Source organism: Bactrocera neohumeralis, chromosome 2 (assembly GCF_024586455.1).
Source record: "Bactrocera neohumeralis isolate Rockhampton chromosome 2, APGP_CSIRO_Bneo_wtdbg2-racon-allhic-juicebox.fasta_v2, whole genome shotgun sequence".
In the NCBI taxonomy this organism is placed as follows: Eukaryota; Metazoa; Arthropoda; class Insecta; order Diptera; family Tephritidae; genus Bactrocera; species Bactrocera neohumeralis.
The window spans coordinates 50,841,460-51,418,175 of NC_065919.1; the positions used below are offsets into that span (position 1 = coordinate 50,841,460).

Consider the following 576,716-nt stretch of genomic DNA (forward strand, 5'->3'; position numbering starts at 1 on the left):
AAGCGGTTATGCTATTTTATAAGGTATCCACATACTATCTTGTATTGAATACAACTGTATAACTTTGTTGTTGCTTTCCGATGTACATATGTATGTAAATCTTTGACAAGAGAGCAAAGTACGAAAGTAGCGAGCAAAAAAGTGGTGAATCAAAGACGGCTATTGTGGTCCAAGTAAATTTGCGAAAACGTAAAACTTTGTATGTACTAAACAAATAATCACTTATCGTATTCCTTGCGATCCTACGCATTTGCGTATATTTTTACATTTTAATCGACCTCGCAACATTGCAGACTGCGGCCAAGTCGGTGAAATATTCCGCTGTGCAAACTTTTTGGTTGAAAAGGAAATACCAAATTACATTTAATTAGGTTAAAATAAGCGCGAGGTCGCACACATACTTATGCATACACACTTTTGAAGACAACAACAAAGCACGGCTTGCTGCACACTTCGTCCAACAACCACAACACGAGCAAAACAAAACCAATAGCAATAATAGCGAAAAGCCAAAAAATAGAGGGTAAATCGAATTAAAGGCCTTATTAGGGACAACAGATTTAGCGGCGAACCGAACTGATGGACGAGCGCTCAACGGCATTGCACCATGTTGCACGTACCAATGGGGGCAAACGCCGCTATGCGCTGCAACGAGCACTGTAATGCGCGCCTTTAACCTTTGCTTTGGCAAAAAAGTAACAGAAAACAATAAAAACAAGAACAACAAGAACAACAACAATAAGAACAGGGCAAATTAAGTTGGGCACACAAACGAATTGTTGCAAAGAAATTCACAGCTTAGCCGGAGGGCAATTTTCATATCACTTTGATTGCGGCGAAATGCCGGACAGACTGCCCGACGGACACACGCATACATACATATGTATATGTAATGTAGTATATATGTTTGTACGTATGTTTGTATTCGCAACGGCGCAAAGTCGGTGAAAAGTTGGTGAATGAATGGATTTGCATCGCCTGGACGGACAGCGAAGAACTGCCAAACTCAGCCAGCTGTATGCTGGATGGATGACACGCTTCGTGTGCTCGGCTGTGTTGTTTGGTGAATTACCAAATTGTGGAATTGAAAAACGAAAAACAACAAAGCAGCGGAGTGATGCGCGTGCACATCGCACGAATTTGCCATAAGGATCAACAATCGGCAACCGGCGGACGAGTCGTGTTTAACAGCCGCAATATGCCCAAAAGCGCCATGAAAACAACAACAGCAGCAACATTGTAGTATCATTGCAGCAAATTCAAAATTCACAGCGCGACGGCAGCGGAGAACTGCCAAACAGATTGCTTACAGAAAGGAGAAGAGCGAAAAGGGCTAGGGACAAAGCAAGCTAGCGCGGTGTCGGGCAAAGGTGGGCAATCAGCGTGGACCGATGGTGACAGGTACAATCAGAAGTTTAGCAAAACACAAAAATCAAAACAAAAACAAGAAAAAATTTTACTTCGGTTGCACCGAAACTATAATACCCTCCACAAATAAAAAAGTATCCATACAAGAACTTAATTTTGATCGTTCAGATCAAACTCCTGTGCGCAAGCCTTTAATTTCCATTCCCGTTAGCTCGGTGGGATGTATGAAGGTATACGCTTTGAAGTGTTTAACTCTTGACCTCCCAATTGCGGTACAGTCAAGAAAAAAGTGTTGAGTTGTTTCCACCTCATCTTCTTCCATACAGCTTCTGTAGTTGGCGTCTGGTGAATTCCCAGCCTTACTGCAAAGGCTCTAAAGTTCAGCTGCTTAGTAGTTGTACACAAGAGGATACGGGAGCAATCTTATCACAAAGGCACTCTATTGTTACCGTGGTTCGGTACTCTTTGACCATCCCTTAGCGCACTGTTAATGACCGCACTGCTATCTGAGTGGTATCTGAGTGGATGGTCACTTCTTTGAAGGAGGCTGCACTCCCTCGCCGATACAGGGGTAGAGAAGGAGCAGCCGGAAATCAGTTTGGCAAGTCCATGATTCAAGTGAGCCGATATGAAGTCAAAGTTAGTGGGGATTTCCGAGTGTTCAGACACATGTTCTTTTAGGAATCTAGGCTCTCTGAATCTGATGGCCACTTTCGCAGCTATACACTTTCCAGCGATGTCCACGGGCAGTATTTGCAAGATGGCGTTAAGTGCCATAGTTGGAGTGGACCTTAGTGCACCTCACATGCTGGTGAGCGCCGCCCGTTGATCGCTCTCGAGTTTCTTTGCAAGTGTGGTCTTTTTTAGATAAAGACTCCATAGAATGTAATGGGATTGACTATGGTGTCGTAAAGCCAGAGAACCACTTTCGCTGAGAGAACCCAGCTTTGGTAATGGCTCCTCTACAGCAGTGCAAGGCAATCGATGTTTTTTTTGCTCTTTCTTCCATATTCGGCTTCCATGAAAGCTTCCTATCCAAAATGAGCCTTAGATATTTCACTGTATCCGCTGGTTGCAGACCAATGTCTCCCATTTTCGGCAGCAGTGCCACCGGGATCTTGTATTTTCTAGTGAATAAAAGTATCTCGGTTTCGATCAGTTTGTATGACAGTTATATACTATAGTTATCCAATCTGAATAATATATTCGGATATTGTAGCACTATTTTGGACAATAATCCATGCCGAATTTCGTGAAGATGATTTTCGACATAAAAAAAGAGACTTGAGGGATCAGTGTGTAGGGGCTATAGTAGCCCGATATCAGCGATTCCGACAAATTAGCAGCCTTTTTGGAAAGAAGAAGGTCGTGCATTTCATATCGAAATCTCAAATAATGATGCTTCCTTCTGGGTGTTACAAACTTCCTGACAAACTTAATATATTTTGTTAACGGTATAACAACAAATAACATTATTAAAATGTCTGTCGTGAAGGCAAAATTGCTCGGTAATAATTTAGATATGGCGGAATTAAATGCCGGGAATTGGACGTATGTACATACCTACACCGACACACAAGCCTGAGATCATTGATATCTACTTGGTGCATAAAATTTTCATAAATCTCGGAATGTGTCAACAGGTCCTGGCCAAGCAACGCAACAGGGTGGCGAAATGTACCTAAGGGACAAAGTATCTATTTGAGTGTGTGGGACTTCGACGCTGAAACAGTGAAATTAAATACAAACCAATAACAAGTGGAGGCCAAGCTACTTAATCAAACATTGAAGTATCAAGAGACAGACGCCAGGACACTACTGCATATCCTTTTCGTCCCAGCACACATATCAAACTATATGAGCAGCACTTCACAATGATCTGAATTTTCCGAGAAGGTGCAGTTTTCTCACCTTGCCTCACTTTCACTGGGACACACACACACATACATATACTGGTATATCACACAAGTGTCATAGGCGAGGAAAATCAATCCTTAGGTAGCGCTTCAGTAGTCAAGAGCTAAAAATCGAATCAAGAAATAACAACAACATAAGAGGGACACAAGGGAATGTTAATGCGAATTTCAATATTCAATATAGCCCTCTGCTTAGTGCGTGATTGCATGTGTGTGTGTGTGTGATATGTGCCGCCTCGTAATTGATATGTTTATTTTGGATTTTTTTACCAAACATGCATCTACATATTGACGCAGGAGTCCTACGAAAACAGAAATCCTTGGAAATTCAGCATTTCGTTTGCCTTTCGTTAAATTTTATCGCATTGTTGATTTGGTTTTACTTTTTTGTTAATTTTTTTTTGTTTTTTTTTTTTTGAATAATTTGTCATCAATGCATTTGGTTGACAAATGGTGCTGTCCCTGGGCAGCAAGTGCTTATTGGCTTGTTTGTTGTTGCCAGCAGCAGCCAACGAAAACATGCGTAATCCGATAAGGAAATTAAATCTTGTCGATGACGCTGTCATTTAGAAAATTAAATTAAATTTATAAAGACCTCACAGTCGACATTTCTCAAGTCAACACTTGTGTCTCAATGCTTTTCGTTAAAATAAAGGATTTTTTTTCTAAAAAGATAAGTGACAATATTATTGTGCTAGCTACCTTTTTCATTTTTTACATAATGTTGAGGTTGGGGAAAAGAACTCGGTTATGCACACTAGAACTTGCTAGAAAATAATTGATTTTGTGTAGTATGAAATTCATTTTAAAAAGATCTCTTTCGATTTAGATGCAAGTTGTTTCAGTTTCAGGTCAATGAAATTTGTTATTATACTAGCTGCAATAGCAGCAATCCTCTGAGTAAGAAAAGAACACTCGGTTGGATAAAATGGTACAATAAGCACAATTTCCTTCCGAGGAGCGTTTTCCATCCAACATATTTTTAATTGTAACCACATGAATCAGTCAACCATATACAAGGTGTGTTCCAAAGTAAATAGAACTTTTGGAATCCAGCGCCCCTTGGTGGCGCCATCTATATGTCGACTGGTGCGTTAGAATCTGCTATCTTTATCTATTGTCTAGTGAGGATTTCAAAAAAAAAATTCATGACATTTCATTGATTGGAATGAAGTTATTGCGTTTTAAGTGTCAGTATGTTTGTGTTATCGGAGCGAAAATGAGCTTCGAACAAAGAGCCAACATTAAATTTTGTTTTAAAATTGGTAAAACTTTTACCGAAACTTTTCAATTGATGAAACAAGTTTATGGCGATGACTGCCTATCCCGTAGCAGAGTGCACGAGTGGTTTCAACGTTTTCAAAGTGGGCTTACGAAAGGTGTGTGCACGGTTTGTTCCGCTTAAATTGACTGACGACCAAAAATTGTTCAGAATCCAACATTCGAAGGACATAATTAAAGAGGGCAAAAAGGACAAAAACTTCCTTTACAATATTGTGACCGGTGACGAAATGTGATGTTTCCAATATGGTCTCGAAACGAAACGCCAGAGTGCTGAATGGAAGGCACCGGACGAGACGAAACCCAAAAAATCGCGCATAGAGAAGTCAAAAGTGAAGACAATGCTGATTTGTTTTTATGATTCCAAGGGTATTGTCTACAAAGAATTTGTTCCACCCGCCCAAAACGTTTATGCGGTAATCTACCTTGGAGTTTTGAAGCATTTCGTGCGCCGTATTCGACGTGTTCGGCCCGAATATCGCGAAGATGAAAGTTGGCGTTTGTTGCACGATAATGCGCCGTGACCGATTATTTGACCAAAAATCACACTTTAACCATTAACCACTCCCCGTATTCACCTGATCTGGCACCGTGCGACTTCTTCGTTTTCGGAAAAATGCATTTGCCCATGAAAGGAAAGTGTTATGCAGACTTTCAGTAGAGGCCAATCAAAAGACTTGCACCGGCATACTGGCGACCATACCGGCCAACGAGCTAGAACACTCGTTCGACATTCTTTTGGACCGTGCAAAAAGCTGTATTGAAGCAGAAGGAGACTATTTTGAATAAAATAAATTGATTTTGCCGAAAAAATCATTTGTTCTGTTTTTTTTTTTTAAAGTCCTCTTCACTTTGGAACGCACCTCTTATTCTTATTGGTAAAATTAAAAATATTTTCTCTTTCATTTTCATTTCGAAATTAATTAATGAATTTATGAACAAAAATATGTAAAAGATATGCTCTATCCAAAATTTTGCTTTAAATATATTTTAAATCGTTAGAGATAGGGTCCCAAAATAGTTTTTGAATTTTTAAAAGGTCGATTTATTTGCTAAACATTCATAATAGGAGACAAGGTGAGTATATCCTTCAGATATTTACTACAGCGGCCTTGTAAAGGAGCGCAAATTCATCGTCGATATTGATATCATTAGCCTCAATGACCGCACCATCAGTTCTGCTTTCTCCAGACTGAAGACGAAAGCGAAGCGTATGGGTCTGGTTGTGAACGAAAACACGACGAAATATCTATTATTATATATCTAGGTCATGATGTCCGATTGGAAGAAAATACATCCAGAAGAGGAAGACCTCCACTCCCTTGGAGAGATCAGGTGGAGAAGGACCTCACTGCACTTGGTATCTCGAATTGGCCATCAAAATCGGAAAAAACCTCTCCGAGACTTTCGATACTAGATGAGGTTTTATATAGGGTGATTCTCTCTGTTGTGCCGTCTCCAACATAATGTTGGACACCACATACAAAGAATTATCATTTTTTTTCATCTCAGAATCAGCATATATTCCAATCTACCCCTGGAAATCAAGCAGAAAATAACTCTTGCTAACAGATACTACTTTAGGAGAATCTGAGCATCAGATCTTTCTCGGCGAACAAAAATTAAATCTCTTATAATTCCCGTCTTATTATTCGGCGCCGAAACAAGGACTATAACGAAGAAAGATGAGAAAGCACTTGGAGATTTCGAGAGAACTGTTTTTCGGTCTTTGGAGGTGGACGCGTGAGGGATGAGTACCGAAGAAGATGGAAGCACAAACTGTGTGAAGCCTACGGCGACATTAATACAGTCAAGCGCATAAAAATATACCGATTTCGCTGACTATGCCAAGTCGTTCGCATCGAAGACGAAAAGCTCCTTCGATTCGAGTCTCATGGATAAGGAGCAAGGACGCTCACGTATCTAAAGGTAGGACTATAGGGCATAAGCAGGCATAGGGATCCGTCTGCATTTGAAATCTACCACTGGCAGCACCTCGCAAAGTGTAGAGACTAAATTTTGAGTTCTTAGTCTTGACCGACCCACGGTGTAATGCCAAAGAAGAAGAATTAGATATCCCTAATCATATTTGAAATTTTCTTAGGTATCAACTGACTCAACTATCGTTGTAGGTTATGACTCCTCCCCTCAATTTTTTATATGATAAACGTGACGAACTGAGTCGATTAGCCAGGTCCATATGTTTGTCCCTCGGTAGATATGAGAACTGGTCCATGAGTTTTTGAGTTATCGATGTGAAACTTATAGGAACCGTCGATATCTATCCATCATAAGATATATTACTGTGATCAAATTGAAAGGTGAATTTGGTCCATTTCATCCGCTTCAAAGTAATCCCCTCCTGCTGCAATACTATGCGAACGAATTTTCCAGTCAGAGCCTTCTTCGATTCAGCTTTTATATCCTCAATTGAGTCAAAACGGTGTCCTCGGAGTGGTCATGTGAATTTGCTGAATAACCAGAAGTTACACGAAGGTAAATCAGGCGGATGCGGTGGTTGCGGCCCGATATTAGTTGAAAATGTGGCGAAAAGATCACGAATAACCAATGCAGCATTATCGCACTTCTTTGTTCAATAAATTCAGAGAAAGTAAAAATTGAAGAATTCACTTTTAGAGCCTCACAAAACGACGTATCTCAAATACTAATGAATATTTTGACGTGAAATTTAGCATAGATGTCACTAACAGTACGATTCATCTAGGTTAATATACTCGTAAAGAATTGTATTCTTTATGAATGCCTATACATTGTGGCGGTTAAGTTTTGATCACTGGCTTTATTGATTAGTAACTGTAGTTGGTCAAATAGCGGTAAAAATTCATAATGAAATAATTTTCAGGCGCTGTAAAATATATGAGACACTGAGTTCCTAAATAATATCATTTTAAAATTTCTAGTTTTGTAATATTAGTCAGAGTAAAAGAAAAAGAATTGTAAACAAATTTTAAATCACATTACTAACATATGTTCCCAAATATTTACATACATATGTATGTATGTATAAACAACTTTAAGCAACTAAAAAATAGGAGCGAAAAACTATGGACCACCTTGGCAAGAAAGTGTCCAGATTTTTCGAACAGCAGCTGTCAGCAATTAACAGTATTCTATCAAGCTCCTACTTATAATTAAAAATTTGTTAAAAAATTGAGATTTTTTCAAACCAATTGCATAAAAAGCTCGCAACTGCACGAAATTGCCACACATTACGCCACGCCGCTTTTATAGGGTTTCGTGTGCCAAACTCGGTAAAGCTGACGGCTGGCGGCTGGTGTTCGTAATAGCAGCTGCCAGTGTTTTGTTTGTGACCAAAGGCAACTAAAAAAATAAAAATTATCGACGCAACGAAGTTTTGCACAAAAACAGAAGAAACAGTAGAAGGTGTCAAAAGAGAAAGTGAAAAAATCGGAAGTAAAGACTCTAGCCAAATTTCTTTATTCGAGATAGATACTTGCTGTTTTTGTAATGTTGTTGTATGATTCTTTAGTTCCTTAATAACCGTAAACGAGGGTGTGTAGCAACATACAAATACTTATTTACATAACCCTAAATGTACTATATTATATAAGTAATATATGCGTTGGCTTGCCGCTGCGGATTGAATGACAAGAGAGACCCCATAGGAAAAGAACGAGGAGAAGAATTTTCTCAATACTCATTTTTGACAGTCAACGAGCTTTGAAGTTTAAAATGTTCGTACACTGAAAATAGCATAAAATTTTCATAAAAATATGCTCGTAAAATAAAGGAGTTTTCTTGAAAAAAACTGCTTTGCATACAGATATACAGTATTCTAAGAGAGTATAATTCGAGTTCATATTGAGTTCAGACCTTGGGGAATTATTCAAAAGGGAATCGATCAAATTACTTTGAAGTTCTGCCCTAGTAGACAAATTAAAAATCACTGCAAACAAATCAAAGTCAAATAATTTCATCTTATCAGATTGAATTTGTCGATAAAAGTTTTCTCCCCAGATCAGAACAACATTTTTTTATGTACGTGGGCAGTGTGATCTCCACAATACAACGTGAAAAATTTGTCAGGCGATTTTTCCCATAAAAAAAATTAACAAGGAGTTTGCTTTAAAAATTTGTGTTTTTAATATAATTTTTGCCGCGGAATCGTTGAATATATTCCAGAAGTCTTCCAGGAAGTCTATTTTATCACGAACACAAGTATTTGAGTGACACCAAGCATTCAGTGAAGGTCGTGAAGTCATCCAAAGCTTGCCTCAAGCGACTCGTCCATCCATCTCTCTACATGACAACAACATAACATCGAAAAAGTTAAAGAAACTGTGCCTGAAAATCGTCATTTCCGCAGAACAAAGTTAACGGAGGATTTCGACAATTCTTATGAATTCCTAGACTCAGTAGATTTTGGTTAATGTTTAATGAAGCATGTTAATGTTAGATTCGTACCAAAATACCTGAATCTTTGCAAAACCGACGACGAGTAGAGGTCGCAAAAGAGCTGCGGGACAACGTACCTGAGCATTAGTGGTGACGAGAAGTACCTTTATGGATATAATGTCGAAACTATTCAACAAGCTAGCAAATGACGTCCCGAAAATAAGCCGAAATCGAAAAACCCACGTCAAAGTCAGTAAAAATCAAAATGGTGCTCATTGTTGTCTTGGATTACCATGGTGTGGTTCACTCTGAAGAAGTGCGGGGTCAATAAGAATCTTATAACAAGTGAAGGGAAAATTGGTTTGAGTGCAGGATACTTTTGACTCAAAAGGAGCTAATGCTAAAGGCGATAATAAGGATTTATTTTAAAATGCAAGAATGCTACTGTTTTTTCGAACTAAATTTTATTTTGTGTTCGAATTTATCATATGACATCTCGTGCTGATATTAGACCTTTGTTAGTATGAAAGAATCCGGATGTAGAAGGGACGATATATGTAGCTTAGAGCATACGATTCTCGCACGCTTTTGCAACTAAAACAATAAAATTTACATACTTAAGTCATTTATAAAATTCGTAATTTAATCTCGTTAACTCATAAACATTTTTGCTATAATTTTCCTATCGACCCCTTTATTGGACGTCACAGTTAGGTAGCTAATACGAAAGTGTCAATTTTTTCAAATGCAACAAAAAAAGTTAGCGGTAGTTCAGGTGCGCACGCGTGTGGCCACAGACTTAATGAAGCGTGAAGTAATTTAATTGTTAGGAGAAAATCGACAAAAAATATAAACTTAAAGGCGATAATAAAAATTTTTGCAAGAATGCTACACACTAAATTTATTTTTGTGTTGAATTTATCATATGACATCTCGTGCTGATGTATCCAGATGTTTATGCTTGCAATGCTCTTTTTAAAACATTTTGTCATTTATTATTTAATCTCGTTAACTCATAAACAATTTTCTTATCGACCCTTTATTGGAATACAGTTAGGTAGCTATACGAAATTCAATTTTTCAAATACATACATATGCGCACGCGTGTGGTACAGACTTAATATGTGAAGTAATTTAATTGTTAGGAGAAAATCGACAAAAAATATTCACAAATTTGCATACACAATAATATATATGTACATTTTGTTTTTCAATTCTTTGTTGAATACATGTCGTATATTCGCATACATACATATGTATGTATGTACATTAGGGTGATTCAAAAAAAATTTTTTTTTCAATTGGTACTCGCAAAAATAGGTTCCTAGACACCTCTAAGAAAGCCTCTCCAAATATGAGTTTTTAATTGTAACGGGAAGGTCCTCCGCCTAACGGTTTTCTATTTTTTCTTATTATCAGATAGAAAAATTTATATCTCGCTTCCAACTACTTGAAAAAATATTTTGTTAATTAGGTTTTGTAGGAAATTGAATGCTCTAAAATATGCTCTCTTATGATTTTTTCGTAAACCCAACCGTTTAAAAGATATTAACGGTTGAAATTTGACTATTTTTGGAAAAATTTTTTATTTCTTATGAATTTTATAACTCAATGAAAAAAAATTATTATGAATAGATTTTTGGAGAGGCTTTCTAAGAGGTGTCTAGGAACCTATTTTTCAGAGTACCAAACGAAAAAAAAAATTTTTTTTTTTTGATCCACCCTAATATGCATTGATGTTTGACGATGAATATCTCGTAAACGCTTAACTTAATCGAAATATCGTAGTAGACCATTTTTATAGAGCAGTAAATTTCCTACAAAACTATGTGTATCATCATTCATAATAATTTTTTTTCATTGAGTTATAAAATTAATAAGAAAAAAAGAATTTTTCCAAAAATAGTCAAATTTCAACCGTTAATATCTTTTAAACGGTTGGGTTTACGAAAAAATCATAAGAGACCATATTTTAGAGCATTCAATTTCCTACAAAACCTAATTAACAAAATATTTTTTCAAGTAATTGGAAGCGAGATATAAATTTTTCTATCTGATAATAAGAAAAAATAGAAAACCGTTAGGCGGAGGACCTTCCCGTTACAATTAAAAACTCATATTTGGAGAGGCTTTCTTAGAGGTGTCTAGGAACCTATTTTTGCGAGTACCAATTGAAAAAAAAAAAAAAAATTTTTTTGAATCACCCTAATGTACATATCACCAGAAGTGAAAGTTTTCATTTCGAAGCAGCCAAAATTCAAAAGAGTTGTAAATGCATACACTTCGATTTTGAAAATACCATTCAAATTGATCGCAAGTTTTTTTCTAGGCAATCAACACAAATTATTTTTAACATTTTCTGATGCATAGCTGCATAATTATTATTTCAAACGTTATTCGGTAGGCAGATTGAAATCCCAAAGGAATAATCGATCGATAACGCCTACACATATTCATATGTATGTATGTATGTATGTGCAGTGAAGCGCCACTAACTGTCAGAGCCAGCATACGTGCTCATAATGCTTGATATGCCATATATAAAAATGTATAATGAGTGCACTAGATATCCTTGCATGTCCTTAAAAAATACTTATCCTGCACCATAACTCACGGGCAACCCGTTTCGTACGCCTTAAAGATTGATTATGGGCACCATGCTTCGAATCATTGCTGATGGGTGTGGTCAAGCAATATGTGAAGCTCGTAACGGCGCAGCAGCCGTGAGCGGCTAGCAATTAAATGGGGATACTCGACAACTCCATAAACACTGCATATTTCATCTTATTTTTCTTTTGTTGTTGCTATCAATTCGTAGACAATTTTATTATTTATTTCTTGTTTGTATTGCTGCTTTTCACAGAGCTCATCGCTCATAGCGGCATGCATGTGCATCCTTTGAGGATTCACGCGGTTATATGTGTGTGCACGTGTATGTGCTGTGGCTTTGCGTTCGATGGAAAGGGGTAAAACGGGAACGCGACTTAGGGCGTGAAGTCAGACACGAGTTCTAAACGCATAAATAATTACAATGCTCACGTGTTTCCAGGAATTCTAACACAAATTGAGTCCTTAAATGTGCAAGAACGTACGCAGACACACATACAAACAGACGTATTTAGAGCGCTCGTGTTATATGTAGTATATGCTATATTCGTTTTAATTGATGGCCACCTGACTGCGCGGTACACTCCTTTTGGTTTCCAGAATGAAACGAGGTGGAGATTTATTTCGGTCACTTCTTAAAGTTATTTATAAAAAAAGTGGTTTAGTTTGACTATTAATTGTATTCAAAACATTAACAAATATGTAAATTACATTTTTCAAAACCTTTTTTTAATTGTCAAGCGAGTAAATAAATTACTTAATATAGTAAGTTACATATTGTATGTATGTCTGAACTCATTAGTGTGCTTTGCGGCAATATGGCGGGCGGAATTAATAATTGTTTTGTATACAGAAGGATACATTGTCATGCTTGACGCCAAGCTCCGATCAAAATGTCTCGATATTCAATTGTATTGGGAAACTGTACAAAAACTAATAACCAAACAATACAAACATACATACATATATGTACATATGTATGTATATACTTATGTAAGTCGTTACGACCAGTAGAGAAGCCGAACATGAAGAAAAAAATAATACATAAATTTCTAACGCCTTCAAAATAGGCTCCTGAACCAATATAGGCATATCTCCTTTTTGGAGCGTTATTCTATAGATTACTCATCACCAGTAATTATGCGTTTGACGAATGTAGTTACCTCAGCTTTTGTTGTTGCTGTTGTAACGGCAGAATTCTACCGAGGTGACAATCCTTGACCGGATAAAATTTCCGGGTCAGTTCCGGTAAAGTGGACCCGACTGTTGTGAGAATGGCGTGTGACCTCAACAACTTTTGCATTGGTACCTGTATAGCATTGACATGCTTCATTCCCAACTTTGAGAACCTCAAATGGTTTTTTGTTGCCAAAACAACGACTCTATCGAAATTTTCAAATCACTTGCTATCGTCAATAAAAGAGGTGGATTGACGACACGCATGACAAGTTTTCGATGACTTCACGATCTTCGTTGAAACTTTATGTCACTCAAATACGTGTCTTCGTTATTTCGTGATGCGTGACTCCTCAAAACACTGCTGCAACATTTTCAAGGATTGCGGAACCCGTAATTCCATTAGAACCCGACAAACACACACTCATTGACATATAGAAATCAAACTTCACACGAACAAAAAAACGATTGTACCAATCTAGAAAAAAAGATGCTTTTAGTATATCCGAAATTCGACTCAATGTAACTAAAATATACAAAAAATCTCTCTCAATTTGAAATTAAAAGAAACTTCAAATATATACATATATACGTTTCATCAACAACGATAAATCCTTTTGCATAGATAGTATTTAACTTCTCATATTATTTTAATTACTATCATTTTACAAAAAGAAAAATTCACACGCTCTGATTCGTATCCAAACAGTACTCGCCTTTTTTCGGATGTATGTATTATGTATGTATCTATGAACGCAATTATCCGCACAGATGCAACGCCTTCGACGGAAGTGATCGCATGAGTTCTAACAAATCGCAAGTGCAAAAATTCACACTTTTCCCTTTTCACTAAGTGATCATTGCATGTAATTAATCAAGTAGTTTAATGAGTTGCTATGAAAAGTCTATTTTTTTTCTGAACCGACGCGTAAAGGCGTATGATTAGTGTAAATTTCAAAATTTTTACTTGTTCCGGCTTCAGATTTGATCTGCTGCGCTTATTTTCTTCTGCCACTTACCTCTTATTATAATTAGAGTTGAGATCTATAAATGGGTTCCGCTTTCTTGAAGACATTGCATTGTAATGCCGGAATCTTCTTAGTCCGCAGTTATAATGCCATTAATCGACAAAATTACTTTTTTAGCACTTTTGAAGAAGTATAAATAGAAATAACCCTAATTATTTTCTTATGAAATCTGAAGATTCCTTGAAATCTTAAACATATTCTTCAATTTTCTACATGCCAATTATTATAACACAAACACTACAAACTACATACATATGTATAAAAATTGTAAGACCACACTCATTCAAATTAATTGCAGACAATATAAAAGATATTCTTAGTTTTAACTACTTTTGTTCAACTAAATTAATCAGAAATAAGTTTATTCGCCAAAACGGATGCTGGATTTTTCTAACGTTAGCGAATTTTCTATTGACAATTAAAAAGTGACAGCTAATTGAATTAGAGCTAACCCAACAAGCAACAAGTTTGGGTGCCCTCGTGGTCAGAGATTTTATCTAATAAATTTCTAAATATGTATTTAAGGTTGAAATATAAATAAACGTAATTTAATTTAAAGTCTTTCAAAGAATTATTCATGTTATAAATATATATATATATAAACGATTTATCTACGATTAGTTTTTACTTGAAGCATTGCATCGCTGAAGATACACAGTATGTTCAATCAAATCCATCGTTTGCGCTGCAAAAACTGTCAAAACTAATTTGTTTTTAGCCGCCGCATGCGTGGACATTTGTGTTCCAAATTGGTTCAGATTTGTGAAGTGCTGGGAAAATGCCGACCATAGGTGTGAAACGAGATCTGCTCTTCGAGCAACTTGGCCAGAAATATAGTAAGTAATTAGCTTAATAGGTACAAGTATGTTTTGGCTAATGTAATTGTTCAACACGCTCACAGCTGACGATGAGTTCCAGCAGTTGTGCTTTGCTTTCGGTCTCGAGCTGGATGAAGTGGTTAGTAAATAAATTGCATTTCTATTCATTCAGTGAAATAAACGTTGTACTTTTATTGATAGACAACGGAAAAACAAATGCTAACCAAGGAACAAGGTGATGTAGCTGCAGTTGCCGATGCCTCTGAAGAGATTATTTACAGAATAGACATTCCAGCAAATCGTTATGACTTGCTGTGTATTGAAGGCTTAGTCACCTCTTTGCTCGTGTTCCAGGGCAAGTAAGTTTAAATTATTCAGCACGAAACCAATAAATACTAATTATATTTATTCTTTAAAGAATAAAGCCGCCCAAATTTATTAAGGTGGAACCAGCAAAACGGCAAGTTCTTAAAATTCTACCCGAAACTGCGCAAATTCGTCCATTTGCTGTGGCGGCCGTTTTAAGGAACATAACCTTCAACAAAAATGCGTATGACAGTTTCATTGAACTTCAAGATAAATTGCACCAGAATCTTTGTCGCAAACGTTCTCTAGTCGCAATCGGTACTCATGACTTAGATACCGTACAAGGCCCATTTACTTATGAAGCTCGTACGCCGGAGAATATAGAATTTATACCATTGAACCAAACCAAGAAAATGAATGGACATGAACTGATGGATTTTTACACCAATCATGCACAATTGAAACAATACCTACCAATTATACGCGATTCTCCGGTGTATCCTATTATTTATGATGCTAACGGTGTAGTATTATCATTGCCACCAATCATCAATAGCAATCATTCAAAGATCACGTTACAAACGCGCAACGTTTTCATCGAATGCACCGCAACTGATCTGACCAAAGCAAAAATTGTGCTGGACACCTTAGTATGCATGTTTTCAGTGCATTGTGATGAGAAGTTCACCGTCGAACCATGTGACGTTCAACAACCCGATGGTACTGTAGTTACTTATCCTCAATTGGAAGTGCGTAAAACCGTGATATCGGCGGAAAAGGCAAACGCTTACATTGGTATACAAGAGGAGCCAGCGAAAATTGCTGACATGCTTACACGCATGTACCTCGAGTCAACAGTTGAGCAAGGAGGCTGCAACATCACCGTGCAAGTGCCACCCACAAGACACGATGTCATGCACGCTTGTGATATTTACGAGGATGTGGCCATTGCTTATGGCTATAATAACATTAAAAAATCATTGCCGGCCTTCATGCATATCGCCAAACAATTTCCACTTAACAAATTGACCGAGCAATTGCGTGAGCAAGTGGCACAGGCAGGTTTCACTGAAGCCATTACTTTTACGCTCTGCTCACGTGATGACATCGCACGTAAATTAAACAAATCCATTGATAGCATAGCGGCCGTGCATATTGCCAACCCGAAAACTTTGGAATTCCAAGTTGTGCGCACCACCTTACTGCCAGGCTTACTGAAAACGCTCGTGGCTAATCGTAAAATGCCGCTGCCATTAAAACTCTTCGAGATCACCGATGTGGTGGTGGCTGATGATGATACTGAAGTTGGTGCGCGCAATGAGCGTCGCCTCTGTGCCGTCAACTGTAACAAAACAGCCGGATTTGAGGTGGTGCATGGATTGCTGGATCGCGTTATGCAACTGTTGGATGTGCCATGGAAGTCGGGCAATCAAAAACATGGCTACTATCTGCAAGCAACTGATGGTATGTCAAAAGTAACAAAATTATTATATTTTATTAATTTTTATTTTATTTTTTCTTAGATCCCGCCTATTTCCCCGGACGTTGCGCCAGCATTTTGCTAAACGGTGTAACCATTGGTCGCATTGGCGTGCTGCATCCCACGGTGCTGCAGGCTTTTGAATTGACCACACCCTGCTCGGCAGTGGAGTTCAATATTGAACCGTTCGTATGACAGCGTTACCCAGAAATGTTGAAACCTTCGGTAAAATAAATATGCTGCAAGCGCTTTTGACACGGTATTATGTAATGGACTTTAATGAATGAATAAACCAACGCATTGCCAAGCGTATTTATGAGAGCAAACATACTCAAAACGGCTTTTCTTAATTATTGGAGCGTCAGCCGCCAAATGTTAAAATTTGTATGCGTTTTGTTGTTGTTGTAGCGACAGAAAACATCCCTGAAGTAGATTAAAGGAATGTTGCCGAGTTGACAGTCCTTGGCCGCATGAAAATCCGGGTCCATTCCGGTAATTACATAGACCCGACTGTCGTGGGAACCCCCTTCATTTGAAACAAGCTTTATTGGTTTACTTTAATTTTATTTATTTCTTGTTTTTTTTGTATGTTCATCAGTATAATCAACTTTATTATCGTCTTATACTGAACATAATTCATATTATCTGCTTTTTTTCTGTGTGTATGTATGTATGTGTTATATAATTCTTGTTGCTGCCAGCTTCAGTTTTTCGCTGCTGCGTTTGCTGTTCCGGTTGTGGTAACTGTTCAATTGTTGCATATTTTAAACTGTTTAGTTTAATTATATTTTTATTTTGCTTTTGTTTTCCTTTGCCATTATACCATTTATATATATAGGGATTCATTACTTAATATTTTGTTTTGTTTTGTTTTATTTTTATTATTTATTTTATTTTTTGCTTTCTTTAATGTACCATTTAGTACCGTCTGTAGCATTGCTAATATAATCAATAATTGTAATTATAATATATTTATGTAATATTTAGTAATTATAATAATAATTCATAGTATTCATTACAAGTATAGCGATAATAATAATAATAATCGTATTCAACGGTAATCATCATTATATTTTAATTGTTTTTTCCGTTTTTGTTTTTATCCTTGTGTATATAGTAATAATTTGAATATGCTTAGCGCGTAAACAGCAGTTGCAATAATCATTATGTCCGTGAAATTGTCGGGTAACAACAACAGTACGTCATTGCATTGATACTCTGCAACAAATTGTATGCATTATTGTTTTGTTTTTCAAATTTACTTTTTTGCCTTCGCTACGTATGCATATAGTTATGTATACGTGTGTGTTACACATGCGCAGTTTTTTTTTAATTTAATATGAACTGTTGTTGCTTTTTCTTATTTATTTCTGCTATGATTTTTAAGTATGAGAATTGGTTATTATTCGTTAGTTGTTCTCCGTTTATTTTGTTGTTGTTGTAATTTTAAACATTAATAAATGTATTTCTTACGTTGCTTTGAAGCCGTTTTATTTTTTGCTTTTTTTTACACATTCCTAGCGGTTTTGAATAATAATTATCATATAATGAACCATTTACATATACAATACATATTATGCAAAGTTATATGCATGCATGTGTGTTATATAAGTAATTTATGCACGTTGCTTTGCCATTAAATGTAAAAAGCAAGGCGAAATCTGTTGTTTTATAATGCATTTGCTTTTTTGTGTAATTAGATAACTACATAAATTTTACTTGTTACAAGTGTGTTGGTGTGTGTGTGTGTGACAGAAGCGCGAAAATAGCACAAATTCTTTTTTTTTTGGTAATTTTTTTCTTTTCTTCAAAGCGTTGAAAAACTAGAACCAAAATTTGCAGCTTTGCATTGCATAATTTGCTCTCTTGTGTGTGCAAGTGACACAAATGTTTTTCTTTTAAATTTTTTTTTTGAAATTTTGGACCTAAATTTTTATTTCTTTTTTAATTCTAATTAAATATTCTGCCAAATATTAATGTTTGCAACTACTCGTTCATATTTTCTATATTTTTTGTTCAATTTTTCATTTGCAACTACATTTTTAGCTTCTAATATTACGCTTACGCACACGTAATTAAGCAGCAATTCGTGTATTGCCTGCGTAACGGCATATGTTGTATGTATGCATGCAAGTATGTATGAATTTATGCGTCTAATCCTCTATAGATTTTCAATCGTAGTATGCAAGTTCTTGCAATATAAGTAGATAGGTTAATATGTATGTATGAATGTATGTAAGTAATGGGTTTGGTTATGTGTATGTATAGTGATACATTTCATATGATTTAGTTGGTAGTTAGGAAAAGTAATACCCTAGCTACACAATTTCGTTAAAAGTGTGTGTGTTTTTCGCTTAACAGCTTATGTTGGTATGTAATGTACGTGTGACTTATACAATTGGACACCTGAAATCAACTCAAATTGGCAATAATCTGCACTTGCAGGCATAAAAATCACTGAAAACAAAAATACGAACACAAAAACAATAAAATAAAAACCTTTTTTGCTACAAAACTACTTGCAACAGGGTAGAACTAGCACAAAAACCGTTAAAAAAAAACAAGAATTTGGTTTCGTGGAGTACAGACCACAACGAAAAGGTACAAATCACAAAACTTCAAAAATTCTACTTAACTCTGCTTCGGTTTCCTCAATTACAAGCAATTTTTATCAAAGGGACAACTCGGATCGCCTCTATAACAAATAAACAGCAAACTATAGCTACAGATGAACATAAAACTATCGAAATATCCGCACAATATTATAGCAAAACAGCAAACGACAAAACACACTGATACACAGCTCAGGCGACATAGACCCTGAACCAATTACGAATCCACTTTGAACGCAACACCTCATTTTAAGCAAAGGTAGGATAAAAACTGAAAACGTAACCCAAATAACCGCGCAAGCACACCAAACATGCCTTGCCGCGTAATTGCCAAAACCCCAAGATGAGACATTTTTGTTGTTGTTTTTTTTTGTAATTTTCACTTTTTCTGCTTACTTGTTTGTTATTTTCTATAAGAATTTCATCATTTCATGCATACAAATATATAGTTCATATAATAGATAATATAGTTTATAATGTATGTAGGTATAGGCAAAAGTAACTAAAAACTAATAAAAAAAAATGAAAATTTTACAAGTGCAAACCGATTGTAAATCTACGGCAACATCAGTGCGCATACGCGGCGCTGGCCGATTTACGTGCAACATAAAGATAATAAATGTATGTATTATGCGTGTATATTATAATAGGGGTATGGAGGTGTGTAGTGGCGCAAAAGTACAAACATCCATCCCCGTTATATACCGGTATACAGTAGTTATTAATAAATGTTGTTGAAGTTTTCGTTCTAATTGAGCGCGTTGCAAACTTTTTCTGCCGCTGTTTGGACTTTTATCGCTTTGCTCGCCTTGTTTTTATTTGTTTCTTGTTGTTGTTGTTGTGTTTTAAGTTTCGTTTGTTTTCGTATGCTTCACTTGCATTGCTCGTGCATAGAGCACAAATGAGCGATAAAAGAAAATAATTCAATCAATCGTGTGTTGTTTTATCGGTTTTTTCTTGTTTAGGTAATTAAATTCTCTCCGCAATTGTTGGTTTCTGTTTTTTTTTTCATTTTCTTTTTTGTATATAATAATCATTATGTATGTAATTGTTTTTTTGTTATTTTCTCATTTAATATTTATATTCATTCACTTCTTTTCAGCTTAATCCAAAGATATATACGTATATACGCGTAGGGTAGCTAAGTATGCATGTATGTATATATAAGGGTATTTTTGAGTGCGTGTATATATGTGTATGTGTGTATATGTTGTTGTAATAGTAGATTTTTTTGTAGTTTATGAACTGCCGCTTATTTTACGCCTTCTCCTTGTGGCCGCGCCGCTTCACCTGCTGGCAATCAATTTCCAATAACATTTTTTGTCAATATTCATTTAAAAATTTTTGTCGATAATTTCGCACCATCCTGCTGCTGCTGCTTTTGTTGTTGCTGTTGTTGTTGGTGGTGGTGGTGTGCGGATTGTTGTTGCTGTTGTTGAGCACTGAAGCATCAATTGGACCAATTTTGCCACATCTGTAAGTGAAAAAAGAAAAGCGTATAAATACAATTAAATTACTAAAATGAACAGCTGATTCTGTGACCAGGGTTGCAAATAACGAAATGAATGAACTTTAAATTAAAATTTCTGATTATTTTATTGTGGCGAAAATCTTAATTAAAAATAATTTTTAAATATGTATTCGAAAATATTGGAGTGAAAAATTAAAAATTAATTTTTAATACCGAAGTCAAAAATAAAAGCTTTTAATCACAAGTAAATTTGAAAAATGCGTGTTCTACATTTTTGAACTAAGGCTCGCACAGAGCCACCATATAAAATGGTTTTGTTGTTGTTGTTATAGCGGCAGATAACATTTCTGAAGTAATTTTGTGGAATGGTGCCGGGTTAACATTGCTTGACCGGTTTAAAAACCGGGTCTGTTGTGGTTACTTAGACATGACGATGCTCTTGAGCAGTGAACGGCAAACTTACACATTCAAACGATTATATTGTATCGATTTTTAATACTGACTTTACAATTTTAAATAAAATTTTAACTAATTTTAATGTTTGCAACCTAAGTATATTTTCAAATTAGAATTAAAAAATCGCTAGCTACTCTGAACTAATGAAATGAAATATTTTCATTGTATATATAGTTTTATTTTTCATTGCCTTTTTTATTTAAATTTAATAGCTCACCTGCTTGTCGTGGTCCCACATTTCCAATTTGTCAACGTGCCCCATTTCTGCGCCTTGACCCATATACGGGTAGCCATAGGGTGGCATTAGGTTCATCGCTGTATTCTGTTGCAAATTATGTGGTGCCATCGAGTTGTGATAATCGAGAGGCATCTGTGGATGAAAGAAATATGAAAATATGTCACTTACGTTGACCATGGTCCACAAAAGTGAAATGCTTACGTGAAATTGATCCTGCTGATGATGATAGTCGCCAGGTCCACCCATGCCACCCAGAGCACCGCCAGCTGCTGCGCCACCATAGAAGCGATATTGCTGCTTCATCCAATTCGAATGCTGTTGCACCTGCTGTGGTGGTGCCGCTTGCTGCGGTTTGTCCATCATCCAAGGGCCGTGCATTAGGCCAGCAACAGCTCCGGGCATACCGGAACCGCCCCCCATGCCATCGTCCATACCGGGGCCCGGCATGCCACCACCGCCGCCCATATTCATTGGATAGTTGTTGCATTTCCATGAGGCGCGTTCGGTGCCGATAGGTCGTGGCATTTTGCGCATATCCTCTTGCTGCTGCTGGGCGACATGTTGTTGTAGCAGATTGCCGCTGACTGCGGCGGCTTGATTAGGTGACATTGCTGCCGGGGAATTATTTCCTGCTCCACCCAGACCACCATTCTCCAAATTCAACACATCCATATAGCCCCCATACCAACGTTGAGCGGCGGCATTTGGCCCTGGTGGGCCATTTTGTGGTTGAGACTGTGCACGTGCACCAGGCGCTAGATTTGCACCCGGTGCCATTGATTTGCCTGTTGGGAAATTAGGATTTGCCGGTGGAGGCGGTGGCGGTTGATGTTGTTGGTATATGCCACCACCCAATAATGGCTGTTGCTGTGGTGGTTGACCGATTGGCGCTGGTGGCATCGAACCCATATTGCCTACACCGCCACCGGGTGCACCGAATGTCGAATTACGTAGATTAAGTCGTGATAGTGGGTGATTGCCATTGCCACCAACGCCACCCATATTACCATGCATTTGCATACCGTAAGGAGGTGGCATTTTCACGTGATGCGGCATACCTGCATTGCCAGCGACGTTCATTGGTTCAAAGAAACGATTCAATGGCGGTTCACCAATGGCGCCGGGTGGTCCGTTGTTGTTGTTACGCGCCGAGTGATTGGGACCGATCGGACCGAAGTTCATGGTAGGTGGTTGTGTGCTAACCGCACTGCCCTCTAGTGTGCCAACATTCGATGAAGGTGGCGTATGAGAGGCGTTCCCTACACCTGACCGTTGTTGTTGGTTGTTGTTGCTGTTTGGTGGCGGACGTTGTATAGCCAGACCACTGGCGGGCATACTCGATGAGGCATTGTTATTTGAGCTCATAGATGTGTTCACTACTGGTGGCTGGCCGATCGGTGCTGGTGGCTTAATAACACCGGGTGACATGTGTGTCTCGCTGCCATTAGCTCCACTGTTTGCGCTAGATAGCTGCATTTCTTTGGCTGAGGCGGCGGCAGCAGTGCCATTACCACCGGCCAAACTGACACCCATATCAACGCGTTCGCCAATATTTGTTGTTGTAATCGTGGTACTGTCACCACTTGTCGCTACCGAAGACGCTGTATTAATTCCGGGTGAAGAGCCCGCAGTCGACGTGTCACCACCTGCCTTGCTGGTCGCAATTTTGCGGTTATGCGTTTGTGGTATAGGGTTGCCAACACTGTCTATCAGTACTATACCAATCGGTGCAGACATCATATTGCTGCTGGGCGGAGAAGCCGAGTGATTCGATGAGGCCTTAGAACTTCCACCTACTGGTGAATTAAGAATATTGCGATTATAACCTGGTGCCTTTGAGGCATCCGCTTTGGGTAGCGAATCACTAACGAGTGCCGATGGTGAATTGTACATTTGCACATTATCCCCCACTGCGTTGTATAGTTAAAGAAAAGCGTGTATTCGTTGCTTATTTTTGAAGCGAGCTGTGAGCCGAAGCTGCCAGCTGTTGTTGCATTGTTAAGTCCGTCAGGGTGGCCAGTGGCTGTCGGTTCAGCACAGTTAATGACAAGTTGTTGTTGCTGTTGCTGAATATCCGTAGCAGTTCCCACTGTAGGATGTACTGCAGCGGCGGACGCCGGAGATCCGCTGTTCTGTTGCTGGTTCTGAATCTGCTGCATTTGTGAGACTTGCTGTTGCTGCTGTGCTGATGAAGCCGAAGCGGCAGTTACTGGTGAGCCTTGGTTACGCTTATTTGGTGGTCCGATTGGTGTGACGGCACGTGTGCCGGGTGCAGCGGCAAATGTTGCTGCTGTTGTCGATGTAGTTGTTGCAGTTGTTGAGCCTGACGTGAATGTTGCTGTTGATGTTGTTGTAGCAGAATGCGCGCTCGATACTGCGGAAGCTGCAGAAGCGGCGGCGGCAGCGGCAGCAGCTGCGGCAGCCGCAGCATTCACAGCAGCCACTTCAGCTGGATTAAAAACGCCAATAGGGCCAGCCAGCGCATTATTGGCGCTGTTGTTATTTTGATTGTTGCTACCTACACTACCGCCTAGCTGTGGCACTGAGGCGGCGCTGCTAGGAACAGGTTTACCGCGTCCGTAAGGTGCAGTTGCGCCTATACGTCCAGTGCTCAGGCCATCACCGACTTTTTTCGATGGTGAATTATGAGACATGTGCGCAGAAGCAGTACTTCCGCCCAATTTAGCAGCGAATGTCTGTGTATTGATAATGGTGTTATTGCCTCTCTCGCCATTACCCGAATGTTGTTGTTTGCCTGAGTTGCTAGCTTTCTGCGCATGCATAGCACTACTACCGTTATTGTTATGAGAGGAACTCGTAGACTTGTTATTGGCTGCGTCTTGAGATTTCAACTTCTGTGACGTGATTGTGGACTGCGACTGGCTGCCGCGATTACCCGGTTGTTGTTGTAGGAAAGCCGTTTTAGCTGTTTGCGAGCGCACAGCGTTCGACTTGCCACTGCCACCAGTGGATTGCGTTTTACCGCCCTTTGAGCTACCAGCAGCGGAGCCTTTAGAACTAGCACCGGTATTACCACCAACTCCTGAGCCGTTGTTATTGGCTGAGTGGGGACAGCCATTGCCGGCGTTGTTAGTTGTATAAGTAGCCGATACCGATGCCGATGATGATGTGGAGGAAGCTGTGGAAGCCGAGGAGGACTGCCCCGCTGATGCCGCTGTTTTGTTGTCCCAAGTGCCTACACTTAAGGGCAGAGACGACGCCTTTATGCTGGTATTTATGCGTGGCAACATCTGCAATATGTCTACGTCGGGATCCTTGATGAGTGCCAAGATAAGCATGTGTGCCTGCTTAGTGGCATCGGTTTGTCCTTTAATGGTAATGCTGCGTTCTGATTGGTTCTTGCCTTGTTTCTCAACCTCGATATGAGCGCCCGTGGTTGCGCGTATTGCGTTAATGTTGCTGCCGGCACGGCCAATAACACGCGAAATCGCGTTCACAGGCACTTGCACTTTCTTACATGTCATTTCAGTGGCAGTTGTAGGAGCAGTTGCGGTGGCACCTCCTGTAGCGCCACTTGCGTTGCCACTTGCAGCGGCGCTAGGGACACCTGCCGATGCGGACGAAGCACTGGTCGAAGCGCTGGTCGTGGATGAAGTAGTGCTACTTTGTTGGGTAGAACTCTTACGCACCACCTCTTTCCAGCCATCCTCGCCACGTTTGGGTGGTGTCGATTTGTGCTGTGTAGTACCGCCAACGGCCAAGTGATCCTCATGCTTTCCAGATTTGGCCTCTTCATTCAGAAGAGCAACGCTACTTTTCATGAGGCAACGTGAAGCTGAGAAAATTAGTGACTTCCGCGTAGTTGGGATGCCAGTACTAGCGGGGATAGGGATACCAGCCTTTGCTGCATGCGCGGCATAATGTGGATCTATAGACTTATCCGCAAGGTACATTGCATGTAGTTCCTGTTCACGTTGCGATTGGCGACCACTGCTAGTTAGTTGGCTTTCTTTCGGCGCAAGGTTCTCTTTCTCGCGTTGTTTGTTCGTGTCACGTTTTTTGCTCGCCTCTTCCTTCCGAGCGCTGAGCTGCTGACTTTCGATCTTTTTGATGGCTCCAGTTGATGTGCTGGTCGACTTTGCTGTGCTATGTGTATTCGTTGGCTCGCCTGCTTGTGTGCCGGACTTTTTTGCACTGGCACCATTACTTTTTGCCGGTGTTTGTTCATGTTCTCTATCTGGTTGTTTTTTGGCTGAGGCGGCTTGTTTGCCCACATTTCTGCTTGACTGCGCTGGTGTGTCTTCAGCTGGAGCAGCATTGGATGGCTGCTGTGCGCTGTTGTTTTCCTTGCTGTTATTACTTGGTGATGCGTTCTTCTTTTTCTTGTTATTTTTACCGTTTTTGCCATTTTTATCGGCCTCACGCTGCTGAACGTTGTTATTGCTGTTACCAACATTAACTGTTTTAATTTCGGCGCTCGAGCATGAGCCTTGATCGATGCCGGAATCGCCCTCTTCGCGGTAGTTCGGTACATTTTGATTATCGTCATCATCTTCAAGCCCATTCTCCTCACGATCACTGTCATCGTCTTGATCCGAGTCTTTTTCGTCAGCATCATTTGAGCCAGATATTTCACTGCCGCCGGTGGCGCCCTCCATTTGGCGTCGCTTCTCCTCTTTCTTTTCCAACTTCTTCTTCTTTTTACGCTCGCGACGACGCGCTGCAGCGGCTTTACGGCTCTCTTCACGTGTACGCTCATTATCCAATTCCTTGAGTAGTATGGAAGCATTTTCATTTGCTTTTACAGCCTGTGCCTCTTTGGCAGAACGTATGAATTTCATGCAATCGTGGCATTTCTCAGACAGTTCCTTATCACTGATGGTACTAATGAAGCGACTCATCTCCTGATCGGAGGGAAACTGTGTCACGAATTGTACCATCCATTTCACGGTCTTGGTGTGACCCTTACGGAAGGCAGCCATCAGACATGATACACGACGATTGTCTTGCGAATCAATGTCGGCATTATGGTTATATAATATCTCGACGACGCTCAAGTGGCCACCATGTGCTGCCAGCCAAAGCGGTGAATTGCCTTTTTTATTTTTCACCTCGACGGCGGCGTTACGTGCCAACAGTAACTCGACAAACTTCAAGTGACCCTTGTCAGCTGCAATAGTGAGTGCGGTGTCACGTGATGTCGGTACAGGTGCTGCGTTCACATCGGCACCCTTGTCCAACAGTACACGTCCTACATCAATATAACCTCCCGACGCCGCTTCCATTAGTGGTGTAAGTCCGGTTTTAGCGCGGTGCTCAACGTTCGCCTTACGATCCAATAGCAAACTGACCACTTCGTGGCGACCTTGGAAGCATGCGAGCGTTAAAGCAGTGTTGCGGTTAGTCTCAATTTGCGCATTTATATCAGAGCCCTGATCCAAGAGCAATTTAACGGCGGCAGTATGGCCATTCATAGCGGCCAACATTAACGGTGAAATACCCAATTTGCTGCCGGTGCGTGAATTTATCTCTGCGCCATGATTCAATAACAATTTTATAATATTCACATAGCCACCGCTGGCTGCCAAACTAAGTGGCGTATAGTCGGATACGTTACGATGTTCCTTGTTGGCATTGTGTTTCAGCAAGAGTTCAACCACTTCATAACGACCGCCCGAACAGGCCAAAGAAAGTGGAGTGTCCTTAGTGCGCTCCGATTGTGCCTCTAATTCGGCGCCGTGCTTTAACAGTATCTCGACAACCTTCTCATGACCCGCTGTGGCGGCCAGTATCAACGGTGTAAAGCCTTTCTTGTCGCGATGCTCGATGTTGGCATTACGGTTTAGTAATAGTTGAACGAGCTCTTCATGGCCGCCGGCACAAGCCAAAGTTAGTGCGGTGTCATGATTGGAGTCAGTTTCCGAATCGACATCGATAGTCTTGTCGGGTGTAGTAGTGGCAACGGTTTGTTGGTATTGTTGTTGATTCGTGGTATTCGCTGGAGAAAATAAAAATAAAAATTGGACATGGAATGTGTTTTTCAAATTATAGAATATGAAGACGAAGCCTCAAGAAATTGGATCACGATAAAAATAAATAAAAAAATTAAATTCGTACTGTATAAAATCGATAAGGTTTTTTAAGTCTCGAGTGTTGGATCACTCCGAGTTTTGTAAGCTATAATCTATATATATTGACGACACGAAATCTGTGTATACTTAAAGTAAAATAGCTTAACATCCTTTCCTAGACACTCACCTTGACTGCCTGCTGGTGTTTGACGCAGCGCAGCATAACGATTGCGCTCCTTACGGGACTGTTTGTCGATCGCTTTCTTTGCGATGCCGCCCGAGATTTTTGTCGATGTTATTATAGGTGGTTCGGGCAGTTGTTGTGCTGCCGCTGCGGCAGCTGCAGCCATTTGCTGTTGTTGCGTTGAGAGTGTGCAAACGCCGAGTCCAACATCATTCGTTAGTGGTGAGATAGTGGCATGGAATTGTGTACATCCTCGTGCTGCAGAAGGTGAGGCATTGCTGAAAGGGGCAACGACTGGTGGTTGCGTTTGTGTGGCAACTTGTACCTGTGGAAAATAAATAATTAAATTAAATGAATAAATATTCGCATCAAAGAGACTTATATACTGATTTGGCGACACTCTTTGGTAGGATATACATATATATCATTTCGTTACATACATCTCGCTATGATGTAAAACAACGCCTGTATATCTACTATATAAATTAACGGAATGAAAATATGGCGGTACGCTCTCGATCCTTTCTAACCATAGAACGACGGTTGCTAGTTTAGCGGCTGAAAACATTCATGAAGTAATTTGGAGGAGTGCTGCCGGTTTGACAATCCTTGATCAGATAAAAAACCGGGTCTGTTCCAGTTTCGGAGACCCGACATTCTCGGAAATGGATGGAACGACGGTCTGTCAGTGTATATGCGAACTAGTTCTATTTTTGAGATATCAATCTGAAATTTGGCATATATCCATTCCTCAACAAGATGCTGCACATTTATCGGAACCGCCTATATCGAACCTTTAACAAACTACACGTCCTTATATGGAGAACTTTTTATATTTTACAAGATATCTGCACGAAATGCGGAATGGATTATTGTTCAAGGTCGCAGTACAAACTACGAGTTCAGAACGGACTACTAAAGGATATAGCTGCCGTACAAACTGATGAATCGAAATCAATCAAACCTTCTATGGATTGGATTGATTGAAATACACAAAATTTGCCATGGATTATTACGCAACTCTTACTCCGAAAATATTATTCAGACCGGTCTGCTATAGCAAATAGCTGTCATACAAAATGACCAATTGAAATGAAGTCCTTGTAAGATTTTTTTTTAATCTTCGGACCATTCACACTTTAAGAAAAGCAAGTGGTAAGGCAATTCTAGCGTCGGTGCAGCTGAAGTTAACTTTTTTCGTTTTTTTTCATTCCTTTTCAATTTCAAACTTTTTACCTGTTGTTGCTGCTGTTGTTGTTGTTGCTGTTGTCGTTGCTGTAACTGTTGTTGTTGTTGCTGCAATAATAACTGCTGTTGTTGAAGATGTTGTTGCTTCTGTTTGAGGACTTGCTGATGCAAAGCATGTTGCTGCAGGAGCAGATTACTCTGCGCCACCTGATCGAGTGTTGTAGGTTGCTGTTGCTGTTGCTGCTGTTGTTGTTGCTGCTGCTGCATTAAACTTTCCGCTTGCTGCGAGAATTCATGCATCAGTTGTTGTTTTTGATTATCTGGCAACTCTTGCAACTGCAAATGCTGCAACTGTTGTGCTGCATCGTGCACATCCTGCTGCTGTTGCTGGTGTTGATGCTGCTGCTGCACCGACGGTGGCAGCTGGAACAGCAACTGCAACGATTGGGCCGACTTGTCACCACTCTCCACATTGAAGACGTAATTGGCTGCGGCGGCTGCTGCTGCCTGCTGCTGCTGTTGTTGTTGTTGCTGTTTCTGTTGCGGTTGTTGCTGCTGCTGCTGTTGTTGTTGTAGCTGATTGGCCGCACAGGCCGCCAATGCTTTGCGCAATCGATCGCTGGAACGATCCTGCTGCAATTGCTGGATCATATGCAACTGACGCTGCTTTAATTCTTCCTCATCTTCTTGCAGTATAAGTTGCTGGTGTTGTTGTAGTTGTTGATGCGGCTGTTGTAGCAGAAAATCACCTTGATGTGGCAGTGTCTGTTGCATTTGCTGATGCTGCGCAGCTGCGGCGGCTACGGCGGCATCATCTGACGGAAGCGGCAAAAACGAGAAAGTCTGGTGGTGTTGATGCTGCTGCGTTGTACACGAAAAAAGTATGCAATTATTATTATTGTTTTAACTAAATGAACTGAGACGTTTCAAGATCAGTAGAGGAATTGTTATGTGAGGTTATGCCAATTAGAAAGTTTACACAATTTTTTTTTTTGTTTTTGATTTTAATTTCGCTTTTTGAAGGGTTTGTGAGTTAAACATGCCAATATGTTGGCGATTTAGCCTGTGCAGGGGAGTGTGTTTGTGTATAGGTGTATGGGTGGGAGTTCGAAAATGATTAAAAAGGGGCATACCTGCATTTGCTCCCCCATTTGCAGCTCATGCTGATATTCGAGAAGCATTTGATTAGTTGCCTGACGTTGTTGCTGCTGCTGTTGGTCTTCGGCCGAAAGCAGCGCCTGCTGATGCGTCGCCATCAAGTGATCCTGGCCGGTCCACTTCGGCGTCGGCATCCAGTTGCTGCTAAAGCGGTTCTTGCATATTGAATTCAGGTCGCCCAGCTCGGCACAATTATGCAGCTCCTAAATAACAACAATGACAAAGAATAATCTACGTAACAAAAACATCAACAGCAACAGCAACGTGATTGTGAACCAAAAAGAAACTTTGCTCCAATAGAAAAATCATAAAATATTTTATTTTTCAATACAATCTTGCTATTCTCAAGCGAAAGGGGGGGGTTAAGAGAATTAAATTTGGATAAGTAGAAAGGATAAATTATAAATATAAAATAAATAACAAACCAACCAAAAAAAATCATAAAATTTTGGAGGACTCAGAAAAAAATAAAAATAAATTGATGATGTTTTAAAATATTGACGAATCTCGAATAAAAAACAATGGTAATAATAAAAGGGAACAGTAAAGTTGATAAACTATGTATATTCTATAAAGCTTTAGCAATTCGTTATCATTATCACATTAATTTATATACATATATATAGTATATATAAAAATAAATAAATAATAATACTAATAATACAGAATAGTAAGCTTGTTAAATTATCTCTATGAAGCTTCAGTAATGCACCGTATCATTGGTGTATAAAAAAATCAATACTCGGTTGAAAGTTTCTTCAGAGTTGTAAGAGGTCAAAAAAAATTGTAAACGCCTTATTAAAAATATTGCCACACATCTAACGGCAATATTTATTATCGTCAAGCACGCAACAAGTCATTAATTAGCAATTTATACCAAATTATTGAAGGCTAACTTAACTCAATAATAACGAAATCAATGCTTTTTGCATTATTATAAAATTATACAAAAATTATTTTGACTAACCTGCAACGAAGGATCATTTTGGAATATTTGCAATATATCATCCATATCGCCGGGAATATCGCCAGGGAATTGGTCAAAGCTCTCCAATGCTGGATACATGCCGGTAGCGGTTATGACGCCAGCAGCTGTGGCACCATCGACATCTACACAAACAGAAAAATAAAACTCAGCTCAAATTTGTACCTATAGTTGACACTCAATTTCAACACTTACCATGTCCGACCACCTTGACAGCATTGGCAATGTCAGCGGCTGCAGCGGCAGCATTTGCAACATCGGCTGCTGCGGCGGCGGCTGCTGCTGCAGTGCATTGCTGCAAGGTGCTGAACGCTGCGCTGCCTGAAGCTGTTTTGAAATTAGCAATCGGCGGAAAGACGTGCACCAAATCGGTTGGAAAGTCTTGACGGAAATCACAGAGTGCCTGAGACAATTCGTCGCTTTTATAGGCGACATTCGAAAGTATTAAATTCTCAAGCGCTTGCGGTTGACGATGTGCGCTCTTAGCACGTTTCGCGTTGCTTAATGCCATATCATCGTCATCCTCATCATCCTCATCGTCTTCTTCATCCTCTTCCTCATCTTCTTCGTCTTCTTCGCCACCAATCACATGCTTCCTTATATCTATACTCTCGTCATCGTGCAATGTCATTGTCATATCAATATCCTCCTCACAATTGCCATCCACTTCTCCTTCTAATTCTTCATCGTCTCCATCTTCTTCATCATCTTCGAGTACTTCTTCAATATCATCACCTTCCCCATCACCATCACCCTCTTCTTCACCATCCGCCTCACCGCCTTCATCGTAAGCATGTTGCTCCAACATATCATGCGCTGCAGCGGACTGATCGGCTTCAACAGTGGCATCTTCATCGTCTTCAGCTTCGCCATATTCGTCCATGTGCAATGCATTTTCATCAGCATTGTTTGCATCACCGGACATGGCAACATGCTCGAGCAGCATATTGGGTGCGGCAGCTGCTGCAGCGGTGACCAACGTTGCAAGATTCTTCATTTCAGCAACGCTCTCGCCATCCGGCTCAACATCCAATTCCACTTCCTCCTCCAACACAGCAATGCCATCTTCGCTGTAGATTTCCTGTTGTTGCTGTTTATTATCTGGCAGTGGTGGTGGTGGAGTCTCGGTTGGTGACTTCGGTTGGTCATCGAAGAAGCGTGGCATATCGTACAACTGGTAACGTTCCTTCAAATACTCTTGCTGTTCGGCGGCGCTCATACCGCAGACGGTTGCCAACGCGGCTGACGCAGCATCATCGCCCACATTGCGTGATTGCATTGCTTGGAAAGCTTGCAATATGGTAGAGGTAACCTCATGCTGCTGCTGCTGCTGCTGCTGCTGCTGCTGTTGTTGTTGATGTTGGTGGTGATCCTCGGTGCCGATAGCTGGCATGTGCAGTTGTTCTTGCATAAACGTTGCTGCTGCGACTGCCGCATTGGAAGGAGACGCCAAGGGAGAAGCTGGAGAGTTGTTCAATGCAATCGCGTTATCGCCACCACTACTCAAATCTAAACCGCTTGACAGTTGTTGTTGCTGCTGTTGTTGTTGTTGTGCGGCAAACGCCATTTGTGTCATGATAACCTGCTTTGTCTGCAGGCTCGGTTTGATTTCGTTGGTTAGAAGTAACGGCTGTGAATTGGTACAAGTGTTGAGGTTAAGGTAAATGAACGCACCGAGTATTCGGAAATTTTAAATAAACATAATCAAAGTTATAATTGGTTTGCACTTCAGTGGAGCTTTTGGAATTAAATATAGGTGAGATCGGATATACATACATACATACATACATACAAAACATAACCTCAATTCTAACAATTAGTCTAATTTAAAGTACATGGAATGTTCATAATAATATTTTCTCTATAGCATATATCCGCAATTCAAACTGAACGAACAAAATCGAGATAAAGATTTTGTATAACCTCTTTTATGCTAAGGAAATCACCCGTGCAAAGTATTTTAGTATCAGTGCAGGGCGAAGTTTTTTTTTGTTAATTATTTCACGCTATTTATCATATACAGTAAAGCATGCTTACCAATTTATTGTAAATGGATACCATCTGGTTTTGTTGTAGTACAGGCGATTGCGGAAATACAGTTTTACGGAATTTGTTATCCTTTTTCGATACTGGCTTAGCTTTTGGTCGATCACTTATAGCTGTGCTCTGCGACACTTCCGATGGAGTTGTGATTTGGGTGCTCTTTTGATTCAAATTGTTATTGGTATTTTTATTGGTGAAATTGCGATTATTTTGTATACTGTTTACTGCTGACATAGCCTCCAAAGCGGCAACAGCTAGACCACTATTTTTGTATTGCTGTGTGTTCAGCATAGTTTTAGTTGGATCCTGTTGCAATTGCTGCTGTTGTTGTTGGTGTTGGTGTTGACGTAGCTCTGTTGCTGCATCGGCAACAGCGCTGGCATCCAGTAATTCAATCATCATATTATCCGATGGCATGTTAAGCATTTGTTGAGATTGGGCGCCGTTGCCGGCATTGCCAGTTAGGAAAATCGAAGTCATTTCGTTATCGCCCAACGCACTCACACCTGCACATTTCCATTAGTGAAATATAAATAAAATACATAAATACAATAAAGTTCATAGAAGGCAGCGGCCATAAGACAACTTACCCGAAGCAGCATTGCTAGCCATGGCCTCAACGCCCTCGACACCAGTCAAGTCCATATAATTAACAGGTGGCAATGCATTTGCCGTTACAACCGACTTGTTCTCAATACCAATCTATAAGATTTGGGAATAATATTTTCGAAAAGATTTTCATTTATATTAAATTGTATTTAATTTCAAGTACTACCTTGTGGAATTCGGGTTTAAAGAAGCAACGACGCATGAAGCAACGGTTTTGTTGTCCATCTGCTTCACTACCAACTGCTACAATGGAGCCACCACTTCCGTCATCGCCCAGTGGTTGCGAGCGCACCTCGTCCGGCTGCTGTTCCTGCTGCTGCTGCATTTGCTCCAGCTGCTGTTGGTGTTGCTGCTGTTCAAGTGCGATATTAGCCAAATTGGGCGTTGGTAGGTTAAGCTCGAAAGGCGCTGGTGGCTGGCGATTCTTACGCGATGCATTGCTACTCTTCGACTTCATTGTAGGCTGCACTGAATGCTGTTGCAATTGTGGTTGCAATTGGAATTGTGGTTGTTGCAGCGATTGTTGTTGTGTAACAACACCGCCCACTGGTGGAGCTGGCGGTGCCTTTTGTGGTGGTGTCAAAGCATTTATGTGCGTCATGTCCAGTTCGAAATGTTTACGCTGTGCATTGTTACTGTGACCGGGTAGAGGTGGTTGCTGTTGCTGCTGCTGCTGTTGTGGTTGTGAGAGTTGCTCACGGCCCAATGTAAGGCCCTGTTCGAAACCGGTTTGCAAATGAAAGAGGCGCGACTTGGCAATTAAAGCCTCCTGCTGCTGTGCGCTTAACGAGTTGATGTCGATGGCAGCGAACTCCTCGCTATTTGCATCACCGGTCGAATTTAATGGCAAATGTTCTTCGGTGTAGGCGACAGCTGTGACAACATTGTTGTTGTTCGTGCCATTGGTGGTGGTCATTGTATTGGCGCTGAATTGTTGTTGATGAAATTGCTGTTGTTGATTCGAAACACGCATCGCTTCGGATACCTGTAAACCGGGCGGAGCACTCAACTGCTGCAACTGTTGTTGCAATTGTTTGTGTTGTTGCGGATTTACGAAGCGTAAGGTGTTATTTATATTCACTGGACCGGCGGCAGTGGCAGCATTGGCCGCGGCTGCTGCAGCTGCTGCTGCCGATTGCAGTTCGTTCTGGTGATTTTGCACGAATAACGGATATTTGAAGAGTAATTCCACACAGCGCGTGTGTCCACCTTTAGCGGCCTCAATCAACATGGTACTGTTGTCTTTTAACTTATGAAAGGGATCAGCGCCACTCTTCAGCAATAACTCGACTACGGCCTGATGGCCTCCCGCACAGGCTAAGGAAAGTGGTGTATGGTCGTTGCTGCTGCTTGGCTTATTGACATCAGCGCCTTTTTGGATAAGGTATTTTACAGTACATAAGTGACCGGCACGACTTGCCTTCATTAGCGGTGTACGACCGCCTTCGGATTCGTGCTCTAGTTCGGCGCCATAGCTTAATAACACCTCGGCTGCGTCCGTGTGTCCATTTTCGCAGGCATGTGTTAGTGCCGTGTCACCTGTCTGTGTGACTGCATGGACATTAGCCTTATTTTCCAATAGGTAGCGTACCAAATCGGTGTGACCCTCTTGCGCTGCCTCCATTAGCGGAGTGGAAGCACCCAGTTCAATGTTTGCTCCTTCTTTAATAAGAAATTCGACAACCTCACTGAAGCCTCCACAACAAGCGAGTGTAAGTGCGGTCTCTTGAGTCTCCTCTGTGGTGGCATTGATCTCTGCGCCTTTGCTCAAGAGCAGTGCAACCATATCTTCATGACCCTCTCGTGCAGCCTCCATAAGTGGTGTATAGCCTTCGTCGTTTACCTCCTCAATGTTAGCGCCACGCTCGATTAGTAAAGTGGCCAATTCGACGTGACCGCCACAAGCAGCTAAAGTCAATGGAGACTCAAACGAATCGGTTGGCATATTCACTTGGGCTCCCGAATCCAAAAGCAGACGCGCTACTTCGACATGACCATCCATTGATGCTTCCATAAGAGCGGTGTGCATTTCGTCGGTCTTGTGTTCCTGATCAGCGCCAGCTTGTAATAGAAAACGCACCATATTCAGGTGACCCTTGTAACAAGCCAGCGTTAGTGCGCTTTCTTTGAATTCGTTCGAGTGTGTATTAATACCAGCACCATGATCCAAAAGTACCTATAAATAAAATAATTGTTTTTTTTTTTTTGTTTTTTAAGTTTTGACACATGAAATTAATAAAATTATTATTATTTCTTCTAACATCAAATAAGATCAAAATTGTTCATTGACTCCCTTTGCACTGAGCACAATTCGCAATTTTTGATTTGTAACTCAATCTCAAAAGAGAAAGGGTCAGTGATAAGGCATAGTTAACTTGTCTCAAATCTCGGATTATCATCATTTGCTCTTAACATAAATTATGTGTTGTTGCCTAGACCTGGACGCTTACCTTAGCCACTTCAACATGACCGGCTGATGCTGCTTCCATTAATGGTGTATGCCCATTTTCGTTTTGTTCCTCCACATTCGCACCATGCTTTAGTAGCTCCTTAACTACTTCCACATGACCGCCGGCACAAGCGAACATTAACGGTGTATTTCCAGTGGCGCAATGGGCATTCACATCAGCATTGTGACTTATCAGTAGTTTGACGATTTCTACATGACCAGCGGAGGCTGCCTCCATTAAAGGTGTGCAATCCTTTTGGCCCTTGTCTTCTACTTGAGCTGCCTGCATGGCGAGTAGCACCTGCGCCAGCTCGTAATAACCAGCTGAGCAGGCCATCGAGAGTAAGGATTCGCCGTCATCAGTGGATTCGCTAATATTCATAGTATTTTTACTTAGCAATCGGCGAACGGTCGGAACGTCGTTGTCGGTGCAGGCGGCAATAAGAGTTTGGGAGAAAATTCTGCAAAAGATATGTTTATATTAATTTTCAACAGATTTTATGGTTATGAAAATTAAACATACGTTTTTTCGCGTGGTGTGTTGCCGCTTCGCATTTTGGTCAAAGCCTGTTTAGTCTCATCGATGGCATGGGTGGCATGACGTAACACAGGTGGCTTCTCACCTAAAATATTTCAAAACAATAATATATATATGTATAATGTCGGTCAATTTCTCTTCGTTTACCTTCGTAGTGTGCGCAGTTATTACCTTCCAGCAAAAAATCGCCAGTCGTTTCATTCGGATCCTGAATTTCTTCGTCATCATCCTCCTCTTCCTCTGTGGAGCCAACCGAGAAATTGCCACTCACTTCATTTGGCGGATCCTCGTCTTCTTCTTCATCCTCTTCGCCCTCTTCCTCATCATCATCTTCATCCTCGTTGTCTTCCTCAGATTCGTTATCCTCTTCATGCCCACAACTATCAGCATCAGATTCTGGGATATCATCCTTAAAATAATATTAATAATAATATATTACTGATTTTTAATTTCTAATGAATACGTTTTAGAAAGAACTTTTTTTTTTAATTTTAAAGAATACTTTTTAGAAAAAACGAAACACAAGCACTAAGGAATTATTACGGTAAGTATTTTCTACTTTAGAAAAGTACAAAAAAAAAAAATAATTAGAGCAAAGTCATAATTTTGATTAATGTAAAAGTTATTGAATGATGAACTAAAGCAATGGACGCGCGCATCCTTGTGTCTTTGGCCACCAACATGAAAATCTTCTAGGCGTTATTCCTGCCGATGTCCACTGTTAATAAGCCAATAAGTACCACAATGGCGTTTTGGCGTTCTTAATATCTTTACCTAGATATGGAGATGTTAATAAAATCTTTTGTTTAGTCAATATTTACTAAGAAAAACCGATTAATGTGCCAAGGCGTTTGATTAGGATATTAAGCTTTGTTATGCAACCATTGTCGTAACAGAAAGTTGTACAATTTTTGATTGCAGAGGTAGTTCTAGGTTAAAAATGCAAAAAACGCGAAACTTACCAGAAGATCTGGCCTTAGACACAAGCATGCCAAAAGGATCTATAAAAAGAAGAATGAAAGTAAAATATCAACAAAAATTAAATGAAACAAATGGGGATAAGTTATGCAGATCGATCGAAGAAAAAGATGTAGCGGTCAATTACTACCGCATACCACTGCTCACAAGCAGGTTAGAATTCGAAATGTTGATGGTATGTTTGCAGTCAAAGTCATCAAAATGATTATAGAAGTGAATGGAATTGAAAGAAAACTAAAATTTCCTCCAAGATGAAAATGTGGAAGTAATGAAATTGTTGTAGGGCGTCTTTTTATTATAATTTACAGCGATGTGTTTGGAAATGTCTGTCCTACTGTCGCGAATAACATCATACAAAGAACACTTTAATATATTCAAATTTCCAATTAGTTTACGTGTAATGCCTTTTATTGCATTTGATTTACTTAAAACATTTGAATCTGCGCTAAAACATTTGGATCATAGCTAATGAGAAATAGATTTAAATTTATTGTTGAGAATGTGCAATCAACTCTTTTTTTTATTAAAATCTTGTAATTGTTAGGAAACCTAACCTAGCAAAAGTATCCTGCATTATGTTTTATAATTTTTTTCTTTAGTATTATTATTTGTAGGGGAAACATAAACGTGCACTTCGTCAGCTCTGCATCCGTTCCCGTTTTGTACGGTCCACCATTTTAAAGACTTCGTACATTGCCTTTGTTTGATCAAAGAGTCACACAGAATTTTTACGAATGCAATTAGCAGTTACAGACACACAGCGAAAATTACACTGAAAAAAATATGTGCACGAAAATTCATAAAACAACGTGACCAGCCCAAACAATGCAGCGCCAATGATAATAATGATGACGCTGACTTTTGCAGTCACCATCGGCGCCGACGATGACAGCGACATCAACTAAAGATGCAAAGCCGACATATGTATTTACTTTACTATGGACCGGAATGGATTGAAAATGGAATGGAATGAGTTGTGCGCGATTATTGGTTTATGCTTTGCGCACTCGTTTCTTTGCCAATTTCTCTTTTAATTTCATACATATTTATATATATATATTTTCCTACTTATGTTTCTCTTGCCTGATTTTGATATTAATTATTGTCGCTATTCATTTATCACACGATTCGCATATTTGACATTATACTTTCATTTTACATTTCTCGAATTCTATTTTATACACTTTGCTGCCTTGTACCAAGCCCAAAAAAGAAGTAAATAAAACAAACAAAAAAGATTAAATGAAAAAAACTCGAATGGCCATCCATTCGTTTTCTTTCGGAAATTGGTTTATTTTGGGGGTTCGTTGGTCTGTCTGTCTGCCGCAGCTTGTTTGTTAGCCATTGTCAATGGTTGGAGAATTTAAAGAATTGTATGAATCATCAGCAACAAATTAAGGCGAAGCTCAATAATTCTCAGCTGCTTTGAAAATCATTGCCGGAACTTCATACTTTGCGCATACATCGTGAGCAAAGTTCAAACATTTTGTTAAATACTACTCATGAATGTAGTATATACATACATATGTAAATAGCAATTATGTTATATTTTTATTGCTACTCATGACCCCATATGTACATACATGTATGTATGTATATGCACCGATAAATATTGTTGAGCATTCATACTAGGTATAGCAGTTGTCTGCGGTTTGCACGTTTTTCTGGTATTTAACCTTCAAACAAGAGAAAAAATCAATTTCCAAAGAAATTTCACTATAACGACAATGTTGTTCGTAGGAAAGTGCATTTACCCAACTTTCTGTTTACTAATTTACATCTTTGCTCGTTTGATATTTCAACAAGTTTTAGTATTTGTAAATCAGTAAGATGTTTAAATGTTTTGATTATACGTATGCATATCAATAAATGTATGTATGTACGTAGATGCATTATGTGTGTGTAAAAGAAGATATATAGTGATATTTATGAAAAAGGGAGGCAATCCAAAGTAGTTGGTCACTTATCATTTAATGCCTTTGAATAAGACAAAAATAATACAAAATGGGGTCAATATCGAGGGTACGAACTCCCGCGAGTTATTATGCTTTATTGATTTTCGCGGCAATTGTGATTGTGTCCAAATTATGAAGCAGAGTTTTGACAAAAATGCTGACTATTCATTTACCACTAATCATTGGATGAGTAACGATCTTAGGAACAAAAATTCCTAACCTCAAATTCCCTAATTCCCAATTAGCTGGAGAAATTTTAAAAGAATAATGTATAGTATATATCTATCTATCTAATGTATAGTACACATGGATATGTATGTATGTTCGCCTGGTTATGTTCATTTTATGATTAATTTAGAAATGAATATTCCCATGAAAAACCAAAAATCGGATCCGAATCGATCTTAGAAACGAATTATTCCCAACTATCTACTAGCTGAAAAAAATTTAAATGAATTACGAAATAAATTTTGTTTAATAACACGATAAGACTAAATTGGATATAGTTACAGATAATGCCATGAAATGATAAGTTAAAAAAAATTATCTTCAAAATTTTAAATATTTCATGCCTAAAAATATGATAACTGAACTGTCTGATATGTGTATGATCTGTTTTTGTATGCACATACACTTAAATTTAAACTCTCTCAAGCTGATCCAACAATTTACCAACACAAAGTCAAACAAATAATAAATCTTTCAACACGCCGACCGCACGAACAACCGACCGACTGAACGACCATTTGACTCAAAAAAAGTCGAAACTAACCAAAAATCAGTACTAATCAACAATATACAATAAAATATTTTTTTCCTTCGCACGCGCAATCGGTATTTACTCGCTGCCAGCAGGGGCAAAAATGTGGAAAACTGAAATTAAGCAACGTGTTTTGAGTTTGTAACAATGATGAAAAAGCAAAGGAAACGATGGCATTGCTACAAAAGCAGCAAAAACCACACTACAGCTAAATAAATAAAACGCAAATATATACTATGTGTGTACACTTAATGCAGTATATACAATTGAAGGTAGGTAAAAATCATTTAATTTATGAATTTATATGTATTGTAATCTATAGCAGAGGAGACGACGACTTCAAAACAATGACAACAGGAACAGCGACGACGGAATTACATACATACATTTTTGCATGCGACATTATGCGGGTACATAGCATAGTCGGTATGTATTTTCAATTCCGATCTAACGACAATAATGATGACGATAGCTAAAATAATAAAATACGCCACGGGAATGTCGCTACAAAGGGGAAGGAAAAACCAACCTACACAAATATCATAATTATTAAAGATAATAATGGCAATGTGACGATAATAGCAGCAGCGATGGTTGAAAAGAACTATGATCAATAACCACAATAAGGGCGACTAGACACAACACTGTGTTTGTTGTACAGAAACCTACATATATGTGTGTACAAACATATGTACATTTATGCGTGTATGTGTGTGCTTACACAAAAAATATACTTATTTGTACAAATATTAAACTTAGTGATCACAGAGTCAGTCATTTTGGTTGTACGAGGTTGTAATTACATACAAATATACATCAAGAAATTATTATGACAACAGCGGTGAGCGTTGTGGCGTTTTTGTACGAATCATTGACCTCAATCGCAGTGGATTTTAGAAAGAACTGTTTCTTAATCAAATGCAAATAAATGAATATTCTTAGAACTATTCATACTAAAATGTATTACTAAATCTTAAAAAATTATTTCAATTGTTTTACTTGGTGCGCCGTAAAAGATTATCCTCAACCTGGTATATGAGACTAGCCGCCGGAGAAATAAAGTATGTAGTAAAATATATATTTTGAAGAAGTCCAAGGGTTATGGATACACACATGGTGAGTCAATAAAATAATATATTTTATAGCGATAATAATATTTCATCATTAATGCTAAACAAAGAAACTGGACAAATGGAGTGTTCAATTGTAATTACAAAACGATTCGAATTTCAATAGTCACATTTCAAATATGCCATGATGTTTTCGTTAGCTCTGAATAACACTGACCTTACTTGTTTTTGTGGGAACACTTATGCACATGTCCCTGTACATCTGTATTTAATTTTTCAGGTAGTGCAATATGCACCCAGTAGCAGGCACATACGCTCTGCCAAAGATGAGTAATATGATGATAATGACGATGACGATAATGATGTTGAAAGTAAACGAACTGAAAATCGATTTATAGAAGCTATGTTAAGGGACAAAATGGAGCTCTATGTAAAATAAACTGTAAACACTACATATAAAATATACACATGATTGTATACATAAATATATGTATGTATCTACGTTTTAGGGCAACTGAGCTAAACTATATTGTTTATTCCATCACCATAGCTTAACTACTTAAAAAACGAACATACAAATTAAATTGTCAACTTTTTCAACGATCAACGTTTTTAAACATATGTAATTGGATTTTATAGTTCAAATATTCAGATTTGTTTAGAAATATAATGAACATGAATTTAATGAAAATTATTGAGCGAATTCTTCTTAATAACTTACCGATTCTGAAACTGACTCTTCATCAGATTCAGATAGATCTGGTGGTTGGCGGGATAGTTCCGTATCAGTATCCGAATTTTCGCTGGGTCGCTTATGACGTGTGTCAGACGAGGCCAACGATAAATTGGACGATGTTGACGATGAGGCGGAACGAGAATTTCCAGCTATGACGGTGGGTATACCAACAGCTGCAGCAGCATCAGCAGCTGAAGCTTTCAGTTTTTGCTTAATAGCTGCTACTGCTCCAACACGTGAAGATGTTCCAGAATTGTTATTGCCGGTACTACCGTTTCCGCCATTGCTACCATTGTTTTTTGTAGGAGCTGTGGCATTCTGCGATGTGTTCACTAGTAATGACAGGGGATTTGTTTTTATTTGGTAAATTTTTGCCTTTGCCGATGCAGTTGTGGAAACAGCCACGGTTGAAGCATTGTTAGCGGATTTTTTATTTGTGGATCCCAATGCTTTACCGTTGCTACTGCCGCCGGCTGGACTAAAGGACGTTGTTGTATTGGCAGGTGCGTTCGAAACTATTGCAGGAATAGATGACGGATTAGAGGTGTCGGTGTTGTTACTACATCCAGTACCGCTATCAGTACCAACTCCCGTACTTGTGATTGTTGACGCTGGATCAGGTGTTGTACCACTAACGCAATCGGCCGCAATGGCGTTTGCGTTAACATTGGCACTGGATGCGGCAACTTTGGCGGCTGCAATTTTAGACATTTTACTGTTATTCTTTATATTGATGCTAGTACTGCTATTGCCATTAACGGCGGCGGCTGCGGGAACTGCGGAAGCAGAATAATTATTATTGTTGCTTATAAGTGATTTAGTTGTATTAATTTTACTGTTATTATTGTTGGTAGCCGTTTTTTTGCTGCCTGCTTCTGGGACAACTGCAGTTATACTTTCGCTACAACTATCAGTATTGATGGGATTAGCGGTCAAGATTTTTTTGTTTCCTCCACCTTGTTGTGTTGCATTCCTTGATAACTTTTTTAAGGAGATGTTGGTTGTGGTAGTTCCAGATGTAACAGCGGCGGCTGCTACAGCTGCTAATTTAAGACTATTGTTATTGCTTTTATTGTTGTTGCTGTTAACGTTAACTGCTTTCTTTATTGATTGCAGGTTCGCTGACTGCTTCAATTTGCTGGCAGTAGACTTTTGAGCTTTAATTGTTGAAGCCACGGTAACTGCTGATGTTGATGCCGATGCGGGTGTTGTTGTTGTATTATTTATATTAGACACTGACGTTGGTGTCGACGTTGTAGTTGTTATAGCAGTAGAACACACACTTAAGTCGTTACTTTTATCATCATTATTCATTTTCCACCGTTTTTTTTTTTTAATTTTTCACTACACTATGCGTATAAGCGTGAATATTAATATTTCACTTTGTTCTGTTATAAATTTAATCACTTTTTGATTCGTTTTAGATGTTATTGTTCCACTTAGATCTATATATTGAAGATTTTCTAATGATATAGAAACGATACACTTAAATTATGTATATACATATGTGTAATTTTTCTTAATGTAAATTTTAAAACTACACTGATGAGAAATACGTACTTTGTGTGCTATTGCAGAGCTGTGCAATGAAAAGAAAGAAAAGCAGAGTAGAGCGACTTTAGGTCGGCTTATTCTATTCGTTGTTTGTTCCTTTTATTCTAGCCCTAAACGTGTTTACAGTGTTGCCATCAGAGTTGCAACAAAGCGAAAAAGAATCTTTGCAAATACAACTCTGAGTGAAAGATAATTATTAAACATACAAATTTTGGACTACACTTAACAGATGAAAAATATTTTTCTGCTACTAATAGAAAAAAGAAACAATAATATTTTGGACTACAGTATTTGCATTTGAAGCACAATACTTGTCATATGCAATACTTCTACTAACTTATATTTTTGCTAAGTGGCAACGTTAGTTATCATCGCCATTTCGTCACTTTCTCATTTTCTTTTATAGACTATTCTACCTTGCGTCTTGCACTTTTAAAATTTTCCGTTTTTCCGACTATCCTCTAAATGGCGAATATTCGTTTTCGCTAAAAGAAATTCCTCGAAGCAGAATTCAAACCAAGAGGAAAAAATTACGTTTTTCAAACAACAAAGCAGGGGCGTTTACACCGTACATTGACAAACTCTTATACATTTAAATTATAATTCTCATAATTGCAGGGTTCTAAAAAAAAACTTTGAACTTTACTTCTTATAGTGTTGTAGTTGGAAGAATGCTTAATCTTGTCAAATACAAATGCATTTTTTAAACTGCGAAATAACTACAAAAAAATTTGAACATTCGCCATGGCCTTTTTCCAACTTGTCACTCCATTTTCCTAGGCAATTAAATATATTCTAGATGACAACTATATATGTATAAACAATATTATACTACCCTATCCAATGGTTTAATCCTCCATGAAAATTATCTAACAAAAGTAAAACATTTGAAATATTAAATACTTCAATTTACATTTTACACGACAACCGAACTATGATCAACCAGCCGAACGGACGAGCCATAGGCACCTACCGAGCGAACGATTAACATTTTTCGAGACTTCTCGGAAGCAAAACACAAAGCACAAGTTAAAGAAAAAATGGTCACAAAGTAGAAAACGAATAGCCAGCGGAGCCGCACTCACATCGCCTCACTCATTGCTCCCTATACACACTCATGCACACGTATTTCACATAAGCTAAGTGTGTAATGAAAATTTTTTCTCGTGAAAGGCAAACTTTTCAAACGCAATTTTATGATTATATCTTTTATTTACCGCACTGAAATTATGATCAAATAACACTCTGCCACTTTAATTATAGTTTTTCAATAGTTTTAAGATTTACCGTTGCGATTTTCTAGCAATTTTTAGCAATTTCCTGCTGCAGCGATATCGTTTTCGGTATCGTTCCGTCACGAACGAACGACAGGCACGAGGAACCATTCGTCAGTTTTAGACAAGAAGAACAAGCAGGAAATAACGAGAGATTATTATTGCCACCTGTAACAATTGTTTTTAGGAGTTTTGCTCAAAACAAAATCATGTAAATTTATTTTTAAAATAATGTTTAATTGTCTAATTAAATATATTTTTACAAATAAAATTTCTAATTGCACAACTAAATAACAAAAAATTATATAATTTATTAATTAACATCATCAAACATAAATGACGGTTATGGTATGATATCTGCGAGTTATCTCGTATTAACCGTTAGTACTTCCTCCCCTTCATGGATAAGTTATCATTTTATAGAAATGGATAAAATATATATGTAAGATTTTTACTTATTTTATTATGTGCAATCAATTAAAACATCAACTAAAACAAACCTACTAATTATGTACGTAATGAAGACTTTAGAAAACCACTCAATTTTAGGACCAGTGAAAGAAGTGAAATCGTTAGCAATAAATTGTTTTCGATAGCAGGCGTGAGCAATGTTGAGTTTGTATTTTAACAATATTGATTGACACTTTTATATATTAGAAATTCATTGTTCCCAATAAGTTAAATGTAATTAAGCTCATATGTATAAAAGTCATTCCAATTATAGTGATCTGTGAAGTGTGGAGATTATGTAATTGTCCAGATTGTCAACTCCTTTAATTTTATTTTGCCATCTCTGTAGACAAAACGAATATTTATAGAAAAAGGAAATGTCAAATTTGATTGCGTTATTCGAATTGATACAACAAAAGTTAACCGCTACTTAAATGGGTAAATTTAGTGAATTTTTGTTTATTTAATTTTATATCTTAGTTGTTAAAAATTTTTTAATTTTTTTTAGACGAACGGCTGCAACAAGTATTTCATCTGCGACCTTTACAGGAAGAAACCATCGCTTACCGCAATAATATGAAACTTTACCGCACACTCATGAAACAAACATGCAAAGCTGAACTTCAGAATCTTGTAAATAATTACATAGCTAATAAAAGACCAAATATTGATCTAAACTAATTGCAGGTGAATGTAGAAATGAATATTGCGGATAAAGAAATGAAAATGCCTGACCCAAAAACAGTACCACCAGATTTCAGTGAAAATGAGGATTTAACACCAAAGGTAAGAGAATATATTTTCAATAAATATTCTTGATTTATTGCTGTTCCTTTTCAGATAGATGCACTATTGGAAGACGTGAGAACAACGGCGATTGGAATGGATCTGCTATAACTTATATCTATGTAATCCCGTTTGATTTGCGAAAAATTCCATTGAGACATCTGTATGTCATCTGCAAGCATTCGAAGGACGGCTGCAAAGACTGCATAAAAAAATAAAATATTAATACAATTAAAACTTCACATATAAACTTACATTAAAAAGTGTAATAATTGGCTTCTTTTGGAAAAGACTGCCCTTTGTTCGAATTATCAGTATATAATGCACATCAAGCTAAAAAATAAAAGTAAATTAGTTCTACTGGAAAACCTTAATTTGTTTACATACATCTTCGATAACTTCATTTATTACTATATCATAAATATTGTTCGTTGGAATGAATAAATTTGAGGTTCGCCTTAGAAATCGTACCGTATGGCATTGAAGTGCAAGATCCAAGCAAATAATAATTTTTTCTGAAAGATACGTCATTAAAGAAAACATTTCACATATAAAATAAAAAAGTACCAGTTTGAATTAATGACATTAAGTTGAATATCCGATATAGTAACCACAAGAGGCAACTGAGGTCACATAATATGTGTCCTTTTAAGATTGTCACGTTTGTGGATACCATTATGATATAAACAATATAAATAATAATAGTCATACATATATGTTTAATTCGTTGACATCTCTGTAAGACATATTGTAAATTGGTCAGTTCTAACTCAATAGAATCTTTGCCACATTCATGCACAGTGAGCTGAAGATCTGGTGATTTATTGCCACTATACCGTTGACTTAGGCTTTGGTATGTATAAATTTGAGTTGTGCACTCTGGAGATGGAGAAGGCATTGGATATTCGCTTTGTTGATTCTCAAAGAATAATTGTAAAAGCAAATCCTACAATTTTTACTTATTTATATTATACTACTTGTAAATTCGCCTTGATTATTGTTTTAATTACTTCACCCACTTATTATTCCGGCTGTCAAAACTTTTATTGACGTTTGTTTTACTGTTCTCATTCGCAGGTGTCAGTGTTTCGTACATGCAGGTTCTATAAATTGTTTAAAGTTGCATAATCAAAATAAATATTTAGCATAATCTTATTTATGTATGTGCTGTAGTTTAATATTTGTTACAATTTTTATAATCAATGGAATTGTATGGCTTTCTTGAACAAAATATGTAAGTATAACATACAAAATATTTTTTTTTGCCTAAATTGACGAAGCGCGTTGTTTCTGTTCGTTTATTGTGTGTTTTATGTATTGTCAATCTTTTCTTCTCTACACACGAATATTCGTAAATATTGACGAACAAGAAATAAACAGTGCATTGGGAAGGACGCCAGTCGCCTGATGGACTTTTATAAAATTAGCTGATTATTGTGGCCGATTCGAGAAATTTTTATAATTGATTTTGTACAATGGATGGATAATATAGAAAAGAATGATAATTAGTCATTAAATTGGTTCTAAAAATATGAAAGTGTATTTTGCAAAACATTTTGATGTTCTTGAATATCTTACTGGCTAGTGCGACATCTCACGACTTATGACTTTCTGAAAAGTACAAATAAAAAATTGTATGTGTGAAATTACATCAAAGTTACGTATATATGTATATATTCTATTAAAATTTGTAAATACAAATTACTCTAGAAACTAAATTATAAATATAATAGTGAGTACAGATGTGCATTGTAAAAGCGATTTGTTTTTATTTTATTTAATATTATCTTTATGACTTGGTTGTAACTTTGCAACACTGTGCTTGGCGCCGCCATTTTCGAATGACGAATATCGGAACACACACACACAAGCGATGTATTCGTTCGATCGGAACAGTTGGAATCGGGCAAGTCAAATTTTTAGCGACCGATGAGACGACGACAGCTCGATTGTAAAAGCTGCGAATTTTTATGTGATTTTGTAAATTGTGAGGGCTAAGAAAATAAAGAAAAAGTCGCTAGTGATTTTATCAAATTGTATACGAGTGTGAAACAATAAGAAATATGCGTAAACGCAAGTTGAAGTGCTAAAAAGACGAATGCAAATATAATTGAAATCAGGCGAGCATTAATTACGATTAAAATATATATATAAACTGAATTGAATCAGAAAGGAATGGAAAAGTGAAATAGTGTGGCCAGCGCGAAAAACGTGAACATATAGCAATTGAATATATAGCAAAGAACATAAAGACATCGCGGTGGAGATCTTTGGGATTTTGCGGATTTCATTTCATCATTTTCGGTAGCTGCGAGTACGAAAAAACAATTAAGTTAATTTTTCCTAAGTCGTGGATATAGAATCTCACTGATAGTAAATGAATATATACATATATATTTTCCAATTTGGAATTTTTGTTAGTTAAAAGGTGAGGTGAAGGTAATCGTGTTAATATGGAGTCACGGCATGAAGTGCGAAGTGTTTGATATGTGAAATTGTATGCAGAATAGAACCGCCCGCTACTTCAGCATTATTTGCCGCAAAACGCCCCACCACAATGCGCCCACCTCAATCCATATTTTTTTTGTTTTGAGGTGTTTCTTTCGTATACTCTCGTGTGTGTACAACACGTTAGCGCGTCACAACTGCAGCCGTAACAGCTCGTCGGACGATGTCATCTATCAACCAACATTGTCGTCTTTCGCCCCCCTTGTCGACAAAAGGCGCACATGTACTTGTTTGTTGCGCTTAATTCATTAATGTTTTCAATACTCGAAGGGCATTTGTAAATATTATACAATTTGTTTTGGTTCTTTTTAAATTTGTTTTTATAATCAAGTTTGTTTCATCATTTCGTTTTTCTTGTTTAATTTATGAAAGTCTATGAATGGTTTAGGTGAATGTGTATTTTGACCAGATTATTGGTCGTTTCTCGTGTTTTCGTTTATTTTCCTCCTCGTTTTTAACTTTTTCACCCAAAAGTCTCTATTGTGTTGATGCAGCTATTCGTGTTCAATGGTGAATTTTCTTGTGCCGCTTGCTTACTTTTGTGGTGAGTTGATGCATATAGCGTGTGTGTATCCATTATTTTGTTAATTGCTCTCGCTGGATTTTCGTTTTATATATTTTATAAATGTCGATGCATTTATTTCCTAATACCAAATATTCAATATAAAATATGAGTGTAAATGTGATAAGTAGATTATTTTATTAGACCTATATAAGTAAGTAAGACCTCAAAGAGAACAAAAACACTTCACCTGACTACCTTGGCGAGTGCATTTAGAGCATGATTCAAATTATGAGCATTTCGGGGTTATAGTATGGACAATATCTGAAACTGAAGAAAAAATATTTCTTTATATTGTTTCCCAGTAGATTAAGTGCAATTAACGACAATCTGCGTAACCGGTATCGATAGTCCAGAAACTATTTATGAAATGTTTAACGCGAATACAACAAAAGTTTCACCATTAAGAGACGAGTTAAGGCGTATATTTACCTTTAGTATAAATGTAAACATATATGTACTACCAACACTACCGTTTCCACAACAGTCGGGTCTATAAAACCGGAACGGATCTGGATTGCTAACAAATTATGTCAAATTACTCGTAAAAACATATGTACATACATTGTATGTGTGTATATCTTAAGCAAGTTTTTTTTTTTATAAATACTAACTTCGTAAACTGTCAGGTATCCAAAAGTCTGATTCTTTTATCACGGGAGTATTGTTCCCAATAATATATTGGAATAATTTCTCCTGCCCACAACAATAACAATTACTGTGTATTTATGTCTGATTATCAGTAAGGTCGCATTTGATTACCAGTGATATTTAGGGAAACGAAAATATGTAATTGCATTTAAATAGTTATCTACAAATTTAGCCTGTTAAATTGTAATATATTACATAACTTGATGTTTTATTCTCAATGACAAATAGGTAATATATAATGAAGTCAGTAAAATTCAGAAATTCACACGTTAGAATTAATGCGTAAATTACAATGATTAATATTTGAACAAATTCATCATTATCACAAAGTGATTTTAAAAAGTTTAAGTATCTAATCGCTGCCTCAATTGATGAAGAACACAAAAAATTATGAATTAGTGATGCCAACCATTTACGTTCATATGGATGCGGCATATATTGACTTTACAATTCCACGGCTGTGAATACACTGTTTTTATACTCCGTGCGAATTGCCGGCATTGTTTCTAAACAGGTTTACTTTAAAGTTTTAACTTATTGTGTTTTTGCAAGGTACATACTTGTATCCGTATTAATGCTTCATACCAATAGACTTCATATAAATTTCGAATTCCAATTTTTGTGGAGAGATTTGTAAGGTTGAAATTAAACAGACATCTATGTATGTACATACATACACGTATATAAATAAATATTGTTCTGGGCTTGCACAATCAATCGCTTCCAATGAATATTCAGCTGATAAGTCAAGACGCCATCATCAATGGTGACCGTCGCAAGGTCTGTTATGAAAGTTGTGTGTCTGATGTTCATTTACTACATAAATAGTATATTTGTATAAATGTACTAAATATATACGTACATATCTTTGTAGATGTCTACATACCATAATATTTTGTTTAGTAAATATTTGTTTGTTTTTGTTTTATTAGTTATTTTGTTCGTTTGTTCGTTGCCGAACTGACTTCGGTCCCGCATACATTTTACGTCTTTTCGAGTATGTTTAGACATGCGAAATGCGCGGTATCACGTTCATTATGCGTATATTTTTTGCATATATTAAACAAATGTTTGCAATTTTGATGTATACTTTTCTTTAGGGTTTGTAAATTCTTGATGAATATGATTCCTTGGATTATTATATATCTAACAATGATATATTAAGTTTGCCATGAAGTTTGTAACACCCAGATGGAAACGAGGGATACTTTACAAATCATATACATATGTACTTATATAATGATCAGCGTGCTGAGGAGATTTAGTGATGTCCGTCGTTTCGTCTTTATATTCGTGAAATTTTGCACATGACCGTTTCTACTCAGGAGCCTGCTCATTTGTTGGAAAGGCCCATATCCTACCACTATAAGATATAGCTGCCACATAAACTTCGACCAACTCAAGCATAGCTTATTATTCTAGGAAGCTTAATCTAAAACTCACCGATCCAAACAGGGTTAGATCCCCTGAAAACAGTCCTTGGCCGGATAAAACCAGGGTCAATTCCAGTAACGTAGAACCGGCTGTCGTGGGAATTATATAAATTGTTACATAATTGTATAAAGTAAAGCGCTATATCTCCGACCTTTCTCACTTCTTCGCTGCAGAGATTAACAATCTCCAAGAAGAACAGACTTGAGCTTAATATTGCAGTCGGTGACTGTCAATAACCCTAAGATTTTAGACGTGAAACTAGACATACTGCGCCCCTTCACTTTTCATACGACCGCTATTATTGCCAAAGTACAGAGCCACAAAAAAATCCTCAAGTACATGGGCAAAATACGCAGAAATGTTGTTGGCAACATACAAGGCAATCGGGCGACCGGGTCTTAACTACGCTGCACTAATATAGTCGCCCGAATGCAGTGAAACGCAGACGAGAAATTTTATAATATGCCAGAACACTGTGCTCCGCACCATAAAGGGATGGCTGTTGATGTTTTCGATCGAACATATGTATACACAGTGAGGCCCGTACTCTCCCAGTTAAGGAGCATAATGAACTCGTCTCCAAGCAGTGTCTGCTGGGGTGTTTACGTAGAAATCATATTTGCAGACGACTGCTTGAAGCGGAACCGCCTCCTAGGAACATCAAGAGGTCCTTCCCTAACTACAATACACCCAGCAGACTTCGGACGCAACTAACTTCAGACATGCACTGATTGTTGTTGTTTTAACAGTTTCTCAGCCCCCGTTAGGATATTAAGTGTTATCTGTGTTGTCGACCAACAATTCCTTACAATTCCCACTATAGCCGGTTCTTTGTACCGGATTTGACTCGGATTTCATCCGACCAAGGGCTGTTTTTTTCGGCGATCTAATCGCGTTTGGATCGGTAAGTGTTAAGTGTTTGACATGCACTGATCGCCATCCACAGTGGAACCACAAACACCTTCATCCACTCCCTCTCAGTGAATGGCGTACTCGGAGTCAAACCACCACCCATTGCAGACGACGAGCTTGAGTTGCCGCGAGATTCTAAAGTGACCCCTGCTCAGCTTCGTTCTGGATACTGTAGCAGGTTAAACTCCTGATCTGTAACTTTTAGAAGTTTGGTACAAAGTTGTTGTTTCTACAAAATACCAACTTAAAGTCAAATTAATATCCTGACCGCTTCCATTCCAGAAGATTGGTTAAACTTTATTAACGAAAAGCTTACTTTAACCATAGGTGAAAAACTAAGAAAATACGGATGAAACTCTAAAAATAAATTTCATATGCCTTCCCTTGTATCATAGACCATGTGCTCTACGTCACGTAGTCACTCACTTTAAATGATATATAGTTAGTTTCATACGGCCCATAGTTTTGGCCATAGTTACGTGCAACATGTGGCTATGTTTATACTGAGGTTCTCGCTCACAACATCTTTCTTTACGTTTTTTTTATTTGGTTCATCTATCATTGGCACTCCCTACCTCAGTACAACACGAAACTTACAGGCATTCATAAAACCATTAAAGTTAGCTACATTTATTAGGGTGGGTACTTGTATAAATTTACCGACTTGTTATTTGTATGGACATGCACTTTGTGTGCGGAAAAGCGCTGGAATTTCAAAGTCTCAAGCATTACAAGTTCGTGTAAGTTTCAACGTCCGCTGGTTGCGTTCGGCGGCAGTGTAAACACTTACTAATAGGGGGTTTGCGAAAACTTTTTGCGTTCGCTAGATGGCGGCTGCTTGTGGGCCATTGTTTGGGGCCATTGCATACCTACATATGTATTTTCAAATACAAACACGTTTTTGTTTGTTGTAAGTTAACATGTAGATGAGCATTACTCACGCCATTTTTGCAGTTTCATTGCGATTTTTTGTTTGTAAACAGAAAGTTTCGTTTTCGGGTGTGTATACCTACTTACCTACCTTTTCCCGATCTCGCTACAAGTTTGTGTATTTCGCATTTAACTATTCTTGGGCTACACACTATTCCGCTACGTTCGGTTTGATAATTTGCCAAGATGTTTGCCTTTACACATTTCGTATCCAACTACAATTATATACACACATCCATAGTTTACCTATGGGAATAAAACGAAAGAAAGAAAACAAAAATAAAAATAAAATAAAAAACAAAAACTTGACTGTATTGAAATTGAAATGCAGATCAACAAAAACATATTGACAACAAAAATGCAAGTATTTACAATTTAAACTTTTTTTGCCGCATGCATAGCACAGCAGCGAAGAAACTAAGCGTGTGATGACGCTGTTTATTTGCTTTCACAATTTCATTCATTCATCCATTATATGGTTTTATGTATATGTTTGTGATACTCTGCGTAATACAACAACAATGTGTATTATGCGGTTTAGTATATTATTCAGCGTTTAGCGCCGCCACATTATGAGTGTTTTGACCTTTTTACGTCGGAAGCGTCACCAATGGTAAAGTTGATTTCGAATTTGTAACAAAAATTTTGACAAAAACAAAATACCGCTGTTAATGAGCGTAGTTGAAAAAAGTATGAAAAGACAATTTTTTATTAAAAAAATACGTCAGAAAACTGGTATTTCGGCGTAGTAAACAACAGGCGAGACGAAATTTTTTAATATGTATGATTTTTGCAACTTGTGATTACGTAAGCCCTATATGAATGGCTAAGATAAAATTGTGCATTTGAAAAAAGGATTGCCATCCTATAAAGAAAAAAAGATAGTACTTGCAATTATAATGTATTCAATTCTATTTTAAAAGTGTTTAAAGAATCATAAAGACTTTTTAACCAATACTATGTATTTCGGTTTATGTAACCGGAAGGGCCCAAATTTAAATACGTCTAAGGACTATCAATACGGCTGATTTCGTCAAAATTATTTCCAGAATATTTTCTATTGCTACAACAATAACAAAAAACACTAATTTGTCTACCACAATTAGCAAATAATCTGCTGCTCGCATCGATCATTCTAATCACTGGTTAACTGTTTTCTGAATCCCTCTGGGAACCCACCTAGAAGGAAACGTCGGAGACCCTATAAAATATAGATATAAATGATCAGCTTGAAGAGCTGAATCGATTTAGCCGTATCTGTCTTTCTGTATATACGCGAAGGATTTTTTTGATATTTATCTGAAATTTTTCATTCGTGCTTTTCTCCTCAAGAAACTGTAAACTTTTTTTTTGTTTGTGGAGGGTATGATAGCTTGGGTGTGAACAAAGTTAACTTTTGCATATACTCAATTTCGCTATTCGTAGTCATTCTACACGCTTGACTCATCGTTCTACTATGAATTAAATCTTATAGCACGTGACAAAAATAATATATGTAGGTCACAATATTAAATAATTAATCATACTGCGCTTCCAAATAATTTAAAGTATCATTGATAAAATGCAAAAAATCTTCTAAATGACATTGATGTTGGAAGATCGCCGAAACAGATAAGAATGTAGAGCTTTTCGTTCCGAATACAGCATCGTCTATGTACTGGAACGACATAGGCCACGATGCAATGGCCATAAATATTTCGCAATCTTATTTCTTTCTATATATGTATGTGTATGTGTTTTCTTTGTTTATGCACAAATACATATGTATATGTATGTGTTTATAAATATTCATATATATTTTTAATATATTTTAAAAAGTTCTTTTTTATGAAAATATTGTCTAATGTGGTTTTAAAAGTCTCTTTATATTAATTTTTGGTTAATGCTGGTTATCAATGTATGAAAAATGTTGTGTGGAAAATGTTTCCAAAAATAATTGCTATTTATATTAATAATTTTAATTAAAACGTTTAAACATTTATTTCAAAAAAGTGCGAACGATCAATATTCCAATATACTGATGTTAAAATTTCAAATATTTTGTAATCTCCTAAACTTTAGAGTAGTAGAGATTACTGTAACTATAACTGATTAAAAATTTTTCCTCAATCTTTATTTGCAGATTATTTTCGCAGCGCGAACATTACTTCCATATGTATATCCAAACTCCAGAAAATTGTTGAAAAACAATGACATCAAAAAGATTTGTGAAATTTGAATTCTAAATTCAAAGCCCCATACAGTAATCTTCCGTAAGTTTGAGGACTCTAATTATTGTTATTATTATTTTTTTCAAATACTCTATTTTTTAGTAAACTCACTTGTGTAATTCCTCCAGTTTATTTCAGCACCATAAGCTGCAGGAATAAGCTGTGTATTAATTAATTGTCTATTGTCTGCAATACATACATACACACGCACACACAACATCAGGTAGTTGATTAACGTGAGAGAGCAACAACTATCGCCAGCTTTCAAAGTGTACGTATTGTACTAAGCGTAATACTAACAATTAGCCTAATGGTATTGTTAACTCTAGATTTTTATGTTGCAGACAGAAAAGTACGAGTTAGCTGCTGATCGTACTCTGGAACTTGTGGGTAATAATATATTCAAAAGAAAGCTTAGAGTTAAAATTAAAAGATTGAGAGCATACAATTTTGAGGAAAATATGACCACAGATACCCGCCGACGTGTTAAATTGTACGCTTTGAATGCGGAGCGGCAATGGGATGATCGCGGCACAGGACATGTATCTTCGAATTATGTCGACAGGCTTAAAGGTACTTTTCGCGCTTACATAATCACTAAAATATATTGTTTATACTAAAAATATGATTGTCTCTTTCGCAATAAAAGGTATTTCATTGCTGGTGCGTGCCGAATCGGATGGTTCTTTACTTTTGGAAAGTAAAATTCAACCCGACACCGCCTACCAAAAACAACAGGACACACTGATCGTTTGGTCAGAGGGCGACAATTTCGATTTGGCGTTAAGCTTTCAAGAGAAGGCTGGTTGTGATGAAATATGGGAGAAAATTTGTCAGGTAACTGAAATACTTGTCAATCAGTCTACAAATAACACGTTCATATTTCTTTTATTATTCAAAATTAAGCTTCTATGTACATGATTTTATTTAAAATAAATATTAAAATAAATTTTCACAGTACAATTTTTTTTTTGTGTGATACCTTGAGCTATTTAACATGTATTGATATTTTCCGATTTACAGGTTCAAGGTAAAGATCCATCGGTTGAGATCACGCAAGACATCGTTGAGGAATCCGAAGATGAACGTTTCGAAGATATGTCCGACACGGCACCGCCCATCGAATTGCCGCCCTGTGAACTGGCACGTCTGGAGGAGATCTCCGAAACCATACAGAATTGTTTGACCACACCGTTGCGAAAAGAGAAACTTTCCATGGCTTTGGAATCTGAAAATTATATCAAAAAATTATTGAATCTATTCCATGTATGCGAAGATCTCGACAATACCGAAGGTTTACATCATCTCTTCGAGATCTTCAAGAACATATTCCTATTGAACAAGAATGCATTGTTCGAGATTATGTTCGCTGAAGATACTATTTTCGATGTGGTTGGCTGCCTAGAGTATGATCCCAGTTCCACTCAACCAAAGAAGCATCGTCAGTATTTAAAACAATGGGCCAAGTTCCGCGAAGCAGTGCCGATTAAAAATCAAGATCTGCTCGCTAAAATCCACCAAACGTTCCGTGTACAATACATACAAGACATCATATTGCCAACACCATCGGTATTTGTCGAAGATAACATGTTAAACACGCTATCCAGTTTTATATTCTTCAATAAAGTGGAAATTGTCACACTTATACAAGAAGATGAGCGCTTCCTGGTGGATATGTTTACCATTTTAACAGATCCAAGTACCAGCGATGCCAAGCGTCGCGATATTGTGCTATTCTTAAAGGAATTTTGCAATTATGCACAGAACTTGCAACCACAGGGCAAAGACTCTTTCTACAAGACACTCACCTGTTTGGGTATACTGCAAGCTTTGGAGATAACACTGGTGATGAACGATCAAAAGACAAAGTCGGCTTCAATCGATATACTCACAGCGATTGTGGAGTTTTCACCGTTGGTGGTGCGCAACTACACACTACAGCAGCTCAATCGCACAGAAGGTGTAAGTACCCCTCCCCTATTACTAAATATGCGCTAACAGACTCATGAATGATTTGTTTATTTGTAGGATCGTATGCTATTGAATATTGCCATTGAACAAATGTTGAGCGATTCCGAGCCCGAACTCGGTGTCGCAGTGCAATTAATGGGCATCATAAAAATTTTATTGGAACCCGAAAGTATGCTAACGGAGAAGGCAGATTTTTTGAATTTCTTCTACAAGCACAGCATACAAACGCTGATTGGTAAGTGGCTCAAGCACGCTTCACGCTTAAAAGTGTTTGCATTTGTGGAACAACTTTTTTTTATGTAATTTACATTTCTTATTTGTACAGCTCCACTACTTATTAACACAATCGGCGATCGTCCAGATAGTGAAGACTACCAAACCGCACAATTGCTTGGCATTGTCCTGGATATATTGTCATTTTGTGTGGAACATCATACTTATCATATTAAAAATTTTATCATACAAAAAGATCTCCTAAAGAGAATACTTGTGCTTATGAAAAGCACACATACGTTCCTCGTACTTGGCGCACTTAGACTTTTAAGGAAAATTATTGCACTTAAAGACGAGTTTTATAATAGGTAAGTGAAAAGTAAATTATTTATCTAGAATTTTCTATAAATTGCAATATAAAAAGGAGTATCTTTTGGTTGTGAGACTTGCCAGCTCGATTAGAAGCTCATGAATCAGGTTAATTCTACATTCAATCAAATAGAATTTTAAATGGAACGTGTAGAACCATTTCTATTTTGATAATATTCGTTGTAGGTTCCCAAGGCATTTAGCTTGTTTAGGTCGCAAAGTACCCAAAGTTAAAACGGACCATGGGTTGTATTTCGACAGCATTCTTAAAACTATTGAGCAAATGTTTTAAGCCGTTTAAGGGGTTCTATGGGTTTTCTAGAACAAAAAACACTATTTTCAAAATTCCTTTTTCATATAAAAAATTAAATATTTTAATCAAACTTTTTATTATTGCAAAGGTTATTTTAATTTACCAAGGTTTTGTGAAATTTTCAAATGAAAATATTCAAAACTTTGCCTTTACCATGTAATTTTCGGCAGTTCCTCGGGGAAAAAAGTTATCTTCGCATTTACGGTAGAACTTCTTAAAAAGATCATATTAGGTGAAAAAACAACACGGGTTTTAATTAAGATCTAAACATATGTAGGTATTGTATGAAGAATAAAAAAAAAAAAAACAAAGTAAAAGTTGTATTTTTGGCTGACCTTTAAAAAATATGAAAATTTTTGTGAAGAAATTTTCTCGATGTTTTTTTATATAGCTGTAATTGAAAAAAATCTTCGTTTAAGACTCGTTATATCTCGAAGGCCTGTGTAAAATTTCATTAAGTTCGGTTCAGTAGTACGCCCAAAATCGTGGCGTTTAAAGCTCAGCTGCAAATTTTAAAGGCTGCATCGCCAAAATTATTACGCAGATGAACTTAAGCATTTGGGACAATATTCTAAAGGTGTTATGAGATTAAATAAGACAATAAAAAAATAAATTTTTTGAGCCGTGAAAGTAATGTAATCTTTTAAATAGTTACTGGCTATCCAGAACTTCGGTGCACCTAACCTCACTTCAGCTTCAAGAAAGTATTAATACGGGGACATACCTTCCCCAAATCTGTACTTTTGAACAATGTTACATGAATTGTAAATTTGCAGACGTTCTTTTTCACCCAAAAAGTTGCTCATATCTCATTACTGCCGATATCGGACCACTATAGTATTTAGCTGTCATACCAGCTGATCGATCAATATTTAGTCCTTGTATGGAAAACTTATTTGTGACAAAAGATTATCCATAGCAACGCTGTAATCTCTGCACATATGTACATAGCTGCCGTACAAACTTTCGGATCAAAATCAAATCCTTGTATGGAAAACTTTTGTATTTGATATAAGAAGATATCTTATAAATTCGGTACAGATTATTGTCCATGGCAACGGTAAATGGTAAATTGTTATCAACCAATTTTGCATATAGTTGCTATATAGTTTGATCGATTAAAATCAAGATAAATACATTTTCATACACTTTTATGCTATAAGAACTGCACCTATGACGGTTATTATAGGTTAGGAGCAGTCGAAGTTAACGATTTTTTATTGCTGTAGTTTTTTTAATAGAACCGGTTATCCTGTCTTTCTCTTGCAGGCAATTTAGTATTTATTTTGTTGCTAATTTTTTCCAATTTTTTATTAAAATGTATTGAACTAACATACAATATTTAAATTCTTCTTTTTTTAACAGGCATATAGTTAAAGGTAACTTATTTGCACCAGTTGTTGACGCATTCATTAGAAATAATGGCAGATATAATTTACTCGAATCGGCTATACTGGAATTGTTTGAGTTTGTAAAACTTGAGGATATCAAAACACTTTGCGTCTACTTCGTGGAGAATTTCAGTAAAATATTTGATGAAATCGAATATGTACAAACATTTAAATATCTCAAAAACCGCTACGATCAGTATCAAGACCGAATAAAGGATCGCGACAAGATGTCGCTGGATACGTAAGTGGTCATATTTAACACATAAACTTACAACAAAGCAATCATAAATACTGACAATAATATTTTATATTTTCTTACACACATACAGTAGCTTACCGATTATACGTAGTCGCTTCCGCCGCGATCCGCGACAGATGGACGACGAAGAAGAGATGTGGTTCAATGAGGAAGAAGATTTCGCCGATGAATATGATACTTACAATAGCGTGATGAAATGTATGCTTGTTGTTAGCGGTTTTAATTTAAATTTCGCATATTAATGTTTAACCATTTTCCACTTGGCAGCCGTCACCGAAAAGAATGGCCCTTCACAATCTCCGTCACAACAATCATCGATACAACAAAAATCGCCACCACAAGGCGCATTGCTAGGCAGCAGTAGCAGCGTGAATAGTTTGAGCTCCACAACGACCACGGCAACGACACTAACACCGGCTGTAGGCGTGAGCGGTGTTGGCGGTGTATCATCCATCAGCGGTGTGAGTCTCAGCGATGTGGTTTCAAACGCGTCCAACAGTAGTAGCCTTGACCATTCACAGTCTGCCGCTGCTGCCACACAGGCGCATTTAGGTGCAGCTGCTGTGGCCGCCAACATTGCGCTCCACCATCAACAGCAAACGGCATTGCATAATTTCCAACAACAACAGCAGCTAAATTTAAATAGCACCCTAGTGGCAGCAGCTGCAGCCGCCGCGGCTGGTGTGGCCAGTACATCGGCAGCTAGTGCCGCACATTTAGAGGCGCAAAATCAGCATCAACATCAACATCCCGAACATACACACGAGGATCCCGATATTGTTGAATTGCGTCAGCATTTGGTTTCCATTGTACCACAGCATCAAGAATTGGCATTAGCCGCTGCCGCAACGTCATCGTCAACTGCCGTCACAGGGTCCGCATCATCAGCGGTCGCCGCGCTGCAATCGCAGTCATTATCATCCACATCGATAGCGACACCATCCACTTCGAGCGCGTTGTCTGAGTCGGCGGTCGCCGCCGCAGCAGCAGCCTCACAACTGCTAACATCAATTGCATCGAGCGATGCCGTCGCCGCGGTGGCAGCGGCTGCAGCCGCAGCTGTCGCAGCCACAGTGACTGGCGTGACGCCCAATATGGGTAGCGGCGGTGGTGTAGTGACTGCGGCGAACTTGGCAGCGGCTGCAAATGCTGCGGACACGCTGGCGCTCAATGTTGGCAAGCACAACGATAGTGTCGATAATATGGGTAACGGTAATGGCAAAGATGGCGCTATTTCGTCCGTCGTGACTGGGAAGAAGGTAAGTTTGTGACTTGAATAAGCAAACTATTAATTTTAATAATTTTGTAATTTTCAATTGTTGTATTTGTAGGGTCTCGTCGACTATGAGAGCGATTCAGGCGATGAGGATGACTACGAGGAGGAGGAAGAGGAGGAGTCGCCGCATCAGAAGAAGCCACGCATGGCATAGCAAAATTACGCTACAAATGCAGCGGCTGCAGCGGCGGCGGCAGCAGCAGCAGCGGCAGCGGCAGCTGCAGAATCAATTATTAAAACATTCGCAACAATGTCTTCAACACATTACAACAGCAACTGCAACAATTTGTAAAGCAATAGCCATATAAATGCAACGCTTGCAGTAGTAACCAGTGCCGTACGCAAGAGTACATGCCAACAGCTGCAACAACAACAACAACAACAACAACAATTACAACAATAGGTGTAACAGAAATACAATAAACATAGAGCAAACAATTAGCGATAATAAAACAAAAACAACAACACAACAACCAGTTTTGGTCAATGTGACAGAACAAGAACAACAATAACAACAAGTGCATCTAGCATAGCCAGCAAACTAAATAAGAAGAAGAATGCGAACACAAGAGCCTCTGAAGGTCTTGATTGTCTTGTTTATACTGACACTGCAGATGGATGGGACGGCAGACAAAATTGATATAAAATTAAAAAAATTAAAGAAACGTACATACATAATTATACATAGATACATAAATACATACTACATACAAGTATATAACGCGTAATCTACTAGAGAATAAATAAAATAAAATAAAATGAAATTAAATTCGCAAAATACTAATTAAATAAATTTTGTCGAAGTATAAATACATGCATACATAATATAATTAATATATATATGAATGGAAGAGCTGAGTTGAGAGTATGTTGAAAGTCAAACAAAACGTAAAAGCAAAAAAAAAAAATTAAATATTTTGAGAAAAATTAAAAAAAATACAACAACAAACACATCAAAAATTACAAATTGCTAGCAAGCAAGTGAAGGATGATGCCAGCTGAACACATACTTCATACATTTACTTTACGAATTAACAAAATGTAATAGTTGTCATCGTCGTTGTTGTCGTCGCAATGTTAAATTTAATTTAATGGGGACCGCTAAATTAATTTAAAGGATAATAATAAATACACTTAAAATAATGGTAACAATTTCTACTATATTAAAAAACAAACATCTGCAATGCGTTATCAAAAATGCTGTTGTTACGATGCAACGCCTGCAATGCCACTACTACTGAGGCCAGGTGGTTCTGCTGGTGTCTTGTTGGCAGTGCAAAACTATTTTCTTGCAGCTGCTCACCTAACAACAGTCATTTGTGATAGCTCATTGCAAAAAATGCAAATAAAATGTTGAAATTGAAGGCGAAAAAGGAAATGAGTTGTAAATTACAGAGGAATTTGCTAAATTATGCCAGCCAGCGAAGTGTCAAACTACTTTTACTTTAAAGTAGAAACCTTGCTAGTAGTCCGACTGCGTTTAGACTTAAAGTTGTCGGTAATATTTCCTGTATTAAATTGTTTTTTATATAATTGACCTTCTCTTTTTATTTTCAATTTAAATTATTTGTTATTTTTTCATGCTCAAAGCTTTTACGCAACGAATAAGTGTTTTTCGGCTATTTATAGTTTACAGCGCTCGTTCCTGCTAATTATAGGAAGTTTACTGGCTTACTAAGAAGCAGCAATTTTATTAAATTATTCATGTCAAGCAATCGATAGTAGTTTAACAACACCTTCGTACAACAACAAACCTACCGAACATTCACACCCACACCAATACACGCAACCAGCTGCACAAGTCCAATCACCTATTCACATTGAACCAAGTTTTAGAGAAATTATATATGATAATTAAATATTGAAAAATACGCTTAGCATTATTAAAACTAATAAAAAAAAAACAGGAGTAATATACTATTTTTAACAGAAAAAAAAATTGGAAAGCAACGATTTTGTAATATATTATATAAAAATGTTTGCATATGTAAAGAAAAAAATTAAAATATATATTTACGCGCTTGCATATCAAATTTTATACCACATCTTGCATACACAATACATATATGCGCCCAAAATTATTTTATTATTATTTTTTTTAATTTCCAAAAATTGTTTGAATACACAAAAACCATGGAATATGCACTCATGGCTTTAATGCCAGTGATTGTGTATATTTTCATTTGTTTTTGTCAATTTCTGTATAAATTTTAATTTTTTTAACTTAAATAAGTTTGGAAATTGCATAACTTTCAGTTTTATGTTTGGTAAAAAATTATTCAAAAAATTGTTTTAAACCACTTCTTGGTGAATGAATGCGTGAAAATAACGGTTTTTATAACAACTATTCGCTGTTCCATTAATTTTAATTGTTTCCGAATTAAAGAAAAAACTTGCTGCATTGTGAATATGTGCCCACTACACGCTGGTTGTGCAACATTAAATGAATTTTTATAATTCATGCTTGGTAATGATTATTTAAGAGGGGAAGTAGAGGTGTTTTTACTTAAATATGTACTAATATAACAAATATAAATTATTTATTTGCTTAATGCGGTGAATTGTTAATTCATTTTTTTAATTATTTTATTAATTAATTAAATTTTATTTTGTAAACTCTATTTTGTTTTAAATTTATTTATTTTTTTTTATTTAAATTAAAAAAATTATTTAATTTTTAATTAATGTTTTTTTAACTAATTTTTTTTTTGTGAACTTTATTATTTATTTAAATTTTATTTTATCAAACACAAATCTTTTTCTACAAGAAAATTTCAACTCATTTCTTTTACGCCTTTCTACTACAATTTTTAAGAAGAGTCTCTTCTTCTAATAAAGCCTTGTTTCAGACATTTCCAAACGAATTCATATACTAACTTTATGAATAAAAAATAAGTAAAATATACTTTGCACTTTCAAAAACACTCAAAAACTTAATTCAAAGATTTGAAAAACTAAAAAGAAAAATATCGAATTGTATGTATGTTTTCATTAGTTTTTATTGTAATATAAACAAATGCATATACTTTAGTATACATATTTTATTACGTTTAGATCCATACATATGCATAAATATATATTATGTATTATATTAGTTAAGTAAAAGAAAAGAACAAAATAATAAATGATATGTAAAATATATCATTAATAAACGTATATATTCATATACAGACACAAAACATATATGTACACATACACACAGAAAACAATGATAATAACGTAAACCCGGCTCCATAGGCATTAACACAAACCGATCTATACATACATATGCATATATAGTTTACATACATTATACGAGTAAGGCTATTATGTAGATTGTAGCATAACGAAAAATTATTTCACAAGCGAGTACACTTAGAATTGCTTACTTCATATAATATATATGAGTACATACCTATTATTTCCTTCAATTATATTGTTTGTCTGTCTTTTTTGTTCGCTAATTTTCGAATCTGGTGTTTGCTGGGATGTTGTTCTAATTTCCGGCTTTTTGTGATCCCCGCTCTGCAGTGAAATTGGCTGCCTTAGGGGTGGTGTTAACCGCAAATTCAAAATTTTTTCTTAGAAGTGGACCTTACAAGGCCGTGTTCTACTAAGTGTCAGTTGTTAGATTTTGGTAAATTTTGGTTTTGAGTTTCGTACTAGTTTATAGTAAAAACATTTATCTGATTCGATCTTCGTATTCTTTTAATTTTGCAGGAATGTGACCAATTTATTTTCATCTAGGAAATTCTTGTGCAAAATTATTATTTTTCGGCAATTTAGAAGTTTCACTGCAAAGCCTGACATTCATGTTATTTTTATAAAATGCTTTTTCTTTTGTTTGTAATTTTGTTATTATTTATTTTATTAATTATTTTTTTTAACTAATTTTTGTTATTTTTTATTTATTTAATTATTATTTTTTATTAATTTATTATTATTTTTTATTTAATTTATTATTTTTTATTTCATTTATTATTATTTTTATTTATTTTTTCTTCAATTAATTAATTTAATTTATTTACTTAATTATTTATTTAATTTTTTTTTGTATTTATTTTTCTTATTGATATTTCTGTATATTTCCTAATCATATTTTATTTCCATTTAATACTAATTTTCTTTGTCTTCGCTTAATTTTATAATTGTGATTTCAATTCTTTAAAACATTTTATATCTATTTAAAATTATTATTTATTTGTTTCAAAAATGAATAATATAAAATATATTTTTTGTAAATTTTTTTGTTTCATTAAATTTATTAAATATTTTGTTTTAAGTTATTTTGTATTATTTTTTTACTTATTTATTTTTTATAATTAAACTTTTTTTTAATATTAAAATAATATAATTTTTTAAAATTTTTTATATAAATTTGCTTTAATTTTATATTTTTTCTTATTTTTTATTTAAAATCGTTTAAATGACATATGTACATATTAATTATATATATGTACATACATATATACAATATTATTTGTAAACTTTGTTTCATTAGTTTTTATAAATATTTATTTTTTGATTTTGCATTTTTTTTGCTTTGAACTAATTGTTTTTTCTTTTAATTTTTTTAATTTTAATTGTAATTTTTTTAATTGTAATTTTCATTAATTTTCAATTAACTTTGTTTCTTTTATTTATCTATTTGTTTTTATTTATTACATTATTTGTTGTGATTTGTTATTTTTTGTATTAATTAATTTATTTTTTATATTATTTGTTTATTTCTTTTATATTATTTTTGTTATCATTCTCTATATTTTTTATTACATTTATTTTTTATTTATTTTTGTATATTTTTTATTTCCTTTTTATTATATTTTTTATATTTTTATTTACTTGTAAATAGATAAATATTTGTCATATTCACATATATTTTGTTGTTAACCTTCGTTCCGTGACTTCGTTAAGTCCACACACCTCGCTTTGACTGTTCGCTTATTAGTTTCCTGCCACTTGTTTCCTTCCACACGAGCGCTCAACGCTTAACAAACAGTCGCATATAAGTAAAATACGCGTAATAACGCTTTACGCACTCTCAAAATCACTTACACCTGCACATAAATACAGCTACACTTACACACCCACACACTTATATATATATTTGTACATTTTCAATAAGGGCATACATTTTTGCTTTGCTATTAAAAGAGAAAACGCAAAAAAACCTAAAATTATATTGGCGAAATTCTGTGCAAAGTTGTTGTTGCAGTGCATCAAAGAAACAAAATATAAAAACAAAAATCACATAGACGAAATGAGGTATGTTAGTTATTCTTAAACATAAATATGGATGAATGGATGAATATAAAGTTTTTATAGTTTATACTTACTATAATTATATGACTACTATAATATAATAACTATCATTAACGCTATTATGATTAATTATGCAGTTACATTTATTTAATTATGTGTATATTACAAACATACATACATTTGCATATGCGTTTGTGTGTATGTATATATGTATCTGCGTCGTTGCAGCAAAATCCAGTTCACAACCCGCTATACATAACCACACTTCTTGTTAAAAGCACCAGCAATGTGACTTTCGAATTTTCCTTCACACCTTTCGGCTCATCACCGAGATTTTTTGATTTTTACACTTCCACGCCTAGGATTAGGCAACATTTTTGCAAGAAATTTTTGTAAAAATTATGAAATATTGTTCCTTGTTCTTTGTTTAAATGATTTTTTTCCCGAACACACACTTGTTTCACATGTTTTGCAGCTAACAAACAGCAGCGTTTCATATAACGAAAGTAATTAAACGAAATTTGCAAAAGCAGAAATAATAATGAAAAACCAACACATCAAATGCAAGAGGAAAAACTTTGTATTTTAAAGTTTTATTTACGTCTCCATATATAAACAAATATATATATATAAAAGTAAATTTATAAAGTGGAAAGAAGAAAAAGTAATAGATTAAATAATAGTTTTTAATAGTTTTTAAACAAAAAATAGTGTGCATTTTCTATTTCAAAAAACTCAGGGTTGAAAGTAAGAGGAAGCAAGCAGTAGTGTTTCCAGAAATAAAAGTCTTAGCCTGATCTGACCTAATGTATTCTCCACAATAACACCAAATATTGCGCTAGAGACAGCATGGTTCTTCGCTTGGTTTCTATCGAACACAGCTCGACGATATCTCAGAGGAATAGAATAGCTTACACCTCCGCAACTTAGTGTAGTGACATTTGCTTTATGGGACTCCAATGATTGTATTTCTGGCCAGCCGTTATTCACGGTAAATCACTCATCTATGTCGAACGAAGAGTTCGTATTGCTCTTTTGTTACCTTCCTTTCCTTAGAAAAGTTGCTATGTAAGTATAATTTTTTAAACAAACACTCTTAAGGTAAAGAATGAGAAGTACGAAGATCGGCTTCGACAAACATGTTATAAATATAACTGAGTTTTAGTGGAATCAATCGCAAACTTGGTCAACAAGCAGGTAAACGGGTTTGAATAGAATATGGAATGGCATAAGAACTGTAATAGAAGTGCTGATAGAAGCTCTCTCGAGTTAGAAGAAGAGGAAACTATAAAACATCAATTCGAATGCAAGGCTTTGTAGAGGAAAAGAATCACAACTATCGGTCGAGCGTTTCTTGACGAAGTCTAGGAGCTGGCACCGTTAACAATTTTCATATTGATGAACTTCAACAGTTGCACGGAGTTGTTCAGAGAGGGACGATAAAATGAGGGAATTTTAGTTCCGGTGGTATCACAATGGATCTTCTAGTGCCGATACCTACGAAGAAGAAGATGCAAAAATTTCGACTCACGCAAAAATGTTGTGGTATTTAACAAAGTCTACTCTTATTCGACGTTCTTCGTACCTACACAATGAGACTGAATTTGGCAGGCAATATTCCGTTATAGCAACGATGGCCTCAGTCAACAATAGATATTTTTTTATTTTAATTTTTTTTTATTTTTTTTTAATAATTTTTTTTAATTTTTTTTTTTAATTATTTTTTTAATTATTTTTTTTTTAATTATTTTTTTTTTAATTATTTTTTTTTAATTATTTTTATTTTTTTAATTATTTTTTTTTTTTTTTTTTTTTTTTTTTTTTTAATTTTTTTTAATTTTTTTTATTTTTTTTTTTTTTTATTTTTTTAATTTTTTTTTTATTTTTTTTTTTTTTAATTATTTTTTTTTTTTATTTTTTTATTATTTTTTTTTTTAATTTTTTTTTTAATTATTTTTTTTTTTTTTTTAAATTTTTAATTATTTTTTTTTTAATTATTTTTTTTTTTTGAAGGTGAGCGGGTGGAAAATGCCTTCCTTCCCTTCTCACATTTGTCTTTTATTAATCTGGCCGTCCATCTGCCGCTACTCTCGTTCGTCCATCTTCGAACGGCATGCCCTGTTGTTTTTGTATTCTTCTTTATTTGTTCTATTGCGCTCTTGTTATTTTCGGACGTTTTCTTTAGCTCCCACAACTTTTTCTTTTTGTATGCCAGAAGGTTAATTGGGCCGTTACCGCTTATAACAAATATTGTATCGCCTGAAACTGTTCGTTAGGCTACGGCGCGGTGAACTCTGGCCACAAATTTAAGCTGGTTTTCCTTTTTAATCACGTCTGCCCAGATCTCAGCTCTGTATAATAGGAGGCTGATAGTCGTCGGCATTAGGAGCTTTCTCTATTCATGCCTGGGACCTCTTATGTTGGGAATTAGTCTGTTAAGTTGGGAAGTGATTTTTGGTTTCCTGTGCCGTGCTGCCGTCTTACGCCTAGTAGAGATAGTTAGAACAACATCTGAACTAATCAACGACGCGAGAGCTAATTTGGAGTGCAGTTGTTGAAGTATAGCAAACCACATGACACCAGTTTTTGGAACTCTGGAAGAAACAGTCAAATGAGTGATAAAAGCCAATTGTAAGAAAGAAATGGTTCTCTATTACAACAACAACAACATATGTATTAGCAAAATAAGATTTCTGGTTCTTACGTTTTAGATGAAGCAGCGTGAGTTAATCTTTGGGAAGTCTATAGAAAAATGTGCGTCATTGCAAAGAGGCTTACTGCATGAGAAATAAGTCGAAGTAGGTTCCTTTTTTGCATTTTTCGCAAAATAGTTCAAAGTCATTTCCTTTTAAACCACTATAATTAAGGTAACAGTAGTATGCGAAAAATTTGCTCAGTACATATTTTCGCAATACGCCTACCACTTCCTTCACCCTCCCCTCTGTATGTATGTAAAGTCAACGTTAACAGGAAAGTGTTAATTTCATGTCTGAGAACTTAAAATATGGAATGCTCCTTAAAAAGAATTATGGCAAGCTGCCCATTTCACTTCGCACACATTTCAACAAACAAAAATGTATACTACACTTCGGAATTGGTTGTCAAGGCAACCACTTATGGTCAAAACAAATGTTAGCAGCGCCTTTGCGGTTCCCAGAGGTGCTACAATGAGAAATCACAGTCACTCGATTGCAATTGTCTATCCAAAAGCAAGTCAATTTTTCACGCTCTTAAAATGGCTACAGAGGATTCTTGGGTCTTGGATTCGTTGGTGTGCTTCTTGCACGGACCAGTCTGGAATGCGCCTTTACAGACATTCATAGAGGAAAAATCGTTAGGTAAATGAGTTAAGAGTTAATTGAAGCTTTTTTTCGAAACCTTTTCCTTCAACAAACTTTCTTTGGCTGCAGTCTTCGATCCCAATATGCATATCAATGAGGATAGTCCCGATATCGTGGCGATTCATAATGAGTATAAAAATCTGGTGGACTACATGCTGGGCAGTTTCATGGAGGAAATGCAAATCACGCCGGAACAATTTGAGACGGCATGCATGGAAGGTAGAAACCCGGACAATCATTTGCATTTTCATCAGGGACTCTTTCAGCAGGTGGGTATACAAGTATTAAAAAAAAACCGAGACCAATATATAGAAATTTTTTGCGCTCCTTAAACATTTAGATTTGGGCGGCGAATGATATCAAAATGTTCATACGCATGATGACCCAACGGAATGTAGAGTTGCAACTGCAAGCCTTGGATTTGATAGAGAAAAATCAATTGGCGCTGCTGCAGGAAAGCGAAGCGGTTGACAATGCTAGCCCCACTGAGAGCAGCAGTTCAAATTTGTATGTGTTGTTATACCAAAGCAAAATAACCTCAATTATGTTTAATATGCACCAATATTCAAAATTACAGCGAGAAATATGACGAAGTCGAGGATTTTATAGCCAAATCGGTGGAGAAAGAACTTGGTAGTCCTGACGCGGCTGTAACACCTGAGCCAGAGAATGCTGAGGCAAGCGTGAGCGATAAGTTTGAGCGTCTCAATTTGTTCTTCGATAATCAAAAGGTTCTGACCGCAAATGAAGTTTTTAAATATTTGATTCATAATCATATTTTATGTTTCGCATAGGTCAACCCCGAGGATGTTGTGTCGCGTCAAGAATACTTGCGTCAGCAGCGTGATAAAATTGTTGAGATCAAAAAGAAGACACGGGCCAAACAACTGCTGGAAACGGTGGCACGTAAAAGTGCTTCAGAGCCCTCGTCCACTGGACGGCCGTCATCGGCGCAAGTGGCGCAAAGATTGCTGGAAAACGGTGGCAAAACCACTGAGCTACTAGATAAAGCGTCTGCAGAAGAAAATGCCGATGAGTCGCAAAACTCGGCTCTACAATTGCGTAAGACTCTGGCCAAACGCTTGCGAGCCGAAGTTGTAGAACAACAGTAGATACAGAATTGAGAAATCTGCGATGTAGAAGCGCCTTTGTACTTTTCAGATTTTAGTGCAATATACATACATATATTATTATAAAAATGGCATAAATCAAAATAAGTAATATAAATATATACGAATTTCGGTACATTTCTGAAACAGTATTTTGAAATATATTGTTTTGGAAGTAAGGTTAAAAAAAATAAGTCTATCATTCGAAAAACTGAGAAAGGTTTAAATTCGGACGAAGCCGAGAAAGACACTAAGAGTATTTACACAGATGGGTTCAAGGGAAAAAACGAGGGGAGGTGGTACCTTTTTAGGAAAATGAGATCGATTTCTGATCATAGCAATTATAGAAAACCCTTGTTCTAAGGAAGAGTGCTTTCTACAAGAAATATATTTATATACACAGATAACTGAAGCAGAAGGTTTCAAGGCCGGAGCATGCTCTTGTAAAACCCCCAGAAGTGATCTAGTGGCTCATGCCCAGAGCATACTAAAATTTTGGAGCGAACACTTATCCAACCTGCTGAATGGCAACCGATTACGATGGAGCGGACGATCCATTGCCCGACCATGACGAAGTTTGAATAGCAATAACCCGTCTGAAGAGCAACAAAGCGGCGGGGGCCGATGGATTGTGGGCCGATCTATTTAAATACAGCGGCGAAGAACTGATAAGGAGCATGCATCAGCTTAAGTTTGCTCTGTCCAATTAACAAAAAGAGAGACCCCACAATCTGCGCCAACTACCGTGCATATCGCATATAAGGTTCGAGCGAGGTTGAGTGAAAGGTTAAAGCTCACCGTCAACAAACTGATTGGATCTTATCAGTGTGGCTTTAGACTTGGAAAATCTACAACTGACCAGATAATTACCATGCGCCAAATCTTGGAAAATATCCGTGAAAAGAGAATCGACACACACCAACTCTTCATCGATTTCAAAGCAGTTTTTGACAGCAAGAATGTCTGATGCCTGAATTTGGTATTTCCGCAAAACTAATACGGCTGTGTAAACTGTTAAAGGCTCCGTCAGTAACGGGAAATAAATCGAGCTGCAGAACTGAATCGAGAAGGTACAATCGCTTATAAGAGTCTGCAGCTGCTGGCGTACGCCGATCCAGACCGGATAAGGGAGCGAAGTGTATGGGTTTGGTAGTGAACGAGGGCAAGACGAAATATATCCTGTTGTCAAACTTTGAAGTCGTAGATAATTTTGTCTATCTTGGAACCACTATTAACACCAACAACAATGTCAGACTCGAAATTCAACGCAGAGTAACTCTTGTCAACAGGTAGGCAATTGAGATGTAAAGTCCTCTCTCGACGAACAAAGACCAAACTCTACGAGTCACCCATCATCACCGTCCTGCTATATGATATCTGATCAGTCGCTGTTACGAATTTTTAAAAGAAATGTTCTGGGGAAGATTTATGGTCCTTCCAAGAGGTAGAACAAGAGACTGCAGGGCATCTTCTATGCGGATCCTAGACTTTGTATAGGAAAATAATCGCACCTAACGGTGGCGCTTTTTCTAACGATATCTCGGAAGTTGTACCTATAATATTTTTAGAACAGATAAATTGCAGCAGGACCACAGAGTGGTTCAGAGAAAATATGGTAGTGTGAGGAGATTATAGTCCCTATAGTTTCACAATGGGCATCTTAAGGGCCTAGGAGCGTAGTCAGTGTGAGTTTGAAAAATCTTACGAAAATGGTATAGTGGTTCAAACAAAACTTTGACGACTTATATAATTGATGATTAATCCTTTTTATAGTGTGATTCTATATCTTGTTATGACTCCATATTTTACTGCGTTGGTTTTGCTTTTCTTGAGTTATCGGACGGGCTGACTTGATCATGTTCACTCTTCTATAAGTCTGCATTATTACTTGCGGTTACAATCAACCGTTAGGTGAAAAAATACATATACATACTATAAACAAAAAGTACTTGAGCGTACGATTTTTATTTTTGCTTAAATCAAAAAAAATTTTAGCAGCTTTTTTATTAAGATTTCTTTTATTAATAACAGTGTACGGTACTACAGAGTTTACAACAGGTTTTTTAAGAGCGCTTTTTAAGTTAAATACCTTCTCTCTCTCTTTTTTACTCGCTCCTAATTTTTTTGTTTTATTTTTAGCGAGTTTAAAATTCGTTTATTGCATCTTTTTGGTGTCTCTAATTTTAGAAAAGCTATTTTAAACAAATTTGATATAAATTTATATATGAATTTGAGTTTGTATGTTGTACATAATGACTAGTGTAAGGTAGTTAGTAAATATTAAAGATAAAAAATTAAATTTGCTCCCATAACTCCGGCGAAAGAGACGGATTCAAATTTGCAATATCGTTAAAAATATATTTTTCCTTTTTTGATTAGGCGTACATTATATATATAGCGTATTATGTATATGCAAGAAAATATTGCGTATCTTGTTCTCACAAATAAAATTTCAAAACTAAATCAACCCAACCGCTATTAAATCTACGTTCTACCATGACGCTCGCATGACTTAACAGTAGCTCAGGCGATTTTCATATAAAATAAGCAGCAATTTGAAAATTTTTCGCGACCAACAGCAAACACATGCCATTTCGTTACCAAAAAAATAATGTTACGCTGTACACTAAAAGAAAAAAGTCCGCTCGCTGGCTTAGCCTTAAGCTGGTATACGATCACGCAAGTACGACATGATGGCATCGGTGCCCTTGGCAAGTATTTGATGGCGTGGCTGTCGGAAGGGATTCCCGATCAGTTCCAGTGTACTGTGAATTAGAAACATTAAAAATAGGTGTTATAGATTATGCGGCAGTCTGTAAGTGAGCCGGACTTACGCAATATGTGTCAGATTACCAAGTACGGGTGGCACTTGCTCAATGTTGTTGTTGCGCAGATCTAAAATAGTTAGACGCTTCAAGGCGCCCAATCCTTCTGGTGTCGCATCGATATGCTTGATACGATTGTCGCTGGCCAGTAGAATTTCCAGGTTTTGCGTGTGATAAAGGCAGGTCGGTAAGTGGTCAAAGCTGAAAAGAATTAAAATGGAATGATTAATATTTAAAAATCGTGGATAGTGGGACAGTTGTAGAGGAAATCATATAAGCAACTAAAGGATAACCGGGTAGTTATGTACAAAAAACTTACCGATTATTGCAAATATTCAATTCTCGTAAGGTGTTCAGTACACCCATCTCCTTTGGCAGGTCGGTCAGTTGGTTGCATGACAAATTGAGTAAAGTAAGACGTGTGAATTGCGACAAAAATGTCGGCACTTTGGTTATTTGATTGTTGGAGAACACCAACTCACTAGCGCTGCCCTTAAGAAGATGAAGTCTAGTGGGGAAATAAGGGTGAAGAGAGCAATAGAGCTATTAATTAAAAATATTCAGCATAATATTTTTGACGTAGTAAATCGATAGTAATTAAGACTAAAATGGGAATAATGAAAACTTGTTTTTTGGATTTTAACATTGGACGACGCTTTAGTGGTGGGTTTTTTTGAAAAGAGGTCGACCCTCACGAAGTTTATAAGAGATATTCGGTACAAACAAATCATTTTTAATTATGGTAGAGTAGCTAAATGTTTAACATTGAATTTGTTCAACAAGATTTTTGAGAAAAAACTGGCATTAAAAGTGGTATAATTTGCCGTAAATGGTGCAAGAATTTAAGTAAAAAGTATATAATTGATATAGATTAAATAGCGGTAAATATATGTATATACATATATATATTAACAATAATTTATCAAAAAAGCCATAATAATAAAAATGATCAATTTGACTTACAATATCAGAATTTAAATAAAAAAAAAAAACAATATAAAAAAACTGGTATAAAGGTAGAAAGCTCTTAATCTAATTCAAAAATAATTAAAATAATCTAATTCAAAAACTATTAAAAGACAATAAAAAAAATAAGTGGGAGTAAAATATATTGATATTTTTGTAAACTGGTATAATAATAATATTTACAATTTATTTAAATTATTTAACTAATTATGAAAAAATTATGTTAAAAAGTGAACAAAAACATCGAGTACAACTTAAAGGGTACTTTTAAGCACATATAAAAAACTGGTATAAAGAATATTATAATTTATTTTAACTTCAAATATGCAAAGAGAGGAAATATTAGTACAAGTGGTGCATATTGAATGTTTTATAGAAAAAAACTGGTATAAATGTGGTACAACTAAAAAACTATGCAAATATACATATGTATGTATGTACATAGATGTATGTAAATGCAAATATATATTAATTAACTTTTGTTTGTTTGGAAAAAACTGTTCTATAATTTGGTATAAACTGGTATAAATAATATTATAGGTTAATTTAACTATAGTTCAAATAGGCAAAAAGAAATATTAGTAGAAGCGGGGCATATTGAATATTTTATAGAACAAAAAAAAACTGGTATAAATGTGGTACTACTAAAAACTAACAAAAATAGCTGTACAGACAAATTGTATGTTTATTAACTTTTATATTTTGAAAAAAAAAATGGCATACAATTTGGTATAAACGGTTAATTATTTAACTAATTATGAAAAAGTAATGTTAAAAAGTGAGCGAAAACATCGAGTATAACTAAAAAACTAACTTTTAAGTACATATGTACATATATAAATATGTATGTATGTATGTAAACTGGTATAAAGAATATTATAGACTTTTAACTATAGTTCACATAGGCAATAAATAAATAAATAAATACATATATATGAGCGCATATTGAGTGTCTCATATAACATAAAAACTGGAATAAAAATTATAAAATTAATTATTGTTGCCTCTTTACTGTAGAAGTATTTCAATAAAAGTGTACAAATATAGTAAATATACTTATATAGTATTTATCTTTTATGTTGTTGTCAAAAATGTTAATCTATTGATATCTCGCTTTAAATTTTATTTCACTATTTTTACTAATCGTCATAGCATTTATTTGTAAATATTTTCCACAACTATTGGTCATACTTACGCATCTGGCAATTTTTCCAAACGATTCTTGGAGAAATCTACGCAGCTGACATGCTCTTCAGCGGCCGTTTGGAACACCTCGTCAGGCACTGTGGACAAGTACTGCATGGTAACATTTAATGTATGCGTGTTTCTCATTTTGTATCTGAAATTTCAAGCACGTTTCGATTACTAACCACTCGTGTGGTAATTAGAAAATATTCTGCGAATAAATACTGCAGCCGCCGTGGCCATGATTATTTTGATATGGTATTGGTTGTTGATAGATCGGATAATGCGGATCATAGGATGATGTTAATGTACCGTAGCAGTTATTATAGGGGAAATATGGATTCACAAATTTGGATATATCCATTTTCATATACTCATAGCAATTGTAATTGTATGCAAATTGTTGCATTGAATGCATCGTTTGGGCTTGTTCTGCTGTTCCGCTTGGCTGATCCATATTCACATTCATATTCATATATGTATTGGAGTTATGTCTATATTGGAGAAGGAGGGGTTGTCCACACTCAATCACACACGCACACAAATAATTACACATACATATTTATGTACACACTATATAATATAAAAAAACCAAAGCAACAACGACCCAACACTAATGATGAAAACACTCACTTATCGGGAAATGTTGTGTCTTCATCACAACCACCAGCCGGACGACGTGGACTATTCAAACCATCCGCACCCATTTTATCGGTATTATTTTGTACGAAAGTTGTCGACGACAATGACGCAGAGTTTAGGGAAACGCTATCGCCTGGATTATGGTGCTGATGATTTTCGCCAGAAGCACGCGCACGTTCGCGCAATGTACGCAATATACGATTTGTTCCGCACTGGAGTATGTCACGACGAATGGACTTGATGGGATTACCGTCGATTTGCAGACTAACCAAATGCGCTAATGAGCCCAACGACAGGGGTAGATTGCTTATGGAATTATTGGTAAGATCGAGCCGAATGAGATTTTTCAGTAGCGAAATTTCGTCCGGAATTTTCGTAATTTTGTTATCGCGCAAATCGAGAATTTTCAAATGTGGCAAGTTTGAGCAAAAACTCTCCGGTAATTTCTGAAAAGAAAAATAGCACAGTTTGTAAAAGATAAAAATATTAATAATTTTACAAGTAGAAAAATGGAAATTATTTCTTTAAATCAAAAAGTTAAACCAAAAAAAGAAGGCGTTGAGCATTTTAAAATCAAATATTTACAACTTTAATAAATGATAGTCTACATTTAGGCTGATTGCAGTTTTAACTGTCTGTACACTTACCCCAACTAAGTTATTGGCAACGTATAATTCCTGCAAATTCTGACAACCCTCGAAGGTGGGTAATTGCGTTATGTCATTGTGCTGCAGATATAAACATAACAATTTGCGCAGACTGCCCATATCCTCGGGCAAAGCAATCAAGTCGTTATGATTCAGATCCAATTTTTGTAGCGCTTCAATTATAACACAAAATTTATTTTAGTATTTTTCCAATGTTTATGTTTCATATATATGTAAATAGTCACATGTGCATGTGTACATTTGTTTATTTATTGTAAAAGGCATATTTGATTTGATTTGGTATTTGATCAACTTACAACGCATATTCACCAGATCGGAGGGCAGTTCTTTTATATGGTTATGTGAGAGTAAAAGCTCAGATACGCGCACCAGAAAGCCAATACCATTCGGTAGCCCCGTAAGTGAGTTATGTGAAGCATCCTTTTAGTAAGATAATAATTTTATACCATAAACCAAAAGCCACAATGCATTAATAGTTACTAATAGTGTTAAAATATAATGTTTATGCGAGTACTATATATTTATGTATGTATAGCATGTGTAATGTAATTTAAATAAAAGCTTTTAGTTAAATTTTTTAGGTTAGGTCGAGAAAACAAAAATTCAAAAAAAAAAAAAAAAATGCTGGTGTAAAATAATATTGATAGCATATTTAAGTTATTAGATTAGTATTATTTAGATAATATTTTCCATTAATTTTATGTAGTTTCTTGTTTTTGTGATTATAATATACATTTATTAAAAATCCTTGCGATATATTTTTAAACTATATATTATAATCAATTACCTTATTTTCTTCCAATACATTATAAAATCAAACATATTGATAGATTTCAGTTTTTATTAAACTTAACTGTTTTAAGGATACTATATCGGTTAATATATTTTTATTAATTTAAAAAACTATGTTCTCTATATATTTTAATGTCGTTAGTGAATCTGTTAGTTCGTACACTATGTAAATGTGCATATATGCTTTTCTGCCTTTGTTATTAAGTTATTACTTATTATTAAGTTGCTTTTTTTGGGTAAGTTATATAATTATATGGAATATTATTTAAGAAAATAAATTAACAAATACCACTTGTTTAATGGAATATATTCTTAAAATTAATTCAGGTTTTATATAGCATATTTTTTTCATAAAAAATATATAAAAATTAATTTCAAGTTACATCTACCATATACATACAATATATAAGCATATTGGCAAGAATTGTTTCAATTAGTGTACAACTTTGAAAACAGTGAGGAAATTTCTTTGAAACTGCTGAACCCATGGCCTTGAACATTTTACACGACATTCTGGGATATAGTGAAGGAAGAAATAAGATAATAATTTGATAATGATTTAAATTTTTTATCCGATTTTTTTTTTTGGAAGCTGCCATTTTGTAAAAATATAAATTTTGACCAATTTGATTATGTATTTATATATTATTTTATACATATTTTTTTTTTGTGGAGCAGAGAAATCTCCTCAACGCAAATATGGGGTGCCAAAATTTTTCAAAATGATTATTTAAAATTTAAATTATGTTTGTACACTGGGACATTTATTCAATAAAATTTAAAAATTCTATTAAAAAAATAATAAATAAAAATAATAAAAAAAACGTTTTTAACCTGTTCATATTTATACAGGAATATATATTATTCTAATACTAAATATACAAATTTTTTGAAATGGTAACATCACTTTTTGTGGAGCAGAGAAATTGAAACAAAATTTTTCCTCAACGCCAAATATGGGGTCAAGAGAATCCAAAATTTTTCAAAATGAAGCACCGATTATTTAAGTATGTATATTAAATTATGTTAATGTACATTTTTCTGGGACATTTATTCAATAAAATTTAAAAATATCTATTAAAAAAATAATAAATAAAAATAATAAAAAAAACGTTTTTAACGACTTGCAAGTTCATATAACCCTTAAGCAAACCAGGAATATATTCCGGTCTTTTGATCAAAATTACTTCTACACTATGCTAAATATTACAAATCTACATATGTTAGTTGATAAAAAAAAGTGCGGTGGATTCGAAGGATAAGTCAAAAATATATGCATATGTCCGAAGTTTTTTGACTTTCATAAACTTAATACAATTAAAATTTAAAAATTACTATTTTTTTAAATAAGAAAAGTTCAGATAAAAAGATACATATATGTATGTACATATGTATATCAATAATAATTTCGACATTTTCGATTTTTATATATAATTATAAAAGCAAAGTAAATCCTGCTGATATTGGATATACTTAAATACTATATATGGTGGTAGAAAATATCGTACAAGTATATAGAACTAACATAAGTCTGCTAAAACATGAACATAAAATCCACTCTACATACCAAATATTCCAGCATGTGCAAATCGCTGACAGCGGGGTGTAATTCTTCAAATTCATTGTACGATATATTCAAGTAACGGAGCTCAGGTAACGAGTAGAAATCAACAGGCAACTCTCTCAACTTATTGCGACTCAAATTCACACGCACTAGTTTCTCTAACCTGCATATGGATCTAGGAAGGCTGGTTAGTAAATTGTCGTGCAGCTGCAGGAAGAAAATAACGCAATAAAACAATCACCATCAATATATAAATCACACTAAATTAAAACTGTATAACTAAACTGTTGGTCTTAGATTTGCACAATCTCACATAAAATGCTTAATAAGCATGAGGATAAGCTAAACTCACCGTCAATGTGGTCAATGTTTCGAGATTCTCAATTTTTGGCGATAGATGTGTCAAAGCGTTTGAACTCAAATCCAAATTGGTTAAAGGCATTTGATTCCACCAAGCATCTTCTTCCTGGACAGTGAGCTGTTCCAATGAAGTTGGCAAATCCTTGTCAGTCTGATTTATTTGGTAAATTTTGTCGGGCACTAGAAAGTTGCATTGTTCATTAGATAAAATAGAAAATATTTTTTTTCGAATCTTGATGCATTTTATCAAAAAATTGTAAGTAGATACTTGTTCATTGTCGTCTAATGCGACACAAATATTTTGCAACTTCGTCTTGTTAGTTTTAAAGGATAATTTACATTCGATAGCTAATGGTTTACGTTGACTTTTCGGCTCGATTTCATCTTCAGTCTCCTGCTCGCTGGTGGAGGAGGCCATTTGGTATTCCCGTATGTGATAGAATAAACGCCTATGCGCCGGACCACACATGCAGAAGGATGTGAGCTTTTTGCGCGTTTGCTTTAAGGACGCAATTTTGAATGTTTTTTCTTTAACAAAAAGTTAGCGCGGGAAATAGGTTTTATTTTTTTAATACTATAAATCTAGGATGCTTATATAAAAAAGCAACCATTAACGCTGAGCGACAGTATGCAACTACGTTGATGCATTTTTACTTTTGCATTAATGTTAATTTTATGGCATAAAACTCAATTTCAGTTGCACTGTGTTGAACGAAGCGCTCGTGATGGTTAACCGAGCATGAAATTTGGTTTAGCCATAATTGGGTTAGCTAAATTGCGTTGCAGATTTAGGTGATGTAATACGATACTTGACAACATTTAAATGCTCGTAATAATGAGAAGAAAATAAATCAAATGTTGCATAATATTATAGGGGCAACGTAGAAGCAGTAAAATTGTTAAATGCATCCAAATACTATAAAAAATGTATGTATGTATATATGTATGTATGTACATTTGCAGTTATTTGTAACAATTACAAAATTAGTTTCACTGTCAAGTTCAATCAGGGGAAATGCGTGCATGAATAATTTTATAAACACACATACAAAAATATGCGCTTCACTGCCCGTTTTGGTTAGTTACTAACATTAGCGAGCCAGACAGAACGTTTAACAGCTGGCATAGAAAGCTACAAACACAATTCCGTAACGGTTAGTTAAGCGATTGTGAACAGGTATATGCACATGACGACATAATCAAAGGTCATTCGTGCGGTTGAGGCAGGAAATATGCATTTGACGGTTTTGGATATGTTGGGTGTGGTTTCGGTGTGTCTCCGAATAATCTAGGTGATAAATGTGGGACGGTAAATAAAGACGGCGTAAACAATTAAGGGTAATATTTAACATTTTAAAACTTTACATATCTTAATTTTCATTGAGGTAGTATAAGTGTTATATTAATATTTTTAAAACATATATTAAGAGATTTCTATAACACGAAAATACGAATTTAGAAATATTTCAAAAATATTTTGTAAGTTAAACCAATAATTTTCAATATTGTAGAATGTTTATTTTCGATCTATTTGCACTTTATGATTTTATTTTAAGTGAATTTTGGCTTGGATTATTATCCGAGACACCGATATCTCTTTATGCTTTGCAAAATACACATGTGAAAGGTGTTATAGTTATATATTATATATTATAGTGCAGCCGAAGTTAACGTTTTGTTTTTAAAACTATAGTACTTCTAACATGTTCTTCTTTTTCATATGAATAGCTTTTAACACTTACTTTTCACGGAAACTTGTGAACTAACGTGGTGTTGTAAATTAGGTTTGTTTAAATATGTCTTAAAAATCAGTTGTTCACTATTTTTGCACTAAAATATTTGTTACTTTTTTTTATATCTTATAAAGTATATTTTAATTTAACACTAATAATATTACGACACTTCCTTTAACTACAAATATGAGGAAACACGCGCAACAAACAGCTGGAAAAAATTATGCCAACACTTAAGTGATTCCTGCATGAATATAGAAATAACTCGCCACTAACGAGGTAAATTCATTCAATTATGCATTTGAAACGTCGTGACGCATACAGAAATTTATTTAAGGATGAGTTATTGATTTTCAAGCTTGGTCAAAGTCACACAAGGCACTACGAAGAAATAGCGTTGTTTATGTCCAACGTTATGCTACTAACCTGATGTTAAGCCTCTGCCGCTCAGCTGTAAAGCGCCTGTTTTGCGTGCCTGTTTAATTAGATGTGGTGGAAATGCTTTGTCATCTTCAGTTTTATTTCTTTTATGGAATAATGGATTCAATTCACCCAGCCTTGAACGTACGCGACAAGTGCGCGATGCAGAATTATTAATAGAGTGCACAGAGTTGGTAGTGGATGTGGTAGCATCGATGCCGCCCTCGCCACCACTAGCTCTGTTGTTGTTCATTGTTTCAAAATATGGCGAAGTACTATAACAGCTACTCGTTGCTGCAGCATCAATATTTGTGTCCAACGAGCGCCAGGACGTCGTGGGGAATTGTAAGAAATTATTATAATTCAAATTATTACTGCCAGATAGATCGTTGGAGCCGTTATCTATATTTTTGTAAGCATTAAATAGTGTATTATTAAAACTATTTTGATTGCAGCACAAATTACTTTGATGATGTGGACTGCTTCCAGTGTCCAGGTTTCCGAAATTAAAATAATTTTCCTGGCTGAGACAGCGATAATATGATGGATAATTGCGGCAACTGTAGAACGAATATGTGTAAAAAACTATTTGAATTGTAATAACACAAATTATTGCAACAATAAACACTATAACATAACATAAATTTAAAACGGACTTTAATTCAATGTATCGGAATTGCGTTGTGCGAGCACATGCAATGTCTCCCACAACGTTGTTATAATTTACACAGCTCCACTGCGACTACTTCGATTTGTTATTATTGGTTTTGTATTGATTTTGTTTGTTGTGCTCTTTTGCTTTTGTTTTTTGTTTATTGTTTTATAGCCGATTTATCACAACTTTATACTTCCAAATTGGACTTTTTCGTTTTGTTTTTATTTTTTAATTTGAATGTCAAAAGTTCACAGCTGACATTGCAGCTGACAGCAGAGAACGTTTATAATTCTAGATCGTAAATTTTACGGTCTTCGGTATTTGTTTACGAAAAGCTGAGAACGTTTGCAATTGGAAAAGCGTGCAAATTGTCAACGATAACAAAGAGGAATTTCACCTTATTTAGGGGAAAATGGAGAAAAGTAAGAGTGGTAAGTTGGCCCGATTTCAAACTAAAAGTAAACAACCTGTATTTATAAGCGTGTAAGCTTGGGTTTATAAATTCTTTAGGGATATACATATGTATGTATGTATATGTTTTGTTGTAATTGGAACTATTAATGGGCATGAATTTTTAAGATTTTTTTTGTGATTTGAATATACTTGCACATTTTTGTACATAATTTAAAATCAAAAATTTATCTTTTGAAACCATCAGGCATTGCAGAATCTCTAACCTAATTTTCAAGTCTCATTATCATTCTACCTTTTCAAAACTATAAAATCCTCAATAGGATATGTTTGTTTTTAAATCTCAAATTTAATTGTTTTGACCTATGAAAACGATTTAATATAATAATTACCATAATTCATACATGAATACTTATAAAATAATATTTTTCTGTCCTCGTCTTTATTTTTAGTAAATTATTCAACGACGTAAGTTGCACGTGCATCTAATATTCAAAACCTTGCATACATATTGTACATATGTACATACATATTTATTTATGTACGCCTGACATTCACGTGACACATGCTGCACGTGTGACATTGCATTCGGCCACCCTTTGATTTGTTAGACAATATGTTAACTCATACTTTTCCATTCATAATAATAATAGCAAACTATTTTTATAGCCACTAACAGAAACTTATTAGACTGGTCCTAATTGCGTGTGGACAAAATCATCAACTGTTAGATTGCGGACTAAAAGGAAAATAATAATTTTTTCTCAAATTGTTTCATTTGCCTATGTTATGTTAATATTATTACTAAAAAAAATTATGCTAAAAATTTTTAATTTTCATAAAAAAACATTTTTATAGAAAATATTACGAAAAAATGTACAATTTTTTTTAAATACTAACACAAAAACGAGTTTGTTTTATAATTTTTTGATTATTATTGAAATATACCCAAAAAGTAAAAATTTTGATAATAAACGAACTTACAAAATTTTTTTTTTAAATGTATATGTACATACATATTTTTATAAAAATTATGCATTTGGAAAAAGTGCACAATTTTTTATTTACAAATACAAAATTCAGTCATTTTATAAGTTTTATTTTTATTTTTATATTGTATTTAGATGAAAATAATTTCATATTTTATATAATTTTTTAACATCCCTAATATTTGTATTATTTTCAATTTATTGTGGGATTTAACGCTGATCTGTCACAAATTGTGATCAATTCAAATCAATTGAAGCGCTTTTGCTCCGCATAAATCATATGTGCAATGTACATATGTACATATATACTATGAACGAAGCATATGTATGTATACATATGTACATATATGTATGTAAGTAGGGTATATACATATGTATGTATGTGTGTACACGCAATATGTAGTCACACGAGTTATTGACCTAGTCTGCTGGGTTCGGCATGCTCACGTGTGCGTGTTGTTGTTGTTGTTTGAGTAGTTCAATTCGTTTATTCGATAATGAACTTAAAAGCAATGAATTAAGCATGAGTAAATTGTAACAACAACAACGCAGTTGTACTCAAACACATGTGGTTTTATTTCACTAGCACATTGCGGTGCGCTAAGGCGTATGAGTAACTATTTATACTACCATGAAGTGGAGTTATCAATGAAAGCGAACACATCGCAGCAATTTAATTATTTAAAAAAAATTATTGTTAAATTTTTCTACTTACGTCATTTTTTTGTTAGTTGACGAAAGTTGATTGCACTTCTTAGCGGTGGAAAGTTGACGCACAGTTTGTTGAGAGAGCCACAGATGTTGAGGCACGTGTAAAAGGTAAGTTGGTAGGAAAAGATTACTCAAAATGACAAGCAGTTAGCAATTTTTACATTTTTAACACTTAGAGGTTTAAATTACGAGTATATGAAATATGTATGTGTTGTATGTATGTAAAATATAGAATTACAATCACAGAAAAGTCTGCGCTCGCTTACAACATATTACGACTTAAGAACTATAGAATAGTGTCAAGGTCATATAGGTAAGACACTACCTACTATGTTGTTACACTGGTCGCCAGCTAATTGCAGGTGTAGAGTTTCTTTGCTTTGCAATATTTACGCTTTGTAAATGCGACACAAATGTACACAAGTTGAAAATTGTTAGTAGGCCTTATTTTCTTCGAAAGCATTTCGCGATTTTCGGTTAGTTAGCTAATAGTAGTAATTTTTTTAATTGAGAAAAATTTATTATTATTTATTATTAAATTTTTCTGAGTCTATATGAATACATACTAAATTAGTTGCTTTTGATATATTTTCAATAAGCTCGATTAAAGTAGTAAACAATTAGACGGATTGTCTTGGGAACACCTAATGTGACAGCCTAAAAAAGGTAATTTTTGGGAATAAAAAAACTACTGTATCAATTGTTTTGTAACGTTAAAGGTATATTAATAGATATCTTAAGGATACACATAAATTTTTGAAGAAAAACAATTTAATATTTTTCGAGTTACACGGCGTTCTTCAACTGCTGTAGTGATCCCGTTTAACTCCGTCGAAGAAGAAAAAAAATTATCTACTAGAAGACATTGTCCGCACTGTGAACATTTTTTAGGTAAGAAGTGTGTCAATATTGTCCGTTTGACCTGTTTTGAGTAAGAAGTGTTTTAATTGAGGTTTACATTATCCAAAGTCTATTGTGCCCTCTCCTCCAAACATATATATCCACAAAGATGTTGAATTTCAGGAACTGCTGGGCGCTATTGAGGTGATATGTTCCCTATTCGCATACATGGATTCATATATGGGCCTTTAGCTTGCTTCTATAGATTGCTGTGAAATCTAGAATCAGGTGCTCAGGAGCTTTTGGTTTCATGTCGCAACACTGGCACTAAAAAACTGATTACCCTGCAAAACGAGTGACCACGTGACTTTTTTCTATTTTTGACATTGAAAACCACTGTGGAGTACATGCAATTAAAGTTCATCATTTTGATAGCACTGCAGATCATTCCACCCGAGGCATATAATGAGTGTATGGAAAATTGGATTAATTGTTGGCATGCTTGTATTGGCTCAAAAGGAGCCTATTTTGCAGACGATAATAAAGATTTGTTTTAAAGTAGGTGAAAATGTTGTTTTTTTTGGCAATCCGGCAGATTTTTGTTCAGATGGCATTAAATCATTCAAAAATTATGATTTATTTCTAAACAAAAATCATTACCATTTCTAATATTTTTAGACTGTCGTATATTTAATCGCTTTAAGCCTCATAAATTTACACAAACATACATACAACTGTAAGTGCTTGCAAAGAAACCCTTTAAGCTGCTTTCAAAATCTTTTCTCTCATACTAAAAACTGCGAATTCAGATACATTTATCAAACATGTACATATATATAATAATAGTATTTGTATACTTATGTATGTATATATGAATAATATATAAAATACAAATAAATTTTAGTTCTTGTATTCAAACTACTGTCGAAATTCCACTAAAAACCATAATGCCAAACAATTTATAAAAGCTTTTGCGCATTATTAAAAAATGAGCGGTAATTTTTACTTGAACTTGTCGTGCAACGCAAAGAAATTACAGCAACACAAACAACCTTGGCGGCTGGCAAAAACCACACAATCAAGCAAAGTGCGCCTTTTGTCGCAATTTACTTCCATAATTTTAGCAAGTAATCACGGTCAATGTTCTTCCTGCTTTGATTGACACAAATTGCCGCCACTATTACGGCTGATTAAGAGCTTAGGCGCGATATTTCGGAAATAACGCGGGCACCAAACCGTTTGCAAGATTCATAAATTACAAAATAAATAGCGAACGTTGGAATAATATTACTATTTGTGTGTGTGTGGCGCTTGAGGGCTGTCAGGGGTGCTTTGCGGTTGCGTTTGCGGTCGCAGCTGTGCCGTTTTGTTTATGCCGCACAGCAAATGCTGCCGCCTTACAAACACTACCGCTTCACATGCACACACCTTTATAACAAATTTGTATTATTTGTATTTATGTATGTATATATGTAGTGCATGTATGCATATTACCGTTGCGCACTACTTAAGGTATTATTTGCGCACATATGCGTCTACAAATCTACGCCTGCCGCTGGCCGGCTTCTCTGCAGCTAAGTACTGCCGATACTTTGTGTCTGTTATTTATGACCATTCGAGTCGGAAAGCAGTTACAATTCTATTAGTTGTCGCTTTTATTTCGAGCGTAACGCTTCGTCTAGAAATTGACTTGCAGCAAAAGCAACGCTTTCCGTCATTTATAATTCATAATTACCTTGAGCCGTACTTGTTTTACTTTGCGGGTCGCGTTAACTGTGCTATTTTCGTCCTTGCCGTGCTGTTGTTGTTGCTGCTGCTGCTGTTCCTGTATACTTTACGTCAATCAATAGAAGGAGCACTCGTATTATGGCCGAAGGCGTTATAAAGTCCTTTATACGCGACTTCTTTGCGGTTTGTTACAGTTTTGGTTTAATTTTGAACTTTTATTGCCAAATTGCGCAATATTTTAAGAATTTTGTAAATTTTGATAGAAAAATTTTGCATTCAATTTAGAAGCCGCGTGACCGAAAATTTTCTTATGAAATGAGTTGCGTCGAAAATTTTGTTTTCTAAACAAAAAAAAAATGTCGTTTGTTCTGAAGTTCTTGTGGATGGTGTGGAAAATAAATTTATTTCGTTGAAATAAAAAGTGAATCATTTGTTCATTTGTAGAATGGATGGACTTAAAAGTAATAGAATTGGTTGTAACAGAAAAAGTAAAAATTTATTTATTTGTGCGGTTTGAAAAACTCAAGCGATTTTTACAAAAGTTTTAGAAATATGTTTTTTGATCAAGCTCTAGTCCTTAGTGTGAACCATACCTTTTAAGAGGACTGTTTACAATAATATTTTAGCACACTCTAAATAGACACTAGAAGCCTCATATGCATACATATATACGAGTATAGCACATATGGAAACATATGTCGGGTATAATAACTGTGGACATTTTTATGGTTTCACTTCAATATTTACAGAAGAAAGTATGCTAAGTTGGAATTATAAAAATAATATATAAGATCGATGGAATTACCAAGTAATTCCGAAACATGTTTGTTCTGCAAAAGTACGTTGTGACAAAAAAGTGAAATTGTAAATATAACGCAAAATATTTAATTAATCATCGACATGTATTTTGTCGGCTTCAAATTAATCTCCATCAGATGTAATACACTCATGCCAACGATTTTTCCAGTCCTCAAAACACTTTTCATAAACACTTTTCGGAATGACCTTCAGCTCCTTCAACGAATTTTGTTTTATCTCTTCAATCGACTGAAAACGGGTTCCACGTAGTGGTAATTTCAGTTGAGGAACAAGTAAAAATCACACAGAGCCAAATCTGGTGAATACGGTGGTTGATCGATGGTATTCATTGCGTTTTTGGCTTTAAATTCGGTCACAAGCGTTGCTCGATGTGATGTTGCATTATCATCTTGTAAAATCTATGCATTGCTCTTCCACAATTCCGGCCGTTTTCGACGGATGTTCTCACGCAAAGGCCTCAATACGGCCAAATAGAACTCCTTATTGAACGTCTGTCCCTCCGGAATAAATTCATGATGCACCAAACCGCGAGTATCGAAAAAACAATGGCCATCACCTCCTAGATTTTTGAAGGGCTTTGGCGTGGTTTTTTTGGTTTCGGCTCATTTTTTCCCTCCACTCCGATGATTGCTGGCTTGTTTGCATGTTCAGTTTAATTGGGACGACTCGAGCAAGAACGCGTTTGCTACCCAAAGTATTCACCAAAATCATGCGACGAACTCGCGAGAGATGTCGAGCTCTCTTGCCATCCCTTTACCACTTGACAGACGATTCTCAAGCACCATATCCTTCACTTTTTTAATATTTTCATCGGTTGAAGAGGTCGAATGTCGTCCAGAACATGTTTTTGACGGCCTCTGGACCGTCTTTGAAGGCTTTGTACCCCTCGTAGCCTTGTGTTTTTGATAAACTGCATCACGCAAGCCTTTTCCAACATTCGCAACGATTCCTGAGGTGTACCGACTTAAGTAGCTGCTGTAAACAAACTGGTTGACAGGTTGCGCTCTTATTTTGGCATAATAATTAAGGACTGCCCTACCAAAAATATTTTTTTTTTAAATATAATTTATCCGAGGAATTTAAATTACGATTTTTTGGTGCTTTTTTGTCACAATATAAACTACTTGCTTTCATTTTAATCAAATATTTCATACAAATGGATTCATTTTTAAATGTTCCTTCCTAAGAAAGGTTTGCGAATAGATATACTTGTGTTTAGAATATTCAGAAAATTAAAAGCCCTAAATTTCGATAAAGATGCTTTGGGCATTTCGACTTCATAGTTGAGTTTATATGTCTCTATATCTTATAAACACACTTATAAACACATTAGAAACACGAAAAAACTATGTAAGTGCTTTCAGATTCCCGAAATGGAAAATTTTGATAATTGAAAAAGATCTGTCTATTAAAATAGCCGATGAGCACCAAAATATTCGGATTAATCTTATGGTTCTTGCAACGACATGAAATTTTAAAAAATCCGAGGAATGAGAATGCTGCTTAGAGGTTACGTGGGTTTTGAAATTTCAAGCAATTGTTATACTCTCGCAACAATGTTGCTAAGGAGAGTATTATAGTTTTGTTCACATAACGGTTGTTTGTAAGTCCTAAAACTAAAAGAGTCAGATATAGGGTTATATATACCAAAGTGATCAGGGTGACGAGTAGAGTCGAAATCCGGATGTCTGACTGTCCGTCCGTCTGTCCGTCCGTCCGTGCAAGCTGTAACTTGAGTAAAAATTGAGATATCATGATGAAACTTGGTACACATATTCCTTGGCTCCATAAGAGATGGGCAAAATCGGCCCACTGCCACGCCCACAAAATGGCGGAAACCGAAAACCTATAAAGTGTCTTAACTAAGCCATAAATAAAGATAATAAAGTGAAATTTGGCACAAGGGATCGCATTAGGGAGGGGCATATTTGGGCGCAATTTTTTTGGAAAAGTGGGCGTGGCCCCGCCCCCTACTAAGTTTTTTGTACGTATCTCGGAAACTACTATAGCTATGTCAACCAAACTCTACAGAGTCGTTTTCTTCAGGCATTTCCATATACAGTTCAAAAATGGAAGAAATCGGATAATAACCACGCCCACCTCCCATACAAAGGTTATGTTGAAAATCACTAAAAGTGCGTTAACGGACTAACAAAAAACGTCAGAAACACTAAATTTTACGGAAGAAATTGCAGAAGGAAGCTGCACCCAGGCTTTTTTAAAAATTGAAAATGGGCGTGGCCTCGCCCACTTATGGACCAAAACCATATCTCAGGAACTACTAGACCGATTTCAATGAAATTCGGTATATAATATTTTCTTAACACTCTGATGACATGTACGAAATATAGGTGAAATCGGTTCACAACCACGCCTTCTTCCAATATAACGCTATTTTGAATTCCATCTGATGCCTTCTCTGTATAATATATAGTACATTAGGAACCAATGATGATAGCGGAATAAAACTTTACAAAAATACGGTATTTGAAAAATATGTAAATGACGTATAATGAAATCTCGATTATCACTTTATAATGCGAGAGTATAAAATGTTCGGTGACACCCGAACTTAGCCCTTCCTTACTTGTTTTTTTTATTTTATTTTTGTAAATACTTGTCTACTTTTTTATTTTTGCAAAGTTTCAAGGCAATCGCACTAAAGTGTAGGATATACTTGTAGAACCTTTGAGAGTGCGTTCTGTCACTCTAGACTGGTCGGCTACTTCAAATTTTGATCGTGATTTTCTCGAAACATCGTTTTAAAAATCGGTGTTCAGTATTTCTCAGAAACTAGTGAAGCGATATTACTGAAAATTTTTACAGTTCTTCTAAATAGGATGACCTCGTCATTGATCAATGATTTTTTTTCGATTAAAACTAATTTTTTCAAGGCCATTGCCAAAAAATAGTTTTTTTCCATCGACAACCATAATTTTTTTTACTCATCTACTAACCGATGAAAATTGTTTTTCGATTTAAGATGAATCCTTCGTCTGTTATGCAGACCAACGCGATGAGACGTTTGTGGAAACCAGCTGTTTGCTAATGGCTGAATTTACAAATATTTTTATAAAAAATACACAAAATATTATTCAAATGTTGCTCTTTGATGTGATCAAAAGTTTTAATAAATTTATTCTTTTATTATATGAAAAAAAATGGTGAAAGTATGCAGTTTTCGTCCGCAAAAACCCATGAATCTGCTTAAATCGTTTTGGTTACTTAAGTTATATTGCCTTTTGATACAATATCGCTCTTTGCAGTTACAAATAAAAAATAATAAAGAAAGATATAGCAAAACCTTAGCTTAATATTATTGCGATGAAGAGTCATATTGCGTACTCCAAACTTTCTTTCTTTTCCTTCTATGATTTGTTTGTGTACCACTAAATAATATTAAATTATATTTTGCGGCTAGCTTGCTTTTATTTGTACTGTTTTTTCTACTTGGGGATGAACATCTTTATATTCCCTAAGTTTTTTTGCTCTCTCCTGGCTATTTCTGTTTAATAAAACGGAGCGGCGTCTGACCTAAAAGAATCTGGATAAATTAACAAGTAAGGAAGGGCTAAGTTCGGGTATAATCGAACATTTCATACTCTGGCAACTTGCAAGGATTAAAGCCAGGATAATACCTTCAGGTACATCATTAAATTAAATTGTGTTTTGTGGGAAGTAGACGTGGTTGTAGTTCGATTTCATTTTCACAATGTAAGATAGGAATGTCAAAGGCCAAATTTCGAAAAAATCAATTAAATCATTTTAATGAGTTATAAGCAGTAAATGGTGCTGAAGCATACAAAAATGTTACTCATACGCCCTGTTCTTTGCAGTAGGTCAAAAGATGTAGGCTTGATGCACAATATAAATTTAATTTTCGAACCTTAAATTGATTTCACTACATACTTTGGTGACTGTAAGTATTAAAAAAAATATATTTTTTCACTTTTTTACAATTCAGGCCATACTGTTTGAACGAAATCTTTAGTCTAGCGATGATTTCATTCGACTCAGTGTTTCATATTGAAAGGTTTCATTCACTTGTGGATTTCAAATATCAAAATAAAATTTTCAAATGTGCATAAAGTTGTGAATATTCTCCCAAAATTTGTAGTTGATCCGAGAAATAGTGTCGGTAGTTTTCTAACTTGTTGCAATCGGCTCTCACATTTTTAAACGCGTTTTAATCGAAGCCCCTTGTTCTATGTCGATAAAATTTCTCCAAAATGGTTGAACAGACCTTGTAATTTTAACAGCACCTTTTTAGATATACATATTTGTCGGTTAAGGGGTTAGGGGTAGTCAGAGGCACGAAAAAATGAGAATTTTCAGTATTTTTTTTTTGCTATTAAATCGTGTTATTTTACAAAAGTAGTAATATGGCATTATTATAGAATGTGTTGACTTGAAGTCACGAAAATTTCAAAAAAAAAAATTAATTTCCAAAGTTATAGTTGTTTGTGTTGACCCAGTTCCAAAAAAAGTTCCAAAAAAAGGTTCATCTAAAATCAATCGGACAAAAAAAATAGTTTTATAAATAGATAATCCTGAGCCTGGTAGGATTTTTTTTTCAAAATTAACAAAATGGCAGCCTTAGGAAATTTTTGTCTAAATTTTTGATAAAAATTCAACCAAGACCAATTAACTGTTCTTAAAAAATCGAAATTTTTGAAAAACAAAAAATTCTTCGATCAAGCCCGAGTTTATTATGTATTCTAAAAGCTTTATAAATTTCATTAAAATCTACTGAGCGGTTTTCGAGTTACAGTTGTCACCAGTTCAAAAAACATAGTTTTGAGAAAAACGCGTTTAAAGTTTCACACTAGCGCTTTGAAGAGCCCGAGCTCTCTTTATTATTTGTCGAATAACTCAAATAATATTTTTAAGATATTACACTTAAAGAAAATGTAAAAAAAATAGTTTTTCGAAAATTCTGACTATCCCTAACCCTTTAATGATTGAAAGAACAAATTTTTCATTATACTTTCGATTTTTTAAGCCAGGCTGAAACGTAAATTTTTTTCACAAAAAACTACTTTATTTTTTTGTTCTCCGATCATAATCTAAACCTTTTATACCCTGAACATTGATTTGAAATTTTGCACGTGCTTTTTCTCTCCAAGTTGGTACACATGTTGGAACCACCGATTTTGGAACACTATATCATATAGCTGACATACAAACTGGCCTATCCTCATGTCCTTGTACGAAAATTTGTTTTATTGAAAAGATATTTTCGCCAAATTTGCCTTGGATTATTATCCCAGACAATGTTACAATCTCCGACCAACGCTTATCGATAAAAGTAAAAAAGATAAAGATCTTTCTATACAATTTTATGTTAAAGGTGGTACACCTGTGAATGTTTTTTCTTGTTTTACATATCGTCACCTAAAACGCAAAATAACGTATCATCAAAAAATTCGAAATTAAGTATCTTATTGATTACGATTCACTACTTCAAATTACATACATATGTCCAACATTTTCAGGTTCTGCGCTCATATACAAATTTTTAAATTTTTTACTCTTGTTATTTTTTTCGCGTTTCATTCACGCAAATGTAAATTTTCGAAAATTTGTTACGTTATTTTGCATTTTTTTAATAGTTTATTGCAAGTTGTGAATTTTGTAATTTAAATTTTTGATTTAAATTAAATTTTTAATTATTTTTTTCCAATACGAAATGATAGAGAAGGAAATATTTAGACATATTTTTTTTAATAATTGCATAGGCTAAAAATTTTCATTTTTAGTTTTTAAGCCGATTTTTGGAATTGAAAATTTATTTTTAATTTAAATTTTTGCGTTACAAAATATTTTTTTTTTTATTTAAATGTTGATTAATTGTTTTTTTTTTATACAATATTTGCAACCCTGAATGTATGTAATGATAATTATTATAATCATTAAAGTAATTTGCTTCGCTGAACAACAACTAATTCTCTCAGCATATTCCGGTGGAATACACTGTTGTTGTTTGTGTATGTGTAAATACACACACTAACACTTATACATGCACATACAAAAAAACCTTACAGCTTTCTTGCGAATGCCAAGTTCGCGCACTGTCAAGAGCAAGGACGATCAATACCCCTGTGCAATTGATGTTTTACAACAAACACTCGTGAAAGTCACACGTATGTATATATAATACAAGAACACAACTTTACAAACATAAATACTTACAAGAAACCTTCATACATTATATATGTATATTTACGGTATATAGAACATCCTTGCCGGGCCCGCAGTGTTGATGTTGTGTTGTCCTTGAAAGCGAAACTTGCGAAAGCTTTTGCTACCAACGAACCACGTGCACTTGAAAGCACATTTTATTGAACATACATATATACACACATACATACACATCTACCGTAATGTGCATACGAACTAATACTAATACTAACTTTAGGCCGCTTAGTGCATACTTTTGGTTTTAACCATAAAAGCTTAAAGAATTAACGGTTTATCAGCGAGTGAATGCACCGAACGCAATGTTTACATATGTTTATATATACAATTTGTCTTAGCCGTGGCTTAAATCGCTCGAGTGCTCAAGTATCCAAGTGCAAATTATCCGGCTTTGACATGATTTTACGCACTCACGAGATATTGATTATATGCCGTCGTTGTCGAACACCGCCCACATACCTATGTGCTCTACAGTGCGGTGGTCCTAAGCTGCAGTGCCTAGTGGCAGTGCTTTATTTGCCATTTGCGGAGACAGTTGGGTGCTTTGTTTTGAATAGTATGTTTCGTGTTTTGTGTAAAAGTTTGTGTTAAAAATTCTTCGAATTGTTCGAGTATCAAATGTATTTGCTTGCTATCCTTTGTATTTTGAAATATATTTGTCTGCGCATACAAGAATGGTTTCTGCCAAAGGTGAAGTAGTGATGATATTTAATAAATAATTTCGAACTTCATGCGTTGTGACAAAAAAGTGCCCGGAAATTGTAAATAAAGCGCAAAATATTTAATTATTCATCATAATTATTTTGTTGCCTTCAAAGTAATCTCTATCAGATGTAATACACTTATTCCAACGATTTTTTCAGTCTTCGAAACACTTTTCATAAGCACATTTCGGATTGACCTTCAGCTTCTTCAACAAATTTTGTTTTATCTCTTCGATCGACTGAAAACAAGTTCCACGGAACGGCAATTTCAGTTTGAGGAACAAGAAAAAATCACACAGAGCCTAATCTGGCGAATACGGTGGTTGAGCGATGGTATTCATTGCGTTTTTGGATTTAAATTCGGTCACAATCGTGGCTCGATGTGATGTTGCATTATCATCGTGTAAAATCCATAAATTGTTCTTCCACAATTTCGGCCGTTTTCGACGGATGTTCTCTCACGAACGCCTAAATACGGCCAAATCGAACTCCTTATTGACCGTCTGCCCATCCGGAACAAATTCATGATGCACCAAACCACGGATATCGAAAGAAAAGCAATGAGCATCACCTTGATTTTTGAGCGGATTTGCGTGTATTTATTCCGATGATTGTTGACTTGTTTGCATGTCAAACTCATAAGACCATGTCTCATCGGCAGTTATAATGTTCTCCATGAATGTGGGATCGGAACTCGCACGATCAAGCATGTCGAAAGAGACCAGTTTACTTTAATCTTTTTGAAAAAAAAACTCAGTTTAATCGGGACGAGTCGAGCAAAAACGCGTTTCATACTCAAAGTGTCCACCAAAATTATTCAAACGGTCTCGCAAAGTATGTCGAGCTCTCTAGCAATCTTTCTAACACTTACCTGACGATTTTCAAGCATCATATTCTTCACTTTTTTATTATTTTCAACAGTTGAAGAGGTCGAAGGTCGTCCAGAACGAGTCATGTTGGCAACGACCTCTGGACCGTCTTTGAAGGCATTGTGTCATTTGGTTAGTAATAGAAAATTTGATACAAATTCTTTGTTCGATATTTTATCCACTGTAATAATCGCAACGCTCTACTGAGGTGTACCGACTAAAGCAGCTGCTGTTAATTCCTTTCCATTTGGCCTAATCTACATAGCAGACGCTATCAGCTTTCTCTGTCTCCGCCTGCCAACACTTTGTTTGAAACCTGTATGGATACAGTGTTTGTTTCCTATACAAGACAGGACTTAACCAACGGACCTTAATTCACTTTATGCTGGAAAATGTTTTGATTATAACCTCAATGAAAGTGAAACACGACTTCATATCCAGACAATTTTGGCTATTTAAAAAGTAATATTTCTTTGATTTCCTCTTGTCCGATTGCAGTCGGAGCTTTGTTGTCATCTTGTGCTCTGGCAATGAAGTTATGGACCTCACGTGAGCTTAGCAGGCGCTTGTTGCCACCAGCTTCTGTGCAACTGTGATATCTTTCCAGAGTAGAATTTATGAGTTCAATTAAATTGATTGTTCTTAGCAAAGCTCATTTTGTCGCAATTGGACATTGTCTAATAGACATTCATGTTTTAAGGCTAAAACTGCAGTCGGACTCAAATTGTCAAGCTTGTATGACTAAGAAGAAGGCTCTGCTGACATTGGCATTGGTCGGGATCAACAAATTTGTGATCGGCTCAAAGCGCTTTGTCGATTTATGGGGGTCTTTATAATCAATTTTATAGGAGTTTTAGATACCATAGCAGACCGGCGTTCTATGCTGTTCAAGTTGTCATAGAGTACTTCGACAATACAAAGTTTAATTTTCCAATTGGAAACCACCTATGTTTGATGAAAAGTTTTTTGAGTTTCTGCATTAAGAAAGATCTCGGTGCTCCCAAAGAATCAGCTCATCTTAAAATTAGTCGACGAATTAAATTGGTCGGATCGGACTTTACATGGAACTAAAGCAGACAATACTATGAAGAATTGGAAACTATTTTCCATTTCCTTGTATGCTATTAATCTTATCTAAATTCTCGAGAGTTCTGTAGTCTTTAACCATCTCCGGAGATGTTTCAGAGGAAAACTGAGAAAAATTTCGGCAATTTAATTTTACTCGTTCCTCAACCTATTACATAAGATTATCAAAACTTTATAAAAAAAAATACAAGTACTTTCTTTCACGCCAACAGATCAGATATAATCCAAAGCAACACGATCCCGAATCGGTACGCATCGATGGCGGTGGACGCTGTTATCCAAATTGTGCTTCAGATGTATGGTTGCGCTCGTGCGAACAGGAAATCATTGAGCCCATTGAAGGTCATACCAGCGGGCATATACCCACATGGTTGAATGGCAGCTTATTGCGCAATGGTCCCGGTAATTGGAAGGTGGGTGAAATGATGTTTCAACATTTGTTCGATTGTTCGGCTTTGGTGCATCGGTTCGCAATCAAAAATGGTCGCGTTACATATCAAAATCGTTTTGTGGAGACTGAAACATTGAAGAAAAATCGTGCAGCACAACGTATAGTAGTAACGGAATTTGGTACGGCATCGGTACCGGATCCTTGCCATTCGATATTCGATAGGTGAGTCATTTCTTTGAGTATTGAGTTCGCGGCCTGAAGCCGATAAACGGCAGTGAAAGAATTATTTCTGATTCGATATTTTTCTATACTTCTTAGAGTCTCCGCAATATTTCGACCTGACAGCGGTTCTGATAACTCAATGATATCTATTTATCCGTTTGGCGATGAGTACTACACCTTTGCGGAGACGCCGATGATGCACAGGTAAACCAAATACAACTAATTGAAGGCGAAGATATAATATAATAATTAATACCAATATAATTTACAGAATTAATCCACGCACCTTAGCCACAGAAGGACGCATCTGTGTAACCGATTTTGTGGGTATCGTAAATCACACGTCACACCCGCACGTACTGCCCAATGGAACCGTATACAATCTCGGTACGGCCGCTACCAAATCAGGACCAGTCTATAATATTATATGTTTTCCACACGGCGAGCAAATGTTCGAAGATGCCTACGTTGTGGGTTCAGTTTCTTGTCGTTGGAAACTACATCCTGGCTATATGCACACTTTCGGTAAGCACATAATGTGCGTATACGAATTTGCGGTATAAATATGAACTAAGCACATTCTCATTGCAGGCATCACCGAGCATTTCTTCGTAATTGTTGAACAGCCACTCTCCGTTTCGCTGACGGAATTTGTTAAAGCCAGCTTATCTAATCAACAACTTGCCGCCTGTCTCAAATGGTTCGAGGACAAGCCTACACTTTTCCATCTGCTGGATCGCGAGACCGGTAAATTGCGTTACACTTTCCAATCAGAGGCGTTCTTCTATCTACACATAATCAATCAGTATGAGGAGGACAATCATGTGGTGATTGACATTTGCTGCTATAAGGATCCCGAAATGATCAACTGCATGTATTTGGAGTCCATTATGAATATGCAATCGAATCCGAATTACGCCTCACATTTTCGTGGACGTCCATTGCGTTTTGTGCTGCCACTAGGTGTGGAGAATGCGGACGTAGTGACGTTCAAAGATCGTCCAACCAATCAACGACGTGTGGTGAAATCCTTCACGATGTCTGGCATTAGTACGCATCTGCAACCGACGAAAATGAAGCATTCCGAGTCGAATTATGAGAATATAACGAATATGGCTCTTAATAAATTGCAAGAAGAAGAGATGCTCGAGTACAATACATTTGCGGGTGAAGCGGATGATGCGAAAACGAATGTGGACAGTGAAACAATGGTGAATTTGGTCACATTGGAATACAGCACGGCGCAAGCATACCAGCTGAGCAATCGCAGCATAATGGTGCGGCCCGAACTGTTATGCGATTGGGGCTGTGAGACACCGCGCATAAATTATGAGAAGTTTTTGGGTAAATTTGTGATATATTTACAATTATCAGTTAGTGATTGTCTGTTTTTTATTTACTTTCAGCCAAAAAGTATCGTTACTTCTATGCGATTAGTTCGGATGTAGATGCTGAGAACCCCGGCACAGTGAGTAATATTTTCGATGCGGTCAAATTTTAGTGTTATTAATTCACAATCGTTTTATTTACAGCTCGTCAAAGTTGATGTGCTCACAAAAGCAGTACAGAAATGGTGCGAACCGAACTGTTATCCCAGCGAACCAGTCTTTGTGCCCGCGCCAGATGCCAGCGCCGAAGATGATGGTGTGGTATTGGCCTCCATGGTTTGGGGCGGCTTAAATGATAATCGCGTTGGACTGCTGGTGTTATGTGCGAAAACCTGGACTGAGCTGGGCCGTTGCGATTTTCATACGAATGGACCGGTGCCGAAGTGCCTGCACGGCTGGTTTGCGCCCGGCGTTGTGTAACCAAAGATGCCACAATGAAAGCAATATTCACGGCTTAGTATTTTAGTAAAATTGCTAAAAATTTATTACACCGTTAGGCGCTAATCTTAGTAGTACCATAATACTGATTTGATAAATATGACTTAATTAATAAACTCGTTACTTTTAGAATCTCAAATTAATCACATTATAAATGAATTCTTCCCATTTCTTCTGGAAAACTCGATTTATTTTACGACGTTCCTCTGATGTTAAAATGGAGTATCTATAAAACATATAACAGTTATTTCTACATAAATAAGTTAGTTAGCAATTTGTCATACTTTATCGAATTCAAAGCGAGTTGTTTGAGAAACCGCAAATCTGCCTCAGCTGGCGCCAGCGCCATGAAGGCATAATAGAAATCGTAACTCAATCCCTTCGAATTCCAAATGCCTGGATAATCGGCAGTTATGACAATCGGAAAGTTTTCGGCTATAAGAAATGTAGCGGGATGATTGCGCAAATCCCACACCAGACCCATTACTTGATTAGAAATCGGACTAACTTCGATGGCAATGTTACGTTTCTTGACGGTGGACCAAATATTTGGATGTTTCGGCAGTGCATAACCGTGACCGATACGTTTAGTGTTGAGCAGCAAAGCGTCCATTAGATTCCAATCGGTTTTTCCAAACCAATCTGATGAAAAGAAGAAAAAAATATTAAAAAAAAATTCTCTCTTTAAATATAACATATGCAGATTATTTGTGATAATGTCCATCGAGAGTATGATTCAGTCAAATCCTTGAGATGCTTCACCAAAGTAAAAAGCGTAAATGAATATCAATGTGGCTCTAACCAATTCTCCTTGGTGGAGGTGAAAATCCTTCGGCGCATACTCTGCTCATATCTGCCCACGACGAAATTAGAATCTAGAGTGGTTCATTGACATTCGTGTGAAGCTTTATAGTAAAAAGTTAGGTTTAATAACTATGTATTAGAAAGAAGGCAAAGGTTCATCCATGTAAAATTGAAATGATTTTATTTACTAAGGAGAACCTCTTTTGGAGACTCACGTCTTTAACGTGTTGATAAGGCGAAATACCTTGGGATTTTCTTTGATAAAAAGCTTTCATGGAGTCCAAATATTAGGAAGTTACTCTCTCCGATGTTGCTGTAGAGATGCTATAGGGAAAATGTGGGGGCTCCAAGAAAGCGGTGTCAAGCTAATAATGTTCTGTGATGTAATTGCCTGGTTGAGAGCGCGTGTAAAGGCTATACTTGCTAAGAAGCTTGAATGTGTTCAAAGAGCGGCATCAATCTTTGTTTTTGGATGCCGGATATCTGTAGTGTTCTTCATGTAGAAGTGGCTGCTATTAATATGGCCGTAGACGTACGTAGCTATAAAGCGCAGCCTCTTTCATAAGCGGTGACCATTTACTTCGAAAGCAGACCGACAATACTAACGCTGAGCTCGCTAACTGTACGCTGAAAGCTAGTCAAGAGGTGTTTGTCTTTACTAAAAATAGCATCAAGCTACTTCATCTTCAGACTCGTCTGGGTGCCGGGTCAAAGCGGTGTATCTCACATCGGAATGAGACCGAGTTAGATCTCGATTGATATTTTCGACTCTAGCACTGAACCGATGTCACTTGCATTCGCTTAGCAGGCATTGCATAACGATCGGCTCCTGTATGACTGCGAGATCCTTTTGATCTAAAGTAAGACGCAAGATATCTACTGAACCACTTCCCCTTAGCAAAGGAGATGCGGTGGAAACATCTAGGCAATTTCTTCTCCATTCTTCAGCCTTTGAAAGACAGAGGCTGAAAATTATCTCAGTAGTCTTACCTTTGGTAAACCAGAAACAGCCAAAACTGACATTCGCAGTCTCAAAGCGCAAATAGCTTTGTAGAATTGTAAGGAACTTATGATATTTTATTGAGGGGTTTTAGGCACCGCAGCGGAACGGCGTTCTAAGCTATCTAAGTTAGATACCTGTTAGGATGGACATCTTAACTTTAGCTAATCTATGTTTCTTAATGTTATTTTGGTCATCTCTTCCAGTTCTAACTAGGAGTGTTCCAGAGGTGTAAGGAGTCTTCAACAACAAAAAAAGATAAGTGCGATTAAGTATACGGATTCGAGAGTTTTAATAATCTTTCAAATCTACGAAAACAATTTTACTTTGTTTGGTTTAAACGCGCTGTTTATATGGACCAGTCCGGGTCATATTTGATCATGGGTGTATTATGCATTTATATACTCACTAGTTTCTCCAGCGTGAAAGAAAAAGTTGGCAGTTGGTGGCATGTCGGTCAACTCATTGACGAATTTATGCAGCGGATCACCGGTATCTTCTTGTCCAACCAAATCAAAGCCAATAATGAAATTCGGCTTGGCATCACTAAGTGAGCAGAAAAAGATGAATCAAATTAATTTAAGTTTTCTATATAACCTTTGTGTGATAAATATTTACTAACTGCAATTGCTTAAAGGTTATCAAATGCTGTGCCATTTCATCCACTGTGCCTTGATTTGGTTTCGTATAGATCACCTTGAGTCCCACAAAGTCTGGGTGACGTGCTTTGAAACCCTCAACGATAGCTTCCAATTCGTTGGCTACTTCCAGGGCATTCATTGTGCGATTGTTATCGCCATATAGCTATTAATTTAAAAGTAAAGAGAAAAATATAGAACAAGTTTTGAATTCAAATAAAAATCAAGGTAATTCGAATCTCTTTGAACTTGCCGGCGTAAGTGGTGACCTCAGTTCTGCATAAAATATATTATCCTCGCATAGTTCTTCCAGCAAACGTTTGTGATAATTACAGAAGGCCGGTTGATAACTGTAAAAATTTTCCACACTCTTGAAAATATTATAGAAGCGTTGCCATATCTTGCGTTTATCGGTAATCATGGCTGTAAAATTTATTTGTAAACATTTAGAAGATAGACTAAAATTGTTATAGTCAATTTATGACATATAGAGTCGGTTTAAAATTTTTATGTGACATTAGGATAGACCTAAGCTCCATTCGCCATGCTCTTTTTTATTTTTGAAAAGAGAGATACATAGCGGACTAGCGAGCAGAGATGTGGAGAATAGAAGATGCTCTTTGAGAGAAACAAACAATAATTTTTGGCAGGAAGAAACTGCTAAATTCTCAAATTTTGTAAACGTCAAAATAACAGCTGATAGTGAGAAAATTATCACTTGTGTCACTATAAAAGTATATATATACTAATATTAACCTACATTCCGGATGTACAGTATACATATTGATATGTTTCTCCAGTTGCCGTTCGTAGAGTCGCCGATCCTCAGCATTAATGCGCTCTAAGCACACGTTTTGTACTTCACTGTGACATTTGCTCTGCTCATAGGTGAACATCAGTAGACCATTTACATCTCGGCAGGTATACAAATTATACAGCGTGGTCAAATTGGTGATGATCCAGCGTGAACTGACCATACCCGTATTGTGACCATGCAGTAGCGCCCCCTTGGGCAGTTTTTGTATAATACGAAAGACCTCACTCTGTCGCAGATACTGTTTGCCTTGGAAGAAATGCATGGCGGGTGGAAATTTCTCTGGTGTTTTGACGCCTTCCGCCATCTGTTGGATGCTATTTATTATTTATCTCATTATTTAATATTATTTGCGCACTCACCTCGGCTCGTTTGGCATTCATTAATATGCTGTTTGCTTTATCCTCAGCCGAAGTCAACCAAATATTACCGCCCACTGCGACCGAGCGTTCGGCGTCGATAATTTTGTTACGTAGCGTGTCATAAGCTTTGAAGTAAATTGGAATAAAGGGTATTGAAATAGCTGGGAACTCACATTATAAATTTTATATACAAATCGGTAATATTTATATATAGAAAAACATTTCTTTATTACTCTCTCTATCTTCGTTTCCTCGCCGAAGATCCTAACCAAGAAAAGAATGTCACTGATGAGTTGAAAGGATCTGAATGGGGTGTCCGAAATTGGTGTAGTAGGTGATACAAACTTAAATGGCAGCTACGCAGCTCAGCTGCAAAATTGACGGTCTTAGGTGAATTCTCCTCAAGGACTTTCGGGCATAGCTCAATAAGGAGAGGGTTGATAGATAAAATAGACGCTTCATTGGGAAAAAGGTTTCTGGTCCACTAAAAGAGAGTGGATGGCGCAGGAACATGCGAGCCGCCAGCGGAATGTGTAACATTTGTACGGACGGTTCACAAATGGCTAATGAAGTGGGAATACTGAAGGAATCTTTGCGCTGAGAAAAGCGGCTGAGATAGAAAACAACGCAAAACCACATTAAGTTGATGAATATTTAAATATGCCAGGCAATTAAGGCAATATTCTGACGTTGCATTAGGTCAGAAAATGTCCTTAGACGTTGACGTCCTGTAAGAAGAATACTTCAGTCCAAATTAAACTGAGCCTCCATCTGGTATTACTAAAGACCAGTAGGTCTATGCACAGCATGACAGCCGGCCAGTATAACCTAAGCTACCTAACAACAACATGAAGTAACAGTTTAACGAAAAATATAAAATTTAGATTATCTGTTTGAACTAAAACCAAGAAAAAAGTTCAACTTCGGCGACAACGAAGCCATAATATCCCTCACAGTTGTATTTTTATAACAGAAAATAGTATAATAAGATTTTCGTATTGATTAAGGTCGACCAGTTTGAACGGCAGCTATAAGATTTAGAGATCAGATCTGAAAAATCGTGTCTTCGATTGTAGCGCTGCCTTGAGCAATACTCTATGCCAAAATTCATGAAAATAATTTAGCAAAATAAAAAAATTTCATACAAGGACTTGGCACCGATATCCTAAATTAGTGAAATATCGGCGGTTCCGACAATTTAATAGCTTTATATATGTTTTTTGTTAAAAAATGGAATCCAACATTTAACAGTGATTCTCTTAATGACAGTTTAATTAGAGATATTCGATTTTTCATTTCAAACCACAGAAATATTATATATAGTTTTTTAGCCGTTCCTACAGCGGTCTGGTCTATGTAAGCGGATCAGACCCGAATTTTTATCCCGCCAAGCACACTCAACGCGGCAGCGTTCTTCATAATTATTTCAGGAAGAACAATTACACCGTTGTTTTGAGAAATCCTGAAGTTACTCTGCAAGATGACGTATTGATCAATAGTTTGCTGATTTTAAAACGAAGGTGTTTCAGAGGTTGCAATCGAAATTCATGTACATTCGTCATATGAATAAATATCTATATCGAAAATTAGAAGTATGAAGAAAGATTTTCAATTTCCTTCAAAAGTTTTGTTCACATAGGATTTTGTGACCATTTTATATGCGATATATCTCAATGGCCTTTAGAAATAATATATATACATATTCACGGTACTTGACCTATATAAACAGACATATGTGCACGAAAGATATACTAACAGCACTTTATCACCAATTTATTCTGTAGTAAAAGCGGAGCTCAATTGGCAATGCTTTCTGCAATCAACAACACTTTTTTGCTTATAGGTACAAGTCATTATTGTGTCTGCATATTTTGTTTGGGTATATAAAGGGTGAGCCATTTCGAGGTTTCCTACTTTTTAAAGAAAAAGCACAGAAACTTCAAATTTCATGAGGAATATTTATTATCATTCGAAAGAACATTCTTGGCATTTATTTTTTGAAGATTATCCCTTTCAAATGTTGACCGCGGCTACGTCTCTGATGGTCTATCCGTTGAGTTTGACTTTCGATGACTCGTTCGAGCATTTCGACTGGTAACTGACGAATGACACGCGTGATGTTTTGCTCCAAGCAGAATTGTCCGCATAGATTTACGACACATCACAGACATTCGAGATTGACGGTTACATTCTCACCGGCATCATTTTTGAAGAAATATATACATATGTTTCTAAACCACAAACCACACCAAACCGTTTTTTTTTATGGATGAAATGGTAGCACTTCAATCTCTTCATCCAAAATGCGACAATTAATTCTACATATCAATTGAGGTTTCATCACTGCACAAAATTTGTCTCGAAGTCGTGTCGGATCTTCTTGCTTTTCAAGAGCCCACAGAGCGAAGCGATGTCGCTTGGGTAGGTCGAGTGGCTTCAGTTCTTGCGCAAGCTGTATTTTGGACGCTTTAAACGACGACGACGTAAAATGCGCCAGGTCGTTCCATACGTCCGCCGAATCGACACTCCACGGTCTTCGAGAACACTCTCAACTACGGCAGCTATATTTTCTTCACTGCGTGTTGGATCCAATTATAAATGCTGGATCTCAAGATGGGTGATGATGTTGCGAAAAGTATGCTCAGTTGAGCGAAGCGCGCCAAACACATTCTTTAAAGAACGTGAATTTTCGTAATAAAGTTAAACGATTTGTACATGTTGTTCAGATGTAAGTCTTTCTCTGATGAAATACCAAAAAATACTGAACAAAAATAACATGACAGCTTGACACGACTCACGTGTAATCTGTCAAAAGAAGGCTACTGAAAAAGGTACCTCTACTTGGATCACCCGTTAGGTACAAGTCATTATTGTGTCTGCATTTTTTGTTTAGGTATGCATATGCATATACGATCTGAATGGGAAAATTTCACTTTCACTTCTTTTTAATCCAGATAATGACCAGAACTTTATATGAGATATTTTTTTGATTTCTTCAGATTATTACTCGGACTGGTTCATTGAAAATGCGCGCGCAAACTGAATCGATAGAGAAAAACTTTTCTTACATTGGTATAGCCTTTTCATGTCCGTGTGAAGGGGGATCTCCTTATGCCAATTGGTGCGTGCGGTTTTACCATGAAAAAAAAATGAACCACAAGTTGTCTTGAAATTTTGTGTTTCCGATGGACTCAGGGCAGCGGAATTATTGAAAATAATGCAGAAGAAATTTTGGTAGTATACTTTAACACGAATACAAGTAATTGAGCGGCACAAAATAAGCAGTAAAGATGATGAAGTTAACCAAAACTGGTCTCATGCGAGTCGTTCATTCAATTCTGTTAAAAAACTCTTCCTCCTCTGTTTGAAAATCATCTTGTTGGTATCAGAGAGATAGCAGAGGATCTCTACTTCTCTTATGAATCGACTCAACATATTTTGGTTAATGTTTTGGGTATAAAGTGTGCCACTGCCAGACTGCATCTGTTGCAAAACCGACGTCAAGTAGAGGATATGCTTGTTAAAGCAGCGTCATAAAACGCGTTGTTATTGGCGGCGAGATATAGGTTTATGAATATTACATCATAACAACAATCGAGGCGCTCCAAAAACCAAAATTCGTTGAATTCGCTGAGGTCCTTTCCAGTCGCTTACAACAAGTGTATGGCGACTGCGATTAGGACTTGGAATGCTTGTATTGGCTTAGGAGCCTATTTTGAGGGCGATATTAAAATTTGTACTAAAATAGCTAAACATGCATTTTTTCTTAGAGTCCGGGTCAAATTTGATTGTGTATTGCACATTTTTATTTATCTCGTAAATACGCACATTTACTACTGAACTCTCTAAATTCACTACAATTTTATCGAAACTTGGTTAATTTACTTTTTTTCTTACATATTTCTGCACATTCGATAACGAAGAGTGTGGACAAACCGATTATGAGCCATAACCACGAAATTTTTCGCATTTCAAATTGATTTCTCCTCTTTGAAGCGGCAGTTATCTTTTGTTGCACAGTTTTTGAATTATTTTTGTCTTAAATGTTTCCGAAAATAAATTCAGAAATCTTATTTATTCCAACATAAAACTTGCCATATGAACACAACTAAAGCGAGCGTTTTTGTTTCAGCTTTCGAACCGTTCCGAACCGTTTCACAAATGCAACTGAAGCGGATAATTGCAAACGTCTACGAAATTTCCCCAACAATACGAATATTTATGCACGCTAATCCGGCTTTAAATTCACCCTCTCCAGCAGCGACAGCGCTAATCCGAGATTGGCAATTCAAGAGTAAAAGTATCATCCACCTCGACACACACATATTTTGCCACACAGCTGGATTGCTGTTGCTATTGTTGTAGTGCAAATTGTTGCCTATAAAAGTATGCAAAAGCATAGCATAGCGATTAAGTGTCAGTTCAGTGTCAACAACAACAACACATGCTAATCAGTAAGCGCAACAGCTGAGCTATCTTGAAAGCTATGCGGATCGGTCGGCTCTTATGCTTCATTCGCATATTCACACACATTCACCTTTCCACAGCCCATTGACCGTCACCCAGTAAAGGAGGCAATGAATGAATGAATGAAATTTCACTGAATGATAGTACTAACAAATGGCGCACACCTAATGGGGTTTAGTGTGCTCATAAATACTAAAGAACAATATTTAGTACCCACTTGTCGTACGTTTTTGGTGTCTGCTGACGAGGTGCTTCAGTACCCAAAACGGTCATCTTTCAAAAAGCTGAATCAATACACCAAGATTATTTTGGAGATAAAAAAACATCACTTATATGTAAGTATGAACGGTAGCATTTTGCTAGCACCGAGCTATAAGACTGTTAGAAGACTTTGCACCCATTTTCAGTGCATTCTTCTTCTTCCTTATTGGCGTAGACACCGCGTAGGGGGTTATAGCCGAGCTTACAACAGCGCGCCAATCGTTCTTTCTTTTTGGCGCCAATTGGAGATTCCAAGTGTAGCCAGATCCTTCTCCATCTGGTCTTTCCAACGAAGTGGAGGTCTTCCTCTGCTTCCCCCGGCGGGTGCTGCGTCGAATACTCTCAGAGCTGGAGTGTTTTCATCCATTCGAACGACATGACCTAGCCAGCGTAGCCGCTGTCTCTTAATTTGCTGAACTATGTCAATGTCGTCATATATCTCATACAGCTCATCGTTCCACCGAATGCGATATTCGCCGTGGCCAACGCGCAAAGGACCATAAATCCTTCGCAGAAATTTTCTTTCGAAAACTCACATCGTCGACTCATCAGTTGTTGTCATCGTCCAGGCCTCTGCACCATATAGCAGGACGGTAATTATGAGTGACTTATAGAGTTTGGTCTTTATTCGATGAGAGGAGACTTTACTTCTCAATTGCCTACTCAGACCAAAGTAGTACCTGTTTGCAAGAGTTATTCTGCGTTGGATTTCGAGGCTGACGTTGTCGTTGGAGTTAATGCTGGTTACAAGATAGGTGAAGATATGAGTGTAACAGTGACGTGGGAACCAGTTCGCGACTTCGACGCCTGTTTGTTCGATGGCTGGAGATATTTCGTTTTGCTCTCATTTACTACCAGACCCATTTGCTTTGTTTCCTTATTCAGTCTGGAGAAAGCAGAACTAACGGCGCGGTTGTTGAGGCCAATGATATCAATATTCAGCTCTGCCGCTCGAATTATTTTTTCCAGGAGTAGATTGAAGAAGTCGCAATAGAGGGAGCCGCTGAAACCTCGTTTGGTATCGATTTTCATGCATTAATATGCGAAAAGTTATTTTTTTATTTTTCAAAGACTGTAGAATTGAAATATGTATAGGAGTTAACATTCATCTGAACCTTACTGTATGTCTACTCTGTGCTGTCGATGGTATCGTGTGGGAGGAAAACTGTCCGACACATAATCTGTGGGAAGGCACGTTCTTCCACATATTCGGCAATCATTCGTTATCAATTTTGTAATGGCGAAGTCAAGTTCAGCTGAGCAATTTGTAATTTGTATTAACTATTTTATTGCTTGTGCGTTGATTTTTTTATTTTTGTTATTTGTATGTCCAGTACTTTTGTTTTTATAGATACATATACATGTGTACATATGTATGTATGCACATAAAAACAAATTTCCAAAGGGGTTTTTATTTTTAGTTTTCCTAGGGCTATTGTTTGTAAACAAAATATGTTTGTGACGTCAGAAACCTATTTTAATGGTAATTTATTGCACTGAAAAAAACATTTCTGAATTTGTGTTTTAATCTTTATTGAGATAAATTGGGCTGAGAAGTGTTGAAAAATGAACTAACATGAGCCTAACAAAGATAAAATATTCGTACTTTAAAAACAATTTTAAACAAAAAATTATAAAATTATAATTTCATCACTATACTGAGTATTTCTTGGTTTTGACTAATTCCTAAATATGAACTCTAAAAATATGAATCCGAATCACTGATGGTCGTATTTCATTGGTACCTATATGCTTAACACAAAGACGGTTATTATTGAATATGAATATGAAGAATAAAGGTTGAAGTATTGTTAATTACAATAATCTTATCCTAAGACCAAGTTATTGCTCATAGAAAAAAAACTATACTTCAGACTTTATTTAAAATTCAGATCTCGACCAAGATTAAAAAGCAACTTTCCAGAAAAGAAATGCCAGTTTTCAATTGTTAAAAGAGATACTAGCTGCCAAATGTTTTTCAATCTCCCACGAATTGAAAATCTCCAAAAAAATATAACGTTAATGCGAAGGAAGTCTTTTATATTTCGGGATTGCAGAACAAAAACAAATATTGATTGTCGAAAGTCCTTCTACTGTTTTTCAAAATATTTTCTATTAAGATCACTTTTGCATGTGTTGGAACCAATTGTCGAAGCACGTTTGCCACTCTTGACGTAACTCCAAAATATGCGTTCTGAATGCATCACGTGAGTCTTCACGTTTCGAAAAACGTAGACCTATTGCTTTATCTTTTATGTATGGGAATAAACAAATTTTATATCAAATCGGAACTATGTATATGGTGGATGTTCTAACAAATCGAGGCTTATGAGCGCTCGCATAGTCGTGGTGAAGAGTGATTCGTCTGGCAAACAAATGGTTGTGTATCACTCAAAATTTACTGTGATTGCGACATGCTCCGTTTAAAAAAAAAAAAAACAAAAAAAACGGGCAATTTCGCGAGTGCAACGACTGTTTGTTTGATGACAGAAGATGTTTTGTCTTGCCCTCATTCAGTACTAGACCCATTTGTTTTGCTTCCTTATCCAGTCTGGAGAAAGATGATCTCACGTCGCGGATGTTCAGGCCAATGATACTAATACTGTACACTCTTATAAAAGATTGTATCTTCTCTATTCAGCTCTACAGATCGAACTATTTCCTTCTGAAGTAGATTGAAGAAGTCACACGATAGGGAGTCGCCTTGTCTGAAACCTCGTTTGGTATCGAACGGCTCGGAGAGGTCCTTTCCGATACTGACGGAGCTTTTGGTATTGCTCAACGTCAGTTTACACAGCCGCATTAGGTTTGCGGGGACTTGGTACATTAGATTAAGTTATATAGCTGATGCCAAGAGAGAACCGCACTTGGACTGCTGGTTTTGATCAGTCCTTTGTGAAGCCAGAAAAATAACTGCAGTAATTAGATTTTAAGTGTCAACAAAGCGCCTTGTACCCGTTACAAATCTGCTTAGGCATTTGATTTCTATTCCCAACACTTGGTTGGATGTCTAAAGGTGTTAATCCTAAGTATTTTAGCTTTGATCTCGTTAATTCGTTAAAGCCTAGAAGAAAATGTTGTATGTTTCTACCATCTCTTATTCCAGTCAGCTTCCAGAAGCATTCGGTGGACACGTATAAGGCAATGAATTCCTTCAATTCAATCTAAAATTCCTTCAATTAAGAAAAGCCTAACTTTGCATTGGGTGAAAAGCTTGTTGGTTTTCTAGCGACTTGCTTTGTTCCGGAAGGATCTAAGGAGCTAATCAAGTTTCCGCCTAGTTGTTCAATAGTAAGCCGTTCTCCTGATCCGTTCCCGCTGCAATGGATTCCTTGCAATTTGTGTTAACTGGCAATATATTAAAAATTTCATCTTCAATTTGTGATTAAGTTATTTTACCTATTCTTCAAAAAAAAAAAAAGAAAAAAAAAGATTAAAAAAATTGTATAATGTTATTAAAATTTACAATTATTTAAAATTTACTCGCAACCAATTTAAATCAATTTTCCTCAAGTACAAAGCAGTTAAATGTCATCTAGTGCTCATTAAAAAAAGCGAACTATAAGTAAAATAAACGAAATCACAAACTCACACTTACGCAAATTAACGGCGAAAGAAAAACTCAATTAAAAGATTCGCACATTAGCTGGGCAAATGAATTTGTTACTAATTTCAAGTGCAAAATGCTCATCAGAGGAGTCAACAAACCGTGGACAAGTGTTGAATAAGAATGATGTTATCAAGCGGGCATGTACATATGTATGAACATGTGTGTGTGTGTGTGTACGTGTGGGTGAATAATAATTTTGATATACAATTACAATACATTTGTTCGCTATTTTTAATAGCATGCAAAAAAGGCAACGGTACAACAAAAAAGTAATAATGAAAGCAAAGCAATAACAAAAACACTTAGCATTCTTTTAAAACAAGAAAAAACGTCAACTGCGGTTGCACACTATAATACCCTTCACAAATAAACAAAAATTTTATGAAAAAACTTGATCTTAATCGATCAATTTGTATGGCAGCTATACGCTATAGTGATGCCATATCGGTGGTTCCGACAAATGTTCACCTTCTTGGAGAGAAAAGAACATGTGCGAAATTTCAGATTGATAGCTCAAAGTTTGAGGGACTAATTGACAGACTGACAAATAGACGGACTATACATATATCGAATAAATAGACTCGTCACGCTGATCATTTATATATTGTGAGCAAAAAGTACCTAGAAATTGTAATTTAAATTCCCCGGGTAAATGATAATTCAAATAAATGTGTTTTGCTAAGTAAAGGTACGACTGTCCTTAATTACTATGCCAAGTATGAGCGCGATCTGTCAAACAAGTTTGTTTACAGCAGCTGCTGAAGTGGGTACACCTCAGTAGTGCGTTGCGATTTTTACAATGGATAAAAAGGCCGAACAAAGAATTTGTATAAAATTTTTATTTCTAACCAAATTTCGAGTGAGGAATCGGTCTGAATGTTGGAAAAGGCTTACCCTGATTCAGTTTTATCAAAAACATATGCCTACGAGTGGTACAGAACCTTCAAAGGCGGCCGAGAGATCGTTGAAGACATGCCTCGTTCTGGACGCCTTACGACCTTTTCAATTGATGAAAATATTAAAAAAGTGAATAATATGTATGGTTCTTGAAAAGTTTTAGAAAGATGGCAAGGAGCTCGACATCTCTCGCGAGTCCATTTGAATCATTTTAGTGGATATTTTGGGTATGAAACGCATTCTTGCTCGACTCGTCCCAGTAAAGATGGACTTTAAAAAAAAGAATTGCGTAAATAGATCTCTTTGGACATGCTTGATACGAGTATTACAAATTCCGATATCACATTCATGGGGAGCATTAAAACTGCCGACGAGAGATGGGTTTATGAGTTTGACATGCAAACAAGTCAACAATCATTGGAATGGAGGGGAAAAACGAGCCGAAAGCAAAAAACACCGCCCCAAAGCCGAAGGAAAGGCAGGAAGTTTTCAGTGAAAAAAAACATTGAAAGCGGCCGGAATTGTGGAAGAAGAATTAATGGATTTAACATTATAATAATGCACCGTCGCTCGAGTCATGATTATGACCGAATTTAAAGCCAAAAACGCAATGATACCATCAGCCATCGTATTCACCAGATTTGGCTTCGTGTGATTTTTTCTTGTTCCCCAAACTGAAATTGCCGCTCCGTGGAACCTGTTTTCAGTCGATCAAAGAGATAAAACAGAATTCGCTGAAGGAGCCGAAGGCCATTCCAAAAAGTGCTTACGAAAAGTGTTTCGAGAACTGGAAAAATCATTGGCATAAGTGTATTACATCTGGTGGGGATTACTTTGAAGGCGACAAAATAAATATTGATGAATAATTAAATAATTCGGCTTTGTTTACAATTTCTGGTCACAATATATAGAAATTTTTTAGGGTCGCCGACGTTTCCTTCTGTGCTTTTAAAATTCGTGGCGAAATGAGTACATCCCGTTCAGGGTATAATGACAAATATGAGAAAGCATGCGAAAGAGAGGTGAGTGTGCGCGTGGGTGATGATTTAAATGGAATCCGAGTAGTGTTAACACACACATACATTGTAAAGCAGCAAAAAATGTTCTGTTATTGCAGTGATTATGAATATTTGACAAATGACAGCGTGAGAGTCAGGAATTTCGCGTTGATCAGTTTACCTTAACACCGACTTTGCGAAAACAAAAAAATAAAAATAACAAAAACAAATTTTGTTACCTGCTCAAAACGGCTGCCTTTTCGTGAAAACGTGAGCAGCATCATTTAATGTTAATTTATTTTTTTTTCTTTATCTGAGCCACCCGCACACCCTCCGCGCTGTTGACCATTTCCAGCAGCTACTTTTTGGTAATCACCTGCGGTGCGTAAGCGCGTGTGTCACTGTTGTTATTGCTGTTAGCGCTAAGTAACTACATGCACACGTACTTAGCAATAACAATAACAGAGGCGTCAACAGCATTGTGAGTTGCTGTTAAGCACAGCAATTGACGAGCTGTCAACTGTGAATTTGTGTTTGCCGCAAAAAAGTAGTTGTTTTTTGTATATGTGTTTGTGTTGTATTTGCTTTGGAATGGTGTGTGTGAGCAGGCCCATACAACTCAGTCAAAATTGGCTCGCACGGAGTTTTAGATATAACAGACACCAAAAATCAACGGTTGTTGCCGGTTGTGCGCGTGGAGAGGCGGAGATTTGATTCGAAAAGTAGTTTTCGGTGAATTTCAATTTATTTTATTAGAAAAAAATTGAAAAAGTACAAATATCTAATTTGCAGAGCTGACTTAAAAGGTGTGTGTTTGATTTTGCAAAGGACTAAAGCTCGCGTTTACCACAAATTTTCAATAAATTTGGTTAAAATTGCGATAAATTTTTTATAAAATTACGTTAAATTAAGAAAAATTTCGATTTCAACTAATTTAGCATAAGTACGTCATTGCGGTCTCTTGGCCGAAACGTGCTTCAAAAGAATTATGTCAATTTGTGCTGTTGCATTTTTGCTGCTAATGAGTGTTTTGGCAACTTGTGTGTGCTTTCACGCCATATTTATTCAACGGTGCGTGTTTACTGTTCGCACACAAACACTTGCAAGATTGGCTGGCAATACATAGAGGTGTGATCACCATGAAGGACTCATAAGGACTTACGTGGTGTTAATGTATTGGTAATGACGCGTACACCCACCATGAAGTGATTATTTGAACAAAAAAAAACTAAAATAGCAAATCATTAAGAATGTAGTAATAAGATTGATTATTGTGTACCTAAACAACATTTACCTTCCCTTAAGTAAACGAAAATGCATGTGTCAGGGACTAGCACAACTAACAATTATGACACAGTGAATAATTGGTTATTAATTGTGTGTTATATGTTCATATATAGTAATAAACAAGTACAAATGTTCAAATCTGTGATTATGACCAAATTCTCCGAAAAAATGAATCAAATGTGACATTGAAATGAAAAAACGTAAACAAATTTTTTTCGCAAACATTATTATTTAAGATAATACTTATAAAGTAAAAATATAATTAAAAATTCGGTTGCATCGGAGCTGGAATAACCCACACAAATAACGAAATTTTCATACAAGAACTTAATTTTGATTGTTCAGTTTGTATGACACCAATATGATATAGTGATTCGATTCGAAAAATTTCTTCAGGTATTGTAGTGTTGTTTTAGAAACCAATATATGCCAAATTATGTAAGGATATCTTGACAAATGAAAAAGTTTTCCATACAAGTACTTGATTCCGATCGTTCAGTTTGTGTGGCAGCTATATGCTATAGTGATCCTATATCGGCGAGTCCGACAAATGAGCAGCTTCTAAGAGAGGAAAGGAAGTGTGCACAATTTCAGATCGATATCTGCACATTAGGGACTACATAGTTCGTGTATATACAGACAGTGAGATGAACAGACAAACTGACATGGCTAAATCAACCCAGCTCATCATTTATAAAGGGAACCATTCGAGATTCCTTACTTAAGAAAAAAAGACAGAAACTTCACATTTAACCTTCAAGTGGGCGCGCGTAGTCGAATCGATCGCGCTTAGTACATTTACGTTGATATTACTATTATTACCCATTACATTTTTAATAATTTTAATTACTTTTTTTGACAAAATAGACTTTAAGGACAATGACAATATATCTAAGTACAAATAAATAAATAATTCCTGAATAATTTGTGCTTTATTTCTTTTATTCATCCCAAACGTCTTTTCGGTTACGCGCACCCGCTACCGTTATAAATGACCGCGCGCCCGCTTGAAGGTTAATGGGGAATATTTATTATTATTCTAAAGAGTATTCTTTGGCATTTATTTTATGTTGGTCGCGGTTACGCTTTGATTGTCCATCGGTTGTGTCTAATTTTCGATGACTCGTTCTAGCGTTTCAACTGGTAACTTTACATTTCCCCACAGGAAAAAGGCGACCGGCCCAAAACGTCAAATAATTTGCTCACCGAAGAATTCTTTCAATAAATCCTTTGAATGATGCTTTGTGTGGGAAGTGGAGCCGTCTTGGTGAAAGCAAATCTCGGCAAGATCACGAGCTTCAATTTCAGGCATCAAATAGTCGGTTATTATGGCGCGATAACGGTCGATATTGACGGTTACGTTCTCACCGACATCATTTTTGAAGAAATATGGACCGATGATTCTATTGGCCCATAAACCACACCAAACCGTTGTTTTTCTAAATGAAATGCCACAATTTTGATTGTATAGATACTCAATGAGCCAGAATTTCGCCGCATTGCTGAACAAAATTTGGCTCGAAAACGTCGGTTTTTCTTGAAACTTTTCGAAAGCCCATAGAGCGAAGCGATGTCACTTGGGATGGTCTAGCGGAGTAAGTTCTTGCAAAAGCTGTATTTTGTACGCTCTCAATTTAAGATCTCGCCGTAAAATGCACCAATTCGTTCCATGCGTCAGTCCGAGTTGCTGCGATTGGCTCCGAATCGACTCTCCACAGTCTTCGTGTACACTTTCAGCTACGGCTGCTATACTACCAACGTAGTATGTTCTTCACTACGTGCTGGACGTGGTCTATTCGGTCGAATATTATCTAATAATGAATGCTGGGTCCCAAAATGAGTGATTGTGTTGCGAATAATACACTCAGTAGGCCGATTCTGTTGACCATAAATTGAGCGAAGCGCGCGAAAAACGATTTGTAAACGTTGTTAAGGCGTAAGTCTTTTCATGATGAAATGCCAAACAATACTGAACAAAAATAACATGACAGCTTGACACGCTTCACGCAGCTATTGAAAAAAATACCTCTACTTGGATCACCCGTTACATACATACACTTTGTATGTTCTCCAACGTTTCTTTTTTTGCACTCTTCCTTATTGATTATGAAGTAGTTTTTGTTATTTTATTTAGTGATTGCTTACTAAGGACTAATAATTGATTTTTTTTTTGGCTAGAGAGAATACATGAATGAAAGACTTAGCCTGATTTTGAGCCAAAATCATTGAAATTATGTAGCGCTGGAGCAACGTGTAATTAATTTTGTTTTAATTTCGACAAAACATTTTTAATATACTTTATTTTGTAAGGATCTAATTAAATATAGAACTACGTGAAAAATATGGTTAGAGGATGCGAGATCTACATAAACATATTACGTTGAAAGTCTTGAGAGGGACGGTTCCACTACATTTAGTGAATAGCAGGTAAACAGAAGAATTCAGCTTTCCTCGAACCTCAAACATTTTGTTGCTGATTTTAGTTTGGATGACGAAGAAGGTGCTGGCCGGCCAAACAAAGTTTGAAGAAGGGTAACAGAAGGCATTACTCGATGAAGATCGTTGCCTAATACTGGAGGAGCTCGCAGAATCTTTGGGAGTCACTCCAGCAGCCATTTCAAAACATTTAAAAGCAACCGGTTACAATCAAAAGCAAGGAAATTCGGTGTCATTATTGTTAGACATTTGAATATTGCACGAATATTTTAGCTTTAACTTCCACATGTACTTTAAATTTTTCATCCATCTATCATTTCACGGTTTTTACTCTTGGCGGGACGACTCCTCCTAATTACCATTTTCTAAATTCTTGTGCACATAATTCAAAATATCAAATTAGTGATGTGAAAAATAAAAAATGTGCGAAATATTTTTGTTCTGAAAACGTCAAATTCTTGATTTTGGAAAAAACAATTCACAGGATCCTCCATTTTTCCCTTAAAACTAAGAAAACCACATCGTGTTGGGGTTGTAAGGTATATCTTCACTAACCGATTGATACATTTAGGTACGTTCGGTTAACTGAGGTAACCAGGAAGTCAAGAATAGTCCTGCTTGGACAACTAGAAATATCGATCCGTTATAATACCCAGAACTTTTAAGTTCGAATCAAAAAGACCCTCGCAAAGCGCCTATAGCCTGCCACAAATTCCCAGCCAATTTCAACTAGCTGAACAGTATAGCAGAAAGTGTCTAAATGAGACCGACTGAGTTGGTTAGAGACAAAAATTTAATATTAGTCACGAGAAATAGTTAAAGGACGTCTGTTGACTGGTAACACAGATCTCCAGTTTTGACTGCTCTGTTTTTTTCTTTAAGCGATTAGGCAAGAGCTAGGAGTATAGGACACCAGTAATCCTCGGATCATTAAGAAAGTCAAAATATTCATGTGGAAAGTATCGCTTTAACCGATATCAGAGTTGAATTGACATTTGTTACTTTCGTGTTCGGTAGTGATACTACGTTGCGTTATTACAACTGGCAAAGCGCGATTTCAATGAAATTTGTGTTTCCCTTTTATGTAATGTCAAGCATTTATTGTGTATCGTTTGTTTTTTCAGATTCTTCGCACTCCACACAGCAAAGATGATAGAAATTTATCTGTTGGTTCTAGCAAGCATATTGCAGTTACTGAGCTACTCCGATGCTGGTTTCATAGGTAAGCCAAACACATGTCCAACATCACGCATACTTGAACCTCTTGCAACTTGATTTACTTGTTAGCCTACGAGGACGCACGCAAAGCTGTTATACAAGCCGAGGACTTGCTCATCACCGGCGGCCGCATACACCTAAATGACAAGGAGGAACGAGTGAATGATATATTCATGCGATACAAGTTGGACGAGCTTGGCGCGGGCTTTTACGATTCGGATGTTAACGCAGCGGGTTTGCATTTCTTCAAGGCTAAGCGGCTTGTGGAGAAGAGCAAAGTGCTGAAGTTCCTCAAGCGTATGCCGAAGGGTGCCACCTTACATTTGCACCACTCGGCAAGTGTTTCCTCTGAATGGATGGTACGTAATATTTCCTACATGCCGGGAATGCTGCGTTGCACCAATATTATGGGCGTCAGCGTGTTAAGTTTTCGTAGGACGCCACGTGATCACGGCTGTGTGACACAGTATGTGCGTGTGAGTGACGAACGCTTTCGTTCGGTTAGTCCGGTCGCTTATGATCGCAGCTTTGAGAAGTTGATCAACTTGTATACACCGACGCCGGAAAGTGAGTGGCAGATTGTTTATTTTTAGTTTTAATGGAGTAGAGACATAGTTTTGCAAATAAAGATGAACTTTTAATATTTCACAGCTGATTATCCAACGATTAAGCATGTGTGGCGTAAATTTCAGAATATGTTTAGCACGATAAACGATGTATTGCGTTATTTGCCGGCTTTTCGTGCCTACACTTGGCGTATGCTGGAGGAGTTATACGAGGATAACGTGATGTATGCGGAGGTGCGAATGGATTTCAAAGAGGTGGGTACTTAGAAGTCCTTTGCGATGTTTCACTCTCTATCTTTCCCTTTTGCCTCAGCTCTATGACTATAGTGGACGCATTTTCCCACCGGAGCGTTCCGTTCGTGAGGTATTGACTATCGTGGAAGACTTTCGTCGTGTACATCCGAACTTTTTGGGCATCAAGGTGATTTTTTCAACACATCGTAATGTTGAACGGACGCGTGTTTTCGAGAATTTTGAAATGTTTAAAACCTTGCAGTGAGTTATATCCAAAAACTTTTCCTTTCGTCTACTAATCGAATTCATATCAGCACAGCGAATCCCGATTTCATTATTGGTTTCGATTTAGTCGGACAGGAGGATCTTGGTAAACCTTTACACAATTTCATCGGCGAGTTGGCGGATCTGCCGAAGAGCGCGAAATACTTCTTCCATGCCGGCGAAACGAGTAAGTCTTATCCTTTCCAGCTTAATTATATAAACATTAATAATAATCTTCGATTGTGGCAAATGTTTAGATTGGTATGGTGCCTCTACCGATTTCAACCTTTTGGATGCGCTCTTGTTGAACACCACACGCATCGGTCACGGTTTTGCGTTGATGAAGCATCCGGTTTTGTGGAATGCCGTGAAGAAGCGCAATGTGGCCATCGAAGTAAGTCCACTCTCGAATCAGATACTGCACTTGGTGGCGGATTTGCGCAATCATCCAGGTAGCTTTTACATGTCTCAGAATCTACCAATGGTTATTTGCAATGATGATCCCGGCTTTTGGGACACCAAGGGGCTGAGCTATGATTTCTACTATGCAATTATGAGTTTGGCACCAAATCATGTGGGCTTGAAGACGCTAAAGAGTCTTGTTTGGAACTCGATTCGGTACTCAGTGCTGACAAGACGAGAAGAGAGTGTTGCCTTTGAGAACTTGGAACGTTTGTGGGATCAGTTCATTAATGATGTATTACAGGGCAGTGTTGTTTGATGTAACAGTTTATTAGGGGTAGTAGAACAAGAAGGAATAGGAAGGATAAGAAATTCTGATTAATAAAATTTTTAATATTAAGAAAATTCGTCTTAAATTATTTCCTCCTCATAGAATTGAATTAATTTGTTTGCACCGCGATCTAGAGTCTATTTTGCCCTATCACATGTGCTAATAAAGGTCAAGCACTCTGCGGTGCTCAAGAGTTTTGTACGCCTCAAAATCGGCAGTTCGCACAAGAGATTATTCCCATGTTGGACATGTGCTTCCTGAGCAATGCATGTGTATAATCCGTAGTTGATGAAATTGGTTTCTGGTGAGTTTTAAACCCTCTTAGCAGCTTTGCATGGCGCATAGCCGTTGCTTGTTACCAAAACCTTTTACTGTCCGCTCTCTCCTCCTTGAGTAGCAGCTCCGTTATGGTGAAGGAACCCACCGCAATACCGGGTTTTGGTTCTACTATCCTAGATGCAGCAGCACAGAGGACTGATTCGTCATCCACTTCATTGCTGGACTTTCTTTTTAATCTCATAGACTGACCTTTGTCTTTACTGGCGTACTTACGCGATTATAGTCGAGTTAACCACAGCGCGCCAGTTGTTTCTTCTTTTCTTGTTTTCGCTACGTGGCACCAATTGGACATTCCAGCGAAGCCAGATCTTTCTCCACTTGGTCCTTCCAAGCTTTGGAGGCTTCCTCAGCTGTTGCTTGACGGGTACTGCGTTGAATACTTTCAGAGCTGCCCACTCTCTCCTCCTTGCGTAGCAGCTCCGTTATGGTGAAGGAATCCACCGCAATACAGGGTTTTGATCCGTCACTGACATCTGTGCCAAATCAAAATAATCATTAGTGTTTAGTATATGCTTGTCTTTCCGAAGTACATACATACTATAGTGCATTCGGCGATTTTTACAATGAGTGAAGTTCTTTTTGAATAAGTTCTATTAAATTTTGTGTTTGGAATCAAATTTCTAGTGCCGAAACATTTAGAATGTTGGAAAAGGTCTTCGGTGATAATTGTTTATCACGACCAAATGTTTTTGATTGGTGTAAATTGTTCAAGGAGGGTCGAGAATGCGTTGGCGATGAACCACGTCCAATGCGACCATCAACATCAACTCACGTAAATAAAATAAAGGAATTAGTGCTTGAGGATCGACGATTAACAGTCAGAGATCTTACTGGCATCGTTGGAATATTGGAAGGATCAGTGAAAAACATTTTGAAAGATCATTTGGGCCTAAGAAAAGTGAAAGCACGATTGGTTCCAAAATCACACAATTAAAAAAAAACAGCGTCGCGTTAACGTCTGAAACATTGCTTTCCAACTACCAGGATGCCATGAAACGACACGGAAACACACGATCAGTGAGCCGAATATAGTGGCAAATATGATCCGAAGCCGAAAACATCACGTTAAAGCAAGTAAAACTTCAAGATGTTGGCAGTTTTTCCTCGACTTCCGACGTGCCAAACTATCATCATGGAATACTATTTGAGTTTTATGCGTCGTTTGCGAGAAACCATTTTGAGTCAAGTTTATTGGGGCGAATTTGGATTAGTCTGAGGAGGACGTCGACATAAATTTTAAAGAATAATTAAGTTTTTTAAACTAAAGAACAAAGTCTTACTATTTTTTGCTCATAATAGTAAGTTGAGACATTCTTAACGTTCAGTTTACTGTTTAATTGAACATCATTGTGATTACTACCATATACTGAAAATTATAATTTTATAGTATATTATACATTGTAACATATTCTTTAATACTGTCAATATTGACGGTCAAATAAATAATACCATAAAAAGATCCGTGTCTGGAGTGTGAAAAAAAATTTCATCAAAATAAAAGAAATATCTTCAATAGAAAAGAAATGTCTTCAAAAAAAAAAATGTCAAAACGAAACAATACACATTTCATAGGATTTTCAAGAGGCTGGGAAAAACCAAGCTTAAAGAAAGCAAAACAATATTATTTACTGCACAAAGGAGTTTTTAATTTCTGATACATTTTCAGTGGTTGTGGTCAGCAATGGCACAGTAAAAGACATGACAGCGAGCATTGTAGAAAGCTATTCTGGCGTGGACTCCGGGGAATGACGAGGACTCCATGAATTGGCGTTAAATGTGGCGAATATATTGAACGACTCTGAACAATTTAAATTGAAACGAAAATCGAGAACGAAATCTTCATGTCTTCCTTTTAGCTTAAAAAGCGGAATCGCCGACTGTTGCGAAGAAAACATAGCCAACGCACACTGGTCGATTTCATAGGCCAAAAATAAAAAAAATAAAAGTTTGAAATTTACCACTGTTTGTATCAAAGCTATTTCTTAAAACACCAATAAAACTAACGGTAAATACATTTTTGCTCTATTCCATTCGTAGGGGCTACGAAAAGCGAGATAAGTGAGACAATAGAAACACGCGGAATGTGCAGTGAAAATAGCTTAAAAATTATCTCTTATAATAAATTAAATTGCAATATAAAATCGTGTTTAATCCCCATAAAGCGAAATGAGTATTGATAACAAATGTATCTGTTATATAAAAAAGTGTTTTTTATGTAATAATATGTTGTTTTACTATTTTAAAACAATTGTTTTATAAGTGCCCTTTTGAGTGGTATGTTTTTCTTTCTACATCAATTTAAGGAATACAAAAAGTTGTGAATCAAGTTTGTTTATAAGTTAATGTTTTTAATGTTTTTTGCTGTTGAAGCTGCAACTTTTTGCAAGTCTTTGTTATTCTGTTTTCTACCAGGCATGCGATATAATTTTTTGTATTTATGTGCACGTATTTTCGTGCATATTTTATTGTTTTTTATGTTTTTTTTCATCATATATATATGTACATATTTGAGCTTTGGTTTTCATTTTCTCTCTTTTATCAAATGTTTGTTTTATACGTACTTTTATTTAGGCACATCATAACTTCCACGCCTATATATAAAATTTTTTTTTTGAATTTTGGTGTTTAGAAAATTTGTGAAGTAATATCACTTATCACCGAAGCAAATTTAATAAAGCATCAAAATAGAAGCTTCGAACTTGATATTAACTTTTTACCCTGCTGTAATGACATTTTAAAGAAAAACAGTTATCCTGAGCAAATAAAGGTCTCAAAATCTGATGCTGAAGTTGAGATAAAAAAATTATTGGACCACATTGCGTCACAAATGTAATTAATGAACGAAATGAGTCTTCTAATTACCTATTATCAATAGGAATATGTAGCTTTGTTGGCAATTCTTAGAGCGAGTATAAGCAGAAATTTGAAAATAATAATTTGTAAGACAATAATTTGTTTGTCACGACATATAATATGTATGTCCCTCTTCAACTAATAATAAAATCGCAAAATGATGAAGAGCAAAACAAATTTGGAAAAACTGCAGATCTTCGTCCACCCGCTATTGCCGTCCTGTTCGAATTCAATTTCAAAAGGAATTAGTTTATTAAACCCTAAAAGCACTGGATTTGCGCTAGATGCTGAAAAGGAATTAACTTCAAAATATTCCTGGTATTATCTTCCCTCGTCAGTCCGCAAAATTGTAATTCACGCTCTCATTGTTATTCAATATGCAGCAGTTTCAATTGGAGAGCTCTCATAAGAGCTGAGAGTTGAGTCAAGCAATAAGGACGTTAAGATGTATCGACTCCATCATATACGAAAGAACTAACGGATCGCTACAAATCAGGACTTGCTAAGCCGAAAGCTTTTGAGCTTAGATCCTTTCATCACCGTCAAAGAAACTATCATGCTAAAGTAAATAAATTTTATTAAAATCAGTTTTTGATTTAGTTGACTAATATTCAAAAAATTCCTTTTTTCGTTTATCAACTTTCTTAATTTAATATAGTTAATTAAAATTTGTTACCTTCGGGGGGTGGCGAAGTGGGAAACGGAATCCGGAGATTTTAAAGAGCTTTGGCAAAAGTTTTATTTTTTTTAGGCAGTGGAAGTATTTTTGGCCACTGATTCCATACAAGACCGACCACTGTGCAACGGTTAGTAATTAATTAATTTATGTAAGTAGTGCAGCAGGTGAGAAAATTTTAACTTTTCTTTGTAAATGCAACAAAAGACTAAAAATAAATAAATATTAAAATGCAACAAATAACGCGAAGTTCAAAAAGTCGATCAACAGTAACAACAACAACAATTACAACAACTGCTGTTTAGTAGGTGTTAAACATTTGAATTTAATTGCATTTACATTTTATTTGATAGTTTTGTAATTTCTATTACAAAATTAAAAAAAAAACAGTTAACAATTGGATCATTGCGTGTCTGGAATTGCTCATTTAAGTTGTAAACACTTGTGTAAGTGTTGTATTATTGGAATTAAAGGTACACTAATTAAGCGAAGCCGAATTAAATAATATTACAGCAGCGTGTATTTGTTTCAGCAGTGTAGAAAGTTATTGAGAAAATTGGCTGAGGACATATGTATGTAGATATTATATAAATATTTGAAAAAAATATTTAAAAAACTAATTTTAAGGTTGTTGGAGCGAAAAAATATCAAAATGTTTAAATAATAAAAATCTGGACATGTTTCCAACTTTTTTTACAGGGAATTTTTGAAAATATTATATTTTATATAAAAATATTATGGAATACTAATACTTAATATTATATTTTATTAAATAAATAGCTTCATATTTTTTAAACTTATGGAATTTGTAAAAATAACTTATTTTATAGTTAAATAATAATATTTACTAAATATTTTTGTTTAAATAAATATAAACTTTCATATATAAATGTAATTTGTAAAACTAATAAATAAGGAAATGTATTTTTAGGGAAAATGGAGCTATGAGGAAAGTTCTCTGAGCGCCATTCACTTGGCAGTGACCAGCAACGATTCCTTTAAATATGGCTCAAGCAGCTTACGACTTCCGGTCTTTGACCAAGTATCCTCTGGGTAGCCAAAATGTATCCAATTGGACGTGAGCTAAAGTGAGAAGGCGAACTATCCCTCCCCAGAGTTGTGTGCCGGGTTGGGGACCCGCCACATGAAAAGAATACCCCTAATGAAAAGGAAACAATATTCTTTGCGCTGTTGTAAACTCGGCTTTAACCGCGTAAGCGGTGTCTACGCCAATAAAGAAGAAGAAATGTATTTTTTTAAGAATTACCGCTTATCTATTATCATTTAATATTATATATCGTGATATATTTTTTGTGTTATTCTAAACAAATTATTTGAATTGGTAATATTTTTGACCTTAAACACTACCGTGAAACTCGAAATTTTGAAATTGAATGAGGAAGCAATATTTTTTTTTTATTTTGTCAAACAAATTTTTTTTGCTAATTATTTCGACTAATTACTAGATTTAATATTACTCTAACGAAATCTGGTTGGTATTTTAATTTTACAGGATCCAGTTCGGAGATATGTACAGTGGTCACCGCAAAACGTCTTTTTTGAGAGGAGCTGCCGGCGATCAGCTGTAGTTCCTTTCCATATAAATATTTTTACTAAAACTAAGTCTTAAAAGATATCGTAATATGTGTACAAATTTTTGGTTCAATCAATTTAAAAATTTTCTCAGAAAAAATTCTGGAAAATTCGTTTTTTCGGCCTTCTAACTGTATATAACCCCATAAGGCACGACGTGGTAGGTTGATATTTTACGATGTTATGTGACATGACATGATGTGATGACATATAAATGATGACAGATACACAGTACTAGTCTAGTGCTCTATATGAGAGGAGAGTTCATATAACAATTGTGATACGATATAATGTGGTTTGACGTCTTACAGATTGGATGCGATGTAATCCGTTGTAAAGTTAATTCTAAACTGATACATGTGTTTTCGTTTGATAAATTGTTGCAAGTGTATGATTTTAATAAGCATAATGCGTTGAGATGTCATGTGATATCTCCAAATATAATTTGATATGTTATTTTGTATGAAGTTATGCATTGAAAAACCCAGCGATATTTAATGTTCCAAATCAGCCTCATATACATAAGTGACGTGATCAAAAGCCAAATGACTTGCAATGAGTGAAAATGTTACAAAAGAGAATATCATAATGGATTTTATATGTTATTTTAAACTAAAAAATATAAATATGTTTCACATAAATTAGAGATGTATTCATACAAGCATTAGGAAATATATTAACTAGCGGATTGCCTTTGATCTAGCCTAAACGCGCTTCAAGAAGTGTAATTATACGATACAAATTGATATTAGACCAATTTATTAATTCACATGTTTTTGTTTTTTTTTTGTTTTCTTTTTTTGATTTTTGAAATTTATTCTTTGAATTTTTTATTTTATTCGCAGCAAAACAGCATTCATTGACACACTTATCTACTTGAACCATTTGTTTATTTTGCCGACCTGTTCCTAAATATGTTTACGCTTACGCTAAATTAATTCATTACTTCCAAAACTCGTACTATATTTAAAAAAAGAGAAATAAAAGATAAAATAATAATAAATGCATCTATTTATTGAAGTTGATTGACCGCTGAGTCTCGTTCTGATCTTTATTCTTGTTTTTTGGTTAGACATTATGCGCATCTAATGAGTGCTTAGGTGATGCGCGAGGCTCATGCAAATGCGAACAATTCCGATGTCATAAAAACATTATATTTGCAAATAACTACGCGCCTGTAATATGAGCAATTAATATTTCGGATAACCTATTTTTTATTCTTTTAGTATTGTGCATTAACCAGTTTCTAAACCGAGTGCGAATATTTGGAACGCAAGGCTTAATTAACCTTTTACATGGGTTCGCTATTGGTCAAGGTTAGATGTTACACAGGAACACGTATTTATAAACTCGCATGCACATTCTTACATGTACGCAATTTTTAATTAGAATTCTATAAATATTCAACAATAATATGAGTGTTAAGATTTTGTAACCTTGAGATTAATTCTCTCCTGTTATATCCAGAAAGGTCAGAGATGGGCTCCTAAGCATATGCGTCTGTAGCTTCTTCTTATTGATATTTTCAGCTTTTGATTACATTTAATTTTTGCTGATGACGGGCACTTACACTCTTCGTAGATCCAGTTTAGTAATATTCGTAGAGATATTTTTTGTTTGTTTTGCTTATATAAAGTTATTGGCGATTCTATTCTTTATTGGCTTATGGATTATTGAATCACATTTTTGCTTTCTTCAAAGTGAAATTTGCTTTCACCATGAATAATCTATATATAGTATATACTCGTAAAAGAATATATTTGTAAAAATACAATTTTTTTTTTATAAATTTGTATTAAATTTTGTTTTTTAATTTTCTTGCCTGGACACATATGCCAGCTGTTAGATCTTGTGTACCACTGCTGTTATATATTTCTCAACTTTTCGGTAATTTAATTACATAAGTTTATTTAATTGTTAAATCCTTTGCACCGAAGAAGTTTGAAATTTAGAAGCCCGTGTTGCAACTCCGCCGAAAGAGATAATGGCGCCGCAGCCTGAGCTGAGTGCAATTTTATATGAGATGCCTCTGCCAGCCGATCGCTTATATGTATGTACGAAGAGCCGAATATACTAAGTAAGTACCAAATTATTGTATAATATATATACGTACATATACCTGTACAAGCATTGCATACACATAAATACAAGTAACGGGGTTTTCAATAAGAGCGCTACAAAAGTTTTTAAATAAAACAAAAATCAATGAAATTCTTTATTCCTGTGGAAGTACATTCGATGCCATTATGTATAGAATTCGATTACTTTTACATGGCCACGATGGGCACGCTTGCAGAAGTCCAGACGTTGAACCCAATTTTCGACGGTTTTCAAGCATAAAGCGGCCAATACATACATCTCCAATTTCACGTTCGATATTCGTACGAAGTTCGTCAATCGTCGCAGGCTTATTGGCATAGACCATAGACTTGACTTAGCCACACAGGAAATAGTCTATGGTAACTGCGTCAATTTGCATGAGAAAACACGTTCACCAAACTTGGTTTTCAATAAATCGATTGTGACATTCGCTATGCCGCTTGTGGTGCCGTCCTGTTGGAACCATTTATTGTCCAAGTCCATATCATCCAATTCGGGCTAAAAATATTCGGTTATCATTGAGCGGTAGCGATTCCTATCCACAGCAACGTGCCAGTCTTGATCATCACGCCGCCTGGTCCATAAACCGCACCAAACCTTAATTTTCACCAGATGATCGACGCTTGAGAACGACGTGTGAGAGACTGATTTGGGTCTTCCTCAATTGATGCGCTGGCGGCAGCATTATTTTCGACACTACGGGCACTTCTTTGTCTTACTGGCACGGAAACATTTTGTACTGTGCCTGTGGATAAAATTTTTCCACTAGACACCCAATTGTTGATCTGTTGATCTGACAGGACGATTATGACGACCATAAATAAGACGTAGCGCTTTTAAAGTTGAGGCCACTGACTTCGAATTTCGGTAGTAAATTTTAATAATTTCGACCCGTTGTTGGTTCATATGGCTTTCCATGATAAAAAATACCGAAGAGAAATGTCAAAAGAGCGGGAAAAATATGGCGTCGTTTGCTGTCGGTCTACTTTTGTAGAGTCGTTTTGGAAACCCCTTTACATACTTGGCAAATCACACAACCATACTTTGTATTTTTATACTCTGAACAGGGTTTAAGGGTATATTAAGTTCGCCACGAAGTTTATAACACTCAAAAGGAAATGTCTAAGACCCTATAAAATATATATCTAAATGAACAGCGTGACAAGCTGAGACGATTTAACCATATTCTTCTATCAGTCTGTATAGATCTGATATTTTTCACACGTCCTTTTCTCCTCAAGAAGACGCTCATTTGTCAGAACTGTCGTTATCAGTAGACTATAGCATATAGCTGCCATATATACTGATCATCTAAAAACCAGTCCTTGTATGGATATAATCATTTTATTTGCTAAATAAAATTTAAAGCAATGATACAATCTACGAGTAAATTGTTCAGATCGGCCCAGTATAGCATATAGTGATCACATGGTTCGGTTATGTGACCTGTGAAGGTTAGGATTTCTCCGTTTTTTGGCGCCCTATTAGTCGACCCACTCTAATGTACATATAATGTGAATCAGCCATTATTGGGTAGACCAATTTTCATAAAAACAAAAAATATTATTTTCAAGGCTTTGACAATATTTACAGTTATTCAAGTTCATAGTATGAATTTCATACACACACACACACACACACCAGCTTACAAATGTAAACATGAAATTGACAATGTTGATATGTAAATGTAAACAGGCTCTGTCTAACTGTTTGTCTGTATGTCTGTGGACGGTTCTACGAATAAAACGAAAAAGCGAAACACACCGCATTCAAGAACAAAACGCACAAAATGCTTTACATTTTCGAAATGGCCCGAAATATTGCGAATGTATTGAACGACTGTGAGCAATTTAAATTGAAACGAAACATTGAGGTCTGCGGTTCTTCCTTTCAGTTTAAAAACGGCAATCGCCGACACCAGACCGTTATTTAGCACAGCTTAGTTGAAAGCAACAACAGCAAAATCAATTGTATTGACATTTTATTTGAAAATTGTGTAATTTGTATAAAATAAATTGAAAAAAATTTGGAAGTTGCATTATTGCGTGTCTGGAATTTCACTTTAAAGTGGTAAACAGGTGTGTAAGCTTTATAATAACGGCATTAAAAGTGCGCTGTATTTAATTACGTAATATTCGAAGTTATTGGGGGTATTCACAAATATTTTAGTTTCAATTATGAAAAAATATAAAATAATATGAGACAAAATTGGTATTAAACTATATATAACAAGAATTTTTCCAGTTTTTAATAGCGTGTGTTAAATAATTCTGAAAGAAAGTAATTTCTGAATGGAATAATTTAAACTTTTTACGGTAATTAAATCGAAAAAATATGCTTTCATATAAACAAAAATGTTATGAAAAGCTTTAAATATTATTATAAGAATAATTTCGTTTATAAAAAAAACAACTTTTTTAATAAATTTTTTTTTAATTTTTTATACAACAAATTGTTACTTTTTTAAATAAAATTTATGGTTAAAAAAATTTTTTTTTAAATTTTGACATAACAAAATTGTTATTTTTTCTATAAAATTGATGATTTAAAAAGATATTTTTTTTTAGAATTGCCGGTTAAAATATGTTATCCATATTTTTATATTTTTGTCAGTATTTATTTGTTATTCTAAGGAAATTTTTCAACACCGTAGAACCAGAAGCTGTACTTTTAAAGCTTTAAATATTAGAAATTTGTAAGAATAATTTCGCTTATAAAGAACTTTTTTAATAAATATTTTGATTTAATTTAATTTTTTTTTTATAAAATTAATGGTTAAAATTTTTTTTTGAGAATTTTTTTTTTAATTTTTTTACAACAAAATTATTATTTTTGTATAAAATTAATGGTTTAAAAAATATTTTTTCAGAATTTCTGTTTAAAATATGTTTATCTATAGTTTTATATTTTAGTTAGTTTTTTTGTGTTATTCTAAGGAAATCTTTAAATTTTTCAAATGAACGCCGTAGAACCAGAAGCTGTACTTTATAATCAAATAGAGAAAATGATGATATTAATATAAAAAATTATATTCATACAGATACATTTATTAGCTATTTTATATATAATATATTTTTGAGTAATTATACAAATTTGCATTTTAAGTTTTTTTTTTATTTTTAACAATATACAAGTGTGTGCCTAAGTAATTGTGAGTTCACTAAATTAAAAAAAAAACATATTTTTAAATTTTTTAACATTATTATAGATTTTCAAGGCATCATTGACAATCAAAATTGATAATTTACCTTTCATTCGACAATTTTTGCTTTACACCTTGTGAATCCCCATTTAGTTATCATTGAAAATAATTTCAACACTGTAAAATAATTAAAACGAATTAAACACACCACAACCGTTATTGCCACTATGTGGTAATAAATTAAAAAAATTTATTGCATCATTATAATTTTGTAATTTCACTAAGAATTGTTTTAAATTTTTTTTCAAATTCAAGAACATACATACATATATGTACATATTTAAAAAAATTTCAATAGATTTTTGCCACAAAAAAATTTGCTTTTGCGTTCCGTAAATAATTAAATAAGAAGCTCAATTTGTCTTTAATATATGCACATATGTATATAAATTATTCTATTCGCCAGAAACATTTGTACTTGAACTTTTGCTTAAAAATGAGCACAATGCCCTCAAATTATATGCAAATGTCCCGAAAAAAACAGACTAAAACTTCTCTTTTCTATACTTAAAAAATGCAAGTTAAAAAAATTTGTTCGAAAAAAAGAACAGGAGAAAACATTAACAAAAAAATACGCTGTGGTGTAAATAACGAATTTGGTGGCTTGTAGTGATATCATGTGACGTGATTAACGAAGTGTGAAGTATTCGAAAAACAAGATATTTGGTTTATTTTGCTGTGATGTGATCAGATGTGATGAGTAGAATAGATGTCGTGGGTTGGGAAGTGATTTGATTTTATAGTATTAGTTATACGGCAATATTGACATGACTTAAGAGAATGTGATGTGAAAATGTGCATTAAAATACAATTTAGGTTGAACTCATGCAAATATCTTGTGATGTGTTGTTCCACAATGCACCTTGCTAATATGATACTGTCTTATATGATGTTAAAAGTCATAAGTTATGATTTGACTAAATATAGTTGTGATGTGAAATGATATGATGTGATGTGACTAAATATAGTTGTGATGTGAAATGTTATGATGTGATGTGACTAAATATAGTTGTGATGTGAAATGTTATGATGTGATGTGATTTATTATAGTTGTGATGTGATGATGTGATGTGACTTAATATAGTTGTGATGTAAAATGTTATGATGTGATGTGACTTAATATAGTTGTGATGTAAAATGTTATGATGTGATGTGATTAATTATAGTTGTGATGTAAAATGATTATGATGTGATGTGATTTAATATAGTTGTGATGTAAAATGGTATGACATGATTGCTTATAGATGATGTCACTTTTATAGATGTGATGAAAAAAGGTAAGATATAATGGTTTGTGATTTTTCATAGATATGATGTGATGTGACTTATAAATATAATGACATTATGCGATTCGTTTTCATATAATTCAATGTGAAATAGGATAATGTCATGTGACTTCTCATAGATGTGAATGGTATGACTTATTTGTAAATGTGATGTGAGACGGTAGACGTGATGTAATGCGAACTGTATATAAATCAGGCACTTGTAGATCCGAATGATGAGAGATGTGATCTTGGACCCAAAGTATGAGGATTTCATGCATGCACGCAGCAATATCTTTATTTTAAACTGCCATTGAGCGTCTTATATGTAATGTGATTTATTATCATATGATATGTGGGTAATAAAACTAATACAAAAGTGAATATTATCCAAATGAATTGTATATGTTATTATAAACAAAATATTAAATAATGTCTTACATAAGGTACAGAGGTATTCATACAAGCATCAACAAATATATTATCTAGCGTATTTCCTTTGATCTAGCCTAAACGGTGTGCAAGAAGTATAATTATACGATACAAATTGATTATACAAATTTATTATTGCACATTCATTTTTTTTGTTTTTCAAAATTATTTTTTTTTCCGTAGAAAAACAGCATTTATTGACACACTTATCTACTTTGACTATTTTGTTTATTTTACCAACCTGTTTCTAAATATTTTAGATATTTTTACGCTTACGCTAAATTAATTCATTACTTCCAAAACAATTTCGGATACTCGTACTATATTTAAAAAAGAAATAACAGAAAAATAATGTTAAAGGTGCCTATTTATTGAAGTTGAGTGAACGCTGAGTCTTGTTCTGATCTTTATTCTTGTTTTTTGGTTAAACTTTATGAGCATCTAATGAGTGCTTAGGTGATGCGCGAGCCTCATTCAGATGCGAACAATTCCGATGTCATGAAAACATCTTATATGCATATGATTACGCGCCTGTAATATGAGCAATTAACATTTCGGATAACCTATTTTTTATTGGTTTAATATTGTGCATTAACCAGTTTCTAAACCGAGTGCGAATATTTAGGACACAAGGCTTAATTAACCTTTTACATGGGTTCGCTATTGGTCAAGGTTAGATGTTACACAGGAACATGTGTATGTACAATCACATGGACATTCTTACATGTACGCAATTTCTTTTTTTAATTTTAATTTAAATTCTAGAATTATGCAACAAAATTGTAACTGTTAAAATTTTTTAACCTTGAGATTAATTCCCTCTTGCTTTAATCAGAAAGGTCAGCTTCGGGACATACGTTTCTGTGCTTCTTCTTACTGATACTTTTATCTTTCAATACTTCTACCTGTGTGTATATACATATGTACATATACGAACTAGTCTTTCAGTTTTTCAGATACCGATCTGGAGACGTCGACCATACAATTTGATCGATCAAACTCACCGTTCCCACGACAGTCGAGTCTACGTAGCCGTTTCGGAACCGGATTTTTATCCGACCAAGGACTGTCAACTCGGCAGAATTATGCCGCTACAATAACAACATCGTTCAATCTCAATTCCTTGTATAGAAAACTTTTATATTTGACAAGGTTTTTTCAGAAAACTCAACGTAGATTATTATCTAAAGCATCGCTACAATCTCCGAACATATTATCCAGATCGAATCACCACTATAGCATTTAGATGCAGTTCAAATTGACCGAACAAAATGAAGATAAGGAACTTTTTATGCCTTTTTATGCTATAAAAACGCACCTATGAAGGGTATCAGTCGAAATTAATGTTTTTTTCTAGTTTAATCTAGGCTATAACTGCGTCTATGTCAATAAAGAAGAAGTATTACGATTTAGTCTATATGGCTTATAGATGATTGAATAACATTTTATATTTCTTCAAAATGTAATTTGTTATAATTATGAATTTATTTATATATTATACTATATTTAAATAAATATATATTTATTTTAAAAAATTGTTTTAAATTTTATTTTTCCAATTATCGTTTTTAGTCTGATCTCAAAATGCCTACCTGGACATATACGTTAGCTGTTCTATTTTATGTACCGCTGCTGTTACATAGTTCTCCACTTTGCGGTAATTTGATAACATAACATTTAACTGTCAAATACTTTTACCGAAAAAATTAAAATTTAGATGCCCGTGTTGCAACTCCGCCACAAGAGATAATGGCGCCACAGCCTGAGGTGAGTGGCATTTTGTATGAAAAGCCACTGCCGGCCGATCGGCTATACGACGAGCCGAACATATTAAGTGAGTACCGAACCATATTAAATTTTAAATTGCGAATCATTAAATTTTATAATATGTGGGTACGTACGTATTTGTGCATAGAATTATTCGCATTTCTTCTAAATAGCTCACTGATCAGATTCCGTGGCAATTATATGTATAGTATAACGGCTCCTCTCAAACTTTCCATAAAATGAAAACGGAAATTCATTCAAACAATAATAACCGCTAACAGTTTGAGAGCCACTGATATTAAAGCAATTTTTAATACTTTCAAACATACATACATATGTATGTATATATAATTTGTACTTAATATATACATACTAATTTTTTTGACCGCGCAGAATATGCACAGCAGCGTGAAAAAATGATCGAGGCGGAGCAATTACTACTTACCGGTGGGCATTTGCAACTCGATGAAAATGAGTTACAAGTGCATCAGATTTTCATGCGTCACAAATTGATGGAGCTCACCTATGGCATGGAACATCCGCATGAGCATGCGCCGGCGCTGCATTTCTTCAAAGCGAAACCACTCATCGAACAGAGTAACGTGTTCAAGTTCATACAGGCCATGCCGAAAGGCGCTATTTTGCATGTACATCGCACACCGGCGGTATCTGCCGATTGGATGATTAGGAACCTGACTTACACGCCCGGACTCTTGAAATGTCACACGGCGCGCGGCACTGTGGTGCTCAGTTTTCGTGAGAATGCACAGAAGCATGGTTGTCGTACGAAATATTACGTGGTGGAGGAGGAGCGTAAGCGTACATTGTCGAAAAATCGCTACGATCGATTTTTGCAGTCCAAGTTGAGCTTATATTCACGACTGCCGGAACGTAAGTCGTTCAAAATGCGGTATTTTCATTTTATGCTTATGTTTTTGTTCCACTTGCAGTTGAGTTCAACGAACAGAACAAGGTGTGGCGACGTTTCGAAGACATATTCGACACGGTGAGTGATACGGTTGGGTACGAACCCGTTTTCCGCACCTTCCACTGGCAGCTGATGGAGGAAATGTACGAGGATAACATAATGTACGCAGAGTTGCGTATGAAATTTAAGCCAGTAAGTTTAATCTCTAAGTCAGCTGTAATTAAAACCAATATTATTATAGGTCTTGTCTAACAGTTCTTCATAAACTTTTAAATATTTCAATTTACTACTATTTTAGCTGTATGGCGCCAACGGCACAATAGTAGCAAACGAGTATGAAGCAGCCGAGTTGCTTATGGCTCTAGTGGAAGAATTTAAACAATCACATCTTGGTTTCTACGGTTTGAAAGTTATTTATGTGGCGCATCGCGGTTCAGACCAAATTCAAATATTCAAAGCCTTCCAAACATTCAAAGACTTTCAGTGCGTCGCTGTAAAACTCTCTTTCTTGCCTCTAACATTATACTAATCAAAAGTAAACTTTTCTTACAGTGAACGCTATCCTGATTTCATTATTGGTTTCGATCTGATTGGCCAGGAGGACCAGGGCAAGTCATTGCAGGCATTTGTGTCTATTTTACAGGATCTACCGAAAAGCGCAAAGTATTTCTTTCATGCGGGCGAAACAAGTAAGCATTCATAGAACAAACAACAAGTAAATCACATAAGCATGCTTTAATTTTCACAGATTGGTTAGGCACATCGGTGGATTTGAATTTGGTTGATGCCATACTACTCAACACCACACGCATCGGCCATGGTTACTCACTTATGAAACACCCTTTACTCAGTAAGGCTGTTAAAGAGCGTGATATTGCGCTGGAAGTAAGTCCGCTGTCCAATCAGGTTTTGAACTTAGTTTGGGACTTACGCAATCATCCCGGTGGCTACTTTATGTCCGATAATATACCAATAGTGATTACGAATGATGATCCTGGCTTTTGGGATGCCAAAGGTTTGAGCTATGACTTCTACTATGCGATTATGAGTTTCGCGCCGAGCAATGCTGGCTTGAAGACACTGAAGAGTTTGGTATGGAACTCGATAAAATATTCAGCGATGGGTGATGCAGAGAAAGAGGCTGCGTATGCGCAGTTGCAATATGATTGGAATGTATTTTTGGATCGTGTTATACGTGGTGAAGTTGTTTGAAATAGTTATAGTTATATAAATAGTACACTTATATTTAATTTTTGTTTACTGATATAAAATAAATTATAGCACGTTCGATATACAATTTTTTACATACAATTTATTAGTATAATTTTTCACACAACTTAAAGTAAGTTCTCATTTTTTTTTTGTTTTTTTGTTTTCTTAATAGTTCTAATCGGTATACATGTGTGCGGCTATGAAATTTTGACAGCTTTCAGTTATTTGTAAAAACGCGCAACGGAATCCACCCATTGAGTTGCACTGTAAATTTCGTTAGTATTTTGATTATTTCACTGAACATTTAAAATTCATTAAAAGTTTGCACTCACAAAATATGGATCACGTATGATTTGGTCTTCCGGTCGATCAATATACTTTCCGAGAAGTTCGATTTTTGCACATCTTTCTTGACTTGGGTCTTTGGCAAGTGTTTGTAGCTCGTGCAAATTATGTTCATCCATGGCAAGTATGTAGTCATAATTGTAAAAGTCCATTGTTGAAATCTGTGCAACGAATGCCAATTATTACAACAAAATTACAAAAACTCGATATGGAGCGCGTTCGTACTTGTCTACCGATATGATCTGTTGTTAAACCATTCTCCTCTAGTACTTTAATACAGCGTTCATTCGGCTTACGTCCAACATTCCACGTTCTCAAGCCAGCACTGTCCACCGTCCAGTTGAGATCATATTCCTCCAACCAGTGCTTCATTACGCTTTCTGCCATTGGTGAGCGACAAGTATTACCTGCATATTTATAATGGCTTATCAATTCTTTAAAATTGTTCACTATCTACTTACCAATACAAACAAATAGGATTTTTAGAGGTTTCATATTTGTTGGACTTTTAAATAAACTTCAAATTTAAACTATTTGGTACGTGATTATTTAGTATTTAGTATAAAAATTTACTAGCATATTTACTTTATTTAATTTGCATCAAAATGCAAGAGCTTACATAAGAAATTTTGCAATTTTTGATTCTCTTTGTTTTTTTTTTTACTCAAATTTGACGTGTAAAAATAGAAAAATTTGGTTGTTACAGTGGGGTATTCAGCATCAAAATATAATTAAATTTGTTGATAAAGGGTCTCTTTTCTTGTTTATAAGGCTAATAAGACATGTTAACAGTGTAAAAGAGAATTAATATTTTAATATGCAAATGCAGTGAAAGATTGCGATAAATACATTTCTTTGCTACACACACTGACTTACCTCATACAATTTGACTTCACTCTGCATCCTTTATACATAGTATTTTGGCATAAAATCAAAATTTTTTGATTTTTTTCTTATTAAAACTTATGTTTTTATTTCACGTTTGTTCATGTATTTGTGCCTCTTTTAATTTATCACCTATGTACATCAGCTGATTTTGTGTTTCACAACATGTTTCTTATACATTTTACTTTTACTAATTTAACAAGTAATTCTGGAATGCGAGCTTTGCCACCCTCTCCTCAAACCTTTCCCGCAGTAGCTTCTTTCAAAAACGCAGCACAAGCAACAACACACTGCTGATAAGCCTTCTCAAAGCCAGCATCACCTCTTTGCTAGAAATTGAACACACGTAAATTATATATAAGTATGTATTCATTTGTATATGTGGCTGAGTTAAGCACGTTTTCTACTCACATAGTAAGGATCCTCGATAATACGATCGCTTTTCTGCAAACCAAAATCTCCCAACAATAATAATTTTGCCTTCGCATTCGTTGGTGCCAGCCTGCGCAGGTCGCACATATTCTCTTCATCCATTCCGAAAATGTAGTCAAATTGTAGAAAATCATCCTTTTTAATTTGGCGTGCTTTATTCTTATAGTTTATATTATGATTTTGCATTATCTTTAATGCACGATGGTCAGGAGAATTGCCAACATGCCAACCACCTATGGCTGCTGAATCAACTTTCCAATCTGCAGAGACACCGGCATTCTCGATTGTTTCAATCATAACACCCTCGGCAATAGGCGATCGGCAAATATTACCTAAAATAAATTAAAGTTATTGCTTTATAATTCCATAATTGTTGTAAAATTGTACACTTGCCTAAGCAGATCATAAGAATTTTCTTAACCATTTTGCCGCTAATTTATAAATAATTAGTTGCTGCCCTTGAAAATGTAAACTACACAAATATGCTCGAATTCATTTATTGAAGTCGTTTTTGACATTCGTTGGCAAAACATATGATTCTGACGTTACTTACGAGTTCTTTTACGTCACGCAGCAATAACAGCGCGTTAGCATTAACAAAATGAGAATAAAATTGAAACGAGAAAGAAATTGAAAAACGGAAATGGCGGAAACTGTTGATGTTGGTTCACAACAATTTAAGTTCAAATTGTTTTATAACTATTTTAAATGCATATTGTGAAAGAACACGTAAGTCAAATGTACGTATTATTGCAAATTAGTATTGTGATTTTAGGTTAGGTTCGATGCATCGCATACTGCATGCTGCCATAGACGCTTGAAATGCATTAGCCGGTTTCCGGTGCACATTTCTTCAGGAAGTTGCAGTTAGAATAAAATTTAAGGTTACGTGATATTCCAAATACTTATCGTTGTGAATTATATAAATAATTCAGCGAAAAATCTTAAGAAAACTAGTAAATTTATTTTTTAAAATGGCTAAAGTACCCATTTCTAAGTATACACATTTACATATGTATACATACATACATACAAATTTGTATGTAGCCTAGTTGCTTAACAGTGCTTTTCTATCCACGAATTCGCTAGAGCGTATACTATATATGCATGTATAGGTGTGTGTGTGAACGAACACATAAATAAACAGTAGACTGAAATGTCACAAGTGTCTATTGAAAGAGGATGCTTGAAAAATAGTTACATTTTATGTGACTGATAAAATTGGCCATTTTAAGATAAATCGATATGTCACATAGCTGTCAATTGTCGAGAGCGTGCATGCTACCAATAAAGCGTCTGGATAGTACACTACTTGAAATACAAATGAACATTTCAATGTACATACATACATACATGTACATACATATCTATGTATGTATGTATATATCCAAGAAGTGGAGTAGCTTTGTATGTATGTATATAAATAACTCTTGAATGAAAATAAAATTATTATGAATTATATGGAAAGGGAAGAAAATTGCTTGGAATATACATATTACTTTCGTACCATCATTAAGATTTTCTAATTTTTATCGCGGAACTTGATAACTTCTTGATGTTATTTACATAATTATACCTTTACAGAGAGAACATCTTTTGTTGTCTAGTCTTTTAATAAATTGTGAAAAAAGCAGCCTTTTGCATAAGTATCACCTTAATGTTTGTATGTAAACATGTTTGGACATGAATTTGTCTATCTGTTACAAACAAGGAAAAAAGCATCCTTTTGCATAAGCACCACCTTAATGTTTGTATGTAAACATGTTTTGACATGAATTTGTCTATCTGTTACAAACAAGGAAGTGTTTGTGGCAAGTTCCATCCTTTTAGCCTTTTATGTATGCGCCTCGGCTTTTGTATATCTCACATATACACCCATAAACATACACAACGAGCTTTTTGTCTGTCCATCTATTTGGCTGTTATCCTGCAGCACTTTATTCGTTTATCGCGAGACGTTTGTTTGTCATGGATCCACGCGCCCACCCGCATCCGCTTGCTGTTTACAAGTTCTTTTTATTTTTTGCTTGTGTATGTACTTGTGAGCAATATGTCAACTAGTTTGTTGTCGAAGTGTCAATAACATTCGTGAATTTCTCTGTTCTCATTGTTGACAAAAACAACAATGTGTATGAAGAGATGACTAATTGGATTGAATTTCCGCATTCACTTCCTAACTGCTACAGTTATAACTTATTTTTTTTATTGTTTTCACACAAATTTGCTTTTATTTTTGTTTTATTTAAAGTTAAAATTGTATAATTGCAAGCACTTGTTGTGTGAATGTGCTGTGTGAGCTAAGTTGCAAGCAAAAGTTCATTTTGAATATAAGAAAGGCAAACCTTTAATTGATTGTGTCTGGACTTTAGTCGCACAATTTGTATATTTGCATACTTACATAAATATTTGTGTACATATATACATATATGTACATATACAAATGTATGTATAATTGCCTCACTTAGTTTGAGGTTATGATTTGATGTCTTTTTTATGTTGATTAATATTTTTATTTGTTTTAGCCAAAAATGCAAATCAAGGTTTAAGTATTATTATTTCGAAATATTACAATATTACATATATTACAAATTTTCTTTTTTAAATAAAGTTTTTAAAAATTGTTTAGTTGGTAACACTCAACAAACAAATGACAAAAGGAAGTGAAAAAGCGTCAAATTATGACAGTTTATTTTAATTTCTTTCTATTATTTAAATAGTTTCAATAAAAAGTGGGAAAATTTGAAAAATGGATCTTGAAACTTTTTTGGCACTGCGGGATGAGCTAGAAGCTTGCCGAAACATAAGAACAGGTGGAAGGCATAAATTGTATTCATTATTTTATTATATCCAAGCACTTTATTATTTTCGTTTCATTATTTCGAAGTCGCTAGGACGACTCTAACCACACTTGTTTGAATGAGGGTTTACATAGCCTCATGAAATCAACAAACAAAACTGGACTCGTATATCTCGAAGCCATTATTGCTGTTATTGTCATTTAAAGTCCATGGATACAGATGTGTGTAACTGAAATAAATATCTCCTGCTAAAATGATGGAGAACTGCGGTTTGTGTTGAGGAGTATTTCTGATGCGGCCGAAACGTTGGCGCCGACTATATAGCCTCTTCTATTATGGAAAAATAGGTATGTACGTGTGTTGTTTACATGATATGATTACGAGACTAGTGCTGCTCAGTTCATTAGTGAATACATTTATACGTATATAAGTTTTATTTTTTGTATTTTCAACTCTCGCCTTGCTAGTTTAACGTCAGAACGTTGGAGTCCTTGAAAATTTTCGCATTAGACTTGCAAATTGTTGTCTTTAAGCCATAGCTAGGAAACAATTTTGTAGTTTCTGCATGCAAATCACATTTGCGCTATACAACAATTTCACACACTTCATTATCAACATCCTGCGAATGTTTTTCAAAACTTTTGCATGCTTTGTTTACTTGAGTTTTTTCCATAGACCTGTTTGAACACATATGTACATATGAATTGAAAATAAGTTTAAGATTTTCTTCCACCTCAAGCGCAATAGCTCTGTATACCAACATACCAATCCCCTGGATCGGTTAAGAAACTGCCGTCAATTGTTGAGTAAACATTGCAGGCATTTGTCGTAGCCGTCAGCGGCTGTTCGTAGTTGCTGCCATTGTTGTCGGTATGGTTGGTGGTGTTGGTGTGTTGTTGCTGTTGTTGTCAACAGTTGGACGCTTTGCAATTTTAATGAAGACTGACAATGAATGTTAAATGTCTATGGAAACTAAATAAAGTAAAATAAATTTAAATAAATAAGCACGTTGGTATGTAAATGAAAGAGTTAAAATATAAGCTACCATTGTTTTAGTACAATAACTCCGCTGACACCTTTTGCATGCATATAAAGGGTGTTTGAACAAAAGTGTTCCCACAGAGGGGATTCTAAAAGAATTTAATTAATTTGCAGAAGAAAGTATGATATATTGCTCATATAAATATGTATATGCAAATATTGTTATAAAAAATTAATTATATTAAGAGTTTTTTGTGCTATAACTAAAACCAAATAAAATATTTTAACTATAAATTTTAAGATATTTTTAATGGGAGAAAATTTAAATCTTAAAAATTTATAAATATGTATTTTCGAAGATTAAACTTTGAAAATTATTGAATTTCCAAAGCAAGCTACCCTACTAGTTACAACGAGACACCCTTTATATGCAAATAAATTTTTACACCAACGTGGTAAACTGAGAATTAAAAAAGCAAATATGTAGTTCAAATAGAATAAAAGGGCAAATTCTTTTGAAAGGACGAAATGATGTACATATGTACATATTTATGTATGTATTTATAAGTGTCTTTGCCTTTATGACATTTGCATCACATAGTTAATTCAAATAGTTGCTAGGCATTTAGCATCTAAACAAATTACAATATTATTAGAGTTTTATATATGTACATATTTTCACAATCATACATGCATTTTATGTAATACATTCATATATATTATAAATACATATATACATAATTAACATACACAACAAGATCAAACATATATACATATGTACAAATAATTTTTTTTTTTTTTTTCAAGGGATTCAATTCTTCTCAAATCAATCTGGGAAAGATTTTGAAATTTTTTCTGTATTTTGTAATTTTTTTTTTAATTTTTTAATTACAAAAACAATTTCTCATATTAATTAATGCATATTTTTTAATATTATAATTTAAAATATTATTTTGTCCAAAAATATATTTGAAGTTATAGAGCTCACCCGTTTTAAATATAGATATACTTATTTACAATTAATTTTATATTTCTAACTTAATCTCATTCAGTTACGTACATTATACATATTTGCTATAACCTCTAAATTTTGAATACATACATACATACATACATATGTATACATATATATGTACGTAGATATATGACGGAAATGCATTTCAAATGCTTAGAAACACTGCTGACATTCAAATTTAAGTTCTTCAAACACGCAAAAATAAAAACATAAAAGCAAAACAAAAGAAACTGCAGCAACAACTGCATTGTAACTGTAGTTCTACAGCGACGCCATAAAACACGCGCTTTTATTTGACATTTAATGTGTCGGTGAAAAGTGTTGGCTCCATACATAATTTATAATATGCTAAATACCAGTGCAAAGTGATAATGAAATTCTAAAGATTTTATAAAATTCAATGTTAAAGTGCGCGTTTATACACAACTAAATATTGAATAACAAAATTGATTGCGACCCAACCTCCCTTAGTGGGGTGCGCCGCAATGGAAGTGCAATTCATTTTAGCTGTCTGTCTGCTCCTCCTTCAACCTATTCATAATCAATATTTATGACTTGAATTTATGTATGTATGCATTTACATTTCGACAAAAAAATAATCGAAAGAAAAGCTGGCAGCAGCATTTCCAATGCCCACACTGAATTGGCCGCCCAGACACAAAAGCGCAACCAACAAATCAGCCGGCATACAATTAAGCAGAAACACTTCCGCCGGCATTCGGCTGTGGTAAGGGCGAAAGGATAACAACGGAAGCGGCAAAAATCGACCAAAAAGCACAAAAGTAAATAAAGCAAAAATGCCGGCAAAACAAACGAGTCTGCCAGCAAGTGTGGTGGCATTAGTGCATACTTGTCCTAAAGTGTGTGTGCGTTTGTGTGCTGCGAAGCGGTCTCCATGGCAGTGCTGTCAAAAGTGTATTTTCGTGTTCCTTTGTTGCAATGGGATTTGTGTGTTGTTATTTGATTATATATTTGGCACATGCGCAAACCATAGCCGGCAATAATAAGGTGTGATATAATGTCAAAGCGATTTTATTAGAGTGGGTGTATGTGTGTTTCTACTTGTGTTTTGCTTGCTTGTGCGCCGCTGTTGTGCTGTTATTTTTGTGCTGTGGAAGTTAACAGCTGATAGCTTACGCTGTTAATCTGGCGTTACGTAGTGCATTCACGTTTAGTGCATAAAGACAGGTATGTTATACAAAGTATAATACATAATTGTGAAGTTTGTTTTTTTTTAAATAAAAGTAAAAATTCTGCAAAGATATATGAAATAAATAAATACATAAAGACATTTAATTTCGAAAGCTAAAAACATAAAATATATAAAGCTTAAATAAAATATTTTAAATTATAAAAAAATCATTAATACTTAAACAAAAATTTATTTTGTGTTTGTGTACACAATTCCTTATGTAGAATGAATGTGTAATAATATTTGTGTTAAATTTATTTGTTTATTTAAGTTTTGAAGCAAGTTGTAAATAAACTATTTAGAAGAAATTTTGCTTGTAAAACAATCTAAGTTTAACCAAATAATTGTTAATAATTATATATGTTTTGTAACGATGCTTAATGAAATATTGAAGTGTAATATAAAATTATGCTAATTAAAAAATTGTGAAAAAACATATATCTGAATTATAAACGAATTTAAATTAAATAAAAAAATCCTTTATAATTATAAATATTTTGTATCACCGACTATTGTAGTGAGTATTAAACAATGCAAATTAATAAAAGCAAAATAATTTTTTAAAAATATAAACATGAATAATAAAAAATATAAATTAAATAAAATAATTCCTCATAATTACAAATATTTTCAATACGTGATCAATGCATTATTGAAATGCAACATGAGTCAAATAATAAAATCAAATAAATATAATAATTTTTAAATATATAAAACTGTTTAATAAAAATAAAAGTGTAATTACAAATAAATAATATTAAACAAAATTAATAAAATAAATAATTATTCCAATTAATCACTTTTAAGGATTAATTTGACTGATTGGATATAATGTCATAATTCAAAATGATTAAAGAAATGAAATCTTCAAGATTGCTCTAGATTTACCAGAACAAATGATATTCAGAAAGGGCAAATAATTATTTTCAATTACAACGAAATGGCTCGCAGTGAGCTCTCTTTTGACATATTTTTAAATAGTTATTCGTTGAATATTAAATATAAAAAAAAACGTATTACAATAAGATGCTAAAAAATTATAGAAATCTTTAATTATTTTATAACTTATTTGAAACGTGTTTTCAATTTTATAAATATAAATATTTTTAAGTAGATAAATTAAACAGTAATTAACAGTAACCAACTGCTCCCACATTACTCCAAAAATGCTGATGTTTTTCTAATAGGAAAGTGAAGTAAAATAAAATAAAAAAATCATGAATCGTCTATATAAACATAAAACATACCAACTGTTCAGTTTTAATTTATATATACCACCTTTCCAATCGAAAATTAACCGTTTCATTTCAAAATGTGCTTTCCATCTCATATAAAATGTGGCTTTAAAAATTCAATAGAAGATCGAATCAAAACAAAACTGGCTGTGGCACTTGCGGCGCATGCAACTGCCACAACCACTTGCTGACTGCCAGAGAGTCGATTATTTATGTATGAGTGTATACGTGTACGCTTGTAACTTGTTAATGTATGTGTCAATGCACAGCTGGGTGCATGTGTTTGTGCAGCCGCGCGCATTACACTTGCCTTTGTGTGCGTTGGCTGGTGTACGGCGGTGAATTGAAGTGTGCATGTGTATGTATGCGCTAAATGTTTGTTAGCATATGGTATATATGTATGTATGTGTGTGTTTGTGAGAATGTGTAAGTAAGCGTGTTTAAATTTTATCTGACGGATTGAATTATTCGTGAGTAGTGAGTATGGTTGGCAGCGAGTTTTGACTACCGCTTGCCAAGCGACTGAAAACAAGTTTTTAAAGTAGTTTTCTTTGGGACGGCGTCGTTGCTGGATGTGTTTTTGAACGTATAGCGGTCGACTAGCGCATGTACATAGTAGTACGTTAGTGTAGTGTAGCCAATTAAATGGTGAATAGCGTAGCCAAACAAAAATTACACAGTTTTTTCGTGCAGTGAATGTGAAAATATTCTAATAAAAGCAGTGAGCGCTTACCTAAAAGCTAACAAATTTGATAAGCTAAAGTTAAAATAACAGCAATAGTTGGTGCTTGATAAAAAAATAAAAAATATGTATATATACTAACAACAAGTGAAGCAAGAAAATAAAGTTTTATATTGAAAAGTTTTTTTTCTCATAAAACAACGACTCAAACGCATTTGCCGTAAACCAAACTGGACATTAAATATAGTAAAATCCAATCGCCACGCATCTTACCACCAAAGTGTTGACAGTCTCTCTGAGCCAAGTTTTGTTATAGGAAAGTCGTTATTCGAATCTGCATCTGTGCGCTTATCACGCGTGTGTGTTTGTGTGTGGCTACTAGAGTAACGTCTTATAAAGCTATAGCGCGCTTGTAAGTTTGTAAAGTTGTGTTGGTATGCGTGTCGCTGTAACAAAGTTTGAATTTTATTCTTACAAGCCGCACGACGAAGTCAAAACGTGTCGAGTGCCAGCAGTGAGTGTTTGCATTGCCATAGCATTGGAAAAAATCGAATGGTAGAAAATATTAACGGCATACATACAACAAAAAATAAAAAATGTGCGATACAACTTTTTGAAAAATATAACAAAAAATACTAAAAAAAGTGCATTAAAATTTTTTGAAAAATATTGCCAACAAAAATTTAAATTACAATTAAAGAAAACAAAAAAAAAATCTAAAAATATAGCCATATAAATAAATAAAAAGATGTCTTAAATTTTCTACTTTAAAGTGAAAGATAGTGTGTGCAAAAAGTCAAGCAATAAAAGCGTGAGCAGTGTTTAAGCCAAGTTAAAACAAAAGTTTGTGTATTAAAAATATTTAATATTAGTAAGTGCAGCTATATGCATACAATATAGCAATTTGTGTTGTATTTGCAAACAAAAATACTTGCCGTAGCAGCATTACTCACCGCGCGTTTCAAGCGTAGCAACGTCAATTGACTGTGCAGCAGAAAAGCCAGACGCTATTCGATCAACGCCAGATTTTTCTCTACGCCATAGGATTACGAAATAAAAAAATATGTATATAAAATACAAGTATAATAAAAAATGAAACGAAAAATCACCATCAACTAAAAATCATTTAATAAAAGCGCAAGTCACAGCGGAAGTCAGTGTTTCCATACATTTTATTTTTTTTTAATTTCAAATCACAATTAACGCAATTGCTTGAAATATCGAAGTTTTTACCCACATTTTTGGTGTAAAACACATTTTGATACCCAACCGGCTTGGCGCGTCGTGAATGCTGAATATCAATCATCCACAACATTTGCGTCTCCTCCATCAGCCAGCGAAACAGGTAAAAGAGCAAATACAAAAATTTATCTCTATGGTTTTGGAATTTTTTTTTTGAAGACAAAATGTAAATAGTTATGTGTGTATATGAGAAAAAAAACAACAACAGCATACCCGGCATGCTAGCCAACCTGTCATGTCTGCCAGGGATAACCGCGCGCAGCCGAAAAATACATGTGCGTATGTATGTTTTAGTTGAAGGAAGTGAAATTTGAAGATTACCAAATTTTTCAGCACAATATTAGGCGCTACGAGCTGCACTTGTATTTATTTGAAATTGTTAGACTCTTTTCTATCTTAATGGTCTGCTAATTTCCTAGTTTCCACTATAAAACCGTCCTTTTTTGTTGCTTTCAAGCAGTTTTCTGCGCTGGTCAGCTTGCTACCTGCCTAGTGGTGTTTTCTATGTGCATGTGTATATATGTATGTACATATATAATATAGTTAAATAGGGGCCGTGCTGTTTGCTCGACCATGTGTAACCTTAACCTTTTTGTGCCTATGAATTGTGTGGGAACTATTGGTCATCGTTTTGTTTTTGTTGTAAATTATACTTTTTATTCGATATCCCTGCATGAAAGGATATGTACACTGAACATTAAAAGTATTACGTGGGAATGAAGTGCTGTGAATTTGGCGACAAAGTCTTAGAACAAACGAAAGATAGCAGGAAAGGATGAAAATCATAGTTTATCTAGCCTTATTGGATTATCTGCAGTGCCTTCTGAAATGACAATGTAGATGACAGGCACAACTGTGTATTTTCAAATAGCTCACAACTCAAAAATATATGAGTATTTAGCTTGAAAAGGGAAAAGACAAAAATATGCTGTTATAATTATAAAGCTCTTGAACAGAATTGTTAGACTATCCAACAGTTTTCCCTTAATAAAGTGTGAAAAACCTCTATTTTCGTTCCAAAATATTTTAAATCATTTGAAAACTAAAAAATAAAACTAAATTTGTCATTGATGTCGCCTTTAAGCGTTGCTTATTTTTGTGGAAAATTTTCGGACATTTACTGTTACTTTAGAGTATATAACTTTTGCCACGCAGAAAGAAACGTCGGAGACTCTATAAGGCATATATAAAATAGATCAGGACAATGAGCTAAGTGAGAAATTGAAATTTTGCACCAGTCTTTTTCGGATCACTATGGAGTATAGTTACCATGCAAACTGAACAATCAGTACCACGTGCTTGTATCGAAAACTTTTCCATTTGACGAGATCTCTTCACAAAATTTAAAATGGAACCATTAGGACCGTAAGACTATAATGTAATCTCCGAAGAAAATGTTCAGAGCGAGTCTCAATAGCATAAGATCGTCATACAAACTGACCAATCAAAGTTCTTGTAAGGAAACTTGTGTAATTGTGAAGGAAATTATAATAGTTTCGATGAAACCGTAGTTAATATTTTTTTAAAAAAGAAAAAAAAAAAAAATTGTTTAGTCATTTAATTTTAATGCTTGTCTTCTTTTATGAAAGTATATTGCAATAATTACTTTTTTGTATAGAAAGTTTCTGTCGTATTTCTTTCGCGGATAACACTTTTAAGGATTAATTTGACTGACTGGATGTAATGTCATAATTCAAAGTTCTTAAAAAAATAAAATCTTCAAGATCGCTCTAGATTTACTAGAACAAATGGTATTCAGAAAGGGCAAAGTCTGGGCCCTGCTCCTCTCCCAAATAATGAGTAGACTTTTAATGAATTTTGCTTAGTAATTCGACCAATCAAATCAAATCAAAATCAAAGGCTTCTACACTAAATGTTAAAACCAGTTTTTTCTCTTTGCACTCTTATGTGATCCTTAGTGTACTCTTATTGGTTCGAGAATTCTCTACGGGCCAGTGTGACCAAACTTTGCAGCCTATAGTTTCCAAGTACTTTATAACCGGTGTGTTAAAATGAGGCTGAAGTTATTACGACGAATAATTATTGTCTGGTGGCTAGTCTCGAATTCCGGGCGTTCCTCGGCAATCGCTCGTTTCACTTTGATGAGCTGTTGTGGTGGTGATTTCACCCGGTTTTAGAAGCTGATATTATTGCAGGCCCGCTGATCTCACCAAATACAGAGCATTACCTTAAGGTCATAAATATTCAGATTTGCCGTTGATTTGACTGAGTTGCTGGTTTCACATAACAAATTCCTTTTGCGGTATTAAGCAGCATTTTTGACATGCAAAGTCGTCTTTCAATGGCTCTTGGCTTTAATTCATACGGCACCACATTTCCTTGCATTTGAATGTATCCGTCTGCTTTTAAATGTTTTGAAATGGCTTTGTAGAGTGACTTCCAAAGACTCTGCGAGCTCTTTTTGTGTTTGGCAACAATCTTTATTGAGTAATGTTTCCAATTCTTTATCTTCCAATTTTTTTTATGCCGTACATCGCCATTTTTAAATCGTTCAAATCATTTTTGGCCCGTTCACTCAGCTGGAGCATGTTCACCATAAACCATCGATAGTTTGTGTTTTTGCTTAGAACGTTTTTTTTTTTTAGAAAATTGTGGTATGAATGTCTACTGCATGCATGAATAACTTCTCTGTCGAAGGCTTATAGAACAAGTTTTCAGGTCGTTAACATAATATCTGATTCTATTAATATTGTAGCGACACGTTTTGTATATTACATTAACAAGACTAAATATTATAAACGGGACTTAACTCTAAATAAACATCTATTTGAGTAAACAATTCTTGAGATAAGGGGTTAAAGGTTTCAAATTCAAAATTTATGATCATTACTGTCAAAGAAAAAAAAAAGAAAAATAAAAGAACAAAAAGATTTGAAACGTACAAAAATCTCGCTACTTCAAAGCTTATAATTCTGATGTCCACAGGGATCTCTTATTTTTATACTCTGGCAACCAGTTGCTATAGAGTATTATAGTTTTGTTCATCTAACGGTTGTACGTATCACCTAAAACTAAGTGAGATAGATAAAGGGTCGTATATATAAATGATCTGGATGAGGAGAAAAGTTGAAATCCGTTTGATTGTTGTCTGTCCGTCTTGATTTCTGTAACTTGAGTAAAAATTGAGATATTTCGATGAAACTTGGTATGTGAGTTCCTTAATGCAAAAAAATTTTGAGTTCGTAGATGGGCTTAATTGGACCACTCCTACGAACACAAATCGCCATTAACCAGAAACATATAAAGTGTCATAACTAAGCGCTAAATTAAGATATAAAGCTGTAATTTGGTACAGAGCATCGCAGTAGCAAGGTGGGCGTGGCCCGCCCTTTAACAAGTTTATTGTACATATTTCCTAAACAACTAAAGCTACAACAACCTAATTTGCTAAGTACAAATCTTATAAGGACTTCTACCGACAATGTGAAAATGGATGAAATCGGAGGATAACCCCATTCACACTCCATATAACGGTACGGTTAAAAACTACTAAAACCGTAATAAATCAATAACTAAATAAGCCAGAGACGTTAAATTTTACTTTCGACATGATATGAGAGAGCTTTATGGGAGCCGGTGTCAAATTTGGACGATGGGAGTGGCGCCGCCCACTTTTCGGTGAACTCTCATATCCCGACTAACCGATTTCGACAAAATTTCTCTTATATTACACTGCGAAAATGGACGAAATCGGACAACAACCACGCCTATTTCCTATATAGCACAATTTTAAATTCCGCTTGATTTGTTCAGTTTCCAGTACACAAATAAAGAAGTAATTAATATAACGGGATACAACGAATAATGTCTTTAGTGTGTGCCATCTTATGACCATAAATATTATCTTATGAACATAAATTGTTTAGATCCAATAAAATCTGTTCAAGCCTCTAGGTACCGAATATTTTGGACCCGGTACCTATAGTTGACTTTTGATCGATAATGTCGGTCAATGTGTGATATATATAACTGAAATTAAGGCATACTCCTTCTCTTATAATGATATGTCTGTATGTCAAAAATGGGTTGAATCGGACTAATACTTCACTTAGCCCCCATATACCTTATATAAAGATTTTCGAACTGCCGGGTGACTTTGTACCGCATATATAGGCCAATATGTGAGTTATCCCAATGAAAATACGACAACGTGTTTTACTCGTAATAGCGTATCTTTGCGCCTAAAATAGATAAATTTGAGCGAAAACTTGGCATAGTCCCTATATAACTAATACCAGGATTTGCCAACATCCGGCTGACTTTACTCTATATAATTGGTATTACACCTTAAAGTATTTCCCAGGCTTTGATTCTTGCAAGTTGTAAGAGTATAAAAGTTTCGGTTGCACCCGAACTTAGCGCTTCCTTACTTGTTGTTATTATTATCATATCAACGACATGATATGATGTTGAAACGCATTTGGCTGCAATGGCATTAGCCGCAGGGCAAAACAAGAAAATACAATGTTAATTCGCTTTTAGAGAAAGGTCAGTTAAAGCCAAGTAAATACGAGATTAAATGATGCCAGCAACAATGGCAGAATGCATTGAAGGTGATGCCACAAGCAGGCAACAATATACGCGTGCATATTTTACCAGAACCTGTGCTTACTTCCGAACAAGAGAACAAAGCGCAAACTAAAAAATGAAAGAACACAGCACCCTGCTGTTCGCATTCATTGTTGTTGTTGCTGCACTTGTATTCAGTTGATTTCCAATACTCTTCTATTGCATTTGATTGGTTCACTTTTATACCCGAATATTCTACGCTTAAAGGTAAACTTGACAAATTTAACAGATCGATCTCTTGTTGGGAAAAGTACCAAGTCTATTTTAGCTCGTATTTTTGTCTAATATCGAGAAGATTTTAAAGGATTGCGTAATCGCCCTGTGATCTATGGTCTTTTGTGCTTTTTAAGTAGGTCTTTAGCTAAGATACTCTAAATATAAGTTTCAAACTTATCTAGGTTCTTGGTACAGCCGTCATTATAGGGGTTATCACATTAAGGTACCATCTTCAGAAAATGGAAAAGAGGAGTCGGCGGATACTCTGCATTCCGACTGCATCGCGGAGGATGATGAGATGCTGGAACATTGTTTATGCGAATACCCAGCCCTCAGCTGGATGAGGTGATACATATTTCACGGCTCCCAATGCTCCAACTTAAGAGACATTAGGCAAATGAGGTGGAAAAGAATCAGGTCTTTCACCAAACTGGTTAATATGGTTACCACCCGAGACCACAATGGGCCTAATGACGGCTTAAGTGCAGCCGCGTGCGGTGTGGCACCTACGTGTTTCCCTTTTTGACCAACCAACTTATCAGGTTTTTTGCATATCATTACTATTACTCGACGGTGTCATGTGATTTTATTCTGATGTTAATACCTAAAAAACCCTTCATTCCCGGTCGGAAAACATTTTTAATTGTATATATGTAGGTCTTTGGAGACCGTCGGAAACGGTAAACTTTCCCATTTGCGACATGAAAAAACTATTTAGGAAAAAGGTTCGATTTCGTCTTAAAACTTGCTAGACTATAAAGCCTTAGCAGTGTCTTGTTTAACCAGATGGTTTCTACCTTACTGGCTTCTGAAGGAGACTTCAGGAAGTTGTGCTAATTTACTATTACTTAACGTAGCCATCTATTTGTTGCTTAAATTCGTAAGTAATTCTAGGAGACTTGTTGGTTCACAGCCCTCCCTTTCAATAGTGTTTGCAACTTCGTTCCATAGACAGCGTCGACGTCAGCAGACATTTTTAAATATTTTAGCGCGCCCTTCACCCCTGGCTCGGTTCAACCCTCCTTAGCCAACCTGCATGCCAAGGACTCAACATGACACAGAACTCTTGTCCTCAGGCCATTTCACAATCCGACCTCACAGAAGCGTAATTACAGCAGATGCCAACCTTCCAGTCGCCGCATTCGCGACTCGGCTCCCACTTCACTGTTCACAGTCATAACTTCGAAGTTGTAAATAACTTCGTATATCTTGGAATCAGCATTAACACCAACAACGTCAGATGTCAAATCCAACGCAGAATAACTCTTGCCAAGGTGCTTCTTCGGACTTAGTAGGCAATTGAGAAGTAAAGTCCTCTCTTGACGAACAAAAACCAAATTCTACAAGTCACTCATCATCCCCGTCCTGCTATATGGTGCAGAGCCATGGAAGATGACAACATCTGATGAGTCGACATTACGAGTTTTCGAGAGAAATGTTCTATAGAAGATTTATTGTCTCTTGGCTATTGGTAACTGTGAATACCACAGTCTGGAAGTTGTACAAGATATACGACGACATTGACATAGATCAGCGAATTAAGAGACAGCGGCTATGCTAGCTAGGTCATGTCATCCGAATGGATGAAAACTCTCCAGCTCTGAAAGTATTCGATGCAGTACTCGTCGGGCGAAACACAGAAAGACGAAGACCTCCACTCAGTTGGAAAGACCAGGTGGAGAAGGACCTGGCTACACTTGGAGTCTCCAATTGGCGCGAAACGGTGATAAGTAAGGATGACTGGCGATGTTGTAAACTCAGCAATAATCACGTAAGTGTTGTCTACAATAAAGAAGAAGAATCCTAGGAGACTTGTAAGTTCACATGCCTCCCTTGCAACAATATTTGTAAATTCGTCGCATAGGCGGCGACGCCGCTCAGCACGCATTTTTGAAATACTAGTGCGCCCTTCGGCTGAAAACTTGTAAGGCCTTACATTTATCATTCAAAGTAAAAGTAATTGCATCTTCGAAAACTCCAGATCGGTTCGTATGTCTGAAGGCTCCAGGGCAGCAGAAATATTCTGGTTTTATTATCTATTTGGGGACATATTCAGAAAACTAAAGGAAGGCATTATACACGACGAAAGGTTTTGGCTTTTTCAATCTGTTCTTTGAACTTGCTATAACTGTGCTGGGTGTTATAGCCCGTATTTTGCCCCTCCTTACTTATTTCTTTTGAACTCATTGCCAATGCTTTGTTTGGTTTACTCTGCTTGAAGTTCAAGTTTTGTGGCTTTTGTTTTGGTATGCAGCACTTTGTGCGGAGCATACGCAACGGAGCTAGTGCTGCGGTGCCCTGCACTCGAAGTGCGTCTGTGGCGTGTTGCGGCTTCCCACTAAAACTACACTGTTTACTCTTTGAAGCATACATTTACCGTGTGTGCTTACGAATATTTGTTTTTGTTTACGTTGCACTCACGTTACGCCACATTGTGGCAGTGCTTGGTGTCTTCTCGAGACCAAGAAGCTTTGCGTTTAAAAACTTGGCTGCTGTACACACGACAAACTTGCCGATTCAAATTTCCAACTTTAACTTCAACTTGAACTTCGACTTTACACACTTACCGCTGTTACATTCCCGTGCGCAAACCAAACAAGCTTCACCAGCTTCAACCAGCTTCAGCCAGCACCGTCAGTTTCGTTTTACTTGGACTTGCCAATTGCTTGCCAAAGTGGTTTTACTTTTATTTAATATAATTTTAGAAAATAAACTTTTTTCTGCTGCTTCAGCTCCTGCTTACCAACTGCAAGTTTGCTTGTCGCAATAACACCAACAAACAACTAGTTGCTAAGCAACAACAGCATGTGCATGCGGTATTCGGAATTTAACGCATTTTCTGGATCTTCTGGCTCGTTTGTCGGCCTGTTTGTAAGGCTTCGAGCGTGGCAGAGCGCGCAGTCAACCGCAGTTGCATGTCTACAGACGCACATACAGTACATACAAACATAAATCCTTGCTCACCTGACCACCCGCTCAGCAGCCAACTTGCCTGTTCTGCTTACTGCGACGGTTTGCGTCTTGGACGATTCGCGTTGACTTGAGTTCTATTTTTAAATCTTCCATTCCGCAGAAGATGCGCTCGGCAAACGTCGCAGCGTTCCTGTGCACTTGAATTTCCTTTATAGCTGAATCATGCAACTCGAAGTAGGCACTGAAGAAACAGAAGACTGATGTACGCGTCTACTATTGCCGTCCACACCGCCGACGCAGCGCCATAGCCGGTTTTCGGTTGTGCGCTGAACGTTCAGAAGAGCTCAGTTGCCGCAGCGCTCAACTTTAGTTTCTCTGCTTGCGTAGAAGTCAGCGTTTACGCCGTAAACTCGGCTTCACGTTGCGGACCGGATTGCTTGGCTTCGTCTTCCTATTTTTTCGATTTTTTTTGCACTTCGTAATTTCTAAAGTAGGTGTCTACTTGACCAGCGCCGGCCACTGCACGTCTTGTCATAAATCTTTCCTTTTTACTGTTGTTGTGATTATTATTGTTGTGCTTTGTTGCTGTCAGCTGCCAGCGTTTCAGTTTCTTTCTCTGCATTCGATTTTCTTTCGTTTTCAACGGATCGGTCTTCAGCTATCGATGAGTAAGTGTTCCACTGCCGCAATTGAGGTTGCTGTCCGTTCATAGAGCATTGGCCATGCGGCGCTGCCCTGCCCATTTTATTTATTGGCCAGCTAGCCTGTTTAAAGCGTTGACTTCGCTGCGTGTGGACGTCGTCGCCGTCGCTGGGGTGCTTGGCCAAGTCAACTGGTTGGACGGCCTGCTGCTGCTTGCCCATCGCATACTAGTCCATTGTTTGTGTTTCTTCTTTCTGTGTTTCAAATAAATGTGCCCGTGTGTGTGAGTGTGTGTTGACTTACCTATGCGGCTGACTGGCTTACTTAGCCACTTTTCTTGTTTGAGTCACGCTTGTTCTCGTTACTAGTTTCTTGCCGTTGCCTATTATTGGCGTTTGAACGTGTTACCCCGTTGTTGCTGTGTTTATTATTGTTGTTGTTGTAGCCGTTGGCGCACTTTTTTCGTTTGCTCTCGAGGTGCATGGCCTTATTTACCCAGATTTGAAATTGGAATTTTGATTTCTTTCTTTTTTCGCAATCGTCTCGGCGCGGACGCGCGTCTTCTTGCTGTAACACATTTCTCAATTGGCTAATTTGCTGTATTAATTAAAGGCAAAAAACAAGATTTTTATTGGAAAAAGAATAAGCGACGCATGCTACAACGACTAGCTTTGAACTTTAGTGCCAGCGTTTTGAGGTTATGTAAGGATGGTTTTAGAAAATAATGTTCTCGAAAGTGTAATAATCAAATAAATGGTTTATAAATATTATATAATTATATATAAATGGTATATGGTGATATATAAATAGTATATGGTGTTATAGAAATGGCATATAATGCTATATAAATATTATGGGAAAAAAAGAGTAAGACTTCTTTATTAAAATTTCGCGCAAATATTTGTTTTTAGGTTGGTATGACTGTCAGTGACAGCTGTGCCAAATGTCACATCAAAATAATCATTAGTGTTTATTATACGCTTGTCTGTCCGAAGTACATAAAGTGCATTCGACGATTTTTACGATGAGTGAAATTATTCAACAAAGAAGTTTCATTAAATTTTGTTTTCGGAATCAAATTTCTGATACCGAAACGTTCAAAATCTTGGAAAAAGCCTTCGGTGGTAATTATTTGTCGTGAGCAAGTGTTTTCGATTGGTACAAATTGATCAAAGAGGGTCGAGAATGCGTTGACGGCGAACCACATCCAGCAGGGCCAGCAACCTCAACTGATGATAAACTCGTCAATAAAACAAAGAAATCGGTGTTTGAGAATCGACGTTTAACAGCCAGAGATCTTAGTGGCATCGTTCAAATATCCGAAGGATCAACGGAAACCATTTCGAAAGATCATTTGCGATTGGTTCCAAAATCACTCTTTTTTCGAAAAATAGCGTCGTGTTAATGTCTATGAAACAGTGATTTCCGACTACCAGGCTATCATGAAACGTATTATTACGGGCGATGAGTCTTGGATCTATGTTTAAGACCCGGAAAGAGCCGAATATTGTGGTAAAGGTGAGCCGAAGCTAAAAAAACACATCAAAGCAGGTCAAAAATCAAGGTTATGACAGTTTTCTTCGATTATCGAGATGTGGTGCACTCCGAAATCCATCCGACTGGCCTAACCTCAAAAGGAATAACATTTGAGTGTTAATCGTCGTTTTCGAGAAGCTATTCGTGAAAAGCGGCCGGAATTATGGACCGACAACTTTAGGTTTTTGCACCACGATAATGCACTGTCGCATAGTGCATTGATTCTTTGTGAGTTTTTTGACAAATTTTCAACCAATATTGTGCCGCAACCTCCGTATTCACCTGATTTGGCTCCGTGTGACCTCTGGCTATTCAGCAAACTCAAACGACCGCTCCGGGGAAACCGTTTTGAGTTAATTGAGGATATTATACGTGAATCGCTACGTCCATAGTAGGCTATTCCAGATATCGACTTTAACTACTGTTTCGGGAATTGGAAAAAGCCTTGATACAAGTATATTGGGGCCAAGAGGGACTACTTTGAGGGGAACGATCAAAGTCTTACAATTTTTTCCTCATAGTTGTATTTCACCTGTCACAACTGTTTCTGTTACTTGCCGTTACCCCGTCACAAAAGTCTCCAATTACAACTTTAACACTTGCGTTGTTGCATTCTTCGTGTATTTACCTAACACTCAGCTTGTTATGCAACTCATCACAAAATCAACATTTACCGCTTGACTTACGGCAACACCACAAAAATAGTAATTTCAGACACTTGCCAGCAGAAATGCCAATCCAATCGCACAATATAATTATTAGCCGATTTTTTTTCATCCACTCTCCGCTCTTTGCCCCCTCTCCATCACTGGCATGATTATTGCTTTTCCATTTATTTGTCGAGTGTATTTCAATAATTTGTTATTTTGTTGTTTTTGGCGTCTGACTTTTCGCATTTTGCCACTGTTTACTAGCCGCTTTGTGCTTCTGACATTGAAAATGCGTTCTGTTTCGCCATAATTGTTTTCCATTGTAGTCATTAACTCGTTAAAATTCACGTTTGCCGGTTTTGCCATTCATTTGCAATCGTGTGCTTTCTTCTTTTTCTATTTTTAATACCTCACTTGTCTATCGTTCGCGTAATAAATGGCGGTTTAGAGATTTGGTGGCATGAAAATTCAACGAAATTTGCGGGTTCCACGCTGTAATTGACGTTCGGTCACGCTGTGACGGCTATTTAAACATTTTTGTGTGACTATCCGGTAATTTTGAGCTCGCAAACAATTCTGCTTGTGGATTATTTTTATTTGATCTTTTAAATTTTTTTACATCAAGTCTGGAATATGATATCATGTAAATGGCCGCCGCCACAGTTGATTGTCATTTGAGCCCTTTTTATGGCAGGTTCCATCACTTTGGCCAGAACTTCCGGCGATAGGTCCTCACATTCTTGACGGATATTGTCTTTAAGAGCTGCAAGAGTCTGAGGCTTGTTGACATAAGCCCGCGACTTTAAAAAGCCCCACAATAAGAAGTCTGGAGCGGTTAAATCAGGCGATCTTGCTGGCCAGTGCAAATCGCCAAAACGGGAGATTAGGCGCCCGGGAAATGCATCCTTCAGCATATCGGTTGTGGCACGCAGTGTGGCGTACCATTGTTTATTTACGTGTATTTCGCATGTGTTTACTACACAAATGTCAAAACAGAACTGACATTTAGTGTTTTTTCCACTAAATCAAGTCATATGTAGGATGAATAGCTCGTTCAATATTCACTTCTAAAGCTTGAATAGAGTCTGGTTTATTGCTAAAGACCAGTGACTTCAAATAAACCCCAAAAAGTAGTCTAATGTTGTTAAATCACCACTTCTTGGAGGCCATTCAATGTCACAATTTCTTGAAATAATCGAAAATCGAAACTTTTCTCTCAATAATTCTCTCAATAATTGTGCGGCACATATCCCCTTCTTGTTTGAACCAGAAGTAGTCAAGTATCATCGGTTGGTTATCATTGATGTATACCGCTCTCCATTGACAGCAACGGTGTCACTAGACTCATTTCGAACAAAGAACAGACCGATGATTCCATCAGACCAAAAACCACACCACTCAGATGAGAGTGAGCCTTATCGGAGAAGATGATTTTCTTAAAAAACAAAAACGTGTTTGAGACAGTCCCACGTCTTGGGATCGACAAACTGTGGTCTTCAGCAACACTTGTCTGAACGCAGCAATATTTTAAGTTAGAAGTTACTAGTTATGTTTCTATAAATTAGGTTGGTTTAAGAGGTCGATCCTAATAAGAACCTCACTTAAAGAGCAACGCCGGTCCGTTGTCTTATCTGAAACTCCTATATAATAGACCATAAGACCCTTACAAATCGACAAAACGCTTTGAGCCTATCACAAATTGTTGAGACGGCCAATGCCAGTTTCGGCTTTGTACGTCTACTAGTACGGGGAAGGTAAGACTGTCGCGATGTTTCATTCTGAGTCTTACAAATGGTGGACAATGAAGAAGAGAGTGCCTGAATGTTTCCACTTCATGCTTCATACAACTTCCGTCCGTCAATATTTTTAACACAACCGTATGAATGCCTATTGGAGAACGTTCACCTACCATAATGGCAATATAAACTTTGCTAAGAACAAGTAATAAACAAGATCTCTTGTGTTCTACTCTAAGCCAAAGAGATCTTTCAGTCACACAAGAGCAGGTCCACAACCAGAACGCCTGCTAAGCGCACGCAAGGTCCATTGATCCAATGGTAAAAAGAGGCTGCACTTCGTACGTCCGCTGTCACCTTAATAGCAGCTAATTTTGCCTGAACGACACTACAGCGATTCGGTAATTTAAGGCTAAGATTGACTGAGAGCTTCCTTTCAGAAAACTTCCTTTTTAATTCTCTAGAAAAAGCTGCCAAAGAAAAGACCACGGTTTGGTTTAGGCAAGGTTCGCAAATTTTCTTCTGAAACCTGTATATTTTTCATTAATATTCAGAGTTTTCTATAACCATATTTCCCTATCTGGTTTGTATTCAGTCAGTTGAAGACCCAAAAAAATTACAACTCTGATTTGATTATGTAAAGTCATCAGCATCACCAAGAGCCAGTTAATTTCGATGACGTTGTAACATTCTTTCGCGGATCAGCGCATAATTGAAGCTTCATAAACTGGTCGAAAGCTGAGTCATGGTTAAAATATGTAAAATATGCTAAGTCGACAACAACAACAACAAAAGCAAATCAAATAATGAATGGAAATAGAAAAAAGAAGGTGATATGGCGAATCGTGGAACGCGCCCAAAAATGAGTTATGCGCAAAGGCAAAAAAATATAAATAGAATAAAATGGTATGCCATGGAGTACTATAAAGCTCTGCAAGCGACCAGCGAGCGATTTCAGGCAAGCCGATGCAAAAGCGGCGAACGAAGCTGAACTGAATTCAAATGAAATGCGGCTGAACCTGAAAACGAGTTCTCGTTGGCATGCCGCTTGAGTCACAGGTATAAAATTCGAACAACACCAACAACAACAACGGTGTTCTATGAAAATACTAGTCATAAAATAAGCGAGAAAAAACAGATTGTTAATGATAAAAGTGAGTCCAATGTGACGATCACGATATTCGCAAGCATTTATTGGTTAATCACGAAGGCGAAGTAGTAAAAATATACAAACACACATAAAATATGCATAAATCGCGTTGTATAATGCGCGATTAGCTAATAAGAAGCTAAATAAACAATTTAAACAGACTTAATGCTGTAGAATCAGCAGAAAGATATCGTAAGAAGGGAGCTGGCTGGGTAGAAAAGGTTAAGGCTTGGCAAAACAACCGCAATGAAAAACAGTTAAGCGCAAAACAATAACAAAAAATGATAAAAACACCAACAACAGCAAATCAAAGCTTCAAAATTTTTGTGTGTATGTGTGTTTGTATGCTTACGTGCGGGACCGCAGCGTATTCGCAGCTCGGCGACAAGCCACTTTGTAATTCCCGCGAAATGGTGAAATGAAAAACCTCAAAGCTAATCAAGTTTATGAAAAAATGAAAAAAGATGCCGATAAAAAGGTGCAAAAACTCAGCGAAACCGCAAAAATAATGTAAAACAACAACAATAGCAATAAACACGCCGCCACAACAATGGCAACGCCGCGCACTCTGACTGCTGGCGAGGTCCAAAGGAATTTCAGTCAACACCGCGGCCACACCGCAACACGCTCATATTGTTGCGCCTCACACACATACACACACACCTACACATATACATGTACATATATATACAACATGTCATGCACATATGTTACACTCGCATGTGTGTAAACCCTTAGCCACAGACAGGTTTTGCTTTTAAGGTGGCCACTTTGGCCCAAGTTACCGGCTGCTTGACTTCAGATGTTCGCTAAGCAAGCATGTAAGCTTGCGTATTTGTTGTTGCTTTTACATACGTTGCATTGTGGTTTCATCGCGGAAATACTTTTGGCCAACCACAATTGCATTTTTAAACAATTGATTAACAAGTATTTGAAACGTACCTATGAGCTATCATTTGTGTGTGTGTGTGTGGTCGTCATTGTTGAAATTCGATAATTCATTCGTTAATCAAATAGAAAATTTACAATCCTTTGAGTTTTTGCTAAGCGCAAGTTCCGTTTAAATATTTGAGAATTTTCTTGCTTAAGTGCTGTTCTGAAAAGAACTAGTGATCTCACCGTGGTCCTTCGGAGAGACTTTATAGAGTGACTTTCAAGTTAGTTGAGCCATTTTTTGTGGTTTCGGAAAACATCAATAAAGAAATGTGCATCAAATAAAAAAAGTATTCATCGGGGATCAGTTTCTTCCTAACTTTATGCAGATTTTTTCTTCAATGTTCTGAAAAAAATATATAAAAAGTTGGTAAAAAGGTTAAGTGCTGCCTTAAAACTTATACAAAATGCTTCTAGTAGATGCCAGAATGATATCACAATTAACTGGACTAACTTTTAAGGCTAACTACATAATGAAAACAAGAATAGTATAATTAAAAAAATATATCGTCTGAGCTGAATAATAATTTCCTCTGAGATTGCGTTATTGCCTTAGATAATAATCCATGCTAAATTTTGTGAAGATATCGCGGCAAATGGAAAAGATTTTCATACAAGCAATTCATTCCGATCGTTCAGTTTGTATGACAGCTATATGCTATACATATAGTATGTATATATAGACGCGGGTTCAATATCGACGGTTCCCACAAATGGGCAACTGTGGAGAGAAGAAAGAACGTGTATAAAATTTCAGATCGATATCTCAAAAGTTGATTAGATCGCGTATATAAAGACAGACAGACAGACTGACCGATAGACGGACATGGCTAAATAGACTCAGCTCGTCATGCAGATCAGTTATGTACATATATATATTTTTATAGGGTCTCCTGAATCCAGAAAGAAACATCTTCTGGGTTTTACAAACTTCGTGGTAAACTTAATATACCCTCTTTAGGGTATAAACCGAAACTGTGTTCGTCCGAAGCAGGCAACATGAAACCACGAATACGTTTTAATGCAGAAAAATTGTCTCATAACTACCGCAAAAGCAGTAGCAAGTGGCACCTGGTGGCAGAAAATTTTGAAGTCAAGTATTTTGAAATTAAAATGGGCATGGCCCCCACCCACAAACAAGCCAAAATATATGGAGCGAGCAGCACGACGTCCGAGACCCCAATCATTCCGCAAAATACGTCTTTCTTTGCCTACGGCTGCCTGCAGTCGCTCCTTCATATTCGCTACGTGTGGAGTGTTTCACTTATGGTCAGCCCCAGGTAGCTGACTTGCGTACATATCAGATGCTGACCCCGTTTAGCCGGACAATCGGTGGATGAACCGGCGACAATCTGCCCTTAAGCAGCTGTGTCACCGTTTTTTCCATCGATAAGTCTACCCCTACTAAAACCTACTAAGCCCCAACATTTTGGATATGAAACAATGCATCCTCAATATTCCTGAACCCATACTGTCTATCCGACTTCATACCCCGCATTAGCTCCAAGCCGTTCCATCATAACAGCCTTAGAACTTTTCCACTTTGAATCAAATTATGATTACTCAATCCCCATCCTCCCTTAACCTTCCACTTAACGCTGAACGCCCGTCAATGTTGATAGTCATAACTTAGAGGTCGTAGATAATTTTGCCTATCGTGGAATTAGGATTAACACCAACAACAACGTCAGAATAACTCTTGTCAACATGGTTCAGAGGCATGAACGATGAAAGCATCTGATGAGTCGACGTTACAAGTTTTCGAGAGAAAGGTTCTTTGCGTATTGGAAACGCCGAATACCGCAGTTGATGGAAGGATGAGCTGTATGAGATATACGACGACATTGACATGGTTCAGCGAATTAAGAGACAGCGGCTACGCTGACTAGGTCATGTCGTCCGAATGGATGAAAACACTCCAGCTCTGAGAGTATTCGACGCAGTACCCGCCGGGAAGGCAGAGGAAAAAGAAAACCTATACTCCGTAGGAAAGACCAGGTTGAGAAGGACCTACACTTGGAATCTCCTATTGTCGCCAAACAGCGAAAAGGAAAAACGACTGGCGCGCTGTTGTTAACTCGGTTATAACCGCGTAAGCCGTTCTACGCTAATAAAGAAGAAAAATATTGGTATGGATTAAAATTTACCAATAGAACAAGCTTCAACTGGATTCTGGCGATAAGTATGATTATAACATAAGTCCAAGTACAACGATGAGGAAAGAGTAATATCAATTAAGTTTTCATATACTTGCGTTCTGGTTAATTATGTGCTTGACAGCTTAGCCATGAAACCAAATTTTATAAACCAAATCTAGTTTTTTTTTTAATATAGGCTAATCCTTTGATAAATGCAAGCAATTTTTATGGATAAAATAATATCAGTTGTGAACCGGTCAATAAAGCCGCTTGAGCTCATAACCTAATTACCCTCTTCTTCTTCTGACTTACGGTTTTATGTGTGTAACACGCTGAAATAAAATATTATTTATATTTCTTTAATTAAATATTTGCTATTAATGCCACGAAAAGCCACAGTGCCAAGCGAAATCCACCAATCTGATAGTGGAAAACGGAAAACTTTTCCCATTCAAATGCCATGCAAGCGCCGCTGTTGATGGCGAGCATAAGTGTCAGCAATACGCTCATCAACAGCTTATAACGCCAAGATGCAGATAGCAAAGTTGCAAGTTTTGAGTTGAGCGGCGATCAGAAACTTGCCGAAGACAGACAGCGCAGCGGTGACGCTTAAAGAAGTTTACTATGAAGCCTCGGCGGCGCGCGACGGCGCGATGGCGGGGTGAGGAGTTGATTATATTTTTGCGCTGCGCAAATTTACGCGCTCGTAATTTACTTTTTCAATTAACGGCAAGTGTGTTGGCCAAACGCTAAATGCGCGCCGAGTGTAGGGGAAGTAGTTTGGTGGGGCGGCGGGCGGAAAGCTGCTGCTATTTAGGCAACACAAAGGCGAGTGCTTGCGGACGCTTTTGGCATTTGGCGCAAAATAGAGAATTATGCACAAAAAGCAAAAACAAAAAAAACAGCAAATTAATTAAAAATGTTTGCACTTCACTGTGAACCAATCAGTGGCGCTCAAATTGGCAGCGCTCACCAACGTTGACGGACCAGCAGCTGGGGCGCAATTGCAGTGGCAACCACTTGACGGCGATTGGCGCAATTTCGTACGTTGCAACATAATTGCAGGAAATTAGCACTGACAGGCTTTGGCTGGCTGCTGGCGGCCTGCAGGCCGCCACACACACACACACGTAGGTACAGTGAAAAGGAAAATGAGCACAAACAAGTAGCGACGACGGCGTCTATGCGATTTGGGTGCCTGCAAGGGAATGCAAACAAGCTGGCAGGAAGACGCAATTGCTGTTGCGAAATTGACAGCGCGCCGCCAGCAGTTGCGGCAGCAACTTAATTACGCTCTTGGCGCAAATGGGCAACAACAACTGAAGCCTAGGAAAATGAGCGCAAACTCGTAGTAATGACAAAAGGCAGCCGTCATCCATATGATGTTTGGTTGGTCTGTTTGGCGTTCGCGTTGGTCTGGTCTAATGAATGATGGTTGTGGGGGGCGCGGGGGAAGGTGTGAATTGGAATGCGACGGAAGTGCAAAGGAAATAAGCGGGTATCCTAGCTGGAGGCAATGCAGTGGCTGCAACTTCTTTTTCCTATCATGTAGCTTCCGTAAATTGTCTGCGCGCACGAGCTCATGATTACTATGCACAGCGTAGGTATGCATGTATGCGTGTATGCGGATACTCATATGTATGTTTTGGAGCGCTTTTTTTAATAAAGTGTGCTTGAATGGCAGAAATAAATTATAATATAATTTTTTGCCGCATGTGCATCTACTCTCATATACATTTGCTCCCCTTTTAATATGTTGGAGTGGTCTCTCAGGACGCCTGCTTGCGACCGTAAATTGAAGATGATGTCTTCAGTGCTATATATGCGCATTTTTATATGTATATGTGTATGTCTAAATGCGATAATATTACTTTTAGTAATCCTATGTCTGCGTAGCGTAGACTGTTTAGCGTAGACATCCTGTAAGTTATTTTTCGAAGGCAGCTAAGGTCTCTCTCTTCCTCTATTACTTTTGTTTTAATTCATATTTGAGGTACTCTTCGAAGAGATCATTCCACATTCATTAAAATTAAATGTCTAAATCCGGGTTGGCTGCTGAGTGCTGACTTAAGAACCCAAAGTTTCAACTTTCACAAGAGGGAGAGAGAAGAAATTGCCACCAACTGTCACCAAGTTGACTGTCAAAAGTAAGTTTGGAATTAAAAGGAGACGAGACTGACTTTTTATATGACAGAAGAAGTTTTCTATTGCCTTCGACTGCTCACAATAATCTAATTTAGCAAAAAGTGAGAAAACTTTGTTTCGTTTTTTATCCCAGAATTAAACTCGAACCTAAAATATATTAACTTCGGCTGCACCATAGCTTTAATACCCTTTACATGTGCATTTATTATAATAAAAAGGGTATAAAAAACATATTTATCTAGATTTTGATCAAATAGCTTGTATGGCAGCTACATGCAATATACTTTTGATTTAAACAATTTCTTCGGAAATTGTACCGTTATGGTAGACAGTAACAAGTACGAAATTTCATGCTGATATCTCAACAAATGCAAAAGTTGTCCATACAATGACTGGATTTTGATCGATCAGTTTGTATGGCAGCTATACGCTATAGTAGTCCGATCTCGAAAATTTCTTGGAATATTATTTCGTTGCTATTGGAAATAATCCATGCCAAATTTCGTGGAGATATCTCGTCAACTAAAAAAGTTTTCCATAAAAGTATATGTAATTGATTATTCAGTTTGTATGGCATCTATATGCTACAGATCTGCAATTTTAAGAAACATTTATAATAAGTGGCATCTCTCTCTGTTAGATTTGTCTTTCCCCTACATACCTCCATAGCCAAAAATCTACGAACTCTTTAAAACCGTTAGTTCAATCAATGTTTATTTTCGCCTTCGAATTGCTGCCGTCATTCGCTTTATAAGCTATCTTCAATGCTGCATTGGCTGTCAACGAGGGACTCCAAAAGGAAAAGGAGTAAAAGTAATAAGAAAAGAATCTCCACAGCTGTCAGCGGCAATCAACGATAGCTCTATGCTGTTATCGCACCAATACACATGCGTCGTCTCGACCAATTCCACCTGTCAACAGTAGCGTGCACGCGTGCCACTGACAGATGCGCCGCCAAAAGGCAATACAATCCAATCGGAAATTGTGCACTCGTTGCTGCCGGCACAGTCACAGACGAATGACTACCGTTCGCTGACCAAAATAAGTTTTCGGCGCGACAAATGGTCTTGGGCGCGGCACGACTGCCATGAGATATTGCTATTCTTGCCGTGCGGCAGCCGCAGGAGTGGCAAAAGAAAGTCGGCGTAGCATTGAAAAACTGTCAACAACTCGTTGACATTGAGCAAAGTAATGAAATGAGTGCAAAGAAATTAGTGTGCAATAAAAGTTGCCTGAATGATGTGGATTTTTACTAGCTGTCTATTGTGGCAGCGGGTTTTGCACAGCTGCGAGGCATTTTGGCAATTTTTTAGATTTTTGCTTGACATCATTGAAAATTTTAACTAGATTTAACAAAATTTAAACATTTTTTGAGTAAGTTATTCCTTTTTTTAATCTTTTTATTATCTTTTAATTTGTATATCCTGAACAGGGTATACTCAGTTCATCACGAAGCTTGTAATACCCAATAGGAAACGTTGAAGACCATATAAAATATACTGTATTTGTGTATATAAATGAGCTGCTTCAATTTAGCCAAAAGAATGGTAGAATCTTCGAAGAAATTATTCAAATCGGACCACTTTCACATATGTGACCTGGTCTACGGAAAGGGGACTTAGGTGTCAAAAAATCAATTTTCGCTTTTTAGTTGATTCGGATGGAAGATGAGATGCTTTTTCACGTGATAGAATCTAGATAGAAACTAGTTTTCGCACGTTAGCTCCCTTTTCGTAGACCAGGTCACATATAGCTATCATACAAGGTGCGTTCTAAAGTAAACAGGACTTAAAAAAAAACAGAAGAAATGGTTTTTTCGGCAAAATCAATTTATTTTATTCAAAATAGTCTCTTTCTGCTTCAAAACAGCTTTTTGCACGGTCCAAAAGCATGTCGAACGAGTGTTTTAGCTCGTTGACCGGTATGGCCGCCAGTATGCCGGTGCAAGCCTTTTGAATGGCCTCTACGTCTGCATAACGCTTTCCTTTCATGGGCAAATGCATTTTTCCGAAAAGGAAGAAGTCGCACGGTGCCATATCAGGTGAATACGGCGAGTGGTTAATGATTAAAATGTGATTTTTGGTCAAATAATCGTCCTTCGAATGTTGGATTCTGAACAATTTTTGGTCGTCAGTCAATTTGTGCGGAACAAACCGTGCACACACTTTTCGCAAGCCCAAATGTTCGCTCAAAATGCAATAAATCGATGTTTTAGAGATTTTCAATTCCATTTCCATGATTTCAATGATGATTTCGGCTGATTTTTGATGAATTCACGCACAGTTTCGTTGGAATTTCCGGTGATCACGGATTTTGATTGGCCCACATGTTGATCGTCATTTATGTCCTCACGACCACTTTGAAAACGTTGAAACCACTTCAGTCACGGGATAGGCATTCATCGCCATAAACTTGTTTCATCAATTGAAATGTTTCGGTAAAAGTTTTACCAATTTTAAAACAAAATTTAGTGTTGGCTCTTTGTTCGAAGCTGGTTATCGCACCGATAACACAAACATACTGACACTTAAAACGTAATAACTTCGCTTCCAATCAATGAAATGTCATGAAATTCCCACTGAACAATCGATAGCAGATTCTAACGCATCAGTCGAAATATAGATGGCGCCATTCAAAAAGTCCTGTTTACTTTGGTACTCACCTTGTATAAACTGACTGATCAAAATCAAGTTCCTGTATGAAAAACTTTTTTATTTGAAAAGCTTTCTTCAGCAAATTCGGCATGAATTATTATCCAAGAGTATGTTACAAACCCCTCAGATATTGTTCAGATCGGACCACTATAGCATATAGCTGTCATACAAACTTACCAATCAAAGTCAAGTTCTTGTATGTCAACTTTTTTATATGTGAGGGGTATTCTATGCCATATGCTACGGTGCAGCCGAGGTTAACGGTTTTTGTATTGTTGTTTAAATTTGTTTGTTCATTGTATTAGAACTGATTTTTTTTTCCAAGTGTAGCACAACGTATGTTAATAAGCTTTTATAACATTCTGTCAATGCCATTTGGCCTTTAGCTAATTGTGTGGCGGCGTGAGCTGGCGTTTAGCTGTCGCATGGTTGCTGTGAATTGCCGTTAATCAACTTATACACATTCACATGGCACTAAACAAACATTTGTGCAATCACATACATACATATATACATACTTAAATGCAATTCTAACCTAACAAGTGCAAGTGTATAAATGCAATTATGGTTTGTATGACAGACCTGCATTGGTATATATGGCTATATTTTCAATTATTTGTTAATTGCTCGCAATGCACTGTTTAGAAATACTATTTATAGACATACACAAACATACAAACATGAAATGAAATTATTCCAAACTTAAATGACTTTGAATAAGAAATATATACGAGCATGTGTGTGCATTCGTAACTATGTCACATAAGTATGTACATACCATATACTATATATGTATGTATATATACATGCTTCTCATATTTTCCCTCCGCATTTTTACCTTTTTTCCCAAATTGCTCACCTGCATTTTTTCGCCACATTACACACATACATGCACATGTACATACTGACGCACATGCCACATCGCCACATGTGCTTGTTCATGTGAGCATTTTGCGAATTGCATTGTGCAATTTAAATTGCTGTACACAGTAAATATTTCAGCGCGCAATTTTATTGATTGCCAGAATTTTCGAAATCCATGCGCCTCATGTTGCAATGAGGCACGACGTCAAATGGCGCATTGTGTTGTCACAAAACACAAGAAAAAACAACGAAGTAATGCAGAAAAGAAAAAAAAATCAAAATTGAAAATTAACTGCTGCCACAACTGGCAAAACAACGGTGCTCATAATTTCCACATTTTTGCATAAATTTATGCCAGTTGCATTTTTTCTACTCTTTTTGCCACTTGTTTGGTAAAAAATCGACATAAGCAACGAACAGAAAACGGTCACATGTGCAATATTCAAATGTAGTTGCATTTGCTAATGTTAATGTAGATATGTATGAGCACAAATGCACAAATGTTGGCTAAGTCATGTACGAAATTTTTCTGCACTCAGATTTTTTTTCACAAAAATTACCGATTTAATTAGGGTTAGTTTGCGGATTAACTGGTCGAAGAAATTGCAGAGTTTTTCCTAATAGCAGTCGCCTCTAATCAGAACCAGCGAACCTTAAGAGTATAGGAGGACAATCTCGCACAAGATTTCTTCATATTTTTAAAATTAAAAACTAAAAAACTTAATTTATTCTTCAAAATCTATGTCATCCTACTCAAAGTAATCCATTTTGGCACCAATACACTTGAGCCAAGCTTTTTTTTCCAATCCTCGAAAAAATTGTTAGAATCAATTTCCGGTATAACCACGTTTATTGTCTACAATTGACTCAAAATAGGTTCCTCGGAGCGGTAATTTGAGTTTGCTGAATAGACAGAAATCATACGGAGCTAAATCAGCCGAATACGGTGGTTGCGGCACGATATCGGTAAAAATTTGACAAAGAACTCACGAAGAATCAATGCAGTATGCGACGGTGCATTATCGTGGCGCCAAAACCTAGAGCTGTCGTTGCATAATTCCGACTCCTTTTACGATTAGCTTCGTGGCAATGGCTCATAACACTCAAATAGTATTACTTGTTGTCAGCTTGGCCGGTCGGAAGGAATTCGGAGTGCACCACACTTCGATATTTGAAGAAAAGGGTGAACGCAACATTGACTTTTTAACCTGTTTTGACGTGTTTTTTTCGGCTTCGGCTCATCTTTGTCACAATATTCGGCAATTGATCCGTCTGTTTTGGGGTCGTCAGCATAGATCCAAGAAGTATCGCGAGTAATAATATGTTTCATGACATCCTGCTATTCGGAACGCATTTTTTCATAGACGTTAATGCGACGCCGTTTTCCGAAAAAATTGAGGGATTTTGGCACCAATCGCTTTCACTTTTCTTAGGCCCAAATGATAATTCAAAATGATTTTCACGAATCTTTCCGATATTCCAACATTGCCAGTAAGATCTCTGACTATTAATCGTCGATTAGAAGGCCACAGTTCTTTTAGTTCATTGACGTGTTAATTATCAGTTGATGTTGATGGCCGTCCTAGACGTGGCTCGATGTTAACACGTTCTCGACCCTCTCAGAAGAAGTTGTACCAATCAAAAATACTTGCTCGCGACAAACAATTATCACTGAAGACCTTTTCCAACATTCTGAACGTTTCGGCACCAGAAAATTAGATTCCGTATACAAAATTTAATGAAACTTCTTTGTTAAATAAGTTCACTCATCGCAAAAATCGCCGAATGCATTGTAGATAAGTATCTTTTCCAGTTAAAGATGTGCTTTAATGCATTTCTATCATGACTTTAAAATGGCACAAGTCATTAGAATGATTGCTTAAGGTTGTTAGTTGGCTAGAGTTTATGTTATTTTTGTAATTATTGAAGTTAAACTTAAAAAGTACTACTCTACTGCGCTCGTAGTGGACTCGTGCAGATATTCAGCCTTGTATTTTGGTCAAAATGCCTTTATAACGTTCGCTTTACTACCAAAATGCAGCTGAAAGATTGCTCGCAAGTGAGCACGCATATTCACAGATTTTCCTGTGTAGGAATTAGAGTGACCAGTTGTAAAAAATGTATATATTTATTTCAAACTACAATTTGAAAATCAAAATAATTGCTAATTACAACAAAAAGATACCTCGGATGGGTATCGCAACAAAGCAATGTTTTCGAGATATTCTGTCTTAAGAAAAGTTAGTCGTCAAAATCGAAATATTTTGTTGGATGTTCGAAATCGAGCTTATTGAAAAAATTATTATTTATTACAATGTATTATACATACATGCGTATGTAACTAAAAATGAAAATATGGGCATCATCGACGTTTTCCTCTAATTTCGAAGGTGTATACTTTCCAAAATGAGACCAATAGTTTTTGAACTAAAATTGTTTATTTTGCTCGAAGATCTGTTAGGTAACATCATATAAACTTGAACAAAAAATTATATTTTTATCTTTTTGAAGATTTTTACTTCTTGTGGACTCAAAACTTATAATTTATTTCGAATATTCTTTTTCGAAATTTTTCGAAAATAACAAGTCGGAAAATTTTTAACTGCCGGTCACCTCATTACCAAACCCAGATGCTAGTAACTAATAACACAGAATTTGCGCCAACATAGCAAATAATTCAAACATTGTTCGAAAATTTTCGAAATTAAAAAATCAGAAAATTTTTAACTGCTGGTCACCTCATTACCAAACCCAGATGCTAGTAACTAATACCCAGAATTTGCACCAACATAGCAAATGTTGGAAACATTGTTCGAAAATTTTCGAAAAAAAAAAAAACATCTGGTCACCTTTTTGCCAAACTCAGATGCTAGTAACTACAACACAGAATTTGCGCCAACATAGCAAATTAATCAAACATTGTTCGAAAATTTTCGCTGGTCACCTCATTACCAAACTCAGATGCTAGTAACTATAACACAGAATTTGTGCCAACATAGCAAATGTTACAAACATTGTTCGAAAATTTTCGAAATTAAAAAATCAGAAAATTTTTAACTGCTGGTCATCTCATTACCAAACCCAGATGCTAGTAGCTATCAAACAGCATTTGCACCAACATAGCAAATGTTGCAAACAATGTTTGGCTTGCCGAAATTCACCTGTTTCGACTACACTGACAGACAATATCTCCAAATCAAGTATTGTGCACGTACGGTTATGCACACATACTATACATACGAGTACGTTTGTATCGCTGTGAATGCAAAGTGTATGCGCATATCCATTTAGTGCAGATGCTAGACACTTCAGACTCCACTCATGGGTATCAACTTTCGATAAGTAAGCGGGTAAAGCTGGCAGCAAAGCCAGTAAAGACAAAGACAGACCGAGGTAAACTTGGAGTGAGAGAGAGAGAGAGAGACGGAGAGAAAAAGAAAAAATGTTGCATATCTCGAAATCTGATAAACAGAAAACGCAAAGCAAATCATACGTGGAAATTTGTAGCTTTGCTTGTATGCTGCAGAAACTGGAAAAACTCGCTGCATACGAAACTGCAGAAAGGTACAAAAAATGCCAAGCAGGCATATCCAATAACAAAGAAATGGAAAACTGATAAAAACACATAAAATCACAAGATGAAAGCTTGGTAAAAAGGCAACAAAGCTGGTAAGAGGAGCATGCATTTTACTGCAGAAATCCCAGAGGGAACGGTCGGTATATGGAGTGAGCGCTAGAGTGAGGTTTAGCATGTGTGAGTAAGGGTTTAGAAAGGTGAGCATGAGGTAAAAGAGTTTCGATGTAATAATATAGAAAAGTCGCATTACTTACATATATATTATAAAGGATACATATGTATGTACATAAATAATATATGGATACGGTTGCATGCTGCTTAATCTAACTCTCTGCTCGCACGGCTGCAAATAAATGGCGCGAAAAATTGCAAATCGTTGCATTGTAGAGCTAAATGTCAGCCGGATTTCCGCAAAGCTATGATCGTAGTACAAGCAAAATTGATAATAAAAATATAAATAAATGAAATATAGAAAAATATCATTCATAAAACTCGTAGAACTCGCAAGCAGTTGCAATACTTTTTAGGCGTTTTCCTTGCCTCGCAGCTTTCATCTATAGTGAAGGGAAAGGCTGCCAAATATTTAAGTATTGCCATGTGGCCAATTTTGGTCTCATAAAGAAGTATGTGTAAATCGAAAAAAAGTTTTTGTTCAATTTTCTTGTTGACACTGGCTATAAAAACTGTCTAGCGGCCAATCGACCATAAATCAATGCGAAAAAGCATATTTCGATTGCATTTCAGCGCTATGTAAGTATGATTTATGGACCAAGGGAGAGCAAAATAGAAAAAAAATTATAAAAAAATATAACTTTCAACAAAGAGGAAAATGAAAGACTAAAGGAAGAATACTTGAATAAAATGCGCGCTAAGAAATGTTTATTCTGCTAATATCTGATTAAAAAAGATTGAAAAATTTTAGAAGGCCCTCTTATCAATCAAAAAAGTGGAAACACAAATACAAAATTGTATCTAGAATTATAGTATCCTGATATGTAATTCATATAAATGTTTATAACCCGATATCTCGATTAGTTTTATGTGATTCATACAACCGTTGGGTGAAAAAAACATTGATACTCTGTCCCAACATGTTGCAACAGTATACCATAAAAGGACTAACGCCTGAAATAATTGAAGATGTTATTTTTATGTTCCTTTCAATCTTAAGTGCTTCCTGGATCTTATCTTAGCAGCTTAATATTTACCGTCACCATTAGACATATACTATAAACCAAACGCGGATAAAGTCGTTACATAACGTTAAGTACCAAACTCTCTAATATAAATATAGCTGGAAGGAAGCGGGAGAGAGCAGGAAGTGCGAATGAAGTGCGCAACCGAAAGCATATAAGTAGCTAAACAAAATGAAAACTAAGGAAATAAATATAGCACCTTGTCACTTGTCACTATTCACTTTTTGTGATATGCAAATACATAATATGCATATAAAAGTCCATATGTATGTATATTATATGTAATGAAAAATGTATCAGCATGCTCACAGCCTTACATCTACTTATTTAACGGATGAGCACACAAGGCTGAATATCACATATCAGTAGATTACCCAGTCAACAATTGCGTTGATGTAGCAATTCGAAAAGAAAGTGTTGAGAATATTCTATATCCAGTTCTCGCACCTGGTAAAATAATTTATGTCATCGAATTAATCCCGATCGGACACTTTTCAGTTAGAACTTCTACAACCATCGAGCCAGAAGAATTTTACACTTGCATAGCTGCCAATTGTTGACCCACGCTTGCTGAGCCGGTCTGAGTGCCAACCATCCAGCAGTGAAAGTAGCAAGAAGCCAATGAAGCTCTGCAGTAAGTGAGACTGAAGTGCCTGATGTTTTGTCTTCGCAAATGATGAATCCGCAAGGAAATGCGAAAAATGCTGTTTTGAGAAAATTGCGTTGAATTATAAAGATGAGCTGCTTGAATGAAGCGATTACACTTTTTAAGCCTGTAACACAAGCACTATTTGATATATTCATTTAAAATTTGAGTATCTTACTTTTGAAGTCATTCACAATAGGTGTGCGTCCTAAAACATAAAGCACATATATAGTTTTAATTAAAAATATAAATTAGAAACTGAGCGTGAAATTAAAAAAATATAATTTTGTTCGCAATATGTTATAACTATTAAGGTGGGTCGCTGCATTTTAACCATCTTCTTCTTCTTTATTAGCGTAGACACCGCTTATCCATTAGAAACCGAGCTTACAAAAGCGCGCCAGTCATTCTTCCTTTTCACTGTTTGGCGTCAACCGTTGAATACTCTCAGAGCTGGAGTGTTTTCCAGCAAGTATGTTTGTTAGTGTCGTCGTATATCTCGCACATCTCATCGTTTCATTGACTACGGTATTCACCGTTGCCAACGCGCAAAGGACCATAAATCTTCCGCTAAACCTTTCTCTCGCAAACTCATAACGCCGATTCGTCGAATGTTGTCATTGTCCATGCCTCTGCACCATATAGCAGTACAGGGATAAAGTAGAATCTGGTCTTTGTTCGTCGAGGGAGGATTTTACTTCTCAATTGCTTATTCAGTCCGAAGTAGCACCTGTTGGCAAGTGTTGTTCTGCGTTGGACTTCGAGGCTGACGTTGTGTTTGGTCTTAATGCTGGTTCTAAGATAGCCGAAATTATTTATGACTTCGAAGTTATGACTGTCAACAGTGACGTGGGAGCCAAGTCGCGAATGCGACGACTGTTTTTTTGTTGATAGCAGATATTTCGTCTTGCACTCGTTCACTGCCAGCGGGGGATGATTTAGCTCGACTCAAGCGAAATTTTTTTTTTTTGGCTACCCATAGGTTACTTGGACTGAGACCGGAAGTCGTGAGCTGCTTGAGCTATGTAAAATAATCGTTTTTGGCCACTCCCACTTGAAAGGCGCTCAGAGATCTTTCCTCACTTGCACGAACTTCTACACATGGCATGAGGCTTCCATCTTTTGTGTTCTATCTATAGAACATATTATGTTTTCTAGTTTCTTGGAGTAATTTCATTATACATAATTTAGTGCTGATTGCGTTTTGACAATTTGACCAACCCTAATATATGTATGTATATTATTATATTATGATTATTAACTTTTTCATGGCATTGTTTTTCAATTGCTTCATATTTATGATACCTTATAAAAATATTAATTTTTCTTTTTTTTCTTTTTAATTTCAGGTACGTTTCTTTACTGCTTACTGGAATATTTAAAACGCATATGTGGGTATGTTTATAGCCATATTTGTTACTTAAGCATGAAAAAATATTTGACAAGAAAGCAGAGCTCAATAAAAAAGGGTAGGAAATCTGCTTCTTCAATGATAAATATACTCAAATATACAAGGTGCGTTCCAAAGTAAACAGGACTTAAAAAAAAACAGAATAAATGGTTTTTTCGGCAAAATAAATTTATTTTATTCAAACTAGTCTCCTTCTGCTTCAATATAGCTTTTTGCACGATCCAAAAGCATGTAGAACGAGTGTTTTAGTTCGTTGGCCGGTATTGCCGCCAGTATGCCGGTGCAAGCCTTTTGAATGGCCTCTACGCCTGCATAACGCTTTCCTTTCATGGGCAAATGCATTTTTCCGAAAAGGAAGAAGTCGCACGGAGCCACATCAGGTGAATACGGCGAGTGGTTAATGGTTAAAATGTGATTTTTGGTCAAATAATCGGTCACAAGCGTCGATCGAATGTTGGATTCTGAACAATTTTTGGTCGTCAGTCAATATGTCAGTCAATATGTGCGAAACAAACCTTGCACACACCTTTCGTGAGCCCAAATGTTCGGTCAAAATGCGATTAATCGATGTTTTACAGATGTTCAATTCCATTTCCATCAAGCTCGATGATGATTTTGGCTGATTTTTGATGAATTCACGCACAGTTTCGATGGAATTTTCGGTGATCACGGATTTTGATTGGTACACATGTTGATCGTCATTTATGTCCTCACGACCACTTTGAAAACGTTGAAACCACTCGTGCACTCTGCTACGGGATAGGCAATCATCGCCATAAACTTGTTTGATCAATTGAAACGTTTCGGTAAAAGTTTTACCAATTTCAAAACAAAATGTAATGTTGACTCTTTGTTCGAAGCTCATTTTCGCGCCGATAACACAAACATACTGACACTTAAAACGCAATAACTTCACTTCCAATCAATGAAATGTCATGAAATTCTCACTGGGCAATCGATAAAGATAGCAGATTCTAACGCACCAGTCGGCATATAGATGGCGCCACCAGGGGACGCTAGATTCAAAAAGTACTGTTTACTTTGGAACGCACCTTGTAGTTCTATTAAATGTCGACTGGGTTAACAAGAATGCAGCTACGCAGCTAAATATCAAAATATACATATCTATCATATGTATGTATGTATATATTTAGATAAAGTATGTAGTGTATGTCACTATAATTGTGACATTTGAAGTGCAAGTGTTGTCAAGCTTTGCATGCTTCGATGCAATCTTTTTTTAGAGGCAACTACTGAACTTGACGATAAAAACTGCTAACGCCATCTTTGCGTGTCTTCATGAATAGAGCGAAACACAAAGCTGCAAAAACGTGTAATGCGATATGCATTATGCAGTGTGCTGTAGATATGGGCAAGCACTTACTTACATATGAAGACGCTTAAAGCAAATGAGCAAGGCCGGTGATACACATCCCAGTGCTTGAGCTGAAAAATAATAACGGCGTTCTACTGCAAAAACGCTTAACATAATATTCCACTTTTGCATGTGATTTTGTGAAGTATGTGACATTATAATGCGCAGCTCACACATTACAAATTTGTAGTATTAGCATACGGAAGATGGTGGAGAAGAAAAAGTGGAATTGTGAAACACAAAATCGATGACTGGGGCTATGTACTGACTTCATGTTTTATTATAAGTTCAAATTTTATGCTATTTTATACTTCATACTATGCAATAAGAACAAAGCGTCCCTGAAGTACGAAGGTGCCATATTAATATGTTGTTATATTTAGTCGGGTTTTACTGTATTACATGTGTGTAGGCCTTATAAATGTGAAACACAACTTGTGCACAGAATTAAAATTTACATTTTGATGACTTTGTATTTGTATATACTATATGTGATTCCCACGCTTTAATTTTGTTGTAAAAAAGCCGCTAGATTCGTCTTCAAAAATTTATGCAAATTTTTCTACACAAAACTAACTTTTCGTGACGCACCTTTTTAGGTCAACAAAGTCAAGTGGGGAAAAATGGCTCGCTTGATACGTTTTGGTCTTCAAAATACCAAAAATAAAACATAATAATGAAGTTCTTGCATATTTTTCAATTCTTCTTCACACTATTAGAGAGAACTTGTTTTGCTTTAAAAATAGTGTTTTTGTCCGTTATAGGATAAATGTTCATTATAGAATAAATGTGTGAAATATAACATAAATTAAGAAGAAATAGTTAATAAATTTATAATAATGCGTTTATTGCTCTCGAAGCCCATTAATGTTGTTTGCCGCTTAGGCTGAGCACATAGTGGAGTGAAGTTCAATGCAGCATCAACTGCATGATGGGGAAATAGGAAAATATTAGCTACTTTTATAATTTTTCTACAAAATAATAGCCCTAAATATCATAATTTTCATTCATAGTAGGCTGGTAGGTTGGGTGAATGTCTGACGAAGCACCTCTATGAGACCCATTGACTCGCTAGCATTTTTTTTGTGTTCTCTGAACCACCCTGTGCTCCTGATCAAGTTCTTCATAGTAGGCTGGTAGGTTGGGTGAATGTCTGACGAAGCACCTCTATGAGACCCATTGACTCGCTAGCATTTTTTTTGTGTTCTCTGAACCACCCTGTGCTCCTGATCAAGTTCTTAAATACAAAAAGTTTTACATGTGCAAGTTCGGAGACATCGTCAAGTAACCCTCGACGGACAGCTATAATTCTTTTGCTATACAAGGCTTTGCAATCGCATAGAAGATATTTTATAGCCTGATCTTCTTTTTCTTCTTCTTGACAGCTTTTAGTTGTTTTATGGTATTCCAAGTCTGCTGGTATTCATATTAGAGTTCTTATGTCATTTCTTTAATTCACGCCACGCTTTTCTGCTCGCTGAGCAAGTTAAGAACTGACTCGACCGAGATTCGGCTATATCTATAACCTTTTTGTCAAATAAATATCTGCCAGTGGCCAGCGGCATATACTCGTATATTTCCTCTTTATTGGAGTTTAATTATAATGTGGTGCCTAATCTGGCTAGTTTATCCGCTACTATGCTACTATGAGAAAAAATAATACACTTGTGCCAACATGTTCTCCAGTCCTCGAAACAGTTGATCAAGTCAATTTCTGGAATAGCCTTCAATGCACGTTCAATGTCTCCAATTGACTTAAAACGGTTTCCCCGGCGAGGTCGTTTGAGTTAGCTGAATAGGCAGAAGTCGTACAGAGCTAAATCGGGAAATACGGTCGTTGCGGCACGATATTGGTTGAAAATTTGGCGAAAAACGCAAGAGGATCATTGTAGTATGCGACTGTGCATTATCCTGGTGCAGAAACCAAGAGTTGACGGCCAAAAATTGCAGTCTCTTTTTACGAATAGCTTCCCGCAAACGATGCATACCACTCAAATAGTATTCCTTGGCCGGTCGGAAGGAATTCGAACCTCGATAATAGAAGAAAACTGGCAGTCGGGATGCACTATTTCACAGATGTTAACGAGACGCTGTTTTGCGAAAAAATTGAATGAATTTGGAACTATAATTCTTTCACTTTTCTTAGGCCCAGATAATCTTTCAAAGTGGTTTTCACTAATCCTTTCGTTAGTCCAAAGATGCCAGTAAGATATCTGACTATTAATCGTCGGTTTGTAAGCACAAATTCCTTTCATTGACGTGTTGATTATCAGTTGATGTTGATGGGCGTCCTGGACGTGGTTCACCGTCAACGTGTTCTCAACCTTCCTTGAATAATTTGTATCAATCAAAAACACTTGCTCGCGACAAACAATTATCACCAAAAGCCTTTTTCAACATTCTGAACGTCTCGGCATTAAAAATTTGATTCCACACACAAAATTTAACGGAACTTTTGTTGAATATTTTCACTCATCATCGGCGAATGAACTCTATGTACTTCAAATAGACCAGCGTATACGAAACACTAATGATTACTTGGATGTGACATTTGGCACAGATGTGATTGACAGTCATATCAAACTAGAAAGACAAAAAATTGACGAATGGGCTTTTTCGCGAAATTTAAATTAAAAAGTGTTACTATTTTTTACACTCAGTATTATACACACACACTATTACTATACTTAACCCCTGCTACACATATATTACTACATTTTATACCGTTAAACGTAGGCGTTACAGTTTTTATACTCTCGCAACAATGTTGCTAAGGAGAGTATTATAGTTTTGTTCACATAACGGTTGTTTGTAAGTCCTAAAACTAAAAGAGTCAGATATAGGGTTATATATACCAAAGTGATCAGGAAATCCGGATGTCTGTCTGTCCGTCCGATGTCGTCCGTCCGTCTGTCCGTCCGTCCGTCCGTGCAAGCTGTAACTTGAGTAAAAATTGAGATATCATGATGAAACTTGGTACGCGTATTTCTTTGCTCCATAAGAAGGTTAAGTTCGAAGATGAGCAAAATCGGCCCACTGCCACGCCCACAAAATGGCGGAAACCGAAAACCTATAAAGTGTCATAACTAAGCCATAAATAAAGATATTAAAGTGTAATTTGGCACAAAGGATCGCATTAGGGAGGGACATATTTGGACGCAATTGTTTTGGAAAAGTGGGCGTGGCCCCGCCCCCTACTAAGTTTTTTGTACATATCTCGGAAACTACTATAGCTATGTCAACCAAACTCTACAGAGTCGTTTTTTTCAGGCATTTCCATATACAGTTCAAAAATGAAAGAAATCGGATAATAACCACGCCCACCTCCCATACAAAGGTTATGTTGAAAATCACTAAAAGTGCGTTAACCGACTAACAAAAAACGTCAGAAACACTAAATTTTACGGAAGAAATTGCAGAAGGAAGCTGCACCCAGGCTTTTTTTAAAAATTGAAAATGGGCGTGGCCTCGCCCACTTATGGACCAAAAACCATATCTCGGGAACTACTAGACCGATTTCAAGGAAATTCGGTATATAATATTTTCTTAATACCCTGATGACATGTACGAAATATGGGTGAAATCGGTTCACAACAACGCCTTCTTCCAATATAATGCTATTTTGAATTCCAACTGATGCCTTTTCTGAATAATAAGAGTATATACATTAGGAACCAATGATGATAGCGGATTAAAACTTTACACAAATACGGTATTTGAAAAATATGTAAATGACGTATTATGAAATCTCGATTATCACTTTATCATGCGAGAGTATAAAATGTTCGGTGACACCCGAACTTAGCCCTTCCTTACTTGTTTGAGTTCAGTTTCATATTCAGTCAACGGTTTTAAATGGTTGCATTCGCCCTAAGCCCGATTAATATGCGCATATTCATAAAGAGACAACGTAACATAACATAACTTAACAAATAATCGTAAATCGAATTTAAAATTCAGTTGCATATTAATTAATTCGTTTATTTGTATTCATTTTTTGTGTTAGCGGACTTTTGATTTTATTACCTCAATTATTGTCATAAATACCAACTATGCGTTTAAGCATTGTGGGTAGCTGATAAAAAATATTGAACTGCATTGTTGACAGATATATGAGCAATTAAAATTATAATTGTGACCAATAAATATCATAAGCAATACATATATATATATTAAATATTTCTATATCTCAGTATGTAATACAACCATAATTTAAACAAGACTGAATAAAGTAAACCTACTATCTGATCAAATTTGAACAAGACTGACTAAAAAAACTAGACTTTCACACACATCAATATACAAGTAAATCGCCTTTAAAATAGGCTTCTTAGGTAACATAAGCATGGCAATGCTTGATCAAATTTTCTATTTACTTGTTCAGTTAGAGCTTGGCTGGGATGATCTTTAGTGCTTTCAACATTTTTTTTTGTTTTTTCAGTTTCACCATTTTTTTAAGCAGTTTTCGCTAGATTCTTGCACAACTGTCATATTTAAAAACCCACTTTTCGTCATCTGTGGTAATGCTTTTGAATACAGTGTCCTCAGCTACGTTGTTAAGAATTGTTTAGGATCCTCTACTCGCCATCGTTTTTGCAAAAGATGCACGTCTTTTAATACGAACCTAGCATCCATACCCAAAACATTAGCCGAAATTAGCTATCTCTCTGATGTTAACACGATGATTTTCAAGCACTATTTCCTTCACTTTATCGATGTTATCGTTATTCACCGAGCTTGGTGGACATAACCAAACGAACTTTTCGGGTTGAAAACAAACTACTGTTAAAAACGAACTAATTGTCACGAAAAAAAAAATGAAATAAAGAAGGTTATACTAATCTAGGTAAAATGAACCAGTCCGATTCAAATTTTTTGAGCTTGGTGATCCATTTCGAGGTTGCCTACTTTTTTAAGGAAAAACACAATAACTTCAAATTTAATGGGGAATTTTTATTATCATTCAAAATAACATTTTTTTACATTTATTTTTCGAAGATTATTAGTTTCAAATCTTGGCCGTGGCACTGTGTTGCGGCTAGTGGAAAAGTAACTTTTCTCCGATTATTTTTTTCAGTGTTTTTAATGATGCAATTTTGTCACAGACCTTCCAAGTAAACAAAAAACACATAAAGTTTATTTTTATGTTGGCCCGTTGATTTTTAATTGGATTTTAGAAGTCAAATATACAAAATTTTCACGAAAAGAGGGGATTTCAGGGCTGTATTCAAAATGATCTCATTTGATTTTGGTGACATATATTTTGATTCGGAAAAAAAATCTGCCTTCTGACAAGTATCTTCTGAATAACAAAGGAATGTTGTTCGAGACATTTCATATGCACCTTTTTTAGAGCGAAAACCCGACTAAAGGTCCATTTTTCCTTTAAATTTGGGTTAGGTAAGCAATATCTAAAAAGTCCCAGAGAGTCCCAGTTCCAAACCACTACAGAAATGTTACATAATTCGTTTTCAACGAACTGTGAAAAAATCAGCTGCCCATACCTGCCCTCCTGGGAGTTATAGCGATTTTGTATATCACTCTCAGTATTTATTCCATAGAAATAGAACGGAAATTCTCGGAATCACTTATTGAGTAATTTAATCATATTGGTTTTCGAAATAATTCGTTCATTTTTGGTCCCCATTGGGCAACTATCAGAAGAAGCATTGGAAGCAGGAAACAATGACTTCAGAAACACAAGGCAATTGTGAAGACAAATTTCGTTATCTGCTCGCCAATTCTGATCCCGCAATCACAAGTAGGAGAATACTGAAGGAGAAGAAACACCTGAAATTATCAGAGGAAGCAATGAACTTATTGGTAGATGACCGATAATTTGTAATTTTTCTGTAGAATGCAATAAAATATGCCTGTGTTATAAAAAAGTATCTTCAATTTTTTTTTTTTATTCTACATCCACAAAAATGAGCATAACTCTCTTAAAACTGAAGCTATTGACTTCAAACCGGTATCAAATTAAGGCTTTTATTGCCACCTTTCAAATAAGAAATGAAATAGATTTTAGTTTTATATAAAATTTCAGAGTTTTTCAACAAATATCGAAAAATCATGAAAATTTGACGTTTATAATTCTTGTTCGGACCACCCTATACTTTATTTAAAAAAATAATCATAGGGTATTTATCAGAAATGAAAGAAGAATTAAAATAAATTTTTTTTTGTAAATTTTTCGAACAACTTTTTTTTTGACTTTTGTTGAAAATTTGAACCAACAATTTTTTTCGGTGTAAATTTTTTTTTTCACTCATTCTGTTTGGGATTTCATTCTGACCAATCTGTAGAAGTTTCTCATCGATACAATTAAAATTACAGTTTAGGCAATATGATTTCCAAAAAATTCCGGTTTCGCAACACTGTGCGTGGTTACGTCTCAGATGGTCCATCCGTTGAGTCTAATTTTCGATGACTCGGTCGAGCATTTCGACTGCTAACTGGTGAATGACATGCGTAATGTTTTGCTCCAAGGCCTGAATCGAAGCGTCTACATAGGCTTTAGGCATTACATATCCACACAGGAAAAAGTCTAACGGTGTGATATCACATGTTTTTGGTGGTGATTGATGCGATGTGTGGGGAGTGGTGTCATCTTGTTGAAACCAAATGTGGCCGAGATCACGAGCTTCAAATAGTGGGTTATCATGGCGCGATTACGGTCGCAGTTGATGGTTACATTCTCACCGGCATCATTTTAAGAATTATGGGCCAATGATTCCACCGAACCAAAAACCACCTCAAACCGTTTTTTTTCTGGATGAATTGGCAGCTCCCAAATGCGTCAATTTTGCTTGTTTACATACCCATTGAGTCAGAAATGGGCTTCATCGCTGAAAAAAATTGGCTCGAAAACGTCGGATCTTCTTAGAACTTTCCAAGAGCCCATAGAGCGAAGCGATGCCGCTTGGGAAGGTCGAGCGGCATGACAGCTTGGCACGACTCACGCATGATCTGTCAGGAAAGGCTATTGAAAAAAGTAACTCTACTTTGATCACCGGCTACAATAACGAAGTAATCATTTCAGTCGGGTAACTGGCTCTTTTTGATAGTGAACCTTCGCTGAATTTGCATCTATTATATACCGTTACTTTTTTGAAGAAATTTCATAAAATTGTTACGAAAAGCGTTTCGAAAATCGATCCCCTCTAGTGTACATAAACAGAACAGCTAAATTGAGCGAAAGAGTGGGTAGAGAGGAAATGCGAAATAAAAAGGGATTTAATCTTAATGTGGCTTAATATTAACCCAAATTTTAATAGGCTTAGGTGAATATTTTTGGAAAACTATTTATTGTACAAGAAAGCGAACTATTTTGGTAGAGAACATATCTGCAGGTTTTAGAAATTGAAAAACTATTATGCCGAGCCTCTAGAGAAACTTAATTTAAAGCTTATGTGGGCGCAGTTGAGGTTATTGCATTTGTGGTAAGACACTATCATTTATGCCTCTTTAAAATTCAGTCGAAAACTGAAACTCCCTAAACCTTCCATTATAACAGTCCACTGGCCGCGTGGCTGCAACAAAGTCGACACATAAATATTTTCACTTCCCGAGCCTCGCCTGTACCGGAGGCATCACTGCGTATATCCGACGTTGCTCACCCGCTCATTCACACAAAAACAAAAGTAGGGAACGGAGAGCACCTGCGCTGCGGAGCACATTTGCTGAGGTGTGCACGCAACTACAACACAACTTCATGCCACTGGCGACAACAAACAATAACACTTGGCTCACACACACACACACACACAAACACACCCTAACGTGCCTCATTTTGCTCTCTGCATCCTGGCACTTCCTGTGTTATTGTTGTTGTTTTTGTTGCTATTTCTGTTATTGTTGCAGCTGCCTTTGTCTGCTGAGTTCTTTGCGAATTGTTCTGCTTCAAAGCGTGCCAAATGCAATGTGATGCAATGATAACAACAAAAACAACAACAAGAACAATAAAAACAACAACAAAATGCAGTAGCAGCCGCAGCAATTACCACTACATACTAATAATAGTTATGAAGCAATAACAATAAGAACGCACGCTGCCGCGGCAAACAAGCTAGTTTCACCAGGCGGTGGCAGTTGCAGTTGTGGACGCTTTTTGATTTGTCCGTTGCACTTGGCTGACGCTCCGGCGCTGCTGGCGAGTTAAGCAGCAGCTTTTCTAAGCAAAAATTTCGTTGACTCTGGAATTGTAGGCGCTGTGCATGCCACAGTGGCAAGTTACCTGCCGTCAAGCTATTTGTCTATCTCTCGAATGCCAAACACATGCATACACACGCGCACACAACTGGTTTCTATGTTGCATGCAAATATAATGACAGCAGAAATCGGCGTAAACCTGCCACTGCTTGAGCTGGTGGATGGCGAGTGTAGAGTGATTCTTAAAATCATAATGCCTTTTTGTTTCGTTGTAAAAAGCGGCAACAACAACAACAACACTACACACTGTATGCACTCAGCGGGTAGCACTTGCATAAGCGCATTCTGCTTTCCTCACTCGGCTAAGCGCGCGCTAAGGTGAGCCGGCCTAATGGCTGGGGGTAAACGGAGTTGAGCATGCGCAGAGTGCCGCGGCGTGTCGCGGAGTGCAAAGACATTAAATGTTCTAGGTGCTGTGGCAGCGGAAAAGTGCACTCATGTGCATTGAAAGTGAAAGAATGAATTAAGAAGGCGAAAGGCGCGCTCGGCTGCTAAGCTGCATTTGACGCCGGCGGAGGGGGAGCTGGTTTTGTAGTTGGCTTTTTAGGGTGGGGGCATCGCGTGCAACGCTCGTTAAAGATTAAAATAGCGCGTTCATAAACGTTTTATGGCGAATATGCGCTGCTGATGAGCAGTAAGTGCAACTATGCACAAACACGCACGCACACATATATACAAACAAATGCAGCTTTCAACTTATTTATGTGCATCGATATGTTTGCTTTCACATTTTAAAAGCGCTTCCGTGATTTTATACTCGATTCTTTATGTTATTTCACATTTAGGTGCAGGCATATGTGTGTTAAGTGCAGAAAGTGAGGAAGCGAGCAGTCTCCAATATCCTCAAAAGCAGATTGCGGTGTTATTGATTGTGACTCAATAACCAAGCAATCATGACTGGCAGTTTACTTTACTGCGCGCTTAATGTTTGCGCTGTAAATATTTATTAAATATGGTCAGACAATATGTGTTTTTGTCGAGTTGTTAGAACTCAATTCAAGTTTACGCATTTCTCTGGAAATATTCACTTTTACATACAAACATTTCTGCTCTTAATGCGGGGCGATTTCCTACACATTTAGTTATTGGTTTTTATTGCAGAATCATAAAGAAGCGCTAACCACGAGCAGTCACTGAAAGCAAGCTTCCTGGTTCATTTACATATGTTTTCAGTAGAACCCAAGAAGTGATCTAGTGACTGATGTCTAAAACATAATACAATTATGTAGGGAACACTTCTACAGCTTACTGAATGGCACTGAAACCATAATGCCAGGAGAAGGCGAATCCGACTCCCCAAACGATGACGATGGAGCAGACATTTTGTTGCCCGACCATGAAGAAGTTAGAATAGCAATTACTTGACTGAAGCTGCGAGAGCCGATAGATTGCCGGCCGAGCCATTAAATTACAACAGCGAAGAACTGAAAAGAAGCATACATCAGCTTCTTTGTAGAATATTGTCGGACGAAAGCATGTCCGACGTTTGGAATTTAAGTGTGCTCTGTCCAATCCACAGAAAGGGAGACTTCACGATCTGCGCTAACTATCGGCGGATTAGCCTCCTCAACATCGCTTATAAGGTACTATCGAGCGCACTGTGCAAAAGATTAAAGCTCACCGTCAACAAACTGATTGGACCTTATCAGTGTGGCTTAAGGCCTGAAAAATCACTAACCGACCAGACATTCACCATTCACCAAGTGTTGGGAAAGACCCTTGAAAAGAGGATCGACACTCACCATCTTTTATTCGATCTTAATGCTGCTTTTGACAGCGCGAAACTTTATTTATGCTTTTATGTCTTAATTTGATATCCCCGCAAAACTAATACGGCTGTGTAAACTGACGCTGAGCAATACCATTCCAAACGCGGTTTCAACAAGGCGACTCCCTATCGTGCGACTTCTTTAATCTACTGTTAGAGAAAATAGTTCGGGCTGCAGAGCTGAATAGAGATCCGTCGAGGGTTTTTAAATAAGGGTTTGAAGAAAAAATAAGTTTGATCGCAAAAAACAATCCAAAAAAGCAGATGCTAATGAAAACTGAGTCTCTTACTTACGACAATGTCCAGCGAAAATGGAATCCTAGTTAGAAGCTGCAGTTAGAAGGCCAGGATATAGACGGCAAGAAAGTTTTTCTATATTTTGGTAGGGTTAACTGGGAATCTACTCTACTAGAGTGGCTGCTCCCCTTCGGTCAAACTCTTCGTTCGGACCGTACTCTAAACAATTGGACTGTCTGCAGTAAGTAATCGCTTAGAAGCGACATTCTTTGGCCAATAAGAGATAAATTTTGTTCCATCGGAGTGACGACAGGTCATATATGTATAATGATAGTGATTCGTCAGAACTCAGGTTTTCTGCATACACCTTGTAGTCTGAACTTGGTACCAGTGACGAATGATTTTCATCTGAAGAGAAAATCAACTGTTCCAGTTTTTTGTCAGTAAGGACGAAATTTTTTATGAGAGCAGCATTATGAATTACCATCAAAGTGGCAACCAATTATTATATTTGATCTATTCCTACTACTACTGAAATTCAAGACATATTTATATGTAGTTTGTTTTTCTAACCTAAGAATAATTTACTTGAAGAATCAGAATTTTGAAAATTTTTTCGAATTGTTTTTCTTAATGCGCCTTAGAAAAGTCGAATGTGAATTTACTGCCCAGTGGATACAAAAATACTCCATTCAGATGCTTCCTAACTCGATTAACCAACTCGGTGGACGGCAACTGAATTATGATTTAGCTTGCGGGCTACAGTATTTGTCTCGAAACATTAATTCCTGGCTTTAATTACCGGATTATTTATGTATCGCGAATTGTTGATCTCAATTACATCAAAATTAAGCTCGGGGAATACATTGATTCTTCTTCTTCTTTTAATATTCCCTATTTAGTAGTGAAATTTCATCAGTTTGTGAACTCTTCTGGCCGTGAAAAATATTTTCGAAATTTCGAACTAAAAAAATTAAGCGCGGAGAATACATTGACTCTTCTTCTTCTTTTAATATTACTCTTTTTAGTAGTGAAATTTCATCAATTTGTGAACTCATTTGGCCGTGAAAATGATTTTCGAAATTTCGAACTAAAAAATTAAGCGCGGAGAACACATTGATTGTTCTTCTTCTTTAATATACTCTTTTTAGTAGTGAAAACATTTTATATTGCTATAAATAACAGCATTTTAATGACACTATAATGTATTTTAATAATCTAGAGTTGTTGGCGTGCGACTGAACCTATAATTATGACTACACCCAGATTCGGTGTCAACAACAAAGCATACAATTGTTACCGTTGCTGGTATTCACCGCACAAATCGCATATTTCCATACTAAAGGCAAACCCAAATTTATTTGGAATACAAAAACGGGGTTTTTGGTTTGTTTATGTCAACATATGTATGTATGTATTGCATACATACATACATAATACATAAAAAGGATATGCTTTACCGTGCTGAAGTAACCCAAATATATTATCATGATAACTATAAGTATGCAAGGTAAATTATTGTACCTCATATGTACAGCAATATATGTATATACTTGAATACTAAAAGGCACTAATGCGCATGCGCACACACCAACCCAACCCAGTGCCATGACGTTGCCAGTCGTCAGCATGTGCCAAGTGAAAAGATCAACAAACACGAAATGAAAACACATTTGCCCGCACTTGAAGTGCATGCGTGTATATGTATGTATGTATAGATAGATGCCTGGAATGCTTTGTGCGAAGCGCGCCGCGCCCAAAAATAACGTGTTATGAAAATTTGAAGTTATTTTAGGCAGACAGATGAGTAGCATTGTCTGAGTTATGTACTTGAAAGCGTGTCTGTTTATTGTTGTTGCTATTGTTGTTTCAACCCAAGTACTTAGAGACACATGTACCGCTAAAGAGATACACACATCACAGTGGATGAGCGCCTCTACACACCCTAGCACAGGCAGGGCTGCTACCCAAAATTAATTCCTACCTAAATTGTTGCCCTTTGTCAAAGAAGGGCCACTCAAGCACCGCGATGCTACTTCCGCTCTGCGCCCACGCCCGCAGTTTTCATTTTGTACAAACACTTTTATTATTGCTGGGCTTGTCGCAGCATTCAATGCCAGTCTGGCTTGTCCGTTGCAAGGTCACAGAAGGGAGGGAAATTAATTTCCAATGGGTAATCAAGCACTATGTATATAGTGCCACCAAATAACCGCATAAATTGAACTGTATTTGATGGCTGAGTTGTTTCGTTTGCTGTTGTTGTTGGTGTTGCCTTACACTTTGCGGTGAAAAATGAACTCAAGCGTGCAACGAAAAAGATGTGTATAAAAAAATATTTTATACTTTTGCACCTGTCATTTTCCGCATTTGTTTTTGTAGAACTATTTCTTATTTCTCCAAAAAAAAATGATACTCGCATTCCGGCAACATGCCACATGCTGCATTGTGTAAAAATATCTGCACTTGTCGCGCAGCTGCTGGCAATTATATAATACGCTTATCTCACTGTCGACTAGCACATGTTGTTGTTGTAGCATTTGTTAGATTTGAATGAGATCCTTTGTTTGAAAAAGTTGTGTGTGTGTGTGTGTGGCGGTTACGTATGGCTCATATGTCCTCACTGCTGTTACTGACGCCTGCGGCTGTTGACTTACTATGCTTTATGTGAGAGCTGTGTGTGATTGGCGTGCCTTTTGTTTAAATTCCATATATTGTATTTCATAAGTCAGTGTCCTTTTAATTACAAAAATTTAGTTTTAGACAAAACAAACAACTTTTTTATTTTACGCAATTGCTTGCTCAGATATACAATCCAGCGCTTCCCAAACTTGTTTCCTTTTGGTAATTATAAATTTTCACCAGTTTCTCTAAAGAGTTCTTCGTGTTGGGGTTGCCATTTTGATTTATCGCAAGTTTTTCTTTTGAGATCACATTTTACGTTATTTATATGTGCTATTTTCGACCAGATTTGCACTTCTGCGTCCTTTTTTGCTTAAAACTAAAGTCTGCCAACCATATATTTTTGGTTTTGATGTGACCACAGAGCTGTATTCAGGTTGTGCTGTTATTGTAATTTTGTTGTTGTTGTAGATACAGAAAAATCGTCAAATGATTTTGAGTAATCGGCTATAATTCGGATATAGTTCGGATATAATTCGGTTATAGTTCGCATATAATTCGGATATAGTTCGGATATTCGTTTGCCATGGTCGTCATCAAAAGGGGGGTCTCTCATCCGAGGCTGCTGTTGGTTTTTCATTGGGGTGATATAGTTCGCATTTTTTTACGTGGCGGGTCCCAAGCCCAGCGCAGTTCGGATATTCGTTTGCCATGGTCGTATGCAGGGGTGTTTCGCCTTCTCACTTTAGCTCACCTTCGAACGGATGTTCTTAGGCTACCCAGAGGATACTTGGTCAAAGACCGGAAGTCGTGAGCTGCTTGAGTCATATGTAAAAGAATCGTTTCTGGCCACTCCCAAGTGAATGGCGATCAGAGAACTTTCCTCACTTGCGTGAACTTCTACACATGACTCCATCCTCCAATATGGATATAGTTCGCATATAATTCGGTTATGGTTCGGATATAGTTCGGATAAAATTCGAATATAGTTCGCATATAATTCGGTTATAGTTCGGTTATAATTCGGATATAGTTCGCATTTAATTCGGATATAATTCGGTTATAGTTCGGGTAAAGTTCGGATATAGTTCGCATATAATTCGGTTATAGTTCGGATATAATTCGGATATAGTTCGGATATATTTCGCATATAATTCGGTTATAGTTCGGATATAATTCGGTTATAGTTCGGATATAGTTCGCATATAATTCGGTTATAGTTCGCATATAATTCGGATATAGTTCGGATATATTTCGCATATAATTCAGTTATAGTTCGGATATATTTCGCATATAACTCTGTTATAGTTCGCATATAATTCTGTTATAGTTCGGATATAATTCGGATATAGTTCTTATATACTTAATTATATTTTGTATTAATAAATCTTACTTTTTAGTTAATGAGTGCTCAAGATTTCCCTTACAATGAAGCGTTGGAGGCTTTGAAATACCTGTCTGTAAAGAATAGAGAAAGCTGTTGAACCACTTTTTGTTTTTTCTTTTCCATCGAGTGCCTAATTCTATCTCTAACTTCTAAAAAAACTTTGTTTAGCCTATCGGCTTACTATCGTTATCTTGACGCGAAACATTGCATAGAAACGTCAAAATTATATTTTTTTCTCCACAGTATGATAGCTATGCTTCTACTCTTGATTTTCGTGAACGGAAAATCAATACTTGGACCCTTTTTTATCTTGCTGTTTAAGCCTGAAAGTTAATTGTGAATGAAGCAAAACACACGTTACCTTCGGCTGTACCGAGGCTATAATGCGCTGCACAGGGTCATTTCTTCTAATAACTATATGTATAACTCAATCTGAAGACGTAACCGGCTAATCGTTTATACAAAGTAAAGTCTTTGTTGATTATTCCTAGCATTTTTTGATATATACAAGCTTCAAGTCGAATGAAGGTTACTTCTTAAGAAAATAGAGCCTTTTTTGAAGATATTATTCTTGATTTTGTTTGGTCAGTTTTTTGGCACCTATGTGTTATAGAGGCCCGATTTGAACAATTTGTTTGGCGTTGTTTTGGATAATAATCTGACATACTTTTAAAAAGTCTAGGAATCTAGCTCGAAATATTTCATGAAAGCTTTTAAAAGGTGATCCATTTCGGATTCCCTCATTTTTTAAAGGAAAAACACGAAAACTTCAAAATTTAATGGGGAATGTTTATTATCATTCGAAACAACATTCTTTGGCATTTATGTTTTAAAGATTATCTCATTCAAATGTTGGTCGCGGCTACGCTTTAGATAATCCATCCGCTGAGTCCAATTATCGATGGCACGACTTCGATTTCGACTGCTAATTGGTGAATGCCACGCGTGATGTTTTGCTCGAAGGTCTGATTAGAAGCGGGATTGTCCGCATAGACTTTACACTTTACATATCTCCACAGGAAAAAGTCTAAAGGTGTGATATCACACAATCTTGGATCGGCCCAAAACGTGAAATTATCTGCTCAACGTAGTTTTCTCTCAATAAATCTATTGATTGATGCGATGTGTGGGAAGTGGCGCTGTCTTGTTGAAACCAAATGTCGCCAATATCACGAGCTTCAATTTCAACAACAAAGCAACAAATAGACGGTTATGTGCTGTGATAACGGTCGCCATTAACGGTTACATTTTCACTCGCATCATTTTTGATGAAATAAGCACCGATGATTTCACCGGCCACCAGAAATGGGCCTCATCGCTGAACAAAATTTGGCTCTAAAACTTCGGATCTTCTAGGAACTCTTCAAGAGTCCATAGAACGAAGCAATGTCACATGGGAAGCGACCTCAGTTCTTGCACAAGCTATATTTTGTACGTTTCAATTTAATTCTCGACATAAACTGCGCTAAGTCGTTCCATACGTCAGTCCAAGTTGCGGCAAATGTGGCTCCGAATCGACTCTCCACGGTTTTAAATCGGATACTCGTCCTACATCCCAAAAAATTATTCTACTTTCATTGGTCTTCAGGTTTTTACCTTCAAATGATATTTCTTAACAATGAAATCTTTAATTTTCAATTGATCATTGCAAGAGTTTTTAAAATACGAGACATGGGCATCCTTAATTAAAGAATAATATTCCACATATATTTGGTTCTCTTTGTGTAAATCCTTCATCTCTTCACTACTTGTTGGGATTATTTAAAAAATGGTTACAATATTTCAGACGTCTGCAGTGTCTTCGTTTATTGGAGCAACAACCTCTTACGACTCACTCCCGTTAAGTAAAAGACGAAATAAGAGCCAGTGCAGAAACGAAGGGAAATGGAAAGAAAAACTTTAAAACAACGTAAAATTCTATAAAAGCACAAATTAAAACAGCCAACGGCAGTGACAACAACAACGACAAAAACAGCGACAAAATTGTTGGCAACAGCACGACCGGAAGCTAACTACGTGATACAGAAGTAAAAGCAGCAATAACAACAGTAAAAATTATAGTTTTTCAACAAATTTTTGTTTAAATAATTTTTATTTTTGTTGTAACTTGTGCTTGCGTAAGTTTAAAATGCAGCGTTTTCAGCTGAATTTTCGTTTTTTTTCTGTGAAAAGTGCAAAACTTACGAAAGCAAAAGTGACAAGGGGTTAGTGCAGTGACTGACAAACAACAAAAACAAAGCACGTTATGAAAAAGTTCACTTTCCGTTGCCGGAGCAATATGAATATGTAACGGTAGGCGCTTGTTGTGCTTGCGCATGCGTGTGTGTGTGTGTGTGGAGTGCAATTCAGCAATTCTTTCAAGTATAAAATGCAGAATTTCGCTTAAACCGAAGTAAAATGAAACGGCAAACAGCACAAACTTGTGCAAATACTCATCTGTGTGTGCGAATTAAAAGTTGCCGCTAAGAAAGCCAAAAAAGCAGCAAGCACTTGCGAGCAGTAATAAAAAGACAGCAAAAGTGTGCAAAAGAATACTTGCAACTGTTGCAAGTTGTGCCAAACCAGGCAAAATAAGTTTGTTTTTGGCCAAAGTTGCACGCTGCCTAGACAGTTATGGCATAAGCTTCAAAGGTTTATGCTGGAGTTTGCCTTGATAAAGGGAAATTATGGGTGGCAGCGTCAGATGAAGTTTTCGAAGTGAAACTTACTTAGTCCTTAAGCGTTTTTATGCGAAGTGGAGAGAGGGTGATGTGAAATTGTAGACGCAGGCGGGTTTATACCCATTTTGAGAGTAGTAAGGTGTATGTAAAGTGAGCTGTAGTTCGGTAGAGGAGCTTTAAAGGGAAAATTACATAGAAAAGCGTGAAGAAAATGCTAAGACAATTAAAACTTCAGTTGAAGACTTATTATTCTATCTTGGCACGATAATAATAATTTTGTTCTAACTTTAGTCATGGAGATCATTTTCATCGTAGATTCGTTAAAACTTAAGAAATGCAGAAAAAATGGAAAGCAGAGCTTTTTAAAGTGAGCTTTCATGCAGTCATAATTTTTGTTTACTTCCCGCTATCACGTGTAAATCCATGATTCATCACTTGTCACGATGCCATAGACGTGTTTCAAAGCACAGCTACCGTATTTTTTAACATTTCTCTCAACCAGTCTACACAAGCCTGTTTTGCAGCGATTGGCACCTTGTATGAAAACCGACATGATCAAAGTTGTTTTTTATAGTCAAATGTTCATGCAATATTGAATGTTTGCTCGTCTCACTAATGCCTATAGTTGGCTCAATCTCGCGATGGGTCACATGACCATCTTGTAATAACAGTTTCCAGAAACAAAAACTGATTTTGGGTGATCTTACCGAAATTCGTCTTGAAATTATATGCGACCTCGATTGAATTCGTAATACTTTTGGTAAAACCTGGTCCTTGATGGATCTTCATCGCCAAAAGTTGAATTTAGTTCATCGAAGCACTGTTGCTGAGTTAATCCACGTCGAAAATTGTAAAAAATAATCGCGCGAAAAATTCCATTCTTTGCTGAGATGAATATTTTAAGTTACTGTAAACAACATAAATAAATGTTCTGAGTATGCATAACATCAAAAATGTCAAGTTTTACTATAAAGTTGTGAGACACCAGATTTCTACAATAGGGTAGCCAAATTTCGAAATATAAAATGAAACGAACATATAATACAGAACAGGGTATACAACAGACCTTATGTTTTTAGGTGAGTACCTGCCTCAACCCACGGTGCTTAAAAGCACATAGATCAAAACAAAGCGTTAATCAACGGACCAATAATACAACCAAATGGTCATGTGGAAGGGTCACTTTTTTCACCTTGGTTGGGTTCGAGGTGGAACTAAAACCTCTGCCGTGCTGTGGGTCCGGCACCCGGCCGCAGTGCGATTCCACACTGAACTGAATTTTCAATGCTACCTTTTCTTTAAGTTTTAACCACAGCCACCACGAATCTCTCCAAAGGGCCAAACCCAATGAGCAGATTGGAGCGAACTCTAAGGGTTAACTGCTCCCCGTGGTACCAGATTCAAGTCTCCGGTCAGACCTTGTTGCTTTTGCCCCAGTTGAGTACCCTTCAAACTCAATGACTGGTGTGATATTTGTCGCTTGGACTTCAAACGTCTTTTGATTAGAAGGAGTCTTATTCAAAGTCTATAATATCAGTTCAAGCTGAGTATTATAGCACTATTTCTGACAACGTTGAAATTTCGAGGCAAGCCAAATAACAGACATACATTCTGTCAAATAAGTACCCGGAAATTCTCATTTTAAATTTTCTCGTTGAGAATATTTCAAATTTTTTTTGTACAGGTTGGCACAACTGGCAGCCACTATTCTGTCAATTTTTATTGCTATGTGTCACTTAGTTTGTTTGCGGCGTCAGGAACAAGTCAACCTGGTTTGTGCGTTGCCGTTTTTACTACGGATAAAAATATTGAACAAAGAGTTTGTGTGAAATTTTGTGTTTCAAACGAAATTTCTTGTGCCAAAACGTTGGAAATATTGAAAAAAACATTTGGTGATTCAACCATGTCGAAAACTCAAGTTTACGATAGGTATAAATCGTTCAAAGAGGGGCGAGAAGAAGAAAGCGCGACAAAAATGAGCCGAAACCGAAAAAACCGTGCCAAAGCAAATCGAAAATCAAGGTGATGCTGGCCGTTTTCTTCGATATTCGTGGTGTTGTTCATTCGGAATTCTTACCGGAGGGCAAAACCGTCAATAAAGAATTTTATCTTGGCGTTATAAAGCGTTTGAGAGAGAATTTCCGTCGCAAAAGACCAGATTTGTGGCGGAACAACAGTTGGATTTTGCACCACGATAATGCACCAGTGTACAAAGCGATCATTGTGAGCGAGTTTTTGAACAAAAATTTAACAAATATCATCGAACAACCACCGTACTCTCAAGATATGGCCCCGTGTGACTTTTTCCTGTTTCCAAAACTCAAATTTCCACTTCGTGGAACCCGTTTTGAGAGCATTGAAGACATCAAAACTAATTCGCAACGAGAACTGAAGGCCATCCCGGAATATAGCTTTAAAAAGTGTTTCGATGATTGGATTGTTCGTTGGAAGAAGTGTATTGCCTCAGAAGGGGCCTTTTTTGAAGGGGATATAATAAATTTAGATGATTGATAAGTAGTTAGTGTTTTATTTCAAATATATACTTATTTGACAGAATATATACATTCGGATAGAGTATATTGGGGGAGCAGAACGGATAGTTTGGATTTTTTCGATATCAAAAATATCGATATCGATCAAAAATTTTCACACGTTCTTTTCTCTGCAAGAAGCTGATCATATGTTGGAACTGCCAATAACGGACGTAACGGTTGTAAAAAGCAACACCACAATCTCTGGCGAAGTTGTTCAGTTCGGGGTACTATAGCATATAGTTGTCTTACAAACTTATATCTCAAAATCAATATACAAATTTCTTTATACCCTTTTATGCTATAAGAAATGGACCTGTGGAGGGTATATTTTATTGTTAGGTATTTTATAACTAATGAAATTGAGTTTGGCATATCGGAACTCGCTTAATTTCTCGGATCCTTGCTTTTTGTGCCATAAAATTTGAAAATATTGAGCCTAGAATTTCTCAGTAGCATAGAATTCAAAATTTTTTCTATTCTAACATTTTCTAGGTACTTACAAATAACCGTTAACTTACTGGAAGCCTTCAAAATAAAAACTATATATTTTCAATTGAATGCTATCCGGCTGTCATGGTTTATTATTCACAAATAGAAATTTTCTATTCTGCTGTGAGAATCTTCCATTCAACTTCAATTCATTCCGCTCCATTTATTGCTCTGCTACTCTCTAAATTTCTTTGTAAAATTAAAAACTATTAAATATTTGTAGCTTTCAACTTCTTTTGTTTTACACGCATGCGCCGAAACTGTTGCTATCAGAAAGCTAAATTATTATTCGCATAAAACGGGTGTGGCGAATCAATTCGTCGCATATTTCACGGTTTAAAATGGTGTGATAAATTTTAGAACTATTAAAAGGAAAGCAGAAGAAGTGACTGAAAATCGAACTGAAATACTGAATGCTAAGCTTAAATGAAAAAGCTAGAGAAATATGATCAATGGTTGCCGCAAACCTCAATAACAGAGCACCAAAATGTTTCATACTTATTTCTTTCACTTATTAATTTGCATAAAGCATGAAAAGGTGGTCCAAGATATTTTTCAAAATCATTTTAGTTTAATTAATAATAAAAACCACGCACTTGATTAATGAAAACAAAGCTGTTTGCTGCCCTTCCTACTCTCAATTCAACTGCCATTTCAACTCAACTCACCATAACCTTGATTTTCAATATCATTGTGGATTCTCTCACAATTAACTGCGGAGACCAATATGAGCACAGCATTCCCAAGAAGATAAACTGATTATAAAATAGCAATGTCTCAGGCATTAAAATGCGTCGCTGCGACTGACGTTCCCATTAATTTTTGTTGCTTTATATATCTACTTTGCGACTACAACTTTTTTATTAAAGCGACAGTGACACTTCAAGGCGAAGCAAGAAACTCATAATTAATAATGAGCTTTGAATATTTCTGGCCGAACAGCGATGATTGATCGTGTCGTTATGTAGTTGTGTTGGAATTTGTGTGGAATGGGTGTCGTCGGTTTTTGTGGGGTTTAATAGAGACTTGATATCTAACTCATTTAATCTCTTGAACTGCGAAGCTCCTCGATATTTAAGTTCCAGACAGCGTCTCTCTCATGCCCAGGTTAGGTTTAGTTAAAGGGCTGATCACTTAGCATTGCGGGGAGATCACATTTCTATTATGTACAGCCCTTTGCGCTGCCAAACGAAAAACTTCTGTAGTGTTTTAACATTTCCCTGGCAAAAGCGGAACTTTTGAAGAGGAAGTGTTGCGAGGATACTCTCATTTCTACTTCCATGCACTATCTACATCACTAATAATGTCCATATGCCTCACATGTAATGCCATTAAATTATGACTTGTGATTAGGCCAACAAGCGTTTTTCAGTCTTTTCAAGATCGTGTGAGTATAGAGCAAGCGTGTTTTCACTCTGCTTTCTTGCACATAAACTTGGAGATCGTGCATGCCGCTAAGGCATTCCATCTAACTCTGATCCATCTGTCAGCCCTTTCGGAAGTTTCTTTGTGAATGTTCTTAGCGACTTAAGTACTTCCTAAACTGCTTCAGTAGCCAAGCGGATGGCAGTTTTCGTAATCTCTATCAGCTATTTCGTTTCCCGAAACGCCTTTGTTGCTGGGATTCCGGTATATATATCCACTTTTCGGCAGCCACTATCCACTAATTTACTGGCTCCTTCTTTCTAAGCACATTCTCTGCGATGTGAGATTATTACTTTCATTGCCGCTTGTATATCGACGTATATATTAATGTTCTTTATGTCGTCTTCTGCGTTATTAGCTACCTCCTGGAGCATATTGCAGTTGTACGGCAACTTGAAGGGTCGCCTGAGATGTAGCTCCTCGCTAGAGATCCCCGTGCGCACTTCTCCAGTCATTTTTGCTACATTCGTTGTATGTTGAAAGTTCCGCTATGTTACAGAAGTGTTTTGGGGAGTGTACTTTATCACGAATAAGGCATTCAGTGAAGGTCGTGAAGTCATCGAAAACTTGCCTTATGCGCGACGTCCATCCACATCAGTTAATGACGATAACATCGAAAAAGTTAGAAAAGCACGGTTTGAAAATCGTCGTATGCAGAGTGCAGAGCGCAGAGTGTCTAAACACCTTTTATAGATCAACTCAACATATTTTGGTTAATATTTTGGACATGACGTGAGTCAATGCGAGTAGTACCAAAAGACTTGAATCTGGAAGCAACGTACCGAGGATTGTACATTCATCAAACGTATGATTATTTGTGAGCAGAAGAAAAAATCTAATCATTATTATATTGGCCTAAAATGAGTCTATTTTGAAGGCAAGGTTAGGATGGTGTAGGTTATGAGGTCGATCCTATTGGGGATCTCTCCTAAAACTCTTGAATATTTCATAAGTCTTGTAAAGGCTGGACAAGGAGTAGAAAATGCCTTGATGTTTCCACCTCACCTTTCGCTACACAATTTTGACGACGTGCGCCCGCCAAGTATTTTGAAGGCCGTAACAAAGGTTTGTATTAAAATATTAATAAAAAAATTAGTCCGGGTCAAATTTGATCAGATGATAAAACCATGAAAAGTATTAAGAAACCTGAATCGCCATAAATTATATAATTTATTCCAAAAGGCAGCTTCTTAACCGGCATTTCCGTGGCTTATTTTAAATATGGCTTGCTAATAGATTAATAGATATCTATTCTCCTTAATTTTGCACCAAAATTCTGCTTTTTCCAAGCCGTAAATGCAATCCAGAATTCTGTGAAACTGATTAAATCCACAGTTGCTTTGCTGTCACAGCTAATCACACAACACATCACTCAATAGCACCCCTCTGCTGTCACCACAGAAGAAACTTTACTCTACACATGCAAGGGCCTATTGGTTGGCATTCTAATGAGTTGAGCCGTTTGTGTAAATGAAACGCTTTCGCTGCTCAACCGCAACGACCGCGCACTAAGCGTGGCGACGCGTCGCTTCGCATAAGTGGTGCCGTCTATGCGCGCATTGCCGCGCATGCGTAACAATGTGTTGGGCTGTCGGTGCGCCGCTGGCCGGCCCGCATGTCTTTCAACTCACTTCAATTCAATTACGCGGTGAGTGAGTTCAGTTAAGTTGAGCTGTCATGCTTTGTTTACCATACTACTTGATGCTTTCAGCCCGCATTTGCCGTTTGTCTTGTGCTGTGATTCTTACAATTTGTTGACCCTTCAGCGCGGCGTCCATAGCGCTAAGCATAATTCAGTGCACGCTTGCGCGCATGTGCGCCTCGTAAGCATGTGTGTGTGTTGTGTGTGCGCTAATAAATACAATGGCACAAAAGCATGTTGATCACATGACTTTTGTTGTTATTTGTGCGCGTATTTTTGTTGTTGCGTTTTGCTTATTTGTAGCTTGCTCGTGTGTGTTTGTTGGTTTTATAGCCTCACTTTATTAGATTTTTTGTGTATTTATTGTTGTTGTTGTTTTCACTGCCCGCAATATTTTTACATGTATCTCAATTTAGTTTTTCTTGTCGTTGTTGTTGTGTATTTTTTCGTCTGTTGACGATTTTACGCTAACCACGGCTATCCATGACGACGCCGAGTTCTTAAAAGTTGTTATTAAATTTAATGACTGCACGTTTAGTTACAAAAACAACAACAACATCTACATTAAGTGAACTTGTGCTTGCCTCTGATTGACTTGTCTTGCCTTTCCTACCATTTTCTCTGCTTTATTTCGTTGCCGCTGTGAAGGGGTTGCCACAGCTAAGCCTCAAAACCGTTGCGACATGTTCAACTGCGTAAGCTTCTCCACTTTTTGTTTGTCCCCAAGCCACTACCACTTTGTTGCGATCCGTTGTTATTAGATGACGACTTTGTGGCATTTAGTGAAATATAAACGGGAATTAAGGTTGGCATTTTGCTCGCATTGCCAAGTGAGTTGCAAAATTAAACTCACAAATCCGCCACAGAATGCGAAGCACTGTTAGTGGCTCGTCTTCAGTGTTTTCAATTATTTTTTTTTGTTTTTGCTTTCTTGTGTTGGGGTTTGTCATTTCGAGGTGGGCCATTCGTGACTTCGCCGCATTAGCCTCTATTGTAACCAGTTTGTCTGCAGAGTTAGCTTCTGTTCGTCAAATATAATTCACAATGCATTATTTTCTAAGCGTTGTAGTTGTTGTTGTTGTTGCAGGCACCGCGTTTTATTATTTGTCGCTACTTTTTAATGACATTTAATAATATATGTGTGTGTCACTGGCACTTTTACTAGTATTTGTTGGTGTGCGCCTGCGCTGTGAGGTGTTGAATGTAAATGACCGGAAATTTTTATGGGAGTTTTTAGTTATAAATAGCTGAATGAGCGGATTTATAGGGTAAAAAAATAATATTAAAAGAGTAAACGTTAAAATTTAACTGAGAAAATTTAATGAAATTACCGCAAAAAAGAACAAAAAAGAACAACATTCGAAACTAGTGTAGAGCAATACTATGATTGTGAGCGAGTCGAGATCAGTTTCCAATACTTTTTGAATAATTCCGCATGGTTCTTGTGTAGTTAGTCTGTTGGGACGTTTTTGACTTATTTAAAGAACTAAGTAAGATTTACTTACCATCTAGTATCTGCAAAAACTCTCTTGATTTAATAAGTAAATTAGTTTTGACTTGAGGTCTCCCAAGATATTCCTTATACAAAACTTATGAATAAAGAGGTTCTACCTGTAAACAATATTAACTTACTTTAAAGGGTATTCTAGTTTAAAGGCATATATTTTAGGTAAATTTTGAAGTGTCGTAAAAAAGCCAATTCAAATTTTTACTTGGAATTTTTTTTACTGAATATTTATTAACATTATAAAAATACAGGAAAAAATTCAAAATTGAGCAGCTGATAATCGACGATTTCTACCCTCCTAGCCATATTAAACCAAAAATATGTAAATCTGATTTTACGGAAAAGTTATGATTTTTCTCACAAAATGGCGACTGCCTGAAAAAAAAAATTACCAGTAGAATAAATAGACATAGACAAGTCTATAAAGAACACACTCTAAAAATCTCAAGTAAATCGCTCGAACAGAACTTGAGAAATCATGGGTATAGTTTCGAATAAGACAATTTCGAAAGAACGCATTTAGAGTTTCACATAAAGTACCTACATTGGGCTTGCTTGGCTTTGATGAAAAAAAAAAAAACAATTTTTTGCGTTTCACTCTTCATATCGGGCATTTCTGCTCTCCTTTGAGGGGCGCGAATCTTGGAGCGGTTGTTGTTGTTATTGTAGCGGCAGAATTCAACCAATTTGACAGTTCTTGGTCCGATAAAAATCCGGGTTGGTTCCGGTTACGTAGATCCGACTGTCGTGGAACTCAGCTCACGACCAAACTTTTTTCGTGAAAAGGTTTACACTTCAGTGTTTCTTCCTGATTTCTATCATTATCTGACAAATATGTAAGTCTAAAAAGATTGATATTGATAAGATAAGATAAGATTCCGATAAATTTCAAGTCGATTGGTCCATTCCATTCCATTAATTTACTTTTGCCATCTGTTGTGGAATTGCTTCATGCAGAAATCAGTTTTGAGATACAAAGTTTATCTTGACGTGGATTGATGTACCAGATAAACTATTTCTCAGCACACGATTACCATTAGTTTTTGTATTTTTGACCTGATGACTGATTAATTGAAGATGGAAATACAAATTCAATATAAAAATTACCTCGGCACTAACGACTGAGAGCTGGAGCTCGTGTCATATTATTATCGATTTCGTCACTTTTATCAATGGCTGAGGTGGATTGAAATATATAAGAGATACTTTTGAATCCAGAAGTCATTATTGCTGTTAACCGTGCCTCCTTGAAAAGGCGAATCACTCTACTCTCTCTCATGGCTGTATTATATTTACGTTACACATTTGTATGGTGCCTCTGCAATACACTCGATGAAAAAAAGATTGAAGTAATCACTGAAATATAGCTTCAGCGAAATTTGTCTTGTTATTATAAGAATATATTTAGGTATTTGTAATGCATGTTCTCTCCAAATAAGTACTTGCTACTTATTTCTGTTCTCTGAAGTATTGTTTCGAGAAGGGAACTAAGGTGTTTCTAGCGATTTTAAAAGCTTGATCTTCATAATGGTTTTCGCAGGTTTATTTTTCTTAGAAATCAGCGACGTATGGATCGTAGCGATCAGTGAAATTCAGCTTTCCAGCTTGTCAAACTTTACACTGAAACGTCAAACTATCACTAGCAACTTTAGCAATTGTCAAACCCAGAAATTGTTAGTGCAACCCTTGCATTAATAATAATTTTATAATCTCGTGTACAGTAATTATAATTACATAAATGTTGTGAGAAAGTGGGAAATCATTTAAATTAGTTACAGGCACTAGTTATAGATAAAAAGTGCTTTACTTTAAAACGCCTTTACTTTCAAAAGCTCTTGCAACATTTGCTTGAAATCGGCGAAATCCGTTATAATTACCGTTGCGAATGCATTTTAATGCTTTCCTTAAATAATATTTGTAAGAAAGTAGTTTAATAATACTTTTAAATGAAGGAAACGCTTCATTTCCTACAAAACCTCAACAGAGTTTTTACATTTTACATAAACCAGACTCAGTTAAATACGACTTTTTATGCTAACTTTCAAGTTTCCCAGCGTTCACAAATTCGCATTTTGCTTTTACACAATAATTACGGTTAAACCTTTTCACATTTGCAATTATGTTCAGAGTGTTTGCAAATTTATTTATTTCGACATGAAGCGCTGCAACTTTATGTGGCAAAAAGTGTGAGTTATGGGCACTTCATATGCAACTCAGAGTGGAGTGAAAGTGTTGGGTTTGCTATTGAAGTAACCAAGTGGTAGTTGTCCGTCTGGTAATCAAGTATTTGAAAATATTTGCTAATGTACTTTAAAAACTAAAAAGAGGTTAACTTCGGTTGGACCGAAGCTTTCATACCCTTCACAGGTGATTCGATTTGAACAATTTCTTCGGAAGTTATAGCTTGAACAATAATTCGTACTAAAACTAAATTTTGTGTAGATATCTCGTAAAAAAAGTTTTTCATACAAGAACTTGATATGAATTGGTCAGTTCGCCAAGCCGCTATATGCTCTAGAGGACCGATATCGGCGATTTCGACAAGGGGGCAGTTTCCTAAGGGAAAATGATGTTTTATATCGATATCTCATAAACTGAGGGACTAATCCGCAAATATACGTAGAGACAAAAGGACAGACGGACATGGCGAAATCGACTCAGCTCGTCACGATGATCAGTTATGTACAAGTAAAGCGTGATCCATTTCGAGGTTCCTTACTTTTTTCAAGAAAAAACACACAAAGTTGAAATTTAATTGGGAATGTTTATAACTATTCGAAAGAATATTTTTGACATTTATTTTTTCAAGATTATCTCTTTCAAATGTAGTCCGCGGTTATCTCTCAGTTGGTCCATTCGTTAAGTCCAATTTTCGTTGACTCGTTCGAGTACTTCGACTGATAACTGGCGAATGACACGCATAATGTTTTGTTCCAAGGCCTGAATTGAAGGAGGATTGTCTGCAAAGACTTTAGACTTTGTATTGTATATCCCCACAGGAAAAAGTCCAACGGTGTAAAAAGTGGCCAATCGACCGGCCAAAAACGTAAAAATATCTCTTACCAGTGTTCTCTTCCAAATGCGCCGCTTGTTGAAACCAACGAGCTTCGATTTCGGGTATCAAATAGTAAGTTATAAGGGGGCAATAACAGTTTCCTCTGATCATATCATCATTTTGTAGGAATATGGACCGATGATTCCTCCGGCCCACAAGCCACACCAAACCGAAATTTTTTTCTGGATGAAGTGGCAGCTTTTGAACTTTTTCAGATTGCCCTTTACATACCCACGGAACAGAAATGTTCCTCATCGCTGAACAAAATTTGGCTCAAAAACGTCGGATCTTTTTGGAACTTTTCAAGAGAACATGGAGCAAAGCAATGTCGCTTGGGAAGGTCGAGGGCCTTCAGTTCTTGCGCAAGCTATATTTTGTACTCTTTCAATTTAAGATCTTGGCATAAAACATGCAAAGTCCTTCCATGCGTCAGACCGAGTTGCTGCGAACGGCGCAGAATCGAGTCTCCACGGTCTTCGTGTATACTCTCAGCTACGGCTGCTATATTTTCCTCACTGCGTGCTGGTCTTGGCCTATTAGGTCGAATATTATCCAATAATGAATGTTGGATATCAAGATAGGTGATGATGATGCGAATGCAAGGTGCGTTCCAAAGTAAATAGGACTTAAAAAAAAAAAAAACAGAACAAACTTGTAGTACGCTCAGTAGGCCGATTATGTTGAGTGGAGCACGCGAAACATATTCTTTAGAGAACGTGGATTTTCGTAAGAAAGTTGAACGGTTTGTAAAGGCGTAAGTCCTTCCATGATGAAATGTCAAACAATACTGAACGAAAATAACATTACAGCTTGACACGACTCATGCGTGATCTGTCAAAAAAAAGGCTATTGAAAGAAGTACCTTTACTTGGATGACCCGTTACATACTTTATGTGGTCTCTAATGATTTTTTCTGGTTATTAAAAATTATGTGGCACACTTAATATATACTGTTCAGGGTATACAAATAACAGTAAACATGTGAGTGGAAATTGCTGATATCTCATGAATATTCACACACCCATAAAACACCGGATATTTGAGGTTTCCTGCGCGATATGAAAATTGAGTTGTGTCCATGTGTCTCTCCCTCTTTGTGTGTGTCAGCTTAATTACCTGCTAATAAACGCCAGCTGCTTGCGGCATTTGCACTCCTTGAGCACTGCATCTACACTGCCACAGTTAATTATGTGAACTTTGTTGGTCCACAAAATAATAGACTCGATGAGCGAGCGCTGCAGCTGGCGCTTAATTGCCCAACATCGTGAGCTTCAACTGGAGCTCAGTCGATATGATTTCGTTGAAGTCACTTAAATCAAAAGTACTAAGTGGATTGTATAAGCAAATAGTATTTTATTTATTGCAAGTGGTCGGCTACTTAAGCTCACTCGCAGTACAGTTATAAATTTATTTATGTCTTCTTCGTCATGTCCACGTCGAGTCGAACAAAAGCACACCGCATTCGAATTGTCGCTTGACCCAATAACACATTTTCACTGCAGTTTATTTTCAACGCTCAGTTCTTGACTCATCTCTCTGCTCATCCCAATTTCCTGCGCTTTTCTTTGCGTCTTCTTCCTTTACCTGATTTCCGCCCCGCGCGCCGGCGGCAGCTCTTTTGTGGTATTTTACATGCAATCCGAATTAGAACCGCAAGCTCTGACTGACTGTCTACAAAACGAAATTTGCGGAATGATTTAATTAAGTGAAAACAAAGTGGCACAAAAGAAGCAACTCCCTTCGACCCCACCGTTTCCCCAACACAGTACAAAGTCGATGTCTGATGTGCCCCTCTCCAGGGCCAAGTGAGCGTGTGAACTGCGCGGACTGTGTCGTTGAGTGCGCTAGCATTTTTCACATGGTCAAAAAGTGTAGTCGGAAGATTTAAGTGGGTCGCATGTACACTTTCGTTGCGGTTGCTTGTCTTGTTGTTGTTGCTTGTTTTGGTGTGTGTTGCTCGTCTTGTTGTTAGTGCTGGTCTTGTTGTTGTTGCTGTGTGTCAGTGAAGCGCAGCGAGTTCCCTTTCATTGTCACAGTGTGATGTGGGTGAAGTGTAGAGAGTGCGCTTATCTCCCCCCTCTTGTGTGGGGAGATGCTTGCAAAATAGTTGCACACAAGCTAGTCTGTGTCTTTTTGTATTGTTGGTTGCTCGGACGCTGATTTAAATAGCTGCAAGTGCTGGCAATGGCTTATACTCTGTGCGCCCGAGCTAATGTATTGACCAATTTTCTACTAAATTGCTTAATTGTATGAAATTATCAGAATTGAAGAATTTTCCAGTAATTTTGCATTTGATGAAAACTACAAAATAAAGTTAATTTAACGCTAATAGACTGTTAGTTGATTATCTGGTAACTTCTTTGGTATCAAAGGAGAGATTTTGAAACCAAAACAATATTTTTTTGGGTTCACTACTAAGGAGTTCCAATTGCACGCATTTTTTTTTAATAAAGCGCCTTCTGGTTTATTGCAAGTGGAAGCGTTTTGTTTTTAGGATCGCCTTGGACCTTGCATTTGCTAAGGTACTAAAACAGGTACAGAGAAATGTTGCTTGGTTTATGAAAACTATTAAACTTTTTGGCGTAACTCGTTGATATTTAACCTCAAAAAGTGATCGAAACGTACCGTTAGCTATTAACTTGTTTACGACGAAGCATTACATTGCCGAAGGTCGCCTTCGCATGTTGGACGTCAATCTGGAGTCTTTCAGATTCTCATCCAGAAGAGCTAGATCAGCGACCACGTCGTGCTCGACACGCACCTGCTCAAACAGCTGTTGAAGACTGAGGTCGAAGTCGCCAATTGACGAATCGGCCCCCAGAAGTCGCTATGTTCGTCAGACCCGTGCCGTGCTCGATGGTCGTTTGACCATGAATTATTCTTTCAGATTCGTATCCAGAAGAGCTAGATCAGCGACCACGTCGTGCTCGACACGCACCTGCTCAAACAGCTGCTGAAGACTGAGGTCGAAGTCGCTAATTGACGAATCGGCCCCCAGAAGTCGCTATGTCCGACAGACCCGTGCCGTTCTTCATGGTCGTTTGACCATCTCCATCCAGCGTGAGTATCCTAAGGACCATCGCCTCGAAACCATAGCTTATGGCTTCCTTGTTTATGGAGATAATCTTGTTTTTCAATGAAATTTGGCAGCACTATTGATAGTACACCCTTATATACATATGTATTTAAAAAAAGAAGAAGAAGATTAAATTCGTCAGTTTTTTTAACTGGGCTGTTATTTAAAAATAGAAAAAATTAAGCTATAGTTTATGAAAGATTTGTACATTATAAAATTGAGTTAGTTGTTCACTTTTGTGTTTATCGTTTCTAACCCTAATTTTACAAAATTTCTCTTAACTTCGACTTAAACTGTGAGCAGATAATTTCACGTTTTGGGCCGTTCGATTGGCCACCAAGATCGTGTGATATCATACCGTTAGACTCTTTCCCGTGAAGATATGTAAAGTCTAAAGTCTATGCGGACAATCCTGCTTCGATTCAGGCCTTGGAACGAAACATCATGCATGTCATTCGCCAGTTAATAGTCATCGAAAATTGAACTCAACGGATGAACCATCTGAGACGTAGTTTCTGTGGTTTTTCTTTAAGAAAAAAATAGGAATTTTGCGAGAAGCTTATAGCTATATCTTCATCTTCATACATATATGGTAGTCTTCTAAATCAGGACCGTTTCTGCAGGTTAGAAGAGTCCAAAGATGGTAGGTCAATCTGGTTATGGGAGTTTATTTTAACGCTGAAATTTTTTGTATATATACACATATATATGTACTACTATACCGCTATCTATAATAAATAAGCAGATTTGCTTCAAATTTTTTGCTCTGCTTCTCAAAGTCAGTTCAGGGCTCCTGCAGCTCTACGAAACACTTGCCGCAGTCATTATCACAGCGTTTATTTGCACTCACAGACATTTTTTCACACAATTTAATTTTTAATTTGTACGTCTCGTTCGTGGTCTCCTGCGTGGTCTGTGGCCGCGCAACGAGGCAGCCAAGCGGAATGGAAATGCCCGACTATTCCACTTATGAAGACGCCACAAAAGGGTGTGGCGTTGAGCACACGGCGCGCTGACCACTTGTGGGACAGCCGCAGTGGTCAATGTGACTCGCTGTGGCAGCAGCTTGTGGTGGCAATTGAATTAGGCGAGATTGGATTGGACGGTGGAGCGGGGTGAGTGAGTGAGTGTTGTAGATGTATCGAGCATATCGGAGGAAGCAATTAACATTAAAAAAGTTGTAGATATCTGTATGTATGAGTGCATTTGAATTTATTGGACAAGTGGCGGCGTCGCGATTACGATGATTCCGACTGCGGCAACAATTTAAATGTTTATTTAATTTATATAAGTATGCATATTAGATGTAGTTAATTAATGTAATGCGTAAAGAGCTGCCTTTACTACAGTTTCGCTCATTAAAAATGCAGTAATACCCTCATTTTCCAGCCGTTGTGGATTTTGAGAAAAGTTTTACAGCATTTTTGTTTTTGTTTTTAAACACATACGCAGTTATATACACAAATATATATATATCTACGTATATGTGTATATGCTTGTGTAGTATATTGACATTCACACACACCTGCTTTGCGTTGCTTATACGTAATAATTTCCTTGATTTTCTGCTTTTTAATGAATTCGTGGCCGCTTTTAATTTGCTGACCTGCGCCTTTTGACTTTCGGCTTTTCACTTCTAACTTTCTTCTCTGCATTTAATTACTAATTTATATGCGTTGATCACCTGCCGTGGTCCCCACGATATGTTGTTGCCTCAACGCTTTGTTGCCCGTGGCCAGCTGGGCTGCGTTACCTGCAAGCTTTGATTTGCTTGTTGAGGTGCCACATCCGCTTCGCTGGTCGGCCTGCTGTGGTTTCGCCGCTGGCAGTGCTTTCTTTGGACACACACATACACATGAGTGCGTTGCTAATTAAGCAGAGCAGAGCTATGGAATATGCTGACTAAATATTTGCTGAAATCATGTTAAAATGTATGTGGTGTTCTATCTTGGTCCAGTAGTACCGGTTTAGTTGGAACATGTTCACGTCGAATGGTCATTCAAATCTAGAACGTGAGATAGTTATAGTTATTCTTTTTTGCGATATTTTGTGATCACAAACGGAGTGTTGCATAACCTTAAAGTTGATTTGAGCATGAAATGTGAAATTTTTAGCATTTTCGCGATATTGAAATGTACAAATTATTATATATGTACTTCTATACGAGGGCTGCTATATATATTTCTGGCCTAATAATGAAAATAGGAATATTTATCAACGAAAATGGTTTTATTGTTTTTCAAAATATTCTCCATCTCCATCAAACCAATTTTCGAAGCACTTTTTCCACTCCGATTGAGACACCTCCAAACAATGGTTTTTGAATGCTTCAACAGCATCTTCTGGCGACGAAAATCCTTGACCACGCATTATTTTCTTGGTGTGTGGGAATAAAAAGAAGTCATTGGGTGCCAAGTCAGGGCTGTACGGCGGATGACCCATCAATTCGACGTTTTGGCCGGTCAAAAAGGCGCTGGTTTGAGCCGATGTGTGAGAGCTCGCATTGTCATGGTGCACAATGATTCGTCTTCTCTTGTTCGTTTTTCGAATTACTCCGAAGACTTCAGGCAAACAAATGGTGGTGTACCACTCAGAATTGACCGTCCTACGTTGCTCAAGCGGAACAGTCGCACATGACCAGTTTTGCCGAAGAAACAGGCGACCATTTGCTTCGAAGTGTTTCTTCCACGAACAACTTTCGTTGGATTTGGCTCGTCTTGGAAAACCCACACGGTCGATTGCTGTTTTGTTTCGGGCTCATACGCATAGATCCATGATTCGTCACCTGTGACGATCTTATAAACGTCGTTTGAAGCACCGCGATCGTATTTTTTCAGCATTTCTTTACACCAATCCACACGAGCCTTTTTTTGAGCGATTGTCACATTGTGCGGGATCCAACCAGAACAAACCTTTTTTACGGCCAGGTGTTCATGCAATATCGAATGTATGCTGGTGGGAGAAATGCATAGGCATGCCTCTATCTGAAATATGTTACATGACGGTCTTGCATTATCAGTTCACGTACGGCATCGATGTTTTCTAGCACAACGGCTGTTTTTGGACGACCTTCACGGAATTCGTCTTTGAGCGAGCGTCGGCCACGATTGAATTCGTTGTACCAGTTTTTCACAGTGTTATAGGATGGTGCTTCATAGCCATACAAAGATTTTAGTTCATCGATGGTTATATGTATCACCTAAAACTAAACGAGATAGATATAGGTATAAATGTACTACTGTGATCAAATTTGAAAGGAGTATTTTGTCCATTTCATCTCCTTGAAAGTTATTCCCTCCCGCAGCAATACACTTATGCCACCGATTTTACCAGTCATCATAGCACTTGGAAAAGTCCTCCGTCGTGATGGCCATCAGAGCCTTCTTCGATTCAGCTTTTATATGCTCAATTGAGTCGAAATGGTGGCCTCGGAGTGGTCATGTGAATTTGCTGAATAGCCAGAAGTTACACGAAGGTAAATCAGGCGAATGCGTGGTTGCGGCACGATATTAGTGGAAAATGTAGCGAAATGATCACGAATAACCAATGCAGTATGAGATGGTGGTGCATTATATTCACTTTCAGAGCCTCACAAAGCGACGCATATCTCAAATACAAATGAATATTTTCACGTGAAATTTAGCATAAATGTCACTAACAGTATTACCAATTTACAGAAAAAAAATTTACCGATTCGAAAAACACGACAAGTATAAATTAAAAATTCAATTTGATCAATATACATAGTACATGTTAATGATCAGGATGACGAGACGAGTTGAAATCCGGGTGACTTTCTGTCTGTCCGTCCGTCCGTGCAAGCAGTAATTTGAGTAAAAATTTAGATATCTTGATGAAAATTAGTATGCGATTTCCTTGCCAAAAAAAAAACCAGTTCGTGATGGGTGTAACCAGACCACTGCCACGCCTACAAAACGTCAATAACCGTAAACATATAAAATGTCACATACAACTGTTATTTGACACACGGAATCGCAGTATTAAGAGGTAAACATTTTGAAAAAGTGGGCGTGGCTCTACCCTCTAATATGTTTAATTTACTTTAATATACATATGTAAGTATCTTTGAAAACACTAAGCTGCAACAACCAAGTTCAACTCGTGCAAATATTATAAGAATTTCTACCAACAGTGTGAAAACGGATGAATTCGGATGATAATCCCGCTCATTCTCCATATAAAGATACTGTTAAAAAAATGAGCGTGGTACCGCCTTTTTTTTGGTGAAATCCCATAACTCCGGACCCGACCAACAGATTTTGACAAAATTTTGTATGTGTCATTCTTCTTACATTCTTATGTCAATGGATGAAAGCCCCTAGGTGCCGTATATTTAGACTCCAGTACTTATAGTTGATTTTCGAACAAAAATATTGGTCCATATGCGATTTATAGAACTGAAATGAAGGGATAATTATACTCCTATAATGGTATGTCTGTATGTCAAAAATGTTGAATCGGATCAATACATCCCTTAGCCCCCAAATACTTAATATAAAGATTTTCGAACTTCCGGGTGACTTTGTACCGCATATATCGGCTAATATGTGAGTTATCCTAATGAAAATAATAGAGCGTCTTTGATTCATAAGAATGTATCTTTGTACCTAAAATAGATAAATTTGAGCGAAAACTTGGCCAAGCCCATATATAACTAATATCAGGATTTTCGAATATCCGGCTAACTTTACTCTGTATGATTGGTTTTACACCTTAAAGTATTTCACTGGCTTTGATTCTTGCAAGTTGCAAGAATATAAAATATTCGGTTGCGCCCGAACTTAGCCATTCCTTACTTGTTATGAGTGTATTTTTCATGGCATTACTTTCTTGGTGGTATTCAACTCAATTCAAATTGTTTTCAAATATACACACATACATTCAAACATAATTATAAAATATGTTAAATATATTTTTAAATATTTTATTTATTTTACATTCAAATTGACTGCTTTTATTTTCATTACAAATTTTTGTTAGTGATTGCTAAAAATAATTCTTAATTTCGATAAAAAAATTTAATACATTTTTATAAAGCCCAGAATTTCCCAAATATACAAAATATATATATTTTTTTACTTGAGACACGTTTATCAAACTTATTTTAATTCCATTCCATAAATGCGCCACCCTAATAGCCACCCACTAATGCTGCTGCCACCAGCCAAGATTATGGTAATTCAATCTTCACACATTTTCATGTCTGGCATTATTTCCGTAAATTGCAGCATTGTTATCGTTCTCATTTTCATTTTTTTCATATTCTTTTGCCGCTATTTCCGCTAACTTCTTATTGCTTATCGCTGTGCGCACCCCGCACATTTGCATACGAATACCTGCGCGTGGGCGTTGTTTACATTTCAGTCTCGTTTTTCGTCTGCGCCAATTTGTTTTTGTTCTTCACATTTTATGCATTGTTGTTTTTGTAGTTGCCCAACTCATTTTCATTTTCAATGTTGCACAGCACTGCCGTTATTGTTTTCATGCAACATGCCAGCGCAACAGCTGCAACAATTGCTATTGCTAACTGTGTAGCGAGTTGTTTGTGTTATTGTTGCGTTTCTCTGCTTCTTCTTCTACGTTTGTCTTCATTTCCAATTTCATTGTTTTATGCAAATTTTGTTGTATTTTTTCCGGTTGATTACCACTTGGCGGCTCGTTGGCAGCAGCACTCAATTGTTGTTGGAGTTGTTGTGGACTTTTTAATTGCTGCTCACTGCTGTGGCGCGTCGACGCACGAGGACGGGTCAGTTCGTGTTTATCTGCAGATGCCGCTGCTGATGGTTTATCTGCATAATTTTTTCGATTTTTAATTTGCATACACTCATGCGGAAAAATGATGCAATTTGCACAAATTGACTTGCTTTTTTTTTGGTTTAACATTTTTTTTCTTTTCTTCCGCGTTTTATTTTTTTTTTTTTAAATTACTTTTACTACTTGTGCATGTACATTTGTAATTTTATATATTGTGGTTGTTGCAACATAAATATTTGTTATCAATTTGATGGTCGGCTGGGTAAAAAAGCCTCAAAAGGTCAGAAACTATTTATTTATTTATTTTATTTATTTAGTAAAGTCTATGAACAATGATTCTTACAGACTAATGAAAAACTAGGATGCATATTAGAATTCTAAAATAATTAAATTACAATAACATGAGTAGATAACTTAAACTAAAAAACAGAATTGAGGGTATTAATGAAGGAACCCTAGAGTGAGAAAAATCAAGTAGAACTTTCTCGGAAATCGAGTTAAACTCCCGAAGTATTTACACAGAGTATTTACACAGAAGTTTATTTGCTTCGGCGCGCTCTGCTATCATATTAACAGTTAATCTCAGTTGAAGTTATGATTCCGTGCGAAGGTGTAATATTTGACCTGGTTTCTGTGATCTCAAATAACTAAAATAATAACCAAAATAATAAGCAAAACAGTAATTGAAACAATAACCAAAACAGTAACTAAAACAATAACGAAAACCAAAATAATAACCAAAAACAATAACAAAAAGAATAACTAAAATAATAACCAAAATAATAACCAAAACAAAACAATAACTAAAATAATAACCAAAATAATAACCAAAAAAATAACCAAAACAATAACCAAAATAATAACCAAAACAATAACCAAAATAATAACCAAAATAATAACTAATATACTAACCAAAATAGTAACCAAAACAATAACCAAAATAATAACCAAAACAATAACTAAAATAATAACCAAAATAGTAACCAAAACAATAACAAAAATGTGTTGAGTCGATCCATTAGAGTTGTTGAGATCTTTTGCTATTTATCCAGGGTCAACGCGTCGATTTCCAAGCCCTGTTTCTTTAACTTTGTCGCTGATATCGTCATTAACAGAAGTGAATGAACGACTTGTATGCGACAAGTTTTCGATAACTACACGACTTTTATGGTATGCTTTATGCCTTCCAAATAATCGTAATAAAACACTTCTGCAACATTTCGGACTTTAAAATAGTAAGAATCCAACATACTCGAACTTAGAAGCAAGATAGCGGTAAACAAACTCATTAACGAAATGAACCGTAAAATTATAAACAATTTCATAGTCTTATTTCGTTCCTGACATAACGAATCAATATATTTTTCTGTTCATCCTGCTCAAAAAAAGTAAGGGTACGAAATTCTCTTAACCTCTATTTCTTTCATTCTTTTTAACTTCCATTTCTGGAGAATATGTTATCACACATCCCATTAAAGCTGCAAATGCGTTTGACGAGGCATGAATCTTGTATGTGGTCTCGCATTATCTTGTTGGAACACCACACCCTTTCTATTTATCAATTATCACCCCTCATCACAATACACAGAATTAGTCGTGGTATTGTCGGGAAAAATATCAATATAAACAATATCTTTGGTACCTCACCAAACAGACAACAAACCGCTTTATGGTGAGTATCGGTCTTCAAAGTGGCTTGAGCTGGTTCTTCTTTTTTTGACCTTGATCATTTGCGCTTAAAATTTTTGTAAACAAAACACCCACTTTTCGTCGCCAGTAACTATAAAATTTATCAGTCCTTCGACGTTTGATAAGCAAATCACAGTCGTTAATGCGATTAAGCAAATTTCGTTCTATAAAAACATGAACCCATTTGCTAACATTCAAAATTGATCCTTTTATGTGCTTGAGAGTGGTCACGTTAGACAAACTTTCAGCAATGTCTAGGGTTGTTCTTCGACGGTTTGCATCGGCCAATGAGTTTATTTTAGCCACACCGTATTCAAGAGGCCTTCTAGGACCTGGTGAATCAGCATAAAATTTTGCAAAATAAATTTGGCATTGGCGTTCTAAAATGGTGTTTTCGACGATCTTCTATATTCGATAGGGAACCAAAGAAGGTTGGGTTAGGTAAATAGGCTGATCATTCATGAGGCCACCTTGACTGCATAGTCGCTTGTCCGTTGTGCTGCTCAGAACGCCTAGGTATGGGTCACAGAACTCCTAGAGCCTGCTACGAATTTATTGAGTTGGCTAATATCTATTTCCGCTAATTGGCGAAAGCTGCGAATTTTTTAGATGTTTCCACCTCCAAAAATTTGCGGGACATTTTTTTTACAAAGAAGTCTTACTATATCAGTTGTTCAAATATATGACAGTAAAGTGAAAACCTCTATAAGAACAGCTGTTGTCATCAGAAGAAATTATTTAGTGAACTCCTCAATATATGCTTTTTATATATGAGCAAGAACAACAGAAATCTTAAACGTTGCCTACATTGAGGCTTAACTTATATTTTACCCGAGTCGCATACCTAAATGACTAAAAATTAGTTGAGACACATTTCTAAGCTATAATTAGTAAACATTTATGTATTTATGTTAGAAATAAATGCTTTTTTAGAGTTAAAGAACTTCTACTCTTTGAAATAAAGTAAAAAAATTAAAGAAATGACCAATAGACAAGACTATATTAGGTCGCAATTTTCATGGCAATTGAGATTTGGAGAAAGACTGGGTTGATTATACTAACTGAAGAATATTGTTGTAATTACAAAAAATAGTAGTTAAATATTATATTAAAAAAAGTATATTGCGACTTATAAAGAAACGGCAACTACTCTCCAAAACATATTCCACTCAAAATCATATCTTAAATAAAATTTTCGTCCATATTTCACCATTTATTCCACTTCTGACTAACAGCTGCTTAGAAAAGCAAAATGCATTTGCCTGCGCTGCCCTCGGTAATCTTTCAAGATGTTTTGAGCACAACTCGGGAACTTTCAGACAAAGTTCCGCCTGCGACGACAGCAATTGTGGAGCGTGAACATGTGTTGCATGCAGCACGTTGTCAGTAACAAAAAGCCATTGTTATCCTCATTGCCGCGGCATAATGTTTGGCCCATTTTGAACGCAGCGTTGCCACTTCAGGTTGTGTAGGCCAGTGAAATTTCCGTAATTTCTTACAGTCGCGCGGGTGTGTGTGTGTGCACACGCTCTCACTCACTTGCTTTCCACTTTTCCATGACTGAAATACGTGCTGTGGCGATGCAGTCATCGCCGTGTGGCACATTTCCTTATGTCATTTGTGGCAGCATCTTGTGCATATTCGCCATTACCGTTGCTGGTGCTGGCTGCCTGCCGGTGGGGCGCCTCGTTGCAGCGTATTTTCCGCCATTTCTTGCTTACTCTTGTCTTCTTCTTTCTTGCAACTCGTCTTCTTCTTCTTCTTACATAATTTTTGCGCTGTGGCACTGATTTTCCGCTGCATCTGTGCCCCACTTGTGTCAACGTCGGCCTCTTCGGGCGACGCAGTGTCTTCGGTGACATTTATAGGCGACAACTCACATCTTTTGTTTTTGTTAATGCAACAACACGTGCCTTTGTATGTGCCTACGTATGAATATATCTGTGTATGTGTGTGTGTGTGTGCTGTAGCGTTTCAATGCGTCGCGTGTTGAGCGTATGACACTGATTGTCGTTGTTGCGTCACGTGTCTGCTGTACATGCAACACTTTATTTAGCACCCCATTCCTCACCAACACTCCCGCGCGCACTAACGGTTTTGTCGCTTCATTGTCGCCAAATTCGCCACTGTGGCACGAAAATTCTCACTGCTGTGGCATGGCGCTCGCTGGCCGCGCCCGTCGGCTATTGAATGAAATGGAGCGTACGCTGCACGCTCAACTGCTGTCGTTGCTAGCAGCGCGGTGCGTTGGCAAGGGCAGATGCACGTTATTCACATCACTGTTGTTGTTCTTGTTGTTGTTCGGTGGGTGCTTTTGTTCACGCTGTCGCCGCTGTTGTCGCTTCAATTTCGATTTCATTCGAACGGAAGTGAATGTTACTTTTAATTATTTCCGCGTGCTCGCCCCGCGCACATCTTCCCAACGCTTGTTTTTGTTGTTTTAAAGTTGCATCACTTTTTATTTCTCTCTTTCTATTTGCGGTTGGCATATTGAGTGAGCGCGTGATTGCACGAGCTTGTAAGCTCGCTTGTTTGCATGACAGCTTCTATGTGTGTGTGTCTGTGTGTCAGTGTGTGTGTGGGTGGAGCGATTGTCATGTTGTTTGTAGCACTTAACACTTTAACAAATTATTTGTTTGTTCCAAATACTTTGCTGCAATCACGAAAAATATTTTTTTTTAATTTTTTATTCTTCTTTACAGATTGCCACAAAACGAGCTTGCGTGTTGCAGGAGGTTCTATTTGTTAGTTTTGGTAAGTGATGATAGTTTTTATATACTTTTTTTGACAAATTGTGTTTATTGCCACACTTTTGAACAGTACATCATAGATCAGCTGGATTTAATACCATCTGATCAAATTTGACCCAGACTGACATTTTCTTTTTAATAAAAAATTTTATTGTCGCCTTTAAAATAGGCTCCAACCCCAGATCATTCCAATGCATAATCCAATTTTATGTACATTTCTCATAATTCTTTTGATTACCTTTAGTGCCTTTAACAATTTTGTTTTGCTTCGGTTTCGGCTAACTTTTGGAGCACCATTCGCTGGATCGTTGAACAGTTTCGTTTTCATACTATAATATACTCATAAACCCACGAATTATAGCATAAAAATCAGCCCATAATTTGCATTGAGGACACTACGAAATTTCTGTTGGCAGAAAACCGTGAAGATTCCTTAAATTGTCTTTTTATCCAATCTAGTAATATAAAACAGGGAAATTAAGCGAATATTAGGAAGTGTTTTCATCCAGGACGACAGAACTTCCAGCCAGCGTAGCACCCGAAAAGGGGTGTATGAACTTTTATATTTCTCGCTGAATCTCTAGGTCACCTGTTCGTTTATATCGTCTTTCCCTTCTCTGCTTCCCCACGCGTGTACTTCGAACCCTCTAGACTGAGTGTTTTCATCCATTCGGACGAATGCGCAGCCGAACGCAGTCTGTTAACTCTTGAACTCTGTCTGTCGTTGTATATTTCGTCATAGCTCATCGTTCCATCGACTGCCGTATTCACCGTTGCCAATGCGCAAAGGACCATAAATATTCCTTTCTCTCGAAAACTCGTAACGCTGGCTTATCAGATGTACCTCTGCAGCGTATAGCAGGACGGGGATGGTGGGTGACTTATAGAGTTTTTTTTTGTTCGTCAAGAGAGGACTTTACTTCTCTTTGGAACTATGTTTCCAAATAGCGAAACTCAAAAGTTCGATTCGTGGAACGCGCCATGTGTTCATTGAAACTGTTAAGAAGCATTCGCTAAGGCACTGAAAGCTATGCCAGCCGAAGCTTTTAACAATTATATGAAAAATCGGTGGGATTTTTGTATCTATTCAAAAGGAGCCTATCAGATTTGAAAGGCGATAATAAAAATTTGCATTGAAATTGGAGAAAATGTTGCTTTTCTGTTAGTCCGGGTCAGATTTGATCAGTTGGGTTCAAGTTCGAGTCTGGAAATATTAAAAAGACGGTCGCAGTTTACAACGTAATGTTAAACTGCAAAGCTTATATCCTGTATAATAGATATTTTCATAAAAATCCATTAATTATTTGCTGTCCAAGTATTAGGGAAGGTAGCAAGATGATTGTCTATAGGATCTACTTTATCCAGAAGCATGGGAAGGTTTTCAAGAAATATTTGCAGCCTTACATTCAAGCTAAATAAAGCATAGATTTATTGTTTTATAAGTCAAAGTCCTGAGACGCGTACAGCACATCTGCGATTCTCTTCGTTGGGCTCAAACATATTGCCGCTTGGGTAGAGCCTCCAGACTGTAAGTTAAAATTCAGTGCATCCCGTTTTACGTACTCATAATCTTCAAAGACCTAACTCTACAAGTCACTCATCATCCCAGTTCTGCCATATGATGCAGAGGCATGGACGAGGACAACATTTGATGAGTCGGCCTTACGAGTTTTCGAGAGAAAAGTTCTGCGGAAGATCCCTTAACCTAAAAAACTTTTCACAATAAATTTTAATTAACGCTTAAGGGTTCTCTACAGTTTTGAAACCACTCCAAAGGTTGTTTGTCTACGACTCACACGGAGCTTTTCAATTTATTTCAGAGTAAATCTGCATTCAATTTTATTTCACTTAAGCAAAGCATAACTCCATGCCACACTCCACTCAAACATTCATTACACAGCAATGCACACTTCCATACCAACAACCATATATACAAATATATATATATTTACAATTTCAATTTCAATTCCCAACCAATCAAAGTGCGAGTATCGGCGCATCTATCAAAGAAATCTCAAATCAGCCACGCCGCATCTTTCACTTCCAAAGCCATGGAGACCATGGAGACGACACAAATAATACGAAGTATTACTAAAGTGGACTGCAATTTCGCTTTTCACCAACATGCGAAGCGGGTTTTTCCTCTGCAACTGTCTTCGAGTTGCTAGACGACGTGGCGCGCTTGAATGCACCACAACTACAGTAAGAACAAATATGGTAGGGGAAACCAGCTGAGACGTGACACTGCTGCTTTTGTTGCTATTGCTGTTGCTGTGTGATTGATTTTCAGCGCCAGCGGCATTTGTTCTTATTGCTGTTGCTGTTGTTGCGTTGTGCTACCATTCACCATTTGCCGCATTGCACCACTGAGACACATTTGCATCATTGCGCATTTAACCTCAAAGTTCGCTCGCTGCCACAGCTGACAGACTGACTAACGGACTGACGCTTACGAACTACTCTTACCGCTGGATTGACAGACGGACAACGGACATGTGCATGCTGTGACTGTCAGCCAGGTGGTCTGAGTGATGACTTTAGTCGCCTTCGTCGTCGCACTCGTCGCACTGGTGGTACGCTCTGAGCGCGATGATTGGTGACCGGTGGCATTAGCAACCTGCAACGTGCCACGGGGTTAATGCTTTGACACTAAAAGCCTAATACACACACACACACACACACATAAACACACATATTTATATGTACAGGGCGCTGTGTGGTGCACCTTACGCGTGCAACGCTTTGCCGACAACGCCGCGAACCGGTCATCAATCAGTGGCTGCTTGCCACAAGCAAGCGTTGAACGACGGCTTTCGAGCGACATCTAAAGTGCTGCTTAGTTTGCTGCTCAATCAGTCGACGCTGGCGCTGTGGGCAGCTTAAATGCGCTCGGGAAAAATGTCTTATCGGGGCATTTTACAAGGGAAATTGGAGATTTGTTGCGCTGTGCGGTGGCGTTGTGTCGAGCTGCTGGTTTTTTCACACCCACAACAAAGTAAAATGTTATCGTTTTTGTTCTGGTAACACACACCCACCGATATAGCGACTGTACATACGAACACCTTTCGATGTAGGTGAAGACGGTATTAGCTTGGCTTTCGTGCGCCAACGGCCAACCATTGGGTTCATAACGGTCACTGTGGGTGAGTTACTTGCACATTTTGTATAGCAACAACAATAGAAATAAAATAAAATGGCAATAAAGCAGCGCAAGCATATTAAAGCAAAGCATGAACACCTCTGCTCTTTGTATGGCACGGCAAGTCAAGATATCGGTCAAGAGGCCAACCGGTAATTGGTATTAAATTTAAGACATGTTGAGCTACAACAGCAGCAAAAAGGCGTAAATGTTAAGCAAAATTGTTGTTTATTTATATTTTAGTGTATAATGGCACCGAAGGTGGTCCTAACCTAGAAACTAAAAAAACAATGTTCGAAGTTGAAGTTTTGAATTGAATACATCTTACTGTGCTGAATATCAACTTTGGGCTTTGATTCACTTAATGATTTTTTGCGACTGCAAAGTTAGTAAATTATATTTACAGGATTGATTCTTTTGGCACCGATTTTGATTTGGCTGCAATATCAAAAGCATGTCTTCTCACTTTAATTTAATTAAAAACCATTTCTTTCTTTTCAATTTTGAAGCTTTAAGAGATTTTGTAATTTCTTAGCAGAATTTTTATTACTTCGACACTCTTAGGCAATATTGAGTCTTATTGGTAACCCCTAGTTAGGCTTTAAGCTTTCCTGAGACGCGTACAGCACATCTGCGATTCTCTTCGTTGGGTTCAAGCATGTTGGCGCTTGGGTAGAGCCTACAATCTGCAAGTTGAAATTCAATCCAAACTGTTTTACGTACAAATAATCTTCAAAGACCTTACTCCAAAAGTCACTCATCATCCCAGTTCTCCTATATGATGAAGAGGCATGGACGAGGACAACATCTGTTGAGTCGATGTTATGAGTTTACGAGAAAAAAGTTCTGCGGAAGTTTTATGATCATTTGCGCAGCGGTAACGGCGAGTACCGCAGTCGATAAAACGATGAGCCGTACGAGTTATACCACGACATTGACATAGTTCAACGAGTTAAAAGACAGCGGCTACACTGGCTAGGTCATGTCGTCCGAATGGATGAAAACACTCCAGCTCTGAGAGTATTCGACGCAGTACCCGCCGGGGGAAACAGAGGAAGAGGACCAGGTGGAGAAGGACCTGGTTGCGCTTGGAATCTCCAGTTGGCGCCAAACAGCGAAAAGGAGGAACGACTGGCACGCTGTTGTAAACTCGGCTATAACCGCGTGAGCTGAGTCTACGCTAGTGAAGAAGAAGAAGAATATTCTCGACATCCTTATTTTATACCTCCTTCGACTTCCCATCTGTCGACTAACGGATTGTTAGTGTTTAGCAACGCAAAATTGTGAGCCGACAAGTCCATCGACCACCCTTGAGGCTGCGGCTTAATGTCTTCATTAAAAGATCTTGCTGTTCGCTTTGAAAAGCGAGGTGAGGATCGTCATTTAAAGTAACTTTAGAATTCCGCGTATATTTAAGCTGGTTTCTGTTATTAGCGAAAGCTTAATAAGCTTAAACTTTGTTAAAATGCTATGTGAGTCGCAAAAACTAAGAATCGCTACTAAATCTTTTCGTTTTCGAGAGTCCTGTGAAGACTTAAGCATACTCTTTAGTAATCTGTCGATAGTTTTTACTTTCAGATTTCCATCTTTATGAAGTTAGCTGTACCTCTTTGTTAATTTAGTTGTTATACACTCCCGGGCTGAGAAGAGTTTAAGCTACAATCAGTGGTGGTTTTCCTAAAATTAAAAAGCGTTACTCTGATTAAACAATTGATTTCGTCTCACTCTATTTTGAGTGGTTGGCAAATGACGCTGTTTGTTTTCTGAGATACTACGTATATTGGCTTTGCTTCGCGTTAGTTCGTAAAAGACCATGTATTATTTCAAGTCAGGTTCTATTGTCGATTTCTTAGAATGGATTCATACTTGAACCATTAGAGATAGTGCTTCGTGAAGCCAGAAAAGTTTCAAAATTGATCTCTTATAAATATTGACAATCAGTCATAATGACGGCTATGTGCTAGTAAGATGGGTGTAGTTATTGAAAAAAAAGTTGATCTTATTTCTTAGACGAGGTATTATACCATTTTTAGGACGATCTACTCGAGTTAATATGTTGGTTATCATTGTCTCTCTCATAAGCTCTCAGAAAATCCCCAGCGATATCATCTCATCTCATTCACCATAAGTTCAGATATTTTTAGAAATAACTACGCCGTCTTCGGTTCTTTTTTGATTTTTCGTCTTGTGGCCATACAAGACAGTTTGGCATAAAGTGTCTGCTTATGAATTCCCTCCATCTGTTGACTAATAAAACAAGTTTAAATACACAAGAATATAACCCTCTCAATACAGCGCAACCGCAAGACACAGTAAGCACGTACTCTTGATCGAGAACTGGTTTTTGCAAAAATTTTCTGCTTCGCAGGTAGTTGGAATTTAAAAAATCTTATGCTGCTGTCAATTTCACAGTCGCATTCATAGTGTATTTTTTCAGGTTGCAGCAATGCTTACGAATATGCGAATGTATGTGCACCATAACCTAAATATTCAGGCGCAATAAAAACGAAATATCGAACATGTTTTGCGAAAATGCTGATCTCAGAAATTCATTGATACATTCTTGCATTTTTTATTCGCTAAATTATACACATATGTTGCAGGTAAAAATTTAGTTGAAATGCTTTTGTGAGATTTCAATTTGATTTTAGGTTTTATAAAATTGTTCTAACTATCAAAAGGTGGAATATATTATGATGAAAGCGTTTATCTTTTTTAATGTGATTTCGTAAAAGCTTTTTGGGAGCTTTTTTTTTGGTTGGAGCTTTTACCTCGAAATTATAGAATGCAATTTTTTACCGGATTCTGGAGAAGAATTTTTGAAGTCTATTGTTTTTCGAATGAAAGCTTTCGTTTGCGTTACATTCTCTTGAGTTAAAGGGCGTTGATATTGTTGATCCCAAAAAACTTCTAAGATTTAACGTGATTTCGTAAAAAGCTTTTTGGGGGTTAGAGCTTTTACTTCGAAATTATAGACTGAAGTTTTGTATCCTATTTTGAAGTACTTTTGCAGTTGAATGTTTTTAAAACATATTAACCATCCACATTTAAGATTTTACCCAAAATGTTATGGAAAATGTAATATTAAATTATATTACTTACTGAAAGTTCATACGAAAAAGCTTTTATGCGGTTAAGCGATTTAAGGAAGCTTTTTTTGGACTTTTAAAACTTGTAAAAAATATGTTTTAGAGCTTTTTTTTTACTTTTCTCAAATCTTTGCTTAAAGCTTTTAAACGTGTGAGATTTCAACTTAATTGCCATGAAATAAAATTTAATATGATTACTTGCCTAAAACTTTGAAGAAAACGCTTTTATAATTTAATGCAATTTTACGGAACCTGATTTTCACTTAAAAAGTCCTGTCATAAAATTTTATAAAAATCTCAAACTGTTATGAAAAGTTTTAATGGGCTGCATAAAAGCTTTTTTTTTGGAGCTTAGAGCTTTCAAAACGTAAGAGCTTTCACCTAAAAAAGTCTGACATAAAATTTTAATAAAAGCTTCAAGGAGCTTAAAGCTTTTTAAATGTAGGCGTCAGAGCTTTCATCTAAAAATTCATAAAATTAAAAAATCGAATAAATGAAACTTGAACTAAGTTGCACCCAAAATGTGGCGTTCTTTCAAACATGCACCATTACTTTTAAGCAGCAAAACAAAGAAGTAATGCTGCAAAGAAAAGAAGAAAGTGACGCATGCCAAAGAAATGCTGCAAAGACGCCTGTAGAGAGCAGAGCATGAGAAAGAAAGTTAACTTTGATTTATTATGACAAAGCACAGCTGACAGCGGTAGCCAAGCAGCAGCAAAAAGACGCACGATGCAAGCTGTAACTGCAACAACAAAAGACAAGTCGAACACGATCGGGCGACTTGCTCGAGTTTTATTACAAGAATAACTTTAATATAAATGGGAAGGTATGTTCAAGTGTGCGTGTGTGTGTATGCATGCTTTGCTCACGCTGCGCACGTGTGACGGCACATTGATTTATATGTATGTTGTTACAAACATATGTATGTATATCTCTAAATGTTTGTATGTACATTTAACCCATGCGGCGCACTAATTTGCCGCCAACAGCTTAAAATGGCTCATAAATGTGAAATTGTTACTACTTTGGCTGTCAACTTGCCACAAAAGCATTGATCATAATTGCTGCTGGCAACAAATGTGCCACGAGCTGTTAAGCGGATTTTATTTCAAGAAATATTTTACAATGAAATGTGACTTTTAATGAAGTGCGCTGCCTTATTGGTTGCGCTTTGCTTTGAAAAATATTAAAAAAATTAAAAAAAAAAATATTGAAAACAAGGAAAAGAAACAAATTTCGGCAGCACCGAAGCTATAATACCCTTCACAGATGCCCTTCTTATGGTATAAAAGATCTTTATCTTGATTTCGAGCGATCAGTTTGTATGGCAGCTATGTCCTATAGTTGCCCGATTTGAACTATTTTTTCGGAAAATATAACGTTACCTTAAAAAATAATTCGTGCTACATTTCGTGAAGATAACTCGGTAAATAAAAAAGTTTTCCATACAACGACTTGATTTTGATCGTTCAGTTTGTATGGCAGCTATATGCTACAGTAGTCCAAACTAAAAAATTTCTTCGCATATTATACTGTTGCTTTAAAAAATACTTCGTGCCAAATTTCGTGCAAATATCTTGTAAAATAAAAAAGTTTTCCATACAACGACTTCATTTTGATCGGTCAGTTTGTATGGCAGCTATACGCTACGGTAGTCTAAACTAAAAAAATTCTTCATATAATATACCGTTGCTTTAAAAAATACTTCGTGTCAAATTTCGTGAACATAACTCGGTAAATAAAAAAGTTTTCCAAACAACGACTTCATTTTGATCGTTCAGTTTGTATGGCAGCTGTATGCTATAATAGTCCGATATTGGTGATTCCAATAAATGAGTAACTTCTAAGGGAGATAAGAAAGGAAGATATCTCAAAAATTGAAGTATCTGAACTTTCTTTCTGGTTGAAGTGAAGCAAAATTCGAGGCAGAGCTTGTATACCTTGTTCAGGGAATAAAAAAATATCACAATTATTGGCCTGCAATGTTCTTCAATAAAGTATATGATGCTGTAAATACCTATGTACATACATATGTCTGTATATGCCCATTTATCTCATTCACCTCTCACGACTCTTTGACAATAACAATGACAGTGCTTTCGTGCAGCGCTTAAATGCTAAAAGCAGCCAATTAATTTTTGAATTTTGCCCACAATATATTATTTCAATAAACTGCAAGCGCTCACAGTAATATTTATGCATACTTATGTATATGATGTATATGATGTGTGTGTGTGTGTTTGTATGTATGTTTTTTTTTGAATGAAATGCCACATAACCCGCAATTTGTACAAACTCTTTGGCATTGTCCGCTCCTGGCGAAATCAATCGAGTGAAAGTAAAGCTGGCAATTTTTCGCATTTTTTTTGACATTTTTATTGTTGTTGTTGCATGCATTGTTGTTGTAATTTTAAATGAACTGTCATCGTCATTCATTGCGTAGCTTATTTATTGTTAACAGTAAATTGGCCGTATGAAATGGCGGCGCAAACATACTCACACACCAACAAACACACTCATACACAGTTACATTGCTGCATACATATTTACATACATACAATTGAGAGCCTCAACATTTATGCGCATTTAAAGTTGATTTCGCTTGTTGTCGCAACCGTCGCGAAGCGCCGAACAACACGCTGTTGGCTGCCACTTGCCGCTGCCAACGCATCGCCCTTTAAGTTGATGGCCATCAAATTGTAATAAATCAACACAGTTGAACTGCGGCTCGAGTCGACGATCTGCTCGAATGCGCTTGAGTGTCACTCAAGTGTCAATTTACAAGCAATTGCGGTTGCCATGTCCCCCCCCCCCCCCTCAGTCCCTTACCATCTTACTCTACTTTAAGTTGTTGTTGTTTTTACAATTGTTGTTGTCGTGCTGCTGAGCGGCTGCAGCTAGTCGGCTCATTAAGTTGACAATAATAGTACTGTTGTTGTTGTTGTTGTTTATTGCACACATATGTAGTTGTTGTTGTTGCAATCAATTGCAACGTGCATAAGGATAACTCTTATATGCCACAGTGTTATGCGCCTTTATTTTATGGCACTGAGCTGGGGAAAAAACGTTGTTGCACGCAAACATACGTGCATACATAAGCAGTATTACAGGTGTGCGTGTATGTATGTCTCTTTGATATCGCAGTTCGTCGGTGTCATATGTCAGCCTCAAGGGAAGTTCTTAGTTTAATTGCTACCTTAATAAATCAAGTCGAACTCATAATAAATTAGTTGAGCAACACAAAAAAAACAACGTACATACATACATACATATGCTATTTGTATGATACAATGAATATACATATATGTAAGTATATGAAAAAATGGATTATAAAACATTTCTCCGATTTTTATTTAAAAGAACTGAGAATTCCTTAACTTAGCAGAAGCAAAAAAGAAAATTCAGTGGACATCCAATTAGACGAAACTTCCTTCATCTTAAAACATAAAGTTTTATATCTTGATATCGACTTTTGGAACTTGAAATAAAGTGTGATCCATTTCGGGTTCCCTAATTTTTTTAAGGAAAACCACAGCAACTTCCAATTTAATGGGGAATGTTTGTTATAATTCAAAAGAACATTCTTTGGCATTTACTTTTTGAAGATTATCTCTTTCAAATGCTGGCCGCGGCTACGTCTCTGATGGTCTATCCGCTGAGTTTGACTTTCGATGGCTCGTTCGAGCATTTCGACTGGTAACTGGCGAATAACACGCGTGATGTTTTGCTCCAAGGCCTGAATCGAAGCGGGATTGTCCGCATAGACTTTAGACTTTACATATCACTACAGGAAAATGTCTAACGATATGATATCATATTACCATGATGGCCACACGACCGGGCCAAAACGTGAAATTATCTGCTCACTGAAGTGTTCTCTCAATAAATCCATTGATTGATGTGATGTTTGAGAAGCGGCGCTATCTTGTTGAAACCAATTGTTGCCGAGATCACGAGTTTCAATTTCTGGCATCAAACAGTTGGTTAACATGGCGCGATAACGATCGCCATTGATGGTTACGTTCTCATCGGGATCAGTTTTGAAGAAATATGGATCGATGAATACATGGGCCCACAAACCACACCAAAACGTTGTCTGTTCTGGATGAAGCGGCAGCTTTTGAACTTCTTCAGGTTGGTCTTTGTTCCAAATGTAGCAACTTTTCTTGTTTACATACCCATGGGTGCAGAAATGAGCCTCATCGCTGAACGAAATTTGGTTGGAAAACGTCGGATCTTCTTGCAACTTTTCAAGATACTATGGAGCGAAGCAATATCGCTTGGAAAGGTCGAGGGCCTTCAGTGCTTGCATAAGCTATATTTTTTACTCTTTCAATTTAAGATCTCGGCATAAAACATGCAAAGTCCTTCCATACGTCAGACCGAGTTGCTGCGATCGGTGCCGAATTCTCCACGGTCTTCGTGTACACTCTCAGCTACGGCTGCTATATTTTCTTCACTTGCCATAGAAACGCCATAGAAACTAGAAAAGAAACTTTAATTGCAATCAATGTTTGATGGTTACATCAAAAAGTAGCTATTATTTTTGTTAAAAATTACCGTTAATGAACAAACGCAAAAGAAGTATCATAGCTAAGAGAAAAGCAATCAAGGCGATAGGTTTCGCCATTATCGATTGACTTTCAAATGGCAACAATTAATCACAAACGCTCGCCGGCGGTGCAGGTGCAGCACGCTCAAACCTGATCACTCGATTGAAGGCACAACAACAAAAGCAAAACATCAATAAATCAACAAAAACGTCAAAAAGTAATAATAATTGAATAGCTCGAAAAGTGCACAGCAATCAAAGCAAAGCAATAGCAACAAAAACAACAATAATCAAAATCATTAAAGCGCACAGCACTCGGCGCAGAACTAAGCTCACTCGCCGCAAAATCACAATAAAAACAATGCTGATTTTTCTTAATTTTATTTTCGAACTTATTGTTATTGTGTTTGCATTCGCTACGGTTGAATGGATGTATGGCGCGATTGTTGGCGGCGGTCAAAGGGGAAGGGGATGGCGTCGAGTATTCAAGTGCGCGCCGTGAGCGCGCCATTGTTGTTGTGGAAACGGGCGGTGCCGAGTGGCCTTAGCAGTGTGCATTTGACTCGACTCTTTGTGTGGCGGTCGCCGAAATCATCAATAGAAAGATGAGGGGTGAATTACAAAACAAAAACAAAATGAAATAAAGTAAAAAGTAAAAAAAAAAATGATTTGAAATTTGTTTTCATTCACTATTTTGTTTTCGCAATGAGCACTTTTTTGATTCGCCGCATAAAACATGTTTTGTTAATCGGTCACAGGCGTTTTTTTGTTGTAAGCAGCGCATAAAAAGCTGCAGCGGCCAACGCTGAGTGAAAGGTGTGGCAAGCGTAATGGCGCTGCTGCATGCCAAATGTGAGGAAATTTTCAAATAATTACAATCAATAAAAAATGTAATTTGTGAAACGTGCCGATCTCAATTTACGAAGAGAAATTAGTAGTTCGTGCGATAGCCTGCACTCATTCTCTATGAAACATGTAAGGTAGCGCTATGTTCGTGTGTAACCAAACATTTCATACTTCTGCTATTTGCCAGGATAAAAGCTAGGGAAATACCTTCAGTTGCGCAAAGTTTGTAAGTTATACGGGGTCTAGGGAAAGTTTTCACCCGATTTTGTCCATTTAAGGCAGAAATGTGCACCTTTGTTAAAACAACAACGTTTCCCTCAATTTTTATTAAAATAACTCACATTTGACGATATAAGCGGTACAAAGCCAATCGGAAGTTCGACAATCTTTATATTAGCTACATGGAGTTTAAGGAATGTATTAAACCGATTCAATTAATTTTTGGCATATATATATACATACAGGGTTTGTCCGGAAAGTAATAGGACTGAGTCGATTTAAAAAAATTTATTGAACCAATCGTTACAATTCTTTAAAAACTTTCAAAATAGGCTCCTTCTGCGTCGATCCAGCGCTGCCATCGCAATTTCCAAGCACTGAAGGCGTCATCGAAGGCATTCTCCGGAATAGCCTTGAGAGCCGAGGTGCATGCTGCTTAGATCCCCTCTGTCGTCTCAAAATGCTTGCCTTTCATTGGCCTTTTCAGGCAAGAAAACAAAAAAGTGCGGGGGGGCCACATCTGGGCTGTAAGGCGGCTGCGGAAGCGTTGGAATGCCGACCTTGGTTAGGTAGTTGCTCACAAGAAAGGCGGTGTGAGCCAGGGCGTTGTCGTGGTGCAACTTCCAATCGGCTGCGATGTCTTGTCGAACCCGAATGACCCTTCGTTTGAGACTCTTGAGGACTTCCTCGTAAAACTTGACGTTGACAGTTTGTCCAGGAGGAAGAAATTCATGGTGGACAATGCCTTTGATGTCAAAAAAGACAATGAGCATCGTTTTCACTTTGGATTTGTTCATGCGGTATGTGGAGATTCGGTTGCAAGAATAAAAAAAATATAAGATTATCCTAGTTTTAAAAGTTTTTTATAGGAAGCCAAAATATTTGCGACAAAACTTCCTTTATGACTCCGCCGACTCCATCACACTAAAGGAACAAACTTAAAACTCTTAAATATGCTTTGTCAATACATGGTGATCCAAGTAGAGACACTTCTTTCAATAGCCTTTTTTGACAGATCACGCGTGAATTCTGTACTGTTATTCGTCCAATTTTCTCACGAAAATTCACATTCTGTAAATAATGTGTTTCGCACGCTGCGCTCAACTTATGGTCAACATAATCGGCCTACTGAGCGTACTATTTCCAAAATCTGAAGACCCAGTATTCCTTTTTGGATAACACTCGACAGAAGAGACCATGTCCAGCACGCAGTAAAGAAATTATAGCAAACGTAGATAAGAGTTTACTCGAAGACCGTCGAATCGACGCCGCTCGCGGCAACACGGACTGCGTTTGGACCGACTTGGCGCATTTTACGTCGAGATCTTAAATTAAAAGCATACCAAATACAACTTGTGCAAGAACTGAAACCGCTCGACCTTCTTAAGCGACACCGCTTCGCTCTATCGGCTCTTGAAAAGTCCAAGAAGGTTCGACGTTTACGAACAAAGATTTTGTTTTAACATTTTGTTTTAAAATTGGTAAAACTTTTAACGAAACGTTTCAATTGATGAAACAAGTTTATGGCGCTGATTGCCTATCCCGCAGCGTCCCGAGTGGTTTCAACGTTTTTAAAGTGGTCGTGAGGACATAAATGACGATCAACATGTGGGCCAATCAAAATCCGTGATCACCGGAAATTCCAACGAAACTGTGCGTGAATTCATCAAAAATCAGACGAAATCATCATTGAAATTCGTGGAAATGGAATTGAACATCTCCAAAACATCGATTTATCGCATTTTGACCGAACATTTGTGCTTATGAAAGGTGTGTGCACGGTTTGTTCCGCACAAATTGACTGACGACCAAAAATTGCTCAGAATCCAACATTCGAAGGACCCCTTCTGACCGATTATTTGACCAAAAATCACATTTTAACCATTAACCACTCCCCATATTCACCTGATATAGCACCGTGCGACTTCTTCCTTTTCGGAAAAATGCATTTGCCCATGAAAGGAAAGCATTATGCAGACGTAGAGGCCATTCAAAAGACTTGCACCGTCATACTGGCGGCCATACCGGCCAACGAGCTAAAACACTCGTTTGACATGCTTTTGGACCGTGCATAAAGCTGTATTGAAGCAAAAGGAGACTATTTAATTTTGCCGAAAAAACCATTTGTTCTGTTTTCTTTTTGTTAAAGTCCTGTTTACTTTGAGAGAATACTGGGCCGGTCGATTGGCCATCACATCGTTAGACTTTTTTCTGTGGGGATATGTGAAGGCTAAAGTCTACGCGGACAATATCGTTTCGATTCAGGCCTTAGAGCAGAATAGCACGCCTGTCATTCGCCAGTTACCAGTCAAAATGCTAGAGCGAGTCATCGAAGGTAGGCTCGGCGTATGGACCATCTGAGACGTAGGCGCGGCCGACATTTGAAAGAGATAATCTTCAAAAACTAAATGCCAAAGAATGTACTTTTGAATGATAACAAACATTCCCCATTAAATTTGAAGTTGCCGCGTTTTTCCTTCTTGACAAAAAGTTTCCTATCTATGTTTATAATATTTTATATTACAAAATTGTAGATTTAATAATAATATTTTATACGAAATCATACTCTTACAATAAATAGCGAAATATTAATTCATTTCGAAAAACCGATTACTTTTATAATAATGAATATTGTTCTCTTTACAGATTATTTTTCACACTTCATGAGACGGTGATTCATTACACTTAAAAGGTACGTCTAATTTATTTATTTTTTCGAACTCGTTTTTTACCATTTTTGGAAGGAAATTCAAACTAATTTGAATATATACCGTTATTTTACACATTTGTATGCACCAAGTGGCCCACATCTACTATATTTACAAATTGTGTCCGCAGCTGATGATGGAAAATGTAAACAAAATCACCGATTTTTAAGCACAAATATTTATCAACCTGAATTTCGGCCAAAGAAAGCAATTTCACTCAAAATGTGTAAAATTGAAAAAAAGAGGAATAAATTTACATTCACGCTTCATTGTGTGCCACAGGGTGCGCGAACATTTAGTTGAGGTGTTGCATATGTAGGTGCTCACAAATATACATATATATGTATTTATATATGTATGTTAACGTCTGTATATAATGAATATGTTATATATGGGCTTTAATGCCTACCAGCGCACGCTTGCTCGGCTTTTGTGAGCTGTTGTCGAATGCCTTCGCACAAATTTATGGTAATTACAGTTAAGTGGAAAAATTTCAATGGCCAGCAACAATGTAAGCTGGTCTGCCATAAATGAGAAGCGCATAAACAAAAGTTGAAATATATGCCCAATTTCGTATGGGTGACTTGTACTGCACGCCCAATCGTTCACGCATACAAATACACATGCACACATACGCACACATATAAGTGAAAATAATTTATACAAATCAGGTCCCCAAAAAGCTACAATTTCTCACGAGTCGCGTGTACAACAAGTCCATATGTTGCATGCCGCATACAAAATACATTTTTGACAGACAATTTGCTGGTGGCTGGCTGGTGGACAGCACAACAAAACGACGCTGTTGTTGTTTGTTTGTTGCTTTGCATTTGTTGTTTTGCTGTTGGTACTCGCTGTTGATAGTAAAAGTTATTGACATAGTTGTCATGCATGTACGTGTATGTGTATGTACGTATGTGTTTTTGTTATTGTTGTAACTTTCTTTTTTGTGTGTCTGACAAGCGAACTGCATTTGTACAACTTTAAATGTTGTCCAACGCCCAGATAGCGACTTATGTGATTAGGCACGCAAGTAGATACATACTTACGCACACTCATACATACATACATACATACATACACAAAAACATTTACCAATATTGTTACATACATACATATTTATTTACTAATTACAAAAATAGCGCTCAAATTTCTTTTCGTGTTGTTGTTGTCTAATGCATTCAATAGGAAAAACGCTGAAATTTCTTCACAAAAAATATTTTCAGATAAGCGTCTGAGCACTTAAACACATAAACGAGTATAATAATGGGTTGTCAAAAAAGTCTTGCGGTATTTTTATTTAATTTTTTTTTTTTATTTAAATTGAAATGAATTTTTGATGACTCAAAGCTCTTGACCGATGCTACGGCTTTTGCCGGTGTGTTGTTGTTCGACGACTAATGCATCTCGATAGAACGAAAACGTTGAAAATGCGGTGGAAATTTCTTCCATAAACTGCACAAAAAATATTTTCTTTATCGTAGTTGTACTGTAAAATATGCCGTATTTTCTTTTTATTTTGCTCCATGTTTGCGACGCTATAACTCACGAATGACTTAAAAGAAACGATTATCAATCAAACACGTGTTAGCGCGTGAAATGAGCTTTTAAAAAAGGTATAGCATGACCCGATGCGACGAGCAGTCACTGAAAGCAAGTTTCCTGGTTCATTTCCATATGTTTTCAGTAGAACCTAATAAGTGATCTAGTGACTGATGTCTAAAACATAATAAAATTATGGAGAGGACACTTCTCAGCCTACTGAATAGAAATTCCCCAATCGATGACGATGGAGCAGACGTTCTATTGCCCGACCATGCAGAAGTTCGAATAGCAATTACTTGTCTGAAGAACAACAAAGCTGCAAAGGCTAAAACTAGAACTACGCGCTTTCAGCGCCAACTAGCGAAAATACCGCAAGACTTTTTTGACAACGGAATATATACATATATACAGAAATATTAGAAAATAAGAAAAAACTTTAACTTCGGCTACACCAGAGCTATAATACCCAGATGAATTTGTATGGCAGCTATATGCTATAGTGATCCGCTCTGAGAAATTTGTTTGAAGATTGCACCGTTACGTCAGGTTAGGTTAGTCTGGTAGGCTTACTAGGTCCATTAACTAATTTTAACAGACTTTGTGGCCTCACTATCGATACCTCATCATAACGTGGGGACCCGAGATGCTTACAGCGTAGTCTTGCCAATGCGGAACAAGTGCACAAGAGTTGCTCCATTGTTTCCCTGGTGCTTTGATCTAGATACATTTCCTGCAGTCTTCTCGATCTGTCAGCCCCATTGAGCGGACAGTGACCAGTTAATATTCCGATCATGTTCCTACAGTCTCTTCTATTGAGTGCCAATAAGAATTTTTTGTACTTCCGATCTACCGTTTTGACATGACTTTTGCAGTTTTGCACCTAGGTAGCTCGTTCCATTGGTTTTTAACTTTTTTTACCATGCTTCTGTCTAGATCGTCGTATAGACAATGCATGGGTTTCTCAATGTTGATCACGTTTCCGGGTGTTAGCAGCAGTTTGCTGTCAAAGACTACCCCAAGGTATTTGATGTGGTCCTTGAGAGATAGTTGTGTTCCATTTATCGAAGCGAAACTCCATAGAGAAATTTTGTTCTTTCTTGTGAACACAAGTAGATCGTTTTCACAGTTTCCCCAGACCCGCTTGCGATGCGCAATTCTGGACTGTTTTGACAGTGGTGGCCATTGCCTTTCAAGTTCCTCCACCTTGCGGAGTACCTCTACAGACTTACTTGATCATACTAGAGTCGTTCCATTATGTCCTTATCTTTCTAGGGGTCAAGTGGCTTTTGATCCAGCGTCGTATAGCAGGATCAACACTTATTGACTGGATACTATTAAGAATAGACTACGTAGAAACTTTGTTGAACGCTCCAGAAATATCCAGGAATGCTCCAACAGCATATTCCTTATATTCAAGAACCCTTTCGATATTAAATACCATATTAAATAAGGAGTGCAGTCTCTACAGATCTGCCTTTCGTATACCTGTAAGCATGCTGTGCCTTGGATAAACTTCTAGGAAGCGCTGCGCCACTAATGAGCATGTCCAAGATTTTCATAGCGTTTTCAGTTAGAAGGAAATTAAGCTTATAGGCCTAAACTCTTTCGAGGAGGTTGGGTGGTTGCTTCCTCCTTTCGAATTTCATGCATAACCCTAAAATCGCGATGCACCGTTGCCTTGGACAATATTCTGTACCAAATTTTGGAATGCCGTATCATCAGATAAAAAAATTTTCCTCATATGGACTTAATTTTGACCGCTCTGTTTGTATGTGTGTTAGCTATATGATATAGTGGTCCTATAGTAAGCAGCTTCTTTGACAAGGAATGGATACGTGCAAAAATTCAGAATGATATCTCAAAACCTGAGAGATTACTGTATGAACTGATAGACAGGCGGACAGAGAAGGTGAACATGGCTGAATCGACGCAGCTCGTCATTTATACGAGTATGTATATTTTATAGGGCCTCTGACTTTTCTTTTTGAATGTAACAAACATCGTGACAAACTGAATAAACCCTGTGCAGGGTATAAAAAAATGTGGTATGGAGACAATGGAAGAAGCTCAAAAGTTCAATAAAATAGCCGTAAAACGATAAGAGTCATAAAATTGTATAAAATATGAGCTGCGTTAAGCGGGCGTGTGGCACGCACACATGTATATATAAGCAGTCTTTTTTGGTCTCGCCTTTAAGTGCAATAAGCTAAAGGTCAATGCAGTAAACTGAAAGCTTTTAATGCTTATCACAAATTTGATGCGAAGACAATGTGAAAATATGCTTTGTTGTTGTCATTTCACGCTTTAAAGCTCACTTTCGTGTTAAAGGCAATATCAAGTGCTTTAATATCTACAGTAAAACCTCCATAGAATGGACAACAGGATGTTAATTTTAATAAGCATAACTTTTTCGAATAATGAAGTGGCATAAAAATCTTTTCTTGAAACTAAAAACTTGTTTATATATTTTTTTATATTTATTATTAGTCTCAGAAATCCAATTTTTCACACAAAGAGCCTTGCTTCGATAGACATTGACGTGCTTGACTTCACTCTGTAAGCTTGAGTCTGAGCTATATTTTTAACTAAAAATCAGTAGGCTCTTAAGCATATTTTAAATACCTTTTTCGCAGGCCTTTGGGCAATTAAATATTCAATCAATATATTCTATATCGGTGTAATAAATTTTATACGCCCTGAAACATGCTAGAAAAACGTTGCCTACATTTCGGAGTCGTGTATAAAAATTAAATATATCAAGGCATACCTCTTTGCTGGTACTCAGTTATGCATTTTACAGTACCATTAGTGGTTTTTCTGCTGGCTTGGCATATTTACGGTACAATGTCACTTAGTATATCATGCATTTTTGGGTTCTTCGGCCAACCTTCTTTATATAACAAAGTAACCTCAAATCTATCTCCGGGTTAAGACTCACATTTCGTGTTTATCCTACCGTCCACATTCAAATTTGTTCAGGCTTTCCTTTATAAATTTGTCGTTATTTTGTTGGCATCTGAATTTTTCCTCAGGAAAGGCGCTTTTGTTTAAGAAATCGGGAAAATGAGTCTGAAAAATATTTTTTAAGCTTTTAAAATGATTCAACAAAATCTTTTTTATGTTAAAATGAGTTTTTGATAAATTTTTTTTATAAGTAATGACCGAAATTTAAGCGTTTAAGGGAATTCTAATAAGTTTTTTAATAAAAAAAAGTATTTTTAAAAAAAAATGTTTTTAAAATTACTATTTGTACAATTTTTTGTATTTAAAAATACAAATTTATAAGCATTTAAATAACACAATTATTTTTTTATTTTTTAATAAAAAATAATTTTTTTATGATGTAAAATTATTCTTTCAACATAATATTTTTTTTTATATTTTACATATTAATATTTTTCCATTGAAAAAGTTATTTTTCAAAGGAATGTGTTTTATAATCTTTTACAGTGAATATTTGTTACATTTTTTTGTAAATAATAATGGAAATTTATAAGCATTTAGGGGTATGGTAATAATTTTTAATTTTTTTATTTAAAAAAATATTGCTTTAAAAATTTTGATTTATAGGTTTTTAAGATGATTATTTGTAAAAAATCTTTTTTATTTAAAAATAGAAGTTTATGAGCATTTAAGAAAAATTTGTTGTTATTTAAAAAATTGTTTATAATAATTTAAATAGGTATTTAAATTTGTAAGCTTTTAAAGTTATAATTTGTTCAATTTTTTGTTAAGAAAAAGAGTGGGAATTCGTATGGAATCAAAACATGTAATTATTTTTTTTAAATATTGTTTTATAAAAAAATTAGGTTTTAAGATTTAAAAAATTATTATTTCTACAAAATCTTTTTTCTTTATAAAAAATAATTAAAAATATGTTAAAAATCAATGTTTTTTTTATGAAAAAGTGAAAATTTATAAGCATTTAAGAAAATTAAGTTATTAATTTTGAATTATTTTCAGAATATTTAAATTTATAAACTTTTAAAACTAAAAGCGTTTAAAAAATAAAATTATTTTTTTTTTAATTTTGTTTTATACTATATAATTTTTTTTTATATTTTAAAATTATTATTCCTACAAAATCGTTTTTCTTTGCAAAAAATTAAGTTTTTAAGCTTTTAAGATAATAATTTGGTCAACATAATTTTTTTTTATAGAAAAGTAAAAGTTTATAAGTATTTAAAGAAATACAGTTATTATTTATTAATTATTTTATTAACAAAATAAAATTGTAAGCGTTAAAAACTATTATTTGTTAATTTTTTTTATAAAAAGTATAAATTTCGAAGCATTTAAAAAATTATAATTTTTTTAATATATAGTATTATAGTTTTTTGAAAAATTAATTTTTTAAAATTTTAAATTTATGTCTTCTATAAAATCTTCTTTCTAATAATAATTAAATGTTTAAGCTTTTAAGATACTAATAATAGTATAATGTTTTTGTTTATAAAAAGTAAAAATATTCTTAAAAGTTAAAGTATTAAGCTTTTAAAAAAATAGTAAAAATTTAAAATATTTACTTATATTAAAAATATAAAAATAATTTAATTCTAATTTTATATTAAAAGTATAAAATTAATATTTAAAAAATTAATTTTTTATATTAAAAACAGTTTTTTATACAATTAATTTTTTAAGCTTTTAACATAATAATTTTTTCACAATAATTTTTTTTTATAAATAATAAAAAATTATAACCATTTAAGAAAATATTAAAAATTTAAATTTTTTATATTTAAAATATTTCTTTATAAAATTAAATTTTTAAGCCTTTAAGCAAAATAATTCGTTCATAATTATTTTTTCTTAATTAAAAAATAGAAATTTATAAGAATTTAAAAATTTTATTTTTTTAATATTGTTATTTAGTATTGTTTTTTAGTATTGTTATAGAAAATTAATTGAATATGCTTATATTTTTTTTTGTTTAAAAAGTAAAAAATAATTTTTTTTTTTTTAAATCGCTCTTTGCTGTTCTTGGTTCGAGTGAAAATTGCTATAAGCAAATGAGACTCACCAATCACTCACCACTAACTCTTACGCATGCAAACATGCGTTTCTACTTATGCTACATACATACACACATACATATGAGTTATTTCATATGAGAACAATAAAAAGAAAATTTTTTTATTTATTTATTTGGGAGCAGCGGTTGAGCTTTTATTGTCCCAGGCGTAAATATTTGTTCGATCTTGCATGCGCTGAACCCAATGGAAAGGAAAACGATTTAAAGCGACGCATAAGCTTATACACACACACACACAGAGATGCATGGAATTACATACAAACATATAATAATATATAGACAGATAAAAAGTGCCTCATATGCGCTTCGTTACCGTTGTGTCTTTTATTTGATTTGCCAATGAAGCGCTTGCTGCTGCATTCAATCCAGTTTAGTTTTGATTGCTGATTGATTTGTTGCGTGCCGTTTGTGTTTGTTTTTCTTTTTGTTGTAAGCACAGAATTCAATTTACGATGCATCACTCGCAGCGATACTCAAATAAATATTCCAATTTCCTAAAAAATCAACCAATCGCCTATTTACATGCAATCGCTGGCGGCCGTTTCTAGGCTGTGAGGCAGTGCACTGTGTCTGCGTGTGTCTGCGCTCGTTTGTATATGTGTATGTGTATGTTGGTGTCTGGTGTATTGCAGCGTAAACTTTCACTGATTGCCGCCACAAGCAAAGCAATAATTGTAATATCAACCACAACAATTTCGGCCTGACCGTCGCACACCCACCGCCGCGGCGCCACCAACCTCAACATGTTGCAGCCAGCTGCTGCAGTTTACACAAATACAACAAAAAAAAAAAAAAAATAGAAAATCTCTTCTATGCCGAGCATGTGGAATTTTGTGTGTTTTGGCTTTGCAATTGATTGATTTTGACGGCCAATATTTATGTGTGTGTCTGTGCATAACGGCACATGTCATAGTTTACAAGCTCATGCTGGCAAATTTGAACAAATGCAAACGCATATAGTATGTATGTATGTTTGTATGTGTGTGTAAGCAAAAACAAGTTTAAGAGAATGTTTCGCATGCTTGTTAGTGTATGTGTGTTGCTGTGCGTGTGTTTCCTGGCAAACAAGCACAGTGATTTGTCGCTCTGCTTGCGTATAAATGATTGATGTGTTTGATTGAATGAGAGCGGCAGCAACAGTTTTCTTGCAACAATGCATGCATGTGCCGCGAAATTTGCGAAATTTCGATTTAGAATATCTTTGTGGATGGAATTTCTAGGTTCTCGCCGAAATGATATGAACTTGAATATTATCTGAAGAGCCCTATTCATACAAATTTTGATGGCTAATTTTTTGGTTAGAAAATTTGGAAATAATGTTGCAACCAGTTTCAGAGGCTTATAATACAGCATGCCCTTCTGAACCCGCCAAATACCGAGCTTGGCGTCATAAATATTTGGTTTCGTCGCTGATTTGGTTGGTTGATCAGATCTCACATATACATGAGCCAAAAAGTAGTAAGACTTTATTCATAATTTTAAAATTTTGAATTTATTCTTCAAAATCTATGCCGTCCCCCTCAAAGGAATCCCCTTTAGCAACAAAACACTTCTGCCAATGTTTTTTCTAATTCTCTAAATAGTTGTTGAATTCAATTTCCTAAATAGCATTCACTTCGATTCACGTTTAATGTGTTCAATTGACTCAAAACGGTTTCCACGAAGCGATCGTTTATTATTGGATGGAAATTTGACAAAAAACTCACGGAGATTCAATGCATTATGCGACGGCGCATTATCGTGGTGCAAAAACAAAGAGTTGCTGGCCCATAATTCCGACACATAGAACTTAAATATTATTCCTTGTTCACAGCGTGGCCGTTCGGAAGGTATTCGGAGTGCACCGCATCTCCCTAATCGAAGAAAATTGTCAACATAACCTTGATTTTTGACCTGCTTTGCTGTGTTTTTCATCATCGGCTCACCCTTGCCGCGATTCGTCTGTTTTCGGGTCGTAAGCATAGATCCAAGACTCATCCCTGGTAATAATATGTTTCATGAGATCCTGGTAGTCGGACAGCATTGCTTCACAGACGTTAGCGCAACGCTGGTTTACGAAAAAATTGAGTGATTTTGAAACTAATCGTATTTTTTAAGTCCCAAATGATCTTTCAAAATAGTTTTCAGTGATCCTTCTTATATCCCAACACGGCCAGTAAGATCTCTAACTGCTAATCGTCAATTCGCAGGCACCAATTCCCTTTTTTTTGACGTAGTGATCATCAGTTGATTTTGATAGCCGTCCAGGACGTGGTTCGTCGTCCACGCCTTCTCGACCCGCTTTGAATAATTTGTACCAATTAAAAATACTTGCTCGTGACAAACAATTATCACCGAAGGCCTTTTCCATCATTCTGAACGATTCGACACCAGAAATTTGATTCCGCATACAAAACTTAATGGAATTTCTTTTTTGAATAATTCCATTCATCGTAAGAATCGCCGAATGCACTTTATATGCCTCAAAAAGACAAACTTATACCAAAAACTAACGTTTATTTTGATGTGACGTTTGGCACAGATGTCACTGATAATTATACAAAACTAGAAAACAAAATTTTTGACGTATGAGCTTCGCCCTTTTAAATTAAAAAAGTCTTACTATTTTTTGCTCACATTAGAGTCCCCAAAATATCGGGTTATATAATAACTGATAATCCGATAGGTGTTGCTGTTATCGGCTTTGTTTTCTAACCCAGCGAACAGTAAGTCTGCTTCGATATTACTCATCATATAATATCACTTAAGTGTTTCTTAGATGATCAAGAGCAAGAATTTCTAACATCTGAAAGATCCGGTATCTATAAGAAAGGGTATATCACATATTCTTATGTTAACTATTCCCATTACAGTCTTTTCAACGTAAGCGCTTTCGAATTTGTGTCAAATTTTTCAGTGTGTTCAGTCAGGTTTGCCATTTGATCATTGTCGCGCTTCACGTGGATACAACACTCAGAAATTATTCAAGATTATCACGAAAATTCAAGTTCTTCGAAAAATTCATAATTTCACGTACTATACATCGTTTTTCAAAAGACGCTAGTGGCGTGAGTCAAATACTCATGTTCTTTTGATTTCCTTTTTCTGTTGTTTTTGTTTTTAAAGTAAGGGGAAGCATTAAAAGCCAGAGTGCGAAACTTCAATCCGCCAAACCTAACCTACTTTCAACTCCAGATTAAGTATCTCTTTGTGGGAGTGCTAAGACATTTATGTCTCGTCTATGGCATGGACTGACGAACGCCTAATCTGCTCTATATGCCGCAAGTTATCTCATGATTGAGGTTGTCGCTTCGCTCACAGCTTTCCACCTCTCAGGGGACTGAACAAATCTTCCGCCGTAAAACTACTACCGAGTGCAGTTTTAACTTTTTCCTTTTTACTTAAAAAAAAAAGAAAAGAATACATGCTGAGAGTCTTCAAAGCACTCTGAGCACGTCGGATAGTTCGGACTACTGTCTTGCTGAAATCGGTACATGTAACTTCTAAAGCACCTATGTCTACTCAGTACTTGGGTTAAGTGGAAATTCATGTCCTCATGTCGTTTGTCGATCCAGGAATGGATGTCCCGTAGCAGTCTGTGGGTCCACCGTCCTTTGAGTGAGGTTTGCCATCGCTGCTGTCATATTGTTAAGCTTTTGACTCTATCTTCTCTTTTGGCTCGTATTGAAGGTTCTGATAAATTGTTTACCCGCGCAAATTCGTCATTATGGATGTCAATGGGCATCACACTGGCTATTTGTTCAGCAGCGCCACTTGATATTGTTCGGAAAGCACTGATAACTCATAAAAAATAACCGATCTCATTACGTTTGCTAGTAAAAATCGCCGACTGGAACTTAAGCACCCTTTTTTTGTCATCATTCTTGATAAGGCATTTTGGATTTAATTCGCTTTACCTGCAGTGTATTCTGGGTGATCCTTAAATTTGAGTCGTGAGTCTATTATTACTTCCAGATAGTTACTTTAGTTGTGGCTGTGAATGAATCGCACACTCCCCTATGGACTGTATGCAACAGCTGTCAAATTGACAGAGTTGACATATTGAAATCAATATTTTCATTATCGCCTCACTTTCGATAGCTTTCCAATTTCTTCTAGCTATCAGACGGCACTTGCTAATAGAGAAATTAAAGTAGATAAATTTCCATTTCCTCGATAAATGTTACATATACACACATACATCCATTAACAACAATAAATCAGAGCTTTTATGACGTTTTCATAATTCAGCACATTGTGTCATGAAACTAGTGACGGGAAGTTCAATTATTAATTAGGACTGCAACAACAACAACGAAAACTGATGTAATGACAAACTGGCTGAAAACAAATTGCTGAAAACAACAATAAAACGGACACAATAACAATGTGAAACAAGTTTAACAAAAGCAAAATCAAATATATAAAACGAAAATATTAACAACAACAACTAAGCAACAAAATGAATATTGTTAGGCATGCGTCAGGTGTGGCGTTGACATGCACATGAATTTGCAACAGATGTGGCAACACAGGTGTACAAAGACACACACACACAAACAAATAAGCTATGTAATATTAGCGCAAAATTTGAAACTCATTTAACCGCAGCCAGCTTAGCCGCCAACCAGCGAAATAATTAGAGCGCGAAAACTGCCAAACACGTGACAAGTGGAAATTTGTTGCAATCAACGGCGAGCGAAAAAAACGCTTTCAGCACAAAATTTCGCAATTTCCAATTAATGTGTGTGTGTGTGTGTGTGTTTTCGTTGGTTACAGTCGATAAATAATAATTTCGGTTTTGCTAAAATGCTGTAATATCCGCAATCGCCCGCATCCCGCAGCCATATATCAGTGCTCTGATAAATATTTGAGCATGTTGTGAGTTATATTAAAGTATTTTTCGCCAAAAATTGTTTTTAAATATTTATGCCAAAATCAAAATGCATTAAAATCCAGAATTAATTTCGAACAATCAAAATCAATACTCCGAACGCAAACCAACACATTAAATTATTGCAAATTTTCACTTAATATTTGTAATTTATGTGGCTATTGTTCATGTTTGGCGTTGGTTTGTGTTGGCTGTAGCAGCATTTGGAAATTCATTGCATATTTATAGGCGGTTATGGTCGGTTATTTGATTTGACCTTAATTACAGCGGTTTTACAAGTGTAATACCATGTGGTAGAAATTTTATATGCATATGTGTGTGCGCGTGTGTATCAAATTACAGTTATGTCCATTCGATACAATGTATTGCCATGAATATTCAATTACCTATATGCACGTATATGTATATATTCCTGGTTTGTATGTATGTGCCTGTATGTGTTTGGGTATATGTATGTGTATGTGTGATTACGTCCTGCATTTGCGGCTGCTCGCATACCTTTTCCATGTATAATGCATGCATTTAGTAGCCAGTAAGATTAATTTCTAGATTACATATGCAATTTCTAAACTAAATTTACAAGGCGGCATTACATATGTACATACATAGATATTCCGATTAATGGCATATCAAGTATTCTATACCATCATGATAGAAACGTTCTAACTTTAAGTGCAATGTATGTTATATGTATGTTAAAATATACAATAATTAGGTAGGTAGGTAGGTAGGAAGGTAGGTAGGAAGGTAGAGTGGCTGTCTAACGACGCAGGTAAGCCTTTAGGAGGGCCACTTGAAGCGACAAAAGAAATCGCTTGTATGAGTGATATACATATGCTATAGTCCGACCTGTCCGATTCCGACAAAAGATAAATATAACCTCAAAATGCACCTATGAATTTAATTTCATTCAGATATCTCAAAAATTTACGTAAAAATGTTATAATCATAAAAATCTTAACTTCATTCAAAAAGCGTTTTCCTGAAACCTGACTTAGACTCCTATTCTCTAAGGCGATGTTGTTTAGAGTGATCCCATATACGCGATTTCCCCGATTTTTGGCTCACTGTAAATCAAACCGCTTTAATATAATATACATACATACATCTGATTAGTATTATAACATATTATAACGTAACTTAACATAACATAAAATACCATAACATAACATAACCTGACATAACATATCACAACATAACATAACACAACATAAGATAACATAACATAACTTAACATAACATATCATAACATAACATAACATAACATAACATAACATAACATAACATAACATAACATAACATAACGTAACATAACATGACATAACATAACATAACATAACATAACATAACATAACATAACATAACATAACATAACATAACATAACATAACATAACATAACATAACATAACATAACATAACATAACATAGCATAACAAAACATAACTTAACATATATAACAAAACCGTATTCAGTTGTTACAGTGAGACGACCTTGCTATGTAATTAAAATTCTATTTTGTTTTAAGGCCGTGTGTTTGTGGTCTAAGAGTGGATCCTGCTCAGCCTAAGATCAGCTGTCACAAATGCCTGTGTCAATTTATCACAGGCTAATGCAGATGTTTTGCTTAAATCTAAAAAGACATTTTATTGCTAAGTTTGTGCTGTAGATCGGAGAAATTCAATACGTTCGCCGCCTGCGTCGCCAACAGTGCGCAATGCCCACCCTCTCAGTACTTCCACGGTAAATTTGCACCAACAAAGTGCTGATCAGTCATAAAAGGAATCAACGGAAGTTTTGTTGTAGCATTGTTTTTTAATAAAGGAAATTTGTTGCCAAATTCTCTCGTTGCTGTTGTTACTTCACTGAGAAGTGAAAATTCGAAGGCGCTCTCATTAATCAAACAATGACTCTCTGTTCATTATTATCTCCTACATCGCTCCTAAAAGCGGGAATTTTAAAATATAAAATTTGCCGGTTTGGAAGGCCCAATTGTTAATTTTTTTATTGCCTATACAAGCCTCTGAGGTACGATAAAAATTTCAGCTGTATTCATTGCTTACTTTGTCGTTAAGGTTAGACTTTTTTATGAGTTTGGCGATTTTCGCTTCTTAAAGAAATGAATCCAGTAATTTGTACGTGAATTCTTGGCCTAAAACAATACGGCCGCGATGTCCCAGCCATATTCGCGAAACATGGCTCCATGTGGCTTTTTCCTATTTTCGAAAATAAAGAGAACTTTCAGGGGCCGTCGTTTTACAAGATGAAAATCGCTGAAAAAGCTAAAGGCTATGTGAAAAATCGATTTTGACAAGTGTTTCAAAGACTGGAAGAAGCCCTGATATATGTACCTAAGTGCAAAATGTTGAAAGAAAACTATTTTGAGGGCTACAGCATTAATTAATATAAACAAATTAATTAATTTTTTTATAAAAAACAAAATTGCCGTTATATTTTGAACACATCTCATATTCAACGGTGGACCACAACTTTAAATTTTTGCTGCTTGCATGTAATCATGAGAAATATCTTCCAGCAACACTACTTCGTCTCCACACCATTTCACAGCAATTACCCCGAACACATGCATCACAATATATACCCTCCACTACATGGCAATTTAAGCATTTCTAATGCCAAAACATGCCGCAAACATTTTCGCCCAATAAAAAAGCAATCACTCTTTCGCTTAATGCCGGCAATACAGATGTGTAATTGTTGCATAAATAAATGTGAGAACGAATGTTGCATGTTGGCACACGAAGCCAGCGCAGCAGAAAGCGAAGCAGCAGCAGCAAAGCGACCATAAATTTTTTTCACACCAAAGAAGTTGGAGAAAAAGCAGCACCTTTACCAAAAAAAAAAAATAACGGCAAAAAATGTAGCGCGTTTGTGGCAGCAACAATTTGTGGCAGCAAGTGCATGCAAAGCGCAGCTAGGCAACCGTGCAATAAATGACACAGCGTCGCAAATTGACTGCGCCACTTAGCGGCGTTGCTACAGTCGAACACAAGGGACACCCTTCGTCTTCGGCGTTCTCTTTGCCCGCTGTACGTGTTGGCAGCTCAATTTTCACCATTTGACATAAAATGTTGCAAGTAGTCAGCGCAATAAATGCCACAAAATAGTATGGCTGCATGTTTGCTGACAAGCGAGTACAACAGCTGTTTGCCACCGCGCCGTAATTGTACCGTTGTACGAGTTCCCAATGCACTTCCAGCTTTTTGTTTTCGTTGTTGTTGTTTTTCTTTACATTACCGTAATCCGTTGGAAATCTACTTTTCACTAGCCATTTATCTTCATTCGATTTGGTGATTTGCCCGCGCTGTCACTTCCGCTGTCGCTGTTGCGGCCGTCGAGTCAACGTCGCGTGATCAAATGTCTTCCAAATGTGGCAGTGATGTGATGTTTATGCGATTGATTTGTCGTCGCTTGTCGCCGCGTATGCTTCTGCTGCAGCTGCTGCTGCTTCTTAATGCAGCGCTTATTCTCTTGTCATTGCTATGGCAGCCGATCGTGCTACAACAACAACATGACATTATTCAAATAAGTTTTTGTTGTTTTCACATTTCACTGTTGTTTTACTTTGTTGTTGTGATCTTCTCATTCATTTGTTTGCGGTTTCGATTTTCTCGTCGCCGGAAAGATGATGCGCTTCTATTGATCTTCACTTAAGCACTTGCCTACTTACTTATGTGCATACTTACGCACACATCGGGCCGACTTCGGCGATATGTGATATTTGTGGCAGCTGTGCTGCTGTGCGGTTTCTGCATTTGTGGTTGCAACGTGACAGCGTCTATCATTTGTGAATCGGCCGGTGGGACGGACAGTTGAGGAGATCATTATGCACATTAAGCACATCAAGGAAAGTGGGTCAAAAGGTGACTCTAGCATTTGTCGTCGACTTTCTCTCGATCTTAAATTTCTTTACTTACCATTGTTAGTTCCTGTAGTTGTTGTTATAAAGTTGTTTCTTTCTTTTTTTTTTCATTGTTTTACAATCAAAGTCAGTTGTTATTTTTTATTGTGGCGCATCATTATTGCATGGTAATTGAGAAAATCGCCAACGAAGAACTCTCAGTGACGAAAAATTGCCAGCGCTTTAATAAATTGGTAACTTTGGCGTAGAAGCTTGAGATGCAAAAAATAAGACTTGATACTTGTTTATACCCATTATGGGTATAGTCCATCTTCAGTTTTTCTTAAACTTTTTATTATTGATTCTTTGAAATGCTGTTGGTCGACAGTTTAGATGCAACCCTATGTTGTAACTATTCACTACGTTGCAGTTACGTGATTCCGACAGCTTTCTCATTACCAGTATTTCAGGTGGGATATGATTCGCGTGGTCCTTCGAGTAGTCTAATATTCTAGATATCTCGTTAACTTTCAATCGGTGGTCTGCTAGTGTGAGATGTTGGGCTTTTGGCGTTGTTCTTCGTAGTAGAGGGTTTCGAGGCATCTCTATGTCGCATCAAAAATTAGTTTTTGACGGTCAATTTCCAGCGGTCTTTGATCTCGCTGTCCAAGCGGTTTTAGATTCCACTATGCGATTTCCATACAAAAAGAAGAAAGCAACCACCGACCAATATTGTTATTTATCAATTTATCTACAATCCGCGTCGGGGCATCTGCTTGGGATCAAAACAAAATTACGTTGACGATTCGGTTGAAATTCCGACAGTAACCGAGAAACGTGAAGATACTGCTTGATAATGTCGGTAACGGATCGTGATTTTAAGTACTTGTTGAACACCCCGTAAGGCTTGACTACACTACGCATTTGACCACACTTTCGGTCTTGTTAAAAAATTCTCTGTTCACTGAAATTTTCAGAGTTATGCAACTCTCATAGAATAGAGCATTTGGAAAGCAATACTTATAGAGAAAGTGTCACATCAAAATTTGTGTGTGAAGTTAAGTTTTCGTGGTTTGGATTTCCTGATCGGACTATGAAGAAGTAGTTATTGTATAATTGCGATGGGAAGAGCGTAAGACTAGATACGAGGGTTGCCTTTTATATTTCGCATTTGGAGAACAAGAAGTTAATCAAAGAAAATAGCTTTATGGTTTTTTAAAAATCTTCTCCTTTAAGATCTACACACTTTGCGTGCGATAAATCCAAATGTCGATGCATAGTTGAGGTATCTCCAAAACATGTATTCTGAACGCATCAACCGCCACGTCAGGTGTCGACAAACCTTGAACGCTTAATTTAATTTTTACATACAGGAATAGAAAGAATTATTCGATGCCAAGTCGGGATTATATGGTGGATGACTCTGGATGACTCAGCAAATCGATATCTTGAGTGTAAAAAAAATGCTGATGTTTCAGTCGTTGTGTGAGAGCTCGCATGGTCGTGGTGAAGTGTGATCCGTCTTCTGCTTTTACTGACTTCTTGCAACTGGCACTCAGAATTTTCTATTCAGCGTTATTCTAGTGGTATGATTGCGATATATCCAATTGTTCCAAAAAGCAGGCAACTATTTGCTTTGGAAGTGATTCGTGTGCGAACAACGTTTGTTGAATTCGGCTCATCTTGAAATACTAATGCAGTCGACTGCTGTTCGCTTTCGGTCAAACTTCGAAGCATCCCTATAGTATTTTTTGTTACATTTCTTTCAACCAGTCTACACGAGCCTGTTTTGCAGCGATTGACTTTTAGATCGAAAATGAAACCTTTATTTTTAGAGTCAAATGTTCATGCATTATTGAACGCATGCTGGTCCAACATATGCATGTAGTTGCCCCTATCTCGCCATGGGTCACATGACCGATCTTGCAATATCAGTCAGTGCACAGCATCAATACTTTTTCTGTTAAACTTGCCAAAAATTGTCTTGGAGGGTCCTAAAATTTCGACAGAATTCACCATACCATCAATAAATACCGCTCATGGGTGGAGCATTCATTGCCAAAACTTGTATTAAGTTAATCGAAGCACTGCTGCTGAGTTAATCCACGAAGAATGTTGTGAAAAACAAGCTCGCCAAAACTATTAATACAAAAGTTAATTTTTTGGTCGAGATGAACATTTTAAGTTACTGTAAACAACACATATAGCTCTCGTTTGTCAAAAGATTCTGTGTATATCATCAAAAAAGTCAAACTTTACGAGAAAGTTATGAGTTTCCAGTTTGCAACAATAGGATTGCCAAATTCCGAAACATATAAGGTAACCTACGTATTTTACATTTTGCCCTCTTGTAAGAGTTTAAGTGTTTAATATGTTTTTTGGGTTCAATAAGGTTGAGTGAATAAAAAAAATCTCAAACGGATTCAAATATGCGCAACTTTTCCTTTCTCAGTTATTCTATATAGATTAGTGTGGAAAAATCCACATTTGAAATATTTTTCTACACTTTGCTTGCATTTAAATATATTTATTAGTTCCTCTTGAAAATAGCAGATATATGAATTATTACTCATATTTTTTGTTATTTATCGTATTATTATATTATTATATATATTTTCTTGATTTGTTTTACCGCAATTTTTACTATCAATTGCATGTACTCGTTTCACATGCAGCTTGAACTTGAACTTGAAAATCACTCTGCATTACGACTTACCAACACCGCCGCAAAAAGCACTCTATTTACCAACAGTCAACAGACAACAGACAACAACTAAATCAAAAGCACGCCTACAACAGCCTCGACAATTACGGCAGTTAATTCAAACCGTTGCACATTACGTATTTAATTACCAGCCTAATACACGCTGACATACATACAGACAAACAGACATACAGACAGATATATATGGATATACAATTGTACGTACAAGCACTTCATTATTCGCCGCTTTTTCGCTTTTATGTAACATTTAATTCACTTTTCAATGTTTTTATCTTTGATTTGATTTTTCCATACATACACATGTACACATGAAGGCATGTAAATATATATTATACCCCACTTGTTTCTTTCCAAGTTTCCCACTTGTTGTTGTGTATTAAAGTGTAGCCTCATGTTTGTGTGGTTTTTGGTGCACTTTTTTGGCGGCTCACGTGGCACTCAAGCATGAACATTTCGTTGTTAGGTTTTTTGTATCGTGTGCTTTTAGTCGGTTTCTTACTTATTACTTGCTTTGCTCTTGAAAGTATAATATTAGTATAATTATGTAATTCAAGTTGGCGTGACGTGTGGGCAAAAAACTTATAATAATTATTGTAATGAAATTTTAAAGCGTCTAATTAAATAATTTATAATATGTGGCTGATAAAATGAAGTGATGTGGAAAACACACTGTGGAATATGATTTCAGTAAGCAGAATGGTTGATTGGTTTGAGCGTTGTTTGACGTTGTCGTTTCGATGCCGAAAGTACAATCAAAAAGTGTCTCTAAATCAATTCGCTTTCTGTTTAATTTGCTAATATATAATATGGAGCGCTATATTTTCACAGTCTCTTTAGATCAGTAATCAAATACAGCCCAGGCTTTCTTTTCTCACAAAGGCTGTTATAAGTTATATAATTTTTTCAGCGTAATCTCGAAATGGACTTTGATTCTTGAAATGATTTTCACTTCTCTTGGCTTTTAGTACTCAGCTGACCGAAAAGCTTCGAAAGTTTCTCTGTTCTTCAAAAGGATCTGCCGATAAGAACGGCGTGCAGTTAAAATGAAGTAAAACACTAAAATTTGGTCGAAATACCTTGTGTTTTTTTTTGTTATGCAGATACGTAGGTTGCTATATATATTTCTGGCCTAATAATGTAAATAGGCATATTTATCAACGAAAATGTTTTTTTTTTTTTTTTTTTTTATTTTTTGTCGATTGCTGTTTTGTTTCGGGCTCATACGCATAGATCCATGATTCGTCACCTGTGACGATCTTATAAACGTCTTTTGAAGCACCGCGATCGTATTTTTTCAGCATTTCTGTACACCAATCCACACGAGCCTTTTTTTGAGCGATTGTCAAATTGTGCGGGATCCAACGAGAACAAACCTTTTTTACGGCCAGGTGTTCATGCAATCTCGAATGTATGCTGGTGGGAGAAATGCATAGGCATGCCTCTATCTGAAGGTATGTTATATGACGGTCTTGCATTATCAGTTCACGTACGGCATCGATGTTTTCTGGCACAACGGCTGTTTTTGGACGACCTTCACGGAATTCGTCTTTGAGCGAGCGTCGGCCACGATTGAATTCGTTGTACCAGTTTTTTACAGTGCTATAGGATGGTGCTTCATAGCCATACAAAGATTTTAGTTCATCGATGCACTCTTGTCGTGATAATCCACGTCGAAAGTTGTGAAAAATGATCGCACGAAAATGTTCACGAGTTAATTCCATTTTTTGGTCGAGATGAATTTTTTAATTCCCTGTAAATAAAACAATTCACGATTAAATGACAAAACGTTCTGAGTGATGTTATGCTAAAAAATGTCAAACTTTCCAATGGGAATGTCAGATGTCAGAATATATACAGCAGCCCTCGTAATTGTATGTCATTTATAATTTGATCAAAATGTCAGCAAAATGGCAAATGGCTCCGTTTGCATATCTCCAACTCTTTACGCCAATTTCCGATGCAGCATTTCGGCTGGAATTTCGGCTATATTGCGTTGAATGTTGTTTTCGAGCTCCTCGAGCGTTGTTGGTTGATTGGCGTAAATATTTGCTTTAACATACCGCAGAGAAACCAACAAATCAGAAGGAAAAATTTGCGACTGTTGTGCTAACCGGTCTGTGGGGTATGACTGTAAACTAGTGTAATCTAGAGGCGTTAAATCACATGCTCTCGGTAGCCATTTGACTGGGCCATTTATGGAAATTAACGAGCCGCCAAACTCTATAAGCTCAATTGGGCCCAATAGATCTAGGGTCGCGGTTCAATACTAGTGTAATAATCAATGACAATGTTTAGATATGAAACATGAGACGACGCACATTCTTGTGGGAAATTGAGGTCGTCGGTGTCAATTTCATCAAACTCCGGGAAAAAAGTCGGTCAACATCGTGTTATAAAGCTCGCTATTGATGGCATTTCCTGCTTCATTTCGAATGAAATAGGGACCGATGATATCGTCGTATTACAAACCACATTAACCGGTCAGTTGTTGGGAATACAATTGCCTTTTTCGATTTTCAGCGTCTGTTTGAGAACGTGAATTTGCGTAATAATCTGGGACAATTTCCAAGCATTGTACCAACGAAAAACGTTTGATGAAATGGCAAACCTTACTGAATACACTGACATAATTTGACAAGGATCTGTAAGCAAACAACAAGTTGTCAAAATCACGCCATCCCTCTTAGTAGACGCTGTATTTTACAAGTGTAATGCTCTGAACAAAGACTGTCAGCATATACACTCACGTTCTCGAAAAAACAATTTAACTCAGCGGTATGAGATTAGCGCTTTCACATGATCTGAGTCGCAGAAGTTGGATACATTTTCGGATGCCGAAAATCAAAGTTTTGAAATTAAACCCAGTTTTCACAAAGAAAAAAATGATTGCTTCGAGTTTATGGTCTCTCTCAATCAGCAGCAAGCGGTAGTTTTGCTATCATATTATCCAAAATGTGGGTGGAGAGGCAGATATATAACACAATTGATATGTATATTTAATTGTAGCAACCTAACCTATATTTTGACATTTTACTTTTTTATTTTAAACAGCCGTTATTGCTAGAAAATTATTGCGTATATGAGAGTTGCCTTTTGTATTTCGGAATTAAAGAACAAAATCGAAAAATAGGGTGTAAATAAGCAAGTCGTTGCCAAACCAGGACGGTGGATGATTCATCAAATTGATATTTTGACTGCTCAAAAATGCGGTAGTTTCAGTCGAAGTGTCACCTGTCACGATGTCATTGACCTGTTTCAAAGCACTGCTGTCACATGTTTCTTTACATTTTTTTCGACCAATCGACGAGAGCCTTTTGTCAATTTGTGTGGGATCCAACATGTAAAAATTTCTTTTACAGTCAAATCTTCATACAAGATTGAATGTGTGCTAGTCCCACTATTCCCTATAGTTGGTTTAACATCACGATAGTTCACATGACGATCTTGTGGTATTAGTTTGCGCAAAGCACCAATAGTTTCCAGAACAACAACTGGTTTTGGGTGACCTTAACGAAAGTTGTCTTGGAGTGATATACGGCCTGGATTGCATTTACCATACCTTCGATAAACACTGGTACTTGAAAGAGATTCATCGGTAAATATTGAATTAATTTCATCGTTGCTCTGTTGCTTAGTTAATACGTAGATGTCTGTAAAAAAAATCGCGCTAAAATGTTCGTAACCTAATCCCCATTTTTGGTCGAGATGAATATTTTTGGTTACTGTCAACAACACAAACACAAGATAATCCACGTCCAAAAAGCGCATCAACACCTGAAATCATAGCCAAAATATAGTATATGGTTTTGGAAGATCGTCGATTGATTGAGAGAGATTTAGTAGAGGCTCTACACGTCTCATTAGGTAGTGTGAGTCATATTTTAAGTGAAATTTTGGGTTTTAGAAAGGGATGTGCACAATGGGTGGCGCATTCGCGAACAATAGAACAAAAAGACATTCAAATGCGACTTTCTCAGCAACATTTGTAACATTTTTAAAAGGATAAAGTGGATTTTGTGCGTCGATTCATCACTATGAATGAGACTTGGGTCTATCACCATGATCCTAAATCAAAACAAGAGGCTAAAGAGTGCTGTGAACCTGGTTGTTCGGCCTCGCAATGAGTTCGTGTCCGGAAATCGGCCAAGAAGGTTAAGAAGTTTTTTTGTGAGAGGAATTTTGTTTGTGGATTACTTGCAAACTTGTAAAATAATTAATTTTGAATATTATTATTATATATTATATAATATTATAATATTATTTTGGACCAGTTGAAGGAAAAATTCGTGAAAAATGCCCGGTTTTCGGAAGAATAAATCCTTTTCCATCAGGACAGTGCACCGTGTCATAAGAGCATTTTGACAATGACTAAAATCTATAAATTAAAGTTCGAATTGTTAGAGCATCCACCGTATTCACTAGATTTGGCCCTCAGCGATTTCCATTTGTTTCCAGAACTCGAAAAATTTATATGTGGCAAGCGTTTTTCATCAAATGAAGAGGTCATAACTTCTGTTGAAGCGTATTTTGTAGACCTTCCTTCAGGTATGGGATTCACAGATTGGAGGACCGTTGGAGCAAGTGTGCAGGGAGCTTATACCCAATAATATAATGAATTTTGAATCATAAAATTGTGTTTTTCTTATCAAATGACCAAACTTATTGAACAACCTGGTATAACTAATATCTTTTAGAACAAGTATGGATAATTTTCGGAAGCAGTGCCATTTTAATCTTAATTGCTTCTAATATCTAACTAAACATTTGCACAAATATGAATTTTGGTTATTTGGTTTATTCTAATTTAATTTATTTTAAACGAGAAATATTTTGGTTTTAATTTACATCGAAATTTCCGCAAATACTGAGACGTAATCGCAAATGTCATTCAAATAATTTCCTCAAATCATTTCCGTCAGCAATTTGTGCGCAATAAATTGTCGGCTGTTGCATGCCCCAGCTGTAGCTGCAGTGCAAAATGCACAAAAGTTTGCAACTTAATTTGCGAAATTGTCAACAACCGGCAGAGTAAGCAAAAGTGTCAGCTCACGAGCATGCTGACGAGCACACGCACACGAACACACATACACATTATATATACTGTAAAGTGCAAGGAGTATTTGTGAATATGCAAATACTTGCAACAATGTGTATATGTATACATATATATATTTATGTGTGTGTGTAAATACGTGCCGCAGAGCCAAATAGTGTACGGAGCAACAACGCAGCAACTTAATAAATGACTGCTGGTCAAAACTGTAGCACGGATCAACAGAGTGCCTCAACTATGGATTTGAGGTTACGGGCTGGTTAGGGGTGGCAACGGAAGCAACGTGTCACGATAGTCACTCTTAGAATGCATAAAATGTCAGCATGCTGAGGGGCAAATGGCTGCGTTCATTAAAAATTCAAAATCAAAACTGTCATTTGCATAAAATCTACAGCAACAACGACAGCAATGACAAGAGAGAGCAATTTTATTTTGCAAGCTTTCAAATTGAGCGTCAGTCGAGCTAAATAAATCTGTACCGGTGACATTGCAACTTTGTTGCATGAAGCGACAACGAACCGGAGTTGCACTTTGTCTGGCAAATATTCATTAACAGTGAACATAACGATGAAAGTGTGAAAAAGTGTTGCATATTTTAAGGCGGCATAGCGCTGTTGATGAACTGCCGCACAAAATATGCGGAAATCTGCAACAAAAATGCCGTTAACGCTTTCAACGCCTACTTTAATTTTATGTATTGCTGCAAAATATGCAAAAGTATATTTTATAACGGCAGATGTATATGTATTAGTAAGTCAGGTGTGTATGTGCCGCTGTAGCTGCTGGGCTACATCAAGCAATATATGCTGTTGCTCTGGTCGGCAGCGAGCCGTTGCTTGTTGCCTGCGGCGCCAACCGAAGCGCAAATTATAGTGGCAAATTGGCATTGCAACAACAGCATAACGTATGTAGCCGCAACCACAATTGCAACAACACAAATACAAGCAGTTGTGTCAGTTTGCATTTGTGTGCGTGCGTGTGTTTGTGTGAGGCAATGTAGACTTACTTTGACTGCTCGTTGCTTGAAGTGAACATGTTGCCAACAACATTTCGAGTTGAATGTCCTTTGGCGAAAGTGTGTAAACACACACGCATACACATGCAGGTACATTTGTTGGCATTCACAGGCACACAGATGCACTTTGGTTGCTTCTAGGTATTTGCTGCATATGTATGTGTACCTTTTTGTGGGCGTTTACACATACTTAGGCAGTTGTTGCTTGTGCTACGTCATTAATGTGCTCATATCCTGCTTCCAGGAAGCTGTTAATGCGACGTAAACCTCAGCCAACACATTGAACCGAATGTGCGCGCAGCAAAGAGCAGCGAGCAATGCTTGTGTGGGCAAAACAAATATTGTGCATTTGTAATGAACCGACGCATGTTCGCCATATATGTTTACACTAGGGTGGTTAAAAACAAAAATATTTTTTACTTCTTTTTTTTTATTTTTAATAAATATTTTTTGGTATGTATAATACTTTCAGAAATTTTTTTTATTATTTTTTTTTTTTTACAATTTCTTTTTTTAATAAATATTTTTTGGTATAAATAATTCCTTTTTATGAAATGATATCTGTCGAATAATTCAACTAGCTTTCAAATTATGGTAATTTATATTGCGGCAGATATTTAAGGTTAGATATACTCTAAGGTGGGTCAAAAAAAATATTTTTTTTTGCTTTGTACTCTGAAAAAGAGGTTCTTAGACACCTCTTAAAGAGCCTCTCCAAGTGTGATATCTTAATTGTAACACTTTTTCTTTTTTTCTTCGTATTATCAGTTATCAAAATGCATATCTCGTTTCCAATTACTTGAAAAAATAATTTTCTAGAGCAATCAATTTCTCGAAAATCTATAAGTTTTCAGATTTATAATGATTTTTTTCATTGATTTGTAAAACTCATAAAAAAATAATTGTTGCCTTAAAATAATCAAACTTCAACCGTTAATATCTTTAAAACAGTTAAGTAGAGTTTTATGTAGAGCACTCCATACAAAATCTACGGATTTTTTTCTCAAGTTGTTGGAAACAAGATATGATTTTTCTGTCTGAAAACAAAAAAAGACTGTAAGGCAGAGGGTCTTCGCGTTGGAATTAAGAACTCATACTTGGATGGATTTTCGTAAAGGTGTCTAAGACATATTATATTTGTACAAAATGAGAACTTAAAAAAAAAATTTGGGCTCACCCCAATGTATATATAAAAGAAAAACTGTAAAGATCTTCTTCGCATTAGAAATAAGAATGCATACTTGAATGGATTTTCGAAATTTTTTTTTTATCCACCCTAATGTATGTACATATATATAAGAAAAAACTTTAAGGTGGAGGACCTTCGCGTTAGAAATACAAATTCATGGATTTTCGAAAAAAAAAAAATTTTTTTTTACCCACCCTAATATGTATATATGTATGTACATATACATACACCCATACGCTTTGGTTATACAAACAGAAAATAACTGTGTGCACAAATTTGCCTTTCAATGTGGCGTCACCGTTACACAGTTGTGAATTGTTGACTTGTATTTATGTATGTGTGTGTGTATTTGATTTTGCGTTGTATGCGTGAAAACATCTTGTTGTTGCTAAACTTTGCTCTATAACATCATATTAGATGCGTAATTAGATGGAATTGAGGCTTCCGTAACCATTTGCATCATTGCTGATGCGCCTAAGATACAAACACACACATATACACATACACAGTTATATCTGTGTCAAGCTGCTGGGGCAATAGTAGTCATATATATGCTTTATAAGATATATTTTCATAAATGTAATAAGAAATGCAAGTGGAATAATATTTTTATTCCAAGAAAGTGCTTAAAAGCCCATGGCAAATTTGCACTGGCGTTAAGAATTTTTTTTTTAATTTTTATAAATATTTTTTGATATAAACATTTCTTTTTTTCTTGTATGCCGTAAAATTTTTAAAATATCATAAAACTGTTATGAGTATTGATAACATTTTAAAATGAAATCTGCCGAATAGTTCAGTTAGCAATCAAATTATGCTAATTTATATGGCGACAGATAAGAACAGACACAAGATTAAGGTTAGGTTAAGTTAGGTAAATAAGCTGTTTGTTCGTGATGCCACAAATAATCCCACTTGTATAGAGTGGTAGAGCCGCTTGTCCATTGTGATGGCCAGAACTCCTAAATGTGAATCAAACAGACCATTGCATATCCACAAAGCGCCTAGAGCTTGCCACAAATTTATTGAAGTGGCCATCTTCTGTTCCAGCCAATTCGCCGGGCAGAAAGTGAATGAAAGCCAAACAGTGGAGGAGAAAATGTCTGTTTCCACCACATTTGCCTTCTTGCTACTTAGACAAGAGGTGTATCTTCCAAAATCTTTAGTCGCATCGCAGTGATATGAACTTTGCTAAGAGCCCGTTCAATGGATCAGCATTCAATGGTATCAGTTTCACTCAGCTTCAGAAGACTATCCCAAGCACACAAATGCTGGTTATTAACTAAAGCTTGCTGAGCTAACGCGAGGCCCATTCTAATAAAATTTGGGTAACGGTATCTTTTCTTGAAAAGTTATCGGCTTTACAGTTTTCGACTATTCCACTGTGGCCAAGTATTAAGAGGAATTTAATATGGAAGTAGCTTGATGCTGCCATTGAGCAAATCATGCACTCCTTGACTAGCTTTGAGCTCACTGTCAGAGTGCTTAAGGCCTCACGCAGCACTTCGGAAAAGTACATCTGCTGCTACCTGGATGGCTGCCACTCAGCTTGAAAGACATTACAGTGGTATGCCAAGTCTGAAACAATGTTTGATTGAGAAATCCCGATAAAAAATTCGCCCTTAAACCTTACCCTTGAGCTTCGATCCATCCGTGAAAAACATCTTCCCTAGTGACTCCAATCCACCCTCATTTCTCAGAGGAATGTGCGCCACTAGGAGTAGGCTGCGCGTTGCAGTGATCTAAGTTATCAGATATGCAGTAGAAGTTTAATGTGTCCGGTTTCCCAGAGTCTGTTAACAATCTTCGTAGCAATGCACTTGCGGGTTTGTCCACTGGTGCTATAAGTTGAATGACATTAAGTGCAATACAAATCTCAATATGCTTTCAGCTGAACGACCACAAATAAGATAAATCATATTAAAATCGACTCATGATAATAATAATTCTACAGTAAGGCTAGTGTTAAAATTTTAAGTGTTAATCGTAATTTCTACTGACAAAGTTAAAGGAAAATTCTATTCTACATATTCAATAATATTTTTAAGGCCTTAAAGTGTACGCATTTATCAAAAAATAAATAGTCGCTTTTCGCAAAATGGCTAAAGAATTGAATGACACAATACCTGAAAGCGAAACTGTATTATACCTAGGTCTTTATTTGCACAGAATATTCACTTGCAAGACTCCCATAAAAAAACACAACGACACAAAACACTTGAAATCCATCTAGCACCAAACCTTGAATGGATTTCCACTAAAAGCATATCGGACATAAGTAGTTTCATCGAAACCTCAAAATGGTTTGAAAGAGAATGTGAAACGTAATAGCAGATACAGGAGGTTCTACGAACAGTGCATCAAAATGGCACATCAAGTGTTAATTGAGCCCGATAGGGCGGCACTCCTACCTACCTACCCATAAAAAATAAATGGAAGCAGCGCAAATTTAGAATAAAACAAATTTCCTGGCTTTTAACCCCGCGATCTTGAAAATAAAGTTCAACTCTACAAGTCAAACCCCAAACCAGTATGTCACATCCAACATTGAAATCCTCCAAAGATATCAATATAAGACTTTAAGAAGCATTTTCTTGGTATAAGTATAAGCAACTTTGAAATCAACAAAGACTTGAATGTACCTTTTGTTACAGACGAAATCAGCAAAATCTGTCGGAGATACTTAGATAGACTTTCTATTCATGAAAACTTACTGACAATAAATCTACTGGACAACAGTATGGACACTTAAACTTATATTTTGGACCTTCCAAATTGAGTTTAAATAGTGTTAAGAATATTTTTAGCAGATTATGTTATTCAAGAATATATTGATTAGTCTCAAATGACTATAATCAATTCTATTATAGTTCTTAAATTTATAAAATGTGCCTTTAGTTTCTGATATATTGCAAGTAAAATAATAGTAAATAAACCAAAAAAATAAAAAAAAACAAATATTCAAGAATTACATATATTATTTATAAATGGAAGCATATGAGAAAGGAGCTGCGGATAACATGGCTTATGGTTGCCTTTAGTTTCACTTTAATCCCAAAGTAAACGGTTGATTTTTTTGAGAAATAAGACTGTATATTTTCAAATCTCAAATGATCAAAAATAAGAAATATTGCCTACATTTAGGCGCACTGATACTAACAAGATCCAGTTCATGAACGGAAAACTTTTTCATTTGACGAGTTATCTTCGCGAAACTTCGTCTGGTTTATTGTCCAATCTTCGAATAAAATTTTCATATCGGACCAGTATAGAATACTCGTATATCTTTCATATATCCTCCATGTATGCTTCACAACTTAGCTGCGGCAATTCTATTAATCTTAACAAGCGCTGAATTCAAGTGCAGCAAATCATGTAAATCAACTTAACGCAAATTGCTCGCAGCAAGTGTGTGTCTAAGTGTTGGTGGCGGCAACAATTGCCTGCCGATTTCACGTGCAATGGAGGATGAATTATGCCTGAAAATCTCTAGACAATGCGCCCTTGCGCTCGTAAGTGTAAGTGCATTCTGACATACCTACATATATGTGCTCAAACATACACACACACATAGATATTCGGAAGACACGAGCGCTTGTTGTATGCGTTGATTCGAATTCCTTTGGACGAAATTGTTAACGGACCAATGTGTGTAATTGTCGTTGAACAGTGACAGCAGAATTTGGTGAACACTATCGTTATGTGTAAAGCCAACACCAACAATAACGATATAGCGATGCAAGGCTATGGCCAAACCACAAGAAAAAATTGCACAACCACCATAAAGGTAGAAATAGCATGCAACATAGCCAGTGCTGCCACATGTTTGTGAACCGTGTCAACGATGCTTTGCAACGAATTTGTTGTTGTTGGATTTGTGGTGTCGCCATCCGCCTCGTTTATCGCACAGCGCCTGCCTTGCCTTGCGGCAGTAACCTTAACTGCCGGTCGATATGGCGGCTGCTGCCTTACTTGTGGCTGGAAACTGCTGCTTTCGACACAGGCACACACATGTACGCTGAAATGGTGCTTATCGCGCCGCACTTCCTTTGTGCGCTTGCTTTGCCGCCCGAAATTATGCCACATATTTGCCGACAACGACCGTGCTACTGCTATATGTCACGTGATTTATCGTATAAGCAGTGGTGTGCCGCAAGCACGACAATATTTGTATGTGTTCACACATACACACACACGCGCACATCGTTGCTGCCTGCAAGGAAAGCGTGGTTGGTGGTAAACAACGGCCACTGCTTTTGGTATATTGCACACCTTCGAGCAACAAAACAGGTTTACGCCTCAGCAGCAGACACACACTAGCTCATGATTTTTGTATATAAGTGTATGCGTGTGTGTGGGTGTGTATATACATATGTACATGCATTCTCGAGCGCTTGCTTACGCATATTGGCAATGACAATTAGTGACAAATCGCCTGAGAGAGTTTCGGTGATTGTTAAGTGCGCCTATGTGTGTGTGTGTGTGCTGTTATTTACGCATATTGCACGTTACTGCCAATGCCAATTATGCGAACCATTGACTTGGCAATAATCATTACCTACGGCTTTACTGCTGACATTGAAAAGAATTATCGCCTGGCAAAAAGTAAGCAGCAGAAAATCGTAGCATAGCTGCAGGCGTTGTTGGTAAAATATGTAGGGAAAGTTCAGGTTTTGTGCTAAATGCAGTGAAATTATTTTTTAATCAATTATTGCATTTGGAAATTATTACACTTTTTCTATATTAATTAACAATTTTTAGTTTCAATATTGAATTGTTGAATTATTTAGTAAAAAGTAAATATTTTTAATTTACTAAAAAAATGATAAAATATTTAAATCTTAAAATTTTTGTTTGCTATGAAATTCTTCACAAAAAATCAAATTATAATTTCCATATAGTTGCCCGCATAAATCATTATAATACCCTGAACAGGGTATATTAAGTTTGTCACGAAGTTTGTAACACCCAGAAGGAAGAGTCGGAGATCCTATAAAGTATAAACATATACAGTATATACATATAAATGATCAGTATGTTGAACTGAGTCGATTTAGCCATGTCCGTCTGTCTCCGTATATATACGAACTAGTCCCTCAGTTTTTAAGATATCGTTTTAAAATTTTGCAAATGTCATTTTCTCTTCAAGAAGCTGCTCATTTGTCGGAACTGCCGATATCGGATCACTATTACATATAGCTGCCATACAAACTGAACGATCGGGATCAAGTTCTTGTATGGAAAACTTTCACATTTGACAATGTATCTTCACAAAAGTTGGCACATGTTATTTTCTAAGATAATAATGTAATATACGAAGAAATTGTTCAGATTGGTTAACTTTAGCATATAGCTGCCATACAAACTGAACGATCGGGATCAAGTTCTTGTATATAAAACTTGTGCATTTGACAAGATATATTCACCAAATTTGGTGCAGATTATTTCCTAAAGCAACAATGTAATCTCTGAAAAAATTGTTCATATCGGTTAACTACAGCACATAGCTGCCATACAAGTTGAATGATCGGAATCAAAAGCTTGCATGGGAAACTTCCTCATTTGATCATATATCTTCACGAAATTTAGTATGAGTTATTGTTCATAGAAATTATGTAATATCGAAAGAAATTGTTCAGATCCGCTTACTATATCAGATAGCTGCCATACAAACTGAACGATCGGAATCAAGTTCTTGTATGGAAAACTTTCACATTTGACGTGATATCTTCACGAAATTCGACGTAGATTACTGCTTAAGGTACTAACATAATTTCCGAAAAAATTGTTCAGATCGGAATACTGTAGCATATAGATTCCATACAAACTGAACACATAGTTACTAAAAGAAATGCACCTGTGAAGTGTATATTAGCTTCGGTGCAGCCGAAGTTAACGTTTTTCCTTGTTTTAGCCTTAATGTTAACTGTGGTCGACACGATTTTCTTTACAACAAAAATAAGGAGACATTTTTTTTATTAAACTTTACTTTTGCTGACACAACAATTTTAAATTGTGTTCCTTCTTTTCTCTTTGCGCCTAAATTCTCATAAATTTTCATACGTTAACAGTTTTGGGTAAAGGTAACTTAAAATGTGGTTATTTACTAACACACTAAATTCAAAAATGTTATACGCCTGCAGGTCCTGCATGTCGTCAAGCATTATTATGGCCGTAATACAATATATGAGCTGGGGGGTTGTTCAAACACATACTCAGCAGTTGTTAAGATATTTTTTTAGTGGTGCACATACTACAGTATTTTCCTATAGGATGATATCCAAGTGCGAAGAAAATCCACAAATTATTCATGAACAACCATTATTCATCGAAATTGACAGTTTGGTGTGGTTTTTGGTCTGATGGAATCATCGGTCCCTAATAGAGAGTGATATAGATCGATGATAATCAACTTTTTATTGGCGTAATTGGCAGAAGTGGATCTCGACAACATGTGAATTAAATTTTTCAAGCATGACTCATTTTATTACCAACTAAAAACCAATTGTTGGTTTCCATCTGGTTAGTGGTAGCTGATTTATCAGAAGAGGCCACATATTTGACGTATCGCTAGGTACGTGGCAGGTCCACTTTTCGTTAAGATTCGTCTTTTTGGAACAACGTAGCTCTTATATGCTTGATATCGACATTGAAATTTAAAAATTAAAGCAAAAAGGTACCGTCTACCTCCGACAGCAATGTTAGCTATACATCTACAGTTTTGTGAAAATGTAGAACAATAATGCTTTAAGCATTTAAATAGCACCAAACCGTTACTTGTTTTTTTTTTGTTTGCAAGATAGCCTGGAGGAATCTTCGCAATCCAGATATGGCAATTTTGCTCACTTGCATACATAAATTGAGGATTTTTCCAGTCCTCTCCTCCTTCAGCTTCTTTAGTTTGGGGAACAAGAAAAAATCACACGGAGCCGAATCTGGTGAATACTGTGGTTGATCGTTGGTATTCATTGCGTTTTTGGCTTTAAATACGGTCACAATGGTGGCTCCATGAATTGTTCTTTCACATTTCCGGCCGATTTCGACAGATGTTCTCACGCAAACGTCTCAATACGGCCAAATAAAACTCCTTACTGACCGTCTTTCTCTCCGGCTCAAACTCATGATGTATCAAACCACGAATATCGGAAAAAACCTTGAACAAACCTTGAGAAACCTTGATTTTTAGGGGCTTTAGTGTGGTTTTTTGGTTTCTGCTCGTTTTTTTCCCTCCATTTCAATGATTGTTGATTTGCTTGCATGTCAAACTCGTAATCCTGTGCCTCAACGGCAGTTATAATGCTTTCCATGAATGTTGATTCGGAATTTGCACGATCAAGCGTATCCAAAGAGACCTGTTTAACGGTACTCGTTTTCAAAAAAAAATCAGCTTTATCGGGACGAGTCGAGCAAGATCGCTTTTCATACTCAAAATATCTACAAAAATCATTAGAAAGCTCCCGCGAGAGTTGTCGAGCTCTCATACCATCTCTCTAACATTTGCCTGACGATTTTCAAGCACCATATCCATCCCTTTTTTAATGTATCTCTCAGTTTGAAGAAGTCGAAGGTGATCTCTCGATCGTCTTTGAAGGCTTTGTACCACTCGTAGGCTTGTGGTTTTGATAAAACTGAATCACCGTAAGCCTTTTCCAACATTCGCAACGAAACTTGGTGAGAAATACAAAATTTGAGAGAAATTTTTTGATCGATATATTTATCAACAGTAAAAATCGCTAGTCACTACTGAGATATACCGACTTAAGCAGCTGCTGTAAACAAACTGGTTGACATGTTGCACTCATATTTGGCATATGTAGCAATTAAGGACGGTTCTACCAGCTTAGCAAAATTTTTATACTCTCGCAACAAAGTTGCTAAGGAGAGTATTATAGTTTTTTCACATAACAGTTGTTTGTAAGTCCTAAAACTAAAAGAGTCAGATATAGGGTTATATATATCAAAGTGATCAGGGTGACGAGTAGAGTTAAAATCAGGATGTCTGTCTGTCCGTCTGTCCGTCCGTCCGTGCGAGCTGTAACTTGAGTAAAAATTGAGATATCATGATAAAACTTGGTACGCGTATTTCTTGGCTCCATAAGAAGGTTAAGTACGAATATGGGCAAAATCGGCCAACTGCCACGCCCACAAAATGGCGAAAACCGAAAACCTATAAAGTGTCATAACTATGCCATAAATAAAGATATTAAAGTGAAATTCGGCACAAAGGATCGCATTAGAGAGGGGCATATTTGGACGTAATTTTTTTGGAAAAGTGGGCGTGGCCCCGCCCCTACTAAGTTTTGTGTACATATCTCGGAAACTACTATAGCTATGTCAACCAAACTCTATAGAGTCGTTTCCTTCAGGCATTTCCATATACAGTTCAAAATGAAAGAAATCGGATAATAACCTCGGTCACCTCCCATACAAAGGTTATGTTGAAAATCACTAAAAGTGTGTTAACCGACTAACAAAAAACGTCAGAAACACTAAATTTTACGGAAGAAATGGCAGAAGGAAGCTGCACCCAAGCTTTTTTTAAAAATTGAAAATGAACGTGGCGTCGCCCACTTATGGATCAAATACCATATCTCGGGAACTACTCTACCGATTTCAATGAAATTCGGTATGTAATATTTTCTTAACACCCTGATGACATTTACAAAATATGGGTGAAATCGGTTTACAACCACGCCTTCTTCTAATATAACGCTATTTTGAATTCCATCTGATGCCTTCTCTGTATAATATATACGTTAGGAACCAATAATGATAGCGGAATAAAACTTTACACAAATACGGTATTTGAAAAATATGTAAATGACTGATAATGAAATCTCGATTATCACTTTATCGTGCGAGAGTATAAAATGTTCGGTGACACCCGAACTTAGCCCTTCCTTATTTGTTATAAAACTAACATTAATTTTTTTTGATTAAAAATATTTACTTTTTCTTCTGATATCAATAGAGAAAGCTAAACTTTATTTTGTTTTACACCATCACAAAGTAGGTACTTATATCTCTGCTATGCCTTACTATAATTTTTTCACCGATAAAATTTTTCAAAGCAGCAGCTCTGTTCTATAAGGTGCTGGCACTAGAGCAAATTTGGCAAATTTATTTATATTTTTTTTTACATATATTTAACCGGCCCCTTTTCGGGTTTTGCAATGTTGAATCCGTCTATTGCTCTCAAAGATAATGCTTGAACGTAACCAAAAATGAAAGTGCACTAAAATCGACGAAAATTTTTACAAGTGTATTTCCCTACTGGGCATGTTGGCTTACATATGCATTGGACTATTTTTATTAAACAAAATTGAATATATTTCGAATTACTACTGTAAATCTGGCAGATATGCACACCTAAATACTCATAAGTGTTTAAATTGACACTTGCACTACGTCACAAGTACTTACATATATCGATTTCACACATATATATACATGTTGTTGTATATTTGTTACCAGGAACTTTGTGCACAACGGTGCTTAAGCAAATACTTTCATGTAATCCTGCAATATTTAGAGCATTGAAGTAGGCTTTGTTGAAACGAACAGGCTTATTGAAGTGGAATTGACAATTATGTTATTTATGAATCACTAATACACAAACGCACACACACATGCAATCTAATAAGTGTAAGCCAACCATATTGTGTTCGACTTTGCAAATATTTGCCCTCACACACATACATACATACAAGTGCTGCTTTTTGCAAAGAGCCACTGCTGTAAGTGCCATAATTACAGTTTAATTACATAGTAATCGCCATAAATTTAGTAACAATTTGTTTTAAGACAGTACTGATTTGATTAATGCACATGTATTCGTTTCGCAAAGGCGTGTCCGCCAAGCAATTATTTGAGTTTTAGTTAATGGAGTACCGCACTTAGCGGTTCAAAGTGTCACATAAGTACTTAATATACATCCATTCAGCAAGTATTAATTAGAATTAAGCATATAAATTATTATAAATAAATTATGTTTGAGTAATGCTGCAGATTTTGCTGTCAATTTCAGCTATTATTTGAATAAATTGAGTATCTACGATAACAGCAGCTTCATATACATATATCTTATGTGCCGAACTTTGCAAATTAATTGCTTTTAGGAAATATATTTTATCGTGAAATAATTATGTAATTGATTGTGTAGGTAAATGTGTACATAAGGGTGGTCCTTAAAAGCAGAAGCTGCCGCTTAGTGTCTTAACAAACTAGAATGTGTTAAAAAGCAATAAACACAAGTTACCACTTAATGTTATAGTTGGCCGATCTAAACAATTTGTTTGGAGATTGTTGCGTTGATTGGATGAAAATCTATGCGGAATCATTTGAAGATACCATGTCAAATGAAAAAGTTTTCCATGCAAGAAACTCAGCTATGCTACATTGGCTTGATCATAACAATTTTTCTTACAGATTGCAACGCTGTCCTGGATAATAATATATGCAAAATTTCGTGCAGATATCTTGTCAAATGAAAAAGTTTTCCATACAAAGACTTGATTCCGAACAATCAGTTTGTATGGCAGCTGTATGCTATATTGGTCCGATCTGAATAATTTCTTTGGATATCACACCGCTGTACTAGGCAATAATATATGCCAAATTCGTTGAAGATTCCTTTCTCGAATAAAAAGTTTTCCATACAAGAACCTGAATTTGATTGATAAGTTTGTATGGCAGCGATATGCTATATTGGCACGATCTAAATAGTTTCTATCGCAGATTGCACCGCTGTCATGGATAATAATATATGCCAAATTTCGTGCAGATATCTTGTCAAATGAAAAAGTTGTCCATACAAAGACTTGATTCCGAACAATCAGTTTGTATGGCAGCGATATGCTATATTGGTCCGATCTGAATAATTTATTTGGATATCACACCGCTGTAGTAGGCAATAATATATGCCAAATTTGGTGAAGATTTCTTTCTCAAATAAAAAGTTTTCCATACAAGGACTTGATTCCGAACAATCAGTTTGTATGGCAGCTGTATGCTATATTGGTCCGATCTGAATAATTTCTTTGGATATCACACCGCTGTCCTGGATAATAATATGTGCCAAATTTCGTGCAGATATCTTATCAAATGAAAAAGTTGTCCATACAAAGACTTGATTTCGAACGATCAGTTTGTATGGCAGTGATATGCTATATTGGTTCAATATCCGCGGTTTTGTCAAATGAGCAGCTGCTTGGGGAGCAAATGATGTGTACAAAAATTCAGATCGATATCTCAAAAACTGAGGCAGTATCTTTGATCATTTTTGTGTGCTATATGCCTTAAGGGCTCTCCAACGTGTTACTAACTTCGCTGCAAACTTAATACACCCTGTAGAGTTTAAGAAAGTTAATGACTGTTAAAACTGTAAACATAAAAGACAATCCTAACATACTCGCACATGTATATTCTTCTTTTTATATTTTCAATTTCATGACAACACAAACCCATACATTTTCACATAATGAACAAAGCTTGCAAATAATATGCTAAGTACTCACTTTTGACATAGGGCCCAATGCGACCCAACAAATAACAGCTAAATTAGCTTGTCGCCTCGCGTAGACTGTTGCTTACTTCTCCAAATCATTTATGTATATAGCGAAATATATTTGTTTCGCTCGCAACTTCCTTGTGTGCTTATTTTCGGTCAGTCTACTTTCATTCTAAGCGCTCACTTGAATTTCCAACACACATACATATAAACAGACATACACATCATATATACATATACTATTATATACATCCAAGCCTAGACCGTCAGTTTAGTCCACCAAATTGGCATTTCGCTTTTGCATGCAAATTACTCCGCACTCTCCGGCTTGGCGCAATCATAAATTGTCCTCGGGAAAGCCAATTGGCGTTTGTTGTTGGTGACAACAACAACAATGAAGGCCGCAAATGCATTAACGTTCATTGACTTGTTGTCTGGCACACAACAGGTAATCTAAATCCAACAATAGCGCCTAGACGATTGCCTTGCTGCAAAGTCAATTTCGTTTGGGTGATAAAAAGAGAAATGGAAAAGGAAAGATAAAATAAATATAAATATGTTTTCCATGCACTTTCGTAGCTAGCCTTTTAACAACACCATCACAATGTAGTCGCCAACAAACAATAACTCGCGGCATTGTGTGCAACAAGCGTCGAGAATTGGCATTAGAGTGCGGTGTTGGGGTCACCTAGCGAATTTTTTGTTCCGCTAACTTGTACATATGTGTACAATTGGAAGCTTGGTGTAATAGGAGATATTTTGATAAATGAAAAATATATAATTTTCACAAAAAATCTCCGAAAATTTATTTGGTAAACCATTTTAGAAGATCCGACCTTCTTCAAATTAAGCAGCGGTTTTGCCGATTAATCCGAATTGCAATTCCAGCAATGTGTGAATGAAAAATGAATGCCATGATTTTAATATTTAATGCATATCTTAAATTAAAACATTATTATAATATGCCTTAAGGTATGAATTTCCCTTAAGCTGCTTATTTCGCGTACACACATCGTGTTCGACATTTTTCGTTTTTAGCTCGTACATTCCATTGTAGGTTTATCCACGTAATCCGTGTAGACACACAATTATTTTCGCTTCAAGTGCGAGTTGGCAACGCAACAGAAATTCTTATGGACATACCCATGTAAACATATATACACACTATAGATGTAGACATCCAAACAAAGAAAATAATGTAATGAAATATCCCCGTGGGAAAAGTGAACTTTATAGCAAAGTTATTGACAAGTCAATGGCATTTATACCACATGTTTGTTCGATTCCTTACTCTCCAGAAATTGAAAATTTGGAAAAAAAAACTATAGATATGGTTAACTGTGGTTACACCTCTTTCATTAATGTGTTTATGCCAGTCTCCTACATTTATGCCAGTTGTTTATGCAATTAAGTCGCGCCAAATTTAAAAAAAAATAAAGAAAATACTCGAATATCTGATAACTCATATTATTAGCTCTTCCTATATCTCTCTATTCTATCTTTATTTGATTATGCCAGCCTTTTTAATTTATGCCAGTTTTTTATTCCATTCTTAATGCTCCGGAATTTAAAAAAATTAAAGAAAATACTCGGATATCTGATAACTCATATTATTAGCTCTTCCTATATCTCTCTATTCTATCTTTATTTGAATATGCCATGCTTTCTAAATTATACCAGTTGCTTGTTCGATTCCGTACTCTCCAAAGATTGAAAATTAGAAAAAACTATATGTATTTTTAATTGTTTTTACGCCTCTTTCATCAATGTGTTTATGCCAGTCTTTCCAATTTATGCCAGTTTTTTATTCCATTCCGTATGCTCCAAAATTTAAAAAATTGAAGAAGGTACTTAGATATCTCACAACTCATATTAGTACCTCTGCCTATAACTCTCTATTGCATCTTAATTTGTTTATGCCAGTTTTTTCTAATTTATGCCAGTTGCTTATTTTATTCAGTACGCACAAAAATTCAGAAAATAAAACAAGGTAAAAAAAAATGCTTAGATATCTGATAACTCACCTTATTACCTCTTCCTATATCGCTCCATTCTATCTAATGAGCTTTCTAAATTATACCAGTTGTTTGTTCGATTCGCTACTCTTTAATATTTAGCGAATCGTAGGAAATTCGTAGATACCTCAATAAGGTGGTGTAAGCTCTCTCCATTCTACATCCATTTGTGTACTTTATTTATGCCAGTTGCTTGTTTGATTCGCCACTATTAAAAATGTCGCGAACCGAAGGCAATTAGCATTTTCGTGCTGGGTACACGCACTATATATGTATATATATATGTGTTTTTGTGTATCGTCGTGCAGCACGTGACTTGTTTGGCCAATTTTGGCTTTGCATATTTGTTTGTTTTTTTGTTTTTAGCTTCGCAGCAGCGAATGGTCAAATGAATTTGCGAGTACGTCTATATGTTTGTGCGCGTGTGTGCCTGCTTATTGTAGTATATTTGCTGCGGCGGTTTGCATTTATTTTGATCCGTTTCTTGTTTACTCTGCAATGTTTTTGCTTTTGTTTTTGTACGTGTTTATAATAATAGAACGAGTGCAATTTCGTCTCTCCGCATTTCGTTGGGTCGCTTTGTTTGCCCCGCGTGGCGATTTAGCGCGTGTTAATGGTATTTCTTGTGGCTGCAAGTGCGTGTGTGTTTGTGAATATGTAAATATTGTTGTTGTTGATTATGCGCGTGTATTCTCATTGCTTTGCATGTTTAAGGAATATATCATGTATTTACAGTTTGTAAATGTTGGAAAGTAAAGAGTTCACTACACAAGGGGTAAATGGATGAATTTTATTAGAGAGAACTTCGGAATTCACACATATAACAGCGAAATAGATCGATTTTAAGAGATTTGGAATTTGAGAGTTGTGTGAAAAATTTTTGAATTTTGTAAAATTTTTGTAGAACTTCTCTTGCTCCTTGCTTTCAGGTCATTATTAAGGAGTTATATACCATTAGAAGGCCGGAAAAAAGCGAATTTTCCAAATTTTTTTCTAAGAAAACTTTAAAATTTATTGATCAAAAAATTTGTTCATATATTACGGTATTTTTTAACTTTATTTTAAGACTTAGTATTAGTAAAAATATTTATTTGGAAAGAACCTACAGCTGATCTCAGGGAGCTTCTCTCAAAAAAGACGTTTAGCGGTGACCACTGGATTCTCTGAAATTAAAAGACCAAACAGTTTTCGTTAAAGTAGTGTTAAATCCAATAATTAATCGAAATAATAAGGAAAATATTGTTTTTTTCACAAAATGCCAGTTTCTAAAAAAAGTATATTTTTGACCAAAATTCGAGCTTAAACTGTTAAAAAAATATTTATAGGTGAGAAAAAATCATCGATAAATTACTGAAAAATATATTTAGGAAGTTCGTGTTAAAGTTTTAGACTAATCGGCATAGCTGTTTTCGAGTAATGTTGGTCACCTCGAAAATATTCACCGGAAAAAACCGATTTTTTGAAAATTGAAACTGTTTATAACCTCTCAAGTGGTTAGCGCTAGTGTATAGCCCTCATAACAGATATAGCTTTGGCAATTAATTCTGGTAGTATGGAAAAAAGAGCAAATTTCTTTTTTTTAAACTTTTTTAAATATGTTTGCGATTATATATAAAATATGGAGACATTTTAATACAAAATGGTGGCTAGTGGGCCAATATTTCGGATCATTAAGATTAATAAGACCGCTATAAGGAATGGTGTTTCCAAGAATTACCGTTATCTAAAACAAATATCGGCATATTAACCTGCATAAGACTCGAAGGTATGCCTTTTAGCCTTACAATAATTTTTTCCCCGAAATTTCGAACTTGCGAACTTAAATTGCATGGACCTGTAAAAAAGCTACATTTTTTAGTCAAATTTTTTTTAAGTAAAATTATCAATAATATTGAAAAATCGCTCGGAGCTACGTAACGTATACGTTTAATGTTTCTGTTAAAGTGGGGAAAACACGAATATGTCTACAAGAGAATTTTCAAATTTCAAATAATTTTCAGAAATATCAGTATTTTCGCATCCAAATTAGTTTGATCAGTTCGCGAATATTTAAACACATTTTTCTCGCAACTGTCTTATTTAAAACGATTTCCATAATTTCTCAGGTTCTAATGGACCGATTTACCTAAAAATTTAAAATGTCTTCTTTATAGACATGTCTATTTCTGGAACTAGTTATGTCCTTAAATTTCAATTTTTAGTATTTAAAAAAAATCGAAACAGTAAAAAAGAATACAATTATATTTACTTATTTCAATTAATTTTAATTTCATATTTATTTTTTCTCTTTTTACAGCTTCTTTTGGAAATTACGTATCAAAAACTTTCGCCTCTTCAGCAGCAGCGGCTTCAACGGTAACCAATTTGACAGCACGGCTAAAGAAAGGGCCGCAATGTTCGTTTGATATTCAATTGTGTGCTTTTTTCCGAGCTGATTAGTGGTAAGTTTATCAAAAGTTTAATTGGAAAGGAAATTCAATTTTTTTTTATATATTTTGCACATTTCTTAGTTACTACCGCAAACGTCGCATTAAAGTCTCTGCTTATAAATATATATTGAACCAATTACTTTCACTGCAAAAGAAGTCAGTCGCTTTCAGCGCACCTTTTGTGGGTCAAACGAACTTTGCTAATTCCGAAGACGTTTGCTAACTTATTTCTTACTCTATACCTACTTTGCTAACTTTTGAGCATTTCGTTCTTATTGGCGCAACTGTGGCTTTGTAGCAAGGCAGCGGCGCATATTTTTACAAACGCTATTTATTAGTGGAAAATATACATATATGCAGGAAACTCATAATGCTGCTGGGAAAAATATCCTTACATTATCTCTGCTTGTTTCCTTCTGCTTTTTCAGCTTCCTCACCTCTTTCCACTCTGCCTCTCTCTCACTCATACTGTTTGCGACTACGCGCATCGACCAGGAAATTGCAAAAAACCGCTCAATGCCATTTAATCAATTCAATACTTTAATTACGCATCTCTCAACTCAAGGTGCGCAGCCTTCACGCTCTGCTAGCAGCGCAGTTGCCAACCAACGCAGCGCTGGTCAACTTCCTCTGTTATCAGCCGTTGCTGTTGAAATGCGAGAAGTGACTACAACAACGAAGAATAAAACCAAGAATTGTTCAACGAAACACAATAACAACAACATAACAGTGACTACAGCATCGCCATGCTCTATAATCGTATATTAACATAAAGTGTGTTGTTGCAACATCGGAGCAGGCGGTGCGCACGGCGGCAGCGCGCAGGTAATCAGCAAAGTTTTCAGAATTTAATTTCGCATTTCGCTGCTGCTTCCTCCTCCCTTCGCCAATCGCTTTTGTTACATTCGCATTTTTTCGTCCACTCCTTCCGCGCTTTATTTTCAGTCTCTCAGCGGCGGCAGCGCGTTATAAAGTGCTGCCCGCAAGTCTGCCGTCGAAATAATTTTAATTTTTTTATGAAAGTGATGCTTTTGTTGTCATTTGTGCAAGCTTTATAATGCTTGTTGTTGCTATTGTCGTTTTTGCTGGCTGCTTTGAGCCTTTGCTAATGTTTGCTCGCGTTGCCTTGTTTACCTTGGCCAATGAAATTCGCCGATTGCCGGTGTTTTTGCTGTTGCACAATGCCAATTTGTAGCAAAGCACATACAAATATATATACACACATATATGCATACTAATGTGCCTATATACATACATATTTACATACCAACACTTGGTATCTATGCCACTCAGCCCCGCATAACTTTGCTTTCCTCCTTTTTACTCTGTTCTCTTCAGTATGCTGCTGGTTTGCATGCAGCATTTTACTCACAACAAACATTTGGCATAATGCGTTGTTGTTGTTGCCATTGTTATGCTTACCTTTTGCGTTTTTGTTTTCGTTTTGTGTTTACCCTTTATTATATCAATATGTGGCAGCAGCGAAAGCGTTCAGCATATAAAAAGTCTCAGCCATTATTTTCATATAAGCAATTTCAAACTCAAGCATAACTATGTGTGTGTGTGTATGCTTGAGCACTTCTGACACTTTGAGCGCTTATTTCGCAGAGAGCTTGAGCGTTTTTATATAAAGTCTTCTGCTTGCCTTGTGTGCAAGCTTTTTTGAAAGCTTTGGTTTTATTTGCTCTCCACTTGAGCAAATGGAATTTAATGTTTCACTTCGTTAAAGCTTCGTGCGAGTAAACTTTAATTTTCTTTACTTTTAATTGAATCATAAAATTCTTTCTGGTAAGCAGCTCTAACAAGCGGATTTTTGGCATTAAAGCTCTGATAACGCAGCTCTTAACGAATTAATATGCCAAAAATTAGTTGCTTGATGTTGAAGTGGCAGACAAGAGTCTTCTGGCAGAGAAATAAGTTCACTTCATAAAAATGAACTGCTCTGGTTTCCTAAATATAAAATTTTTGTATTCTTGGTTCGACTTTAAGCCGGCTGTTTGGTTGGCTGATTGACTGTAACATGATATTGCTATGGAAGGGTTCAGCGGTTACGCCACGCTATTAATAAGCCAATAATCTTATGCTGCTTCCCGATTTAGGTCAGTTGGTGTATCTTGGAAATTAATTGCCACTACTTCTTAGTCCAGGAAAGTTGCAAGGACGAAATTCTCTTAGCTATCTCCTATTGAAATGACATATGACTCTATGCTCCGTTTCGGGTTTCGAGTAGAATCATATACTTTACGATATATATATATCGAGTCTCCCATTTATGCGTTAAACTCTCTGCCGCATTATGGCGGAAAGCATTTCAACACAGATCGAATGATACTATTTATCTCGCTTCTTTCTATACTCTTGCAACCAGTTGCTACAGAGCATTATAGTTTTGTTCACCTAACGGTTGTACATTTCACCTAAAACTAAGCGAGATAGATATAGGGTTATATATATATATATATATATATATATATATATATATAAATGATTATGGATGACGGGACAAATTGAAATCCGGTTGACTGTCTGCCCGTTCAGGCTGTAACTTGAGCAAAAATTGAGATATCTCATAAAAATTCGAGTTCGTAGATGGTCGTAATCGGACCACTGCCACGCCCACAAATCGCCACTAACCGAAAACATAAAAAGTGCCATAACTAAGCACTCAATTACGATATGAAGCTGGAAATGAAGCGAGGGCCAGCCGTGTGCAAATTTTTTTTTTAAAGTGGGCGTGGCCCCGCCCTCTAACAAGTTCAATGTACATATCTTCTAAACCCCTTAAGCTACAACAACCACTGTCTACTAGACAGTGTGAAAACAGATGAAATCGGAGTATAACCTCGCTCACTCTTCATATAACGGCACTGTTAAAAACTACTAAAACTGCAATAAATCAATAAAAAAATAAGCCAGAGACGTAAAATGTTACATTGGACATGGTATGAGAGAGCTTTATGGTAGCCGGTGTGAAAATTGGACGATGGGCGTGTTACCGTGAAATCCCATATCCCGGGACCCGACCAACTGATTTTGACAAAATTTAGTAAGTGGCTTTCCTGTTACCTTCCAATGTCATATTGTGAAAATGCACAAAATCAGACAACAACCACGCCTACTTCCCATATAGCACAATTTTAAATTCCCCTTGAGTCGTTCACGGGATGAAACTTTGCGCGAATAATACCTTTAGTGTATGCTACCTTATGAACAAAAATTGTTCAAATCCAATCATAACTCGTCAAGCCCCTAGGTATCGAATATTGGGACCCCAGTGCCTATAATTGACTTTTGATCGAAAATATCGGTGAATGTGTGCGATATATAATTGAAGTTCAGGGATAAGCTTTCGATAACGATATGCCTGTATGTCAAAAATATTGAATCGGATCACTACGTCCCTTAGCCCCCCATATACTTAATATAAAGGTTTTCGAACTTCCGGGTGACTTTGTACCGCATATATCGGCTAATATGTGAGTTATCCCAATGAAAATAAGAGAGCGTGTTTTATTCATAAGAGTGTATCTTTGTGCCTAAAATAGATAAATTTGAGCGAAAACTTGGCCTAGCCACTATATAACTAATATGAGGATTGTCGAATATCCGTCTGACTTAACTCTATATGATTGGTTTTACACTTTAAAGAATTTCCCTGGATTTGATTCTTGCAAGTTGTAAGAGTATAGAATGTTCGGTTCCACCCATATTTGGCCCTTCCTCACTTGTTCTGGTTCACTTGGTTATCTTTATGGGAATCATGAATGCATAATGCCTAACTTGGTATTCTCTTTACTTTATATTTAAGCCAGTCTAGGGATAAAATTCTTAAATTTGACAATTTGCACTGAAAAGTCATTCATATTAACAGCCTTTAATTCAGGCGTGATGAAGTCATTAATCTCTATAGGCCTTTTCATTTTAATGCTACGATCGGCTTCATTTTTGAAGAACTATGAACCAATGATTCCCTCTGCCCACAGAGCACATCTAACAGTGACTTTTTGAGGATGTAACAATGTCTCAACCAAAAGAGAGCTTCATTGCTTATCAACTTTGGCAACGAGCAAATAACACATATGTGAGATTCAAAAAAATCTGCTGAGTGATATTTAAAGTAAGTTTAAGCATATTTTGTGCTACCAGCTACTACAAATCTACTAAAATAGTCTAATATTTAGATTATTTTAGCAAGAAATTTGCTGCTGCTGTGCTATTTTGCATAAAAAGCTCAAATTTTTCTCAATATCTTTATTAGATGTATAAAATTTCTATTACTGTTAGGAGTCAACAGGGCGGATGAGTGATTTCGTTTTCTTCTTTTCTTTTTGAAATATTCTTGGCAAAGCCAAACTCCAACTAAGATTCCAGCTAATAAAAAAATGCCAATAAATAAATAAATCAAATGCACGTAACACCCAATACCGGAAAGCATTGATTAATCAATTGCGCTGTGGCATGGGCATAAAGCACACGCCACCCTAAACTACACGCCACCAAGGCACGAAGCTTACACTCAAATGGATTGAACTTTCACTCAAGTGCAGCGCATGCGGCCGACACCACACACAATACACATTCCTTTGCATGTCCTGCGCTATCAACGCAACGCCGTGCCACAACGAATGGGGCATGCAACGGAATTCAGTATCCGCGAAACATTCAATACAAACGGTACAAACGGCAGCCGACGAGCTAGTTGCGCCCGCGTCAGTACTGCTTCCATGCTGGCCACAACACAGCCTATGCACAAGCAGCAGAAAGAATGTAAAATGAAATAATAACAACAACAACAAGAAAAAAGGCAAAAATGTGACAAGTGTATAAGAAAATTTGTATATGTGCACGAAACGCGTGTGTATGAGTATTTGTGCGCTGATATACATATGTATATACATAAAAGGAAGCAATGAAAATATGAAGGCAAACAAATGTATACAACAACAGTAATGTAGCAATGGAAGCGAATAAGGCGAAAGAGGAGGCTGAAATTGAAATTTTTGATGCTCGCTTTGTATAGCTGTGCTCACATATATATATATATACATATATAATAATATTAAATGGATTATATATGTATGCATAGATATATTTAAATATAATCGTTTAGCAAGCAGTGCGTTGAAAATGTTTAAAAGCGAGCACAACTATATACAACTATTTGGCACTATAAGTGTGTGTGTGTGTGTTTCATTTTATTGTGCCAACAACGCATTAATCAGCTGGGGAGAAAAACGCTGCTTTTGCTTGTGTGTATAAGTATGTGTTTGTATGTAATTACAGGTGTAACCGAAATGCTTGTGCCACATACATAGTCATCAGGCATGGCGGCGGACAGACGCATAAAAGGACTGTATGTAAGAGAGTAGCACAAGAATAGGAAGCATGCAATGGCATCGAGCGAAAGTAGCGCGGTGCGTCGTTTATTAGCTAAGCCGCAGACACGCAAAACGCTTTTTATATAAAATACACTCTATATATTATATATATATTTACTTATTTATGTGCCATAATCAGTGTATACAGCTGTGAGTAGTGTCAACTTAGCTTTTTTGGTTTGATATGTACATTTGGAGGTAGGCGTGCTGGGCTTGTGGCAAGTATTAATGGCCGCCACAATCATAAAATATTTGTCAGTATAAATTACACATGTTATTAGTTTGTTTCAAACGTGCTTTATGCCAGAGCTAATAACTTCTTGGAGCACACACACTCATACCAAGAAATATACAGACGTGAAGCAATATTTTTTGTAGGTGTATTTGCTATTTAGTGAGCTATAAGCAGTAAAATATAGTGAAAACTTTCTTCAACTGACAAAAGCAAATACCGTTAAAAAATCGAAATTTTTACCGAAAATTTACTTTTCTAATATTTTTTATCTCTACTACCTATTTGATAACTAAAAATGTTCAACAAGACACGCTATTAGGATATTACCGTGTATGCTCACACACATATACAGTAATTATCACCTGATAGGTTTAAGTTTAGGTAAGTTTATTACCCAAAAAAGAAAGCGTCGGAGATACTTTAAAGTACTATTATGAGCAAATATGCCAAAAAAATAGTAAGACTTTGTTCATAATTTTAAAATTCTTAACTCATGTATTCTTCTAAATCTGTGTCGTTCCTCTCAAAGTGATCCCCCATGGCCCCAATACAGTTATGCCAACAATTTTTCTAATCCTCGAAAAAGTCAATTTCCGGAATAGCCTTTAATGTGCGTAGCGTTTCTCGTTTAATGTCTTGAATTGAGTCAAAACGATTTCCAGAGAGCGATTATTTGAGTTTGCTAATCAGCCAGAAGTCACAAGAAGCTAAATCAGGGTACGGTTGTTGCGGCACGATATTGGTTGAAAATTTGGCGAAAAACTCACAAAGAATCAATATAGTATGTGACGGCGCAATATCGTCATGCAAAAACCAAGAGTTGTCGACCCCTAATTCCGGCTTCTTTTTAAGAATAGTTTCGCGGAAACGACGCATAACACTCCAATAGTATTCTTTGTTGACAGTTTGACCGGTCGGAAGAAATTCGGAGTGTACCACACCCCAATAATCGAAGAAAACTGTCAATATAACCTCGATTTTTGACCTGCTTTGACGTATTTTTTCGGCTTTGGCACACGTTTGCAACGATATTCGGCCGATTGATCGTCTGTTTTCGGGTCGTAGGCATAGATCCAAGACTCATGGCCAGTATTAATGCAACGTGGTTGCCGGAAAACATTGTTTGACAGACGTTATTCGGCCGATTGATCGTCTGTTTTCGGGTCGTAGGCATAGATCCAAGACTCATGGCCAGTATTAATGCAACGTGGTTGCCGGAAAACATTGTTTGACAGACGTTAATGCGACGCTGTTTTTCGAAAAAATTTAGTTATTTTGGAACAAATCATGCCTTAACTTTTCTTAGGCCCAAATGAACTTCCAAAATGGTTTTCACTGATCCTTCCGATATGCCAACGATGCCAGTAATATCTCTGACTATTAAGCGTCGCTTTTCAAGTACCAATTCCTTAATTTTAATGACATGTTAATCATCAGTTAATATTGAAGCCCGTCCTGGACGTTTATTATCGTCGTTTTCGATCCTCTTTGAATAATTTGTACCAATCAAAAACACTTGCTCACGACAAACAATTATCACCAAAGGCCTTTGCCAACATTTTGAAAGTTTCGGCACCAGGACAACTATATTTTGAGAAACTGGTAAGGAAAACTTGTTCATTTGACGAGATATCTTTACCAAATCTGTCATTGGTGATTGTCTATGACAACGGTGCAATTTCTTTAGAAATTGTTCAGATTGTATCACTATCAAAGTTAGAAGATTGTTTGTATTTGTGAAGGGTATTATGTGCAGCCGAAGTTAACGTTTTTTTTTTGTTTTCATTTTTCAAATTTACATATTTTTACCTTCTCAGATGCACCTTAAAATAAAAACAAAAAAAAAATCCTTTATTATCATTTATCCATTCAAACTGTTTTGCTCCTTTTCGCCTGCTTAACTTTTGCCTACGCGCTTTTAGGCATAACGGAATGAATACCGGGCGCTCGCTCTTGTTATGAATATTTAATGAACTTTAATAAAACATCAACCTGCAGACAATACGCACTGCCACAGCAAACAAATTGAGGCAGCAAGCGCTTTCCACACGAATTTCGCATTAAAATACTTTCAGACGCGTGTGTCCGTAATTACTCCGTAATAATAAGCAGTTAGCCTGGCAAAAGTGTTGGCAGGAAAATTGTTGTAATCCTGTTGTCTACAAAATATCTTGCAGACGTTTTAATTATACGCGGGAAGTACTATAATAGTTTTAACTGTATTACATGAAAATATTTATTAAGTTGTGTGAGATGCCATGGCGTATGAGTTACCTGTAATGCGTGTTGTCGCTTGCTTGGCGGCACAAAATTGTAGTATCGAAAACTATTTAGATGTGATTATTGTTAAGCGCGTGTCATATAAAATAATTATTGTTTGATTTCTCATATGAAAAAGACAGAAACTGAAATATTATATCATCTAAATCGTGGAACGTAGCTCATGTCGATGGAATCGACAAATAAATTAATTTTTTATAAATCAAAATCTTAGTTCGCATCAAATTTCGTAAAAGATATTTTTTTCGCAATGGTTAAAAATATAAATTTTTCCAATAAATTTTGAGTTCATGGGAAAAATTTGTTCATGCAAAGGTTGTAGATCTTTCTATTATCTAAAAGTTCGCCGTATATATTTTTTCTATAGGACTCATGGTTTGTCGGACATCCAGCTAAACCAATTTAAATCCTTAACATTAAACCATACACCTCCTCGTCCTCTACTCGATCTTAGTTTGCTCGTAAATTCTTTTCTTATTCGTTTGGGTTACTTTATCACTCGTTTTTAAAGGGTTTCAAGCTACTGTGAATTTCTTCTTATTTTTACCGCTTGCAAAGGCTGCTCGACTGGTCTGTAATTTCGAATTAAAATGTTTTAAAATCTTTCAAAGCTGTTTTTTGAACACCAAAGGCTTAAATATATATGTATATGCAATCTGAAATTTTGTTTTCGATACTTTTATCGTAATTTTTTGTCTTTACGACCTGCTAAAAACTAGCATTTTTTGTCGTGACTAATGTTTAAATTAAAAATTCTTCCAAATATTTTTCCATATTTTCAAAATGCCTTTTCGTGAATAAGTATATTAATAAATTGCTATTTTCGGCATCAGAACTCAAAATAAACTGTTTACTGGAATGAATTATTTTCTACAATGCATTCATAGTTTTCTACTTATCATTCACTGCTTTACTAATGTATATTTTTTATGTTTCTTCACATCTTCCTTATGTTTCTTATCATTCACACTTAATCATATGCGAAAACTTGTGAAGCAAGACACTTTCCTCGCTGGCATTTAGGCGCCTTCATTGTTATCTGTCTCATTAATTTCGCACAGCTGTGCACTTTCCTACGAAGTGTCTATCGCCATGCTCATCTTCGTTATTATTATGCGTACATTTAGACAGGCGTTAGTCTGGTCATATCCTTTATTAAACTAATTTCCAGCAAACTGAATTTCAGCGAGCGACGCTTTGGAGCACAAGTAAGAAGCAGAGCGTGTGCTGTGCTGGCTGTCGATGGGCTGAAAATGTATTTTATATATACATACATACATACTTATACATATATGTATGTATAATAGTTAGTTGAAGCTCACATATACATATATATGTATGTATATGCAAATTTATTTCGCTTCTGTTTAATACTCACAGCACCTATTTATGCCTACACCATGACTATAATGTTTATATGTACATATGTATGTATGTATTTATTTATTTGTTATACACGTGTTTGCTAACATTATGATTTTATGCCTCAATTTACATAATTAACGACACTTTTGTTACGCACTGTGGCTCCCAGTAAGGTGTGATATTCCACAGACAATTCATGACACCACACTGAAAGGATTTTAATAAATTTTTTTTTTGGGAGAAAATCATTTAGTTTCTGTAAAAGCTGCCTAAAATGGCATTTTCGCAAGAACAATAAGAGCAAAAGCAAACAAAGATAGTAAAAATTTTAAATAAAAAATATTTAAGCTTTTAGTGACCAAAGGTCGTATGTATGTGTGAACAACAAAGAGAAAAAAAGGACAAAATAGAACTACACTGGCGAGTATTTAAGGACTGAACTGCTTTAAATATCCATGTAACGAAATAAACCTTTCCATTTTCAATGGTCAAATCAAAGGTTTGTAAAAAAAATGTTTGAGTTACAAAACTAAGTTTTTGGAAAGTTTTTAGTACCACATGATAATTCTGAATAAATGGTTTTCTTGGGAAGGATAATCCATTGGAGGTGCCCTACATTAAAAACAAAACACAGAAATTTCAAATTTAAAGAAGAATGCTTATTATCGTTCGAAAGAACATTGTTTGGTGTTTATTTTTTGAAGATTATCTCTTTCAAATGTTGTCCGCGGCTACATCTCAGATGATCCATCCATTGAGTCTAATTTTCGATGATTCGTTTAAGCAATTCGACTGTTAACTGACGAATGACAAGCGTCATGTTTTGCTGAAAGGCCTGAATTGAAGCGGATTGCCCGTATAGACACCTGACATTACGTACAGGGTTTGTCCGGAGAGTAATAGGACTGAATCGATTTAAAAAAATTTATTGAACCAATCGTTAAAATTTTTTATAAACTTTCAAAATACAATCCGAAGCTCCTTCTGCGTCGATGCAGCGGTGCCAGCGCGATTTCCAAGCATTGAAGGCGTCACGGAAGGCATTCTCCGGAATAGCCTTGATAGGCGAGGTGCATGCTGCTTGTCGTCTCAAAGTGCTTGCCTTTTATCGGCCTTTCAGGCAAGGAAACAAAAAAAGTCAGAGGAGGGCCACATCTGGGCTGTAGGGGCTGTAGACGGTGTTAGCCGGAGCGTTGTCGTGATGCAACTACCAATCGGTTGTGATGTCTTGTCGGACCCGATTGGCCCTTCGTTTTAGTCTCTTGAGCACTTCCACGTAAAACTTGGCGTCCAGGAAGAACAAATTCATGGTGGACGATGCCTTTGATGTCAAAAAAGACAATACTGAGCAAAACTAAGATGACAGCTTGACAAGACTAACGGATGATCTGTCAAAAAAAGGTTATTAAAAAAGTACTTCTACTTGCATCACCCTTTATATCACATTCATTTCCAAATACACAATTTAAAAAAAATTATAACTATCTTCGATGTGCCATCCCTTTACTCGCCATCTTTGCGCGTTGCTTTCCTGTCATTTAAAAAAAAACTACAAAGTTTTCAAATTGAATTCGTACAAAAGAGTATGCGGATACCTCATAAAAATGGTATACCCGTTATCTTCAATGCTACCCAGTTTTGTTTTGCATATTTTAGTTCAGTTTAACTCTTGTGAAAGAATGAAAAATTGAAAATACAAGTTATTTTTAAAGGCAAAAGTCAAGACTTGAATTCATTTTAATAGTTTACAAAAACATTTTCTTTTAATAAAAAAAATAATAATTTTTCCAAACAAATATATCTTAACCTTTCCTATGCAACATTACCAACCCATCAAACAGAAAATAATAATAAAAAATATTTCACATTTAATCAAAATCGCTTGAAAATCAGCTTAACGGTGCACATGTGAGTACCACAATTTGAAGTAAACCCTCTAATTTATCACGCTGCAACCAAATACCAATCGAGCCAAAGAACTTTGCGCGCTCTAGAGCTGGGAGTAGCCACCTTCTTTTATCGTCGCTTGCGACTCGCATTCTGCAGTCGGCTAATTAATCAAATCAAACACCCACATTTGTCTGCAGTCAAATCCGCTATTAAGCTTCTTGGAGTGAATTACTTAATTAGGCTGCCGCGACGCCGCACATGTGTGCTTTGAGCTATTTTACCGTTACTTGCGCGCTGTGTGCTGCTTACCAAGCGATTTACCAGCATTTGCAGCAATTATTCCAGCTTTTTCGCCATTGTCTTCCTATTTTTATTTGCCATTTTGCAGTTTTAGCACAAATGTGGGGAGTACACACACACACACAATCACACTTGAAGTCACACATACAGGTATGTGTCTGTGTGCGTTTGCGGATTCCGGTAATTGCAATAAGTGCAATCGATCGCATTTCGGTAAATAGTTGCATTGTTCTACTTTCGACTGTGCACCGTACACGGCAGATAGTGTGTGGGCGGGAGGATGGGCAAAGAGAAGTTGGTGCAGCAGAGAGTGTGTGGTTGGTGTGGTGCTTGTATGGTTATGTAACGATTTTCAAACGATTCACACCTTAAAAACGAATTCACAACTTTTGCACTCTGCAACTTGTAACGGTGCTGTGTCTGCGTTTCGACTAAGCGTCGTTCGGTGCGCATGTGTGCGTGAGTGTGTATATGGTGCATATGTGTGTTTATGTGTTTATGTGAAGTTTGCACGTTTTACTCAACTTCGATGGCTATTAAGGGAGATTTGTGTTTTATTCGTACACTCTTCACACTTAAATGTCTATTACTAGGGGGCCACTCGAAGTTTTTGCACTCTGTGGCAATGGCGCTGTAAATAAGCTAAAGTAACAGAGGCCCAATTATGCTTAGTTTGTGTTTGTGTTCGGGTCATTGGTGGGCCATAACGAGAAAGAAAATCAAACTGACGGCACAACATGGCTTTGTTGGTTTGAAAAATACTTGAAGGGGTTACATACAGTTAGAAGGCGGGAAAAAGCGAAATTTTCAGTATTTTTTCTGAGAAAACTTTTAAATTTATTGACCCAAAAATTTGTACAGTTTTATGGTATTTTTTAGCGATATTTTAAGTATTAATATTAGCAAAAATATTTATTTGGAAAGAAACTACTGCAGATCTCCGTGGGCTTCTCTCAAAAAAAAGGTTTTGCGGTAACTACTCTGTCTCTGAACTGGATCGTCCTCTGAAATTAAAAAAAAAAACCAAACAGATTTCGTTGAAATAATATTAAATCTGGTAATTAATCGAAGGAATAAGGAAAATACATTTTTTGACAAAATGACGGTTTCAAAAAAAAAAAAATAGATTTTTGAAAATTCTAACTATACCGGATTATCCCTTAAATTCTTAAAAAAGGAAGGAATTTTCTGAGCAGCAAAGGTAGAAGAGAATATATTTTTAAGTTTTGAAAGCAGTCTGATTCAAAAATCAGTGCATTATTTGAAAAGTAAAGATTTAACACAAATCCCTTGCAAACTCTAGTCGTTCTGCAAAATATAATTTTTTATTTGTAGTTGCTATGTATAGTTCATTAGGGTAGCAAATAGTACCACTTAAGCGTCAATCGATAGACTTCGATAAAAAATGCTAATTTGAACATTCTTTTCAGGCCTTAAGTGATACATTACCTTTATAATCCTGAGATGAAGAATTCTTCTTCTTCTTCTTAATTGGCGTAGACACCGCTTACGCGATTATAGTCGATGAAGAATTAGACCTAAGAAATTTATAGATGTTCTGATATATTTGCTAAATAGTGGGTTTCTGGTGTGTTCAGACCCAATATGTAAGAAATATCAGTAATTATTTGAATCTTTCGAGTGGTAGACCGGTGCTGAAGCCTTTGAAAATAATAAAAAGTGAAGTAAATAATTATAGGACAAACCATAGGTAAAGAAAGAAAATGTAAACAAATTAGAAGAACAACAATTTTCGAACATTCAGAGGTGGGCATTTTCGAAGAAAACTTACCAAAATACAGTACTTTTTTTAATATTAGAAAGTAGAGATTTCAATGCACAAAAAACATCTATTTTGTCGTGAGAGTTTTCCTTTGAAAATTCCTTTTTCGATATTAAGTGAAAAGAAAGGGAATAAAAAGGTTAGGGTAACCCAATTCTTGGAAAGATTTTTGTAAAATACAAAATTAAAAAAAAAAACTTGAATATTTGAATTTTTCACATACATTTTGAAGTTATGTGGAAAAAGAATTCACCAAAAGTTGTAGATTTTTTACTACACCCAACTAGTTAATATAGCATACATATTTATTATTATAATCATATGGTATGCCTACCTGGCCACAGCGATATTGCAAGAAACTGTAAAACTGATGAGCTTGCTAGGACAGGTACTTCAGTCTCAATAGCTGCGGAATGAAAACGAGCTATAGGCTTCCTTACCTTCTTGTGATTCACTACTGGACTGAGCAGTTTAGCAAGTATTGATTAACTACTAGTGGTAAGGTCAACTACCAGTAGTAAGACCCTTTTTGCCTAGGATAATTGCTAAGAGTTCTAAAGAACTCTTCGATTTCAGCAAAGTCCATCTTTAAATGTTTTTACGTGTTATAACCAGACACTGTCCGATTAGGAATCATGCGATTAGATTGAACATCTTAATAGATGACCAACTGTATTAGCTGTTTGTAGGAAGATGAGAAAGACTCATTTCAACACTTCCTCCTCGATTGTCTCCCTTTTGCCAGATCAAAGCAAAAACACCACGGATGTCATATTTTTAGAAAGAAGTATTGAATAGAAATAGCAAATTTGTGGTTGATTCAGAGCGTTTTTGCTGATATCTGGTATCCAACTACAGTAGTTTTTCTTCTGGCTTCTCAAAGCACTTGGTGTGATCCTTTGCTATGCTGAGATCAGTCATCTACTTATTTTAACCTTAGCATTATCATTGCGGCTTTAAAGATTACCTTATCTTCAATTTATTGTTTTATATTATATTTTCAAGGCACAGGATAATTATAGAACTAGTTATTCCAAAGAAATGAAAGATTTATGCTAAGAATATGTATAGGGAACATCTAGGGTCGGGAAAAAATGCAAAAGAAATATTTAAATAAATCCAAGTTGGCATGAATGGTTTCTTCTGCCTTTATAGTGTTCTTGAAAAGAAATAATTATCATTTAGTCCTTCTCTTTTAACTACAGCATGTTGTCTCAGCAATTCCCTTTTAAATTATGTTTAATTTTAGCAGCGGCCCAGGAAAACAAATATGTGTTCAGTTTTTTAAGTTTCTGGGTCGTTTATGATTTTTAAAAATGTTTGTTTGTTGTGAGAATTGAGAGAATTTAATTGAACATTTTGAAAACGGTACTTGACCTTAGTGCCTTCTATTCTGTTACATAATTTTGTCTTAGCGACATCTGAGCGATCTTTTGCAAGATAACTGTTCTTTTTATTTTTTAAATTCCGAATTAAATTTCGTCATTTTTAATTGTGAGAAACTTTAACTCAACGAAAGTAATAAATATGGCATTCAAGTTTCCTAAAGGGTTGCCACCAATTCAAAAATTATGTAATTAATACTTAAAAACATACTAAATCATATCGCTGAGAAAACAGTCTTTTTCTATGTATTTATATTATTTATTCCAAATTTATTTTTTTACAAGGTTGCCACTTACTTTTTAATTATGTTTATGAAGAATAAATAATAATGTTAATAATGTGAATATACTTCAACTTAAAGCAACCACTATGCATTGTAATATTTTAAATAGAGTTGCCATCTATCAGAACGCAAAGTGCTTTCCATCACGAATCTAATGAATAGGATTGCCAGAAATTCAAAAATTACAAAACAAGTTAAAAATAAAAGCAAATTATGTCGCTGAGAAAACTGTCCACTTTCATTTGTATTATTTATTCCAAATATATTTTTTGCAGGGTTGCCACTTACTCTTTAATTATGTTTATAAAGAATAAATAATAATGTTAATAATGTGAATATACTTCAACTTAAAGCAACAACTATGCATTGTAATATTTTTAAATAGAGTTGCCACCTTTCAGAAAGCAAAGTGCTTTCCAACACTAATATAGATATGTACATATGTGACGCGAAACTTACAACTGTCACTCGCTTTCGATGGACTAAAAATTAATAATGAATTTCTCATTATGCCAATGCATTGCATATTACACGGAACAATTTACTGTTACATTGCGGTCTCTATAGCTTGTATAGGTCGCCATAAACACACACATATGACAAGCATGCAATTGCAATTGCCGTCAAAGTGGCTGCCTGCCGCATACTTTGTAATGCAATTTCACGCCATTGTCATAACGTCACTTACTTTGTGTATATAAGTCTGTTAGCGCACATATACATATGTACATGTATACGTGAAAAATATAGCGCAGTATGCAGATGCTACTGCAGTGTAATTACATTTGCGGTGCTTTTGCAAGGGCTTTTCGACATACCGACGCGACAGGATGTAAGCATATATGTGTGTATATAAGAATATGAGTCATATTTAGTACATTTGTTTCTACATATTTATTATATACCATATATGTGTACACAACCGTAGATAACTACATCCGCCACTCAGCGAGAACAGAAAAAATAGAGTACTGCCTAATGAGATCAGTTTCGCTTCCGTACTCTTGCCATACTTAATTCTGGCACTGCAAAACTTTCAACTATCTCAGTGTGTAGTATTGTTGTTTCTATTGTAGCCAGTCAGTTTTGGTATTTGCATAGTTTTTGTTGCTGTCATGTACGCGATCTGCATTAAAAATGTCACTCAATGAAAGTGACATACAGCGCGCGCCACGTAACGGCAAGTGAATATACACAAACATGTAAATGTGTGTACGTATGTGTGTGTGCTTAGGAGAGTGTGGCAACTTCGCGCAAAAGTAGAACGCACGCGCCGCTTATCAACGTCGCGCAGCAGGCCAGAGCAAAGTTCGCAATGAAAATTTCGCAACGCGCGGGCATTCGTGTCCTTTTCGTGCTTCCTTTTAGTTTGGCAATGTTTTCATTTCGTGCGCACCGATTTGGAAGACGTTGTCATGCGCTGACAGCTGCTCGCTGCTGCTAAGCTAGCTACAAGTCAGGCACTCAATTTATTGCCCAAGTTTTCGACCGTACTTTAACAAGTTCGCTGCAGCAGTTGTTGTTGTTGTTGCAAGGCGGACTTTTTTATCTTGTGAAAGTAAATAATAGCTATACAGAAAATCGCATTTTTTTTTTGTTATCCCGGAGTTATGACAGAACTCGTTGCGCATTTGTGAAGCATTGCAGGCAGGTGTTTGTCAAATATCACTCATACGCCACGTTGTACCTTCCCTAGCAATCTCATAAATAACCAATGAAGTGAAGCGCAAAATTTGATTTGCTCAGCTGTGTACAGCGACATTTTCATATTCAAAAATATATTTGCATTAAGTTCGTGCGAATATGAAAAAGTAGAAGGAAAAATTCTAAAAAGGAAAATTTAAAAAAAAAATATATAAAAAAAATTTAAGAAAAATTAAAAAAAAATAAAAAAATTGTAAAAGATTAAGAAAAAACTCAAACAAATATATAGAAATTAAGAAAATATGAGAACAGCATCTCGCAGTACGCTGAGCTTGCCACTACCCAACTTATCTCATCTGCCGCCATCCGCAGCCGTGAATACTCAAATCTGCTGTGTCAGCTGAATTTTCAACAGGATTTATTTTAATATTCGTTTTTTCCGCCTTCTGCGAGCTCATCTTACGCATTCGCACACATAATTCACACACACTCACACAAACACACATACCCACGCAAAGGTTTTCGCCTGAAATTTCATATTCGTTCATTTTGCGCTGACACCTAATACAGTTGCCAGCAGACAGGCGACAGCAGCCTTGACGACAGACAGACAATAGCGAGCGTGTTGGTGTGCCACTGCCGACTTGGCAGAAACTTGCTCGGATTTGCCGGCTGCACATAATCCAATATTTAAATTAATACAGCGCTGTGTGTGTATGTGTGCGAGTGTGCGTTTGTGTGTTCGCACAACGAGGTGTTGGCATACAAACAAGCTCATCAATTAACACTTACAAGCGTGTGAGTGCGGCACGTAAAAAATTGAGTGTGTTTTGTGGCAAGCTTCTAATATTAAAGTGATTTTTTTAAATTTTTCTTGTTGCATGCTTATTTTGTGTTGTGTATTGCCTCCAAATGTAGGCAAGCTTTTCTTCAATGCATACTTTTTTACGGCTTTGTAGAGATCACCTATTTAGCAAAGTATTTGTGCACCTCCGTCTGAATAATATTACATACTTTTGGGCGCACTGTAGTCAAGTTATTTAGAAGTTTTGTTTGATTAAAGTGTAATAAATTGTAACTAAAATTTCGGTAAAACTTTTACTTAAAATGTTAAAATTTTGTTTAAATTTTTGGTTATAATTTTGGTTAAAATTAATAATCTAAAAAGTTTTTCAATTCTGTATTAGCTGGTGCCTTCAAAACTATGCTATTATCCAACTGATTTCATATATGTATAAATTTTAAGAAAGAAACGCTTACAATCAGTCATTAGTGCCTGAGATATGATATGGGCGTAAATATGAAAGTGAGTTACTAAAATAAACAATTACGGAAAAAGCGAAAAAGACTATACAATGTATAAATTTTATAAACCTTAAAATTAAAAGAAAATTATTCAGTAAAATTTTATATAAGCAAAAATTTTAACCGAGTTGCCACCTGTTGAAAAGTTTGATAAAAATTATATAATATTAATGTTAAATATACTTAAATTAAAATGCAGACTTTAATTAAAAAAAAATCAGTGTTGCCACCTGTTGCAAAAATTTATAAAAGTTATATAAAATTAATGTCATACGTATAAAAATAATTTTATAATTAAATTTTAAAAACTCGTGTTTACTAATTTTTTGTATAAGAGAAATTTTTAACTGAGTTGCCACCCGTTGAAAATCTTGAAAATTTTTATTTTTATTTTTTTGTTATTAATGTTAAATATAATTAAACTAAAATGCAATTGTTCAGTCAGTCTTTAATTAAAAAATTATTTAACTGAGTTGCCACCTGTTGAAAAACTTGATAAAAGTTATATAAAATTAATGTTAAATGCATAAAAATAATTTTATAATTAAATTTACTAAACGCGTGAGCAATCTTTTACATAAAAAAATTTTAGCGGAGTTGCCATCTGTTGAAAAACTTGATGAAATTAAAAAAAAAATATGCCATATGTTATACACTATGTCTTCAAGTGGGATGTTAAATTAAACATTCTTCTATAGCAACATTGTTGTGTTGATGTTCTGTGTACTAAAAAAATAATAATTTATGTCAAATTACTTAACAAAAAAATTTGGGTTTAGTTAAGGTAATATGTAATTTGGAGATAAATGTATATAAAAAGTAGCCTGAATTGTATGTATTAAAACAATTAAATTACTTTTACTACTTATTTTATGCCACTCTTTTTCCTGTTGCACCATACCGGACCGAAATATCTAGTTCCACTGCTGGTAATTCAGTGCATTAATTGAGGTCACTTACACCGTTTTAATTCATCTGTATAATATTGTTACGTAAACGCTTCATGCACAAAATCTATATGCAAGGTCTCAAAAGTCGCGAGAGAGAAAAAACTGCAAAATATGACCCCTAGAGATATGCTACATTTTTTCATAATTTTCTTAAATTGATATGCTCTTTGTACATAGAATAGCTGCCAACCAATAAAACTGAAATTTATTCTAAGGTTGAAAATATTTTTGCCAGAATTTTGAAAATTATTTTCAGTTTTGAGAATACCTAGTTTTACTACAACTTAGTAAAAGTCTTTTACCTTGCCTTCATATGAAGCAATATACCGCATTTCATACATACATTTCATAGCCACGAAAACCACACTACAATACACACACATAAATAATGCACTTAAAGTGGATTTCTCATCTTTTCCACATTCGTTCCCTTCATCTTACCACAACCAAAGTTCGGTTTTCATATTCTCATTTACCCAGTTTTCTGGTGCACCTTTATTGGCGCATTTCGTGCACGTGTGTTATCATGCTGCTCCTCACTTTTTCGATTTCGTAATAACTTTTCCTTTGCTTGCGCGTCTCTTTGATGCCACATATTGATGTTTGATGAAACCTTGCGTGCGTAAATAGGGCAAAAATATTACCTTGCTGAGCTGCCAGTAATTTTAAGACAGAATTCTGAAAAATTCTAACTTCCAGTAACTACAAGTTGATATTTGCATGTTATTTGTAGTTCTGGTTTACTAATCCCATTTGATGCTCGGGTATAGTTTTCCTGGGAGATCTCTTGTAAGCGGCAAGTTTAAAGTGAAACTACTGCGGGATAGGAGTGCGCTTGTCATAGGCAGGCGGAGACATGTGTAGTTGTCAACTAAGTATTAACATATTCATGAGCATGTAAATGCTTAAACTGCTGCTGGCAGGCCTAAGCTTGCCGAATCATACGTTGACATAATCATCATTAACCATTCACTAAACGCACGTGAACACGTTACGCATTCATGCCACAAATTCAAATTTGAAAATTCAAATTCAAATTCACCGACTCTGCAACACTTAAGAAATTATGCAAAATTTAATATGGAAATTGCTTTCGTAAGCATTTAGCGTGAGTACTGCAGCGTTGTTCGTGTATTATTGTTGTTGTCGTTGCTGCTGTACTTGCGTAGCAATTTGCCAATGCAAATAGGACAAACGGTATGCTTTCATACATATATACATACTTAAATACATTCATTTTTGTTCTCATTTATTCCCTGAGCTCATCATATTTATTAGGGTGGGACAAAAAAAATTTCATTTTAATATTTTTCTCTCTACTCTCTCTCTCTTAATTTCGATATTTTCATGGTATATAAGAAATAAAATAAAAAATATTTTTTTCGACCCATCCTAATATATATATAATAAGATAAATACTAATATAAGATTCAAAACTCTTTCATTAATTTAGGACGACATTTTCATTTTAGCTAAGAAATTAAATGAAAAGGCCAATTTTTTTACCCACCCTAATATACATTTTTATAAATTAGTATAAATATTAAGTGCTAAAACTTGAGCAGAATATTTTCATGGTAACTATGGAAAAGTTTTTCTGAACCACCCTAATACAAATATAATTTAACTTTGACTTTAAAGCGTATTTGTGCGCATGCTGTAGTGTACTTTGCTCGCAGCCAGCAGCTTCTTCTAAAGCTTGTGTCAATATTTCGCCAAGAAGATGTATTGCAAACTAGAAATCCAATATACGAGCATAACCACAGACATGACACATATACGCGTATACTCGAGCACACGCAATAATGCAATACTTCAACAACTCGCATTCGCTTTCGCATTTTCATACACGCGCTGCTCCTTGGCTGCTGTGATCTTGACGCTTGCTGCGTGTGTCCCAGCAAATGCATTATATAACAAAAACCACTTTCGTTTATGTCAACACGGCTGGCTCTCGGCTCCCGCCGAGCACAGTTGAAGTGGTGGCGAGGCTGTGTTATTGCAATAGTGGCGTTTTTAGTTTGAGAGTTCATATCTATATATACATGAATGTATATATACTTTCCACTATACAGCTGCTTATATGTATATGTTATACTATTATATAAATGTGCATATGTAGCAGTGTGTGCGTGTGCATATGCTTTAACTACCATCATTGCAAGTAGAGCATTTCCGCTTTTTACTCCTTATTGAAAGTAAAATTATATAGCAAAAGCAATACTATACTATACTTATTCACATTGCACTTCGTTGTCTTATATATGTGTGTATAAGAATATATTTATATAATACAAACATAGCTTTGGCTCATAGCGCTTTCGATGCAAGTCATTGTTATTTTCTAATAAAATTTTCATATTTCTTTTTGTGTCAGCCAGACATTCCAATCAGTTTGCGTTCATTCAAAGAAATATGCTACTGAGTGGCTCTTGGTTTTCTCGAGTGTCTCTTTTTACTTCTTTATACATATTTATAAAAATATCAGAGGCAGTGATGCATTTAAAATACTTTAATTCGAAATTCATTTTGTGAAAATTTGATATTATCATTGAATAATTCCTATTAGAGCTAGCTTTGAGTAGAATTAAATTAAATAAAATAAAAGAAAGAATTATTTACAAAGATTCGATTAGCTTTATTTGTCTCAATAATGATATTTCCGTAGAAAGTTGTAAATTATTTCAACGTGAAGAAATTTATTCTTTTATGGCAATAGAAATATCTTAGTTCGTACAGCAAAATTATTATTGGTTAAGGTCAAGTCTTAGGGTAATTAGTCATAATTGACTTACTTAACAAAATCGTTATGGCTTACAAGTTGTTTCTAGGCAAAATCAGCATATTCACGACGTTTACGATGGTACAAATACTCAGTTCTGGAGTGAGAACAACTTTATGCACATGCAAATCCTTTCACAAAATCCTCCAGCTGTGGTTTGAGACAGTCGCAATTCTTGAGAACGTCTTGGAACCGACAAATTGCGGTTTTCAGCATGAACGGCAGCAATATTTTGATTACTCACATGTATATTTTTGTGTAATAATTTGAACCAATTTTTAGGTTTCATACATTCATATACTCAACTTCGACATAATGGCAAACAAATAAAGGCTGTTGAATAAATATACACAAAATATATCTGAATAATTGCTTTAAAATGCCAACATTTACTTTTTAGTAACTCTTACACTTATTCCCTGCAATTATATCTTGCCACTATGGCGCAGGCATGGCGTATACGCAACCTCTTGAACTTTGCCGACTTTGCATGCGTCACTCATACGCACTGTTGCGCCATAGCAGCAACACTCCGCAGTTTATTAACATTAACTTTAGCACATATTATTAACGTGTTATTTTCAAAGCTGCCCCAACTACTTAAAATGAAACGGTAAAACGGCATAAATATTCTAGTGGCTGCGCTAATTAATGCAAAATGACCTTAATCGTGAATTTATGCTTGATTGCGCACAGAATTTACTGCGAATGTTTACTTCATAAATGATAAATGCGTGTGTCGATTACTTAGGTAGATTAAGCAGTAAAGTTGAAGCACAAATACAAAAACAAATGAGGCGAAGTGAAAGCAGAGTAAAGTATGAAGAATAAAGCGAGCGCGGGTGCTGAGAGAGAGAGAGAGAGAGGAAAAGTTGAAAGCATTATAATTATAAGCGAGTATACGGGCGGCAATTAAGTGTGAGTAAACTATGAAAGACGTGTGAGTTATGGCGGTGTGCGCAAAGTAACAAAACCAATAAACTCAAGTAAATATAGTCATTAATTTCAGGGAGATGCTAATAAAATGCATAGTTTGTTGAAAATTGATTAGCTTGCTTACTTATAGGGAGAAACATTTATTTGCTATTATTTTAAAGGATTTTTTACTCCTTTTTATATAATAACTTTTCAAATGTGGATGCCAATCTAATATTCCATTATATTAACATCAAAATTATAAAAGCTTTAAAATACTTTTTTTTTATTTTTAGCATAATTTCAGGCGTACTTATGATATAATGTCAGTGGCACTTGCATGAATGTCAATCGTATACATTATCCGACATTTTCATCATTACGATATTATATTCTCCACTCAAAAAATTTTTTCTTAGCCTACATCAGGGCGCAATACCGTATTTTACACAGTTTTTAGTAATTGACATTTATGCGAACATCAATCTAATATTCCACGATATTTACTTCGAAATTATTTACTTCAAAAACTTTAAAATATTTTTTTAATGTTTAGCATAAATTTGGGCGTTGTATACCAGTGCATTTAATTTGAGAATGTGAGTAGCTTTTGTTCGGATATCACTGCAATATATTCCATGATATTTTTATCAAAAATATATTCTTTCAATACTAGAAAATATGTTTATATTTTTTCTTAGTCTACTTTAGGGCGCAGCAATACATTTTGTACCGTTTTTCATAAATGCCTTTTATGTGGATACCAATCTAATATCCCATGACATTTGAATTGAAATGATATACGTCCAAAGTTGGGAAATGTTTTATTTCCATTTTTTAGCCTATTTTAAGGTGTTGCATTAAAAACGAATATAAAACGTGAACAGTTCTTGTAACGATATCAATCTAACATATTCCACGCTATTTTCATCAAAAATACATGCTTTCAGAACTCAAAATTACTATTTTTTTAATTTCTTTGCCTACTTTAGGGCGCAATGCAATATTTTTGTTTTGCATAAGTGCCAGTTTTGGGGATACCAATGTAATATATTCCATGATATTTTCATAAAATTGAAATTTCAAAATGGGAACGAACTTTTCTTAGCCTACTCTAAGGCGCAGTACCAAATTTTATCCTATTCTAGATAAGTAGCTTTTATGCTGCCAGTTGCATTAAGTTTTTCATAAATCTTTGTAATAAATTTCATATCACACGCTTCGTTTGCCTGTCATAATTTGTCCAAGTGATGACGTCAGCCCGCAGTTTTCCTTAACTCTACCAGCTACACTCAACTCTATTTTGTTTTTGCTTTTTTTGCTTTTTCTGATTTTTATTTTTCCTTACAAGCTCAACTGCAATATTGCAATTTAGAAAATGTCCAATTTTGTGCATATTTCTTTTGCTCCAATTGCTTGCAGACATTTCTTGATTTTTCCTTCGCTCGCTTTTACGAAATATTTTTTTTATATTTTTCGCCCTTCATACTGAAGCAGATCTTGAGCATTTTTACAGCAAGCAGTTGTTGGCTCAACAGAAATTGCGTAGAAGAATATGACGTCAACAACAATTTGCTATCGAACGTTGCAATGCAACACTGATATATATGTGTGTATGCGAATACACACACACATACCAGGGAACAGACTGTTTCGACCACTTGAATTTTTAATGTTTCTAATTTGATTAAATTGTGCACCTGGCATTTGCACAGCACTGCCTTTGATTGCCTGACGCTCTGCTTTGTTACAATGCACCATTGCGCAACACAATGCATTGAAACAGCAGAGCGAAGAAGGAAGGTGAGAGGTGGTAAGTTGGACGTGGCCAAGTTGAAGAGAAACAATGCAAGTGGAAGTAGCAATTGTTGCTGTGCTCTATAGCATGCTGTGCAAATGAAGCAGAGAAAACAAACTAGGCAATAAGTGAGTACGCATACACACACACACGATGATGCATACATATGCACTTGCAAATAGTTGGCAGCATTCTTCTTTTCGCTTTGTATGCGTGTGCTTTTGAAGTCGCTTTGGAATTAACGCGCGTATGTGTGCGCATATATATACACATATTCTTGTATACACACACACACACACACACCAACGCACATATAAAAACTCGGCGTCTAAACACTCTTGCATCCTTGTCGGCAAACACTTCATTTCCATAAAATGCATACTCAAGACTTGTCTAAATTGTTGATGCCCCAGTGGCGCTGCAACTGCGCAACAAGAGCAGCAACAAACAACAAAAGCAACTACACCAGTATGCAGCAAACAATGGACTAGAAAAAATGCCATAGTGTCTGAGCTTCTTTGCTCATCCTTTATTAACGTAGAAATGCTCGGCAGAAGCAAGCGAATCTACATACCTTCCCTGCATATCTCTCTACATGCGCATGTGTGTGTGCGTATGTGTGCCATGAAGTTGGCATAATTGAGCGATGCATGGGGTTAGATGGAGATACCAGCGCATATTGTCAACGAGGCTAGAACACGCACTCGGCACACTTTCTTCGGTCATGTTGTTGTTGTTCATCGGTCATCGATATGCGCACGGTAAATACTCAGCAATGCCACCTGCGCTCTTGTGTGTGTGTGTGTTTGTGTGCCCCTGGCAAGCAGGTGGCAGTAAGGACTTTGAAAAATAGTTACAAAGGCATGCAGCAAGAATATTGAATTTTAAGTTTTTACTGCTGATTGCCGCAATTTGCAAACACTTTGAAATGTGCATAGCTTGATAACGAGAGATTTGCTTGCTTTCGATTTTAACTGGCAGCATTTATTGCGGAGTTAAGTGGCGGAGTATTAAGGCAATGCCAGTTTTACATATACGAAGCGTCGCGTATTGTTTGTAGTATGCAATGATAATACTCGTAATCAATGTTGTTGCTGTGTTATAGAACAATTAAAGAGCGCGTCCTAAAGTTTTGAATAAAGCTTCACAATTTATTTTCGACTCAAAGTCGAGTTCTACAAAGTTGAAACTGATGAATGTCGAAATTAGTCCATGCAAACGATTTTTGTCAGCTTGCTAAAACAAGTAAGGTAGCGCTAAGTGCGGATGCAACCGCACATTTTATACTCTCGCAATTAGCATGATCTAAAGTCGGGTAAATGATTTCTCATGTTGGTCAATCTGTATATTACACATTTTTATGTAAGAAATCAGCATTTTTCGAAGAAACCGTCAATGTGTTACAATCAAATTTGGTAGCTTAGTAATATCTATATTTTAGAGCATAGGTCTAGTTTAATTATTCCATTTGGCTTTTTCTACTACCCAATATTAAAATCAAGCTTATTAAGGCAAAAAAGTAATGTGTGATATAAACTCAAGCAAAAGGGGGTAAGTATAATATATATGAGGAAAAAGCCAACCAACTATTCAAATGTTACTAAATTTATGATAGGAGTTTTAGAGAAGCTCTAAGCTCCAGATTTTATTAGTTTTATTTCTTAACTATAATGTGGTTTAGCCCTGAAGCAAAGGAATCCACATTACAACATTAAATGTGCTGTCATTGGAACAAAAAAGCTCGCGGAAATTGTAATTAAATTTCTCGGTTATACGAAATTTCAGAAATATATATTTTCCTAAGTTGGTAAGACTGCCCTTAATTAGTATGCCAGATATGAACGTGATCTGTCAACTGTTTTGTTTTTGTTTACAGCAACTGCTTAAGTTGGTACATCACAGCAGTGCGTTGCGATTTTTACTATTGATAAAAATAACGAACAAAGAATTTCTCTCAAGTTTTGTATTTCTAACCAAATTTCGTGTGTGAAATCGTTGCGAATGTTAGAAAAGACTTACGGTGATTTAGCCTTATCAAAAACACAAGCATACGTGAGAAACAAAGCTTTCAAAGACGATCGAGATATCGTTGAAGACATGCGTCGTTCTTGTTGACCTTCGATCTCTTCAACGGATGAAAATGATAACAAAACTGAAGGATATGGTGCGTGAAAATCTTTAGACAAGTGTTAGAGAGATGGTGAGAGAGCTCGACATCTCCCGCGCGTCCATTCGAATGATTATGGTGGATAATTTTGTATATAAAACCCGTGCTCGGCTCGTCCCGATAAAGCTGAATTTTTTTTTCGAAAGGAGTACCATAAACAGATCTCCTTGGACATGCTTGATCGTGCGAATTTCGATCCCACATTCATGGAGAGCATTATAACTGCCATTGGTTATGAGTTTTTGAGTTTGACATGCAAACAAGTCAACAATCGTCAGAATGGAGAAAAAACGAGCCGAAACCCAAAAAATCACGTTAGGGCCGTTCATAAATCAAGGTAATGCTCATTGTTTTTTTCGATATTCGCGGATTGTTCCGGAGGGAAAGAGGATCGATAAGGAGTTCTATTTGGCGCGTTTGCGTGAGAACCTTCGTCGAAAATTGCCGGAATTGTGGAAGAGTAATTTAAAAATTTTACACGAAGATAGTGCACCATCGGCTTAAGGCCATATGTAAACTGATAGCGACACATTTTAGCATTACTCAAATAAAGTCTAGACACAATTTAATGAATATAATTTTCAGAGTAACAAAAATCTTTATATATAGCATCTGAAATTTCTAATAATTTCTGAGCCAATTTGTTATATTTTCGATATTAAACTGTAGTTAATCTAATTTTAAACGTTCCCTTATTTTTACTAAGATATGTGACATATAAAACGATATATGTATATCTTATAAAGACAAACTGAATTTTGAAAGTCTTATATTAGGTATATGAGAGATAGGAGTGGTATTCAACCGATTTCTTCTACTTTTGGCTCTATCACATATTATTAACAGAAAAAGATGCTCCCTCAGTTTCATTAGCGTTCCACACATACCATCCCCTATATATATAAGTAGTAAATTCAACCGGTTATATGAAATTCCTGATGTTAGTTATATGGGATCTAGGACAAATTTTTATCCGCTTTTATCCATTTCAGTCTCAAAGATGCATCGCACTCTCTAATAATAATTAATTTAATTCCCATATTGACCGGCATGTACGGTATAAAGTCAACCGAAAGTTCGAAAATCTTTAAGGTGGCCATTTTAGCTATTTTTAACACAAGGATACACTATTAACTGGAAAGATTTTCTGCGAATTTCCATAACATATCTCAACGTTTTACCCATATTTGCGGTTAAAACTCAGATAGCGACACTGAGTTCCACATATTCGCTATAAAGAGATTTGAAAAGTTATGGTCGACTTTCGGCTTTGTCAGATGCTACACCTCAGGGACACTATTTGTGGAAAGTTTTCATTAAGTATTTTCATTGTTGCTTCTTTTATATTCTGTCAAGTGATATAATCATAAGAAATTACTAAATTATTAAATGTGATAAATGGAAAATAGACGTGGTTGTCGTTCGATGTCATTCTTTTTCACAATTGTTCAATTCACAACCTGTCGTAAAGCATCGTAAAATCGTAAAATTATAAATTTTTACACTTGTTTTTTTATAATTTTACGATTTTACGATGCTTAACAACAGGTTGTGAATTGCCTAAATATAATGTAATAATCGCAGAATTGGATTGAGATTGGTCAAGCAGTTCCTGTGATATAGGTTTTCAGGTAAAGTTGGTGGTGCCACGATTAGCTCTCAGCTTTATACTGGTTCCTAGAATGCCCTTCTAAACCATTTCATGTGAAATTGCTTCAAAATATATTCTTTAAATCATAAATGTCCCCTGATAAATGCAGCAAGTGAAATTTGAGAAACAAATATAGCTGTATGGTTATATTTTTTATTAGACGAGCTATCTTCCAGAAATTTAGCTCACCTTATAATATCCGAATATCCAAATATTTCATTCAGATCGGACCACTATTGCATATAGCTGCCATACAAATTGATCGATCAATACAAAAATAGATATTATTTTTTTGCCATTTTGTGCTATAAGAAAAGGATATTATAGCAAAGTAAACCTGGTTTTCTTGTATAATACTCCTTTTTAGAGAAAAGATATCTTAAATATCTGACAAAATAATAAAAAGTATTTCTAAAATTTTTTTCTTTGGCACCATTGTGTTTTTGGCTTTAAATTTGGTCACAATCATACTTTTTTTTTTTAAAACCTTATCGAGACGAGTTGAATTAGAACGCGTTTTATACCCATACAAATCATTCAAACGGACTCACGAGAGATGTCGAGCTCTCTTGGCATCTCTCTAACACTTGCCTGACGATTGTCAAGCACCATATCCTTCACTTTTTTAATGTATCCATCAGTTGTAGAGGTCAAAGGTCGTCCAAAACGAGGCATGTTTTCAACGATCTCTTGACCGTCGGTGAGGGCTTTGTACCACTCGTAGGCTTGTGGTTTTGGTAAAACTAAATCGCCGCAAGCCTTTTACCACATTTGTTTCCTGGTACTTTTCACAATATATTGGATAGTCGAAAAGTCTTTTCGTATTTTGTCAATAGATGTGGTTGCAGTCGTATATCTCCAGTGCTACCAATCACACCAAACACATTGCATACTATATAGTGTGGAAAAGGTGAGATTTCAAACTTCATTTAACCAAAAATAATAATTTAATTCGGGAAAATTGAAAAAAAGTTACAGCTGCTAAAAAATGAGTTAAAATAATGATAAAATTCGCTATGTTTTGAAATTTTTGTATAAAAAGGGAAGAATGCCACGCAAGCCGACAATGAAATTTGTGCAGTTTATGGAGACGATGTTGTATCAGTTTGTGTAGCACAACAATAATTCGCTAGCTTCCGTTCTGGAAATTTCGATATATACATACTGATGGAATGATAAAAGTCCCTTGCGGAAAAATGGCAAAAAGTGGTCGACCAAAATGGTACTTATTTTTTTTTTATTTATTAATATAAATATAAAAAAAATTAGTTGAAGTTTGGTTAGAAATACGAAAATACTTTTTCGTTTACCAATATTTTATATGTGGCAAATTTAATATACCCTGTTAAGGGTATCCCTCATTTGATATACTTCTCATCACCATATGCTTTATATATGCACATACATTGATACATATATTCATGATACTCACAAAAGTATTAAACTCAATCTTTGCTAACAATACAAAGGGTTCACAACAGCGCCGAAGAAGGACTTTTGTAATTGAGAAAATCGCCAGTTGCGCGGCAACGTTATCATTGCTCATGGCTGTTCATATAAAATCACTTTGTTGTTGTTGCTTTTATGTATAAGAAAATATTTCTTTTGCTTTTTCCTCTTTGCCGTGCTGCAAAAGTTTATTTTGTTGTTGTTGTAAGTGTTGTTGTTGTTGTATTTGTTATTATTGTTGTTGTTATTATAGCTTGAGCTCATGAAGACTTTGTTTTCACTTTCCGCTTGATTGGCAAAAGCCTGTGCTGGCGTGCGAGCAAAGGACAAGGCACAAATAAAAGAGTAATGCGAACACCCCATCTACATAGCAACACTGCTTGCCACACACCTTTATATGAGCTTACACACAGCCACACACACACTGATGCGTGTGGTGGTCGTTATGAAGCGCAACAATACGCCAGTAGAGAAGTGTCTCACGGTTATTGCTTGGTAAATATTGCAAATGCCGCTACACACATACTTACAATACACTTGCAACTTGGACGAGTGTATAAAGTGTGTGCGTGTGTGTGTGTGCTTGCCTTTGTAGTTATCTGTTTACTTGTCTAGCATCATCAACATTCTAACTATCGCCAAACATCGCCGCTATTATGCGCAACAACAGCGCCGACAAAGTATAGTAGCAGCGCCACAAATAACAACAACAACAGCATAAGCATGTGTGTGGCAACATTGTCTGCGAGACATAGGCGCACATCACATCATGAATATGAACAGCGATCATCAGTAGCTAGTCAGCTGTGGTTTTCACGACGCGCCAGTGCTACCTCTATATGTTTGTTGTTGTTGTCGGCATTGTTGGCGTTGCAAATGACTTTGGTGCTGTGTTAGTAAATACACATATTTTTCCACTGTGACTATGCGTCTATGACTAACTTTTTGTTTTTGTAACTGTTGTTGCTGTTGCTGTTGTTGTTGCTGCTGCTCTTTAGTATGCGTTAGTGGCTGTTGTCAACTTCCTTGAGTGCATTTTTCTGTCGAGTTTATTTTGTGTGTGTTCTGCATTTTTTTCCACTTTCTTCTTTTCGTTTTTAAACGTGCAACATCTTTTGTTGCAGCTTTTTCTGCTGTTGCCACTGCTTTATTCGCTCTCTCATCATAGGTGTCATTTGCATGTACAACAGCATCATTCCCACCGAGGATTACAAGCATTGGTGCCGCATATTCCTTAAGTCACGTACATTTGTTGTTTTTGCTATTGTTGTTTCCTTTTCTTTATTGCCAAGCCATTCGTTGCTGCCTCGCCTCATTTGTTGCCACTCCAATGGCAAACTTCCTGCGTAACCCTCTTCAGCTATAATTTGCCCGTAGAGTGTTGTTGCCACTCCTGCTTGCCATATTAACCCCTCCTACGCCCCCAACCCCCTTCGTACTTAATGTCGCAAAGCAATCACTGTTGCGACGCGTGTTATTGTCAGCTGTATTGAATATGCGGCGAAGTGCGCACAACGGAAAAGCTGTTTTGTGCGGCAATGTTGCTTACGCAATCCTTTTACACAGGCATACGCTTGTATGTGTGTGTGTGTGCGTGTGTGCCTTAGTACGGCGCTATAAGTCTTGTCTTCATACACTTTGCATATTTAATTTGCTTGAAACAGCGTTGGCTGCCCTGCTGTATGCTTTATTGCCGCATAAATATATACACACATACATACATACATTTGTGTGTGGATATACATACGTAAGTGCCTATGTATGCCTCGCTTCAATTCGCCAGCGCCAATTTTCGTAAACTTTTTTGCAAGTTGTTGCACTTTGCTGTCTTGCAGTGGCAATCAATAATGTTGCACTCACACACACACATACACATACATGCGCTTTATCAATATGTCTCTGTCAGTTTCTTAGCCCTCTTCTCCGATTTCTTGAGCGTACGTACGCTCTTTCGTTGCACTTTAGTATCTGCACGTTAAGAATTTGACACTTTTGTTGGACAACATAATTTATGACCTGGGCGCTGGTGACGCATTCACTTGCACCATGTGTGCCATCTTTTTGTTCTAATGAAGATTATGTGTTTTATGGCTAATGCCTGCCGCAGCTGAGGAATTTAGTTCGAGCTTTTTGTTGTGCACGTCAAAACTTTGATCATTATGCCATAAGTAAGAGCTGTGGAATGCATGGCTTGCGTTTTATGTCACTTTCCAAGAAGTTTATTAACCGAAAATTGGCAAGATTACATACCATACATAAGACTTATGATAAGAACAGCTTGAAAATTTTTGCTGAAATGGCTCAAAAATTATTATAAATCGTAAACGTTTCGAATTCTTCAATATCTGCACCAAAAACCTCTGAAAATTAATAAAGTGTTCCGTTTTCTTACACCTCCCAATGATCTTTCAGCTCTTGCCAGCTCTGTTTTTTCTAGTGAGCATTAAATAATTACAAAGTTATCATAGATAGATCTCTTTAGAGATATCAAATGAATGGATTCAGCTTCTAGAGTTTTAAGTTTGGTCTAGCATTTGAAGTGTTCCGGACTGTGCTGTGCGAGTTTTTGATATTCATTTTAGAGCTAAAGTAAGTACAAAATTGCTCAGATGCATTCTAGATTTAAAGTAGTCTAAAGTCTATAGTTAAAGTAAGTACAAAGTAGCTCAGATATTTACTTATCAGGGCTCATCGCCAAGCGTCTTGTATGGCCATTTGGTAAGGAATGACTCAACTCTTGATTTAGTTCTCTCATTGAAACACGCTCATTTCTTTCGAGCTTTAAAAAATATATATTTTTCTTTTTAAATTGACACTTCGATATAAAATATTGGCTCATAAGTCAGTCTTGGGAAAAACATATTCAATGAATGTCTCTTTGGGTGAAAAGCCTTCCAAAAACTCAACTCAACTGAAACAATGTAAGTAATGGAAATTTAATATAAATAAGACGGGCTAAAAATTACGTCTACAAATTTATTATAATAACTAGCTTTTTACCGCGGCTTCGCCCGCAGTGGAGTCTTTAAATAAGTATGAGAGATAAAGGGTAAGGGTATAATAATAGAAATGAGTCAATATGATAACTAAATTTTATTGCTTGGCTGAGATCAACAATTTTTAAAAATTACTACAGACAATGAAGTTTCAACACCTTAAAATATGCTTATTTAAATCCAACAACAAATGTTAAAATATATTTCACCGTAACAAAAATAAGTAATTCTGAATTCTAACAATTTAAAAAAATAAAATACAAAGTATTAATCTAAGATATTTTTGTAGACAATGTTATAAGTTTTCCCGTCGGGTGCAAATATGTGTAAATCCTGGGCATTAGATACACGTGAACAGGCTACATAAAGTTGACCATGAGAGAAGCATGGGTTTTCTAAATGCACTCCTGCTACCTGCAATGTTTGTCCTTGTGCCTTTTTCATAGTAACAGCAAAGCTAAGCTTGACAGGAAACTGAACCCTTTTAAATTGGAGTGGAATGTCAGTGGGAATAATTGGTATCCGAGGTATTATAACACTATGTATTTCCCTTACCGACACCTGTTAAAATAGTAGCACCAAGTATGTTCTGTCCCAATTTCGTTATCCGAAGCTTTGTTCCATTACATAGCCTAGGAGCATCTAGATTTCGCATAAGCGTTACTGGTACATTTAGTTTCAATTGAAGTTTATGTGACGGTACACCCGATAGTTCAAGTGAATTTAAAAACTCCACAGGATGTGAAGTACTTATTTTCGTATCTATAATTGTATCCATTAACAAATATTCTTCATTTCTCCTTGAACCTCTTTTAAAATGTCAGTGTTGATCCTATTAACAATTTAATTTCTTGGTGCTAATATTGCTCTTGCACACAACCACTGATCACTACACAAATTTTGTTGCAATTCCGGAAAAACATTAGCAATGAGATCCACATCACTTTCTACTAAATTACAAAATTCTCTTGACAGTAATATGTAGCCTTCAGCGTCAACATCTAAACAACCATCACCAATTTTCAACAACATTTCTGCGTAAAGTCCTGAATACACGTCATTATGAAGATGCACTCTCATATTCGTTTTCAGGCGGAGTTTTTCAACTGTCGACCATAAGCTTGATGATTTAATGCACGCTTGAATTTCATCTGCTGGTGTCCCCCTCTGAATCACTGGGAGGGTTTGACGGAAATCACCAGCCAATAAAACTACCATGCCTCCCATATATCTGTACTATCTCGCAAGTCCTGGAGAGTCCGGTTTAAAGCTTCTACTTTACTTTCATCCCACACTAAAAGTTTGCATTCTCGCAGCATCCTACCTCGCGAACTATTTTTACTAAAATTGCAGATGGGCGAATCTTCCTGTGCCAAATTCAAATTTTTTGGTTTGAAACTTCATTACTGTAATGCTGATGGCGTTGAAGTAGCTAAATTTGACGATTTTTTGACAAACAATTTTTTTATCATTGGTAAAGTACCCTATGTTACTTCTAATACCTTCAAGTGTATATGTACAAAGCTTTATGATTATCGGTTAATTAGTTTTTGCGTGAAAGCGTAACAAACATACTTACATTCGCATTTATAATATTAGTAGGAATAATAAATTTATCAAATTTTTTTACAAACTATCTGCTTGTAAAAATAGTTAAATTTTTGAGCGAAAAAATGAGTAATGTAAAGTGTTAGTTAAAAAAATTTATTATAATAATAGTCCGTAGTCTCAAGTCATCGAATGCTTTGACAAATGCAATTTCAATCAAAACGTGTTCTCTATTCGTAACGTAGTCTCGACATCACAACGGATTTGACAGGATTTTTAGTTTTTTTCAGCATAAAGTGAATAAAAATTTCGAGTACCTAAAGTAAATATTAAGCGACATTTTTTTTTTTTTTTTTTTTTTTGTAATTTGTAGACTGGTCATATTCGTACATTTGCCCACCAACTAGTTCCAACATGGCTTGCAAAAATCATTAGAAGAGAATTCTCAGCAAGTAAACATGTCGGCGGATAAATACACAATCATTGCTTTGACGGCTACACATGTCTATTTCGAAAGCAAAAATTGATTTTGCAGGCAATTTATACTTTCAAGCAAAAATTGCTTAGACATCTTGACACATGCGCACGCTAAAAAAATTCCTCACAAATGATGTTCGTGCGAACATTGCAATCTACTGTCAAACACGGCCATGATAGTAAATTTTCAAATTCACGCGATCAAAACGAAATGTGGACTAACACCAACGCGATTATTTCCTCAAAACGAACACGACTGTCGAACAAATACGTCTGTGACCTGCTTAACACCATAATAATTTTTGGTATGTTTTACAATTGTCAATCCGTTCCCAAATTCGCTTGGAGGTAGTTAGTTAGAGCGCTAGTTAATGCGTCTGTTACTATCTTTGTCGCTATTTCCTCTATTTTCTCTCTATTCTCTCTCATGTCTTTCATTTTCGCGCTTTTCGACAGAAGGAAAGGAGTCTTCGTTAAGCCAGAAGGGAAATTTTACGTTTATATTCAATAAATTGGCGATGTTAGTAAATTGAGTTAACTTTCCAACCTTTTAACCAGGATATCTGTTATATGTAAAGCTAGATTCACCCGAATACTTCAGAAATACTTTCAAATATGCAAGTATGTAGTCGTTCTTCTTGCGCTGGTAAAAAGCTTTTAATATTTTAATTATTATAACCTTAACTTGACTAAGGCTACCTAAGCCTTAGTCTCAATATATATTGGGTAGTCGGAAAAGTCTTTTCCTATTTCTAATCTTATAATGAACTTTAATTAAGCAAATATATGCCATTTTGGTTGGCCACTTTTTGCCATTTGCCCACTAGAGACATTACTCCATCTGTGTAAAACTTTTCTGGTTTCTCGGCGAAAAACTGCGACAAGTAATTTTCACAGTCCTCTCCTGAAGCCAACTTTACTCTATTAAAGGAGTTTTGGATTGAATTAGATTGGATGAAAGTCAGGGCTATATGGTGGATACACCAAAACTTCTCAGCCATGCTCTCCTGGTTTTTGTCGAGTCATCAAAGATGTGTGTGGTCTAGCGTTGTCCTGACGGAAAACAAAGGTCTTTCTGTTCATCAGTTCTGGAAGATTTTTCGATTGCTTGGTTCAATCTCATCAGTTGTGACAGTAAAATGTAGAATCAATCGTTCGACCAGGCTGGCGCACCCCATAGTGGATGATTCCTTTTCAATCCCACCAAACACTCAGCATAACTTCTCGAGACGTCAATCCTGGCTTTGCGATCATTTGCTTCACCACGCTTAGACCATGATCTTTTTTGCACATTATTTTCGTATTTGCTCCACTGTTCTGTTATCAATCGCTTGAGAAATAGTTCGATTTCATTTAGTTTCAGCAAAGAATCGCAGATGTTATTTCGGTCCACTAAATTTTTCACAAACAATTCATGTGTTACCCAAACATCGAGCTACTTTTTGCAGCCAGCATTTTTTAAATGGTTCGAAACCATTTGGTGATGAATCTTAAGTCCCTTAGCGATGTCATGGCTGCTTATTGGTGGTGCTGGTCAAGCTTTTCCATAACTTCATTGACTTTTTCAACAATAGGTCGATTCTGATTTCGCTACAAAAGATACGAGTTTGCTGGCTTCTAATGCCAAACAAATATGAACTTAATGACGTAAGTTTTCAAAGAGTTTTTACGGTGGCCTGGTAAAAGGGAGTAACCGCAAGCAGCGTTGCATTTGAAATCACCATGCAATAAATTTAATTCACACTAACACTAATAAACATGCACATGCACACACACACAAAAGCGTCACGCAGACAGCATGCATCATAAAAAATGCTTTACGCATTTGAAAACTGTCCATTACGGAGCTTTAACACGTTAGACACTAAAATGTCAGATGTCTGTTGGCGCAATTTAAAGTAACATCAAATGAAATATTCGAACATCGCGCAGCTGATGCGCAAAATACCAAAAACAAAAAATACAAGAAAAAAAGATAGTAATCAAAAATTCACAAAAGTTGCGCCATGAAATGCAGCAACAACAATCGTAGCTTTTAAACAGACTTCTTCGTTTTTATAGTCGAGTAAAATTTTATGAAATTTCCTTTCCTTTTTTGCGCATTTAATGCCGCTGTCTTTTATTGTTGTTGTTGTTGTGCGGCAAAGAGTGCGCATAAACGTGAGCCATCACGGCACCGCCCTTTCAACGTCCATGCGCTTTTGTTCCATCTTGCGCCGGCATTGTGTGCATTTCCGCTGCGCCTTAAGTGCCTCTGAGCGAAGCGTACAAAGCACACACACACACACACACACAAACGCGCATGCACATACACGAAATTGCAGCAGATAAAAGGCGAAATGCGGCACACAGTATGCAACTGGGTTAAGCAGTGAAAATATTTTTAAAGCAAATAGACATAAATGGGGTAAAAAATTACTGCGAAATTGTTGCTGCAATCAGTTGCTGGATTTGTACAAGAAGAGCATGGAAAAAGGTGGATAAAGGCTTCTATTATGGTGGCTGGCGTGGCATTTGATGCAGGTGTGGCATGTGAAAGTTTTAGCAGAGGCGTTTATTGTCGGCGTGGCGTGAGTGGATTTGCGAATATTAAAATTTATTTTTGAATTAAAAAATGCCAAAATGATTGTGGGTCTGAAAATTGCGGTGTTTTTGTGTATGTGTGGGTGCTTAAAGGGCTGAGCGCATATAAAAGATATATTCAAAAAAATTATACTAAAAGATTTAAAATTGCAGCAACTGCTAAATACGTACTTCAATTAAGCATTTGAGTTGCCTTATAGAACACAAGCAGATACACAAACCTTTACAAGTCATATGCAGGTATCAAAGTTGCTCATACGCACTGCTGTACCACTGTGTATGCGCTGTATTCGACAGCTGCGAAATGTTTGCGTTTATTACTGTTATGTTTTTTCGCACACACATACACCATAAATGCTTGTTGCTGAAAATACATATATATTTGTTCATATATGCTCCTATTTTCCGCCTTTGGCTATATTCTCCGCTGCCACTCACTGCTCGCTTTTTTTTGTTATTTTTTACGGCGTTCTAGTGGGCAACTTCATTATCCGACACTCACATTGAGTTTCTCACTTCATTTGTTGCTAGTTTCCCTACAAAATGCATAAGCTCATGTGTGTGTGTGTGTGCATTGTAGTTGCTTGTGTGCTCTGTTGGCCTCCATAGCCATATATGCACATATACTGACGTTATCCAGCGTTACGCCACGTTTTGTTATGCTATCGCTTGTTCGTCACAATTGTTTTTGCTCCAAAATGCTTTGTTTATTTTTCTTCCTCTCTACCAATTGTTTGCACGCATTTTTCGTGTTCGCACAATCATTGTGTGTTGTCCTTTGTCTATTGTCGTAAACAATTTTCAAGGATACAATCGTAACAATTGGGTGAAAAAATAAAATTATTCTCGGTCGCACGACAAAAGCGTGTAAAAACTGATAAAGACGTATGCATAAAAATAAAAAAAAAATAGATAATACTCTTTGAGTATTACATATTAATCTAGATTACTGGCTTGCTCGTAGGAATAAATTTTTTCCGCTTTAATTTTGCATTAAAATAAGTGAATGTAGTCTACTTTTGCCTAATATAAGCTGAGCTAATTCGAGTCATATTTAAAAAAATTCATATTTTATATTTTTTTTACATTTTTTTTCGTTCGCTTCCTCATAACATATAATACTAATTAGTTTATAACCCCTTAAACCACTTGCATGTCAGAAAAATGGTTTTTTGGTATATTTTTTTTAGCGGGAATTTTATTTAAAATCAAAATAATATAGATTTGCAGTGCTAATGTAGTTTAATAATCAGCTATTTATTTTGGAAACTTTGGTATCTGATTTTTTATTTATTTGATCTAAAAAGGGTTAACTGGTTGTGAAGAAGATTTTTCTGTTTAAAATTTTCTCACTGACGACCCATAATTCCGGCCTCTTTTTACGAATAACTTCGCGCATATGTCGTATAACATTGAAATAGCATTGCTTGTTGACAGTCTGGCCGGTCGGAAGGAATTCGGAGTGCACCACACCTTGATAATTGAAGAAAACTGTCAATATAACCTTGATTTTTGACCTGCTTTGACGTGGTTTTTTCGGCTTCGGCTCACCTTTGCCTCGATATTTGGCCAATTGATCGCGTTTCCCTGAATAAATCCAGGATTTATCGCCAGTAATAATACGTTTCATGAAATCCTAATTGTCTTTATGTAAGCATTGTTTCATAGACGTTAACGCGTTGCTGTTTTTCGAAAAATTTGAGTTATTTTGCAACCTATCGTGGTTTCACTTTTCTTAGGCCGAAATGTTCTTTCAAATGGTTTTCACTGATTCTTCTGGTATTCCAATAATGCCAGTGAGATCTCTGACTATAAATCGTTGATTCTGCATCATCACTTTCTTTACTTTTTACTTTATTGATGTGTTTATCATCAGTTGATGTTGATGGCCGTTCTGGAAGTGGTTCGAGGTTCGTGCTTTACGCTTGCTCGACTCTCTTTGAGTAATTTGTACCAAACGAAAGCATTTGCTCGCAAAAAAACAATTATCACTGAACCTCTTCTTCAACATTCAAAGAATAACGTTTTTGTAAAGCATTGCAGCCGACTTCAGTAAATCCTTTTTTTTTTTTACAATTTTATCATACAAGTGCTAACGGCGTTCAGATTTTTTGTGAACAACTTTAAAGCCTCTTATACATGAGTAGAGAATTATCCATACGCAAGCAAATTTTGGGGTGCTTAACACTATTCTCATTAAATATTTATAATTTTCTTAGCAAAACATGTTTCAAAGTGGTTGAACAATGCAACAATTGACACATCTGCGCCCTATGCAACCTTTTTTCAATGAGCGTTCTTGAAAGAGCTTTGATTTCAGTACTGCCGCATTTGTTGCCAGATCTCTGAAGCGTATTGTATTTAGAGTTATACCCAATCCCTTTTTAAATAAAATGTTGTTAGCTTGTCTTAGACTGCGAGGTGCTTTCTTCGCAAAAAGGAGAACAAAAACTTTCTTCTCACCTTTAGATTGCTTTAGATCTTCCTGATTTAACAACTACGTTTCCACCTTCTCCATAATGGTCTAACCATCTATTTACAAATGTACAACTCGTGTTTAAATATTTTGCAGCTTTTTTTAATAGTTCATTTGCGACTTTTAGAATGCTTCCATAGAAACGCTGCTTCAAAACGTTTGTTACACCGCGAACTCACTTATTTCTTTTATTTTATTTATTTTTTAAACTCACTGTATTTATGGAGTCCTTTTTATTAAATTTAATTCTATGAAACCAGAAAATAATAGGCTTTCAGCTCAACTTATCTATCTCCCATATATTAAAAATGAATGTCTGTTCTATTCAGATTAGAATTTTTAAACCATAATACACCAAATCGTTGAATCTTGACCGTAACATATATTCTGACATACATAGTGTATTGTTTCTCTAAAATTAGCACCTCTTTGTAGGAAAAGCAACTCTTTTTGGTCTTTAGGCAGCTAAAATGTAGTCATTGTAAGAGATTCCAAAGTACTTCACACTCAGTTAGGAAGAACTTTCTAGTATCCATTAATTCGCTTATCAATTTATGATCGCACAGTATAATCCTTTATGTTATAGTTAATAGGAGTTTCAAATTTTGTACGGATCGATAAATTAATTTTCGAAAACCACAAAATATAACGTTCAGATAATGTTGGTTTGTGCAAAACCTGAACGTTTTCTTACTTCTCATATGCTTCACCTTTTAAAATATGGTGGTCGATTATCTCATCTTCAAAAGCTTTGATTTCCACTTCACTTTCCTACATTTCTCCAAAATGTGAGTCTGCCGTTTGAGATAAATGCCAATGTACCAATGCAGTTGGTTTTTTCTCAGTTCCAACCTCTCTTTCTGAAATACATTCTTCACGCTGAAGAGAACTTTCGCAAGACGTGGTAGTACCACTATTATTATCTGTCTTCCTCTACTATTTCTGTTGCTTCTTCCACAGTTTCAGAAGCTTGATATATAGAAAATAGTTGAAATATTGGAACTTTTGTAAATTTATTGAAAAATTTCCGGTTCTTCTTCTACAGCAATTTCTCTTAACAGCATAACACGCTGAAGAGAACTATAAGTAATTTCAGGCTCTTCTTCTTGTAATCTCGCTATAGAATGCTTAAGCTTCTCGAAATGCTTATAGTAAAATTTTTCTAATTTTTTCAACACAATTATATTAAGTACTTTTTGCGAAAATTGTGCATTTGTAGAAACACAATTTTCGAAAGTTTAATATGATCACTTTTTATTATTATTACCTTGTTGTGATCATTCATTACTTTTCTGAGACGTTCAATTTTCCTCTTGAATGTGGTGTGTTTTCTCATTAGAAGGTTATCCGAGTCTAATTGGCGTCTTCTTTTGGTTTCACCATTCTGACACGAGTACTGCGTTTAGCTGTTTTCTGCAACGTCTTTGTGTAAAATGTAAAATGCGGGAATTCAGACCCATATTACTTTTTTGAATGTATTTTGAACAGAACTTTTTCGTATATTACTGTTTTAGTAATACAGGACATTTTTATTTCCCTGAACACTAAATCTGGTTCGAAATACCAACTGATTAAACTCAATGAAGAGGTAGGCTTACTGTAGCATAATGCTGCCATTCAATCTAACCGATCAATATCGGAATAAAGATATTTTTATATCACTTTATGTTAGAAGAAATGAAACCAAGAAGGATATTTGCGCTTCTATGCAGCCGAAGCAGTCATTTTTTCTTGTTTCTACTTAAATTTAATATTTTTTATACAAGAAAAATATTCAAAATAGTTATTGAAATAGTCTTAAGTATAATTTATGAAAACAGCATTTTCCTGCAGGGCAGCTTGTCAATACTCCAGTTACCTTATACACGTATGTATGTATTTATATGTGTGTAGCGCTGTTTGTTTGTGTACAATAAAGATGGTTTTCGCACATAATAGTATATATAAATATCGCAATGGGTGTGGTTCCCCAGTTTTTATTCCTTAAAGGATCAAAATGCAAACATATGTACATACATGTAATGATAGAGTAAAAAACCAAGTATGTGCGAGTATGCCACAGTTTGTGTGTATATGTAACACTTATATTCCTTTTTATGTTTTTGTATAATATACTTTTTCTACGTTCTGCCATTACATCATTGTTTGCACACAATAAAAAGGTGACATAACAAAAGAAATGTGCGCTTTCAACGAATGAGTGGCCAAATGATGGCGAAAGGCATTACAAAAGCTCATAAAAATATTAAAAATATATATATGTACTTGTACAGCTATATTAGAAGATAAAGTAGCGGCGGCAAATGAGTAGCGAGTAGCAGCGTAAATGTGCGCAAAGAAGATAAAAAAATATAAAAATGAGCATTCGCACAAAGGAAAATTGATTTCATTTTTATTTTTCATACTTTTGCTCCATATGCAAAGTTGCGTAAGCAAAAATGATGAAAAACATAAATGTATATGCGCGTGTGTGCGCGCAATGCTGACAAAAGTTGCTGGCTGTGTGAGTGACACGCCAAGGTCAGCGCTGTGACACACATATTCAGGCACACTAGCACTTGCGCACACACACTTGTGCTTGCGGCAGGCAAAATAGTTGTCTAATAAAAAAAAGTAAATAAAACATAATATCTGCGTTTGCTGCGTTGATTTCACTATTCCGTGCCACTGATTGACATTGACATTATCTTTCAAGTACGGTTAGTTTGCTACAAAAGCTTTTTCCACCCACTTACTTACATACCCAGAAGCAGGCTTGTGCGTGTGCGTCACATCCGCTTTCCGCCGGATTTGCCGTTAGCAGCGCTCTTGCCCTCGATGAGGATATGAATGCCACATGCCGCGTTTCACTTGAATCTGCTTTTTCTTTAATGTGAAAAATTACTCTTGGTTCCTAATATTTGATTTTTAACATTTTCTAATTTTTTTTTTGTTATAATTTCGCTTTCATTTCCCGCCGAGAATAATATCATCGCTTCTCTTCCGTTTGCTTTGACTCACACAAATTCAACGTCTTTCACTTTTGTTATGCTGTTATGCTGCAGTGGGCATTGCTATCTTGGGAAATGTTTGGAGTTGAAAGCTTTTCAGCACTACTGAAGCGTGCTTTATTTGCAAAAATATAAATATAACATTGACTTATTGAAATTCATTTGTCAATTGCTGTAAAATTATTGTGTAGATTTTTAATAAAATTTCGTGCTGTAAATATTTTTACAACTTGTCAATAATATAACCTTTCTTTACTAGCTTTATCAGCTCACATTTTGCTTTTTTAATTTTAGTAAAAACTCTTCATTCAATGCAAGTTTGCTCATATGCGCCTCAGTGTATGCTACGATTTCTTGTGTATAAGCATTCAAAAGCAATACAATATATAACCAAAATATGAGAATTTATATATGTGCGCGTATAACAGTAAATTCTATAAATATTTCACATGCTTCTCAGCCACCTTCATTGGCATTTTCATTTCAATTTCTTAAGAATTAATCAAGTTTGCTTACCACTCGGCCACTTGACAGGCACTCTAACCGCCGGTACCCCCGCTCACTGCCACTTGCCAGGCAATTTAATGGCTGTTAAATGGCAATTGACTTGAGAATTCTCGGTATAAGCGCATATAAATAGAAGCCTGTGAAATTTCTGAAAATAAATATAGCAAAAGGAATTAAATTTTCTATTGATTTTTCGTATTTATAGTTTGGCTTGTTATTCTAAGAAGTCAACAAGGTATTTGGAGTGAATATTATAATGGTAAACATATACTAGACAATGTTTTTTTTTATTAATATTTTAAACAAACATGTGAGTTCGCATTCGCATTTGATTTTTCGAATTAATTTATTGTTAAAAAATGAAATTGAGAAACAATATTTAACAAAACAGCAAAATAATAAACGATGTGATGCTTATTATATAGTAATCTACTGTGGGCAAAAAATAGTAGGACTTTTTTATTTTAAAAATATAGCGTAAAAACCCATTTGTCGAATTTTTTTTTTCTGGGTTGGTGTGGCTGTCAGTGACGGCTGTGCCAACTGTCAAATCAAATGACTTTTTCGAAAAACAGTGTCGCTTCAATGTCTGTGAAATAATGCTTTATTATTACTGGCAATGAGTCTTGGATTTATGCTTACGATCCGGAAATAGACGATCAACCGGCCGAATAACGTGGCAAAATTCAGCCGAGGCCGAAAACACTACGTCAAAGAGGTCAAAAATCAAGGCAATGTTGATAGTTTCTTCGACTAACGGGTCGTGTTGTACTCTGAATTCCTTCCGACCGGCCAAACTGTCAACAGCGAATACAATTTCAGTTTTATATGTCGTTTGCGGGAAGCTATTCGTAAAAATAGACCGGAATTAGTGGTCGACAACTCTTGAATTTTGCATCACGATAATGCACCGTCGCATACTGCATTGATTCTTTGTGAGTTTTTCGTCAGATTTAAAGTCAATATCTTGCCACCGTAATCGCCTAATATAGTTCCGTGTGACTTCTGGCAATTTAACGAACTCGAACGACTGCTTCGGGGAAACCATTTTGAGTCAGTTAAGGACATTAAACGTGAATCGCTACTCGCATTGAAGGCTATTTAAGAAATTTAAGATTATAAACAAAGTTTTACTATTTGTGCTCATAATAGAATATTCATTTGATTTATTCACATGTATTCACATATAAAAATATATTTGGAAACATAAAACTTCAACTACAGTCGTGATTTTTAATTTTAATTTTAATATTTGAATATATTTAATAGGTTATACTATATGTAGCAGGTACTAGTCTACAGATTGTCTTCTATTTTCGAATTTTATTTTCGGTAATAATATCGTTCTTAGGGGACTCTATTGTCTATATAATTAATTGCTAAAATATTGTTTTGGATAGTAGCCGTGTAAAATTCGACTCTCTTTCGATTATAACATAAGGTCCAAATATTTTATTTACAAAAAGTTCGAAAAATATTTTTTGCAAAATTTTAGTCATTTGAAGAAATATAAATTAAAATTTTGTTTTGAGGAAAACTTGAAAAAATTATAAACGCATATAATTTTAAACTCTTCAAGACATTCTCTACATACTCTGGTTTAAAAGCACCGTTAAAATTTTCAATTATTTATTGGGAAAAAGTACTTTCGGCGCATTTCAACCTTATATGAGCTCCAAGGGAATAGCAACTCAACAGTTATGTTATTGCTCTGCTTTTAAAAGCCATTAGGCAGCTTTTATGAAAAACTATAATATATAATAATTATATGTTTCTTCTGTCTTCTAATGTATTATTTAAACAGTACATATTACTTCTGCCTCGTAGTTTGTAATATAAAAAAAGAAAGCCGAATACCTCATAAGCTACATATACAAGGTGCGTTCCAAAGTAAACAGGACTTTTCAAATCTAGCGCCCGCTGGTGGCGCCATCTATATGTCGACTGATATTTTAGGATCTGCTATCTTTATCGATTGTCCAGTGAGGAATTTCATGACATTTCATAGATTGAAAGTGAAGTTATTGCATCTAAAGTGTCAGTATGTTTGTGTTATCGGTGCGAAAATGAGCTTCGAACAAAGAGCCAAGATTAAATTTTATTTTAAAATTGGTAAAACTTTTACCGAAACTTTTCAATTGATGAAACAAGTTTATGGCAATGATTGCCTATCCCGTAGCCGAGTGCACGAGTGGTTTCAACGTTTTCAAAGTGGTCGTGAGTACATAAATGACGATCAACATGTGGGCCAATCAAAATCCGTGATCACCGGAAATTTCATCGAAACTGTGCGTGAATTCATCAAAAATCAGCCGAAATAATCATCGAAATTAATGGAAATGGAATTGAACATCTCCAAAACATCGATTTATCGCATCTTGAACGAATATTTGTGCTTAAGAAAGGTGTGTGCACGGTTTGTTCCGCACAAATTGACTGACGACCAAAAATTGCTTAGAATACAACATTCGATCGACGCTTGTGACCGTTTATTTGACCAAAAATCACATTTTAACCATCAACTACTCCCCGTATTAACCTGATATGGCACCGTGTGACTTTTTGCTTTTCGGAGAAATGCCTTTGCTCATGAAAGGAAAAAAACGTTATTTGTTTTGTTTTTTTTAGAGCCATGGAAAGACTTGCACCGGCATTTGTTACGTTATAGTGTCCAACGAACTAAAAATCGTTCGACATGCTTTTTGCAAAAAGCTGTATTGTGCAGTGAGACTATTTAGAATAAAAATAAATTTATTTTGCCTAAAAAAACTATTTGTTCTCTTTTTTTTTAAGTCCTGTTTTTCGTCTTTGAAAACAAATTTTGAGTTGCACATTGTACATATGTATAAATCTATCTGTATATGCGCGTACTAGTCTCTTAGTTTTTTAGATATCGATCTGAAATTTCGTACACGTCTTTATCTCACCAAGAAGCTGATCATTTGTCGGAACCGGTATCGGACCACTCTAGCGTATACCTCCCATACAAACTACCACAATATCATACACATACCTGTCATACAAACTGAATGATTGAGGTAGAGTTCTTATATGGAAAATTCTTTTATTTGTTAAGTTTTCTTTACAAAATTTGGTGCAGATTATTGTTCAAGTTAATGCTACAGTCTGTGAACATATTATGCAGATCCAACCACTATACCATATAGCTGTCATAAAAACTGAACAATCAATATCAAAATAAAAACCTTTTTAAACCCTTATATGCTATAAGAATTGCAAGTGTGGTGGGGATTATAGAGTCTATGAGTCGATGTTAACTTTTTTTGTTTTTGTTACTATATTACACCTATTTCACATTAACACTTTCATATTAAAACGAAATAACAAGCATTAATGTATAAAAACCCTGCACTCTCAAAAGATATAACCTATAACCATTACTTACACACACACACTAATTAGCGCACACACTGCAAATGCTCAGCAATAATGTGCACTAAATGCACACGAAATATTCTCCCGACCAATGGCAACGCTAATGCAATAGCAATAACACTTAATGATATACCGTTGCAATTGAATACTTTTCAGCCGACAAGCCGCAAAATAACGGAGTAGTAAACGCATTAAGGTCTATAGCTGTGTTCGGCATTGCCATTTGAAAATTATGTGTAAGCGGCTGCTTAAGTGTTCGTGTGCGTGTATGTGTGGGCGAGTGCGCAGTGCGCTAATATTGAAATAAAATGCCGTTACAATCGAAGCGATTTCCATTTTGCAGCGATTAACGACACACACACACACATTTGTTTGTGTGGGTGAGTGGTTGTATGTGTGCTATAACAAGATAAACGCCGAAAAGTATGCAATGCAAATTTATTGACGCACACAAACACACACACACGTACTCGGTGTGTATGATAAGCAAGCGAGGAGCAACAAATATACAGCTACACTAACACATGTACACAGTTGTTGGTTGGTTGGCAGACATAACTGCATTTCTGCGAATTTGTATAAAGCCAGCGTCATCGCCAGGTAAATGCTGCGCGCCCACTTACAAGCCATAAGCGAGTGTATGACGCTCATATGCAAATGCCTGTTCGAATGCGAATGCATTTTAATGCGACGAATATTGGTCAAATGGCAGCTGCGCCTGTGCACAGGCGGAAATCGATATATGTACATGCAAGCATACACACAAACACATATATACCAATGCAACTGATAGCAATGCTTGGTGATTGCATTACTGCGCAATCGGCTTACAACTGCGTTGCGTTCGCTATTTATGCTGCGCTCGTGGCAGTTGTGGCAAGCTGCGTGCTAAAGCTGCATGCGGTGGCAGTTGTTGCTGCTGTTGTCAGAGGTTTTTTTACATTGTTAGTGCCACGGCATGCACTCACGTAAATCTTTCCATTACAAACCTCATTACGCTGCCACTCAGCCTGTAGTGACAGTGAAAGTAAAGTGAAACCGACATGCGGCACATATACATACGTACATAACTACATACATATATACATACAATACGTAAATATATATGTGTTTGTGTGTAGAGAGGCTGCGCGCTTGTGGCAGCATCTACTTTGGTGTGGCGCTGTGTTAACGCACTTCCAAATAGAATTTAGAGCAGATGTGGCATGCAACGCTAATGCACTTACATAGTATATACATATATATATATGTACGCATGTATGTGCCACCTTGCTGCTGTCTGCGTATTACGCAGTTTTCGCATTTCGCGTTTGAGCTGTTTCGCAGCATTTGCCGTCGACAAGGAAATAAGCAGGAAAATGGAAATGGAAGTTGTACTACAAGCGTACTGACAAACCATCACACACACACACACGTGCACGCATAAGAGCTGAATTATGTATGAAGTACTGTACAAACACACTCACACAAACACACTCACGCGCGAATTGGTGAAAATGAACTTGCCACATGCGCGCTTTCCCATAAACGCTCGCTCGCGAGCAATAAGAAAAAAACAAAAAAAATTAAAATTCACGTAAAAACAAAAAAAGTTAAAACAAAAAATTCTAAAACAAGGAAAACTGTAAACTCCGGTTTAATACCCTTTACAAATAAAAAATTCGTATACACGAATTTGATTTATGTACATCGGTCATTTTGTATGGCAGCTATTTGCAACATCGATCCGATCTGAACGATATATACAGGCAATGTAGCGCGGGTCAAAGCAATAACCCATGTCAAATGAAACAGTTTTCCATACAAGCACTTATTTTGATATATCAGTATGTATGGCAGCTAAGTATGTATTATAGTGGTCCGTTATGAATCAATTCTTCGCAGATTATACCATTATTATGGACATTAAACTGTGTCAAATTTCATGGAGATATCTTGTATAACAAAAAAGTTCTTCATACAAGGACATCATTTTGATATTATCAGTTTGTATGGCAGCTATATATTATGGTGGTCCGTTATGAATGATTTCTTCGCAGATAATACCATTGTTGTGATCATTAAACTGTGTCAAATTTCATGGAGATATCTAGTATAACAAAAAAGTTTTTCATACAAGGACATCATTTTGAATTATCAATATGTACGGCAGATATATAGTAGACCGTTAATTGGGGTTCCGACAAATGAGCACCCTTTTGAGGAGAAAAGGACACCTGCCAAATTCCAGATTGATATCACCGAAACTACTACTACTTTGCGTATATAAAATATACATACATCTTACAAAGTCTGCGACGTGTCCTTCTGCGTGTAACAAAATTTGTGGCAAACTTAACGTACGCTGTTCAAGGTATAAATATGCACAAAAACAGCCAAAAAGTTAGCTAACAACAATAAAAACAACGCCGCGATAACCCAACAGCGAAGTGGCAGTTGTACTGTGCTGCATAAATGTCATAAAATAGCGTTGATGTGTGTGTTAGTTCAACACAGCGTCGCATATCAGCAAAGCAACAACACAAACACGCGCTAAATGAAAACAAAAACAAAAGCGCTGGCTGTATGGAAATGTTAAAATATTGTCGCCATATGCTTTGAAGAGGACACTCCAGTGAATGCCACTCGTGGCGCACAACACGCACCAACACATACGCACACAGAGATGCACGCAAACACGGCACCTCTACATAAACAAAACAAATAGCAACATGGCCATGCGTATTTGCAACATATGCGCTCGCGTGGCAGTGTAACTAGACAAATAAATATGTATGTATATGTACATATGTGTATGCTATTTCAAATGTGAATATGAGTTTTCTGTCTTTTTTTGTTTTTGTTTTGGTTGTTAAATGCAGTGGCATGCAGCGCAGCTGAAGAAGGAATTTATTTCGTTATTTTTTTTTTGTTTTTGTGTTTGTCACAGAGGTAAGCAACGGTAATCCATAGAGCGCATGATAACCATTTGTTAACCGATGTTGCATTGAGTTACTTTCAAATCTCTGCAGTGAATATCGACTCGAATGCAAAAATAAAAACGTAAAAGTTTCAATAAAAAAATTATAATAGCATTGACATTTTTGTTCTTTTAGCAGACAATAAAATAAAAAATAAAAATTTTATAGATACGTTAATAAAATATATTTACTAAACATTGGTATTCATGAAATTTTTAAGCGCAACTTATGCCATGTATAGTAAAATTCAATTGAAAATTCCTATTCTAAAAGAAAATTATAAATAAACGAAAAATTGAGAGTAAAATTTCGAAAAATTAAGTAAATGTTTCTACATGAATAATTAAATTTTTTTAGCTAAAGCTGCCTAAAGCGTAACCGCGCAGTTCAATCAGCTTACTCGGTATATCTTTAAGAGGTTATTACAGTTAGAAGGTCGAAAAAAACGAATTTTGTAGAATTTTTCCTGTGAAAATATTTAAATTTATTGATCCGAAAATTTTTACATTTTTAATGGTATCCTTAAGCTGTTTTTAAGGGGGTACGCTCATGTGAACGCATACATTTTACCACTTTTTTAGGAAAAATTTTTTTATGCGACAACAAAATTCAATCATTTTAATTTTTAATATATTTTTATTTGTATTTTGAAATGTACAAAAAAGTTTTTTTTTTCGTTTTTTTTTTTTACATTTTCAATATATTTTTTTTTTAAATCAAAGTAGTTCCCAACAAAAAAAAGTAGTTCACTGGTCATGGTGATGCGACTGTTCATGTTGTCTGAAATAAAAAAATTGAATGGATTATTATTCAGTAGTTCTGCGGCTATCGTCCCTACCAAATATAATTAATTTCATTAAAAAAAAAGTCGAACTTCAAAAAAAGTCACGAAAATCTTGTTTTTTTTTCGTTAAAAATCGTTTAAAAAAAATATGAAAATATTTTCGAAAATAAACAATTCTGGTAGGGACGATAACTATAAATGAGTAAAAGAACATATGTAAATTTTAAAGCAATCGGTTGAATACTTTTTTTTAGGACCATGACAGTTTCAGAAAATGATGATTCGAGAAAAATGCGTTTAAAGTTTCAAGAAAAGAATTTTCGTGTCATGACGTCGGCGACTATGAGCTGTAACTTATCAAATACTATGAATTTCGGTCTGAATTTTTCACAGCATGTTTTCAATAGGTTTTACTGTCAAAAGTCAAAGTCAAAGTGTGCTGTCAAAGTGTTTCGAAGTGATTACATGAGAATACCCCCTTAAGACTTAGTATTAGTAAAAATATTTATTTGGAAAGGAACTACAGTTGATCTCCGGGAGCTCCTCGCAAACAAGACGTTTTGCGGTGAAAACTTTATCACTGAACTGCATCTTCCGAAACTAAAAAAAAAACCAACAGATTTCATTAAAGTAATGTTAAATCTAGAAATTAATCGAAGGATAGGCAAAATGAAATTTTTTGACAAAATGGCGGTTTCTCAAAACAAAAATCGATTTTTGACCAAAATTGAGAGAGTGAGAAAAATCTTTGTTTAGTTACTAAAAATACCTCATACAAATAAGTATATGTGCATCATGTATTTTTTTGATTAAAAAAGTACAAAAATATCTAAATTTTGGGTATGTGGTTTTATTTGTGGATAAAGTTTACAAAATAAAAACATAAAGTGGTAATAAATTTCAAATATATGTAATAAGGTAGTTAAATCAAAAATAGTCTTAGTAGTAAATATTTATATGTGCATATTTGATTTTTATTTTTTTAATATTTTTAATGATTATGTATATATGATATTAAGAGCCAATATTATTACCAGTATTCAGCATTACGGAATTAAGTCGGGATGGCATCTAATCCAGCAAGGATTTAAGGTGGGCTGGATCAATATTGGCCCATTTTTGGTGTATTGCCTTTTTGAGGTCCTTGCTGTCTCAAACTGTATACCGTTCTTGAACACTTTTTCAGATACGATACCCCAGAGGATCTCAATCGAATTTAGGCCCGAACTTAAGGCGGACCAGTCCAATACAAGCATTTTTCGCCCCGTAAAGATGGATTTGGTGACCAAACTGTGTGTATTGAAGCATTGTCCTACTGAAAAGTCCTGTCGTCGCCTTATAAATTGCCACCAAATTCTATTAACTCACTCTACAGGAAACCCACATACATTTGAGTATTCCTTAGGGTAGAGATGTAGCACTACATATATGGCTTTCCCCTATGGCAGAACGCAGCCCATACCATCCCACTGCCACCATCAAACCCTCGCTTAATACAGGATCGCCGATACTGGCGCATATCTCTCCAATATCTTTTGCAAACATCAGGGCCATCTATATTGAACTTCTTTTCATTACTAAAAATTACGTTATGCCATTCTTAGCATGAAAAACGGTACTTATTTGCAAATTCCATGCGAGCGTTCAAGTGTCGCTGTGAAGGCTTGGGTTTAGGCACCATGGAGGTATGTTTCAGTAATGGATTTTTATGGTTTCTTTGCACTATTCGACTGTCAGTTATTTGGAGACCCATACGACCTTAAATTTTTTCCCTACTCATTAAATCAACCACAGCAAGTCCTTGTATTTGCCGTTTGCAACGCAAATCAATGTTGCTTTTCCGCCCACTTCGTCGAATTGTACCATATTAACTTAAATTTTTTAGGTAATTAGAGATGCAGTTCCGGTGTCGGTTTACTTTTTTTGCGATATTGGTGATATTAGCACCGCTATCATGCATTCCTTTTATGATACCTTGGTCATGGTCTGTCAAACTGGTTTCATGAGGCATTTTAACTAACCAATGTCGAAATTTTTAAATTAATTTCACTATTTTGAACAATTACATACTTATAATCAATATCTCAAACTAATTTTTGCAACTTAACTTCCGAAAACGCTATTATCAGCAGTTGCAACCATTTCGCACTGATGTGCACATATAATTATTTACTAAGCAGTACCGAAAGCTCACGCACATTTTGAAAGCAACGGTACAACGAATGAAAGGAGAAAGCAAAAATTTTGGTCATTTCACAACAACAACATATCACCAAATAATTGCTCAATTTCAGAAAAAGAATAGTTTTTCATATATGGCGAAAAAACAGGATACCTAGTTCTGCACATATAATTATTTACATTTAAGAAGCTGCTGGAGCTACGTTGGTCACTGACTTTGAAAACATCATTTTGAGGAAATAAAACAATCCCTTAAACGTTTTTTTAACTGAATTTTAAAATTGGCTACAGTTGTAATTCGAAGAAAAATCCGTTAGTTTTGATTAGTATTCTGTTTATAATGCACAGGAGTACATTTCTCTATCCAATGAACTTCTAGTTTTCGATTGTATGAAACATATCCAAACCAACATTATCCATTGTCATTTCAAGCTTTATTAAAGACATATTAGAGCGCATAAAAAATTTTTATACAGGCATTTGGATATAAAATGATTCTTCGGAAAAATTTAATTGTAATAAAAAATAACTGATTTTTTGAAAGTGCTAGACTGGTCTCATCACTTAAAAGCTTATATTAAAGAAAAAAAATTACTGTACTATAAAAAAATCTTGCTTCTATATAGTATAGGTAAGGATCTTCAGTTACGGTTTTCACAAAATAGTTGTCAACTCAGTGATCTTATGCCCGGTTACACAGTTCATACTTGAGTTGTAATTAAGATAAAACAGGAAAACAGTGTTTTACAGTTCATACTTAAGTTATGCTTAAGTACTGAAAATGGGAGACTTAAGCAGTGCTTAAGTAATAGCTGATTTTTGTTTTGAATTTTCAGTTATTTGTCAAAAGAAGAATAAAAAGAAATAAGAAATTATTTTTTGTGCAAAAATATGAAATCGGATTGGGATTTCCACCAGTTCCAATAGGTGCTCCGACTCGCCAGCGGTGAAATTCGGGGTTCTTTTGTTGTTTTCACCCATTTTCGATATAACTTTCTTCACAAATTTATGTATTGTCTGTTATAATTTAAATATTTAATACATATTTTTATGGATGACATTTGTAAAACATATGTTGCCCATAATATACATACTATATAATGTATTATCATAACAAAATTTTATAGAAATTAAGCATTGGCCGTGAAAAACAAACGATACTCAGTCTGCAACAATGCTTAACTAAGATTTTATTATATTTGGGCACAACTTAAGTATGGACTGTGAAACCGGGCATTAAAGTTAAAAATATTTTTTTGTTAAATTTTTTTTTTTTATTTTTTGAATTAAATTTTTTTTAATAAATTATTACTTATATAATAATAAAATAATTAAAATGCATAATAATTTACCGACTTAAGAGCTTGTTTTATACCTCACAATAAACATTTTACACAGTTAAAAAGGAAACTTCATCATTTAAATTTAATAATAAAAACTTTACTGAAATATTGATAATTTGTTTAAGTTATTTTTATACTTAATTATTTTTGCAAACAGCAATTTTTTGGATTACGACTAAGCAATATTGGAAATAATGTGAAATTTATTTCTTGAAATCACTCACAGTCGTTCAGATTTTCTCAAGCTCGATATGTGAATAAATTACAAATAAATAATAGCAAATACAAATAATGCATTTTTCATACTCGTCTCTGTGTATTTACAAATATTGCTTAGCGGGTAGCAAAAACCGAGCAAGAATAGCACACCCTTTCACATAAAAATATCAAATTTCGCTTACTTCAAATTATTGAACATTTCGTTACTCATACGTCCCTGCCGACAGCATACTGTTACTACACAGGCATCACAACCTATACAGTAAAATCCAGAATATAAAAAAAAATATAAAACTCAAACAAAATGCTGAGTTATTGAAAAATTCTCAACAAAAAGGTAAAATTCGACCCTTACCCACTCTCCATGAAATAAGGTAATCAACGTTTTTTTTCAAAAACTCATTACGCCAACGTAATAGATGAGAATATATGAGAATCATAAATCATTTTTCTAGCCCACAAGAGAGGATTGCATAAGTTAAAATTGCAGTGCCTTAAATATTCATCATAAAAAGTTAAAAATAGCCAACACAATATAGAGTTTGTTATATTTCGCACAAATTTCAGGAGCTGCGCCAGCAAATTGAAAATAAACACTTTTGACGAGGGTAAATTAAATATTTATATACGCATATTCTGGCATCCACACAAAGAATTACAAATAAAGCATGCTTATGTATGCAAAAATAAATGTTTGCCACAGGAGCTTTATGCAAAAATGATAATTTGTAGGCAAGAATTTGCCAAATTTAGCGCTGACCAGCTGCCTCACGCGTTGCTTCAAATGGCATTTGAGCAATTTTTATGCTTTTTTGAATGTCTTAAGAGATTAAGCAATTTGCTTGTCGGCAAAATATTCAATATCGAAATTCATTTGAAAAAATGTCAGTCAAATGACAAAATGTAAAATCAACTGTCTTAGAAATTCGCTTAAATAAAACAAAAAGAAACGAAGGCAACGCAGCGTTTCATGAATTGCGGCTTGTGACATCATGGGTGGCAGGCAAAAATGTGCGTGGACAGTCAACAGACTTTAAAATAATTTAGTTCTTCATTCCGATACCATTTTGAATATGTATCATACATGCATACGTCATCAGTATGTCACTAATTAGATGTGACATTTTCGTATATTTCATATTTGCGAAGAATTGTTTGTGTGTTTCAAAAAAAAAAAATATGTGTGAAGTATTCTATTAAACGATTTTTGGATTTTTTTTTAGCAAAGTTGCCAGCTGCAGCGCAAATATTGGGTAGTCTAAAAAGTCTTTTCGTATTTCAAATCAAACTTCAAATTTGTTTTATATTTATAATGAACTTTATTCAACCAAATATGTACCATTTTGGTCGACAACTTTTTGCCATTTTTCCGCAAGAGACATTACATATTCCATCAGTGTAAAACTTTTCTGGTTTCTCATCAAAAAACTGCTAAAACTAATTTTCACAGGCTTCTCTTGAAGCCAATTTTACTCCATTAAGGGAGTTCTGCAATGACCGAAACAAATGGCAGTCCGATGGTGCAAGGTCAGGGCTATATAGTGTATAGACCAAAACTTCCTAGCCATGCTCTCCCAGTTTTTGTCGAGTCATCAAAAATGTGTGTGGTCTAGCGTTGTCCTGATGAAAGACGAAGCTCATTCTGTTGATCAGTTCTGGCCGTCTTTTTTCGATTGCTTGCTTCAATCTCATCAGTTGTTGACAGTAAAATGTAGAATCAATCGTTCGACCAGGCTGGCGCAGCTCATAGTGGATGATTCCTTTCCAATCCCACCAAACACTCAGCACAACCTTTCGAAGAGTCAATCCAGACTTCATGACCATTCGTTGAGCTTTACCACGCTGGGACCATGATTTTTTCGCACATTATTGTCGTATTTGATGCACTTTTCTTATCGTCTCCTGTTATCATCCGCTTCAGAAATGGTTCGATTTCATTTCGTTTCAGCAAATAATCGCAGATGTTAATTCGGTCCACTAAATTTTTCACAAACAATTCATGTGTTACCCAAACATTGAGCTTTTTTTGCAGCCAGCCTTTTTTAAATGGTTCAAAACCATTTGATGCTGAATGTTAAGTTCTTTAGCGATGTCATGGCTGCATATATGACGGTGCTGGTCAATCTTTTCGATAATTTCATCGACTTTTTCAACGATAGGTCGACCAGAGCGAGGTGCATCTTTCACATCGAAATTTTCAGAACGGAAGCGAGCGAACCATTGTTGTGCTACACGAACTGATACAGCATCGTCTCGGTAAACTTCGCAAATTTCATTGGTGGCTTGCTTGGCATTCTTTCCTTTTTTATACAAAAATTTCAAAATATAGCGAATTTCCTCATTATTTTCACTCATTTTTGAACAGCTGTAACTTTTTTTCAACTTTCCCGAATTCAATCTTTTTTTGGTTAAATGAAGCTTGAAATCTCACTTTTCCATCACTATATATTACATAGTAGTGGTGGTATGTTATAAAATATCACGGCACAATATTGTAAGATTCATTGAAAAAAATTGTATTTATCCATAATATGTCCGAAGCTTTTAATCAAATAATATTTGAATACGGATTTGCTAACAGCCGCAATTAAAATATTTTATAAAATAACTTAATCGTTATCCCTTTTATAATAAAGAAATTTTTTTAGCAACATACATGCATAACATAAGCATCCACACAAATAACGAATTAAAAAATAATAATAACCTTTCATAAGCAAATCGAAACGCTTCTTTTTTGCACTTTTTGTTGTCTCCCTTTACATGCATCAGTTGCTCATGCAGCAATCACTTGCCATCTAGCAAATACCCACTGACACATAATCACATCCACGATTGAATGCCTTCAATTTACAATGATTTATAGTGCTTTGAGTTGCAAAAAACTCCGTTATAAATTGTAAATATTTAATTTCAGTTAATTTCGCCAACGAAAAATGCCGCACGTTTTTATGCTTTATTGAAATAATTTTATTTTATTTTTTGGTGGCTTTATCTTGTTGCCTGCAACACTGCGTTACCCAATGGCACACACACTTGCACACACATAATTTTCATACACAACAATTTTGGGTCATAAATTTCGCTTTATATTTTTTACATGTATGTGTACTTATATGCATATACACATATATGTATATATATTTATGAACACATTTATTTTCTTTTTTATGCGCTTTCATTGCCAATCGCTGGCGCTTGGCCAAATTCCCACTTTTTTTATGCATTTTCGCTGTCTTTCGGCGTGTCAAAAAATTGTGTTGTTGCTACAATTGCCATATGTGCCTGCTAGTGTGTGGCGTTGCCACATTTTTTACATTCTTTGATGCATTTTATTTATTTACTTTCTTCCATTTTTGTTTGGCAACTTTTTCTTTTAGCATATTTCTTTCGTTTGCTGCGTTTTTGGCTGCCATTCTACAGCAAGCCAAGCCAATCTGTGGCCGCATATTGCATAATAGTTGTGTGTGTATGTGTGCGAATGTGTTTATGAAATATTGTGTGTTTGCGCTGCAATGACAAGTCGTCGACGCCTGCTGCTCTAGCGAATGGGAGCATGAAAATATTTTCTGTGGTAATTTTTCACTTTTATGATTTGATGCTGTGCTCAATGTTGACGCCACGCCATAATGCGCCGCTATTTACAGTGCTGTGGAAAATTCAGCGCAGCTCGCTGGGGAGGCCGTGGCCGAATAATTTAACAGAGAGAAGGCTATGATAACCGAAATAAGATTTTGAGCGCGCAAAAGTCGCGTTGCATTTTCAATTAATTGCAGTTGTGAATGGCTGTGTGTGTGTGTGTGGACAGTAAAGACTTTATATGAACACAAAAATACAATTATATATATTTATATACATTTCTGCATATATATCAGCACAAAAGCTCCGCGTGTATTTCGTTTTCGCATCCTTTCACGCCAGACTTGAGTGCAATTAATTCCTTGCCGTCCATCAGCATAATTGCGCTTTCTTTCAACAACTCAATAGCACACACATACACACACACACATACAATTATGATTTAATCGCTGCCACAATATTTTCGCAGACAATTTGCTCGCACACAGCAACAACAATAACGACAGACAGTCAAACCAACAGACCGTTCGCCGCTGTGTCCATTTTTCGGTTGCCACAATATTTGCCACAATTCATTCAGCTTGCAGCAACTTTATAAATATTCGTAAAAGTAAAGCACAATAAGGACAACGAAATGCAAACAAAACAACAACAACTACAACTTTAACTACAACGACAACTATAACTACAACTACAACTACAACCACACCTACAACTACTTACAACAAAATCACTTACTCGAAGCATGAATGCTGAGGCAACAACTTCATTACTTGCATAGCAACAACAATGCGCGCAGTGCCATAACAATCAGCTTTAATTTTAATCTTCAACAAAACCAACATCAACGTCAGCCGCATCGGCATCAGCAGCAACGCCAGCGCCAGCGCCATCATAATCATCATTTTGGTCAACATTCTCTCGGTTGTCTGCTGCCTTTCGGTTTTCGTTTACTCTTCATCAGCGATTTAGTTTTCTGCCTGCGGCAACTTAAATGTCATCAACAATATATTATTTGTGGTTGCTGTTGTTTTTCTTGGCAAAAATTTTCATTTCTTGTTTACTACTCGTTGTTGTTGTTGTTAGTTTTGTTACTACGTGTCCATTTCCATGGTGTCTGCATTGTGCGCATTTGAATTCGTAAATGGACTATTGTTCTTTCAGTCGCCGCTTTGTTTCCTGCCAGTTCAATGCATTCTGAGTTCATGGGTCCGTTCGGCAGTGATTTTATGTTGTTTTAACTGATGTATACAAATTTAAACCAGTTTTGGTTTTTTTTATTTTATTTAATTTTTTTTTTTTTTGGAAAATGAAACTTTAGGGTTTTTTTTTAAATAAAATTTTGAAATTTTATTTTTAAATTGAAATTAAAATTCATTTATTTCAAACATTTTCGAAATTGAAATTTATTTTTTTTTTTGGAAATTGAAACTTTTAATATTATTTTTGAAAATTGATTTTGAATTTGATAATTTAGATTTTTTTTGAACATTAAATTTTGTTTTGAAATTGACTTTAAAATTTTTTAATTAAATTTTTTTTTCTTATTAAATGTTAATTTTTTTTAGAAATGGAAATTTCAGATAGAAAATCAGATTTTTTCTGAAATTTCGTTTGGAAATTGAAATTAATTTTTAAATTTTTTTTTGAAATTAAAGTTTCCATTTTTTTTAAATAGAAATTTAGTAATAGCTTTTCGAAAAAGAAATTTAACTTTTTAAAGCGGATTTTTTAATAGAACATCGAAATTTAAATTTTAGAAACTTCATATTTAGAATATTTTTTTATTGAAATTTAATTTTTTTAAACAGGTTTTTAAATGGATTTTTTGCAACCAATTTACCTTTTATTAATTTTTTTAATTTTGAGTTAAATATATATTTTTCGTTGATGCTATATACAAATTTGAAACCATTTTTAGATATTCTTGTTTGCTTATTTTAATTTTTTGCGGAATTTTATTTTTGAAAATTCATTTTTGAAATCTAAATTAAATTTTTTTTTGAAATTTAAAAAATTTTTTTTTTGCAAATAAATTTTACTTGTTAAAGCCGTTCTTTAAATCGAATATTTTATTGAATTTGATTTTTTTGTTTTTCATTTAAATATCTTTTTTTTCAAATTTAAATTTGGTGTTTTTTAATTAATTTTAAGTTAAATATATATTTATTGTTGTTTCAGCTGATATGTACAAATTTGAAATCATTTTTGGATTGTTTTTTGGTTTTTGTTTAATTAATTGTTATTTTTTTTTTTTTGAAATTGACACATTAATTTTTTGGGAAATTGAAATTTTGATATTTTCTTTAAATTAAGTTTAGAAATGTTTTTTTGTTTTAAATAAAAATAGATTTGTTCAAGCCGTTTTTAATAGAATTTTTTTTTTGAAATTTGAATTTTTTTAATATTAAATTTTTTTTTAAATTTAAATATTAGTTTTTTTTTATAGAAATTTAGTTTTTTTAGACAGGTTTTGTTAATGGTTTCTTTTTTGCGAAAAATTTACCTTTCATTAATTTTAAGCTAATGATATATTTATGTATAAATAAACACAAGACTCTTAAATGCTTTGAATCCTAAAAATATGCTTCGGATATCTTCTGAACGTCTTAGAGAACTTCCAAAAATTTAATTTTTTAACTAGAACTTCAGAATCTGAAACATCTTGTTACTATAAAACGCTGAAAATTATATAAATTTTATTATCTGACTTTACTCATACATATATTTGTAGTACATATGTATGTATTCTCATATTTCATAGAAATTAAAAAAAAATTAATTGGGATTTTGGAATTGCGCGTATCCGTACTCCACGGTTTCAACTAAATGTTGATGAAAAAATATTTAAAAGCATTACGATGCTCATTAACGACAGTTTATATATATTTCTTGTATAGACAGAGTTTTCGGTATTTATTAAAATAGAAAAGTCCTTCATTTAATTTAATTGGGTTTATATTATATATTCCAACTAAATCTTAAAAAAATATTTAACAAGCATTAAATTCCATTATGTTTCACTTTATATATATATTTATAGTAATAATTCCTTCATTTAATTGCTTTTCCAGCAAATCCTTACAGTTTTTCGTTAGCATACTTCTAGACTTTATGGCTTTATACAGTTTGTGCAACGGCATCTGTTGCCATATTTTCATAAAATATTATTAAGCCTAAATAAATTGTAGTGCTGATTGTTTTAAGTAATTGATATTGCTATTATATCAAACTAAGCCACGGGGCGTATGAGTAACTACTTTTAATTGTTTCCAATACACGAATGATATGCAATCAAACTGGCAGTTAAGCCGATTATGAAAGAAATATTGAACGAACGCGAATGTATGTAATTGGTAAAATGTGATTAAGAATTTCAAATATTTCTATGCTTTTAAGGAATAAATATAAAAATTAAAAAAAAAAAAAAATTAAGAATTAAAAAAAAAATACATAAAAATTAAAAAAAAAATTTAATTAAAATAGTTTTTTCAACGCTTTTAAAATTTTAAGCAAAAAAAAGTATATAATTTAAAAAAAGATATACAAAAAAAATAAAAAAAAATAAAATTTTTTTTTTTCAAAACTTTTAAGTGAAATTTTTTAATGCTACTGAGATTGACGACAGTTATAAGGGAGACAATGCAGCTTTGAAGTATTTTTTTATACAGTTTTTACACTACAAGCATTTACTTTCTGATTTCTTCTTATTATATGATATAATTTTCCGTATACCAAAAAAATATATCTTAATTTTGTCTCTCAATTATACAAACCACGGTATATGAAATACATAAAATAATTTTTGGCGACATTCTGGAGAATTTAAGTTTAAATTTTTTAAAAATTATAATTTTTAATAAGCGCCGAAAAGTAGGCAATACTTTCAACATGATTTCGAAAATATTCTAAAAATCATCATATACCATACCTTTTTAACGCTTTTTCTTGCATCTCTTTCATCTCAACACAATTTATTGAATAAACCCGAAAAATTATTAGTTAAAGTGTTCAACTATTTACTTTCTTTTACCCGGAATTGTTTCGAATTTTGTGAGAAAAGCTGCATCTTCTAAAATGTCATCATTGCATTTCAAAGATTTCGGCTTTGACGACACTTGCAACTTCTGCTCAGTCTTCACTTTGCCAGCAGAAAATTTATGTAGCAAATATTGTTTGATAAAATATTTGCGCTCATTAGAAAATGCATTGGCGCAATAAACTGTAGAGAAAATAGCCCTGAAAAATGAGAAAAACCAACAAATGAAAATGAACAAAATTTAGGGCGATAAACTGAAAGAAAACTATTTGGCTGCAAGACGAAGCAGAAGCATCACTTCAAATACTAACAGTAAATAGCAGCAGTTATGTCACGCTAACACGAATGACGACTGCCGGCAGGACAACAAAACTTTATAAAACAACAACAATAGAAAACATATAAAGCAAGCTAAAAAATTGTTTGTTCGCGCTTTCAACGAACGCGCGTGCGACGAAAACAAATTGTCTCCAGTCTTTATTTGGGCGCCTTTTAACACATTAGTCTATGTCCAGTTATTGCTTTATTCTACACATTACATATATTCTACACATTATATTATATACATATGTATGTATATATATGTATTTGACTTTTATATGTCTGCAATGCCAGTCTTCAAACCACTCTGGCGCTTTTTAAAATGTTGCCTTAAAATTACTGAAGTATACTTTGAGGCGCCACGGCATTGCAATAGTTGCCAATTGGCAAGAGCGCAACCAGCACACACCAAAAAATATACTGCACCTCCACTCTTTTCAACGGAAATGTGCAAGAAACCAGCCGCGAACTTCGCTACACTTACAACAACAACACGCTTGTTTTTGTTACCCAGCATTGGCATGGCAGGCGCCGCCACAAATCAAGCTGAAAAGTGCAATTTGCCATTTGATGGCGTTGACGTGGCGAACTCGGCGTTTTCTTGCATTAAACCGTTAGACATACGAGTATCTCTAATTAATTTGGAAAATATTATTGGTAGCAAATGTAATCCATTGTCATTTTGTTGTTTTACAAGGCGTAAATAGACAATTGTCAATAATAATAAATTAATAAGGCAATTATGTCATTTATTATTAATGAAATTTGCATTGCAACGTTCCTTTGTATATATACACATGTGTGTGTGTCCGAAAATTGTGCTTTGTATTAGCCTAATTTGTGTCAGCGCTTTGTTTGGCTTCGACTTTTCTATGCGCTCATTGATAAATTTTGATTGCGATTTTGTAATTTCACGACAAACAATTCAAATTAAAGTATATGCAATTTTCGTATGTGTTAGTGGTATTTTAATAAATTATTACAACGGAATTTGTGAATATAATTTATAATTAGCCGCAGTTAGGCAGTTATGCAATTTGGCTAATTCATTATGTAAATAAAGCAATGGACGCATTTAATTTAATGTTGCGGACAAAAGAATATGGATTAGCTGTTTTGGCAGCAGCTAGCCTGATTGTTCGTTACGTTTCACCGTCAAATTGATTTTTCGGTAGTCTTAATTTTCCACCTAAAAAACTGTTAATATGAAAAAGAAATATTAATGACATTTTTTAAAGAAGCATGCATAATGGATGTACGAGTATCTGATATATTTTTGAAAGTGAATTTAAAAATTTAAAATTATTTTTTTCTACTATGACTGTGATGACTATGAGTTTTTTTGACTATGTCTAAAAGTTATATTAATATAGAACAGTCATTCGAAGCATGTCGAGTTACATAGGTGTGTGACTTTGATAAGTCAGTTTGATAGTGATCCTAAATGTAGGCAACAAGTTAGTTATAATACTAAATTTTCCATATTTTGGAAATTATGAAGTTCTAAAACTTAGACATATATATTAAAGAGGAAAGAAATGGTACAATCTTACATATATCTCTTTGAAGACTCAAATATTCAAATTCGAATATCATTTGAATAGCGGCATGTCTTTTTAATATTTTGGAAACTAAAATGACTTTAAACTTAAATAATATAGTATCGCCATTGTTATTTATAAACCGAAAGTCTCTTAAGATCAACAGAAATTAACAGCAGGTTCTATTTAATAATATTCAGATTGGTGCGGGAAAACTTAGATATATTTTGTGAATTACGAAATAAAAAATTCTAGTTCATTTAGAAGAAATAAATAAATTATGTGGGTAAGAAGAGACATTTAGAGCATGTCGAATTAGATTAGATAGATAAATAAACAAGGATTGCAACGCTACTATTGAACCCTAATGTCGAAATAGGTGTGTGACTTTGATATGACAGTTTGGTAATGATCCTAAATGTAGGCAACAATTTAGTTATAATGTAAATTTTTTAATATTTTCGAAGTTATGAAGTCTAAAACGTTGATATTTATATTTAAGAGGAAATAAATAATACTGCTTTGCATATCTCTCTATAAAGACTGAAAAATTCAAATTCGAAAGTCTCATAAGATCAGCCGACATTGCCAGTGGCTTCTTCTTTTAATAATGCGCGCTTTGTTCTCAAATCAAACATTTAGAAGAAGTAAATAAATTCAGTGCGTAAATATTTCCTAATTTTTCCTTATTTTCTCCTACGAAAAAAACAAATTGAGACTTTGCTTCAGATGTCTTAGATTTTTGAGTAATTTGACAAGAAGCAATCACTAAACGGGGTTCGTAAACAGGATAGGTTATGTTCTATATTTTCCAATCTTGCCACAAAGCGAAGAATGTTGAAAAATCCGTCGAAAAATCAGAATAGTGTTAAAAAGCCCTACGATGACGGAGATGAACATCTCCAAACTAAATGTACATGCTCGATTGAGGGTAGAATAAGTCCGCTAGCGCTCTTTAATTTGCAACTGAATATTTTTTATGCAAATCTCGAGCATCAAAAGCCACATCCAATGTCACAAAAACATTTTTGCCGCTGTATATAATTATATTATACGGCAATAATTAGTGAGAGCATTAGGATTATTTCTCTGAATTTGATCCACTCAGCTCGTCTACCGAACAAGGTAAAAAAAAAACAAAAATTACAAATTCTACATATGGCTATGTTTATTTATAACTTAATACAGCAAAAAAGTATTAATATGGAAATTTCGTTTCGCAGAAGAGAGAAAGAGTTGGAGAAATTTTACAAATTTTAATACCATTAACCGCATTCCTCTATATTTTTTTTTTGGTGAATCAAATAAATATTAAATAAAATAAATTAAGTTTTTATAATTTTGGTTTTCAATACATACATACATATTTTTATATAATCAGCGCAAGCCTATTCCAAATTAGCATAATTCTCGTGCAAAATAGAAATAAAAAAATCCTTGAAATTTATTTATGAAATTAATTCGTTATATTTCTGAATTATAAATTTGAAATATGCTTGCTAATAAACACTATTTATGCATAAATGCGTGCATTTTTGAAAAAAGGCAAAATGAAAACTTTGCAAAAACAAATCGAGTTATTATGTAGGTCAGTTCGTTGCACAACAAAAAGCGGCAGAGGAAAGAGCAGTATTGACGTCAGCACTATGTGTGAATATTCTAGCAAATATTATTTTACAACTCGTTACAAACTACTTCACAACTAGTTATAAATTGCTTACGAACTAGTTATAAATTGGTTATTAAACAGTTATAAATTGCTTTAAAACTAGTTATCAATTGGTTATTAAACAGTTATAAATTGCTTTAAAACTAGTTATCAATTGGTTATTAAACAGTTATCAATTGCTTTAAAACTAGTTTCTACCACGAATCGCATCCGCTAAAAGTCAACTGGCTGTTTATAGAACGAATTGCCAATAGTCAATTTTCGGTCAGAAATAAAGCCGTCACATACTAGTTCAAAACAAAATTATTACTTAGTAGTTTGTTTTTTATATACTCGAAAATAATTTTACTTTAAAATTTTATATAATTTTAAACACTGAAAAAGGTATGTTAAGTATGCCACGAGGTTTATAACACACAGAGTGCAGCTTTGAAGATCATTTACAATATATACACATAATATATGTATTAATGACTGGCAGGAGAAGCTGAGTGGATTTTGCTATGGCTGTAGGTGCTCGCGAATTAGTCCCCCAGTTTTTGGGATACTGATCTGAAATTCTGTACATGTTCTTTTCTCCGTAGGAAGCTGCTCATTTGACGGAACCAGCGATATCGAACCACTATAGCACAAAGCTGTCATACAAACTCAATGATAACAAGTTAGGAAGGGCTAATTTCGGGTGTCACTCTCACATGAAAAAGTGATAATAATTTACATATTTTTTTATTTTGCTGTAAAATTAATTAGATTAGATCAATTTGCGTACTTTGAGTATTGAATTGTATTTTCATTTCCTAATGTATATATTATACAGAGAAGGCATCAGATGGAATTCAAAATAGCGTTATAATGGAAGAAGGCGTGGTTGTTAACCGATTTCACCCATATTTCGTACATGTCATCAGGGTGCTAAGAAAATATTATGTACCAAATTTCATTGAAATCGGTGGAGTAGTTCCTGAGACATGCTTTTTGGTCCATAAGTGGGCGACGCCACGCCCATTTTCAATTTTTAAAAAAAGCCTGGGTGCAGCTTCCCTCTGCCACTTCTTTCGTAAAATTAAGTGTTTTTGACGTTTTTTGTTAGTCGGTTAACGCACTTTTAGTGATTTTCAACATAACCTTTGTATGGAGGTGGGCATGGTTATTATCCGATTTCTTCCATTTTTGAACTGTATATGGAAATACCTAAAGGAAACGACTCTATAGAGTTTGGTTGACATAGCTGTAGTAGTTTCCGAGATATATATAAAAAAACATAGTAGGGGGCGGGGCCACGCCCACTTTTCCAAAGAAATTACGTCCAAATATGCCCCTCTCTAATGCGATCCTTTGTGCCAAATTTCAAAAATTTCACTTTAATATCTTTATTTATGGCTTAGTTATGACACTTTATAGGTTTTCGGTTTCCGCCATTTTGTGGGCGTGGCAGTTGGCCGATTTTCCCCTACTTCGAACTTAACCTTCTTATGGAGCCAAGAAATACGTGTACCAAGTTTCATCATGATATCTTAATTTTTACTCAAGTTACAGCTTGCACGGGCGGACGGACGGACAGACAGACATCCGGATTTCAACTCTACTCGTCACTCTGATCACTATGGTATATATAACCCTATATATGACTCTTTTAGTTTTAGGACATACAAACAACCGTTTTGTGAACAAAACTATAATACTCTCCTTAGCAATTTTGTTGCGAGAGTATAAAAACCCAGTTTTTGTATAGAAAACTTCTGTTTTTTGTGAGATATCTGTACGAAATTTGGCAAAGATTATTTTTGAGGCCAACGCCACAATCCCTGAAGAAATTGTTCAGATCAGACCACTATAGCATATATACTATATATATACGTATATATACATACTTGCCGTTCAAAATCAAGTTTTTGTAAGGAATCTTTTGTTTTTGTGAAGGATATAGGAAGAAAGTTAACTAACCGCTCTAAATTGATATGAGTCTAATAATTTTCTGACTAGTTGGAGTATAGTTGAACAGGTTTTCTGCTAGGTTTTCTGCTAGATTTTCTAAAGGTTATTTCTTTACATACCTACATATGTACATACAATTGCAATTATACATATATTTCACTTGAGTTGGGGAGGCAAACGGGACGTGAATATCCTACAACAATTTTATCTGAAGCAAAATGGTCTTGACATGCTCACACCCAGACTAATATGTGCTGTATAGGTACGTATGTAAGAGCACTTTTGGGGCTTATAAATAATAAGAAGAATATATACATATATAAGTGCATATATGTATGTATATACATAAGTGAGAAAGCATACAAATACTCATACGCGTGATCGCTGATAGCGCTTTATATAACTTTTTACAATTTTTTTAAATATATGTATATATACATTTTCATTTTTTTTTAATTTGCGCTAATTACTTAATTTTCAACGTAATAATTGTCTGCAGCATTTAATAGAAAAGTCACAAAAATAACAACAGAATAACTAGCCAGCGTCTACTAAACATATCATCAAACATATTGCGCTGTTAGTGCGGAAAAAAATAAAAATTATTAAAAGAAATTAAAAAAAAAATTAATAAAAAAAATTAAAAAAAAAATAATAATATAACTAAAAATAAAAAAAAATTAAAAGTAATTAAAACAAAATTAAAGTATGTAAAATAGATTAAACGAAATTACAAAAAAAGGAAACTGCAAATTTCACATGTGTGTCAATCAAAGGCAGTGCAAAATGTGCGCCAAATCGAATTACGCCTCTGAAAAGTAAAAATCTGTAAATATTTATAATAAATGCTACGCGATTGAAATGTGGTGTGCGCGTGTGTGTGCAGCAGATCGCAAAAAATGATAATTAAATGAATTAAAATTTATGAAAACATCAAACGCACAGTAATCTCATTAGCGTTGTGCGCGGCCACCGGCATAAAAACCACGCAAAATGTTCGGCTGCATCTACCAATTATGGGACTGGTAAGTAGAGAAGGCGATGAGGCGGTGCCCTGCATGAGCTGGTTGAAATAAAAATTATAGTTTAAAATATTTTCGCAAATGAATTGAGTGCCGCCGACAAAGTGCTGAAATAATATTAATTTTCATAAATGGCATTTTTTATGTTGCACAGCGCTTACTCTCACAAACACACACACATGCTTGCAACAATATCTCTCTATGCGCATGAGTGTGTGTGCTGATATGCAGTTATGCACCTGAGGGCACTTAATTTAATTTCATGCTTGCTGTAGTTTGTGAGAGTCGGTCGCATGAGGGTCATTAGTGGCAGCTATTGAAAAATAAAACTAATTACACTGTGCGACAAAGTATTTTATACAGCTCCCGCTAAAAGCGTTATTCATTGAAAGGAAGAGATCAGATCAGGTTTGGTAAATGCTGTTAGTGTGTTACGTGCTGATTTACATATAAGCATTTAATTGGGTTTCAAGTAAATTTTTTTATTACAACCTGGCGCATTTTGAGAAAGGATTTGGTGCTTGCATTCTTATAAAATTGCTTTCATTCAAGAACTGAAGCCAATGGACCACCGTAAACGTCGTGAATTTACTGATTTTGTCTTGGAAAAACTTAAAAATAATATCCATTTTTTTTTAAGAAAATCGTCTTCTCCGATAAAGTTCATTTTCATCTGAGTAGTGCGGTAAATAAAAAAATCCCCCGATTCTGGTGCGAAGAAAATCCACAAGTTATACATGCTCGAGTTCAACTATACTTTGCCTTGGCACAACTTCACTTTTGCGCATTTTTTTTTTCAAAATTGTCTTTTCAAATTCTGCTCTCAAGATTTCTCGCGTACTATTCAACCGATCTTAATGAAATTGTACACAGGTCTTCAAGTTATAATTTACAAGGTATTGTACTACAGATTTTTTCAATTCAATATCAATTTGCACGAAAATTCGATTTTTTTTTGCAACAAATTTGCACCAAAATATCAAGTTTTTTGTAAAAAAAGAAAACAATTTGCCTTTTGTGTGTTTTTCCTTCGTTCAATACCTACTTTATGTTCTTAATTAATTCACGGATTTTTTCTTATGTCAGCTGACCTTGTAAGTACCGCTCTGAACACGGAGGTATCTTTTTTTGTTGTTACTGCCGAAAATTAAGTGGTAATGATCGAATTTTGAATATTTTTTTTTTTTTGAAAATTTCACAAAATTTTTGTAATAAAAAATATTGAAAAAAATATTTCATTATTTTTATAACGAAGTTAGAGAAAGAGTTATTCAAAGTAGGCCGCTTTTTGCTCGATTATCGATTATAACCCTTTTAAAGGTCTCCAATCGCACAAGGTATGGAAAGGAACTACCATATGTGACTTGGTCCACGAAAAGGGAGCTAACGTGCGAAAAATAGTTTTCTGGGAAAAGCTGTTAAAAATAATCGTCAGTTTCTCGTTATCTCATTAATTGTTCTCCTTTTTTTTGACACCTAAGCCCCCTTTCCGTAGACCAGGTCACATATATCCAATATGGAAGGCGCTTTCGAAGGATTTAAAATCGCCATTTTTTAAAGAGAAACCTATTTCTGTGTAGCGTCAAACAACAAAATGAAAATAGTTTTGAGAAGTGCTGATTAATTTCATTATTGTGTTCATTGCTCTTACTCGGACCCGACAGTGGATAACCGGTTAATAACCTTTCTGTTTCATTGTAATATACTGCTTGATATTTGCCTGAACTTCTATCCTTTTATTGGATAATTGGTTTTTGGCTATTATCCTACAAATAGAGAGTTTTAATATGTGTTCGAAAACCTGATGGATTCTATGACAAGCTTTTTCATAACGTAAATTCATTTAGAGATTTTTCTATGTCTATCAAGGATCTATTGCCATTTTCATACACTTTTTTTTGATTTAGTCGACTGGAATGGTCCTTGAAGGTTCATGAATATCAGAAAGCACAAGAGTTATCAATAATATATCTAAGATTAATATTTGTTTTTTCTAAACTTCAAGGGAAAGCAGTCTATTGATACTGCATCTACGTTCGTAAACCAATGGTATTTACAATCAGCAGCCTAATCCTTGGCCTTCGGAGACTGAGCTAATTTTATCTATTATAATTTTTTCTTTAATTTTGTACCAGTGGATTCTCTTCTTTTTATTTGGCTTAGTACTAGTACAACAGTAAAAACTCGAATTTATGAAGCCGTGGAACTCATGAATAAGCATATTGATACTGCAAATTTTCATAGCCACAGAAAAAAAAGTAGAGGATATCTAGCTTTAGTTTGCAGTAAAAGTTATAAAATAAAGATTTGGAAAATTTTATAACTTTATACGTGCAAAAGCAACTCTGCCGTAGCTTTCCTAAATACATTAAAAATTTAAAATTGTTTATTGGGTTGATATTTGCTTTCGCTTTTTATGGCGAGCCACGGGGGGTTGGGTTTAAAGCATCAATTAAAAGTAATTAAGTTAATACAAGCAACGGCATGCACTCCAAGCAGAAAAGTAAATAAAAATGATTTTTGCAACTGCAACCCTTTGTAAATAACTGATAACCTTGCAGCAGCTGTAACGCGCAGGAGAATCAGAAACGCAATGAAACTGTAATAATTGAATGCATCATTAAAATGCAAATGAAACGAGTTTCCAAGTGACGCGCGCAAACAACGCTGACGTCAAAGAGCGACATTGCGATAAGTTACCCCTTTTAGCTACCCTTCACATACAATTTTAAAACGCCTGCAGTTAGCAGCAATTATTACATACCATATTGCTTGCTTGCATCACTAATATTCCCCTATTTCTGTTATTTTCTCTTGCTTTCGCAGGTTGGACGCCCCACCGCTCTTCAACGGCGCCACCATGGATGCGAAAAAGCTGCAACAACTGCAGCAAGCAAACGCGCAGAAGAAATTGCCACTCGCCTATCAAACGAACCTCGTCGACTATCGTGCCGCCACACATTCACCCGTCTTTCAGCAGCAACAACAGCAGGCCGCAATGAGCGCCTATCACAGCATCGGCGGCAGCGGCTATCAGCAAAGCCCCACCGCCACCTCCTCGAGCGGTGGCCCGCTCACACCCATCGACATGCAACCGCAACCAAATAAAATGCTGCTCAAGCATATGGCCGGCAGTGGTGGCAACACCTCGAGCAGCTCACACAGCTCGCCGTATCATCAGTCGTCCTACAACAGTGGTGGCGAGCAGCTCTATCAGTCACCGACGGAACGTACCTATTTGACAGCGGCTGGACGCCTGCAGGCCACCTCGGCGCATAATCCTGCCACAGCGCTGCAACAACAGTACCAACAGCTGCAACAAGCCAAGCTGCAGGCACAATTGCAGACGCAGAGTGAGGCGGTGCAGCAGCAGCAACGCACATTCGCCATGCGGCAGGCCATGAATCCGCCGGTGCCGCAAGGACACTTTCATATGAGTCAGTCGTCGAGCATCATGTCGACGATGACTTTGCAACAACAGCAGCAACAGCAACAACAACAACAGCTGCAGCAGAATGCAGCAGCGGCAGTGCATGGCCGTGCGCCACCCTCCACTTTGAATCTGAATAGTCAATATCAGCCAGCGGGCGGTGTTGGGCCATTGAAGGTCAATCAGAAGCAGGCACAGCAACAGCAGCAACATTATCACACACAAGATCAGCAGCAAATTTACGCACAACACCAGCAGCAACATCAATTACAATTGCAGTTGCAGCATCAGCAACAGTTGCAACAGCAGCAGCAGCAGCAGCACGCACATCACCAACAGCAACAGCAACAGCAGCGCTTGAAATCGGAACAACCGACACCGGGCAGTGAGCAGAGTCCAGTTTACATACAACAAAACCATCCCGGACATGTAGTAAATCAGGCCTGTCAGACACAGATATCGGCGGTTAAAGGCAGCGCTGTGGTACAAAAGACCACACCCAGCTCGGAGGATTCGTCGAGCAAGAGCCCTTCACACGCGCCATTAGACCGCAAGAAGAGCATCGGTTCGATGCAGGCGCTCAAATCGCCCATCACCAAGCGTCCACCCACGTCGCCGGTAACGCTCTCCGGTTGGCTGTACAAGCAGGGTTCGGACGGCTTGAAAGTGTGGCGCAAACGTTGGTTCGTGTTGGCCGAATATTGCCTCTACTATTACAAGGGACCCGAGGAGGAGAAACTGCTCGGCTCCATACTCTTGCCATCGTACAAAGTATCCGCCTGCCTGCCGGAGGACAAAATCTATCGCAAGTACGCCTTCAAGTGTGAACATCAGAACATGCGCACTTATTGGTTAGCCGCCGAGACGGGCGAATCAATGATGCAGTGGGTGCGCGCGCTCACCGCCGCCACAAATATGCAGGCGCCCAATAGTGGTGAATCCGATCAGCCGAGCGGTTCGTCTTCGCTAAATCACAGCGGCGAGAACTCCGACTCTGGCATACACACGCTACAGTCGCAGCAGAGCAAGATGAGCCTCAATCAGGGGCAGGTAACGCCGGCCTCAGAGAACGCCAATGTGAATTCGGCGTCGAGTAGCAACAGCGGTGGCGTTGGTGGTGGTGGTGGTGGTGCGCAGCCTTTGTACGCGAACGCGCCACCCAAACCCCGGCGGATCAATGATGGCGGCTATTCATCTCCCAGTCCCGAACATTCGATTGACAACGAACGCAAACCACATCACCAACAACAGCAGCAACAACAGCAGGCAGGTCGTCATAGCGGTCTTATGTCACCGACATTGCAACAAATGCAACAACAACAGCAACAGCACTACCATCAACGTGGCGGCCAGCAACCACAACAACATCATGCCATTTACGATACACGCACCGGTAATGTGTCGTCTGCACTGCGGCTGCAGCAGGCACAACAACAATTCTCTGTAGACCAATTGGAGGCACAATTGCAGCAGCAAATGGCTTTGTCGGCGGAAGATTACCCCAAATCGCCGCCACCGCCAGCCACACACTCCAATTACATGGAACTCGAGGAGCAGATGTTACGTCTACAACAACAACAACAACAGCGGGGTGGTGAAGAGATTTACGGCGAACGCGATCTGTACATGCAAAAGCTGATACAACAACGTTATCCACCACATTTGGCGCTCTACCCGAACGCGGAACGTCGTACACCGGACGCATATGGCCGCTCGAAAAATCGCATATTCTCGGATTACGAAGATATTTACAATTTAACTCAAGCCGGTATGCCAACATCAGCGCAGGAGGCTCTGCTACAGGAGGCGGCCAGTTATCGCCGCCCACTGAGCCCACCCAGTTACGATGGCAGCAAACATGTGCCGGCTATGCCGATGCGTTATACACCCAATCACATGGAGGTAAGTGGGAACACAGATTTCTTAAGTATTCCTACGTATAATTGAAACCTGAGTAGTTTAGTTTGTGACTGTCCCACTATTTTTTGTTATAAAGTAGAGCTACATACAATAGATCGTTCCGAAGTCACTTTTAAATAACCTGGTTATCATCGATAAAATTGTAGATATCATGCAACAGGGCCGATAGCAACGGGAATTTTAAATTTCTCATATTTCGGACTCTCGATTGTCAACATTTTTTTATGCTGATATACATGTCCCTGTGGTGAGATAAATCTTCCGCTGTATTCGTTGTTTACTTTGTCTGCGGCAGTCAAAAAGGTTAGACGTGTTTTTATGAGCTTGACGATTTTCCTTTATTAAGATGAATGGATCTCTTAGAGCTCAGACATTCTTGAATAAAACCAATACTGAACGATGCCCAAGCCCAGTTTATTCCATATTTTAAAAGTTATTTCATATGCTACACTCGTAAAATCCTCGATTTTATTGGCAAAAAATTGGAACAGTCGTTCTTCACAAGCTTTTCTTGAGGCGAATTTCTTACCAACAAAATCAATCGCTGAAAACAGGAACAGACGGCATTCACTTGGTGCCAAAGTCCGGTCTATTAGGTGAATGTGTAAAACCCTGTATGACCGGGCATATATGACCTATCTTGCCCATTTGGAAACAGCTCTTATTGGATGATGCTCTGTCGATCCCACCAAATTCATAGGGAAACCTTCCTAACCATCATCTGATTGTCATCAATAGTAGCTTCCGCACAAGACATTTTTTGTATTAACTCGTCCATACATCGGATATCTATTTATAACCAGCCTTATTTAAATGATACTAAATGGTTTTTCGTGCAATTGAAATAGCGTTTATATGACGAACGGATTCGACAATTTCCATTTTTTGATCGACATGGTCGTCAATTGGTATTCCGGAATCAATGAAGCCGAAATTGCCCGTGGCTGCCGGAAAGCGGCTACGTATATAAAGCGTTCCAGTCCCCTAAGGAATACCACAAAATACGAAATAGCTAATGAGATTGTCAAACATACGATCCGTCTGTTCACGAACCAGTACAGGAAATACGATCCTTCTATCCACGAGCCAGGCACAGGAAATACGGAAGTTTCCAAAAGCGATAAGCAATAAAATTTCCGAAAGGGCTGACAAACGGATCCAGGCGAGATGGAATGCCTTAAGGACATGTAGGAACGCCAAGATCCTGTGCAAGAGCTTCGAAGCAAGCACGCTTACTATTTACTCATACAGTCTCGAAAGGACTTTAGGACGTTTGCTAGCCTAATAATAAGTCATAACGGACTGGCATCACACGCGAGACTGGTGGGCATAAGGAACGACGATACCGATGCAGGAAAGTGGGTAAGAGGGAGGCGTTGAAATACCTTCCGTACTTCTGTCCCATATTATCTAGAGCTCTCGTCTTAGATATCTAGCGACTTCGAAGTTCAAGGGACTAATTGAGGTATTTGCTGTGATGTCCACCTTAAAGCTCGCTAAAAGCGTTGACGTCTTGTTTGACGAATACTTCAGCTCGAATTAAACTGAACCTCCATTTGTCATTACCAGGGACCGCAAGGTCTCTAGTATAAACTAACATATTAGGTAAACCAAGACTGGGTTATGTATTGAAACGATTTTAAATTCCAGTTTAATAATTCGCCAAGTTGTAATTATTTTTTGGAAAATTATATAATGTGCTGCTAATTCATATATACCAAATTTAAGACTTTGGATGAAATTATATCATTTGCCTTCAGATCTGGATCTCAATGCTGACAAACTGCTATACTTAAAAACTCACTATTTATTATTAAAATACTATTTTTCAAAGATCGCAGTTAGTTTAAACGGATCTTGGCAGTTTTTTAACGGCGCCACATTACGAATCAACTATTTATTTACGCGCTTTGCTATGCTGTTGTTCATACTTCATTGAAGGTTGTTGCAAGTTGGTACTCTTTCTACGAGTTACATTATTTTATAAATCCGACAAGGTATTCTTATAAGATTATCCTAGTTCACCTCTTTAATGAACTGTAACAAAAATGTTTGTGGATTTAGTAGCTAAAAAGCTTCATTAAACCCATTTGCACCCATACACTTTTCGGTTTAGTTTGACGCTAGCATCCTTTTAACTGCAAAAAATTTAATTTCGACTTTATTTGGATTAAAGAAGCAACATAAATGCGCCACAAACTGGCCGTTATACATAGTCCGAGCAACAATAATCCGAACAGCCTCAACTTCTGGTGTATGTAAAGAGGCTTTTTCATGGATGTGTATGCGTCAGTATGTGGCAAATAGATGCACATGCAGATTCAGTTCGACTAATGGTGCAGCATCAATGCAGCGAAGGATGGAACTAATCCGAGATGCATATAAACGTACATACTTCCTCCTACGATGGGAACAAAAGCACAACAAACACACGCTGATATTCATGCATTCTAATCCACTGCACCAACTGGCCGCACTGCAGCCGAGCTGCAACCAAAGTCTGTTGTGCGGTGACCTTTTCGCAAAAAGAAAACGAATATATTCGGCAACTGTGTGCTCAAAAACCAAGAGCGGCAAGCAGTAAGAGGGCTATGAGTTGGTTATTTGAACAGCTTGCACCGCCTGAGGGCGTAGCCTAATCATGCGTCTAATTTGGTATTTACGGGTCAGAAAACTGTGGTAGCCGCCAAAGCCGGCCAACTGCTGGCAGAGAGTGAGCGGAGTATTGGGGCAAAAACTTTTCTTGCCATACCAGCTGCAACATGTACAGTTATGGGCGGACGGTGCATGTCCAAATAAAGCATGGAATGTATGTTACGATAGCACAGGTGCTTGGGTGCATGGCGAGTGCACGGAAGCAAGCAAGAGCACATGAGGGTGAGGCAGGGTGAGTGTGAAATATTGTGAATGTTACAAAGTTGCAATCAAAAACGCCACATCAGTCAAAATACGTATACGTGCCACTCGTAGATGTTCTAGTTTTTCCACGTCTTTCTTCGCGCTTTGCTGCTGACTGCACGTGTATGTATGTATATGTGTTCGTTCTGTGGCATGAGAAGTGGCCCAACCCATATCCTGCAGGCATTCTGACTTTAATGTGGCGTAGCAGTGACGTGCCGCGCGGTGGCAGGCCACCAATAAGAAGTTGTTGTGCTTGCAACGTTAAAAGCACGCGCTCACCTACTTACCTATGTACCGGCACTTGTTTAAATATTTCTCTCCCCCTCAGCTAGGTGAGGTTGCTTTCTATTTGGTTGCAGTTGGGTCATATGTTGCATAAATGAAAGTCGAGCGTTGCTTGCAACCAAATCAACTCTGTACAGCACTATTTGCGGTGCTGCGGTAATGTTTTCTTATATTTGTGCAACTAAGTATGAATGGACAACATATAACGGGTGATCCAAGTAGACGTACTTTTTTCAATAGTCGTTTCTAAGCAGATCATGCGTGAGTCGTGTCAAGCTGTCACGTTGTTTTTGTTCCGTATTGTTTGTAATTCCATCATGAGAGGACTTAGGCCTGAACAACTTTTACAAATCGATAATTTTTATTACGAAAATTCACATTCTAAAAATAATGTGTTTCGAGCACTTCGCTCAACTTCTGATCAACGTAATCGGCCTACTGACCTACTGAATAGTACTTCACAACACATCACCCAACTTGAGTACCAGCAGTCATTATTGAATAATATTCGACCGAACAGGCCACGACCAGCACGCAATGAAGGGAATATAGTAGCCGGAGCTGAGGGTATATACGATGATCGTGGAGAGTCGATTCGTTGCCGCTTGCAGCAACTCGGACTGATGTATGGAACGACTTTGCGCATTTTTCGTCGAGATCTTTAATTGAAAGCGTACAAAATGCAGCTTGTGCAAGAACTGAAGCCGCTTGACCTTCTTAAGCGACATCACTGCGCTCTATGGTCTCTTGAATATTTCCATGAAGATCCTACTTCCTGCACATCGCCTAAATCAATGGATTTATTAAGAAAACACATCTGTGAACTGATAATTTCACGTTTTCGGCCTGTCGATTGGCCCACATTCACACCGTTAGACTTTTTTCTGTTGGGATATGTAACTTTCATGCGGACAATTTTGCTTTAAATCAGGTCTTGGAGCAAAACCTCTCGCGTGTCTTTCGCCAGTTACCAGTCGAAATGCTCGACCGAGTCATCGAAAATTGAACTCAACGATGGTCGTAACTTCGCCCACATTTAGGAAAACTCCACATCTCGGGATCTGCACGACCGATTTCAATAAAATTTGATACATAGTATTATTTTGAGGTTCCTTCATTGCAGGGCGAATATCGGCTTAAAATAACAAAATAACGGTTATTTCCCATTCAACATAATTTTAAATTTCATCTGATTCTTTCACTTTTCAGCATACAAATGCAAAAGCAATTAATATATAACATTGAACGAATAGTGCCTTTGGGATGTGCTACCTTATGACCAAAAATTGCCGACGTCGGGCTGAAACTATTCAAACAACCAGATATCGAATATATGGACGACGTTTGCTATTGTGAACTTTTTACCGAAAATATCGGTCAATCTGTCTGATGTATTATTGAAATTCGTAAAGAGTTTGTTCCGGCTTTGATCCTTGAGTTGCGAGCGCATAAAATGTTCGGTTACGCCCGTACTTACTTGGACTTTCTTACTTGTTAAAATAATTTTTGAATTTTTGTGCTTTAACCGCTTTACTAGCCTTCGTTTTATATACATTTATTCGTTTTATTTCACGCTAAGAGTAGACAAAAATTTGAATAATGAAATCTAAAATGTGAAAATGCTAAGAATTTTAATGTTTGGGCGCATTTTTTAATATTCATTATGTTGTCCTATTAACCTTTATTTTAAATTGAAACAATACTACAATTCCACCCTAAAAATATGCAACATTTTACGCTGTTGTTTTTATGTGTGTAAATATCCCTATTAATTGTTGCCTACCTTTGGGCAAAAGGAAAAGTTTGCGTTCATCTTTCTTTTTTCTTTCATTCTAATTTGCAACGATAGCACATTATCATCCGAGCAGTACTATATAAAAGTTTACATGCTGCTATGATTGCATTAAAAATCATAAAAATAATAATATTGCCTACATTCGGGCGTACTTGTAAAAATACATAATAGTTCATATTTAAGCCCGCCTTAACCGCAATCGCCTACCTAATATTGCCTTAAAAATATTTTGCAATGCTCAAGGCTATCACGCTGTTTAAATATATTTAATACCTTTTTTCTATTAATCAGTTTTAGCATACAAATTTTAAGTACTCTTTTCTTCTCATTGTACCAACCGTAATTTTCCGTTCTTCTGCAATTTGTTGCAAAATCTTGACTCTTGGCAAAGTTGGAAACTTATTTGAGTGAGTGTTATTCCCTACTGCCAACCTGGGTGAGTGCGTTTAAAACGGTGAATATATATAGACTTCCAGGTGTAAGCTCACTTAGTCATGCGCCTAAGTACTTACTATGTGTTTGCCAGTTGAAAGCATGATTTTAGTGCACAAAGTTGTGGCAAATATTACAACTTTCGTTTCATTATGCATTTTTAGGTAGGTGGGCGTAACCGACTGCTATAACCTCGATTTGCGTACGGTGCGGCTTGTTTGCTGTTATTTTTGTAACTTTTGCAAATCGGTAGGAAAATGGCTTGCCGCTAATGCCACATCAAAAGCGATACAAGGAGTTTACTTTAACGCAAGCACGCAATTGCGCTACCCACACTGCGTACATACATACGTTGCAGCTAAGTGCTTTATAATTTATCTGCACACATACACAATGAAGCATATATGTATATGTTTGTGTTTGAGAGCCACTATATCTTTTTAGTTCATGGCAATTACTTTCCAATGAAAGTTGGCCTTAATAGTCTAAATACATACAATTTTGGTCGTGCAATTTTGTTCTAGAGTTTTTATAAATAATTAATTGCATGTGACTAATTATATTTGCATTTGCAGACGACAAATTTTAAAGTTTACACCAGTGCGTTGCGTTAATCGTATACCCATGCAGCATGTTGTACTGAGTATAGTAGTTAGCACATTGCATTTAAGTAATAATTTTTAAAGATATTTATTTACGAAAAACCTCACGAAGGGTTCCCTTTATGAGCCGAGTTCGAGGGTGGGTTCCTCTTTATTATTTTTTCGAGATTCGTATTCCTCCAACGTCAAACTCTCAAGTGATATGTTAATTCCTCGTATTTTCGCATAGAAAATTAATGGAAAATTTATTCCATTTTAACTCAAAAAAGGTGGGATTGACGTAATTAGCGGAAAAATTGCCATACTTTCTCTCATCGCCAAAATAGTTACATTGCGTGCTTGTTTCTATTTCGATGCGAGCATTTTCTATGTATTTAGATATCTCGATTTTTTTTAAAGATTATTTTTCCGAATTTTAAATTCCTCTGTACCGGAATCAAGGATCACAGATCTTCAAAATCGGCCAAGTTGTTCTTGAGTTATAAATGGTGTAACTAACCCCACTTTGTGTAACTTATATATGGGGTATATGTATATTTATGTGGTTCGCAAAGAAATATCGTAACTTTATTATTACACCATTGTTGCAATATCCCGAAAATGTGCTGGAAAGCTACTGGCCTGGGGCGTCTTTCTCAGTATATAATATGCCCCTTTTTGAAGCGAAAATTATTATAATTCTTTTCACTCAAATCTGTTGAACCGAGACACGATTACGCTTTACAACAGTGCCAAGTTTACAAAAGTGCGTCAGTTGCTCTTCTTTTTCGCTGTTTGGCGCCTATTGGAGATTCCAAGTGTATCTAGGCACTTCTCCACCTAGTCTTTCCAACGGAGTGGAGGTTTTCCTCCTTCTTTGCTTCCTGCGACGGGTACTGCGTCGAATACTTTCACAGCTGCAGTTTTTTCATCCATTCGAACGACATTCACTGAACTATGTCAATGTCGCCGTATATGTACATATGTATATCGTACAGCTCATCGTTCCATCGAATTCGGTATTTGCCGTTGTCAATGCGCAAAGCACCATACATTTTCCGCAGAACCTTTCTCTCGAAAACTCGTAACGCCGACTCATTAGACGTTGTCAACTTCTATGTCTCTGCACCATATAGCAGGACGGGGATGATGTGTGACTTGTAGAATTTGGTATTTTTTCGTTGAGAGATGACTTTATTTCTCAATTGCCCACTCAGTCTGAAGTAACACCTGTTGGTAAGAGTTATTCTGCGTTGGATTTCGAGGCTAACGTTGTTGTTGGTATTAATACTGGTTCCAAGATGGACGAAAATATCAACGACTTCGAAGTTGTGACTGTCAACAGTGACGTGGTAGGCAAGTCCCGAGTGCGACGACTGTTTGTTTGATGTCAGGAGATATATCATCTTGCCCTCGTTCACTACCAGACCCATTTGCTTCGCTTCCTTATCCAGTCTGGATATCAATATCATCGGCGTGCGCCAGCAGCTGTACACTCTTAGAAGAATGTGCCTTCTCTATTTAGATCTGCAGCTCGAACTATTTTCTTCAGGGGTAGTAAAAAATTGTAGAAATGACTAAAAAGATCTTAAATGGATTTTATTTAAATGTATACAGGCAAACAGAAGGCTAGGATGGACCAATATTATGATTTGACTATACCTTCTTTGGTTATATCTTCTCCTTGGTAAGTTACTGTTTGATTGTGGAACACTTTTTTTTGCCTAAAAAATTGTAGAAATGACTAAAAAGATCTTAAATGGATTCTAAATGTTAGGTCGTGGAATCACAGAAACAATATCTAAAAGTGAAAGCTGCTCTCGATCATTCTAAATAATTCCTTGTAAATAATAAGTATATGTCTTGATCAAGTTGGCCGCGAAAAAGTTCAATAACATCAACTGTTTTCATCAAATGAAATTACTTAGTGAACGACTCAAGAGTTTTTTTTTGTATTCTCTCAAATTTATTGCCCAATTATCGAGGTTATATTTACTATATAACTATAGAATATGTTTGCATCATACTTTACACACAAACACACATAGATTACAAAAAGAAACCTTTTTAATCGAAAGTATTTAGTATCGCTGAAATATGTACCAGCGCTTGGCTGGTGGACCTTTGTTAACATCAACCGCGCATGCATTACTCCAAAGTTTTATGGGTCAGCAAAGGACGGCAAACAACAAGACTGACGGGCGTCGCAAATTGCGCCGTTGCGTGTCCGCCGTCATTGTTATGCTCCACGGTCGCTGCCGAGATTGTTGACAACGAATTGAAAAGAACGAAAGAAATAATAAATATGGCATATTGTAAATACGGGCGTAATTAAGAATTTGTGACTGGTCGCTTTCGGTGGCATGTGCGATAAGGGATGAAAGCGGTCTTGGCTGCGGTGTAACAGAGATTATATGCGAAATATAATCATAGGGTTTTGCATGAAATCGTCCAATTAACAGCAAGAGAGTAAAAGATGAATGTTGCCATAGCAAAAAGACTCATTGAGGTCATGTTCGTTTGTAAAAATGAGCTTTTTGGAGAAATGGACAGCCGGACACTTCATGAAGTTTAATTTTCTAGCGATAGTTCTGAAAGTAACTTGATTTGAGTACAGAAATATTGTATCGAGTACTCCTGAAAGCCCCTGAAAATATGGATCTTTATCTCAGATTCAAAATCTTAACGAAAAAAACTTTAATTAATTTTAATTATAATAATAATTTGAAAAAATATAATAAATAAATTTTTTCTTCCTTCCACAGGCTGCACAACAACAACAGCTAACCGCTAGCAACAGCAATTTACGCTCACGCCAACCCGCCGCGATCGTGCGCCCACATTCGGCGGACTTTTTGGAGTACGAAGCGCGCGCCGAATCAGCGGCAGCAGCTGCAGCCGCCGCCGGCACCAGCAACCTATCGAACGCCATCAAACCAGATGCAGTGCGCGCACCACGTCCCAAATCGTCGTTAGACATCAATCGCACACCGGACAGCTTCTACTACTCGGAGGCTAGCTACGCGGAGAAGATGCGCAAAAGCGCGCTTTACTTGCAACATCCAAAAGGCGCCACAAATGCACAGCCACAGCAGGCAGGTGGCTATCGCACCACCAGCGATTTCCTTAGCCCAGTGGGTAGCGGTATGCATACCATCGGCTATGAGAATCCCTACGAACGCGCCTACAAGCGCGGCGAGCAATTGCACGACGGCCAAGGCGCCGCTAGCATGCCGCGCATGAGCCGCAGCAATACAACGACCGCCATGAACACGAGCAGCTTGGCGCATTTGCGCTCGCAATCGATGCATCCGCAAACGCAGGCACTGCTCTCGCCACAGTCACAGTCACAACAGAAGCAGCAGCAACCACCGCCGCCGCAAAAGCCTGTCTATACGCCAACCATGTCGACGCAGCAGATTATTCAGCAGAGCGAACAATTCCTACGCTCGGCAAGCGCACGCCTGCCCAAGCGCAGCGGCGGTTTCGATGATGACTACAACAGCGCGACTACCACTTCACCGCCACAACAACAGCAACAACAACAGCAACAGCAGCAACAGTCGTCATTGCAGTCATCACAGTCACAATCACAATCATCTTCACAATCACAACAACAACAACATCAGCAGCATCAACATCAGCCATCGGCACAGGATGGCGAACGCAAGCGTGAAGAGTCGATGAAACGTTTGCTGGAGTGGAAGCAGCGCATGTTGCAGTCACCGTTGACGCGCAAGGGCATGCAACAAGGTGGCAGCAATATGTCGGCCATGTCCAAGCTTGGTAGCAATCCGAACATACTGCTCGCCTCGACGACGGTGGCGAGCGGCGCGCATTATGCCGCCACCAATACGAGCGGTGGCAATAGCAGCGGCGGCAATGCGGTTGGTGGTAGTGTTGTGGCTGGCACTGTTGGCGCGGGTAGTGGTGGCATCACAACGATGGCCGCTGGTGGCAGTCTGGTCGGCGGCGTAGGCGGTATACAGCGCAGTCGTTCGGATGCGCATGCGAACCTCGGACCAGCCGGTTACAATAGTTACTCGTCGGACGATGAAGGTATGTGGCATCTTCTTATATACAAGCATATGTTTTATGGCTTAACTTGCTTCTAACTGTCGCTGCCTTTTTATTGCTCAACAATGCGCCTACGGATAGGGTTTCTATTATGGTTTTCGCAACAAGAAAATAAGAGAAGTAAAAGAGATGATGAAGATGTCTCTCACAATATTTTAGCGCTTTCTTTAGTCTAGAAGCATTATCAAAAACTTTTATTAGTTAAAACCCAATGATTTTTTTTTTGTTTGAGGTTATTCTGAGCCCATTTTTGAATGTGTTATCTGATCTTGTAGATTTAGAATTGAAAACGGTATGAATGAGGGAAAGTAGCAGAAACCTAACAAAATTTTATGAATTTTCTGAGGTAGTATATATTTCGATCATTAGACAAAACAAAATCTAAAAAAAGAGCTTATTTGTTTAAGATCTGTCACTGAATCAATAAGGACATTTGACGCTGACGTTATATAGGAATGAGTCTATAATATATCTTTAAACGCACTCCGAATATCAAGTTCTCTCCTAAGGGTCAACTCATCTTACATAAAGTTTATAAAAAATTAGAAATCATCCAGTACTCAAATAAGGGTATTATTGTCTTCAGAGCATATTCTGTTATGTACGAGATAAAATTATCCTCGAAAAGTTAAGTTGTAATATTAACGCGTGACGAGCTGCGTCAATTTAGCCATGTTCGTCTGCCTCTCCGTCTGTATGTCTGCCTATATACAGGCGAACTAGTCTGACAGCTTGTGAGATATCGTTCTGAAATTTGGCATATGTGCTTTACTCTCGAAAAAGCTCATATATCGCACCCCAAAGATATCAGTCCTTTATAGCATAAATCTGTCATACAAATTGAACGAACAAAATCACGTTCTTGTTTGAAATTTGTTTTATATTTTAAGTGGCTTTGAGAGAACCTCGGTGAGTAAGCTCCGAAGGAAATGCACTTGAATTATTCTCATTAGGTTACAATAGGAATAAGAATTTGTCACCAATACTTGCCTTTAAAGGGAAAGCTGGTAATCGATAAGCCCACATAAACTTGAGATTAATTAGTGTAAAATATGTTGATTTAATATATAAAAGAACTAGTGTGATTTCTTACTGGTTAGGGCAGTAAATGTGTCTAGCCTTTAGAAGCTTGAAAACAGCCAGTCTGCTTTGGTAGACTTTCGGTCCTCTTCATCGAACATGTTTGAACAAAAGCACAGTAATTTGCTCCAAATAAATACATAATAAGTGTCACGGGTATGTATTCCTTTGCGACTAGTCACTGACTACTCTCGGACCAATCGCATTTTTGCGCGCTATGCTATGTTCTTTGTGACTAAACACATAGAAAGAGTCACGGCTATGTGTTCCTTTGCAACTAGTCACTGACTACTCTCGGACCAGTTGCAATTTTTGGGTGGCTATGCTATGCTCTTTGTGACTAATCGCGAACTACTCTCACACTAGTTTTTGTTACATTTTTTGTTATCATCGAAATCTATATTCGAACTTTTTCTTCGCATAGCGCAGCAAAATAGAGTACACCGTTAAGAAACTTTCAGTTTTAATATACATAGTTTTGTAGCCATTTAAGTCTAATTGGCATTTATAAGGTCTACAAAAAACGTTAATTGTACCAAAGGTTACATCAACACTTTAGAAATATTAATAAAATCAAAAGATAAACATTTCGATCCGTGTGAAAACCATAATGGAACCCCTGCGCATGTCATTGTTGTTGCCTAATTTTTTATGTTCTTATTTTGCATTCTTGAAATTCACGATATTCGCGTGCATTACTCACTATTTATACAAACATATGTCAAATTATCTATTATATAATATACGAGCTCTATTATTGTATGTGTTTTATGTACTTAAGCCTCTCTTATGACACACAAACTCTTGCCTGTTATATGCCTCTTCATATCCCTCTTTACTTTGCAATTCATCTTTTTCCTTTCTCTTTTTGCCTACAATTTCATTTGCTTGCCTCCGCTATACTATTCTTCTTCTTCTTCACCGTTTTGTAAATCTGTTTTTATTTATCTCATTCTTTGCATTGTAGTTACTAATACCTTAGACGAGGAAAAACTCTGCTACATTAAATTCTTGCGTAAGCCTTTGTTATTTGTTTGTTTATTTATTTGTTTATCGTAGCTGTAGCATTTGCATATTATTTATACTTATTTATTATCTTCTTACGACTGCGTTCGCTGCCACAATAGATCTGTGATAACCCTTTGACGGCTGCTTGGCTTAACTGCTTAGTTACCGCTACCTCTATTTATACATATGTATTTATACACACACACACACAGACAAAATATAAAAAATTGTGTATTCTATGTATAACGGTAAATGCTTAACTAGCACAGCTGTCACTTGAATACCGTTAGAATGCAGCGTTGTGCCATTGCTCTACTTTGCCATACACTCGTTACCCGCTAGCTGCTCTCCTCACTCGCCTCTTCCGACGCATCTGACTGACTGACTTTCAAAACATTTCACTGTTGCAATGCCATATTCTACCGTGACTCATAACTTTGCCCTGCTGCCAGCGCAATGCCTCAGCATCCTTATTATAATGGCTTTTGTCTTCTTCTTTCTTTTCCATTTTGCTCATTTTAATAAATTTCTCTCGCGCATTGCTTGAAAATGTGATTTTTACCGCATTCACATTTTTTTACGACGCGAAAGCGGCAATACAACGGCAATGTGACTGTGACGTCTGCACTCGACGCAGTGAATATGGCCGCGGCGGGTTGCCATCATTCACTCACCGCCAGCAGAGTCACCGGCTGACTGACCTTCTCGTGTTCATTTTTACTGCTATTGCCGCTCTTTAATCCTTTTGATGTGATTCCATGTGCTTTTTATGAGATTTTTAGGTCGCGGCACGCGCGTACATAACTCGCAGCTGTTGCAACGGCTGCTGCTGCCGCCGTTTCCCCGGTGTGTGTCGCAGTGGCAGTTGGATATTTAATGAAGGTTAGCTTTTTAAGCGGTAAACTTATTTACTGTTATTGCTGTGGGAGCAGCGCACACGCTGACGTCGGGGAGCCGAAGTTTGAAGTGTTCGCGAAAATTTAAATATTGGCACAAAAGCCTCCGGGCAGGTTGCGTGGAGATTTAAGTTAATATTTAATAGATATTGTATACCTATAAATTTTGTTAGTAGTATGTAGATTGAAAAAAGTAATCAATTTTCAGAGAATGGCATTTTTCTTAGTAATATTTGTATACCAGAATGAATTTTTAAACAGACCAAATTTAATCTTCGTTATCGTTCTAAGTAAGTCTAGTCGCCGTAGCTGATGAATATACCTGTCATAGAAACTCTCATCCATATTGACAAAAAATAAAACGGTCTACTGTAGTCCCTAGGTTTCCTTGAGGTGAATTCGTCACCAGAAAAATCATTCATCATAGACAGAAACAGTTAACATTCACTTGGTGCCTGCTCCGTATTATAAGGAAGATGCATAAAAACTTACTAACAAACCTCCCGCAGCTTCTAGAAAACCACTAACGATGTGAGTGGATTGGCGTTGTGCTGATGGAACACAATTCATATCCTATTGACCAAAGCCGACAACTTCAGGGCCAATTGTTGACATTATAGGTCCGAATTAAGAGCTTAGCCGTTATAACATGAATGAAATTCTACCAAATACATAACAAAATCTTCCTAACCGTCAATTTTGGCTTAATCACTGTTTGCGTCCGCTAATCGCGATTCAACCGTGATCATTATGACATTGTCTTAAGTAACCTGTTAAGTGGGTACACCAGTATCCGCTGCAGAAATTCTTGCGATTCTGCAAATTAACAGCAGTTTGCAGATGGAAATTCATTCCATGAGAGTTTTAGGTTAGCCATCTCGTTGAAATTGAGCCCCTATTTAAATAGTTCCAAGCAGTTTTTTTTAGCAATGTTTTGCTCCCTAGCGAGGTACACTGCGATAATGATTAACCTCTTGGGTTAAGTCTTCTTCATATATCAACTAAAGAAAAGTTTGCATTAAATATTAGGCAGATCTTTCTAAATCTCTGTTTTCAGTCATATGTCGGTTGTCTTTTACATTTCGCGGTTTGGCAACCCTAGTGTTGCTATCTAGCAGCCCGCAACTGGTCGTAAAGTTTGACATTCTTGTGTATAACACACTCACAACGTTTTGACATGTGAGTGCTGCATGTGTTGTTTACAGTAACTAAAAATATTCATCTCGGACAAATAATACCATTTTAAAAAAATAATTTTACAACTTTCGGCGTGGACTAACTCTGCAACAAAGCACCGATGAATTTTATTAAATTTTAAATACAATATTAATTAATAATTTATAATATATATATAATTATTAATAATATAATTTAAATATAATTTTTGGCGATAAAAGTCCATCAATACCAGTATTTTTCAATGGTATGGTGAATTCAACCGAGGTCGTAGATCATTTCAAGACGAATTTCGTAATGCTTCTTCAAAATCAGTTGATATTTCGGGAACTTTTGATGCTGAGCGCACACGCATTTTGTCGATCGCTCAAAAACAAGGTTCGTGTCATTTGATCTGTCGTAGAAAGGTGATTTATTGTGGAATTTTTTGTATGAGTCCGTTTCAAAACAAAAAACCCATTTTTTTTTGGAAAAACTGGACATATCGCAACCATAACTCTATAAAAACACATAAAAGTTAGTTCTGAGTGTTGCACAACCATTTGTTTGCCAGTTGCTTTCAAAAAATCGAGAAAATCGTCCACCTCTCACGCAACGAATGAAACAACATTTCTTAGGACTCAAAACATCGATTTAATGTGTCGTCCACCATTCTTTTTATCACCGTTCGTCAAAAATAAACTAATATGTCAAAGTTTTTTCAGACTTAAATACGCTGTTGATGCGTTCAAAAGGCATGTTTTGCTGATACCTCAATCAGAGTGGCAGAAGTGCTTCGAAAATTAGTGCAAACCTATTCAAAAGTATATAGAAAATCTTAAGGGAGAATATTTTGAAAAAACAATGCAGCAGTTTTGGATGACAAATATTTCTTTTTCTTGACTAATCACGAAATAAAATTACTTCAAAAGCATAAACTGTCCTAATTACTTACCAAACACGTACCCTCTTTACAATTCTTAAGCAAAATTCAGCTCTTTAAATCAATTTATCCTGAACATTTATTCATTTGGTCTTTCAAAGTTTATTTTTACTATTTCAGTATTCTAAAAAATATCGCTCATTGATTCAAAACTAGTTTTTAAATCATTTAAATAATGTACTCCAGCCAATCTCGGTCCACCATTTTTTCATTGACTTCTTCATTAATCAATGGTCGACACCATGCCATTTCTTTACCTTTTGTATACATATTTTGTACTTTCGAACATTTTGGAGTATGCCCATATCATTGTCAGTCAGTTGGCTTTCAAAAGCAAGAAATATTCACTAGTTTTCAGCAAGTTAATTACAATGGAAATACATTATTGTTAAGTATGTATTACTGTTTGCCTAAGCCAATAAATACATCACTGCTCCTCCAAAAAATTCATTCAAATAGCAATATCGTAAATGTTCAGCCCATTTCCAGCATTTATTTCAATTAACATTAATAATGAGTGTGATTTCTGATTTGGCGTGGGCGGAGTGGCTGATCTTTTCTATATTTACCTTCTTATACACATAAATCTCTATTGGCGCTACGAAGATTCGCTGAAAGACTCTAGAAATGGCCCACCAGCATTGACCCGCAGCTAATGCCAACAACGTTGTGACCATAAATAAATTCAATTCGAAGAAAATTGTAATAGACATGCACATCAAGGCAGCTGCCACAAAATATTAATGAATGCTTTGCGACCAACGCGGCGTATGAGCAACTTAAACGTGTGGGTGTGAAGAAATCGAAGTGAGGGACAGGCAGCTAGCAAAAGTTTAATGTGAATGGCAATACACACACATACAAATATATTAAATTTATTGAAGATATATTTAATTTGTCTGTTTAGGATTTGCGTAAAAGCTAATTATCCAGTTGTGGGTAGCGATTCAGTAAATTTGTGTGGAGGTTTCACAATATTTTTGGGTTGCAACATTTTAGCTTTTGCAGAAAATATTTGTAAATTGCAATTATGATCCTTAAAATTGCTTAAAAATATTTTTTTATTTATATAAATTTTTATTTTATTTATATAAATTAAAAAAATATATATTTATTTTGAATTTTGCTTTGTCAAAATAGTTGCATCGACTACCGAAGCGCCTTAAAAATCGCAAACAGAAGCAAACAATTCACAAAACAATAAAATAAACGACGCCAATTGCCTTCCTCTCGAATCTTCATCCAATTTTATGCACACTTCTACAACAACATAAATAGCTTTACAAACAAGCTTTAAGTTAACAAAAAAATATTTTCATTTCGACCTTTTTTTATTCATTTGCTGCTATGAAATTTGACTATTTCCTGCAACCAAAACGAAATTTTTTTTGCATAACCTCAAAAAGTTTCATGTAAAAAGCATAGGTGGCATTCCACACACACTCACATGCATGTAAAGATATGTAAATACATTCGTACTTTTACGAAACTTTTGCGCAACTTGTCTATGACATAATAAGGATGCGGTTGTAAAATAAATTCGCTTAATATATCCTTCTTGTTGAGTTGTTGACTGGCAAAATTTTGCATCATTTCCGTTTGTTGTACTTCGCTTGTTCGCCCAATCATCGGGTGGCAATTGAGTGAGAGAGTAAAGAGTAAATATTACACTCCTACTAATACGGTCGTTTTCAAAACTGTGGTAATAATTATTATAGAACATTTGCTAATGTGTACTTGCTTCAGAAAAGACTAGGTTTCGAAATAAATTTAGCTTAATGAAGCTTTTGTTTTTTTTTTTCAATAAGATAATATCCTAAGAAACATTTCTAAAGAACTGTCAGCAAAATACAGTTGTCTAACAAAAATAACTTCTTCCAGTACTGAATTATTCTAAGCTTAAAGAAAAAACGAGTACCGTATACCTAGGACCGACTTCGCTGCATTATAAAGGTCGGTCTGGGTTGAAAAAACGAGTTGCCTTTATTTTTTGCGAGATAATGTCAGTTCTACATGAAAAGTGCAGACCGGTGCCTATGCACTAGGTCCTTCCATTGGATGCGTGACCACCACTGCTTCTGTTGTCCATTCAAGGATCTCGAATCGAAGGGGCTTTTCGCTGGAGCATCATCCTTCATGCAAACAACATGGCCTAACTAGCGCATTCGTATTTTTTATTTGCGTAACTATATGTCACCGTAGAGCTCATACTGTTCGTGGTTTCTTCTTCTTCCTAATTCATCGCGCACACGCACGACTATAAAGATTTTGCGAAGAACAGTTCTGTCGAATGCTCCAAGTGCTTTTTCATCTCGTTTCGTCATCGTCCATGTTTCTGCATCATTAAACAGTTAGCACTAATAACTATCAATGTTCCACCTAAAAATTTGCAGGAAAATATATATACAGGTATATATCTGCATATATTAAAGTATATACAATATATCAGCATATATTAAAGCGGATCGAGCCGACGATTTTTAAGGGGCCTTAAAACTCGCTGGCTCCTTATAAATCAACCTGCCCTAATATATATTTATAAGGAACCAAAAAATGGAAAAATCACGTATGCAGAAAATGTTCTACGGATCATTCTGAACACATTTGCCTAAGAGTCTATGTGTCGGAAGCCAGTTTCGTGACAGCGACATTTAGCTTACTGGAATATGACAAACTTATTTATCTGTGGTTCAATGTCGTAATTTTTCAAAGGCAGCACTAGAAGTCATGCTGAAGGCTTCACATGACAGCAGAAGGGATATATAAGGTAAATAACTCCCGTCTCAACAAATCAAGGTTTTAAATGAGGAGACACCAGTGCCACTTCTGCTATCGACATTACCAAAAGGGTAAATTCGACAAAGACGATTAAAGTTCCTCTCGGCAGTAAGGCAGAATAGAGTAACTCCATGCTTAAGGAATAGCACTATTAAGTGCTAAACGGAAGCCTCGAAAACGCGGAAGGCATTGGTGCAAGCATCACAAGATCGCGCACCAAACTTTCTACACTCTTATAATGTTTTCCGAGCATTATCCAAACAGAAATTTTTGCTACAAGTCTGTGTGTAGAAATAAATCTCCAACAATAATACGAGTATTGCAATGAAAATAAGTATTGCCATACTCAGTGTTAGTCAAGCGGCATTTAAAGCTATATGAGCTTACGAATTTGAATCGCCTTTAATATGTGATTGTATGGAATAGCTGAACAGCCAATCTGTCTGCAATCGAGTGCAACTCATCTGGGTGCCAGGTTGCAAAGGGGTAACCGGAAACGAACTGGCTGATGAGCTTGTACTGCAGGTGCTTCCAGTTCTCGAAACACTTTTCATAAGCAATTTTTGCGATGCTCTTCAGCTCCTCCAGCGCATTTTGTTATCTCTGCTATCGACTGAAATGCATCCATGGCGCGGCAATTTCAGTTTGGGGAACATGAAGAACTCACAGTAAGCCAAAACTGGTACATTCTGTAATTGATCGATGGTATTCATTGAGTTTTTGGATTAAAAATCATAAACCCATATCTAATCGGCGATTAAAATGCTCTCCACGAATGTGGAATCGGAATTTGCACTATCAAGCATGTCGAAAAAGACCTCTTTATATTACAATTTTTGAAAAAAAATTCAGTTTCATCGGGACATGTCGAGGTCGAACGCGTTTCATACCCAAAAATCCACAAAAATTTCATTCCTGACTATTTTCAAACACCACCTTCTTGAATTTTTTAATATTTTCATAAGTTGAAGAGTTCGACCAGAACGAGGCATGTTTTCAACGATCTCTCGAAGGCTTGTTGTGGTAAACACTCGTTGGCTTGTGTTTTTGGTAAAGCTGCATCACCGTAAGCCTTTTCCAACATTCACAATGATTCTGCACACAAAATTTGATAAGAAATACAAAATTTGAGACAAATTCTTTCTTCGATATTTTTATCTATTGTAAAAATACCAAAAGAAGGTGTACCGACTTAAGTAGATGCTGTAAACAAATAGATTGATAGACAGATTGCGCTCATATTTGACGCAGTGATTAAGGACAGTCCTATTAACTTAGCAAAATACATCTTTTTAAATATTTTTACCCTAGGAATTTAAATTACAATTGTACTTTTTTGTCACAATTGGATTACTTTGACAGCTGGTTAGACTGCTATCCCTGCAGGTATCTCTATATTACATATTAAAATTTTTGCAAGTAGTCGCTCAATTAAGTATATTAAAAAATGTCTAGTAATTGCTTTAATGGCAACTCTTTTAGAGCAAATTGTTTAGCTCTCTTTTAGCGTACCTTCAATGTAAAGAGCTTTAATGTTTTATTAGTCTTTCACCATTAACCTCAAACTTTTACAAGCGTATGCGGCTAGACTGGCATATGTCGGAGAAAATATTTTTTTTGTTTTTCTCTTGAAAACACAATGTTGTATACACATTTACATACACATATAAAAAGCATAAATTTATCCAAAGCGCCATATGTTGCAACAACCAACATTGGACTAACATGAATTCCTGCATTTTAACAACCGAAAGACATGTGAATATAGACAATGAGAACAGCACGGAATTCAACATCGATAATGACAACGACTTTGTATATGTTGGATATAAATATAGCAGATATACACTAGCATATATCTGATATGTCTAACTACGTAGAACTGGCAGCTATATGCAAAGGCGAAGCGACTAGCATAGCCCGAAGCGAAAATCAAGTCACTGGCATTTAGCAGAGTGGCTATATTGCGCAAGTATCGCTGTGCAGTACATATGTATGCATTTACTTACTATATACTTAAACCGAAAACATGTACCTGCGTACTTTCCTCACTGTCCTTATTGCAGTGGCGTGTGTCTGCGCTGCTGCCGTTCATGATATCAAACATTAAAGCATGCAAGGTTTTTTTTAAAACCTGGACAAGGTATAGCGAAGTTTGTAATACCAAAAAGAAAACGTCAGATATCGTATAAGGTGGGCAAAAAATAGTTAGACTTTTTAATTTAAATTTGACGCAAAAACCCATTGGTTGAAGACCAAAAATTACGTCAAAACAGGTCAAAATTCAAAGTTATTTTGAGAGTTTTCTTCAATTCTCGAGGTGTGGTGCACTCCGAATACTTTCGACCGACCACACTTTCAACAATAAATACTATTTGCGTGTTGCGAGTAGTTGACGCGAAGCTATTCGTAAAAACAGACCGGAATTATGGGCCGACAACTCTTTGTTTTTGCACCACGATAACGCACCGTCGCATACTGCATTGATTCTTCGTGAGTTTTTCGCCAAATTTTCAACCAGTATCGTGCCGCAACAACCGTATTCTCCTGACATAGCTTCTTGTGGCTTCTGGCTGTTTAGAAAACTCAAATAACTGCTCCGGGAAAACCATTTTGAGTCAATTGCAGCCATTAAACGTGAATAGCTAGGCGCGTTGATGGTTGCTCCGGAAATTCAATTTAACAACTGTTTCGATTTTTGGAAAAAACGTTGGCGCAAGTCTAGAGGGGCCATGGGGAATTATTTTGAGAGAGAGAGAGCAAGTACATAGCATAATTTAAGAATTTTAAAATTATGAACAAATTCTTACTATTTTTTGCTCATAGTAGTATGCCATAAATGATCACCGTGATGAGTTGAGTCGATTTAGCCATGTGCTTTTGTCAAATCTCTCAGTTTTTGATATAAAGATCTGATATTTCGTCCTTTTCTCGCTAAGAAGCTACTTATTTTTCAACCGCTTTTATTGAAAAGATATCGTAACGAAGTTAAACACTGAGTGTTCCCTAAAGTTATGCTTCGGTATATGATAAAATCTTCCAGAGCAAATCACTATAGCATATAGCTGCCGTACAAACTGAAGGATCAAAATCAAGTTCTTTTATGAAAAATTTCATTATGTGGTTTTGATGATTTTCTAAAACAGCGGTATAGTAACTGAGGAAATTATCCAGAGCAACCACAAAGGCATATAGCTGTCATACATATTGAAAGAATAAAGTTCTTGAATGAAAAACAGGATTTCCTTCCGAAATTGTTCACTAACTCTTTTCAAAGACAATGCTACTATATCTGTACAAATTTTCCAGCGCAAACCACGATAGCATATAGCTGCCGTACAAACTGAACGATCAAAATCAAGTCCTTTATGGACTTCTTCATTTGTGAAGGGTATTCTAGCTTCGGTGCAACTGCAGCTAACATTTGTGTCTTGTTTCTTGTGTTTTTTACCGTTAATATTATTTTTTAATTTTTACAGTACACATGTTTGTTGTGGCATTTGCATTGAGGATATATTTAAGTTTTATTTATTTTTTCTTTCAACGAACTACAAGCTGTGGCGCTCAAATTTTGCATGTAGTTGTGTATTTTGCTATATTTTTTGTTTTTGTTTTTATTTTTATTTTAATTTTTTTTGTGACGTGATTACAAGCACATGTGCATGCACATAAATTTAGGTTAATATAACAGTTTTTCGCTTGCACATATTTGCCTTGCAAATTAAAAAAGCACACACACAGCTGCCGGGAGGAGCTCCTGACGAGTTGCACGGCCGGCGCGCTTTTTATTTTATTTTATTTTTTTGCTCGTTAGACTTTTGCGTACCACGCCGCTGGCAGTACGTAGACTTAAGTAGCGGTTGCATTTAGTTTCTCTTATATACTAAATTTTTTTTTTGAAATATCTTGTAGAATATTTTTTAGATTTTTTTTTTGCATAAAATTTTTTTATTTCTTTAATTTTTTTTTAATTTTATAGATCTTATATTTCTCAAATGCACTTCGTTTTTATAGTTTCTTCTTGTTTACTAATATTATTTTTTTTAATTTTATTTCTCATACATATTTATTTTTTTAAAACATTTTTTTCGTATTCAATAATATTTATATTATTATTTTTTATTTACGATTTTTGTGTTTTGTGGTTGGTGGTTGCCTTGTGGCCTTACAAGTATACGTATATACATATGTATAATATTCCATTCGTGCATAACACCGTTGCTCTGTTATTGCGATACTTTTCGAATTTTAATATTTCACCCTGGGCTTTGTGGGGCTTAAACAACGTTATTTAACTGTCTGTGACTGTACTTCTTGCAGTCATTAAAGTGTTTTCTCTTATATATACACCTTTAGGTTAGTATTTCTTCAAACTTTGTATATAATTAATTTTTTTATTTTTTCCTTTTGCTTTTCACTTTCCACCTCCCTTTTCAGTAGCTTTCCTTCTTTACTTGCTTAAAAACTAGAAACTGGGTTAATTGGTGCACTCAAAGTGGCTAACTGTACTCACTATTGGCTGTAAAGCATTTTTCACCTTCAATCTAACCCACAACCGAAATTAATTTATTTACCAAATAAATTGTTTAAAATAAAGAAACTTCGCACTAAATTCATCAACATTTGCAAAATATTTTCAGTATCCATTGTTGAACTTTGTTTAATTAAGAATTCGTTTTTTGTTTTTCTTTTTTCCATATTTTTTGTTCGTATTTTGTTTTGCGTGTACAAAAATCAAAAAAAAAATAAAACAAAATTAAACACATTTTGTTTGGTTTTTATTTGGAAAATTGTAATTTTTGTAAAATAAAAATTTCCACCACAAATCCAAAACAAAAAATAATAATCATAAATAAAACACCGTTAAAACTGTAAACTGTACAACAAATCGTATGCGCTGTGTGCCCATAAAACCCCCTGTCAGATGGAGACAACACAAACGGCAGGCCGGCAGGAAGGTCCACCACCACCACAACCACAAACACCACTACCATTACTACCAACTCTGTTATCACTACTACCACTACCACTACTACTACTCTAGCTGCCATTACTAGTTTAGCGACAGGTGGCCGCACTGTCTCTAGTGCCATTAGCCAAGCGTCAACGGCAGCAGCAACAACAACACACGCTGCTGCGGCTGTTGGCCAAGCAATTGAGGGTGATAATAAAAGTAACCCAACAACAAAGTCAACAATTACCTTCGCCGAAACGAATACAGGCACAACAACGCACATACCAACAACAACAACAAGACAAACACCAGTACAAACGAGCACTCTATTGCGCGGCACAAAGACAGTTAGCGACAAGACGGACGCACGCGAAATAGCGACAGTGACAGCGCCGACCGATACCAATAGCAAAAACAACAACACAACAATGCTAGCAGCAGCAAAAGCGCCAATTATACCGAAACCCATACTGAAGAACAGTGGAGATAAAGCAAAACCCAACGAGACTTATGAAAGCCAAAGCGGAACGTTGGCACAGCACGTGAAATTGCAACTGAATATGGCGGCGCTTAAGGATAATGCAGCGGTGCCACCGGAAGTGCCTATCCTACCCAAGAAACCGGCGCCGAAATCACCGCAAATTACCACATACACACCCGTCTACACCACAAAGACACTGACGCCAACGCCTTCACCATCGAAGACTTACGAAAATGTGCAATTAATTGAGAACAACGAAGAGGTGAGCGGGCACGCCGTCGAGTTGACGGATGAAGTGGAGCTGCAGTTGGAAGAGCAAGAAACCGTCGCTGATGATGAGCAGGAAACCGCGGACACTACAGATAATTATGATGCCGGTAATGTTAAGCGTGTGGTGGCGAGCGACACTACTGAACAGACGCACGAACTCATGACAGCGAAAGAGACAATGTCAATGCAGACAATAAATGAACAGGAGACGCCAATGTTGGCGCAGTTGCAAGTTTATCAAAGAATTCAAGAGGCTAACTTGAAGGCGGTGAGGGAAAAAGAAGCAAAGGATATGTATGTACCAGTTAAGGAAAGTGTCGTGCAGACTGCAGAATTGCTGGTTGGAAGAGAGACGGCAGTTGTGGATGAAAATTTGAGCAGCCAGCTGAAAAATGAGCCCAACATAGCTGAGTGTGATGCAAGAGTTGTCACAACTGACACTACTGCAAATACACGAGAAGACACAGATGAGGACGACGACACGGTGGGTGAGGAATATACCGACGATGATCTCGACGAAGCTTTGGCCATAGAAGCAGACGCAGAAGATGAAACTGCAATGCCAACAGATAACCAAGCACACACTAATAGTCAGCTAGCTAGTACGGCCACGGATACTAGCATAATGGTAACAGCTGCAGCTGAGCTTAAGCCAGTAATTGCGACAGAGCCGCGGGCGCCTCTTATGGCCGCGCTGACTTTCGACGAGAATCACTATCTGCCAATGACGCCGAAGAAGAGCGATTTAGCGCAGTCTGGCAATTTGACGTTGATAAGTCTGCATGATTCCACCACAGAAGAGGAGAACCCCTATGTAGAAATGAGTAAAAATCTGCCCGATGAAGATTCCAGGTCAAATTATGAGGTTATGTGCATAAATCCACACGACGGTCCAGCGCTAACTAGCGCTGCTGTCAAAGCCAAGCAGCTGCAAATACAAGCAGAGCCTGTGTATATGGAATTAAGCGCAGCCAGCAGCATAAGCGAAAGTGGCAGCCATTCAGCCGCCGCACTCAGCAGCGCTGCAGTTGCAAGTAACTTGTCTCAACTGCCACCACCTTTGCCGGCCGATGAGTTGCACAGCTCATCCGGTAGATCGACATTGAAGAAAAACAAAAAAGTCACCGATACACTGAAGAAGAAAGCGAAAAAGTCCAGCGCAGAGCGTGCACAATGCAAGCGCAAAGATCTACCCGATATACTGAAGCAGTCGCAGAGCACAATGTCACACGTATCGGATAGTTCTGACGCTGACGATGAGTCTACAAAGCATAGCGATCTCAAGAAGATGCGCTCACGCACACGCTTCAGTCTATCGGACACTTTCCGCCCGGCCTCATATTATCTAGGTGCATCCACACCACTGGCCGATTGTGCCGAAAGCTCTGATAGTGAAATAGTTTCGCCGCCGCCTATACCAGCCTCACCGCCGCCAATGGAGGACTTGAAAACGGAGGAGATATTCTCGTCCGAGCATTACGATACGGTGAAGCGACGCGACAGCAGCAGCGGCAGCGTAACGAAGATCAATCTATCGTATGACCAAATACCGAAGTTACATGCAAGTAACACTTCGTTGAATAGACAGAAGGCCGAAACGACCTTAAAGTGTAGTCGTTTATCGTTGCCGGATCAGTTCTCGAAACAACGCAGTGCCGTACATTTCAAGCAACCACATGCAGCTGCGCTGCTCAAGCACCACGAACGCACGCTCTCCGACTCGAATTACAGTTTTCAAACCGACAACAGCTCCAACACTTCGTCCGACTTTGATTTCTATAATAAACTGAAGCAAAACTCACCCTCATATGTGGCGTCGCCCGGACGCTATCCATCGAATAGTTCTTTGCCGCAGAAATTCATGCTTAACGCCACGCCACCGACTGGCGACAGTAGCGAAACCGATTCGGCGGTGGAGTTTCGTCATCGTCAAGGCTCGGACTCTGAATTGGAACGACAACGTTCTCGGCGACCACTATCCGAAGAGTCTATTAGCGAGATTGAATCTTTACGCGAAAAATTCGAGGAGACACTGTCACATGACTTAGATACTTATCTCAGCCATTTGCAATCGAACGATTTGTATCTTTACCAAAACACGCTTTTGGACACACCACTTACCGTCGGCTCCACGGAACTGCTAACGAAACTCATAAAACCACCGGAGACATTCCGCAACAAAGACGACGAACATTTCTACGGCAACATACGCTTCGTGTCGTCCACGGATTCGCTACAGCGACTAGGCGGCGACACACGCGATGGCACTGCTGCCGGTGCGGGCTGCCTCACACCCACCTCCGGCGACCACGATCATTCAAAGTACTACACACCCATACACAGTCGCAATAATAGCAACATCTCCGACAAATCCCCACCTTATTACTATTCCGAGCTCAGCAGCAGTCGCGAGTTGATCGCCACACCCACAGCGCCCTTGAACAACCAGCGCGATGTACACGCGCATGGCTCGAATATAGCGCACATACACAACCCCATTGATTGCCATGGGCGCGTAATTTCAAATATAAATGTGGATCTGTTGGCCGACAAAGACCAGGCAATCGATAGTAAAAATTTATATAAAATGAAGACGAATGTGGAAAAGTTGAGCTACCGCTCGGGCAAAATTCTCAATGCCAGCGAGACTGCTGCTGCAGCGCTAGCAGCCGCCAACACAGCTACTTCTTCGTTGGCAGCAGCCAGTGATTATCAGCGACGTCACGCGCACACCACCAAAATGAGCAACTTTCAACAGACTAACCTACAGCAAGCACATACTGAACTAACGGGCACCAATGCATATCCCACTGCCATCACGCACACACCATCCGCGTCACCACAAACTCATTCACCTTATCAGACTTATACCGCCGGCCGCGGCACTAGGGTTGGCTGCGGCGGCGGAGGCGGTGGTGGTAGTTCGGCGAAAATCACAAACATGCAACAGCAACAATTGGGACACAGTAACATCATCGGTTTGGGAGCACTGGGTCATTCAAATCATATGGTTGTCGGTGAAGGTAGTGATGTAGCAGCGTCTCCACACGGAGGCCGAACGTCCACTAACACTAATACTAAAACGGCACACGCCGTCGCTGGCACGAACACAAATAACGCACAGAAATTCTCCGTTCTAGGCGCACCCATAACCGGTGAGCTGCTATGGGAGGAAGACACGCTCTGGCGCGAAAGCTTGCGACGCGTCTCACAACGCCATGCGCGTTCACTAGACGACCTCGATCGCATAGCGCCCAGCCCGACGGCGCTCATGAGACGTGAACTACATGGTGGCGAACGCGGCGCGCATAAAGCGAAAATCACACGTGATGTCACCTACGTAAACGACAATGTGTCACAGCAGGTACGCGCCGCATATAAGCCGCGCTTGAGCGAACCGCTTACGCCACACAACGCGCGGCATGCGCGCGCTGCTGACGTGGATCGCCTCAATGAGAATGATGTTTACGTACAGCTGCAAGAACATATTGCAGACGACGGTCACAGCTCGGATGTGTATGAGGTATTGCGCACGGACAGCGGCTCAAACTTATCGCACAAATCGGTGGAGATCGATCGCGAGACGATACGCCAATGGGACTCCATGTCCAGCGGCCTAATGAAGCATTCGGGCAGCAATAGCAACTCGGAAAATGACAACCCCTGCGGCAGTGAGAGTCTCACAAGTGTGGGGAGCACAGTGCGCGCCATTATGGAACAATTGAATGTGAGCTGTGATGACAATGACAATGTTACGCATACGCCCTGCACAACCGATGCGGAATAAAGCAGCGACAAATGTACAAATCTACAAAATAATAGCATATAAGATAAAGGCAACTAAGTGTAAAGTAAATAAAATAAAATAAATATGAACAATAAGCAAAAACACCTGTACTGGTTAGGCGCAACAGTTGCCGCGCGTTGACTGGCCGCACGAGACCACACATAAATGATGACACTTTCAATAAAAAAACAAAAACCGTTAAATGTTGTTGTCAGTTTCCATTCAAAGCACGCGCAATGCGCATGCAACCACGAGAAATGTAGCAAATATAACAACAAAAACTATAATATATAAATATGCCAATACAAAGGCGCTCATTGTATCAGCTCTGTCGGCAAAACCTTAACTACAGCGCTTTCCATCGAGTTTAAACACCGCGCGCAACATTACACGCTTGTTGAAATCCCAGCGCGCCGCATACAAATTAGAAAATAAACCAGCACACAATAGGCGCGCAAACACACATACAAACAAATGTGTAAGCGTAGCATACACAAAGGCGTCGCGCACTATATGTGCGCTTTAAAGCATGTCTTTATATAGTTTATGTATGTGCATGTATATTTGAGCTTAAATTGATTGAATTTGCACGAAATTTTGCACACACGCACACACTTATACCCACGAAATGCCAAGTCTACAACAATAAATATATATGTAAATACAAAGTTGTTAAATATATATGCAAATATGCTGTAAAACAGCGACTAGACAGTTAGACAGACTGGCGCAACTATTCAGACACACACACACACACACACACACACATGTAAGCAAATAACACGAAACAGCGACGCGCACACACACACTTACAGCGACGCGCATATTTGTTGTCTATCAATTGGCGTTGATTGTCATGGCTTTGTTGACTGTTGTTGTTATTGTCGCTATAAACAATTTAACTCTCTAATGGTAAACAAATACTGAAAAACATATAAAAATAGTTAAAAAAATGCAAAGCAAATAAAATGGTAAGCAACTATATTTTTTCTTACAATACTACAAATATGTATACTTACTGCTCCGCTTCATTGCTCTTTCTTTAAAATTAACTGTAAATTTATATTTTCAAAAGCTTCCTGCTATTATTTCAAATTTTCGCAATTAATATTTACTCTAGTGTATTTTTAAGAACATTTTAGTTTTGGCCCAATCGCTAATTAACACAGCAGCTCTGGTTATTTACACACTCACACACATGCATATATGTATTTACTACCACAAATTAACACTTGCAAGTGCTCTTCAGACTGCCACCTAACGGAAGTGTGCATAGTTAAGTTGTCTGGCTGCAGAAACTATTAATTATTTGTATAAATAGTCTAATGTTGTTGTGTAAAAAGTGTAAATTTTGTGTAAAAAGTCCTTAACACCGCTCGAGTTTGAAATTTGTATGTAATTTTTACCGCTTTTTTTTATTTATGTCAATGTAAAAATTGTAAATTTTTAGTAGTTTTCCTAAATCATATGATGGCTGCTTATACTATTAGTGCATAGTTTAGAATTATGAGTTAGTGAGGCGTGTTCTAATTAATTGAAGTTTTTCAATAAAAAAAAAATTCAAAAATACTGAGGGGACGCACAACTTGTCATAACGCATCGTAAAATCATGAAATCATAAATTTTTACACTTGTTTAAAGAATTGTTGTTGGATTAGACACATAAATGAGTTTACTCAATTAAATTCTCAACGCTATGTTTTCGGATTTATGAGACTATATAAAACACCTAACTGCTTAAATTGCTAAGGAAACTAGGAATTGAAACTAACATTCTAAATTAATAAATTTAAAAGGATTTGAGCAAAATCAAAAAAATTTAAAATAAAAAAATTAATAGAAAACTTAAGTACATTTGGCATAATTATTTATAATAGCTGTCTTCGATTCGCCATGCGTTATTTTCCGACGAATCACACAAACCAGATGCCCTAGCAAATGTACAACATTTTTGGTGCAACACTGCGCGAACATGTCTTCTGACGCATGCTCAAAAGTGCCTAAACGAGTAACTTGGATCACAGTGCCAATCTAGCTCAAGTTGTCACTGAGAAGCAAGTTAAATAGAGACTTAAGTTGCCTATATAGTTCTAGTATGGGCCCATAAACCGCTTTGCAAAGCTAACATGTTACACTTCGGCGCTTAAAAGTGCCTAATCGGATGATTTGGATCACGCTACCTGATATAAATAGTGATTTTTATTTAAATTATGATTTTTTCTTAGTTGAAAAATTCTTTTTTTTCGCATTAAAAAACATTGCTGTAACACTTTAATTTTGATTTCTATAAACTGCTATAATATATTTTAAGTGATAAGTGTTTGGAATACAAGAAAAAAAGAAATTTGAATTTTTAACTGTCATACGAACCGTTCACAATAGTAAAACTGTTGTAACATATGCAAAATCAAATGTGGTAGCTTTGAAAATAGCGGTATTCGCATACTCTCTCTTACGAATTCAACTCAATATTTTTTTTTTGCTTTCACAGTAATTTTTTGACAAGAAGACAGCTAAGATATACTTTTTGTGTGAAATATATATAAATTTTAAAAATAGTAAGCTGATTGCCATGTCCACTTCGCTAATTTACAGTTGCTAAAAGATTTAGAACTGTTTACAAATAAAAGAATGACTTTGAAAATCAGCATCGTTTTGTCAGATTTAATATTATTTAATATTATAATTAAACTACACAAAATTTATGCCGACTTTATTCAACGCAATTCGATAACACATAGCATTTAGTACCCTAGTTATATAGTTGGCTCTTTAATTTTTCAATTTTTCAATTTTTTTTTTGCCTTTTTCACTATATTATTCATAACAATACTTTTTATGGTAAACAAAATTAAATTGCATAAAATTTTTAGACAATCATTTAGGTTCTTGCCGTCAGATAAATTAAGTAACCTCACTTTCGTACAGCAATTGGTTCTAAGAAAGCTGTGTATAAATTGCAGGCAACACCAAATATTGTATTTTCGCTTTTTGAAATACAAATTTTCAGCTAAAAATTTTTAAAATTATGTAAGCAAACGAAATTAAAGCAAAAGGTTCATAGTTACTGTTTATTATCACTTCAACAGTTCATATTATATTATTTAGTCTCTACTTTGAACAAAGACTCACAAATTATGATTCAGAAAAAAAATTAATTTTCAAGCATTTTGTTTTATTTACTAGAAGAATTAGCAAAGTCTCTTATCGTCAAATATTATTATTATTTAAAAAATGAGGTCTCTCAATCGAGTCCGTTTCTTTTTTCTTTCCATTGAGGGTGTTTTTTTTACATGGCGGGCCCCAAACACAGCGCACTACCTTGGGAAGGGATGTTTCGCTTTCTCACACTAGCTCGTCTTCAATTAATATCATTATATTAACGAAACAGGGTTTAGAGGGCTTGCTGTTAAGTGTTTTCTTTTTGATTAAACCTGAATTTTCATTAGAAAATACACCAAAGATGCAACTAATAAGTAAGTAGTGAGGAGGTGATATAGAAATTATAGGAATTAATAAAAAACATATCAGAAATATATTTTAAAGAGAATGGTGACAATTCTTAACATTTTCTTGTAACAGTAGGCATATACAGTAAATGAAAACTAATGATTAAAAAAAAAAAAAATTTTTTAAATCTTTTATAAATTCTTTAAAACAGCGCAAGAAAAATATTTAAATCCAATATTCAATATTTTTGATGATTGAAACTGACATCCAAAAATTTTGCTTAAGTTAATAACAAAAAAAATCAGAATATCGCAAGTTTAGACTACAAAAATTACTAGTAATTTGAAACTGTAATTATTTTGTTTTTTAATAAATATACTTGTATATGGCATCAATAATATATCATCAATAAATATTACTTTAAAGTTTTGGCATCAGAAAAATTGTAAAACGCCTAACTTTCATTCAAAATGTTTAGAAAATATCACAACTTATAAGTTACGCTTGCAATACTACAGGGTATTAACAGTTCTCCTTAGCATTTCTGTTAACAGAACTTTTAATACAGTCTTATAGCTGTAATACAATAAACTGATCATTTAATCTCTCTTGCTAGCTAGAATTCTCATTTATTTCAAACCGTAAATTAAAATTTGCGCGCTCTCACGCTCTCTTAAATTTCTCGCTCCATACATTATTTGCCTTAATGTAGATTCAACTCTAATTTAAATATTGTATATGCAACATCGACACAAATAAATTCTGTTTGGCATCACATTTTCGAAAAAATAAACAAACAAAAAATAAAATCCATAAGACGTGCCTTTGTCTGCATAACTGTACATATTATAGTTAGTAATTTTTATGGCACAACAGCCAGTCGTTATCATTGTAGTGCTTCTTACTCCCAGCTTACATAAATCAACCAGCTCTTCACATCACTAGCAAACCTTCAAAATGTTATTAATGGTTCAGCGTCTCTCAGGCATTCCACCGCATTAACTCCTAAGTCCCCCATTCTATCACTTTACTACAACTACATTGCGCTTTTCCTTACTACACTATGCCTCACTATACCTTTAGTCAGCTGTGCAACTATCGAGCTCTCCAGCTCTCTTTACTGCTTCTATATTGGTTTGAGAATTAAAACTTTGGCACTTGCAATTTGTCATTTTGTCTTTTTTCTCTTTGCTCTTCTCTTCCACACACACACACACACATACAAACACACGCATATATATGTAACTATACATACTCGTAACTACGAATATGTGTGTGAACACAACGCCACAACTGCAACTGTTGTAACAACGTTACGTGTGCCAACAACAGCAGCGTCAATTTCGGTGCGGAATGTGCGCAATTTACCCAAAGGCAATCTTACCGTTAAACCAGATCCCTCGGATGCACACAATCCGCTACAGCAGCAGCAGCAGCAACTACAACAACAACAACACTTAGCGCAAGGTTACGATCAAACGCTGGGCACATTAACGAACTCCTACTACGGCACGGCGCACGACACGAAATACGCGAAGACAACAACACTCACGGATCAACGCAGCGGCTTTGTTGGCCTGGGTGGTGGTGGTGGTGTTGGTGGCGTTTACGGCAGCAACGGACTCATAGCAGGTGGCAACAGCATCTTGGCCGCGTCGACGCCGCTGCATCCCAGCGCCAATGGTGGCGACTATTATGGTGGCGTAGGAGGCGGCGCGGGCCCCACATTGTGGCAAGAGCAGCATACACAACAACAAGCAGCGTATCCCATGCGGCGCGTGGATAGTCGTGCCGAAATCGATATGCTGGAACGTGAGACCAGCACACAGATGCGGGTGAGTACTGGGGCAGGCACATATACATATGTATTTTTGGGCGGTTGCGTTTGTGAATATAGTGCATGAAACATAGTGTCTCTGCGTGTGGGTGTGTGCGCCAAACGCCGAAAATTCACTCACACATACACACAAATATATATTGGTTTGCGCTGATAAACGCGCGTCGCAGCGCGACCAAGTCAAAGTAAAACACAAACAACAGCAACAATTATTTCAATTTAAAATGTGAAATGTGAAATATTGGCTGCAAGTAAGCAAGCCGCTTGTGTGAGTATGCCGCGCGCGTATGTGTGTGTGCGCGCGCCATTGCGCGAAATTCAATTTAAAATGAACACAAGCAATTTATTGATTTGCCGCTTGCGCGCCGCCACCCCTTTACCACTGATTTCATTAATATTATTTGACTTCTTGTGTTATTAAGTTCTTGCGTTGCCTTTTCTTTACCAATTACTGCTTTATTAATGTGCAAAGTTTTTGAGTTTTTTTTTTAATTTTCTTTTCGTTTATTTTTATGCGCCGCATTATTTTGTTATTGAAATGCTTGAAAATTAAAAACAAAACAAATTCATCGCTTTCCCGCCTGCTTGCGTAATTTGCTCACCGCCAACCGCCCGACGCTTAGAATCTGGACGTTTCCGCCGGCGATTTGCTGAGCCGCACACACGAGGAGCTGGTGCTGCTGCTGATACAGTTGAGGCGCCAGAACAGCAATACAGCGCGCGCCATCGAGCAATGTTGCAGCGATATACATGAAGTGCAGGTTGTTAACTCATAGCATAGCAGCTACAAAAATAGTTTGCATAACTCAATACCGGGTGTCGGTCATTTAACCACATTTAGTATTTTTAGTGACTTCTAACACTCACTTACAGCTTCGCAAAAATTTTAATATTTTTTACTAACAAATTTGTGAATTTCCTCTCCCCGATGGCCGTTAGAATCGTCTACGCACTGCTGAGGGTCTCACACGCGCCGAAAGCATACAGCGCCTGGACTACCTGAAGCAACATCTGCTCGATCTGGAGCGCCAGTATGAGAAGAGCAAACCGCTTGTCAACTTGGTCGACAATATGGTGAAGTTGGGCTCACTTTATCGCAACAACGACATCAACGGCCGTCAGCCGCAACGCAACGAGGCTGTGACACTGGATCGTCTCGAATTTAATCAGCGCATGCAGGAGCGACGCCTCTTGCTGGAGGAGCAAAAGCAGTGGGATCGGCTCAGTCCGAATCACAGCGAGCTGCAGGTGAGTGTACATTTTAAAAAATTTTAAATATATTTTAAAATGAAATTAACTAATTTATTCATATAAATGAACGATTTTCACCATTTCTTTCACTCTATTTGCTAACTTTACAACTTTGCCACTCTCACTGCCTCTCTTTCAACTTTCTACTTTATATATGCTCCCTATACAATTCCTACTCTCCACCACTCAATTTCTCTCTACAATTACAACAACTCTACATAAACTTTTTGTCTCTCTCCCTCCTCCAGTCAAAGGTGCATCAACTCTATCAACTCGATCAGCTGTTGCAAGAGGAATCTGGCACACTGCAAAACTTACAGCGTGACAAGGAGGAGCTGGAACGTGCTCTGGGCGGCTTACGCGCACGCATACAAGACACTTCGGGTCCGCCGATGGCGCTCGAGGCGGCCAAAAAGCAACAACACATGCTCGAGCGTGAGCTGTCGCGTGTACACCAACTGTTGGCCGAGAACTCAAAGGTAGACGAGGTGCCTAGTATAGAAGTTTTGTCGTCTGTTATTTTTGTTTGTGTGATATTGATAATGATTTGCTGAGCAAATATGCAAATCTAGTCGGCTTCGCGTATTGACTTGCTATTGCTTTCTAAAAACAGTGTGACTAATCTAATTCGAAACTTGAAACCCAAAAACATACATACTAACACGCTTGATTGCTTCAAATTGACAGTCCTGATTAAGGTCAGGCATAATTTAGTTTTATACTTAGGTAATGCTTATGTTTTGCATGATTACTGCCTTTTAGTGAATATTTAAATAATTTATTCTTCAAACAGAAAGTTAGGTTAGATGAAAGATTCCCCGAGATGGCGGTGGAATCACACCTTGTCTGCTAAGTACGCTGCTTCGTGAAGACCGATAAAACTCCTGAACCCTTCACTCATCTGCTTAAGTTCTTTATTCCTATTTTCGCTATTTTACCTGGAAGTTTGAAGGTGTGGACTCCGAGCCTTGCTCTAAGTAATACGGGACACTTGAGAAGAAAGTGTTCAGATAATTTTGTCGCATCCTCTTCCCAGCAGCTTATGTAACTGGCATCCGGTAAAATGTGTAATCTTACCACATTTATCCTGTTCGCGCATTATGCAGGTGAACTCTGTTGAGGACGAGGATCACACTAGATTTTCTATGATTCACTTTGGACCAGAAGACATTGCGGTCGATCGGTTGCTAGTAATTGACCAGCGTTTCTAATCTTACACCGTGAATCCCGTTGGTGTAATGTCCAGGTGAACTCTGCTGAGGACGAGGATCATACTACACCTCCTTTGATTAACTTTGGACCAGGAGGACCTTGCGGTCGCTCGGTTGCTAGTAACTGACCATCATTTGCCGAGCTCGTCTGACACCAAAGCATAGAGTAATGAAGCGCAAGAAGCCAGTGGAGCTCCTATTCGTTCCCATGCTCCAACTAGTAAGATATAAGTACCTCGCAAGCTCATCAGCCTTGCAGTTTCTTACAATTCCGCTATGTCCGGGCCCCCAATACGAAACTAGTTACTTACTTTCTTAACTAATATTAAGAGAGTGATACTTGTTTAGAATCTCCTTTGTACTAAATGACGTCCAAACCACGAAGACAAGTGATAGAATATCAGTTTTGTATTCGCCTTTCTGCAGTTTTTCTATTCATTATGAACAGATGGTGGAGACGTTGGCCAATATCCATCAGCAATCTCAAAGTACAAATAAGTGACTCTGATCAGATCGTTAGAGTATTTACTTTATTTGTTACCCTCTTCTGGTAGAACTAAATATGCTCAACCTGAGAAAAAATTGTCTTAGAGAGCAAAAATAGTAATCTCTCATTAAACTGTTTCTCACAGCTACACGCTTGAGCCTTGTAAACGTGGGTCACTTTAAAAGAAACTGTTACGTATGTTCTTACTCACGGATGCTAATGAAAAGTGGAGTTATAAAATCAACACGCCTGACTTTTATATCCAAGCTTTTACACCTATTGACATTTCCACTTATAATACAGTCTGGAATTTGTTTATTATTCCAAATAGCCCTAGACCTCCTCTTTTCTAGAGACCTATAGAAAAGGAACACTCACACTTATTCACTAAAATATGTCAGCCAAGAATAATAGGTCAGGTCTTTAAAAAATTTAGGGGCTATTTAAATTGCCAATTGAAACTTAACTGATCCGTCTCACTAAAATAATGGTAAGGTTACTTTTCACTATCGTTTCGTAAAGCCAACTGTTTCCTCGCTGTATTTTGACACCTTGTGGTTCAACTCATAGCGCATCTCATTAGATGACAAATGATTGGAATGATTAGAGATCTATTAGAGAAATATTTAACACAGCAGTGTCTCTTCAGTAGGTAGTGTTCTAAAATTAGCGAAGCTCTGAAATATCCACATACAATTTCGTAGCAACACAATAAATGATGATAAAAAAATTCCATTTTCAAAAGCTTAGACGAAAACAAAAATGCAGACGGCTTAACATCTAAAGCGCCAATTCACTAAACAAATCATACAAGCTCTGGCTTTCGTGCTTTAAATGTTATAACAGCATGTCAAACAAAGCTTAAAAATCTTTTCTCTTACTAACATCACCACTTATTTCTCTACGAATTTTTATGGAAATAGAAATTAGAACAAACCGTAGCAGGCAATGCGCGTCTCGAACAAGAGCTAATTGTGTTGCGACAGAAACTGCAGGCTTCGCGCGGGCCACGCGGTTCGCAAGGAGCACTCACAAATGGCGTCGGCGGCACAGATAGCTTTGCCAGCAACACGACCGCCATGTTGGAGTCCGAGCTGAAGCGTGTACAAACACTCGTAGGTGACATGCAACGACAGCGACAGGAGTTAAGCTCGGCTGTGCGTCAACTAACGGAGAACTCGAATCGCCTTTATCAGGAGATTGGCAACAAAGAGAACATCGCAAACGGTTTGCCATTAGACATATCACAGAAGAAACGTACAAACTCCGCTTCGTGGCAAGAAACTGATCTGGATTCGATGCATAGCATCTCGCATACACTGAGCGATGATTCCACGCTCAATCTCTCAACGCCACTTTACGTGGACACGAAGCTTAGTGACTTCAATAATGGCGATGAGCTGCAACGTTTGATGGCTGGCGCAGGTGTTAGCGCTGGCTCATACCGTTACAATGACGCCAGCGATAATTTGGAGACAAGCGGCGTGGACAGCGATGGTTTTCTCGACTCAAATCCATTTGCCAATCTGACCAACCAAGAAAAACAGGAGATCAAAACGGTGCGCATAGTGAAGCGCGAGTCGGAGCGTAGACATCGTGATCGCAGCGAACGTAACGGACTAAGCAGCTCCACGCAGAATCTCGATCAGGTGCTGGAGGAAGAGCAACAGCTGATGAGCAGCAATGGACTCGTCAGCAATGGCTATCAGCATATGAACGGCGCCACGACAAACGAGTACCAAAGCAATGGACGTTCGAAATCGCTACCGCGCAGTTACAATGAACCGCCCACGAGCGGCAAAGTGCGACATCATCACCACCACAGCAGCAAACACAGCAGCAAGCATAATGGACACCACAGCAGTAGCAGCAGCAGCAAGCAAGAGGATTACTATAGCCGCAGCTTTGACAAGAATAGCAACTATGCCGGCTACCAGTTGAGTAACGGCGCTAATGGTGGTAATATTGCTAACGGTGGGCACGCTGAGCGACGTGAACACCTCAATCCACTTGCTAATGCGTACTTTGCCAAGCAACTGCAACAACAGCAGCAACATCAGCATCATCATGGACACACGCGCGAATCCTCCCAGCTGGCTTTGCGTCAAAAGACCGATTCCGTGCAGAGTTTAAATAAGAGCATAACCGATCTGAGTCCCGATCCGGTGTTTCAGAGTGAAGCGGCGCGTCAAATCATAAACGAGCTTTCGGCCGGTTCAGCGTCGGAGGACAATACGGAGAAGATTGTTGAGAAAGTGCCGTCGCAGCATAAGCATCGACGCGCGGTGCCACGCGAGAAGCGTCGCCACTACACGGCCCCCAACAATGTCAATGTGAAGGCAATGGAGAATGTGCAGGCGGAGAACGATATGAATCGCAATGTGAGTGAACATTAAACGTCTCTCTCTTTTATCTATTTCTCTACTTCAATTATTAATTTTTATTTCAGAACACCAACTGGCGTGCGCGTGACGATCTGGACATGGACTTGGCTTTGCGTCCGCGCATGAATGCACCAGATGTTGTGCGCTCCGCTTTGGGGCATGGTGAGAAGATCTCGGAGAACACAATAGATAACTTGCTTTTGGCGCCAAATAAGATTGTTATACCCGAGCGTTATATTCCGGAGAAGGTAAGACATGTTTGATTAAAAGAGCTAAAGTACTGAATTTGGTTGCCAGAAAAGCCAGATGTTTATATACAATGATTAGTTATCGTAAGGTATAGTAAAGTATATAAAAAATAATCGCACAAGGGAAATAGAAAATCAATTAAGAGTATAGATAATTCAACGTAGTGGTGTCATTCCAATTTCGTAAGGCTTGTTTATACAACCAACTACATAAAACTATCCGGTCGATATTTTTGTGAACAATGCTACCGACGTGACGGTTCTTGACATGTAAGTCAGGTTCTCTTTTGCTTATATAGTTTCAATCATCGATAACTTTGGATTAGCTGCCTTTAATAAAAAAAAGTTAGATAAAAGCGAATCGAACGCTCTATAACAGCTGTTCAAACATACTGTCGCACATTCCGTACAACATTGAAAATTAAAAATAAATTTTTCGCTTTGTTGGAGCTCCAAGATAACTTAGAGTTGGTTCTGAATCAGAAAACTCCAATACACAAGAAGACTCAACAAACGTACCACATACACTTGTACTATGTGAGGGATTTAGTGAGACCACCTAATCAAATTTAAGTCGGACTGGTCTATTTACACTGCGCGCGTTAACCGGATTCACGTTTTTGTTGATTTTTGGTACCACGTTCGTGTGAAGTTTGATCCCACATTTCAATTGGTGAAGCATTTAGTGAAGATCGTGAAGTCATCGGAAACTTAAAGAAAATCATCGTGTTGACAACAGAGAGATGGCAGAGGAGATCAACATCTTTTATTGATAGATTCAAAACATTTAGGTTAATATTTAGGGTATGAAGCGTTTCAATGCTAGACTCTTTTTTTTGCAAAAAACCCTCGGTCGCAAAAGAGAAGTAGCTGGATACATCGTTTACATATTACTTATTGTTTCATCAAATGCATTACTGGGGACGAGACGTGAGTTTATGAATATAAAATCGAAATAGTTCAACGATTTAACGAATGGCGCTACAAATTTAGAAGAAATCGGAAAAACGTCTCAAAACGGATCAACAATTAAGGTGATGCTCATCGTTTTCTTTGATTAACTGTTTGACTCTGTGGAACGAATTCAAGGTGAAACACACATGGCTCCTTCTACAGGGTCTGACGGTAATTAATGCATACCGTTTTGAGGCGTAAACGACTGGATTTGTGGGCAGAAAATTCATAAATTTTCTACTACGATAATGTAACGTTACATTCTAGCATGATTATGGCTGACTTTTTTGCCAAACATTTACCGAGAGGCATCACTCAGCCACCGTATTCGCCAGATTTGGCGATTTGTGGCTTTTCTCAGTTTTTGAAACCGAAAAAACCACTTTGGGAAGCCCGATAAGAATGCATTGAAATCTTTAAAAATCATACGCTGTAGACATCCCAGCCGAGCCTTATAATGTGTATGAAAACTTGAATTAATCTCAAGCTCAAAAGTATAATATTTTTTAGACGATGGTAAAGATTTGTATTAAAATACGTAAAAATGTTATCATTATCATATGTTACAATATCAGTTCGGGTCAAATTTGATTAGATTATTACTCTAGTGGCAATACTTGAGAACATGACTGATCTAAGAAGACTTAGTAATCTAATAAATATGTTCACATTACCGTAGTATTAACGAATTACACGAATTGCAGACACCCGAGCTATCACCCGAAGAAAAGAAACGACGCCAAGAAAAAGTCGAATCCATCAAGAAGATGTTAGCTGAGGCGCCCATAAGCACCGCAAACGTAAGTGGACGCAAACTTTGTATATTACAAGATGCATATTAAAATAAAAATATTTGTTTCTTGTACGCCAGGACACCACTGTCAGCTTGCCGCCGAGCAAAATCAATGCCGAAAAGAAGCAACGCGAGCATTTGCTGCAACTCAATCAGATATTGGCACAACAAGTCATGCAAATGAGCAAAATCGTAGCTGGTAAGTGCACAGAAAAACGAAATTCAAACGGAAAATCGAGAATTTCAAGCAATTTCATGCGCTCATTTATACTTTAGCTACTTGTGGGTATATAAATGAAAGTTCTTTCTTTTCGAATTTGGGTTTCTTCTATGTAATTGTTTGTGTAACTATTTGCGTTAACGGTAAATTTGTGTTGAATTTAACAAAAACAAAACAAAAAAAGTAAATAAAATTAAAATTTTGCTAGTTTCGATTATGCATTACTTACATACTAACCAATTCGTAACTGTTCAAACGTTTTATTTACGATTATGTTTGTTGTTTTTGTAAATGTACGCTTACTTTATTTACTAACATTAACATTATTACTAGTTAGTTGGCTATTTTATATGTTATGATCATATAATTTCATACAAATTGCAAGCGTTCATTATGTGTTTGTTGTAAATTCTCTCATAAACGATTTAATTATGTTCAAAAAAGTATTAAACTTGAAAAAAAATCTTAAAACTGAAAAAAACCTTTTAAAATTGAAAAACACCTTTTAAAATTGAAAAAACACCTTTTAAAATTTGAAAAAATGGCATTCTCATATATCTTAAGAAACACAACCGCTATATATGCTCTCGTTCTAATCTTGAAATCTGTATATTTTTTTCTTTTCCGAATTCTGATTTTCTAGATGATAATTGAATATCATTTACATGCATATCTACATATGTATATGAATAAACGTTTCGTCAATAACATAATCATAAAGCAAGAAAATTTCTATGAAAACTATAAACTATCTCACATAAATCAATCATGTCATCCATCAGCTCGGCATCCCATTTCATCATTTCGTTGGCCTTTGTAGCGCATCAACTCACCTCAGTAGTACACACGTACCAATACATATACATACCATATGTATTCGTACAACTTCGGCAATCACGCATCATATCAACCAGTAGTTTTCTCACAGCCATGCCCAAAAATACCAAAAAAATTAAAGAAAGTTTTGTAAAATTGTAAATTTTCAAACAATCACACACATTGTATTATAACGTCCACTAGTTACATATATGAAGACCTAACCTCAACCTCACTATCTTATAAATCACTCAATTTAAGCACATTCACCGTAACACATTCACCATGTTCATGATATGCACATTCTTTCACTTTCACCTAAGAATTTATATGCTCTCCTATGTATATACATATATATATTACATATTTACTTAGTATGTATCACTTCTATGAATAAAGCATAAGCATTTCACCGATAAAACCAAGTATTTAGTAATCATTTCAATCATTCCATCGTAGTCGCTAAGCCATCCAAGCATCTCAGCGTTCTCACTTTGCACCACAAACATTCGACCAAATCAAATTTTTTAAATATGTATGTATATACTTTTGCTTTGATTCTTTGTTTCCTTTTTACTATTTTCTATAAAAATTAATGTAAAAAAATATGTTAAGAAAAAGTTGTTTTTGAAAATTTTAGCGTGTTTTCAGTGTTTGTATATAAAGATTTACGTGTTTTGAGAGGTTTTACGTGTTCTTTCTTTCTCAGTGTAATCCCACATGATCATGTGTGGATTTTATGTGTATTTCTACGATGTTTGATTCGTGTTTTACGAAGTACTCCATATTAATGTTATTCATAATATTAAAAAAAAAATATCTTTTCTTCTTATTTTGTTTCTAATATTGAGGTAAACTCCAAGACCGATTTAGAAATTTTCTTAGAACAAATTAATGGGAGACCTTAGTTATTTTCTACAAACAAATAATGTTAAGTCTGCCAGGGGTTTTACAAAGCAAATTTTCTTAGCTTTATAATCTAATAACATCAAATCACTTTTTCAATAATACTTTGTTTAAAAAATTATTTTCAATTGTTTTTTACGACTATTCAAATTCTGTATGTGAATGCTAAAGAGAAGGTACATATATTAATTGTAAAGTTTATTAATTCTGTCACTAAATTAGTTTTTAACTATGAAAATACGATTTTTGGCAATTAAAAACATATAACAAATGTTTTAAGATTTTATGGACAGATTTATACACATTCTAAAAGCACATAATAAAAATTTTTAAAAAATTTAATACTTTTTGAGTTACGCGATCTTTGACGGCGCTAAAACAACGTCCACCACTGCGGTAGTGATTCTGGGTTTTTTGTTCTTTGATATTTTCCGTACAGTGACGTACGATCGAAAAAACGGCAGAGTTCTGATAATAATGAGGAATTTAGCCAAAATATTTGCCGTTTTCGACCTATCAAAACAAGATTATAGAAATGCAGAAAACAATTTGATTTCAAACAGAACGCTTAAACGTAGAATACCCTTTATCTCTGCTATTAAAATTTGCAGATCTTAAGATGTTACGTGGTTAAGCCGTTCTAGAATTTTCAAAGAATCAATTGCTTTTAAGCAATCTGATCTTTACATATCTACAGAGTGTATGGATACAGATGAACTCCGTGATGGATGCTTCTTGGGAGAGAGTAGTTGATTTTCCAACACAAGTACAGGATTTTTTCTGTGTGTGATATTGAAGCGGATGTCGATGGCAGATCAGGTTAAAAGGCTTTCTTTGACTTTTAATGTGGCTTGATTAGAAAAGCAAAAATATCAGCCTGAGTGATGATTATCTGATTCTCGACACTGCAAGCCTCATTGCTATCATTTTTCATTTTGATTATCAATATCGTTAATATTAATTAATATAATTTATAAAAGAACGCAAAGACCATCATTATATTGCTTAAAAAGTAAAAATTTTTGGTTTGTAATCGTCTTTTCCCATGATATAAATCCCATACGTAAAACATTTTCTTTGACCTGCGTCATATATAGTACTCGTGTAGGCGTCGAAAGTAATCACTCACGCAAATGTCTGCGGTAGTCGATATCGACTCGAAATATAAATTTTGGTGTACCGTTTTCGAACGGCAACTATACTCGCGACATTATATATACATAATAGGGGTGTTAGTCAGTATTCTTTAAGGGGTTATATACGGTTAGGAGGCCGAAAAAACGATTTTACCAGAATTTTTTCTGTGAAAGCTTTTAAATATATTGATCCAAAAATACTAATATTATGATTAGTTGTATTTTAAGACTTATTATTAGTGAAAATATTTCTTTGGAAAGGAATTACAGCTGATCTCCTGGAGTTCCTCTCATAAAAGACGTTTTGCGTTATCGCTGAAATTAAACCAACAGATTTCGTTAACATAATGTTAAATCTATTAGTTAATCGAAGGAATAAGCAAAATAAAATTTCTTGAAAAAATGGCGGTTTCTCAAAACAAAAATCGATTTTTGAGCAAAATTTCGGCCTTCAATTGTTTTAAAAAAATTATTTATCGGTGAGAAAAAATCTTCCTTTAATTACTAAAAATATATTTAAGAAGCTCGTGTTAACATTTGAGACTAATCGATTTAGCCGTTTTCAACTGATTTTGAATAGCGACTTTGAAAACACTATTTTGAGAAAAACTCGTTTAAAGTTTGGCCTCGTACTTCCAAGCGCTTTGAAACGCCTTTTCAAATTTGCGCGTAAATTCGGAAATATTCACCTGAACGCCATGAAATTTTCAGTGTGTATTTTTAAATCTATGTAGGTTAAGAAAATAAAATAAAAAAATTATGCTTTGAAAAGTCTAACTGTATATAACTTAACTTTATGATTGGTGACGGTTAAGGTTGGTGTAAAATAAAACTTCATGGTTCTCAGGCTTCTTCCAGAGTGCTTAAAATTAGGTAAAATTTTATTTTGTCAACAAAACTTATCAAAAGTAATAATTAAAAATAGTTTTATTATTTTATAAAAATAATTTAATTTGTATATTTTTATTTGTATTTATGCTACATAAATTTTCATTTACACAAATAATATTGTGTCTACCTTACTTTTGGTATCTACCACTACTAACACAGAAATGATATTCATATCAGCTAGTATTTGGAAATAAGGGAGTAAGGGTAGGGGATCTATCGGTAGCTATAACTGCTTCTAAAAGGATTTTTATTTGTAAAAAATCTGTATTTTAGTTTAAAATTATTTCTTTATTGTATTCAGTAATTTTCGAAATCTGCGTAAGCCCACGTCTCTACTCTAAACCTGAAAACATAGCCCACAAAAATGTTGCGATTATTTTTTATTTATTTATTGTTTATTATTTTACCATAATTTAGCGTTATTTTCTGTTTTTCTTTACTTTTAGGCAACCCAAATAGCCAAACCAATCTAAAATAGAGTGTTGTGCGAAAGCGTTTGCGTCTTTTTGTTGCGTGTGTGAGCGTTCTCGAAGTTACGAACGAAAATAATTTGCAAAAATATGCTAGTTCTTATAATATTCGTTTGCAAATATGTATTTTATAAGTTGGAAAACGCATTTTGTTGTGCATTTATTTATACGAAAACCAATTTGTGCCTTGATTTTTTTTTATTTAAAGACTTAAGTTACTTTTAACTTATTTTGTTTGACGACCAAGTCGCATAAATACATAATGTACATACATACAAATATACCTACATTAGTATATATACATAGCAAAAAGCATAAACTCATACTCATACATACATAAATACAAACGTAAGCGCCCCAAAAAAGAAATGATCGAGTTAATGCTATATAAAACTGAACCGACCATATCCCATACAAATATTATATGCGCACACATACATACATATAGATATATATTGTTATATATATATATATAATTTACATACACACACACACATATGTACATATACGTATAATGAAAGGAATGAGCGAAAATACAGCATTATTGCAAGTGCAGCCCGCAAAGCAAGCGTTAGACCCGCAATTGCCGCTGAGAGATAAACGCATGCATATCTCGCAGAAACGTTTGCCTCAGTTACTAAACAAAAAAGCAACAACAATATACAAAAATACAGTGTAATTAAGTTACCAATACTAAAGCAAGCCAATAAAACATATTTAAACAACAACAAATTATAAGTACAACAACAATAACAACAACAATTTTTGATACGTACCAAAAACAACAACAACTACAACTATTTATTACAACTACAATAAAAAAAATAAATAAATTGTACAACATTTACCACAACAACAACAACCAGTACAACAACAAGAACAACCACAGTGACATCAAAACGCACCCAAAAGGTTTGTATACAATTGCTCATTTACTACTATTTGCTAGCTGCTAACTGCTACTAAGTACTAAATACCATTTCTACTACTATTTTTGTAACTGTATTACATTTATAATGTTAATTTGAAGCTTTAAGTGTTTGAGTTTTGAAATGTTTGTTTCTTTATGACTAGTGGCTTTTGCTCGCATTTATACTTTTCGAATATATTTGTTGTTTTTGTAGGCAATTTGCTGAAACAAAAAACTTTTTTTATATAGTTAGATATATTTATAAATACTTGACAATACTTTTACTTATGATATTAAATACTTTTTATATAGATTTTAAAAGTGTTTTTTAAGTTTAAGCTGTTTTTGGAAAACTCAAAATTATTGCAAACTCACTCATTTAGCACACAACAAGCACTTGTGTTTGTCACCATGCCATCAAAATGTACGAACAAAAGCAACAGCACTCGAGTTATGCCAGCATGTAGCGCACGCAGTGTTTACACAACCAGTTATGAATACCAGGTTGCTAACTGATTTGTTGTAGCGTTAGCTAAAATTGTTAAATAACATTTGATGTTTGTAACGAATTGATTTTGAAGTAGTTAAAAGAAAGGCAAAGTCTTCGCTGGATAGTTTGTGCACCCAAAACTGTGTGAAGATAAATTATTTCACTGCGTGTGAAAAAAATATATTTTTCTTGTCTACAAAAGTATCTGTGAAACATGCCTTATGAATTAAATTTTTTACAATGGACACATCGAACTTTCACGTCTGTTGAGCACACGTACTCTTTTTTCACGTAGCATATTTAGCTTGGCGCCGAAATGTATGCTTAACTTTTAGTTTTTTTCTGTAAGTAGTAGCTATTAGGTCGAACCGACACAATTCAAAAAATATGCAAATAACTGACTTCTCTGACATGATTTGATGAGCGATTTTGCCAAAAATAATTTGGTTTTTCGTAAAAGAACTTTAGGCCACAGCTGATAGTCCTCAATGTGCTTAAAAGATTATATACATTTGCAATTCCGAAGAAGCGATTTTTTCGAGAACGCATTTTATTTATGAATAAATTTAAAAAAAATTAGATTTACAGAATTGAATGTACTTTAATTTTGCAAACTTTTGCAATCTCTTTCTCCCGTAGTCGACCGCCAGTAGCACTTCCGAAAAAAGATGTCTGGTGGCGATACAAATTTATTTTGTATTAATGTCCAACAGATGTAATAGACTTTCCAACGATTTTTTCAGTCTTGGAACCCTTTTCGTACGCACTTTTTGGATGGCCTTCAACTCCTTCAGCGTATCTCTCTTCGGTCGCCTGAAAATAGGTTCCACGGAGCGGTAGTTTCAGTTTGGGGAACAAGAAAAAAAGCCATATCTGGCGAATACGGTTGATCGATGGTATTCATTGCGTTTTTGGCTTTAAATACATCGTTTAAAATTCTTGCATTGTTCTTCCATAATTCCGGCCGTTATCGACGGATGTTCTCACGCAAGCGCCTAAATTCGACAAAATATAACTCTTCATTGACCGTCTGTCCCTCCGGAACAAATTCATGATGCACCAAACCACGAATATCGAAAAACACAATGAGAATCACCATGATTTTTGAGCGGCTTTGGCGTATTTTTTTTTTTTTTTTTTTTTTTTTGTTTTAGGCTCGTTTTTTCCTCCGTTTCGATGTTTGTTGAATTGTTTGTATTTCAAACTTATAAGCCCATGTTTCATCGGCAGTTATAATGCTCTCCACGAATGTGGAATCAGAATTCGAACGATCAATCATGTCCAAAGGGACCTGTTTTCGTTACTCTTTTCTAAAAAAAATTCACCAAGAATGTGTTTCATACCCAAAATATCCACCAAAACCATTGGAACGAACTCGCGAGAGATGTCGAGCTCTCTTGCCGTCTCTCAAACACTTGCCTGACGGTTTTCAAGCACCATTTCCCTCACTTTTTTAATATTTTCTTCAGTTGAAGAGGTCGAATGACATCCAGAACGAGGGATGCCTTCAACGATCTTTCGACCGTCTTTGAAGGCTTTGTACCACTCGTAGGCTTGTGTTTTTGATAAAACTGAATCACTGTAAGCCTTTTCCAAAATTCGCAACGATTTCGCACACGACATTTGGTTAGAAATACAAAAATAAATATAAAACTCGTAACGCTCTACAGAGGTGTACGGACTTAAGGAACTGCAGTAAATAAACTGGGTGCCAAAAGGACAGTTCTACCAACTTAGCAAAATACATTTTTGTAATATCATTTACCCGGAGAATTTAATTACAATTTTCGAGTGCTTTTTTGACACAATGTATATTGTTTTTCAGTTAATACAACATTCGGTGGTTCCTAAAAAATTCTTTGCGCCGAAATGTATGCTTATAATTTTTGCTCTTTTATAAGTAACCAAGTAACCAGTATTTATTAGAATCGGCGGCACAAATCTGAAAATATGATTAATGGTTATTTTATTAACTTTTATAAAAAATAGTGTTAGTAAAAACAATGTACGACAAATTTTTACGTTTTTCTTAGTTAGAAAAAGCAACAACTGCAGACGCTGAGTTCTTTTAGTAAATACCTTTTTAGATATTAAACATTATATAATTTGTTGATAGACGAATCAAATAGTTTTACGATGAAAGAAAAAGTAAAATGTTTTTAATAACTAAATAGTAGAGAACAAACTGAATTCTTTCTTAAAATTTTTAAAAATAAATTATTTATGACATAAGGACAACTTTTATAATAAAGTATTAATATTTTTATAAATACTAACCAATGCGTGAGTGTCAAAGTCAGTAAAAAAATATTAAACAATGATAATGATATAATATATAATAAAATGACAACTTTTTTTTACTCGTAAGTATGGACAGCAGGCTTTTCTGCCTACCATTATCAAGAACTTCCTGCCGAATTTACCAAAGAAAATAAACTAATTAATTTCTTATTTGCCGATTTTCATTTGTCAACAGAAAAAGCCATGGCCAAGGTGCACAATGACGACGGCGACGAGGACGACGATGACGACGCATCACCAACTGGTCATGACGAGCGAAGTTCCGAATCACCAAACGAACCACTGCCGATCTATCAACAACGCGACAATTACTTTAGTTGAATTTCCGAAGCACAAACAAAAAATAACAACAACAATAACATAAAGCACTAAAATAAAGTTAAAATACCTGAATGATAATAGAACAACTTTCGCAGCGTTAGCATCCGAAGAGAGCAGCGGAGTAGAGGAGAGCACTGCACGCATACACACACACATACAAATACTAATGAATACTATTTTATTAAATAAAAAAATATTGAAAACACAAAATAAAAATAGTCAATAAATGAAAGCACCAAAAAAACAATATGATGTACACTAAACTACAACAAAAGCAACAAACGCTAAATTAATTACAATTAAAGTCGAGAAAACAATAAGCTACAAACACTCAAATACAAAACCGTTGCATTTATCTTAAAAACAAATAACTAAAAATTATATGAAAAAATACAAAAACAAGTTTATGTGACAACAAAAAGTTGAAAATGTTAAAAGTTTACGAAGCGGCAGGTGTTGCGCCTAAAAAGTGACTAAGTCAATATTGGTAGGTAATTAAGCGCGTTATGTGAGCTAAGAATGTATACAAAAACAACAACAAAAATATTGTATGTGTATGAGATTAAATTCTTTAAAGTTGTTGTTGCCCGTTTGTTGTATGTTAAAAGCGACTAACTAAAGAATTAACAATTTTAAGCATAACTAAATGTAAAAGAGCCGCAAACCTTTGAAAACTATTTCAAATAAATTAATTTTTTTTTTGCTTAGCTGCAAAACGACTGAATTGTAAAGCAAATTTAAAAGACTTTAAGAACAATTAACTAAAAATATCAACTACCATAAATATTGCAGAGAGAGGGTTTGAAAATACAAAAACAAAACAAGCGCCACTAACTGACTAACTGCATATAAGCATATGCATGTAACTGTATACTACATACATACATACATACATATATGTATGCATACATAGGCATATAACTGTACACTACATACATACATACATTTATGTATACATAGGCATGTAACTGTAAATTTACGCACATTTTGAGGAGCAGCGCGTAGATAGAGCGGGGCTTGAGTAAAAGCGTTGTGGAATGCATATTTGAAGGAAAACACTAATAGTGCATAAATTTGTTGTATTTTCTGAAAAAAAATATTTTATTTTGTTCAATCAAAAAATGGAGTTAGCACAGGAATTACAAACGAATTAGGTCACATATCAAAATTAAAATGAAAAAAAAAAAAAAAAATATAACAAAATTAGCTGAATTTATGCTATATATGTATATGTATGTATATAAATATGGAAACATGACTGTAGTAGAAATTCGAAAGACACACACACATACAAATTGAATTCGTAATATGAAAAATGCAAGTAAAATTAAAAAAAAAATTGAGAAAAAAAATTTAAAAAAAATTAAATACATAAAAATTGTATGTAAATCACTATATACATGTATATAATGTATTTGTTGTACTGCATGCAAGTGTTATACTGTTATACCGGCAGCGTTGCAGTGTTGCGCCAACAATATTGTTGAAGTCCTTGTTGAAAAGCAGAAAAAAATTCACAAAAATTAAATTAAATTATTAAAAATAATATTAACTATACATATATACACATACCTTACAAAAATAGTTAAATATGATACAAAAATAACTGTAACAATTAATTAAATTTTAATTTACGAGCAACTGCTGAATATACTTGTAATTATATGAAACTGTGTGCAATTAAGAGCAAAAGCAAATGCATTTATAATTCAATATCCATTTTGTCAACCATTTGCGCCTGCAGGTAGGCAACAAAAAAATTAGCCTTAAATAATTTGAACATATTGTTATATATAGTTGCTGTTGTTGCTGCTAAATTTAAAATTCACAACTACAACAACAAACTAACGCATTTCTCATAGCGCAGGGTCAAACGAAGCTGAAGCGAAAAACAATAATTTTGAAGTCCTAACATTTTGTGGTTTTCCTCTCCACAAAAAAGACGAAAAGGCAATGAATATTATACAGAGTGTCAAAAGAAGATTTCTAACTATTTTGATGATATAAGCACTCACAAAACATCTTTTCCTCGTTCAAGCTTATTACGTAAAACATTATAATAAAAAATAGACACTAGCTCAGACGCAAACCGTTCTAGTTATGCAACTTTTTCAGTGTTGCAGAGTTTTTTTGAAACTCAGTTAAAATTAAAATATTTTGAATGCTGTTTTCATTACAGATTTCTACAAATGCAATTTCTTCGTTAGAAAGTCTCGAAATACAGTTAATTCTGAGCAATTTTCTTTGTACCTAAACTGTATTGTTTTTGAAAAGTACTATATGTACTACTCTTACTGCGTACATACAAAACAGGCCTTGAGTTAAACAAAAATTTATGATTTTTAAAAAATTTTTAAGTCAGAGAATTGTAAATAAAAAATATATTTATTTCAGTCACTTAACTACAATTAGCAGCAAGCGCATAAATACAAGGAAAATCGACAATTTTGGGTCAATTAGCGTAAAGATAAAAAAATACGAAAGATATAGGAACTCACAAAAGAAAACAAGTGGCATGTCAAGCAGAATATAGAACATTTGAGAATTAAATAATGGCAATGCAATTATGAAAAAATGTTATGAAAAAAAAAACAAAAAATCAGCGAATAGCTAAAACGAAAATATCGAAAGGCGTAAATGCACCAAGACAGGCGAAGAGAAAAAATTATTTTTAAATAAATAAAATTAATAAATAATGGTTATTCTGAATATGATAATTTAGATTATTTTGGGGTATTTTCGGGTAAAAGAAGCTTTGAAACTTGGAAAAAAATTGTAATAAATTAAGTTTTATTTTCTTAAAAAGAATAATTTAAAGCAAAAAAATAACATTTTCGAGAACTATAATTAACATCAAATTAAAACAAGTGTTAAAAAAATTAAAAAAAAAGTAAATAAAGAACATAAATAAATAATGGATATTATGAATAGTTTAAATTATTTTGAGTATTTTTTTTTTTTGAAATAAGCTTTGAAATTTTGAGCAAAAACAGAATTTTCTTTTGCACAAAAAATAATAATTTAGAAATATTTTTTGAAATTATAATTGTCATCAAATTAAAAGAATTCTTAAAAAAATATTTCCGAACAAAGAAAGTTAATAAATAGATATTATGAATAATTTAAATTATTTTGGGTATTTTTTCTTTTAAAAAGCTTCAACATTTTGAAAAATAAATAAAATTTTAGAGCAAAAAACTAATATTTTTTAAATTGTAATTAGCAACAAATTTAAAATTTAAGTGTATATATAATTTTAATAAAAACATATGTTCACATTTTTTCTTATTTATTTTTTATATTTATGTTTGACTTATTTCAGCCCGATTTCTTGATAAACATTTATGCATATTTTTTAAGTTTTAAATATTTTACAATTTCACAAATTTACTTTCTATTTTAATGTTAAATATAATTATTGGTTTTGCTGTACCAAATCTTTTTGAAGAGCCGGACAAATTCGAATATCTGGCGGGTCTGCTTTGCTCTTTCGGCTTTGATAGTTATCAGTGCTAAAAGCTTATGAAAAGTCTTATTAGCTTCACTTACTCGAAGCACTTTAAAGCTGTGAAAGTCGAAATCACTGCTTGTCACTATTTTGTCATTTATTTTGCCAAATTTGACAGCGTTCGTCAGGAGCGACAACTTGACTTGAGTCAGTATTTGTAGTGCATCTTGTCTATGCCTAAAAATGCTCTGCTAAAACGACCCTCATGCACATATGTCGCACACATATAAAGCTGTAACATACATATATACAAACATTAGATATTAATTATTATTTTTTCTATAGTATTTAATAAACTTATAAATATGTATATGGCATATAGCAGAAATTTTGTTCGGAACAACGATTTTGAATATTAACTTGTTAACGATTTTATCATATATATTATATAAAAAACTAATTATATAAGTATTATATAAGTAAATTAGTTTTTTTGTAATAAAAAGAGTTAAAGAATTTTAAAAAAATATTTTCAAATAAACTTTTTAAGGTGTTTTCATATTATTTATGCATATATGAATATTTGTATGTGTAAATACAAACCTACACATTAATATGCATTTAGATAAATTACAATACATTATACAATATGTTCACATGTACAAATGTCAATTGCTAATTGCCAATTATTTTATTATAATTTTTCCTTCTAATTAAATTAATTTAATTATAATTACGTAATTTTATTATTATTTGTTTTAAATATTCCATTTTCTTTTTTGTAGAGTTCAAAATACATATAGACATGTATGAAATAGTTTTAAAAGTCAACAATAAGTGAAATTTAAAAAAAAATAAAAAAACAATTTAAAAAAAAATTAAATTAAAAAAAATATTTTTATTATGTATACATATTACTTTTATATTTTTTCTTTTAATACTTTTTTTTACTTTTCTTAAATATATTTTTTTATATTTTATTTTATTAAATTTTTTTCTATTCATTTTTAACTCATTAATGTTTTCAATTTCTCGAAGTTTAACAGTTTTAAGTCCATAGTTAATATAATACATACATGCATATATAACTTTCTCCAAATTAGCAAATTTTAAATGGAAGAACAATTTAACGGTGCTGTATAGAAATTATAACATAAATTAGGTAACAAATTATATAAATTATCTGCTTTTTGTTTAAAAATATTTAAATGTTATGAAGTCAAATAATAATTTTAATAAAATATTATAGCTCCCCATCACAACTCTTAACTAAAATTGATATTCAAAAAAATAATGGCGAATAAAAATTAAAGCAAAAAATATCAAAACGAAAAATGAAAAAAAAATAAAAAACAAAAAAATTAATTATAAATAAATTAATAATCAATATTCAAAGTTAATTTGAAGCAAAAATTTAATTTTTATTGCAAATTTTTTTGTATTACAAATAATTATAATTTAAATTAAAAAATAAAAATATTTAAAGTTGTAATTGTTAAATAATTAAAAAGGTTCAGTAAAATCTAATTAAAATAAAAAAAAGGAAATTAAAAAAAATTTAAATTCTTTTATTACATGTATGAATATTAAAATTAGTTCTAACAAGTCTTCAGTTATTTTATTGCTGTTTTTTATTTGTATTAAAAATAATTAAAATTTATATTTAAATTAATAAATAAAAATATTACAAATTGTAAATTTTTTCTAATAAATTATTAATAAGTTCAGTAATGTTCAATTACAATAAAATTTTAATTTAATTTTAAATTGTCTCTAATTAAAAATTAGCGCTAAAATGAAAAAATAATTAAATTGAAAAATTACAAATTTAATATATTTATATAGTATATTAAAATTATTTCTGACAGGTTTTAGATTATTTCAAGCGCATAATGGAAACTTCGGTTTTAAAGTAAAATTACATTATTTTTAAAACTCAATTAATTATACAATTAATGCGTCTTAGTTTAATTAATCATAAACTATTTTTAAATTTTACATTTAAGTCAATAAAATTAAAATTTTGGTTTAATTGTTTTCAGAGTTTAGTTCATACTAATAATTAGTCACAGACAGTCGTTATTATTTACAGACATAATCAAGCACACACATTCATATAACTCACATGAAGCGTTTATATATTTTGTGTATATATATTTTTAAAGAATATAATACATTTAAGAAATCAGAGAAAAATCGTTGAACATATAATTGTGGAAAGTTAAACTTGCAGAGTTTGCAATGCTAACCAATCACTAAGCAGTCAATGAAAGCGTGTTAATCAAAACGTTGAGATATAAGCAGAGAGCAAATACAGGAAAATCAGATGAGCGCATGCTGTATCATATAATGTCATAACTGTAATATCAAATAATCACTAAATATCATAAGTGTTATGCATACACACGTACATACACACATACATACATATAATGCCCGCACACGCATGCAAAAACTTAGAATTATACATAGTATATATAACATATATAATATATATATATTATGTATATATGAATAAATAAACAAACTATACATATATAAATAATTTACATACATACGACATACCTATGCATAAATAATTACATGCAATTGCAAAAACAAATACAAATACATATGTAAAATCATATATTAGCCACTTAAAAGAGCGCAGCAAAGCAACAAACGATAAATATCATACAAATAAATACATACATACATACACGTATATAAATATGAATATGAATCATCAAAATGATTATTGTAAATTGAAATTAAAAATGTTATCAATAAAAACGATAGTTGGAATTTAAATGAAGCAAGCATTTTGTGTTTTTTTTTCTAATAAAGAAATGTGGTAAGGCGATGAGATAGGTACTAAAAGGTGATCTAATTCGAGGTTCCCAACTTTTTCAAAGAAATGATACAGAAACTTCAAATTTAATAGGGAATGTTTATTATCATTCGAAAGAACGTTCTTTGACATTGATTTTTTAAAAACTATCTCTTTCAAATGTTGGCCGTGGCTATATCTCAGGTGGTCCATCCGTTAAGTCCAATTTTCGATGATCTTGACGGCTAATCAATAGTGAGATTATCTCCTCACCGAATGGGCATCCTGAGAAACGCCGTACAGTGCGAAGGATTCTCAAAGATGCTGAGCGTCTTCGCCTCTGGAGCAAAGTAACGAAGAAGACCCTAATGAGTACATCCGCCAATGCGGCTAACAATTTGAACCGTACCCATCCAATATATAGAAGATTTTGTGGAAGTATCCTGGTTTGCGAGCTTGCAAAACCCAACTCGTACAAGAATTGATGGCGAACGAGCATCAAAGTCACCGCACGTACGATGAATGGGCCCAAAAGGGGATGGCCACCGATTCCGATTTTCATAGGAATATTTTGTTTAGCGATGTAGCTCACTTTTGGTTGAGGTTATAAACGAAACTGTCGAATTTACAGTGATGATAATCCACCAGCTCTTGCTGAAACGACGTTGCATCCTCAAAAAGTCACTGTTTGGTGTACTCTGTAGGCAGGGGAAATTATTGGTCCATAATTTTTAAAAATGAAGCCATCCATAATGTTACAGTCAATGAGCTGTAAGCCTTTTTCGTGCCTGAGTAGGAAGATTTTCTGCAAAATCCATGAGACAAGATATTTTTTCAAACAGTTTGAAGCAAGGTCTTAATTTTTCTATCTGGAAATAAGCAAAAAAAAGAAAAATGTAAAGAAACGACTAAAGGAGAAATCCTCAAATGCGGAATAGGGAGGCTTGAGAAAAGGAAAAGTCAAGTAACTAAAATATTTTATTTGGAATTTAGATTCTTGAAATTCGATTTTGCCTACTCATGTATTCTCCCATTCCTCGGTGAGATAATTATATTGTATAATATGTGTGCATTAAACTTCTTTTCTTTGTGCCAAATCCCCATCGCCAGTATCGCATGGTTGTATAAATTCCAACAATCAATGGCAAATCAACAACTGACCAGATATTCACCATGCGTCAAATCCTGGAAAAGACCCGTGAAAAGAAGATCCACCCCTTCGCACATTTCAAAGCTGCTTTTGACAGCACGAAAAGGAACTACCTTAATGCCGCTGTGTCTAAATTTGGTGTCTCCGCAAATCTAATACGGCTGTGTAAACTGACGTTGAGCAATACCAAAAGCTCCGTCAGGTACGGGAAGTACCTCTCAAGTCGTTCGATAAAAAACGAGATTTCAAACAAGGCGACCGCCTTTCGTGCGACTTCTACAATCTACTTTTGGAGAAAATAATTCGAGCTACAGAGCATATCGACCAGGTAAAATCTTCCAAAGCTGCTGGCATATGCCAATGTTATTGATATCATTAGCCATAACAACCGCGACGTTAGTTCTGCTTTCTCCAGATTGGACAAGAAAGCGAAGCAAATGGCTCTGGTAGTGAATGAGGGCAAGACGAAATATCTTTTGCCATCAAACAAACAGTTGTCGCATTGGCAACTAGGCTCCCTCGTCACTGTTGATAGTCATAACTTCGAAGTCGTAGATAATTTCGTCTATCTTGGAACCAGTATTAACACCAACAAAAATGTCAGCCTCGAAGTCCAACGCAGAATAACGCTTACCAACAGTTGCTACTTCGGATTGAGTGGGCAATCGAGAAATAAAATCTTCTCTCGACGAACAAATACCAAATTCTATAAGTCATTCATTATTACCGTCTTGCTATATGGTGTAGAGGTATGGTTGGACGATGACAACATCTGGTGAGGCGGCGCTACGAATTTTCGAGAGAAAGGTTTTGAGAAGGATTCATGATGCTTTGCGCTGTACGAGATCTACGTCGACATTGACATAGGTCAGTGAATTAAAAAACAGCGGCTACAATGGGTAGGTTTTGTTGTCCGAACGAATGAAAACACTCCACCTCTGAGAGTATTCGACATAGTACCGGGGTAAACAAAGGAAGAGGAAGACCTCCACTCCGTTGGAAAGACAAAGTGGAAAAGGACCTGACTACACTTGGAATCTAAGGACGTTCTTGTAAACTTGGCAATAACCGCGTAAGCGGTGTCTACTCCAATAAAAAAGAAGAGAAAGCTGAACGATAGTCCTATTAGGAATTTATTTAATGGCGCATAAACATTTGTACATGTCACTAAGAACGACACCAAGCTTTTGTAATACTTCGAAAGCAGGCGGAAGCACACACAAAGCAAGTGATAAGCTTACAGCGAAGATTCATCGTAAACGTCAGCCCAAGTACTTTCCAAGTAATTGCTTTTATTATGCAAATCCTATCAAAGTGCATTCGCATGCAGACATCATTCACACGCACACATGTGAACATACTTAATGATGACATTTACATGCAGCTACATATGCATGAGTATATGTGTGTATGGGTGTGAGCATTCAATTCAAGATCAATGTTACTCATAGCCAATGCGATGAAAGCTCAAGTGGCTTGTAACAACTGACAGCGAAGCGAAGCTGGCTTGACGAGCATGCATACATATGTGCGTGCGATCACCAACAATAAAAACAACAAAGGCAGAAACTGAAAAGACATAACAATCGTCTGACTGCCAAGAAGCGAATGCGTTTGTCATATAAAACAGTTGTGTGTGATTCATGGCACTCAAATTGGCAGCCAGAGACAAAGAGCCACCAGGCAAGGCCGTAAATGACAAGTGAGCTGAGGAGATTCCCCTCATATAATGCATATACACATACATGTTGTTAAAAAACATACATACATACATATATATGTATGGATATATACATTCTTATATACATACACCCATACACACATAAGCATAAAGGCGCTGCATTTTGTTGAAGCGCCCACGAAAAGGAGAAATTGCTGAAAATGCAATGCTATAAATTATAGGAAAAAGACACAAGTAAATATATTGCATACATATATTTGTGTATGTGTATGTATATGACTAATAACTATCGCAAAAGTGCAAAAAAAAAACTGTTGTTTGCGAAAATTCGATTGTCACTTGTTATATGACAGACGTCACCTGCTGAGGCGTTGCGGTTTCGCGCAGCGCACAAAGGAAGTCTTTTGCAGCAAGACACCTAATTGTTATTGTTGTTGTTATTTCTAATTTCTAAAGCGAAATTAGGTGAGTTTCAGCTTTCTTCTAAACCGCCGACCGTGCAATCAGCGCGCGCGCAAACGCTTAATTGGATTATTTACATAATCTCACCTAATATGGACGCGTGTGGTGCTTGCCTTTTTCGCTGATTTTTAGTTGTTGTTGTTGCGCTTTCAAAATGTGCCGCAGCCGATAGTTAATTCGCTTGCGATGGCAGGCGCTAACCAATTATACAAAAGTGTCAGAAATTGACATTTTATGAGCGCGGAAAGTAGGTGAACTGATTACATTTATAACGGCGCTGTTAGAATTAAACCGTTTTTTGCTTCCTTTTTCGTATGGAGGTCGAAGTTTTGGTAAACAAATGCAAAATTACAAAAAAACACAAAAGCTGTTTATTTACGATGCAAATATTAAGAAAAAAAATAACAAAAAATATGAAAATTTATATTTTTTAATTTCACTTTTTTCTGTCAGTCATTTTGTTAACGATTTGTATAATGAGGGAATTAGTAAGCAAATATTGGAAAGTGAAAATATAAATTAAATTTTTAAGGTGAATGTTTGTAATTTTGACATGAGGTTAACCAAAAAGCGGCTGGTAAGTGAAGCTTAAGGCGAAAAAGATATATTTTTCAACCAGAGAGTAATGATTTGGGATATAGACATGTAAGGACAACAGGGGTAACACTGCTTCCATCTAGGAATATCTGTCATTATTGATCTTTCTTAAATGTTTAGGCATGGCGGCCACATACCATTTCATTTGAAGTAGTTGTTGGGAAAGGCCTTCCGTGATATTGTTTTTGTCTCGGACAAGTGGTTTTGATTGGTAAAAATTATTTTAAAGGGGGTCGAGAACGCGTTGACGACGAACCACGTCCAGAACGGCCATCAATATCAACTGATGATCAACACGTTAATAAAACAAAGAAATTGGTGCTTAGAATCAGCGATTAATCAGAGACCTTACTGCCATTGTTAGAATATCGGAAGGATTAGTGAAACCCGTTTTGAAAGATCGTTTGGCCGAAGAAAAGTGAAAACACGATTAGTTTCAAAATCACTAAACTTTTTAGAAAAACGCCATCGCGTTAACGTATGTGAAGCAATGCTTACCGACTACCACGATGTCATGAAACGTAATATTACTGGCGATGAGTATTGGATCTACAAACAGACGATCAATCGGCTGAATATCGCGGCAAAAGTGAGCCGAAAGAACCACGTGAAAGCAGATCGAAAATCAAAAATGCACCGCCACATACTGCATTGATTCTTTGTGAGTTTTCGCCAAATTTCCAACCAATATCGTTCCGCAACTGCCCAGTTTGTCCGATTCAGCTCGGTGTGACTTCTGGCTACTTAGCAAACTTAGAAAAAACGTTGGCACAAGTGTTTTGTGTCCAAGGGATTACTTTGAGAGGGACGACGGCGATTTCGAAGAATAAATTAAGAATTTCAAATATATGGCTGAACCTACGTTACCCCTTCACATCTGCATTTCTTATTCCAAAAAGGAGAAAAAATCGGCTAATTTATTTATTTTATCGGCCTATGTGAATTAATTTTTCGAAGGATTAGCGCTGTTCTGGGCCATAGGTGAGGTTAATTAAGTATGCTGAAATTCGAAAGGGGAACGCCTGTTTGTTCCCATCCAAATGGGATTTGGATAAGAGTGCTATTCAGCTAGATCACTGTCAGCAAGCTCAAGGCCTGCCAAATCTAACTTCGCGGCAAATCTAATGTCAAATTCGTTCGAAATAATAACGAATTACCGTTTATTGGTTAAACATTATATTTATATAAAATACATTGTTAAGTTACATCTGACATCTTTAATGGAAATTTTATTCAAAATTTTTCGCATATTCCACAAGATGCGTTCTCCATGTATGTTGAAGTAGTGGAATTAAGTCTTTTGTTGACATTAAAGGTAACAATATGGGTTTCTTATCAGTTCGAGTTCATAATCTGCTTCTATGTTTCGGATTATTGTCCTCTTGCAGTATCCAATCATGGTTATTTTTTCCGTTAAGCATTTCAGCTGCCTTCAGTAAACCTTTTTCAAACAATTTTATAATTCTACCGTGTTCATAATTTCTGTGAAGAAACTCAAAACGCCAAATCCATGTGCAGAGAAGCAATCGTTTTAGTTGCTTAATATACTCTTGTAGAACTCAGGAAGGTGATCTAGCAACCGATGCCCAGAGCATACTAAAATAATGGAGGGAACAATTCTCCAGCCTGTTGAATGGCAGTGAATGCATAACGCCGGGAGAAGGCGAACCCTATTCCCCAATCGATGACGATGGAGCAGGCGTTCCATTGCCCGACCATAAAGAAGTTCGAATAGCAATCGCCCGTCTGAAGAACAACAAAGACGTATTGTTATTTAAGTGTACTTTACCCAATCCACAAAAAGGGAGACCCCACACTCTGCCCCAACTACTGTGGGATACGCCTCCTCAACATCGCGTATAAGGAAGACCCGTAAAAAGAGAATCGACACACATGACCTTTTCGTCGATTTCAAAGCTGCTTTCGACAGCACAAAAAGGAGCTGCCTTTGTGCCGCGATGTCTGTATTTGGTATCCCCGCAAAACTAATATGGCTGTGTAAGCTGACGTTGAGCAACACGAAAAGCTCCGTCAGGATCGGGAAGGACCTCTCCGAGTTGTTCGATACCAAACGAGGTTTCAGACAAGGCGACTCCCTTTCGTGCGACTTCTTCAATCTGCTGCTGGAGAAAATAATTCGAGCTGCAGAGCTAAACCGTGAAGATACAATCTTCTATAAGAGTGAACAGCTGCGGGTGTATGCTGATGATATTGATATCATTGGCTTTAACAACCACACCGTTAGTTCCGCTTTCTCCAGAATGGATAAGGTAGCGAAACAAATGGCTCTGGCAGTGAACGAGGGCAAGACGAAATATCTCCTGTCAAACAAACAGTCGTCGCATTCGCGACTTGGCACTCAACTGTTGACAGTCATAACTTCGAAATTGTAGATAATCTTCTTGGAACCAGCATCAACACCAACAACAACGTCAGCCTCGAAATCTGATGCAGGATATCTCTTGCCAACAGGTGCTACTTCGGACTAAGTGGGCAATTGAGAAGTAAACTTCTCTCTCGACGAACAAAAACAAAACTCATTATTCCCGTCCTGCTATATGGTGCAGAGGCATGGATGATGATAACATCTGATGAGTCGACGTTGCGAGTTTTCGAGAGAAAAGTTCTGCGAAAGTTTTATGGTCCTTTGCGCGTTGACCACGGCGAATATCGCATTCGTTGGAACGATGAGCTGTATGAGATATACGACGACATTGACATAGTTGAGCCAATAAAAGGCCGGGAGAAGCAGAGGAAGAGGAAGACCTCAACTCCGTTAGAAGGACCAGGTGGAGAAGGACCTAGCTTCGCTGGGAATCTCCAATTGGCGCCACCTTGCGAAAAGAAGAAACGACTGGCGCGTTGTTGTTAACTCGGCTATAACCGCGTAAACGGTTTCTACGCCAATAAAGAAGAAGGAGAAGTTATATTCTATAAGAAAACTGATATTCGTTGAACAATTCAGAGAATAGCTAGGAATATGACAAATGACTCAGAAGAATTCTTTATTATTATATAACTCATATAATGAGTTCAAAATTTCATTAATTTACGATCTGAATTCAAACCTCATTCCACTTAGTATGGAAAATAAATGAAATATAGTGCATCAAAGACAATCACATACTTTTTTTCATTACTGTTTTTAAAAAGGAACTAAACCTTTTGTTCAAAAACTAAATTTACATAATTTTTTTTTATTTTATTATGTACAAAGTATCTGATCATCAAGAGAAATGCTGAGTTTTAAAGATAATGCTAGTCATTGCCCGAATTCGAAAGAGAATTAATTTCAACTTAAGATTAACTCATCCACACGTTGTGACGTCATTATGTCGGCAACGAAAACGGCAAACAATGAATTATAAAAGTCAACAAAGCAATGGAAACCACTTATGGACTATTAACATATGATTCGATTGCTGTTGAAATATAACAAACGCACACAAATAGATACGTATATGCATACACGCATATAAACATATAAATTTAGTAAGCATTTTATGGTTTGTTGTTTATAGGAAATAGTTGTTGGATTGTATTTGGGCTACTAAACATTTGTTAACCTTTCCTGTATGAAATAAATTAATAAGCAGCCGAAGAGTCTCTCATATGGAAGGCAGAAGCCAAGCGAAACAAACCAAACAAAACAAAAAGAAAAACAATAATAAGAAACACAAAACCAAAAAATAAAAAATAAACACAGAAACAAAAACAGAAAAACAATAAAAAAGAAACACAAAAACAAAAAAAAAACAATTAACAAAAAAAACATAAAAAACAAACAAAGCAAGCGTATTGATTATTGCGCTAAATGCGGGGAAATACATACACTTATGACAAACAGGTAATCAGCAGCAGACGAAAATTCAAAAGTCAAACCCGAAACTCGAATTTCTATACAGAAGCACGGAGGGTCACTGTCAATTTCCAGTTTGCGCACTAAATTTAAAATAAATACACGTGTGAATCTCACTACACACACACACGCACGCACTTAATATCACATTACTGGACAACATCTCAAGCGGACAATTGCTCACCAAAGTTTAATGCTTCTGATTTAGGCAAAAAAAATGTTGACGCTGACAACCCGGAGATGCATTGCTCTCGCGACGCGTCTCGTCTCATTTAGTTGATGTTCAGTGGCGCTTAAGTGAAGACGTGCGAAAAGATAGCTGACTTAAATCAACACGCTTCCAACAGCAGACTATTTTCAGTGAAATTAAGTGTAAATATCAACAGAGCGCACGATGAGCTGGCGCTTACGCTGCGTGAGTGGTGTTTTGAAACAAAAGACTTAAGCGACGAACTTCATTTACAATTTTATTTCATTTTAAGCTCGTGTTGACCGCTCTAGCTGTGTGGCAAGCGCATGCAAAGCCATTGATAGAAGATGCGTAAGTTGTTGTTGTTGTTATTGAAATATTATCATGTTTTTAACACGTCCTTTTGGTGTACTTTGTAGCACCTTTTCAGATGTTGACCTTGTCGCCGAAGACTCGCATGCTGATGCCGTCTATGTAGCAGCGCCGGCCCGCAGCAAACGCACACCACAACATTTTGGTGGTAATTGTGGCTTTAACGGTTGTGGTGGTCGAAACATTTTCGGCTCAAATAACAGTCCCGCATATAACAGTTACGCTTATGCGCCTTATAATAATGCGTTGCAGCCACCGGCAACGGTGGTGAATCATGTACATCAACGTGACGGTCCGCCACCACCGATTGTTCAGTCACAACAACAATATCGCCCCATCGCTGTTGTAGTATCTCATCAACATCAAGCATCCACCGGCACTGTTGTGCATCATGAACATCAACGTAACGGTCCACCGCCTCCATCAACCCCCATATCAGGTGCTTATACTGAGCAGTCATATAATTCGTACTTAACACAAAACACTCATCAACACCACCACCACCGCCAACATCATCATCATCATCATCATCCACCCCTTCATGATTACGAATATGCTTCAATGCCACCACAGCCACCGGTGTCATCGGCTTCGCTAGCACCGCTAGATTATTATGATTATAATTCGAATGAATATTCGTCAGGTTTTCATAACCATCCACCACCAGGGTTCCACGGAGGCAATCCGTTTGGTCCACCTTATGGAGGTATATTTTTTTTCTTTGAAATAACATATTCAAGATTTTATGCTGTAAATATTATTTACTAAATGTATTTTATTTTTTACCGCCAGCGCCACCTGGCTTTAATAGACACCCTCCACATTATGGTAATTTTATACACGCGACTGTTGCATAGTGTAGAACAGTTTTATTTAAACATACATTCATACTCGTTTGCATTTATAGGACCACCAGGTCACGGACCACCAGGTCATGGACCACCTGGTCATGGACCACCTGGTCATGGACCACCTGGTCATGGACCACCTGGTCATGGACCACCTGGTCATGGACCTCCAGGCCATTATGGACCTCCACCTCCAGACCGTTTTGGCCCTCCAGGTCATTATGGTCCTCCAGGTGATTTTGGCCCACCCGACGGTGAACCACCCAATTATGAAGGTGAGCAATTTTTTTTCTATGAAATAATATAATTACTGACATAAATTTTAAATATTCGCCGAACCACCAGATTTTGGCAATAGTTCCCCATCTCCAGTTCCGTCTGCTGAACCATGGCCTTCACAAGAAACTTCACCAGCACTTCCTCAACCAGCGGAAACACCACCGCCTCCAGCACCTACTCCGCCGGTGATCGCGCCAGTTCCAAGCACTACACCGGCGCCGGTTTTGGTGACAGTGGCCCCAACCACTTCGACTACAACAACCACAACGACTGCCGAACCATTTTACGACATTGATGTTAGATTTGGCAACTAAGTAAAGTTGTTTTGATTGTTGTAAAGCGCGGAAAACTACATTAAAAATTATCCAATAATTGTGGAAACCAATTTTGTACAAAAACTAAAGACTTTGTTTGTGTGAAATGAGTGCGCCATGTTCCATCTATTGTCACATATCGACACGAAAATTTGGTTTTATTACGGCAAAAGAGCTGCCAACACTCCTCAGCATCAGAAATTCGTTGTTGTTTTTGTCAGATTATCAGCTAGCCTGGCATTTACTTTCCGCAGAGCATTCACATAACCAAATATTCATTCACAATATATCCAATGCGTTCCTTTGATTTCTTTAGAGTCACATCTCTCTCTCTAGCAACACCACTTTAGGGGCGTTCGAAATTATTTTGTGAACTTGTTTGATGTTTTCGTCGACCACAGCCTCCTTAGTACACTGCCTTCATTGTCCTCGCTGCTCATTTCGCCTTGTTCAAATCACTTTTAAACGCTTGATTTCCCTGGTGCAGGGTCCAAATAATATTGGTTAATCCAAACCTTAGCTTCAAAAGTATTTTTTCCTACAAAATTCAATGCTTTATCTACACACGAAGTTCTTTTTGATCCATTTTTTTTAAACTAACACAAGTTTCTTCACCCAAAATGCTGCGTCCCATTAACTAATAGTTCGATAGCTGTCAAATTTGTACACATATCTTTGAAAGGTAGGGGCGGACTAAAACTCATGTGAATTCAGTATTATTAGTATCATCTATGTATCAGCACATAAACTTTTCAAACCACTTGTTAGCACCTTAATGAGATAATTAGATGATTTTTGGTCTACAATATCACATTTTTCATACAATCGAAAACTTTAGGGGATTGTACTGCGAAACATACTACATGTATAAAGAAAACAAAGAAAAATTTAAAGCCATCAGAAGATTTTCTTCGAGTTAAAACTGCAGCTAATTTGAAAAATTTAGTTTGGAATAAAAAACTTTGAAAGATTATCTGACTGAGCTGATTGAATTGAGCGAGAGAGAATTTAGTAGCACGTAACTCAAAAAATATTTGAAATATTTGATTAAAATTTCAGTACCTGTATGTTATTTTTCAAGGACAACATATACAAAAACAAAAATATATATATTTTTTTTTGAAATTGCACACTAGGTATGCCCTTAACTTCGGCAATTAAGCTCTCGACAATAACTCATAATTTATTACCAAACTGTTAGCTTTGAAAAATATAGGATAAATCTCAAATAAAATAATAGTTTTTAAAAGACCTTACAACCAAAACTTTTCACATAACTTTTTTTTTACATCTTTTTTAAATCGGGCTGCAATCTCGAAAATTAGAAACATTTTCGACGTGACATCTAACATGGAACGATATATTAGATTGCTGTTTTTCAAAAAAAAAATGCTTACGGATGTACGTGACTTCTGTAGCATGAGAGAACTTTCCTACTTATGATCAAAAATAAGATATCACAAAAGAACTATAGGGTCAATATTTAGTCGTCTGTGTGTTTTAACTTCGATCTATATAAAAATCCATTACAAAGGAGATTATAGCTCTAGTAATTCATATATACTATACTGCTATTCTTCATGCAGTTAATCACGCAAAAAAGACGAATGGAAAGTTCCTCATCTGTACCGACAGCAAATCGTGTATGTCTGCAATAACGTCTCCTTCCAATCGCAATCCCATAATAGAAGTTATCAGAGACGCGGTCATTGGTGCCCCTCAAAAAATCCAAGTAATGTGGATCCCTGGCCATGCTGGTATTACAGGCAACCACTTTGCAGACCTCGCTGCGAAAAATGTAGCCAGAACTCCTGCCTTAACATACTACGTCTCAACCAAGCAAGACATTTCTAACCTTATTAAGCACAAAAGGCATCAAAAAAACGCAGGCGAATGGAAAACATTTAAACATCACTACGCGGTCATAAACCCAGCCAGAAATCGAATAATCTACTCGTCAACAGTTCCAACTAGCGCAATGAAGACATATACTCGATTAAGGATTGGACACACTATCATAACACACGCCCACCTACTATCGTGTAAAAGCCCATCCATTTGCCCCCTTTGCGATGACACTCGCTTCTATCAAACACTTACTCACACTCTGTCCGATGCTTCACTCAACAGCCCACAACTCTGGCAACATTGATCTCATAAAACTACTAAGTGAACCTTCAGAAAAAAACGTTATGATTGTATATAGATTCTTAAAAACCAACGATTTGTTAAAACATATTTAAGCAACTTACATCTTTACTAACCCTTAGCAAATAGAATTTTTCACCTAGTTATAATTACAAGGCGGCTGAAGGCCTCGTAGCCAGTGCTGCGTTTATGTATTTATATAATAAAACTCTTTTTGTTATATGAATTATTATAAATAAATATGTATGTATGTGAACCAGCACTATAAAAGCTATATGAACTAGGTATAGATGACTGACATCTGATATCATATGAAGCCTTAAATACAAAAAGTAATGTAATAAAATATTTAAGTTTTAGAGATACAACAAAAAAAGATTTCTGAAATTACCTTATCTTTCGATAACTAAAAAAAAAGTAATTTGTTTCTTTTTCTCTATTACAATTTTTTTTTAATTTTTTTATGATCTTTGAAGTTAACAAGTATTTCTAATTCGTCCTGAAGCATAAATAAGTTGGTTTTCAAATTAAAAAAGCAGTTTCTAAATTAATTTCTGCTGTTCTATTCAAGTTGGACAAAGTTAAGTGCTTCGAAACATATATCAGTAGAACTCAGTTGATTGCTAAAACTTGTCTTCTTATCAGTTTCTTATAGTGTACATGCAGAAAAATGAAATGACATTTTTACAGAAAACTTATGTGATAATAAAACAAGAATAATACTTACATATTTATGTATGCATTGAATATAGAATTAATTACACCCTGAACAGGATGTATTAAGTTTGCCACGGAGTTTGTAACACTCAAAACGAAACGTCAGATACTCAATAAAATATACATATAAATCATCAGCATGATGACTAGGGTCAATTTTACCATGTCCGTCTGTCTGTGCAAATTGTGACAAACAAGTACCCGGAAAATGTAAATGAAACGCAATATATAAAATTATTCATCAATATTTATTTTGTCATCTTCGAAACCCTTTTCATAAGCACTTTTTGGGATAATCTTCAGCACCTTTAGCGAATTTTATTTTATCTCTTCGATCGACTGACTGATTCGATGGATTTCACGAAGCGGCAATTTTAGTTTGCGGAACCAGAAAAACTCACACTCAACTGAAATCTGCTGAATACGGTGGTTGATCGATGGTATTTATTATATTTTCAGCTCTAAATTCGGTCCCAATCGTGGCTTGATGCGATGGTGGATTATCATCGTGTAAAATCCATGAATTGATCTTCCAGAATTCCTGCCGTTTTCGATCACTACGGTCAAATAGAGCTCCTTATTGACCGTCTGTCTCTCCGAAACGAATTTGTGATGCACAAAACCACGAATATCGAAAAATATAATGAAAAATATAACCTTGATTTTTGAGCGACTTTGGCGTAGTTTTTATTTCGGCTCGTTTTTCTCCTCCATTCCGATGATCGTTGCCTTGTTTACATGTCAAACTCTTAAATCCATGTCTCATCGGCATTTATAATGCTCTCCGTGAATATAGGATCGGAATTTGCACTATCAAGCATGTCCAAAGAGACCTGTTTACGGTACTCTTTTGGAAAAAAAATTCAGCTTTATTCGGAAGAGTTGTGAAGAACGCTTTTCATACTCTAAATATCCCCCAAAACCATCCGAACGGGCTCGCGAGAGATGTCGAGCTCTCTTTTGCCAACTCTCCAACACGAAACAACAACTCGAAATGAGACCTTTTATATTGAAAATAGTCTTTCAGAATGCATATTGTCGAACTAATTACATAATCTGAGAAAACTTCTGGGTTTGGGAAACAAAAAACCCTATCAAGATCCATGCAGAGCCATTATATTACAGGAAAATGAAACTTGGGCTTACGTTTCTTCTGATGCTGCGAATTGTGAAAAATATATGAAAATAAGTTTAAGGTACAGATCATATTGTCCACAGAAATATCTTCCAATAGTGATCACACCGCGGATAGCAATAGTAAACTTACAAACATTGCAAAATATTCAACTGAACTGATAATTACTAATGATCTGATCTCTTGAAAATATTGTAATACATTATTATAATATGCCTCAATTAAAGATTATTGCTTACTGATGTTTATGGGTAAAATTAAGCTTCGTGCTTAGCTTACAGAGGATGCCAAAGCGAGGCATTAGGTACTTCCTTATGAGCTGGCCGAAGTCCAAGTTTTATGTCATGGAATCGCTACTGATTAAAGCTCTTTAAGTTTACGCTGGGGTGTGAAGCAGCAACAGATTTTTTCACTTATCCTTATTGAATCAAGCATCACCTTCCAAACAGCCTTACGGTTTGTGAATATAGAATTGAACACCTAACTGAACACAAAATAAATACGCGCATAAATATCAACTTTCGCATTAACCCAATTACCACAAATAACTGCCGTTATGTGCAAGAGAGTATGCTAGAGCACCTGCCCACTAAGTCAACCAAGAGCAATGAACTACCGATGCAAGAGCATACTGCGAAGCCTTACTGACCATTCGACCCGGAATGCAATGCAATCTCCGATTGTTATTCAATCTGAATGACATTTATCATTCCAGAATGAAACGGAAACCTACCTGCTTCCAGGCTGTCGCAGAAAACCGCAATAAGATAACAAATGACAACAAGAACTCGCTGCATGACTAAGTAGCACCAGAACAAAGTGTCAAAAGACAAGGTGGAAATGGAAGCCTCACTGTCCGGAGCACGCTGGAGGCTGGTTTGCTTTCAAGCGGTGCTTTAGTCATACAAAGATACCTGATCTGGATTTCGAGCAGAACGAGTTCGCAATTGTAATTCTAGATTTTTTGAATAACAAAAGACGAAGAAAGTTGCCGGAGAAATAACAAGCAAAACAAGCCAATAAAATATGCGCGCACATTCTCGCAAGCGATAAGATAAGCGGCGGCAGCTTGCAGCAACATTCAAGCTATGGACTTTAGGCAAACGCTGCGCCGTATTCTTGCGCGATGGTAGCAAAAAGCGCGCAACCAGCAGACCGCAAGAAAGTTGCGAAGAAATTCAAAGGAAAAGGTGTGTACACTCAACATCACAGGCGATGGCTTTGTGGTGGCATAAGAGCAGCTGCGGTTCGGTGACAAAGCGTGCTTTCATTCTTTCACACGTCTGTATGTATGTAGGTGAGTCTATACGCGCTTGTGCGTATTTAGGCACGCAAGCTGTTGATTTTTACATGCACACAAGCGTATGTTGCTTCAACGTAGTCGGAAATGTCGCAGCGCGCTGCATAACATTAGCGCGCCAACGGGCGTTTGGCTTAAAATTACTACAATTTCTTTTTGTTGCTGTTATTGTCACTGTTGCTTATCGTGCGCGGGTGAGAACGCAATGGGTAAGCGCAGAAATCGCTACAGTCGGCATACTCGTCAGTTGTATGTGACGCTTTTGGGCGGCAAGGCGCAAATAAAAACGTAACGCATGCGCGCAGCTACTGTCATTCGACGTCAAAGACTCGCGCGCACAGCATGGGTAAGAGCGCTGGGGAAATTTTTACTGGATATTATAAGATAAAAGTTTGAAGTGTTGCATAGTTATTTTTTAATGAAAATTAAAAAAAAAATTAAAAATAATATGGGGAAAAATGTGCGTGTGTGTGTTTTTTTGTAGTGCATTGTTGTGTTGAAATGTTTCGAAAATAAAACCAGAAAAAATTTGTGAATAATTGTGACTCTTTAAATTTAAAAAACTTATGTGAAGTTTGTGACAATTTTATTTTGTAAAAGTTTTCGAATAATTTAGACTAACAAGCGGTTGTTATATGGCTCATAAAGGCTTTATATGACTTTGCTATCAAAGGATGCTTCGAAGCAATAATTGAAGTAGTTCGTAACTGAAAAGTTTTTATCAAAATTATACAAATGGTAAAACTGATAGTTAGACAATTTGAAACATGGTCTTTCTTATGCCATAGTTTTTAAAATGAAAGAACCAAATTATTTTTCTTAAGTATCATGGGATACCTCGAGTAAAGAACGACCCATTTCTCAATTTTTTTCTTATAAAAAATGATATATTTTATTCAACCTTTTTATTTTTCGAAATATACATATTTACAAAGATTTTTTGAAAAGTTCAAAGGAAAATAGTCAAAACACGCCCATTATTTCGTCATTTGGCAGGTCCTCGATAAAAAGATGCCAAGGCGTAGTTTTAATTAAGAGCAAATGTTTTAATTAAGACCACAAACTAGATATTAGACGATGGAAGGAAAACAAAAAAGTGAAAATTGTATTTTTGGCAGACATTTTTACGTAAAATACAAATTTCGGTGAAAAATGCTCGACGTTTTTGTGTTTTCAAATAGTTGTAAGTACACAAAAAACTCTTCCTTAGAGAACTGGTAAATTTTAGCTCGAAGAGCGGTGTAAAATTTCATTAAGATTGGTTAAGCAGTAAGCGAGAAATCTAGGCCACCGATTTTGGGAACACAGTTTCGATAAAAAGGTGTTTAAACTTTTAAGTGACTATATTGTTTAACAAGAACGCGCAACTTTTCAAGGCGGTATCTCCAAAACTATTACCGGAATCAACACATTAAGTAGAATATTCTAGAGATGTAATGCCCAAATAGGTCTAAAAAAGTTAATTTTTTTTTTTTCAAACAAAACCCAAGCAAATATGTTGTAGCACTCATATGAACCTTATTCATGAGGTGGATGCAATGCGAATCAGCTTTGTAATATCAGTTCTAATATTGTTGTTTTGCCATCACTACTAATGCTTCACTCATTAAGAGCTTCGAAGCATAAGATATAGAGATTTCTAAATTACACCAAGCTTCACTTGAAAAACGCTGCATTACAGTAGAAAGAAATGAATAAATAGGATATTAGCTTCGAACCATAATAGTTTAAAAAAAAATCAAAATGTTATCTAACCTCTTATCTAACATAAAATTAATAAATAGGGTATTTCCAAACTTAACTTTAGTTTAAATTCGAAATCGAAATGTTAAGTATTTCAAAATATTTTTCCAAAAATCATAGTTTTTAATTTCATTTTTAATTTTTAATTTATTTTTTCATTATTTTATTTATATATATTTTTTTGTATTTCAGCAGGGTAAAAGATTTAGCTTTTTCATTAGCAGGGCGCAAATAATGCATTAAATTAAATTTTTAATTATTTTGTATTCCTGAAACTTTGAATTAAAATAAATAATTTTGAATCCCATTTATTAGATTGAAAAAAATGTATGCCAAACTTATTATAAAAAAAAATATTAAATAAATGGAAGAGAGTCATCATATTCAATACCCCAGAGCAGTGGGCGGCGCACTTACATATTCAAACTTTTTATATTTTACGATTTTAATCCAAGATTTAAAATTTAATTTTCAATATTATTTTTTTTTAGTTTTAAACCAAGTTTTTGGGATAAAAAAAAATTAGTATTAATTAAAAATTAATTAATAATTAAATATCAATCCAAATTTTTGGCATTTTATTTTTTGATAATTAATTTTTTAAAAACAAATTTAATTTAATTTAATTTTTAATAAATTTTTAGTTTAAATTAAAATTTAAAGTTTTAATTAAATTTTATTTAAAAATTAATTAATTTAAAAATTAAATTAAATTTTAATTCAATTAAAAATTAAATTAAATGTTAATTTTTTTGCGATTTTTAATAATATTTTAAAATTTTTTAATAAAATTAATTTTGGGATAAAAAAATTAGTATTAATTCAAAATTAATTATTAATTAAATTTTAATTCAAAATGTTTGGCATTTTACTTTTTTGATAATTAATTTTTAATTAAATTTTAATTTAAAATGTTTGGGATAAAAAATTTAAAATATTATTAAAAATCGCAAAAAAAATTAAATTAAATTTAATTTTTAATTTTAATTAAACTAAATTGTAATTAAATTAAATTTAAAAAATTAATTAATTTAATAAGCAATTCATTAAAAGTTAAATTAAAATTTTTGCGATTTTTAATAATACATATTCAAAATTTATTATATTATTAAATTTAATTTAACTTTTTAAAATTAATTAAATTAAAAAAATTAATTAGTTTAATTAAAATTCATTAAAAATTAAATTTTGTTATTTTTTCGATTTTTAATAATATTTAAAATTTTATATATTAAATTAATTAATTTTTAATTAAGTTTTAATGCAATAAAATGCTGGGAATTAGATCAATTATTAATCCAAAAATTTTTTTGATTAAAAAAACTCGAAACCCAACTCGTTAGAGCACATACGAACCCTTTAGGTTAAATTCCAACAATTAATTTTCAGTTAAATTTTCACTTATCAACCTCATATGAACTCAAGGTCTCCTTTAGTTATAATAGCAACTATCTGAAGTAAAATAAAATTATTTAAAAATCATCCTCACTAACGTAATTAATGTTTCGTCACTTTGTAAAAATGGAAAACTCCGTTGACGTATCAAACACCCGCCGGTGAACGAACTCGGCGTGGCTCGCGCCAATTTTAAAAGAAAATATTTTTAAACAACTCGAATGAATGTCATGACACAAATGGAAAATGCATTTGTTTAACGCAGCTGTTGTTGCAATTTGTTGTAACCGCAAGTGTTGTTGGGTGTTATTTGTTGTTTATTGAACGCGGGTGTTCCCGATGTGGATTATGAACCCCCATATAACCTTAATGTTGCCAAAAAAGTACGCGCCTATAGTGAAATTAAAACAGACAGACATACATGATCATACATATGTATATAGAAGCGCACACATGAATACGCTTAGCGTCTGAAGTGGCGATGAAAGAGGCCAACGACGTATAATTGGCTATAAAGTAAAATATGAGAACGTCAACAAACTATTGACACGCCGCATTGCATATTTATTAAGTAATACCGCGCCGAGACGGGAAAATAATTTGCATAAGTCCGTTTATGTGTGCGCGTGTGTGTGTGCGAGGCGCGTCTGCTGGCGGTTGATAACAAAATGATTAATTTTAAAATTCAGTCAACGTCTGCAACGCATGTTGAAAGAAAGGAAAGCAACAGCTTGTGTTTGTGTGCGTGTGTATATGCTAGCACGGCTAAGGCTCGCACTCACACATAAATACAAACATACGTAGATGTCTATCAAAAACGCGTCGCTAACATTCTTTTATGATCAATTCGTTTTTTTATACTCTCGCACTATGTTGCGGAAAGAGTATAATAGTCTTGTTGATCTAACGGTTGTTTATAACATTTTGACATGATCGAGTTGAATTCGTTGACAACTTTTGTTATCACTAAGCAGCTTATAAACCAAAATATGGCAATAACCAGGTTCTCCTGTCATATAACGACGTTCCTTAACCATACTAAATCTCGATAAATCTTTAGACAACACTGTTAGACATCTCAAATGTATAAGCGATTAGCACACTTTTTTTTTAAATTAGCGACCTATTAGCTTAAACAGCTTCCATGATTCACTTTTAGCGGAGTTTGAACATAGACTCGGACGCAACTGTCAACCCAGTCTACTTCTCTAATGAAAGTACCTAGAAATATAACTTAACAAATGTATGATAAATGATATGTAACAACGCTTTTACAAGAATTTGTCTAAATGATTCCTATAATTGACGTGGGGACACAGTGGTTCTATAATATAAGGAGTACCATTTATTTATAAAAAAAATATCTCGAGAAATTATCCAACAGAATCAACTTATGGGGTCTAGTGGATCTGAAAAAAATATATATTTATGAGCTAAAAATTATTTGAAAGTGAACTTGGCCTCGCCCCCTGAATGTTTAAAGAACATAACTTACACACCGTCAAAGCAAAATCTCTCAAACTTGCCGATAAGAAGTCTCTTTAGCATCCGTTTATACTCTGGGAAAATGGAATGGTTGGAAAGGAAAATTACTAGTCCACTCTTCATATAACGGTTATGTTAAAAACAACTAAAAATACGAAAAATCGCTGAAGAAATGAGACACAAGCATTAAATTTAACTACCAAGAGGGTGGGGAAGAGCCTTGTAGAAGTAGTAGTAAACCTTGGACGGTGGCTGTGGCACCAACCATTTTTAGGTGAAATCCTATACTCAGGAACTACTACCTGACCAATCTCAACCAAATTTGGTGTATGAGGATATACAAATATTCCTATACTGTGAAAATGGGCGAAATCAGATGACAACCACGCCTATTTTCCATATAACAAATTTCTGGAATCCATCAGATTTTATCACTTTACAGTATACAACTAAACATCGGTGAAGTTATCAGCGATAAAATTTTGTACAAATATTGTCATCAAGGTATTTAACTTTATGCCCACAAATTGTCGAAAACGGGTTTTAAATCTTCAAGGACCCAGAGGGCCCCAATGCATATGGCTAATTTTTTACCTAATATATCGGTCAATCCGTGAAATTTAGTTCTCAAATTTTGGGGAGAATATTTCTGTGATGACAGCATGCCATTGAGCTAAAAATGAATAAAACCGGGTCAGTACTCCCCTTAGCCCACATATACCTAGTATTCATATTTTCAAGCTTCCGGTTAACTTTTTACCGCATCTATTGGTCAATATGTAAGACATCTTAATGAAATTCAGAAAAGACTATCTCTAACAACAGTCTATTATCTTGCCAAAAATGGATGTAGTCAAGGTAATACTCGCTATAGTGCCCATATATATATCTGTTATTCAGATTTTCAAACATTAGTTTGACTTTACACCTTATAAAGTGGTCAATCTGTAAGGTTTCTTAATATGTAAGGCGAAAGTATAAAATGATCGGTTCCAGCCGAACTTAGTGCTTCCCCACTTTTTTGTTTTTGCTTTTGCTTTGCGATTATTTTATATGCACAGCAGTTGGCGATTTTCTTTAATTTTGGCAACGTCAAAGTCAACGCGTCACGGTAATAAAATGTGCGCCTAAGATCCCTACAAATTTATTGTGCTGTAGACATTTACATTGCATGCCTCTATGTGCACCGTGTTTGCTGTTGTTATGGCCAATTGTTAGGTGATACTTACAATTACAATAATTATGCGTTAATTGTTGTAGCGCCTGAACCATTGCACGCACACACATATTCATATATATACAGATATATCTAAGTGGTTTGCCTTCGCACATATTTAATTCAGATTTTATTATTTATTTTATTGCTTCGCTGTAATTGATTGTGAAATGTGTAGCAAAAAACGCGCAAAAAGGAAGCGTTTTTGTACTTGAAATTCGGTTTGCTCGCAGAATTTTAATTGAGGGCCGCAGCTGTGGCGTTAGAGCTTCTAATTTATTCTTCACCGATAGTCTTACATGCGAAGGCAGCTACCTAAATTCTTGATATATGATTACATCTAATTGGGAATGTGTAGTAGAGGCGAAGCTTTGTTGCGATTAGTAAATAAATTATTTGTTTTTAAGTAATTAAAGCATTGTTTATGTTATCACATGTTGATTACATAACACACGGAATTTTGATGCGAGAATTTGACAGTCTTAAATTTTTTTAAGAGCTATACATATTAATAGTCTATAATTAATATCAGTCTGAGTAATGTTATTGAGGTTTCGACTCGCGCTATTCACAATCCATAAATTAAAAGCAGATCTGATTTATTTGAAAATTAATACCCAGCACTTGCAGCACAGCACCTTTATTCTTTATTGAAAATACACATTAGCAATAAAAGCGAAAAAAACTTCTAGAGAACAGGAATAAGAGCATTATATTAGGTTAAATTATATGGTCGAGCCTAACAGCGATCACACTTAGACAGTTTAGAATGCCGGTGCGTTGTGTTACCCAAAACTCCCCTATAGCAGACCATAAGACGATTAAAAATCGACAAATCGCTTTGAGCATATCATTTTAATTTGTTTAGACGACTGATGTCGATTTCGGCTATGTCTTCTGGTTCGTTGAAGGTAAGACTGCAGAGATGTTTCAACCACCATTTCGCAAAAGCTGGATAATGGATATTTCCACGGCACTATCCCATATATGTGAGCTATGAAAACTTGCGTCCGTCAATGAATGTCTATTGGACAACCTCCAGTGAGATCCCCTAACATTGCGGAAAAATGAACTGTGCTGAGGACAAGTAATTCAAAAGACTTCCTATATTCTACTCTAAGCTAAAAGTATCTTGCACAGGAGGGAAAAATATTTAACACGGTCGTCGACCAACGCCTGCTGAAAGCGTGCGTGGACCTTTAGTCCAGTGCTAGATCGCAAGACTTCGGTCCCATTCCGATGTAAGTGAAGCAAGGGTGCACACTCTAGGTAGTTCATCGGCTTTGCAGATACAAAAACGATTCTTATGTTAAATTAGCATGTCGCTGCTTCTAGTGAGGACAGTTACTCCATGACTAGCTTTGAGCGCACAGTTAGTGAGCTAACCGCTAGTTTACCGCACTGCTGTCGGAGTGAATGCTTACCTCCCTGAAAGAGGCTGCACTTCGTAGCAGTATGTCTACCGCCACAATGATAGCAGTTGCTTCTGGCTGAAAACACCACAGTGGTGCTAAATCTAAAACTGATGAAAAGCTCCTTACGAAAAACTTCCCTTCCAACCTAGCTCTTAGTTTCGATTCATCCCTGAAAAAGTTCGCTGTGCCCGCGTCGTTATATGAGCGGAGAAAATGCCGCCATGAGTGGCCTCTGCGTGCCTCTTTCGGTGTATTCTTCTTCGAACCCATTCATAAGCTCAGCTTTTGTGGGTTTCAGAACGCTCCACACAGTAATGCAACAGTCGGCAGAGACCGCCTTAGTCCGCAATGCACCGGAGATGCCAAAGAGAGTCATTCATTGGACACGTTCAAACTTCTTAGCAAGTGTAGCAATTTCCAAGCGCCTTCCATCAGAGGAATATACCATATAACATTATTAGCTTAACTACGGTTTCGTAAAGCCAAAACACCACCTTTGACATATTGATTTAAGCCTAAAACTGCTATATTCAAATATGTAAAATATCTTTAAGAAAACTAAATTTTATTAATAATATTCAATAACTTCTCTGTCTCATTTTTAGATATTCCTTTAAAGCTATTGCTACTTAGCTTAACGCTAACTGTGGCGCTTACAAGTACAATTGCCAATGAGCAGCCGGCACGTATTGTCTGCTACTTCAGTAACTGGGCCGTATATCGCCCCGGTGTGGGACGTTATGGACTCGAGGATGTACCCGCCGATTTGTGCACACATTTGGTCTACTCATTTATTGGTTTGAACGACAAGAGTTGGGACATCTTGGTTATCGATCCCGAGTTGGACGTGGAACAAGATGGTTTCCGCAAATTCACACAACTGCGACAAAAGCATCCCAACCTAAAGCTACAGGTGGCTGTCGGCGGCTGGGCAGAGGGTGGCTCTAAATATTCACAGATGGTTGCGGTGCGTGAACGACGACTCAGTTTCATACGCAGCGTTGTGCAGTTCATGAAGGAATATGACTTCGATGGCTTCGATTTGGATTGGGAGTACCCCGGTGCTACCGATCGTGGTGGCACTTTTGGCGACAAGGACAAATTCTTGTACTTTGTGCAAGAGTTGCGACGTGCTTTCGATCGTGAAGGACGCGGTTGGGAAATAACAATGGCGGTGCCGGTGGCGAAATTCAGATTGCAGGAAGGTTATCATGTGCCCGAGCTGTGCGAGTGAGTAGCGAATGTCTGCAGGTCCAGCCGTCCATTCCACTTATTAAAAATACTTTTTAATAGATTACTGGATGCCATACACGCCATGACTTACGATCTACGCGGCAACTGGGCCGGCTTTGCTGATGTACACAGTCCGCTCTATAAGCGCAAGCACGATCAGTGGGCTTATGAGAAACTAAATGTGGTATGTATGGCCTTAACTACTCGGTTTAAGTTGGATATAAACTTTTTTTCTATCATTTTACAGAACGATGGTCTTGCTCTCTGGGAGGAGATGGGTTGCCCCGCCAATAAGCTGGTCGTGGGCGTACCCTTCTATGGACGCACTTACACACTGAGCAACTCCAACAAGAACTACAACATGGGTACATACATCAATAAGGAGGCCGGCGGTGGCGCACCCGGACCCTACACCAATGCCAGCGGTTTCCTGGCTTACTACGAAATATGTACCGAGGTACAGGATGCCACCAAGGGTTGGACCGTGCAATGGGATGAACAGGGCATGGTGCCCTACACCTACAAAGACACACAATGGGTGGGCTACGAGAATGAAAAGTCGGTGCAAATCAAAATGGACTATATCAAGCAAAAGGGCTATGCGGGCGCTATGACCTGGGCCATTGATATGGATGACTTCCGTGGTTTGTGTGGGCGCGAGAATGCACTAATGCAAATTCTCTACGACAATATGCACGATTACACAGTGCCGGAGCCGACGCGCGAAACGACTGAGCGGGTTAGTGTGCCAAGTTTAGCGCTTGTATATAATTAACGGTTTTGTGGTAATATTCTTTTTTGTTCTTCTTTGATTGCCGCAAAATTTTTGGCTGCCAAAAATGAGAGCTAAAATCTACACATCATTCTCTTTTATTATTAATACGCCAAGCATCTGTAATTTATTATGTTTCTTGTTTGTGTCTTGTAGCCCGAGTGGGCCAAACCACCAGCGACGCCGCCAAATCCCGACGAGGCCAGTTTCGTGTCACAAGATGTCACCACGAAGCGTCCGAAGCCAAAGCCCACAGCAACGACAATCACAACAAAACGACCGTTGGCCGAGCAAACAACCACAACAACAACCAAGGTGAGTCTTAGCGAAATATTATATTATACAGAGTATGACAACAGAACAATGCGAGCAAAATTGAAGACAATTTTCGCATCTCAGCTAATTGCCAAATTGTTTGCTGAGTTGTTTGTTAAATTCAAGAATCTGCGTACGCAAATATGTATGATTTTGCACCGAGATGTATTAGGGTGATACTCATATGTTTGTATGTATGTTCATGCTAGGTGAGCGCGCATAGCATTGCTTCACTGGGCCATGCGAAGCCAAATACGATTCCCTATTTATAGTTGGCTTGCTTGTGTTTGCGAAATTAGCTTCCGCAAAAATAGAAAATTAAGGCACAAAATTAACGAGTGCGCTAAAAATGTCCGCAGCGTTAAACGAACGATGAGTGAGCACAAAAAAGAGCTTAATAAAAATAATACAAAGTAGACAGATAAGCGAAGAAAGAGCTGTAGAGTATAATTAGTTTTTAAATGATCCTATAGGGTTTAAAGAAGATATTAATGTCCATTCCCCATAAGGCAACATGAATTATTTTTATCGAAACTTTAGTTCGTAATCCTTTTGCCTTTTTATGAGGCCTGACGATAGCCGATTTCATATAAAGGTGATCTATTTTGTGGTTACTTTTAAAAGAAAAAAAAAGAAATTTCAAATTAAATGAAGATGAATAGTTCGCGGAGCCTTTAGATTTTACTTATCCCGCGGTAAAAAGTCTAACGGGTTGATATCATATGATCTTGGTGGCCCCAAAACGTGAAATTATCTGCTCATCGAAGTGTTATCTCAATAAATCCATTGATTGATGCGATGCTTGGGAAGTGGCGCCGTCTTGTTGAAACCAAATGTCGCCGCGATCACGAGCTTCAATTTCAGGCACCAAATAGTCGGTTATCAAGGCGCGGTAACGGTCGCCATTGACCGATACGTTCTCACCGGCAGCATTTTGGAAGAAATATCGAACGATTCCACCGGCTCACAAACCACTGTTGTCTCTTATGGATGAAATGGCAGCTCTTGAATCTCTCAAATGCGGTAATTTTGGTTGTTTTTGGATCTTCTTGGGGCTGTTCAAGAACCCATAGAGTGTAACGATATCGTTTGGGAAGGTCGAGCCGCTTCAGTTCTTGCACAAGGTTTATTTTCTCCACGATCATCGTATATACTCTCAGCTCCGGCTACTATATTCTCTTCATTGCGTGCTAGTCGTAGTCTATTCGGTCGAATATTATCCAATACAGACTGCTGGTCTCAAGATGGGTTATGGTGAAAGTACACTGAAGAGCGCGAAATACATTCTTGCAGAACGTTTTCGAAATAAAGTTGAACCATTTGTAAACGTTATGCAGACGTAATTTCTTCCAAGATGAAATTCCAAACAATACTGAAAAAAACGAATATAACAGCTTGTCAAGACTCACCGAAAAATGACTGTTTGGATCGGCCAAAACCCCCCTTAGGTTATTTTTCAACAAAATGAGAGAGTCGATAAATATTGACACATTATGTCTTCCCGAAAACAAAGTCTTGACAGTTACTCATTTCAACGAGAACTCACACAGCGAAGCAACCCGCTCAGTTTCAGCTTTAATTACTGCGTTGGATGCAGTGTTAATAATAATTGGCATACCAGATTTTCACCATTACACCTCACCTCTTTGAAATATGATTTGAAGAACAAACTATACACCAGTAAACTTCAGATCACTGACGAGCTTAGGGAAATATATAACATCGTTATACCGACCGAGAGACTTGAAAAGTAAAGCTCAGCGAAAAGCATCCATTTTGATATAGTCAATAAGTACATCCAGATGATTAGTCAAACAAAATTAGTCAAAACAAATTCGTAAGGCAGGGGAAAATTAAACAAAAATATCTTAATTAATTTTAATAGTTTTTTCTTTCAATTTTTTCACACCACCATTAGGGTACCCTGTATGATTTGAAAAATTTGGCAGTACAGGTATGTTCAACTATTTGTTGGCAATTATAGGATTTTAAAAAATTTAGTTCAATTCCATGTTACAGTATTGAAATTACAGCTCAATTATCACCCTTTTCTATCACCCTTTCTTTTCTGGTTATGTTTTACAAATTCCATATATTTTTATTTTGAAGAATTCAATTCAGCCAAAAAATACTACAAATTGTTAATACTAATTTATTTATTCTATGTTATAACATATGGTTATCCTGCTATGTATTGATCCAGAAACCATCCAAAGGCTCCAAGAAACCCAAACCGAGACCCAAGCCGAGACCAACCACATCCACATCCACGACAACAACCACAACAGAAACACCAACATCATCAAGCAGCGAGGAAACCGGTGGATTGGAAGTTTTAGAACCAAAACCGGAGATTGTTGAACCCAGCGGCGGACATGTGATGCCCGATATTGATTGTACGAATAAGGACTTTATACCGCACGCAAATTGTCAAAAGGTAAGATTTCAGAAAAAATATGTTTATAACCTGAATTAGGGATGCTAAGTTTACTACGCAATTTGTCAGAACCAGACGGAAGAACCTGAACTAGGGATGTTAAGTTTACTACGAAATTTGTCAGAACCAGACGGAAACGTTGTAGTTCTTATGAAATAAATATGTATGTAAGTATATCTACATATATAACTTGAGTGGGTGTACTGATGTTCGTCTGTATATACGTGAACTAGTCCCGCAGTTTTTAAATATCGATCTGAAATTTTGCACACGTCCTTTTTTCCCCAAGAAGCTGCTCATTTGTCGAAAATTCCGATAATTAAGTGATCAGTATCAGGTCTTTGTATGGAAAACTTTTTTATTTGTTAAGACAGCTTAACGAAATTTGACATGGATTATTGCCCAAGACAGCGCTACAATCTCCGTATAAATTGTTTAGATCGAACCACTATAGCATATAGCTGCCATACAAGCTGAGCGATCAAAATCAAGATAAAAATCATTTTATAAACTTTCATGTTGCTGTGTAGGGCACTATATCTTCTGTGCAGCCTAAGTTGACATTTTTTCTTCTTCTTTCTAAACTTTTTTTTACTAATTCCACACTATTTAAATTCTTTCCACAGTACTATCGCTGCGTGCACGGCGAACCAGTTGAATTCGAATGCAAGGAGGGCACGGCTTTCCACACAATTTTGAATGTTTGTGATTGGATCGAGAATAGCGACCGCTATTACTGCACCAAAACAAAGAAGAAGGCGCTGAGCAATGAGACGAAGTAATTTTTTATTTATAATAAAAACATTTTTCATTAAAATTAAGTGTAAAGAAAGTATTTGTGTACTAAGTTAATTAAATGTAGTATATAAGAATGCGAAAATGATATTTTTGTAAGTCGAACGAGTGTATAATTTAGCGTTAATTTTATTTTATTGACACAATTATAACAATAAAAAATTTTAAAAATTTAAAAAATAAAAATTCAACAAAGTTACATCTTTTATTTTGCTTTTGTACTGTGAGGGTCATCTTTTCAATACATTTTCTTCTACAATTTATGTATAGTAAGGCAACTTACTCATTTTTGTGTGAGTCAATGCAGAAGGTGAACTGCGACAAAATTCTCCACAGCCTACACACTTCTCACTAGATTTTCATTCATGCGTTTCGCACAGCAGCGGCAAAGCCACAGCGTCTAGGTGCTGCAAATTATTAGCTAAATTTATGCTTATGATCTGTGCCTGCTCGCTTCAAACACTTACCAATGTCAAATAACTAGAACATAATCTACAGCAGAGAATTTATTAAAAATAAAGAACAAAACAAAAACAAATATGCCGCTATAGATAAAAATGTGTAAGCAGCCTAAAGGGATTAAACTATTTTTTCATAAAAAATTGCGTTTGGCAGTAGACCGGAACAAAATGAGAGGCGGGGGATTATTAATCAAAAGCTTACTGTATTTTTAGAATGTTTAGATTATTATAATAATTCTTTTAGTATAATATGACAACAGCTTGAAGCCCCAAAACATTACATCTCTACTCCACTGCTTCGTCTCAACTTTTAGCACTGAAAAGTCCACACTTCTGCAGAACCTCGGTAGCACTCAGCCAATACATACCACAATCATTAGCAGAAATTTCACTAAAATTATGCTGTAACCGCAATTGACGTATGTGCGGCATGAAATTTAATAAAATGTGGCATACAACATATCGCTTGGCAACACTTACGCAGCAAACTCATACACAAATATCTGCATATAGCTTTGTGTATTTAAATAATTTAATTTATGATTTGCTTCAGCCAGCATCCAAATGTTTGCACACTTTCTCTTCAACTATGTTCCGAGTAATTTTGCTGCTGCCGCTTCTTCTTCTTCTTCGCTTTGGGCATCTTAAGATCTTAAGCAAGCAGAAATATTCTTTCTTTTACGCCAGTTGATCGTGTGTTACTCGTATTTGTCACTTATGCATATTTCTGCCATTGAGTTGCACTCATTTCACAGCCGCACGTCAAATTTTTCAAAGCAATTGAGCGCATGCTGGCCGCGAAATGAGCGCTTTTCAATGACATTTATGAGTGATTGTGGGAAATTTTCTAATTTTAAAAACCAAAATTAGTGGTTGAAGACGATGCACAGTTATTCTCTGCACTTGTTGAGCGCAGAGTGGGAAGAAATTTTAAGATTTGTAATATTCGTCTAATCGTCATTAACAATGAATCTTTAATATTAAAGCGGCACTCAAAAATTAGCAAACATAACTAATAAATCATTAATTGGATTCTTAATCATTAGTCCCAATTCACAATTCAATTTTAGATAACAAATAACTGCCACAGCAGAAATATTTAAACATTTTAAAAATTCTTAACACTGTACCGTTAATTATACATCAAGAACTATCAACAATAATGGAATACTAAGTCTTTAAAAAATACTTATAAAAGGTGATCCATTTCTAGGTTTCGTACTTTTCTTTAAAGAAGTAAACTCTAAATTAAATGGATCACGTTTATTATCATTCGAAAGAACATTCTTCGGCATTTATGCTTTGAAGATTATCACTTTCAAATGTTGGCCGCGGCTACATCTCAGATGGTCCATCCGTTGAGTTCAATTTTCCATGACTCGTTCGGGCATTTCGGCTGGTAACTGGCGAATGACACGCGTGATGTTTTGCTCCAAGGCCTGAATCGAAGTGGGATTGTCCGCATGGACATCACATTTTACATATCCCCACAGGAAAAAGGCAAATGACCGGCGCAAAAGGTGAAATTATCTGGCCACCGAAATGATCTCTCAATAAATCCATTGATTGATGCGATGTGTGGGAATTGGCGCCGTCTTGTTGAGAACAAATGTCGCCGAGATCGCGAGCTTCAATTTCAGGCACCAAATAGACGGTTATCATGGCGCGATAACGGTCGCCATTGACGGTTACGTTCTCAACGGCATCAGTTTTGAAGAAATATGGATCGATGAATACATGGGTCCACAAACCACAGCAAAACGTTGTCTGTTCTGGGTGAAGCGGCAGCTCTTGAATCTCTTCAGGTTTCTTTTCGACCCAAATGCGGCAATTTTTTCTTGTTTACATATCCATTGAGCAAGAAAAGGCTTCATTGCTGAACAAAATTTGGCTCGAAAACATCGGATATTCTTGGAACTTTGCTAGAGCATATAGAGTGAAGCGATGTCGCTTCGAAAGATCGAGCAGCTAAAGTAGTTCTTGCACAAGCTGTATATTGTACGTTTTCAATTTAAGATCTCGACGTAAAATGCACCAAGTCGTTCCATACCTCAGTCTGAGTTGCTGCGAACGGCACCGAATCGACTCTCGGTCTTGGTCTCTCTGCTACGGCTGCTATATTTTCTTCACTGCATGCTGGACGTGGTCTATTCGGTGTTAATCATAAGTTGAGCATATTCCAAACGTTTTAACTTGCGCGGGCTATTTGTGTTGTTTACAGTAACGTAAAATATTCATCTCGATCAAAAAATGGAATAAAATTGCGAACAATTTGGAGCAATTGTTTTTTTTACATTCTTCGACCTGGTGTAACGTGGAAAACTAGTTTTATTATTGATATGGTGAATTCAATCGAGGTCATAGATTACTCAAAGACGAGTTTCGTTAAGATCGTCTAAAGTCAGTTGCTTTGCATATCCGAAAACTATTGATGCGCAGCGCAAACTAATAAGGCAAGATGGTCATGTGACTTATCTTGAGATTAAGACAACTATAGGCATTAGTGGTAGCAGCATATATTCAATATTGCCTGAACATCAATCACACAATCCCACCAATCGCCGAAGATGGATCACTCTTCACCATGAGAATGTGAGCTCTCGCACAACGACTGAAACAACTGCATTTTTGAGCACTCAAAACATCGGTTTTATCGGTCCACCGTAAAGTCCTGACTAGGCAGCGAATTACTAATAATTACGAATTACTCCTTTTTTATCCCTTAATTTCAGTTATATAAATATATCTCACATTGACCTACATTTCCGATCAAAAGTCAACTATAGGTACCGGGATCTAAATATTCTGTACCTAGGGGCTTGAACAGTTTTTATTGGATTTGAACCTTTTTTTCGGTTAATGACGATTTGTTTACGTGGCGTACGATTTCTTTTTGTACTAAGAAACCTGCACACCAAGTTTCATCAAGATATCTCAATTTTTACTCAAGTTACAGCTTACACAGACGGACGGACAGGCAGAATGTCAACCGGATTTCAACTCGTCTTGACATCCTGATCATTTATATATATATTATATAACCTTATATCTATCTCTATTAGTTTTAGGTGATAGCGACTGGTTGCAAGAGTATAAAAATTGCGGACGAACTGTGGTCGGCAAAAGAAAGGGTAGCAGCGTAGTAAGTTTTTAAAAGATTAAAATGATTTAGTTGGGTTTCTGTTATACGGCAAGACTAAAAGTAATGAAAAGATCTTTGTGTTTGAACACTTGTTTCACATAACCTCAAAATGTATGTGGAACATTGAAACATTCGAGTTCTTGGGTTGTTAATTTTTAACTTGAACAAAAACAAATTCAGGAAATTTGACGTAAACTTACCTTCCTTTTTCGCAAACACATCGTATTTTTTTATTTCAAATATTAAGGCGAAAGCCTTATTTTGACTTAAAATTTAAAAACTCTTAATTTTCAATCAAAAATTCTCAGAAAATACAAAAAAAGGACCCCACTAAGTGAGTAAGATATTTTCAAACAGATCCAATATCATTTCAATTTCGTTAGGCACAAGTGTATACTCTACGTACTATCCGACCTATGTATATAGTGACATCTCACGCTCACTCACTTCATTACAGCTGCACTGTGCTCTCTTCATCAAACATATTAAGCTGCAATTGATGAGTTTCCCTTCGGTTGAGCGCTTTATTAAAAGAAAAGCCATCACGTTGGCAATACTCAGCCAAAAAAAAAGCGCTCACAAATGAGTTTCACTCAAAAATCACTAAAATTTTGTCAGTGAAATATTATGTGGACTTTCAATATGAAAATATCAAAAATTTTCGCGGTCACAAGGTAAAATTGTGAGATCTCCTTGCTATGTTACGAATTGGTTTTGGACCGGGAGAGATCGACCGACTCGTATACACGTACTCGTATTAAAAATATATATTTTTTCAGAATTAAGAATTTTTTTTGGTGCAACAGATTTCAAACTTATATATTTTTTGAAATATTTTTGGTGCATATGCAAAACGGTTACACAGCAGATTGCAGAAACGCAGTCACTTGGCGAAACGCGAAGCAATACATATATATCAATATATATATATATATATATATAAATCATACAACTATAGCACAAGCAAATCAAATATATTTATTAGCTGGCATTCGTTGGCAGGGACACAAAGGATTACCCAAGCCACGGATGTCCTGCTAAACGAAAATAATTTATTCATAAATAATTATGAAATTAATTAAAAAGGAATAAATATATAACTGAAAAGAAGATCTTGTGTTAGTCGTGCGAAGAAATATTTTTTACGAAACGAATTTTTTAAACGAAACCGAACGAACGACGTGAAACGGCAGCCATACGCGCGGATGCATGATTTCGAAATCATCTAGTGCTTTGTGTGCTCAACTGCATAATTATTTTAATTTTTATTTTCTTTTTTTTAATATTTTTTTTTTTATTTGGTTCGAAATTTTCTATACGCAGCATTAAAAAACGCGTTTTCTGGCCAGCAAAATTTTATTATAAATATTTTTATTTATTTTTTTTAATATATTTTGTTGTAGTGCATTTCACGACGAAATATAAATTAAAGTTTTATATTAATGCAGAATACGAGGGCGCAGCAGATAATCATTTTTGCAACCTAACATATTGATTTAGAAAAAAATCTAAATTTATGAAGTGACTTAAGTACTAACGAAACACACAAAGATTGGAGAGGAGTATTGAACCAAAACAAGGAATTCACGACAAATCATGGGGCGGTTTACATTTTTGGTCCTGTGCGGACTAATCCTGTCGGCCGTCTCATTTAATGGTAGGTGAAGCGCCACTGAGGCAAATACACATATGAAAAATCCAAAAAAATGCAAAAAAAACCAAAAAAGAAATTTAAAAAAATTTTAAAATATGTTAAAAAAAAATAAATAAAAAATTATATTTAAATATAACAAAAGCTCAGCTGTGGTTATAATTGTTGTTGCATAAAGTTCAAGGACATTAAGGACATTGTGAAAAACACACTGAAATTACGCCAAAAGACATTATTATCAAGCAGTGAGGACATAACTGTGTTATTCAAATTGAAAAAGCAACAAAAAATATCGAAACAAGCGAGAATAAAGACTTTTTCTCGCCAGTGTAGTGCAAATCATATGAAATATCGCTGAAAGATTATATAATATTTTTTGTAGGCAAAGGCCAACACACAAGATTTTGTCGCTGTCGCACGCAGCACCCTAGCTAACAGCCATAATAGCAACAACAAAAATAATAACAACAACAATTTGGGTTGGCTGTATACGCGCAGCAGTGTCACCGCGCGCCCTCTTATACATACGCAAATTTTTGTGTGTATGTATGTGCACGGCTGTAAGTGTGTATGTGGCACAAGCGACAGCAGCGGCCAAGCAACAACAAACACAAAAAGAAACAACAGCTAAAAGCTAAAAAATATGCTCGAAGCTAGATGTTGCTACAGCAGCAATCATAATAATATATAGCCGAGCAACAACAACACCGAGTGAAAGTAGTCGTAGCGATTTATTATGCAATTTTTTTGTTGTTGGCACTTTTAGTTGTTGTCGTTTTTTGAAAATTTTGTTGAAAAATAATATTTTAAAAATATTTTCGCTATTTTGTGGCTGTTTCGTGTTGCGGATCGCGTTCGTTCTTTGCTGGCCGTTTGGTGTTCGTGGCCACTGAGTGTAACTGTTCGCGCGCTCGAGTGCAACTGATGTACGGACCAAAGATAAGGCTGCTATCTGTCGTGCTGTTGAGTTACTCGCATTCGTGGCGACGAGTGTATGTTTTGCGAAAGAAATCTAGCCAAAAGAAAAAATTTAATAAAAAAAATCTAAAAATTCAAATACTTTCGCGTTGGTTGAGAAACACTCGCTCAGAAACAGAGCAGGGAAAGCAAAGAAAAATCGCTGAAGGCGACATTGGACGACACAGAGTGTCGTAGCAACGGCTGCCCGGTGTGTCGGCAACTGCATGCCGCTGCCCCCACTGCTTCATGTGTCGCTCGGTGGCTAGGCAGTAGGTGCTGCTGATCAACGCCTCCAGCAAACACCGCGTACCGCTTTCACCAGCCACTATTTGTAACCATTTAATTTTAGCAATGAAGCAAAAGCTAAACAAATCATTGAAATCATAAAAAGCAGCGGTATGCTAGTGAAATTCTGTTGGTTAGGATTTTAAAAACAAAAAATATATAATGTATTCTCTTCTGTTTGAAACAAGGCGAATGCGCTCGCCAAAGACTCCGAGGCAACGTGCCAAAGAAATTGGTTTTTTTAAATGTAAATTTATTTTAATTTACTTTCGTTCAATTTTTTTTTTCGATTCTCACAAGAAAATATACTGTCTTAGCTTGTCAGCAGTCCAATGATAGCAATTTGGAATTTTAAACAACGCTAGGCTTCTTAAAAACCTCCATTTTTTCTGATTTACATATGATGATTTCAAAGCAAAATATAACCCAATGCATTTATCGATTTTTTAAGTAAAATCCATACATTTATTTTTAACTACAATTTTTTTTTGGGGGACAATGATCACCTTCAATCAGAATCGAGGTTCAGCACAAATTCCAACTAAGGTTCGATTGCATTTTTTCCATGCGAAAAACGTCTGATAACCTCCCTTTTAGTCTATGAGGAGCTGAGTCGATTTAGCCATGTCTTTCTGTCCGTTCTTCAAGAACTAGTTCGATAATAGCATACATTCGATTGTTCGTCCCTCAGTTTTTAAGATTTCGATTTGAAATTTTGCTCACGTCTTTTATTACCCAAAAAGCCGCCAATTTGTCGAAACCATTATAAGCTACCATACAAACTGAACGATCGAAACCAGGTCCTTGCATAAAAACTTTTTTATTTGACAAGATATCTTACCGAAATTTGGCAGATTCACCAATATATATGTTACTCGGAACGGACCATTATAGCATATGTTGCCATACAAACTGGCCGATCAAAATCAAAATAAAACTATTTTTATACCCTTTTATTCTATAAGAAATGCACCTGTCAAGGGTATTATAGCTTTAACTGAAGTTAAGCATGTCTTCATGCTAATTCTTATGTTATTTACAAGGATACGCTCCGATAGCTGCCTCCTCTCGCCTACCATGGGGCCATTAACAAAGCCCTTTTTTCATATTGATTAGATATTTGGATTTCGGAAAATTGATACTTTTCACCCTCAGATGCTCATCAATATATATATAAATAGTATAGATATCCTATATATGTATATAATTCATGTTTACTTTTATTTATTTGCAATCTGTTTCAATATCATTCAGCAAAATTGAGGAAGTTATTATATATATCAAGCAATATTAATCATTATTTCTCTGAAAATGATATTTTTTTCTAGATAATTTTTCCCTATAATCTAAAAAATTTATTATAATTTATTTATTTATTAAATGAAAAATTATAATACAATTATTATCTTACAGAGTAATAAGCATTAGCTGCCAGTGCTTACGGCTTGCAAAAAAATTAAAATCGCAAAATTGTATGAGAAGTTGCTTTAATATATGAATATATTTCGGTCTAATATGTAAAAAGCGTTCAGTTGTCCGCAGACAACTTCTGTTAACTCAGGAGTTTTCGTTTCTATAGGCAATACCATATATTGGCAGAAGTAATGATTCATGTTGACCAGAGTAATCTTCAGGGATGTAGACTACACATTTTTGGCAGGAAATATTTAAGATTTAGAGTCTATTGAGCAAACCAAAATCGATGTCATTGAAAATTCGACTAGTCATATTTATGACACCGCTGATATTTAGCGATTAATATCGCTAATACAATATTTCATATTAATCGCTAATATTTCATATTTTCCTTTTCTTTATTCCAGTTAATTTCAATTGTCAACTAAAGCAATATATTGTATAATTACTATGTATTTACAACTCGTTCTTTATATAAAAAACGTTAAACAGTATAGTAGTGTTATATAATATAGTCAGTACCATTACAGAAGTTATAACGTTCACCTTGGCGTATGAGCAATTTATATTTCTTGTCCAAGCATATGCGTCGCATAATTGTACGATTATTATAAATACTATATACTCGTACGATTATGTGTTTATGAAAAGACACGTATATATTTGGTATTTATTGATGGCGAATGCTTGACATCATAAGTAAAGTTCGCTTCCCACGATCAATCAAGTTTTGCGATATAAAAACATTTTGGCAAGAAGAAAATTATTTATTTTTATATAAAGTGTATCTTCTTTAAACTATTACTTTCACATTATTACATGCCGTTGGCAGCCTTAGTCAAATGTAATGCTTTGAAATATTTTCTACATTTTTTATTACGAAAATGGCAATACTTTAAAAGGCTTTGTATGTAGTCCCCATTGTCACAATCCCACCGACAGTGCGAAATATGTCCTTATTAAATAATGTTCAGCTCATTGGTTGCTACAAGGTGCGTTCCAAAGTAAACAGGACTTTTTAAATCTAGCGCCCCCTGGTGGCGCTATCTATATGTCGACTGGTGCGTTAGAGTCTGCTATCTTTATCGATTGTCCAGTGAGAATTTCATGACATTTCATTGATTTGAAGTGAAGTTATTGGGCATACTGGCGCCCATACCGGCCATCGAGCTAAAACACTCGTTCGACATGCTTTTGGACCATGCAAAAAGCTGTATTGAAGCAGAAGGAGACTATTTTAAATAAAATAAATTGATTTTGCAAAACAAAACCATTTGTTTTGTTTTTTTTTAAATTCCTGTTTACTTTAGAACGCACCTTGTATTTCAATAAGTAGAAAGTATTGTTTGATAATAAACCTAGAAAGAAATATTTGGACGATGTGTAAATCTCGAACAGCTCATTGTTCCATCGAATGCGGTATTCGCCGCGGCCAATGTGAAAAGGACCATAAATCTACCGCAGAACCTTTCTCTCGAAAACTCGTAACGCCGACTCATTAGATGTTGTCATCGTCCATGCCTCTGCACCCATATAGCAGGACGGGGATGATGAGTGACTTGTACAGTTTTGTCTTTGTTCACCGAGACAAGACTTTACATCTGAATTGCCTACTCAGGCCGTAGTAGCATCTGTTGACAAGAGTTATTCTGCGTTGGATTTCGAGACCGACATTGTTGTTGGTGGTTGCAAGTTAGACGAAATTATCTACGACTTCGAAATTACGACTGTCAACAGTGACATGGAAGCCCAGTCGCGAGTCCGACGGCTGTTTGTTTGATGACAACGTCCGGGGTGTTTAACACGGGTACCTGCTGACGACAGCCTTACCTCACAGCGCTCAAAAGCACAGCGTTGATCAGCGCCCTGAGAATGCTAGGCATTTCCAGTACCAATTGGCAGTTTGTAATGGCCAAACTAACCACCCTGGTCGGATTTGAGGCCCATCTAAAATCTTTGCCGTGCTGTGGGTCCGCCACCTTATGGCAATGCAACTCCACATTCAACTGACAAAGTCAGTTCGTCCCGCATTTGGGTTTTAACCACAACCACCACGATACTTCCCAAGGGGCCAGTCCGCATGAGCAGGTTGGAGTAAATTCCAAGAGCTCCTACTCCCCATGGTACCAGAAGTTTGATGACAGGAGATATTTCGTCTTTCTCTCGTTGACTACCGGACCCATTTGCTTCGCTTCTTTGTCCAACCTTGGAGAAATTAGAACTTACAGTGCCGTTGACAGTTCTTGGCCGGATAAAATTTCGATTCCGGTGCAGTTGAGTAAGTGCTCACATTGCTCAGAGTCCATTATGAAAACATACGGCATAATTTTTTCAAAGGCCATTGAAATATAGATTGGGATACAATGGACTGATTGTTATACACAGACAACGTCAATTAAAAATTAAGTAGGGCCTTACGATACTGTCTAGATTTCTTTAGATCGTGCAATGTTGTCTTCAATGATAAAATTTTGAAATTTGGTTGAGCAAATTTCAATTCAAGATGACACCGATTTAACGGATTAATTTTTTAATATACATAAATAACAAATACTTACTCAGCAAAACAAATTTACAACAGAAATCAAGAGCCTCCAACTCATTCTCTAATAAATTAATTTTTATTTTTTTTTTTCCAAGTGGAGAATGTCTGTAAAATAAAAAAAAAAATATGTACAAGTATTTGTATACTATAACTATTAGTCTTTTGTGAGATTAGTTATTAGCTTCAGAATTTTTCTGTTTAAATTTTGTTCAATATTTATTTAAATAAAGATTTTTTTAAATCACACAAACACAAAATTAATTTTTCATATACACAAACCCACACAGCCACAAACTTAAACACTCATTAAAACGTCATATGCACAGCTTTCCTCACATTTGTCAGTACTTTTCAAATTTCGAAAACAAAAAAATCAACAAGCTTCGCCCACTGAGCGGCGCGGCGGTGGGGGCCTGTGAGTTTCGCCTTGTGTACGAAACGCCCACACGCGGCATATGGAAACCTTGACCGGGTGATAAGTAAACTCACAAATATAGAATAGAGACACTCACACATATACACACATATGTATATACTTATGTGTAATGAAAATGTGTGCTTTTGAATGGCAAATGAAAGCTGTGAACGCAAAAGCTCATAAAGCGACAATAATCAATTAATTTCGCCGATAATTTGCTAGAAATGTAGCAACAAGCATGTGTTTAGCCAACGGCGACCATGAAAACGACGCGCAGCAGGAAGGTGTGTGTGTGAAGCTGCGAAATTGACGACAGTGCGCCGTGATTGATGAACCAAAGCTGGCAGAAGCATGACGAAAGTTGAAAAAAAATATTGTTAAAGCTAAAAGTAATTGAAGCGAACTGTGTTTAATTAAAAAAGTACTTACAAATATATACATACATACATATAATATGAGTGCGTGTACGTTTGTGTGTGTGTGTGTGGTGTTGCGTATGCGTTGGGCTAGTAAGAAGGCGTGCAAAGCGTGAAGAAAATGGGCAAAAAGCCAGCACCAACGCTGAAGGCACAGCGAAGCTACCGCAGAAATTTCGAAAAATACACACATACATGCATAGTGTATGTGTGTATATATTTAAAAATAAAATTCTTATTATTAATCGCTAATAAAATAAGATAATGTCAAGTTTGCATAACAAAAACGCCGCACAGCGCCGAGCAGCGCCGCTGTCAGCGTAAATATTTCATGTACCGCTTTGTAATTATGTGTGTAAAATTCAAATACCATGCAACAACAATGATAACCAAGCATAAATGCTAACTGAAACAACGGTAAAACGCATTCGTTAGCGCAAATTAATTAATTGCGCCAAATGCTGCGCGAAAAAATGCTTTATTACAGCCAAAAGTGTTTGGTGAATTTCACTAAAATGTTTCTCTTTATCCGCCAGGTGCCTTCGTCAGTGGCGACGACTCCAATGTTGGACCGAGCGAAGCTCAATGCCGTCCCTATATTGAAAAGGCGATAAACGAACTGAAAACAGGTGAACCCAGCGATGGCATAGGTGAGTATCTAAATGCATGTGTGTGTGTGTATGTGTGTGTGTGGGTTTTAAAAACAAGTATTCATGAATGAGCGGCAATATGGCCGTTGACAAGCACCATTGGCACACATGTCGTAAGGTGTGAAGCCTTGAGTGGCGAACTGTCAATACTTTTCGACCGTTACACGCATATGCTTGTATGTGTGTTTGTACATATGTAAATAGACGCAGCATTCTCTCAGCTGATAAATTTTCCTCTAGTAAACCACAAATTTGTGCACGCGAATTGCTCATTTGTCCTCCATGCAAGCTTTTACATTCCGAAAAACATAATTCTATTTTTCCATTTTCAAACGCTGTCTACATTTGTTGTTGTTGTGCACGCCATATTTTTTCCTTGGCACAGCACCAAAAGTACACTTAAGCACCAAGCAAGTAACACATTTAAGAATACATAAAAGTATAATTTAACATTTCACAAATTACCGTAATTTACCTACACTATATGTATGTACTTGCATAAGCATGTGTGTGTGTGTGTCTGTGTGTGTATGACTGATTTTTAAGATTTTTCAAAAGCCATTTGGCGGCCATAAAACTTGTCAAACACGTCCATATTCATGTATTGGCTAATAATTTAAGACAATTGAATGAAATGTCGGCCAGCGCGAAAGTGGAAGTGTACTTAACGCTTACTTATGTATGTGTGCGTAAATTATTTATGAATATCCGTTCACATTTTACTTCAATGGAGAGTCTCCGGTTTCTGTGTTAACTTGTCACGCGCAAGAGGCGTGTTAAAACAAGGCACCAAATCTCTTAATTTCACACATTCTCATATCCAGTTTGCACTGCAAGATATTTTTCGTCCGATAATTTATGTATGTACATGCAACAATACTTTACCTTCACCTCTTCTACTTCTTTATTGACGTAGACAACGATTACGTGGATATACACCGAGTTACAACAGCGCGCCGGTCGTTCTTCCTTTTCCGCTGTTTGACGCCAATTCGAGATACCAAGTGCAGCCAGGTCCTTCTCCACCTGGTCTTTCCAACTAAGTGGAGATCTTCCTCCTCCTCTGCTTCCCCTGGCGGGTACTGCGTCGAATACTTTCAGAGCTGGAGTGTTTTCATCCATTCGGACGACATGGCCCAGCCTACGTAGCCGCTGTTTCTTGATTCGCTAAACTATGTGAATGCCGTCCTACTATATATCTCGCACAGCTCATCATTCCACCGACTGCGGTAACGGCGAATACCAATGCGCAATGAACCATAAATCTTCCGCAGAACCTTTCTCTCGAAATTTCGTAACGTCAACTCATCAGATATTGTCGTTGTCCGTGCCTCTGCACGATATAGCATGACTTATATAATTTAGTTTTTGTTCGTCGAGAGAGGACTTTACTTCTCAATTGCCTATTCAGTTCGAAGTAGCCTCTGTTTGCAAGAGTTATTCTTCATTGAATTTCGATGCTGTCGTTGTTGTTGGTGTTAATGCTGGTTCCAAAATAGACGAAATTATCTCCGACTTTGAATTGATGACTGTCAACAATGGCGTGGGAGCCAAGTCGTGTGTGCGACGACTCTTTGTTTGATGACAGGAGATATTTCGTGTTGCTCTCATTCACTACGAGACCCATTTGCTTCGCTTTCTTGTCCAATCTGGAGAAAGCAGAACTAACAACGCAGTTGTTGAGACCAATAATATTAATATCATCGGCGTACGCCAACAGCTGTACACTATTATAGAATTTTTCATCTAAATAGGGTCCCTCATATGATATATTCCTTCCAAAGTCAGTAAATTAGCTCTTTGCTTGACTTGACCGACCGAGAGCTCAACACTGCTTCGACCGATAATTGAACCCACGTAGCTCTAAAAGATAGTTACATGCTCATTGGGCTTGCCTACTTCCTTCTAAGAAAGCAAATAATGCACCTTCTTAAGCGAAAAACTTCGGAAGTGGCTCATTCAACTCAACACCTTAATTTTGTAAATGTTCAAACCAGATTCTAAAGCTTTCTTGAATGTTCCGAATAAAATTCAAAGCAGATAGCTCCACATTGTTTTTCGAAAATGCTGTTAAAATAATGGTGTTAAGAGTAACGTCTTGAATACTAGTCAATCTTCTGCTTAATTTAGATCCCGAAAATGCATGATTATGTTGACTTGATTTAGCAGCTCTAGCATATAGACATATAGATATATAGGCTTTGAATACATTCATAGTTGGAATCAAACAAGAATGATCTCAAGTCAGCACACGTGAAAGTACTGCCCCTCCAAAGGACGGATATAGCGACAGGACGCTATCTCATTCTTCAACTATTTCAATATTTACATGTTCTGTATGATAAATTGATCGACCTTCAACACAACCTCATAATAAAACACCAAAGATCTTTCTTAATTAACAGTACAGTGCATGAATTCACACCATTTTACCGAAAATATACCTTAACACAAATGATTCTTTATTGGCGTAGACACCACTTACACGGTTATAAGGAAGACATCAAATAGTTGAGCAGCGGCACCTTCCCAATTAAGAGACCGAACATTCCAATTGCATGCCCTTAAATCGTAATCCTTAGTGCGTTTGAAGTGGTCATCATCAAACGGGGGGTCTCTCATCCGAGGCTGTTTTCTTCTTTTCATGGGGGTGTTTTTTACGTGGCGGGCCCCAAATCCAGCGCACAACCCTGGGGAGAAACACTTCGCTTTCCCATTATAGCTCGGCTTGAAACGAATATTTTTAGGCGACCGGAAGTCGTGAGATGCTTGCGCCATATGTAAACAAATCGTTTTTGGCCACTCCCAAGTGAATGACGCTCGGAGAACTTTCCTCACTTGCGTGAACTTCTATATATGGCTCCATCCTCCAGACTTAAGATTAAGGCATAAAAATATGATCCTAAAGGATTTCGAAAACGATCGAACTATTGCTGCGGTTAAGGTCCTTTCAGAAACAAGTTTAGTTACCGTCACTTTAATTCTTCTTTTCTACAGCTATTCTCTATTTTCCACCAGTTCACTAACGTACTGGAAAACAATACTTTTGCACATTATGCAGAATTTTCCCTCATTTTGTAAGGCAATACTAAACGATTGTAAGAATTTCATAGCATTTATCAAAAACACCTCGCTCAAATAATACCCTGCTGATAGGTTCTGGACGAAATTTGTTTCAACATTATATAGAACACAATTTCAATTAGGCAAAAAGGAGGAAGTCTCGGTATTTCCAGCTTATATACTAAGAATCCCTATAAGAAACCAGTTCATGTTACGAATCCTACAAAAGTTTGCTTTGAGAAACATTTGAAATAATATTTATTAATAAAGACTTCTTCTTCATATTATTTAACACACCAGAGGCAGGTGATATCCCTAGTGCCGAAACTATATCCGCCGAAGTCTCAACGAACAATGAACCCGATCAGCAAGACGACAATGCAATCGACTCTGGTGAAATGCAATCCGATCAACCGGTTGGCGATGAAAAGGAGACTGTCGAAATAACCGATGCCGAATCCGTGGAGGAAGAAGAAGAGAAATCTATCGATACGGATGGTGATGGCATACGCAATGAAGATGATACCGATATTGATGGTGATAATAAGCCAAATGAACAAGATGAAGATATGGACGGTGATGGTATTTTGAATGAAGAGGACGATGACATCGATGGTGATGTTATACCAAATGAACGCGATCCCGATATCGATGGTGATGGTGTATTGAATGTTGACGATCGCGATATCGATGGTGATGGCGTACCAAATGTGATCGATCATGATCTTGACGGTGATGGTGTGCCGAATATTGTCGATAAGGATATTGATGGCGACGGTGTTAGCAATGCCAACGATAATGATCTAGATGGTGATGGCATACCCAATGAAGAAGATGATGACATTGACGGTGATGGCATACCGAATGATCAGGACGATGATATCGATGGTGACGGCATACCCAACGATCAAGACGATGATATCGATGGTGATGGTATACCAAATAGCCAAGATGACGATATAGATGGCGATGGCATACCAAATGAACAAGACAATGATATTGATGGTGATGGCATACCCAACGATCAGGACGATGACATCGATGGCGATGGCATACCAAATGAAAAGGACAATGACATCGATGGTGATGGCATACCAAATGATGAGGACGAGGATATCGATGGTGATGGCATACCGAATGACGAGGACGCCGATTTGGACGGTGATGGCATACCAAATAAGGATGATGATGACATCGATGGTGATGGTGTATCGAATGAAGATGATGCTGACATTGATGGTGATGGCGTACCAAATGAGAGTGATGAAGACATTGATGGCGATGGCATTAAAAATGAACAAGACGATGATATTGATGGTGATGGCGTGGCTAATGAACAAGATAATGACATCGATGGCGATGGTGAACCGAACGAGGCGGATAAAGATATTGATGGCGATGGCGTGCTCAATCACGATGACGTCGATATCGATGGAGATGGCATACCGAATGAACGTGACCATGATGTTGATGGAGATGGTATGCCCAATGAAGAGGAACCCAAGAGTTTGGATATTGATGGTGATGGCATTCCCAATGATGATGACAGCGACATTGACGGTGACCTTAAGCCAAATGAGGTAGACGACGACATGGACGGTGATGGCATACCAAACGTACACGACCGTGACGTTGACGGTGATGGCGTACCTAATATACATGACGAGGACAGTCTCGAGGCAGAAGAGGTGGCGTCCAGACAAAAACGTGATGTTGGCGCTGAACCAGTCTCTGTTGAAGCTGGTGAAGAGCAAGAGGAACCCAGCCAAGAAAAACCAGGCGATATTGACGGTGATGGCATACCAGACCATGAAGATGATGACAAAGATGGTGACGGCGTGCCCGATCATAAGGATGATGACATCGATGGCGATGGCATACCAAATGAACACGACACCGACCGCGATGGCGATGGTATACCGAATGAGCACGATGATGACGATGGTGAGGAGCATGAGGAGAAGGAAGACGATTCGAAACCAGAAGATGACACCAAACCGGAAGACGAATTGTTGTGGGTAAGTGCGTCGAGAGATTTGTTCATAAAATATTGTGAAAGCAGATCTATGTTTCCAATTTTTTAAATTTATTTATATATATATATATTTCTTAGGAAGGCGAAATACCTGCGCAGCTCCGCAGCCGCGATCACATTACCGAGCTGCTGCAACTGAACACTGAATTCAACGCACGCGAGAAGGCCGTGGACAATGTGGCCGAGATCATTTTGCGCGACATTAAGCGCATCTACGAGAGCGCCATCAAGCCTTTGGAAACGCTCTACAAATACCGTGACTTGAGTAATCGTCACTTCAGTGATCCGGAAATCTTTTCGAAGCCATTGGTATTGTTTATGGGGCCATGGTCGGGTGGCAAATCGACTATCATAAACTACCTAACTGGCAATGAATATACGCCACACTCATTGCGATCAGGTAATGACAACTGCATATATACATAGATAATTAGAATAACTCTAACAACTCTCGAACTGCAGGCGCGGAACCTTCACCTGCCTACTTCAACATCCTGACATGGGGCAATGAGACTGAGGTGCTGGACGGCACACAGCTCGCCGCTGACTACACCTTCTCTGGCTTGCAGAAATTCGGTGAAGGCTTGGAAGAACGTCTACGTGGGCTGAAAATGCCAAACAAATTGTTGGAAAAGGTGAGTGTGTGCGTCTGCGTGTAATGATGATGCGCCCAAGTGGCGTCTTTAGCATTCCTCATTGTATGTGATGACGTCAATGTCATAGAAAATATTTAAATATAAATAATATGCTTTGTGGTGACCTCGAAATGGTCTTAACTGCCCGTGTATTGGCAACAAAAGTGTGGAGAAAATTACAACTAAACTGAAAGAAGAAGAACAACAACAAATTACACAAAGCTAAAGACAAACACACTCTTTGAGGTTGTAATAGTGCCTGTTGAGTGGTCGTTCGTAGTTTTTGTTTCGTTTTCTTGCTTTTTTGTTTATGAAAAGCAAATATTTTTAGAATTATCTTTCGAGAGAAAAATACATACTACACATAAACAAATTAATGTAATTGCATATCATGTGCAATGTGTCTATAAGTGTATAACACTTGGTGGCAGAGCAATGCCGCCCACTGTTGTAGGCACCGTTAACACTTAACGCATGTAACTCACTCACTGCACAAAAATTACTCCATTATGAGTGAGTTTAAAGCCGGGAGAGAAATTCGATCGTGAACTGAGAGCGTAGCACTCAGAATATATTTGTATTTTCACTCAAAAGTTTTGAGTTTTTACTCAATAATTGAGTGTCAGCTCACTATTAACTCTTTGAAATTATAATGGCCTGTGAATTTGAGTGCATTGTGCATTTATTGCATTTAAAGAGCTCTCAGCATATTTTGCCATCTATTTTGAGAAAGTAAACAAAGGCAACAAAGTCACGCTGCACTTGTCTTCCGTCGCCGATCGCGCAGGTACACTTTCAAATAAATGTTCGGCGTCTGTATTGCAAGCATTGAAATGCCTCGATATTTTTGAACTCCCAAAGCTTTGGGTGAATCGTCATTTCGGAATAAATTCTGAAATATAAAAGGGTTTTTAAGAAAAATTAAATTGAAGAGCTAGGACCAGGCCAGCATTCGAAAAACCTCCATTTAGGAGCGAAGAAAAGTCAAACAAGTTGAGCTAGATCCAACCCAGCAATCGAAAAATATCAAAAACTCTTCTTGTGAGAGGAAAAGCTCACTCCTCGACCAACAGTGACCGAACTTTTCGATTTTCACTAACAAAAGTCAATTCAGTACTTCGGAAATTAGATCTTTTAAAACGGGATTATCAATCTGATTTCGTTAAATACTTTTATATATATTAGTTTACTTCTCTAAGTGATAATATCAATTTGACACGCAAGAGTTAGAAATTGCTTATCGAGAACCCAAGACCGAAAGTGTTTTCAAAGAAGTCTATTACCACTCAAACTTGAACCCTGTAATTTTTTTCAAGACAGCTTTGCATAATTTTAAAGAGGCAACTGAGCTAAGCTATTTTTTACTGACCAGCTTTAACTCATTTCGTTTCTTTCGTTTGTGTTAAAGAATGTTACTTTTTGAAATAAGAATAATATTCGTTCAAGTTTTTGCCTCGGTTTTTCATTGAATTTGGTCTCTCGTTTCATGCAGACCTTCTAAAATATCTAAAAAACAGAGATACAATCATATTCCAAAAAGAAATTTTGGTTTTACGAAATCTTAAACTAAATTTTCCTAAATTTTGTGATCCCAACTGTCTTCTTTTCTTTTAAGTACAAATACGCATCATTCCCACGTTTCCTTTTTTTCCGTTCATTCCTTTACGTAAAAATCAATAATATGATTATGGATACTCATTCCAGTTGAAGAAAAATTCGCTTTTGAGTTTAACTGAAAGAACAAACAAATCCTTTATTTCAGGTCAACATCGTTGAAATTCCCGGCATTTTGGAAGTACGCAAACAGGTCTCTCGTCTTTTCCCCTTCAACGATGCTTGTCAGTGGTTTATCGATCGCGCCGATATCATATTCCTCGTCTACGATCCGGCCAAACTTGATGTTGGCCCCGAGACCGAGGCTATATTGGATCAACTTAAGGGACGTGAATATCAAACACGTATTATATTGAACAAAGCTGACACCGTTAAACCAGAGGAGCTTTTGCGCGTACAGAGTGCACTTATTTGGAATATCTCGCCGCTGATGTCCTCTGCCCAGCCACCTTTGGTGTACACATCATCGTTGTGGTCGCATCCCTATCAGGAGGGCGCACCAGCACGTCTGCTGTTGGCGCAGGAGCGCGCCTTCCTGCGCGATTTGCGCACCGCTGTCGACAAGAGGATCGAACATAAAATCGCCAGTGCGCGTCGTTTCGCTGTAAGTATTTCAAGTAGAGTCGAATTTTTAATATTATTACTTAAACGCACAACTTTTATGCTTGCGTTGTAGGTGCGCGTCCGCAATCATGCCAAAATGGTGGATTGCTACCTCAATACCTACTATAACCACAAGACCCTCTTCGGCAATAAGAAACGCATCGCCGATGAAATTATCAATCATCCACAAAACTACCACATCTATGAGGGACTCTCAACACTGACGAATATTTCACGTTACGATTTGCCAGATCCCGAAGTCTATCGCGACTTCTTCCGCCTCAATCCGCTTTATGAGTTTAAGAAACTTGCTGAGACCTGCACGTACTTCCGTGGTTGCCCCATTACTAAGCTGGATGTAGCAATCGCTTATGATCTGCCTGAATTGGCTGGTAAATATAAGAAGATGGCGGAATCGGCGCTCGCCAACATTGAAAGCAAAGGAGCTGCAGATGGCGAACCGGAAACAAAAGGCTCTGGCAAGAGCACGAAAAGTTGAGCTACTCAAACCAAAAACTGCACTGAAAGTTGTCCAAAAAGTAATGCACATCAACTAAATCAAGAAAGATCTACAAGCACTGGACAAATACAGAATAAGACAGCTACACACAGACATATGTGCTTATGTAAACGAGTAAAAAGAGTTTTGAGCGAAAGGGAACCACGTTCAAAGCAAATAAAAGATCAATTTTAAAGTAGAAAAAAAAAATTAAAATAATAACCGAAATTGAACCAAATTGCCGACTAAGAGAGAGAGACATTAGTTATAATTTATGAAAAAAAAAAAACAAAATGAGAGAGAGTGAGCGATCTAACAGCGAAACAATCAAATTTGCTGAAACTTTACAACTTAACGAGACAAAACAAAATCATAAAAGTAAAAAAGTGAAAAAACTGTCGATCGAAATTCCTTAAATACAAAAGCTTAAAACATACTTAAGGAAGAGAGAGAGAGAGAGAGAGACACACACACACGAACACATTTACTTACTAACTAATTTAACGAGTGGGAGGGACTGAGACAAAAGAGATAATAGTAAAAAATATAATACACTCTCGAGAATTGGTCATGAAAAAGCATTATAGAGGGAGAGATGACTAAAATAACAGTAACAAACAATTAATCGCTAACACTACATTTAAAATATCTAACCAGCAAACGTTGCCCGAATTCGAACCCGTCAAATTTGAAATTCCGCCTTAACGAAGCTTTAACTTTTCGCTTACAAAAGCAACTAAACCCTTTGCACAACCATTGAAGGCATTTATTTTTTGAAATTAATTGTTTAATTGTTCTGTAATAATTGTGCACAAACATAATTTCGTATATCCCCACACTGTGTGTCCTGTCCCATGTACTGCAAAAATATGTTTTCCGTTTTCTTTTGCTTCCATTGAGAGCGCATTAATATATAAGTTTGCGTGTTAAAAAAAAAAACAAATAAAACGTAATAAATGTAATTAAAAATCGTACATATAATTTTAACTACTATCACTGCACTGCACCAAAGGCATTGTGAATTTAGACCCTGTCATAGTTAATAAGTTTTCTTTTTTATTTGAGTGAGTAAAATGTAAAAAATTTAATGAAAAATGCAATAAAAAGAGCAAAACAAACAGTGAAGACGTTGCATGATTTTTTATAAGAAACAAAATAATTAAAACTTAAATCAACTTGTAAGCATTACATCGACAAATTAATGTAAAAATGATTTAGCCAATTTGCGCCAGCTGAAATATCAGTGAGCTTACATTTAAATGTAATGTTGGACATAATGATAGACTCTGAATTGTAACAACAAATAAAAAACAACTTAGAAAAAACCAAATCGCATCTTTTAATCAATTAATGGTATAGCAAGCTTAAAATAGACTTCCATTATCTATTATTTCTATATCAGTACCTCGCAAATGGTTTTGAAACTGCATAATTTTATGTACCAGCATAAGTTATAACTTTCAAGCCACAACACAGTTTCCTATTCATTTTTAATTTGAAAATTCGCCCGCCACAACACAGTTTCATTTTCTTTTTTAATTTAAAAATTAAAATTGTTTCAAACAGAACATAAAAACTATTTAAATAAAAAAAACAAGCATATTTATTTAGAAATTCACAAATATTAACAAAACACTTATTAAAACCGCACTCATGATTCATCTGCATTTTCTTTTCCCACCGTTGCAGATTCTTGTTCAGCTTGCGCAGATTTGTGCTCAGTTTTGGCAACGTTGCTCTCATTTGCCAACTTCTGCGCAGCATTCATTTCTATCGCTGTCCACTTTTCGTTATATTGTGCTTGTGTTAATAGGCTACGTTTAATATTTTCGCAATCTTCAGGTTTTGGTAATACAATAGCGACATATCCTTCGCCTTCGGCGGCAGTTTCCAATTGCTTTGGTGCTTCAACCCACGCTGTATTCACTTCCACTAATTTACTTTGTACACAACTAGGTATTTTGTACGCTTTATTTTGCTCGCTGGTCAATATGGCTAGCGTGGAGTCATGTTGCAGAACCATACCGCCTTTCTTGCCCTTTCCTTTCACCGTATTTTTACTGCGATCTGTATTGCCGATATCAAAGGTGAATGATTTTATACCGTCTTTTATTGCGGGATGCTCTGGAGCCAAACAAATTAAACAAACCCGATTGGAGTGAAAAAGTACTTGATAGGGTGCCGGTTCTGGACTTTCCTTAATGTAATAGTAACGTGTGAAAAATCGGTCCACGACACTGGGATAATTTTCAACCCATTCCTCTGTAATGGACGGGACGTCTATGCCACCAATGACTTCTGGCACATGGTTATAGTAGTACGGTTCAAGTGGATCTTCTGGTTCGGTAGGCATTGTTATAGTTATAAGATGTATTAAAAGATGAGAATGTTTATGAGGACACTAGACGCTCCTTTAAGCGAGCTTGTCGTTCGGCCGCTTTGACGCGATTGGCTGCAGCACGTGCTTGACGTTCACGTTTTAAACACCTCACCAACTGGTTATCAATATCGTTGCAGACGCCAAGAAATTTTGAAAACGTATTCTGAAAATGAATTACACAATTATGTAAGCTGTAACAACTAGTGGATATTACGTTTGGGGATATTTGTTTACCTCAATATGACAATTATTTAGTTGTTCAATCAAGTTATTGCACTCCGATGTATGCAGATGTGGAGATAGATCAGTATGCATACTTTTTGCTTGATTTCAAAAACAACACAAATTGCACTTTTTCTTTGCTAGCCGACGAAATGAAATGTCAATTATTTCTTTCTTTAGAGCTGCCAATAGCTATTAGCAGAAAAGTCAATGAAATCATGTTTTCAAGAATTCGATATACTAAAACTAAAGTATTTAACGTCCTAATTGTAAGAGAAAAATATTTTGTATTCTACAGAGCATTTTATAATTTTTTTCCGTTTATAAAGCTTAATATATTTGAAAAAAAAAAAACAAATTAATTATTTTATTTTTAAAATTACACAAAACTGGTTTGTGCGACTCTGTGTTTTATGCTGTGTTCATTGCAACAGCCTGAAAGCAACACGTGCAGGCCAATCAGCTGTTCTGTTAATGAAGCAGATTCGATACAAAACAAGTTTTGTTTTAATAATTGTAGTGTTGTTCAATAATTATTAGTTAATAAAACTTGAATTAATTTCATAATGTCGGCAAATAAAAAGAAGAATTTGAATTCTATGGAGGAAGACCCCACAGCTGACGATTCGGATAGCTCGATTGAGGATGATGATGATGATGAACCTCATCCCGATGCATATACCGGCAATGAGGTTTGTAAAAGTAGTACAAAACGAGCAACTTCACAAAAAAGACGTAATTACGTTTCAGGAAGTGGAAATTGATTTCGAAGGTCGTGCCCCCACTGATCCAGATTGTCATGGAATTTCACAACTCTTACAGCGCGTGTTTCTGCGTGCGGCAGTAAACACCATGCAAATGGCAGATATGATAATTGGTAAATTTTTGATTTATTTACTAACAACACAGTTTATAATAATTATTACTTATTTAAGCTCAAAATTATGTGGGCAGTGTTATTTGCCAATGCGAGCCAGATGGTGCTGAGAGTGACATGGACGATGATATGGTTGAAGAAGGCACAATATTTGGTATTACAACAGTCATCAACTTGACTGCAAAAAAGGACATTGCTTGCATAGAGCAATTGCGTGGATATATAATACAGCGAGCTGAAAAAAATGCGCCAGATTCAGTATTGACACACCTACGAGATGTGCTCGGAAATGAGGGGCGACCAGTGGGATTTCTTATCAATGAACGTTTCATAAATATACCAGCACAAATCTCAGTGCCGTTACTAGAGAATTTACATAAAGAAGTGCTAACAGCTAAACAGAAGGGCATGCAATTTAACTTCAGTTATTTTATAATGATAGTTAAATTCTACCGAAAAGAGGCACGCAAGGGAAAACCTGCTGAAGATACATATACGAATGCCGAAGAGGAAGTAATTTGTTCCAAAGCAGTAAATTCATTCGAGTATTCTGTTGCAGACGAGTGTGATGTTGGTATGAGTGGAGATTGGCTAGAAGGCGACGCGACATTAACACCTTATCGCAAAATTATCTTACTTGACGCTAAGGAGCTACCACATTTAATTGACGATATTAGAAATTACATCAATGGAGTGTAAAAATTATATAAAAAGTAATGTAAATAATTTAAATTGTTGGTTGTTTTTATACCCTAAACATGGTTTTTTAAGTTTGCCACGAAGTTTGTAACACCCAGAAGGAAACGTCGGGTACCCTATAAAATGTATAAATAAACTGATTTGTTTGTCCGTCTGCATGTGTACACTGAACTAGTCCCTCAGTTATTGAGATTTCTATCTCAAATTTTGTTTACGTCCTTTCCCCCCAATAATCGTTTCATTTGTTGGAACTGACATTAACGCACTATTATGACATACAGTCGCCATATAAATTGAACGAACAAAATCAATTTCTTGTATGGAAAACTTTCATTTGATAAGGTTTCTTCACAAAATGTCGCATATTCAGATCGGACAGTTATAGCATATAACTGTCATACAAAATGAACGATCAAAATCAAATTATTGTAAGGTTTTTTTTTATTTGTGAAGGGTATTCAACGGCAGTTAAAGCTTTCTTGCTTTAATTCAATCAATAAGTAAAAATCGCGACTTCTTATCAGACGGGGTAAATTTTTGTAATGGTAGCACACTGTTTACAGCACTGTCCATTACAGCTGATTGGCGCATTTAAAACGTGTGAAGAGTGTGTTGAGCTGCTGCACCGGCAAATTTTTATGCAAAAGAGACTTGCAAATTAAAATAAATTTTTGTTTAGCTTAAAGTTGTCTGAGAAACGCTGCTTACTCATCGGCGATAAGCTTTACAGTGAGTAGTGGTTAACACAAAGTATATAGTACATAGGGTATTGTTAGCCGGAGAATCATGCATTTGGCATGAGTATAGCCACAATTTGGACTTAGTAAGCTCAAGCTATAAGTGCAGTATTAACAGGTTCCTATCTCTTTATTCGTAATTATATTGCAACAATTACTCTAACCGATATTTATAAAGTGAGGCTCTTTAGAACTGATTTTCATAGTAAAAGTTTTCCTTCATGGAACACAGTCATCGGTTCCACAAAGTGTGCCAAAAACGTGCTTTATCTACATTGAAGTATAACTAATAAGAGGAACAAATAGCCTCCTTTCCATGAATAATTTATAAATTGCAATGATTGTGTTTAATACGGTTTTCTTCTACCTTGATTTCTAGTTAGTAAAAAGCATACTGCCGTCTACTAAAATATATATAATCGGTAGAAAACTAAAAACAAATCAAACGAAGTTCAGTTGTGATAGCGTGTCCAGCTTGCATCATGGGAATAGAGAGGTAAGTACAAAAACCAAAAATTTGTCATCAACAGAGGTTACTATGTTAAAAGTATTCAGTAGTTAGAGTTAGGTAACTTTATAAATAATGAATTTAAAATTTAAAATTAACAATTTTCCTATAAGAAAAAGTTGTTACCTTATCAATAGCGAACTTTACTGTATATACACAATAGATAAATCGGCATCATAATACAACAATAGTAAAGTACACGAATGTTGGTATAGAATTTATGTTGGAAGATTAGAAAGTTGTATTGCAATAGTCAGTTAGGCAGCAGTCGTTGTCGTTGTCGGTTGTTTAAATTGTTTAATAATATCTGTGTCTTTAAAATATACTGTTTAACATGGTAGCCGATACGTAAGTGAGCTTTTTGTTTTATTGTAATAATAATAGTTGGAGCAAAACAATAATTAAGCAATAACTTGTAAATGCGTTTTGCAGAAAATGCATAGGTGTTAAAATTAATATTTTCTTATCTCACGGAAGGAAATTAATTTGCGGCGGCATACCCATTCATACTTTCCCTTTGTTTCAAAAGACATTATAAATATAGAATTAAAACTTATAGATAACAAAATACAGACTTTTCATATCGCCGCTTTCAGAGTTCACTGCGTGATTGTACATACATTATAAAATCAAGATTTTTGTGTGAATTTTTAGATGTTTAAGCATATGAGTGCATGCTGTACAAGTTTTTGGGATATACCTGTACATATGTACATATATGTATACAATGTACTTGCGTATGTTTGTTCACAAAGTTTGCTATTAATATGCGAGAGATTCCAGCTATCTACGTGTACTAAATATTTAATGCATTTTGTATAGAAGTTATCAGCTGCAAGTATTTGCAAACTGTAAAAACAAAAAAAAAAATTAATTCAAAGCTTTGGAAGTAAGCAGAAACAGACGCTAAAGGAAAGTTTGATTCTATGAATATTAAGTTCTTATCCCAATAGCCTATAGTCATATACATATGTACATACACTCCTACTTATGTACATCTACACAATACTTCAGAGCAATGTAATTCAAAGTAATCCCAAAAATGTATGAAAACAATACTTGACGCACTTAAAATAAATAAATAATAACAATTCAAAGCAAAATTTTTGTTCGAATGGCACATAAACGATCAGCTTATCGTAGACGAAGCAATTCGCCGTTAAAGAAGAAAGATCATCTCGAGCTTATTGAAGTTTGTATATCCAACACTTTGTAAGTGCCAAATAGTGATGTTAAAGATGGTATATTAATAACATGAGAGGTTAGAGTAATCTTTTATTGCCTTCGAAGTGTAGGATAATGTGAATAGCATAAATCATTGATAATACATGGGTATGTATATCAGACATATGTACATATATAAGTTCGCCAATAGAAAATTATGAAATGGGCTCTAAAAATCCAGTATGACAATTTGTTTTATTTTTATACCCTGAACAGGGCTTGTCACCAAGTTTGGATATCCAAAAGAAAACCTCAGAGACCATATGAAGCACATATACATAGGTATAAATAAATGACCAATGTGTCGATCTGAGTCAATTTAGCCATGTCCGTCTGTCTGTACGCAAATTAATCCCTCGGTGTCTGAGATATTGATCTTAAATTTTGTACACGTTTTTTTTTTCTTGTGCAAGAAGCTGCTCATTTTGGCGGAACCGCCGATATCGGCCCTCTATAGCATATAGCTGTCATACATACAAAATGAACGATTAATGCCAAGTTCCCTTATGAACAACTATTTTATATGACCAGATACCTTCACGAAATTTAGATTATTGTTTAAGGCAACGGTAATATCTACGAAAAATTTGTTTATTTTGGACCAATGATTCAAATTCTCGTATAGGAACTTCTTTATTTGAGAAGGGTATTATAGCTTCCGCGCAACCGAAGTTAACACTTTTTTGAAACTTTGTGGCAATGTTTGTGTTACTATGTGCATTATTATATATATTTTATTATTGTCGATTAGATTAGTGCCAGTGAGTTGTAAATCTAACAGTTTTACCGAAGCATGCAGAGAGTTAATGTAGGAAAACAGAAATGATTTTTAAATGTGTCGAATTTAAATTTTTTATATACGTCTCAAACGTTTGATATAAACCGATTTTAATTTAAATATTTTTAGAATGCTAAAACGTACGGTGTTATACTTTTGGCACTTTTTTAAGTGCATTTCCAATTAGTATAAATACATTTAGTTAAAAACAATTGTTAATTTGCATAATGCAATTTGTGTCAGACCCGAGGCTGCGCTTAAACAGAACTAAAACTTCATAAAGCAAAAAAAAAATATATATTTTAAGGCATTCCTGAAAACGTTTAATTTTACGCCCATTTCCCTGCTGATAAGGCAGCAACCGGCTTCATATCAATTGTTGTAAATTAAAAACGTTAGTTGGCAGTCACCTAATTATAGCGGCACTTAAAAAATGCTCCGTGACAAAAAAGTAATTGTTTATAACAAAAATACAGCGAAGCAGATGAGGAAATGAACGAATGCAACAAAGCATTTAATGTCAATTGCTATAAAATGCAAATGGTACATCGTACACAGTGATGTGCTGATTGGTTCCATATAGCACACTGACATACATATGCACATACTATGTTGTATATTTGTATACAGTTGTAGTTGTTTTTGCTCCTGAATTGTATTTGCCTTGAACTTTAAAAGTGCATGACATACAAATTTATATAATATTTTCTATTGTTATTTTTATTTTTATTTTCCTGCTTTTAGACTCTTGCCTTGCAGCGTGAAAATCGCTAAACTCATACAGAAGTCCAGTTGCGATGTACTCTGTATCATCGATCGTCAAGTGCCGCCAGAGTTGGTGGAGCAGTTCGGTGAATTTCGCTCATTTGATAAGGCTTTTGATAGTGTGGTGTCATGCTTTAAGTCGCCCAAGCTGGACTTGCCCATAGTTTATTCACCCGTACAGGAATTGACTGATTATCATGATGTGCGCACATATCAAAAAGCGGCAGCCAAGTCATTGGAGCGCGCCATTAAGGTGAGATGAAGTTGTAAAACAAATATAACGAAACAAGACAAATATGTTTACAATATGCCATAGTTATTTACAATAAATGTATTTATCGCAACGCTTATCACTTTCGTGTATTTGCTTAGGCTGGCTTCAAATCGCCACTGCTGCTGGTGCCAGCAAGCAACCGCTTCTCCAATGCCGAACTTTGCACCGTGTTGGGTGCCTTGGATCAGTTATATGTGGTAAGTAGTGATATTTTAGGTTTAATTTGTTTATTTGTAAAAAATAAAATTATTGTATTTAGCCTATTCAACTGCGTGAGGATGTGCCCGAGCAAGCGAAGCGTATTAAGGAGCTGTCACTTTTGATTTCCACGCCCAAGGCTGAGGAAATTATAAAAGATGCTTTGGTTTTGGAATCAGGTCGGATGGTGGCACGCGATATTGGTGAGTAGTCTTAAAATCAAAAGGTTTTTTTTACCAAAATATTACAAAAGTACAAAAGCTGTTATTTGCAAAGTTTATTTGCATATTTTTTAAATTTTTCTTTAATGCGAGCACTTTGCAACTGGCAATGCTGCAACTTGACGTTCTGCTATTTGTTTACACGCGTACCTAAAAGTATGCAACGATACTCTTAACAGCATGTTGATGTTTACTTTTGCAGGTGTTGGCGATCCGGAGCGCATGGCGCCACCTCGCGTTGAAGACTACGTTAACAGCGTACTGTCCTCGCTGAAGAAGGAGGTCATTAGCGATTTGAATGTGCTACAAGAGGATTATCCACTTTTCGCCGCTGTCAATCGCGCTGCCAATCAAGTGAGCCGCCATCGCGGCCGCATCATTTTCCTGGAGTATGTGCCACCGCAAACGGCACGCAAAACACTGATGTTGGTGGGTAAAGGTGTCACCTATGATACTGGCGGCGCTGACATTAAGGCTGGCGGTGTGATGGCTGGCATGTCACGTGATAAGTGTGGCGCCGCTGCCGTTGCTGGCTTCATGCAGGTAACAAAACCTCATATTCGCACAGAGTTTTCGACAAATTTTAACTAAATTATTCCACGCACACAGATTGTCAACGAGCAAAAGCCTGCCGATGTGCATGTTATCGCTGCACTTTGCATGGTCCGCAATTCGGTGGGTGAAGAATCCTATGTTTCCGATGAGGTGTACACCTCACGCGCCGGTGTGCGCATACGCATTGGCAACACCGATGCCGAGGGACGCATGTGCATGGCGGATGCTTTGTGTCGCATGAAAGAGATGGCCATCGAGCGCAAATTGCCCGATCCACATCTCTTCACCATTGCTACATTGACGGGACATGCTTGCATTTCAGCTGGTGATGGCTACTCGATTGCCATTGACAATAGTGTGGCGCAAAAGACTGGGCATGCACGTCTGTTGCAAGAGACTGGCCAGTCGTTTGGTGAACCCTTCGAAGTGTCGGTTTTGCGTCCAGATGATTTCGATTTCAATAAGGGTAAAGTGATTGGTGAAGACCTTGTGCAAGCCAACAATGCACCATCGACACGCACGCCCCGTGGACACCAGGTAAATAATTTTGAATTGATTTTTAAATATGCATTCTAATTATCCTAATTTCTATAATTTTAGATTCCAGCCGCTTTTCTTATTCAGGCCACTGGTTTGGACAAGCATGGGCTGGAGTCCAGCACGCCATTGAAATATACGCACATTGATATTGCTGCCAGCGCTTGCGTATTCCCAGAGATACCAACAGCTGCGCCCATTGTGGCCTTGGCAAAGACACATTTATAGAATTTTTTATTCGCTTTGCATTTAAGTTAAAAACTTTGCAAGCATTTACATAAGATATCAATTATATTGTACTTATTGCCGCAAATCTGTATGTAATTTGTTACGCTAAACACTACGAAATATAATCACATATACAATGAAAGCCAGTGCTAAACGTCCGCTTCTGATTGGGTTACAAAAATGAGCCAGGACTTTGAAAAGACGATTTAGAGATTTAGAGACCGTCTACCGATCGTCACGCTGATGTTTACCATATACATATGTATATACCAGATATAGCGGTATGAGGTGAGTGTTAAGAACATTTGTTGTGAACGAGCCTTATGTTTTTTCTGTTTGGTTGGCATGGAATCTGTCGAAACATAAATTGAGAAAATGAAAATGTTAAATTTTGTGTCGAAAAGTGATGATTTGCGGAAAGCATTAATTTTTTGTTGCCATTTGAAGAAAATTACTGAAGAGTCGCACCGAATCCTTGTCGAGGCATATGGTGATCATGTTCTATCAGAAGCAACATGCAGAAGAAGGTTTCAAAAGTTCAGGGATAATGATTTTGATGTGAGAAATTAAAAACGTGGAAGACCTCCCAAAAAGTTAGAAGACGTCGAACTGCAAGACATATTGAACGAATATTGAAAGCTAAGGTGAAAAAGGAAGACTCAAAAGTGTGAAAAATGGGTGCCACATGAATTGAATGAAAGACCAATGAAAAACCGAAAAAACACTTGTGAAATTTTGCTTCAAAGACACGAAAGAAAATCAGTTTTGCATCCAATTATCACTGGTGATGAAAAATGGATTTATTGTAGGAATCCTTAACGGTGAAAATCATGGATTAATCCAGATTCGTTTTGAAAGCAATGCTCTGTGTTTGGTGGGATCAGAAGGATCTCAAAGCTTATGAAACTGCTAATACTAATCGCTACAGACAAGAAATGAGCAATTTGAACCATGCATAGATCGGAAAAATTACCAGATTGGGCCAGAAGACTCGGCAAAGTAGTTTTGTGACACGACTTCGCATCTGTACACAAAACAAAACCGGTTCAAGATACAGTCAAGGTACTTGGCTGGGCTTGTCCCTTCCGATTGCCATTGGTTGTCATCGAAGGGATACACCTTGCCTGAGCAGCACTTCGATTCCTGCGCAGAAGTCGAAAATGTGGGTGTCTGCTTCAAAAGGCTAACATTTCTGTTGGTATGATATCCACAAATTGCCAGAAAGGTGGTAAAAAAATGTGTAAAATGCAATGGTCAATTCTTTGAATATTTTTTTAATTTCCGATTCAAAATTGGTATATAATTTTCAAAAAAAAACAAAAAGCTCATTTCTTATCGAAGTTTCTTTTTGGGCGTTACAAATTTAATATACCCTGCTCAGGGTATAAACAGGAAAATTTTAAAAAGTAGCTGAACTTCCCTAACTCGAATCGTCATAATTCACAGAAAACAAAATCGAGTTAGAGAGCCTTAGAGTTATAAAGGTTGATCCATTTCGATGTTCCTTACTCGTTTAAAAAAATCCACAGAAACTTCAAATTTAATGGGTAATGTTTATTATCATTCGAAAGAGCATTCTTTTGTATTTACTTTTTGAAGATTATCTCTTTCAAATGTTGACCGTGGCCACGTCTCAGATAGTCCATCCGTTGAGTCCAGTTTTCGATGGCTCGTTCGACCATTTCGACAGGTAATTGGCGAATGACGCGCTATTTTTTGATCCAAGGCCTGAATCGAAGCGGGATTGTCAGCATAGACTTTCTTTACATATCCCCACGGGAAAAAAACAGTCTGATATCACACGATCATGGCAATCGCATTCTCAATAAATCCATTGATTGATGTGATATGTGGAAAGTAACGGCGTCTTGTTGAAACGAAATGTCGCCGAGATCACGAGCTTCAATTTCAGGCATTAAATAAACGGTTATCATGGCGCGATTACGGTCGCCGTTGACGGTTACGTTCTTACCTGCATCATTTTTGAAGAAATATGGACCGATGGTCCTACCGGCTCACAAACCATTGTTTTTTATGAATAAAATGGCAGCTTTTGAATCTCTTCAGGTTGCTTTTCGTCTCAAAAGCTATAAATTTTGTTTATTTACATACCCATTGAGCCAGAAATGGGCCTAATCGCTGAACGAAATTTGACTAGAAAACATTGGATCTTCTTGCAACCTTTCAAGAGCCCATAAAGCAGCGAATATTCCAAAAATTGTGCCGAAAATTTTCACTCGCTTACTTTTTTTAATTATAATTATTTGTTTCTTTATTTATAAAATTTTTTAAAATTATTTTAAATTTTTCTTTAATTTAATTTGATTTATTTTTTCTATAATTCCTTATTCCATTTGGTTTCAATTGCTTTAAAATATTTAATTTTAATTTCGCAACTTCTTTGCATTTAACTTCCCAACGATTCCTTCATTCTTGCTGCGTTAGTGTTCAATAACGGTGCCAGCGCGTGTCAGCAGTAATCGTTCTTGCGCATGCACCGTTAATCTGGCTTTTGAAAACTCGGTCAAGAGTGCCTCGTTCATGTTGTGATTGCATAATTTACCGTTGCCCGTTGACCACTATTCACTGTCACCGCTCATGTTGTTTTTGTTGTTGTTGATCGTTCTCGCCAATGCCCCACAAGGTGGCTCACTTAAAACTACCGTTGTTCTGCGCCTCGCATTTCCCTTCACTTGGCCGCTCTTGAGTCTATGCAATGACTTGCATTGTTATCTTTAGTAAACGGCTTGTGAGCCTTTCTTTCTTTCTTTCATTTGTTTTGTTTGTGTTTAGTTCGTTTTCTGCTTTCTTTTGTTGCTGCGGAGGTCCATCTTGTCGGCTACGTAGCTTGTCGTACGCAGTTCGCAGTTTACAGGCTGCCCGATGGCTTTAAATGAGTGCAGCTTGGCTGCCTTGGACTTGTTTTGATTGTTGTTGCTGTTTTTATGTGCTTTCATTTTGTTTTGCTTTCTTGTTTTGCCAACTGACGACCGTCTTCATTGTGGCTCCTTACGGTACCTTGCTTATTTGCTTCACTGCATTTACATACATATGTACGTATATACCCCTGGTACATAACAAGAATCGTGCGACGCATCAGTGGGCCAGTCTTTTGCATTTTTTTTGTTTTTTTTTTTTTTTTTTTGTTTTTTGGAAGTCTGCAGTGGCTGTGTGCCGAGGCGGTGATTCATTTATCGATACGACTGTTTAACATTCCACTTTATAACAGTAAGCTTGTAACATGTAACGGTTCATTTCTGACAGGCACCGTTACCTTTATTATGGCAATTAATATTGACCAGTTTTTGGACGTACATTTCTTTTTTTTTATATTTTTCAGTCTTTTGTAGTTACCATGCATTTGAAGAAAGAAAAAGAAGAAGCTATAATACCAGTGGCGTAGCTACAACTTCGGGCGCCCGGGGGCAAGGATGTTCTGCCGCCCCCCTTATCTACCTACCTACAAGTTTCATGAGGTGGTTCGAACAAAAGTGAATTTTTACAAAATATCTTCGATATTAAGTATATAAAATTTAGGAACTAGAAGTCAAAGCCAAAAATAAGTGTGAACAGTGGGGTGTTACTATTATCAAGAGAATTCGGAAGAAGCGAAATATGTCTGGGGAAATATCTGAAGATGCTGGTTTGAATTCAGAAGAAGAAATGCGTCGCTGTATAATCGAAATTCTTGATAAGCTATCAATGGAAATATGCACCCGTTTCACAAATTTGAAAAAGCTTAATGACCGTTTTGGTTTTCTTTGTGATTTTGAACAAATTATAGAACTAACCAGAGACTCATACAATGACAAACTCGTCGAAATTAAAGAAAAATGACAGCAACTTGCCGAATCCTATCCAGATGACTTGGATAACGAAGATTTATACAGTGACATCCAAGACGTCCTACTTTTATTAAAGAGAGCGAAGAAAAACGAAGAAAAAATTGGATTTTCGCCAGAAAAGTTTTATTATACATTTCTTCAATGGGACTGGAAGCCTACAAGACGTTAGCGACAGCTTTAAGAATACTACTCAGTATACCTGTATCAGTTGCATCTTGTGAAAGATCTTTTAGCAAACTTAAATTGATCAAATCTTGCTTGAGATCGACCATGAGTCAGAGTAGACTGTCCAATCTTGCGATTCTCTCAATAGAATGTGAAACTGCTTCAACTTTAAATTACAATGATATGATATGTGATTTTGCAGCGATCAAAGCTAGAAAAGTGCATCTTTAAGTTCTATCACTATTTTTAAGAAAGTTATATTGCCAAAAGATATAAGACAAATTCAAAGACTGAAGAGTGTTCGAGTAAAAATTAATATTTTTCATTGTTATTCAGATTATTACCTTGTGAGTGTACAAATCTTTGTCTTTTAAAAAAATTTGTTGAAGTATTTTTCTGAATATTAAAAAACAGCGAAGATCGTTTTGCCGCCCCCAAGACGTTGCGCTCGGGGCGAAGTGATGAAGTGATGACGTGTGTATTCTGGAATGCGCATCGAATAATTTTATCGCCAAGAGCAAACTTTTGCCATCTATTCGAAGCCGGCAATTCTATTCTATTCATCTGGTCACTAGTGACTTTCTCTCCACACCTCAAGAATATGCTAGTATATGGGAAGAAAGTTTGCGCCAAGAAAGCGTTGACGTCCTGCATGACAACCAGCCTATAATAGTTTTTTAAGTTTGTATAAAGCTTGATCTTCTTGTTTCGGACTGGTGTGTATTTGGAAACGGTTTATTTACGACGCGGACAGTTTTTTGGCGACTATTACGATATACTTGTATGTATATTTGAACGGCCCAAAGCGTTCAATCAGGTCGTGAAGTCTTCGGAATTTGTTAAAGACGATAACATCTGAATTGTTAAGAGAACAGTGCTTGAAAATCGTTGTGTTGATGTCAAAAAATAGCAAAAGATCTCAGCATCTCTTATGGATCGCTCACACATTTTGCTTAATATTTTGGGTATGAAGCGTGTCAATGCTAGTCTCGCATCAAAAGACCTGAATCTTTTGCAACGATGTCACGGAGAGGTTCTAAAAGAGTTGCTTTATAACTTAACTAAGGAACCTGCTTTCAGCAAACGCGTCATACTGGCAACGAGACGTGGATTTATCAATATTATGTCGAAACTCTTCAATAACGAGCAAATGGCACTCACAAAATGAGCCGTAACCGAAAGAACGGAATTCGCTAAAGGCCCTGAAGAAAGCCCAAGCTGAGGCTTTTGAAAAGTGTATGGAAAATGGGATTTTAGAGATAAGACAGATATACGAGGATTTAACCGAGACCTTAGGTCTGCTGTGCCTCTCCTAAATCACAAAGACTTACTTAGCCCAGCACACTGATAAAGTCCAATATACTGGTAGGTGCTAATGAGGTGATGTGACCCCTATTCGGAAACGTGGATCCCAGGGCCTTTATCCTGCGTCTTCTGACTTCTGTGCAGTTAATTAGCAGGTGTTCTGGAGTTTCAGGCTCTCTGTCGCTGAACCGGCAATTTTCCCAAGAAGCTAGGCCCATGTTGTATAAGTGCTTCTTCTGCTTGCAGTGGCCAGTGTGGAATGCTACAAGGAGCCTGAATTTGTCCGTAGAGAAGTTGATTACATATTACACCTGCTGAGGTTATAACCCTCCATTAGCAACTTGGCATGGGATTTGAAGGCGATAATAAGGATTTGTATTGAGTTTTACAAGTTTTACCGGCAGCTCAATTTCTTTGGAGATTATACCAACGCCTTGGACAATAAAAAAGCTTTCCATTTAAAGACCGGATTTTGATCGATTTGATAGATCCGTTTGTATGGCGGTTTCGACTAAAGAGCAGTTTCTTTGAGATAAAAGTACGTGCTTAGAATTTCAGTGAAATATCTCAAAAATTGGGGACCAGTACGCATATATACAGACAGACGGACATAGAAACCATTTCAGCGGTCACGATAACCATTTATATATGCATATTTTATAGGATCTCCGACATTTCCTACTGGATAAAGTAGGGACAAATTCGTAAAGTCTCAAATATCTTTCTTTATTCAAATCCATGCGGAGCCAGCGCTTCAATGGACGCTGTCATCGAGGAGAAGTCGTCGCTCAAAATTATGTGGCAGTTACCATTTGCTACTTGCAACTTGCGGCGATGGCGAGTTGTCAATGCGGCTTGTTTGGCTGGATCTGCGCGCTATAAACAGTGAGAAAAACTACAACAAAACAACAACAACAGCAGACTGTGCAGCAACCGGAGCTACAGTCGACATTAATAATAGCAATGACGCGACGGCAGCAGCTGAAGCGATGCAACGACAGACAAACAGCGAAACAAATATTACAAAAAAAAAAAAAAAACAATTACAACAAAAACAACAGTGATGGAAGAGATCTTAAATGAATGCGGAAGTTTTGCTGGAGTTTCGTAACCAGCCGTCGCGGCATATGGAGCTGTTGCAGTGATTGCGGCAATATGCGGCAGTAACTACAACACCAACAGCAACAATGACGGCCACTTAAAAGCGGTGGCAAGTGAACAAGAGACAAATATTAAAGCAAATCTAATGTGAGGCAGGCAAATAAACGCACAGCCAACCATTGCAGCGTATATAGAAGGGTAAGGGGCAACTAAGCGAGGGTGGCGGGAGCGCGATTAAGTCGTGCGACGAGTAGGCAGACGCTGCCATGTGCATATGGCTGTCGGCACGGCGTATTGTTGATGTGACACCGACAACGCTGACACTAATGGCGACGTTGACTGCCGATGGCGGGGGAGCATGGCGGTTGCCATTTGGTGGAGTAGTATATAAGCAGTATAGAGGCTGGCGGTGAAGCATGAGAAAAGCGCGGCAAGGCATAATGCAACAGCAATTTGCTTGCAACGTGCAACATGCATGAGAAGTCCTATTTCAAAGCAAATATTTAAAAAAAATTTAATAAAATTATTACAGCCAGATATGTACATATGTATGTACCGCATTATTTATTCATTAAAATTGGAAAAATAAAAACATAAATATTTTGTAAAAAAAAAAAAAATGAGCAAAAAAATATTACTTGGCAGCGGTGGGATTCGAACCCACGCCCCCGAAGAGACTGGTGCCTTAAACCAGCGCCTTAGACCGCTCGGCCACGCTACCCACTTGGCCCCTCACACACCAGCAGCCAACATAACAGTAACGATGACTGTCGGATGAAAGCACACACAAACACACATATGCACGCACATAGCCACGTATATACATATACTCATATGAGCGCGTTATATTTAGAGGATAACGTGACGAGCGTGTGAATTAGCCGACGACATTTATTTTCAAGCGTCTCAACTTAAATTTGGACTACCGACAGTCTCTTGAACTTTCCAGGCGACATCACGCAAAAGTCGAATGTATACTCGTGAGTGCGCTCTGCGGCGCTGATGGATGCCACTCGCAGTCTGGGTGGCTGCTTGCTGTCTGGACGCCAAATATGCACCTGCCACGCAGAAGTGCCCGCTGTGCCATAAAGCTGAGCGATACAATGTTGCTTTGGTCATTCGATATTGGTGTGCCAATTAATAGCTGTACATACACACGCACACACACCTACAATGATTGTCGCAGATTTTTGGCAGCCACAGCTTCTGCCGCGTGCAACACAACGCTTTTCGATTTTCTCACAATTCTTCGCTGGCAAAGGACACGCTCGCTGATGCGAAAGCTGCTGCAGAGCTTTATATGTTTAATCGGGTGTAAATGGTTTCTTAGCCATATCGTTCGGCCGTTCGGTCGTTTGTGCGTTTGTTTGTTGTTGGCCACCTGAAACAGGCGAAGCATTGCGTGGGAGTTGAGTAGCAATTTTGGAAGCTGCAACAGGTGTTTTTGCGTTATGCTTTATGTTGGCTCCCACCAGGATTCAATTTACTCTCACTAAATGCACATTCACTGATTTTTGTGGATGGTGTGAAAATATGGACAGGTGCTCTACAGCGCTGGAGTTAAGCCTTTCGGGGCATAAGACTTCCTATTGGCAACTTAAATTGAAAATAAATTAATGAATCACGTTCTGTAATTATAAGAAAATAAAGTCATACGACTTTCGAAGAAGAAAACTTTGTCAACTGAAGAGATGGGTTTGTAGGTATTCTCAGCCATTGCTGTCCAAAAGCTTTCTGTTGAAGGTTAACCAGAATTAAACATTCAATTATCCTATCAGTTCCCTCATAGTCCTACAGTGTACGCAATGCCTCCTAGTAGCCTGTCCAAGGCGCAACCCACATATACGAAGGGCAGATCAGTAGAGACGGCACTCCATACAATGATATTTAATATTGAACGAGCTCTGGAATATAAGAAATACGCACTTGAAGCATTCCTGGACATATCTGGAGCGTTCAACAAAGTCTCTACGGAATCATAATGAATAGTATCCAGTCAATAGCTTTTGGTACTGTTATACAACGTTGGATCAGTAGCCTCTTGACCTCTAGAAGAATAGCAACAGAATGGAACGACGCCAGAAAGGCCAAGGAAGTCTGTAGAGTTACTCCGCAAGGTGGAGTGCTATCTCCGCTTCTATGGACATTAATGGTGAATAAACTTCTAAGGAACTTAGACGGCAAAGCCTCTAAGAGAGTGACATATGCGGACGACTTGTCATCTTAATAACGGATAGGTGGCTACAGACCATTAGCACTAAGTATTATGACCATCACTCTCAATACAGTCCAGAATTGGGTATCGCAAATGGGTCTGAAGTTGAACCTGTAGAAAACGGATCTGTTTGTGTTCACAATAAAGTATGGACAAAACTCTATCTCAAAGACCACACTCAAGTATCTTGGGGATCCAAACTGCTGTGGAAGCTATAACACACTGGAAGGGGTATCGATATTGAGGCCACAGAGTCTGTTGAAATTCGCGTGAAGCGCAGGCATCCTAAAGGATGACAACTCCTTTTGGACCTAAAACTGCACTCACCCCGGTATCGCAAAGAACCAAAAGTGGTCTATGCGCGGCTCATTGGCCAACCAGACTAACCAAACCTAACCTAATATTACAACTTTTAAGATGATGAGGTTTAGTTAACGCACAATTTTTTCCGAGTTTAGTCAAAGTATTCAAGAATGACGTCGTGAAAATCAAAATATAACAAGTTGGCGAGTTTGGTGGTTTATCCTTTTTGTCTTTATTCATTTTAAGTTCAAAGTTTGTTATAAAAAAACTGCTGTTCCCAATGTTAGACCGAGTCCGAGTTAGTGGAACAATTGATTCGAAGTAAATTTACAAGAGCCAATGGTGCTGAGCCCATTTCCAATGAACTTTCCTCTGCACGAAATGGATGTAATATTTACCGATTTTTATTTAGCCCATCAAAACCCTAATTTGCAGATAATCTCATCTTCTTTGCTCTTCTTCATTCAATATATTAAGATAGGTAGGTAGGAGCGCTGCCACCAAGGGATCAATTTTGATGGGCTATCGTAGGATCTTCTAATTTTGCTACGGATTCTCTGATGGGTTTAAAGTATTTTGTGATCTGAACATTTACAGAGCAAATGGATAACAGTTTCCGCATTACCTACTAGCTTACAGCTCCGGAAAAAATTGTTATAAGGTAAGTCCGTTGAGATAAACTCGACTGGAAGTTTGTTTTAGGGTGAAGAGAACTTTGCTTTGGCCGCCCTTCCTTAGAAGAAAATAACTAGCGTATATCCCCCTTTAAAATTTACTAATCTAACGACTTTATAAAGCTGATTTCGCTGATTTGTTAATTTCTTTCATTAAACGGGGTTTACTTAGCCGGTACAACAAAAATAATCGGATTTTGGCTACATAGCAAAATTATAACCAGCAAATTCAACTAAAAGTCCATTATATTCATATATTTCGTCCTCGTTTTGTGTTCCAGCTCTCGAATTGTGCCCAAGCGTGAGATTAGCCGGCGATTTTCAACAACTATTTAGCTCCTTTTTGACGGACTGATCCTTCTGGCCTTTTATGGAGCGAAAGGGATCCACTGAAATAGTTGCTCTCAGCTAAGTTCGTCTTGCCAGAATTTCGCGAGTTCTTACTGGACATTGTTCAATAGGTGTACATACGGTAAGGCTGAAAATCTTGTTGGATGCTGACTGTCAAAATTGTATGGGGGAAAGTGAGGTTTTCACCTCACCAACAAGCTACCTTCTCCACCATAACGAGCTTTTGCAAGACTGAGGTCTTGGTGGTCATATGGTCGGTAAAACTGGTGAAATAGCCGGAGTTGTTATTGACCAGCTCAACAAATTTGTGGCAGACTCAAAGTGCTTTGTCAATTTTTGAGGGTCTTTTCGTTCAACACTAAGGAGTATTTAAATATCGCAATGGACCGGCGCTACAGCTGTCCAAGTGGGGTCCCCTTTTGGATCCACCTTCTAACCTAACCCAACAACCTGTCACTTGAGATCAGTCTTACTTAAGAATTAAAACAAATTGTCGGACTATATCAGCGATTTTCTCACAACAACAACAGCTATATGATCATATAAGCTCGGCAAACCGCTGTCCATGAGAAATTCTCTGAAGAAGAGCAAGCATTCTAAAAATTTTTCTATGACTTTCGCCTTTAGCGTAGAGCTTGATGGCTAGTTCTGCGCTTTCTGTAACAATCCGAGTCATTTCGGGCCACAAAACTGAATAAAGGTACAATGTATGATTTTTCCTTGGACTGGCAACTGGCCGTTAAAGGATAGTAAAATCAATAAAAAGAGATAGCCAAGCATCTCACGAGCTTAACAAACCTGCAATCCGGCGTATAGCGCGCCGAAAAGGATATCGTTTTACATGAGAAACACAGCATTCATTGACACTCATTCACACCACGTGCAAATCGGGCCACACAACAACCTGGGAGCAAAAAGTAAGCAAAAAAATAAAAAAACAAAAACAAGAAAACACACAAGAGTCATAAAAAAATATGAACGAAAATGAAAATGTTTCACACGACATTTAACGCATTGACGACCATTTATGCCATTGTCCTGCGGCAATAATTCGAAACATATTTATTTTACATTATTTTATCTTTCGACAATTTTCTGCATAAACTAATAAATATCGAAAATCTCACTGGCGCCCACACGCGCACACCTTAGCACAACTCACACACACACACACACAAACAAGCAAATATTTTTCAATATTTATACGCTCATATGCCATAATCGCTTACTCGCTGCGTCTGGTTTTCATTAGAAAAATGGCCAACGACATAGATGTGAGGCGCCGTTCATGACAATCGGCGACACACGGTCAATGCGACAATATTGCCACACGGTGTTGCAACAATGGTGGCCGTAAAACTACTTTCACTTTTGTTCGCGGCGCACAAACGGCAAACAGCCAATTGGCGTGGGCAAAAAAAGGAGCGGTGCGGGAAAGTCCTGCTGCCACCGCCCCGTCGTGACGGCTAACAAACCAAGTTGCATGCCGCTCACGTAGCGTAACGTGTTGTGCGCGCTGCCACAATATTTGACACATCATAAATTCACTTAAAATTATGAACTTCATTTCTTTTTCATAAATTTTATTGTTTTTACACCTTTTTGGAGTGCATAAACACACACACACACATACATAAAGAGGCACACACATACATACATATGTGCATACAAAAATACACATTGCCTTCTTTGACTATTGTCGCTGGCTTTGTTATTGCTGTTGTTGCTGCCACTTGCGTTGCATTGTATTTTTCGTGTTCACGCTCATGTTTCGCGCGCACCCACACAACCGACCGCACACACACACCAATGTATGTATGTATGATCGCAAACACACCTTGCCACTCTGCTTTATTCCACGTGGATTTGTTTTGTTGCAAATAGTTGTTGTTGTTGCAACGCCGCTGTTACTAATGAAGCGATAAAAAGACGGGTTTCAAGTGAAAATGTCAAGGTTTTAGCGCACACCAACAATTTCACTCCGACACAGGCGCGCTTGGTCCGACGTGTCAGCGTGTCACAATTGCATTTGCCAAAACGTTTGCCGCACGTTTGGGTGCGCCTGACCTTGCCTCCTTGATGGCTGTATGGCTGACTTCGCCTTGGCTGTGCTCGATCGTTTGCTTGCCTGTTGCGACCTCTTGCGGCCCTGCTGCCAGCCGCGCGTTGCTGGGTGCCGCCGCACGTTGCGCGCGCATTTTGCTTTTGTAGCGTTTGGCCAAAATGGAAAATCGGAAAATTTTGTGCTTTTTACTTTCACCGCCAACATTGTGGGCTTCCATGTACCCGTATTGTTGTTGCTGTTGTTTTCATGTACTCGCATTGTTGTTGCTGCTGTTTTTATTGTCTGCGTTGTTGCATGCTGCTTGCCGAGGTTGCGACACTCAAGGTACGCCAAGCGATCGGCGGGCTGTGAAGTGCTATTATCTGCGCTCGCTTGTTGTTGCTTTCATAAATTTATTTGTATTTTACTTTCGCAATATTTTTCACATTTTTTTTGCTTGCATTTTGTGACATTGCCTCTTGTAATGTCTTCCAATATCTTTGAATATAATAGCAATGTAATCGTTTACTTGAATTCACCCCCCGCCAGCGCACTCAAAGGTGGTCTATATCATTGGCATTTGCTCTCTGCGTCGCTCTGTGGTCCGAATTTATCGCAGGCTGGCGGTTTGCCGATTCGCCGATAAGGTTAGGTGAAATGGTTATTAGTTTTTGGAGAATCGTCATAAATATTATGACACCCGCAGCTGCTCCGAGCGACACTGATTACGATCTAGTTACATAAAGGTGTTGCCATTGAGGATTCCACATTGTGAATTGTGGGCTTACTTAGGTAGATAATAAGTAATTTGCACAATTTTAGAAATCCGACAAATGACATCTGCCAAAACCTAACCTGACTTTTTGATTAGTTCTAATGTCGCAATGAATTTGTATTACATTTGGTCGTTTTCAAAATATCTTGGCATTTTAAGAATTATTCCTAACTCAGTATGTTGTAGCGACACTCGAAGATGTGAGACCAAAAAAATGGCTGGGAGCCTGATCTGGAGTAAATGGGTGTTGAGAAGGAAATTTAAAGCTCTATTCAAGCAATTTTTTCACCATTTTCATTGAGTTATGAAACTGTGAATCGTCTGATGAATCGATCGACTGTGAGATCGCGTGCTATCCACTGACAAGCCCAAATATTCATGAGAAATACGTAGAACACTTTTCTTAGATATCTTTAGAATATCGGCTTCGTCTTCTTAATTAAGGTAGACACCGCTACACGGTTAAAGCTGAGTTAACAACAGCGATCCAGTCGTTTCTTCTTTTCGCTATATTCGAAATGCCAAGTGCAGCCGTATCTTTCTCAATATGATCTCTTTCTCTTCTTCTACTTTCACTGGCGGGTATTGAATCGAAAATCTTCAAAGCTGGAATATTCTCATCCATCCGGATAACATGACCTGGCCAGCGTAAGCTCTGTCTTTTAATTCGCTGAATTATGTCTATGTCGCCGCATATCTCATAGAGCTCATCGTTCCATCGACTGCGGTTTTCGCCGTTGTAAATGCGCAAAGGACCATAAATCTTCTGCAAAACCTTTCTCCCGAAAACACTCTTAAAGCCGACTCATCAGATGTTGTCATCATCCATGCCTCTGCACCATATAGCAGGACGCGCAGGATGAGAGATTTGTAGAGTTTGGTCTTTATTCGTCGATAGAGGACTTTACTTCTCAATTGGCTACTTAGTCCAAAGTAGACTTGTTAGCGAGACTGATTCTGCTCAGATTTTAAGGCTGAGATTGTTGTTGGTTTTAATGATGGTTCCAAAATAGACGAAATTATCTACGTCTTCAAAGTTATGACTGTCATCAGTGACGTTTGAGCCAATTCGCGAATGTGATGACTGTTTGTTTGTCAATATGAGATAATTCGTCTTACCAGGGTTCACAACACAACACAGCCCCATAAGTTTCGCTTACGTATATAGTCTAGAAAAAACAGAACTAACGACGCGGTTGGTAAAATTAATGATATTAATATCACCGGCATACGCCAGCAACTTTTCTAATGCTATGAGAGTCTCTTATAGAATATTTATTGTGCCTTCTCTATATAGTTCTGCAGCTCGTATTATTTTCTCCAGTAATAGATATTAGATAGATAGAAAAATTGATGATACCTATGGTCTATTGTGTCCTCCCCTACATCACATATGCTCACAAAGGTCCAGCATTCTGAACAATTCCAGGAACCTGCTGAGCACAACTGAGATGATGTAATCCCTGTCCACGTAGAAGGAACCTATGGCCTTGAGCCTGCTTCTGCAAATTGCTGGGCAATCCAGAATTAGGTGTTCTGGAGTTTCCTCGTTCTTTGTAAAATCGCCAGTTTGCGCAAGAGACTATGCCCATGTTGGGTAAGTGCTTCCTGAGCCTGCGGTACCCTTTATAGAGCGCAACAAGAAGGCGGAGTTTGTCTGAGCAATAGATTGAGGAAGTCACATGATAGGAAGTCTGGAAACTTATTTACTTCGTGTCGAACGGCTCTGAGAGGTCTTTTTCGATGCTGACGAAGCTTTTGGTTTCCTAGGTTCATCGTCTTCGATACAGATAATATTCAGTAGCGTTCTCTCTCATCAAAGAATAGTGTTTTATTAATAAAAAAATATTTTTTTTTAAATTCCAAAACTTAAGATCACTCGGAAATATAGCAAATCATATGTCAGTACCTGATAGTTGTAATATTTGAAGGTTAGATTTAACTACATAATTATCTAGTACAATTTGTTCGAACATTACCTACTTACTACAAGCGTGTTAAGTAACCATGGTGAACAATCGCATTAAAGAATTTGTTCCCGGCCCTCATACAACCATTGTCTTGCACTTAAAGTTCTATAGACTTTCTCTATATTAAACTTATTTCAGGGTCTACAATATTTTAAAACCTATGTTGATAACTCAAGACCTTTAAAATTTTTGGGAAGTCAAACTGCTATAAAAATGTTTCTTTTTGGTCAGGGTCAAGGGGTTTTCGATATTCTTAACAACCTACAAGCACAAAGCATCTTACAATTTTTCTCGAATGACTGCTGAATTCAAACGAGAATGGCCGAAAAACGATAACCTTTGGAAAAAATTAAATTATTTTGAAAATTTTTCAGAAATATTCTAAGAAAAAAATATATAATCGTGCCAAAATTTTAAACAAAGCACCTCCAATCTCCTAGTTATCTGCAAAAAGCTCATACTCAGCGAGCGCCGCACCGGACAAACTTCTCTTACTATCTGTAAATCTTTGTTTCGTGCTCTTCGAATACTTCCCTTTTGGCGCGCGGTGATCTTGAAGAGTAGGCAGGCAGGCCTGCCCTTTCTTTGCACAACGTCGATAACCAACTCAATATTTTCAACCTTAGCATAAAATAAGCCAAGCTCAGTTGTCACACCGCAACCACAGCTGCCAGCAACGTAAAGCCAACAGCCGAGCGACTCCACACCGAATACTTCCGCACTGCATAAAAGATCGCATTGCCTATTCGGTTCGATGTTGGCCGTCAGTATTGTTGGTTCGCTTGGCCATTATGCTGGGTGTGTGCTTGGTTGGTTTGTTGCTTGGACTGCAGCTTGTGACGAAGCTGTTAGCCGGTTCGCGAGTATGCATACATAGCTTGTTGGCTGAGTTGCCGGCTCGACTTGTTTCCAGCCACCGTACATACTGAGATAACACCAGCCAGCTCTCAGTAATATATTATAGTGTAGCATGTTGTTGTTGTTGCTGTTGGTGTATGATGTCGAGTCATGCCGACACTCGATTTGGGGAGTCCGTCGTTCTCGTTGCTGGCATTATGATTGCGGTTGTGGTAGTCTTGGTGCGGCTACTCGTTTGCTGTGTGTCGAGTAATACGTCACATGAGGTGAACGCACTCGCGGATGTTAGTGGGTCACTATTTGTACGGTCAACGAACTTTTGGCCGTTTGTAAATACATGAAATGCGACGAATCGGTCGTACTGAGCGACGCGAACCGCACACCGCAACGCTGTTGCCGCTAACACGGCCGTCAAGCTTTGGCTACTTTCTGATATTTTATTTTCCTCGATTTTAGCTGCGCGGGCCAGCGCTGTTGCTAGTGCCAATGCTGTGACCATTGTTGTTGGTAAGATGTATTCGTATTCCTCTATTTTATTTGCTGGCGCGGTCTCTGGAGCTCTTGTGTTGTTGCATTTGCTGCTATGGCTTTCATGTGTCCGTAAAAATTGTCTTCCTCTGCTCGTGTTGCTTGGGTGCTGGGCGTTGTAAGTGTAAAGTTGACTTACTGCCGCGAATGTGCTCGTGCGACCGTCGCGTCGTCGTCGTCGAGCGTTGTTATCGCCATCGCCGAAAAGGGGCCGACGGGTGGGTGCGCGCCTGCCAATACGATCGGCGACCAAGTGGTAAGGCATACAGCACCACGCTGGGCCGCATAGCGAAGCATGGCTGGCATGCCATCACTTTGGACATCGTCGGAAATGAAGAATATCGACAACGGGCTGATCTTATGACAGTGATCGTTGTTGATGATCTTCAGCTGAGCTGTGAACAGTCATTTGCATATGTATGAGTACCAGCACAAAAACAAACACTGAGAACTGTATGCGCCTTTTTTTTTGAATATGTCAGCCCTTTCGGAATTTGGCAAGCAAAGCGGCAAAACTTTAATAAAAGCGCTCACATAACTCTTAATCCATGTACGTGTGAGTTAAGCTTATTATATGTATGCTGTCTTCGCACTCAATCATGACAAACATGCCAGTGAGAATGAACTTTAATTATACAGCTTACTAATAGAAATATATATATATATATATTTACAACTCTTGGGATCACCGCAATGCCATGGAATAATACATAATAATATCCAAATCAGCCTGCGCGCACCACCGAGCGCGGACGTGCAGGTCGCTCAGCGTGAAGGCCTACCGTCGCGCGGCTACGCTGGAATTCCTCGACCGGGCCGCTCCGTCCGTCGGTCCAGCCGGCAATTTGTGCCTCCAATTGACTTGCACTTGTCCAGCGTCCACAATGTTTCGGCAGCAACGGCGGCGGCGGCGGCGGCATTGCATGCAGCAGCTCGCCACAAATATACTCATGCAACGTGCAACGCTGAGAAAACAATTTAGCTTCTACATTTTTCATTCGCCTCCATTCGTGGCGGCCTGGGTACCATGGTGTTGCCAAAGTGATCACGCATGCGCAGTGTTGCCTTGTGCTGCCAACTGCAACATATATGCCGCCGTCTACGTCGCCACGTCGCTGCTGAATTGCTTTGCCAACTATGAAAATCTATTTCCGCATTTTTCCTTGTGAAGCGTTTAAGCAGCATATATGCATGTGTATGCATATGTGTGTGTGTTTGTGTAGTTTGTTGTTGTTTTGTGTTGTAAGTGTGACTGTAAGTTTCAATTTTTCGTATAATGGCGTTGCATTTAGCTTAATTGTATTTTTATATGTATATAAATATCGCGTTGCATATGCTTATGTGTTTATGTGTGTGTGTGTGTTTGTGTATATTTGCTATACGCCTTGGTCTATTTTCACATATGTTTGTCTATGTTCGCTTGAGTTTTCCTATTGCTATCTCATAAAATGCTGCATACCGAAGCATCCGTCCATAAATATTGTAGGCATATGCAGTTATATGTAAATGCAAGCCTGATGGCTTTAGCAAATTGTCATTTTGTTGTATTGAAACTTATGAGTGGCGTTTATTGATACACCATAGGTGTGAGTGCTTTGATTATATAATGCCATGACTTTAGCACTTTGAAGCTCATAAGTGATTTTTTTAAGAATTTGTTTCATCTTAATTAAGGAAAGTAGCTCTCAGAGAATTACTTCATTTTTAGAGAAAGGAGAGAGCTGATGTTTACGGTATAAGCTCTGTTATTTCAGTAATACCTTAGGACTTTTAAACATTCACAATTTCAAGATTTCGCCACTATTAGAAAAAAATCGTTGCTTCGACCGCATTAGACCACACTACCTTCCCAGTAACAATGAACTCAGCATAGAGCACTTCCTCAGCTAACAAATTATATCGTAGTTAACATAAAATTGAATAGTAAAATATACTTAGTGCTGCAATTAAGGGTTATGTGGGTATACTGACGTTGAGCAATACCAAAAGCTCCGTCAGGATCGGGAAGGACCTCTCCGAGCCGTTCGATACCAAAAGAGGTTTCAGACAAGACGACTCCCTATCGTGCGACTTCTTTAATCTACTCTTGAAGAAAATAATATCTTCTGCCATCAAACAAATAGTCGTCGCATTCGCGACTTGGCTCCAACGCCATTGTTCACAGTCATAACTTCGACGTCGTAGATGATTTCGTCTATCTTGGAAACAGCATTAACACAAACGTTAGCATCGAATTCCAACGCAGAATAACTCTTGCCAGCAGGTGCTACTTCAGACTGAGTAGGCAATTGAGCAGTAAAGTCCTCTCTCGACAAACAAAGACCAAATACAGCAAAACATCATCCCCGTTCTGCCATATGGAGCAGAGACATGGAAGATAACAACATCTAATGATGAAAGATGTATGGTCCTTTGCGCATTGGCAACAGCGATATACGACGGCATTGATATAGTTCAGCGAATTATGATACAGCTGCTATGTTGGCTAAGTCATGTCGTCCGAATGGATGAAAACACTCCAGCTCTTAGCTACACTTGGAATCTGCAATTGGCGGTAAACAATGAAATGGAGGAACGACTGTCGCACTTGAGTATAGGACTATAGCAATTTCTTGGTCTTCGAAGTTATTCCACAAAATCGAAATATTTGAATTTCTAAATTAATTTCTAAAAAAAACCATTTGAGATTCCTGAACTGCCACGGCATTTTAAAAAGTGACTGTTTGGAACAACATTTAGGTCAACAACAGCATCGAACCACCTTTTAAGCGCAATGAAGCGGTGAATGGAAATCGATTTTGGATGGATGTTTGATCACAAAAGTGTAAAAAAGTTCTTGAAGTTCCCTAATTCGGACAATCGGCTCGCCACTTTTCACTGCAAGCCAACCTATTCAGTTTCTGAAACAAAGTCTCCTCTGGAACTTTTAATTCAAGTAGAGTCTGCATTGACTGGCGATCCATATCACGTGATTTTTGGAGGGTCATTTTGAAAGAAAATTACCAGCTAGCAATTCTCGGACCTATAAGACAGACACAAAAATTCGCCTGACCCCTTTACCGTCATCAGTATGAAATTCAATACCTGTGGGGCTTATAGTAATTTTTTTAATATTTTCTTTTCACGATGCTTTGGATTTCCTACAGGGTAGCATTTGTTAATAGAGCATAAATTATAATGTAAACAAGTGGGCTCATGTTTACTTAAATGAACAAAGATGCTAATTGTTCTCATTACTAATACTTAAAGTGTTCTAAATGTAACAACATATTGAAAAATTTATGGTCGATACTCTTACATAAAATAATTATTCATCAACATATTTTTAAAAATTATGTACTCTCGCTGTTATTTTGCTAATTGTCATTCGATTAGTATGTTATATAACGGGGTTTTCAATAAGAGCGCTACAGTTTATTTTAAATAAAGCAAAAAAAAACGTTAACTTCGGCTGCACAGAAGCTAATATACCCTTCACAGGTGCATTTATTTTAGTCACTATGTGTTCAGTTTGTATGGAAGCTATATGCTATAGTAATCCGATCTGAACAATTTCTTCGGAGATTACATTGTTGCCTTAGGAAATAATTTGTACCAAATTTGGTGAAGATACATTGTCAAATGTGAAAGTTTTCCATACAAGAACTTGATTCTGATCGTTCAGTTTATATGGCAGTAATAGTGGTCCGATATCGGCCGTTCCGACAAATGAGCAGCTTCTTGAAGAAAAAATTACGTTTGCAGAATTTTAAAAGGATATCTTAAAAACTGAGGGACTAGTTCGTATATATACAGACGGACGGACGGACGGACGGACATGGTTATATCGACTCAGCTCAACATACTGATCATTTATATATATACTTTATAGGGTCTCCGACGCTTCTTTCTGGGTGTTACAAACATCGTGACAAACTTAGTATACCCTGTTCAGGGTATAAAAAGGTATATTCGATGGCATTATGTTTGGAACTCGATTTCTTCTGCATGGCCACCACGGGCACACTTGCAGAAGTCAAGACGCTGAATCATTTCGACGGTTTTCAAGCACAAATCCGCCGATACTGCTGCAATTTCACGTTCGATATTCGAACGAAGTTCATCAATCGTCGTTGGCTTGTTGGAAAGATCATAGGCTTCACGTAGTCCGGCGTCAAATCACACCACCGATGCGGCCAATTGACTAGGCCATTTCGTCAGATATCACGTTCACCAAACTTGGCTTTCAATAAATCGATTGTAACATTCGCTGTGTGGCTTGAGGTGCCATCCTCTTGGTACCACATATTGACCAAGTGCGTATCATCCAGCTCGGCCAAATTTATTCGGTTATCATTGAGAGGTAGCGATTCCTGTTCACAGAAAGGTGTCGGTCTTGATCATCACGGAAGAAGTACGGCCCAATGACGCCGCCGGCCCATAAACCGCACCAAACAGTAATTTTTTCGGGTTGCAATGATGACTCATTGAGTACGTGTGGATTTCTGCCTAACCAATAACGCATATTTTCCTTATAGGAGAAGCCAATCAGCCAGAATTGAGCCTAATCGCTGAAGATGATTTTTCGATGAAAATCCGGATCATTTTCAAGTTGTTCGCAGCCCAATTCACGAACATACGATGATTCAGGTAGTCAAGGGGCTTCAGTTCTTGTGTGAATTTGGTCTTGTAAGGAGGTAGGCCAAGATCTTTTCGCCAAATTCACTACGACTACGTCACAGAGACGCCCAACGCTTGAGAGCGACGTTTGAGAGACTGATTTGGGTCTTACTCAATTAAAACTCGATAGCGGCAGCAATATTCTTGACACTACGGGCACTTCTTTGTCTCACTGGCACGTGAACATTTCGTAATGTGCCTGTGAATCCAAATTTTCCCACTAGACGGCCAATTGTTGCTCTGACAGGACGATTATGACGACCATAAATTGGACGTAGCGCTCTTACAGTTGAGGCCATGGACTCCGAATTTTGGTAGAAAATTGTAATAATTTCGAATAGTTGTCTGATAGTATATCTCTATATGATGAAATGGCAAACCTTACTGAAGAGAAATGTCAAAAGAGCGGAAAAAATATGGCGTCGTTTGCTGTCCCTAACGGTCTACTCTTGTAGCGTCCCTATTGAAAAACCCGTAACTTACGCCTGAACAGGTTTTACAAACATCAGCTGTTTTGAGACCCAGCATTCATTATGGATAATATTCGACAGATTAGACCAGCACGCAGACCGTGGAGAGTCGATACAGTGCCGTTCGTAGCAACTCGGACTGACGCCGACTTGGCGCATTTTACTTCGACATCTTTAGTTGAAAGTGTACCAAATAAAGCTTGTGCAAGAACTGAAGCCGCTTGATCTCAAGCGACATCGCTTCCCTCTATGGGCTCTTGAAAAGTTCTAACAAGATCCGAAGTTTTATAGCCAAATTATGTTCAGCGATGAGGCTCACTTCTGGTTTAATGGGTTCGATAGCTAGTAAAATTGCGACATTTGCGATAAAGAACAACCTGAAGAGATTTCAGAGCCATGATTTCATCCAAAAGAAACAACCGTTTGGTATGATTTGTGAGCTGGTGGAATCATCGGTCCATATTTGATGCCCGAAATTGAAGCTCGTGATCTCGGCGACATTTGGCTTCAACAAAACGGCGCCACTTCTCACATATCGCATCAATCAATAAAGTTATTGAGAGAACACATCGGTGGGCAAATAATTTCAGGTCGGTCTATTGGCCACTAAGATCGTGTGACATCTCGCCTAAAGCCTAAGATCAATCCGAACAATCCCTCTTCGATTCAGGCCTTGAAACAAAGCATCACGCGTGTCATTTGCCGGTTATTGAATTGGACTCAACGGTTGGTCCATGTGAGACATATCCGCGGCCAACATTTGAAAGAGATAATCTTCAAAAAATAAATACCAAAGAATGCTCTTTCGAATGATAATAAACATTTCCCATTAAAATTGAAACTTCTGTGTTTTTTTCTTTAAAAAAGCAGGGAACCTCGAAATGGATAACCCTTTATAAAAAAAACACAGAAGGGCCGCAAAGTAAAAAATTCTGTCACACTGGCCTCAACGATTTCTATGAGAACATGAAAGAATACATTCATATGTAACAATGTACTCATGCATTTACATTTAAGGCTCTTAAGTGATATTTTTAGACACTTTAGATAAATTTGAATTGAAAATGACTATGATTGTGTATAAGCAAATGTTCACCGCTTCGGATTAAGTTTCGACGAGTGACGAAATGGTGATAATTTCTCCAATTTTCACTCATTTTGCTTTTCGAACTACTTCCGCATAAAAAATTCACACACACACACCAACACGCCACTATTATTCTTTATTTAGCACGGCTACGCCATGACCATTCGTGTGTGTGTGTGTAAGTGTTGGTGGGCATGTGTCTGTGTGTTTGTTGGCTTTTTTGGCTATTCATGCGATGTTCGTGTCATATACAGCGCTTAATGCATTCCTAAGTAGCAGTGGCAACTAAAGCAACAACAACAGCAACAACAGTGCTACGAAACAATGCGAACATTAGAAATAGCAGCAACGACAGCGCGAAGTGTCAATGATCTCGCGTTGTTGTAGCCAACAACATATGAACAATATAGTGCGACAGCGACAGCGCCGAGGAAGAAGCAAGCAACAACATTGTGTCTTAGCAACACTGTGGCGGTAAAGTTCAGTGCCCTGCTCTAATACATAGATCGCTCTCCAGAAAAAAAAGCCAAAAACCAAAAACAAAACCGAAAAGCAAAAACAAAAACGTGCACATTAAAGCCAAATCATGCTTTAAATTGCAAAAAGAAGATAAATTAATATGGTCAGCATGTCATGGATCCACGTAACCATCTGCTTTCTATTCTATCTATTCGACAATTTCTGCTTCTAATTTCTCTATTGCCCGCTATCAATTCAGCTGTTGTTGTTGTTGCTGCATTTGGACAATCAGCTGCGCGCTTCGTGTGCTCGCGCTGCCCCCCGTCCCCCCCACTCTCGAGTCACTTGCAAACAATGCGTACATTCAACCCGATCGGAGTGGCCTGTTGCTAAGCTTCTATTCTGCCGCGCAGCTAATGGTTAAGCTCGCACAGACCGCAAACCCCCTACACCCCCAACTGGCGAATGGTCAACCAACGCCGGAATCATTTCATATGCAGACGCACACACACACACACTCACTTACATACAACGAAATGTATTTTTAGGTAAAATTTGTATAAATCAGCTGTGCACAAAGGGTCATATACCTTGGCGTAGGGAAAGAAGTTAGAAAAGAATTAGCAAAGAACTGGAAATAGCGCTAAAATTGTTTGAGTGCGTTATTGGCATCGTCTTTACATTAAAACACAATTCTTAGTATACAAAAAATATGAACTCAGACACTTTATGTTGGTTTGGATTTCTTCGATAATTTGTTTGGAATAATACACTTCACAGCTGCATTTCTCATAGCATAAAAGAGTGTATCTAAGCCATTGTGGGTAATAATATATTCCAAATTTCGTGAAGATATATCGTAAAATGAAAATGTTTTCCATAGAAGTATAGTATGTACTTAATGCCGATCGTTAAGTTTGTATAGCAATTATGTGCTGTTTTGGTCAGATATTCTCGGTTCAGACAAATGAGTAGCTTCTTGAGGAGAAAAATACTTGTGCAAAATTTCAGATCGAAATCTTAAAAAAAAATTGAGAGACTATTTCGCGTATATTCAGACAGACGAACATGGCTAAATCGACTCAGCTTGTCACGCTGGCTTTGGCATTTCCTTTTGGGAGTTGGCAATTTTTTACGAAATGGCCAATGGCCAATCGACTCGATCTTCTTAGAAACACATCTCAAGTAATGATCGAAAATATTTGATAATAATTTCGATTTTATAAGTCACACTGAAGCGTACATTTTGTTTACAAACAAAAGACATTTTTCCAAGTCCAAAACCAAAGTCTTGACTAGGCGTCACTTCAGAATAGCAACTGAGGTCCACATATTCGGTTACTGTGGGCTTGAATAGTTTTGTTCTGATTTGGAAAATTTTTGGTCATAAGGGGAGATGCCTCACATTTGTGTTAAGGGGGTATTCTGGTCTAGAAATTTAAAAAATCGATTTTTTTTATATTTTCAAAGTTTAACTATTCAAAAATATGTGTACAAAAGGATTTTTCAAAATTCAAATTATTTTCGGAGATATAGGCATTTTTCTGACCCAGCATCCAAACTGGTTCGGTCGGAACTAATCGAACAAAAGACATTACGCCAAACTTTAAACGCGTTTTTCTGAAAACTGACTTTTTCGGAACGATACCCACGATTTCTCAGGTTCTACTGGACCGATTTAGTTGAAATTTTTATAGAGTATTCTTTATAGGCTTGTCTATGGTTGGAACTAGCCCCATCCTCAAATTTTTATTTTCATTATTTTTAAATAATTCGAAATTTTCAGAAAAGGTGATCCAAAAAAACTTTTTTTTTCAGGCAGTCGCCATTTTGTGAAAACAATTTTTTCCTACTTTTCCGTAGTTTCGGCCATTGCGACATTACTTTAGATTAATAATCTTTTTTTTTTTTGGTTTCAGATAACTAGGAGGGTTGAAATCATGGGTATGGTCGTCAGCTCATAATTTTTGAAAGTTTTTACTTTTTTAGTTTTTAGTTTTTAATTTTTTTCTGTATTCTTCTAAAATTAACAAATAACTAATAAAAAAAATGGATACTGAAAATATCAACTGCCTTTTTTTTACGTCACTTTAAAAATTAGCTGAAATTCATGCTTCTAGACCAGAATATCCCCTTAAGTTTTATGCGGAAACATTGATTGGGCCTTAATTTGTATGCTGGAAAGTGGAGAATTTTATTTTATATGGGAAGTAGGAGTGGTTTTTGTCTGACTTCATATATATTTTTTTTAATATAAGTATGTATGTTAGGATAATATTATCCACCGAATTACGTTGAAAGTTTCGAGATATCGGTATTCATATAAATGTGGGCGGTGTCACACCCATCGTCCAAACTTGGCACCGGCTCCGATAACACCCATTCGTGCCATATCGGGTGTAAAATTTTATGTTTATTGCACTTTTGGCAGTTTATAACAAACCCATTATATAGGAGCGGGCGGTTTTATAATCCCATTTTCACATGGTAGATAGCGATGTCGAAGAAATTATTCCTGAGCGAATTTGTTTGTTATAGCTCGAATGGTTTTAAACTCTTCTCGTCATCCTGAACATTTGTATATAACATATATAATTCGATATCTATCTTGATTAGTTGTAAGGTGATAAAAATAAACCTTAGATAAACAAAACTATTATAATCTGAAGCAACATGTTGCAAGAGTATAAAAATCTTCCTGACGGCCGGAGACCTCTTTTCGGAGGACTTCCTGGAATAATGATTCATTACGTTTTTGGCTTTAAATTCGGTCACAATCGTGGCTCGATGGAATTTCGGCCGTTTTGGACGGAAATTCTGACTCAAACACCTCAATACGGCCAAATAGAACTCCATGTTTGCATTTCAAATTCATAAACTCATGTCTCATCGGCATTTATACTGCTCTCTATGTGGAATAGGAATTCGCACGATCAAGCATGTCCAAAGAGACCGGTTCAAGTACTCTTTTTGAAAAAAATTCAGCTTTATCGGAACGAGTTAACCAAGAACGCATTTTATACCCAAACTATTCAACAAATTTATTCGAACGTACTCGCGGGAGATATCTTGCTCTGTTGCCATCACTCTAACATTTGCCTGACGGCTTTCAAGCATATCGTTCACTTTTTTAATATTTGCATCAGTTGAAGAGGACGAAGATTGTCTAGAACGAGACATATCTTCAACGATCTCTCGACCGTCGTTGAAGGCTTTGTACTGCTTGCAGGCTTGTGTTTTTGAATCATCGTGAGCCTCTTCCAACATGCGCAATGAATTCGCATACGAAATTTGGTTAGAAATACAAAATTTGAGACAAATTCTTTGTTCGATTGTAAAAATCGCAACGCACTCCTGAGGTATACCGACTTAAGCAGCTGCTGTAATCAAATCGGTTGACAGATCGCGCTCATATTTGGCATAGTAATTAAGGACTGTCTTGCAAATTAGCAAAATACAGTTTTTTGAAATATTACCGAACGAATTTAATTACAATTTTCGAGTGCTTTTTTGTCTCAATGTATATCTGAAGTATAACCGTATGGTTCAACATTTTATAGTGTTCGACTATATTAAAATCGGCGTTTTTAAACTATGCAAGGTATTAAATAACAGTTGTTTTCTGAAGAGGGTTTTTTGTAAGAAAATTTGTGTTTAACAAGAGAACAATGCAGGCAAGAGCGAAAGGTAAAAAATTGGCGAAATTTCAATTATTCATTACCTTTACGCACGCATCGACGACAAAGTATAATGGAAGCTCAAGCAGAATACCGCTTAACTCAAACACAAATGCCAAAAACTGAGACCAAAAAATAAATCACTGAAAGACCGCAAAAATATCAGTGCCAAGTTTTCGTTGATAACATCCAAGCATATAAAGCCACGATGAAGCGATTGCGGAGTTAAGAAAGGAGAGGTGGCGGAGAGCCGCGAGCAGCCAACAAACAACGGCAAACATTGCGACGAAGAACAGACAAAAATACCGAAATTTCAAGCGCGTTACAACGGCGCTGCGCATGCGTAGCTACGCTTAATTTCAAACTTATAAGCAAGTAAGTAAGTACGACTTCGCGCATGAGTAGTCGGTGCAAGCTGCGGTTATAGACGATACCGCTGACGGGTTGGCTGGAGGGGAGGCAGTAAAGCATTATCTTTTCGTTACTTCTTTAATTTCTGATATCAGCGCCACTGTCGCACGTAAAGCCATGAGCATAATAATAAGTATTATACGAATATTTGAGACAGTTGTTAAGACGGTTACTTGAATAACTATGAAAACTGCTTTCTTACGGTTTTTTCTTTGATTTTGTCGTAAAAGAGGCACAACAATGACGTTGCCGCTGACGATGGCAATAGTGACGCCTGCTGGCGATAGTGTCAGTATCATCGGCATGAGCGCGGTCATTCACCTTCCCCAAAAACCAAAAGACGTCCAAGCACACAAAGGTTTTGGGCCAAAGAGAAAAGCCAAAGCCGCCATTCTTGTAAGCGCACTGCAAAGCCAACGAAGTTGTTGGAGTGTAAGTACGCGCTGGACTATGTTGCCAGGCCAGCGACGCTTTCAACCAATTGCATGCCATTTTGGGGGTTCGCACTTTTTACAAACCGCCGACCGACTCCACTGCTCCCGCGGCGTGCTAAGTTGACAGCTTCAAGAAGTCGCAGTCAACGCCGCAATGGAAATTTTTGGCGATGGCTCGATGCAAGTAAATCAGCGAAAAATGAGAAAAAAAAAACGAAATAATAAAAATAAAAGACGACGTAAGCCCTTGTAATGAAGAAGGCAACTGCGCAAGGCAGCGAGTTACTGTTATTGCTGGTTATTCTTTACACGCCTCTACTACGTACGGCGATGCCGCAAAGGGCCTGCGCGCATGTAAGTATGCAAGCAAGTATGTAAGTAATGTCTTTTCGACAGTTCGAACGCCAAGTTCAAGACAAGACACCCGAAAAAAATTGCTACCCCACACCCCACCACCGTCAGTTATGCGGTTGTTGTTGTTGTTGCGCCGCAAATGATTTTCATGTAATAAGCTGCGGCTGTCTCAGGTCTCATCATCGCAACTTCGCCAAGCTGAGCGAGCTGCATGTCATGCCTGTTCATATGTAAGTATGTATGTATATGGGTGTGTGTGTAAGTGATGTCCGTAAAGGGCCTATCGGGCCTTAGGGCATTTTTTAGACAATGATATATGTCTGCGGCCGGTTCTTGATCAATCGCAACATGCTTGCGTATGTGCCACAAATGTGTGTTGTTGTATTCTGGAGCTTTTACACGCTCACACACATACACAAACATATCTACACGGTGCATATATGCATGCATATATGTATGTATGAATGTATATGAGTAATATCTTCTGTGTAAGTGTGTGTGTTTGTCGTCCATTCGGCAGTCGCGTCAGTGGGCAGTCATGCAGCGTTGATTTAATTAAAAATCATGTGAAGACATTAAGTGTTCGTGTTATTTGATTATTATGGCCGCACGTACATAATTGAACATTAATTTAATTATGGTGCTCAAGCGAAATTTTTTCATGGGACACATTTAACGGCCAAGGTGCCACTCGGCAATTTCACGAATAGTTGGAGTAGTCCAAGTTTAAGAGAAACAAAATTATAATAAAGAAATTAAGTAGTAAGATATGTGGCGTAAAGGTTCAGTTGTTACCCTTACAATTGGTATGAGTTCATTACAAGGCGAACGAATCGATTCTACCAATTTTTCGTTTCATATTATCTTAAGCTACAGAAGAAGTACTTGTCACATATTTGCCTTGAAATATCTGGCCAATTATCTTAAAAAAACTGAACTTGAAGAGCAGAAGTTAATATATTATTTATTTTGCTGATAAGATAATGTAACGGGTGATCAAAGTAGAGGGTTTTTAATAGCCTTCTTTGGCAGATGACGCGTGAGTCGTGTCAAGCTCTCACGTTATTTTTTTCAGTTTTGTTTGGCATTTCATCTTGGAATGACTTACGCTTGAACAACGTTTACAAATCGTTCAAGTTTATTACCAAAATTCACGTTCTGTAAAGAATGTGTTTCGCGCGCTTCGCTCAACGTATGGTCAACATAATCGGCCCACTGAACATACTATTCGCAACACGCAGAGACGCAGCATTTTGAATATGGATAATACTCGACCGAATAGACCACGTCCCGCACGCAGTGAAGAAAATATAAAAGCCGTAGTTGAGGGTGTACACGAAGACCATGGAGAGTCGATTCGGCGCCATTCGCAGCAACTCGTACTGCCGTATGGAACGGCTTGGCGCATTTTACCTCGAGATCTTAAATTGAAAGCGTACAGAATACAGCTTGTGCAAGAACTGAAGCGGTTCGACCTTCCCAAGCGACATCGTTTCGCTCTATGGGCTCTTGAAAAGTTTCAAAACGATCAGACGTTTTCGAGACAAATTTTGTTAAGCGACGAGGCCAATTTCTGGCTCAATGGGTATGTATACAAGCAACATTGCCGCCTTTGGGACAAAGAGCAACCTGAAGAGATTCAAGAGTTGCCGTTTCATCCAGAAAAACCAACGTTTTAGTGTAGTTTGAGGGCCGGTGGAATCATCGGTCCATATTTCTTCAAAAATGATGGCGGTAAGAACGCACCCGGCAATGGCAACCGTTGTCGCGCCATCGCTCGTGATATTGGCGACCTTTGGTTTCAACACTTCCTACATATCGCATTAATCCATGGATTTATTGAAAGAGCACTTCGGTGAGCAGATAAGCAGATAATTTCACATTTTGGGTCAGTAGAGTGACCGCCAAGTTGGTGTGATATCACACCGTTATACTTTTTCCTGTGGGTGTTTGTAAAGTCTAAAGTCTATGCGGACAATCCCGCTTCGATTCAGACCTTGTAGCAAGACAACACGCGTGTCATTCACTAGTTACTAGTCGAAATGCTCGAAATAATCATCGAAAAATGGACTCAACGGATGAACCGCCTAAGAGGTTGTCGCGACCAGCATTTCAAAGAGATAACTTCCAAAAAATAAATGCCAAAAAATACTCTTTCGAATGATAAAAAACATGCCCCAATAAATTTGAAGTTTCTGTGTTTCTTCTTTACAAAAGTAGGAAACCTCGAAATGGATCACCCTTTATATAACATTAATTTTTAGTACCGAACCTGCTAAAAGAATTTACCTACTTGGTAATACACCTGGAATCAAAATTGACACGGACAGGTCCATCGAAACCGCGCCCGCAAAGCGATTCGATAAAATTTGTATCCTAGATTGGTACAACCTTCTTTTCTTTTTGTTCATACAACATCTCGTATGGATCGATTCAACAATTTTGGTTAATATTTTAGATATGAAGCGTGCTAATGTTAGACCCCTACCAAAAAGCCAGAATGCTCCCATATTCTAACATCACTGCGACTGGCTTTCGGGCCAGACACGAAACGAGAGCCATTGCTCATATATCGTGTTCGCCAAATTTGGCTCCCTTTTACTCTTTTCTGTTTTCGAAATTGAAAAATCTGCTTCGGGAAACCGCTATGAGTTCACTGTTTCAATATGTAAAAATCGTGTGTAAAAATTTTCGCGTCGTAAACAAACAGCTGTCAAACATACACTAACTGTCATACGCAGATTAAACATTAAAAATGATTGTACCAATCTGAAAAAAAATTATTGATTAGGGTCTGGCGCGCAATTTAAATGGATGAGTCCGAGTCAAATTTGATCTTAAGTATATAAGATCGATATCATTCCCACTGTTGTGAAAACAAATACAGCTTGAAGAAGCAATTCGAACAGCTTGAACAGGCAAAAGTTAGCTTTAAGGCGTTTGAGGGAATAAACATAATCTTAAAATTTCTATCCTATAGATAACTCTGATTAGTATAGACTCCTTCGCTATTTTATCGATTGGAATGTAATAATCGATGTTTATGTCATACCATTCAAGCACCGGTATCAGAATATGACTAGAGAGTGGTTTCTAGAGGTACTCTACTATTATTTGAAATAGAATACCGTTATATTTTGTGATTTTTTTTAATGCTCAAAAATAATTTTGGTCATAAAGTCATACGGACATAGGGGCATACGGCGACTGGGTCTTGTGAACACTACTATTTCGGTAAACACGCGCTGAATTTCCTCCGTTCAGTTTGGAAATAGTGCTCCTTTTATTACGAGGCCTGCTATATATATTCTGGCCTAGGGTAACACTAAGTGTTGCCAGGTGCAATCTGACATTTCCATTGGAAAGTTTGACATTTTTTAGCATAACATCACTCAGAACGTTTTGTCATTTAATCGTGAATTGTTTTATTTACAGGGAATTAAAAAATTCATCTCGGCCAAAAAATGGAATTAACTCCTGAACATTTTCGTGCGATCATTTTTCACAACTTTCGACGTGGATTATCACGACAAGAGTGCATCGATGAACTAAAATCTTTGTATGGCTATGAAGCACCATGGCCGACGCTCGCTCAAAGACGAATTCCGTGAAGGTCGTCCTAAAACAGCCGTTGTGCCAGAAAACATCGATGCCGTACGTGAACTGATAATGCAAGACCGTCATGTAACATACCTTCAGATAGAGGCATGCCTATGCATTTCTCCCACCAGTATACATTCGATATTGCATGAACACCTGGCCGTAAAAAAGGTTTGTTCTCGTTGAATCCCGCACAATTTAACAATCGCTCAAAAAAATGCTCGTGTGGATTGGTGTAAAGAAATGCTGAAAAAATACGATCGCGGTGCTTCAAAAGACGTTTATAAGATCGTCACAGGTGACGAATCATGGATCTATGCGTATGAGCCCGAAACAAAACAGCAATCGAAAAAAAACCATTTTCGTTGATAAATATGCCTATTTACATTATTAGGCCAGAAATATATATAGCAACCTACGTACCTGCCTCAAATATTATTTTGTTAAATTTGTCGCGTACAATAATCGTAACACACAAAATGCATTCCGTTGGTGGATACATGTATAGTATATTATTTTCTTAAAAGTTAAAAGCAAGTCAATTCAATTAAGAATGATTTGTAGACTGAGCTATTGTGTTGCCCGATTCAGTATGTGAATAATTTCAGATCGTAACCAGTCTGAAATAAAATAAATAAATGGGAAGTGAATTTCAATTACCATGTCGATAAATCAGAGTTAGTCAGCGTAAATGAGTCAGCACTATTCTATTCTATATGCACCACTTTAAGCTGGGTGATTAGTGTATTGTAAGTATATGCCTAGCTGTGTACTTAAGTATAACTATTTTAATTGCAACACTTGAAATTGTTCAATATAAAACTGCATTCCAGAGTGATAAGACTACGAAATGACAAGTGCGTTGTCGAGACTGACTGCTGCTATAGCTAGATTTACTCACTGGTTTACTGCTTGACAATGATTAACCTCTTCATCTATGTCATAACAGCTATCGAGATCACTTCACAAATCAGAAAATCAATTAAGAGGCTTATTCGGTCACTTTCCGAATACTATTTTTTATATTTTTCTACTAGTGGATAGTTATATTCTTTTTATTCTAAATAAGATTTTTGATTACCTCTTTAAATGGATATACATATGTCGTCTGATTATGGTTTGTTATTAATATATACAGGGTTTGTCCGGAAAGTAATAGGACTAATTTCCTTCCGCCCCGACTGTACTTCGGAGCGTGCGCCCTCCGACTAGATTCGGTTGAGGACGGTTCTAGGTAAAGAACGAGCGGCTGGTCCGAGCACCTAGAGAGTAAGATAAACATTTTCGCGCGACGTGGTTCAGTGAGTGGTGCAAGCCGAAAATGCATCGTTCCTTAGAGCAGAGGTACGCGATTAAATTCTTTGTGAAACTCGGTAAATCTGCGACAGAGACGTTTGAGATGATCAAGCAGGCTTACTCAGATGTTGCTTTAGCAAGAAGTGGTGTGTTTCGGTGACACCAGTCCTTTTTGGAGGGCCGGGAAGAGGTTGCTCTTGAATGAGCAAATCCAAAGTGAAAACGATGCTCATTGTCTTTTTTGACATTAAAGGCATCGCCCACCATGAATTAGTTCCTTCTGGACAAACCGGCAACGCCAAGTTTTACGTGAAGTCCTCAAGAGACTCAAACGAAGGGTTTATTGGTTCTGACAAGACAACGGCCCGGCTCACACCGCCTATCTTGTGAACAGCAACCTAACCAAGACCGGCATCTCAACGCTTTCGCAGACGCCCTACAGCCTAGATGTGGCCAACGGACTTTTTTTGTTTCCTTGCCTGAAAAAGACGATGAAAGGCAAGCTTTTTGAGAAGACAAAGAGGATTCAAGCAGCATGCACCTCGGCTCTCAAGGCTATTCCGGAAAATGCCTTCGGTGACGCCTTCAATGCATTGAAATCGCGCTAGCAGCGCTGCATCGACGCAGAAGAAGTCTCTTTTGAAAGTTTTTAAAGAATTGTTACGATTGATTTAATAAATTTTTTTAAATCGACTCAGTCCTATTAATTTCCGGACAAACCCTGTAGGCTTTCGGTTATTTTCGACGGATGTTCTCACGCAAACGCCTCAATATGATCAAATAGAACTCCTTATTGACCGTCTGTTTCTGGAACAAATTCATGATGCAACAAATCACGAATGTAGAAAAAACAATGAGGATCACACCTTGGTTTTTGATCGGATTTGGCCTTTTTTTGTTTCGGTTAATTTGTTCCCTACATTTCTATGATTGTTGGCTGTTGTTTCATCGGCAGTTATAATGCTCTCAATGAATGTGCGATCGGAATTCACACGATCAAGCATGTCCATAGAGACCTTTTTGCGGTATGTTTTTTGAAAAAAGTTCAGCTTTATTCGGATAAATCGAACAAGAACGTGCTTCATACTCAAAATATCCATCAAAATCATTCGAACGGACTCGCGAGAGATGTCGAGCTGTCTTCCCATCTCTCTAACACTCGCCTGACGATTTTCAAGCACCATATCCTACACTTTTTTAATAACTTCATCAGTTGAAGAGGTCGAATATTGATCGATCTTCAACGATTTCTCGACCGTCTTTAAAGGCTTTGTACCACTCGTAGGCTTGTGTTTTTGATAAAACATAATTCACCGTGAAGCCTTTTCCAACATTCACAACGATTCCGCATACGAAATTTGGTTAGAAATGCAAAATTTGAGACAAATTCTTTGTTTGATATCATTTACCCCGGGTATTTAATTACAATTTCCGGATACTTTTTTATCTCAATTTAAATAAATTTATAGGGTCTTGATCCTACCTACTTTTTCAGGTGTAACAAATTTCGTATAAAATTTAATTAAGCTGTGGTCTTGCTCAGAGTATAATAATGATGTTTTTCGTGCCCAGTACTTTGGTAATAAAAGCTAAAAGTTGCCTTTACATAATTTCATTCGATTTCTTTAGTCATTTGGATTTGGCGTCATTCGCAAGTTACCAGTCGAAATGCTCGAACGAGTCTTCGAAAATTGGACACAACGGATGGACCATCTGAGACGTAGCCGCGGTCCCTTCAGTACATATCTCAAAATAGAAAAGGGAGCAGGAGGAAAATGCGTAGAATATTGATGCCACATTTCAAATTGTTTTTTAAGTGAGAACATTCTGTTGAAAAGCTTGGAGATGAAATAATGAAGTCAATTTTCCAGATTACCCCAGAGCTTTTATATTTGCATATTTGCGTATCTGAGGATTTATATTTTATATTTTTTCAATATAAAATTATATACATTAAGACTACAGATTTCTGTAAAAAACTTAGTTCCTAGAAAAAGAGAACTTTTCTAACAAAATCATATAAATAAAAATAAATACTAAATTTAGTACATTTTTCCTATGCACACACTTTACGTAGCTACTCATATTTATTTATAGGAGGGACACATATCTGATAATATATGTAATTATATATAATTACTAATTAAAAAGGTAATTACCGTTGCAACTTCCTTATTTTGTAATAATTGTGGTTTATAATTGCTATTATGTCACTTTCGAGATAATTTATGTCTGTGTGTGTGTGTGTGAGAGTCAACAAAAGTTGGGAAAACTCTGATTATATCATTATTATTTTCAATTTTTTTTGTACTGAAAGAATTGCTAATATGTAATAATTACAATTATAACTGTGTTTACATAAAATAATTATAAATTTTTTATCTGTCTTCTTTGTACTTTCTGCATAAAAAATTTTGAGGGGAGCCTGATATTCAGCGGCTACCTCCGGTGGTTACGTGATGATTTTGATTCCTCGTGGGGCAATGTTTGTTTATAATTTTTTTTTTTTTTAATTTTGTCAGTGTGTTCAATAAGGTTTACTATATCATGTTGTTATGTTTCATTTTGGTGCAACGCTTGGAAATTGTCTAAGATTATTATAAAAATCCATGTTTTCCAAAACATACACAAATTCACGTTCATCGAAATCTTTTCAGACGAGGCTCATTTCTGGCTTAATGGTTCCGTTAACAAACAAAATTGTCACTATTGATGTGAGTCAAATCTTCGTGAGGTTCAGGAAACGCCATCGCATCCCCAAAAACTGACTGTGTGGTGCAGATTGTGGTTAGACGGTCTCATCGGGCCTTATTTTTTTCGAAATTCAATAGCAATCGTTATAAGTCGATGCTGATCGACTTTTTTAGCCGAATTTAAGGATATCGCCGCGAACAATCTCTATTTCTAACAAGACGATGTGGACTCGTTACTTTCGAGAAATGGCCCAGTTTTAACATCAGTACGTTCTTGTTGGTAGACCCTGCCTTATATCAGCGACTGCAAAGTTAAAAATATATATTTTTCGAAATTAACAAGTGGATATAACCCACTGTCTTACAACGTTGTTAGCTGTATACCTTGTATTTCGAACTGTGCAAGTAGGAAAGAATTAATATCAAATTTTTTTTATTTTTAAGTCATCTGATATAAATTCTTCATTTTTCGATGTAGTAAAACACCTTCTCATTAGCCAAATACTTGCAAAAAAAAGTGCAAAAAATTATCATTCTTTCGTTCTTCTCTCTGTTTCAAATAAATTTCTAAGTCAAACTACTCTATTCCATTATTGAAGTTACAAATCATAACCGCACAAACACAAAAATAAACTTGTTAACTGATATCAACAATTTGATGCTGCCCCGATCTTCTTCCCTAAGTTTCTCTTTGAAGTTATCGATAAATAAACTTTCTCAGTTGCTTTAAGAAATGCGCAACTCATGCGAGCTCTAAATTACATGTCCGCAGATTGAGTTGCCTCAGGCATTATAATCAATACAATGTTGCTGCTAAAGAGCCAACGAAGTCTTTTGAAATGTTGCTGTGTCTTTGCATTTACATACTCAATGTGTACGATAGAGAACAGTTGAGAGTCTACAATTCAAAAGAAAAATCAAGAATCGTGTAAGCCTTTGTTCGTACTGTTCTATATGTTATGAAAAAAAATTTAGATTGATAAGACTAAGATTAATTATGGCAAATATAACTCCAACACAAAGTCTAACAATCAAAGAAGTCGCAGTATTCTGGAAAGCATAGTCTTATATCGGGATAAAATCCTAAATTTGGCCGAGTTTTCGCCTGAGTTAATCAGATTATTAGGTACGGTATCTTCTAATCGACATGTTGGAATTTTTCTGATGACCATCGTTTAGTCAGATGTTTTATAATAGATAAGTCTATACTTCCACAGAATATTATGACAAAGCTTCAGCAAAATTTGGTGTAAACAAAAGTTCATATTTAATATTTTTAAAGGTCTGTCACAAAATTGAATAAGTCAATCAAAACAAGTGAGAGCTGACTGACTATACTGAGGACATATGGCGCTTAGAAGGATTTGCTGATCGACCAAAATTACCTTAAATAAATTACTGTCGGCTAGATATGGAGCCAGAATTCTCTATGGGAAAGAGAAATTAATGTATTCTTTGGGTAAAGTCCCGTAAAATGAAGATTGGGGACCCCGAAATCACGAAGTCAAAGGGCTTGATCTAAAGAAAATGTTTGAAGTTGTGGCGTCATACAAATGGAACAAAAAGTGATACAAATCGAATAGGAAAGATGCTATAACATGGGATTTTTATGACGGTTTCGACAATGTATATGCCAGATGACACTCCATTCAAACTCCAGAGCAAAATCTGAAGTTTTCTCTTATTATTTTTTACGTATTATATTTTGCTAATCCATGCAAAACCACAGGGTTTCATCAGTGCAGCAGTATTGCAGTTTTTATTAAGTACCTCGAACAAGTCCCTATTTTCTGTCCCCGTATGGTCACAAAATCTTTATTGCAAACGTTTTTCTGTTCGCCACTGTCACTTCGTTAAATCGTGACCGCACTCCCTCAATTGAAATCAAGTTATGAGCAATTCCAGTAAACGCAGTGATTTGTATTCTTTAAATCGGAAATAAACGACCCATTACATTTTCATAACAGATGCATAAAATATACACAAATGACAAGCTCCACTCTCGTGCAGAGCGTTAAGCCGCTCACCATATCACATGCCCACTTTTATGACCACAAATGTATAGTACACAATTGAGGAGAGTTGCGAAGAGTGTGTGTAAACAAATTTGTTCAAAGAGCTAAAAAACTTGTTAAGCGACACTCAAACGCAGGCGAAGATAATAAAAGCTCTTAATTATTGCTAGCGTTTGAAAAGTCATAAAAACGTTTTCTTATCGCTGATCGGGACGGCTCAGCTGCTTCGTGCATGGTGTTGTCGGGTGACAACCACATGATTGTGCGCCGCCATAACGACGTCAAACTATGCACGAACACAATTACTCTACTCTCTTGTGTTGAGTACTCGCAATTACAACAAAATATAGAGTATACTCGCGGAAGAGGTGGCTCCACACAACTCGTGCTCTTCTAGTAGTACTTAGTCTAAATTGTGTGGCCGCGCTCTCAGCGGTTTTTCGCAACAAGTTCTAAACGTATACAATAATAGAAAAACCAAAAAAAAAAGCAACAACTTTCAATGCGGAAATGCTCCAACTCAACGAAAGATTTCTGAATTTCACTACTGAGAGATGCCTCCATATACGACGCTCTGCTTTGCTCCATTCCGCCCTGCTACTTTGCTCATCTGCTCCGTGAAAAAGTTGTTGTAACAATGACATGCTGTGTAGACAACTGACTGCGAGTGTTTGTAAGCTCGTGTGTGAAACGTGCTAGGCCGCATCGGGCTAGGCTCTAGGCCCAACCATTTCACTTCAGCTGAGTTGTGTGTTGAGCTGAGCGGAACTGAGCTGTGATCGTCGCGAGGCGGCGGTTGTGCAGCCACAGACAATCTGGGTCACATTTTGCCATTGAACCGGTGACGTCACGGCGGGGCAATGACCGCCAAGCTCAGGGAAGCAGCTGCCGCAGCAGCAGCAGCAGCGCCAGCTTTACTAGCCGAGGAGCAGTGGCAACAACAACAGTAACTAATGTTGGCTGTTTGTGCGACCACAAAGCATACACGGACAAAATGACAGACGGACATATTTTTGTTGGTAATGCATACCTCTAGAGATAGCTAGCACCAACATATGCAGCAACAACTACAACAACACTCGTTGTGTTTGTTGTAACTTAACGCTGTATACACCTTGAATGCGATCATACTACAACAACAACATTGTGCTACAACAACCAACGCAAATGGGCTGGCGGCAAGGCATCCATGGTTGGGCATGCGCCGAGGAGTCGTAGGTATTCGCCAGCCGAGTACTTCATTTCACTTCAGGTTTTGGGTGTTGCTGGCTCTTTTGTTGGTGATATCTTCTGCTGCTGCTGCTGCTGTTAGCTTTTGCACTCCACTTTTTCTCCTCTGGTTTTTGTCGCTTGTTTTTGTTGTTTGTAATTATTTGTGTTTATTTTATTTGTTGGTTGGAATGTTTGTTGTACACCAACTATGCGCGCTTGTAACTCTTGTAATTGTGTGTTATCGCTGCAATTTTGTAGCAATTGTTGTTGTTTTTATTGTAGTTGTTCTTCCACACAGTTGATATCTTTCGCTCCTGCCAATGTTGTTAGTGTTGTACATTTGTATGTATGTATGTGTGAATGTTTGAGCGCTGCCTGGAGATGAACTCGCTGTTGGGGGCAATTCTCGATATTGTTTTTGTTGTTGGACGCGCTTGAACTTCTTGCGATTATTGATTGTTTTGTTCTTTCGTTGTAATGCTAAATTTAAATTCAAATTGTCAGCGTGTTGAGTTCTATAATAAGCACCGACATGCGGGGAGTGTGATGGGATGGACTGGCTATTGTTTTCATTTTGTTTAAAAAACTATAAACTAAAGGACACTTAAGACATTTCTTTTGTTATTATAACCATAAAAGGGTATAAAATTATATTTATCTTGATACGGATAGATCAGTTTGTAAGGCAGCTATATGCTAGAGTGCTCTGATCTAAGCCATATGTCCAGAGATTATAGCGTTGCCTTGAACGATAGTTTGTGCTAAATTTCATGAAGATGTCTTGTGAAATGATCAATACGGTGCATGCATAGGCAATTCGAAGTCCAATTCATGGATTTTTGAAACAGTACTTTCTTTTTCTTTAAATGTGGCCATTTTTCGGCGATTTCGTCGGTCCAATAACGCTATATAATAGTAATTCTTTATGGTCCTTCCTTTTTCAAGTTTGTTAATAGAAATTATTCCATGCGCATACCAAATTACAGACACCATAATCTAGCCTGCGTACTATTGCGTTTTTCCACGCTTTGCGGCGGGTTCATCGTGTGGAGTCCACTCGGATGGCCATTGATTGGACTTCGGATTGCAATGATGAATCCATGTTTCATGCATTGTCACATATCGACGCAAAAACTCGGGTTTATTACGCTTGAACATCTCCAAACACAGTTCCGAATCATCAACTCGTCGTTGCTTTTGGTCAAAAGTGAGCTCGCACGGCACCTACTTTACAAAGAGCATTCTCATACTCAAGTATTCCTGAATGATGTAATGCACACATTCAGTTGATATCTTTAGAGTGCCTGCAATTTCGAACAACGTCACTTTACGGTAATTAAAAACTATTTTGGGGACATTTTGATGTTTTTGTCGATACCTGGGCAAAGTTGCTTCACTCAAAGTGATATAATTCAGAAACTAATGATCCGACAGCTGTTCAATTTATGCACACGTCTTTTGAAGGTTAGGGCTAAAGAAAAATCATATGGATTCAATTATACAGACAGGGCAGCAATCTATGTGGCAGGCTTTTCAATTGACCTGTTATTTTATAGGGTCTCCTACCTTTCTGAGTGTTATAAACTTTGTAGTAAACTTGATATACTCTGTGCAGCCGGAAAGTCTTTACCTCTATATATTGAAATATTCACCAATTAAAAATTTAAACTCTTTTCGAACTTTTTTGACAGGAAAAAGATGCCATCTTTTAGCAAATATCCACAATACTCTCGAAAACTCCAAAAATACAATAAACCGTAAACGAGGTAACGATAGATGAAGTACTGACTTCCAACAGTTGATGTCGTGATACTATTTAAGATTCGGAAATATTATAAAAACAAGTTAAAATGTCGATCCCCAAAGGATCTCACTTGGATAGCTTAAAACGCTGTTCGGTTGTGGTACCTATAAACTATACACTGCATCATTAGATCCTTACAGGTCGACAAACCGTTTTGAGCCTGTCGCAAATTTGCTGAGACGTTTAATATCAGTTTCGATATGTCACCTGGTTCGCTGAAGGTAAGACTACTCAAATGTTTCAGCCCCAGTTTTGCTGCACCATGGAAAAGAAAGTGCCTGGATGTTTCCACCTCACCCTCCACCATACAACTTCCGACAAGATCTGTCTCTTCTATTCTATCTTTTAAGTTATTTCAAACTGTATACAGTGTGCTGTATTTTACTAAAATCGGTTCAGTAGTTTAGAAGTTTACCGCGGACAAAATGTGATATCAGGTTTTTTAGATATATGTAGATAAAATTTCAGGTTAAGATATTTAAATATAAAACAAAGTAAGATAAGTATATTTTATTGAGCACTTCTATTTAACAATAATATAATATAATATAATTTGAGTAATATTTTCTACAATAAGTACCTATTTGGAGCCTTACTCTTTGATAATTTTGAAATAAAATATGTCAAAAAATATTATAATTTGTGGTATACTCTTTGTTTAATAAAAATTTAAATAAATAACTGGTTTATCATATTCACATGTAAGTGAAAAAACCGCTTATGTCTGAGTTTTTTATTTGAAGATGCATTTTATTTAATATGAAAATTAAAAAAAAATTAATTTACAGAATTTAATGAACTTGGTGATTCACTTTAAAAAATTTTGGATTGCCTTGATCTTGTAGTTAATCGCCATGGGGACCTGCGAAGAAAGATGGCTGGATGTGAGGAGGCTTTATCTGTCTTAAAATTGTCCACAAATCAAAAATTATGAAGAAATTGACAGTTCAAATTGGCTTAAGGGGTTACGTGGGTTCTGAAATTTCAAAAATTTGTTTCTATTTTTTTATTTTTTAAATACTATTATATGTCTGAATATTTTCCCAAAGTTTCAAAAGAATCGCAGTAACAGTATAGGCGATAGAACATTTTGGAGAGCTGCCCTCCAGGCTAGATCGGTCAGCAACTTCAATCTTTGATAGTGTTTTTTTCGAAACATAAACGAAAGTCGGTGCTAACGATTTCTCAGAAACTTGTAAAGTGATCTTATTGAAAATTTTCACAGTTGTTCTCTAATAGGTTGACCTCTTGATTGGTCGAGGACTTTTTTTGACAGTTACATCTAATTTTCTCAAGGCAATTTGTGGTAAAAATGTAACTGTTTTGTAAGCAGCTTTGCCAAAAAATCATTTGATTTTGAAATCTTTCGAACAATCACGACCCATACTTATCTACTAACCAATGAACATTGATTTTAGTTGAATATTTCGTCTGTTATGCCTACCGCGGGGAGACGTTTTGACGCGGTGCCTCCAGAAATGTGCTGCCAATGGCAGAATTTCCAAACTTTTTTCACGAAAAATTCATAAAATATTATTGATATTCATTTGTTATATAAAAAAATGGATGTAAATAAGCTTTTTTTTGGCGTCAAAACCCACATAAGCTCTTAGAAATCGTAATTATTATCAAAATCTTATTATTTCAATCATTATTTGAAAAAAATGTATGTTCAAGTTGGTCGATCCAGTTGATTCGGAGAAATTTTCCTCACCGACTCTGAAAAGATTGTTGAAAATGCGTTAAAGCTTCGGGAGTTAAAAAAGCTTGCAAACATATTATTTATATTACCGATTTACCGGATAAACTTTAATTATTCGAAGAGTATAGAATGTATTCTCAAATTCAGTATGTATGTATGGAACAAAACTCAATTTTTTGAAACCAAACGAAGATATCTTCTTAATTCTACAAAGTAATACATATAAATATACATATTAATTTACAGAGCTAATTCTATCATTAAATATATGTATGTACATATATACATATGTATGTATGTATTAATAGCAGAATAGTTCTTATTAATAGTATCAACAGCTCTGCTAACTATTAACTAATAATATAACATGCGATGTTCATATCACATAAAACAAATTACAAAAACAACCACTGATAACTAGGCGAACTGCTGATAGCCAGAAGCATTGCAGGTTCGTACCTATACACTGTCGCACACTCGTGTGCCGAAGTATGCATACATACATAACCTAGAATGTTTGCCGTGTGTGAAGAGGTAAGCCTTCGGCTGCCTTATTTGTATGCGCCGAAATAGCTCAGTTGGGAGAGCGTTAGACTGAAGATCTAAAGGTCCCCGGTTCAATCCCGGGTTTCGGCAAACATGATTTTTTTTAATATTTTCTAAATAATTTTTTGTTTTTTTTTTTTTTTTTTAACAATTTTAGCAAGAAATTAAACAAAATAAAACGAATAAAAGAAATTGAACCACACATGCTGTTAAGGACGTTCAGTGTTCTACATATGAGCAAGTTCTTAATGAAATGAAACCGGAGTTTGCAAATATTTTTACTCATACTTTAAGCCGATTCGATGTAGTCGAGAAAATTACGTTGTCAAGTAAATTTATTTTACTATTCGTAGGATTCTTTCTTGATTAAATATTTGTTACCCTTATTTTAGACGTTCCGCCGTGACCGGCTCGAATAAATTCCTGCCGATAAGCTAAATTTTCGACCACTTTTTACCGGAATCGGGGCCGTATGTCAGCAATAATGCGTCAAGTGACTACAAAACCACTCAAAAAAGGCCAGCGGTGTTGAACCGCAAAATCTTGAAGGCCACACCACTGGCTTTCGACGTGAGATAATGCGCTCACCAAAAGTCTCCTTCAAAAAAATTTATTGCGCCGTCTTTTTGGAACCCCAAAGGTCAGCCAAATCAACATCTTCCAATTTAAGTACGTTATTAATCATGGGTCTATAGGGCTACCCATTCACTATAATAAACATAATGACCGAAGAAATAGGACTAATGATTTCCTCTGGCCATAGAACGCACCAACAAGTGACTATTTGGGGATATAACGAATTTTCATCACCATAAATACGACAATTTTTTTTTTATTTGTCTATCCATTCAATCAAAGTGAGCTTCTAGTACAAAATTTCCAGGTGAAAATCGGCATCATTGGCCATCTTGTTTTTTTCCCCTTCGCAGTTGGATTTTGTAAGATTACAAATGGAGAATCTTCCGTAAAATCTGCTATAAAGTAGATGGGCACAGCAATAATGTGCGTGTATGTCCGATGCCGAATAGACTCATTCGGGTCTGCTGCGATACTCTGCTCCACTGCAGCATTAACGTCTGCGATGCAAAATGGTGCGAAACCCATCCATTATCAGTCGAATTACCGACTTTGTTGGACGATTCGACCGAATATTGAATACAGCGCGCTATGCGTCGCGTTGTTGTTCTGGATCAAGTCTATTCATTATAAAATCGCGAACCAAACTGAGTATAAATCAAGTATGGAATACATTCGTCAATATTGAGGAGAGAGTGAAAAAAGCCAATGCTGTCCTATACGCATGTAAAAAATGCTAGGGTCCACTTGGGTCCTATCACTTGGCATCATGCATTAGTCTTATAGGTCAGGCAACCGTTAGGACGGGTACAGCGACTCGTTGATCTCTGCATAACGAGAGCTTTAAGAACCACTCCAACGACGGCACAAGAAAACAACATACCACCGATCGACTTTTCAGTGGAAAGCTCAGCTCCGACATCAGCTGCAAGATTGGCTACATCATGTGAATACTCCACAAAGACCTTCGAGCACAGTTCAATAAGCAAGAGGATGGTGGACAAAGTATACCACATAGCTAAACTTTTTAATTGAGAGAGGAAATTCCAATTCACACTAAAAGAGCGAGAGAGATGGCGCAGAAGCCTGCGACATACCACCGGAATGGCTAAGGGAATGGAAGCAGGAATCTATTGCTCGAAGCTGACCGAATTTTAGGTGAACCTTCATAGATTCCGGAATACTGCAGTATCTTCAGGCGGAAGTCCTTGCATTTCGGAAAATGGCCAATATAGCTAACAACGTAGGGAACAACATAAAAAGAAAAAAAATAGACGTCGATACCCAGGCTGTAATTAAGGCAATAATCTCACATCGAATTACGTATAAGAATGTTCTTAGAAGCAGGAAAGCAGTAGATGAAGCGGTTGCCGAAAAGCAGGAAACCGGCTGCATATATACTGGGTTCCAGGCCACAAGGGAGTTTCGGGAAAAGAGACTACTGATGAGATTGCCAAAAGTGCCAACCGTCCGGCTACCGAACAAGTACAGGGAATACGGGTCACTAAAAACGATATATAACGAAGTTTCCGAATGGGATGAAAGGCGGATTAGGGCGAGACGAAATGACTTAAGTATATGCATGATCGCCAAGATCATGTGAAAGAGCCCCTTCAGAAAACTCGACTCGCTTGCTTCTTACTTACTCTCGTCTCGAAAGGACAGTCGGACAGCTGCTGGCCTCTTAAAAGGACACAACCTACTGACAACACATGCGAGCCGGATGGGCATAAGTGTTGAAGATACATGCAGAAAGTGCAAAGAAGTTAACATGAGAGAGACGCTGGAACACCTGCTATGCCTGTGTCCAGGACTATTTAGAAATCGTCTTGAGTGTCTAGGAGCTTCGGAGTTCAAGGGACTAGACGAAGTATCAAACGTATGTATATATCAAGTCGCTCCGAAAGTTCGCAAAAAGTATTGACGTCCTGTATGAAAACAAAATTCACCTCAAACTAAACTGAACATCCATCTTGCATTACTAAGGACCAATAGGTCTATGTGTGGGCGTGGTAGCCGGCCAGTATCCTAACCTAACCTAAGTAGACAAAAATAATTGATAAATAAAATTTCTTTGTTATGTATCTTTTGGGTTTCGCAAACGAACACAAATATCAATGAGCCATTCATTAATGGATTTGTCACACCTCAGTATTGCACTTTATTCCCTATTATTTGCAACAGAAGCACACTTTAACACTTAATTTGCAAGGCACCTTTGCTGTGCCACACTTTGTGCGCTTTCAAAATTGCAACTGCACAAAGTATGTAATTGTTGTTGGCGCGCTGAAGATATTTCCCTCAGTTTATCAGCCACATGCACATACACACATGCGGCGCAGTCAATGATTGCCGCGCACGAACGGACAGCAGCAATCGAATTTGGTTCAATAGGACAAGCAGAGCGCATGCGGACAAACCTACTTGCCACAAACACACATATACGCATATGTGTAAGTATATGTGGTGTCGTTGCAGCGCAAATACCTGGCGCGCAGAATCGAAAAACAAAAATACAAAAAACAAGACAACAACAACAAATAAGCGCAGGCTCAGGCATTGAGTCGGCGCGTCAGTTACGCCAATTGTCAATATGTTTGTTGAGTGGCTGATGTGTGTGCGCTCGATGAATTCGTGAATTGACTGAATAAAATCGCCAGCCCCGCTGCCGCGCTTACTTTGAATTCAATGCAATTGTGTTGCACGCGCTGGACATGCATGCCACCACGGCCGCGCTGCTTGGTAGCTGCCAGCGAATGCGCAGCCAAACACTCCTCGCATTGTCCCATTTTCATGTACATGCTTTCATGCTATGCAATGCCATGCTATGCTTCGGCGCAGAGGGGTCGCGCTGCGGCCGACGCGCTCATTCATTTGCTTTCTTTTCGTGTTACTTTCTTAAGTCTTTTGTTTGGTGGCAAATGTGTGGCTATTCGAGTGTTCCAGGGTGTGTGTGTATGTGCGTGTATGCGTGACTGCTGGCATTTCACGAAAATGTGTCAACAACTGCGTTAATAATGCGATTTGCATTTCTAGCATTTCTTCCTCGCCTGCCGATACATTGATGGCATTTGCAAGCGTGTTTTGGTGTGTGTGCCTGTTTGGGTCTGTGTAGGCGTCCAGGCGCTACCCTCTTCATGTCACCTATTCTTCAAATTGTATTTTGCTATTTTTCACCGTCCACTAGACACATTGATTGAGTGTTGTCCACTTTTTGCTCTCTCTATTTTCCTGTTTGCCACCGTTTGTTGCAAGCATTTAATTTTTGCGTCTTTTGTAATTTTCATAAATACCATATTTTGCTTCGCCATCTATGCCACGCTGCATATGCATATGCATTTGCATGGTGGGCGATTCCACATATGCATATGTGTGTACATATGCCGTTATCAGCTGGTGTTCGCGGTTGTCCACATGCTCATTGCTATTATTATTGGTTGGTCAGTGGCGCATTCATTCGTTCGGCTTAGTTTTTCACCTTTGCGCGCTCACACATGCCACTTTGGACTTCCTTCTTTAGCAATATATAGCAATGTGACAAATTCGCAATCCATTTTATAGCTGCTTACAGGATTAATTTGACAATTGACCAATTCGCATGCGCAAGCTGGTGGCTCTCTTTTGATGGATTAGCTGGCGATGGGACATATGCTTCTGGAATTAACTATACATATGAGCCTGGAAGATATTTTTCGGTAAAAAAAATGTACCGCGTGCGGCAGATATGCACGGCAGGCAATCTACTGAAAGAAAAAACTATTTATGTCGATTAAATTTTGTTCAAAATTATTGGTTTTACAGAAAAACATTATTATCTTGAAAATATTCACAAATAGGACATAAAGGGTGAACGAAGTAGAACCGGAACAATATGTACTGAGCCTGTGGATTCAAATTTTTCCACTAGACGCTCAATTGTGAAATTTATGACAACCACAGATTGGACGTAACACCCTTAAAGTTGAGGCCACTGACTCCAAATTTCGGTAGTAAATTTAATAATAATTTCGATTCATTGTTGGATTGTATATCTTTCCATGATGAAATGGCAAACCTTGCTGAAGAGAATTGTCAAAAGAGGAAAAAATATGGCGTCGTTTGCTGTCCATTTTTGTACCGTTATTATTGAAACCCCCTTTATCTGGAAACCGCTCATTTAACGACGCAATTTTACCTTCTACGGTAAGAATGTTATGGTTATAATCCTGCATACCAGCCTCTCACCGGTCCGCTGTAATACCTAAAACTTCTGCACAATAGATCATAAGGCTCTTTAAACTCGACAAAGCGCCTATCACAAATTTGTTACGACGGCTAATGGCAGTTTCGACTGTTCCTTTTGGTTCGCCGAAGGTAAGACTATCGAGTTGTTTCAGGAAAAGTCTTGCAAAGGCTAGACAATGGAGAAGAAATGACCTCACTCTCCTCCATACAACTTTGGCAACTAGCTACCGAAAATATTTTTAAGATGACGTAAGCTCTATTGGAGTGCCTATTGGACAGTATCCAGTAAGAACTCTTATTGCTACCTAAAATTTCATAAGATACTACTTCAATTGTACCTTCCAAATTTAAGTTTATTAATTTATTATCATAAGATACGAGAACTGCTGCACATAAATTTTATATTTAAAGCTTATTGTAGATTCCAGTAAACTTCAGGATCCCATTATGGTAATTTGTGCAACATCTTTCAATAAGTTTTGATCATTCAAATTTAGCAAAAAAGTGGTAAGCTGCCACACCATTGCCTTTAGTATTAAAATACAATGAAAAATTACAACATCTGGCATTCTAAACTACAGTTCGATTCAAGTCTCCCAATTGGCAAAGATTACTGTCATCTGAATCGATTCCTATAGGTTCCATATGTTCTAGACCCTTTATGGAAACATAAGATTCAACGACAGTAATTTTTTGGCATGACAAAGACTGTCTCTAGTTTTCCGGTTGTGATTCTGAAGGTTGAGGGCTTAGTCTCCTTCTTGAAAGATAAAGGTGTTGATAGTTTTTGCAGCTGAACTACGGAATACTAATTAGAATTCCATGGCCAGGACAATCTTTAAAATATGTATTTTATTTAGATCTCAGTATTATATGATTAAAGTTTTCTACAGCCTAACGCTGAGGCTCTTCATAAAATGGGTTAAGATGAAGAAATATTTGATACCGAATTCTCCATATTTTTGTGTCTTGTAAAATGATTTGAATCTTCTATGATTTGAGGGAGCAGACGTAAAATGAGCGATATATTTAAAATAGACTACTAAATTTTACTTAAACAGATGGACTTATCAATCCATCATGACTAAGTTTCATCAAAGCAGAAGATGTGATCTGTCTTCGAATCAAGTCTGTTAGTGCTACTTGCTGTCGTGATGAAAGAATAATAAGAGAGCAGTGTGTTATTGGAACAGTCAAAAAAGAATCGTCGAAGGGTCCAGTCGCCTACATCGTTTTATGAAAATTATATTCTACTGCACAACCGAGTTCTCAAAAGAGACGCATATCCAAGGTTTTGAGATATTTGAATATATCTTTGGAAAGACTTTTTGAAATTCTCATGAAACTAACATCTGATTGGATAGGTTTTAAATGAAAAGAACTGGCAAATGTCATCTTCGATAACATAAGATGCTTGGCTGATAAGAAAAGCTAATATTTTCTTCTCCATAATCATCGCAAGTATTGCGTCCGCTATATTACGCCTAATCGAAAATCATGCTTCAATGTCATTACTACAAAAATCACGAAGAAATCATCGAACAAGCCAACCAAATTTAGTCTGCTTCAACAACGCTGATGATGAAGCTGAATGGATGATTTGGGTAAAAATCAAATAACTCATCCAGTTTGCAAATATGGCAGATCTCCAAAACACTTAGCGGCAGTTAATGAAAATACGTTTGAGGACATATTTCCGATTTCTATTTCTTTCTGCATTTAATAAACATCCTGTACTTCAGTTGCCCTGCTCCCTAGGTGCGCATTAAACAATGATTGCTTTGGACTTCTGCATATTTTCTATTTGTTAACCCAACTTTCTCCCCACAACTCCGCTAATTTGTTTAATTAACGGGGCTGATCTTCCGCTTCCTATGGAGGCCCATCAAACACAACTCATGTCGCTAACCTCTTAAGCAAACAAGCAGCGAAGTACGCCTTCTATAGCAAACACCAAAATCTACTATTGACTTAACATCATCTTTGACAGCAGTAATTTGGAGTGTAGAGAGGCAAAGCGGCGACCAACTGTCGATCCCGCAAATTCAAATACACAAAAGCGAAAGGAAAATGAAAAGTGACCCAAGCGCTGAAGATCGCCAAAGCAGCTTGCGAAATTTATTCATTTGCGTCAATGGAATGAAGCCTTGGGTAACCACAAGGTACGCGGGAATGCCTGCCGCACAAAGGTATTACTCAAACACAAGAAAAAAATCACCCCTGCTCATTAGATGTGGAGTGTAGGCATCCAGCGCATACATGTGTCGCGTAAAAAACTCACGCATATGTGCAAAAAATTAGTGCGCACCCTCACATGCCGTCGCTCGATGGCAGCCGGTTCCGCACAGCAATGCTAAAGAAATAGATTAACCAAAAAAATATGATTAGATCATAGAAAAAAATTGGAGGCACAAAAAAATCGCTTCCGCGATAAAATCATGCGTTGTGGCGGTGGTGATGCTGAAGATATGCGCGCATACACTGAAGTTGCTGCGTTTGCGTTGGCGCGCGTGTGCGCATGCGCACCCTTGAACTCTGACAATGGCGCTCTGTGTGAGTGCTTCCTTTCACTTTCGACGCAAAGATTGAATGCTGCGCTGAAGTTCAATGTTGAATGCGTAATTTTTTGCTCTCCATTTTTTACTGTGAATGCATATCCTGAGCGTGGCGCCCTGAACGCGGCAGCAAAATTAAAAACTCTTCAAAGAAAAAATGGAAGAAAAGAAATCTGTAGTAGACGCAAGGCAGTTTTCACTTTCATGCCGCATTCATAAGTTGAATAATGGAAATGTGCGAAGCTGCTGCACTTCCTTTTCCAATTTTTTTCCACAATTTTTTTCTTTGCGTTTTTTGCGAGCCACCGCTGAAGAAAGAGATCGTTTGAAAAGGCGTAACTAAATTGGTTGCACGCGCGCCAACGAAAGTGTGTGGTAATGCGCGACACCGCGTGTAAATTGCATTTTTTATGCCCCTCTGCAAGCGGACGCACACACCTCTTCTTCTGCTCCCTCACTCTCGCTTCTGACTGGATTTTTTTGATCGCCAGTGCAGCATGTGTTTTGTGGTTTTTTTTCTCACAGCATCTTCTCCTTTTCATATATTTTTTTGTAGTTTATAGAAAATTTGAATAGCAAAAAAAGATGTTGAAAACTTTCTGTTGTGGTTTTGGTTTTTTTCTGTTTTTATATCTTTTCATTTTTTTAGTGAAATCTCTAAGGATATATGATACTATGGGTGATCGCGTGGCTTCTAAGTCAGCGGCTGCTTTTGCCAGCTGTTGGGTTAGGTTTTTTTGGTCTAATAACATTGTGTCTGTGGCATTTGTGGCTCGTGCTGGAGGTGTGTTTTAAATAAAACCGAATTCTTTAATGAAATCTACAAATGGTGGCGCGTGGCTTTCAAAATGATGACAGCTGTCATACAAATAAAACCAAAAGTGAGTATCTTTAAATGTGGCAATGTTAAAAAAATCTTCTCTCAAAATATATCATATCAAGGTAATCTGTAACGACCAATAAAAAAATGAACTCTGCTTCGGTACCAGAATTTTGCAACACAAATCGTTGTAAAGACAGTACGCAGCATCTAACGTAATTCGGTTTTTTTCTGCTGCAACGACTCATCCGGCTAGGTGGAGCACAACTTGCCACATGTTATTTAAGAATTCCAGTAGAGTTGGAATTAGGGAACTAATTTTCTTTTCGATTTATTAAAAAGTTCACTACTTGGCTTCGGACTTTTTGATATTGAACTTCGGTTCTTAAAAAAAAGAGCCATAAATGGTTAGCAGACATTTTATCCATGATGTCAGTGTTGGCAAAATGCTATGCTATGTATCCATTAACAAAAAAGTTCGTTTGAAGTCTGACGAATCCAGTACATATAAGATCATACTATAAGTCCTTTAAGTGAGTAGTCAAGCAGGGTGTTGGTTTTAATATTTACCATGTACGAGGGATGAATTCAAACTAAAGTTTAAGATATTCCCGACAGGCAATAAGGTCACGTAAAATATACTTATTATTTTTGACTTAAATTGAAGGTATCAAGGTTTCGGTAGATTCATCCGATTTTTATTAAATATGTACTGTGTTATTTGATGATTTGGTACCGTTTTGAAAGTAATTTCATAACACCACTCCCGTACTGGAGAAAAACTGAAACAGTTGCTTTTTACATTCTTTTCTTAAGGCGAATTTTGCACAAGAAAAATTATTCGACATATGCAGAAACGGATAGTAAGTACTTGGTACGAGGACCGGACTATATGTTGGATACATAAGAACCTTCAAGAAAGCTCCAGTAATTTCTGGGGTAGTGTGTCGTCTGGAACAAAGTTGCTCTGATATTGGACAAAGCGGGTGGAGATTTATTCCAATTATTGACAGTATAAGTCCGAATCAAGAGCTTGGCCGTAGGAGAGCAGCACATATGACATGATATTCTGCCAATTTCACAAAACACAATGCAAATCTTTGCTGACCGTCAATCCGGTATCGATCCTGCTAATTCAAATACACAGAAGCAAAAGACCTTGCTAATCGTAAAACCGGTCTCGGCCAGCGGTTGCGCCGATACAACGTGATTCGAGCACGACCATTTCTGCTTGCCGTTGGCGTAAGTGAGCCACATTTCATCACCAGTAACCATTCACTTCATAACGGAATCTATTATTTGTGTTTCAGAAACGATTCGTAGATGGAAATTCAGAACTCATTGGAATCTACATATCAAACTCATTTTTATGGTTCCTAAAATACCGGAATGAATTGTGCGCATGATCGGATGTTACAGTATCAGGCCAATGCACAATATTCACATTTTCAACCGCCTGCATTGCGTTTTCGTCTTTATGGAAGAAGTAGAAGTAGAGCCTATTTTCTCTTGCCAGTGTCTATCTGCTTCGAGCATTTCGACTGGTAACTGGCGAATGACACGCGTGATGTTTTGCTTCAAGGCCTGAATCGTCTGCATAGACTTTAGACTTTACATATCTCCACAGAAAAAAGTCTAACGATATGATGTGTGTGATCTTGGCGGCCAATCGATGGGCCCAAAACGTGAAATTAGCTTCTCACTGAAGTGTTCTCTGCATAAATTCATTGATTGATGCGACGTGTGACGCCGTCTTGTTGAATCCAGATGTCGCCAAGATCACGAGTTTCAATTTCAGCTCGGTTATCACGGCGCGATAACGGTCGCCATCGATGGTTACTTTCTCACCGGCATCATTTTTGAAGAAATATGAACTGATGATTCCACCATCCCACAAAGCACACCAAACCGTTGGCTTTTTTGGGCAAAATGACAGCTCTTGAATCTCTTCAGCTTCCTCTCAAATGCGGCAATTTGGCTTATTTACATATCTATTGAGCCAGAAATGGGCTTCAGCGCTGAACAAAATTTGGCTCGGAAAGATCAGTTCTTCTTGGAGCTTTTCAAGAGTTCATAAAGCGAAGCAAGTCGCTACGAACGGCGTCGAATAGACTCTCCATTGAATGATTTGTAAACGTTGTTCAGGCGTAAGTCCATGATAAAATGCCAAACAATATTGAACAAAAATGACATGACAACTTGGTACGACTCAAAATCGAAAATCAATCGTTATTGAAATAAGTACCGTTTCTTGGATCAGCCGTTAAATATTTCAGTATACATGTCAAACTTAGTGGGTTTGCTATAATACTCAATTCTTCTTCTTCTTAATACTCAATTAGGTGTTACAAATAACATCCAAGATGATCAAACCAATTACACTCTCATGGTATTTACCATTTAATCAAATTGCGGGCAAAACGAATCGATATAAAGTCTTTTCCTAAAATGTTACGACTTTTTTCTAATGCTCGAGTGAAGTTTGATCTTTATATATCAATTATAACACGGCTATGGAATTGTTGAGAATGCTTTGGTGAGTCTACTTCCTCACAAACTCTGGTACTATAGTGGTACAAAGCATTCAGTGAAGTCACTCAACGAATCAACGAAAGCTTGAGTCTACCATCAACGTCTGTTAAAGACGATAGCCTCGAAAAAGTTAATGAAACAGTGCTTCAAAATCATTAATGTGGCTCCTTTTTCACCAAACATGAAATGAGACAATTTTTCGTTTTCGAAACCGAAAATCTGCTTCCGAGAATGCACCATGAGTACATTGAAGTCATTAAAAGCCGACGAACTGATTAATATAAAATTGCTCGACACTTTTATGACCCAAAATATTACACTCAGCGGTTTATGTTTATGGATATCTCTATTATATCCAAGTACGTATATATATTATCTAAACCAGGAAACTTTTGTTGAGTATTCAAATTATACACTAACACACACACACACACAGACAGCCATATACGCAGAGGCAGTAGCAATGATGTTTACAATGTTTACAAGCCTTGTAAGTTTTGGAAAATTTGTAGTACCACATGGCTGTAAAATATATTAGGGCAACAGTAATAATAGCTACGCGGCTGCTGGAGGGTCATGGATGCGAATAGATACGACCTTTGGCAATGCATTCGCGCGCGCATAATGACGATGCTTCCAGGGATGGCGTCACAAAGGTAACAACAATGTACTTATGCTATGCCGTGTTACGAACATAAAACCAAAAACAAAAAAACGGAACGAAATGGATAGATGGAATGTCGTGGGGGGAAACCGCTCGAGATGCATGCGTTTGCTTGCCATTAAAGAGCCGCTCTGTTGGAGCTACAATTACAATGTTGCATGAAAATGGGGCATAACACATACAAATTAATGGGGAGTTCTTAGCAAACCACAGCCTTGGCGCTTTAGACATACCAGTAGGAAGACATATTAGTTGTGTATTTAGCGGAGAAAGTGGGGCGAATTGAGAAAGTAACCAACATGGACTCTCCAGAGAACCAACAACCTGAGCACTAAAGAGATATATAAACGCACTTATGTATGGTTGTACATATGTGTGTAGGAATATGTCAGTTATTCCCAACAAAAGTTGTGTATGCGTCATTTATGTGCCGCCATATATTTTACATCCACCGTTTTATGCGTCAAGTTACCACACAGGAAGCTGTACATAAGTGATAAGCCCGATGCAAGCTTGCAAGCGCACGGTCAGGATAGCAAGAACCACCCACCTGCGGTAGTGCCTGTTTGCCTGTTAGCAGAGTCTACAGATACTCTTTTTCTTGGATGAAATTAGACGCCCACGCAAATCGCTTTTCTAATGCCACTTTGCTGTTGTTGTTGTGCGTATGATTACTTTATACCGTTAGATTGTTGTAGGATGCCAGCTAGTTGTAGCGGCAGCTGTCTGTGCGTGTGTGTGTGTGCATATTTTCATATCATGAATTGATAATATCAGAAACCACGTGGGACTTCGGTGCGAGCGACTGAGCAGACAGCCAAACACACACTTATAAGGTGCTTGATAGGTGCCGTGGCAAACGCTGCCGGCATCGGTGCCACGTGGTCTCGGGCACTGCAGGCGCTGCACACAAATTCTTATCAGAGCGGCGACAGTATTAGGTGCACAAAATGGCGCAGCAAGTGGGTTGCGGTCGCGAGGTAAACAAAAATACAAGGCGCCTCACTCTCAAACACACACATACACATGCACTTGCGTGATTGCGTTAAAGGACCTATTTGTAGGGGGTCTCATGTGACGTGTATAAAAATCCCAAAACACACATAGCATTGGTAAAGGACGCGTGCACGCCTAGAAGTAGGCAACTTGTGGCGAAAGTTCATCGAAAATTTATGAGAAGCAATAACAGTACAAATAGCTACAAGCATGAAAGCAAGTGGCAACAGAAATGCCACAAACACTGAGGGCCCACCCTGCACTGACTTACAACAGCAAAGCAGGGTTGCATTAAAAGTTTGGCTGTCGCTCGCATGTAGACTGCGCATGTCTGATTTTTCAACCCACAAAGCATTTTGTATCCTGTCGTTAGACCTTCTCATACCACACCCCTATTTTGCTTCGTATTTTTACAACCAGCAAGAACGCCTAGAAGTATACTATTAAAAAAGCTTGTGCTCTGCGCTCAGCTGCCTTTATTTGCTGCGTGCCTGTTGCAAAACGACGTCGGTGGCTTGACTGTTTTCACATTAAAATACGAAATTTATTGCCGCAAATCCATCAACTGTACAGACGGTGCGAATTCTTTTCCAGCCGTGGGTCGTGTGAGTCACACACGTAGTTTTTCTATTAGTTTGCTTTTAGGCGTTCATCGCACAGTGTTTTATGCTGTGTGTGTGCGCTTGTGTTGCATCTAATTTTCTAAATAACGCTCAGTGTTGGCATTTCTAACCGTGAGCTATTTCCTAAAATTTCTATGCGAATATTATTTGAACAGGCGCCGAGCACATTGCAGTGCGTGGCTTTCGCAACTCTTCGTTAAGTCGCAGAAATTTCTTTTTGTTTGTGACAAAGGAGAGATACCGCTAACTCGCGTCTGTGTCGCTGTGGAGAAAAGTGTCTGTAAGTCGCTGGCCAGGCATCCATTTCCGCTTGTGGCATTGCTTCGTTTCGCTTGGGAAAAATTGCTGATTTTATGGCGCAAAGTGCTTGCAAGCTTTTGCTGTTATCCTGTCGAAGTGTGACGAAAATGGAAATTTTTCGAACTTGCCGTGTGGTATTTATTGGGGCATTACATACGTTATTACGCTATGTGGCTTGCATTTGGGGCATTAATGTTGGACTTTCGGTATAGAATATTTGGGTGCGAAAATATTTCGCAGCGTTTTGTGTGTGTAGTTGGATGCATAATTGCATAATTTCGTTTGAAAATAAATTTTCTTTTCATTTTAGCAAAAGCGTGATGTCCAAAACAATGCTTAACAAAAAAATGTTATTTAATACTTAAGTAATTAAAAATTTATTTTGATGGAATTCAATGCCTTCGAAATTAAATAAGCGGAATGTCTGTAAAACGCACTTTCAATAAAAACAAATCATTTGAGAGTAAATATTATTATTCTGCACCGCGTCGACTGTATTCGGACCTTAAGAAAATATTTTATAAAATTTACTTAAATAAGGTAAAAACAAGTATGTACAAGTATGTAAGTACAGCTGCTGGCGTATGCCGACGATATTGATATCATCGGCTTCAACACCCGCGCCGTTAGTTCTGCTTTCTCTAGGCTGGACAAGGAAGCACAGAAAATGGGTCTGGTAGTGAACGAGGGCAAAACGAAATAATCTCCTGTCATCAAACAAACAGTCGTCGCACTCGCGACTTGGCTCTCAACTGTTGACAGTCATAACTGTAGAAATTTCGTTTTTTAGGAACCACATTAACACCACTAATAAAGCCTGGAAATCCAACGCAGGATTTGCCAACAGGTGCTACTCGGACTGAGTAGGCAATTTTTTTGAAAAGTAAAGCCTCTCTCGACGAACAAAATTAAATTTATTGACAATGTTCGCTCAAAATGCTATATTCCACCTCTGAAAGTATTCGACGCAGTAACCGCCGGGGGAAGCAGAGGAAGAGGAAGACCTCCACTCCGTTGGAAGGACCAAGTGGAGAAGGACCTGGCTTCGCTTGAAATATCCAATTGGCGCCACGCAGCGAAAAGAAGAAACGACTGGCGCGCTGTTGTTAACTCGGCTATAATCGCGTAAGCAGTGTCTACGCCAATTAAGAAGAAGAAGAAGTATGGTACGAAATCCAAAATTGCTTAATGATTTCGTTAAGGTGTCAGTAGGGCAATCTTTTTTCAAAAATTTTTTTGCATTTTCTGTTCTCTTATACCCTTAGAATCAATGTAGAAACCCACTTTACCATTGGAAGGTTTCGAAAACGGGTCGAAAATAATAATACCGCTCGACGTTCGGAGCGCTCGGAGTGCACACCTCAAACTCTAAACGCGATTTTCTCAAACACACACTTTTTTTAAATTGGCGGACATTATTCCGGTCGAACTACTCAACCGATTTGCTTAATTTTTTTTTTTAATATTCACAAAACGCCTGGCTATCGTCCCTAATAATTAATTATAATTTATTGACAATGTTATGACAAAATTTATGTAAAAAAACATGGGAAAAATTAAAAAAAAAATATTTTTCTCATGATTCCAGTGGGGACAATAACCATTCACGCACTTTTTAAGAATAAATTGGGTTTTTGTGTTTCAGTTGATCCAAACATGAGAAATCGTGTCCGCCAGTGACACCAGGCATCTTATTCACCCAGTCATTTCTCCGACAGATGTCATCAAAAAATTCCGAAAAAATTTGTTTAAATACTCCACGATATACCTCATGATATGTGAAAAAAGTTCTATTGTAGAATAAAAATTTCTATGAAAAAAAAAAAAAAATGTCAAAGAAAAGGCCAGATTACCTTACTAACCCCTTAACTTCAAACGCAGGATTTCCAAATTTCCATCCGCGATGAAATACAAATCAATGATGTCATGTGACAATCACATTATTTCCAATATGTTTGCAGAATTTTTCAAGTCAAAGAACTCTACGAATTCTTCTAAAATGTTTTTTTATCAGCACGTGCTCTGTCCGAATACTTTAATTAACATTCCAATCATTTCGGCAGAAGACATCTTGTTTAATTTAAATAAGTAAAAACATCTTTTAATTACGGCCCAGATATAATACAAGCATACTTCATGAAAAATATTGCAAATACATCTTCTTGCCTTTGATCAGGATTTTTAATTCCTCTCTTAAACAAACTATATTCCTTTCAATATGAAAACAGTCTCTTTGCATTAAAGTGGATTTAGATCATTCATTGAAAACTTTAACGATCTTGCAAAACTATTAGTTATACCTAAACTTTTTGAAGCTATCATTCCAGATCATATAACTTTTTCGATATCACTTATAATTTCATCTTCTCAACATGGATTTCGTAAAGGGAAATCTACTCTAACAAGTTTACTTGAATTTGTAAACCACGTATCATTGGGTTTTAGCAAAGCTTTCGATAAAGTAAATCTCTCGTCTATCGTACATAAACTTGATCTTCTGCGCTTTGAACAAAGATTTCTTCAATGGGTATTTTCTTATCTGTATAATAGAATAGACTTTAATAATTAGGTTGCTTGGAGTGTTAGAAATGTTTTACCATTGAATCTCCAAAAAGTTACTATGGACCCGAAGCCTAATTATATCCTTCATATTGATAACATAGTCTTGAAAGCAAAAGGCGTTCTCAGTTTTGTTAAACGTTGGTCTAAAGAAAGCTACTAAAACACTTTTTACAACTTCGGTTAGACCTATATTGGAATATGGCTTTGTTTTATGGGACTCTAGTTACCAAATCCATTCTGACAAGTTAGAGTCGGTTCAAAAGAAATTTTTACTTTGTGCTTTTGGGCATTTCCTTAATATTATTTTTGTTTAATACATATATGTCTGCAGATTAGATTTTTTTTTTTTTGGCCGTGTGGTTTTCAATGAGACAATACCTTTTTCGGAGTTGGTCTTTCTGACAGCTGTTCCTTGATTTATACTCAATACGGTTTGCAATTTCGTAATATGCAGACCGGAACACCGTGCAAATTTATTACCAAAAGAATGGATCGGTTCGAAGGGCACATCGCGCGCTGCGTCCAAAATTCGGTTCATATAACCCTTGGATAATGCGTATCCTCAAAGACACCATATATTGCGCACCGCAGACGCTGCTATAAAGGAGACTATGAAAGAAGAGTCGAATGAGTTTATCCGCCATCGTGTGCAATATTGGAGCTGTGCCCCTCGATTTTATGGAAGATTTGATGTAAGAAGCTTAGTTTGCGGGCTTACAAAATCCAACTCCTGAAAGTATTAAAGGTAAACGACTTTCAATATCGTCGCACGTTCGGTTGTTGGGCCACCAATTCTGATTTTCGCAAGGAAATTTTGTTCATGGCGAAAATCACTTTCGGTTGGAAACTTTTGATGAACGCATTATCTTGCATCGTGGAACTTATTCGAGCCAGCCGCGGTGGCCGTTTGAAAGCACCATTCGTTCCATAATTATTAATTTTTTTCGAAAACAGCATTGCGTTAACATCTGTGAAACAGTGATTTCCGACTACTAGGATGTCATGTAACGTCTTATTACTGGCGATGCGTTTTGGATCTATACTTGCGACCCGCAAACAGACGATCGATCGGCTGAATATAGTGGTAAAGGTGACCCGAAGCTGAAAAAACGACGTCAAAGCAGGTTAAAGGTCAAAGTTATGTTGACAGTTTTCTTCGATTAACGCGGTGTGGTGCACTCGGAAATCCTTCCGACCGGCCAAACTGTCAACAAGGAATACTATTTGAGTGTTATGAGTCGTTTGCGCGAAGCTATTCATAAAAAATAACGAAATTATTGGCCGACAACTCTTGGTTTTTGTACCATGATAATGCACCGTTGCATACTGCATTGAATCTTCGTAAGTTTTCCACCAAATTTCCAACCATAATCGTGCCGCAACCATCATATTCGCCTTATTTAGCACCGACTATTCAGCAAACTCAAATGACTGCTCCGAGGAAACCGTTTTGAGTCAATTGAAGACATTAAACATGAATCGCTGTGCGCATTGAAGCTTTTCCGGAAATTGGCTTTAACAACTGTTTCAAGAATTGGAAAAAACGTTGGTACAAAAGTATTGTAGCAAAGAGATATTACTTTGAGGCGTCGACACAGATTTTGAAAAATAAATTAAGAATTTTAAAGTTGCGAACAAAGTCTTACTATTTTTTGCTCATAGTAGTAGTTCGGAGTTTTTAATTTTCGTTGATAATTCTTCTTAAGTTCGTTTTAAAGCTAAAGAAGCGGATATACTGTTTATATATACTCGAGATTCCAGGTGTTGGGACACCTTGTTGTCTTAAACTTTTCTTAAATATACATAGAGGAAAATATTGAGCTTTTAAATATTGAGCTTTAAAATGTCTAAAACATAACATTTTCAAAACAAAAAATCAAGGTCTGGTTCTAAGCACACTTTTGTCGTAAATAATCGGTTATTAAATCATATATTAAACCACTAAGCATATATTGTGACAAAAAAGTACAAAAAAGTGCGAAAACTAGTTTTCTGGGAAAAGCTGTTAAAAATAATCCAGAAATTTTGACAAAAAAGACCAATATATAGCAATTTTTTATGTGTGGTTATGAGTCTACCAGGCATTTAAGAAGTAGAAGCTCCACATAGAACGTTATTTGCGCCCTTCGTCATGCGAAAAGGTTGATTTCGAGTTAAAAGGCGTCTGGTTTCACCGTTATCTCATGGCAATGTTACACAAACGCGCACAAAACAAACAAATTTGCTTTCATTTGAGTGCCATGTAAAGTAAACACACACAGACACTTAAGCATATGCATGTAAGAATGTGTTTATACACAACAACGTGCGCTTGCTACTAGAATTCCGTTTGGGCGCAACAATTTGTACTACACAAATAACCACACAACCATTTGCATGCAACATTTAAAAGTTTTTCGGGTTTTTCGAACGTGCCGCCGCCAAAATTACACCGAGTCCGCCGCATAAGGGCCGCCCAACTACACACATAACGGGCCTACACGCAGCGCAGCCAAACACACCGCAACTTTTCGGTTTTGACAGCAAAGCAATGCTGCGCATTTGCTGCTGGCCTGGTGGAATATACAAAAAGATTGATGACTTGACATTTTAATGACGTGTTAAGTGCTCGTAAAAGTCAACGAAAAGTGCGGTGCGTGTGTGTGTGTGCGTGTGACAGCATGTGTATGTAGGGAAGTGTGGCGGAGTGCTGCTCGAATTTCCAAACTAACTTTTCCACTTTGTTGTATAGCTGCATATACATACATACATGCATGCTTGTGCTTGTTAGTTGCTTGGTTTTGTGGTTGAACTCAAGCGTACTTGGAGTTTCGTTGTAATTGCTGTGTGGCAAAGCTTTATTGACTTTTTAAGTTAGTATGTGCTTGTGCATTGCTAGAAAATCGCCGAGACTGCAGTAGCCGTGCAGCAGCCAGTCGAGTATGTTGGCCTGCTAAATGAACCCCAAGATGATATTTTTTTAATGCTTTCAACATATTTGCTGCGAGGCGACACGCCGCTCATTTGCATGCTGAACTTTAAGGGCATACAAGGCTCTTTGCACCAAAAAAGCATAGCAAGTATGCTACACACGCACATACTGATTTGTGTATAAAAAGTGTCTCGACTCTAACAAATTTCTAAAGAGAAGCGCCAAGCATTGGCCCCACTTTCGTTTGGGTGTTCATAAGCGTGCGTCATTTGTGTATGGGTGTGTATATGTGCGTCTACATGCATGCAGCTAAGTTCTTGCGGTCATGTAAAGTGATTCTACAAAACTTTTTCAAATATTTACACATGTATTGTCTGTCCGTTGCGCCACGGCCGCCGTTGGCTGACTCCACATTTAGTTCGTTATTCTCGCTGTCTGTGGGAAGCTCTGTGCACCTGTTAGGAAAAAGCCTTCAATTGACTCTTTAAGACGCCATTTTGTCGGCAGCCATATTGCTAAAAAATTAATGTACACAAATACATGCAAATATATACAGTTGCCGATTTCTTTGTGAGTGCGTGTGGCGGCGCACTGTGGCCACAAAATGCTGCAAGCTTGAATTTCTACACAAACTGCGCTGAGCTCACGTGTACAGCTGGCAAATTGGTTGAAATTTGAAAAAATAACTTTAAGCGAAAAGCATGCGGCCATCAGACATAACGGTACTGCTTAATGGGAACTTGTGAAAAACGTTTATTAAAAGCGCTTACAAGAATTAATTGACTTGGCAGACAACATATCCTTGCTAGCCAACATACGCATATGCGCACACACGCTGACATATGCACACACATGCATATATAAGCACACAAATACCCACACATAGTTAAATATGTGAGCGCGCACACATGCACCGCCACAATCTCCACAAAAAGCGTTTTAGTAGCTTTCTAGGCGACCCGCCTCAGTTTGGCGTGCTGACGCGCCACTTGCTGTCGTTTGCTGCGCCGCTGGTGCAAAACAGCGAAATTTAGATGGAGCCGCTCTTTATCTATTGCGGCACATCTAACAGCGTTTTGGCCCCACTCGCGTGTGACAAGCCTCAAGGCTAAGCGCGCGCGTCACAGCGTCGAAAGTGAAAGTCATTTCTAATGCCAGCGAACGCCTTATATCAAGGCAAGCACAAACAGTAAAATGTCTAACGGTGTTTGTATTGCCAAACATTATCTTTCAAGCGCTACCCAACTGGCGCATATCCTTGCGGCACATGCTTATCGACGCCCGAGCATTTCGTTTGTGGCAGTTGCACAAAGGCTTGTTTTGTTTTGTGGCTTCTAATGGAATTCCAGCGGCATGCGAATGCGGAACTAACGCATTTTCTAACAACAGGCCAACAAAATGCGCCAGCAAGCGAAGCCGGAAGTGAATTATTTATTGTCGCTTCCGTCGCCACACTTGCCAACTAACTTGCCTTTGTGTCGGTCGTCGTCTTGGAGTGGGCAAAATGTGCGGTATTTCTTTTTGTTGACGCTCACAACAAACGCATACATACAATAGCAACAACAACAATTGCAACAAAATGCCATTATAGTATGGGAACAGTGTAGCGAGCGCCAGCGAATCAATATCCTCGCTACAAAACACTCAAAGCGCATGCACAAAGCTTTGCCCGTGTGTGTATGTGTGTGTGCATTATTGTTATTGTAATTTTGCTGGTGGTGAATTTCCGTGTGACGCCACAAACCACACACGGCGCTTGTCCTGCGCTCTAACAATGCTCATTAGTTTGCCGTTAGTCGAAAAGAGTCGATGCGGTTCACGCGCTCGCCTTTTGCTGTTGTCCTGTTGAAAAACTGTTTTGTAAGTTAGCTTTTTCCCACCAAAAATTTATATATGCGCGTAAAATTATTATTATTATGAAATTTGGAAAATTTGCCGCAAGTAATGTGCTTGGAATGTCGTCATTTTGTCTGTGCCGCCACTAAGCGTCGAGCGAAGTTTGCGCCTCGACTTTGCATGCATTGGAATTTCGCTCTAATTTTCCGTTAGATTCATTTCGTGCGCTTGCTGGCGCTGTTCGCCGGTTCTTCGGCAGCCGAAAAATGTTTGACTGCATTTTTGTTTCCATGCATACATAACGGCGCTTTGTTTAACGGTTTATCGGCGGTGTGATTTGTATGTTGACCTTGGTGACCCCACGCATTGGCCGCGGCTGCTGTATGCCTTTGTCATTTCTGTTTGCCTAACGTCAGTATTTTCGTGGTATCCAAAATGTTATCGACAAACTGTTTAGCTATGTTAGATATTAACGGCATTTTTTTGCGCCGCTAAATAAAGTGTGTGGAAAATGTTTTGGGGCTGAGTGATAACATGATGTTATTGGCTTTTGGCATTAGGACAGCAGAAGTGCGATAAGTGGTAGTGCAACAATTTTCAGTGGCGACTTTTGTTGCTGAGAATAAATAAGAATTCTTAGAAGCAAAGAAATATTATTTGTTGCGTGTCGGCTGGTTAGGGTGACAAAGCTCTAATGAGTATAAATATGCCTTATACATAATTATGTACAATAGGCCACAGTCGAAACGAAAAATAAAATAAGATAATAATAGGATGAAATTCATTGAAAAAAAAAACTGAAAATGCAAACAATATAAAAAAATGATAGAAAACGAAAATACGGGCGATTTGTGGTCGAGAAGTGTGGGGTTGAGTTCTTACGGTTTGAAACGGCTTAACGCGATATTAAGAACAACTAAAAGTTCTATGTTCATACTAAAAGTTATGTACATGGCAACGTTGTAGGTAATAATAAAGAACGTTCATGTTAACATTTTTTCACATAACCTCAAAATATACGTGAAATGTTGAAATAACTAATTTGTTGGACCTTTTACATTTTTTTCACGAAGCTTGGTTCAAACTAACCTTTTTATTTTCTAAATACATTGTACTTTTGCTGATTTAAAATATTTATTTTTGTTTTCACCTAAAAATTTTGACTTAATATAGGTAGAAGCCTAGTTTTCAATAAAAATTCTCTTATGCCCGCTTTAAAAAAAAAAGCGATGGAATTTTCTTTCGTAGAAATCTCTAGTTTCTTATGGTGTGAAATATATATATACATATATATATATATATTTATTTATTATATATATTATATTATTATATATATTTATATAGATAACTATGGGATTTTTTTACACCGCCAATTAGTCGGCCCCAAACCAATGTTTTGAAAGGAGGAAGGTTGGATGAGGTATACCGATTGGCTTTTAGTAAGCGCCTCGGAAAGTCAGAGGAAGAAACGAACAATATTCTCGAAAGACCCATAAACCATTTAGCAAAAGTTAAGAGGGTATTCTGGTCTAGAAATTTAAAAAAAATCAAATTTTTTTTTATATTTTCAAAGTTTAACTATTCAAGAATATGTGTACAAGAGGATTTTTCAAAATTCAAATTATTTTCGCAGATATAGGCATTTTTCTGACCCGGCATCCGAACTGGTTAATTTTTATTTTTATTATTTTTAAAAAATTCGAAATAGTCACTAAAAAAAAAGGATTTTTGAAAAAAAAAACCGTAGTTCCGGCCATTGCGATATTATTCTAAATTAATAATCTTTTTTTTTGGTTTCAGATAACTAGGAGGGTTGAAATCATAGGTATGGTCACGTGGAAATTTTTAGAGAACCCTACTTCGTCAGCTCATAATTTTAGAAATTTTTTACGTTTTTTAGTTTTAAATTTTTTTCTGTACTCTTTTAAAATTAACAAATAACTAATAAAAAAATGGATACTAAAAATATTAATTGCTTTTTTTTACGACACTTTAAAAATTACCTGAAATTCATGCTTCTAAACCAGAATACCCGCTTAAAATGCTTATGAGCGAGAGTGAAGATTAATACACCATGTTGCACCTACCAAAGTGGCAATCCATTTCCAAAACAGCAAATAGTAATAACTCGGCCCAGAGCCCTGAGAACAGAAGGGCCTTCTCCGACAATAAGAAACCTACGGAGTTAGGAAAACGACTCAGAACACATGAGGTTACCAGAAGCGTTAAAGAAGGTGAAGCATCACGCCTCTTGCAAAGGACCGACTGAGCGGGACAGTAATGAACCACCAGTTTGAAGGATCGGTAAGGAGAAAATTACTAGTGACAAGGCAGAGGGGAAAAGGAGGTCATACGTGGAGACGGTCCGTTCCTTAAACTGCGTCGTAATCGATACTGGCAGACCCGTAGGAAGCATATAAGCGATATAATTTATATTACAATGACGTAATTCAAAAAATTTGTAAATGCAATTAAAGCATGTACAGAATAATTTTGGTGTGACTTCGATAAATTAGTGTGATAAGCATTCTAAATGCAGGCAATAATTTACTTAAAAGGCAGCCTACATTAATGAACTTTAATAAATGAGACATGAAATGACTAAAATTTAAGAGAAATAATAATAAAAATTTTATGCTTTGAAGCTCGACTTTGATAAATCAAATTTATAAATATTCTTATGCCACAAACGGATCCGATTATAAGCACTTTATAGTGCTGAAAGAACATTTAAATAAAAATATGGTAAAAGGGTTATATTCTTGGATTTTGAAAATTACTGCCAAAGATAGTAATTTTATAAAAATAATAATAATTATGTCTTTGTGTTCACATTGCCATAACTGCTTTAAAACATCCTTAAATCACATAAAAAGCAGGGAAAACATATCTTAGGTGTGCGACTTCGATAAATGAGTTCAGTAGTCATCCCAAATGTAGGCAATAATTTAGTTAAAATTACAAAGCAGAAAACATTGTCATTCAAAAAGCAAACATTCGAGATATTATTTATAAGATTTAATTATATTTTTAGAAAAATAGTAAAAAAGTTGTATTTCCATTGAAAAATTTGTAAGCGCAGCTTCCATGGATTGATATTATATATATACTTATACACAATGGCGCTATTTAGAAGAAATTTATAAATACAAGTACGAAATATCTTTCATCAAAAATAAAGCAAGTAAAAAGAACATAAAAAGATATACTTTCATATATAAAAAAATATATGAAAAAAGTGTGAATTTCTATGAAGCGCTTTGAAAAGTTCTATACAAGTATAAAAGTTAGGTTGACATGTTGAAATAAAATGGATTTTTCGGAAATTTGTTGAAAACTCATACATTTTAAATGTAACACATTATACTATTTCCTCTAATTTAGTTGATAATAAAAAATATTTAAATTAAATATGACACCTAATTGTAAGCTAGATTTGAATAATTCATATATCAAGAAAATAAATAATGTTCTCAATAAGCTTGCCTACATTTAGGGTTCACAAATTTGGTCAACAACCAACAAATATAAAAAATTAATAAAAAAAAATTGTAAAAATTTACAAAACAGCTCGCATGATGTTCATACTTACACAGTTATGACTGCATTGTCGCAGTGCTCCCCAACTAGCCCCAACACCACACCACATCAACAATTTTTATTTCGCCTGCAATATTAATAGAAAAATGCGACGCTGTATACCCTTTCTAACAGATCCTATTCTCCCGATGCTTTTGCGCAACAAGGGTAACTTTCACTGATTTCTTTCTACACGTCATCGAGATAAGAAAGTAAGAAAGTACGGACCTGGGGCGAAACACGAAAGCATTTGTGTTGGCGGAAGGTCGGAAAAGAGCGGTGAAATAAAAGTGAAAGTTTTATAGTGTATATTCAAAGTTTTTTTGTGCGCCTAAAAGCACACTACACACACGTAATCCTTTGATATATTCGTTTGACTATGTGCGAGTCGGAAAAGTGTGAAGAATAGGGGTTGTTCGTTTACAGTTAGCACACTAGCGCGTAGAATATACTCATACGGCATATGTGTAGTTATGTTTACAGTTACATTTGTGTGTATTTGTGGTTTGGGGGTTGCAACTATAATCATAAATTTGGGTGGCACACACATGGTGGGCATGTGTGCAGTTTTTCCGCGTAGCGTGTGCTAGTAGCGTGTCGTCGGTCACTATGGCGTATGTGCGATAGTTTTGCATGCTTTCATGCGACTACTGGGCGCCTAGTGCAACGATATGGTAATATTGTTAGTTTTGAAACATAACTATTTCGCTAATAGTTTCGCAGTGCAAATGAGTGCGGCTTTGGTGGGAGCGGTGGTTCAGCAGAAGCATTAGAAAAGCAATTGTGTCTAAGGAAACTGAAAAAATGTAGTTGAAGACGCTGCAAAAATGGTGTTGGGGCGCAGAAAGTTTGTCAAATGCAAGTTACAGTGAAAATGCAGTGGAAAAAACGAAAATAAAAGAGTTAGTCTTTTCCTTTTGTATATATGTAAAATAGCCCACAAGTGCTATGCTGTAAGTTTTCCACATAAATTGTCAACGTTGTAGCATAAAAAAGAGAGTCTGGCAACTGCCCCTCTGCCACTTATGCCCGCAAATAAATAAATAACTAAATTAATAATAATGGCGTATAATAAATCCAGCAAACACCTACACGCTTTGCTGTTCGCCATGTCGTAATTTATGAAGGTCTAAATATCCTGCGCGCCAAGTAATGCGCGAGCAAGACGCTGCGTGCGCTCTACACGCGGCAAAGCGGCAAATAAGCGTTGCTTCTATGATTTCGTACAGTATGTACAATATTTGTGGGGTCATTGCCGGGGTCGTGCAAATGGGTGCTACTTTTCCCCACCGAATGGCAACAAAACTTATGCACCTGCCTTATCAGCGGCGCCAACTCGCCTTCCTCTCCAACAACACGCAGCCGAACTGTTTAATTTTTTATCAGCCGCGCGTTTCATATGATTAGTATGATTTGTCAGCGCTTATTCTCACAGGTGAATTAATAAAAAATGCCATGATTTGTTGATAAAGATTGCATAATTTACCTGGGTTCAGCAGGCGTCCAGAAAGCCGAGCACACATACGTTTTGGCGATTTTTACCGCGAACAAGAAATGAAACCAGGCGGCGCCAACTGAAAAAGTCAAGAGAAAGTTAGACGTTGAAGTGGCGAAGTAAAGTAAGTCCTGCGGGATGCCTTCAATGGTTGAGAAACAGTTAGGCGCTTAACGGCAGCAGCAGCGATAGGAGGTCGCAGTGCCGCAGGGTTAAACAAAAACAAACAAAAAAAAATGTTAACATATATTATATTTGTATGAAGAGAAATAAAAGTTTGCAGTACACATATGCAGTGAGAGAAATCATGAGAGCATACGTACACATACACGAGCGGTTATGCTTGGCAACACAGCTCAAATGGCAACTGAACTTTTTTAAAATTTTTTCTTGTGGCAAGCTTTTTATGAAAGAAAGTGGATACACACACACTTGTAAAAAACGCTTACAAGACATACACACGTATATGTACATACACACATACCTATATGTACATATACATATATGCAAGATGTGCTCTAAGCACTCGACATTTCTAAATTAGCTAAATGGGTGTCGAGCAACAAAGCCTGTCAAACATTGTGTTGGACACACACTCACATCCACATATGTATTTCTAATATTTTGCCGGCACGCCCGTAGCGTTAGAAAATTCTATATCAAATGCATGCAAGGAATTTCGATATTAGAAAGTGACAGGCGAACAGCACGTGGCAATAGGCCGTCATTGGCATTAGAACATTTGATGCCACAGCTGTTGGCGCATGCCACACATATACATATACAAGCTTACATTATAAAAATAGAAGTATTATGGAAGCGTGCTAACATATTACTACAGCAACAACAACAACTAACCACCTGAAAACGCACTCATGCGCACAGCCACACAGACAGCTCCCACATATGGGAAGGCATCGTGGTATACGCCTCGTTTAGAGTGTCGCCCGCGAATGTTTTGGGGGTGGCTTGGCGAAGTGCGTTTGGCGCTCAGGAGAGATATTTGTGAGTATAGATTTTCATATGTGTGTACAGCAAATACTACCCGTGGATATATATACATTTGTAAAGTAAATATGTATAGATTTGCCTACAGACAAAGGACTTGTGTACTTTGACCAGCAGTGCTCTATAAACAGGAAATGAATACAAACTTTTTACCACAGTTATGTCTATACATTAGGGTGTATCCTACATACTAGAGAACATCCCTTATACCATATTTCCGGTTTTAGACCATAGTCTCTTAAGCAAAGGTGTTCGGAATAATCCATTAAACATTTTCTATATACGCGAATTTTCCGTTTTTGTTGGCTCCCTGTAAATCAACCCGTTTGATGTGCATAGAAGTCGGAAAAACTTTGTACAAGCGTCCCTCAAATTCTCATTAACGAAACCGGTTTAGTTAGACAAAATGCTGGCGAGAGCAGCATTCTGTCACCTCATTAGGTAAGAGTGACAGATCACCAAAATGGCTGACAGTCTAACACTGTACTCCTCATATCAGTCTGATTAAAACACTGGCAGGTCTTCAAGTTCAACGTACTTGTCGCCATAAATTTGGCCCTACAGGTTCAATCGAGACGAGCTCCTGGCTCTGAACCTAAGCTCCCACAAAGACTTGTGTCAAACCTCGCGTGATCTCACGGTTTGTTCAATAGGGCAACTGTTATAACGTGCGGAGATAGCGGCTTGAAGCGGAGACTTATTAGCATAAATACACAACAACAACCAAAACCACAAGAAAAAGAAAAATACGAAAAAAAAACGCAACAAAACAAAAACGGCCAAGATGAGGAATACGAAACAGCTTTCCGTAGGGGTGGTAGGATACTGAGGTCTCCTCTACTAACTGTCACACCACAACAACCGGACAAAGCTGGAGAAAAGACAGTTTTTAGGAAAACACAGACAAGCAGGATCCAACAAAGCAAACAGAAGTAGGGAGTGCGCCAACTGACATCACAAAAGGTTGAGTTAATAAAAAAAATATCGAATAAATTGAGAAACAATCATGAAATTATGACAATCTTTGACGGTAATCTTAGGAGATGAATTGTATAACGGAGTCTATCTGATTCAAGTAGTCGCGGAGGTGCAAGTTAATAAGAAGCATAATTTGCCCAGAAAGTAACTACCTTAAGAAACTAGGTGAACTGATCTGTCGATGAATTTTCGTGCTAAAAGTTTCATTTGGAATTTGAGAACCACCCTAACTCATAAAATATAATAAGTTTTTCGAAAACATACATTCTATATTTTGACAAAATTAAAATATAATCACTTCAAGCATTTAAGACCCACCCTAACCAACATAAACAAATACATTTTCATCAACAATACAACAATAAAAGAAATCGATGATTCCAGCGTTGGCGCTCACTCACATGCGTCAACTACTATCTATTAAATGTCCTTTGATCGCCGCCTGTTACCAAAGAACTTCGCCGCTAAACAACAGTTGGCATTATAGACTACTCCAAAGGAATGGAATGAAAGCCATTGCAGGAAACCAAATATGCTCGCGTGCAGGAAATGAAAACGCTAGTTTATATTAACTAAGCAAATCAGTAGCACGTTTTGCCTGCAACTTCGCATAATCGCCTGTTATTTAAGCTCAATTGGAGTTGGCCTTAGTGGCGCTTATTTATGTGCAAATTTCGTCGAAAGCCTTAAAAAGCATAATAATTATTAAGAAATTGTATTTGGCTGGGAGACTTATGCTTATGCTTAAAAGCATAGCTATGAGGAAGTTAAGCCTTCTTGAAACTTGTTTTGCTTTAAGTTCACAAGGACTTTAATATTCGCGAAACAAAAGCTTTGAAAGTTTGGAAAATTGCGCTTTTGCAGGGTTTTTGTGCCGCAAACAAATTAAGTGGATTTAATGCAAAGTTAAGAATTACATATTTATGGAATATTGACCTTATAGTGACGGACAATTTTATTTGAGTTTTTTAACTGTACGAGCATGATAGTTAAGCTCAATCTAAATAAGTGTAATTAACTGAGAAGCAGCATATTCTTAGTGCTTTGTGACTAGAATGTGACTTTGATTTTAGTGAGCTTGAAAACTTTATAGAAACCATCGCGTAACAAAGCTTTGATATCGCTTTTGTCCAAAAAGTTGCTTACTTGAATTACGAACTTTTTGATTTTCAAGCAGAAAAAAAGTTTAGGTCTTATTATTCTTTAAAAGTATTTTAAGCTCCCTTGGAAGGCAACGTATTTATTCCAATTTTTATCTTTTTAGCTTCTTTTAAGTATCTACTCATATAGTATGGAAGTTTTATCAGTTCAGTGCTTGCTTGCACTTCTTAACATACATAAATGTGCAGAGTTTTTGAGCTTCTCAAAAAACATAATATTGGTTAGTCGAAAAAGTCTTTTCGTATTTTGTCAAGAGTTGTTGAAAGTTGAAAAAAAGTTTCAACTGTTAAAAAACTAGTGAAAATAATGAAGAATAAGAAAATTTTTGTATTCATTAGTATAAATATAAAAAAATAAGTTGAAGTTTGATTAGAAATACGAAAAGTCTTTTTCGACTACTCAATACTTCTAGAATGGTTCTTTACCGCAATATTCATAATTTTTTCGAAACGTCCACAGTTGATGAAAGAGAGGTTCTTGGGTGGTTCGAACTATTTCAGATATAACAAGTAATGAAGAACCGAACATTTCATACTATTGCAACTTGCAAGGATTAAATCTTTGGAAGTACCTTCAGGTACATAGGGCTTGTTAGTTATATGGAATCCAGGACGAGTTTTACCCAATTTTATTTATCCTAAGCACAAATATGCAGCGTTATAAGAAAAGTACGCTCTCCCAATTTTATTAAGATAACTCACATAGTCGCTGATATATGTGGTATAAAGTCACATGGAAGTTCGAAAATCTTTATATTAGGTATATGAGGGATAGGGGAAGTATTGACCTGATTAACCCATTTTTAGCATACAGACATACTACTATCAGGAAAGGATACTCATTGAATTGCAATTATATATTTTTGGTAAAAAGTCAACTATGAACCCAGTGCAGGCACATATTTAGTACCTAAAGCCTTAACAGTTTTGGTAAGATTTGGGAAATTTTTGGCCATAAGGTGGCGCACCACAAAAGCGCTATTAGTGGAAAGTTTTATTTTGATATAAGAATTAATTGATTCTTAATTTGTATACTGGAAAGTGAAAGGTTCAAATGGAATTTAAAAACATTTTATACTGTATGTGAAGTAAGCGTGGAAGTAGCCAAGAACAACCTTGTCTTCTGTACAAATCCCACAACAGAGACTAAAAAGCATATTCCCGGTTTCAAAGTTGCAGATGGTTGGCATTCTGGAAGTCCAGATTGGAATCTATTGAACTGCAGTTTGTAGTCAGTTTTGTTTACAGTTTGCTTTTACGAACATATCTCTTTACGATATTTTATATTAGTCGGTCATCATAAGATCGTTGTCCCACTTATCAGTAGTGTCAAAATGATAAATACACCGGAATTTATTGTTGGGGATCTAACATGAAGAATGACTACTTTATTTAAAATTTATGAGCTTGAAAAAAACGAAGTAGTCTAAATAGGTGGCACAAGGGCAAACAGAGGAGACAAATAACTACCCTTTTTGAGAAAATTCTTATATAGGGTTCGAAAAGGTGAGTTTTCATATTTTTAATGCCTATACCCTCAAGTAAGTTCATGAAATTTCCGTTGCATTTGCTTCCTATATCGATATCTGGCAATAAAATATATTTTTATTTATTTCCGAAAGATGGAAGAGTTAGAATCGGGTTAATCAAATTTGTACCTGAAAAAAAGTGTAACGGAATTAACGTAAATTACTTTGATGGCAACTGACTGTCCTATATCTTGATAAAAATAGGAACACAAAGCATAGGTCCAAAAAGCTAAATACCATGAAATATGGTTTGGCTGGTGACTCACGGTATTTTTTCAAAAACAAAAAGAGATAAAAACCGTTAATGGCTTTTGGCACGGAAATCATTATCAGATAATATATTTTTCCGAACGCAAGAGAGCCTTATTAGTCGCTTTACACTCTATGTTTCATTTTACCTATTATCGCATAGGCGGATGACCTCATAGTGCTAGCAGTGGAAAAACATCTAGATGACCTCAAATGCAATGACTGCATAAATGGTTTGAGCCAATGATTTGCTAGCATAAGTCTGGAGCTGGCTCAGCACAAAAGAGAAGTCTTGCTCATAAGCTACAGGAAAATTGTAGAAAAGATATTGCTCACCATAGGAGAATGTGAGATTATTTCACAGTCACAGTTGAAGTAACTTGGTGTAATAGTGGACTCAAGACTCAAATTCAAGGAGTGCTTAGAAAATACGTTCTAGCCGACAATTTTTAATAACTATGGTAATGATATCGGCACCAATATGGATACAGGCACTAGACATAAAATCATAAAATCAACACAGTGCATGGGCTTCCTGCAATACGCGTGATAAAGTGCTTTCCGAACTATATCAAACCACGCTACTGAGATAATGGTCAGTATGGCGCCGACGAACATCCAGGGTGACGAATTCGCGCGGATATACAAGTTATCAGAGACGTCTACCGCAGCAAAAAGAGAGGAGAGAATCAAAAACATCACAATGTGGCAGCAACGGTGGCAAACTGAATGCAAAGGACGTGGATAGATAGACAACATTGGGATCTGGATTTCCACCTAGCCCAAATACTCACTGCCCATAGGTGCTTTAGAAGCTGCCTATACAAATATCGTCATGACTTTATTCCACATTGGCTGACGTGTACAGAGTGTATAGAAGACTCGGTATTAGGGATTAGTATATCAGTATAAGGGAAAGGCTGAAAATCATACTTGGATGTAGTTTTTCGGTGAAAAATTTGACTGCACTTATGTGCGAGTCCTCTGTAAAATGGAAAGCTGTCAGCAAAACGGCAGCTCTAATTTTGATAAGATTGAGATATTTACAACAGCGTCAGTCAGTCCGTACAATAGAGAATACTTAAATGTCTTTTGCTCTCCCATTAAGTAATACTTTGTCCAGTGGACCGTGGGAGAGACCTGAGATGAGGTTAGGTTTAGCAATCTCCGGCTTTCGTTGCTTTCTACTACTATACTTAAAAAAAAATTCTTACTAACATATTCATTTAAAGGGGGAGGCTTTAAAGGCTTCAGAAACTAGATTTTTTTGAGAATTTTTTCGGGAGGGAAAGAATAAGGTGATTAAAACAAAATTTTTAGATTTAATAGTTATATCTTTAAACATCATCTGCAAAATTTTTAGATACGAAATCTTTTATATTATGCGCGTCAAAGTTTTCGCTTTCTGCCTAAACGCTCATATGCCTGCTAGACGCTCGGCCACTATTTCCCCTCTAGCTTCGACAATATTTCGAATTACCATATATTACTTTGGGATTTTTAGATAATTTTTAAAGAGATTTAAACAAAAAAAAAAAAAAAACAAGAAAAACGTTAACTTCGGCCGAGGCTAATACACCCTTCACAGGTGCATTTCTTTTAGTAACTATGTGTTCAGTTTGTATGGAAGCTATATGCTATAGTATTCCGATCTGAACAATTTTTTCGGAGATTATATTGTTATCTTAACCAGTAATCCATGTCAAATCTCGTGAGGATACCACGTCAAATGCGAAAGTTTTCCATACAAGCCCTTGATTCCGATCGTTCAGTTTGTATGGCAGCTATATGCTATAGTAATCCGTTCTGAAAAATTTGTTCAGGTAATTTTAGTGTTCTGTTCGAAAATACTTTGTGTCGAATTTCTTGAAAATATCTCGTTAAATAAAGAAGTTTTCTATACAAGAACTTGATTCCGATCGTTCATTTTGTATGGCAGCTATATGTTATAGTGGTCCGATATCAACGGTTCCAACAAATTAACAGCTTCTTGTAGAGAAAAGAACATGCTCAAAATTTCAAATTGATATCTCAAAAACTGAGTGACTATTTCGCGTATATACAGACAGACGACAGACGCACAGTGAGGTAGATTAAATCGATTTAGCAAATCAACCTAATCTTCTGGGATGTTTTCGTTTGGGTGTTAAAAGCTTCGTGGCAAACTTAATATATCTTCTTTAGAGTATAGAAAACCAATTTATTTCAATACTTACCCCGATTTAAGCACCCTGTGCAGAAACATACTTTCACAATGCATGTTAAACAACCTGGTCCCAAACGCCAGCAAGAATATACATTATTAAATATCATATATGCATATGAAAAAATACTTATACACAACTCATTTGAAACACGTCGACGTCAGGGGGCCCTGTGGATATGTGCCAACCCCCACAATTCACCGTGCGCATGCACACAACTGAAGCGAGCTAAAAATAAATACATAAAATAAATAATAAGCTTACAAATGACAACAAATAGGCGGCGCTGCACAAAACACAAAACAACAACCACAGTACAACAACAAATACAACACAGTGATAATAAAGAAACAAAATCACAACGTACAAAGGTTAGAACTGTAAGAGTACGAGTAGGTCAAAACAAATTCCGTTAGGCGGCATACCTGCTGTCGCATGCTGGGCGCTTGGTCGCAAAACATTTCTCAAGCTTTGAAGATTACAAAATCACTTAGCGAACGCTTTGAAGTTGTGCCCGAGAGCACTTAAGGGCCACTCGTAAGTGACGAATTCAATTACTAAGGATCAAAGCGGTCTAGAGGTGAGCCGAGCCGACACCAAAGGCGGTGCAAAAGGTGAAAAGTTGCATAGATAAAGAGGTTGCTTGTCACCACTCGTATTCACTCATGTGCATGTGTGTGCCGTTGTGGCGCCTGTGTGACCGCAAGGACATTGCAAAAGTCACACTTGAAGACACAACGAATAGGTTAGCATAATTTCAGGCGCATAAACAGTGAATTTGCACAGTTCATTGCTTTCGAAACTCGAAATAGGTAATATACACATAAATGCAATGTGTTGGCTCATTTGCTTAATGTGCTGTTATAAATTTATTACTCTTGTTTACAAAACATGTATATTTATTCAATAACCACACGTGACACGTGCTTGTGGTTGTAGTAGCGAGTAGCGGTCGCTTGCAAATAAAATATGCAATAATAAGCGCTTATGTGTGTGCGTATGCATGTATGTGTGTGCCGCTTATTGTTGCATGTCAAACAGCTGTGTTTGCGTTAAGCCGCTTACACGCTGTGAATACCGTTATTTGTTGCACCTCATATGTATTTACAACTATTTATATACATACATACATATGTATTGCATACATTGTGGCATACATTGTGGCAATATTGCACACCTACCACACCTGCCTGCCTGCATGTGTGAGTGTGAGCTTTTATTGCAGCTCTGTGCTCAGCCATGCTTTCATATATGATTGCAAGTAACCACATATGTATAATATCGTATGTAAATATGTATGTATATATGGCATTTAATATGTATAAGTATATGTAAATATGTGATTATGTCATTATTTACACTTGTAAAGTATCTAAATATTTATGTTTTTTCGAATTATGATTTTTTCTTTTTTTTTTGTCTGCCTGCCCATACACACACATACATGCACGAAGCGGCGCTCACCTGCCAGCGCTGCGCTTATGGTGAATTTGTATGTATGTGCCGACATATGTATATACGCTTAGACATAAGTATATGAATTACGAATAGGTTCGCAGGATATGCGCGCAAGTTACAAAGCAGCCCCCGCCTCCCGTGCGCTCCATGCAACCACTGAGCAATCCACTAATACCCGGTGCCACATTCACCTCACACACTCTCATAGCTTCATTTATTCATTCATTTACTGCCACACACACACACAAACACACGCGTTTGCATATCGTGCGCCGGGCGGCTCTACTGCTGTCCTTAGTGTATCAATGCCACATTTAGTGCTTGTAATATACCAGTTACCGTTATTTGTTTACATTTGTTTTGTGCCGCTATTTGCTGTTGCTGTAACTACAGTTATATCACTTTAACACTCAAACGGCATATTACAGTCGGCTTTATGCATGTGTATGTACATGTGTAGGTGTGTGTGAGTGTCATAAATAACACGGCCGACATATGGTCGACCGAACACCCACCCACCCACACGGTAAACTAGCGGTATCAAATAAATAGTCAAATACATACCTACATATTGATATCTACTTCTTACACACACATTTGTAGCGATGCTTAAGTATTTACATTTGCTTTATGCTTCTTATGTATCAGTGTGAAAATTTTTTCTTTTCACCCCTCTGTGCTATATTTCATTGCTTTTCAGGCTACATTCATTATGGTCTCAGCAAATCTTTCGCGCTCTTTGCTTATTCCTTTTTCTTTAACGTTCTTTTGCCTTCGCCGTCCGCTTTTTGAAACATGTTTGCGTAGAAAAGCTACAACGGCAACAACAATACCTTGCATTATGCTTTTCTTTTCAACTTTGTTGCATTTGAATTTCAATGAAAAAAATGTGAAGCTATACACAAACAAATGTATACACATATTTATCACTGTCATCGATTCGCCAGCACTTGGAGAGTTGCGTATATTAAATTAGCTGGTTCAATCAAATAAAGTTTCAATGATACGAGATTCAATCACTTTAATGATGACAAAAAAAAAAACAAGGAAGTAAGACATGGTGAGTGCACGAGTGGTGAATCGAAGCCATCTTATGACCTGATCTTCTGTAATTTTAAATCGGTAGACTGTCCTTAATTACTATGCTAAATATGAGCGCATTTTGTGAAGCAGTTTGTTTACAGCAGCTGCTAAAGGTAATAGTCTGGTAACTTGGGTTCAAAAAAACGAAATTATTTTTTGTGCTTAATTTGAAAGTACAATGTCTTGAAAATATACTGTGAAAATTTCAGACAGAAATTCGAAATATTTCGGGAGTTATAACGAGTTTCCTAGAGCGCCTCGGAGTCCTCTCTCTCGGAGTTGTTGAACTTTAAACGCGTTTTTCTCAAAACATTGTTTTTCTGGTCGGCCCGGGTCCTAACTTTTTTTCTACTGAACCGATTGCTTTCAAATTTTAACAGGCTGTTCTACATACTTATAGTTCTCGTCGATACTAACGATAATTTTTTTCACCTTTACCTTTTTATTTTACAACCCTTTCTTTGCTAAAATAAAAGGACTTTTTTTTCAAAGTCCGCTATTTTGTTATTATATTTACCCTTGAAATTTAACTTCAGTAGTTCCGACCAGAATGACATGTCTATAGATTAAGAATAATCAAGAATATTTGATTTCAGATAACATCAAGAGCCAAAATCACCCGGGCCACCACGTGCATTTTTTTGAGGTTCCAACTTCGAGTGACAATAATAATAAAGTATTAAATTTTTTCAAATAAATATTTTTTATATTTTCAATATGTAAATAAAAACACTCTAAATATTAAAGATAATTAATTTTTCTTTTCCCATAAAAAACCACCCTCAAAAGATGTCATGAAAATAGGCATAAGTTACCAGACTACTACCTTAGGTCGGTACACCTCAGTAGTGCGTTGCGATTTTAACAATGGATAAAAATATCGAACAATGAGTTTGAACCAAATTTTGTACTTCAAACCAAATTTCGTGTTCAAAATCGTTACGAGTGTTGGACGGTGATTCAGTTTTATGAAAAACACAGGCCCACGAGTGGTTAAAAACCTTCAAAGACGGTGAAGAGGTCGTTGAAGGCATGTCTCGTACTGGACGTAAGGTAAGTGTTACAGAGATGGCAAGAGAGGTCGATGCCTTTCGCGAGTCCGTTCGAAATTTTGGTCGATATTTTGGGTATGGAACGCGTTCTTGATCGACGCATCCCGATAAAGCTGTGGACATGCTTGATCGTGCGAATTTCGATCACACATTCATTGAAAACATTATAACTGTCGATGAGACATGGCTTTATGAGTAACAAGTGACAATCATCGGAATGGAAGGAAAAACGGAGTCAAAACCAAAATAAACCACGCCAAAGCTACCCCAAAATAAAGATGATGTTCATTGTGATTTTTTTTTCAATATTCGTAGTTGGATGCATCATAAATTTGTTACGGAGGGGCAGACGGTCAATAAGGAGTACTATTTGACCGTATTGAGACATTTGTGTGAGAAATCCATTGAAAACGACCGGTACTGGGTAAGAACAATTCATGGATTTTACACGATGGTAACGCACCTTCGAATCGAGCCACGATTCTGACCGAATTCAAAGCCGAAAAAGCAATGAATACCAACGATCAATAGCCGTATTCACCAGATTTGGAGCCGTGTCATGTTTTCTTGTTCCCCAAACTGAAATTAAGGCTCCGTGGAACCCGTGTTCAGTCGATCGAGGAGAGAAAACCAAATTCGCTGAAGGAGATGAAGACCATCCCAAAAAGTGAAAGTACGAAAAGTGTTTCGAGGACTGGAAAAATCGTTGGCATAAATGTATTACATCTGGTGGGGACTCTGAAGGTAACCAAATAAATATTGATGAATAATTAAATATTTTGCGTTTTATTTACAATTTTCTTTTTTGTCGCAATGTATGTATGTATGTGGACTATTCAAGACTTGATTTCACACATTTTTGAGACAGGGCCATATTGTTATTAGGAGAAGATTCTTTATAGCTTTCATGAATATATCTCAAAGATTCACCAATATTGCCGATATAAAGTCCGACAAAGGCACTGAGGTTCATATTTGTAATCTCTGGGGGCTTAAAAATGTACGGCCCCATTTCAAAAGTTTTTATGTAAGAGGTAGCATATCTTAACGGCATGTGTGTCAACCATCAGGGATTGTTATGCTAAGTTTAGATGTGTTGAAATGAGCACCAAAGACAGTGAACTTAGTGCACGACCAAAAGAAGTTGTTACCGACGATAAGGTCAAAAAGTCCACAAAATAATTTTGGATGACCGTAAGTGAAGTTTCTTGATATAGCAGGTATTCTAAGGATATTAATTGAATTAGCATTCACGAATATTTGGTATGAGAAAGCTCTGTGTAAAGTAGGTGCCGCGCGAGCTCACTTTTGACCAAAAATAACGACGAGTTGATGCTTTGGAGCAGTGTTTATAGATGTTTCGGCATAATAAACCCGAGGTTTTGGGCAGATATGTGAAAGTGGATGAAACATGGCTCCAGCATTTCACTCTGAAGTCCTATCGACAGTCAGCCGAGTGGACTAAACACGATGAACCCGCTCCAAAGCGTGGAAAAACGCAACACTCAGCTGGCAAGGTTACGGCGTCTGTATTTTGGAATGCGCGCGTATTCAAATTGAGCAATGCCGCGAGAAATATTTTCCTACGAAGCGCTTTTCAGTTCTGTTGACTTCAGTGCAGAATATGCATACTTATAATAATAATGATTATAAAAATAATAATAAATATTGAATTTAATATGTTAACAACTTATAAGAACACTAATCAAAGGCCGTCATCAAAAGTAATGCTTCTACGCCCTTCTGTGTGTGCACGCGAAAGAAAACAAAACTGGTAAAAGCTGCAGGCGAATGAACCCAAAGGAAAGTGAAAGTTGCGAGCGCTCAGCGCCGCGCGTACCAGAAGTGACTGCCCGGCAGCACGACGGCGCGGTTCCACTGGCTGAGCGCCGATGAAGGCGGCGGCAACGTGTGTGGCGGTGATAAAAGTTTATTGCGCTTTTAAGAATTTACAACAACAATAAACGGATCTATGTTGTATGCAACGCGTTGCAGAAGGAAGCGGAAAATCAACAACAAAACAAATATCCACTTAATTAGACATTTGCAGACAAAGTTGCGCGGATACACACACGAAGACAGAACGCTGAAATCCAAGTGTTGGTGTGGTGATATTGGTGTTGGTGCAATGCCACCTCCTCTGCCGGGTTCAGCAACCAGAAAAATCATTGCACCAACAGCTGTGGCAGGCGATTTTTTCACCTCATATTGTTGTTTTTGTTGCTGCTGTTGCTGCTTAGTCACATTTATCTAACTACTTCCATATAAACGGCGCATTCTATGGCTGGGAACTGCTTTTGTGCTGCTCCATTTAATGTCGTGATGGCATTGGCTTCACCACAGCGCTGTCTGCCTATCTCTGAGCGCATTGCAGCGATCGCGCACTCACGCACACATACATGTAGTACATATGCGCGCTAGCTTTGTGTGACTGCAACTTCCCGTATTCGTGTCGTTGGGCTGCGCACGCGATCCCCTGCAGTGGCCGCGGCTGCCGACGGCGGCTTCTGCTGCGAACGCGCTTGTGGCAAACCGAGTTTGCGTGTATGTGTGTGGGTATGTGGCGTTGCATGCTTTGGCAGTACATGCTTAGGCGCAATATTCCTAATTTATATGTTCATGGGCACACATGAGTACTCGTGGCCGATTCGTAGAAATCGTAAAATTTCATCTGTGATACCTTCTGCGGCGCAGCAAGCTGTCTGCTGCTCCAAGCCAGCGCGCGCTGTTCTTCCGCCTTGTCGTGTGAGATGGTCGCTGCGCCGCACTGCGATCGGTTCTGTAATCACATGCTTTGTGCGACGCAATTACTATTTAAGTACATGCAATTACCAGACGAATTAGTTGCAAATAAAAGCAAAGGGAGGTGCTGCTGCTGCTGCTGCTGCTACTAAATGGCACGGCACAGCATGGCATGGCTTGGCACTCGGGCGACAGCGCCTGCAGCTTTGTGACGGTGTAGGTGAAAAGCGATCACACAGCGCTCATTGGTGTACTATGGGGCGTGTCGGAAGCGCATTGGAATTTTCATTAACATTATGCAACACTAAGTGTCTAATCATTTTTTAATGCTTCCGTCAACACAAAGTTATATGAGATTATAATATCTGTTGTTGTTGTGTTTGAATAATACGAGTAATAAGAGTTTCCTTTTAATTGCGTCAGGTCTTAAGCCCTTTTAGCTCTTTTGTTATTATTACTTAATCTCGCTCACATTCCGAACGATTCTAAGAATCTATATATATAAAAGAAAGTTGTTGTTAGTTACACCATTTATAACTGAAGAACGGCTAAACCGATTTGGCTGAAAATTGGTGGGGAAGTAGCTTAGAAATCATAAGCATTTGTTCAAAATTCATGTTTGTAGGAATCATTCCTCAAAAATAATACAATTGCTAAGTATTTGGAATAGTAGAAAATAACTGCAAATAAATACGCAATGGAATAGATTATAACTGGCTCGGTAACCAGTCGTTGACGTGTCTCACAAAATACTGATGTCATAACCTTTCCATCCGGCGTTATCGTCTTTCCAAGCTTGAGAGCCGGTTCATCATGTGGAGTCCACTAGAATGACTGTCGATTGGACTCCAGTGGGAATTGATGGAGCTATGTTTCTATTGTCACACACTGACGCAAGAATTCTGTTTTATTACGATTAAAGAGCACTCCAACACGTCTCAGAATCAGTTATTCGTTGTTTCTGTTGGATTATGAACTTGCGAGGAACTCACTTTGCACAGAGCTTTCGCCTCTTTAGAGCATCATTGTCCTCGGTGCTCATTCCGCCTGTTTTCAGCTTAGCAAATATCTTTTCAATGATGGATTTCCCTGAGCCCATATTCAACATTATTTTCCCCAGAAAGCAATGCTTTATTAACACAAGAAATACAATATGACCCATTTTTTTGTAAACTAACACAAGTTGTTTCACAAAAATGCTATATCTCAACTATGCTATAATCCAACTAATAGAAATCATATAGATGGTAGTAGTTGTATTATCTATGTATCAGCCACGATTTGCTGGGGCTTGGTGAGTCCCTGTGAGTTAGGAGAGGGCACAATAGACCCAAGGTCGCAGTGCATACCTCAATTAAATTCTATTCTATTCTATGTATCAGCCACAGTGAAGCGTGTACGGGTCCTCTAGTTAGAATAATAAAAATAATAAAAAGGAGTAAAGTGGGGTCACTGAGACCGATGACAGTTGAAACTTTCAAACTAGAAACAGTAAGAATAGCTGAGTCTTTTCTAGAGTTCAAAGAAAGTGATTTTTCAGATAATAAGAATAATCTTCCTTTTGTCTCACAAACATCACTGGATTGCTATTATATAGGATATTTTCCTGTGCCACATGTTGAGACGAACGTAATTTGAAACTTTTTTGGAAATTTTTTAGTTCCTCAGGATAAGTAACACCCTTATTGTCTTCGTAGTTCGATGTAAAATATATTGAATCCATAGATCCAGAACATTTGTATATCCTGAAAAGGGTACATCAAGTTTGTTACGAACTTTGTAGCATGCAGAAGGAAATGTTCGAGATCCTATATACCATAATCTATCGTCCCCTAAAATGCAAAATAATAAAAAATCACTTTTCATAACTTTACAGGCGAAGGAAAAATGATAAAATACTAGTATAGAAACAAAATTTGAGTATTGGTTATAAAATGGTTATATATTGGTTATCACACACTCATATTGAAACAAAATTAGAGTTTTCGTTATAAAATGGTTATATTGTATTTTGGTTATTATATCTTTTTTAATAATTTTTGATGATACGTTGTTTTGCTTTTTAGGTGCCGATATTTATGTATTTTAAGCTGGGTCAGAAAAAATTAAAAACTCAAAATAATCAAACCTTCAACCATTAATTTCTTTAAAACGGTTAGGTTTACGAAAAAATCGTAAGAGACCATTTTGTGGAGCATTAAATTTCCTAAACAATCTAAGGAACCAGATATTTTTTCAAGCAGTTGAAAGCAAAATTCGAATTTCTCTATTTGATAATAAGAAAAAATACAAAACTTTAAGGCAAAGGACTTTTCTGATAGAATTAAAAGCTCATACTTGAAGAGATTTTCGAATAACGGTTGTTTGTAAGTCTAAAACTAAAGAAAGTATTTTGCAGATATACCCAGTGATCAAAAAAACATCTTTGTCCCATTAATGTATAAAATTGAGTTCATCTCTCAGTTTTTCGAAGATGGGAAATCGATTTGGAACTTCGCACACGTTCTTTCCTCACAAGAAGCTGCTCGTTTGTCGAAACCGGCGATATCCGACCACTGTCAATTACACTATATGCAGCTGTCGTATAAACTGATCGATCAAAATAGAGTCCGTTTCATAAACATGAGTTGAGAGAGCTTCTCCCTTATTTAACGAAGCCGGCTATAATAGCGTTATACACAAGTTTTTTAGAGATAGAAAATTTACAGTGGCAAGTCAATATATACAAATTGGAAAAACATGTAAATGACGTATAATGAAATTACTTTATAAATAGCCCTTCCTTACTTGTTGAGATATCGATTTGGAAATCTTTTCACAAGAAGCTGCTCTATACTTTCGACCAAAAAAGAGCTGTTGTGGCAAAATAGTCTGTTTTAACATGAGTTGAGGAAATAAGAAATACGGATGATAGTGAGACACAAGTTTTTTGGGGATAGAAAATTTACAGTGGCAAGTCAAGTGTTCAAATTGGACGGTTATATAAATATGGCAAATCTTTTGCTATACTTTCAAAAAAAGATTGTGGCAATACGATTTACATATCCAGGAGGAAATATGCAGAAAAAATTGTTAGTGAGTGAGTTTGAGAGGTATAAATTTATAAACTGATGAGCAGATTGAACTCAGCTGTTGCAATTTAGATGAATGTAACTCCAAAACTGTTTGACGTCAACAGAAGGAGAAAAATAAAAATTTTGAATCTAAAAATAATAAAAATCGGATTTCGATATAAACTATGCTTAACCCTGAAATATTCAACAACGTCCATCCCCTTCCATTTCCCGACCACACATTGCCCGTCGATTATTTTTCACTTAATTTTTGTTATTTCATTTTCCGTTTCCAATAGGTTTCATCCTACCATGAATTTTTTTCCTTTTTTATCATTTTCAAAGGCTTGTGTGCCAATTTGTTATACTATGTATAAGCAAAAAAAAAAATAAGACTTTGTTCATAATTTTAAAATTCTTAATCTATTCTATATAATTCCCCTATCCCCAATACACTTGTGTCAACGTTTTCCGCAATCCTCGAAACAGTTGTTAAAGTCAATTTCCGGAATAGTCTTCAATGCGCAAAAGGATACACGTTTAATGTCTTCATTTTACTCAAAACGGTTCTCTCGGAGCGGTCGTTTGAGTTTGCTGAAGTCGCAGAACTCACACGGAGCTAAAGCAGACGAATGCGGTGGTTGCGGCACGATATTGGTTGCAAATTTGAAATTTGAAATTTCAAAAACACACGAAAAATCAGTATAATAATGTATGTGGGGGAAATTAGCGTGGTGCAAAAATCAAGAGTTGTCGGCCCATAATTCCGGCTTCTTTTTACGAATGGCTTCATGCCAACCACTCAAATATTATGCCTTGTTGAAAGTTTGGTGGCTTGGAAGGAATTCGGAGTGCACCACACCTTGGTAATTGAAGTAAACTGTCAGCCTAACCTTGATTTTTATCTACTTTGACGTTTTTTCTTCGACGTCGGCTCACCTTTGTCACGATATTCGGCCGATTGATCATCTGTTTTCGGGCGGCAAGCACAGATTCGAGATTCATCGCCAGTAATATTAATAATCATGACATCCTCTTAATCGGAAAGTATTGTTTCACAAACGTTAACGCGATACAGTTTTCGTAAAAATTTAGTGATTTTGGAACCAATCGTACTTTCACTTTTCTTAGGCCCAAATGATCTTTCAAAATGGTTTTCACCGATCCTTCCGATATTCGAACGAGGTCAGAAAGATCTCTGCCTGTGAATTGTCGATTCTTAAACACCATTTCTTTCATTTTATTGACGTGTTTATCATCAGTTGATGTGGATGGTCGTCCTGGGCGTGGTTCGTCATCAACGCGTTCTCGACCCATTTTATGTGTTTGTCAGTATAAGAGTTATATTAGGTTGTCAAGTATTACATATCCCTTCCGCCTTTTTGTCTTTTGAATATCGCTGCTATGTATAAAGCGCTAGAGAGCTCGTATTTCGCAATACTATACATCTTTGAAAGGTCTTGACATAACCTACAAAACGACGCTATGCATGATTAGTTTGGAAACTGCGTTCAACAGTTAATTTTTCGTATTTTCCTTCGTTAAAGGCAAATCTGCTAGAGAAACGTTCCATGAGATTAATGGTGTTTTGGGGGATGGTACTCTCTCACTCGAACTGCGGATGAATGGTTTCGTCGATTCAGAGCGGGTGAAAAGGACACCATGGATAAGCCAGCCGGCGGAAGACCAGTGACGACAAATACCGATTAAATCATGAAAACAACGCGAGCTCGACCCATTTTTGAAGCGGATGGTGATTGGCAACGAAAACTGGATCACATACGATAATATCAAGGTCGTGGTCAAAGGCCGGTGAATCGTCTCAAACAATGGCTAAACCGGGATTGACGGCCAGGAAGGTTTTGCAGTGTGTTTGGTGGGATTGGAAGGGAATCATCCACTATGAGCTGCTCCCATATGGCCAGACGCTTCATTCTACCATTTACTGCGAACAACTGGACCGATCGAACAGAAGCGTCCAGAATCGGCCAGACCACACACTTCGTTGATGACTCATCAGAAGCTACGGGAGCTCGGATGTGAGGTTTTATCGCATCCACCATATAGCCCGGATATAGCGCCAAGTGATTACCACCTATTTTTGTCCATGGCGAACGCCCTTGTTGGTGTAAAGTTGAACTGAAAAGAGGCTTGTGAACAGTGGCAAATTCGCAAATAAGGAGGGGGGCTTCTACGAGGCGGTACTATGAAGTTGCCGTCTAGATGGAAACAGATTAACGAACGAAACGGCGCATATTTGAACTAAATCCGATCACTGTAACACTTTTTATAATGCGTTGAATAAAGAGCAAAAAAGCGGAGGGGAGATATACAACCTTATATATAGTACAGGTATATATAAAATTGCTGGATTTCGATCCTTACTTGTTTAAATTTATCTTTTTCGAAAAAAAATTTATGTTTTTAACGATTTTTCATGATGTCTTCGAATTTCAAATTTTCAAAATGAGATCTTAAATAAGAGAAGGAGGCAAAATTAAGTCAAAAACTGCTTAATTAAAAAAAGATCATATATAACTCTATATTACTACATAAATTCGAGAGCTGGGGAAACCGCATAAGTATATATCTGCAAACATACCTGAGTACATAGCGTATATATACACTACACTTACATCCTTATATATTTATATAAACGAGTATGAAACAATGCAATAAAGCATGTTGCACGTGTAGTTTGTAAAGTTCTTTGAACTTTCGTTGTAATGTTACATGTCGTACACATAGGAGAACACACACATATATATATACTTGTATTGCATTGTATCAAGCTAAAAATGTCAGCGTATAAGTGATGACAAACACAATGACACATACATCCGCGGAGCGTTGAAAAATGTACAACCAACATAAAAATAGATCAACCAGCCTACGGAAGAGAAATCTCTAAATTGCCCATTAAGCTGAGCACTCTTAAATCAATAGCGAGTGAGCGCCAAAGAGTCTGCTCAGCAAACAGTACGAGCATGGACTCGGCTTTCAGCCAAGATGCTCAAAAGCGCCCACTTTTCCACCAAAACAGTGAGTGTAAAAATGTTGACAATCGAGCAGATCACTGGACAGTCTCTCAGCGCATGTGTGATGGGTGTGTGTGTGTGTGCTTTCTGGCTGATAAGTTGGAGAGTGGAACTGATCTGCAACTTTATTTGGTTATGGCAAAGCAGCTGATCGTGAAAGATTTTGCTACTCGCGGCAGTGCTGAGAGTAAACAAAAACTATTTTTAGCTCTTGTTGTTGTTTTTCGATCTGCAGCGAGCATAACTTTGCTCTCGTATGTTGCAGCGCTGCATAAAGCTGTGCACATTGAGAAAATATACGTCTTCCGGGCGGCTTTACAACTTACAACAAAGTTATGGTTGCTGTGCTGCCGCTCCATCAGCTGTTGTTGCAACACTTGCCGCTGCCGCTGCAGCTGCTGCTGCTGCTGTTGCTCCTCTCCAGCATGTTGGTGCGATCATTGCTGAGCGTGATGCGCTTGCCGGTTGCATGGAGTTGTGCGCGCTCGCCGGGCATATTGGCCCGGACCGGCCCCCTTTTTCGCCGCGACCGTTGCAATTGTTGCCCACCATCAGTGCCACCACATATTTACGACAAAGCATAGTCATGCGAATAGGAAAAAAATCAAAACATCGTAGAAATTTCTGTGGAGTTCATTCAACCTCGCCCCAGTGAACTTAGTTGAGGTTATTTTTACAACACCGCGCGTCGTGTCCCCCGCCATGGGCCATCAGTGTGCCGAGTGGATTTCCAACTTTGCTGGCTGCGAAGTTGTTGCAGCAGCCAGTCGACTATGGCCTGCAGCATGCCAGTCATCAATCCACCAGGCAGGCCAGGCCGCCAGCCAGCCAGTCAGCCGGTTCACATGGCAGCCAGTCATGCAGCAGCTTTTGCTGTGGCAGATTGGCAACGCGGCTCGGTCGGCTGGATGATTGCTTGGTTGTGCGGCGCGGCCTATGCGCTTGTATGCGTTCGTTGGTTGGCTGGCTGGTTGAATGTGGTGGGCAGCATGTTGTATGTTTGCATATATTGTATTATGTACTTATGTATGTGCGCGTGTTGCATGCAACGTATTGTACCTGGCGCATATTCGTACATTTTTCTTTGCTTTTCTTGCATTTTCCGGTTGTTGTTATTATTGTTGTGCCATGTTTGTGTGCGAATGGATTGTTGGCCTGTTTTGTTTTTCTATTTGTTTTGTTATTGTTTTTGTATTTTGATTGCTTGTTTTTTGTGTTTCTGTTTCGTTGTTGTGCTTGGCGACTTTCTCGACCGGTTGCATGGCTCTTTGTTGACAACAACAGAAAAACAACAATAACAACAACAACAACAACAAAAACACTGTCGGTAACAATGATTTTTCTTTGCTTTGCTCTTCGCTTTCGCATTTGTTGTGCGCCACAATTTTAAACTTTGTGCAGCGCGTCGAACTGCTGCCGCACTCTTCTCGCCCAGCAGTCAGCTGTCTTGTGTGCATACATATGTAAATCTGAATATACGTATGTATGCGATGATTATGTTCTTGTAATTTCTCATTTGTTGCATTTGCATATGCCTTCGTGGTGGTGGCAGCACTGGCGGTGGTGCATCTCAAAATTACGACGGGGTGGTAATTGTAGCTGCCGATTAACATATCTTCACATTCATACGCACCTACATTTACATATATTTCTGATTACATTTGATTTTTTTTGCGCTTATTTTTCTTCCTCGTTAGTGAAATCGGTCAGAAGCTCACAAATATATCATATTTCAGTGTTTTTGTTATTTTGTGTTATCCGATTTTATATGAACATATGGTTGTTTTTGGATTTATATCAATATGCAGGAATAGCGACTCTGTAAAATTAGACCGATAGGGACAACAAACGACGCCATATTTTTTCCCGCTCTTTAGACATTTCTGTTCGGTAAGGTTTGCCATTTGATCATGGAAGTATATACGATCCAACAACGAGTCGAAATTATTAAAATTTTCTCCCGAAACTCGGACTTAGTGGCCTCAACTTTAAGAGCACTACGTCTAGTTTATGGTCGATATTAACGTCCAGTCAGATCAACAATTGAGCGTCTTGGGGAAAAATTTGAATCCACAGGCACATTACAAAATGTTCCCGTGCCAGTGAGACAAAGAAGAGCTCATAGTGTAGAGAATATTGCTGCTGCTAGCGTATCAATTGAGGAAGATCCAAATCAGTCTCTCACACGTCGTTCTCAAGCGTTGGGCATCTCCGTGACGTAGTCGTAGTGAATTTTTCGAAAAGATCTTGGTCTATATTCCTACAAGAATTGACGCAAGAACTGAAGCTGCTTGACCATCAGAGTCGTCGTAAGTTCGAGAATTGGGCTGAACAATAACTTGAAAATGATCAGGATTTTCACCGAAAAATCATCTTCAGCGATGAGACTCATTTCTGGTTGAATGGCTTCGTCAATAAGCAAAATATGCGTTATTGGTCAGGCAGCAATCCACTCGTTCTCCATGAGTCACCATTGCATCCCGAAAAAATTACGGTTTGGTGCGGTTTATGGGCCGGCGGCGTCTTTGGGCCGTACTTCTTCCGTGATGATCAATACCGGCACGTTACTGTGAATGGGAATTCTTCGTTAGCGAACTAGATGCTATGGACTTGAACAATATGTGGTTCCAACAGGACGGCACCATAAGCCACACAGCGAATGTAACAACTGATTTATTGAAAACCAAATTTGGTGAATGTATTATCTAACGAAATGCCATGTTAGACTATTTCCTGTGGGGCTACGTCAAGTCTATGGTCTATGATGGTTGCCTATGAACTTCGTACGAATATCTAACGTGAAATTGCAGCAGTATCGGCCGATTTATGCTTGAAAACCGTCGAAAATTGGGTTCAGCGTCTGGACTTCTGCAAGCGTGCTCGTTGCGGCCATGCAAAAGAAAGCGAGTTCCATACATAACACAGGAATAAAGAGTTTCATTGATATCGCAAACCGCTCTTATTGAAAAACCCGTTACTAAAATGTTTCCTTGACCTTACACAGCCCATAAATCGTCTTTGTAATAAATAAATACTTGCACCCTTTTCCTCTGTCACTCAGCCGCCGTGGTGTCCTGCTGATGAATATTGGTACAGAATACATAACAGTGTTTGTAGGCCTTAAAAGCTTAATTTTATGTGAATTTAAAAACAAGGAACTTTAGAGATTCATATTTTCATTTGCGGAATATATTAAATTAATTTGTAAAATTTCTAAAAAAAGGGAATTAAACAATTTTATTTAAGTGTCTGCATTTGTATAGAGAGATATAGGCGCAGTGCCATGATAGTCGCAAAAAAAGTTTGTTTTGTAATTACAAGTATACAGAAATAGTTTCTCAGAAATGTTTCCGACTTTATGAAGGACGAACTTAAACATCCATTCCACAGACATCCACTATCAAATGTTTTTCTGATTGTAGTCCCACATCATTCATATACTATACATTTACAGCTCGTACAGTCTGTTAGTAAACAGGACCTTTTCTTCTTGGGTTTTCTGTATTTACAGGGTCAAGAAATAAGTTTAAGTCATTACTGAAGATTCATATGAACATGTGCGGGGAAGTGCTGGGTCAATCTTTAGAAATTGCAATAGACAAAAGGGAAAAACGTTAACACTTAGGCTCTGTACGGTAGCTATAAAACACACAAGTGTTTCTGTTAAAGCAAGCAACATTATAACTGAACCTGAACGTAACCGTCCAACGGTGGGTGATTATAGTGGAAAACCTCTTACATTTAGTCGAAATAAGATTAATTTAAAAGGAGAAAATTTCTTTTATGAAGATTTTTTTCTAATTTTGATCAGTCAGTCAGTCAGTTGATATTGGCGGTTTCAAACAGAAATTACAAATTTTTAGCTTCTTGGTAAGAAAACGAGGTGTGCAAAATTTCAGATTGAGATGTCCAAAGCTGAGGGAACTAGTCCATATGGTATATAGAGAGGCATATCAATCGACTCAGCTGCTCGCGCCTATCATTTCTAAAACGGGTGATCTAAACAGAGGTACTTTTTTCAATAGCTTTTTTTAGAGATCATGCGTGAGTCGTGTCAAGCTGTCAAGTTATTTTTGTTCAGCATAGTTTGGCATTTAATCGTGGAAATACTTATGCTTGAACAACGTTGACAAATCGTTCATTTTTATAGCGAAAGTTCGCGTTCTGTAAGGAATTGGTTTCGCACGCCTCGCTCAACTTATTGCCAATATAATCGGCCTACTTTGGCGTACTATTCGTAACACCCTCACCAATCTTGAGACCCAGTATTCATTATTGGATAATATTCGACCGAAGAGAACACGTCCCTAATGCAGTATTTTTTTCACTAGCAGCCGTAGTTGAGGGTGTCGATTCGCCGCTCACAACAACTCGGATTGACGTATGGAATGACTTTGCGCATTTTATGTCGAGATCTTAAATTAAAAGCATCAAAATATAATATGTGCAAGATCTGAAGCCGAATGTCAAAATGGTCGAACGAGGATCGAAAATTGGACGCAAAGGATGGGCCATCTTCACAGAAGAGTTCCCGTTTAAAATGACGAACAGAATTATGGGTGACTGGTTTAGAAAATCAGTGATCAATGAATCATTTGGCTGTCATCCTCATGACGTGAAACCGGAATTGGGCTCTTTAAAAAGACAACGATCAAAGACATAGGCGTCGTTTGTGTTGAAGCTGAAAAGTAGACAACGGAAAAGCGTAATTGGTGTGATTGGCCCTCACAGTCAGTCACAGTCGCCAGAAGGGAAGCTGATCGATAGCATGTGACTTTAGCCGATTTCTTATTGAATCTATTATTTTAGAGAGATATAAAAAGTCAGGTTAAAAAAAAAAATTATCGACAACCCGACCTGGCTGTCTGTCAGTTAATTTCATTTACAACCCGAATATATTTATTGATCCGCTTACAAAGTGGGTGCAAATGTACTCCATCATTCCATCAAACGCAATCAATTTTCACTTGTCAACAAGCGGCACAAATGTATGCTCATATGTACTTATAATACACAAGCGATTGTTGTTGTTGCAAATGCAAATGGGAAATGGAAAACATGCATTCCCTTTGCCCATATGAGCATTAGCCGCACACAGCTTAGCGAAAAGTTCAACGGCCAGCGCTTGGCCATGGACTTTTACTCCACTTTTGACAACGTGACCGCCCATCCAAAAGTGCACGTAGCCCACACACACACACACTCACCCAGCTGCATACAGATGCAATTTCCGCGCCCGAAAGTACTCGCATCAACGAAAATAGCGCCGCATGAGTCGGCCAGCAATCAGTCGCTGGGCGCATGCAACTGTTGCAAAAGGCGTTGTTTAGGGACAGCGCCGGTGACCATGTTGCCACGCATGTGACACCCGCAAGCGGTACGCGTAAGAAGCTCATTTGAATGCGAAAACAAAAGTAAATTCGTAAACGAATTTGTAATGCAAATCGGCGGCTAGATGCACCCGGACTGGACTGGAGTGGCGTAAACAACCGCCGCAGCTTTCAAGAACACGCGGCCAAGTCGCGCTTGTGAAATGAAATATATGTGGCATACAACACTGTTAGGAATTCTATGTAAGTGTAGATGTGTGTGTGTGTGTCCGCGCCACTTATATGCAAATGCACTTTTCACCGCACAATTTATATCATAATGCAAATATTTCGGCGGCAATTTATTATTTACATTCATAAAATTTGTGCGCGGCTTTACCGCTTCGCGCCACACACGCAATCGTTACGTTTGCGCATTTTTCTCAATGAAAATTTTCCCCTCCAAATGCAATTGGAGCGATTGGCTTTGCGCGCTGGTTACATGTTGGCATCCTGTTGTGCCACACAATACAGACATACATACATATATAAATAAGTGAAATGAAATAGAAGTCAATAAATAAGCAATGGCAAATCGAAAATCACTTGCTTGTCATAACCGAAATAAATATGGATGCAGCAAGATCGGCGCAAATGAATCGTAACAGCAGCGCTGGCCGCGGCCTCCGCCGTTGTTGCGGCATGCTGCATTGGCGGCGCGAAGGCAGCTCGGTCAAACGGTCAATGGCCTCATATAAGCGTTACGCACTAGCCGATCGCGCCACCACTTGCAGGCACTCACACACACACACATACATCCAACTATGCAAATATGCGTGTGTCTGTGCTTGGCTGCCTGCATTTCATCTGCGAACGTTGCAATCTCATGTGCGCATTTGCATCTGCGGCTCCATAGTTGCTACGCACACACACACAACACATCGCTCGTCACTTTGTATGCGTGGCTGTGTGTGTACTATGCACTGATCTACATCTGTAGGTGTTTCTTTTTGTAGAAAATCTGCATTTTGTTGCCTGCGCGCAGCGATTATGTGATGATACTGTTGTAAACATCTACATACATGGGTATGTAAGTATGTATGCACATTATATGAGCTATAGCAGCAATATATCATTCGATTAATGGAGAACGTGCGCTAAAGCAGCTACTAGGCTTCTGTTTGTTATGAGTTTTTGCTTTATACAAGTTAATAGTCATTTTATATTGGTTGATTTCGATTAATATAGCCTAAACTACCAAGTCGGCTGAAGAGCTCATAAGTTCGTTTAAATAAATCTATTCGATTAACCATCATTCTCGAAAAGGCACTATATACATTTAGTTTGCTTTATTGGAAGTGTACGCTAGATGTTCCTACAATTTTAATTTTTAGTCCAAATTACTTCCAGAAACTTGAGCTGCGGCTGTGAAATAATCTCGCACTCCCCTATGGTGAGCTCTATGCGTTATTCCACCTTCCTGGTGCTTATGAGTGGAACTTCTGTTTGGTGCTCAACCAGTTCCAGACTCACAGAAGAGAACTATTCAAGCACTCCTTGTATTTGCACTGCTAGCATCATGTGATCGTCCGCATATAATATTAGTTTCATATCTTTTGGTTGCTGTCTTCTGACAACCCAGTCATACATGAGGTTCGATAATAGTGGGCTTTAAACTGAGCCTTGGGGCACTCCACTCGAGGCAGAGTAGCTCTTGGTGCCTTCGCCCGTTTCAAAAATCAGCCTTCTTTGTTTAAAATAACTCGTTATAATGTTTATGAGTTATTCAGGGGCGAGTATTTCAGCCAGGGCTTTGATTACACAGTTCCACAAAAAAAAATCGATGAAAGGTTCCTTTGACCAAACATGGTGTACTGTATGTATTTTGGGCCGCTGAAACCGAATCTGAAGTCCGTTTTGCTCCATCAAGTCAGGATTTTTTCCTAACCTCAAAATACATATCGGATTTTACTTGACAGCCAAAAATTTAAAAATATTAACGGATTTAGCTTAATTTTGGGATAGAGGGGTTTTGAGGGGTCCTTGCTTACGAAATTAAAGACAAATTTTCAAAATACAAAATGGCGGATCCAATATGGCCGTCAAAATGTTCAAAAAATTCTTCAATTTTTAAGAAATTCTTTAATTTTTATAAAATTTTGTATCAAGGGATTTTCGAGGTCATTGATTCCGAAATTAAAGATAAATTTTCAAAATACAAAATGGCGGTCAGAAAAAAAAATTCTTGAACTTTCATAAAACTTTGTACAGAGGGGTTCTTAGGGTCGCTGATCACTTATTTAAAGTCAGATTTTCAAAATACAAAATAGAAAATCCAATATGGCTGTCGGATGTATAAAAATTACTTTAATGTTCACAAAACTTAGTATATATCTAGAAGTTTTTAGGGCCGCTGCCCACAAATTATATCGTGTGCCTGCATCCAGGGCACCTCCACGTGGTGACGGCGGGCAACGGAGTTGTTCCGTGATCCGGCAGAGTCCCTGGATCACGCTCCTGCAATGGGTTTAGTTGTACGTGTACGTGACCCTAATCCCATTTTAGAGAAGTAACACAAACATTTTTGGGGAATACAAAAGATCCTAATTACGCAAATATTGTCAAGAAAATGTTAAAGAATTATGAAAAATTGGAATGCCTAATGAATCTAAAACTGCACTTTCTTCATTCACACGTCGAATATTTTCCTGAAAATTTGGGTGACTTTAGTGAGGAGCAGGGCGGGAGATTCCACCAGGATTTACAAGAGACGGAAAAGAGATATCAGGGGGTATGGAATGACCACATGTTAGCAGACTACTGTTGGCCACTAAAAAGAGAGACTTCAAATCCACATAAATGAAAAGCACTACGAAGATCATTTGATACTAAAAAAACTCATTACTATTAAATAAATTAATACAAACGAATCAGCCTTTTTGTATTTTGAAAATTTACCTTTAATTTCGAAATCAATGACCTCGAAAATCCCTTGATACAAAATTTTATAAAAATTGAAGAATTTCTTAAAAATTGAAGAATTTTTTGAAAATTTTTACGGCCATATTGGATCCGCCATTTTGTATTTTGAAAATTTGTCTTTAATTTCGTAATCAGGGACCCCTCAAAACCCCTCTATCCCAAAATTAAGCTAAATCCGTTAATATTTTTAAATTTTTTCCTGTCAAGTAAAATCCGACATGTATTTTGAGGTTAGAAAAAAATCCTGACGTGATGGAGCAAAACGGACTTTAGATTCGGTTTCAGCGGTCCAAAATACATGTAATACACCATGTTTGGTCAAAGGAACCTTTCATCGATTTTTTTTTGTGGACCTGTGTCATGTGTGCCCATCTTTGAACGAATTCTTGACATCCAGTACGCAGTTTTTTTTGTGCAGCCTTTCCCTCTTTTGCAGTATCGACAGACTCCTCGTAGTGCGTCAAAAGTGGATCTCTTTTTTATAAATCCGTATTGTCTCTCTGATAATCCGCCGTATTCCTGGATTGCTAACCCCAAGCGTTTTCGTACACTTCACCGATTGTGTCGAGCATACACAGAGGTCGGTACGATGAAGGTTCTTCGGGTGGTTTTTAGTAATACGATAGGTATTTTGCTTTAAAAAGGCTTTAATCTCATCGATACCCTCTCCATTACCGCTAAATTTATTTCTAGCAGCATTCTTCAACAGTCAGTTAACAAGAAACAATCACTGGAGAGTGTGGCAGCAACTCGAAATATTTTGTTTTACAACTTTCAATGCTTTAGGACACGGTGCTATGCTACAGTTATGTATTTATGTAGCCCTCTCTTTATACTAAACATTCACATATCCAAATGTTCATAAAAAATATGTCAAACATGTCAAAAGGACATGCTGTGATCGGTTGAAACGATTAATGAGCGCCTACCGACAACAACTCAGTTCCTGGAATTTGCGACTAGACAGGAGGCAACAATTTTCCATTATGGCAACGCGCGGTCACATGTTGCAAGATCGGTTTAAAATTATTTGGAAAACAGCGGTGGTTTTGCTTCGTCCTCCTTACAGCTCAGACCTTGCCCTAATTATTACCATTGGGTCTAATTGATGAAGACTCACTATGTATGTACACTGGTATAAGGTTCACATGAGAACAAGCAAAATGGCTTCATTCATTCTGTGTCAACGGACAACTATAGCATACAGCAGTCATACAAACTGAAAAAATGGAATCAAGTTTTTGTATTAAAATTTTTTTTATTTAAGGCAACGATACAACCTTTGAAGAAATTGTTCAGACCGGATCACTAAAGCAGATAGATGTCCGAAAAATTCCTTCAGGTGTTGGATAAACTTTGTATTAAAAAATGTTGTGAAAGAATTAGATATCTATTATTTTATGAAATCGTTATATATGTATTTGGTCAAAACTCAACTAAAGGTACTAGGGTCCACATATTTAATAACGAGGAGCTTAACAGTTTGGTCCAATTTGGATATCTTCTGACCACAAAATGATATACTTCAGCGACACTATTAATGCCAAGTTTTATTATTGTTTCTTGATTTGTATACCAGAATGTTAAAGAATCAAATGGAGTTGAAAATTGTGTTATATGGGAAGTATGAGAACCCGATTTCACCAATTTTCGCACGGTTACAAAGGAGGATGGAATCATGTGTTGAAGTTCACACATGTGAAAAAATTTCTCTGATCGTCATTCACTTGGGATTGGCCAGAAACGATTCTTTTACATATGGCTCCAGCCGCTTACGACTTCCGGTATTAGACCAAGTATCCATTGAGAGGCGAGCAAAAGTGAGAAGGCGACCCATTCCAATTCAGGGTGCGCTGGGTTTGGGACCCGACACGTAAAAAACGCCCCCAATGAAAACTATTGAACAGCCTCACATGAGAGACCCTCCTTTTGATGACAATGCAATGCAATGCATTAAGGATTACGATTTAAGTGCATGCACCTGGAATATCCGGTCCTTAATTGGGAAGGCGCTGCCCAGCTAATTCAGGTCTTCATGAAAAGAAAGACTGACATCTCTGCCGTCCAAGAAGTGCGATGGACGGGACAAGAACTGAGACGAGTAGATTCATGAGGCCATATGAAGGAGCGGAGGGAACACCATGAAGAATTCCGAATAGCAATTACCTGTCAAAAACCAAAGCGGCACGGACCGATGGATTGCCGGCCGAGTTATTCAAACACGGCGGCGAAGAACTTATAAGGAGCATGCATCAGCTTCTTTGTAGAATATGGTAGGACGAAAGCACGCCCGAGCATTGGAATTTAAGTGTGCTTTGCCCAATCCACAAAAATGGAGCCCCAACTACCGTGGAACTGACCAGATATTCACCATGCGCCAAATCTTGGAAAAGATGCGTGAAATGAGAATCGACACGAGGAGATGCGTCGATTTCAAAGCTGCTTTTGACAGCACGAAAAGGAACTGCTTTTATGCCGCGATATCTGAATTTGGTATCCCCGCAAAACTAATACGGCTCTGTAAACTGACGTTGAGCAATACAATTTACACTTGAAAAAATAATTCGAGCTACAGAACTAAACACTGAAGGCACCATGAGTGTACAGCTGCTGGCGTACGCCGTTGATATTGAAATCATTGGCCTTAAAAACCGAGCCGTTAGTTCTGCTTTCTCCAGAATGGATAAGGAAGCGAAGAAAATGGGTCTGGTGGTGAACGATGGCAAGACGAAATATCTCCTGTCATGAAACAAACAGTCAGCATCAACAGCAACAATAATGACAGCCTCGAAATTCAACGCAGAATAACTCTTGCCAACAAGTACTACTTCGGGCTAAGTAGGCAATTGAGAAGTAAAGTCCTCTATTGGCGAACAAAAACAAAACTCTATAAGTCACTCATTATTCCCCTCCTGCTATATGGTGCAGAGCCATGGACAATGAATACATCTGATGAGTCGACGTTACGAGTTTTCGAGAGAAAGGTTCTGAGGAAGATTTATGATCCAGCTCTGAAAGTATTCGACGTAATACTCGCCGAGGGAAGCAGAGGTAGAGGAAGACCTCCACTCCATTGAAAAGAGCAGGTGGAGAAGGATCTGGCTTCGCTTAGAATCACCAACTGGCGCCACATTGCAAAAAGAAGGCACGCGACGTTGTTAACTTGGCTATAACCGCGTAAGCGATTTCTACGCCAGTAAAGAAGAAAAAGAAGAAGACAAAGGAATTATAGAAGAATATTATAAGCTCAATTTGGTTGGAATCAGTTGAACGTGTAACGAGATATGTTATTTCATTTAAAAATGGGTGGCGTTGTGCCCATTGTTCAATCTTGAGATCGGCTCCCATAAAGCTGTCTGAAATTATCTCGGAGGTAAAAATTAATGTCTCTGTCGAATTTAGTTATTGATTACTGCCGATTTTATAATAGTACTTTTTAACATTACCGTTATATGGGGATTTAGCTGGATTACATTTAGTGCTTAGTTACGGGGTTCCTTTAATGGCGTTTTGTGACGAATTCGTCCTCTTCTTTTTGTCAAGGAACCCGTCTGGCAAGTTAAGTTTCATTACGATATCTCAATTTTTACTCAAGTTATCGCTTGTACGAGCAGACATATGGACGGACAGACAGTCGCTCGGATTTCAACTCGTCTCACCATGCTGACCAATTAGGTTTTCGGTGATACAAACAACCTTTAGGTGAATAAAACTATTAAACTCTGTAACAACATGTGCACGAGTGTAAAAAACAAGTTCTCCTTTTTATTTGTGGTTGATATTTTAGCAACCGAAGTTAACGTTTTTTTTATAACTTTGTTGTCCCCTAGAAATATATATTAATATTTACACGTCATAATTTCTTCCGAATTGCGAGAGTATAGAAAGCTGGGCTGCAGTCGAACTGGCTCCTCACTTCCATACACATATGTCATATGTATGCTCAATTTAAAATAATGATTTATTTAGTAGATTATAAGAACTTATTTCGTTTCGTGTAAATTCGACGAATTCCAGTGATTTTGGAAGAGCGCAGAGAGAAAACACTTTAAAGTAGCACACGCAATAAAAAAACAACAAAAAAGGCAAAATGAAAGGCAGGGGATGCATCATGGACAAAAACAAAAATGCGCGTTAGTGTGTGTGTACGAGCATACCTGTCTGCCGAAGAAGTTGCAGCAGCAAATTTAATTAACCCATTATTGCTAACCCACAATTAAGAACAAAAATGCGGCAGACACAACCGAAACATAAACAAAGCCACCAATAAGCAAATAAATGTGCACTAATACACACAAACATAGGGTAAATATGTAAAGGTGTGAGTTGGTGTGTGCCTGGCCGCACAGCGACATGACGAAAAGACAAGTGGCCCACAAGAATAGAACGAGCCAAGAAATGGGTATGGCGCACCCAGCAGTGTTAAACAACAATAACAAGAACAAAAATCAAAAACAAAAACAGCAATAACAACAAAAAATGCAAGAAGTAGCAGCAAAATGGGCACAATCAGCAAGAAGAAGCAGCAGCAGTGGCAGAAATGAAAGAACATGCACAAGAAGAAGGCAGAGACTGGACAACGGCGGACCCACACACCAAGGTGGCAATTTCACAACTTTATTGCCTTGATGGCCGGTGCCAAGGCATCTGCATGCCGCAGCAGCGCAGCGCCGAAGCTTTGTGAGAGGGTAGGAGCGGGTGGGCATGCGTGTATGCGTTAAGACAAAGGTGGTCATGTTACGCGTAACTTTCATTAATCGTGCCACGCACGCATTTGCAACACACGCAGGTGGCCGGCGGGCGACAGGCGGTTGGTCAGGTGCGCGAGGCAGGGCGTGCGGGCATGGCGACCCAAATTGCTGTGTGGCATTTGTAGGCGCTTTAATTGTTCATTCTTGTTGTTGTTATTGTTAAGTATTCAATGGCAAGTGCGTGTGTGTGTGTGTGCAATTTAATTTTAAATTTTGTAAATGCTATTTTGCTGCGTTTTTGTCCTTTGCTTTCGCTCAAATATGCTTATATGTGGCTTTGTTTGTGTTTGTGTGTGTCTGTGTGTGTGTGCCCTTTGGAAGCACAACACGCATGCGGGCTTTTGCATTAACTCACTGCTGCAGCACCAGCGCTTCCAACTAAAAACAATTAAAATGCACTTAAAGCGTTGCAGCGCCAACAGAAGGGCTTCGTAAGATGCAACAACAAAAACAACACAACAAACTGGCATGCATTTTGTATGTGCATAAAGAAATGGGTGCGTGTGTGTGTGCATTAATAGTGCGTTGTTCACGAATATTCAAAATTTTAAGCTCGAAAAATGATAACAAAAAACAACAACAATTGCATGAAGAATGCCGTAGAAAGCCAATGAGGCTTATTATTCTTATTCTGCTTAAGGTGAGATCAGTGTAAAGTAAAAATTTTTATTACAAGCCCGCAAGCTTTTATGCACTTCAATTTATTTTTGTTGTCGTTGTTGTTTTTTTTTTTTGTTTTTTATTTTTTTTTTATACCTTGAACAGTGTATATTACATTTGCTCCGAAATTTGTAACACCAAGTAGGAAACGTCGGAGACCCTATAAAACAGCGTGAGAGCTGAGTTGATTCAGTCATGTCCGTCTGTCTGCAAATACGCGTGCTAGTCCCTCTGTTTTTGAGATATCGACCTGAAATGTTGTATAAATATGTTCTTTTTTATATTAGAAGCTGCTCATTTGTTTCCACCGGACTACTATAGGATAAAGCTACCTTATAAACTGATCGAACAAAATTAAGTGCTTGTATGGAAAACTTTTTTATTTGGCAAGATATCTTCGCGGCATGTAATATATATTATTATCCAAGGCCACGCTACAATCTCCAAAGAGTTGGTACACATCGGTTTACTGTAGCATGTAGCTGTCATACAAACTGAACGATTAAATCCCGTCCTTGTACGGAGAACTTTTTTATTTCACAAGATATTTTAACGAAAGTTCCCAAATATTATTTTGTACGATAATGCTGCAATCTCCCAAAAAATTCTGAAGATCGAACCACCGTAGCAGATAGTTTCCCTACAAACTGGTCGTAGAAACTCAAGTCCTTGTATGGAAAAGGTTTATATTTGACAAGGTGTCTTCACAAAATCAGGCATGGGTTATTGTCCAGGGCAACGTTACAATCTCCGTATATATTGCTTAGATCGGAGCATTATAGCATATCGCTATCATCAAAGTGACGGGTCACAATCAAGTTCTTATAAGAAAAATATTTTTTTAAATCAGCAAATATCTCCATGAATTTTCGCAAATATTATTTTCTATGCCAAAAATGGTTAGGATCGGACCACTACAGCAAACAGTTGCCATACAAACCGATGACCGATGAAAAATAAAGAAACAAGTTACTATAAGTACAAACGTAGTTAACGCTTTTTCTGTTTTTTTTTTTTTTTTTGGTGTTTTTGTCTTGGGTGGCTACAACAGCAATTTGTGGCTTCTCAAAATTCAGAACGTTGCCTCGCCGCCGCGCCTGACAATCAATTTCAGACAGCTCACGCGCCAATTCAACCATCAAATGTGCAACTACATGTGAGTATATGTGTGCGTGTGCCGCTTTGTATGCCTTAACGATTAGCGCATTATCGCGCGGCAGCATCGAAAAAGTGGGTTAACCGTTATTGAGTGAAGCGTAATACCTTAAAATATGCGTCAGTCGCAGCGGCAGCGGCCGCGTGCGCCGTTAAAGAATTTTCAATTATACATTTTGTCAATTTGGAGAAATGCTTTTGGCGTTTTCGAGCTCGAAAGACAAAGCCACGCGCATGTACTCACATACATATTTATGCTTGTATGTATGTAATTGCGTGTAGGAAGTGTTAAAAGTAGAAGCCGCAGTGAAGTGTGGTAAGAAGCATGAGGTGCTGAAGCTTCTCAGTTACGAGATAACCGTTGAAAGGCGGCTAAAAGTCATAAATGAACCAAACCGTACTTGCCGAGCACCGCTGCTGATACATATGTATGTACATAACTTTATAGTTACATAGCGGTGTATGTATGTGCTTTCTTTTGGCATTCTTTTATCGACCACTGCGTGCACAAAGAAAGCTAGGAAGAAATGCTTGAAAAAAAGAACCGGTAAAGTCAATAAAAAAGGGCCAGTTTCAACATTGTTTCTACATATACATATGTATGTATGTAGACTCATATGTACATACACACAAAACAGTATGTATTTATATGGCCGGTATACATATGTATGTGCATGTTGTCAGTGTGCGCTTTTAACCCAAGTCCACACACATATAAATGCATATGTAGGTACATCATAGTACCGCTAACGGCTATAACGGTCTCAAAGCCACAGCCTCAACTACAGCTTAGCGGCTGCGCAAACGTAAAACGTGTCTAAGCCCGCAGTTGACGTCGCAGTCGCGCACGGGCAGCAAAGACGTCTTAGATGGACCGTAATAAATGATCAACTTGACTTGAAAGTAGGGCAAAGTCATTAAATTTTACATTTCCGTGTGTGAGTGTGTGTGTGTGTGTGTGTGCGGAGGTAGTTGTGTATTCAGAAGAATTCACACATATGGTTACCAATACATGCACGCATGCACGCGAGTAGGAAGCGTATATAAAAGTGCGATTTTTCTTACAAACTTCTTATTAGCTGCGGGCCTGAGAAGAAATGCACTTTTTCTTGTTTGCGGTTTCTGTCACTTCGTGCGCTATACAACCTGGTGTATGATATGTATGTATGTATATATGATTGTAAGGTCGCAAGTTCAGAATACGCCTACAATTTGTGGGTAGAAAGAATAGCGAATGGTAAAAATTTTTGTTGATAATATTTATTATTTTGGGGGGTTACAACTGGACTTACACGCACTGTATACTACATAGAAAACCAACTACAACCAACCTAGCAACCAATTAGTAAAGGTCTAGACTTGTGATTTCTTCATTATTGAATATTTTAGGCAGGTTATCAAATGTTCCAAAGCCATAAGCACGGAAACTTTTTAGTTCGTGTTTGTTTATGTATTCTTCAAACAAAATTTAAAATAAATTATGTATGTCCAGAGCCTCAGATGATATTTAAGGCTGTTAATTATACCACGAACAGGGTATATTAAGTTTGTCACGAAGTTTGTAACACCCAGAAGGAAGCGTCGGAGACCCTATAAAGTATTTAGTCGATTTAGCCATGTCCGTCTGTCTGTATATATACGAACTAGTCACTCAATTTTTAAGATATCGTTTTGAAATTTTGCAAACGTCAATTTGCTCTTCAAGAAGCTGCTCATTTGTCGGAACTGCCAATATCGGACCACTATAACATATAGCTGCCATACAAACTGAACGATCGGAATCAAGTTCTTGTACGGAAAACTTTCACATTTGACAAGATATATTCACGAAATTTGGATTTCTTGTGCCGAAACGTTCAGAATTTTGGGAAAGGCCTTCGGTTATAATTGTTTGTCGCAAGCAGGTGTTTTGGATTGGAAAAAAATATTCAAAGAGGGTCGAGAACGCGTCAACATCAACTGATGATCATCACGTCAATAAAATAAAATAAATGGTGTTTGAGAATCGACGTTTCACAGTCAGAGATCTAACCGGCTTCGTTGGAATATCGGAAAGATCAACGAAAACCATTTTGAAAGATCATTTGGTCCTAAGAAAAGCGAAAGCATGATTACTTCCAAAATCACTAAATTTTTTCGAAAACAGCGTCTCGTTAACGTCTCTGAAGCAGTGTTTTTCGAATAACAGAATGACATGAAACGTATTGTTACTGGCGATGAGTTTAGGATCTATGCTTACGACACGGATACGTATGATCAATCGGTCGCATCAAAGCAGGTCAAAAATCAAGATTATGTTAACAGTTTTCTTCGATTATCGAGGTGTGTGCACTGCGAGTTCCTTCCGACCTTTCAAACTATCAACGAGGAGTACTAATTGAGTGTTGTGCGTCGTTGGCGTGAAGCTATTCGTAAAAAGAGACCTGAATTGTGGGCCGACAACTCTAGATTTTTGCACCACGATATTGCACCGTCGCCAACTTCATTGATTCTTCGTGAGTTTTTCGCCAATTTTTTAACCGCAAGTCGTGACGCAACTACCGTATTCGTGTGACTTCTGACTATCAGAAAATTCAAACGACCGCTCCGGGGAGATAGTTTTGAGTCAATTGAAGACATTAAAAGGGAAACGCTACGCGCATTGAAGACTATTCCGGAATTGACATAATAAGTGTTTCGAAAACTGGAAAATAAGTTGACATAAGTGTATCGGGAACAAGAGGGGACTACTTTGAGGCGATGATATAGATTTTGTAGAATAAATTAAGAATTTTGAAACTATGAACAAAGTCTTACTATTTTTTGCTCATAGTTGAAGTATCAAAAAGTGAAGAAATAATGTGGGCAAAGTACGAAATCAAATATTTATATGGAAATTTCAAAATTTCAAAATTTCCGAACCGTTATTACCTTTATTTTGGGAATTTTTTATGATCCTCCAGCATTTAACTTTATGAGCATTCTGCAATTTTGAGCAATTTACGGTACTTAACAATTACAAGGCTTGAGTAGCAAGCCTTTGCATTTGGTAACACTTTTGGGTAACTCTTTTGTGGCTTGTACGCATACATACTTATATATCTATATAAATGTAGATATGTATGTATATTTCCGTGTAAAACTGCTTCAAATGTTAAGGAATCAGAAGCTTTAATTTTAAGACAAAATCGAATTTGTGGGCAACGAAGGAATTGTGTGTAAAGAGTGTAACAAAATAACAACAACAATAATAACAATTCATGCAGTCACGTTGGTAGATCAGCAATCAATGCATGTACATACATACATATATACATAAGTATGTATGTGTGTGCGTTCAACCAACACTGGAGGCAATAATACCCGCCGATGCAAGGGATCAGCGCAATGCCTGCGACTTAGTAAATGGCAGCCAATTCAAGTTGTTATTTACTGTAAGCGATTGTGGTTGTTGTTTTGTATTTGTTGTTATTTTGTTTCTTCTCTTGCATTTCTACAGTCGCCGCTATGCAACGCTGCTGTGTCGCCAATGAAGATCGCATCGCAGCGCTGTTGTAAGGAGCTGGTGCCAAAGCCAAAGCCACAAGTCGCGAGCTGCTGCCAAAAGCCAGTGCTGTTTGTCGTTGTTGTTGCTGCATTGTTCTTGCTGTCGTGGCTATCACATTGTGTCTGCTTTCATCGTTTTTTCGTTACACTGTCGTTGATTCAATTTGTTGCTGCCGTAGCTGTAGCTGTTGTTGTTGTGTGTGCGCGCACACATTAAGTCTTCCTGGTATTGACCTGAATTTAGGTCACTCGAACGTTTCCCGTTGCAACTGTTCATTTCGGGGCTTTTTTCTTATTGTTTGGCTTATTCACCGCACACACAGGCTCAGCGGTTGGCATTTTGGACGCTGATCTTTTGCCTCTCGTCTTTCTTCTCTTTTTATTGCGTTTCGCGTGCAAGGCAAGGTGAGTGAGAGCAGAAAGGCGGCCAGTGATGAGCAGCACCTTAGTTGCTGTATGTGTGTGTGTGAGTGTTTGATGATGGTAATTCTTGTAAGAAGCTTTGGTAAGCAATTTCGGCTCCTTTCAGCGAAGTGCCGCGCCGTTCAGCGTTGATTTATCATTAGGCGCAGCGCTGCCGAAATTTGTTGGTGTAAGCAGGCACATGCATATGCATACACACATACACAAATGCTATAAACATATGTATGTAAGTTTAATATCCTTGCGTTAGCCGCTCGCCATACTTGGATATTCACACACACACATACATGCATATGTGTGTGTTTATTGCTTTCAGGCGCTTAATTTATTGCCTGCATACGCCGCGTTCGTCGTTTAATGAATCTTTTCCAATTTGTTGTTGTTGTTTATTTTTATTTTTTGTTTTTGTACAAATTTCTGCCTCATCGGCTCTTTAGTTCTCATGCACTTTGTTTGGCATTTTTTCGGGGCTGACTGTGTGTGACTTTCGCAAATAACGGTACATTGTCGTAAACTGCAATCTTTTCGTTCGCGAATTCTTGGTAATGCTCACAAAGTGTTTTCGGTCGCCTTGCAGCTTGTGGCTGAGGTAATGCAGAATTTAAAACTTTCAGAAAGAGTGCAATGTTTTGATCTTGAAACAAGAAAACAGACATTTTTCAATGAAAATTCTAAACGCACACAGAAAATTCGTATAAAACTCTGTTGCACTTGGCCACTGGCAAGGCTAAGTCAATGCTGTATATGCGTAAATAAATAAATAAATTTGCAGTGCAAAGCAAATAACATTTTTATACCCAGCGCCAAATCGAAGAAATAAAAACAAAATATTTTACGGATTTCGAATTCGAAATTTCACTGTAATTAATTTGCCGTTGATCAGTGTAAGGATGCCTAAGCACCTACTTAGTTTGGAAAAACGCAAGACCTAATGTAATATAAACTACGCTGAGCCAGTGGTACTGTTTTTCAAATTTAGGAATTATTTTTCAGCAGATTGTTCCATATTATTAAAGAAAGCTTCAGTTTTGTGTTCCACCATTAAATGAGTCCTTGCTTAGATAGCATTTTGGCAGTGCATAACTTATAACCATTCTAATGGTGATATCTAAAATCTGTGATCCAAAAAATTTATATCTATTTCGGGATCCCGATTGCCCCGAAATATTTCGGGATCCCGAATTGTTATTTATTGCAAACAAGCAAAATTTTTGTCTATCCCCATTAGGTGGACAGGGCAAAGGCTCTGTTTTAAAAGAACTCTTTTCTAGAACAGGCTCCAAGGCACAAGTAACTCCAACCACCGATTATAGCCTAGCCCCGTTCGACCAAATTTAAAGGGAACACCTTCTGACACACCGAAAACTGATGAGGAGTAACCTTACGCAGTCTTACGTTCCAAAAAAGTTAAGAAATGAACTAGTTATGTATATTCATACCGAAAGTAGGGAAGAGGAACTTCTCTTTGGTAAACTTCTTCAGGGCGATTAGTCTTACTTTCTTCCTGTTGAAGAGCATGGAGAAGCTAGTTGATAACCACAGACGAATCCACTGCATCCGAACCAGCACGCGTACCGAACAGGTAGGTCTACGGACAATGCTCTGTATAGTCTATTGTCATAACATTGACATAGAGAGAGCTTTTGACAAAAACGTGAATAGGACACGCCATCCTTGAAAAGTACCTTCGCAGGACCACAATGCAATGTTATATGAACGACTCGAATACCGAAGATGGCATTGGGGCTGGCATAGCGGGACCGCGTACAAAACTGTCAGTACGAGCCACTGACAAAGGGGAAAGTGCCAGTAGAAAAACGCACTGGCAACAAGTGCTTGGGTTTCCATACGCAAAGCTGTTTCTAGAATGGCTTGTACGGAAACAGTTCAGGAAACTAATCGCTCTTCTAGGAACAAATTAAGGCAGCTTGTGGGATTTTATACAGGTGACTGCAAACTGCGGTGTCATCTGCACAGGTTAGAATACTGTCCCACGAATCTGTATCGTTTCTCTGACGTAAAACTTTACTAAGACGATTTAAATTCAAAAAAATGTTGTAATAACAGGAAAGGGCACAATAGATCACAGGCTGCTCATTCCGCAAATTTTAATCTATCTATCCATACCCATTAGCTATATGTTTTAGGTTCTTTTGAGAGAGAGAGAGTTTTGAGAAAGAGTTTTTTAATATCGAGTAAGGTAATTTGCATTTAAGACTGTGTCAAAAGTGCCAAAAATTTTAAGGGAAAAAATTATAAAATTGTTCTAAAGGTCAGCCATGAACATTTTGCGGATCTCGTCAAAAAACTTTTGGAGCCCAAATTTTAAATATTAAAATTTGTTTATTAATTTTTGTTACTAATTAAAAGAATAAACATTTGAACACTTTTATCAGGCGCAATCCCGAAAGCTTTAAAGCAAAAGCAAGTACGTTCATAAGGATCAAACCCGACAATTTCCGGGACCAAAAAATAATCAAAATCCAAAATTTTGAATTTACCCAAAACTTAATTCTATCTAAATCTAGCAAAATTTATTGGTAAGTATCTAAATTAATAGCAAAACCCATACCCTTAACCCAACAAATATTGGGTTTAATAATTACAAAAGCAATCATAAGAACAAAAATTATAATAGCACGCGTGTACACAAATATATATGTACTTATGTATGTACGTACATACATATGTATGTCTGAGCATACTTGTATGTACGATCAATGGCACCGCTGTGCATGAACCATCAGCGTCGCCGTGGGCTCTGTCAATTCAGCAGTTCTTGGCAAAGACATTTTCGCAAGTCAATGTTTGTTTTCCACACGCGCTAATACAGACAGACATACAAGTACACACATACATAGTTTATATATTCAGTACTTAGCGAATTGCATGTAAATTTTGTTATTCCACATTTTAGTTTTCTTTTTTTTTCCTTCTTTCTTTTTACTTTGCAATATGTACTGTTTGCAAAGGTGCAAAATATGTGCTTGCGATTTTCGTTTATTTCTTTTATTTTCTCGCTACGCTTTCTGTTTGTTTACTTAATTTAAATCATTTGTAAGAAACTGTATATGAGCGCTAGAAACAAATGCTTGTGACCAGTGAGCTGGTTGACCCATTTCGCTGCTTTCACGTTTGGAATTTTGTTAATTTTGAAGTGCTAAGCATATTTCTAAGTATACCAAGTAAGCAAAAGCTAAGTTCGCTTATAACCGAATATTTCATATTTTTGCCGCTTGCAAGTATTAAAGTCAGGGAAGTGCCTTCAGGTACATAAGGTCTGTTAGTTACCATATATGAGATCTAGAGCGAGTTTTCAAATCATTTTATTCATTCGAAGCACAAATATGCACCGTTATAAGAAAAACATGGTTCAATTACGCCCACCGCCAAGAAACGCGTACGAAATTTCATCAAGTTACAGCTTGTACGCATGGACCGACAAACATCATCACGCGGATTTCAACTCCTATCGTCATCTTGATCATATATACATATGTACATAAGTACATATATATCCTTATATCTGTCTCGATTAGTTTTAGGTAATACATACAACCGTTAGGTGAACAAAACTTTTATACTCTGTAGCAACATATGGCGAGCGTATAAAATTAGATGTTGAGTAGCAATGAAAAAATAAAAGTTTTGAGAACCTGTCGAACGATTTGTACCGCTATGTATGACAAACATCGTTACAAATAATAATAAACGTAGCTCTTTTGTGGCACGAGTAGTAGAGAGTAGCTGCATTTAATGTGCAAAACACGTTAAATAGTAACGATTTTAGTGCTACAAACAGATGCCCGTGACTTTAGCGGTTAACACTAACCTGATTTCGAAAACGTATCCTCGAGAAGTTGCAATATTTTTGACTATTTTTAGAGTTAGAAGTTAATTTGGATTTTAAATTAATTTTAAAATATTTGGTCAAGTACCAGCATATATTTCGCTGTTTTGGATATTCTGAAATTATAGAAATAATTACTCTCGATTGGGTCCAACTTTAGGAAAATTGCCATTTTTTTGTTTTTTTTTTCGCAGCCAACTTCACGCTTAACCGTTTCGCTATTATATATTTAAGCTTTAATACATACATACATATATAGTAAGCCTTGCTTGGAAAAAAATTTTAAAAATTTTTTGGAATAGTTTTTGTTTGGTGCCGTATCGAAGATGGAAGATCGAAAACAGCATTTTCAGCATATCTTACTGTTTTACTAACAAAAGTTTAAAAATGCAATTCAAGCAAGGCAAAAATTATGTGATATGTATAGATGTGTTGACCGACACAAATGCCAAAATTGGTTTAAAAAATTTCGTTGCTCTTCGTTCTATCTTGAGGTAGCACCACATCCTGGAAGGCCTCTTGAAAACGATATGGATAAAATAAAGTCGTCGGTCAATGCAAATCGTCGAATGGCAACTCAAGAGATTGGTTGAAAGATTAAATTTGTCTATCGCGATAGTTCAGAAGCACATGAAACGTCTAAAATTAGCGAAATTGGTTTCGGCGCATTAACGCCTGTATTGTGAACTGTATTTTGATCAGCTGAGCAAATTAGTTATGCAATCAAATAGAAAAGATCAGAAATGATCAAAAGAAAAGTTTGATGACACGCCAAAAGCTTTGGCAGCTTGAATGAGATGTCCTGCTTCACCCACCATATTCTAGAGATTTGGCATTTTCAGACTATTACTTGCTTCGGTCTCGGGGAAAATTCTTTTGGGTAGCAGAACCTTCATCTCAAATAAGACGTCAAAAACCCCTTGGACCCTGTAAAATATATATATACATATATATATATTTGTTGACCGGATATCTTAACTAGTTTTGATATTTTGTAGTGTCCAGATTACGAATTTATTCACGACAGGATTGAATGTTAGCAATAAAATTAATGTTTGCGGTCATGAGTAGCATTTTTCACACTTTTTCGCTCATAGAAGCCTGCCTTTTGGATTTCAAAATTCATTGACATACTATGAATGATGTCGCCAAATTCGACAACGGTACCGCTCTCTGGTGGAAGTGAATGGAAGAATAATACATCTACGCCAAAGTTAGATCAGATGTAATACACTTATACCAACGATTTTTCCAGTCCTCCAAACACTTTTCGTAAATACTTTTAGGATGCCCTCAGCTTCTCGGAGCCAAATTTTGTGGATACGTTGCTCGACCGACTTAAATTCGGTCACAATCGTGACTCAATGCGATGGTGAATTATCATCGTGTAAAATCTGAATAGGAGGATGAAGTCATGTGTAGAAGTTCACGCAAGTGAGGAAAGTTCTCTGATCGCCATTCACTTGGGAGTGGCCAGAAACGATTCTTTTACACATGGCTGAAGCAGCTCACAACTTCCGGTCTTTGACCAAGTATCCTCTGGGTAGCCTAAGAACATCCGAGCCAAAGTGAGAAGGCGAAACATCCCCTACATAGGGTTGTGCGCTGGGTTTGGGACCCGCCACGTAAAAAGCGCCCCCAATGAAAGATTACCAACTGCCTCGGATGAGAGACTCCCCTTTTGATGACGACCATGGCAAACGAAATAAAGACTACGATACCCGCCGGGGGAAGCAGAGGAAGAAGAAGACCTCCACTCCGTTGGAAGGACCAAGTGGAGAAGGACCTGGCTTCGCTTGGAATATCCAATTGGCGCCACGTAGCGAAAAGAAGAAACGACTGGCGCGCTGTTGTTAACTCGGCTATAATCGCGTAAGCGGTGTCTACGCCAATTAAGAAGAAGAAGAAGAAAATCTGAATAGTTGTTCCACAATTCCGGACGTTGAACATCACCTTGGTTTTTGAACGGTTTGGGAATGGTTTCTCTGGTTTCGGCTCGTTTTTTTTTGTTCTGCATTCCGATGATTGTTGATTTGTTAGCTTGTCAAACTCATAAACCTATGTCTCACCCGCAGTTATAATGCTGGGCATGAATGTGGGATCGGTATTTGCACGATCAAGCATGTCCAAAGAGACCTGTTTACGGTTCTCCTTTCGAAAAAAATTCAGCTTTATCGGAAAGAGTCAAGTAAGAACGCGTTTCATACTCAAAATTTCCACCAAACCATTTGAACGAACTCGCGAGAGATGTCGAGCTTTTTAATATTTAATATTTTTTTCTAAAGTTTACTTATATTGATAAATTTATGTTTATTATTTCAATTCAATTAACTAAGGAAGAATGTTTTCAATACAAACTATTTTTCAATTTGTAGTTTAAAAGACAACCACCCGTAAGCAAATTTTGAATATTATTTGGAAGACAACGAAACTGAACACCTTAATGACCGTAAATCACCAAATAACAGCAGATAACCATTACAAATATGCTTAAGCAAAAGCGAAATAAAATGCAACAAAACGAAACCACATTAGTTACACTTGAAAATCATTTTTGGCAAAGTGAGTATGGAAAATCCGCACAACACGTGCTAATATCCTTTTTGGTCCTTTGTCAACGAACAAGTAAATGACTTGGCAAATATTTTTATTGTAAATACATTAAGCAACTAATGGCCGAGCACATGCCAAAACGACACAAACACATAGTGGCACTGAGCATAACTAAGCCGGTAAATAAATAAAGATGTCAAGCCGAAAGGAGCAACTGGGCAAAAATGGTTGGCTTATGCAGCAATTTGTTTTAGAAGCGGATATTGGCAACAAACACTACTTGACATGTCTCTTTTTTTTTTGCTGATGCTTTACACAGAATTACTACATGGCAAACGCGGAGCGGTTAACCGGTGCAGGGCACAAGTGCAGGATAAGCTACTGCAGTAGCCATTGAGGCCGAAGACTACCTGTAAAACAAAAAGTATTTGCTTTTGGTTGAAGAACAGAAATAAAATAATAATGCAAATGTCACTTGGCAACAAAAGGTTAACCTTTTTACAAGCTAATCCGCATATTAATGAAGCCGAGCGGCAGCAACAAAGCGACGAGCAGCAAAAAGGATGCAGGATGCGTGCGGGTCTCTCAGACAGACGTTTAGACAATAGGAAGAAACTGCTTTACATGACACTGTGGGACATGTAGACAGCGAAAAAAAAATTATTGAAAAATTTTCCAACTATTAACTGCGATTGGCAACGCGCTTTTAACACTTTGCAGTCTGGCTCTGGCCAAATGTAGTGGAAGTAGCTGTGAAGGGTAGTGATTTTGCATTAATTGCCAATTTTTTGACAGTTTTTACGCCGAAACTCACGCATTAGCTGCATTTCGTACCAAAAATGACACAAAAAGGGTGTAAAAGGATGCAAAAAAGATACAAAAAGGAAACAAAAAGTAAAGTTTTGCAGGCGGAGAAAACCAAAAATAAGCAAATGTCTCTACAGTTGCAACATTGTAGCATAAATTACACATTTATGTTGCAAAACTTTATATCAATTTTGCAGCTGTGCGGAAGCGGCACAATTTTTCGCGATTTCTTTTGCCAAGGATATGCGAGTAAAGGACATAAATTAAGGCAATAATAGAAAAAACTAAATTGTAATTCTTGTGCGCGAAAATTGAACAATAGTGACATATGTAACGAGATAAGTTCACGCCAGCCTTTCGTATAAATCCTTACATTTTATTGAGTAGTCAAAAATTGACACCTAAGGACATAAGGAGTTCCGGCAGCGCACAAGCTGCGCGTGATTCCATAATCCTTCCCTTTTTATTTTTTGGCATTTTTTGTATTTTTTAATTTGATCCATTCCCCTTTCGCTTGCTGTTGGCACGAGTGCTAAGGGCGTTGATGCGCACGCGCACCCACCAAATCAAAGGATCAAGATCCAACGCGCGCATGAAAGGGGCAATAGTAGTAAATACACCTTGTCGGCGATCGTGTAGATCGTGTTAAGTGGCAAAACAGCTGACGGATGGCGCGTTGCCAGGCGTGCGCTTGCGCTGGAGATGGGCTGAGGTGCATTGTATGCCTTTTGTATAAATTTTCATTTCATTTGATTATTATCATAATTTTTTTTTTTAATTTTAATAGCGCCGTTAATTTATCGATGACTTTGCATTTATGGCCCGCACCCTACAATGATTTGTGTACGCATACCTTTATTTGCATAACATTTTCCGTGGCAGCCACTTCACCGTCTGTTGCACGCACAGGCTGGCGCTAGCGGGCCAAGCGCTGCGCCGCGCCGCGCCGGAAGCTGAAAGCGAAAACCAACCGCAGCGGCATGATGCAGCGCCAATCTGCATTTTCCCCAAACCGTATGCCGATTTTCGTTTTCATGCGCGCCCCTCGCCGCTACGCGGTTGCGCAACCGTCATTTCCGCATTATAATTTGATATCCTTAATTTCATTCCACTGCGCCACTCCTCTACACGTATTTTGTACGGTTTTCCACTTCCTTCATGTGCTGTTGCTGTTTTTCTTGTTATTGGCACGCGCTTGGCGCTAAGTAAATATATACAAATATTTGTATATATATGTGTGTGTGTGTTTCGTACGTATTTAACAAATTCTTGCAATTACTGTCGGTTATTGTTGTTTTTCTGTTTTTGTTTTAGTACAAGTGTCTTTGTTTGGCTTGTTTTGGAGCCAATTGTGTAGCCAGCCACCGCTTGAGCAATTCGCCGCGGCTTCTGTTTTATTGAAACAACTGCTCTGGCCGCGTTACTTTGCGCGGCTGCGGCTGTTTTAGCACCGGCGTTTAGGCGTTTGCGCGTCTAGGCACTGCTGTTATATCACCTTTTCGAATTTCGCTTTTTTATTTCGATTTTTTTTCAATTTGCTTTGTAATTCGAGCGCGTTTGTGTTCTGTTTTCGGTTTTTACGCGCACGAAGATTCACTTTTGATTTCTTGACATACGCGCATACATACATACAAACGTATGCGTTGGTAGATGTATTTATTTTGTATTTGTTTACACCAGTCGACGTAATATTTTGATAATAAAGGTGAACGGTTTCGTATAAGATAATATCAGTTACCGTTTTACAGAAGCGATATAATATTAAGAGGCGCATTATGCCTCACTGGATGAAAATCAATGAAATTGCCCTCGACACGTCGAACTTGGAATTGCAGCGAATCGAAAAGGCAGCTGGTATAAAGCGCAGCTGACAGAAAATGCTAAAGTCGGGAATCTTTAATGAACTCAAGTAATGTGTAATGAGGGGAGATACTACACTAAGCATCATAAGTCTACGCTCCTTTAATCACACAGATTTTATAAAAGAAGCGCCAAATCACTGAAATTTTCCATAACGGTATTCTTCTTCTTTATTTGCCAATTCGCATTCGAATATTGGTGATCATATAACATTTGATAATATGTCCAATATTAATAAGCTTAACAATAATAATGGTTGTCAAAAAAGTCTTGCGGTATTTTCGCTAGTTGGCGCTGAAAGCGCGTAGTTTTAGTTTTATTCGTCGCATCGGGTCATGTTATACCTTTTTGGAAAGCTCATTTCACGCGCTAACACGTTTGATTGATTGTCGACTGATTCGTGAGTTATAGCGTCGCAAAAATGGAGCAAAATAAAG

At 36.7% G+C, this 576,716-nt stretch overlaps 21 protein-coding genes, 1 long non-coding RNA gene and 2 other non-coding genes across 46 annotated transcripts; 15 read left to right on the forward strand and 9 right to left on the reverse strand.

The window, feature by feature from the left end:
- Positions 1-14,458: 14,458 nt before the first annotated feature.
- On the forward strand, positions 14,459-16,687 carry LOC126767703 (phenylalanine--tRNA ligase beta subunit). The gene is made up of 5 exons (XM_050485248.1): positions 14,459-14,589; positions 14,655-14,710; positions 14,773-14,930; positions 14,990-16,341; positions 16,401-16,687. The coding sequence occupies exons 1-5, from the start codon at positions 14,532-14,534 to the stop codon at positions 16,550-16,552; spliced, it is 1,776 nt and encodes a 591-aa protein (XP_050341205.1). The 5' UTR covers positions 14,459-14,531; the 3' UTR covers positions 16,553-16,687.
- Positions 16,688-20,014: 3,327 nt separating this feature from the next.
- Positions 20,015-44,735, reverse strand: LOC126767700 (ankyrin repeat and KH domain-containing protein mask). Its single transcript, XM_050485242.1, is given in 19 exon segments — positions 20,015-20,443; positions 21,114-21,266; positions 21,336-23,032; positions 23,035-27,093; positions 27,354-27,675; positions 28,587-29,399; positions 29,672-29,899; positions 30,664-30,806; positions 30,877-32,311; positions 32,719-33,230; positions 33,315-33,426; positions 33,500-35,509; positions 35,784-36,243; positions 36,306-36,405; positions 36,468-36,729; positions 37,283-37,321; positions 41,805-42,595; positions 42,656-43,282; positions 44,591-44,735. Coding segments are annotated over 18 exon segments (13,638 nt in total). The 5' UTR covers positions 43,134-43,282; positions 44,591-44,735; the 3' UTR covers positions 20,015-20,419.
- A 704-nt stretch (positions 44,736-45,439) lies between these two features.
- LOC126767710 (uncharacterized) lies at positions 45,440-46,251 on the forward strand. 2 transcript variants are annotated; one of them, XM_050485256.1, is made up of 4 exons: positions 45,440-45,535; positions 45,606-45,730; positions 45,785-45,883; positions 45,942-46,085. In XM_050485256.1, the coding sequence occupies exons 1-4, from the start codon at positions 45,532-45,534 to the stop codon at positions 45,960-45,962; spliced, it is 249 nt and encodes an 82-aa protein (XP_050341213.1). In that variant the 5' UTR covers positions 45,440-45,531; the 3' UTR covers positions 45,963-46,085. The 2 variants fall into 2 exon arrangements, with proteins under 2 accessions (XP_050341213.1, XP_050341212.1); XM_050485255.1 differs by having other exon boundaries at positions 45,445-45,535; positions 45,938-46,251.
- On the reverse strand, positions 45,871-47,173 carry LOC126767709 (uncharacterized). The gene is made up of 4 exons (XM_050485254.1): positions 46,451-47,173; positions 46,271-46,398; positions 46,139-46,216; positions 45,871-46,085 (listed from the first exon to the last, which is right to left on the reverse strand). The coding sequence occupies exons 1-4, from the start codon at positions 46,779-46,781 to the stop codon at positions 46,002-46,004; spliced, it is 621 nt and encodes a 206-aa protein (XP_050341211.1). The 5' UTR covers positions 46,782-47,173; the 3' UTR covers positions 45,871-46,001.
- A 615-nt stretch (positions 47,174-47,788) lies between these two features.
- LOC126767702 (serine/threonine-protein phosphatase 4 regulatory subunit 3) lies at positions 47,789-64,292 on the forward strand. The gene is made up of 12 exons (XM_050485247.1): positions 47,789-48,197; positions 55,003-55,132; positions 55,219-55,361; positions 55,420-55,663; positions 55,740-55,927; positions 56,114-57,052; positions 57,119-57,296; positions 57,387-57,642; positions 59,322-59,588; positions 59,677-59,804; positions 59,874-60,865; positions 60,938-64,292. The coding sequence occupies exons 4-12, from the start codon at positions 55,426-55,428 to the stop codon at positions 61,034-61,036; spliced, it is 3,285 nt and encodes a 1,094-aa protein (XP_050341204.1). The 5' UTR covers positions 47,789-48,197; positions 55,003-55,132; positions 55,219-55,361; positions 55,420-55,425; the 3' UTR covers positions 61,037-64,292.
- A 5,004-nt stretch (positions 64,293-69,296) lies between these two features.
- LOC126766379 (cilia- and flagella-associated protein 36) lies at positions 69,297-70,725 on the forward strand. Its single transcript, XM_050484181.1, has 5 exons — positions 69,297-69,461; positions 69,534-69,733; positions 69,805-69,971; positions 70,042-70,195; positions 70,259-70,725. Exons 1-5 carry the CDS (start codon positions 69,359-69,361, stop codon positions 70,574-70,576), a joined length of 942 nt encoding a protein of 313 aa, XP_050340138.1. The 5' UTR covers positions 69,297-69,358; the 3' UTR covers positions 70,577-70,725.
- A 2,179-nt stretch (positions 70,726-72,904) lies between these two features.
- Positions 72,905-84,574, reverse strand: LOC126753940 (leucine-rich repeat-containing protein 40). Of its 4 annotated transcripts, XM_050465725.1 has the most exons (12): positions 84,499-84,554; positions 82,194-82,288; positions 81,735-82,130; positions 79,568-79,755; positions 79,219-79,422; positions 77,156-77,279; positions 76,839-77,011; positions 76,183-76,637; positions 75,560-75,703; positions 73,718-73,906; positions 73,408-73,599; positions 72,905-73,338 (listed from the first exon to the last, which is right to left on the reverse strand). In XM_050465725.1, exons 1-12 carry the CDS (start codon positions 84,501-84,503, stop codon positions 73,233-73,235), a joined length of 2,271 nt encoding a protein of 756 aa, XP_050321682.1. In that variant the 5' UTR covers positions 84,504-84,554; the 3' UTR covers positions 72,905-73,232. The 4 variants fall into 4 exon arrangements, with proteins under 4 accessions (XP_050321682.1, XP_050321696.1, XP_050321705.1 ...); XM_050465739.1 differs by lacking the exons at positions 81,735-82,130; positions 82,194-82,288; positions 84,499-84,554 and adding an exon at positions 79,915-80,415; XM_050465748.1 differs by lacking the exons at positions 81,735-82,130; positions 82,194-82,288; positions 84,499-84,554 and adding an exon at positions 79,936-80,410.
- Positions 84,575-86,940: 2,366 nt separating this feature from the next.
- On the forward strand, positions 86,941-99,332 carry LOC126767625 (carotenoid isomerooxygenase). Of its 2 annotated transcripts, none has more exons than XM_050485088.1 (7): positions 86,941-87,245; positions 96,951-97,351; positions 97,448-97,555; positions 97,623-97,876; positions 97,943-98,695; positions 98,758-98,819; positions 98,884-99,332. In XM_050485088.1, exons 1-7 carry the CDS (start codon positions 87,201-87,203, stop codon positions 99,157-99,159), a joined length of 1,899 nt encoding a protein of 632 aa, XP_050341045.1. In that variant the 5' UTR covers positions 86,941-87,200; the 3' UTR covers positions 99,160-99,332. The 2 variants fall into 2 exon arrangements, with proteins under 2 accessions (XP_050341045.1, XP_050341044.1); XM_050485087.1 differs by lacking the exon at positions 86,941-87,245 and adding an exon at positions 94,571-94,769.
- Positions 99,198-106,980, reverse strand: LOC126767630 (adenosine deaminase 2). 2 transcript variants are annotated; one of them, XM_050485093.1, is made up of 8 exons: positions 106,681-106,980; positions 102,796-102,920; positions 102,380-102,740; positions 101,873-102,042; positions 101,604-101,785; positions 101,391-101,527; positions 99,462-99,819; positions 99,198-99,403 (listed from the first exon to the last, which is right to left on the reverse strand). In XM_050485093.1, exons 1-8 carry the CDS (start codon positions 106,763-106,765, stop codon positions 99,304-99,306), a joined length of 1,518 nt encoding a protein of 505 aa, XP_050341050.1. In that variant the 5' UTR covers positions 106,766-106,980; the 3' UTR covers positions 99,198-99,303. The 2 variants fall into 2 exon arrangements, with proteins under 2 accessions (XP_050341050.1, XP_050341051.1); XM_050485094.1 differs by having other exon boundaries at positions 106,693-106,979.
- A 6,717-nt stretch (positions 106,981-113,697) lies between these two features.
- Positions 113,698-119,781, forward strand: LOC126767629 (adenosine deaminase 2). The gene is made up of 7 exons (XM_050485092.1): positions 113,698-113,834; positions 117,876-117,973; positions 118,039-118,536; positions 118,621-118,790; positions 118,849-119,030; positions 119,084-119,220; positions 119,291-119,781. Exons 2-7 carry the CDS (start codon positions 117,901-117,903, stop codon positions 119,752-119,754), a joined length of 1,524 nt encoding a protein of 507 aa, XP_050341049.1. The 5' UTR covers positions 113,698-113,834; positions 117,876-117,900; the 3' UTR covers positions 119,755-119,781.
- Positions 119,782-129,245: 9,464 nt separating this feature from the next.
- LOC126767627 (adenosine deaminase 2-like) lies at positions 129,246-136,232 on the forward strand. The gene is made up of 8 exons (XM_050485091.1): positions 129,246-129,405; positions 133,799-133,883; positions 133,944-134,060; positions 134,387-134,884; positions 134,944-135,113; positions 135,220-135,404; positions 135,474-135,610; positions 135,670-136,232. Exons 2-8 carry the CDS (start codon positions 133,811-133,813, stop codon positions 136,131-136,133), a joined length of 1,644 nt encoding a protein of 547 aa, XP_050341048.1. The 5' UTR covers positions 129,246-129,405; positions 133,799-133,810; the 3' UTR covers positions 136,134-136,232.
- Positions 136,214-137,116, reverse strand: LOC126767633 (uncharacterized). Its single transcript, XM_050485102.1, has 4 exons — positions 136,940-137,116; positions 136,704-136,885; positions 136,466-136,639; positions 136,214-136,397 (listed from the first exon to the last, which is right to left on the reverse strand). Exons 1-4 carry the CDS (start codon positions 136,971-136,973, stop codon positions 136,308-136,310), a joined length of 480 nt encoding a protein of 159 aa, XP_050341059.1. The 5' UTR covers positions 136,974-137,116; the 3' UTR covers positions 136,214-136,307.
- Positions 137,117-137,446: 330 nt separating this feature from the next.
- On the reverse strand, positions 137,447-138,306 carry LOC126767634 (low molecular weight phosphotyrosine protein phosphatase 1-like). Its single transcript, XM_050485103.1, has 3 exons — positions 138,189-138,306; positions 137,775-138,127; positions 137,447-137,692 (listed from the first exon to the last, which is right to left on the reverse strand). Exons 1-3 carry the CDS (start codon positions 138,217-138,219, stop codon positions 137,600-137,602), a joined length of 477 nt encoding a protein of 158 aa, XP_050341060.1. The 5' UTR covers positions 138,220-138,306; the 3' UTR covers positions 137,447-137,599.
- A 7,273-nt stretch (positions 138,307-145,579) lies between these two features.
- Positions 145,580-402,155, forward strand: LOC126767623 (probable serine/threonine-protein kinase yakA). 7 transcript variants are annotated; one of them, XM_050485080.1, is made up of 15 exons: positions 145,580-147,043; positions 218,089-218,140; positions 232,628-232,673; positions 273,805-273,949; positions 344,891-347,396; positions 356,174-357,467; positions 379,620-380,122; positions 380,748-380,885; positions 381,064-381,372; positions 381,624-381,854; positions 383,997-385,454; positions 385,523-385,705; positions 387,364-387,459; positions 387,531-387,651; positions 395,768-402,155. In XM_050485080.1, the coding sequence occupies exons 5-15, from the start codon at positions 344,925-344,927 to the stop codon at positions 395,911-395,913; spliced, it is 6,951 nt and encodes a 2,316-aa protein (XP_050341037.1). In that variant the 5' UTR covers positions 145,580-147,043; positions 218,089-218,140; positions 232,628-232,673; positions 273,805-273,949; positions 344,891-344,924; the 3' UTR covers positions 395,914-402,155. The 7 variants fall into 7 exon arrangements, with proteins under 7 accessions (XP_050341037.1, XP_050341042.1, XP_050341040.1 ...); XM_050485083.1 differs by lacking the exons at positions 145,580-147,043; positions 218,089-218,140; positions 232,628-232,673; positions 273,805-273,949; positions 395,768-402,155 and adding exons at positions 341,685-342,067; positions 388,316-392,803; XM_050485081.1 differs by lacking the exons at positions 145,580-147,043; positions 218,089-218,140; positions 232,628-232,673; positions 273,805-273,949; positions 395,768-402,155 and adding exons at positions 341,685-342,067; positions 391,868-392,803.
- Positions 402,156-409,318: 7,163 nt separating this feature from the next.
- On the forward strand, positions 409,319-412,123 carry LOC126767631 (uncharacterized). 5 transcript variants are annotated; one of them, XM_050485098.1, is made up of 8 exons: positions 409,319-409,517; positions 409,582-410,334; positions 410,402-410,460; positions 410,529-411,187; positions 411,274-411,309; positions 411,389-411,556; positions 411,590-411,603; positions 411,665-412,123. In XM_050485098.1, the coding sequence occupies exons 2-8, from the start codon at positions 410,314-410,316 to the stop codon at positions 411,920-411,922; spliced, it is 1,215 nt and encodes a 404-aa protein (XP_050341055.1). In that variant the 5' UTR covers positions 409,319-409,517; positions 409,582-410,313; the 3' UTR covers positions 411,923-412,123. The 5 variants fall into 5 exon arrangements, with proteins under 5 accessions (XP_050341055.1, XP_050341057.1, XP_050341054.1 ...); XM_050485100.1 differs by having other exon boundaries at positions 409,320-409,517; positions 411,389-411,427; positions 411,503-411,603; XM_050485097.1 differs by having other exon boundaries at positions 409,320-409,517; positions 411,389-411,424; positions 411,455-411,603.
- A 5,382-nt stretch (positions 412,124-417,505) lies between these two features.
- Positions 417,506-430,156, forward strand: LOC126767626 (endochitinase). 2 transcript variants are annotated; one of them, XM_050485089.1, is made up of 8 exons: positions 417,506-417,568; positions 425,082-425,706; positions 425,770-425,893; positions 425,957-426,448; positions 426,638-426,796; positions 428,715-428,750; positions 429,000-429,233; positions 429,860-430,156. In XM_050485089.1, the coding sequence occupies exons 1-8, from the start codon at positions 417,565-417,567 to the stop codon at positions 430,013-430,015; spliced, it is 1,830 nt and encodes a 609-aa protein (XP_050341046.1). In that variant the 5' UTR covers positions 417,506-417,564; the 3' UTR covers positions 430,016-430,156. The 2 variants fall into 2 exon arrangements, with proteins under 2 accessions (XP_050341046.1, XP_050341047.1); XM_050485090.1 differs by lacking the exon at positions 428,715-428,750.
- A 4,340-nt stretch (positions 430,157-434,496) lies between these two features.
- LOC126767624 (serine-aspartate repeat-containing protein I) lies at positions 434,497-451,751 on the forward strand. Its single transcript, XM_050485086.1, has 8 exons — positions 434,497-434,866; positions 435,035-435,288; positions 441,859-441,972; positions 445,336-447,053; positions 447,149-447,470; positions 447,533-447,705; positions 449,468-449,923; positions 449,996-451,751. The coding sequence occupies exons 2-8, from the start codon at positions 435,228-435,230 to the stop codon at positions 450,419-450,421; spliced, it is 3,270 nt and encodes a 1,089-aa protein (XP_050341043.1). The 5' UTR covers positions 434,497-434,866; positions 435,035-435,227; the 3' UTR covers positions 450,422-451,751.
- A 255-nt stretch (positions 451,752-452,006) lies between these two features.
- LOC126767632 (protein Abitram) lies at positions 452,007-452,774 on the reverse strand. The gene has a single exon (XM_050485101.1). The coding sequence runs from the start codon at positions 452,772-452,774 to the stop codon at positions 452,073-452,075; it is 702 nt and encodes a 233-aa protein (XP_050341058.1). The 3' UTR covers positions 452,007-452,072.
- Positions 452,775-452,811: 37 nt separating this feature from the next.
- LOC126767636 (COX assembly mitochondrial protein 2 homolog) lies at positions 452,812-453,187 on the reverse strand. Its single transcript, XM_050485104.1, has 2 exons — positions 453,036-453,187; positions 452,812-452,964 (listed from the first exon to the last, which is right to left on the reverse strand). The coding sequence occupies exons 1-2, from the start codon at positions 453,114-453,116 to the stop codon at positions 452,812-452,814; spliced, it is 234 nt and encodes a 77-aa protein (XP_050341061.1). The 5' UTR covers positions 453,117-453,187.
- A 289-nt stretch (positions 453,188-453,476) lies between these two features.
- Positions 453,477-454,613, forward strand: LOC126756638 (protein BCCIP homolog). The gene is made up of 3 exons (XM_050469854.1): positions 453,477-453,715; positions 453,774-453,900; positions 453,959-454,613. Exons 1-3 carry the CDS (start codon positions 453,590-453,592, stop codon positions 454,597-454,599), a joined length of 894 nt encoding a protein of 297 aa, XP_050325811.1. The 5' UTR covers positions 453,477-453,589; the 3' UTR covers positions 454,600-454,613.
- A 571-nt stretch (positions 454,614-455,184) lies between these two features.
- On the forward strand, positions 455,185-460,778 carry LOC126756603 (putative aminopeptidase W07G4.4). 6 transcript variants are annotated; one of them, XM_050469808.1, is made up of 8 exons: positions 455,185-455,328; positions 455,716-455,832; positions 458,591-458,864; positions 458,984-459,082; positions 459,145-459,286; positions 459,507-459,847; positions 459,914-460,396; positions 460,460-460,778. In XM_050469808.1, exons 2-8 carry the CDS (start codon positions 455,819-455,821, stop codon positions 460,622-460,624), a joined length of 1,518 nt encoding a protein of 505 aa, XP_050325765.1. In that variant the 5' UTR covers positions 455,185-455,328; positions 455,716-455,818; the 3' UTR covers positions 460,625-460,778. The 6 variants fall into 6 exon arrangements, with proteins under 6 accessions (XP_050325765.1, XP_050325781.1, XP_050325789.1 ...); XM_050469824.1 differs by lacking the exon at positions 455,185-455,328 and adding an exon at positions 455,356-455,422; XM_050469832.1 differs by lacking the exon at positions 455,185-455,328 and adding an exon at positions 455,441-455,513.
- A 6,901-nt stretch (positions 460,779-467,679) lies between these two features.
- Positions 467,680-467,761, reverse strand: Trnal-aag (transfer RNA leucine (anticodon AAG)). Its single transcript has one exon. It is a non-coding gene; the product is annotated as a tRNA-Leu (tRNA).
- Positions 467,762-503,194: 35,433 nt separating this feature from the next.
- On the forward strand, positions 503,195-503,267 carry Trnaf-gaa (transfer RNA phenylalanine (anticodon GAA)). The gene has a single exon. It is a non-coding gene; the product is annotated as a tRNA-Phe (tRNA).
- A 20,141-nt stretch (positions 503,268-523,408) lies between these two features.
- Positions 523,409-526,420, forward strand: LOC126767618 (uncharacterized). Its single transcript, XR_007669142.1, has 3 exons — positions 523,409-523,800; positions 525,154-525,303; positions 525,829-526,420. It is a non-coding gene; the product is annotated as an uncharacterized LOC126767618 (long non-coding RNA).
- The last annotated feature ends 50,296 nt before the right edge of the window (positions 526,421-576,716 follow it).

Coding starts and splice junctions, on each gene's coding strand:
- LOC126767632 (XM_050485101.1), bottom strand. CDS start 452,774: ATGCCTACCGAACCAGAAGATCCACTTGAACCGTACTACTATAACCAT.
- LOC126767630 (XM_050485093.1), bottom strand. CDS start 106,765: ATGCGAAAAATTTCGTGGTTATGGCTCATAATCGGTTTGTCCACACTC. Junction 101,786..101,872: donor TGAGGTCACCACTTACGCCG/GCAAGTTCAAAG, acceptor TTAAATTAATAG/CTATATGGCGATAACAATCG. Junction 99,820..101,390: donor CTTTCACGCTGGAGAAACTA/GTGAGTATATAA, acceptor TCTTTTCATCAG/ATTGGTTTGGAAAAACCGAT.
- LOC126767703 (XM_050485248.1), top strand. CDS start 14,532: ATGCCGACCATAGGTGTGAAACGAGATCTGCTCTTCGAGCAACTTGGC. Junction 14,711..14,772: donor GTCTCGAGCTGGATGAAGTG/GTTAGTAAATAA, acceptor TTTTATTGATAG/ACAACGGAAAAACAAATGCT. Junction 14,931..14,989: donor TTGCTCGTGTTCCAGGGCAA/GTAAGTTTAAAT, acceptor TATTCTTTAAAG/AATAAAGCCGCCCAAATTTA.
- LOC126753940 (XM_050465725.1), bottom strand. Junction 79,423..79,567: donor AAACATTGACCACATTGACG/GTGAGTTTAGCT, acceptor TTCTTCCTGCAG/CTGCACGACAATTTACTAAC. Junction 73,600..73,717: donor TTGAATATTTGCAATAATCG/GTAAGTTTTTTG, acceptor AATTCTTTTCAG/CTTTGACCACTTACCGACCT.
- LOC126766379 (XM_050484181.1), top strand. CDS start 69,359: ATGGCTACAGAGGATTCTTGGGTCTTGGATTCGTTGGTGTGCTTCTTG. Junction 69,462..69,533: donor CATAGAGGAAAAATCGTTAG/GTAAATGAGTTA, acceptor CTTTGGCTGCAG/TCTTCGATCCCAATATGCAT. Junction 70,196..70,258: donor TGTTCTTCGATAATCAAAAG/GTTCTGACCGCA, acceptor TGTTTCGCATAG/GTCAACCCCGAGGATGTTGT.
- LOC126756638 (XM_050469854.1), top strand. CDS start 453,590: ATGTCGGCAAATAAAAAGAAGAATTTGAATTCTATGGAGGAAGACCCC. Junction 453,716..453,773: donor ATGCATATACCGGCAATGAG/GTTTGTAAAAGT, acceptor ATTACGTTTCAG/GAAGTGGAAATTGATTTCGA. Junction 453,901..453,958: donor AATGGCAGATATGATAATTG/GTAAATTTTTGA, acceptor TACTTATTTAAG/CTCAAAATTATGTGGGCAGT.
- LOC126767634 (XM_050485103.1), bottom strand. CDS start 138,219: ATGGTTAAGAAAATTCTTATGATCTGCTTAG. Junction 138,128..138,188: donor AATTCTTATGATCTGCTTAG/GCAAGTGTACAA, acceptor AATTTATTTTAG/GTAATATTTGCCGATCGCCT. Junction 137,693..137,774: donor TTATCGAGGATCCTTACTAT/GTGAGTAGAAAA, acceptor TTCAATTTCTAG/CAAAGAGGTGATGCTGGCTT.
- LOC126767625 (XM_050485087.1), top strand. CDS start 94,698: ATGTATTTGCTTGCTATCCTTTGTATTTTGAAATATATTTGTCTGCGC. Junction 94,770..96,950: donor AAGAATGGTTTCTGCCAAAG/GTGAAGTAGTGA, acceptor TCACGCCAACAG/ATCAGATATAATCCAAAGCA. Junction 97,352..97,447: donor TGCCATTCGATATTCGATAG/GTGAGTCATTTC, acceptor TATACTTCTTAG/AGTCTCCGCAATATTTCGAC.
- LOC126767636 (XM_050485104.1), bottom strand. CDS start 453,116: ATGCATACTGATCTATCTCCACATCTGCATACATCGGAGTGCAATAAC. Junction 452,965..453,035: donor TAAATAATTGTCATATTGAG/GTAAACAAATAT, acceptor ATTCATTTTCAG/AATACGTTTTCAAAATTTCT.
- LOC126767709 (XM_050485254.1), bottom strand. CDS start 46,781: ATGCCTTCTCCATCTCCAGAGTGCACAACTCAAATTTATACATACCAA. Junction 46,399..46,450: donor AATGTCATTAATTCAAACTG/GTACTTTTTTAT, acceptor CGTATCTTTCAG/AAAAAATTATTATTTGCTTG. Junction 46,217..46,270: donor TAAATGAAGTTATCGAAGAT/GTATGTAAACAA, acceptor TTTATTTTTTAG/CTTGATGTGCATTATATACT.
- LOC126756603 (XM_050469808.1), top strand. Junction 458,865..458,983: donor CATTGGAGCGCGCCATTAAG/GTGAGATGAAGT, acceptor GTATTTGCTTAG/GCTGGCTTCAAATCGCCACT. Junction 459,848..459,913: donor CCGTTGCTGGCTTCATGCAG/GTAACAAAACCT, acceptor CCACGCACACAG/ATTGTCAACGAGCAAAAGCC.
- LOC126767631 (XM_050485096.1), top strand. CDS start 410,314: ATGAGCTGGCGCTTACGCTGC. Junction 411,188..411,273: donor GTTTGGTCCACCTTATGGAG/GTATATTTTTTT, acceptor TTTTACCGCCAG/CGCCACCTGGCTTTAATAGA. Junction 411,310..411,388: donor TAGACACCCTCCACATTATG/GTAATTTTATAC, acceptor TTGCATTTATAG/GACCACCAGGTCACGGACCA.
- LOC126767626 (XM_050485089.1), top strand. Junction 426,797..428,714: donor CAACCACAACAACAACCAAG/GTGAGTCTTAGC, acceptor CACCACCATTAG/GGTACCCTGTATGATTTGAA. Junction 428,751..428,999: donor TGAAAAATTTGGCAGTACAG/GTATGTTCAACT, acceptor GTATTGATCCAG/AAACCATCCAAAGGCTCCAA.
- LOC126767624 (XM_050485086.1), top strand. CDS start 435,228: ATGGGGCGGTTTACATTTTTGGTCCTGTGCGGACTAATCCTGTCGGCC. Junction 441,973..445,335: donor TGAACCCAGCGATGGCATAG/GTGAGTATCTAA, acceptor TTAACACACCAG/AGGCAGGTGATATCCCTAGT. Junction 447,706..449,467: donor CAAACAAATTGTTGGAAAAG/GTGAGTGTGTGC, acceptor CCTTTATTTCAG/GTCAACATCGTTGAAATTCC.
- LOC126767629 (XM_050485092.1), top strand. CDS start 117,901: ATGATAGAAATTTATCTGTTGGTTCTAGCAAGCATATTGCAGTTACTG. Junction 118,791..118,848: donor TGCGAATGGATTTCAAAGAG/GTGGGTACTTAG, acceptor CTTTTGCCTCAG/CTCTATGACTATAGTGGACG. Junction 119,221..119,290: donor CTTCCATGCCGGCGAAACGA/GTAAGTCTTATC, acceptor GCAAATGTTTAG/ATTGGTATGGTGCCTCTACC.
- LOC126767702 (XM_050485247.1), top strand. CDS start 55,426: ATGTTGCAGACAGAAAAGTACGAGTTAGCTGCTGATCGTACTCTGGAA. Junction 57,297..57,386: donor CAGCATACAAACGCTGATTG/GTAAGTGGCTCA, acceptor TTATTTGTACAG/CTCCACTACTTATTAACACA. Junction 59,589..59,676: donor GACAAGATGTCGCTGGATAC/GTAAGTGGTCAT, acceptor ACACACATACAG/TAGCTTACCGATTATACGTA.
- LOC126767710 (XM_050485255.1), top strand. Junction 45,731..45,784: donor AAGCTGAACTTCAGAATCTT/GTAAATAATTAC, acceptor AACTAATTGCAG/GTGAATGTAGAAATGAATAT. Junction 45,884..45,937: donor ATGAGGATTTAACACCAAAG/GTAAGAGAATAT, acceptor GTTCCTTTTCAG/ATAGATGCACTATTGGAAGA.
- LOC126767623 (XM_050485078.1), top strand. CDS start 342,036: ATGTTCGGCTGCATCTACCAATTATGGGACTG. Junction 357,468..379,619: donor TTACTCGTCGGACGATGAAG/GTATGTGGCATC, acceptor TGCCAACAACAG/CAGCGTCAATTTCGGTGCGG. Junction 380,886..381,063: donor GCGATATACATGAAGTGCAG/GTTGTTAACTCA, acceptor GATGGCCGTTAG/AATCGTCTACGCACTGCTGA.
- LOC126767627 (XM_050485091.1), top strand. CDS start 133,811: ATGCCTACCTGGACATATACGTTAGCTGTTCTATTTTATGTACCGCTG. Junction 133,884..133,943: donor ACATAGTTCTCCACTTTGCG/GTAATTTGATAA, acceptor ATTAAAATTTAG/ATGCCCGTGTTGCAACTCCG. Junction 135,611..135,669: donor CTTTCATGCGGGCGAAACAA/GTAAGCATTCAT, acceptor TAATTTTCACAG/ATTGGTTAGGCACATCGGTG.
- LOC126767633 (XM_050485102.1), bottom strand. CDS start 136,973: ATGAAACCTCTAAAAATCCTATTTGTTTGTATTG. Junction 136,886..136,939: donor AATCCTATTTGTTTGTATTG/GTAAGTAGATAG, acceptor ATAAATATGCAG/GTAATACTTGTCGCTCACCA. Junction 136,398..136,465: donor TCATACGTGATCCATATTTT/GTGAGTGCAAAC, acceptor CGAAATTTACAG/TGCAACTCAATGGGTGGATT.